Raw genomic sequence first — 576,716 nt, 5'->3', positions numbered from 1 at the left:
ATATCAGACAGGAATCAACTAGGGGCATTTAGCATGTCAAAAATTGCTATAAAGTAATTTAAAATTGGTTGTATAACATAATTATACAATTCTCCTCCCACACTGCAATAGATTATGAGGAAATTAAAAATTGAAAATTAATATAAAAAACTGCAAGGGAAAATAGGATAAAACAAAATAATATGAAATCAAACTTTTGGGGGAAAGCCACAAAAGCCACAGGCGTCTTTCCCAGACTGGGTTAAACAAAGCTGCTTCTAGTAAGTCAACCCAGGAAATGCAGTATATTGACACAGTGGAGGTGTCCAGGCAAAGGTGATCAACATGGGAAATGGTTATAAACCAAACTATAGATCCCAGTGTTTCATAGGATGGAACCAAGGCAGGTAAAGTGACATCACTCTGCTATAATTACGCAATGCATTTAGCCACTAAGGGCCCTTCCACACAGCCATGTGACCCACAATATCAAGGCAGATAATCCACAATATCTGCTTTGAACTGGGTTATCTGGGTCCACACTGGCATATAACCCAGTTCAAAGCAAATAATGTGGGATTTTATACAGCTGTGTGGAAGGGGCCTAAGTCACCTTTCTTCACATATTACAGGCCCTTCCACACAGCCCTATATCCCAAAACATCAAGGCAGAAAATCCCACAATATCTGCTTTGAACTGGGTTATCTGAGTCCACACTCAGATAATGTGGGATTTTCTGCCTTGATATTCTGGGATATAGGGCTGTGTGGAAGGGGCCTCTGAAAAAAAGAGAAATACTGAGTTGAGCTTTATCATACTATTATTAGTATTTTTTGTTGTTGTTGCTGCTGCTGTTGTAATAGTAGTCATACAGCAGTATTCCTAAAGGAAACACATTGCTAAATTTCTTTGAAGCTGTGAGGTCTGTTGGAAACTAGGCAAGGAAGGTTTATATATCTGTGGAAGGTCCAGGGTGGGAGAAAAAAACTCTTCTCTGTTAAAGGCCAATGTGAATGTTTCAATTGACCACCTTGATTAATATTGAAAAGCCTTGCAGCTTCAAGGCCTGGCTGATTCCTGCCTGGGGGATCAAATATGGAACTGGACATTGACCATCTTATTAGCCAAAAGCAGGCTCATGAGATAGGTGTAGTGTGCATATACATTTGTTCGTAGTTTTTAAAAAAACTGTAGTCCGGCCCTCCAACAGTCTGAGGGACAGTAAACTGGCCCCCAGTTTAAAAAGTTTGGGGACCCCTGCTCTAGACTATAGAGTCACAATATAGTTCGCAACCCTTCCTTTTCTGAAGGTGTTTAACTATATTCCTCAAAGAGGCTTCCTTTTCAAAACACAGTTCCCAAAATTATATCTCTGTCTTCACATTTCAAACTCCAACCCCCAACTGAAAAAGAATTCTTTGGCTGCCTAGTTCCAACTGTCACTTTGGCTCCGCCCATCTCCAGTTGCTAAGCAACCTCCTCATTTGCATCAGCCAATCAGACTGCACTCACTGTAATGGCTGCCTGAGTGCTCCTCCCCCTTGCTCTGCTGAGCTTTTGCAAGCAAGGCCTGCAAAATGGCCGCATACCAGCCCTGCAAGGCAGGCCACTCATCAACCCTCTAAGGTAGGCAAGATCCATTACAATGTACAAAAGCAAACTAGTGGAAGTTTGCCAGTAATTTCATCACCCTTGATGGCACATGAGTAGTTTCAAGAGTTCAAGGGAGATTTTATGGCACCCAACAGAGAAGAATGGCCTCAAGAATCCAGCATCTCTCCTCACTGAACAGATTCTTTATTTTCCTTCATGACAGACCTGCCAAGCATTTTCAATCTATACTGGGTTTTGCCCATTGCTTGCAAACTAAATATATTGCTCACAGTCTTGTTAGGTCCCATCATAATTCTACTTATTGGCCTGAATTCCTTTCGTTAATCCCAATTCAAATAGACCCATTGATTCTATTGTTCATTGATAAATTAACATGTAGGTAAATCCCATTAGAGATACTACTAACAGGCATTAGACCACAGAATTCCAATGAGTTTGGAATGACTTATAAGAAATGTATCTAGAGATAGGACCTCACCTAGGAAACATCAGCTTGATGTAGGTGCAAATAGTGATGATCGTTTTGTAATGTTCATAAGGAAATGTATAAGCATCTACCATAGCTGCTTGCTGCTAGCTTTGGAAAATATTTTGAGAATTGAATCTGGTGTGTTTTCCATTAGGGTTAAATGCACGGGGCAAAATAATCACAAATGATTTTCAACATCAAGTTCACCTAAGTCAAAAACCCAGTGCCACCACCTGCTTTTAAGATGACCTTGCAGATGTCTTTTTAAAATCCTTGTTCCTAGCAGAAGTGTGATGGAAATATCATGTGAAATGTAAATGTACCAGAATGATGAATTTTCTGAGTGGTATGAAAGCAAAAGGCTGTCATAATTCCTGCATTGTTCCAATTGTTTGAGGCTTCCAAGCCTGCTACGGATGATTATTATGAATTCCTATTGAAAACTGATTAACAATCTTGGTAAAGAAGATTTCTGTGCTGTGCCATCTTGCATGGCTCTGTCGAAGCAAAGCAAACCGAAGAAAGCTGACAGCAGACAGCAAACCTCAAGAGGCACCAGCAGAGGGCTGCATGCTGAAATCCTTGTCATTTTGTATAAAGATTAGCAACTCGGTCACTTCTGCTAGAAAAAACATGCAACGGGGTCATGCACCGGTTCATAGGGTTCTTTTTTCATGAGGAAATACTTTTGTACCAGCAATCTGTATCATAATTTCCATGCCAAAGGGTGTAGAATATGCACTCTGCAAGGGATCAGGCTGTCATGAAATGCATAGTTCTTTATGTTGTAAGGAATATATATATATATATATATATATATATATATATATATATATATATATAGAGAGAGAGAGAGAGAGAGAGAGAGAGAGAGAGAGAGGGAGAGAGAGAGAGAGGAAACATGGGGTATTATTTACAAACACAATTATTTGGTGCATAGATCACTATTTATTATCAGATAGTGGTTCAGTGAAAAAAATATCATTCTTTGTTTTCTTCAAATACGAGTTACAATACAATTCAGCTCAACCATAGAAATCCCCTGGGCAAGTCATGCTCTCTCAGCCTCAGGGGAAGTCAATGGCAAACCTGCCTCTGAACAAATCCTGCCAAGAAAACTCTAAGATAGGGTTGCCATAAATTGGAGTTGATTTAAAGACACATAAAAACAACAAATACGTAGTTAAGATATGCTTCCCATAATCTGCACTGTTTTCAGATCTGCTATAAAAATGCTTGGAGCAACAAACAGCTGTTACTTTACCTTGCAAAAATGTAAGAAAGTATAAAAACAGAGACCTGTCTCATTTTTCTGAAATAATATCTCAGAACAAGGATGTAAACAATATAATTATTTATTGTATTTACCTTTATATTTCTATTCTGCTCTCCTGCTGAAGAATCAAGGGTAGCCGAGTCACCCATTACTTCAACTCTCTACAATTCTACAAGGTAAAGGTGAAGGTTTTCCCCTGACATTAAGTCTAGTCTTGTCCGACTCTGAGAGTTGGTGCTCATCGCCATTTCTAAGCCAAAGAGCCAGCGTTGTCCATAGGCGCCTCCAAGATCATGGTGGCCAGCATGACTGCATGGAGCACCACTACCTTCCCACCGGAGAGGTACCTATTGATCTACTCACATTGCATGTTTTAGAACTGTTAGGTTGACAAAAGCTGGGGCTAACAGCAGGAGCTCACCCTGCTCTCCAGATTCGAACCGCTGACCATTTGGTCAACAGGTTCAGCAGCTCAGTGGTTTAATCCGCTGTGCCACCAGGGGCTCCTAATTCTATAGGGAAGCCAAAAGTCACAAAGGAGTTTCAATATTTAGCAATTTCTTTATTTTTTGTTTTTTAATTTACAATACCATCGCATCATATACAATATAAAGGAAATAAAATTACATTATGTTACATGTGCAATCTTTTCAAAAAAGATTTCAAAACATTATTCAAACATCAGATACCTTTGTGACTTTTGGTCCAAGTTGGCATAAGAGGCAGTCCGACGCAAGCTTTGTAGTAGGACCTTTAAAATGTAGATCTGATGACACACATCTCCCCACACTTAAGTGAAATAACTGCAAAATATGTGTTGTTCCTTGTTTACATCTTCTGCCAATGGCAGCTGATCCACAGGGATAAGTAGCTATTATCTACTGTACAGTTATGAATCTGCCCTAGATCATTAACTATTGGGATAATCTATTGGCTCATGCAACAGTCAAAATTCCCAGGTTAGTGACAAACCAATGCAAGAGCCTTTCTTAATGGCTTCATCAAATGTCTACAAATTGGTACCTCTCCATGATTTTGGAGGTGTAGACAATTGGATCCACTCAATCCACAGTCCACAAATCCAGGAGACCCATTGCTGCATCACTGACCACAAGCAGTTTCCTAACTGCATTTATAGTGCTTGAAGCCTAAAGGAAGGGACATAAGAAAACATCTTCTTGTGCATTTCAGTGTTTATTAATATGTTGCTTTTGAATTAAGATGCTTCAAGTGTTAACATGTCTGGGAAAAATACTGGCAAGCAGCCATACTCAAAAACATAAATGAATTAGTGCACAGGAAAAAAACAGTTTAATTTGGGTGGGTGGGATTTCACATTGTAGGAGGAAGAAGATAATAATTTTTTTTTTAAAGTCTACTGAGTAATGAATCCATTTGACAAGCACAAACTAATGTCAGTGTGAGAAATCAAATGGCTGTGTGTTTATCAGTTTCTCTTCCAAGTATCCAATTTTTTAATTTCCTGTGGTCTCATCTTTTCAAGAAGCCAGCATTTGGTTCTGCTTTATTGCTAATCATGAAATATTAACGTTGCAACATTGAAAGGGAAAGGCAGATGCTGGATGTAAAGATCACAGTGGCAAGAATGGCTGAGTGGGTCTTGGGAAATGGAAGCTTCTTTTAGTTGCAAAAGGATTTTCCAAAAGGGAGACTGGGGATTGCCCTGTGATTAACCTTTTAGGAGAGGTGAGGGATTCTGTAAAGTTTCAGAGCAAACTCTTAGATATGATGAATGAATAACTAAGGACAAAGGGATCCTTGTATGGTCAGAGCAAAAACAGCTGGCCACACAATCTCCATCTCATAAAGACCTCTTCTGGTCATAGAGAGGGAAGACATCTTTTTTTTCCCTGGAACTGACATGAACACCATCTCAGACAACTTTTACACTGTCTCTCTGTGTGTGCACATGTGTGTTTGTGTGAGAGAGTATGCCTTCAAGGTGTTTATTGACATCTGTTGAACCGCTGAATTTGATTGGGTTGCTTTAAGCAAGGAATACTGAAAAGTGGGTTGCCATTGCTTTCCTCTGCAATATGGTCTATGCATCTGGTCTTCCTTGGGGGTCTCTTCTCCATGTGCTGCCCAAGCCAGATCCTTCAAGATTTGGATGTTGCTCATAGAATTCATTAGTGTCAATGTCAAGTGATTTCAGCTATGGCAAGAGCCATGTGTTCCGACGCCTGGTGTGCCCATCTTTCCAGAAAGCCAAATGAGACACAGACAGGTTCAAAGGTAAAATCAGAGGTCAGCTGAGAAAAAACTATGCATTCACACAGAGATTGCCAAAGGGCAAAAGCGAGGAGCGCCCACCTTATGTCAAATGGAATCGTGCCTATAGATTTATTAATTTTATATGTTTTATATAATTCATAATTTGGGGGGGGGGGTCCTATTTCTCGATAACATCAGTATGGTCTGGAAGATGGAAGTAGAATAGCCTTTAGATGGATTTGTATTTCCTTACCTATGAATGTGTTTTATTTTGGATTAATTTGTCAAATTAAATTATATAGTTTACATTCAGACTATCTGAAAGATCGTATCTTCTTATATAAACCTATCAGAGTCTTAGGATCTCAGTCCCACCAACATAACAGCCCATTCTTGTAAGGATACAGGAGAGAGCCTTTGCAATGGCTGCTTCCTGTCCAAGGAATTCCTTTTCATGTGAATGACCCAGTTTCCCTTTCCTCCATCCTCAGCTTACTTCAGTTGCTGCAAAATGAGTTCAAAGTGCAAAAGTAGTTCTCATTCAATTAACTTGAGTAGGGCAGGAATAGAATAATGAAGCTGAAAGAGACCACAAGTGCCATCCAGTCCAACACCATGCCATGCAGGCATAGACCATCAGAACATTCCCAACAGATGTGTGGGATCTTGTCTTTCTTTGTATGTTCAGGGAGAAGCAAACTGCTGCAGTAACACTTAGTTTGTGTGGTCTTTCTCATTCATAGCTTTTGCCATTTTGACCATACTTTGGTATTGCTTGGCCCAGGGCCGGTCGGAGATAATTTTCGATGTTAAGCGGGGGTGCTGAAAAGCGCCCCCGCCACCGGCCCCGCCTCCCACGCCCTGGCCCCGCCTCCCGCCCAGCGTGCCCTGGCCCCGCCTCCCACGCTGCGTGGGAGACGGGGTCAAGGCACGCTGGGCGGGGGGGCGGGGCCAGAGTTCACCCGTCTGGCCTTTTCTAGCTGGCCAGACTGCAGCGGAGGTGCCTCCAGGCCGCGATTGCGGCCTGGAGGGACCTCCGCTGCAGTCTGGCCAGCTAGAAAAGGCCAGACGGGAGAGGGCGAACTGGGCGGGAGGCGGGGCACCGTCAGGGCGGTGCCCCGCCTCCCACCCAGCCTGACAGCGCCCCCCCCGGACCTGCGCCCGAGGCAGCGGCCTCACGTGGCCTCCATAGTGGGGCCGGCCCTGGCTTGGCCACATGTGACATAGTTTTTCTCTTTGAAATGTTGGTGGGTATGATGTTGGCCTTCTCATTAGCCCCAGCCAGTCTTGGTAGTGGTGAAGGATGATGGGAATAATAATTCAGTATTTGTCAGGTCACAGATTCTTCTGCCCTAATTTACAGATAAGGGAAAGAAAGGGCTGGGTTTTTCATTTTAATCTTGCAGCAATTTTTTAAAAAATTAATTAGAAATGTTGTGTTGCCTTTAAGGAGTTCAGGGAAGCATTCATTAGTGTTTCTTGGTTCATCTACTGTGAAGATACTCACTGGCCTAGATTTATGTGGTAATGCATAGGCGTTTTAGTTCATGTTTCCCCAGGTCAAGTCCAACACTCCTTGGGTTAAAACAGCATCAAGAAGTATTAGGTAACGCTCCCTGGTAGGAGTTGTTAACATGAAATCTATCTCTTAAAAATAACTATTCATTGTGTATTCAGTTGTGACACACTGAGTTAACAGGAACAACAGCAACCAAACATTTATGAAACTAGGTCTCATAATAAGCATTTCCTTCTTGCTTTTTGAAATGCAAACTATTGTCAGAATCATGTTTTGCATGGGTAATGCAAATGTTTTCAAGGGCTGGTGGTAAGAGAGCAACAAAGATGTTCTCGGTGTCTTTCTCAAATACATACGCACACACACCTGAAAACCTCTTTGCATTTAGCCTCTTGGAACTCCATGCTATCAATTTTGTTTCACATTTATGCACAGACTAGCATCTGGCCACAAGTCATTGCATTGTCTCCAGAAGCCAAGATTTGTATCCAACAGTTTGTTCAGAGTTTGATAGGCTCAAGAGCCTATCATAAATGTGATAGATCCTATATAGGGTTGTGTGTATCTGTTTTTATCTGGTTCATGTCACTTTTACATCTGTTTGTGCAGCAAGCTCTGTGGGTTTGGCAGGAGGGCAGATCTAAATTTAAACCTTATTTAAATTCATGTTAAACTCACCAGGTTGCATCCACAGATTGTTAACCATACTTCATTCCCACTGATTGTAACTAGCTAACACAAGCTGAATTTCCAGATTTGTTTATCAATTTACCAGGAACATCTCTGCCTTGTCTGGATTAAGCTTCAATTTGTTTGCCCTTGTCTAGTTCCTTACAGCCTCCAGCTTCTTTGGAATTAGTAATAGAGCTGAACATCAGCAGCATACTGGTAACACCAGATTGCAAAACTTGGGACAACCTCTTCAAACGGTTCCATGTAGAGTTGTTGTATGTCTTTCGGGCTGTGTGGCCATGTTCCAGAAGTATTCTCTCCTGACGTTTCGCCCACAACTATGGCAGGCATCCTCAGAGGCTGTGTTCCACGTAGGTATTTAGTATGGGGATAAGACAGAACCTGACTGCCTACACAAGCCAATGGCCAAGGAATTGAACAGGAATCCCCCAGCACCTTTCTCTGAGAGTGCCCGTACATGGAAGAACAGAACCACTGAAGAACAGTACTCCAAGCGCCAAAAAGGTGATTCAGAAGGATACCATAGTTGATTGTATCTAAGGTCATTGAAAGGTCCAACACAAACAACAGAGATACACTTCCTCTCACCATCCCATAACAAAGCCTAAAAACAGATTGAAATGGATCTAGATAATCTGCTTCATCAAGTAACCTCTGAAGTTGAGAAGCCAACACATACCTTAATAACTTGTCAAAAAATAGAAGATTGCAGACTGGTCAGTAGTTATCCAATATAGTGAATCCAGGTAAGGTTTTTTTCAGAAGAAATCATGCCATCACCATTTATAAGACACGTTGGGACCTTGCTCTGTTGTAAAAATGCATTAATCACTTCCCTTACTCAGCCAGTCCTCCTCCAGCCTGTTTAATTAAACAGGAAGGGAAAGGGTCTAATATACATGTGATCTTTCTCATCTTTTCAAAGATCCTGTCCACATTCTCAGGCTGCAGACATTGAAAAATATCCATCAACACTGGACAAGCAAGGACCAAGCTGAAATTGTATGAACTCTGGTATTCAGAGCGAATATGAGTGATTTTGTCTGCAAAATGAAATTATTTGCAATAAGCTCTTGAGTTGCTGATATTCTCCTAAGGGCCTGGTTGTAACAGATACTTTACTACTTGAATGGTTTTGTGTGAATGCAATAGTGGTAGCCAGAAAAGCCTTTTTAGCCACCCTTATTGCCCACTATGGGGCTCAGATAGATTTTAGCCTGTTTTGGGTTAGATTCACTTTGAGTCACTGTCACTTTTGTCTTTGTCCTGCATGTTTCTTTGTTTAGCTCCTTAGATGACCAGGGGGCTTTTTTCCGTGTCAGGAGCGACTTGAGAAACTTCTGGTGTGAGAGAATTGGCCATCTGCAATGATGTTGCCTAGGGGACGCCCGGATGTTTTGATGTTTTACCATCCTTGTGGGAGGCTTTTCTCATGTCCCCGCATGGGGAGCTGGAGCTGACAGAGGGAGCTCACCCGCTCTCCCCGGATTTGAATCGCTGACCTCTTGGTCACCAGTCCTGCATTGTTGACCAACGGGGGGCTGCTTTAGCTTTATTCCATGAGAAAAAAACTTTTAGAAGCAGTAACTGTCAAGCTCCCTCTCTGCTTCTGGATGACCTTTGGGCCCTTTTCTCTCAGCGCAACTATATTTCTATTTTATTCCCCTGACCCAGACCTTCAGGCTTTATGTTAATATACTAATGTGGAGTGTTGTAGGTTCAAAACTTAGGGTTTTCAAAAGTCGCTTAGATAAGAAATTAGTTATATGGTGCTGCCTTCTCTATCTCTTTTTCTCTCGCACAGGCAAAAGGAAGATCTGACAGTTCTATGGCATTGGATATTTGAGTGAAATACCCTCATTTACACCTAGAAATTCTTCTTTGTACATATGACATTTTATACCCTCCAATGTGTTAGAATTCCCATTGTGGTATAAACAAAATTATCCCATAAATGATTCATAGAAAGTTAAAAAATTCAGGCGGATGAGGGTTAAAGAGATCTAATTTGCATTTCCTAGACTAACACACAAGAGTGGAAAGCAATTATCCTTTGGACTGTGCATTTCTCTGAATTTGGTACGACAGCTCCTGGTTTAAGGATTGCCCACAAAAATACTATGGAAACACATCAACAAAATTAATATGTTAGAGCAAGTTGAAGCCAAAATCTTCTGTTTTTTTAAATAAACAAATTAATGGAAGAAACTGGATAGAACAAATTTACAGCTGAATACAACCCAAATGTACAATAGACTAGGACACAGATTTTTAATACATTTTAATATTTTTAATATTAATAGTTTTAATAGCACAACCGGTTTCACTTTCATGGTTTTATGAGCATCATTTTATATTTTTCATTAGTCATCTTGGTCCCTACATTGGGAAAAAGGCGGAATAAAAATAAACAAAACAAAACAAACAGATTGCAAGGTGGTATGATCAATTTTTGGCAAGCCTAGTGCAAAGATACTTCCTGTGTGATCCTATCCATATGATAGGTGAGAAGCTAATCCTCATGTGCCCATGTTATCAAATGGTCACCACGCTGGAACTAAGAGAAATGTGGAAATTTGCCTGCGATGCTCCTTCTTTATAACATCAGACGCTGCCTTATCATTTTAAGTTCAAGCGTTCCACAGAGCCTTCTGCAGCACCGTTTCTCTGTCATGAGATCTAAGACTTCTTTGAGGATGCCTGACATTATTTTGATGCTTGATCATCAAACTTCTGCAAGTCACCAGTCACTTCAGCTTTTTTGCCTGGTGTCAGGACCCAGGCTGCAGAGCACCAATAACCATGCACAGAGACCAGAATCTATCTAATATCTTTATTAAAGGAATATATAAAGTCAATAAAAACAAGTGAAGAATATAGTTCAAAAGTAGACCTTTCAGGAAAGGTCAAATATAGTCCAGGAAATCAATGTCCAAAATGAAATATTAGAGTCCAAAGTTATAATCCAATAACCGAAACACACACTTTGCCTTGCAAAGTGTGGGGAAATGACAGGGTCCTTTAGTCCAATGGAGCTTGACAACAAGGCTGGAGAGCAAACTAGATTCTTGGCAAACAAGGCTTGATTTGAGGCAACAAGAAGCAAGAAACAAGAACAGGGTCCGTGGCGAAATCCGTGGCGAGGTCCGGGGAACAAGGCAGGGCTGGAACAAGAACAAGGTCCTGGAAACAAGGATCAGGAGTAGCGTAGTCCACACACGATCTCACTCCCGAAGCTGACGAATTGACTCCGCAAGGATCTCCTTGCGGTCAAACAGCTATATAGGATCTTGTTTTCCCGCCAAGGAACGCTTTCCCTGGGGAACAAGAAGTGAAACCCATACTGTGTCCAGATGCATGACTCCTTAAGATTTCCCAAGGGAAACAGACTTAATCAGCTAATTGTCTGGCAGCGATTCTGGCGCTTCGGCGATTCGCCTCCCTAGCGCCTCTATCTCGATTATAATTATCCCGGCGAGAGAACGGGGGAGATTTCTGCCCAAGGCTTGTTTGGCTGACTTCTCGAGGGCAAACATCCTGCAGGTGCAAGGGCTCCAATTCTGGCTGAAACGGTGGGAAACCCAAGTTTTCCTCTTCATCTGCCACAATAGTACTAGGAACGGGACTACGTGGCCCATGAGTCATCACACCTGGATTCTAAATTTAATTGCATTTGGAACCCTTGTAACTTTGTTGTATGTGACATGTCAGGGAAAAAGGCTCATTTGTATCCACTTGGAGCACAGAAAGATTCCCTTCAGTATTATCTTTGAAAAGCTGGTATACTTCAAGAAAACAGTTAATTTCAACTCAGGCCTGAAATACAATTATACTGGAAGAGACAGCCATACTGTTATATTTTTGAGTGATGACTCTGGGCAATGGTGCTGCAATGGTGCTTCTGTCATCATATGCATTTTGAATATCTGTTAATGGTTTATCACAAATATACAATACAAGTTTAATTATAGTAATCTCTGTAGGAAGTTGTTGGTTAAGTTGAGATAATTTTCTTTAAAAGCAGTGGAATAAAATGGTATCCATTTCTTTTCCTCTCATCATGGTGCCCAAACGAATTCTGAATCCATACAAAAAGAAAGACAAGGAAATGCATAATCAATTTTGCTGCCTGACAAAGATGTAAGGAGTTGGGCCCCCGCCATATCCTTGTTAGCATTGCAGCCAAATGTTAACAGCTGTCCAGTGCAGAGAAAGGGATGACTTGCATTAGTGACCTATTTGTTTGATACTTTTATTTTTGCAATATCCTGGCACTTTGAGGCTGAGAAAATATCTGAAGGCTGGAAATGGCTAGGGGAGTTAATTTTCTACTGTTGATAATGTGCTTTTACAGTTCACATAGCTAATAGCGGGAGGGAATGGATCATGCTGATGCACTTGGATTTTCTTTGTTTGCTTCTGTACTATAAAACTATCGAAAAACAATTTTCCACTGACCTTGTTTTTAAAGGGTGCACTCCAGACCAGGGGCTCCATGTAACAGCAATGGGGAATGTATTTGATTGCTTGATGAGAGAAAGTCTGGGTAGAATTGGTTTGGAGGTCCAGTTCTACTACTAGCTGGAAGGGGATGCTGGACTACATCAGCAAAAAGGCTGGCATGCTTTTCTGCTGTGAACCATCTGCTGCATCATTTATCAGCAATAAAACCTATAGCAGGAATGTGTGTCGGCACCTGGCACCAAAAGAATTCCTGGGGAGGCTTGGAACTGCATCCACTTCTAGTGCAGAATTTTCTGATACAAAATCTGACCAACTTGGCAGCTGAAAATTACTTCAATAATGAGGATTGGTTGCCACCTTGTACTCCACATCCCACTGCAGACTGCATAGTGCATACAATTTTGTATTTCAGTTTTGTTCTCCTACATCTTACTGCAGCTTCCTGGTCTCATCATGTTTACCATTTATTATCATTGCACAATCACAAATGCTCTGCCCGACTTACTCGGCAGAGATGTTGTGGCGGCGGGGTCCCTCCCGGCCACCATGGCGTTGGAGAGGGCTTCTTCTTCCCAGAATCCCTCTCGGTGGTGGAAGAATTTCCCGCCAGCGAAGCAGGTGGCAAATCAGAGGCAGCCCCTGCTCACCCCCTGATTGGCAGGGCCGCCCACCCTCGCAAGCTTCAGACAGCCCTAAAGGGTTGCAAATGGCCGCTCCAAGTGCATGCCTTTCATGTGTCCCAGCCCACCCATCCTCTATAAATGTTCTAGTTTCATGGTTTCTGTTGATCATTGTTCCTTTGTCATAACTTTATGGCATGTGGCATGGGCCCTGGATCTGGCTTGCATATCCCCCCCCCCATTGGAGGGAGGGAAGGTCCAGTGGGTCTCCAGAGGTGCAATGATGTCAGGATCACAGTATTGTGCCAGTTGGTGTTTAAGAGGTATCAAACAGCAGCAGGCTGCCTGATCCCTGAATTCAGGACCCATGTAGGGCTACCAACCCTGTTTCTCTTCTGTAAGCAACCAACAAGTTGTGGCCATTTGTTATCCTAACACAATGTGTGTCTCTTAATTGGGTTTGCTGGTGGGAAGCTTTAGTCGCTCCTGCCCTAGCAACAACCAAGTGTCTGCAAAATATACTGTTTAAAGCCTCACAGTTCCCCCAACACAACCATTTCCAATTTGTTGGATGCAAGAGGAATTACTGAAAAGTCTGTGGGGGGGTGTTTCTGGCCCTCATCCTGTGGCTAACTGCACTTTGACAAGCAGGTACAAGGACCGTGTATGTGTTCAGCAATCTTCCCGTAGCTCAGTGCTCTGCAACAGGTAGCTCTAAGGACTCATTATCACTCATCCACCCCTCTAATAATTTGAAAATATCCATATTGAGGAGGCTGTGTGTCTGGAGCTCTGTCAATATTTTATCTATGCATCTAAACAACTACTCATCAATATTTCAATAATACTTCAGTAATATATTAATGATTGCAATGGGAGCTAATATGGTGTTATTGTTTGAGTGTTGGAATATACTCTGGAGACCAGGATTCCAATCCCTCTTAGCCATGAAACATGGATGGTTTGGGGCGAGTCACACTCCCTCAGCCTCAGAGGAAAGCAATCCTCTGCTGACTAGATCTTGGTAAGAAAGAGAATAGGTTTACCTTAGGGTCACACCACAGGTTGGAAATTACTTTTTTAAATCTTTTTAAAATAATTTTTATTCAAGACAGATATAAGAAATATTTTGCTTATATAAGGTAAAAAAAGTAAGAAAATACTAGAAAAGGAAAACAGAAAGCAACAAACAAACAAAAACAAAAATATTAATAACAACAACACACACTCGCATAAACAATGCAGAAACACATTTTTTCTTCTTCAATCACACAGTCGTTTCCAACTCTTCATGACCTCATGGACCAGTCCACGCCAGAGCTCCCTGTCGGCCGTCGCTGCCCCAGCTCCTTCAAGGTCAAGCCAGTCACTGTAAGGATGCCATCCATCCATCTTGCCCTTGGTTGGCCTCTCTTCGTTTTTTCTTCCATTTCTCCCAGCATCATGATCTTTTCCAAGCTTTCCTGTCTTCTCATGATGTGGCCAAGATACTTCATCTTTGCCTCTAAAATAACACAATATGTATATATATAATGACTTCCATCTACTTCATGGTGGTGAATGGGTCTTCCAAAGTCCTTATACATTTTCATAGAATCATAGAATAGTAGAGTTGGAAGAGACCTCATAGGCCATCTAGTCCAACCCCCTGCCAAGAAGCAGGAAATCGCATTCATAGCACCCCCGACAGATGGCCATCCAGCCTCTGTTTAAAAGCCTCCAAAGAAGGAGCCTCCACCACAGTCCGGGGGAGAGAGTTCCACTGCCGAACAGCCCTCACAGTGAGGAAGTTCTTCCTGATGTTCAGGTGGAATCTCCTTTCCTGTAGTTTGAAGCCATTGTTCCGTGTCCTAGTCTGCAGGGCAGCAGAAAACAAGCTTGCTCCCTCCTCCCTATGACTTCCCCTCACATATTTGTACATCGCTATCATGTCTCCTCTCAGCCTTCTCTTCTGCAGGCTAAACATGCCCAGTTCTTTAAGCCTCTCCTCATAGGGCTTGTTCTCCAGACCTTTGATCATTTTAGTTGCCCTCCTCTGGACGCTTTCCAGCTTGTCAACATCTCCCTTCAACTGCTGTGCCCAGAATTGGACGCAGTATTCCAGGTGTGGTCTGACCAAGGCAGAATAGAGGGGGAGCATGACTTCCCTGGATCTAGATGCTATTCCCCTATAGATGCAGGCCAAAATCCCGTTGGCTTTCTTAGCAGCCGCATCACATTGCTGGCTCATGTTTAACTTGTTGTCCACAAGGATTCCAAGATCTTTTTTACATGTACTGCTGTCTAGCCAGGTGTCCCTTTATTTTTCTTTATGTCTTCCAGTATCCCCTTTCTCTGTCACTTATACTTAGAACAACTATTTTTCTTTTATTTTCCTTTTTTCTTATTCAGATTATTATTTTCATTTTTTCAGTTTTTAAATAGTCTTTGACCATTTGCCAGTCTGTTCTTCCTTGATTTGTTGAAGTTAAATACGTCGGTCTGTCCATGTTAATGATTTCAATTATTTCAATAACCATTTACTCACTCCTGGTATTTCTTTGCTTCTCCACTGCCTAGCAAACTATTATCACCACCGTTATCATATAATTAAATAGTATCTACTTATTCTTTTCTTTGTCTATATCTAACATCCTCAAAAAGGAAGTATTTAGGTTCCATTTTGATCTTTATATGTTAGATTTTATGAATTCTTTCATGTATTTCCCTCCAAAATTTCTTCGCCTTCTCACACATCCACCAAGAATGGTAAAATGTGCTTAGCCATTCTCCACATTGTTTGATGTATTTTTATAACAGCTTGCCAATTTTTGTGGAGTGATGTACCACCGGTACATTATTTTGTACCAATTTTCCTTAAGGTTGGATGCGTATGTATATTTGACTTTATAATTCCAAATTTTCTCCTGTTCTTCTAATTTTATAGGTGTTCCCACATTTGAAGCCCATTTGACTATACAATCTTGAATTTGTTCTGTTTCTGTAGCCCAATCTAACAATCTTTTGTAAATTTTGGTGATAGTTTTCCTTTCCATCCACATTATTTTATTTCAAAAGGAGTCGTTCTCTGGTTGGAAATTACTTGAAGGAACACAACAACAAACGTTGAAAATTTCTTCATTTAGTTCTTGAAAATGCATAAAAATAGGTTCTAAGTTACTTCAAAGTTGTCCTCCTTTATTTCTCCTATCATCATGTTATTGTTGTTGTATGCCTTTAACTTGTTTCCAATTTAGGGAACCCTACAGCAAACCTGCCAAGGCATTTTCTTTGGCAAAATTTGTTCAGAAGGGGTTTGCCTTTGCTTTCTTCCAAGGATAGAAGGGTCTCCATAACCATAGTCCAGCACTCAAACCACTACACCGCCCTAGATTTCTACTTCACCACATTGGCTTTCATAATGCTCTCTAGCTCATCATGCAAATACATTCCTATGATAAGATATCTATGATATGAGAATTCTGAGAGATGGTTGTTCTGAGTCATCTCTTTTTTTGTTTGGAAAAACAGATGCATGAATACTCATGCATGCATAAAAACCATACAAGATAAGTGGCTCAAATTTGGGAAATTGCTTCAAACTACACCAGCGACAGTCCTGTGTGAACCCTGCTATAGGATTCTATGGGGTAAAATACCCCACTTTGAAATATGACAATTAGAAGTGGATTAGATGCATCCATGCAACAAACAGCTTTCTGTAGCTACTCAGTGGTCATAATGATTACAGGTGCTGTTCATGTTTGACAATATGACTCCGATGGCCAGTTGTTGAGGAGTTGCATTGAGAGATGGATTGCTTCTAGCCTGGTTTGCTTAGTTTTAAGCCCTGCTGTCCTCCAGCTTTCCATCCACAGGTTCCCATTTTGACTAACTAAAGCCTTAGTTGTAATAGTGTCTTGTTATAAAGGTGTCTTTTTCCTCCTTTGGGTTTGCAAGTATGCCCTGTAAAGGTATCTATAAATGGAACAGAAGGAAAAGAGACCCACAGATCTTTGTTTTATGTTTATATGACACGTTACAACAATATTGCTGTGTTCATTAAATATCAGAATGAGACACTATAAATTATTAAAACAGTTGAAGGGAAGACTCCTTACAACAAAGCTGATTTAATTAATTGCCAGCCCTGCTTTTAGTTTGACTGAAATATGCCTGTATTCATTTGTCTCAGTAAATACTATATTTACTTGAATCTAATGCTCACCTTTTTTGGCTAAATTACCTCCCCAAAATTAGGGTGCACATTAGATTCATGTAATATGATAATCTTAGTGATGAACAACGCGAAAGAGGAAGCTGCACCTGAAGCTCCAATTTGAGGGATGTCACCACTAATTTAATTGCCATGGTTCAATACTAGGCAATGCTGGGATTTGTAGTTTGGTGAGGTGTCAGCATTTTTGGCAGCCTCCATGATACCGAATTACAGCCCCCATGACCCATAGTATAGAGCCAGGGCAGTTAAAGTGGATTCATTCTACAGCATACATGTTGTTGCACCTCTAGGCTGCAGAGACACCTTAAAACCACACTGGGGTTCCAGGCTATAAGTAATGTGTCAGGACCCAGGCTGCAGAGCACCAATAACCTTACACAGAGGCCAGAATCTATCTAATATCTTTATTATAGAAATATATAAAGTCAATAAAAACAAGTGAAGAATATAGTTCAGAAGCAGACCTTTCAGATGAGGTCAAATATAGTCCAGAAATGTATTGTCCAATATAAGATATTAGAGTTCAAAGTTTTAATCCACTTGACCGAAACACACACTTTGCCAAGCAAAGTGTGGGGAAATGACAGGGTCCTTAAAGTCCAAAGTAGCTTGACAACAAGGCTGGAAAATAGACTTGATTCTTGGCTAGATCAAAACTTGAAACGAGGCAAACATGAAACATGAACTGAGTCCAAAGAAGTCCGTGAAACAAGGCAAGGCTGGAAACTTGATCCGTGAAACAAGGCAAGGCTGGAAACTCGATCCGGGAAACAAGGAACTGGGGTACGAAGTCCACACACAATCTCTCTCCTCAAGCTGAACAATTGACTCCCCTTGCGGCAAAACTCCTATATAGGGTCTTGTTTTCCCGCCAACAGAACACTTTCCCTGGAGAACAAGAAGCGAAACCCAACTCTGTCCAGATGCATGACTCCTTAGAATTTCCCAAGGGAAGCAGACCTAATCAGCTAGTTGTCTGGCTGCGATTCTGAGACTCCGGCGATTAGCCTCCCTGATTCCTCTATCTCTATTATAATTGTCCTTTCGGGAAAACGGGGGAGAATTCTGCCCAAGGCTTGTTTGGTTAACTTCCTGAGGACAAACATCCTCCAGGTGGAGAGGCTCCGATTCAAGCTGAACCGGTGGAAATCCCATGTTTTCCTCCTCGTCTGTCACAATAGCACTAGGAACGGGACTACAAGGCCCATGAGACGTCACATAATGCAAGATTTTTATTGAGGATAATATGTAAGCATTAGCAAATCAAAGTTCAAAGTCATTAGAACAAGGTTATAATCCACAAGGTATGAGGCACTTAGAAATCTTGAAGCAAGGGTCCAAAGAAATCCAAACACATGAATAACTTCAATCAAGATAATCAAAATTAGTCCAACGAACAGGGTCATGAACTGGAACGAGAGATTCAAAATGCAAGGCTTTTAGGAACATGACATGATAATCCAAAATACCCAGGAGCAGGAACAAGAACTGGAACAAGGCTCAAGGTACAAGGCTTAAAGGAACTTGGCATGAAAATCCACAGGAACAAGGCATGAAAATCCATAAGAACAAGACATGAAAGTCCATGAAACAAGAGTCCATGAAGCAGAAACAAACCTCTCGATGAGCAAAGTTACCACCTCTGAGCTCACTCTCAGAAGCAGTTCCTCTTAAAGCTAGAATCAAGGCCCTTTTCTGTGGGAAGTTTCTTCAAAACCCTTTCTTATTAGTAACCGTTTTCTCCTTCTCAAACCCTCCCTTTCTTTTCTCTGTTGGCATATTGCTTTCTTTCTGTCAACCTCATTACTCTTATCAAGACTGGAATGCCCATCTGCCAAGGGATAACTCGATCTTGACTCTCCCAAGGAATGCGGTTCAAGCTGCTTGCATGAAACCATTGTATGCTTGCTCCCAGACTCATCTAACTCTGGCTATACAGAACCATCTACCTCTGGTTGCATGGGAATCCTAGGCCCCAACCCAGATTCATTGGACAGGTCAGGTGCAGGTACAATCACAGGCTGAACAGGCCCAACCCCAGGCTCACCTGACAGCTCAGATGCAGGCTGGAATACAACACATGTATCCCAATATTTTCTTTTCCTTTGCTTGAAAGCTTTGGTCACTATAATGCATACCTTTTTGGGCGACATTACAAAGGGTGCAAATTTTGCTGCTGTGCATTACATTCGCCAGCAAAATACTTTTTTTTGTTTCAACATTTTGAAAATTGAAGTGTGTGTTAGATTCAATGGCACATTAGACTCGATAAATACAGGTAATACAGCTGTATGAATATTCTGAAAGCACTGAATACTTTAACACTAGGACTCTGCATATGGTTAGGCCAATGCCTGAATTTCAGAGCAGGCTTTGGTCTAATGCAGGCTGGATATAAATCAAACTGTTAATGGGTAGATTGGGTTCCAGATTGGATTGTGTTTCCCTGAAGGTCCATCTAGACTGATGGAAAAGACCAGACAGTCCCAGATTTTTTAATTATTATTTTGGAGATCCATACACATTTTATCTATCCCAGAGTATTTTTGATTTGCTTTTTAGCTACTGAAGCCCCCCCCCCCCCCCACAGCCTCTATGGCCATAAAGGGGCCCATGGAGAATAGAAAGTATTGGAGGAACATTTGTCAATATCCCTGTAGCCAGATGCAAAATTTTGACATTATCCAGCCGTGCCTCCAGGGGTCCTAAACAGTTGTCAAGTGCAGGCTTCAGGTGAATCCAGAATGATTTTTATCCTTGTTTGAGTTTGATAGAGAATTCCAGTCTCTGCAACAACAAAGGATTTATGTTGGCATAAGTCCAGTTTATGCACTCATGATCACAGACAGGATGTCAGCTATTATTTTCTACAAAAGTACTATATATCTACGCTTTACTGGCTCATGGATGCCCCAGGTCATTACTGCAACCCATCAGGAGAATTTATTATAACCTGATATCCTAAAAACAACTGTTTCCTAGGCTACATACAAATTAAAATCCATTACCTGAGTGTGCTAATTGTACCATCCTATGCATGTTTACTCTGAAACACATCCCACCAAGTTTAATGGAGCTTACAATAAAGTCAATGTAACAGGATTGCAGTCCCTGCTGCTGTGGAAGCACAGTCAGTATATTGTGTTCAGATGAACAGTTTGTTCTTTCAGATCAAATGTGAGAAAGTCATTACCAGATGAAAATAGTTCTTCTGTGTCACACAAGATGACACTAGATGGCACCTACCTCAAGAAATCCCAACAAAAATGACAACAGTTGTCATTTTTACCAATACATTCAAAATGCTCCAGTCAGGAAATCCTGCTTGTTGGGAAATTTTAGGAATAGTGTTCCCAATGAATAATAGTTCATTATTAGAAGAAGTGAAGGAGAAAATGAGAAATATCTTTGTGGGAAAGATCTTCTACTTGTACCAACTATGGTTGTTGTAACTGTGTGCCTTCAAGTAATTTCTGACCCATGGCAATCCTAAGATGAATTTATCATGGGTTTTTCTGAAGCTGTGAGTGTGTGACTTGCCCAAGGTCACCCCATTGGTTTCCATGGCCAACTGGGAATTCGAACCCTGGTCTTCAGAATCGTAATCTAAAGCGCAAACCACTACATCATACTGGCTCTCACAGCCTTTGGACCTGGTCATAAAAACAGCTCCTGGCTCATTTAATTTGGCCATTAGAACACCCCTTTCATTCCTTGAAGCCTACTTGTTTGTGTAATAATGGACAGGTTGACTTTTAGGGAAAATGTAACTGCCCAGCATTCCTATTCTTCTAATAGAGAAACCTTTGGAAATAATCTGTGGTCATCCGGGCTTGCTGGGAACATAGCTTGGTAAGGCAGGCAGCCAGCGCTGCTCTTTTCTTCTTTTAAGTGCGACTCCTGTATGCCTTTGTTGTGAAATGTATTTCAAATGTAATTCCTTTTTGAAAAATTGAATGGAAAATGCCTTCATCTTATAAGGCTATAGAAATTATGTAAGAGCGGAAGCCTATGTTTATTACTGATGGATTCTGAGTATTGGTTGACTCTGAATACTACCTACAACTCCAAAGTACTAGATGAATAGGAGAACCAGCTGGAAAGCATGCAGGTATTTCTGTTTCCTTGAATATGAGTCCTATTGAGAGACTATTGAAGCTGGGAACCTTTAGCATAAGCGTCTGTCTTTGAAAAACTAGAGAAGTGCACAGCAAATTCCTTCAACTGTTACTGAAGTATTGAATTGACTTCAGTATAAAAAGAAAGCAAAAACGTTCCTAATCCCTTATGGTCGATCTTATGGAATTTCATGTCTAAATAGATTGGTGCTAGCATTTCAAAATGAATAATTTTAAGAAACTGAAAATCCACTGTATGATTCCTGTCACAATTATATTTTATATAGTTTATTATATATCGAAAGTGCATTTGCTGCAGATGCCAGAAGCAAGTACCACTGAAAACAATCCATAGTCCTTTCAGGTACACTGTCTGTCTATATGTGTATCTAATAACTTGTCTATCAAATATAATAGGTGATATTTTCCTTCTATAACATTAATGAAATATGACACAAGCAGACATTTCTTTTTTTTCTTTTTTTAATTTTATTTTTGATTTTCAAATACAGTGCACAATTAAAAACGGGGACAAGTGCAGGAAACATGAAGGACAGGAAGAAAAGAAGGGGGGAAGAGAAAAGAAAGAAAAAGAAAGAGAAAAAAAAAGGAAATAAATCGGAGTGTAAAGAAGGGGACAAGGGACAAGGAAAAAGGGGACACACAATACAATACCGAAGGTATTTCCAACGTATGATTACAGGGAACTACATGCTTCCACAATTACCTTAATATATAGCACTGTATTCAAAGTTAGCTTACTCTTAATTCACATCCTTAACTAAACTATTACAAATCCGATTTCTTAATAAATTCTTCCAGTTTGCTCCAGTTAGTTCTTCTAGTTAGCTTCCCATTCAAGTCTTTCAAGAGATACGTAAGTTTGTCCATATTTTGAATTTCTTCTAGTTTAGATAACCAGAGATCTTTTTTTGGAGTCTCTTCCGCTTTCCACATTCTCGCAAAGGCCATCCTAGCAGCTGTAGCACAATATGTAAATAAAATATCATCATTCTTATCTAATTTAAATTCATTATCTATAATCCCTAATAGATAATATTCTGGCTTTAGTGGAAATTTCATTTGTAATATTGACTGTGTCATTTGATGGATCATTTTCCAATATTTTTTTGATTTTTCACATAGCCACCATAAATGATAATACGAGCCTTCCTGGGTTTTACATTTCCAACACCTATTATCATAGTTTTTATACATTAGGCCTAATTTTTTTGGTGTCATGTACCACCTATGAAATACTTTCAGCCAATTTTCTTTTAAATCAGAAGCATATGTATATCTTAACTTTTTGTTCCAAATCTCTTCCCATTCTATTAATTTGATTGGACGTCCAATATTTATAGCCCATTTTATCATACAGTTTTTTATTTCTTCCGTTTCTGTTGCCCACTCTAATAATATATTATAAATTCTAGAAACTGTTTTCTTCCTATTTGTCATAATTTTGTCCCATACACTGTCTGCCACACTGAAACCTAATTTATTATCCTTGTTAAATTGTTCCTTTATTTGGGCATATTGAAACCATGATATACCCGGAAATTTCTCCTTTATTTCTTCTTGGGATTTCAATTTATAACCCTCTTTATTTTTATTCAGTATATCCTTATATTTTGGCCACTTTGTCCAGCCTAATATATTTCTATGTTCAGCTTCCAAAGGCGAGATCCATAATGGAATTTTATTGCTATAAAACCGTAATTTATATTTTTCCCAGATTTTTATTAAAGCCGATCTAATAAAGTGGTTGCCAAAATTTTTTTCAATTTTCCTTTTATCATATCCAATATATGCGTGCCATCCACGTCTTAGATCCATACCCTCTAAGGTCAGTATATTTACATTTTCTAAAGTTGCCCAATCTTTTATCCATTGTAGTGCACTAGCTTCAAAGTACAATTGCAAATTTGGTAGACCGAAACCTCCTCTTTTCACCAGATCTGTCAAAATAGTATACTTGATTCTTGGCTTTTTATTTTTCCAGATAAATTTAGCTAGCATTTTATTCCAATCCTTGAAAATCTTAATGTTTCTAATTATTGGTAGATTTTGAAATAGATAAAGTAATTTGGGTAGCACATTCATTTTTATGATCGCGATGCGACCTAATAGAGAAATGTTTAAGAATTGCCACTGGTTCAAATCTTTTTTGATTTCGTTCCATTTCGTCAAATAATTGTTCTCCAGTAGTTTAGCATTTTTTGTTGTTATCCAAACACCCAAGTATTTCAATTTTGGTACAATTTTTATATCTGTCATCTCTTGTAGTTTCAGCTGATTGATCTTGCTCATATTCTTGCTAAGCATCTTTGTTTTTTCTTTGTTTATATAAAAACCCGCTAGTTGACCAAAATTCTCAATTTTTTGTAACCATTGTAGTATTTGACTTCTGGGTTCTTCAATTATACACATAATATCATCCGCAAAAGCCCTTATTTTAAAGTTTTGATTCCTAATTTTCAATCCTTTCAAACTGTCATCTTGCCTGACATTTCTGATTAGAATTTCAATTGCAAAAATAAAGATTAAGGGTGAAAGTGGACACCCTTGTCTCGTTCCTTTACTAATTTTTATTTCCTTCGATTCATGTCCATTTATTAGTATTCTAGCCGATTGTTCGTTGTAAATTGACTCTAGCGCGTTTATGAAGTAATAACCTAAATCCAATTCTCTACCCAATAACTTAAAGAAATTCCAATTTAATTTATCAAAGGCTTTTTCGGCATCTAAAGATAACATCACAACTTCTTTTTGGTGGTGAAGCTCATAATATTCAATCGCATTGATTATGCACCTCATATTATCCTTTAAATTTCTATCTGGTAGAAAGCCATTTTGTTCTATTCCAATCCACTCATTCAAAAAAATTTTAAATCTATTTGCCAATATAGCTGTAAAAATTTTATAATCTGTGTTCAAGAGCGAGATAGGTCTGTAGTTACGCACTTCTAGTTCATCTCCTTTATCTTTGGGTATTGTTATTATATCCGCCTTAGTCCATGACTCTGGGATTTTCCTCTCCTTCAGAGCGTCATTCATTATCTTCACTAGCCAAGGTAAAAGTTCATCTTCCATGATTCTATAGAAATATATAGGGAAGCCATCTGGCCCTGGTGCTTTATTCGGTTTCATTGTTTTCAGCACCTTCCTAATTTCTTCTTGTGTTATTTCCTTATTTAATCCCTCTCGCTGGTAGTCCGAGATTTTTTGGAGCTTTTGGTTACCTAAGTATTCCACAATTTTTTCAGGGTTAATATCTTCTTCTTTATACAAATTAGAATAAAATTCTTCAAATTCCTGCATGATGTCCTTGTCTTTCGTCAAAATCGTCTTTTCTTTCTTAATTTTTGTAATTAATTGTTGTTGCTTTTTTTTTCTTATCTTCCGTGCTAGCCACACTCCCGGTTTGTTAGCGTTCTCGAAGTTATATTGTTTTATAAATTTCAGTTGATTGGCTGTTTGTTCTATTTCCAAGCTTCTTTTATTGTTTTGCAAGCCTCTGATTTGATTGGCTAGTTTGGTATTTGTTGGATTTTCTTTTAATTTTCTCTCAGCGTTATTTAGGTCTTCATTAATCTTACTTAATTTTTGCATTTTCACTTTGTTTTTCACAATTTTTTGCTGGATAAGGTGGCCTCTGATTACCGCCTTATAGGCATCCCAAACCACTTGGTCTGTAGTCTCCCCTAATGTGTTTAACTCAAAATATTCCCTTGTCAATTTTTTATTTCTAATGATGTCTTCCTCTTTTTTAAGCAAATTGTTATCTAATCTCCATCTATGCCTCCCTGTTTTTTGATTAATTCTCAGAAGTAAAGGACTGTGGTCTGATCTGTCACGGGGTAAAATATTGATTTCCTCTACTTTTGTACACAAAGAGTTAGAAAGCCAGATCATATCTATTCTCGACCATGTTCTATGCCTATGGGAATAAAAAGTGAAATCTTTTGTTTCCAAATTGTTCATCCGCCAAACATCTTTTAGATCAAACTCTTCTTTCAACTTCCTAAAATTTTGTGGGATTAGTCTTGACTTTTCCGCTTTTTTGTTTTTAGTAACCTTACTTGTGTCTTTTTTCATATCCATTATACCATTGAAGTCCCCTAAAATAATTAAATGGTCAAATTCTGACCCTGTAATTTTTGCTCTAAGTTCCTTCACAAATTTAGTTTGTGGGCCATTAGGGGCATAAATGTTACAGACAAGTATCTTTTGTTGTTCAATAATGATTTGCACCGCAAGCATTCTTCCTTCTTGATCTTTAAATTGTAAAGTCGCAGGGATATTGTCCTTTATATATAATACAACCCCTCTTTTTTTTAATATCTGAAGAGAAGAATTCTTTACCAAGAGATCTATTTATCAAATGAGAGCATTGCTTTTGCGAAATGTGTGTTTCTTGTAAAGCTACAACATCAAATTTTCCCTTTCTTAGTTGTAGCATTATTTCTTTCCTCTTACTCGGTGAATTTAAGCCATTCACATTGTTAGAGTAAAACAGACATTTCTCATTGCTTTGAATATAAATGTTTATAAATCCTATTTAGTTTGCTTAACAAAAATTAAAGGAGGTGCAGGTCTGAAACTTTTATCCCTCTAAATATTTTGGTCTCCAATTTCCACTAGCCTCACCTATCCCAGCCAATGCTAAAGACTGTTGGCAAAGTGACAAGATCTCTGGGCTTTCATCTTCTTCATCTTCAGGACTAAGGAATCTTGGGCCCCTTTTATACTACCATATAAAATCCAGATTATCTACTTTGAACTGGGTTATATGACAGTGTAGACTCATATAATCTAGTTCAAAGCAGATAATGTGGACTATCTATTTTGATAATCTGGATTACATGGCAGTATAGAAGGGGTCTCAGGTAAAGAGTGTGCCTTGAAAAGTGTCTGCATGCATCTGTGTGTTCCTTATTTATACTATTTGGACATTTTCAGCTGAAGGACATACTCAATGGTTCATGCTTAATGTATCATGCTTAATGTATCTTGTAACATTATTCTTTAGCATTAGCAGAACAACAGAAATAATTGTCCCAAGGTCTCAGGTTTTGGCCTGAAATATCAGGGCTGAAATTAGCCTTGATCTAAAAACCCTAGCTGTGAGAGATGTACAGAGTATGAGTAACTTTGGGAGAACTGAGGCAGGAGGACACTCAGTAGGCACATAGAGTATAAAAAATACAAACAAATAAATAAAACTCCCAGATGTGGTAGGAAGTCTATTTCTAGTTTTGACAAATTGGTATTTTCTAATGTTAAACAAAGCAGAGGAGTTCCATGACCTAAGAGTGAATTACCACTTTGGGGGGGGGCTTCTACTTTTCTTTTTCTTTTTTTTGGGGGGGGCAGATGTTGTCAGGAGACTTAGGGTCACAAGAACAACATGGGTTGAAACTGGACTCCTTTTCTGGATGAAAAACTCAGTTGTCATCTCCCTTAATTAATTGTGGAGTTAACTCCACTGCAATGACTAATGAAGATTTAAAAGCTACATGAGATTCTGAAGGGAATGCATTGTATGACCTCAAGGTGAATTTGTACAGACACTTATATTCTGTTATAGCCTCCATGTAAACAGTACCACATGGCTGATGATTCAGATAATGTTCCCATCAGTTCCAGACAGTTCAATGGATAACAGGTAGATTTGTGCATTCCAGATAAACCATGATCCATTTCGGTGTCCCAGGTTTGAGTAGTGGCCCCGAGCCATTTTTGGGAGCCTTCCAAATTCAAGTGGATGACTATCTGTTTCCGCTCTGATGTGCTGAAAAATTTATCTTCTATCCAGCTCAGTATGGGGGAGCTTCCCAGTCTCCCCTTCCCATCATTTTAGACATTTAAGCTGTATCTACTCTAGAGGAAAGGTGCAGCAGGCAGGCATGCATGCTTTAAGGAGGTTTCTTGCATGTTTCTATTCTAGAGGAGAGGTTCTGCAGGCACGTGCACTTTAAGGAGCTTCTGTTTCTATTCTGGAGGAGAGGTGTTGCAGGCAGGTGCACACTTTCTCTCCTGAGCCTGCACCACCCCACACACTCTTTCCAAGGAATTTAAAGGAGGCTTCTTTAAGCTGTTTCTACTCTAGAGGAGAGTAGCTGCAGGTAGACACATGCTGTTTAAGGAGGCTTCTTAAAACTGTTTCTAGGAGAGGTGTTGCAGGCAGGCGCACACTCTTTAAGGAAGCTTTAAAGCTGTTTCTCTCCCGGGCCCCTGCACCATGCCATGCACTCTTTCCAGGGCATTTTAAGGAGGCTATCCCACTTCCAGGTAAGGAAGAGCAATGACCTCCTGGAGCTATTCTCCCTGGGCTTCCTTTAAAAATCCTTTTTTTCCTGGCATGCTTCAGTCCCCTTTCTGTTTTGGGTTTAATGCTTCCTTACAACTGTTTCTACTAGTTTCTACTCTAGAGGAGAGGTAACTGGTAGTACTTTTCTTGTTTGCTGGGATTAATAAAAAAGATTAAACTGTGATATCAAATAGGGGAGTAAGAACCGAGGTCAGCTCCCACTTGCTTTCATTGGGAGTGGGCTTTCGTACTGGGAGGGCCCTTACCATTGCATACCTCTGAAGGTACCAAAGGAAACAGAAGAAAAGAAATCAGTGCATAAGTCTAATAACAGGAGTTCATCACCTTCTATAGCAGGCCTGCATAATCTGTGGCCCTTCAGGTGTTTCGGAGTCCAACCCCCAGAATCCCTAGCCAGCTTGCCCAGTGGTCAGGAATTCTGGGAGCTGAAGTCCAAAACACTTGGAGGGCCACAGATTGCGCAAACCTGATGTATAGGGTCCCAGGTTTTCCATCACTTGAAGCCACTCCTTCTTCCCTAAAGTTTCCATGATGCGAACCACCTAATACTCAAACCATGGCAACATCATCCCAGATGTTACACAATTCTGTCTGTGTTTCCCTGAAAGCACAAAGGCAGTGCAACTGTACGTCTGTCCTCAGGCAGATGCACAAAGGTTCATTTTCAGTGTGCAATGGTGACAGTATAAGATAAAGGAACAAAGCTTGCTACAGGAGTTTGATTTTGTGGGAGGAGGACTTTCTCTTCCTTCCAGCTGGACCTGGGACTTTGTCTGGCTGTCAGCATGACTTGACCCAAAAGAAGATGAATTGAGCATGCCTCTGTGAAGGGCTAGGAAAACAAACGAAGACCACTGCTGCCATTTTCAGTAGCAAATGGATTTTCAGTTCTTCCAAAAGTGTACAGTTCAAAATGAGGTGACTCTTGTTATTTTACGCTAGGCATTAGACACAGCCTGCAAGTTCCACTAATAGCGAGCTCAGCCCTTGAGCATACTGGCATTCTTCATCCATAAAGGAGGTTATTGTCAGAACAGGGTTGCATTGCTTTTTAGCAGGCAGGAGTTATTTTGAGGCAATTCAGCGTAAAAGCTAATGTGGCGTAATGGAAAGCATATTGTTCTAGAACCAGAGAGCTCTGGCTTCAAAGTCTTGCAAGCCACAAAGCTCACCAATGTCCTCCAGCTGACCACTAATTTTTAGCATATCACAGAATCATTAAGGCCCCATCTACAATGCCATATAAAATCGAGATTATTTGCTTTAAACTGGATTGTATGGCAGTGTAGACTCATATAATCCAGTTCAAAGCAGATAATGTGGATTATCTGCTTTGGTAGGTCCAGCCTAAGAAGATAAAACAGAAATGGTCATGTATGAACCACCCTCAGCTATTTTGAGGAGGCACTGGTGTAACTTTAGAGGAAAGCAGCAAGAAATATGCTCTAAACATATCATACCAAGCAAACTCCATGATAGGTTCACCTTAAGATCGCAATAAGACAGAATAAACTTAAAAGCACACCGTAACAACAATGGCAGCAGGAATAATTAAAATTGTGCCTGACCAAGATCAGATAGAAAAATAAATGGAAATGCAGCGCCCAAACTTGAATCAAGGAACATGAAAGGCACTGCAGACTAACTCAACCAGAGTCAGCCATAGCAGAGCACTTGAGGAACCAAACTGGACACAGCAGATTATTTGAGAACACAGAAAGGCTGGACCACTCAAACAACCTCCATGTCAGACTACACAGAGAAGCCATTGAAATCCACAAGTATGTGGACAATTTCAACAGAAAGGAGAAACCTAGGAAAATGAACAAAATCTGGCTACCAGTATTAAACAACTCTAAAATCAGGGCAGTCAATAAAGAACATCACTCAGGAAACAGGAAATTCCACACAGGAAACAATCAGGGGCAGCTAACACCTCCTAAAGAAGGATTCCCCCAGGCAGGAAGCAGCCAGGCTTTGAAGCTGCAAGGCTATTCAGTGTTAATCAAGATGGCCAATTGCAACATTCACATTTGCCTCCAGATGTGCAAATAGACAGATATATGAACCCCACTTGTCTAGTTTCCAACAGATGTCACACACTCTGAGGATGCCTGCCAAAGATGTGGGTGAAACGTCAGGAGAGAATGCTTCTGCAATATGGCCATACAGCCCAGAAAAGTCACAGCAACCCAATGGAAATTTTGTTTGCACAACAACCTTGCAGAATTCGAAGGGCATTTGTTGATTATTTAAAATCAGTTACCTCAGTTTTGTTCCAGGGGTAAAGAAAAGGTAAAGGTTTCCCCTTGACATTAAGTCTAGTCGTGTCTGACTCTTGAGGTTGGTGCTCATCTCCATTTGTAAGCCAAAGAGCAGGCATTGTCCGTAGACACCTCCTAGGTGATGTGGCCAGCATGACTGCATGGAGTGCCGTTACCTTTCTGCCGGAGTGGAACCTATTGATCTACTCACATTTGCATGTTTTCAAACTGCTAGGTTGGCAGAAGCTGGGGCTAACAGTGGGAGCTCACCCTGCTCCCTGGATTTGGTCAGCAAGTTCAGCATTTTGGTCAGCAAGTTCAGCAGCTCAGAGGTTTATCCCGCTGCACCACCGGGGGGTCCAGGGATAGAACCTTTTAAATTTTTATCAATTTCTTTAAAACCACAAAAAAAATCAGAATCTCTTTAAAATGTTGCTTTTAGAATAAGAGCTACATTGCCCAGAAATCCCATTTTGACCAGAAGTTGCTTCTGGATGTCTAGACAACATCCAGGGACTTCCTGTTGGTAATGTAGTATATGGCATTATGTGAAGTTAGGGAATTCCCTGGAGTTTTGAGAAAACTCTGGATCATTGTTTTGGTATCAATAGAGAGAAAAAATCAGGAGCATCTTTAGCAGCTCAGTGGTAATGAAGAAATCAGCTGTCAGCAATACTAGCAGAAAAGAATATGGTGATGCCTTCTTTGGCTAGACAGAGCAGAACGTATTTCCTATCATGGCACTTACTTAAGGCACACATTACACCAGGGCTGTAGCTGGGGGGGGGGGGGGGGGCTAAGGGTTCTAACCCCTCCCGAAAGGGTTCAACCCCCCCCCCCCCCCGCCCGAAACCTGGTTTACTCATGAATTTTAACTAGTCAACCAATTTATAAATAAACCAGGGTTTTTTTCAACCTGACACATTTCAGGTTTTTTTTTTTTTTTTTTTTTTACTTTTAGCCCCCCCCCCCCCTTCCCATCTACAGCCCTGCCAAAGTCCATTGGAATTCCTTTGACACAGAAAATCCCTGCAGGAGACAGGGTGGGGTACAAATGAAGTTTTGTTGTTGTTGTTGCTAAGTTATTGTTAATATCATATTGTTTTTGTTGACCCTACTTTTCCACTTACAGAGCTAGTTTACTGTTTTTCTTTGAAATGTGGTAAATATTCAAAAATATTTAACTTGCTGGTGCCTCAATTAATGTAATTTTATTGGTATCTATTTTTATTTTGAAATTTACCAGTAGCTGCTGCATTTCCCACCCTTGGCTTATACTCGAGTCAATAAGTTTTCCCAGTTTTTATGGTAAAATTAGGTGTCTCAGCTTCTATTCGGGTCGGCTTGTACTCGAGTATATACGGTCATTTTCTATGGGTAGATGATCCTTGAGTGTTGTTTGGAGAAGGCTCATTTAAAGAGCTCTTGAAGAGCTTGGATGTTCATTTTAAGCCTTATTTTTCTTGCTTAGAGTCTGTGTTTGGGAATGATCTTGATGGTCATCATAGATTAAATTAATCAGTGATCTGTCCAGCAATCATCAGCTCCTGTCATGGCTTTTGTGAGAAGCACATCACAGCAGTCTCTACCACATAAAGTTACACAGTCTAAGAAAGTGGTTCTCAACCTGTGGGTCCCCAGGTGTTTTGGCCTACAACTCCCAGAAATCCTAGCCAGTTTACCAGCTGTTAGGATTACTGGGAGTTGAAGGCCAAAACATCTGGGGACCCACAGGTTGAGAACTACTGGTCTAAGAGGTGCCAATGCTTTGACTGGGGGTGGTTCCATGATATCATCATCATCATCATCATTTAATTACTTATTAATCGCCCTCCATCCACGATGCTCTAGGCCAGGGGTCCCCAAACTAAGGCCCAGGGGCCGGATACGGCCCTCCAAGGCCATTTACCTGGCCCCCGCCCTCAGTTTTAGACATAGGCTCTCCCAAAGTCTGAAATAACTTGAAAGCACAACAACAACAATCCGACTTGATTATCTCATTGGCCAGAAGCAGGCCCACACTTCCCACTGAAATCCTGATAAGTTTACAGTATGTTGGTTAAAATTATGTAATAATAATAATATTATGGTATAATGGTATAGTACAATATAGTAATCTATAATGCTAATATTGTGCTATGCTAATAATATAATATACTAGCTGTGCCCGGCCACGCGTTGCTGTGGCGAAGTCTGGTGGTATGGGAAATAAACTATTGAGGAATTGGTGGTAGTTAAGGTAAAGGGTAAAGGTTTTCCTCTGACATTAAGTCCATTATAAATGGGTCATATAGTTGTGTGGAAGGGCCTTGAGTCTACACTGCCATATAATCCAGTTAAAATCAGATAATCTGTTTTTTATAAGCAGTGTGGAAGAGGCCTAAGTGAGGCCTAACTCTGCCTGTCCCCTGGGCTGAGTGGGTTGCTAGGAGACCAAGTGGGCGGAGCTTAGCCTTTAACTGGCAGCAATTGGATAAAAACAATTATTGTTCTCCCTCTAATTAGGACTTTATTTTTCTTTTCTTTTTGTTGTATGAATGTAGAGGCATGGATGAGGGGTTGTGCTGCCAAGTTTAGTGTTTCTGAGATGTGTAGTTTTGTTGTTTTGTCCTAGGCCGAAATTTCATTACTCTTTTATATATATAGATTGTATGTACATACAACTTGTAAGCCGCTCTGAGTCCCCTTCGGGGTGAGAGAGGGTGGGGTATAAATGTAATAAATAAATAATTGTTGCTGGAGGGTTTTTTTGCACTACAAATAAGACATGTGCAGTGAGCATAGGAATTTGTTTTTTGTTTTTTCAAATAATAATTCGGCCCCTCAACAATCTGAGGGACCATGATTCGGCCCTCCACTTAAAAAGTTTGAGGACCCCTGCTCTAGGCGATTTACAAGATAAAATTGTAAAGGATAAAAATACATACATACAAATATTAATAAAATTAACATAGTTTAAAAGCTCTAGTAAAGAGCCAGGTCTTGAGTGCTAGGGTAAAAGGCCCTAACTCATGCATGGCTCTCATGTAGGGCGGCAAGGCATTCTATAAGGCAGGGGCAGAAATAGAAAAAGCTCTGCGTCTGGTCCTTTCCAAATGCACTTCTCTAGGACCCAGTACATAAAGTAAGTCTCGTTGGGATGGTCGTTGCGACCTCCGATGATGGGAGAAGGAGAGACGGTCCCTAAGGTACGATGGGCCCTGGCCGTAAAGAGTTTTAAAGGTCAGAACTAGCATCTTATATAGACCGCGGTAATCAGTTGGAAGCCAATGCAGATGCTGCAGCACTGGTGTTATGTGGCATTTCATGGGTGTTCTTGTGAGTAGCCTGGCTGCCGCATTCTGAACAATACGGAGCTTTCGGGTCGTGGACATCGGAAGGCCAACATACAGGGCATTGCAATAGTCCAGCCTAGACGTGACTGTGGCATGGATGACTGTTGCCAGCGCCTCATCAGATAGATATGGTGCCAGTTGCCTCGCTTGTCGTAGGTGGAAAAAGGCCTGTTTGCTGGCAGCAGCGACTTGAGCTTCCATTGTCAGCTGCGAATCCAAAACGACACCCAGGCTCTTAACAGTAGGCGGAGATAGGGCAGCACCATCGAAGGTGGGTAGCAAATGGGTCAGACCAGTCGAGCGGCCATGCCAGAGAATCTCGGTCTTCGCCGGGTTCACCTTCAGTCTACTAGCACGTAGCCAGTTCGACAGAGCCTCCAGACATAAGGTGAAATTGTCTGGTATTGACGTTGCTCCAGGCTCCAAGCGCAGAAGGAGTTGGTTGTCGTCCGCATATTGATAGCAGTCTAGGCCGAAACTCCGAACCAAACTAGCAAGGGGTCTAACGTAGATGTTGAAGAAAAGAGGGGAGAGAATTGCACCTTGGGGTACCCCACATAGGAGGGGAGATCTGTCAGAGACTTGATCCATATACTCCACGCATTGGCTCCGGTTTCGCAGAAATGAGCTGAACCAATTGAGGGCCTGACCGCGAACTCCGGACATGGCGAGACGGTGGATCATTAGATCGTAGTCAACGGTGTCAAACACTACGGTAAGGTCGAGAAGTACCAGAAGCGCTGATCCGCCGCTATCAGACTGGCGACGGAGTTCATCTGTAATGGCAACCAGGACTGTCTCCGTCCCATGGCCAGGGCGGAAGCCTGACTGGAAAGGGTCCAGGCCGGCTATATCATCCAGAAATTGTTGCAATTGTCCCAGTACAGCCCGCTCTATCATCTTACCCAAGAATGGGAGGTTGGAGATAGGACGATAGTTGGCAAGGGTCATGGGATCCAAGCTAGGCTTCTTTAGCAAGGGACGAACCCTTGCCTCTTTTAGGTTGTCCGGGAAGACCCCTTGTTCAAGAGAGCCATTGATTATATTACTCAACGGATCGAGTAGACCTTCCAGGCAGCTCTTCACCAGCCAGGAGGGACACGGATCAAGGGAACAGGTGGTTGGTTTTGCAACAGCCAGGATTCTAGCGACATCTTCCCTGTCAAGCGGAGTAAATCGGTCAAAGATAGGCCCACTAAGCGGCCACAAAGTCTCAAGCTCACTTAAGGTATCAACTGTAGGGGGCAGTTCCTGCCGAAGCACAGTGATTTTATCAGCGAAAAACTTCTGGAATGCCTCTGCTGTAAGAGCCATGGTTGCTGGGTTTTGGACTAAGGGAGCCGGACTGGTCAAAGCACGAATGATTTTGAATACTTGAGCTGGGCGCGATCTAGCAGAGGCTATTAAGGAGGAATTGTAAGATTTTTTAGCATCCTTGACGGCTGATTCGTAGGACCTTAAACTTGGTTTTTTGGTGGAAGAGTGTGTTGGTGATGACAAGGTTGCGTTCTGCACATTTGGTGAGAAGTAGGATGCCATTCGAGTTGCTGTTTCCAACCCCATCTCTTCCTATAGTCCCTGGCCACAGGTCGAAATTTCTCATTAAAATCCCCCAAGAAGATGATTTTGTCCTCCTTAGGTATCTGCAATAGGATGGTGTCCAGCTGACAGTAAAAAAATTTTCCTTGGTATCTTCGTCAGCATCTAGCGTTGGTGCATAGGTACTTATGATAGTTGCCTGCTGGTTTTTGGCAAGATTAAACTGGAGGGTTGAGAGTTGTTTGTTAATGCCGATAGTTGCTTCGGACAGATGCTTCACCAGGTCATTTCTGATTGCAAAGCCAACTCCATGTATTCTTCATTCTGGTTCAGGCAGTCCCTTCCAGAAGAAGATGTAGCCTCCTTTTCCTTCCTTCAGCTATCCCACTCCTACTCTCTGGGTCTCTTGAAGTGTTGCTATGTTGATGTTAAAGTGCCTCAGCTCCCTTGCAATACTTTCAGGGCATTCATTGTCTGTGTTGTCCTCACATTGGCAAGACTGCTAAGCCACAGATATCCTGGCTCTTTAACTCCAATAATCAAAGTTTATAAAGCAAAAATCCTCCCCATGATACTATATGGAGCAGAAATCTGGGGCCTAAGCAAACTACCAATACTAGAACAAACACAATCAAAATTTTTAAGACAGATACTTGGCGTTGACGCTAAGACCACCGCTGCCGCAGTTAGAGCAGAGTTAGAAATACATTCTATTGAAGGTCTCGCCAAAATCAGGGCCTTTAATTACTGGTCTAAAATAAAAAATCTCGAAAACAACAGACTGCCAAAATTGTGCTTCTTAGAACAATGTAATGGCTTTAACCAAGACTCCTGGGCAGAACAACTATTAAGGTTTCTTTGCACCTGCGGATTACAAATTACTTCATCAGAACAGAATAGGGATGCCGAAAAAAGGACAGTCATCCAAAGAATCCTAGATATTGAAGCCCAAAAAGACATAGCCACCCTGTCAAATACAGGATCCCTGAAGTGGTTAGGATGCTTTAAACGTAATTTCCAGAGGGCTCTGTACCTAAAAGCAGATATGCCAAGACACCTAAGAATCACTTTCACTAGGGCAAGATTTGAACAAATGGAGTCCATGGAGAGACACGGCAGATTCAATCATATCCCATATGAAGAAAGATTATGTATTTGTGGCAGCTCTGAAGTCAAAAATTTGAACCACATTTGCATAACTGTAACCTATATGAAAAAGAAAGGAAACAATACCTATGGCCTTTTATTGGCAACAGGGCTGGCCCAACACAGAGGCCACTGAGGTGCCCACTTCGGGCGCACGGTCCCCAGGGGCGCTGTCAAGGTTTCCCTCCCCCGGCGGGGACCATGGGCTTGCTCGCCGCCGAACAGGAAGGCCTGTTCGGCGGCGAGTGAGCTCTCCCACTGCAGCCTGGCCGACTGGGCAAGGCCAGTCGGGCCAAGGCACGCGCGGCGGGAGGCGGGGCACCATCTGGGCGGTGCCCCGCCTCCCACGCCATGCGCCCTGGCCCCGCCTCCCACACTGCGTGAGAGACGGGGCCAGGGCGCGGGAGGCAGGGCCAGGTCTGGCTGTGCCTTGCCTCCCGCGGCACATGGCCATGCCTCCTACAGCGCGGGGGACGCAATCCCCCCCCCCGCTTAATATTTAAAATTATCTTGGGCCGGCCCTGATTGGCAATAAAACAAACTGGGTTATTGAGGCCAAAACTTCATTTTTGTTGGCCGGTTATAACCCCACTGTGACAACAAAAGTGGCCCTGTATTTGTTTAAAGTTGCTAAAAGGAGATCAGAGTACATAGATCAGATTGGGGTGCAGTGTATGGGAGATGAGGAGAGTTGATGCATAGATCTTTAGCTAAACTACATTGGCACCAAGCAGGCAGACACCTGTATATCTATATTTTATTTTAAGTGAACTAGATGTATGTTGTATGTTGTTTTTGTATTGTCTGTCCTTGATAAGGCCAACTGGCTAATCAATAAACTGTTGTTGTTGTTGTCTGTGTTGTCCAACAATGTCTGTACATTCCACGTTCCATTCTTTTATGGCTGCAAGGTGGTGATCTCTCTGGACACGGCAGTCAAGTCAGGGATAAGAGAGGCAAACTATGTTTAGGGTACCTTTTCTAGCCCCCTCTCCAGAGTGGATCCTAAAAAGGACTGCTTGGTCGTGGATACAACTGTCGGACTACTTAACGGCTTTGAACCTTGAGGCAGAACAACTGGATCCATATCCACTGTCTGTGACTGGGGACTTCCAGATTTCACAGTCCTGCCCCTGTCACCACTCGCTGATCTCCATGGGAGTTTTGTTGGCTTTGTCCCATGGAGATCTTCTTGGAAGATGCCTGTGCATGAATTTGTTTTGTGTGGAGGTCAGTGCACACCCGATCAATACACAGTCTTCACAGAATGAGGTTCACATCCAGTGGCATGTTTAACCCAACGACTGATTTGTTGCAGCCTTCTTCCACCTTCACAGCTGTTGTAACATGTACCATGTTATCATCCACCTGCTCCACCATTGAAGACTTTAGATTGTGCTTGGTCTAGTCCCTCCCCCCCCCCCCCCCGTGGCCCTGCTGTCCAGGGGAGCACATGACTCTGATGACTTCACCCACATGTTCACTGGAACACACAAGCCTCCTCACCATGACAAGGTGACAATTCATCAAGGAAGTCCACCCCACACTTTGCTGGCCACGTAAAGCCACCATTGCAATATCTAGGAAAAAAATGCTTTCAAAGGTTGAAAAATGCCTGGCCCTTCATTAACGAGGCATGTCTATGCAAATGTATGAAAACTTGTCTAACATTCAAAGGCTTAAAACTAGAAACATGTTCTGGTTCAAATGTTTAAGTGAGATTAAGTACCAGTTGTAATTAGGCATTATAATGATGTTACTTTAAAAAAGAGAAAGCTCTAAATTAAATCAAAACTGTCAGCAAAAAAGAAAGGAAAAGGAGAGTCATGCTGGCAAATGTGCAGCTGACTAAGAGAAATACAGTATCTCCTTATCAGTGACAAATTATCCACCCTAATCCCAGGGAAAAGGGTCTAGATGACTTGGCAGCTGCTCTTGCTGCCAATGAAACAAACACCAGATGGGATGAGTGGAGCAGCCACAGAGGTGGTGGGTCTTTCTGCCTCATCTGCCTTATCTGCCTTCCTTAGGGAAATGGTGAAGATAATTATTGGATCCAAGTCACAAAAAAAGGAGAGAAAGAATCTGCAGAGCAACAATGTTCTTTCATGTGGCTGCGTGGGGAGGAAACCTGCACAGTGTGTGTGATTTAGTTGTATGTAATTAACGTGTGTGCATATTATTGTCATAAATATCACTGATTCCATATTCCAATACCTCTCTATAAAATGGTGTTAGCCTGTTATGTGAGATTGGGATGCATTGTGCAAGGCTCAATGGGGTGTTCATACTACCCCGTTATGTCTCCCCTGAACACACAACAAAATAGTGGGAATATGCTAGTTGGCCAAATGCCTCCCATACTGATGGCTGGTGATAATGTGTGTGGCGTGTATGTCTGTGTCTTCACATTGCCTCCTGATTTATGGCAGCCACACGAATTTCATAGAGTTTTCTTAAACAAGGAATCCTCAGAAGCAGTTTGATCAATTTCTTCCTGACGTTCTTTGATGGTACTAATCAGGGTTGACCCCACTTAGCTTTAAAGATCAGATAGAATTTCATGCCTTTAGGTCAGTGGTTCTCAATGTGTGGGTCCCCAGATGTTTTGGCCTTCAACTCCCAGAAATTCTAACATCTGGTAAACTGTCCGAGATTTCTGAGAGTTGTAGGTCAAGACACCTGGGGACCCACTGGTTGAGAACCACTGGTTTAGGGTATTTAGACAGTGGTGATGATGAAGTCACCTAATTTTCAGACTGTTAGTCCCATTGCTCTGTTTCAGTAAGGATTGAAAGCAATTGTTGTGTGCCCTCAAGTCATTTTCAACTCATAGTGACCATAAAGTGGACCTATCACACGATTTTCTAGTGGGTTTTCATATTTATTATTACTTGTTTCTTGGATGAAAATGAGTTTATTGACACTCATGAAACGCAACCAAGAGGAATAACACAGCAGTGAGAATTTTGCATAGCTTTTATCTGGTATTTGCATATCCTGATGTTCTGAAGAAATTATTCTGCATGGAAACACATGTGAGTTGAGTTCTTTGCATTACAATCGCGAACTTGACGGCAAAAATGTTTATTACTATACAGTGTACTGATCTTTTTTGTATATGATTGCTTTTTTCTGCAGAAAAAAACAATCTTGGACAAATACACACTAAAATATAGCCACATGATTTTATTTTGCTCAAGGTTAGCAGATTTTGTGTAGAAAACTGAAACTGTGCACAAAACTCACCCATGTGACTGTCTGGCAAAAGTATTTTAACTGAAAATCCCCATCATTTTCTTATAAAACATCCTACAAGTAATTTTTGCACAGAATAATTTCCTGAAACACTTCTGCATCTGTCAATATCAAGGGAAAACTGCACAGAAATAGTCATTTTGGGGAAAACTGTAAAAATTATTCATTCTGTGCAGATGACATAATTAAAAAATGGCATCCCTTTGTTTCAGTATCAAGATAAAGAAAGTAAAGAAGGTGCTATAAGACACCTTGAAAAATTAAAATATATATGCCGTTTTTTTTCCCCAGGGTCCTAAACCTGAAGTAGCTTGTAGGGGACAAGAGTGAGACAAAGTTGTTGTGTGTTTTCCAGACAGTATAGCCATGTTCCAGAAGCATTCTCTCCTGATGTTTCACCCACATCTATGACAGGCATCCTCAGAGGTTGTGAGGTATATGGAGAAACTAAGCAAGGAATGTTTATATATCTGTGGAAGGTCCTGGGTGGAGGAAAGAACTCTTGTCTTTTGGAGGCCAGTGTGAATTTTGTAAATAATTACCTTGATTAGCATTAAATGGCCTTCCCAGCTTCACCTCTTGACCTGGGGATATCCTTTGTTCAGAGTTGTTAGCTGCCCCTGATTCATTCATGTCTGGAATTCTTCTGTTTTCGGAGTGTTGCTCTTTATTTACTGTTCTGATTTGGAGTTTTTTTTAATATTGGCAGCCAGATTTTGTTCATTTTCATGGTTTCCTCTTTTCTGTTGAAATTGTCCATGTGCCTGTGGATTTCAATAGCTTCTCTGTGAAGTCTGACATGATAGTTGTTGAAGTGGTCGAGCATTTCTGTGTTCTCAAATAATATACTGTGTCCAGGTTTGTTCATTAAGTGCTCTGCTATGGCTGATTTCTCTGGCTGAGTTAGTCTGCAGTGCCTTTCATGTTCTTTGACTCCTGTTTGGGCAATGCTGCGTTTTGTGGTCCCTCTGTAGACTTGTCCACAGCTGCACGGTATACGGTAGACTTCTGCAGAGGTAAGAGGATCCCTCTTGTTCTTTGCTGACCGTAGCATTTGTTGGATTTTCTTTGTGGGTCTGTAGATGGTTTGTAGGTTGTGTTTCTTCATCAGTTTGCCTATGCGGTCAGTGGTTTCCTTGTTGTATAGTAAGAACACCTTTCCTCTGGGTGGATCTTTGTCTTGACTCTCATGGCTTGTTCTTGGCCTTACAACTCTTCTGATGTCCATGGTGGAGTACATGCCCGGAAAACACACCACAACCTGGCCATGAAAGCGTTCAACAACACAAGAGTGAGACATTCCCTTGTGGATTACAGCACACTAGCACAGTCTTTTGTACAGTATTTGAAACTATATTGATTCAAAACAAAATATAAATATACATACATGTGCACATCAGTGATGGAGGCTGTAGGAGGCACATGGAGTCCACAAATATGGAATTTGCTTCCAAAAAGTACTCAATCCCAAAAAACTTAAAAATGAGTTATGAGTAGCAACACATTGTTGCCTAGGAGTACAATATTATGTATAGATCAAAACTATCAACCTGTATCAAATCACTTAGGTACAAGGCTTGGACAAGTACATTTTATAGCAAAAGAATGCACATCCTCCACATTTTTTTCTGATTCTTGTAAAAATTGTTCACATGTATTTGGTACCTTTTGGAAACAAGCTCCACAAATCGATCCCCACCCCTGACATCTAGTATTGCGACATTAATTTACATTTAAAAATATGAGTAAGTTTGAATAATTTCTACAGGTTTTTCCCAAAGTGAATATTTCTGTGCAGTTTTCACTTGATATTCACAGATGTTGAAGTGTGTTTCAGGAAATTATTCTGTGCAGAAATACTTGTGGACTTTTTAATATGAAAATGATGGGGATTTGCAGTTAAAATACTTTTGGCAGACAGCCATGTAGGTTGTGCTTTGTGCACAGTTTCAGTTTTCTAAACAAAATCTACTAACCTTATACAAAATGCAATAATGTGGCTATATGATGTATTTATCATTCATTGTGTGCTTTGTATGTACAGTTCCCAGATCCCTATGTACCATCTTCTCTAAACCTCTTAACTAGAGGAAAAGTCTCAGGGCGAGAGCACTGCCTTGAAAAGTTTTTATGTATTTTACTAGACTCACTGCTTATGTTTTGAATAGCATACGCAGTACAACTGTGATAGGTGCTAAATATTATTTTGCTTAATGACATCATTAGAGGATGCCCCTTGTAACATCACCAGGTCCTTCTGACATCACAAGGTATTAGCTCTAGGTTCCAGATTTTGGCTCTGAAATTCAGGGCATGAAATAGTTTAGACCTGGGGACCATATGTGTTTGTTTGTTTGATGTCCCAACTGTCTCCAAGCATGGCATCTATGGTGGTGTACAACCTTTTAAAAGCACAGTACAACTAAAAAGTTCTTAGAACAAACGTTAAGATGCAATTCAACCAAAGCTCTGTTCAGAAAACACAAGCTAAAATTCAAGTTAAAAACAATTTTAAAAACATATATAGCAAAATGAAATAGAAACACCTCCTCACATTAAAAGCTCCCCGTGAGAGGCTGTACTGATTTAAATCTATAGAACCATATCAGTGACATTAAATAGGACCATTATTTTGATTTTAAGAAAAAGGTTAACTCTTCCCAGAAACTCTGCGCTCATAGAAATTGCTTATTGCATTACTAGTTTTTCATTTTACAAGCATTAGTTGCCTTGAGTTCTTTTGAAGCAAGGCAGGGTATAAGCTTTGTAAATAAGTAAAGAGTGCTGCTGAGTTATATAACAAACAAGGTTCACTGGGTTTTATATTGGAGGTTATGTGGTACACGGATATCTTTCAGGGAAAGGTAAAAAGGTGGGAGCAGAGGGAGAAAATTCTAGTTTTCTTAGCCCCTAATTTTCCAAGCATTGAGTGGTCATTTTTTTGGTAAAATGTTTCAGGTTGACAATGATAGCTATATTCTGGAACATTTTAATGTTTCATAGATGCTGTACATACTTTTTCTAGTTATTGTCTTGGCTATTTTCCTCTCTTCTGAAAAGTTTCCTAAGCACAGGAATCTGTCGAATCCTTGAACAAACCTTTCAGAGAGCAATTATAGCTCTACCGACACACTAGCGGTGTATTAATTTCTGACATGAACGTTCTGAGTTCAGGCATTGCAGCAATAATACAATTACCTGTGAAAAATTGCAAGGCAAACAGGCAGTGGCTTCCCACACTATCAGCTCATAGCAAACAAAGCGGTTACCTTAGAGACCACAAAAATAAATCAGGATAAAACATATGTCAATTGCCTCACTATAGAACATCTACAACAGAGCTTTCCAAACTGTGTGTTATGACACATTAGCGTGTCAGTTGAAATGTTTAAGTGTGTTGTGTGAACGTAGGTTAGTCAGATATTGTAATCCTTGCTAGTTAATTTAATTAATTTGATTTACCTTGATTAGTTTGAGTATCTCCAAGTTTTTTCTGTCCCCAAACATTTTGTTATTACAATTTATGTAGGTGTTTGTATCTCTTATAAGAGGTTGGTTTAACCTCCATTTTGTTGGTAAAACTGAATAACTGTGTCACGAAATGTTGCTTTGTCTAAAACGTGATGACCAACATAAAACCATAACCAACATGTATCTCACTACCAACATGAAATGGTTGGAAAGCTCTGCTCGACAATATAGAAGGCACCAGGTTCCTGTAAACTGCCTAGATTAAAGTAAGAACTGCAGAAAAGGGGGTATTTGGGAGATGCTATGACACATTGAATGGTGAGAAACCTGGTTCTGAGAAAATGTCTTCAGTCTAAACAGATGCAATGAGGGGTCCTTCCACACGGCATACTTATAGCACTATGAGACCATTTTAACTGCCATGTCTGCAACCTATCAAATTCTGGGGTTTGTCGTTTGATAAAACAGAAAGCTAGCAAAGTATCATGGTTTGAGAGATGGATTGTGACTCTGGAGATGAAGGTTCAAACCCCACCACCACTATGGAAACTCACTGGGTGACCTTTGGCAAGTCACACTCTCTCAGCCTCAGAGGAAGGCATTTGCCAATCCCCCACTGAATAAACATTGCCAAGAAAACCTTAGGGTTACCATACATCAGAAAATGTATGGTAACCCTACGATACACAAAAACAAGGCACTATTGTCCTCAGGCAGAAAATTCTAAATCTCCCCCTAAACCCCAGGGTTTCATAGGATGTTGCTATGGCAGTTTAAGAGGAATCATAGCATTACAACTGTGTAATTTGAAAGGTCCCAGAAGTAAGATATTTCTCCTCAAAATCAGAAAAGAATAAAAGCATTGAGTGTTCTGTGACAGCTGCTAACTGAAAATGCTGTTGAGTTATTTCCCCATGGATTGTATTTCATAGCACATTTTGTATAGGTGATTATTATGGCAGGATCTACACTGCATTATATGAGTCAAACTGCATTATATGGGTCTACACTGATCAGTCCAATTTTCCACCAAATAAATGATGTATGCTAAGCCAGTATTTTAAAATCTGGGAGTGACCTATGCTGAGATGGTGAGAATACAGCCAACATGGTAATTTCTATTGATTTCTGTCCAGCTTGTTCCATCATTAGGATCTCAAATTTCTACATGTAGGTAATGCCTCTTCTCTATATTTGATCAGCAGCTATAAAGGTCAAATCCACTGTTTCAATATTTTAAATGGTTTTGCTCTGCATTTTAAATCAGTCTGTCGGTTTCCTTCAAATCATGATATAGCCCTTTGGCTGCAAAAGGGAAAATTAGAAAACTAATTCAGCCCAGTGCTAGCATGATTTGCCTCTGAGGGTTAGGGCAGACACAGGGCACATCTTCATAAAGGCAAGCCTTACCGAGTACATTCCTGGAAAGATGATTAAATCTATTCTGTCTTCTTGCCTTCTCTCCTGTCACTCAGTTTCAACAAGGTTCATCCAAAGTCTGCACCAAGGAGTCCAACTTTTCTACCAAATATGGAATGTATGCTAAATGAGCTCATCATGTTTTTAATTGCAATTTTATTTTATCTTATTATTGAAATTATACCCTAGGAAGGGATCAAAGGGAGTTTATATTAATTTTAAACAAAATTAAATTAAATCATGTTTAACAAAATAAAATGGGGGAGGCGTAATTCCAGACAAAATCCAAAATAGTCACTGGTCAAAGTTCTATTTCTTTGTATGAAGAAAGACACCATTCGAGTTCTTAATTTGTAGAGAGGATGTCAGAAATGAAAGCTGGGGAAAATATCAGCAGCCTAGAATGACAGCCAATATAGATAATACTAGGGTTGACTTAGAGTCAATCTTGTCACTGTATGGATTGAAAGACAAAGTCAAACATAAGATTAAATAAATATTTTCAAAATTCAGTCTGATTAAATGTTTCCAGTTATATGACTATCCCATTTTAGCTTTGAGGCTTCTTTTTGAAATAGTAAATATTGTCAGATTACCTAGCTTTCACGTGGGAGTTAATTTTTCTGTGGACGCTTCCATGTGGGACAAAGCTCCTCCCATACGAAAGCTTAATTGGTGCAGTAATGAGAAGGCTGTATCAACATTTGACCTGACCTTCCATCTTACTGATGACAAGGATGACAAGATGTAGGATTATGATAAATTGTCCTGAACTGCTTTCTCATATACCACGAGGAAGAAAATCTATACAGTAAATTTAATAATGTCTTTTATTGGGAACAGCAGATGGTATTCAAAAGCCAATATGTGCACTTTTGGTTTACACACTGACATGCCCATAAACAAAACATTCATATCAAATTTAAAATATCTTGTGGATATAAAGCAAGCTTAATGTATCCCTGCCTGAAAGTCAAACTTCTATATTTGCAGGGAGGAAAAAAAAGATGTTATCTCATAAAGGTTTACCACAGAGCCTTAGATGTGTGCCCAGTGGAAACCTCTGCTTGGAAGTAAAAAATTACACCTTCTAAAAAAATCTATTTATTTTGTCAACTCTCTTAAAAATCAAGAATTCAGTGATATGGTTGTCAGTACCCCTTGGACTTCAGTGTTTTCTGCATATGAATACCTGTGGAATGTGACTGGACACTGCTTCTTCAATAGAAAATTGATGCTGGAAGCAGAAATAACATGGAAAGAATGCAAATAGGCAGATGATAGATAGATGATAGATAGATAGATAGATATGATAGATTCAGCCAATCTAACAAAAATGGACACATGAAATCAAAGAATCAGGTCAAATGCAACTTGCATAAATAAACAAAAACATTTTGAAAATTTCAGACACCATTTGAAGGCTTTTTTTAAAATAAATACATCCAGGAAGGACCTTTTCTTTCATATTAGATTTAAAATCCACTTTTCACCCAACATACAGTGCAAAATGCACTTTGACTCTGTTTGCCAAAGTTATAAGCCTATATATTTTTCATGTGCTGTGGACAGCTTATCTGTCCTCCCCTCTTCACTTTGTTTTGCTGCTCATGCATTCTCAAAACAGGATTTTGGACGCCCATTGTAGGCAGGTGCACACAGCAGCAATAAGATGGGCTGGAGAAAATTAATTGCCAGCTCAGGGTTTGGTTATTGTGTGTGTGTTTTTTATCATAGACTTGCTGCTGTCATCCATCACTGAAAGTCTATGGACTTCATCACATGGAGATCCAGAAGCCAGGGGATAGCGGGAGACAGCATGGAAAACCATGGAGCAACACTTAGCTTCATCTCCTTACTGTGGTTGGTCATGGGGCTGCCATCCCACGATGTTTCCCTGCTGTCCCCAGCTTTCTCCCATTCTGTCCCTGGCTTCTTCAATGAGGAGACACGTAGTCACCCAACTCCTCAGGGCTCCCTCTTGGCACACTGCCAGCACGATGCCTGAACAGAGCCCAACGGACCCACACCGGAAGAAGCCCTGCGTCATATGATTGGCTCCAGCAGACTTTGTCCTGGCAGCATGCTAGGACAGGAAAACCCCCATCTGATGAAGTCATGTGTTTCACTTTCACCATCCTGTCAAACATCTCTAAGGATAAGGAGGAAAAGGGGGGCTTTGTTTAGTGCTGTGTGCCTTAATTTCATTTCTGACCTATTGCAACCCTAAGGTGACCCTTGTTACAAGGTTTTCTTAGCCAGGTTTATTACAAGAGGTCACCTTGCTCTCAGACTGAAAGAGTATAACTTGCCCAAGGTCACCTAGTGGATTTCATGACCAAGTTCATGTACCCTGGTTGCCAAAGTTGTAGTCAAATGCTCAAACTACTACACCATGCTGTGTTTTTTTTTCTGTGCCAGGAGCAACTTGAGAAACTGCAAGTTGCTTCTGGTGTGAGAAAATTGGCTGTCTGCAAGGACGTTGCCTAGGGGACGCCCTGATGTTTTACCATCCTGTGGGAGACTTCTCTCATGTCCCTGCACAGGAAGCTGGAGCTGACAGATGGGGGCTCACCCTGCTCCCCAGATTTGAACCGCCAACCTTTCAGTCAGCAGTCCTGCTGGCACAAGAGTTTAACCCATTGCACCACTTGTTTGCAAAAAGGAGTTTCACAGTCCCAGGATTTAATATCTGAGATATGCTTGTGCAATATTGTCTTCTGTCCAGCATCCCAAACGCTAACGCTCTAATTCAGCTGTATGCTATATGCACAGGGAAATAGATTTATTCTTGTATATAAAACATGGTATGTGCATTGTTAAGTGCAGCAATAAACTGACAAGAAGGATTTATGCATGTCACATGTTATACCCATGTAATATCACTGTAATGGTGATGTAATGCCAGAGTTTACGGCATACAGTTTATTCACAGACACTCTTTTGAGGCATGTGTTGACATAGCAAATGTTGGGATCATGCTGTAAATCATAAAACTGTTTTTGATTATTTTTGAAGTATTCATTCTGAATGAAATATCAATATTTTCAGAGAGACACAACCTAAAAGGCTAGAAACATTGACATTTTATTGAAGAGAAGTAAAGATAGATTGTTCTGCAACCTTGCTTGATACTATTTTATACCCTTAAACTGTTCTGATATGTCATGGACAGTTACATTCAATCCATTGTTTTCCCACTTTTTCAGCTACTTTTAAAATGTCCCAGTTTCTCTCAATCACTACTCTTCCTCCTTTGTCCTCAGCTTACCTGAGTTCAAAGTCCAAAAGTACGTTGCGCTTACATAATTCAGTGAAAGGAGCAGAGAAGACAAACACTTGCTTTTCCCATTATTCTCAGGCAAAAGCCCATTTCTGCAGCCTCTCCTGGCTTGTGTTTTCTTCCTAATTAATGATTTGGCCAACTTGACCACACTCCAATGTTGCTTTACCACACATGTCTCAATTTTCACCAAAATCCATAGATATTCATGTCCTATTATATCCAAAGGAGTAGTAAAATTCTACCCCTTATATAAAATGGCAAAATCATGGTTGTGGAATATTTTTAAATATTTTCATGCTGTAGGTGATTGAATCCATGGATACACAATCAGTAGATATGGAGGGATGACTGTACTACCTAGATATTTACTTTGACCACAATCTTGTTGATATTACCTAGTTAGTTATTTTAATCTCTATCTTATTCATATTCACGGAATAAATGGAATTTCCATACATAGCTGTAGACTAGCCATTCAACAATTGATTCAATAGGTCAACCTAATTGAGACTGTTAATAGGATTCAGATCTTTTGCTCTATTCTGAGGTCTTGACCTGTCTGTGCCCCCACCTTTCCACTGCTAAAATAAGCTCAAAAACTAAAAAGAGAGGTGATGCTAAACCAACTGATGTGTATTATTAATTTATAACTTGAGCTGAGCAATCTCCAGTTAAATATAATGAAATGCGCATAGATAAGTGGAAGCTGTTTCCACTGGGGTTCTTTGCCAAGGGGCTGAAGGAGTTGAAATGAAACCTAAAGGGCAAGGTAATTATTTGAAGCTTATTCCTTCTGGTCAAAATTAATGGTTTTATACAACAGTTCAGTATGCACAACATATGTTGTCTGGCTTGTGGTTGTTGTCTTGTTGTGTGCAGTTGGAAGATGTGAGATTTATTTGCCCCTGAACACAACAGTAGATTTATTTCTTTTTTCCTTCTCTTTTCTTTCCGTGGCATGTCAGTTCAATGAACAGATAATCTCATCTCAGTGACAAGCTCTGAAAGGCTCCCCGGAGCACAAATAGGTCATTGTGGTTTCAGAATAATATCTGGCATAAAATGTCTCCTATGAAATTGTTATATAGGTGGTTTGTCACTCCATCAATAGAACATAATTTGTCCATGACAGGGAGAAAACCCCTTAGTAGCATTTCTATTGTCTGCAACTTTTAACAGTTAACCCATAATACTGTATTTGTCTTTCTATCCTACTGATATCCTAAGGAGTAGACACTTTTTCTCCTTTCCAGACAATCAGGCTCTGAACCTAAACCAGGGAATAAATCCCATTGACCCCTGTGAAGTTTAGTTCAGAGTAGGCATGCATACGATTACATGATAAATACATAAGGCAGAAAGGGAATCCATGCATATCAATTGCAGACCCTGGGAAAAATTGCTCTCTTTACACTGCAGCAAAGGGTAACTAACTGGGGGTTGGTAGTCACCAAAAAAGTAAATTTCACAAGCTCTAGATTTGCATTCCACATATAGGAATATGATAACATACATGAGGGAATATTTATGAACCCAGTAGATTTGAAATATGTATCCAAGTTCAGGGAGCCCCCGATGGCATAGCATGTTAAAGCGCTGAGCTGCTGAACTTGCGAACCCAAAGGTCACAGGTTCAAATCCGGGGAGCAGAGTGAGCGCCTGCTGTTAGCCCCAGCTTCTGCCAACCTAGCAGTTCAAAAACATGCAAATGTGAGTAGATAAATAGGTAGGAAGGTAACAGCGCTCCATGCCGTCATGCCGGCCACATGACCTTGGAGGTGTCTACGGACAACGCTGGCTCTTTGGCTTAGAAATGGAGATGAGCACCAACCCCCAGAGAGACACGGACGTAATGTCAGGGGAAAACTTTTACCTATCAGGATTTTTCCACGGTTGTAGCTCTGTTATTGGGTACATCTACACTGTAGAATAAATGTAGTTTGATACCAACTACCATAACTCAATGCTATGGAATCCTGGGAATTGTCATTGTAAAAGGTCTTTAACCTTCTCTGCCAAAGAGTACTGGTGCTTCACCAAACTACCAATCCCATGATTCTATAACATTGAACCATAGCTGTGTTCCCTATTACCTTTGCACTAACTACGTATGTGTAAAGTTATGAAATGTAGCCCATGATGTAGAATCCCAGCCCTTATTTTTAACATCAACACAATTGAGGTATCTAGGAAGCTAGGGATGTTACTAGAAGACCCAATCAATCAATACAATAATCTTCACTTATACATAGGAGATACATGGATTTTGAAAAAAAATATTGCTTGTTGTGGAAACAAGGATTGGTGAGAAAGCTTCAGTCGAGACCCTTTTTCCCCATGATCACTCTTTTAGGAGTGAATTTCCCTTCCTAATGTAAATTTTTGTCACTTCCTATTGTCTCACCCCGTTTCTTAGTTATGAGTTGTTTGTAAGTAAGATATTTATAACTCAGGGTATGACTGTATTTATAAATTAGGCACAGTAAGAGATAAACAACAAAACTAGTAATCAAATTGAACAATGATAAAATATATCATAATAAAAGTTATTGAATGTGGCCAACAATTAAAAACCTATGAGTTATTTATTTCTGGAATCTCCCATTTAATAGTTTACATCAAAGAGAACTGAAACTGTGGAAAGCAAAATTGAGGCAGGCAGGGGAACTACTGTAATTTAATGAGATAATTCCAACCCATCATATCCACTCACGGTGTGACCTGAAGAAATCTGTATTCTGCTTCCATCTAGAATATAACTCTATTAAAATGTTTTTGCTGTCTCTATGTTTCTATTCTAAATTTCAGTATCAGCAAGTACTGCTGGCAACAGACTCACCCACCCAATAATAATGAGAAAACAAATACAAAGATTGCAAAACACATCAGATTTTTTTTTTAAAAAAAGCATTCACAGTTGTACAAATGTTTTTGTAATATTAGCCCAGGATTGAATAGAACCATCCGTTGCATTATTAGTGAGTTAAATTCTCTCTGATTTTGCCAAGCACAGTCTTCCTATAACCTTGGGAAATAGGATGACAATTTAAAAATATGTCTCTCTTTTCATGAAAGATGTGAGTGCATATGTTTCACAATCTGCCTTGGAAAGCAAAATATGATGAGGCAGCAGGAGAGAGTCTAAAGCTCCCACACCAATATCTACTTGGGGGTATCCTTTTGTGACTTAAGCCGACTTTGAAAAAAGGTTCAAAATAATTATATTAGCATTATATTTGAAAGGTGTTGCAAACCATACATCACACAAGTGGATCCCACTTGTAGAATGTAACTTATTCTCCCTTCTCCCTATATTGTCTTATTATGCCATTCTTCCATCTCCTTTATGGAGAGTGAGTCTCCAAACTCCAGAACAGATTTGAGAGGATGAGGAGAGATGTAGAGGACAATTTATTCAGTCAACAGTGTCTATCCCACTGCAAACATGACACTATTGGATGCATACAATACAATGCTAAGTATCTTGATCAAGATAACATATAGTCATTCCTCCATATTTACAGGTTTGGGGCTGTAATCATGAATAAAATAACCACTCTTGAAGAAAACTCACCATCTTTAAAAATGTCTAGGTCCTGTAGTTTAATTCTATGGTCAACCTCCACTGGAAATGAGCCATATAATTGTGTTGAAGAATGTAGTGATTCCTAGAAAACCATATTAATTAGAGGTGTGCAATCTGGCCAAAAGGGATGTTGTTTCGGGGTCAATTTTCGGCTAACCCCTCATTCTGTTTACCGGGAAATTACTCGAATTGGGAGGGGTGTTACCGTTTTCATTCGGCAAAGGTTTGGCCCATTGGCTACAATGGGAAAATTTAAAGGCTCAATCTTCAGTCATTTTAAGACTTATCTGCATGAAACCTACCTCAGTTTTAGACCCTGTTTATAACTGCAGAGAGAGAAAGAAACCTCAACTCCCATCATGCTTCGAGAGATATTTAGAGACTTTTCAATGCCCGCCCCATGCAAGTGTGGCTGGGAAAGCGAGTTCCCAGCAGGGCCCTCTCTGGAGGAGGCGCCTAGGAAATTTTACAAAAAGAAATGGATGAACACTGTTGCTTCCAGGGAGGGAGAAAAAGATGCTACAATAATCCCATCTTCTTCTGGAGCCCCGCGGCAGAGCCCTGTCTCAGATATATTGCAGACTTAACTCTTTTCTCTCCAGTAGCCGATAAAATCCAGTTCTCTTAATCCGTTTTGGTCAACTTTTCGGTTCCCTCCCCCCCATTCTGTTTTCATTCAGACTGATTTGGACCCAAGTCTAATATTAATCAAATTTATAAATAACCAAATCCACAAAAGTGAAATCCACAAATATGGAAGGCCAATTGTACATAGTTTGTAAATTGACTGCTCTCTGTGAACAATCGACAAATCACTCGCCATGTTTTCACATTTTGTACTTTTCTCTCCATCAGTGCTTATTTCATCACTGCACAATTGTAACACTTTCTTTGATTTCTCTCCCTACCCATCTCCAGATTTTCATTTTTGCCCATTTTGCTGATTTTTCTCCTTTTCTCAGAAAGCATTTCTCCTTTTCCCTTCTCCACTTCTTTATTCATGCCCTTTTTGGCTGCGAGTGTCTTATTCTCACTTTAGGACTCTCTCACGTTTGTCCTTTTTTCTCTTTTTTTTTCAACATCCTTTCCTCAGGGAGTGCTCCCAGAAATCTTCTCTATATGCAAAGAACCATTCTTGACTTTCTGGTTTGTGCATTTTGGTGACCATTCAGAAGGAATAAGTGCAACCGACTGCTCACTTCATTTAATTTCTATTTTGCCGCAGGCTTCAGGCATTTAGCCAGGTCAGTGAAAACCTTCATGTGATGGAGCAATTGACATGGTCCCATTTCTTCCACTGTATAGATTTGACATAGTTATTCTGTATTGGAACTTAGTAAGGGAGGCAGACAATTTTTGTGTGATTCTAAAAAAGGAAAGAGTAGAAATTACACACAGCAATTTATATGGACCATGAACAAACCATTCACTTCCTACCCACCTCTACAAAATATGCCCATATATAGCAATTAAGCTTTCTCCATTACTGCAATGGAGTCATAGCAGTAATCGAAACTTTTTAAAAGTAAGCTTAATTGTTGTGTGAATAGGTATCCAGGCCAACCCCAACATTATACAGAACCATTATACAGGCAGCATATTTTTGGTGCCAATAAAGGGCAACAAATTGATATTTTCTTGCTTGTTATTATTGTATTGAATTTTTTGCTTCAAGGGAAGGGGAGACTTTTATGTGGAGTGTTTTATCTCCTGTATCAAAATGACCAGGCTAAGTATTATGCATCTCCACTTTGAGAGCCACCGTAGTATATGGGTTGAAGCATTGGAAAATGCACATATACACAGCCCTGCCAGAATTATATCTCATTACAGTCTGCGATATAGCTATGGGCAAGGAGAGCATTATCCAATCAACACACACATACATGCACACCATGACATTTTCCTTCACTACCCACATTTTAGCAGATTGTATAGTGTAATGGTTTGAGTGCTGGACTACTACTATGGGGACTGGGGTTATTCCCAGTAGGCTCAGGCAAAAGCAAAATGGTGCAACCTTGCCTAGCTTATCTTTTCTTTCTCATTACTAATTTATTAATAATTTATACCATCTTGACCATGCTCTGATCTTACTTGACCTTTATTTGGTGAATGGGGAGGGGGCAGGATATAAGCCCAATGATTCCCTCGGATGCAGCCATGGCTGTTACAATGGAATCAAGGGGCCATAATTGGCTGGTGTTATAGGGCCTTAGGTCAAAAATGACATGGTACTGAAAGAAGCTTTGCAAACAGGAGAACAGAAGATTTAAGGTCATTAAAAGCATCTATGGACTTTCCCATATCGATTTAATCCAAACAAATCCACAAAATAAGCTGATAAACAGCCTGGAAGGGGTTGCCCTACTTATTTTGGAGTATTAGAAGAACCATCCAGTTTAATGAATTTTAAAGATCAAAAATTGTTTATAAAATATTTGTTTAGCTATCATCAAATTTTGGGTCTGCTGCTATTTGGGGAGGGATTGCTGTCAAATCAGCAGCAACATAAGATCAACATTAAAGAGAGAAACAGGGAACATTAAACTTAACAGTCATATTCTGACAGCTTTATATGTTGATTCTCCTTGTCTCCCTTTTGTCAATTATTTACACATCATGTAAAGGGGCGATTTACAAACAATGAAATTTATGTGATTGACTGTGAAGATATATCTCTTAAAATGACAAGTAACACAGTGTTGTATCCTGTCTCCTTTGAAATACATTCTTGATTCAGTGCAGAGACTTGAGCAAATCAGCGGTCTGACAGGTAAAGCAGACAAATCGCTCTACTGGTAGCTCAGGCCCATTGACGCTAGCAATTTCAGACTGGCTTCAGTCCAAGCACTTTGGACTAAAGCCTATGGGTTCTTTCAGAGTTAAAACAATAAATCCAGACACAGCTCATCAAGTAATGTTTTTTCAAGATGATGAGTAGACCTCTTTGTTCAAGATGAGTGACCATCAAACCACCTTTAATACAACAACTCTTCTCTGATTTTGGAAGCTAAGAAGGACAAGGCCTGCTCAAACATTAAATGGGGGAAGGTCACAAAGTAATTAGGTAAAGGTAAAGATTTTCCCCTGACTTAAGTCTAGTCGTATCTGATTCTGGGGGTTGGTGCTAATCTCTGTTTCTAAACCGAAGATCCGTCGTTGTCCGTAGACAACTCCAAGGTCATGTAGCCGGCATGACTGCATAGAGTGCTGTTACCTTCCCCCCAAAGCGGTATCTATTGATCTACTCACATTTGCATGTTTTCTAACTGCTAGATTGGCAGAAGCTGGGGCTAACAGAGGGAGCCCACTCCACTCCCCAGATTTGAACCGCTGACCTTTCAGTCAGCAAGTCCAACAGCTCATATGTTTAACCCACTGCGCCACTGAGAGCTCCTACAAAGTAATTACAGAACTGTATATGCTCATGTTTAAGTCTAGCAATTTTAGTCAAAAGATTTACTGAAAAATCTGAGTTGATTTATCCACAGGTCAATCTTAATATTGGACCTTAACTCTCATCAAAAATAAATATGCCTGTTCTTTGACAGTTCTTGCAGGAAATTCCCAGTGCCAAAGCAATTATCTGTAGTCTGGTGTAGCTGAATTGTGGTGAAAATAGCAAGCCAAGTTTTGGCCCCACATCCTGGGTCATGTCTTCTCCGCTCCATTTATATCTCTTTAAAAATTCTGGCACCTAGCCCTCAAAATTGGCACAATTTGAGGACTGTTTGAACCCTTCCTGGTTTAAAAAGGCTCATTGACCAGTACTCTCTCTTGATTTGGCGCTTAGACATGGAAAAGTAATCTCTCATGTCTATAAGGTGAGTTGTTAGGCCTGATGTCTACTGGAAGCCACCTCTTGTGATCTGCTCATTTATGACTAAGCCCATTCTTTCAGACAATTAAGATGGGCAATGTTCCAGGGCATGACCTTGCTATAAAATATAAGCTCAAGACCTAGCCCTGCTTCAAATAAAAGTCCAGAAAACAATTTGAATGTTTGCATTTTCATATACCTCTGCAATCGTATATCCATAGATGTCTGCATGCCTTTAAGTCATTTGTTGAATTGTTGCAGTACTACTCTGAGGTAGTTACACCATTTCCTGTGTTTGAAATATAACCTGTAGGTAAAGATAAAGGTTTTCCCCTGACATTGAGTCCAATCATATCCGACTCTGGGGGGGGGGGGGGGCTTATCTCCATTTCTAAGCTGAAGAGCCGGCATTGTCTGTAGACGCCTCCAAGGTCATGTGGCCGGAATGACTGCATGGAGTGCTGTTACCTTCACGCCAGTGTGGTATAAAGCTCACCTTGCTCCCCAGATTCAAATCCCTCACCTTTCAATCAGCAAGTCCAGCCGCTCAGCAGTTTAATCCACTGTGCCACCGGGGGCTCCATAACCTGGAACAACTAATATAACCTGTAAAAACTAGGATTTGTTGGTAATCTCCCATTCAAGTTCTGTGTTAGAATTCCCATAGTTCCCAAGCTCAAGCAGCTGACATAGGTTTGTCAGGATTGCACTAGAAAGGAGAACAAACAAAATGAAACAACACATAATCACTGCACAATATAGATTCTGCTATTCGTTAGAAAAAAGGCATTGTACTTCTTGATAACAATGATGCATTTAGTGTTAGCATCTAATTCACCTCCATAATGTGAATATGTAGTCTTAATTGCAGCTTCCACCCTTATATTTGATGTACAAAACAACCTGTCTGGCAGAAAGAAGGCTGCTATCTCCGACAGGGAGGCCTATTGAAAAAGAGCAAATCATTGTCCCCAGAGAGGCCATTCCCTGGGGCGCACACAGGGCTGCATCTCATTCAACCCTGGCACCATAGGCCACAACTAATGTGGAACATTCACCTCTCCCTGCAGGAAAGCCAGGCTCTTGTCTTGCTCAACTTGTGCTCCTGTGACTGCTAAAATAGCAAGAAGTCTCTACATACACCTGTCTTGAACTCTGATAGAAAAGCTGTGACAGCTGACGCAGAATCCTTGACAGCACCTCTAGATCAAGGCACAAGAATAAGATAATTGAATTGATTTAGACAAAGTGGGGCAGCTTTTTCTCACCTCTCTGAACAAAGGAGTTTCCATATGTTTGATATTTGAGATTTGGAAAGAACTCTGAGAACTGACAAACAGACTAGTTTTGATATTGAATACTACTTGGTTTTGAAGAACATTTTTCTGTAGCTTCTTCCACGCTCTCTTTCCAAGGAATGTTGGGCAATGAAAGGGATTCTCCTCTTTAATTTGACCTTTATAATGGAGCTGTCCTTAACAACAGCAATGCTATAAGTTGCCTATGATAATTAGAAGACAAGTACAGAGGTTAAATTGTGCTCAGCATATTAATGACACAGGATCACTTGAAAAGCACAGGACAGAAAAAGGACAACATTTTTAAATGACAGCTCAGGCGCAAATGTATTAAAAACTATCATGAGACGAAGGCGGAAGAGTGAGAAGAGCCTCCCCAGTAGATCTTAAGGCCCGCATGGGTAGGTAAGGGAGGAGGCGATTATGAACATAAGCAGGTCCTGAACCATTTAGGGCTTTATAGGTGATAACCTGCACTTTGAATTGGGACCGGAAACTTATCGGTAGCCATTGGAGTTGCTTGAACAGGGGAGTTGACTGCTCCTGTACATTTGGCTGTACATTTGGGGTGTCATGAAAGGGCAACAAATTTTACTTGTTTGACTTCTTAGATTGCATTTTTATAACCGGTTTCCAGAAGAGTTGCTGATAGGAATTTTCCGTCAAATGCCAACATAACCTGGCTACTTTGGGGTCTCGATCTGGATGGGTAGAATGGCAATATTTGATTTCTCATGTGTATATTATTCACAATAGAATCACAGTTTCCATAATTAAGCACACATTAGTCTTCCTGCTGATCATGCAAGCAAACAAGAAGCAATTAGTGACATCAGTTCACTAGAGGCAAGAGTGTCTAGCAAACTGATGTTCAAAGTCTCACTTCACATGCCCCACATGGTTATAAACTAGGGGTGCAGAACCTTATTATCTGATGCGCCAGATGAGGTCAGTAGGTGGATCCTCACCCCCAAAGCCCAATTTCTCTTAGCACCACCAAAGCCTTTCCCCACACTCCCTTTCACCCTTCATAATGAAGTGAGAGACACAAAGCTGTCTGCATGCCTGCAGGGAGGAAGAGAGTTGGCTGGTTCTTGAATGAGACATTGCCAAATGTTGATTGTGGGGATTGCCATTACACATTCTCAGCAAGCAGCAGGCAAATTGAATTCATTGTTTCATTTCCAGTTATTAATAGTAGAGAGATGTCTTCATGATATCTTTGGAACGTATTTTTTAAAAAATGTGAGCCCTACCCATTTGTATGGCAATTTCTTAGTCATTGTCCTGATGCACTAGGAGACTGAAGCACATCAGTCCCATTGTGAATTGGTTCTGTTGAGTATCTCTCCCAATGTGTATTGTGCACCAGTCCCCAATGTGGATTCATCACTTTGTTGGCTCCCCTACATTGTAATAGCCTTTTGATGAATATGAACATTGTGGAACGGTCCAATTCTAATACATGCAGAGGTAAGCCAATAAAGACATAAGTCCCCAACATGATTCTGAGCATTGTGTAATTGGTCAAATCAAATAAAGAAACAAAGCTCTATGTGCTGAAGGGCATTGTTGACAGATGATAGTCTAAATCGTATTAGATGATGAGCAAGTGAAAGTATCTCTAATATTGTGGGTGATGTGGTGACATTGTGGGTCCTGTGGTGACATTTTCCAATTACATGTGTTGGCAGAATTTGTGTCTGGATTTGTGGCAAGGTCTGGGTTTGATACCAGATAGTCAATAAGGAGCAAGGTATGCTCTGTTTGTTTTTGTTTTTTTTACTGTTTTTAACTGGGAGGATTTTGTCTTTTAAATGTACACTTTAAAAATGGTCTTGGAAGAGAAGCAGAACATGGAAACCTACATTGGCTGAATGGACAATCTCCTCTCAGTCAGATTTCAGAAGGGTTCCATTTAAATCTACCTAATTCTGGGTCAGGATACTGGTCCATCAGCTCAGTACTGTTTACGCTTATTGATAGCCATTCTATGGAAGAGTAGGTAGAAGTCTTTCCCACCATCTTCTGCATGGCCTTTCAAATGGTAATAATAAACATTAAATCTACACTTTTATACATGCAAACAATGGACTCAATACGTAGGTGATAGTCTTGTGCTTTCAGGGTAATCCTTGCCCTGTTTTGTGTCCCAGCTTTCGTTCAGGGCCCTGATCCATTTTCAAGAGTCTCCCAAAATCCCACCCACTGCCTTCCCTTCCTGCCGTTCTTCTTACCTGCTGGCACCTGCTGTTGCTCCTCTGGAGTAAAGAGTTCAGCTGCAGGCACACTCCAGGCCTGCCTGCACACCTTGCCAGGCGCCAGTCATACCCTGCCACACTCTTAGAGAGAGTGTGTGTGACAGGGCTTGCAGGAGGCCCGAAACATGCCTGCAGCCTAGCTCCAGGCCTGCCTACATGCAGGCAAGGAGGCAATTTCAGCGTGAATGAAAGCAAGATTTCAGTGTCGGGAGGGGGCTTCCTGTTTCGTGCTTCCAAATAAATAGAAAACACAAAAGAAACAGGAAAAATGATAGGAATGAATTTCATGCATATGACTCGTAAGCGATGAATTTAACTCAAATTTTCATTAAAATATTCAGTTTGTAATATTTTTAAAATAACATTTGTCATTTGTAGTGTGATATGGTTTGCTGAGGCACTAGAACACTCTTGCAGATCATTTTAAATTCTAAATATCTTACCCTAAACAGCATGGATCCTGGAACAAGGGCATGGGGTCAAGCTAAGGCTAGTTGTGTGGACAGGGAATAAAGTGCCTCTTGAACTGATGTGACAAAATTGAGCCACCAAAATTCATATGTAGCTAAACCATCTCGAGAATCATCAATGAGAAACATAGTACATATGATCATTACTCTTTTATTTGTCTCTGTGGTACTCAATTTATTCCCAGCTTCAACTGGGCATCACAATTCAAGAGAGATATTGACAAATAGGAACGTGTCCAGAAGGGAGACTAAAATGATCAAAGGTCTGGAGACCATGAATCCCCATGAGAAGCATCTTAAAGAGTTGGGGATGTTTAGCCTGCAGAAGAGAAGGTTGAAAGGAGTCATGATCACCATGTTTAAATATTTGAAAGGCTGTTATAAGGAAAAGGGAGCAGGCTTGTTTTCTGCTGCCCTGGAGACTAGGATTTGGAGCAATGGGTTCACAATACAGGAAAGGAGATTCCACCTGAACATTAGGAAGAGCTAGAGCTGTTCAGCAATGGAACTCTCTGCCCTGGTGTGTGGTGGAAGCTCCTTCCTTGGAGGTTTTTAAACAGAGGCTGGATGGCCATATGTCTGTGGTGCTTTGGTAGTGCTTTTCCTGCATGGCAGAATGGGGTTGGACTAGATGGCCCATGTAGTCTCTTCCAACTGTATAATTTTGAGTCTATGATAATAACAATGAAGCTTATATTAATGCAATATCTTTTGTGTTCGTTGTTTGATGGGGGAATAAAGAAATCAAAATTGATAACAACTTGCCCATGTTGATCTCTCTAACTAAAAAACCAATAGTTTTCTAGTCTTTACTAAATTGCAAACTCCAGGATTCCAGCGGATGTAGCTATGGCAGTTAAAATTAAATCAAAGCACTATAACTATGTTACATGAAAGAGGTGTTAGCAAATAAAAACCAAGGAATTCAGAAATCAAAAGCCAACACCTCTTGAAAGTCAAGTTGAAAATTAGTACAATTGCCTTGTATGCAGAATCATTTGAGCTTTATTTGTAGGGTCATTTTTGGACACTAGGGTTCAACCCTTTTTTTTAGCAGTCTCTGGATTCTGCTGTAGAAATGTCCCATGGGGGCAATTTTTATAGTATAATTCAGGCATGGGCAAACTTCGGCCCTCCGGGTATTTTGGACTTCAACTCCCACAATTCCTAACAGCCTACCGGCTGTTAGGAATTGTGGGAGCTGATGTCCAAAACACCCGGAGCACCATAGTTTGCCCATGCCTGGTATAATTTCTTAAAAACAACACACACTCACACACACTCACACACACTCACCAAAGAAAACTTGTCCAGGTGAGGCAGTTTGGGGAGAGCCGAGAGTCACAAGCTACTCAAGCTGTTTCATGTTTAATGGTGCCATCCAAAAAAAAAAAGCTGGGGGAGGGGGGACATGTTATTTGGGCAGCAGTAATCCATGGCACAGAGAATAGGAGCTCTTAGTTTAGCTTCCAGCTGGACAGAGGAAGATTGGCATAAGCCTGTAGAACACAAAACAAATAATGTAAGAGCGGGAAAACACAGCCTTGTGCCAGGCTGCCACTGAACATGTTTGTTTTGTCATAGGGTCCCTGTCATTTTGTTGTCAGCCATGGCAAAAATGTTAAAACCTCCTGAATACAGATGAGTGTGTGAATATGGTAATGGAAAACACAAAGAGAATTGGATTGGGCATTAATTGCATTGCAGTTCTAACATGTATCTCTCTCTCCCAGGCTTTTCTTCAACAGGGAGAGAACTCAAGTTCCCCACAGGGACATGTCATTGAACACTACAAGATCTAATAAAACATGTTTTGAGAACTGTATGACACTCGGAGAATTGTGTTTTCCGTTGCTCTCCAAGCTAGGTAGCTGCTGAAATAAGAAATAAAGAGAGGTGGGGAGAAATCTTGAGAAAGTTTATTGGAAGAAAGAATCAGACCCTAAACTAAGGTCCACTTTATTAAATATTTAAACCTGATTTGTAGCAGACTGCCCAATACAGTGCATATCCTTCAGATGAAAACCAAAACACATCATTGTGGTCAAGATGGCAAAAGGTACTAACAAGGCACTATTTTCTTTCCCTCCTGCTGAGATGAATTAACTGACAATTGAAGTAAGTTCAGGCCAAGGGGGAAAGGTGGAAGACGGAGAGAGAAACTGGTATATTTTAGAATTGGCTGAAAAGTGGGATGGCAGAGGATTAACTGGTGCTCTCTATCAAACCAGGGCAGTTGGTGAGTATGAAATTGTATTCTGAATTAGGTGTACAGTCAGCCCTCCATATTTGCGGATTTAATTATTCGCAAATTTGATTAAAATATTCCCTTTAGGAATCTCTAGGTCCTCCAATGATACCCTGTGGTCAACTTCAAGGGGGTGTCAAACTGTATTAGTTTTATAGTACAATATAGCTGCACCCTAGGTAACTCTATGCAACTATTTACATTTGTAGATCACCTTTTCTACTCACATAACAGGAAAAAACCTAGAAAAAAGGGAAGAAGATGGCCTCTATAGAGGAATATGTGACTTGACAGAAAACTGTTTTTTTGCCTTAAAAACTGTGGCAAAGAATGTGTGTTTCAGAATATTAGCAACATCAACAGCGAATGTCTCCTATTTTCCCACGTACTTAATTATATGCCAATAAATTACCTAGTTCTTTTTCACTAAAATTCATTCAGTCGATTGAGCACAGCAGTCTATGTTACTTTTTTGGAACCTAAGCCAGTTCATAACATAATTATATATATTACAGCAGTTATATTTGAAAAGGGACGGAAGATATAAGACACTTAGAACACAAAGCACATTCTGAGTGCAGGCATGACTCCTGGGTTAATGACTGCAAGCATCACAAGAACAGGAGATATGATGCAGTAACTGAGAAGCCTACAGCAGCTTTGGCAAAAATATCAATTACAATTTTTTTAAAAAAACATGGCAAATGGTTACATTAAAATAAAAGAAAATAAATTATTTTTGACATGTGTGTGTGTGTGTATCATTTTTCTTAAAAAGCAAAGCTTTGTTCTTGCTCAGAAAATGCCACTGGTAAGAAATGTGTTTTGCTTTAGAAGAAGAACAGTGGCTTTGCAACTTGAATTAGGCTTTGTAACTTCAAAGTGTTCCAGAAATGATACTCCATGGTTGTTAATCAAAAACGACTGATAAATTTGCAGTCTAATTGGGACACACTGGAAGTTAGGCGGCAGCTATATCACTCACCAGCTCTGCCTTACAATACCCCCCATGATTTCTCATGGACGGTGGTTAGTAGAGGCATAACAGATGAGAATGTTGTATCCAAATGATGCCAAAGATAAAACCTTTTTTAAAACAAGAGGGAGCTGTAACACAGAGTAATTTGTAGCAACTGAAGTTGTTTCCTAAGTTAAATGAATTAAAAGTCCATGTCACAGCCTTAATCCTATTATTTTGATGAATTCTCATCCTGACTTGACTTCTTCTTTTACAATGAAAATGTTAAAAACTCAAACATGACAGCGGTTTCCTCTGTCATTGATCAGCAGGAAAATGATGGTAAAAGCCATAACGTTGCCTCAGACCAAAGACCAATCTTATCTCATGGCGTTCTTTTTCTCACAGCCGCGAAGCAGATACAGGCACTCCCTGAGTTACGCACATCTGACTTACAAACAACTCATAGTTAAGTACGGAGGTAAATGAGTAAATGAGAGAAATCTACTCCTAGGAAGGGAAAGAATTATCATGGGGAATAGGTGTCTCTACTGAAGCATTATCACCAATCCTTGTTTCTACAACAGGTATGGGCAAACCCAGGCCCAGGGGCCAGATACAGCCCCTTGGGCTCTTTACTCAGGCTCCCTTCTCTCTCACCATCCTATCAGCATGAGGATGTGGTGGCCTACTACATCCTCATACTTAGAGGAGAGCTGGGGCACTCACATGCTGCCTCAGCACCAGCCTTGGGCAGAGCATTTTTCTGGCCTTCCTGACCTGTGCCTTGACATCCACTGCCATTACTCTCAACTGCTCCTTGCCTGCATGCTCCCCTTCTTCCAGGACTCCACCCTTAGTGATAAGTAGGGCAGCTTATCCTCTACCTACTACGGAAGGAAGAGTAGAAACAGGAAGGAAGGAAGGAAGGAAGGAAGGAAGGAAGGAAGGAAGGAAGGAAGGAAGGAAGGAAGGAAGGAAGGAAGGAGAGCCCTGGGCAGCCGTATGTGCCTATATGGCATGTCAAACCTTCCTCTTGACAGGCAGATGCCTAGGGCTCTCCTTCCCTTCCCTCCTGTTCCTGCTCTTCTTCTTTCCGAGGGGGAACTTGCCCTTGAGGAAGGCACCAGATCTCATCTGATCCTGGATACTCAGCTTTGGTTGGTACTTGGATGGGAGACAGTCTTTGAATTTCAGAGTAACGCATACTAATAAATTAATGAAGCTTCATAATAAGATTTTGTGCTAATTATTTTCTGAAAGCAATTTATTCTATTTCGGAGGAAGGAAATGGTGCTGAGGCCATACAGCTTGGGCACAGCCTGAGCGTGAACGCGGCCTTGGACCAGGCAAGCAATTGCATGTGAAACACTCCTCCTCCACCACCACCACCACCCCAGCTTCCCTACCTCACTTCAACTGCCCTCCAACTCCCCCATGCCCCCTCTCTCCAGGCCTGGCCCACCCAGTTTGCCCATGCCTGTTCTACAACAAGCCACAGTTTTCAAAATCCAATTATCACAGGGATGGAAAGTGAGGTGAAATCTTCTGAAGAGGGGCACAGACAGCAAAACAAACACCACAGGGATGTTAGCCCTTCCCTTTGCTATCTAAAGCTTTTTTAAAAAAATCTTTGGCTGGAGTTACACTTTAAAAATGTACCTGTTCCGACCTACAAATATATTTAACTTAATAACAAACCTACAGAACCTATCATGTTTGTAACTTGGGGATTATCTGTAGCTATGGCAAGTCCACAAGCAAATTGGGAGGACACAGATTCATAAAGTTGGTAGAGACCCCAAGGCCATCCAGACCAACCCTATTCTGCCATGCAGGAACACATAATCAAAGCACTCCCGACAGGTAGCCCTCCAGTTCCCTCCCATTGGTGTGGTTTTCCACAGATGATGATAAGAGGCAACTGATGCTGAGAGGCATTGCTTTGGACTCCAGAGGTAATATCAATCAGGATGACCAATATCTGTTGATAACCTTATCATGAGAGAATGTGTGTGATCTCCTTTCAGAGCCATCCAAGTCAACAACCTTCACTATCTTGTGGGCATTGAGATGTCATCCTGAAATTCACTGTGACAATGTACAAACACCATGGCTGGAGTCAAAAATGGTCACAACTTTAATTGGATATATCTGTAAAGCTTAAGCCTGGCTCAAGGCAAGGATCTAGTACAGAATAATCTTCGTGTTATCCAATAGCCCATTCTCCACCAGCAAGAGAAACCATAGTGACAAACTGGAAGCAACTGGTCCTTGTTGGACTTTTCCCCATGCCATACCACCCATGAGCTATGACCAAAATATAGAGGGAGATAAAATATTACAGCTACGAGTATCAAGTCTATCCAACAACAATGTGAAATTAGAGCAAAACAGTGCATGAGTAAAAAAGGCTGCTCAAGCTGAAAATGCACATATTTTACTACAGGAATGATATATGCACATATATCCTCTAATATTTCATGAATGAAACCCAGGACATAGATGGCAAAGCAATATCAGAGTGAGATCAAGATGACAAAAGTTATTTATGACAAAGAACAGACAAGCTAGGAAAAACCACAACAGTGAGCTTTTGTTTAATGACTTCATCAGGTGTGGCTTTTTAAGAGCAGTAGGATGCATCACCAACAGTCCAGCGATGGATGGGCATGATCCCTATCCCACAACATCACTGGACTTCCGGCTGAGGCCCCGTCCACAAGTGGAGTGGAAGTGTCGTACAACACTTCCCTCCCAACACGGCAGCTTGCCTGTGTTGTGCTGACTCGGCGCTCAGGCATGTGTGATGGGGGAATTGTCACTAAAAGAGAGCTGCACATGGGGCCACCCCTCCTTTTTTTCGGCAAAGCAAGATGCTTCGCCTGGCCTTTGTGATGAAGTCCTTTGCCTACTAGAAAGGGCAAGAGTCTGCTCCTCTTCTCTTCCCCACCCTGCTGTTGGCTTTGAACTCTATTAGCTACATTTGAAGTAAGCTGAGAACAAAGAGGGAAAGTGGGAGGACAGAAAAACTGGGACATTCTAAAAGCTGCAAAAGTGAGATGACCGTTGGAGGTGTTGTATATATCATGGTGGGCAACACCATGAGAAAGAGATACCAATTAGTAGAGTACATTATTGTGGCACAGCTTATGTCCTGCATTCACCCATTTGTACTACTTCTATTGTACCAGTAATGTCTGTGCAAAGACCCTGGTTTGGTGCTTGGGGGTGCAGTGCATACATATGCGGGAAACCCAAAAACATCTGACTTAATTGCAATTGCAGAGTTGTTGTATGTCTTTCGGGCTGTGTGGCCATGTTCCAGAAGTATTCTCTCCTGACGTTTCGCCCACATCTATGGCAGGCATCCTCAGAGGTTGCCATAGATGTGGGCGAAACGTCAGGAGAGAATACTTCTGGAACATGGCCACACAGCCCGAAAGACATACAACAACCCTGTGATCCCGGCCATGAAAGCCTTCGACAACACATTAATTGCAATTGCTAATCCCAAGTAGAGTGTGGCCATTACATTAATTGTTGAACAGTAAATGTAAATCCCATTGATTCAAAGAGACTACTCCAATGAGACCTAGTAACTGGATTTAAATTCATATTCTCAGAAGCACCCTATGAAGATACTATGGCAAGATTTGGCATGCTTTTGGCATCTCCACTAATTTATTTCCTTAAAAAACTTGCCATTACTTTGAAAGAGGTGGCAAGGGGAATATGCTATACGTACTCTGTCTAATCAACTGTTCTTGCCCAAAACAACTGAAGCAGGTCATTTTGTGCATTAGAAAGAAATGGATTTATTTTTAAAATCAACATGAAAAGAAAAATATCCAGAAGGGAAAGGCAATTATTAGCAATTCGTGTATTGTGGAAGCTTGTGCTGCTCTTATACTCTGGCCCTTGGGCCTTTAGGAGACTTTCCTCTACTTCATTTTAGCACTAACCAGCTACCTATCCTCCCTATTCATTAGGGGAAGCCAGAAATAAAATGAGGTCACCCGGTTTCTGAAAAGCAGCTATCCCCTCAAGTACTCTAGGCTGCGGAGAGCAAGGCTGTCAGACCTTTCTAACTGGAAATACTCGATCACAGTCATGAAGCTCAGCCTCCAGGCCTTAGCTAAAGTCACTCCTCATCCCACTTCTCTTTTTTCCAGTTCGTACATTTCTGATGTTTTAAAAAGCTACTAATAGCTGCAACCATTATATTTGAAATACAGTAGAGTCTCGCTTATCCAACATAAACGGGCCGACAGAACATTGGATAAGCGAATATGTTGGATAATAAGGAGGGATTAAGGAAAAGCCTATTAAACATCAAATTAGATTATGATTTTACAAATTAAACACCAAAACAACATGTCATACAACAAATTTGACATAAAAAGTAGTTCAATACACAGTAATGCTATGTAGTAATTACTGTATTTACGAATTTAGCACCAAAATATCACAATGCATTGAAAACATTGACTACAAAAATGCGTTGGATAATCCAGAACGTTGGATAAGTGAGTGTTGGATAAGTGAGACTCTACTGTACCACTATTTTAGCTGCCCACAACTCATACAAACAATGCACATATTTGCACCTGTGCATTCAAAGCTTTTTTTTTAAAGCCAAAATTTCCAGCAGACATCCCATGAAATCCATCTTGTGAGCTTCAAAATCCTGTAACGAAGCAGCAAGTCTGGATGTTGCAAGCAGAAATCCTGAAGTCAACAGGTCTGTGTGCGGATCTGCTCTCAGGTCCCAGGGTTTTGTTTTGTTTTTGTTTTTTTGCCCCTAATGGAAACCTACAATTTGGTGCTATCTGGAAGCACCCTAAGAGTATGGGCAACAAGAACATATAGGAAGAGGAGAAACTGTTGAAGGAATACATTCTTGTGGGCAACTTGACAAATATCTCCCTTTGAATTTTAGACAACATTGTGCATTACATTGGCTAGATAACACTCTTTTACTTAGATTGGAATTATTTAAAGTCTACTGCTATAGAGGTAACGGAGTGTCTCTTAAAATGACCACCTTCAATAGAAATGTGACCTAATAAAAGGGCAGTCTGGTCCTAACCTGAACCCTTCTCTAGATAAAAAAGTTCCTGTTTCTGCAAACAGTGGAATAATTATATCTGGCAGAGCAAATGATGGCTTCCAAATATTCTGTGGCTCCCAGGAAAGGCCTCACCTTCTGCGGGTATCAGATAAAGGCTGAACATGGGGGAAAAATCCAAGTGTAAAAGCAAGTGGATATAAGCTGTCCTGTTTGTTACCACCCAGAGAAGGAAGCAAAATCATAGCCTATTGTCAGATAGCCTACCAGTGTGCACAAATTTTGTCCTCTGCAAAGCTTTTGGTCCAGTTCCAGTAATTATAGGTTTTTTCTTCTGAAAAGGAAGGGATTAAAAAAATACAAAGATCAAACATTAAATGTGAGCCTCTCAAGAACTGTCCTTTTGAAGGTGACCTTCAATCGCTCAAGGCATGAAGTTTGTTTTGCAGGATACCATGGTGAAGAAACCGAATTCTACAAAGCTCTTTGGCCTAAATCAAATTGGTAATCAAAACTAGGATAAATGTGGCAAAGCAATCAGGGCCGGCCCAAGGTAATTTTCAAGTGTAAGCGAACAGAATTTTGCCCCCCCCCCCCCCCAAACAATCGGATATCGAATTGTTGGCAGTTGTGAGGCTACCCTGAGTCCTCTTCAGGGTGAGAAGGGCGGGACACAAGTATGGGAAATAAATAAATAAATAAATAAAACCAGGACAGTAAAAAAAGAACACTCAAAAACAGGGGAATTCCAGACATGAAACAATCAGGGCCAGCTAACACCACCCAACAAAGATTCCCTCAGGCAGGAAGCAGCCAGCTATGAATATGTGAGGGACATTCAATGCTAATCAAGGTGGCCAACTGCAACATTCACACTTGCCTCAACCTCACAACCTCTGAGGATGCCTGCCATAGATGTGGGTGAAATGTCAGGAGAGAATGCTTCTGGAGCATGGCCAGACAGCCCAGAAAATGCACAGCAACTCAATAATGATAATGATAATTTTATTTCTTACCCGCTCAAGACGGTTGACAACATTGCTAGAACACATAATAATTTAAAAACACTCCGTAAAATATACATATGGAAACATATTTCCATAAAATACACAAAACAAAAAGGAGCCCCGGTAGCGAAGTGTGTTAAAGCACTGAGCTGCTGAACTTGCAGACCGAAAGGTCCCAGGTTCAAATCCCGGGAGCGAAATGAGCGCCCGCTGTTAGCTCCAGCTTTTGCCAACCTAGTAGTTCGAAAACATGCCAATGTGAGTAGATCAATAGGTACCACTTCCGGCGGGAAGGTAACGGTGCTCCATGCAGTCATGCTGGCCACATGACCTTGGAGGTGTCTACGGACAACACTGGCTCTTTGGCTTAGAAATGGAGATGAGCACCAACCCCCAGAGTCAGACATGACTGGACTTAACGTCAGGGGAAACCTTTACCTTTACCTTACACAAAACAAAAATTAGACATAGAGTGGAAGTTTAAACAATATCATGAAAAGGGCGAGAAATCTGCCCCTCTCCATATGGTATGAATCAGGGGTCCCCAAACTAAGGCCCGGGGGCCGGATGCAGCCCATCGAAGCCATTTATCCAGCCCCACGGCACAAGGGCAGAAGGGGGTTGGGCTAAGTAACCCAAGGGGTCTCTTCTTCTCTTACAACCATTATTATTATTATTATTATTATTATTATTATTATTATTATTATTATTATTATTATTATTATTAATATTGAGGCTGGGTGGCCATCTATCAGGGATGCTTTGCTTGTGCTTTTGGTGCACAGAGACAGAAGGTAGTTGGACTAAATGGCCCAAGGGGTCTCTTCCAATCCTATTATTATTATTATTATTATTATTATTATTATTATTATTAAGGCTGGGTGGCCATCTATCAGGGATGCTTTGCTTGTGCTTTTGGTGCACACAGGCAGAAGGGGGTTGAACTAAATGGCCCAAGGGGTCTCTTCCAATCCTATTATTATTATTATTATTATTATTATTATTATTATTATTATTATTGAGGCTGGGTGGCCATCTATCAGGGATGCTTTGCTTGTGCTTTTGGTGCACACAGGCAGAAGGGGGTTGGACTAAATGGCCCAAGGGGTCTCTTCCCAACCTCTTTCTTTTTCTTCTTCTTCTTCTTCTTCTTCTTCTTCTTCTTCTTCTTCTTCTTCTTCTTCACATTGACGCTGGGTGGTCATCTGTCAGGGGTGCTTTGTTTGTGCTTTCGATGCACAAAGCAGAAGGGGATTGGACTCAATGGCCCAAAGGGTGTCTTCCAACCCTCTTTTTTATTGTTATTGTTATTATTTATTTATTTATTTAGATATTTATTTATTATTGCTCGGTGGCCAACTATAGTCTGGCCCTCCAACGGTCCGAAGGATCGTGAACTGGCCCCCTGTTTAAAAAGTTTGGGGACCCCTGGTATGAATAAAGAAATCCACTGGACTTAACTGGCACTTGTATCTTTATTTCTCCATTGGAAGAAGTGAGGCACCGTGGAATTAACATAGTTTGACTCCACTTTCACTGCCACGGCTCAATGCTATGGAATCCTGGGAGTTATAGTTTGGTGAGGCATCTAAACTATTTGGCAGAGAAGGTTTAAAGACCTTATAAAACTACAATTCCCAGGGTTTCATAGCATTGAGCCATGGCAATGAAATTGGAGTCAAACTGCATTAATTCCAAAGTTCAGCTGCCCTTTGGTGAGATATATGCATCCCTCTGAAGTACACCACTACAATATACACTACAATATACCCTTGGGCCCTTTCTGTATTGCCATATAAAATGCAGGTTATCTGCTTTGAACTGGATTATATGGGAGTGTAGACTCAGATAACCCAGTTCAAGGCAGATAATGTGGATTATCTGCATTGATAATCTGAATTATATGGTTATGTAGAAGAACCCATACCCTGCCATATAAGATCCAGACTATCTGCTCTGAACTGGATTATATGGCTGTGTAGATGCATATAATCCGGTTCAGTACATATGACCTGGATTATCTGCCTTCATAATCTCAATTATATGGTTATGTAGAAGAACCAATACCCTGCCATATAAAATCCAGACTATCTGCTCTGAACTGGATTATATGGCTGTATGGATGCATGTAATCCGGTTCAGTGCATATGACCTGGATTATCTGCCTTCATAATCTCAATTATATGGTTATGTAGAAGAACCCATACCCTGCCATATAAAATCCAGACTATCTGCTCTGAACTGGATTATATGGCTGTGTGGATGCATATAATCTGGTTCAAAGCAGAAAATGTGGATTATCTGCCTTGATAATCTGTCTTCTATGGCTGTGAAGAAGGGGCCTTAGGAAACTATAAATCCTAGGAGTAGGCCCACATGTTCCAGCTTCTGGAACATGGCCAGGCAGCTGAAAAACCTGCAGCAACCCAGCCTCAGGCCCCTCCATTTCCCCCCTCAGTTGCCAAGTTGGCCCAGGCCTGCCCTGGAGACATGCCTGGCGAAATGCTGGGAACAGGGACGGGTTCCTACCTGCCCCGTCTTCATGGCTGAGAGGGTCCCCAAGGAGGTGCATGGCAGGGGCACAGGCCTGCTCGACCTGCCAGAGCTCCTTCCAGCCACGGAGGGCTGCCGGGCGTTGCGGGAGGAATCCAGGAAGGGTGCAGGTGGAGCAGCAGGCCCAGAGGCCTGGCCTCAGGTCTTGTTCAGGGGCAAGAGGGCTGCAAGGGCGAGAGGGCCGAGTGCGAGAGAGGCGTGAGTGGGCCGAGTGCGAGAGGGGCGTGAGTGGGCCGAGTGAGAGAGATGCGTGAGTGGGCCGAGTGAGAGAGAGGCGTGAGTGGGCCGAGTGCGAGAGGGGCGTGAGTGGGCCGAGTGAGAGAGATGCGTGAGTGGGCCGAGTGCGAGAGGGGCGTGAGTGGGCCGAGTGAGAGAGATGCGTGAGTGGGCCGAGTGAGAGAGAGGCGCGAGTGGGCCGAGTGAGAGAGAGGTGCGAGTGGGCCGAGTGCGAGAGAGGCGTGAGTGGGCCGAGTGCGAGAGGGGCGTGAGTGGGCCGAGTGAGAGAGAGGCGCGAGTGGGCCGAGTGAGAGAGAGGCGCGAGTGGGCCGAGTGCGAGAGGGGCGTGAGTGGGCCGAGTGCGAGAGGGGCGTGAGTGGGCCGAGTGAGAGAGATGCGTGAGTGGGCCGAGTGCGAAAGGGGCGTGAGTGGGCCGAGTGAGAGAGATGCGTGAGTGGGCCGAGTGCGAGAGGGGAGTGAGTGGGCCGAGTGAGAGAGAGGCGCGAGTGGGCCGAGTGCGAGAGAGGCGTGAGTGGGCCGAGTGCGAGAGGGGCATGAGTGGGACGAGTGAGAGAGAGGCGTGAGTGGGCCGAGTGCAAGAGGGGTGTGAGTGGGCCGAGTGAGAGAGAGGCGCGAGTGGGCCGAGTGAGAGAGAGGTGCGAGTGGGCCGAGTGCGAGAGAGGCGTGAGTGGGCCAAGTGCGAGAGGGGCGTGAGTGGGCCGAGTGAGAGAGATGCGTGAGTGGGCCGAGTGCGAGAGGGGCGCGAGTGGGCCGAGTGAGAGAGATGCGTGAGTGGGCCGAGTGTGAGAGAGGCGTGAGTGGGCCGAGTGCGAGAGGGGCGCGATTGAGCAGAGTGCGAGAGGGCCGCGAGTGGGACGAGTGCGAGAGATGCGCGAGTGGGCCGAGGAGTGTGAGAGGGAGCCTCAACAGCGCCCCCCTTGACGTGCGCCCGAAGCGGCCGCTTAAACGGCCTCCATTGTTGGACCGGCCCTGAAAGCAATACTGATGCATGTTTGTTTGATTCATTGGGTCTAGCAACATGGGACTAACAGACTTTTGTCCTTATATTCTAATTAATTCAGACTTCTTTAAAGTAAAACTGTCTTTCACAAGGTTCTAGAACAAGCAAACAAACATCAGGAAGAGCCTTGATGTGATTTACTGATTTATCTGTATTAGCAATTGAAAACAGACTCCCTACAAATTGTTTTTTCAAGTAGCAAATAATTGGTTCTCCCACTTCAATTCATTCTTTGACAAGACAGCTTCATATTGATGATATGTAAAGTGAGCTTTTGTCCACCAGCAAATGGACTGAAACTACTCAATAGGTCAGTGAACAGACATTTACCCTTAGGAACCCCGTGTGTTGTTGACCTGGCTGGTTTTAACATCCAAAGTGCAAAAGTGTCCATAACTCATCACTATGGTCTTTTGGTGCTTTAAGTGGAAAATATTATTTATTTATTTATTTATTTATTTATTTATTTACTATACTTTTACCCCACCCTTCTCACCTCGAAAGGGACTCTAGGCGGCTTACAACATGGCAATAATTCAATGCCATTAAAAACAGTTACAAAGAATTACAGAAAGTCATTTTAAAATACACATTAATTTACAATAAAACACACTTAAAACCATCAGCATCACGTGATCCAAGAGCAAGGTCCAGGCTGTTCCATTGGTTAAATTCCGAGTCTTTCATGTCTATTGCTGCACCAGGTTTTCAAAAGCTTGGTCCAAGAGCCATGTCTTCACTTTCTTGCAGAAGATCAAGAGGGAGAGGGCTGATCTGATCTCCCTGGGGAGGGAGTTCCATAACCGCGGAGCCACCATCGAGAAGGCCCTGTCTCTCGTCCCCACCAGTCGTGCCTGTAAAGAGCAAGGCCTCCCCAGACGATTTTAAGCTCCGGGATGGTTGATAGGACAGATACGTTCGGACAGGTAAACTGGGCCAGAACCATTTAGGGCTTTATAGGCTAAAGCCAGCACTTAGAATTATGCTCAGTAGCAAACTGGCAGCCAATGGAGCTGGCGCAACAAGAGGGTTGTGTGCTCCCTGTATGCAGCTCTGGTGAGCAATCTGGGTGCAGTCCGTTGGACCAATTGCAGCTTCTGAACAGTCTTCAAAGGCATCGTAGAGCACGGTGCAGTAATCTATTCAGGGTGTAACTAGAGCATGGTCTACCGGGGCCAAGTCAGACTTCCCAAGGTATGGGCGCAGCTGGCGCACAAGTTTTAATTGTGCAAAAGCTCCCCTGGCCATTGCCGAGGCCTGGGGTTCCAGGCTCAGTGATGAATCCAGGAGAACCCGAAAGCTGCGAACCTGCGTCTTTGGGGGAGTGTGACCCCGTCCAACACAGGCTGTAACCCTATGCCCTGTTTGGCCTTGTGACTGACCAGGAGTACCTATGTCTTGTCTGGATTCAATTTCAATTTGTTCGCCCTCATCCAGACTGTCACAGCAGCCAAGCACCAGTTCAGGACCTGAACAGCCTCCTTAGTAGCAGGTGGAAAGGAGTGATAGCGATATTGACCAAGCTTCCTGTAATTTGCTTGCCAAAAGCATGATACAACATCAGGCATGAACTGATCATGATGAAAGCCTCTGAATTTGGTGTGCATTGTATTTTTTTCAACATGTAAACATGTGTATCTGAGGAATCCTTTCCTTCTAAATAGGAAAGTAATTACGCTGAAAGAAATTTTGAATGCAGATAATCCCACCTCAACGCTGAAAAAGAAGCTGATTTCAGAAACCTGAAATACTGGTTATAATCTCTCCAATTTTACATGGGCAATTCTACAATTTATTTGTGTATTATAGTTTCCATTTATTTACTTATTTACTCAGATTTCATTCCTTGTGGGGAGAATGTGGGACCAACTTTTAAAAGTATGCTTTGGCTTTGAAATTTCACATAGACACATAGACACTGCCCAGCCAGAACTATATATAGACAGATAGGCTCTTTATGTTTGTTCTTAAGTTTGAATGAATGAATGAATGAGTTGTTTATTGTACTAGCCATAGGCCATGACATCAAATAATAACCAGTTTTTAAAAGTACAGGATACACTAGTCAATATGAACATTAAAACGTATTCTATAAACTAGCTCTATATACAGGCAGATTGGCTCTGTAGGTTTGTTCTTAAGTTGAATGTGTATGTAAGTTGAAACAGGCACATATTTTAAAGTGTAACTCCAGCTGAAAATATTTAATTTTTATGTTTGGATATCATAGAAAACCCCTGTGTTTTGCTTTCTGTTCCCCTGTTCAGAAGGTTTCACCTTACTTTCTGTTCCTGTGATCATTGGATTTTGAAAAATTTGGTGATTGGTGATAAAGCTTCGGTGGAGACACCTTTTCCCTATGATAACTCTTTCAGGATTGAATTTACCTTCCAAGGGATAGATTTCTCTCACTTTCTGTTGTCTCACTCCCATTCTTAACTATGAGCCATTTCTTAGTTGGATGTTTATAATTTGGGGACTGCCTGTATCTTTAAAAAAAAGTACTTTTTTGTCCAATCCATTAGACTATGACTCTGTAGGCAAAGGTTCAAATCCCCACTTGGTCATGAAAATCTCAGGAAAATCACATCCCCTCAGCATAAGATGAAAACCATAGCAAATCTCCTCGGAGCACACTTTGCAAAGAAGACTCTTTGGAAGGTTTGTCTTAGAACCTCTTCACACTGGGCTAAAATTGACAGTATGCACCAATTTTAACCCAGGTCACTCACGGAGCTGGCCAGCTCCCATCGGACGATGCCAGTGCAGTTTCCTGGGTGAAGGAGGGCGGAGCCGGTGAATGCCGCCACCAGGGCATAGAATCATAGAATCATAGAATAGTAGAGTTGGAAGAGACCTCATGGGCCATCCAGTCCAACCCCCTGCCAAGAAGCAGGAAATCGCATTCAAAGCACCCCCAACAGATGGCCATCCAGCCTCTGTTTAAAAGCCTCCAAGGAAGGAGCCTCCACCACAGTCCGGGGGAGAGAGTTCCACTGTCGAACAGCCCTCACAGTGAGGAAGTTCTTCCTGATGTTCAGGTGGAATCTCCTTTCCTGTAGTTTGAAGCCATTGTTCCGTGTCCTAGTCTGCAGGGCAGCAGAAAACAAGCTTGCTCCCTCCTCCCTATGATTTGCCTGGGCATGGTCGACTGTCTCCGCCGTATGATGGTGAACAATAAACACACTGACAATAACTGTTTTGGGTAAACTGGCCACAACATTTTATTGGTTACAGAATGAAGGGTTGGCTGCCCTGCATGGGTCCCGGATCAAAGATCTGACAGCCCATTGCTGTCTGATCCAAATGAGTCACGGCACAACCGACACCTGACCCGGTAGTCGGTCTCCAGCGCCACCTGGCGGTAGCCAAAATATCTCCTCCCCCCCAATGCCAATGAAAAGGGGGGGTGGAGTATTTTACGAGATCCGAGACCCATGTCACACGCCAACAACAGTTGTGACAAAACAATGCAAAACATGAGAGCCAGCAGGGTGGGCGGGATGGCAAGCTGCAGCCTCCGAATGGCTGCTGTTGAGCCTCTCGGGGGCGGAGCCTGGTGCGGCCCCGCCCACGGAGGGGCGCTGACCAATGGCAGCCCAGGAGTGCTGGCCTGCCATAGGCCAGCGGGTGCTGGCGGCGGGAAACCTTCCCGCCGCGCCGAGGGGGCTCCTGGGAAGAAGAAGCCCCCCGGTCCGCCGCCATGCTGGGAGGGAGGGAGCGCCCTTCCCAGCAATCTGCAGGGCCCGGTGAGTCGGGCCCTGCCCTTTCCCCTCACATATTTGTACATGGCTATCATGTCTCCTCTCAGCCTTCTCTTCTGCAGGCTAAACATGCCCAGTTCTTTAAGCCTCTCCTCATAGGGCTTGTTCTCCAGACCTTTGATCATTTTAGTTGCCCTCCTCTGGACGCATTCCAGCTTGTCAACATCTCCCTTCAACTGTGGTGCCCAGAATTGGACACAGTATTCCAGGTGTGGTCTGACCAAGGCAGAATAGAGGGGGAGCATGACTTCCCTGGATCTAGACGCTATTCCCCTATTGATGCAGGCCAGAATCCCATTGGCTTTCTTAGCAGCCGCATCATATTGCTGGCTCATGTTTAACTTGTTGTCCACAAGGACTCCAAGATCTTTTTCACATGTACTGCTGTCTAGCCAGGCGTCCCCCATTCTGTATCTTTGCATTCCATTTTTTCTGCCGAAATGAAGTATCTTGCATTTATCCCTGTTGAACTTCATTTTGTTAGTTTCAGCTCATCTCTCTAGTTTTGAATTCTGCTCCTGTCTTCTGGAGTGTTGGCTATCCCTCCCAGTTTGGTGTCATCTGCAAACTTGATGATTGTGCCTTCTAACCCTTCATCTAAGTCCTTAATAAAGATGTTAAAGAGAACCGGGCCCAGGACGGAACCCTGTGGCACTCCACTCGTGACTTCTTTCCAAGATGAAGACGATGCATTGGTGAGCACCCTTTGGGTTCGTTCGTTTAGCCAATTACAGATCCATCTAACCGTAGTTTTGTCTAGCCCTCATTTTACTAGTTTGTTTGCCAGAAGGTCGTGAGGGACTTTATCGAAGGCCTTACTGAAATCTAGGTAGGCTACATCCATGGCATTCCCTGTATTGACCCAACTCGTAACTCTATCAAAAAAAAGATATCAGATTAGTCTGGCATGACTTGTTTTTGGTAAATCCGTGTTGACTATTAGCGATGACCACATTTGTTTCTAAGTGTTTGCAGACCACTTCCTTAATGATCTTTTCCAGAATCTTGCCTGGTATCAATGTGAGGCTGACCGGACGGTAATTGTTTGGGTTGTTCTTTTTTCCCTTCTTGAAGATAGGGACCACATTCGCTCTCCTCCAATCTGCTGGGACTTCTCCTGTTCTCCAAGAACTCTCAAAGATGATTGCCAGTGGTTCTGAAAGGATCCCGTGTTGCCATAGAATCAATGAGGGGAAGCCATGTACTCCATGTACTCTCTACTCTTTTCCCATGTGATCATCTGGATCATGGTGATGCATGATATGGGGCGCTGGATTTCCCATGCTCCCGACAAAGTGGAGAAACGCCATGTGACAAGGTTGTTAGAGTTTCCATAAATTAGAAGCAATTTGAAGACAAACAACAACAATTCTCTTACAGGTCAGGTATCTCTTATTTGAAATGTTTGGGACCAGAAATTGGGTGGGGATTTTTTTTGTGGGAGTGGATTTTAGAATACCTATATTTGCATATATCTACATAATGAGATGTCTTGGAAATGGAATCAAGTCTAAACACAAAATTCAAATACACCTAGATTGAAAATAATTTTATGCACAATATGTTTTTAAAATGTCCATGAAACAACGTTTGAGTGCACTGAACCATCAGCAAGAAAAGTTGTCACTATCTCAGACATCTTGTAGACAATTTTGGAGTCTTCCAGATTTTGGAATTCCAGATAAGGGATCCTTAACCTGTAGTTGCACTGTCCTCATTGCCTTGAACTTTGCCTGCCTTTTTCCTTTGGATACCTAAACTCTATTTAGATACCTAAACTCTATTTCTCAGAGCTCAGGTGAAGTTTGAAATTATTGCAATGCCAGTAATTTGAAGGCCTAACTAAACATTCACTTGTAGTGGCAGAATTCCTATTGGGAGGAAATGCCCTCATTCGTCTCCCCTTCCCCATAGCTGCACTCCTACCATAACTTCAAGCAGCTTCATGTGCTCTGTCCACACACAGCTATTTGTTCCAAGAAATGGCATCTTGGCTTTTCTCCCCAATATTTATTACTTCCTCTTGCTGATGGGGCTATATCAAGGCATCTCTTAGTTCTTAGACAAATGCAGCACAAACACTAGCAGTACTCGTCTAAGAGTGCAAGAGAATAAAATGTGTCCATATATTTTTCTACCGCAAAAGACATCTAGCTTGCTTGCTTTCTACATGAGCTGTCTGCATTTCCTGCCAAAGACTGCTTAGTAGGTCCCTCTGCCTTGCCCTTTCCCCCCATCTCACAGTTGCTATGTGACCTGTCTGCTACCAATCCACTTGACAAAAAGTCTAGTTGAGAGTTTGGACTGCATTTGCATGAACAAACAGACTTAACAAAAGTCCTAATGAGATGTGAATGTATTGTGTCAGGAAATTCTCATGATTTGCTAATGCTCTTTCAGCACTCTTCCTTCTGAAAAGAAGCTTTCAGTGTGTGCCCACAAACACGCACACACCCATGTTGTTTGGAGACAATTTCCCTGAGTAAATAAAGACCACCAAGAACTCCTGCTGGGCAATCTCTATTTATCTCTTTGTAATGACTCCATGTATTCCCTCCACCAAAAGAAGGAGAAGGGAAGAGGCCTGAAAATGCAAGACTTAGGACACTTTCCAAAATTTAGATGTCGTTTCCATTCAACACAAAGAGTCTCGTAGCATCTTAATAAAGAACTTGAATGAAGACTTACAGCTAGTCCACAAATGTTTGGGTCATTATAAATACAAAAGTCTTCCTTGTTGTACTACAACCAACTAACTTGGCAATCCCTATGGAAGGGATGTAGAGAAGAAACAAGGTTTCAAAGTGTTGAAAAAGATTGCATTTATTGTTTCCAGTTAGCTCAATATATTTCAAGCCAGGAATATTTAATGGCCTTTTAGAAATCCCCTACAGGCAATTTTAGAATGGCATTCTAACTTATAATTTGTTCTTACATGAATTTATCTAGATGTGTACATGTCTTTAAAACAGAGACATTGTATATGCATTTAAGATATATGTGCAAATAACTGATACAGCAAATTGTAATTTGCCTCTTTTTATTACTTTTGTTATGTATGCATTGTCCCTTTTTGTGCTTTTATCTTTTAACAGCTCCTGATGAAGATCATTAAATATTACAATGTCAAAACACTTTGGGCTAATTGGAAACATAAAATTGTTGTTTTCAAAACCTTGAGGTTTGGGCTTGCCTATGGTAGCTCTTCTCCTGCCAACCTAGCAGTTCGAAAACATGCCAATGTGAGTAGATCAATAGGTACCGCTCCGGTGGGAAGGTAACGGCGCTCCATGCAGTCATGCCGGCCACATGACTTTGGAGGTGTCTACGGACAACGCCGGCTCTTCAGCTTAGAAATGGAGATGAGCACCAACCCCCAGAGTCAGACATGACTGGACTTAACGTCAGGGGAAACCTTTACCTTTACCTATGGTAGCTCTAAAAGTCAAAATGGACCAAAAGTCACTCCTGAATGTCTAAACAACTTCTAGGGACTTCCAGTCTTTAACATAGGATAAATAGGTTTGAACAAACTTAAGGAAAGTCAGGGAATGCTCTAGAGTTTCAGTCAGCCCTGCAATTTGGACAGAGATTGGACAACATAGATCATTACAATGTAAACTAATCTGTTGTCCAAACAGGCCAGCACCACTATCCCCTTTTCCTGGCACTTGTTCATCGTCATGGCATATGGCTGCAGAGATCCAGGAGAACTCCAGGCTATTGCCAGATACCTTTGCTGATATCTGCAAAGGCACTATGCAACCAGGGTAAAGGAGGGACAATCTGAGAGCAGTGGCAACAAGAAAGGTAACATGACAATACAACAGGGCTGAACTGGTTTCAGCCTGACTAATCTGTGAAGACTCTGAAAAAAGTATCACAGTTGCATTCTGAACGCAGGTCTTCCCTGTTTTAATATGTGTATTTTATAGAATGTTTTAGATTATTATGTATATTGAGTGATGTTGTAACCTGCCTCAATCCACAGGGAGAGGCGGATAAGAAATAAAATGATGATGATGATGATGATGATGATGATGATGATGATGATGATGATGATGATGATGATGCTTACAGTAGAGTCTCGCTTATCCAACACAAACGGGCTGGCAGAACATTGGATAAGTAAAAATGTTGGATAATAAGGAGGGATTAAGGAAAAGCCTATTAAACATCAAATTATGTTAGGATTTTACAAATTAAGCACTAAAAACATCATGCTATAAAACAAATCGACAGAAAAAGCAGTTCAATACACAGTAACATTATGTAGCAATTACTGTATTTACAAATTTAACACCAAAATACAGTGTTCCCTCACTTATCACGGAGGTTAGGTTCCAGGACCACCCACAATAAGTGAAAATCCGCGAAGTAGGGATGCTATATATTTATACATTACAGTAGAGTCTCACTTATCCAACATTCGCTTATCCAACATTCTGGTTTATCCAACACAGTTTGCCTCCCGCCCAGATCTACAGCTGTTTCTCTAGGCAAACAAGGATTGAACTTTTTATGGATTTAATCTCTGACAATGTTGCTACTGTAAGTTCATTTTATGCAATTCTATCTTTATTTGTAGTCAATTTGTTATTAGCCAATGTTTTCAATTTATTGCGATGTTTTGGTGCTAAATTCATAAATACAGTAATTACTACATAACGTTACCGTGTTTTGGATTGCTTTTTCTGTCGATTTGTTGTAAAACCTGATATTTTTGGTGCTTAATTTGTAAAACCATAATGTAATTTGATGTTTAATAGGCTTTTCCTTAATCCCTCCTTATTATCCAACATTTTCACTTATCCAACGTTCTGCCGGCCCGTTTGCATTGGATAAGTGAGCCTCTACTGTATTTTAGTAATTATACACTATTGTAAGTCTTTATCAGCCAATCGTGTGTTGATAAATCACCTCCTTCTCCTCCCATTGCTACTTGGGCTCCTTTTCTCTCCCTTCAGCATCTCCTTCCTCCTTCCTTAAGCTGTAAATTGTAATTTTTTATGATTTATAATATTCTTTTAGAGTTTATTGAAAAACCGCGAAACAGCAAATCCACAAAAAGCGAAATGCGAAGTAGTGAGGGAACACTATATTGCAATGTACTGAAAACACTGACTATAAAAACATTGGCTACTAAAAGGCAGACTGCGTTGGATAAGTCGGAACATTGGATAAGCGAGACACTATTATTATTATTATTATTATTATTATTATTATTATTATTATTTGTTATTGTTATTATTATTATTCTCAGGGCTCATATATTGTAACTATAACAGTCTACTCTCCAGGTTCTAGCTTTTAGTGGATCCCATTCTTCTACATCCCACCACAGGCACCTTATGAACAACCCTTTTCCTAAAAATGTCGCTCAGCCTTGATCTTCATAGGGATGTGAAGATGTGTTAGAAATCTAAGAGACCAGCAAGTAATTTGCTCAAGAAATCTCATCATTATTCAAGTTTGCATATACTATATTAATATATAGGATTTCTTTTCTGATTGTAAATGAATGAGGGTTGTGAATGGGAGGGTCAATTTCTCTGCAAAATTTCTTGTACTTTGAAAAGTATGACGTCTCCTTGTACTCAATTCTTCAAGCTTCAAAAAACTTCCCCGGTTTAAAATTCAATAGGGATTAAAGCCTCAGGGGTCTATACAACTTTACATCTTTGGCACTTTACCTATGTCAACATTCTTACTTTGCACTTCTGTCTGTGCTTACCCTCAAGGCCATTAACCATAAATCAATCAGAGAAAGCTAATGTTAAAATGTGTATAGTAATTGTAAATGATGTTTATGTGGCTTTTCTGATGAATTAGTTTTAGGGAAAATAGATTTCCCCTCCCTCCCTTTTCCTCAATAATTGTGATTCTTTCCTGCCTTGATCTTTCCTGCCCAATCACAGTTTCTTTTGATGATGTTCAACACTTGGAATGATGATGTTTTTCAACTACAACTCTCAATATTCTGAAAACTGCCAAACTATGGAAGAGAGAGCTTGTGTGTATAGTATCCCATCTGTATAGGAATTCTGAACAATGTGAGGGTTTTTTAATCGTGTCAGAAGTGACTTGAGAACATGCTGCAAGTCGCTTCTGGTGTAAGAGAATTGACCATCTACAGAGATGTTGCCCAGGGAATGCCTGGATGTTTTAGCTGGGATGGGAGGCTTCTCTCATGTCCCCGCAAGCTAGAGCTGATTCGAACCGGCAGCCTTTAGGTCAGCAACCCAAACTTCAGGCCAGCAGTTCAGCTAGCACAAGGGTTGAACCCATTGCGCCACCATGGCTCTTTGAGGGTGCCAACTGCATAGAAGTTTGCATAGCTGTTTCTATATGGTTATTCATGCTAAACCTATGGGTGTCATTGCAACAGAACTTGGGAAAGTGTGTAACGTTATGGGACAGAGTAAGCAACAGTACTGTTTCTGTTGATCTCCCTCTCTCTCTCACACACACACATATATACACAGAAACATGAGAAAGATATTTTCCATGTGTTATTATGTGCTTTCAAGTTGACTCCAGGTTATAGGAAATCACAAGGTTTTGCTGGCAACACTGATTCCAATGATATTTGTCTTGCCTTCCTCTGGGGGAAGTCATAGTCCCACTCTGTTCTGCTTTAGACCTCGCCTGGAATAACACTGTGTCCAGTTCTAGGCACCACAATTCAAGAAGGATACGGACAAGCTGGAATATCTTCAGAGAAGGGCAGCCAAAATGATCCAAGATTTGGAAACCAAGCCCTATGAGGAACGGCTGAGGGAGATGGTTAGGGCTTCAAATCGGCAGCATATGCCAGTTCCTTTCCATTTGCCCCAAGAAGCCCATCGGTTCCCATCCCACAATGTCAAGCTACTTCTGGCAGGGCTCCGTGGTGCAAATGGAGAAGAACTGGTGTATGCCACTGCTGCGGCAACACAGGAGGCTTCCCATGCTGGATAGGGATCAATGGGGGGAAGCCAAGTGGCACACAATTCCCCCATTGGAATGGAGTTTGGGATAAGTTGGGTGGTGCAGAGAGTGTGGCGTTGGGTTTCCCACACCGCCCTCTGGGTACCACTGGATTCACCATGAACCATGGCAATTCCAGTGGCCAATGTGATAATTTTGATAGAGAAAAGAAGGTGGAGAACAGTCATGATAGCCATGTTTAAATATCTTCAAGGATGTCACATTGAGGAGTGTGTAACTTTGTTTTCTTGTGCCTTTGAGACTAGGACATTGAGCAATAGATTCAAATTGCAGGAAAAGCGAGTTCACCTAAACATTAGGATGAACTTCCTGAGGATAAGAGCTGTTTGGCAATGGAATATACTGGCTTAGAGTGTGGTGCTTGATTTGTATGTTTCTATATGACAAGCAGCTGGATTGGATGGTCCTTGTGGGTTTTTCCAATTCTGTGATTCTATGAGGCTGAGGCCCCTTCCACACTGCCCCAAGATCCCAGGATCTGATCCCAGATTATTTTCTTATCCCAAATTATCTGTCAGTATAGACTCATATAATCCAGTTCAAAGCAGATAATCTGGGATAAGATCCTAGGATACAGGGCAGTGTAGAAGGGGCCTAACACTGGGGCTTAGAGGAGCCCCGGTGGCAAAGTGTGTTAAAGCACTGAGCTGCTGAACTTGCAGACTGAAAGGTCCCAGGTTCAAACCCCGGGAGCAGCATGAGCAGCCGCTGTTAGCTCCAGCTTCTGCCAACCTAGCAGTTCGAAAACATGCCAATGTGAGTAGATCAATAGGTACCACTCTGGCGGGAAGGTAATGGCGCTCCATGCAGTCATGCCGGCCACATGGCCTTGGAGGTGTCTACGGACAACGGCGGCTCTTCAGCTTAGAAATGGAGATGAGCACCAACCCCCAGAGTCAGACATGACTGGACTTAACGTCAGGGGAAATCCTTTACCTTTTGAAGGGGCCTAACAACTGTGACTTGCCCAAGGCCACCCAGTCCATTTTCATGGCTGAGTAAGGAGGCAGACTCTGGTCTCTCTATGATTCTCGGCTGACATGAAGGTTGCCAGGTTTGAATCCAACCTGGGGACAGCGTGGATGAGCTCCCTCTATCAGCTCCAGCTCCATGCAGGGACATGAGAGAAGCCTCCCACAAGAATGGTAAAAACATCAAAAAACATCAAGGCATCCCCTGGGCAATGTCCTTGCAGATGGCCAATTCTCTCACACCAGAAGTGACTTGCAGTTTCTCAAGTCGCTCCTGAGACAAAAAAAAGATCCTCATCCAGCACTCAAACAGGTGAAATCCCAGAACAGGTCCATGCTGGCTCTCCTGCCAGGTGAAACATTTTCTCTGGTGCTTTTGCCAGAGGCCTGAAAAAATCACATGGACCTGTTCCGGGATTTCACCTGGCATTCTACCTTATTTCAGGTCCCCCATGTCTGTGTCCATTGTCCAACTGTCTGCCTTAGTTTCCCACCCGTTAAAAAAAAAGGGAGAAATTGAGATAGTAGCAATTATCTGCCTGTTCTAAAGAGAACGTTATGATCCACAAAGCATTTCTTTTGGTTAAACTGCTATTTTAAATAATATATTTTCTAATCCCTGTTCCTGCTGATAATGAATGAAATGTAATACACCATGTATACTGAGGATTTCATCTTTTGTTTTGCCAGTACAGCCTGATGAGGCTCCTCATTTCAGTTGCTGAAGATGAAAGAACAGATGGGCTGAGTGGAACAGCATGCGCTGAAAAAAGAATCACTAGTTACGTCTTTACTATCTGAACCCTTTTTAGCATGCAAGTATCCAAGAGGAACCACTTTCATTTTAGCCTAGATTGAAGAATGATGTAAAAATGGTGATATGGATCTGGGGACTTGACTGACAGGAATAAAGAATCGTTTTGATGAAATAATCCCAGCATTTTCCTTCCTTCATTTCTAAGACATGTCGGCAAAAGTGATTGTTGCCACAAACTTCCACATGCATGCAGAGAGATGGATTGTTCTTATAACAATATTCAATCTTTGAAAGGGTGTGCTTTTAATGGCAGGCAACTGTCTTTCTAAAGAGATTCTGCTCTGTTTGGTTAGACATTTCTCTTTTTTTCCTTTTTGGGAGTTTCAGTTCATGAGTCAGTAGCAGCATTTGGCAGAGAAGGCGAGAGGCCTAATAAAACTACATCTTCCATAATTACATAGCACTGGTCCATAGTAGTTAAAGTGGCATCAAACTTAATTAACTCCATTATATAAATGGGTCCAAGAACTTGTGACAGGGGTCCTGTTTCTGATTGTTGCCCTCTTGCTCACTGGCAGGAGTCTGGATGTGTCATCTTCCTAATGCCTGGCTCAGAAGCTGAAGTGTTTTCTTTCTAATCTAAACTGACTCCTAGCTCTTGAAGTAGGCTAGAGTGGTGTTTAAGTTGGTTAACAGTAGTCTTATAAATACAAATCAGTTATGGATCCATAACTTTGGGTCACAAATCTAATGATAGTGCTGTATATTGCACTGTAGGAGTTTTATATGTATGCACATATACAGCATATGTATTTGTTATGCTTACTAGACATTAGGCTTGTGTGCAGAATTCATTTTTTTTTTCAATTTCCTCCATTTCCTTCGGTACCTTCAGTACTTTGGGAGCTCGTAATGGTAAGGGCCTTCCCGGTACAAAAACCCGCCCAACATGAAAGCAAGCGAGGGCCAATCTCAGCTCCTCCCCCCTATTCTCCAATTCTCAGTTGAATCTTTTTTATTTTCCTTTATTTTCTTGATTCTTTTTATTTAGTGGACTGACTGGGAGTTGGGAACCTGAGAGATGGTGGGTGGGGTGGCGAGCGCACGTTTGGGGACTTGGAGAGTCACCCTTTTACTTTAGTTTCTTTTTTTCCTTCCTTCCCTCTCCTTCAGAAAATAAGTCTAAAAGCTAATTATTATTAATAATATTAATAGTAATTGCAGCAAAGAAAAGGAGAAGACTACCTCTCCTCTAGACTGGAAAGTAGAAACAGCTTTAAGGAAGCAAAACCCTAAGTAGAAAGGAGGTGGTAGCCTTGCAGGCAGGACAGGGAATTTTTAAGGTAGTGCAGGGAGGATACAGCTCCATTAAGCTCCCAGGTCATCGCTCTTCCCCTGGGCCTCCTTAAAATGCCTTAAAGCTGTGGCATGCTGTTGCTGGTACTGGCCCTGGGAGAGAAGAAAGCACACACTAGCCTTTCCTCTAGAGTAGAACAGCTTTAAGAAGCAGTAAATCCGATCTCTCCTCTTCTACAAACAAAAGGGAAAGGATCCAGAAGCTAAGTTAAGAGTGGTAACTGTTGATTTTTAAATCCAAGTCTTAATGAAGGATATGGAAGGGGAGCTTGTGGGAAATCCCCCTCATAATGGCTGGATATAGGGTGCTTTCTTAACCCCGTTGCTGACACCTATGCTCCCCTGAAAGGAAGAAAGGCTCCCAGGAAGTGTGCTTCCTTAACCCCGTTGCTGAAGCCCCGACTCCCTTGAAGAGAAGAAAGAAAAGGCTCCCAGGGGAAAGGGGAGCCTCATAAGTTCCCCATTGCTGCCAATAGGCCCAAAAGAACTGCTTTTTTCAGGTGAGGAATAAAAATGCCTATTTGGCAGTGCGCCTGTTTTCAGGAGGCACTGGAAAACAGATATGGGGACTTCCGGTATCTGGCAAGCAGAAATGGATAGCGATTCATGCAAAATGCACAAGCCTACTAGATGTATTATATTCATCCAGTCATAGCTTATTATGTTAATAGATAAAAGTTCCGACATTATATCTGCTGTCTAAACTGAAATATTTTGCCAGTCTGGATTTGGGGACAGGTATTCCTCAGTTTGGACCATTGCTGCAGAATAAACAATAAATAGCCAATGGAATGACTTGGTGTTGTCATTTCAATAAATCACTATTGTTGCAATATTGAGTGCCAGTTGGTACCTTTTGCTTATTGTCCTGCTTTCCACCTTCTGCTGATGTTTACCAGCAGACACTTCCTCCCACCCACAAATTCAGTTTGAGACCTCTTTTTAGAAGAGATCAGCCCCATAAATGGCCTATTTATTCAGTAGTGTGCATCTTAATTTGTTTATCCTTCTCCACAGCTTCTCATTTTAGCTTGACACATCAGGTAAAAGGGATTTTGCTCCAGAGGCCCCAGTTTATCAACACCCTCTTCATGCCCCTGCTGCTTCTGAGATGGCCTTTCCAGCAACCGTCACAAATCTAAATTCTAATTTGAAAATTGTATGTTTAAATTGACAAAGCCTCCCCATATCCTCTCTCGTTAATTAATTCCTATTGGCTTGGAAATTAGCCCTCTAGAAGTGTTTATAAGCTGGCTGAAGGACCGTAAAACTTGCCAGTGATAAATGGCAGTTTTCACGAGGACTGATACAGTTTAATTTAATAGGAATTATGCTGGGTCCTGTTGGCTTGATTAGCATGGAAAACAGCAGACCAAATGCGGAAGAAGGGGAGCATAGAGCAGAGACAGAAATACTCTCCATCTAATTAGGCAGATGTTGTGAATTTCAGCAAATACAGAGAGAGAGAGCGGTGATACCAAGGTAGGTTGAAAAGACCAGACCAGATGTCAGTGATTGATTGGAATATAGAGAAACTAATCTCTGGCAATAATACTGTATTAACTGGTATTAGCAGAAGTGGAACTCGCAAATAACAGGGAATAGAAGAGATTACTTTTGGAAGGATTACAGTTTGCAAATCCAGCAGCTAGTGCATTCTTGAGTTGTGATCCAAAAAATAGCCTTTCCAAGCTCTGGATATATTTATCATACAAGAAAAAGCACCAAATACAGCACCCTTTAAGTGACTACATTGCAGGATTGGAATACTCTCTACAGGCAGTCACCAAGTTATGGACAAGATAGCTTCTGTAGGTTTGTTTTAAATTGAATTTGTATGTAAGTCAGAACAGGTACATTTTTAAGTGTAACTCCACCTATACATATGTGTATGTGTATATGTATGCTTTTGATAGCATAGGGGAGGGTTAACACCCCTGTGGTGCTTGTTTTGCTGTTTGAGCTCCTGTTCAAAAGATTTCACCTCACTTTCTCTCCCTGTGATAATTGGATTTTGAAAAATTTGGCTTGTTATTGAAACAAGGTTTGGTGAGAAAGTTTCAGTGGAGACACCTTTTCCCCATGATAACTGTTTCAGGGGTGACTTTCCCTTCCGAAGGGCAGATTTCTCTCACTTCCTGTTGTCTCACCCCCATTCTTAACTATGAGTTGGATGTTTGTAACTTGGGGGCTTCCTATATTCTGAAATGATGCTAGCTCTCCCATTACAACTTTTTAGACAATAAAAGTGGGTGACACTGGATGAGAGACTCCCTCCTGGGCCCACAGAAGACTGGGCAACTTGGAAGGCGCTGAACAGACTCTCTCCTGACACACACAAAAAATCTTCCTTCGTTTTTTCCTTCCTTCCTTTCTTCCTTTCTCCCTCCTCCTACTCTATAGATTAATTCTAATTGTATTATGTATTATATATAAATACTACATTGTTATATAAGTTGTGATAAACGCTGTTGTGATAAACGCTGTTATCTATTGAAGGGCAGAAATATATTCAATAATAATCACAATAAAGAGTGATCAGAATGGGTCAGAGCTTTGAAGTCACACATTACAGCTGACAGTTACTTTTAATTGGTTATTTTTGAATAACTTCCAACCCCATCCCAGTGATCCCTAGATCTCAAAGGACAGGGAGAGGAATTTTAATTTTCCTATTCCACATTGAGATGAGGAGGGGGATAGTGGCAGAGACAATATTGCTCCCTTAACAAACATCATCTGCATTCAAATGTTTTCCAGTCCTTGCTTTAAGGTGCCCTAAAACCTTTGTGTTAATAATTATAATGCTTGGTAACTTTATGTGCCCATCCATCGCTGAACTGGCAGGGAAGCGTTCTAGGATGCTTTCCAAGCCCTGTCTGATGTGGTGGTTAGACTGCAGCAGGCTTAAAAGCTTGCCCTTCGGCATGGTGACAGCAGAGCTTGAGAAGACTGGAAGCAATATTCTGCTTTCTATCATTATTGGACTGAGTGAAACAGGATGGTCTTCTTCAATCCTGTCAATATGTAGTCAAATCAGATTTTTGCACTACATGATGATATTTACAATATGATCTCTGTTTGGCTAGGGTTTGGTAATGGAAAACCCTTTCAAGCAAAAAGATAGTGCTAAAAGAGCTAGGTGTTAAGGAAACAGTGGCTAACATCTTTTTACTGATGTTATGTCAACATAAGTTGCACTACATAAGGTAAACGTTTTCCCCTGTCATTGTCTAGTCGAGTCTGACTCTGGGGGTTGGTGCTCATCTCCATTTCTAAGCCAAAGAGCCGGTATTTTCTGTAGACATATACAAGGTCACATGGCCGGCATGACTGCATGGAGTGCTGTTACCTTCCCACCCAGAGCCTATTGATCTACATGCATGCTTTCAAACTGTTAGGTTGGCAGAAGCTGGGGCTAACAATGGGAGCTTGCTCTGCTCCCCAGATTCGAACTGCTGACCTTTCAGTCAGCAAGTTCAGCAGCTCAGCAATTTTAATCGCCACCGGAGGCTCTACATATCTGGCGCAAATTTTGTAAATTAATCTTGTGGTGGAGAAAACAGTGTTCTGCTTGTGGAACCATCACATATGTCACTTAGTAGTGTATTAAAGTGCAAAGCTTGTGCATGTCGTCATGAATTGAAGTTCCAAGAGTAGTAGCCGATAAACACTGGGATATCATCCCATGTGTACTAAGCCACTTGTGCATATATATTGCACAACAATGATGTTCAGTATAGGTGTCGTATAATGCAAACATAACATAAAACCACCACAATGTTTATGCTTTGCTGGAGATGTGTAGATTTCCAGCCATTGATTGCAAACATGCATAGAGGAAATGTGAAGAAGAAAGAAACGTGGGAATTCATGGTGAGACTAGTGTTGGTACAGGTGATGGTGGCAGGAGGGAAAGGGCATTGATTGTATGAAGTTAGGCACTGAAAACATAGGCTGCCTAGAGCTGGCAGATTATGTCTGCCACCTCTTGACACTCCTGTATGACCTTGAAAAAAGTACAACAGCTAATGGGTGCACCAAAATAATCCTGGCCCTTCAAGGAACACTTCTCATGCAATTCTCAAATGGCAACTTCTCTTATTAAAAACTGGACAAAAATCAATGCAGCATTGATGAGGTGGACTGCAGCTATTGAGATGATAGAATGGGGGAAGTTCATGAGGTCCTCCTGAACCCATTGGCATATAGATAGGTGATATGGCAAAAATGAGAAAGAAAAAAGGAAAGAGAAAGAGGGAGGGAAGGGAAGGGAAGGAGGGATGGAGGAGGGAAGGAAGCAAGGAAGATTGGTTTTACCGAGAGGCATTGGTGAGATGGTCCCAAAACACTTATGATGCTACCTACAGCTTCCATCTCCATTACAATATGGCCAGCACCCAATGGTCAAAGGTACCTTCAGCAGCTACTTCCGTTCAATATTTATAAAATATACCAGAGCTCGCCTGTTTACATTATGTCCCCAATATGACTGTATATATAAGTCTATGAATTATTCATTGGTATTTATGTCAATTAATATTACAAATTAGTAATAACATCAGTATACGTAGTATGATACAGCAGCATTTTATTAAAATAAATAACAAACATGTTTATTAAATACTAATAAGATGAGCACAAATGGCATCGCTTGCTGTTCCCTCCTGAAGTGATACAAGGCTGAATAGGGATGTTGGATTGGGAGTGGAGGAAGAGACAGCTGTTCAAATAATTGGTCGTGGAAACAATTAAAACGCAGTATTTTTCAGCTTTGTGTATGATGGCTATTTCTGTGTGAGCCCTTGGGAGATGTGAACATACCATCATGGAGAATACAAAGGACTTGAAGAAAATGTTTTCAGCTGTTATTCTTGGCCAACTATGGTAATGTAATCTACCACAAAGGTTCAGCAAACAATGCACACTAATTAAAGATATTCAAATTAGTAAACAGTCTTTTAATGAAATGAAGTCATTTTAGAGGAGATCCTGAGATGATTAGAGTGCCTGCAGAATTCATGAATGACTACATTTTCAGCCATTCTTGGATGTATAGTCAAAACACTTAGTAAGAGGGAGGAAATTTGATGGTTTTCCCCACCTATGTGGAAAGAAAACCCTTTATCGGTGGATTATAATAATTAAGATACAAAGCATCCCAGAGGAAGAAAAATAGTATTTGTTTTCTCTCACCATTATTTATATCATGATACAATGTTATAAGTAGAGTCTCACTTATCCAACCTTCACTTATCCAACATTCTGTATTATCCAACGCAGTCTGCCTTCACAGGACTGAACTTCTTATGGATTTAACTTACGATAATGTTGTTACTCTAACTTCATTTTATGCAGTTCTGTCTTTATTTGTAGTCAATTTTAGTAGCCAATGTTTTTGTAATCAATGTTTTCAATACATTGCAATTTTTAGTGCTAAATTCGTAAATACAGTAATTACTACATAACGTTACCATGTAGTAAACCATGTACTGAACTGCTTTTTCTGTTGATTTCTTATAAAACATGCTGTTTGGGTGCTTAATTTGTAAAATCATAACACAATTTGATGTTCAATAGGCTTTTCCTTAACCCCTCCTTATTATCCAACATGTTCGCTTATCCAACGTTCTGCCGGCCCTTTTATGTTGGATAAGCAAGTCTCTATTTGTACACGCATCTAAAAACCATGAATTGCATACATGCATTTCTATGGCTATTATCAATGAGAGCTATCCATAGTAAGGTGCATTGCTCCATTAAAGCTATAACGCTATATCTGGGGCGGGAGTCCCATTGAATTAAAGCACAGTATATGTAATAGGCAGCAATGCTTCTTAAAAAGTCAAGGAGGGAAAGGATGGTTGTTAACAGGACTTCTAAATGGTTTCCAAACCTTTTCCATGATGTTCTTTGACTGGATCCATAATTGCCACTCCAAGGCTTTTGACTGCTGTGTGGAAGAGAAGGATAACACATGGTCTTCTAGATACTGATGGCCTGCAACCAGAGCTTGGAAAGGTTATTCTTTTTTACCACGTCATGGGTGCATTTACACCGTAAAATTAATGCAGTTTGACATCACTTAAACCGCCTTGGCCTCAGGCTCAATGCTATGGAATCCTGGGAGTTGTAATTTTACAAGGTTTTTAGCCTTCTCTGCCAAAGAGTGCTGGTGCCTCACCAAACTACAAATCCCAGGATTCCATAGCATGGAGCCATGGTTGTTCAAGTGGAGTCTAACTGCATTAATTCAGTCTAGAGCAGTGGTTCTCAACTTGTGGGTCCCCAGGTATTTTGGCCTACAACTCCCAGAAATCACAACCAGTTTACCAGTTGTTAGGATTTCTGGGAGTTGAAGGCCAAACATCTGGGGACCCACAGGTTGAGAACCATTGATCTAGATTATACATGCACCTCGTGGCCATGCTGACTACAGGATCTGAGAGCTATAATCCAAAAGCTCTGACTAAAAATTTCAACCCTCAGGAGGCCTGTTTCCTAATAATGTTCTAGAAAGTAGTGGAATAATCTTTCTTTCCTTTCTATTCTAACAACAACAACAACAACAACAACAACAACAACAACAACAACAACAACAACAACTTAATTTTTATATCCCACCTCCATCTCCCTGAAGGGACTTGGGGTGGCTTACATGGGAACCAATCCCAGCATAAACAAAGATTACAAGCTAAAACACAATTAAAAACATAACAACATATAAACAATCTAATTAAAATAATTAAAAACAGCAGAGTAAAAACATCGTAAAAATACATCAATAACCAGTAAACCAGGACATGGTGTGCATGATCAGATCAGATTCAAGAGGGCCCAGGGCAAGGTCTTGTGCAAAACGCAGACTATAGAGCCGGGACTGGGAGTAAAGTGCAGAGAAAACCTAATCAATACATTAGGGCTTGGCAGACCTATTCTGTTCCTTTTTATAATCCTATGCCTACAATCAATTGTATAAAACAAAGTCAAGAACAAATATTGTAAGCAAAATTCTCTCTGCCTTCCCTCTTAACACTAATGTGCTAAAACTGAGGTATGCTACTGGTCATGCTGGCTGAGGGATTCTGTGAACTGTTGCCCAAAAAAGGGAACATGTTTTCTCAAGCTTTGGTGGCGTGAAGATCAGAAAGCAACAGATGTAAAAGGCTGGCAGTAAATTAAATTTCTCAGTGATGCTAGATGCGATTATAGGAAACAGAATATTTTCAAAGGGCATTGGGACATGGAAGCATTAAAAAACCTACCTCTCTTAGGAACATGTACTAACACAATTAATATGGCCATCCAAAATACAGGCAAAATTAAGCACTCCTTAATAGGTTCTCGCAAAACTGCATTTTAATATAGCTTTTGACCCCTTTAATAAAGAACAATGCAAATTACATTCCCTTTAGACCTAAGCTGATGTTAATTAGGACTCTCAGTCAGAAATAACAACACATCCCATAAAAGGACAATTAATTGCAAGGCCAATATTTAATATCCTATGTTAATGGCAGCAGTACAGAGCACTATGTCAGTCAACTACCATAAGTATAATGATTTATACAGCAGAAGGAAGAGCATACATCCATAATTTATTTTCTTATTACGAACTTTCACATCAAGTCTGACTTATGAGGGTTTTCTTGGGGATGAGACAGTGTGACTTGCCTAATGTCACCCAATGGGTTTCCAAGGCTGAGCAAGTATTTGAACCCTGGACTCAGCATTTGTTCCAGAATTGTTATTATCTTTTATTGATCTGTTTTTACTTTGATGTGTTTTATTACAATGATTGTAACCACCTGGCCTGTCCCCATGTAAGCCGCCCCGAGTCCCTTCAGGGAGATGGAGGCGGGGTATAAAAATAAAGTTGTTGTTATTATTACTGTATTATTATTATTATTATTATTATTATTATTATTACTATTATTATTATTATTATTATTGCAAGAAAAGGAAGGGAACTCATAGAGCCATGGTCACATATTCATAGAATCATAAAACCATAGAGTTGGAAGAGACCACAAGGGCCATCCAGTCCAACCCCCTGCCATGCAGGATCACACAATCAGTTCAAACCACTACACCATACACTGGCTTTGACATAATTTTAGACTTCAAGTTGCACACACTTTATAATCTAAATTTTTATTTCAGTTAAAAACTGACTGACATCATAAGACAGAGGGAGAGAAAATAAGTGTCTGAATTATTTTTAGAAACCTTTCCTGGTGAGTTATTGAGCAGGTGCTATCCTGAAAATAGAATAAAACCTTAAACATTGTCCACATTATGCCATTTAAGATGTGAATATTATTTGTCAAAGGCTTTCATGGCTGGAACCACTGGGTTGCTGTGAGATTTTCAAGCTGTATGGCTATACAACCCAGAAAACTCACAATAACCCTGTGAATATTATTTTTCATTGCAACTACAGTAGACCTACAGAATCAACTACCCATATGTCGAATTGATACAGTTTGACACCATTTTAACTGCCATAATTTAATGCCAGGGAATCATGAATGTTGCAATTTTACAAGGACATTAGTGCTGGTGCCTCACCAAACTACAAATTCCACAATTCCTTACCATTGACATTATTTGTCCTTTAATTGCTTGCTGTTGTGGAGCCGCATATGACTTTGTAACACAAGTTACAGTAGAGTCTCACTTATCCAAGCTAAATGGACCGGCGGAAGCTTGGATAAGCGAATATCTTGGATAATAAGGAGGGATTAAGGAAAAGCTTATTAAACATCAAATTAGGTTATGATTTTATAAATTAAGCATCAAAACATCATGTTTTACAACAAATTTGACAGAAAAAGTAGTTCAATACGCAATAATGTTATGTTGTAATTACTGTATTTAGGAATTTAGCACCAAAATATCGTGATGTTTTGAAAACATTGACTACAAAAATGGCTTGGATAATCCAGAGGCTTGAATAAGCGAGGCTTGGATAAGTGAGACTCTATTGTACCTCCAAACATTTAGCACCAGGAAAGAAACACTATGCAAGTACTTTGCAACCTTTTCCCGCAATTGCTTTACAAATTTGCAAACAAATGATTAGTGTGCATATTTTGCAGTTCCGTTCCATATTTTGCTATACTGGAACAAATGCTGAGTCTTAAGTGATGCTTAAATTGGAGAAAAGGTTTTCTCTGCAGCATGGTCAAAAAGTATTCATAAGATATTTGTTTAGATGTCTACAAGAAGAAGCTGCACTGAACATAAAATGTCATGTTACAGTGTAGAAAATTCTGGCTTCTTTATTAACTTAGGAGTTTCTGAGATCAATAGGCTATGCTGAAATCAGCAAATGTCTTTCATGTTTTCAGCTGACTTGTTTCAGCTGAAGGCATGAATTTCTGCCAGTTCCCCCTTCAGTGGGCAAGATAGACAGTGCCTCACGAGGTCATATTGATTGCATGTTTTAAGGCTCTGTTAACTGTTTCAGAAGAAAGTTTATGCATTTCATCAACGGACCTCCTTGTGCTACATGGCATGTTGAGTGAATGAATCCTCCCTGACACAAAGTCTTTTCTTCAACAATCCAATTTTATTAGGGGAACAATTCATTCATTTTGCTGCCTTTATAGATTTTTGTGCAACGTGTTGGTTTTCTGAAGGTGAAAATCAATTCCCTTTTGCCCAGAATCCAGACAAGGTCTATGACAATGGATTGGTTATCACCTGGAAACATTTCTAAGGGGAAATGTGTTGCATACTTGTAGGGCTGGTCTTGTTACAGGAATACAAATAGGATGAAATGGAGCAGCAGACAATGGAGCGTCACTCTCGGCGTGTGGTGCCTTCCAAAACATACAATGAACAATGTGGGAAGAATGACATGCAAGGATGACAACTGTAGCACAAATTGGTGGAAAGCACAGTAAAACATCAACATAACACCAACAACCCCAATTATATATCAGAACTCATCAATCTAAGGTTTCTAAATTAAAAGACCATTGTCCTGAGCCTAAGAAGGCGAAGATGTTATAATATCTTTTTCTACCACGTAACTGTGATAGGCACAGTGCATACCTCTAAATCAGTGGTTCTCAACCTGTGGATCCCCAGATGTTTTGGGCTTCAACTTCCAGAAATCCTAACAGCAGGTAAACTGGCTGGGATTTCTGGGAGCTGTAGGCCAAAACACCTAGGGACCCACAGGTTGACTGGAAATCTACCCCCCCCCCCCCAAGTGCCATAGAATAAGCTGAGATGAGTTCCCAGTGCTGTGATTTCAATTTCAAATGCTGGCTGTTCTTAACGTGAGAAATTTATATGGTTCACGTTTCAGGATGAACATGGGTGTTTTGTACCTTTTGTATACAAAATATATTTTGATGTTTAAATCTTAATGTAGGACACTTGACTGCATAATTTGTGGTAGTGGAGGACTGCATCCATGCTTTTCTCTGGGCTAAGGTTTCTGATGCAACTCTGGTGGATGAGCCAGGAAGGTGGACGAAGCTTAGATTTGTAACAGAAGGTACAAATATAGAAACAGTGCTTGCAAAAATGCATGCTTTTAGAAAATGCATACAAAAATGTGTATATCTGGGGAAAATGTCAGCCACTGAAATGCCAATCCACTTTTTAAATTGTGGTATTATGCTGAAATGGGACAGAGTAAATGTTGCATAAAATCAAGCTTGATAAGATAACCAGTCCCATCCTGAATCAACATTATCCTATATATATATATATATTCTCCGAATATATAATGCAACATATTTATGCAACTATTTCAATGTATTTTTGAGCTGAGAACTGCATCATAAAAGTGTACAGATTATTAATTCAGGAATTGCGTGTCAGGCTGGTTCACTTTGAAATGTGAACTAAATAAAATATTACACATCTCTAGATTCAATCTTATATTAGGTCCCACTCTACCACTTTAAGGACAGTGAGAAGGTCAGTAATGGCAGACGTATTTCTCCAAAAGATTGTATTTGGTTAAGGCAGAAGAAATGTGAAAAGCAGAATGGTGTTCACCCTGCATTCCATTGTTGTCATGCCTGTTTGGCTACAAAATGAAATCTTTAGGACAGTGATTCTCAACCTGTGGGTCCCCAGATGTTTTGGCCTACAACTCCCAGAAATCCCAGCCAGTTTACCAGCTGTTAGGATTTCTGGGAGTTAAGGCCAAAACATCTGGGGACCCACAGGTTGAGAACCACTGGTCTTGAGAGTCTCCACCTCACACATTCACAGTTACAGGAAACATACCTCCTAAAACAATGGTTCCCAACCTGGGGTCCCGAGAGGAATTACAGACATGAATCAATCATGGACAGCTAACACCTCAGAACAAAGGATTCCCCCAGGCAGAAATGAATCTTGCAAGGCCATTAATGCAAATCAAGGTGATTAATAACAACATTCACACTGGCCTCCAACAGACAAGAGTTCTTTCTCCCACCCTGGACCTTCCAGATATATAAACCTCCCTTGCTTAGTTTTCCAATATATCTCACAACCTCTGAGGATGCCTGCCATAGATGTGGGCAAAATGTCAGGAGAGAATGCTTCTGGAACATGGCCATACAGCCCGGAAAATGCACAACAATCCAGTGATTCCAGCCATGAAAGCCTTCAAACAACACAGTTTACCAGCTGTTAGGATTTCTGGAAGTTGAAGGCCAAAACATCTGCGGACCAACAGGTTAAGAACCACTGGTCTAGATCCTATTGTATTCTATCCCACCGCACAAGTGCATAAATATGCTTTATACCTAAGAGCTTACCAACACCTTGTATTGCATCTGAAAAATTGTGTTTATATCCATGAAAGCCTGTGCCAACACCACCCCCCCTCCCCAGTTAGTCTTTAAGGTGCTGCCACATTTATTTTTCCCCTCTTTCTCCCTTCTTCCTTTTTATTTTAATATCTCAAGGCTGGAATTGCATATTCTTATATCTGGGAGTACTTCTCAAGGAAATCAATAGGACTTCCTTACTTCAAGGACACAGTGAAGGACCATACTGTGTAAGTTTGAATATGCATGATGGATATGCATATGAATGATGACCCCAAAAAACTTTGTATAGTTCTTACTTGTCTATCCTGTATTTTAAAGTGACAATGTTTATCAATACTTTTTATTTAGGACATGAAGTAGCAACAAAACAAAAGTTTGCTCACAGCTGAATATATCATATACCTCCAAATAGCATTTGTAATTTTTTTTTATGTTTTAATATTTGCATTCCTTGATGTTGTCCTACATATTCTCCATGCCAGTCTCTGCTATGTTGTGTTTCATTTGAGTTTCTTTTGCAGTACAGCTCTGTCTGCTACTTTCCTTCAGCCACTGGCTTTTTATTTTAAAAATAAGTGTTTCATTTTAAAAAGATCTCTCATTCTTAGCCTTTGGGTTCTCCAGATGCAGAACCTCTCAAAGCCTGCTTCTTACCTAGCAAACACTGGGTGGTGTTTTACATAACATCTCAGCTCTGTGGGCTATTAAGATGTAAGCAAGCATGGAAGAAGGAGAAATGTTATTTTAGTAGAGGAAAAGAAAATCAGTTCAATTTCTATACGAATTGGTTCAATCCAACATCAATCCCCTCGGTATAGGATAAAAATATGTATATGGACCTATACTATGCCAAGTTGTATGCCCTCTATAAAACCCCTGCAGTCACTCTGCATTACCATTCTATGCTTCGTTGTAATAAGGTAGAATCAAAAAGCTTCCTCATAGCCAGAAACACAATGATCTCGAAGCATGGCCTCTTTTTAAAAGATAACTTACAGAATGCCCAGCATGAAAGTCTTGGTGACAAAAGTAGATGGTGATATTCATACTGAGTGGGGTTTTTTGGACAATCCATAATAGATGCATCTGACTGATAGTACCATAAGCACCATTGCATCTATGGCATCATTGCACTAAACATTGAAAATTAAAGTACACAAAGTGGTGTGTACATTGCCTCTATGCATTGCCTTTGTGTATTTGGCTTCATAATTGAGCACTGGGTTGTGTCAGGCATATACATTGATATATGTGGGTGGATTAAATTGATATTCAGGATAAAGGTGAAGTAGTGTATTCTTAACTCTGCTGCCAGATTTTTATCCTATACTGAAGCAATCTAGGATCTGGGCCATGATATTATAGTAACAAATCCCTGTGTGTTGATTTTTGATATCAATTCATCTAAAAACAGGCAAGTGAATGCTTGTGACAGTGAGTCAGCGTACAGGACAAGTAAATGAAGGAATGGATTTTCTTTGAAGCCAAAAATAGCGCTAAATTGTCTTGATCTCTAGGGAAATTAAAGGAATTTAGACAGGTGTACTATTATTGCCTTTGAAAGTCTCCCTCATGAAAAAGAAACCAATGGGGTAGCTTATGATTTCATCCTTTCTACACGTAGAGCAGTTTTCCGTTGTCTTATATGCATTTACATGAAATTACGCCATCAGGCATAAAATCAGCATTCCTGATTATTCTTCTGGAGAATTATTAGCTCTAGAAACACATTTTCTTGCACTTCATATCTTGCTCTGAAGAGGTATTCAGTACCAATTTTAAATATAAGAAAAAGAAGCATTGGGACCACTTTAAACCCATTTTTCTACTGCCTGGGTGCCAAGTACCGTAATAAATTTTGGTTGCCACTACATTTCTTCTCACATCAAATTATGTTCAACCAAGAACAAAGAAATGTCAAGATACAGAAATAACTTGCTCAAAGCAGCTGCTGCCTGTAAATCAGAATGGAGGATTAGGTCAGGAAACATGAATAGCTGATCTAGAAGCATGGCCTCTTTTTTGAAAGGCAACTTCCAGAATGCCCAGCATGAACGACTCCAAAAAGTATCATTTACAAGCTTTTCCCCATATGCTCATGCAGATGCGGATGGATGGATTGTTAAACATTTGCCATTGCTCCATTCCAGAAGGCTATTGCTTTGTGCCCATCCTTTTTCACGCGACCTTGTCACAAGGCTGTCAGAGTCATTCCATGTCATCGGGGGGCATAAGAAACCTGGTGCCCCATGCCCCACATTGTCCAACTCCTCTCTCAGCTGATCCCATGGGGGGAAGCGTGGAGCATGCGTGGAGCATTTGTAGATATATATGGAAAGGTCATGTGGAAGTTTGCTCTTCTTCAGACAATTCAACATCAATTAAGGGCACCCCCTTTGAAATGATCAGGACAGCTTGCTCTCTCTTTCTGTGAAACATAATGTTGCCTTCAATCTGTTTTGTAGGCTTTCTTCAAGAATTTTTTTAAGCATGTGTGTGAAGGGAGGTCCCAGCCCATCACAACTCAGGGAATGATATGGAGGGGGGCCTTATTTCTGAAAGAAAGCAGATAAGGGGGGGAAGGCCTAGAGATAGAGAAAAGCTGTAATAGAAATAGGACAGTCAACCAAGGGGAAGGACTGAATAAGTTTGTGGGATCTGTGAATGATTCAATAGCTCAGGGATTAATGTGTGATCTAAATGTGTCTTAATAACCTTCTATATATTTATTCTCTTTTTTCTTACAACTATGTGTATCTATAGTGTAGAATTGATGCAGCTTGACACCACTTCAACTGTTATGGCTCAATTCTACAGAATCAAGGGAGATGTAATTTGGTGAGGTTTTTAGTCAGAGCTTGGAAACAACCTTTTTTTGGATTATAGCTCCTGTAGCCGACATGGTCATGAGGCACATGTATACTCTAGAATTCATGCTGTTTAACCCCACTTGAACAGCCATGGCTCCATACTGTGGAATCCCAGGATTTGCGGTTTGGTGAGGCACCCACACTCTTTGGCAGAGAAGGCTATTGACCTTGTAAAATTACAACTCCCAGGATTCCATAGCATTGAGCCATGGCAGTTAAAGTGGGATCAAACTGAATTTATTCCACAGTATAGATGCACCCTATGCCTGATTGTTAGAAAGGCACCATGGCAAACCCACAGAGGCCCAGGTATCTATCCAAATTTCAAAAATTTCCTCTTCTGACCGTGTCTCCCCGAACTACAGCAGACCCAATTCACCATAATCTCCCATTTTGTGCATTGCCCAGAGGGGAAGCAGGAGTAGTGAGATCTGCTTCTATAGATTCTAATATAGATTCACTATATTTAATTCCATCCCAATTATATTTAAACTTTTTTTTTTTTTGCTTCGAGAATGCATCAAGAAAGCTCTTGATACTCACTTCATCATGTATTTGGGGCAAAATTTAACATCACACAGCTTACAAAACAAATAAGCAACACATATTAGACATGAGAGCCTAGGATCAGCTCTTCACTTACCCAGAATTTCTTTTTCGCTGAAGCATGAAGCAGTTGTGTTCTGTAAAGAATAGCAAAGAGGGCTATAATACTGGAAAATGAGAAAGAGGAATAAGCTTTCTTTGTGGATTTGAGCAGAATGGCAATTTTATCTGAGAGAGATGTTTATATATTATTTTTCTGCTGGTCAGATCCCAAGTCAGTGGTTTCCAAGCCTTTGCTTTAAAACCAAACGAAATTATTTAAAGAAAACGAATATCAGACTGATACTTTTTAAAAGACGTTTGAAGACAGAGGTGGGTTTAAGGTTCTGCATTCTCATGATTACTTGGATAAATACATTTAGCAGGACTAGCGGAGATTCTAATAAAACTTGAAACCAGTTTCGAAAATATCAGTCTCTCTGCCTTAAGACTTTTGCCAACTTGATAGACAACTCTCCTCTTCTTTCTCCCACATTGTTTTTCCCCTCTCCATCTCCTATTTTTCATCCTGATTAGTCTGATGAAGAGATCTGGGAATCTGAAAGGTCACACAGTTCTATGGCTGGTATTAATCAATTCACCCAACTATAAATTTTACATTTGCACATATACCAAGATGGGAATTACTGCAATCCTCTATCATTGTGAGAAACATGTAGCCTAGATTTATGCACTTATGACTGTTACATATTCATGAATCGTACATAGGTCTAAAGCTATATAGGTACCATCAAAATCCACTAATCCTACTTGCTGAGCAGCAGCTACTGCCATTGACAGGGATTTGTTCCCCTTTGTGAAGGAGACTACCTTGTAACTAAAACAGTGCAATAAACTGGAATATTATTTGTGCAGTACTAGCTAATTTATGGTGGCTTCAACCAAAACATCTTGCAAATACAGTTTGGTGAAGATGAGACCATTCTCACAGAAGTTCCTAGCCCTCCATCAAAGACCTAGAATACCTCAGTAATCACTGTCAGATGAAGCATTGATGTGTCCTTCTTAGGAATAAAGCCTTACATCATATCAACCATTGGTCCATCTAGGATACCACTGCTAATACTAACTATCAATGGGTCTCCAGAAGCTTTTTGATCCAAATTTTATTTTATTTTATGGAAAACAACTATACCTTTATCCATGCATTGCATGTTGAACTCACATGTAGAAAAGAGTGCATAGTTCCATTGTTCTCACATGGAGAACAACAAATTTGTAGACAGCTTTCTCTATATGCCTCCTATCCATGAAATCATGACAGGTTTCCCAGGCACACGGAGAAAAGTCCACATGTAGGAGATACTATCCTGTTTAGATTTCCCATAGGAAGAACTAGAGAAAAGGTGAGATAGGGCTAGGATGCTCCTTTCTTCATAGATTGGTTCTGTATGGATTGGCTACATAATCCATAAGGAATATGTCATAAAGTCACAGTTTGCACATAAATGATGTCACATGAAAGAAAAAAAATCCTCTTGAAAATTTTGTCTGTCGTATTTCACTAGTACAACAACAAAATTTTAAAAAGGACTGCCAAGTTTCGTCTCCTAAATAATATTTCTTCAAATTATTTCTGGACTCAAGTGTTGCAAGGATGAAGAAAATAACTTTGATTAACTTATTAACTTGAGTCGACATTCTTGATTAATGCACAGAGAGACATCCCTAGTAAACAGAGAACAGTAATGCAACATAGTCTCAAAGTTAAGTCCCAGCCTATGCCATGAAGGCCTCCTGTTAGTGACATATGCCACAATAAAATTAGCTTGTGTCCTTTTTCGGTTGTTGCAGAAGAAGGAATTCAACAAACTCAACCCCTTGAAATTCACCTGTTGCTTGCAGGCTCTACCTCAAATGTCCATCTTGTAGCTATTGTAGATATGTCTGGCTATGTTCCCACAGCCAGATATACAATGATGATGGCTGGATCTATACTGCCCTATATCCCAGGATCAGATCTCAGATTATCTACTTATCCCATATTAGCTAGCAGCGTAGACTCAGATAATCCAGTCCAAAGCAAATATTCTGGGATCAGATCCTGGGATATAGAGCAATGTAGATCCAGCCCTAGTCATCCTCCAGGACTTGCAGAAAGTCCTAGAGAATGACATCATTTTTATGCCTCTGATTATAGGGACATAGGTGAATATGCATGCTGTCTCATTAAGAGCCACTACTGCACCATTGGATAAATTATACTGCTTACCCAGTATTGCAACATCCAACATCCATCGGGAAATAGCAGCCTGTAATGAAAGGACCAAGGCATTGACATTTCTAGCCCATCCTCTGTTCGGATATCAGCCAGCATGCCAACGGCTTAAATCAAGAAACAGCTTCCTAAGATCAACAGAGATACTCGCAGGAATGCCTTAAAAAGCAACAGTCCAAAAGTGGCAGGTTAAAACCCAGAACCTCAATCCATGGCTGATACCAAATGAGAAACTCCCTCCTGGGCACATAGAAGACTGGGCAACTTGGAAGGCACTGAACAGACTGTGCTCTGGCACCACGAGATGCAGAGCCAGTCTTAGGAAATGGGACTACAAAGTAGAGTCCATGACATTGCAAGTATGGAGAAGAGGAAAGCACAAACCACTTACTACAATGGAGGACCTTCTCACAGCGACACCAGAGGCACTACAAGTAGCCAGCTTCTGGTCAAAGGAAATCTAGTATAATGTCAAGTTTTTAATTTACTTTGTGTATTTTTAAAATACATTATCACTGTATTTATATCAATTCGCTTCTGACATGAAAAATAAATAGCTGGGCACCTCTTGGCTGCCATAATTTATTGTGGAGGGAGAGACTTCAGGAAACAAAAGAAAAGAAGATAGAGTGGAGTTTTACCCAGGTGGAACCATATGCCCTTTCCACTCAGGAGCTCTGCTCATGTAACTACTCACAGAATCTCAGCATTATTTTTTTCCCATGTCCTTTATTTATTTTGATGCTCAAACAACCAGCTCACTAAATGTGAAGACTTCCATTGTAATGAAAGCAGACTTTCACCCTCTCTGTGTATAAACGTTCTAAGTATAACAGTGGAAACATTGCAGGAAACTAATTAGAATTTGTAAGAGATTTAATTGCAGAGTGTACGACCCACAGAGCAGTTTCAATTTCCAGTAACATCCCAGGTGAGCTTGTTATAGAAAAGCAAAGCTGAAGAAAAGGAGATACTAATTGAAACAATTAATTGAAAGAAAACACAATTAATTTCAGTGATGGCAACCTTGACTGTGTTGCTGTCTATCAATGTGAAGAGTGGAGAGGATGTTGACACACCATACATGGAGGCTCCTGTGCAACTATCAAATATAATTTGTATATGTCAACAAATGTTTGGTCTATCCCAGTAGATTCAAAGGACCATCAAAGGACCAATTCCAAAATGAAGCTGTGCATGTGATTTTACTATTGTTAGGAGTGGTAAATTGATATGTTTAAATTGGGGTGGGTAGGAAAAGGTGTATAAATCTTCAAATAAATGTTGACAAATCATTGTACATTGGCATAGATGTTCATAATTCTATTTTTCCTGCACCAAAAAATAATTTCTATATTGTGGTCTTGGTGATGGGTAAGATTAGATGAATATTTTGCTTTCTCCCATATTCAGATTACTTTATTACCAAATACTTTCCATCACAGTTATGAAATCTGGTGGTAATAATAATGACAACAACAAATTACATCCTCACCTATTAACATTGGTCAATTCAATGGATATAGCTATTCCTAATAAGGAGAGGAGTATATAATACTTGCCAACTGTTAATAAAAAGAGATAAAAATCCCAATCAGAATCACAAATGTGGCTGAATGCTGTAGGGATGTTAAATTTCCTCCACATTTTAATGCAGACTTTAAAGGAGCCCTCTGAGGAACTGAATCTATTCCAGGGAAAGCTTTCAGGACCTTGGACAGATCCCTTAAAATTCATTGCCCTATTGAATCACAACAGCCCCTGGAGAATATACTCAAAACCTTCTGTCTAGTTGAACAAATCTGTCAATATTACTTTGTCCAAAATTTAATTTTTAAAATTCTCATCACAAGTTACTTCTGTTTTCTATAGGAATAATTTTATTTTTGGCCTGATTTAGCAATTTCTTTAACGTAGCAAATGCAATTCTTAATCATCTCAAGTGGCACAAACCCACATGCAGAATATAAGAAACAATATAGAAAGATCAAATGGATGTCCTGGTGTGATTCTAGGGTGTTTTTTTTTTAATCAATGGATCTCCCACCAAGAGTTTAAGGTTTATGATAATAATGAATCCGATTTCTTCCAAAATGGGAATCATGCTCAATAAGAAGGCTCTCAGAGTCAAGCTTCCACTCATCAACCATTCCATTATGTTATTGTTGAGACCAGAGAAATTATATAACGCTATTGTGATCTAGTTTGATCCAATCCAGAGCCAATCCCAGGCAAATGCTATCACCCATCCACGTGAAAGAAAGTGCATTATATCCAGAAGCCAATCATGTTACTTTGACACAAGGCTCAGACAACCCTTCAGCTCCACAGTATCATAAATAACACAATCCAATGTCACTTTAAATCTGCTGTCCAAATGACAGAACTGACCCTGAAGAGGTATTGGTACCAAGAGATAAAATAACTACAAATAGTAAATGGTCTTTTCCTTTTAGATATTTACTGTTGGCTAGAGACAGGTCATACAGGTATAATTTTTCTTCCCTTCCCTTGTATGCTTTTTATAATTTGCACTTGATGGAGATGCCTGAGATGCTTGGAAAACTTGCCTGATTTTTTGTGCATTTTTTGTTTGCCCAGTAAAAATATTGGTGTTTTGTGGATTTTGGATGTTGTTTTCCATAGGTGTATGATATACATTCACATCTTACTCTTTACAAGAGGCTCCCTTTGCTTCTTTTTAAAATAGGACCTTAATCAAATAGCTTTTGGTTAGTATTTCTTTCTGCAGTTAAAATCTATCTATCTAATCTAAGAAACAAGACAACACATTATTTAATAAAATTAATGAGAGTCAAATATTTTCTGATTTTGATTTGGATTGATCAGACTACTATGGTGATAGAAGCAGAGTTCTCATGAAGGTCAATCATGGAGAGGGATATACTGGCCTTTTAAGCTTTAGAAATGCACCATCCTGTATTTACAATGATACCACTTATCTAGATCACCTTAAGTATCACTTTCATTATTACTGTTCATGAAAGGAGCATTGTATATTCATGCAATTCATTCCTGGAAAGAATCCTATCATTGTTGAACAAGGCCATCATTTGATCGGTATTTAATTTTCCTCAAATTTATACTTACTAAAGTATTTATGGTTGTTGTTATTTAACTACTTTTGTTTTCCCAGAGCACCAAAAACAGAATGATATTAACTAGATTCTCTAAAGTCATCAAACCACTCAAGTATCTATAATAGTAATTCATTTTGCAATTAAAGCAATGTTCACACAGTAATTACTTTCATTCTGATTCAGTCACATGCAGGCAGCTCCAATCCCAATACCATGAGCACTGTTGCACAAGCAGATATGCATATAGCTATGCACACATAAAACATAAACTAGTGGTGCCTTTAACACTAATCCCAGGAACTTTGGTGACTGGTAGATCTCATGGCAATAGGTAGTTCATACTCATGTTGAACCCTTCAAAAGGAAGTTATATAGATGTCTTTCATCCTATCCAGTAGTTGCCTCTTAATGGCACAATGCCATACAGATATCTTGGGCAGTTGTTTGCAACAGAGCATTAATCTTGACTGTGCTAATTTATTGTTGCTGTGCGCTTTCATGTCATTTTCAACTGCGGGCAACCCCAGGGCAAATCTTCTGGGGATTAGAGTGTGTGACTCACCTATGAACATCCTGTGGGTTTCCATGGCTGAGTGGAGAACTGAAACTTGTTGTCCAGAGTTGTAGCCCAACAGTAAAGCAACTACTCTACAGTGGCTCTCATGTAGCTGGCTGTAAATCAATGCAACTGGCTTGCAAATGTTAGCTTGTTCTTTTAAGGCTATTCAAAGGTTTTCTTGAGACTTCATCAGACAGAGCTGGGGAAAATGGGGTAAATAGTCATTTTTGCCTGTAGAATCAACTTCTTTGTGTACCGTTCCATCTATAAGGAAGACGGATAATTTACTTACCCCCATCACATAGGATCACTTCCTCCCAACTCAACCATCTGCTCAACGTGAGGTCCCCAGACGTTTTGGCCTACAACTCCCAGAAATTCCAGCCAGTTTACCAGCTGTTGGGATTTCTGAGAGTTGAAGGCCAAAACATCTGGGGACCTACAGGTTGAAAACTACTGTGCTAAAGGAGTTAAGAAGCATTTCTCTCCCTGGGCTCCCTCCCAATCTACTTACTTTTGAGTAGACAGGAGGCATCATTCGTAATGCAGATACTATTTTTTTTCCCATGGGCTTCATTTATCTTTTAGATACATTTTATACATAGAGCCTAACTGTAGTTTTATACTGGATATTTTTACTGATTTTGTGCATGAAATAAAGATTATGTTCATTGAATCATGATAAAACAAAACAGTTGCTATCTCAGCCGCCCATTTGGACAGTTTTGGATTTCAGATTTCTGAATAAGGGATACTCAACCTGTAAAGAAGTTGGTGGAGTACCATAAGCTAATAGTCTTGAGGTTGAGCAACAGTCCCCCAGAAAAAAAAACCTCCTAAGAATATTTAGCAAAAAAAAGGAGCTGAACCACTGTAAACAGTGCTCCCAAGTTCCACATCAGCTAAATGGCCCAAAAGGACACTATAGTTGATGGCTCTGAATAGGATATTTATGTTCATCATAATCACACATTACATATACCAGTGCAAACAAGGTTGCTTCTATCTTATAACCAGCCCTGAACCCAGATTGGGATGGATTGAGGTAATCCACGTTTCATGCAAGATTGGAATTACGCTGTTTCCGCTAACCCTAAGAGCTTACTTAGAAAAGGAGGTTACAAAAGGTCTGATTGAGGGTGGTCGAATCTAGTGAAGGTCTCTATGGGTACATCTACACTGTAGAATTAATAAAATTTGAGACCACTTAAACTGCCATGGCTCCATGCTATAGAATCCTGGGAGTTGTCGTTTGTGGAGCACCAGTTCTCTTTGCCTGAGAAAACAAAAGACCTTGTGAAACTACAACCCCTATGATTCCATAGCATTGTACCATGTGAATCAATTCTAAAATGTAGATGCAACCTTAGGCTGGATCTACACTGCCCTATATCCCGGGATCTGATCCCAGATTATCTGATTATCCCTGATTATCTAGAAGTGTAGACTCAATCCAGTTCAAAGCAGATAATCTGGGATCAAGTCCTAAAATATAGGACAGTGTACGTTAAACAGCAGTCTTATAACTGCTTCTTTAAGAGAATCCGGAGCACAGACAGATATCCAAGAAGAATTTGTAGCCTCCACCAATTGGCCAACCCTCTTCTGACACTTTTAATCAGTCAAGGTTGACATGAGTTTGATAAATAAGCAGCTGGCCTCATTTTATCATGCCACTTGTCCATTCATCATATTGAACAAACTGAAACATATCCCTTAAAACTAGACAAGGAAGAGCCACAGTTACCATCTATCTACCTTCAATGTGAAGTCCAATTTGGTACAGATAGCATGAATTTTAGCCTTGTAATAGTTGAATATCATTTTATTATGATTAAAAGCTGTTTTGCAGATGGTGCAGTATTTGAGTAACTAAAACAAAACAAATTAAAAATACTCTATTTAATGTGCAGACGCTGCTCACAACTGTATGTAAGTCCAGCTTTCCCAATTTTGCTATAATGTGGATTTTGACACAAAGAAATGACAGCTTGTTCCCCACACACATTGTGCCTAATTATCAATTGTGTTATGCAAATGATCTAGCTGATGAATTCAGTGAAATACAAATGGCTGTAGATATTCCTTCCCATCCCATTTTTTATTTCCCCATCAGTCTCATTTTCTTTACTAATACTGATATTTTACATTGTGTTCTTTCAGTATCAAGATTCTTCATCTGACTGAACATATCGAGGAAGGCTACGAGAAAGGCTGCATCACGGGAACAGTTTTTGTGGACCTTACGGCAGCCTACGACACGGTGCAACATAGAAAAATGCTGCATAAAGTCTACCATATCACCCGGGACTTTGACTTTACAAAAACTGTCCAGACCCTCTTAGAAAACCGCAGCTTCTATGTGGAGTTTCAGGGCCAGAAAAGCATATGGAGGAGGCAAAAGAATGGTTTACCCCAAGGCAGCGTTCTTGCACCGACCTTATTTAATATCTTCACGAACGATCAGCCACTACCACCACCCACAAAGAGCTTTATATATGCTGATGACCTTGGCCTTACAACACAAGCAAAAGATTTTGAAACAGTTGAAAAGCAACTCACCAATGCCTTGAAAAATCTCTCCAGCTACTACAAAGAGAACCACCTGAAGCCTAACCCTGCTAAGACACAAGTGTGTGCTTTCCACCTACGTAACCGCGAAGCCAACAGGAAACTGAAAGTTACTTGGGAAGGCCAAGAGCTCGAACACTGTTTCCATCCTAAATACCTTGGTGTCACCTTAGACCGAACACTAACATATAGGAAACACTGCATGAACACCAAGCACAAAGTAGCTGCATGCAATAACATCCTGCAGAAACTGACTGGCAGCGCATGGGGAGCAGACCCACAAGTAATAAGAACCTCAGCCCTGGCCTTGTCTTTCTCAACTGCAGAGTATGCCTGTCCTGTTTGGCACAAGTCTGCCCATGCAAAGCAGGTGGACATAGCACTGAATGAAACATGCAGAATCATCACGGGATGCCTTAAACCTACACCTGTTGATAAACTCTACAAGTTAGCTGGCATTGCCCCTCCTGACGTGCGATGGGAAGTTGCTGCTAACGGCGAGAGAAAAAAGGTTGAACATTGTGAAAGCCACCCACTGCATGGCTATCACCCTCCTCCCACCAGACTCAAATCAAGGAAGGGCTTCATGAGAACCACCACTCCTCTTGATGTTCCTCCAGCAGCAGCAAGGGTGTCCCTCTGGGCAGCTAAACCTGGCAATTCTAACTGGATGGCCCCCCAAGAGGGTCTTCCTCCAGGGGCAAACCAGGAATGGGCAACTTGGAAGTCCCTGAACAGACTCAGAAGTGGAGTGGGCAGATCTAAAGACAACTTGGCAAGGTGGCACTACCTGGAGGAATCCTCCACCTTGTGTGACTGTGGAGCTGAACAAACAACTCCGCATATGTATGCTTGCCCACAATGCCCTGCCTTATGCACGGAGGAGGAGTTGTTTAAAGCTACAGACAATGCGGTTGCTGTTGCCCGCTTTTGGTCCAAAACTATTTAGTTGCTTGTGATTTCTATTCTTTTTTATTTTATTTCCATTATTTGAAATGTATTTGCTGTACCAATGCTTTTGACACGAAATAAATAAAGTATCAAGATGTTTAATGTGTGAATTAGTATAATTGCTTGGGATACAAATATATACATATGTATGCAGAAAGGGGGAGAGGGGCTTTTTGAAAGACATTTAGTGGGATTTGATATAAATAGGCTATTTGCCACAATCTTGCGGTGTGATCTTGAATACAATATGCATGATTGGCTTCTTAGGCACCATCTACACTGCCTTGTAAAATTTAGATGATCTGCTTTGACCTGGATTATATGGCAGTGTAGATCCAGCCATAGGGTGCATCTACACTGTAGAATTAATGCAGCTTGATACCACTTGCCTTATCTCAATGCTGTCGGATCTTGGGAGTTGTAGCTTAAAAGGGCTGTAGCCTTCTCTGCCAAGGAATGCTAGTTCCTCACCAAACTACACTTCCCATGATTCCATAGCATTGTGCCATGGCTGTTAAAGCGGTGTCAAACTGGATTAATTCTACAACACAGGTGCACCCCTGGTCCTCTTCTATATAGCCTAGAGGCCTTTAAGGCATCTATTAGTTTATGGTGATCCTGTGAGTTTCAGAAGAGCTACTCAGAGATGATTTTGCCAGTTTCTCCCTCTGAAATATAGCATCTGGTATTTGCTGTAGATCTGTCATCCAAGTACTAACAGCCACTGACCCTGCTTAGCTTGCAAGATCAGATATGAACTGGGGCCATTAAAATATTTAGGCAGTGTCTTCTCCTTCTTCCTTATGCTGCCTGTAGTTCTGTTTATTCTTTCTTCACTTACCAGACTCTTTCCTTGGTTCTTAGCCAACAGCTATCCTTCCCTCTGTGCAAGGATCCATCAGTTCTAACTGAAATGCAGCAGAAGAGATTAATATTGATAGAAGTTAATATTTGGCTTTCAATACATAATAATATTCATGCATTGTCTGTAACACTGTTGAAGACTGATCAAGTACCCAATCACTAGCCAACAGATATTTGGTGCCTCAAATGTTAGACCTGTTTCTGGGTATATTTGACGTGCTGATTCAAAAAATGCCAACAATTTCCCCTATCACTTCTAGATTTTAAGATACCCAAATTTTTGAAACTAGAGCTGATGCAGTCTATCCAATGCAATTTTTTCAATCAGCACTCCAAATAACCTCAGGTACAGACCTAAAAACCAAGACACCAAGAATATTTATTGTTGAGCTGTGTAATAGATTGTGACTCCAACCATGAGCAGAAAGTATTTTCCTTACCATTATGCCGATAGCTGCAATTTGCCCATACACGTCTGGATCTAGTGCTATGGGCTTCAAATAGAGAGAACAGGGGGACATCCAAGTTATGCAATTATAGTACTATAGTTAAATTAACTGCCATGGTTCTCATAAAATCCTGGGGTTGGTAGTTTAGGAATGGGCATTTAGCATTCTCAGCCAGATCACTCCAGCGCTTCGCCAAACTATGAAACCGAGGATTCCCTGGGATGGAATCAAGGCAGTTCAAGTACTCATTTGTTGTGTCAGAAGTGAATTGAGAATACGGTTATAATGTGTAGAAAAACCACATTATAATCATATTCAAAAAGCGACCCAAAGCTGGCTACTTTGAGTGCCTCTGGTGTCGCTGTAAGAAGGTCCTTCATTGTGCATGTGGCAGGGTTCAGACTGCATTGTAGTAAGTGGTCTGTGGTTTGCTCTTCTCCACACTCGCATGTCATGGACTCCACTTTGTAGCCCCATTTCTTAAGGTTGGCTCACCATCTCGTGGTGCCAGAGCGCAGTCTGTTGAGCACCTTCCAAGTCACCCAGTCTTCTGTGTGCCCAGGAGGGAGTCTCTCATTACAATTGGTCCAACGCTCGGCTGCCAGATTAATAACGGGGGCGAGTTACAGGGAAAGTTCTACTCCCTTGTTTAAGAAGCTCCATTGGCTGCCGTTCATTTTCCAGTCCCAATTCAAGGTGCAGACCATCATTTATAAAGCCCTAAACGGTTTGGGACCTGCCTACCTTCGTGACCGTATCTCCTACCATAAACCTGCCGATCTCTTCAATCATCAGGGGAGGCCCTCCTGTCACCACTGCCTATATCTCAGGCCCGCCTTGTGGGAACAAAGGAGAGGGCCTTTTCTGCTGTGGCCCCCCGATTATGGAACTCACTGCCCATTGAGATCAGGCAAGCCTCCACCTTATTAGCCTTTAGGAAAGATTTAAAAACGTGGCTCTTCCGTTGCGCTTTTGGAGAGTAACTGTCATATACTTCTTTTGTTACTCCCCCCAACATCTATCCTCTAGACTGTTCCACTATCTTATGTCTCTGTTCCCCGTGGTTTTTATTCTTATCTCTTTCCCACCCTGAGTTTTAACTTAGTGTTCTTGCGGCCCGCCCATGTTATATTGCTTTTCTGATCTCGTGTTGTACTTTACATTATTATTTATTGTATTTTAATTGTGTTATGATATGTTGTTTTTATATTTTGTTACATTGTATTACATTGTATTGTTCTGGGCATGGCCCCATGTAAGCCGCCCCGAGTCCCCATTGGGGAGATGGTGGCGGGGTATAAATAAAGTTTTATTATTTATTATTATTATTATTATTATTATTATTATTATTATTATTATTAACCTGCCACTTTTGGACTCTCGCTTGCTGAGGTGTTCCTGCGAGTGTCTCTGTAGAGTTTAGAAAGCTATTTCTTGATTTGAGGTGTTGGCTTGCTGGCTGATATCCAAACAGAGGATGGGCAGTTCAAGTGGAATAATAGTACTAGGATTATATAGTGTGGATATACCTTAGGTTAGTCAGGATTTGGGATCCATTTGCATCCATTCAGGAATTGAGCACTACTACATGGGGTTGCCTTTGAAGACAGCTCTGAAGCGCCAACTAGTACAATGGGTGGCAGCCAAACTTATAACTGGAGCGGCGTACAAGGAACATACTACTCCTTTGTTGCGTCAGCTCCACTGGCTGCCAATATGCTACTGAGTCCAATTCAAAGCACTGGTCTTGACTTATAAAGCCCTAAACAGTTCTGGTCCAACTTACCTGTCCGAACGTATCTCCTCCTATGAGCCTATTAGAACTTTAAGATTGTCTGGGGAGGCCCTGCTCTCGGTCCCATCTGCCTCGCAAGCGCGACTGGTGGGGACAAGAGACAGGGCCTTCTCAGTGGTGGCTCCTTGGCCGTGGAAATCTCTCCCCAGTGACATCCAGCAGGCTCCATCCCTTCTGGGTTTTAGAAAAAAACTAAAGATCTGGCTATGTGCACAGGCGTTTAACGAATAAGTTTTTACGGCCTCGACATGGTCTGGATTAAGGATTATGCACAAAGTTTTTGGGCGAATGGATTTATACATTTCTATGTTTTAAGTTTTGTATACTGTTTAATGTGTTTTAATGTCTAATGTAATTTGGTTTTTTAACTGCTTTATGTTTTATTGGATTGGATTGTTGTTTTATTGACACTGAATTTTTGCCAGATTTGTAAGCTGCCTTGAGTCCCTTTGGTTGAGAAAGGAGGGATAGAAATGACGTAAATAAATAAATGCTTTGCTGACAGTACAAAGTGCAATATGGTAGAAACAATTTCCTGGTAGACATGAACAGGTGTGCAAGATCCACAAGAAAGTAGAAAACTGCAATTTTTAAATATATATACAGTAGAGTCTCACTTATCCAAGCTTCACTTATCCAAGGTTCTGTATTATCCAAGGCAGTTTGCCTTTTAGTAGTCATTGTTTTTGTAGTAAATGTTGCAGTGTTTTGGTACTAAATTCGTAAATACAGTAATTGCTACATAACATTACTGTGTACTGAACTGCTTTTTCTTGTAAAACATGATGTTTTGGTGCTTAATTTGTAAAATCATAATGTAATTTTATGTTTAATAGGCTTTTTTCTTAATCCTTATTATCCAAGATTTTCGCTTATCCAGTGTTCTGCCGGCCTGTTTATCTTGGATAAGTGAGACTCTCTCTCTTTCTCTCTCTCTCTCTCTCTGTGTGTGTGTGTGTGTGTGTTTAAAGGTCTTCCAACACACCCCTGTGGTTAAAATCCCATGAAAATTGACTTTAGAATTTCGCTACAGGACCAAGGCATTCTTATGGAAAACATTTTAACCAAAAGGCAAATAACTAAATCCTCAAATGTCACAGATGTAGAAGGCTAATTGTATATTTGAATGCTGCTTTTGAAACTGGAGAAACTACACAGCTATCATGACTACTAGCCTTTGACAGATTGATATCCCTTGACATTGTAGTAAACGCCTGTTAAAGCCACCCAATTTGGTGGCCATCCTCACAACAACTCTGTGGAAGTGAATATAAAATCTGGGACACTCCTTCTAATTCTATCGAGCATTGTAATTTTAGTCTTTGTAAGTTAATACACAGGCCTTGTGACCTAATTTTTTTCACCACCAAAAGCAATGGAAGTCTTAATAGCTCCCTCCTCTTTCTTAATAGATGTGCTATTTATAGAATAATCTATTGCTAAAAAGAATTAAAAACCTAATTTTACCTGTAAAGGGTTGCTTTTCTCACCCAAAAGATTGTTTAAAAATTAAGAGTCTATAATTGGCAGTCACTGACATCCTATCTGCACCTTTTTCCGCGCAATGTTAGCTATGAAAACCAGCGCATCAAAAACTCTGGCTATTACAGTTTGAACTGTTTGTTTCTTAGGACATTTGTGACATTGTTAGCTCTAATGGCCTACTTCCAAGAGTTTTATCATACAAAACTTAAAAGAACTGTTTGAGTCTCTTCCATTGTTGTTTAGGACTTGTGAAAGCAATGTTTCAGCCACATTAAAATCCAAAACCGATTATGGCCAATGCAGGTAATGGCATGATCACATTGCAAGGATCATGAAAACCCAATTTAAGCTTTGTATGTAAAAAATACATGATTAACATATCTTTTCATCACACAGCTGAATAAAACCCCACATTATCTGCTCTGAACTGGAATATGTCAGTTTGGACTCAGATAACCCAATTGAAAGCAGATATTGTGGGGTTTTTTTTCTTGATATTCTGAGTTATATGGCTTTGTGGAAGGGCCCCCAGATGTCCCTTCTCTCTCTGAATTTAGCTGCAGTCCTCCAAGTCACTATGCAGTAGTGGATTTTCATAATAACAATAGTCAAGTCTCAATATCCACAGATTCTGCACCTGCAGATTCAACCGACTGTGCTTTGCCATTTTATATATAACTAGCTGTGCCCGGCCACGCGTTGTTGTGGCAAAGTATGGTGGTATGGGAAATAAAGTATTGAGGAATTGGTGGTAGTTAAGGTAAAGGGTAAAGGTTTTCTCCTGACATTAAGACCAGTTGTGTCCGACTGCACACTGAAGTGGATTATATGGCAGTGTGGAGTCAAGATAATCTAGTGCCAAGCAGATAATATAAGATTATAAATGGGTTATATAGCTATGTGGAAGGGCCTTGAGTCTACACTGCCATATAATCCAGTGCAAATTAGATAATCTGTGCAAGAAGCCTAAGTGAGGCCTAAGTCTGCCTGTCCCCTGGGCTGAGTTGGTTGTTAGAAGACCAAGTGGGCAGAGATTAGTCCTCTAACTGGCAGCAGTTGGATAAAAACAATTATTCCTTTCCCTCTAATTAGGACTTTATTTTTCTTTTCTTTTTGTTGTATCAACCTTGAGGCGTGGATGATGGGTTGTGTTGTCAAATTTCGAGGTTGGAGGGCCTGTAGTTTTGTTGTTTTGTGGGTCGCCGTGATGCCATCACTCTTTTATATATATAGATTAGACTTGAGCATCCATTGATTTTTAGTATCCACAGGGCATCCTGGAATCAAACCCCAGTAGATAAGGGCCTTCTGCAAGTTGCTGTGTATTGTCCTTGTTTTAATGCAAAATCTTTGGAGACTTAGGCTTAAATGGACAATCAAGACTCATTAGCTGAACAAAAACTCATTTTAACAGCATATTTGTACACTTTCTCCATGAAGTAAAGCCTATGTGTTACACTTTGAGAATAATAATAATAATAATAATAATAATAATAATAATAATAATAATAATAAGCATATTTGTATCCCGCCTCCATCTCCCCCGAAGGGGACTCGGGGTGGCTCACAGAAATATCAGATACAAAAACAATTACAATATACAATACATCAACAAACAATAACATGCACCAGTAGTAGCATTTACACATTAACCAGAAAATTAAAAAAAACACTTATTAAAACATAGAATTAAAAACAGTGAGACTGTAATAGTAGATCAGCAAAGTGCACAGTATAAGTTGTGAATTAAAATTTAAATAACATGCTACAAGCTTCTGTTTGTATGTGTCACATGGTGACCCCCAAAATAGTAGTAGTAATAATAATAATAATAATAATAATAATAATAATAATAATATTCCTCTCTATCTCCCCAAGGGGACTCAGGACAGATTCCAGAACACATACATGACAAACATTCAATGCCGTTATACAGTTAACAAGGACAAACGAGTACTTTGGCCGGGCGGTGGGGTTGCTGTCACTCCATCTTCCATGCTGAGGAGCTTTGTCGTCTCATCCTCTTGATCAAATCGCCAACATGTCCTTATGGGCGCCTTTTATTACCGCCCCACTTTTTAAAGCGGTACCTATTTATCTACTTACATTTCTGTTTTCAATCTGCTAGATGGGTGGGGAGCTGGGGCTGACGGGCAGGTGCTCAGCCCAACCCGGGCTTGAATTGCCAACCTTTCGATCAGCAGGACTTTCTGCAGCTTAGCAGTTTATCCTGCTATGTTAAACCCCCACTTCATAGGGTTTTCTTAGGCAAGGAATACCTCTAGAGGATGTTTTCCCCGTCCCATGTCTTGAAATATACCTACAGTACTTAGAATTCCTCCACAACACTCCATCCATTAACTTCCAAAATCAGTGAGGATCTAGTGTTTCTGGGTATTCTTGCAATGGCAGAGAAATGAATAAAATGATCCTTGGGGTTCTTTCCACCTTCTTATGTTCATGATTCTATCAGTGACAACAGGAAAGATACATGGTTCTGTTGGACCAATCTGATGGTTTTTCCAGGCCGCATGCAGCATCTTGTGAGTGAGCAATTTACTCTTCCTTAGCAAGTATTAGCAACACTATTATTTTCTGAAATCACCACCACCTCTGTTCATTATTATTACCCTGTTTCCCCTAAAATAAGACATCCCCAGAAAATAAGACCTAGTAGAGGTTTTGCTGAATTGCTAAATATAAGGCCTCCCCCAAAAGTAAGACCTAGCAAAGTTTTTGTTTGGAAGCATGCCCGCCAAACAGAACACCAGAGCGTGCAGGATCAGTAAATGTCCATACCATAGAGTATTGTACATGGAAATAATGGTAGTAACAAGAAATTCTTGATAGGATTCACAGTTTGTCTGGTTATGCTGGTTTGTGATGACAACTACTGATGATATAATAAATGTTCATTTTTTGTTCAACAATAAATGTGAATTCTTCATGGAAAAATAAGACATCCCCTGAAAATAAGACCTAATGCATATTTGGGAGCAAAAATTAATATAAGACACTGTCTTATTTTCGGGAAAACACGGTACCTGCATAGCTTTCTGATGGTGTCCATCTACCTCACAGCTTTTATAATAGTATCAGGGTTTCTCATAATATTGTCAGCAATGAGGGATTTAAAAGGAAGAAGAAGAAGTAATCACCCAAATTAAGGTTCATATTGATGGCCTGCATCATTTGGAAAAGATTATTTCAATGAAGTAGGAACTGAGCTTCATCAAGCCCATATTGATATTGACTTTATTTGTACATCTTGGTGGTACTAATAATGTGTCTTTAAAGAGCTGGAAAAGCTCAAATGTATTTAAGGATGTAAACAGAAACAATGACATTAGGAAGCCTTCAATTGATTTAATTAAGCATTTAAAATTAAAGAGTGAATATGTTTTGCCTTTGGTATTCAAGACAGCTCAGTTCCTGGAGAGCAGAGGAAGGGAAATAATCAGTTCCTTACCAATCAATGTACTGTTTACCAGGAGTAGGTGCTATTTTAAACCTAACAAAATTCTATGTTAATCTCCAATCAGAAATCTAATGTTGTAATACTGTAGGCTGGGGCGTAAGTAGCCTAAAGGAACCTGATCCCATCTGATCTTGGAAGCAGAGTGGGATCAGTCCTGATTAGTACTTGGATGGGAGACATCCAACATATACCAGCTGTGGTAGACTATGGCCCCTCCTATATTGCTATATAAAATCCTCATTATCTGCTTTGAACTGGATTATATGGTAGCGTAGACTCAGATAATCCAGTTCAAAGCAGATAATATAATCTAGATTATATGGCAGTGTAGAAGGGGCCTATATTTCAGAGGAAGGAATTGTGAAAACCACCTCTGAGTATTCCCCACCTAAAATAACCCCACAAAAGCCTTGGGGTTTACATAAGTCAACAGGTGACTTGAAGTGCATTCATACAAAATGCTGTGATTCCAAAATCAGTGATTTCAGGTCAAGTTGCATCTTTGTAAGTCTATCAGAGATTATTTAGTTGTATCAAAAACAAGAAAACCAGCCAGCGTTCACCATTTGCTACAACCATGTACCAAATGAACTCTATGGCTAGTGGTGATGATTGGAGGGTTCCAGCTCAATGAGGTGGGGAGTACTGATTTTGCGGCTGTTTTATATGTTTTATTGAATTTATGCTTTTAACTGTATTCTTATATTTAATTATGTTTTATTTTAATTATGTTTTTGGTTTGATAGTTATTTGTATTTGTGTCTATGGCCATTTTGGTCCTCATGTAAGCCGCCCCAAGTCCCTTTTGGGAGATGGTTGGTGGGATATAAGAATAAAGCTGTTGTTGTTGTTGTTATTGGGAATCCATTCCGTGGTTTAGTTTACACTTTAAAGGAGTTGTCTAAGGTGCTGAGTCAATTTGGAGGATTGGATCAGCATTTTGGGTCACTCCTTTTAAATCCAGAGAAGGTTCACCAGCCACATTGGAAGTGAGAGAACCTAAGATTACACTGTAGTTGGTGGAAGTCATGACAGTACAGAACCAGAAACAAACTATACGTAGCTTCTGATGTTATTTGATTAACATAAATAGTAATGAAGTAAAATATAATTTTATGAAGTATTAAAAATAAATGCATATAATGTTTTTAGTTTCTCTATGGTCTTTATAGTTATCGGTCCCACCGGGAGTTTGGAAAATGTTTACTATTTAAGAAGCTATGACTTAGTGTTGGATTAAAATAGTGGAGAGTCAAGTTCAAATCTCAACTTGGCCATGAAGCCCCCAGGCAGACCTTGGACCAGTGACTATCTGTCTGCCCAAACTGTCTCACAGAGTTAATGTAAGGATAAAAATAAGGAAGAGGAACGTATAAGCTGCCTTGCGCTCCATGGAGGAAAGACAAGATTTGGAGTGCAGCTACACTCTAGAATGTATACAGTTTGACAGCAGTATAATGGCCACGGCTCATTGCGGTGGAATCATGGGAGTTGTATCTTGCAAGGTGTTCAGCTTTCTCTTCCAAAGTGCTGGTGCCTCACCAAACAACAACCCCCAAAAATCCATCAAAATGAGCCTTAGCAGTGAAGGTGGTGTCAAACTGCATTAGTTGTGCAGTGTAGATGCACCTATAAGGGTCATAATCATTGTGCTCATTTTCTTCATTAGCCCTGACCATTCAGTTTGTTGGCTGTGACAGCTGGACATAATAGCCAGAAGCAGATGAAAGGTCCTGCCTCCATTCCAGCTTCTACAGATACGGTATTTATTTATTGTATCAGAAACGAACTGAGGGTACAGCTGTAATGTATTTAAAAGCACAAAGTTAAAAACTTTCCATTATACTAAATGTCCTTTGACCAGTAGCTGGCCACTTGGAGTGCCTCTGGTGTTGCTATAAGAATGTCCTCCATTGTGCATGTGGCAGGGCTCAGACTGCATTGTAAAAGGTGGTCTGTGGTTTGCTCTTTTCTTCACCTGCATGTCGTGGACTCCTCTTTGTGGTCTCATTTCTTAAGATTGGCTCTGCATCTCCTGGTGCCAGAGCACAGTCTGTTCAGTGCCTTCCAAGTCATCCAGTCTTCTGTGTGCCCAGGAGGGAGTCTCTCATCTGGCATCAGCTGCTGACTGAGATTCCGCATTTTAGCCTGCCACTTTTGGACTCACGCTTGCTGAGGCGTTCATGCGAGTATCTCTGTAGATCTTAGAAAACTATTTCTTGATTAAGGCGTGCTGGCTGATATCTGAACAGAGGATGGGCCGGAGATGTCACTGCCTTGGTCCTTTCATTATTGGCTGCTACTTCCTGGTGGATGTCAGGTGGTGCAAGATTGGCTAAACAGTACAATTTCTCCAGTGCTGTGGGGTGTAGACATCCTGTGATAATGTGGCATGTCTCATCAAGATATGGTCATAAAGGGAGACCGTGCAAGGCCAAGGAAGCTGTTTTGCTTCTCTTTACTTGTAAAGTGGATTTGGAGGTCATACCAAATCTGAAAATATTCTTTTAGACTTTACTGCTTCAATTGTATTAATTCCCACCTGTATTTATCCTTGTAATTTATTCTCAAAATTCACTTTCCAACCTTGAAATGCCAAGTCATACAGTCTTCAGATGGAATGCCAAGCAATCGCCTCTAGAATCTAATCATTCTCCCTGCCAAATACCTCAAAAGTGGAACTATTGCTTTTTAAAGCAGGACTCTCCAGCAGCAGGTACAGCTGAATCAGGAACCAGAATTATAACTTACATTTACGACCCATCATCCATCTGGGGATATATGGCTGAAAAAATCCCATTTCTGCAAGCACATGTCCCTGGTTTGATTGGGGCATGCATTTTTAATATATAATCACACCTGAAAGCCTGTGCTGGAAGCAAGAGAAGCGTGAGTTTTTTCTTCTTCCTGAGACATTTCCCTCTTCCTGTGTCTTTAACCCCAATCTATCCTCAAAATCACAAAGCCACAGAAATGTAATGGAGAGTAGGAGCCTTGCATTAAGGGAACAATAACATTTTTTCCCTTTTTAAAAAAATAGGGAGGCGATGAATTCAGTCACTGGGGATGTTCAGAGGTTCAGTTACAAAATTCTGTATCTCTTTTGGGCCCTTGCCAATAGTGGGAGAAATCCTTTCCCACTGGTTGGCAAGATCTGTCCCCTGGCCCCAAATCTTTAAGACTAGAGCTATGAGTTCTATTATTACATTGTCAGATGCAAAAACTATACTGCCAGTGGCAAAAGAAAGAACTGGCAAGGAAACCAACCAGAGACTAAATGTGGTTGCAATGAGATGAGAGAAGGTTACTATTTAAGAAACTATGACGGTTACTATTTAAGAAGCTATGACTGGTTCATTGCAACCTGTTTCTCAAGTACAGTAGAGTCTCACTTATCCAACATAAACGGGCCGGCAGAATGTTGGATAAGCGAATATGTTGGATAATAAGGAGGCATTAAGGAAAAGCCTATTAAACATCAAATTAGGTTATGATTTTACAAATGAAGCACCAAAACATCATGTTAGACAACAAATTTGGCAGAAAAAGTAGTTCAGTACACAGTAATGCTATGTAGTAATTACTGTATTTATGAATTTAGCACCAAAATATCACAATATATTGAAAACATTGACTACAAAAATGTGTTGGATAATCCAGAACATTGGATAAGCGAGTGTTGGATAAGTGAGACTCTACTGTAACTGGTTCCTGGGAGATCCACAGAACCAAGTCACCATGGAAGTGGGTGACCTGGGCATTCACCAGTACTATGGTACTTCCTATTGTACTATCTCAGCATTTGAGAAACAGGCTGCATAGAGCTAGTAGTCTCCTTTTCCCATATCCACTCCCACCTCCCTCACCTCATGCAAGCCCAGCTAAAGTGCTATCTATACACATTAAAAAGTGAAAATGTATATGTGTGTATATGTTGGAGGTGTCCGCTTATCCAGACAGCCTCCAACCTTCACAAACAGCTATATCCCAGTATTCCTTTCTCTTTCCATTGGTGTGGAATTTGCATGACCACACCCACTGCCGCTCCCTTAACCCTTTCCTACCCTTTCCTATGGTGCATAGCAAACAGAGGAAATGATCAGCAACTGAACATACTGGAGGGGTTTAAAGGACTGACTCCACATGATGGAAGTTGTAGTTCACCCTGCATCAAGACACAGCACTGTGACGCCCCACTCACAATGGACCTGGACCACATTTGGTACCCATGACCAAAGAAAAATACTGGAGAGTTTGGGGGGAATTCACCTTGATTTAAAGTCATTATAGATACTGGGATTTATAGTTCACCTGCAATCAAAGAGCACTCTGATCCCCACCAACAATGGCCCTGGACCTAACTTAGCACACAGAACCCCCATTTCTGACAAAAACTACTAGAGGGCTTTGGGGGTGGGAATTTACTTTGATTTATAGGAGTTGAAGTTCGCCCACATCCAGAAAGCACTATTAACCCAATGATGGATCTGCACCAAATTTGAAACGCATACCCAATATGCTCAAATTTGAATACTGGTGGATTTGGGGTGGAATTGGCCTTGACATCTGTTAGTTGTAGGTACTGGCATGTATAGTTCACCTGTAACCAAAGAGCACTCTGGACCCCACTGATGATGGACCTGAACCAAACTTGGCACACAAAACACCCATGGCCAACTGAATGTACTGGAAGAATTAGATAGGAATGACCCACCATGGTGGGAGTTGTAATTCATCCTGCACCTGGAGAGCACACTGAACCCCACCGATGATGCATCCAGAGCACATTTGCCCAACATGGCAAACTTTAATTACTAATGGACTTTCAGGCATGATGTGAGTTGTAGTTCACCCACAACCTAATGCATTTTGTAAAATAAAAACATGACTTCTAATAATCCGGGCAACGCCAGGTACCCAAGCTAGATGTTAATAAATACAGTATGACTCCCATATCCATGAGGGATACATTCCCAGACTTTGTGTGGCTATGTGAAACTCTCAAAGCACTCTCGGCAACCAGAACTGCAAATTAAGCCCATATTTATTTTCAAAAATCAAAGCACAGCAAGCACAAGTGGCTGCTGCTGAAGTCAAAAGTTGTTTCAGCTCTTGAAGGAAAAGCTTGAAAGTGAAACCAAGGAAGGAATTGAAATGACAAGACATTGGAAAATAGTTCATCTGTACAGATTAAAAATTGCTGGGCTGGTTGTGAGAGCAGACCTAAAAATGGAAGTGCAATTTTCTGTGTAGCGAATTCACACAAGATTGTGGTTGCAAATTCACATTTACCAAATCTCTCACTTTTTCAAAACTATCCTGGAAAAGAAATGCAATTAGAGAGGCCATCAAATAATGTTGAGTCTTTCATCATCATTCAGGCAGAAGTTAATGCCCTATTGCATATTCAATTTGGTAATCCAGAAGATTAATAATGTCTGGAAGAAAGGTCTTAATATTATTATTAATAAAAAATGTTGAGACCTCATAAGGAACACTGGCCCCTATGAAGGTAATATCGGCTACAGTTAGGTAACACTGTCTTAAATGATATTTAAATTTAAGGTAATTTAAGGTAAAATTTTGCTCCAGCACATTTCAGTTATACAAACAATTCTACAACCCACTGCTGTTGGAAAGAATGGGGGAAACTGGGAATATTGTAATAGCAGTAGGATGTGGTATGCTGGCTCTGGATATAAACTTTTTAAGAAACAGAATAGATTACAACACTCTAGGAAAATGTTTCACTTGTTTTATTTGGAAGATGGCAGTATACTTCAAGATGAAGATTTTCTTCTTGAAATAATGTTGCCATAGGGAAAGGGTAAAAAAAATCCAACAATGGAAAAAGAGGTTCTGAAGTTCTGCACCAATGGAAAACCTGGGAATGAAGTTAGGATTATTAGAAATGCTGAAAGTCACAGTATATTCAATAAAACAGGGCATTTCTTTATTATATTTGTGAATGATATTCATATATGTTTGTATGTATGTGTGTGTCCATCATCATTCACAAATACATAATCTGTTTCTCTTTCCTCGCCCCATATATATACTTCATCTTCAGTATCAGGCCCTATGGAAAGGTATCTTAGGTAAGGTAAAGGTAAAGGTTTTCCCCTGACATTAAGTCTAGTCATGTCCAACTCTAGTGGTTGGTGCTCATCTCCATTTCTAAGATGAAGAGCCAGAGTTGTCTGTAGACACCTCCTAGGTCATGTGGCCAGTATGACTGCATGGAGCACCATTGCAGCAGTACCTATTGATCTACTCATATTTTCATGTTTTCGAACTGCTAGGTTGGCAGAAGCTGGGGCTAACAGCAGGAGCTCACCCCGCTCCCCAGATTTGAACCACTGACCTTTTGGTCAGCAAGTTTAGCAATTCAGCAGTTTAACCCGCTGCCCCATCAGGGGCTTCTGTGTATCCTACATAGTTGTTACTAGATCTTTGTAAAAGATTTTTAATTGCTGCTGTCAACTGTTATGCTTTTGTTCGTTGTCTAACAAATTGCATATTGTTTATATATCCTCATTTGAAATATGTTGATGCCTTTAAAAATCCCCTCAAAATAAAGTTGTTGTTTTTTTTTTTTAAAAAAAAGGTCAAATGAAGAAGCAGTTAGATGTTGGAGGAGACTGTTGTACTACAAATAGCAGTTTGTTGCCTTCAGATGCAGCAAAAGATGTGGTCCTATCATCCATGTTGAAGAAAGATTCCACTGCCAATCCAGCGGGCTTCCTCAGATTCTGCCTGGCATCCTGTTAGTGATATATGCAAGAATAAGTCCACCTTACACATGTATATGTATCATTTTGGTCTTTTCTTTTCAGAGAAGAAAAGGTAGAATTGGAGTGGAGACAGTAAAGGAAAATGAGAAATAGAAAAGTTCTGGAAAATGGGAAATAGAAAAGTTCTGGAAAATGGAAGAAAAGTGCCAATAAAGCATGTCCTATTGGAGCAGGAGGAATGAATATGATTGATTGTTCTGGGAGTTCCTGTCTATTGGAATGAGTGGGAAGAACAACCTATTCACAGGCTGTTCCTCTCTTCTCTGCTGGGAAAGAAAATAGGGAATCAGGGTCCATTTGCACTGAAGAATTAATGCAGTTTAACACCTGCGGTGGCTCAGTGTGTTAAAGCGCTGAGCTGCTGAACTTGCAGACCAAAAGGTCCCAGGTTCAAACCTGGGGAACGGAGTGAGCGCCCACTGTTAGCTCCAGCTTCTGCCAACCTAGCAGTTCAAAAACATGCCAATGTGAGTAGATCAATAGGTATCGCTCCAGTGGGAAGGTAACGGCATTCCATGCAGTCATGCCAGCCACATGACCTTGGAGGTGTCTACAGACAACGCCAGCTCTTCGGCTTAGAAATGGAGATGAGCACCAACCCCCAGAGTCGGACATGACTGGACTTAACGTCAGGAGAAACCTTTACCTTTGCCTAACACCACTTTAACTGTCCTGGTTGAATACTATGGACTTGTGAGAATTTTAGTTTTATAAGATCTTCTATTGAAAATCTTTGGAGGACCATATGAATCTTGGTGATGTCCTTGGTTTGCATCTGGTCATGGGAATAGAGTCAGATGCTGCTTTAGTTTTGCCTTGTCCCTTCCTCTACCAGCCATGGAATCAGCCATAGGTTTATCACAGCCAAGCAAAGTCCTGGGGATGGTGATAGGTGTCATGTTGGAGCTCCATATGTTCCATATGTAGACTCTTTATGCTGAACAATGTAGGATCTCAAGCAATATGTGATATGATGCTGTGGGCTAGCCCTATTGAACCTCTTGACTGCAGTAGGAAGTGAAGGATTAAGTTCTTTATTGACCTGCATCCTCTCCAAAGCTTAGAAAGAAGTCTACAAGTATAATCTTGCATGGCTATTTGAAATGTTCTAATTAAATACTCGAGTCCTTTATCTGTTTACACAATTGTGTCCATAAAACTTTCAATGTACCTGTTGCTGTGTATAGGGATATACAGTCAGCCCTCTGTATCCACAGGTTCAACCATCCATGACTTGGCAGTATCACACTCACTCACTCACACACACACACACACACACACACCAAAAATACAAAAAACAAACAAACCTTGATTTTGCCATTTTATCTACTGAACACCCCTTTACTATGTCAGTATATCTAAGGAACTTGGATATCCAAGGATTTTGGTTATCTACTGGGAGCCCTGGAACCAAATCCAAGCAGATACTAAGGTCCCACTGTGCAGCCCAATGTTTTCCATGCACAGAAAACTAACTACATCAGAAATGTCTATGTGTATGTCTTATACCATATAAATCAACATCTCAGCCCATCTTGCCTAGATCTTTCTCATTTTAGACATGCTTTCAGTTCCTGTCCTTGAAAGCCACTATACTCATGACACCCCATTGTCACTGGTAATTTAAAAACAGCAATAGTCCTATCCAACAACAGGACTTCATGAGATATATTTCAAGAGCAGCAAATCCCAGGCAACAGGCTCACTTGCAACAACAATTCATTCTCAGCTATTCTGGGAAGGCCAAGCGGGAAGAGTGGCAGCAGGAGGGGAAAGACGTGGTGCATCCGTGTCCGTCACCTTTCCGTTTTGCAATATCAGCATAAAGGGCTTATCGCTCTCCTTGGCTACGTGAGGACTTTGTAGATTCTGAAGATACTATATTGTACTGCAGCCTCATTTCCCAGCGCTGGCTGGAGTTCAACCCGCAGGCATGCCTCAAAAAAAAAAAAAAGGAACCATATGTGGATCAGCTTAAGCTGCAGCTGTGACTTGAGCTGCCATTGCGACTCCTATCTGATCTTATGTCCAGCAATTAAGCGCTTCCCTAGAAAGCTTTATTTCTTCCTTCCTAGAAAGATACAGTTGGCATCAGATCCTGTGGATCTGGAAGATCTGACAACACCATTGGACACCATGAACATTGAACACCATGTATTAGAGACCTCAATATCATATGGCTATTTATCTAGATATTTCACTCTCATAGAACTCTATGCAAATGCGCTTTTCCACTGTTGCAGTTTTATTTGGTTTACTTGGATTTTTTTATCCTTCCCTTCCCTCCCATTTCTGTCTGGCTGGCTGTTTATGGTTACAGTACCAATAAAACTATTCTGTGGTTCATGTGGAACAAAATGATAGTAAACTGCCATTGAATGGAACAGAATGAGATCTTGTTTTCCATAATTTGAATAATTGAAAGCCAGCTGTTAGGTATGTCACAGCTCTAAATGACTTGTATCACAGTGGTCCTCAAATTTTGGTCCTCCAGATGCTTTTGGCTTCAACTCCACAAAATTCCTGGCTGGCTGAGACTCCTGGGAGATGTCCAAAAAGTCAGGAGGAGCAACAATTGAGAAGAGGCACTGTTGTAAAGCACATGAAGTAGCCTTTTCAGACATCCTTGCATGAAATCTTCCAACATGTTTCAACAGCTGGGTAATTGTCTTAATCTCTAGGAGCACTTGTCAGCTCTCTCCTCTGCTAACAGCTATTTACTTCATTCCCCCCACAGCACCTGCTTTTTTACTTCCGCGTTATTCCCATCTCTTGAGAACAGGATATTCAATACTGGTGAAATTGTAGGCAGATTCTTTAAGTGTTACGAAAATTCTTGGTGCTAAAAAATACAGTACACTTCTATCCCACAAATCTTTCTCAATGGAATAATAAATAGAAACACCACATTGGGAGTACTGGAAGATCCTGAAGCTGAAACAGCTGCTATTATTAAGTCATTCCTCATTAGTAATCCGCTAATTAACCTTCTCAAAATAGAAACATTTCAGCTCAGCAGGAATGATTCTCCAGCCATTGTAATGACTGAGGATTTCACTCTTGGGAGCAGCAAGACTGACTTCATTAAAATTTTCAAACAGTGCTAGAGTGTAAGAGAGGGAAGACAGATAACCCTGCCAAAGAGCTTTCACACTGTACATTTCTCCAAGGCATCCACCTCACTGACCCCAGACACTCTGTGTTGTCAGGAACATGTGTGCTAGTGTTGCCAAGTGAAATAAGGGACAAGGTTCCTATCCCTTTAATGGCTGTGTAGAAGAGGGAAATTTGGCATGTGTTCCTTGTCACGCAGGCATTTGACAAGGAACACCTAGGGAAATTCTTCTACATAACCCTTAAAAGGACGGAAGCACCACCCTTAATTTCAGCTGGCAACTCAAGCGTGTGCCTTAACCTTTCCAACTTGGCACCACACATGTCTGACTCATCTTGATGAAGTTAATTGAGTGAAATTTATTCTAGCATTTCAATGGGTGCACATGGACAGCATGGAGTAATGGTTTAAGTGTCATAGCTAGAACTCCAGAGGACCAGGGTTCAAATGCCTGTTCGGCCATGGAAGTCCACTGAATGGCCTTGAACTGGAATCATTTTTGCAGTTTTAATTATCATTGCATTATTATATATATGTTCCTGTCAAAAATGTCACAATTGCCTTACTGTACCCATGTATATGTCTATAAACTTAAATCAAAAACTCAGTCCAAAAAACCTGGGTCAGCTTATCCATAGGTAAATGCAAATACTACACATTAACACTCTCCCCCCGCTTTCGCTCTCGCTCTCTCTCTGTATAAGAAGTAACCATTGCCTTCTCTGAGTCGAGTGGCAAAAAGCAAGACCACAGTATTGGGGTCCCCAAACTAAGGTCAGTAGGCCAAATGCAGCCCTCCAAGGTCACTGACCTGGCCCCTGCCCTAAACTTTATAGACAGGGTCGCCCTAAGTCTCAAATGACTTTGAGACACACAACAACAATCCTAATTAACCTATCTCATTAGCCAAAAGCAGGCCCACACTTCCCATTGAAACACTGGTAAGTTTATGTTGGTTAAAGTTGTTCATTTTAAATATTGTATTGTTCTTTTGTAGTTTTTTGCACTACAAATAAGATATGTGCAGTATGCATACGAATTCATGTTTTCTTTTTTTCGAACTATAATTCCCCCCCAACAGTCTGAGGGACCAACTGTTCCTCTATTTAAAAAGTTTGAGGACCCCTGTAATAGTCCACCCAGGATAACCCAAAAGATACACTAGTTATATCTACTCTCAATGTCCCAGAGCCATTTCTGATTTTTTTGAATGTGAGGGTGCGGAAGTGATGGCAACAGCGGCAAAGGATAGCTGGCCTCCTGAGGCAACAGTGGTGTTTTCCCATCTCCACAGAATGATCATCAACTTATTTATGTATCTTATCAAAATCCATAATTTTGGCCCCAAAGCCTGCCCTTGACTTACATGAGATCATTTTATACACAAGTATACAGTAGAGTCTCACTTATCCAACCTTCACTTATCCAACATTCTGGATTATCCAACGCAGTCTGCCTCCTGCCCGGATCCACAGCTGTTTCTCTAGGCAGCAAGGAGTGAACATTTTACGGATTTAATTTCCGACAATGTTGTTACTGAAAGTTCATTTTATGCAATTCTATCTTTATTTGTAGTCAATTTGTAAGTAGCCAATGTTTTTATAGTCAATGTTTTCAATACACTGCAACGTTTTGTGCTAAATTTGTAAATACAGTAATTACTATATAACGTTACCATGTATTGAACTGCTTTTTCTGTTGATCTGTTGTAAAACATGAAGTTTTGGTGCTTAATTTGTAAAATCATAATGTAATTTGACATTTAATAGGCTCTTCCTTAATCCCTTCTTATTATCCAACATTTTCGCTTATCCAACATTCTGCCGGCCCGTTTATGTTGGGTAAGTGAGACTCCACTGTATATGGTAAATGTGCAGGCATGTTAATAATGTATGACAAATTTCAAAACAATCTGAAAAGCAAAAATATTTTTGAATATCTGATGTTCTGAAAGGACTATTCAGAACAAGTAGCCAGTACTATTAATCATATCAGTCTTTTGTCACATGACTGGTATTCAGTTTCAATCTTCATTTTATGCTTTCTGTAGCATTAGCCATACAGCAGTCTGCAAATAGTCTTGAAAACTTCCATAGTAAATATTTATAGGCTGGGATCAATCCAAGGAAATTTTCTTTTTCAAAAACCAAAAAGTTATTGGTCATCCGCAATCCAAATAGTAGCTGACGCTCATTGTTTGTAGTTCTAAATGTAATCCCGAGTTGATCTCCCAAGATTCCTTAATAGTTTTATTGGCAAACCAAATCTTCTCCCATAGTACGTTTTTCTTAACAGTCACATCCGTTAGAACAAACCAGACAGTGCTCATAATTATAATTCCTGTCATGACTTGAGCCGTAACGTCTTTCTGAAGCTGGATGTCCATGATGGATGCAGAAAGCAAAGTTAATGGTGATGCACACCTTGAATGATGCAATGTTGTTTCCACCCACAGTCAATTTCCGGAACATGATCTCTGCCCATTGATTAATCTTGTTTCAGGGAAATATTGACATCTTCCACAGCCTGTAAGCATCCAAAAGAAAATATTATTCATTTACAATGTCAAAATGTGTTCTGAAGTAAGAATTTCCATTGCTATAGAGCATGACTGGAAAATGCAAACCCATGGCTGTTTTTCTAACCACACTAGTTTGTATTTTTAAAAGGATACAAAGCGGTATCTATAGTGTAGAATTAATGTAGTTTGATGGCACTTTCACCACCAAGGCTTAATTCAATGTCTTGCTGCCTGACCAAATTACAACTTCCAGGATTTCATAGCATTGAGCCATGGCCATGAAAGTGCTGTCAAACTGCATTAATTCTAGCATAGATCAGGCATGGGCAAACTTGGGTCCTCTAGACTGGCTGTTAGGAATTGTGGGAGTTGAAGTCCAAACACCTGGAGGGTGCTAAAACAAGATTTGCCCTACACTTTGTTTAAACAAAAAACACAACAAAACCCATCTTTTTTAAAAGTTAAGAAAATTGGATGTAACCATGTTGTATTCTCCCTCTCTGATATGTCTGGATCGTAAACCCATGAAGTGCTTACTAATAACATTTATGCACTGCAGCTATTTATTACCATTCTGCAAATTCCAGCCTGTGTCCTCTCTCCTTCAAGAGAAAGGAAGTGATTCTTCAGTGACCTGAGACACAGACATTCTTTTTTTATTAAAGCACTAATAAGCAAGTATGGAAAAGGGCTCTTCCATCCTAGCAAGGTTTGGCAGAACAGCTAAATTGTGGGCTTTTTGGAAAGAAAAGGTAGAAAGATTTCTCTGTGTCCAAACAAACCTCCCAACAAAATCGTGAGGTTTGTGGTGCCGCCTCCTTTAGTGTATATGAGTTATCTGGAAACAGCAGAAAAAAATAACAGCATCCGGGAACAGAACAAATCCCCATATATTACCCTACTGCTCCCTTTATAGGCAACCATTGTGGTCTCCTAAAGCATTTGTTTAATTTATATCTCACCTTTTCACCAACATTTTAAAAGCACAATACAGTACAGTCCTCATATCCATAGGAAACACGTTCCTGAACTTGCTGCGAAAATTTGAAATAATAATGAACTCTACTGAAACAAAAGACTTCTGGTGGAAGCATACCATAGAATTGTAGTGGAAGACATAAAAATGCATAGAGAACATATCTTCGCTCCTCTCTAGCATTTCTAGGCCCTCCAGTATGACTCTGTGGTCAACTTCTGGTGGAAGCATGCCATACAACCATGCTGGACAACCTAGAAAATATCTTTAGAGCAGTGGTTCTCAACCTGTGGATCCCTAGATGTTTTGGCCATCAACTCCCAGAAATCCTAACATAAAATCATAGAATAATAAAATAATAGAGTTGGAAGAGACCTCATGGGCCATCTAGTCCAACCCCCTGCCAAGAAGCTGGTAAAATGGCTGGGATTTCTGGGAGCTGTAGGCCAAAACACCTGGGGACACCCAGGCTGAGAACCATTGCTCTAGAGAATATTTTTTCATATGCAGGTAAGTGAAATTGGGAGTACTGCTATTGCAGGTACATGGATGGTATTGTCCAGTGAAAAACTGTTAATCCAAAAACATGTGGAACATCTGCTTTCCAGTGCATGATGATCCATACCTATTGCTTTACTAGACCCCTCATAGTGTTTTTTTTCTCAAAACTTTACCACTAGCACAGTGGTTCTCAACCTGGAGTCCCCAGATGTTTTTAGCCTTCAAATCCTAACAGCTGGTAAATTGGTTGTGATTTCTGGGAGTTGTAGGCCAAAAACATTTGGGGACCCCGGGTTGAGAACCACTGTACTAGCAGCTGATGGCTCTGATGTCAGTAAAGCACTGACTTCACCCCATGTTTAATTCTAACTTTCAAGGGACCACCAAAGGTGCTGAACTCTATCATAAAACATATGTGTTGCACCCTTGGGCTGCTCATTGAAAGTGTAGATTATAGCCTTGAGAAGATACATCACTCCACTGGCATGGGAGCCATCAGAGTCTACATTCCTGTTGCAGCTTCTATGCTAAGCTACATAACTCCACTTGAAATCCCCTTTGGGGTCTGGGGTACCATGCTTCCCAAAACCAAAAAATATATATCACATGTGATTTTATCAAAATAATCATCGTCTCATACCACCATGGTCCAAGCAAGATCTGGAACTGAAGCCATCTTTCAACCAACATATTAGCAGTAATTCCTCATAACACTCAGATAGTGCATTTTCTGATAACGCTTAACTAAAGGAAAAGCTAAAAGATTCTTCAGAATTCAATGCGTTAACAGCATACATGATTTATGTTATTGTATCCTTCCAAGTCATTTCTGACTTATTTTATTTATTTATTTATTTATTTTTCAAACTTATATGCCGCCACTCCCCTAGGGCTCGGGGCGGCTTACAAGACCCGGCTAAAATCAACAATTTAAAAACATCTTAAAACATCTTTAAAACAATCTTTAAAACATCCTAAAAGCACCTTTTAAAACATCTAACAGAACTCAAAGGCCTGCCAAAATAGGTGTGTCTTATATGCCCTGCGGAAAGCCAACAAGTCCCTCAAGGCACGGACTTCAGGTGGCAAGGTGTTCCAGAGAGATGGCGCCACTGCTGAAAAGGCTCTGCGTCTAGTTGCTGTTAGAAGCAAGGTCTTAAAACTGGGGACTTCCAACAGGTCTTGGTCCTCAGAACGGAGGGATCTCTGGGGTTTGTAGGGAGTGAGGCGGTCCCTCACTTATGACAACATATCACAAACTTTTACTGGCAAGATTTGTTCAGTGTGGGCTTTCTTTTGCCTTCCTCTGAGGCTGAGGGTATATGACTTGCCAAGGTGGGTTTCCATGGCTGAGCAGCATTCAAACTCCAACACTCAAAACACTACATCATGCTGGCTCCTCTCACCTTTATCTTCCTATATAAAAAGGCACTTGCAAATATGTATTCTCTCTTTTTTTTACCATGGCCTGATACCAAAAGAAAAACCATGTGTTCCCTTCCTCTTCCTGTATGGAATTATGCCAGTTATAGATCTTGTTGTTAATATCAACACAAGTTGACCATAACTCCAAAAATACATGCAAGTCTGCTTCAGTAAAGTGGCCAGTGAAAAAGAACCTGCTTAACTTGAAACTGCTTACAATTAAAGATACCATGAGATGCCTGTAATACTTATGAGTTTGAGTGGTTTCAGGATGTCTCAGTTCTAAAATCCTACCATGAACAGAATAAAATGTGCTTTATTCTGTTCTCTCTTTATCTCACTTTTTTCTTGCTGGATGGCTTCCAACTGAATGTTCAAACAGTACAAATGAGCATGTTTCTCTTTCAAATGCAAGTTAAAGCTTTAATTATAGGATCCCTCCGTGTCATTTTACAAAATTAACATTTAACTATAATCCTAGACAAGAGAAAGCAGAAGTAATGCTTTCCTGCTTCTATAGGAGGGTCAAGTCTTTTGAATCGGAGAACCATGTGCACGCATGAGAATGTATCTGGAACAGAATCTCCCTTTCTTGAGGATCTAAGTACATTTTCAAATTGAATTCCAACAAGCGACAGTATAAAAAGGACGGCATGAGTGTACACACATTCCAACATCAGAGTGAGGAGAACGTGCTATCTGAAGGCAAGGTCATGTGCTTTTATGTGTTGTTTCTTTTTAAGACGTAAAAGCCACACGACTTGGATGGAAAAATACATGAACAAGAAGCTAAGGAAATCAGTGGCAACCAGCCAGTTTCCAAAGCAGATCCATTTTGCTAGAGTCCTTTCATCACCTGAAAGAAATGGCAATAATTTACAATCCATCCAAACAGATGTTCTCACAATTAATTTTAGATTGGCCTAATTGGCTTAATGAGAAAATAAAAAGATTAATCTACACTTGTAGAATTAAAATGCAGTTTTGGCACCACTTGCTGTGCGGCCTTGAGAGTTGTAGTTTTACATGGTTTTTAGTATTTACTGCCAAAGAATACTGGTACCTCATTAAACTACAGCTCCCAGGATTGCATTTTTTAATCATGTCAGAAGCGACTTGAGAACATACTGCAAGTCGCTTCTGGTATGAGATAATAGGCAGTCTACAGAGACATTGCCCAGGGGACCCCTGGATGTGTTACCATCCTGCTGAGAGGCCTCTCTCATGACCTGCAAGCTAGTTGACAGAGGGGAGCTCACCCCATCTCACGGATTCGAACCGACAGCCTTCAGGTCAGCAACCCAGCCTTCAGGTCAGCAATCCAGCTTGCACAAAGGTTTAACCCATTGCACCACCATAGCACTGAGCCATGTCAATTAGTGTGATGTCAAGCTGCATTCATTCTACAGTGTAGATGCGCCCAAAGAAAGTGGAACATAATCTGCTAGTGTGCAAGGATACTGTTTTTTTGTGAAATAGCTACAAACACAGTAGTAATACAGCTTTCCTAAAGTTGGCTCCTTCCAGATGTGTTGGATTAACATTCTCATTACTCCAAGCAATAACAGTGACTGAGAATATGTTGTCGAAGGCTTTCATGGCCGGAATCACTGGGTTGTTGTGCATTTTCTGGGCTGCATCACTTCTGGAACATAGCCATACAGCCCAGAAAATGCACAACAACCCAGTGACTAAGGATACTCATCAGTCATCAGCTGTCATCACCCTGCCGAAGTAAACCGGCCAAGGCTCAAAGGCTCACTTATAATTTGCTTCAGACAGTGGAGACTGGTAGCTTCCATTCCATGTCTTAAATCAAACATTAAACAAGCTAGTCCAGATGCTGAACCTATTCTGCAGATATTTGGGGGGGGGGTGTTTACACTGTAGAATTAATGCAGTTTGACACCACTTTAACTGCCTAGGCTCAATGCAATGGAATCGTGGAGGTGTAATTTCACCAGGTCTTTATCCTTCCCTGCCAAAGATGGCTGGTGCCTCACCAAATTACAACTCCCAGGATTCTACAGCACAGGTGTCAAAGTGCATTAATTCTATGGTGTAGACAACCCAGGATTAGGAGTTAGGGTTTGGCTGGCTTCTCTAAAGTTCAAATCGAAACCCAGAGCACTTACCATGCCACTGGCACGAAAAAAAGATTACTGTGGACACCAGCTTAATAGCTTGCAATAGGAATTCCAACACCGTCACTGTTGCACAGATGAACATTGTATCACCGTGCAAGGGAGTTTTCAAAGTACAGTATATATCCCTTTCCTATACAGTGAGAAAAAGAAGCCCAAAGTCACCTCGATATTGCAGTACACCAGCTGTGGATTTACTGGATCTATTCGGTGAATGTAAAAAGTGCTCCATGCATTGTGCCATTGGCAGCTGCACTTATGCTGCGCTAATATTTCCAGCAGTAAAGTGTAGACAGTCATTAGGCCCCTAAGCATTTAGTACAGCTGCATCCAAAGGAATTGCCAGTGATTGATCTTCTTGCGTCTTTAAAGATAATCATCATCCGCCTTTCATATATTCATTACAGGAAAACAACCACACTACCAGTTTAGCTCTAGCAAACGCTTTTTGTTGAGTACAATAGGAATTGATGTAAATTCAGCATGCTCCTGAAATGAAAGGGATTTACCTCCATGTAATATGTTTGAGACTAAGCAGTTTTTAGTGAGACATACATATTCTTATGAACGCCAGCATGGCTCAATGGTTTGAGTGTTGGACTACAACTTTAGAGACCTGGGTTCGAATCCCCACTCGGCCATAGAAACCCATTGGGTGACCTTTGGGAAATCACATTCCTTCAATCACAATCTCTTCTGAATAAATCTTGCCAAGAAAATTCTGAATTTTCTAAAGTGATAGGGTCATTTTAGGATTACTACCGGCTGGAAATGACTTAAAGGCACACAACAAAGTAAATCTGACACTGGGAAAGTGGGGTGGTTACTGTGTTTTGCAGTCCAAAAGCTGACAGCCATGAGTTAGGCAAAAATCCAACAGGTGAAGCAAACACTTTCCAGTAAGCAATGCGGTATATGATGTAAAGAGGTAACATGTTACTTTCTCCCTTTTGTGCAGCTGTTAAAAAGACAGATGAACTACGCCAGAAATGAGAGAAGGCTTACAAAACTCTTTTTTCCCCTCAGTAGTTCTTACCGATTTCAATATTGCATTTCAGTTATTAGTGACTGAACTACAGTAGCCCATGAGAAAGAAAATAATTAACGCTATAAAGAAGGAAGATCAGTATAATCAATACACCAGATAGTGTGCAGAATAAGGATTATCAGAGGATAACAGAGCAATCCCATCAATGCCAACTGAGAAGTCAGGCCCATTTTAAATCCCCAGAAGTCTGACAGTTTAATTGGTTTATCTCCAGGTGCTGCAGGATGTATTTCAGAAGAAGAAACTGGCAAAACCACCTCGAGTGTCTTTTCCTAAGAAAACCCTATGGTATCAATGAAGGCACATGCCCACACCAAGTAGGTTCGAGGCTTTAAAACCCACAATTTAAGGTAAAGGTTTTCCCCTGACATTAAGTCTAGTCATATCAGACTCAGGGGGTTGGTGCTCATTTCCATTTCCAAGTCGAAGAGATGGCATTGTCCGTAGACACCTCCAAGGTCATGTGGCCAGCATGACTGCATGAAGCGCAGTTACCTTCTCGCTGGAGCAGTACCTATTGATCTACTCACATTTGCATGTTTTCGAACTGCTAGGTTGGCAGATGCTGGGACTAGTAGCGGGAGCTCACTCTGTTCCCCGGATTCGAATTGCCAACCTTTTGGTCAGCAAGTTCAGCAGCTCAGCAGGTTAATCCACTGCCCCACCAGGGCTCCAAATCCCTTTCGATTAGGCTGATTAGCTGCTCCAATTAGCTGCTCCGACTGGGGGCTCCCACAATGTAAGGATCTTATGCTAAAGCTAAATATCACTGAGATCAACAAAACTGATTCCTGATTGGATACAACAAAGACTGCAATCCAAAGAGATCTGCTTGAGGGTATGCACAAGGCGACAAGCAATGGGTGTCATGACATTGTCCCTTCACTTGGCATCACACCCAACTGAGCTCCACTTCCAAATGGCCCATGTCATGGAGTGGAGTGAGCGCCCATTGTTAGCTCCAGCTTCTGCCAACATAGCAGTTCGAAAACATGTAAATGTGAGTAGATAAATAGGTACCGCTCCAGCGGGAAAGTAATGGCACTCCATGCAGTAATGCCAACCACATGACCTTGGGGGTGTCTATGGACAACGTCGGCTCTTCGGCTTAGAAATGGAGATGAGCACCAACCCCCAGAGTTGGACGCGACTGGACTTAATGTCAGAGGAAACCTTTACTTAGAATATAGTATAACATTGTATTGCTATATTATAACATTATATAATACTATATCATTGTACAGTAGAGTTTCACTTATCCAAGACTCGCTTATCCAAGGTTCTGGATTATCCAAGGCATTTTTGTAGTCAATGTTTTCAATACATCATGATAGTTTGGTGCTAAATTTGTAAATACAGTAATTACAACATAACATTACTGCGTATTGAACTACTTTTTGTCAAATTTGTTGTATAACATGATGTTTTGGTGCTTAATATGTAAAATCATAACTTAATTTGATGTTTAATAGGCTTTTCCTTAATCCCTCCTTATTATCCAAGATATTTGCTTATCCGAGGTTCTGCTGGCCCGTTTAGCTTGGATAAGTGAGACTCTACTGTATTACATCATTGTACAACCTGATTATCACTACACTATAATATTATGTAATACTATAATATTATATTATACATATTCTCCTTATCATAATAATATTGAGCCATTGTTCTCCCCGTGCGCTTTCCAACAAAAACCCGGGCTCCTGCCAAAGGCGTGCAATTCCGGATAGAAGCCTGTGTGTGGACACATCCACGCGGGGGAGAAGGAAGAACCAATCACGGGAGAGTAGTATCCATTGGCCGTTTATTTGGCCCCCAGTCAGCGCTAGCCTTGCAAAAGGTGAGGGCGGGGGCGCGATCCTAATCCTAAAAGGACTTACCGCGGGGTTGGAAGGTCCAAGCGGCTAGTCCTCAGGTGGAGGCAGCTTCACCTGGGCGGAGGCTCATCGGCGCCAGCTGGGCGGGAAGGAGGGAAGGAGGGAGGGAGGGCGAGGACCCGGACCCACCCACTCTCCCACCCACCTTCCGCGGGGTCGTCCTCCGGCCAAAGGACCCTGCCGGGCTTTCCTCGCAGGTTGCGCGGATCAGGAAATCAAAGGCGGGGATTGGAGGAGCCCGAGAGAGAGCCAACCAGAGGCAGGCAGGGCAGGCGCCCGAGATTCACCGGCACGCATTCACTCTCTCACTCACTCACTCACTTTCCCATTCCCAGGCGCGCGCACGCGTATAAGAGAGCGCGGAGGAGCAGCAGCAGCAGCCCCCTCCCTTGCCAGCGTCTCGTGCCTCCTGCTCCTCCTCGCGAGCCGAGAGAGAAAGAGAGGCGCGTGCGTGCGCGAGAAAGAGACACACACAGAGAAAGAGAGCGGGTTGGCTGGCGCTGTGCACGCGCGCCTTCCTTCCTTCCATCCCCTTGATTTTTTTTTTTAATTTTATTTTCCCCCTTTCATCATCATCATCACACCTATAGCCAGCCTGCTTTTCCTGCTGGAGCTGCCGCCTGCTTTGCTTCCTTCCTTTTCTCTCCCATTGCATTGTTGCTTGGGCAAGAGAGAGCGAGAGAGAGAGAGAGAGAGAGGACACCCTCCTCCAGAGCCACCCCCTCCCCTTCCCTCTTGGCTGCCTGGGACTCGGGGCGCTGGGTCCGCAGCATGGGCTGCTGCTGGGGGCTCGCGCTGTTGCTGCTGCTGCTGCTGGCCGGGCTCCGGGGGCGAGGAGCGCGCGGTGAGTAACTGGGGCGCCCCTTTGCCTGGTCTCCCTTCCCTTCCCTTCCTTCCTTCCTTCCTTCCTTCCTTTCGCGTGGCGTGGAAAGCCCTGCAGATGGGGAGGGGAGGGGAGGGGCGGGAAGGGGGAGGCTAGCCTTGGCATTGGCCTCCCCGGGTCTCCTTTCCTCCTCCAAGGTATCCCAGGAGTGACAACAGGGGGAAGAGCAGTGGGGTGGATAGCACAATAGTAGTACTAGTCATGGCACTGTGAGCAATAATAACAGCAATAGTCGTGTCAACAGTCACAATAGCAGTAACAGCAGTGGGAATATCAATAGCAGAAGTAATAGCAATATCAACAATAGTAGTAATCACAACAGCCATACTTGTATCAATAGAGATAATAGCAATAATAGCAATGGGAATAGCAATAGGGGTAATAACAATATGAACAATAATGCTACTAACAACAACCACACTTGTATCAGTAGTGATAATAGCAATAACAGCAGTGGGAATATCAACAGCAGAAGTAATAGCAATATCAACAATAGTAGTAATCACAACAGCATACTTGTATCAATAGTGATAATAGCAATAACAGCAGTGGGAATAGCATTAGTAGAAATAGCAATAGTAATAACAGTAATAATTGTATCAGTAGTAGTGACAAGAATAATAGCAACAACAGTGGAAAGAGCAAGAGGAGCAATAGTAACAACAGCAACAACAATAATTTATCCATAGTAGTAGCAACAGTTATAACGGCAATAATAGCAGTGGGATAAAACAGCAGCAGTAATAGCAGTAGTAGCAATAATAGTAATAACAGTAATAATTGTGTCAATAGTAGTGACCAGTCATAGCAATAACAGCAGTGGGAAAAGCAAGAGTAACAACAGCAGCAACAATAATAATGTATCAATAGTACAGTAGAGTCTCACTTATCCAACATAAACAGGCCGGCAGAATGTTGGATAAGCAAATATGTTGGATAATAAGGAGGGATTAAGGAAAAGCCTATTAAACATCAAATTAGGTTATGATTTTACAAATTAAGCACCAAAACGTCATGTTATACAACAAATTTGAAAGTAAAAGTAGTTCAATATGCAGTAATGCTATGTAGTAATTACTGTGTTTACGAATTTAGCACCAAAATATCATGATGTATTGAAAACATTGACTACAAAAATGCGTTGGATAATCCAGAATGTTGGATAAGTGTTGAATAAGTGAGACTCTACTGTAATTACAGTTATAGCAGCAATAATAGCAGTGGGATAAAACAATAGTAATAGCAGTAGTAATAGTAATATGAACAATAATAGTAATAGCAACAGCTTGTATCAATAGTGATAATAGCAATAACAGCAGTGGGAATAGCAATTTGAGCAATAACAGTAATAACAGCAATAATTGTAGCAATAGTAGTGACAACAGTCATAATAGGAGTAACAACAGTTGGAAGTGTAACAGCAGTAGTAATAGCAATATGAACAATAATAGTAATAACAGCCAAACTTGTATCAGTAGTGATAATAGCAATAACAGCAGTGGGAATAGCAATAGTAGGAATGGCAATATGAGCAGTGGCAATAATAAGTTATAATTGTGTGAATAGTAGTGACAACAGTTATAATAGCAGCAACAGCAATGGTTATAACTTTACTAGCAATAGCAATATGAACAATAGTAGTAGTAACAGCAATAATCCTGTCATCAGTAGTAACAACCATTATAACAGCAGTGGGATGTAATAGTAATAGTATCAATACAGTAATAACAGTAATAATTGTAGCAATAGTAGTGACAACAGTAATGACAGCAGTAGGGATAGCAATATTGTAGTAGCAATCATTGTAATAACAACAACAATTCTGTCAGTAGTGACAATAGTCTTAATAGCAATAGCAGCAGTGCGAATAGCAATATGAGCAATAATAGCAATAACCACAATAATTATATCAATAGTAGTGACAATAGTCATAGCAATAATAGCAACGGGAATAGCAAGAGTACTATAGTAACAACAATAATAATTTATAAATAGTGGTAGCAATGGTTATAACAGCAATAACAGCAATGGGATAAAGCAATAGTAGTAGCAATTGCAGCAATTGAAGCAATAGTAGTGACAACAATTATAACAGCAATGGGAATAGCAGTAATAGCAATAATAGTTATAACTGATGCTTCCATCAATGGCAATAATAGTAATGAGAGTAAAAAATAGAATAGCAATAGAAATAACAATAGTAGCAATAGTGGGAAAGGCGGTGGCAGGAATAGCAATGGCAATAGCAATAACAGTTCTAGTAATAGGAACCATAGCAATAAAAATGATAACAGCAATATTAACAGCAATAATAGCAGCAGGAGGAATAAGAGTAATAGGAATAGTAGTAATAGTAGCAATGGCAATAATAGTTGAAATAGCAATAGTAATAGCAATATCAGTAGTAGTAATGACAATTATAGAAATAGTGCTAGTGATAATGATAGTAGAAATAACAAGACTTCCTTTTATTTCTCTGGACTATTGCTGTGTTGTTTTGTCTTAACTCTAAAGAATGTGGAATTGAAGCATCTTCTTGGGACTCCATTCTGGGAGGAAGGCAAAGTATAAATTAAATACATTGGGAGTGCCAAGAGAGGGGGAGTGACCTCCTTTTGTCTTCTCGGCTGCTCCTAGGATCACCCTGGGAGGGCTTCAGGTCCCAGTATATCAACTACTTCTACATTAGCGGTTCACAATCTGTGGGTCCCCATTTTTTTGGCCTACAACTCCCAGAAATCCCAGCCAGTTTACCAGCTGTTAAGATTTCTGGGAGTTGAAGGCCAAAACATCTGGGGACCCACAAGTTGAGAACCACTGTTCTACATGCTGCCAAGCAGAGGACAGGATAGGGTGTAATCCAAATATTGGTGGCTGCTACTGATAAGGGCATATGCTGGGTGATAACAGTACAGACATTGAAAGAAAGAAAAGGGACTGGCCCACAGGAAATCAGGCCTACATCTACACTGCTTCACTTAAGCTGCTATGGCTCGATGATGCTAAGGAATGGTGGCAGTTGTAGTTTTACAGAGTCTTCAGCCTTCTTTGCCAAAGAATTCTTGTACCTCACCAAACTACAAATCCCAGGATTCCACAGCATTGAGCCGTTTTTTTGTCAAAGTGGTGTCAAACTGCATGAATTTTACAGTGTAGACACAGCCCAAGTAGCTTGACTGGAAATAGTGATAGTCATGGTGCAACTTAGCTTTAGGATGATGCATATTGGTAGGTACTGTTTTGGTTAGGGTATGAATTTAAACTAGTGTATGAGTGTCTCTAGGAGAAAAATAAAAGAAAAACCCTTTGGACTGCAAATCTTTGATTAGATAAATCTGCCCCCCTGAAGCCACATTGTTTTTCTAAACATGCTTCTTTTCTTTGAAGTGTATGAGGTTGAAAAGATAAGAAAGGGAGAGGCGAAAAGTTCATAAGATGTTGAGTAACCAGTTCCTAGCATTGCAATTATTATTGGGGGATTCAGATCTGCCTAGCTCACCAAACTACAATTATCATGATTCTATAGCATTGAGCTATGGCAATTAAAGTGGTGTTAAAGGTAAAGGTTTTCCCCTGACATTAAGTCCAGTCATGTCCGACTATGGGGGTTGGTGCTCATCTCCATTTCTAAGCCGAAGAGCTGGCATTGTCGGTAGACACCTTCTACTCACATTTGCATATTTTCGAACTGCTAGGTTGGCAGAAGCTGGAGCTAACAGTGGGTGCTCACTCCGCTTCCCGGATTTGAAACTGCGACCTTTTGGCCGGCAAGTTCAGCAGCTCAGCGCTTTAACATGCTTTGCCACTAAAAGCGCAGTTTAACTGAATCATAGAATCATAGAATAGTAGAGTTGGAAGAGACCTCATGGGCCATCCAGTCCAACCCCCTGCCAAGAAGCAGGGGGTTGGACTGGTTTAACTGATGTTAAACTGCATTAATTCTATAGTATAGATGCAGGATTTGGCTTGCAAAATCTAATTAATTTCCCTAATGCATCCTGAGCAATAGAGGCACAAGCATTGCACGTAGGCTGGTGGTAGTTAGACATATCAGTCGTTTATGGGCCTGGCATAAGGTTTAATTTCCTTGGCCATTTGCCTCTGAAAGCAAGCTCTTTAAGAAGCAAACTTATTTGCCAAGGCCATCACTCCTTTTCTCTGCATGGCTGCTGTGAGAACATGTTCCATCGCTCTTATTTGGCCTCAAGTTTTCGGTGGTTTCAGATATAAGCTGGCAGAGGTGTTGTAAAATGTACTGGACTATCTTGGCTCTTCTCCTAAACATCCTTGGATCAGTACACAGAGCGAGCTACAATAGCGATGGCAGGTCTTGCTATGATAGCAGTGATGCTTTGAAGACACACAGCTCCACTAAGCTGAAGGCTCAAGTACTACTTTCATTTAGTAGGCTAGGATAAAACAATAAAGCATGACACTCTTAAAGAAAGGAATAGCCCTCAAAGGATGGGGCAGAAGTGGAGTTCTTGGGTTAATGTTGTTTTTATTAGGAAAAGCTGTGCCATAAGTCTTTCCGAAGTCTGAATTAGAGTCAGATGAGAAGGATGCCGAATAAAAGAGTTCCTTCATGTGTATATTTACCTGGTACAGCAGAGATTGCCCTAAACATTTTGGGTTCTTTGCACATATTGGGATATGAAAAATACCTAATAGCTCTCTTATAGGCATTGCTGGTCAGAAGAGGTACATAATTATCTAGCCCAGTGGTTCTCAACCTTTGGGTCCCCAGATGTTTTGGCCTTCAACTCCCAGAAATCCTAACACAGTGGTTCTCAATCTTCCTAATGCTGTGACCCTTTAATAGAATTCCTCATGCTATGGTGACCCCCAACCATACAATTATTTTCATAGCTACTTCATAACTGTAATTTCGCTACTGTTATGAATCATAATGTAAATATCGGATATACAGGACTTAATTTGGCACAAATACCCAGGACGCCAGCATTTGAAAACTGGTGGGGTTGGGGGGATTGATTTTGTCATTTGGGAGTCGTAGTTGATGGGATTTATAGTTCACCTACAATCAAAGAGCATTCTGAATTCCACCAATGATGGAATTGAACTAAACTTGGCACACACAACTCCCATGACCAACAGAAAATACTGGAAGGGTTTGGTGGGCACTGACCTTTAGATTTGGAGTTGTAGTTTACCTACATCTAGAGAGCACTGTGGATTTCAAACATTGATGGATCTGGACCAAACTTGGCACGAATACTCAATATGCCCAAATTTCAATGCTGGTGGAATTTGGGGAAAACAGACCTTGACATTTGGGAGTTGTAGTGTTTTCTAATGGTCTTTGGCGACCCCTCTAACACCCCCCCCCCCTGCTCGGGTCCCGACCCCCAGGTTGAGAAACACTGTCCTAACAGCTGGTAAACTGGCTGGGATTTCTGGGAGTTGTGTAGGCCAAAGCACCTGGGGACCCACAGGTCTAGCCCAAGAAACAGCACCCAAGTTTGCTCCTCAGAAATGGCAAAATGCATATTTGCCTCCACAAAACACAACATTTGTATTATCTTTTAACTGCATTATACTATTTCAATCCTTTCCATGTGGGTACTTAACTGTTTTGTACCCTTTGCACCGTCCAGTGTATTTTATTTCAATTCAAAATTGTGACCCACTTGGGTTCCCTATTAGGAGAAAGATGAGGGATAAGTTAAATAAATGTCTGGAACGGTTGCCGCCCAAGTGAGTGCCCTCTTTCTCTCCCTAGTCACCTTTAGCTTTTCCCTTCTTAAGTTTTCTTCCGCATTTCTCCCACTCCCTTGAGTCTGCCAGGTGATGCTGGGGAGACTTTTTCTTAATGTCTAGGCAGCTGAGATAGTTGAAGTGTTGTCCTATAGACACACAATAGCTTCACTTCTTAGGAACGCTTGCAAGCCAGTGTTAATTCACCTAGTTTGTTGTTATTTCAAAATTAGGATGGAGAAGAATATAGGGGGCATGTGTGCATGAGATAGGCTCCTCATAAGGTGAACTAATTTCTCATTTAACTGTAATCTGAGATGGGAAACCTATGACCCTTCAAGTGTTGTTGGAATCCCAGAAAGGGGATTATGAGAATTATGGGCCAGCAACATTTGGATGGCTGCCTGCACCTGCTTTCGCCACTGCAGTACATGCTTGAAAGCACGTTTGAGAGGTAAGAAGGTTTACAAAGTCATTGTAAACTAGTGAACTGGCTGTGTTATAGTTGATAAGAACATACGATTGTAAAGATAAAGGTGTATACCAGTATGTACAAGTTTGTTCCTTATTGGTAGATGGATGTTTGAATACATTGTGACAGAAATTAATAACAGCCAGGAATGTGGAGTAGCCTTTGGATGGATTCTTTTCCAGGAATCTTTGGACCTTCAACCTTGAATCTGCCAGAAGTCATTAAGGGAACTGTTTTGAAAAGATTTACTACATAAATCTGCATCTAGTCTTTGTTGGTGGCAGTTGAGAGAGTCCTTTATCTGAAATGCTTGGAACTGGAAATGTTTTGGATTTTGATTTTTTCCAGATTTTGGAACACCAGTACAGTAGAGTCTCGCTTACCCAACGTAAACAGGCCGGCAGAATATTGGATAAGCGAATATGTTGGATAATAAGGAGAGATTAAGGAAAAGCCTATTAAACATCAAATTAGGTTATGATTTTATAAATTAAGCACCAAAACATCATGTTATACAACAAATTTGACAGAAAAAGTAGTTCAACACGCAGTAATGCTATGTAGTAATTACTGTATTTACAAATTTAGCACCAAAATATCACGATGTATTGAAAACATTGACTACAAAAATGCGTTGGATAATCCAGAACGTTGGATAAGCGAGTGTTGGATTAGTGAGACTCTACTGTATTTGCTTATAAACATAAAATAAGATATTTTTGAGATGATTCCCAAGGCTAAACACAAAATTCTTTCTTTCCTATGCACCTTATGCACATAGCCTGAAGGTAATTTTAGACATTCTTTTAAATACTTCCAGGCATGGAACAAAGTTTGTGTGTCTTGAACCACTTGTCTCAGCCATCCCATCGACAATTTGGGAGAATATTAGATTTTGGTATTCCAAACGAGGGATAGTCAACATATAGAAATTCGAACTGTCATGGTTCGATTTAATGGGATCCTGGGAGTTGTAGTCTTACAAGGCTTTAGCCTTCTCTGCCAAAGAGTGCTGTTGCCTTACCCAACTACATCTTCCAGGATTCCATAGCTTTGACACATGGCAGTTAAAGTGCTGCCAAACTGCATTAATTTCTACAGTGTAGATCAGTGGTTCCCAACCTTTGAGCCCCAGGTATTTTGGACTTCAACTCCCAGAAATCCCAGCCAGTTTGCCACCTGTTAGGAAATATGGGAGCTGAAGTCCAAAAACCTGGAGTCCCAAAGGTTGGGAACAACCGGTGTAGATGCACCCTTAGTAGTTCGTGTACATTGAACCACTTGTCTCAGCCATCCCATGGGCAATTTGGGAGAATATTAGATTTAAATCAGTTGGCTTTCAGAGAGAGTATGCCTGCTAATCATGATAACTATAAATGTCTCCCAGTTTCAGAATCAGCCTGGCTCTCAAAATGTCTTGTTTGTGGCCTTCCTATGCAGACTACTCCAAGAACATAATGCTAGTGTAGACAGGCACTTGGTCTGATCCATAACAGACCCTGTGACATTTTCTTTTTTCTAAAATGTGGTGAGGATTTGAGCAACTACGATAGATGCTCCTTTGGCAAAGAAAAACAATATGTGGCAGAGTCTCCTCTATAAAACCTTGGAGGTTAGAATAATTCCAGTTAGGCATTGAGAGCTTTGAAATATTAGCAATGCCAAGGAAAAGCATTCCCACTGTGACATTTCAAGATAATGGTGCTGGCCCAAGATTAAACAGAAGTACTTAAAGGTCTTTCCATGATTGGTGTTGACTATTATCTAGTGATCTGGTGGCACAGACCTGAAGTTTAATAAAATGTGAACTAGAATTGCAGGTTTCTGGAGCTGTATTTTTATCTTTATGGAGGGGAAACTTGAATGCTTGAACATCCAAAGCCTAAGCAGGATTTCCTAAGATATCAATGACTCTGTACACTATAGAATTCATGCAATCTGACATCACTTTAACTTCCATCACTGAATGTTATGGAATCATAGGAGTTGTAGTTTGGTGAAGCAGTGGCACTTTTTGGCAGAGAAGGCTAAAGGCCTTGTAAAACTACAAGTCCCATGATTCCGTGGCATTGAGCCATGGCAATTTCATTGATGACGAACTGCAGTGATCCTCCAGTGTAGATGCATCCCATGTCTCTTCTTGGAAATACAGTGTGACAGCTATGATATCTAGCCAGAAACCTGTTCTTAGTGATTGGGAGAAGGTTAGAGCTCTTTCAGGGGCGGACTTGAAAAGCATTTTAGTGACTGCTAAAAATAAACAGTTAACCTTGAAGTGATAAAAGCAAACATCTAAATGATGCAACAAATTAGGGGAGTCTTGCATCATCCTGAGCTTCCTTGACCTTTTAAAATGCTCATATCCTGGTTCATTGTGTTTCTAGGTAGAGAAGACTGGCTACATGTGCTGCAAGAGAAGCATATTGTCTCCCTTCAGATCAGTTTAGCAAGGAAGACGGGAGTGAATACTTTTGGGGTGGAGCATAATTGCTCATTTCCTGGGAGCAACAGGTCTCTTCTCAGAAAATGGCACAAGCTTGCTCTCAGTTCCCTTGTGCTGGGGAATTGGCAAATGTGGCATGGCTTGGGCAGTTTCCTGTTTTGTCCCCCTCCAGTTGCCACACAGACTGCACATAAGTGCCCAAAAATGTGGTGGGTGGTTAGGGAGGAACAAATAACAAAATAAGCCAAAATTGGCTAGAAATCCATGTGTGTGTTTCAAAAATTGGTATTTTTTAATGAGGAAAATTCTGTGTTCATGACCGCGCTCCCCTTTCCATCCTGTTTAAATTGCTTCCAAGGTTACATATACACTGTAGAATTAATGCAGTTTAACACTACTTTAACTGCCATAGCTAAAGGCCCAGACTGTGACGCAGGCTGGAGAGCAAGCCAGCTGCAACCAGTTGCAGTGAATCACTCTGACCAGGAGGTCATGAGTTCGAGGCCCGCTTGGAGCCTGTGTTTGTCTTGTCTTTGTTCTATGTTAAAAGGCATTGAATGTTTGCCTATTTGTGTAATGTGATCCGCCCTGAGTCCCCTTCAGGGTGAGAAGGGCGGAATATAAATGCTGTAAATAAATAAATAAATAGTTGAATCCTGTTGAGTCATGGGAGTTGTAGTTTCACAAGGTCTTCAGCATTTTTTCCCAAAGTGTTCTGGTATCTCACCAAAGTGCAGTTCTCTTGACTCCATATCATTGAGTCAGTAAAAGTCACTGAAAGTAAAAGTGATGCTAAACTAAACTGATTATTTTCTAGAGACAACTTATCTCTTTTGTCTAAACCTGGAAGGAACACAGCTGCCAAACATCATGCTTTGCAAGGATGATAAGAGTTATAGTTAAACTCACTTGGGAAGTTCAAAAGAATCTTATGGTATGTTTGATCACCCTAAAGCGGGCATGGGCAAACTGAGGCGTAGGGGCTGGATGCGGCCCCCTGGGCACCTACCTCAGACCCTCCTCATCTTCCCTGTCCTCTTGGCTTAGGGTGCCCGCCACATCCCTATTCAGAAAGGATGGGGGAGGAAGGCATGCAAAAGCTGAGAGCCTTCTGGAGCACTCTCAGCCATTGCATGTCTTGCCCTCCTCCCGGCATAAGGATGGTGCAAGCGACCCTGTAGTTATGCCGGGAGGACGGCTCAAGGAAGGCATGCAGTGGTTGAGAGCCTTCCGGAGTGCTCTCGGACATTGCCTGTCTCGCCCTCCTCCCGACATAATGCTCAGAGGACAGCCCGAAGATTGAGGGAGGAGTATTGGGGAGGAGGATTGAGGCAATTGCCAAATGTCTCGTGTTCCTCCCGGCATAAGGATGGGGTGAGCATCCCTGTCCTTATGCAAGGAGGACAACCTGAGGATGATTCGGGCACTACTACACCCCCTCCTGGTCCCCCCCCCTCTTCCAGGCCCTCTCCCTCCCGGGCCTGTCCCACCTAGCATGTGCCCAGCCGCCCTCCCTTCCGGCCCTCCTGGCCGGCCCCACAATGCAGCCCCAAGACAAAAAAGGTTGTCCACGCCTATCCTAAAGTATACTTAAAGTACATCTACGCTGTAGAATTAATGCAGTTTGATGCCACTTTAACTTGCATGGCTCAATGCTACCATGGGAGTTGCAGTTTTCTTAGGCCCAGCACACTGGCAGAGAAGGCTAAAGATTTTATAAAATTGCAATACCCAAGACTCCATAGCATTGAGCTTTAGCAGCTAAAAATAGTGTCAAACTATTTTGATTCTACAGTATAGATGCACCGCCAGCCTACTGAAGCTTATCCCACAGACTTTTCTCTCAGTATCAAAGGTAATACAATATCCCTTTATTTGCCTATACAGGCTAACATAGCTATATATTTGAGTACAATTATACATTATTCAGCCATCTCTATGTCATAGCTGACTATGTAAGAGACGAGCAAAATGAATGTAATCTTCACATATGAACCCCCTGACTGTTCATTGTGAACTTATGTGATTAGTTGACAAGAGTTACTGGTTGGAGCATGTCCTTTGGGTGCAGAAAGTCTCCAGTTCAACATTGGCCATCTGCAAATTGGGTTGAGAAAGGCTGGAAGTTTGGAGACTAGGTCATGTTGGTGTCAAACTGTTTAATACTAAAAACTACAATTTTCCTTTGTTAGGTCAGCTCAGCTTTTTGCACTATAACATGTGATTTTCCTGTGCATCTGCAAAACCTTAATTTCCATTAGCATTCAAAAAATAAGGAAGAATTCTGCAGAAGATAATGATCCTACAAACTAGGATGGGGAGCAGCTATGTCTTGATAGATGGGCCAGTTTCTGGGTGATTTCCAGTAGGGTAGCAGCGTTTTTTGATTCCCAGCCATTTATACCAATAAGAGCAACAAAGTGATTTTTTTCCATACCTAGTTAAACTTTTGAAGTGCAGCCAGTTAGGGGCAACTGGGAATAGGCTTATTGATAGACTAAGAAGTCCATACAGTTGTAATATCCAAGCCAAATTTTGGTCTCTTTGGAAGAAAAAGAAATAATTGCATACAAAACTACATTCTGTAGGCTAATAGAAAGAGATCATTCCCTTTCTCCACAATTTTCCCTGGGTCTTGCATCCTAGAAATGATGATGTAGATTAGTCTTGTGCATTCGGGGTAAACCTTAATCCATTTTGTGTCTTGGCTTTTGGTGGGGGGCCCGAAATTGGGAGGGCAGATATTTGTTTTCGTGTTTTTAGTGCCGAAAAATCTGTTTTCTTTTGGCCCATTATTGGGGGTGGGGCTTCCCACCAAGCGTGCACTTTTGAATGGGGTTTTCCTCACCATCTGGGGAGTCGAAGGGCTCCCTGGCTGGAGCTGAAGACCCATCGCATTCTTGCTCCGTAACCCAAAGACCCTGCACCTGACTGCCGAGTAAGGAGCGTTCCTTACTCACCGTTCAGCTGCATGCCCTTGCAGGTCTGGGCCTGCAAGGCCCTGCACTCTACCACCGAGTAAGGAGTGCTCCTTACTCGGTGATGGGGTGTAGGGCCTTGCAGGCCTGGGCGCTTTGGACCTACACACGCAGCAATCGATCTGAAAAGCAGGCTTGGGGCCAGTATCAACTCCTGCCTGCCTTTGGAATCGAGTTTATTTTAGTCCCAGGGGGCCTTCCTGTTCCGTGCCATCTGAATGGACGGTACAAAACGGAAGCACGAATCAGACGGATGATATAAATTCCGGGCCCATGTGTAATGTAGATAAGATGATTGGGGTTCTTTGAGTTTCAGTTCTTTGTCTCTCCAAGTCAGCATCCCAAGAAATGTCTGTTCTTTGTTTCTCTCTCCTCTTCTTTGTTTTCCTTTTTATAATTTAGAATTCTCCAATTCTAATGTTGTCTCCTCTCCAGCATCCATGTAATAGAACTCTCTTGCTGTCATCTTGACGAACATTTGCTCTGGTGGAATCATGCATAAAAGCTTGGATACTGTTTTATGACACTGTAATAAAGCAAGAGAACCGCTTCTGGATTTATGCATGGGATACCTTCACCTGCAACTGGCTTTGTCTCTTAGAGCATTGCTAAAAATGGCACGCCAAATATTAACCAGAAGTCATACAAATAACCATTGAGCTGATCCTCTTTATGTCAAGATTGTTATCCTGGTGGGCCTTACATACCCCAACACACTAACTTTCATTGGCTTGTATTCTTGAGCAACCTTGGTTTTGTTAATATCTTCTTACCAACCTCAGGCAAGGTAGTGAATAAATCCAAACTACTTACTGTTTCCAGAAGAGTGAAATCACTTTAGTCCCTTGACCGCTGAAGTTACTAAGGGATTGCAGTGTCAGCCCTGATATTAGATACTGTCATGCCATCAGACCTGTTATATTACCTCAGATCTACAGCATCTAACTGTAGCCTATTTCTCATTTCAAGGTACAAGGGTAACGTGTGATGAAAATCAATTCCAGTGTCACAATGGCCGATGCATAACTCTGGTATGGAGGTGTGATGGAGATGAAGACTGCTCTGATGGCAGTGATGAACTAAATTGCGGTAAGGTCCTGCCTGGGTGCTGAAGCTTAGTGTAGTCAAGTAGCTCAGTAAATGTTTCACCATGCCTCTGTCATGCTCTGTCTGAACCTATCTAGTTGACAGCAAGACATGGAGGGAAAAATTATTGCAAAAATGGATTTCTGTTTTTACAAGCTTATCAAAGCATCCATCCCTATAAAGAGAGTATGAGAAGAGTATTCATAATCAGTGTTCTTAGGCATCGGGCCACTGGTTTCATGAAAGGCCACCTACGGAGTTCCTGGTGTTCAAGACCAATAGTCAGAGTTATGCTTCATTTGTTGTGCTAGATTAACAAGAGCTATGATCAAAGGACAATAAATCACAATGTGCTAAAGAAAAGGGAAGTAACTTGTAGATTGGATTATCTTTTGGTAGGTTTATAAATGTATTGTATGTCTACATACATACAGCATACAATGTGTTGTTGGTGAAATGCATTCATGCCTTAGCATTGTTTGGACGACAGTGCCAAGGTCCGCCGTAGCGCTAGCTCAGGCATGGGCAAATTTTGGCCCTCCAGGTGTTTTGGACTTCAACTCCCTACTGGCTGTTAGGAATTGTGGGAGCTGAAGTCCAGAACATCTGGAGGGCCAAAGTTTGCCCATGCCTGCTGTAGTTCCTTGTCCAAAGAATGGAATGAGGAGATTCAACCTTGCAAATCTCACATTTTTTCCTTTCTTTGCAACCAATGTTCCTTCTGCCCTGCCAACATGAACTCCATTTGGTGTTGAATGAGGAAATTTCTCCCATAGTAATAGTACTTTTCAATTAAAACCATAGGTAGGAAACAGCTTCTCTTTGTGAAGCCTTAGAATGGACTGAGATGGTATCTCCAAGTAGGGTTGTGCAACTTGGAGATAGTCCAAGTCCAGAACTGATTTCCTCTCCTTGAGTCCTTTGAGGAATATATGGACTGCCAAAATCCAAAAAATAGAACACTGTGGAAGTTTTGAAAAATAGGTATTGGTATTAAATAGTGCAGAGGAGCTTCAACCTATATAAAAGATGAGCTGCTGTAGTATAGGCAGTTCTTTTTTTGGAGGAGTCAGATGCTGGAAATGAAGCCTGGAAGGGGCTGCATGTGGTCCCATGATGCACTTTGCCTATCCTTGTCCTAAAGTAAAAGGGTTTCTAAAAAATATGGCCAACTTATAGTGTGACTGCACCCCTACTCAATCTGAAGGTTGATGCTATTTTTGTATGTATGTATGTATGTATTTATTTATGATATTTCTATCCCGTCTTTCTCTACCCCGAAGGGGACTCAAGGTGGCTTTACATAGAAGGCAGCTATTTGATGCCTTAACAACAATACAACATTAAGACATATAAAATCATATAATACAAGTAAAACTATTAAAAACATTTAAAATAACTGGCTCTCGGGCCTAACATTCCTATCAAATTCCCTACCTGTCATTTCTTTCATATTTGTTTGTGTTCTGTGTTCAGAAAAAAAAGTGATTTAAAAGGAAATGGTATGCACTGTTAAGCATCTGCTTTGAATGCTTCAATTGGAGAACTCTGAAAAGAATGTTATGATGCAAACTACTTAACTGGATATGTGGTAAGTCAACTAAACACATGGTTCTACTTGCACATAGGATATCTCTTTATTCTTGACTGTTTCCCTGCAGTGAAAAAGACCTGTTCTCCATCAGACTTTGTATGCCAGAACGGACAGTGTATACCCAGCAGATGGCATTGTGATGGGGATACTGACTGTGAAGATGGCTCAGATGAACACTCTGAACTATGCTGTGAGTGAGCTTGCCTGCTGTGCTTCAATACAGCCATAGGCTTTTTCAGGCTTTAGAACTGGAACTAACTCAAATACCATTGTACTCTGCATGTCATGATGCAAGCTGTATGCTGTTCCAAACAGAATGTTAAAAACCTGTACTATATGCATTACACCAGCAATTGGGTTAGGGATAGAGCTGAAAGAGACCCTGAGGGCCAGCCAGTCCATTTCCCTGACACAATAAATCATCTCAACATATAGCCATCCAGTCTCAATTTACAAACCTCAAAGAAGGAGAATCTACTACACTCTAAAGCAGCATATTGCACCTTATACAACTGTTGCCACTAGGAAGTTCTTCCTAATATTAAGGTGAAATCTCTTTTTCTGACTTTACTGCTCTGTGTCCTAGTCTCTAGGGCAGCAGAAAACAAGTCTGATCAATCTTCAATATTATGCCTTCAATTCTCCCACATATTTTAGACCATGTCTTCTCTGTGGAAGACATATCGGTGTATTAAGTCTTAAACTTCATAAGCAAAACAAAGTTGTAACTAAAGGATTGGGCTGTATAGGTTGAAAATGCAGATCCAGTGGTGCTTGCTTAAGTGGCAGTGGTGGGCACTGCTTTTTGTGCTGCTTCAGTTAATGCAACAACTGTCCCTTTCTGTGAAAGCAGGTGGAATAACCTGTACCTTAAGCTGCCTTGTATGTAGCTTACAGCAGAAGTCTATGTAGAGCTTTTTCTTGAAAAATATTTGGAAACTACAGGTCATGTAAAATACAGCAGACTAAACCCATCTGAAGTGTTTGTTCTTCCCTTAAAAGTCTTATGACCATAGTACAAGAGCATTATATAGTGGTACGTACTGCCTTCAGTGTTAATGGACAGTGAATCTGCTTTTGGTTTCATGAGAAATCTATATTGATGGTGTGATTCAAATTTCAGATACCTTCTATAATATTGAGGCAAAAACCGGGGGCAGAGTTACTGCTCCAACAAGATAGAAACCATCAGCTACCACTGGTTCCATATGTCACTGCCCAAAGCTTATGTTCCTCGTTTGTTACATCCCCATCTCCTAAGTAGATCAAAACTTTAGATAGTTATATCTGTGTAGTAATGTCCTAGAGCAGTGGGTTCTCAACCTATGGCTCCACAGGTGTTTTGGCCTACAACTCCCAGAAATCTCAGCCAGTTTACCAGCTGTTAGGATTTCTGGGAGTTGAAGGCCAAAACATCTGGGGACCCACAGGTTGAGAACCACTGTCCTAGAGCTTCCTTCCTAAGAAGGCTATATTGTATTAGGTAGCTTATAAAGCCATAGAGTTCTGTTAAGGTTTTACTACTTGACCTTTAGACAGTTTTTTATTGTCTTTTTTACCTATGTCATCAATTTTGTTAACTGTTTGTTTGAATCATTAAATTTTCTTATCTTTATGACTTTGTTGTGTGTTGATTCAAGTAGTAAAGGAATAGATGGATGATTCAGAAATAGATCAGAACAATGAAATATAAATATTTAGTAATCTGGCATAACCCACTGCTTCATCCTAAAGGGCATTTGGTTCTAGAGTCTGAATGATTTGCTCAAGTGAACTTTTGAGTTGACTTAAATATGTAAACATGGCCACAAATGTCAAACAAACAATGCAGCAAATCCATGTAAGATTAAGTTAAGAAATTGTCTCCCTCCAGTGAACTCTCATCAAAGCCTCCCTGAACAAAGTCTCAAATAATGCATGAAAACTGGGGGGGGGGGGGGGAGGGGGGAATAATGGGTAGTTAATTTTCAGATACAGAATAGCAGAAAACACTGAGCAAAGTGTAATCAAGCTTTACTTTTATGTATAGCTACACAAAGCCCCAAGCTATACTATCTGAACTGGCTTGAATAGAAAGCTTAAGTCCCCAGATACAGATCTTGAATCAGTTTCCAAGTAACCTTTTGATCACTTCTCAATAGATACAAGAAAGTGTTTATTGGGTGAAATCAGCTGTGGTCCTCGATCAAGTCGATGTATCCCAGTGTCCTGGAGATGTGATGGTGAAAATGACTGTGGTGATGGTACAGATGAAGATGACTGTGGTAAGCTGGAGTCCTTTAGGGTGGAAGGAATGCCTTACTCTGGTGTTCTACTTCTAAACCAGTTCTAAATATGCAGAATGTTGGTGCTCTCTACTCCAGAATGTTATTTTCTACAGGGGCAACAAATAGCCCAAAAGGGAGTAATTGGCAAAGGATTGGACTAGATAGCCAATGTGGTCGGTTCCAACTGTATTCTATGATTCTCATGCTAGAACTCTTATTCCAATTCTTCCTCCTCGTGTGTTTTCTGTACATGAATTATAACACCTGAGTAGGGTTCCAGACTGCACAAGATCAAATACCCAACATTTGAATTGGGCAGAATCTAGCCACACTAATGCACACTGTATATTGGACTTAAAATACTACTGTAGTTGACAGTTTCTCATTCGTTTGAACTGCATTTCTACAGGCTACAGCTTCTTGAATTAAATAAGACTTGTTAAATTCCTCATTTGCGTTCCTGTGAATGCTGTGAGAAGTTTGTTAGGTACACCATCCAAACACATGGCTAGCACCATATACTTTCCAATGAACATTGAGGTTTAGAAATGTAGCATATGTCAGCTTTCCCCAATGAGCAACAATTCCAATCATTCCCAGATGTGAGGTGTCATCCAGCAAATTTGGCGAGCATCCATTGAGGAAGGTTTGTCTGGAGCATTAGTATAGTAAGGAAATTACATTCCATTTTATCCACATTGCCATTCCAGAATATCAATACAGTAGAGTCTCACTTACCCAACATAAACGAGCCGGCAGAACGTTGGATAAGCCAATATGTTGGATAATAAGGAGGCATTAAGGAAAAGCCTATTAAACATCAAATTAGGTTATGATTTTACAAATGAAGCACCAAAACATCATGTTAGACAACAAATTTGGCAGAAAAAGTAGTTCAATACGCAGTAATGCTATGTAGTAATTACTGTATTTATGAATTTAGCACCAAAATATCACGATATATTGAAAACATTGACTACAAAAATGCATTGGATAATCCAGAACGTTGGATAAGCGAGTGTTGGATAAATGAGACTCTACTGTAGTTGTTTCTTGTGAAGGAACTGTAAGCCTGCAGTGAAATGATCTAAACGAGGAGCTTCCTTACCTTAGGCAGCATTTTCCCCCATATCTTTCAGTTAGAATCATAACTAATCACCAGTTACTTAATTTTAAAAATGCTGGCTCTTTCAAGAATACAGTTGCTGCAGTGCCAAATCCTGAATTAATTTCGGCCCTAGTTTATGTGGCAGTTCAGTAATCTAGCAAGCCATAGTTAGTGCAGTGTTCAAAGGTGAAGATCAATGCAATATATTACTGTGTCCTTGGTGATGAAACAAACCTGATTAGTATAGTATTGCAAACCTCTGTTCTTGCTTTTCAGCAACTTCCAAAGCAGTAGTGCTTGGTAATCTAATTGCTCTGTCTCTTCCCTTAGCCAACATAACTTGTAGCCCTGAAGAATTCACGTGTGCCAACGGGAGGTGCATCTCAAAAGATTTTGCCTGCAATGGGCAAGAAGACTGCAGTGATGGTAGCGATGAGGCAGGCTGTGCAGCACCTACTTGTAAAGTAGGGGAGTTCCAGTGTAAAAGTGAAAGTGACAGCTGTATTCCAGTTAACTGGGTGTGTGATAGTGAACCCGACTGTACCGACTGGTCAGATGAATCTCCAGAGCAGTGTGGCCGCCAGCCTGTCCTGACCGTGAAGTGTGGAGAAAGTGAAATGCTGTGTGATTCTGGGGATGAGTGTTTTCACAAGAAATGGCGTTGTGATGGAGACACAGACTGCAAAGACGGAAGCGATGAGATCAATTGCCGTAAGTTACAGTGACCATATGTTGCCTTCGAAAGGTTAATGGTTGCTCATCGTCCACCAGTAGGCTTAGTTCTTCCATCTTCTCTCCGTCTTCCCAGCTTCTCGGACATGTAGGCCTGATCAGTTCAAATGCGAGGATGGCAACTGTATTCATGGGACCAGGCAGTGCAATGGTGTGAGGGACTGCATTGATGGCTCTGATGAAGTCAACTGTCAAACAGGTAATGGAATGGAGTTATATACCAATGAAGATTTTGGCTTATGATATGATATTTTAGAGGCCATATTCCATGTCATTTCTAGAGAAATGATGTAGTGGTTGGTTTCTTGGAAGGATGGCATCTGGACGAGGGCATGCTTCTTCAGGCTGCTAACATATTCAGTATTCCCTTCAATATTTCTCTCTGTTTTTCCAATTGGAGAAAAAGTAAATATTCATCAAACCCCATAAGTGACATTAATGAACAGCTAAGTCACACTACAGGTGGCATTTTCAGTTGATAATAGAAATATTCCTTTTAACTTCATCTCCTACTTTCTCCATCTTCCAGTTAATCAGTGCAGTGGGCCTGGAAAATTCAGGTGTAGAAGCGGGGAGTGCATAGATTCCAGTAAAGTGTGCAACCAGAAACAGGACTGCAAAGACTGGAGTGATGAACCTCTCAAACAATGCAGTAAGTAATAGGTAAACCTGATAGGATTGTTGGCACCTGTGAGCTATTCCTCTGCCTGGTTTGGGTCTACTTTGGTTTTTTCTGGTTAACTCCCATGTTTGAGGCGAGTGCTTTAGATATTAGTGAATTAAATTCAGCAATACCAGACCTTCTGCATCCATTTTATAACCCACCAGTAAAGCAATATACCAGCTCAAGCAGTGATATAGAGTTCACTAATGTGGTCACATTAGTATCCCAAAACTGTCTCAAGTCTCCACTTTTTATTTTAAACATCAGTATAATGTCTCCTTTTGGAAAATATCTGTCACACACTCCCAAGTGCATAAAATAAGTCTAAAATACTGAGTGGTTTTTTTCGTGTCAGTAGTGATTTGAGAAACTGCAAGTCGTTTCTGGTGTGAGAGAATTGACATTGCTCAGGGTACGCCCGGATGTTTGATGTTTTACTATCTTTATGGGAGGCTTCTCTCATGTCCCCACATGTGGAGCTGGAGCTGATAGAGGGAACTCACTCATTCTCCCTAGATTTGAACTGCCGACCTGTCAGTGAGCAGTCCTGCTGGCACAAGGGTTGCGCCACAGGGGGCTCCAGGCTGAGTGGTAATTCTAATTCTTTCTTCCAGACATAAATGAATGCTTGGTAAACAATGGAGGCTGCTCCCATATCTGCAAAGACTTGGTTATTGGCTTTGAATGCGATTGTCCTGCTGGCTTCCAGCTGATAGACAGAAAAACATGTGGAGGTAAACATGCTGAAGCAGGATTAGAGTCACTGAAACCTAGCTTTATATTGGAATGTTGTACTAAGTGCCTCTTCTTTTCTAGACATTGATGAATGCCAGAATCCTGGTATCTGCAGTCAAATCTGCATCAACACAAAACTGGGATACAAATGTGAATGTAGCCGTGGCTACCGAATGGACGCTCAAACTGGAGTATGCAAAGCAATTGGTGAGTAATTTGAGTTGTATTGTTTTGTTGTCCAGATTCTGTCTCTTGAAAGCCTTTACCAAGTCTAAACTGGTCGCTTTTTAAAGGTACAGTAGAGTCTCACTTATCCAACATTCACTTATCCAATGTTCTGGATTATCCAACGCATTTTTGTAGTCAATGTTTTCAATACATCATGATATTTTGGTGCTAAATTTGTAAATACAGTAATTACTACATAGTATTACTGCATACTGAACTACATTTTATGTCAAATTTGTTGTCTAACATGATGTATTGGTGCTTCATTTGTAAAATCACAATCTAAATTGATGTTTAATAGGCTTTTCCTTATTATCCAACATATTTGCTTATCCAACATTCTGCCGGCCCGTTTATGTTGGATAAGTGAGACTCTACTGTACTTGAAGGTTTGTAGTAGTGCACTTCCTGGTGTTTGACTCTGAAGGTTAATCAGTCAGCATTTCATCTTTTCAAATACATAATACCCACAAGGAGACCTGAGCACTTGAATTATGGAGAAGGGCTGCTATAATACCCATCAATTCAGGAATAATCAGAGTTTGAAAACCTTTCAGACTACAGAGCCCCAAATCTCTTCTCCAGGGTTGCCAGGGGATTCTAGGAATTGTCATAAAGAGTGATACTTACCTTCTGGAAACAAGGCCTACTTATATCCAAGGAGTCTGCTTTCAGTCTGCTTATATTTAGCTTTAAGGTTTGCTTTGTAGTGTAATTGTATTGATTTCTTTCAGGAGGAGAACCAAGCCTGCTCTTCACTAATCACTGGAACATCAGGCAGTTTGCTTTGGAAAGACAGGACTACACACAGCTAGTAGGAGGCCTGAGAAATGTTGTTGCTCTGGGTGCTGACATGGTTGAGCGCAGAGTCATCTGGGCTGATGCTGGACGAAATGGTATCTTCAGGTAAATGGAGTCTACCTTGTGTTGTAATGGGCAGTAGAACTTCAAAGTGTTAGGCATCTCCATAAAAATTATAAACTTCATGAAAACTGTGTTGATCACCAATTATTCCTTTAACATATAGCTCATACCTTGTATGCTATGGTGTTTCTTAACCCAAGCAAGTATGGTTAATCAAAAGTCAAACCTAGTTTGTGTTCCTGTGAATGCTGTGAGAAGTTTGTTAGGTGTTGTCTACCTGGTTTTGTACAGACATAAGAGACCTCTCTGCTTGTTCAACACTTGGTAGAGAACTTACCACTTCCATTTTTTCTTGGCCCTACAGAAAAAGTGGCTGGTGTTGTGAAGAAGGATCCCAGTCACTAAAATGTTGTAATTGTCACAGTCTGCTAGCCACTAGCAATCAATACTCTTGACCATGCCCTTAATACCGACACTGACAGTGTTTATGGTCCATTAAATTGGTATTCTCCATTGTGTTGACCTTCAGGACAGCTTTCCAAAGCATCACTAAAATAAAATACTAATAGTAGTTTGCACTACTTTGTTATCAACTGCTGTTCTATCTGCCAAGTGTCTTGAGTGCTGTTTGTGCCCCTCGACCCAGTGAATGTGGAAGGATATACTTGTCTAAACTTGCTAAGTCAGACTTGATGGACACAGTAATGTCTTAGAAGTATGGGTGTTGAACACAATCTGAAGCTAAGCTTCTAGATGAGATGTATGGTGCTCTTTATGTAGATGGATTACACTTCTCACTATCCTTAGTCATTGTTGGCTAGGATTGATGGAAGTTGCAGAGCAGCAACATTTGTAGGGCTTCAAGTTTCCCGCTACTCCCTTTTCTAGACATATTTGAATCCAGGATTAACTTTTAGCCAAAACTGACATGTTTTAATGTCTATACAGTATTCTTAAAAAGATGAATGTGCCTCTACTTGAGACAACATTTAATGAATCTTTTTCCCTAGTGCCTTCCTTACTTCTAGTAACAGTCCAGGACGGCATTGGCAAATTGTAGACAATGTGCAGAATCCTTCAGGAATTGCTGTTGACTGGATTTACGAGAACATCTACTGGACTGATTCTTCTCTTAAGTCCATATCTGTGGCTACTCTTAATGGTACAAAGTGGACGGTCCTTTTTAACACTAACTTAACAGAGCCAGCCTCAATTGCTGTGGATCCAATTTCTGGGTAAGGATATATATGCATGTGTTCATGCACAGAAGTGTCTTTTAGGTGTCTTCATGTTGAAGTAGTAGGACTGTCTTGCACAAATGTACTGTATTCCTGAAAGGGATCCAGTGCTGCAATTAGAGCCATTTGATACCACTTTGAGAAACATGGTTCTGAGAAATTCTGGATATGTAGTTTGGTGAGGCAATTAGAATTCTCCACTTTGCTTGAACTGTATCACTAGAGTTCTGTAATTTCCAAGTACTTGAAAGTGCAAATTCTAGTGTTCCATATGATGGAGCTATGGTTGTTGCAGTGGCATCAAAGTGCTTTAACTCAGTAGTATGGAGATATATATATATATCTGGAATTAGATCAGCATTGGCAGCACTGAAAGGTTAAACCCACATGTTTGAGCTTGTGTTGAGAGAACCACCTCTTGGAAATTGCTGAGGATTGCACAGCCTAGCAATCCTAGAACAAGACATTGTTGCCAAACATCAGCTCCAGTATTACCACTTGTTATGCAGAGAGCCCCTGGTGGTGCAGTGGATTAAACTACTGAGATGCTGAATTTGCTGACAAAGGTCGGCAGTTGAATCCAGGTTGAGCTCCTGCTGTTAGACGCAGCTTCTGCCAACCTAGCAGTTCGAAAACATGCAAATGTGAGTAGATCAGTAGGTACCGCTCTAGCAGGAAGGTAACAGATCTCCATGCACTTATGCCGGCCACATGACCTTGGAGGTGTCTATAGACAACACTGGCTCTTCCACCTAGAAATGGAGGTGAGCACCACCACCCCAGAGTCGGACATGACTAGACTTAATGTCAAGGGGAAACCTTTACCTTTATGCAGGCTACGTTTTCTGGGAGTTGCAGTCTAACAACATCTGGAGGGCCACAGTTGTCCAGCTTTCCTAGAGTGAAAGCCTGTTTAACAAAACAATGAAAGAAGTGTTGACAGATAACAGAAATTGTGTTTGGTTGCCGGTTGAAGTTATTATTTATTGCTACAATGTTGTTGTTTTTATTCTGTTTTTATACTGTGAATTGCATGTGAGCCAGCCCGAGTCCCCCAGGGGAGATGGTGGCAAGATATAAAAATAAAGTTGTTGTTGTTGTTGCTGTTGTTATTGACCAAAAATGCATGGGTAGAATTTACTCCAGGAAGAATTTCTAGTAACCAGTGTTTGGGAAATTGCCAGTGTTTGTGGTATACCCCATGTGAGTATTTTAGCAATAACTGTGGGGCAGAGAACACACTGTTATTCATGAGCTATAATGAAAAAGATCTGACCTTCATGGAATAAACTTGTTCAAAGAGTGCACCTAATGGTAGTTCCTTGTTCAAGCAATTTTTCCTCAGAAGGGAAACCAAAATCAAACAGCAGGGCTGAAAAATCAAAAGCAGTAATAGTGTAGGAGCTGAGGAAGAAACATGCATTGAAGGAGGAAAACAAGCAGACTTGTGACAGCTCTTACCTGGTTTCTCTTACAGCTTCATGTATTGGTCTGATTGGGGTGAACCAGCCAAAATTGAAAAAGCAGGGATGAATGGACTTGACAGGCAGCCACTTGTGACAACAGATATTGAGAGGCCCAGTGGAATTGCACTAGGTACGTTCAATTTTTTTTGTACTACATTGAAATTCCCTACTTAAGGAATTCTTGAAGTTTCTGATTTAGTTGAGACGATGCCTTAAGGATATGAAAGCACTTCTATGATGAGAGACCTCCCATCAGAACTCAAGATTAAGACCAGTCATTTCCCTCCCATCCTTGAGCAAGCCACTTCCCAGCTTTGGTGTGTTTAGCATGCTTCCATCATGGTTCTCAAACCCTTTCTATACTGCCATATATTCCAGGATCTGATCCCAGATTATCTTCTTTAACCTGGATTATATGAGTCTCCACTGCCAGATAATCTGGGATAAGAAAATAATCTGGGATCAAATCCTGGGATATAGGGGCAGTACAGAAGGGGACTCCGTATTCCTTGCCATGTGTTTCTGATGATGATGGAACTTTTGGTTTGATTCCATTTTCTTCTGGCTTTCATTGCCCGTTACATAGCCAAGGATGCTGCTTTAGAGCTTTTCCAGACACCCAGGCAATACGGTACAATAAAGGAAAACTGCATGCTCTTGTCAAAACTTCATTCCAATCTAAGTGTATTAATATCTCTTTTTAGATCTGGTGAAGAATCGTCTCTACTGGGTTGATGCTAAGCTCCATAAGCTTTCCAGTGTGGATTTGAATGGCCAAGATCGCAGAATTATATTGCATTCTCATGAATTCCTTGCTCATCCTCTTGGTTTGACAATATTTGAGGTAAGGATTAAAACTCCCAGTTGGAAAGAGGGGGAGGGGGTTGTTGTTGTAGGGTTCTTCTTACTGCTTAAAAAGCTATCCTTTAAAAATGTCATAATTCCTTGTGTTATTATAACAAAATTAGTTACTAAAAAAAGGGTATTGACAATTAACTTGTTTTTGACTAATTAAAATCTTTACTCTGAAATTTCATGATTGGTAGGCCTGACCAAGACAACTGAATAGTAACAGCAGCTCATTGAGACTTACTATTCTGATATGATTGAACCCAATTTTAATCATTTGCTCCTTGATATTTTGTTAGCATGCCCGTGAGTAATGTCGCACTCTGAAATGATATTACTTTGACTCCTAGGACACTGTCTATTGGACTGATGGGGTAAATGAAGCAATATACACTGCAAATAAGTTCACAGGAGCGGATCTGGCGACAGTAGTAAATAACCTGTATGATGCTCGGGGCATCATTGTGTTTCATGAACTTGTACAACCATCAGGTAAGGGCTAGATAGCATGTCATCCTGTCAGAACCATCTTTAGATTGTATGATACAGTTGAGGGGAAGTATATTGCCTAAACCAGGGGTGGTCAGACTTCAGGCCACTGGGGTCTATTTTTTTACTAGAACCAAAATATAATGCCACCAAAAACTGATTCAAAAGGCAATACTGTACATTGTAAACCCAAGAATTGAGTCTAAAGATTTATTTTGAGTGGCTAAGCTAAAAATACACACAGTTGTTCCACAGAGATCAACCTTTGTTTATTCAATATATGTTCAATTTTACAATAAAAATTAATATTCAGGCATTGTATTGTTGCCGTTATTGAACAATTCTTAATCATAGGTTATATTGGTAATGTCATTCCACTATTTTATAAAATTGTTATCATTAGCATATCATAAAGTGGTGGGTATTTTCCTCTCATCCTGTGCACCCTTGATCTCCTCCAAAGGACTACAAAACCTATTTCATTTTTTGAGAGGGGACACAATAAGCAAGGAGGAGAAAATCCCATTCCGCTTCCAAACTTCCAGCAGCACTGTGTTGAATTTAAATCTGCATTCCTTGTAGACCTGTCATCTATTAGTACATCCAGCTTTCTGCTTATCCCAAGCCTAAAGTCCCTAAAGAAACAAAACATCAGGAAGCTTACATTTTCCAGATTATTGAATTTGGCATCCCACTCCTGGTCTGTATAACCTTGCAAGTGGATTACAGATGTTGGCAAGTGCCAAGGTGGCCTTCAGGATCCTACAGTAGGTTGATGGAGGGAAGGGAGAGCCCTTTTTCTGGCCAACACATGTTGGTTTATGCTGCTCCTAGGAGGATCTCCAGGAAAAGATCTGAGCTAGGAAGTTAAGAAAAAAAAAACACTGGGGACATCCTTGGCAGCAATAACTTTGTCTGGCAAATGGACCATAGATTGTCTGTGACAGTCCAATTCCCAAGGCTAAGCTACATGTTTGAAAATGTCTCCCTTCAGGCATCAACTGGTGCGAAGAAGACAACATGAAGAATGGAGGCTGTGAATATCTGTGCCTGCCTGCTCCCAAGATAAATGACCGTTCCCCCAAATATACTTGCATCTGCCCAGATGGAGATACACTGCAAAATAACGGCTTGAGATGCAGAGGTACCACTCATATGCTTTCTGATGTACTGAAAAGCAAGCTCAGAATCTATGCCTTGCCATCCCATGCAAAAACATATTTTGATATGTTTGGGTTTTTATCATTAAACAGCATTCTGATTGCCTGGCTTCTCCATATCCATGGACATCATATGATTTAAGTGGACATACAAGCAAGCCAAATATCAGTCTGATCTAATTACTAACAGTATTTAACAATTAAATAAACCATAAAAGAATGCTTCCCCTGTCATGAGTTTGCTAGTTCACATTGGATGAATGGCTACCTCTGCCTTATCTCCCCATTTGGAGAATAAAGTAATCCTAATCTAAATGGGACAGTCATCCATTTTAGATAAAATAGCAATCCAAAGTCCTGGACTCTGTTCCAGATGAATATGTTAGCACACAAGCCTATGGCAGAGTAATAGCTTTTAGGTATTCTGTATGCAGAATACCTGAAAGCTATTACTCTGCCATATTGCAGCTTTATACCATATTAATCAGCTAATTTCTGTGTCCTAGACTCTATCCCTATATTTTCGAAGTATATTTGACTCCCATTTTACTTAAAATACCAAATCTTAAGGAGCAAAGGCAAGATTATCCGAGGCTGAATACTTTCTAACCATCTCAGAACTTATTTAATGACATCCTTAAGTTTAGGCTTCAGCTTCATACCATAGTAAATCAAACATCTTAGAAGCAAAAGCTAAGTAGACATGCATGTTCATGCTCATTTGCTATGGGTGTTGCTACCTTCCTCAAAGCAAGAACCCTGGTTCATCCAGAGCTTCAAAATGATTGATCTATAATTTCAGGTACAGGAACTGATGTGGCTAACACTGAGGCAAAAGAGAGCAGCAGAGCAGAAAAACCACCTGGACCACTTTCTGGAGGTATTGGTCCTAAGGCCATGGCAGGGTACAATTTGTTGGTGTAGCTGGATAATATACAATTCAGGCATCTGAAGCAGGGGTGAATGTGGCTTTTCTTTCCCTAATTCAAGGAACAGTGGGCTAATTAGCAGTTCATGTGATACCTTAAGATTCTTAAGCAACAATGAATAGGAGAGCTTGGTATGGACTGCTAAGTGTGCCATAATGACATGTTACAATTATTATTGTTTATGTTGTTTGAAGTAGCAAACATTATCTTACATGTTTATTGCAATGAATACAAAATACCGGTAAGAGCTTCAGTAAATAATGGTTGAAAAGCTTGCATCTGAGTCCTGTGGGAAGGTTCCTAGCTTCCTGTTGACACGTAGTCATCACTCTATAGTTTGGCCAGTGGTTCTCAACCTGTGTCCCCAGATATTTTGGCCTTCAACTCCCAGAAATCCTAACAGCTGGTAAACTGGCTGGGATATCTGGGAATTGTAGGCCAAAACATCTGGGGACCCACATGCTGAGAACTACTGGTCTAGGCAAACATATTTGGGCATGATGTTCCAATAATTTGTAAGCACCACCACAACAAAAATGCCTGCTCCTTGGGCCCGTGTGTTTGATTTCTGGTGTTATGGGGACATGGACAGAGACTCAGAACAATACCTTACAGATTGGGCAGTTTGTTATGATTAGAAGCTCTTTTCAAGATACTCGAGCCCCAAACCATTGGGGACTGGAAAGGTCAGGAAGTACTTTGAGCACAGCAATAATTGGTAACCAGTGCAGATAATTGTTCAGAAACTTCAATAAGTCAACAATAGAAACTCCAGGAAGGTTAGCATAATTCTCAGCGCTATACTTCCTTCAGTAGCAGTATCATAGAGCTCATTGTAGCTATAACTCATTTCTCCAAAAAACATGCTGCTGGCCTATAAGTGGGTATCCACTGCTGGCCTATACGTAGCTATCCAAGAATAAGGGGGACCTCAGAAGTATCCCTTAAGCTGTAACTATGATCCTTAATGAAATGACACTAATGACCTTAATGTCATACAGGATGGACATTTCTCTGTTAATTCACTTGAATCCCCAACTCATGTCCTGTCTCTGGATTACATGTTCATCCCCTACAACATCAACTGTGTCATGTACTCTTCATTTGGTAACTTGGGTTTACAAAGCTGCCCCATTCCTACTGTAAACTGTAGAGTTTCTATTCTGATTATAGTACATGGCATTACTTTACTAGTGTTGTAATGGAACTCCTTCCTTCTCTAGAGTATATATTATTTAGGCAAAACTGCACTCTGCATGTCACAGCCTTTTAGCATTTGCTCAGAGTGTACTTGGCAGTACATGAAAATGGTTTTTAAGTTATAACCTTCTCTCCGTAGGACAAAATCAGAGCAGTCTAGTGACAGAAGAGCTGTCTTATTCTCGAAGTTCTTCAGCAGCATGGGCAATTCTTCCTGTATGTAAGTATTTCCAGTGTGCCCCTCTTTCCTTCCTGTAGTACATTTTTCTGGGGGAAATAGCTCAATTAAACCTTTACTCAGAAGGTGTTTCATATGCATGTGTTAATATTTTAGATGGATAAAAGGTGTCTCAATTTCTTCTAGTATTCTTGGCAATGGTGGCAGCAGGGAGCTACTTCATGTGGCGCAACTGGCAACACAAAAACATGAAAAGCATGAATTTTGACAATCCGGTGTATTTGAAAACAACAGAAGAAGACCTCGCTATAGATATCGGCAGACACAGTGGTTCAGTGGGACATACATATCCAGCAGTAAGTAAACACTTCATGACTATGGTTAACTTCTAGCAAATGCCAGTAGAGCTCTAACATATGTCTCTAGTTCAACCTGTAGGACCCCAGATGTTTTGGCTTCTAGAAATCCTAACAGCTGGTTAACTGACTGGAATTTGTGGGAGTTATAGCCCAAAACACATGGGGACCCACAGGTTGAGAATCACTGCTCTGAATAATGCCTAAAATTTTAAAAACTTTTAGAAAGCCATAGACTCTTGTATGGTTTTTATGATCCACAGCAGGCATTGTAATCAATATAACATGTTTCTGTATCTTCAGGGAACCCAGTAAAGTTTCAAATCCCAAAATACCTTCTGTATGTTAATAGGAACAGTATAGAAATGTCCGCTAATACAAGAGGCCTAGATCCATTTAAGGTTAACTTTAGCAGCCACCATAAAAATATCTTTAACTGTTGTGGTTTCAACTTTGAAACTACAGCTCTGAAGTTCAATTGCCCATGATGGAAACCCATGGTGGGTGATCTTGGGAAGGCACATACTCTCAGCCCCTGTGGTGCATTCACCTTAGGGTCACCATATGTCCAAGGCAACTTGAAGACACGCAACAACAATAAACAGCTATTTATTAGTAGGACCTTTCCTTTGTGGGTAAAAAAGGGCAATGGAATAAATAGTTTGTAATAATGCTGTCAGACAAAATAAATGGGAAGAACTACAAGATTTCATTGGTTTGGATTACATTGTCACTATGATAAATGTTTTTCTCTCTCTTCTAAACAGATATCAGTTGTAAGCACAGATGACGATCTATCTTGAGGACTCTAGCAACCCCTTTTTTAATCTACTTGTGTTCTATACTTTTTGGATGGTAGCCAGACCAGTGGCTGAACACTTTCCTTCCCATCCTGGAAGAATGAAGACACACATGGAACAAGTTCACAAAAACATTTTCATACAAAGTTGTAACCATCTACCTACAGCAATTCAGCTTTTAATAGTTGCAACCCTTTAATAAGTATTGCCACCACTGGCCATGTATAAAGCACTTTCCAAAAAGCCATATTGAAGTAATAAGTGCTACACAAGTACTACCTTGTAAATAATTGTACAGGCCCAATTGTAAATCTTCCTGAACATAGTCTATTAAGCACTTTGGAGAGAAAAAACATTTCAATGTAAATTATTGTATAATCTTTTTTTTCAATGGTTGGGCAATGGCAATAGGAGAAAACGGGTTACTCAGATTAATTGCCAAAAATTTGTAAAACTTTAACTTTTGTATGAATTGTGAATTTGTCCTCCATGAACCACCTACAGGGGTGTGCAGAGGACAACTGCTCTGTATCAGAAACCACTGTAAATTTCAACACTGAAATTAAATTAAAGAGAAGCAAATCTATGTACATTATTTGACTTTCAGTAAGATTATGCTGACATACTTGAACATTACTATGATTATGTGTTGTCGAAGGCTTTCATAGCCGGGAATCACTGGGTTGCTGTGAGTTTTCCGGGCTGTATGGCCATGTTCCAGAAACATACTCTCCTGACATCTGTGGTGGGTATCCTCAGAGCTTGTAAGGTCTTTTGGAAACTAGGCAAGTGAGGTTTATCTGTGGTTTGTATATCTTCCACCCTGGACATTCCACAGATATATAAACCTCACTTGCCTAGTTTCCAACAGACCTCACAACCTCTGAGGATGCCTGTCATAGAAGTGGGCAAAATGTCAGGAGAGAATTCTTCTGGAATATGGCCATACAGCCCAGAAAAATCACAGCAACCCATTACTATGACTGTTAGGAGACATTTGCCTTGTTCTCAACACAACAGGAGGGGGGGAGATGTCATAGCAACAATGTCTGGAGCACCCTGTGTGCAGGTTTTGCATTTACTATATCTTATATGTACATACCTGGCTTTTTTGTACAATGTAGTAATAGAAAAACTTAATTTTATATTAGATAATGCATATGTCAAAACGAGACAAAACTCTTAACTGTCAGAAGTAATGATCCACCACTTTGTGGTGGAACCCACATGAGAAAATTGTATGCTACAAGTCATAAGATTCAACTTAGCCCTTGTCTGTCAATATAATGTGGGAAGCAAAGCCATAAATCAAGCTCTAACCTATTACTTCTAAGTTTTCCGTCCGCACTGCAACTGTGGCTTCTGATTTCAGCATTGCAGGAAAAAAGAGGGCTATCACAGGCTTGACTTTGGTTGGTGTGTACGGTCCCTCCTCCAATGCAGACTACAACTTTTCTTGTGTTGGTTTTTTTTTCAACATTGTTGTAACCATTCGCTCATCTGGTGACTGATGATTAGCCCCTCTACCCTTGGCGAGCCTATGGTAAACAGTTGATGGGATGTACTTTATGCTTTACCAGCTTGGTAGAATTTCCCGGACTTTGTGCTTTTTTCTGGAATAGCTTTTGAGAGCTCATGTTACTGTCCTGCCTTGAGACAGCAAGGCAGGGTTTTGCTGCTTCACTGACTCTCAACCATTGGAGTTGTCTCTCTGACATCTGGTTTCTTTAGACCAGACTGAGAATTCTAGATGTTGTTGGCCTGCAACTCCAGTAGTCCTAATGATCATAGACAGTTGGGAGAGCTGCAGTCTAATGATACCTAGAAGACAACACAATTACTTGCCTTAGAAAATGACCATGCTGACTTGGGGTGATGTGACGTATACCCAATGAGAAGATATCAGGTTGACTCACAAGCAGTCTTTTCTTAAATCTTAACTATCATCAAGTCTACTTCAACATAATGGTGATCCCATGAAGGAGAGACATCCAAATCCTATCAACAGCCCTACTCAGGTCTTGCAGGATCAGGGCTATGGCTTCTTTGAGTCTATTTGTGGGTTGATTTTTGTTTCCTTTCCTGCTTTTCATTTCAATCATTGTCTTTTCTAGTGAGCTGTCCTTCTTGTGACTCACTAGAAAATGTATGAGTTCAGTCATCTTGGCTTTTAGGGAGAGTTCTGGCTTGATTTCATCTAGGGCCCATTTATTTGTCTTTTTAGTAGTCCATGGCATCTGTAGAACTCTTTCCCAGCACCACAGTTTTTTACCTGTCAGCTCTCCCAATTAAACATAAAAACTGAATATACAGTGGCAAGGACAAATCTAACATTGGTATTCAATGATACATTTTTATATTGCAGAGTCTTTTCTAATTCCTTCATAGCTACTATTCCAAATTCTAGCATTCTGATTTTTAAACTGCATTTTCCATTCAAGTTAATGTCTGTGCAAGACATGGAAAATGGTGACATTTATCAATGTCTTTATTGTCTACTTTAAAGTTACATATTTTGGCAACTGTGAACCTGCCTTTGTGCTTTCTTCCTTGACTGTTTCTACAGTAATTCTTGCTGTTTTCAGTCAGTAGTAGGGAGTCACCAGCATATCCTAAATTGTTGGTGTTCCTTACTCCAATTTTCTTGCTTCATTCCTCCAAGTCTAATCCTGCTTTAATTATGATATGTTCAATACACAGGTTCAACAAATCAGGTGATAAAATGCAGCCTTGCCTTTTGATTTTCTTATGTGTAGAAGCTATATTTCTAGATAGGCAGAGAGTCTCCTAGGTATGTCAAAGCTACAGACTTTTTAAAGGTGACTTACTTGAATTCCAGATAAACTGATTAGTATTGGCCACCACATGAGAAGATTATATGAAGTCCTGCTTTCTTAGAGCATCATGCTTAAAATGCAGACAACAACAATAATAATAATAATAATAATAATAATAATAATAATAATAATAATAATAATAATAATAAACATTTTTGTACCCCCTCCATCTCCCCGAAGGGACTCAGAGCAGCTAAACAACACATAAAATAAACACACAATACAATCTATATATATAAAAATGTAATGCACATTTTTTTTGATTGAGTAAACAACAAAACCACTGAACCACATCACACCAAATTTGGCCACAAAAGACATAGTCATCCAATCTATGCCTTTCAATAAAATAAACCTAAAAAATTAAAGTCAAAATTATAGAGGACGAGGAAGAGCCGTTCTCCCCCTGGCTGCCAGTCAGAAGGGTAGGCCTCGCCCCCTTTAGGCCTCGCTCATTTCGTGTCCAAGTAGCCCCCTCAGTTGTGTTCCTCAATACTTTATTTCCCATACCACCACACTTTGCCACAGCAACGCGTGGCTGGGCACTGCTAGTACAAAATAAAACCACTAGTTTATAAGACAACAATTTGAATTCAGAACTGTGCCAATAACCTATAGTGTCATTATAGCAATATTATTCAACTTTAATTGCCATGGCAGGGAAGGTGATTTTGAATTTTTACCCAGTGCCTCCCCAAACTACAAATCCCAGGATTCATTGAAATGGAACCCTATGAGTTAAAGTGAAATAACAGTGCTGTAATTCTGTAGTGCAAATGGGCACAAGGTGAGACATGGCAGTCACTTCTTTTGCTGCCTGGAATAGCTGCCTACCCACTTTTTACATGGTCTTCAATGAATGGTTGAGAACACAGGGGTAAATGACATGCTTTACATTTGCCCACTTCATAACTCAACTGTTAACAAAGCCCTATTTAAGAACTGGATGTTTTGAGTTGACAGCTGTATTAACATTACTCTCTTTATTCTAGTTATAACCAGGCTTTTGGCTAGAATAATTCAGGCTGGTATTTTGAGAGAGATAACGTGACATGACATTTAGCTGGAGTTCTACCTAAAATGACGTCTGGTTCATGTGCTATTCGAAGTCATGCTTATGGAGTTCTTGCCCTGGTTGTTTTGTGGTGGTAATTCAGGATGCCTTTCCACTGAGTTTTGCAAGAATGGTCTAACCATCAGAGCAAGTAACACAATTGCATGCCTTGCATAGGGGAAGGCCTGACTTTAAGAGCAAAATGAAATCCTCCCACCCTTTTTTTGTAGTGCTTTTCATACAGCACTTAATGGCGCTCTGGTAGCGGGATTGACTGCGGCTGAATGTAGGAAAAAACAATGAGCTGTTCGAAGGGGTGGTTACAGTTGGGACTCATTAGCTCTTATTCACATGTTCCTTTTGTTGTTGGAATCATTTATTTTCGTAAATGGGATATCTTACCTGGTCCACATAGGCAAAAATATGTATTCATCTCCTACCTCGTGCTGTCAGAACACACAATGTTCATGAGGATATGAATACACAGAGCACATGACATGAGGATTTGAAGTGAATATGCTTCTTTTCAATGCCTGAGGGCTTGGATCCAAATGTCAAAAATGCATCTTTTACTTTGCATTTTTCTGGAAAAAATGGTTATGTGTCTGCCTCATACTCTGAGTCAGAATTGCAGGGTGGGGGCAGGTTAGTGGACAGAACAGGTTGTATCTACCTGGGTCAGGTGGTCCCCTGATCCTCCCCACCACAAAAGGTTCCTTCCCTTGTTTTTTTTACCATCCAGCCAGCATGTTGCCACCATTATTTTTAAATGTGCATATGTGCAGAGATGCACTCTTAGTGAACCATTGAACGTAGGCCCATACCCAGGATTTTGATTCAGGAGGGGCTGGGATTTTGGTTCGGGAGGGGGGGGGTGAGTCTGGGTGAGAGAGGATCTACTCTAGCAAACCTTTTGTATTGTTATCCCAATACCCCCATGCATATGGGATATATTGAGCATGGTGATCAGATCATGATATGAATAAACATAACAGTTTAAATAATAAATATAAGGCCTTCTCGCAGACCACCCTGAGAATTTGGGGGGGGGGGGGGCTGAAGCCCCTCAAGCCCCCCCCCCCCCCCCCCCGGCTACATACCTGATTGAACGTTTGCATTTAAACTCAGCATGTAATAGGTTTGCTGATACCATTTTGCGCCATGAGTGAGAGGTGTCTTGTGAAACAGAGAAGAGAGTAGGAGGAGTTTCAAATCAAGCCAGACAGACATGGATAAACCCATATCTGGGTTCACAAAGAATGGTTATGAGCCTTATTCGAGTTCCCAATGCTAGTCCCACAAACTTCCCACAAAGTGTCATCAAAAATGTCTATCTCATGCAGTTGCTCTTGGTCATGCTCTTTTTGTCCACCCATATGCGAGAATAGATATTTGCAGCAATGCAAACATAAGAGAGCAGCCATTGCCATAGCAATAGGTAGAGGAAGATACAGGGTGGGGAGACAGAGCTATCAATGGGAGAGGGAAGAGACTGAAAATATGCTGTTTAATGTCAGGTTGGTCACTATTGGCCCAGACCAGATCTGGCTACAACCTAGCTTGTGTTACGGCAGTGGTTCTCAGCCTGTGGGTCCCCAGATGTTTTGGCCTTCAACTCCCAGAAATCCTAAGAGCTAGTAAACTGGCTGGGTTGTAGGCCAAAACACTTGGGGACCCACAAGTTAAGAACCGCTGTGTTATAGAGTCCTGACTGGAAGAAGTTCTGTGTGTGCAGTGCATGCATATGTGTCATGACCAGCTGCACCCAGCAGTCTGCCTGACCTAGCTCAACCACTATTGAAGACAAACCTTCAACAGAAGTAGCTACTCACTAGCATTTGGAGTAGGCCCCTCTAGAGCAGTGGTTCTCAACCTAGGGCCCCCAGATGGTTTTGGCCTACAACTCTCAGAAATCCCAGCCAGTTTACCAGCTGTTAGGATTTCTGGGAGTTGAAGGCCAAAAACATCTGGGAATCCCAGGTTGAGAACTACTGCTCTAGAGGAAGCTGAGGCAAGCACATTAGGGCAAGCTAGCAAAGGGTTAACCATACTACCTCCTCTGGAGTTTAGGAATGAACAGACAGGGTATCACAGGACTCGGAAACTAGCTGAGAAAGAATGATCAAACAATTACTAGCTGAGATCCTAAGACAAAAGACCCCCAGTGTTGGGACTCCAGGGGCAGACAAAGTTGTGATCCTTGTCTTGGAACCTGGCTCTACTGCATCTTAATTTGTATTAAAGGACTCCTGGCTTTTGACTTCTGGATGATGACAAGTGGTATTTCTTACCATGGACTGTGACCTTGCTTTTGTTGTTTCTTTCGTCTGAAACCTGATTCTGCTACTCTTCTGACAAATGGTATTTCTGACCTTGGACCATTGACTATCTTGCCCATTTTTGTGAGTTTCTTTGAACTTGACTTTTCCCCAGAGGCTCTTGTTTATGACAAAGTGTTAGTTAATCCCTCCCAGCTTTTATACCTGGGTTTTCCATGGAGCAACAGACAAGTCCTGGGGAGGGGATGGGGGGTGGGGTGGGGAGTAAAGGTGCAGGTCTGTTGAAATTCCATCTTCCTCACCTAGTGTCTCATCCCATAGTCTACTGGGTTTGAATGTGGCCAGGATAGAATAGGAATTCTGTTGGGACACAACTTGTCCTGCTACTCATTAATCTCCCTTCCTGAATTGGCTGAATGGGTCTTGAAAATTGTGGTGGAGTCCCTTTCAGCTAGCAATACCCACATAGAGACCTATTTATCAGAAGCAGCTTAGAACTTGATGTTCCCCATGACAACCATGGATGTGTCCTAAGTAGCATCTGATACCACCCATGCTGCAGGACATGAGACAGATTAGATTGTGAGTTTTAGACTCACTGGAACTCAGATCTTCTGCAGCGATGTGGGCTGATTAAGAGATGTATGGATCTGGATTCCTGATGGCTCTTGGGGAGCTTCCTCTTGCCTTGGCAGGTGATCCTGTCAAAGTCTTGGCTGATCTCTGGAAGAAATGGTCAGGGCAGTGGACGTGACTGCTCATAAGCATCCCCTCACACAGGGTGGAACCAAGCAAGCACCCTAGTTCACCTAGGAGCTGGTGATATTGAAACAAGTCAGATGGAGACCTGAGCAACAGTAGTTTTAGACTCAAGGATGAATTCAACATATGAGATCTCATTAGGATGCTGTGGCAGTCGCAGCAGTGAAGACATCCTTCTTCACTAGCGCCATTGCATTCATGCAATGTCATCCACAGAGATTCTTGGAGTGGCCAGGGGCCTTTGGGATTCTCAGATTCACAGTTTTGCTCCTGGACTTAAATCTGAACCTGGATGCCTAGGTCTCTGCTCTGGCCAGAAGTGCATTTGCACAGTTAAAATCAGTGTGCTAGGCAGAATTCTAAATGCTAGTCTTGACTTTTAAAGCCTTAAATAGTTTGGGTCCAGACTATCTGAAAAACCATGTCTCCTTCTATAAGACAGTATGAGCAGAGGAGAAAAGAAATATAAGCCAACAAATACATAAATAATGATAAACACTGCCAGGGACAACTCTAGTATAACCTCCAATTTAATTATGCAATTACAATGACTCGCTGCATGAAAATGGTAGAGGGAATACATATGAGGGCTAAGGTAGCTTGCCAAGTTTGTATGCACCTGTCCAGGTACACATGTCATCCAATGGGAATACCAGTGGGTGGACAAGGCTATTAGATTATTTCACACAATGTGGAAATGCCTATATCAGCATACATGAAGGGAATAAAAATAAATGGTGTCACTGTAGCCCAACATAATCTGAGTTATAAGACAGGCTATAGAACCATGCTTTTACATGAAATTAATTTTGGCTGGTGAACATGTGTGGCTTGTAAAACCAATCTCACTTTGGAGTAAAGTGGATGTGTGTTGTGTGCTTCAGATGTGTTTCACAAGAGCGAATTGGAGCCAAATTATTTTGCAACAAAGTAAAAAAAAAACCTGAAACAATAGGATTTATATATGTCTTAAGCTAGTTTATTCTAAATGAAACTAGCAACTATTTATATTCTTCTCCCCCAAATATGCAGAACCACTACTGCAATGTTTCATTTGTCCTCTCTCTACGCCACAAGATCTAACTGCAAGTTACAAACTCTTAAAATCTGCAAAGTGGTCCTTTTGTTAAATTTTTACTGCTTCTTAAAAATTTCCATAGAATTAATAACCAGTTTGCTCCTGTTGATATGCTGGTATTACACTGTTGTGATATTTTGTTTAGGGGTTTTTGGTTTTTTGCCTTCTTTGTGAACGTTCCCCTTTGAAGTGCTGAATGCCTCCTGCGGATAGCCTGGTATCATGTGTAACGTTTTCTCACCTCTTCAGAAGTGTTTTTGTTTTCTCTGGCACTGGTTTCCAAAGAGATATGAGCTCCCATCCTCTACTGACATTTTATCTATTGACAACTTGCTGACACAAACAGGCATAAAATAGCAGCGCCTACACAGTTCCCTGTAGGTGGGATACATGCCTAGAACAATGTAATATACCTTCATCTCACCATCCAGATAACGTTTGTCGGTCACATAGTTCGTGCGTATCTAGAAAAAAATAGCTTGGCAGTAACAAAATTAATAGCAATGCTTAATGCAATCTGATGCTTTTAACTTTAAGCATGTCCTGTGGAGTGCATGCAGCTGATTTGTGGTGCTGGGGCTACCGATGACTTAAAAATGGAGAAAATGAATTATTGTCCGTATTTTTCTGTCTTTAAAGGCCTTAAAGGCCAGTGTCACCATGGGTTAAACCACTTAGCTGCTGAACTTGGTGACCAAAATGTCGATGGTTCAAATCTGGGGAATGGGGTGAGCTCCTACTGTTAGCCCCAGCTTCTGCCAACCTAGCAGTTCAAAAACATGCAAATGTGAATAGATCAATAGGTATTGCTCTGGCAGGAAGGTAACGGTGCTCCATGCAATCATGCCAGCCACATGACCTTGGAAGTGTCTACAGACATGGCTTTTCGGCTTAGAAATGGAGATGAGCACCAACCACCAGAGTCGGACACAACTAGACTTAATGTCAGGGGAAAATCTTTACTTAAAGGCCTTATGGAAGCAACTCCTCACAACCATCTTAAGCCTTTAAAAATCAGGAAGTGAATAGGAATGGACTTTGAGTCACTTTGAGGCATGTCCTAGGTCTTGAATGTCACCTAGAGAAGAGGAGCAAAGACATGGCAGTAACACCCCTATGCTCCCTAGAAGAGATTTGGAAACAACAACAACAGCAACAGAAACAACAACAACAGCAACAGCAACAACAGCAGCAACAGAAGGATATCTGATCCCCAAAGAAGTATGGTTCTCCAAGATATCAGGTTGAGGAGTATCTCATGCAGTCCACTAGCCTCCAATAATTCCCATCCCTACTTTAACTCCTCTTGCTCCCCATTTGTGCTATGCAAATCATCATGGGTTGGAACATTATAAGGGATGAAGAAATGCTATGGAAGAAGAAAATATCAGACAGCATTTAAGGTTATGCTGTATCCTTCTCAAAGGATGGAAAAGCAATAAAGGACTGATAGCTGGATCATTTATTTACAGTTCTATTTTCCACAATGCTTTTCTATGCCTGGGAAGACAAATGAATTTATGTCTTCCTCACCATCTGTTTTCTATTTGTTGGAAGTGCAACCATGCTTAGCAATAAAGATTCAAGAATGTCTCACAGCGGGCAGTGGTAATAGGATTAGATAGCATGAATGATCCAAAGTCTTCTCCCTCTATGGTTGCATCTGTGCTGTAGAATTAATGTGGTTTGACACCACTTTAACTGCAATGGCTCAATGCTAGGAATTCTGGCATTTGTAGTTCAGTGAGGCACCAGCTCTTTTTGACAGCGGCTAAAGACCTTGAAAAACTACAACTCTTAGGATTCCACATCATTGAGCCATGGCAGTTAAAGTGGTGTCAAACTGCATTAATTCTACTGTGTAGATGCACCTTATGTCTACTTATTCTAGGATGAAAACTGATACTCTAAGGACCATTTCTCCACATTTTTCCTGTCAGTCCCCTCTCAGCTCTTCCCTAGAATGAAATTAGAGTACACCATGTAACAAAACTTGAAAAAAAATTATGTTCCTGACTTGAAAATATTATTTCCAGTTTAATTGTTTGGTGCTTATTTTGAAAGTAGTTGTTATACTCCAGAAAATTTGCTTTTGTGGCTGTCACAAACAATCTTGAATTGGTTGAGACGCTGTTAAATATTCATTGAAAACTGTGCTGCAGAATGTCCCACATTTTTTTTGCAGTTTAATAAACTTTTCCATGTATTTATAATAGTACCAATTAGGAAATGACATTTATAATCCAGGAACAAAAATCGTGTTACATAGGGCTTTTCCACCCAGCCATATAACCCAGAATATCAAGGCAGAAAATCCCACAATATCAGCTTTGAACTGGGTTATTTGAGTCCACACTTCCATATATCCCAGTTCAAAGCAGATAATGTGGGATTTTATTCCGCTGTGTGTAAGTGGCCATAGTGTTAACACCCTGAGTGTAATTTCTATAATGAAGCTTCTGCTGCTTAATCAGTATCTACACACACTTTATCCCTGATGACTACAAATCTGCAAGTCACACTCTCTCAGCTTCAAAGGAAGGCAAAGGCAACCACCCTCTGACCAAATATTGTCAAGAAAACACTGTGAAAGATTTGCTGGAAATGTCTTGAAAGTACACAACAACATGATCATTTGTGGATTTTGTTGGGTTTCTAAAGATATGTGATGGCTAATCAGGCCATTTGTCATCATATAGAAGACTACCGGTAAGTCAAACTACACAATGCTTTACTGAATGGACTTTCTGAAACTGGATGTACTATCCCAACCTGACCATCTGTTGCCACATTAAAAGTGGCGTGAAGAGCAAAAGCTGCTCTCGGGAAAACCTTTGCTTGTGACAGGATTTAAAAATCGGCAGCAATTCGCCAGGCTTTTGCTAATGTGCTGCTTTTGAGTGCATGCCTGGATTTGGGCTCGGGAAGGTTGCAGTGGTGGTTGTACTAAATATAGCCTTCCTTTTTTGCTCAAGAAATCTGTGGCTGAAGCAGGCAGGCGTTGCCATCTGGGAGTTTGTAAAATAAGTGTTTACTCATGTATCTCCACCGGTATTATTAATCCCACCCTGTGGGGTATCCAGGAGATATCTTGGCACTGTTTCAGCTGACTACTGATGAAGGTTTGTGGATCATTGATGATCTAGGAAGTTGCATTTAATCTTTTAGATACTATTCAAAATTTAGAGCATTAAAACATTTTGTCACAGAGGAGAAACCATAACAGAGTTAGGACAAGTTACTTTTCTCATCTATACACAATGAGCAGAATCAAAGAGAAGCCTACTCTGCTGACATTGTCTCCAGTGTTTTCTCCCCACCCACTTCCTTTAGCAGATGCTTCAACCATCTGAGGCATATACTTAAGGTGAGTGGGTGGGCTACAAGCAAAATGGGCAATTTTTGTTTTCTGCTCCCAGAAGTTGTTCTGTCAATGGAAGGGCTTCACTGAATTCCATTCAAACTTTTCAGGATTGATCCATGTGTGCGCGGGCATGCTTTCAAGCTGCCTGTCTCCTTATGGCAAGCCTATCAAGTTTGTGGGGTTTCATATGCAAGGGGTACAGTACAACTCCCATATCCATGTGGGATAGGATTCCAGAATTAGTGTGGGTATACAAGACCATAGATAATAGTGAACCCTTTTATTTTCAATGAGATTGATGAATGAACTACTAAGAAAAGAATGTAACTTGCACAGAATGCCATAAGTGTATAAGGACCTCATCACACTAGAGTTTGGATCCACTTTAAATCCACTTTAGGGAGGGGCCTTTAAACAGCTCAGCCAGACAGGTCCTGGGCCTCACCAAACTACAAACCCCAGAATTCTGCTGGAAGCAGAAACCGGATCTAAAGTGGATCCATTCTCTGGTGTAATGAGGCACTAAGTGAAACCATGGATAAATTCAATCACAAATATCACTTCTACTGATGTGACACCTCAGGCAGCGTGAGCACTGGGAATCAGACACAAAGGCCAATAAACAATCTAATATCTTTATTAAGGAAATAAAGGAGGCAACAAAAAATAAGCAGAGTATATAGTCCAGCAGTAGACCTTTCAGGAAAGGTCAAATATAGTCCAGTAATACGAAAGCAGATGTCCAGTATTAGAGTTCAAAGTTTTAAATCCATTAACCGAAACACACTCAAACCTTTAGGCTGTTTGAGTGGGGAATTAAGGCAAGATCTGTCCAGAGTTCCAGGGCTCAATCCAAGGCTAGGATGCAAAGCTAGGCAAAGTTAGTCGTGGTAAAGCTGAATCGCTGTCCAGGCTTGGCAGGAAGACGAGAGGCAGTCGGTCTACTCGAGAGTAGCGCGCTGCAGAACTAGAGTCGATGTGAATCCCTCAACTGACACGTTGAACACCGCAAGATCTATTTGGTGCCCAGAACTTTTATGGGACTTTGCTCTCCTCCTCAGCCAGGTGTCCGAGCTCTTTCCCAAGGGAAATGACCAAAGTCAACAACTTTGCCAGATACAGTCCTCCCTGAAAACTCTCAAGGGAAAAAATAATTGGCGGTCAAAACTAACATTCTCTGGAGTACCAGGCTGAGAGCCAAGGCCCTTTCTTGTGAACTGTGGGCTAGAACTGTCCACAGTGGGCACCTGGAAAGGGACGGAATCAAGCGAAAATGGCGGAAACCCCATCTCTTTTTTGGTCTGCTCCGAAATAGCGACGGGGTCATGACTCGGGGGTTTCTGAGACACTACAACTGATATGACTGTTCTACTGTTCTTAGTGGTGGTTTTTCCATTTCCTTCTTCCAGAACATATCCTGTGGTACCTCTTATCCTTGACAGTCCCTCATCCAAGTACTCTCCAGGTCTGACCCTGCTTAGCTTCCAAGAATGGATGGGATCTTGTGCCTTCAAGTCAAAATTAAAGGCAGCAGGTGATATGGAAGAGTCCTTCAATTTGGTACTCTTCCAATCAGTGCCAGTCCCTCTCCCAGAGGTTCCCAACCATGTGCCCCCTCATGTTGTTTGAGTACAACTCTCTTAAATGCTGGCCATTGGATATACTGACTGGGGTTTCTGGGAACTAAAACACAACATCATCTGAGGGCCCTACTTGGAAGCCACTGGAATAGACAATACTGGAAGAGGTGAACAAATAGTCTAGTCTGGTATGCAGGGCTGGCCCTAGGTCATTTTCAAGTGTAAGCAAACAGTATTTTGACGCATCCCCTCAAACCAATCACTGAAAAATAAAAGGTAGAAGGTAGAGGTGAATAGAATAGATAAAAAGAGTTACCTTACAAACCAGAAGTTTATTTACGTCATTATGTTCATATAGTTGCATTACATAGAATTAACACAAATTAACTGTTAGCCCCAGCTTCTGCCAACCTAGCAGTTCGAAAACACGCAATTGTGAGTAGATCAATAGGTACCGCTCTGGTGGGAAGGTAATGGCACTCCATGCAGTCATGCTGGTCATGCTGGTCACATGATCTTGGAGGTGTCTACAGACAATGCGGGCTCTTCAGCTTAGAAATGGAGATGAGCCCCAACCCCCAGAGTCGGACACGACTAGACCTAACGTCAGAGGAAAACATTTCACTATATAAATATTTCTCAAGAAATCTCAGAGAAATAATGATAAGACTTAAACAAGAGACTCCCTGTTTCCATCCCATCTAATCATCTCAATAAACTACCCTGGTCAAGGGGATCAACATTTGCAAAGAGACCCAGGAGGATCAATGGGACCTGCACTATTTTCAAGGAACACTTTCTTGCAGCCTTTGCTCTAACTCTCAACTTTCCTGAAAGAGCATTGATGTTTTACAGGAAGAGCTCTAGAACTTCTGCAGATAAAGAAACATTATCTTTAACATCAAAGGTCTCAGCCAAGGGGTGAAAAATGAAGGTTATGTATATACATCTTCAAAAGAGTGGGAAAAGAACTAGAGCAACACCTTGACATCAGTACAAGGAACAGATAATTAAACAGACAAATTGTGGAAAGGACTTGCCTAGTTTCCAACAGACCACACAAACCTCTGAGGATGCCTGCCATATATGTAGGTGAAACATCAGGAGAGAATGCTTCTGGAACATGGCCATACAGCCCAGAAAAATCACAGCAACCCAGCGAGCCTTGTGGCCAACAAGGAAGGAACAGAGGAAGGCAGGAGGAGGGACCTCTCGCAGCTTCACCCCGGTCATCTGGCCTCCCCGCTGATGCCCACAGGAGGAGGGCCAGTCCCAGGGAAGCATGGCATGCTGAGACACCCACCGCCAGCCGCTCTGACCACCCCGTTCCGGGGGCTTGGAAGGAAATGCAGGCAGAAAGGACGGGGCAGCAAGCAGAGCTGCCTCAGAACGGAGGATCCCTTCTGTCGTAGGGGAAAGCGGCAGGGGACAGGCAGGCAAGGCTCTCCTGGGAAAGGGGGGCTGGGCTGCCCCCACGTTGGACTCCAAGCCAGGAGGCAGGTCATTCTGCAAAAGTCGCAAGCAACTCAGCCAATTGGCACAGCAACATTGCCCCCTCCCGCCTCTGCTGGGCTCAGTAGGCAGGCATGGGCAAACTTGGTGAGATCTGACCAAAGCAGAAGAGAGGGGGATTCTGACTTTCCTCAGTCTAGACAAGGCATGGGCAAACTTGAGCCCTCCAGGTATTTTGGACTTCAACTTCCACAATTCCAAACAGCCTCAGGCCTTTCCTTTCCCCCCTCAGCCGCTTAAACTCTCTGGGCACTCCAAGGGCATCTCAATAGCGCCCCTAGTGGATTTGCGCCACCCGCAGTTGCTTCCTTCGCTTATAGCTTCAGCCGCCCTTGCGATTTGGGAGCCTTTATGGCCTTTTCATATTTGGAGCTGATAGGCAAAAAAAATCAACTCATTTGAAATATAATATGAAAACAGGGTCTATGCATCCTACGGACAGCTAAAAAGACAACTAAATGGGTCCCAGAGCAGTGGTTCTCAACCTGGGGTCCCCAGATGTTTTTGGCCCACAACTCCCAGAAATCCCAGCCATTTTGCCAGCTGTTAGGATTTCTGGGAGTTGAAGTCCAAAAACATCTGGGGACCCCATGTTGAGAACCACTGTTCTAGAACAAATCAGGCCAGAACTCTCCCTTGAAGTCAAGATTAGTCCACTGGGACTGTTGTTCTTTCAACATATGAAAAGGGCAGTAGAAAAGATAATAATATTTGGTAAGAGAATCTAGATGGATAGATTCAATCAAGGAGTCTGCAATTGCAGAGCAGGTCTGTTGATGGCAGGATGACTTGGAGTTTTTTTCATTCACAACATTACCATAAATTGAAGTCAACTTGACATTAACAAAGATCTTCAAGGCATGTTTTGATCCACAATGATCAATTATAAAAAGCACTGAGTCAGCAGCAACAAAATAGCAAAAACAGCACATCCTTATATAACTTGAGAGAAGAAAACAGTTTGATGTTATTGGAAGGCATTCTGCCTGGGACTTGTGTCTTTGTAAATGGCCTTACATGTGCACAAATTTAACATTCATATTCAACAAGGGCTGCCATGATTTACAACAATGAGCATCATTGTTCACCATGCCATGTTACACCAGTCACTCCACCACTGTGCAATGGACGCTATGGGTTGTAAATCATGGCAGCCCTTGTTGAATATGAATGTTGAAAAACTACTCAGTTTAAATTTGTGCACATGTAAGGCCATTTACAAAGACACAAGTCCCAGGCAGAATGCCTTCCAATAACATCAAACTGTTTTCTTCTCTCAAGTTATATAAGGATGTGCTGTTTTTGCTATTATGTTGCTGCTGACACTTGGAGACTAGCTAGGAAGTGCCATAACATAACAGGAGTCCCTGATGTGCATCAGAATTGCCTGCTGTGCATTGAAGCACTTTTACCGTGCTCAGATGTGCAACTTTGCAATGCACTAACGGAATATTACCATTTCTGCAACATAGTTATAGATTCATAAGGTTTTTGTGATACAGAATCTTTCCATTACAGCAAGCCTTCATTATCCACTTGAGTTTGGTTTCAGGGCTCCATGTGGATACCAAAATCCATGGATGCTCAACTCCCATTATAAACAATGATGTAGTAAATTGGTATCCCTTACATAAAATGATGAATAGCACAAGCAATTGTTGGAGAGAGCCCAAGCATCTATGAAATAGCAAAAGACTTCAACAGGATATACTTACACATTAATGTAGTGTTTGGCAGGTGACAAAATCAAGGTTTCCTTTTGGGATCCCCCCCCCCCCCCCAATATTTTCAAGCCATGGTTAGTTGAACCCATGGACATCGAAATTGTATATACAGATGTTTGGTATTATTTATTATGTAGTCCATTTATATATCACCTTTCTCCCTAAATTATAATTTAAGGCAGCTCACAGTATTAGTAAATAGAAGAATACAGCAAAATGCATAATGAGTTCAAATTAATCAGAGCTCAAAACAGAACTCAATTAAAAGCCTAGTTTAAAACAATTAAAAACATGCTTTACAGGCACATGCTTTGGAAAAGTACACAGCACCCTCAAGGAAAGGAGTGCAGGCACAAAATGATTTTTGCTGAGAAGGATATTCCATCACTGCAACGCCACTAGAGAGAGGATAATAGTTTCCATATTATAGTGAAGTTGTTTCTTTCCTTGTTTGGAAATTGCAATCCAACTATGCAAGCTGTTCCACCAGCACTAGAGACTTTCCTTCAGTTGTGCAAGTCTGGGATACAAGAAGAAACTGCAGATTTAGCATTGCTCAACATCCCTGGGTAGTGAAAACAGTTCTTAAACTGTCAAAGCAACTTAACAAATGTTTTTCTTAAACATAGGGTCCTGCTGTTGTGCTGTTCTTTGTGCTGCATCTACTATTTTAGTGTGCAGTGTTCCAGCTCCAATAGTTTCCAATCAGGACACACAGAGATGAAGGCAGAATCAGAGATTTATTACTTTGTTGGTCAAAGAAGGATGCCAGGGAAGAATCCCAGATCTGACATGCCTTCCATTTACAGGCAACAGCATTTTATAAACATTCAAAATAATACACATTTGTATGATTGGTGCAAATTACAATCTGTGATCTCATTGGTTTGAAGTACACTCATTGTTGTTGTGTTTTACAGCTTGTGATTGGTGGACTATGGCAGGAAGTTTTGATTAGATAAAAACATGAGTCTGTTGCAGTGTTTTTTCACCTCCTCTTCTTCTGGCAGGGAGCTTTCTGGGTGATGAAATTGGTGTTATTTGGGGACAATTGTGGCAGTGATTGCTCCCAGGGTGCAATGGTCCTTAGATGATGAGATTGAATTTGAACGGGGCACAAAGAGATCATCCATCTGAGCCCTGTTTTCAGGCTCTGATTTGGTGTGTGTGTGTGGGTGGGAGGGGGTATCTGGGTTTTGGAAAATACCAACATCCAGCTCATCTGAATTGGGGCTTGTTAATATTTGGAAATGAGGCTACCAAATGCTGTAGGTCATATTTCCGAGGAAGGCAATGGCGAACCTTCTCTGAGTGCTCTTTGCCACAGAAAATCCTATGAAATGTATGAGGTCACCATTTATTGATAAATGGTTTGAAGACAAATACTTTAAATAGTGGTTCTTAACCTGTGGGTCCCCAGATGTTTTGGCCTTCAACTCCCAGAAATCCTATCAACTGGTAAACTGGATAGGATTTCTGGGAGTAGTAGGCCAAAACATCTGGGGATGCACAGGTTGAAACCCACTGCTTTAAAAGCTTTGGTTTTCTGTTAGGAGAGAGGGGTTGATGTATGAGCCCTTCAAATCCTGCTTTCCGTACTTTGTCAAAGTTGTGGGATTGCTCTGGAGTTGTTCTGGAGTTTCAGGCAAAGTCTAAGCATCCCTAGACTTTTCTTAACATAGGGCTGATGCAGTCATTGGACTCTAACTCTTATCATCCCCCACCCAGCATGGCCAATAGGGATGACAGCTGCTCACCACCCATCTGCAAGCTTGGCTTTGGATTTCATATTGTATTTATTCATAGAAGGGGCATTGATACTAAAAGGTTTCGAGTGACAGCTGTTGCATTTAATCTTCCCACACATTTCTTTCTCCATTTGTCCGGATGCTTTGCTGTGCTTATTTCTTGTTTTAGAACTTCAAGACAATATCCTGTCCACGTGATCCTCCCACGTATTTATGTATATGGGTCAATACCTTGACCTGTTATAAGCCTTCACATAGCCAATGTCTTTTGTCATTTGTTCTTTATCCCCACCTACTTGCGGTTCTCTGACCTTTCTCATGCATTTTTCTTCAAGGTAAGTGGCATGTGTTTCTATCTAAGATATAAATCCAGTGTAATGAATTGTAGATCTCTTGTAGTCGTAAATGTTAAGGCATTCAGACTTATAGTGTGTATGTTACCGTGTGAAAAACAACATCCATGTAAAAAACCTGATGATACCAACAAGAATGGTGTGTGAGATGTGTCATGGATATAATTTCTGTTCCCAACATTTTGCATTGGGATAGCAAAACAATATTTTGTGGAAAGCTGCTGCTGCTGCTATCTTCTTACACATGGAGAAACCTAAGGACGGTTTTGATTGTGATAGCCCCCTTAGTAGATTTCAACTACTGTACTGCTTCAACTATTGCCAGAGCTGTGAATTAGCAAATATCAAATGTCCACAAGTCTTCTTCATCAGAGGAACTGAGTTAGCTTGAACTTATTCTTCGTTAAACAGTTGAATGGATGAAGGACAGGAAGACAGCATTATTGTGTAAGTCAAGGAACATGAGACATTCAGTTTTTCTGCTATGGAACCTAAAATAGTTTCATGGATCAATGAGTTCATCTACACTGCAAAATTAATGAAGTTTGACATCACTTTAACTGCCACAATTCAATGCTAAGATAGTAGTGTTTTTGCTTTCTCATGGTTCAGTGTACACAAACCGTGTTTCATGGACAAACATTTTATTGTATCAACACACCTTCAGGTGTACATTCCATTATGTATGTATATGTAAACACAAGTATTTCAAAATCCAAAAACTTCAGAATTCCAAAACACTTCTTGTCCCAAGCATTTCAAGGAAGGGATACTCAATTTGTACTGGCTTTAAGGGAGCTGTAATCTAAAAAATATCCAGACAACCGACTGTTACCCACTCCCTGCATTACGTGTTCATTTCTGAGCTTTGTAAATTTTCTTCTCTTGACCCCCCCCCCCCCCCCCCGCCGACTTCCAGATTCCATCATGGTTTCTGGGAGATACATTATTTAAAAAGTAATTTTTTAAAACTTTGGTTTAGATATATACTAAATGTTTGATGTATATGTTTTCAAAATGCAGTTTGTAAAGCAGCCCTTAGGTTTCATTTTTGCTGCAATTGTTTTGATTTGCAGAACACTGACCTTTCAAAATCCAGCTCTAGGGGCCTTTTCACACTCTGAAAGACACAATTTCCCTTTTAACTATTTATTTATTTATCGTATCAGAAGCGAACCGAGGGTACAGTTATAATGTATTTAAAAACACAAAGTAAAAAACATGGCATTATACTAAATATCCCTTGACCAGTAGCTGGCCACTTGGAGTGCCTCTGGTGTTGCTATAAGGAGGTCTTCCATTGTGCATATGGCAGGGCTCAGACTGCATTGTAATAGATGGTCTGTGGTTTGCTCTTCTCCACATTTGCATGTCATGGACTCCACGTTGTGAGAGACATGACAGTAGCCTCCCCGCAGGATCGAAACACATCCGGGCATCCCCTGGGCAACATCTTTGTAGACAACTGATTCTCTAACACCAGAATCGATTTGCAGCATGCAACCCTTTTAACTGTCTTAGCAACATCCTATGGAATCCTGGGGCTTCCAATGGTGAAATACTAGAGCTCTCCAAAAATTCTAAACACCTCTTCCTCAACTACAACTCCCAGGACTCCAAAGGATAGAACCATGGCAATTAAAGCAGAATCAAAGCACTACAACTGTGTAGAGTGAAAGGTCCCTAATGAATTTCACCTGGTTTCTCTTGGAGTTGAAGACAACTCTCAATAGTTTTCTGAAATAATGCTGCCACACATGGAGTTCTAGTTCTCCTGTAGTGTGAAGGCTGTGTAATACTCTAATTTCTACAAGAGAGACATTATGCAAATAAGATCCCTATGACCCTTGGAATAGGCTGGTTCACACCCTTGTATTATAAAGCGAATCATTAAAATGCCAGTTAAATTTTACACTATGAGCTTTCTGTCTTGTTTAATTAAAAGGTACTCAGCTGAGTGTTCAGCAGCATCGTCTTGTACAACAGGCAATTCCATAATATACTCTAAATGTCCAAAGCATGGGGCTTATTGCATAACAATTTAATCTGCTTGATTTGATAGGTTTTTGCACCAATTAAATGAGCTTAGAGAACCATCCAAGCTTTAAGGTCAGTCTCTCCGAGGCAGGACTATGCCGCAGACGAGGAAGGTAATTTTGATCCGCCTAAGGGGCAGAAAAACCAGATTTCCTTTGAGGTTAAGGCATATTTCTTGTTAAGAAGGCAGAGCGGGAGTGAGGAAGGGGGAAATGAACAGAGGTCACTCAGCAGGGTCCAATGTCTTTTTGTAGTTGATCCTACTAACATATTGGAACAGTCAGGAAAAGGCAGGTTTATTAACTAGTTGATTCCTAAATTGCTCAGTGCATTTCACATATAAAGGTTTTCCCCCATAAGGCAATGACTTCACAGCCTAGGCCAGGCATGGGCAAACTTCAGCCCTCCAGACTTCAATTCCCACAATTCCTAACAGCCTATTTAATAGCAAAAGTGGAGATTCAATTTTATATACAAGTGGAGTGTCCATTTCTTAACTTATTCCAAAATTAAGTTTGACTCTAAATAAGCACATTTACCTGGTTTGAAAGCTTTTCTATATAACTTCGGAACCTATATAAAACTTTGTCTCGAAAGTAGAATAAAAAACCAGAAAAAAACTTGATATGGATGTGCTTTATTTTTAATATATGGTGTAAGCTGAAACAATGGCGGACTGGGTCTAAAAATATTGGTTGCCAGGAGACAAAGGGGGCAACTATAATGATTTTATTAATTTTTATTGAAATAATTACAGTAGTAATGTTGGAACTTCTGTTATATTTTCAAGCTACTAAAAGGTCATTAACTTTTTTAACATATTGTCTAATGTTTAAGAGGTCCACTTGTCATCGAACAAACTAATGCCCTGGGCAGTACGCCACTGTGTTGAATGTGCTTTTAATTCCTTTAAATTAACGGTTTAATTGGATTGGTTGTTAATGCTTTTTAAAACTTTTGCAATACATATAGCTGTTGTTAATTTATTTTAAACTCACTTTCTAAGCCACCTTGCATGCTCTATGGCAGTGACTCCCAACCTGTGGTCCATAGATCACCAGTGGTCCACAAGAATTAAATATGGTCCGTGGCTTCACCGTTGTGATGACTCATGGGCCATGTAGTCCCGTTCCTAGCACTGTTGTGACAGATGAAGAGGAAAACTTAGGTTTCCCACCGTTTCAGCCAGAATTGGAGCTTTTTCAGCCAGAATTGGAGCCCTTGCACCTGCAGGAGATTTGCCTTCCAGAAGTCTGCCAAACAAGCCTTGAGCCGAAATCTCCCCCATTTTCTCGCCGTGATTATTATAAACAACAGAAAGGCGCTCAGGAGGCGTCTCGCAGGAGCGCTAGAATTGCTGCCAGGCATTCAGCTGATTAAGCCTGCTTCCCATGGGAAACTTTAGGGAGTCATGCATCTGGACACAGAGAATGGCTTTCGGTTCTGGTTCCCCAGAGAATTGTTCTTTGGCGGGAAAACGAGACCCTATTTAGGTGTTTTGCCCACGTAGGAATCTTGCGGAGTCAATTCGTCAGCTTCGGGAGTAGGTTGTGTGTGGACTACGCTACTCCCGCGTCCAAGCCCTTTGTTCCCGTTTCCAGCCTTGCCTTGCTTCCCAGGACCTTGCCTTGCTCCACGGACCTTGCCTTGCTTCCCGGACCTTGCCACGAATTTACCACGGATCCTGTTCTTGCTCCTTGTTTCTTGTTGCCTTGAATTAAGCCTAGTGTTCCAGGAATCAAGTTTACTTCCTAGCCTTGCTTAAGTTTCATGGACTAAAGGACCTTGTCATCTCCCCTCACTTTGCTTGGCAAAGTGAGTGTTTTGGTTACTGGATTACAACTTTGGACCTTAATATTTCATATTGGACATTGTTTCTTGGGACTAATTTTGACCTTTCCTGAAAGGTCTACTTCTGGACTATTTTCTACACTTGTTTTTATTAACTTTATATACTCCTACAATAAAGATATTAGATAGATTCTGGCCTCTGTGTATGGTTATTGGTGCTCTGCAGCCTGGGTCCTGACAACCGTTACTACACCGTTGCAACTAGAGCGACTGATCTCACAAAACCTTCTTATGGTGCTAAGGCAACAGGGATGTCAGGAAGGGAGAGGCTGACTACCCACAAAAGGCGCGACAACAAGCCTCCTGTCTGCTGCTTCTCCTCTGCCCTCCTCCCCTTGAGCAGAGTCGTTCCATGTGGCGCCTTAGTATCTTCATTTTTTAGGTCTGTTCCTGGAGTTATTTGAGGTGCTGATTCAGAAAATTGCATTGGATAGACCACATCAGCTCTAGATTATTAAATATGGTTTTCTGTGGATGAGCAGATGGAACCTACTGGATGGCATATGTTCTGTATCAGAAACTAGAGTTGACATGATCTATCCAATTAAATTTTGAATCAGTACCCAAATAACCAAAACAAATCTAAAGTTGACCAAAATTGATTCATAACCCATTTTGGTACTGATATTGGAAAATGATTCCTGGTCAAAGTGGTTCCTGGCAAAGTGGTCCCTGGTCAAAATAAGGTTGGGAACCACTGCTCTATGGGGAGAAAGGTATGATCATACATTAACAAGACAGAGAGAGAGAGATTATTTTCAAATTCATAAAGTTAATGAATGGCTACAGTACTGGGTTTTTCGGTCTTCCAAATATATTTATTCAGTAAGGTCTTTTTTATTGCAGCAACTTCCCAAATCTCTATTATCCGTACTTTTGGGAGTGGAAAGGTCATGGTCAATAAATTTCAGACCAACTCATGCTATCTTTGTAGACTCCACTGAAATGCCCAAGAAACCATTTGAACATGATAGACTCATTTCAATAACAATAAACAAAACATTTTTCAGTTTGTGATGCTTTTTTTTAAAGGATAGAGTCAGATCTGTCTTACATATAGCTCAGGTGCAACTACATTGTGGAATTAATGCAGTTTGACACCACTTTGACTGCTATGGCTAAATGTCGCAAAATCCTGGAAGACAGTTTTACAAGGCCTTTAGCCTCCTCTGCCAAAGAGTGCTGGGGCTACAACTCTCATGAAACCATTGCATTCAGCTGTGGCAATTAAAGTATTGTCAAACGGCATTATTTCTACAGTACAAATATGTATTCAAACACATGCCATAGGGCTGTCAGACTGAAAACTAGAGGTGGCTCCTATACTTTTAATAGCTATGACAAAGAGAGAATTTCAATACCTGTTGCTTTTTACCTGTTTGACCAGAAACAGCTGCTGAAATTCTTCTTCTACACAGTCATTAAAGGAGCCATTTCCATTTTTCAGTCTTAATTGGAATACATTTTACTTAATCAACAGCATGAACAATTTATGATCCTCCTTCATACACACTGAACACGTATTTGATTGCTATATCTTCCAAAGTTCTTCCTAAAATGGAATATTAAATTTAAGCCAGGAATCCCAGTGACTTCCCCCCGCCTTTCTCACTCCACTTTCACATTTCCTAAAGACTACCTTCTTTCAGGGCACAGTTCGGCAAGCAGCCTTATATGGGTGGTTTGTTCATTAATTCGGAAACTGCCTCAGACCTTCTTTTATAAACTCAAGGCAGAGTACAGAAATCTGGTATTGCTTAAGGATGGCTAAGAAGCAAAGAAGTAGTGACTTCAGAGGAAGCAAATTCTATTATGAATATGGGGTGTCTTAGCTTTGAAATGTTCATCCAGGGATTTGTTGGTGGGATAATTAGCATTTAGCCTTGCAAGTCCTGATACTTCTGTCAATTGCAGCACACAGTGAGCTGGAACATTTTGTTAAAATTTGTCCAACATTTCTCCTTTTAATGTATTAGCTGAATTGAACGTTCATGATACAGATGACAGTACCTTATTTATTACAATTATTATTATATGTGTATTTTAATATGTATTTTATGGAACTATGTTTTAATATGTATATTCTACAAAGTGTTTTTAAATGCTCATGTGTTTTGATTATATATTTTAGCAATGTTGTAACCCACCTCGAGCCGTGAGGAGAGGTTGGTAAGAAATAAAAGTATTATTATTATTATTATTATTATTATTATTATTATTATTATTATTATTGTATGACACAGCAAACAGAATAGATATGCTGGATTTCGTATCACAAAATCACAAGTCGAATACTTCCCAAGTGTCTAGGACTGTGTGATGTATTTAATAATAATATTATAACATAATATAATATAATAATAGTATATTATTATTATTATTATTTTCACAATTTGTGGTTGACCTTCTATATTGTGCTTATAGACCAGGGCTTCTTAAACTTCATTCACTCATGATGTGAAAATCAAAGCTACGCTTCCCCCTTGCAGAATAAACAGAATAGGAATGGCTTTTAAACTGCAAAATGCATATTTATTTTTAATTAATGATTTAAATGTTTGTACTGATGATATTTCAGTACTTTGAAAACCTGGAAGTACTAAGATGCACATCTCTGAAGCTCTAAGATAGTTGTTTCCAACCTTTTTTTGACCAGGGACCACTTTGACTAGGGATCACGTTGACCAGGGACCACTTTGACTAGGGACCACTCTCCAACATTAGTACCAAAAGGGTTACGAATCAGTTTTTGGTCAACTTTAGATTTGGTTTTATTATTTGGGTGCTGATTCAGAAAATTGCATTGGATAGACCACATCAGCTCTAGTTTCTGATACAGAACATATGCCATCCAGTAGTCTCCATCTGCTCACACACAGAAAACCATATTTTCCCCTGCTCGCACACAGAAAACCCCTGACATTAAGTCTAGTCGTGTCTGACTCTGGGGTTGGTGCTCATCTCTGTTTCTAAGCCGAAGAGCCGGCATTGTCCGTAGATGCCTCCAAGGTCAAGCGGCCAGAATGACTGCATGGAGCGGTTACCTTCCTGCTGGAGCGGTACCTATTGATCTACTCACATTTCCATGTTAGCGAACTGCTAGGTTGGCAGAAGCTGGGGCTAACAGTGGGAGCTCACCTCGCTCCCCAGATTCACATTGCCAACCTTTCAGTGAGCAGGTTCAGCAGCTCAGTGGTTTAACCCACTGTAGTGGCACCCATATATATATATTGGCAAATTTAAGGTTTGTATTTTGTCTTTAAAAAATATTTGCAAGACATAAACTGTTAAATCCGCAGATGTAAAATCTGTGGATTTGGGGGGGGGGGGTATTGAAATTGAAGCTGTGGCTTTTAAAGACCTGGCTGGTGATCTTGAAGAGCTTTATATGAAAGATCAAAAATAACTTGCAGAATACATAGACGTAACTCTGTTTCAAAACTCCAGCAAGCTTAGTTTTAGCAAATGATGATGTTCCAACACATCCAATGGCAGCCTCAATCTCTGTTCATTTCAATTTTGACACAGAACAAATATTGACAAGTGAGAGCATTAGCACTTGTCTTTAAAGTATTACATTTAACCATCAGTCAGTTTAAAGGTCATCTCTGGTGCAGCGAGAGTGGTGAAGAAATATTTGCACAGCTCTGGTATTTATTAAAGTTACCAAACAGGATGGTGCTACCTCTATGGGCTATTTGTATATTGGGTAATGCCAATAACTGATCCACAGAGTGGCTGAAATGCCTGTGTTGACTTACGATGAAAGAGAATCCACCCAAAGAAAATTATGCTGTGTATGTGCTTCTTCTCACTCTTTCCGTTTATTTAAAACGCAACAGGACAATTGAAGGGCTCTTATGAGGAAAAGGCTGGGTGTCAGTTCCTACCGCTGATGTGTATTTTCATGTAATTACAATGTTGTAAGTCCAACTCACAGTATCGTAATTGCACTAATTCACTTTTACTGTACTCCCGTGATCCTTGCCACTGCCTGTAGTAACACATCTTCTACTGAAGGAGGGCTAGATACATCACACTCTCCAGTAGCTTAGAAATTAACCTGTTTTTTTAAGGGATGTGTGTATAATGATTTAAAACAGAGGCGAGCAACTGCAGAGAGCATAGTCCCAACCTGTACCCACCTGGTAGACTTTGCAGGTGGATTTCAAACACACTGAAAATGAGTTAACATCACTTCCAGCTTCCAGTTTTGATAGTTTGGAACTCATCCCTCCTACCCTGGGTTGTTGGCAGAAATCAAAGCATTTCCCAGAATTTGTGGAAATTCAGAGCAAGTTTTTAGGTGCAAAAAAATACAGTCCAAAATATTTTAATTTGGAGAGGGTCTGGGGACTTTAGGAAGCTTTGGGGACCCATTAAGGCAGTGGATCCCCAGATGTTTTGCCTTCAAATTCTAACAGCTGGTAAACTGGCTGGAAATTGTAGGCCAAAACACCTGGGGACCCATAGGTTGAGAATCACTGCATTAAGGGGTCCCAAGAGCTGCATGTTACCTATGAGCCACACTTTGCCCATTCCTGGCTTAAAGGTATGTTTTGTGGGCATAGCATTGGAAACCGTATCTATGTTGTCGTAACTACATCTCCTGATGCAGGATGTCAGTTGTTCTCCCCAAGAGGTTGCATGTTCTAAGCCAGTGGTTCTCAACCTGTGGGTCCCCAGATGTTTTGGCCTTCAACTCCCAGAAATTCTAACAGCTGGTAAAGTAGCTTTGATTTTTGGGAGTTGTAGGCCAAAACCCATCTGAAGCCCATCTGAAAGGAAGCAAGCACCATCTCTCATCCTTCTCTCCAATATAACCTTCAGTTACAACCATTGATGGGTTGAGTATTCATTTGGTTCTTCCATGCCAATATTGAGGCAGAACTAGCACAATTCACAGGGGCACCCAAAGTGGCCATTTGCCAGATTTTGGAGGGAGGGGGTCTTTGTGTTCACAAAGACATTTTTTCTGCACACCTAACTGTTCATACATTCATTTTATTAATATTAATATAGCAGTCAATATTTACTAAATTTTAGTGTTTTACTAACATTTTGCTATATTTTTGCTAAGATAGCAAGCAATTACCTCTTTCATACTTGAAGAGATTAATATAAAGTTGTAGATTTCTAGTACAATCTAGTACATTCAATAAAATGAATGTATGAACAGTTAGGTGAGGAAGGGACAACCATGACTTTCCAGGTTATTAGATTGTAGTTCCAAGTAGCACTAGCCAGTATAGTCAGTGGCAGAAGATGAGGGACCTTCATGACACTCTTTCATCAATAGTCCTGCTCAAAATCCAGGCTGTTGCTTCCTTGACTGAGTCGATCCACCTATGAAGTGGTTTCCCTCTATTCCTACCACCTTCCACTTAACCTTCAGTAAATCATGTCATCTCGTCCCATGGCCAAAGTATGACAGCCTCACATTTGAGGTAGAGTTCATGCTTGATTTGCTCTGGTATCCATTTATTTTCCTTTTTTGCAATCCAGGATGTCTATAAAATAAGTTGATTCTTCTCTTGTAGGCTTTCTTTACTGTCCAGTTGTCAAGGACAGAACGCCAGTAGATAAGATTCAACACAGTTTATTAAAGATACAGAACCAAAAATGCTCTTTAAAAACAAAGAGCTAGGCAAACACTCGCCTTCAATATGAAAAGTCACTCAAAAATGGTTCAAAAGATAAACCGGATTAAACAGGAGTTTAATCCGGGTTAAACCAAAAATGCTTACTTCAGCCTGGGACTACAAACAAACAAGAGCTGGTAAACAAAGATTCAATAGAACATAAAAACTGGCAGCAGATTCCTCTCTGCTACTCAACAGCTGTGGTTGAGCAACTAAGTTGTTACTCCTCCGTGCAGCGGGCGAACTCCGGGTCCAAACACTTCAATCAAGGGTTGCAGCGGTCAGCGGGGTCCCAATCCGGTCCGGGGTCGATTACCAGGTGCAGGCGTCTTAGGTTCCACAAAATCCTCCGATAACCAGAGAAAGGGTCGTCCAAGATCGTAGTCAGTCAGTCCAGCGTCAATTCCGAGTAGGTAAACAATGTCCGTCAAGAAGACGACGGAGGTCCAAGCTAATAAGATTAAACACAGATTGCACAACAAAAGCCCACACAGTTCCTCCCGCCGCCTATGCCCAGTGTCCTTGGTAACTTACGTATTCAGCAAACGAAACACACCCGTCTTCAGGAATTTCCCAAACAAGATCCCAAGCGTCCGTCCAGATTACCTTGCCCAACGCAATTAGCCCTGGATTCCAAACCCCATTTTATGCCAGTTTACAACTCCTCATCGCTATCAGCTGTTACCCTAATTCCAGGTGCCTCATCATCATCATCCTCATCAGAGCTAAAACATCTTTGACTACGCCCCACAGCATCCCCAGCTGTGGATCCCGTCCCATCCCTCCAGCTCGTCCACGGGTCCGATCCTGCAACCCGCCAGTCGCTTCCCATGCTATCATTACCAGGAACACCCAAATCCTCCCTCACACGAGTCCATTCCATGTCATCCTCTTCTGAGCTAACCACCTCTTCCTCCATTCTCTCAGTAAAACCCTCAAAGGAGTCCTCGTCAGATGGTTCCGCAAAGATATCCCGCAGCCGTTTCCTCTCTCGCTCCTCAAGAGAGTCTGACTCTCGAGGAGTCTTACGACCACGTCTCCCAGTATTGGAGCCATAAGGCTCAACCATAACACCAGTTTTCAAAACCATACATAGAAACTTGAATTATGATGGTATGGATGATTCTGACATTGGTATTCAATGATGTATCTTCTTTACACTTGAAGATCATGCCTACTTCCTTCATAGATGCCCTTTTGGGTCCTACTGCAGGGACTTATCACAGAAGATCCTTTTGAGACACTCTCTGCCTTTACTTCGAAGAAAGGTCAACAATTTAGCACCTTGTCAGGGCATTTATCAATAAGCCCCTTATCAGAAACACTTCTTTTTTGGAAGTAGATAGCCTTACCTGCTCCCATAAATAAATTTCGCCCAGGGCTCACAGTGCCTAATGCAACAAGCTGTGTCAAAAGGAAACCAAGTTACAGAATATGTTAACAATGGAACAAAAACAAAGTGCTTTGCCATGGAGAAGGTGAAACATCCAACAGGAAATGGCCACATTATTTTCCTGAGTTAATTCCTCAGTAAATGATGGCTAATGAATGCCTATGGCAAGGGCAACACGAATGACACCAGGATTATTGCCACTGGACCAATACTCATAATGAACACAAAGGGTGTGTGGGTGGGATTTTAATAAGATATCTGTAGGGATCTGCAACAACCCAGAGTAGAGGTGGCACTCACTGATCATTTGTAATCACCTGGTTGCCCTTGGGAGGGCATGGCCCTAAAAAGCAGCTTATATGTACTTAAAATAAGCAAGCATTATTAGATGCCAGGTCAGATATGTCAGACAACAAGCTTACGCACAACACTGATAATATTACTTGTACCACTTCCTTTGAGTTCAATGGCAGTAGTCCAAGATGTACCTTCTTACATCAGAGATCCTCAAATGTGCTTACTGGGTTGGTTCAAATTCAAGTGTAGGCAGCAGGAATCCTGGCAGTTTGCCCAAACTAGACAGTGCTTTGTATTAACTACATTATCCCAACTCCCTGAAGTTTCTAAATTGTTAATATTTTGCTAGGTAGATAGAAAACTGTTTCACAAAACAATCCATGCATTCTGAATGCCACTCGTTATTATTACTGTTTTTCCACAAGCTTATAAAAAGAGGTTTGTGGTATCAGACAAAAGGGCCCATCAAAACCATCATTTTATTGTCAGCCAGATGTATTGGGAAAGTCCACAAAAGGGAGGTTAAAGCTACATCATTCCAATGTTCTGTTCTCCTTGGTTGGTAATATTCAGATTATAAAGGTGGACAGCTGATTTAACTTTCCTATAGGAATGGTCTAAACTCTCTTTAAAGTTATCAAAAGATATATTCATTCCAACAAGGCTGTATGAATTGAACATTGGGAAAGCAGACCCATTTGCTGGGCCCATCTCAAGCCCCTGTGTGTTCAATGTAAAACCTGAATAAGGTTTATTTGTGTGCATTTGAAATACGTTCTTGCACCTCGGAAATTAGTATAAAGTCGGTGTGGTCTCCCACCCAGGCAGTACTCAGAACCATCTAGAGCTGTATCTAGGTTGTAGAATTATTGTTATATGACACCACTTTAACTGCCATGAATCAATGCTATGTAATCATGGGAATTGTAGTTTTACAAGATATTTAGCCTTCTCTGCCAAAGAGTACTGGTGCCTCACCAAACTACAACTTCCAGGTTCCCATAGCATTAAGCCATGGCAGTCAGAGTGGTGTTAAACTGCATTCGTGCTACAGTGTAAATGCACCCTAGGACTAATTTGAAATCATCCTCAGATTTGATGATTCACACCAGTAGCAAATCATTTATGAATAAGTTAAGTAACATGAAGGTTTTTTTTTTATATTTTACATGATAGATTAGATAGATAGATTAGATAGATAGATAGATAGATAGATAGATAGATAGATAGATAGATAGATAGATAGATAGATAGATAGGCAACTGCACTGCAAAAGAGAATACTTTGTCCTTTATGCTGTAATTGTTTTTCTTCCTTGCTCATTTTTATTTCCCCATAAAAGGTCCTCACCCTGCTAGTTCAAACAACATTTAAATATATCCTTTATCTTAAGAGTGTCTGGGAGATGGCAACCTTCAAAGCAAAATAGTTTGGCTGCTCTAATTCCCCTTTGGGATGAGAAGGGCGGGGTATAAATATAGTAAATAAATACAGTAGATAAATAAATAAATTGAAAATTGGAGAACAGGGGAAGGCATCTGGTGTCTTGTGACAGGATGTGCCTTGCAAGTACTGTACTTTGTCTTCTTGGCTGTTGATTTTCCAGTGGCCCCACCAGCTCTTGTTACTATTTGGATTTGCAAGGCCAAATTTGTCATCTGGAGTGCTGAAGAGCCGAACTATTACAAATCTCCATGGATAGGTTATAATTAAGTTACATGTATTTTAATGCACTGTCGCTAAGTACATCATACTGAGGTCCTGAAGCCAGACAGAAGTGTGGGGATTTACCAGGCAGTGTGGCAAATCCTTGGGATAGTGGGGGAAACCATCACCCCACACCCCACATCACCAACAGCACCATTTCCCCCATCACACAAGGGAAAGTGTTACCACCCAGCTTCCTTCCATTCTATCACGGAACAATGGCTTCAAACTACAGGAAAGGAGATTCCACCTGAACATCAGGAAGAACTTCCTCACTGTGAGAGCTGTTCGGCAGTGGAACTCTCTCCCCCGGGCTGTGGTGGAGGCTCCTTCCTTGGAGGCTTTTAAGCAGAGGCTGGATGGCCATCTGTCGGGGGTGCTTTGAATGCGATTTCCTGCTTCTTGGCAGGGGGTTGGACTGGATGGCCCATGAGGTCTCTTCCAACTCTACTATTCTATGATTCTATGATTCTATGATTCTATGATTCTATCTAATGAGAACACGGGAAGCCTTCTGTCTTCCCTGGGCAGTGTACTAGGATGCTGACAGTGTGTATCCTTTATGGAGCCCCACAGAAAGTAGTCTTACATCATGCTCCGGCATGCTCTATTGAGTGAGTGTCCTAGGACACTTCCCGAAGTCCTCATGATGATAATTTTGCAGGTCTAGGCACTATAAACGTCATAAATGTAATTAAAACACATAACACATAAAGCCCATATGGTCAGACCTACATATCCACAGGCTCAGGATTTAAGGATTCAATCAACCACAGATCTGACCATCCTCCACTTGCTCTTTGATGTTGCTCCTCTCTTTCTCTCTTGGGGGATTAACCTGTGTGTGGCAAACAGTTCTATCTTAAACCCCTTTAAGAACTCCAACATAATAATAATAATAATAATAATAATAATAATAATAATAATAATAATAATAATAATAATAATAACTTTATTTTTATACACTGCCCCATCTCCCCGAAGGGATTCGGGGCGGCTTACATGGGGCCTGGCCCGATAAAACAAACAAATAACAGTAACAAAGCAATAAAACAATTATCCCAGTAAAAAACATCAACATCAATAAAAACAATCATTAAAATCAACAAGCAAGATACAGTATTAAAAACAGGAGACTAAGTCGTAGATCCCAGGCAAACCCTTGGATGTCTTCTCTGCCCATGTCAAAGAAATATTTAACTGCTAATTTGGTTTCTGTATACAGAATAGAATGGGTGAAACATCTTGTCTGTCACCTCAGGCAGCAAAGTTTAAAGTTGGAACGACTATTTGGCTGAAGTTCAGATATGTCAGTCTTCATGTTGGGACTCCAGCAAGTCAGACTAGCTGGGTAGTGATCCTGAGGCATTCTTTGCCCTTTCACTTTCAAAATGCAACCTACTTTCCTTGAAGGATCACATGTATTTAACCTGCAGGTCAACTGTCTGCAGTGCATTTGCTCTGTTATTGTAGTCTGTAGGTTTTTTCTTTGTGTTTGCTGGCCTTCTTAGGACTGTTCAGCTTTCTTTCTCCATAAGACTCTTTTTTGGCTTTTGGTTCAGAGAGAGACAGCACAGCACAGTTGCTAAAGCTGTCAGACATGTGAACACTTTCCTGATAGTAAGTTCCATTGAATGTACAGGTGGTGCCAATGAATGTTAAGAGTGAGGCAACCCCTAGCTTTACTTTGTCGCAGTTTCAGTTTGTAATATTAAAGCAATCTAGTGAGATTCAGTTTTCTAGTAGCATTGTGGACATCTATCCTACCTTAGGATTTCCAAAGTGCAGTAATTATGTAAAGGTGTTTGAGAACTTTAGATAAGAATGATTGGGATTCTACACTGGGATTAAAGGTAAAGGTATTCTCCTGACATGAAGTCTAGTCATGTCACACTGGGGGTTGGTGCTCAACTCCATTTTTAAACTGAAGAGCCAGCATTGTCCGTAGACGCCTCCAAGGTCATGTGCCAGCATGACTGCAATAAGCACCATTACCTTCTGGCCAGAGCAGTACCTATTGATCTACTCACATTTGCATGACTGACTGAAAGGTTGGCAGTTCGAATCCAGGGAGCAGGGTGAGCTCCCTCTGTTAGCCCCAGCTTCTGCCAACCTAGCAGTTCAAAAGCATGCAAATGTGAGTAGATCAATAGGCACTGATCCTGCGGGAAGGTAACAGTGCTCCATGTAGTCATGCCGGCCACACGACCCTGGAATTGTCTAAGCTCTTCGGCTTAGAAATGGAGATGAGAACCAACTCCCAGACTTAATGTCAGAAGAAAACCGAGACTAGACTTAATGTCAGAAGAAAACCTTTACCTTTTTACTATTATGCATTGCTCTCAGCCATTTTCATCATCTTCATCCCTTCACCTTTGCTACTGTTCAGTGAAGCCAGGGTATTTCAGGATTACTCACACACACACGTCCTTGATCACTGCACCTCACAACAATCCTTCAGTCACGTAGAGAGAGGTGGATACTATATTGGGACTCATCAGTGTATTAAGAGTTTCATCACACTGTGCACATTATAACTCCAGGGTGATTAATTAGCTAGAGTACTTCAAATCTCAGGAACACTGTAAACCATTAATATAATTGAACTGTACAGTCAGCACAACAAATTAAGAGGGAAAAGCATGCCTCATTCCCACCCCCCTTTTTTCCTTCGGTTCATTAGTTAGGTCATAAAGTCTCTTCAAAACAGGCTGGCTTCTGCAACTTCACCATTTTCATGCAGCTTTTCAGTTAAGATTCCACTACCCTATTAGGAATATTAGTGCTCCAGTTCATTTAAATAGAAAATTCTATGTTTCTCTAGACATCTCTTGGAATCTTTAGGCCTCCTTTTCAGAATCCAAGATGACCTGAACACAGGTATGGGTAAACCCAGGTCTGGGGGCCAGATGCGGTCCCTTGGGCTCTTTTTTCAGGCCTTCTTCTCTCTCACTGTCCTATCTTTCCTTCTCTCTTTCCTTCCTCCTTCCCTCGCTCCCTCCCTTCCTTGCCTCCCTCTTTCTCCCTCCCTCCCTCCCTCCTCTTCTACTCTTTCATCCTTCCTTCTTTCCCTCTTTCCTCCCTCATTTCCCCTTTCTCTTTCTCCTTCCTTCCTTCCTTCCTTCCTTCCTTCCTTCCTTCCTTCCTTCCTTCCTTCCTTCCTTCCTTCCTTCCCTTTTGTCTTTCCTCCTTGCCCTCCCTCTCCCCTCCATTCCCTTCCACCTTCCTTCCATCCTTCTCTTCCTCCCTCCCTCCCGTTCTTCTCTTTTTCCTTCCTCCTTTCCTCCTGAGGGATGTTTAGCTGGGAGAAGAGAAGGGAGAGAGGGAACATGAGAACCATGTTTCAGGATTTAAAAGGGTGTCCCATTGAGGAGGAAGAGAAAAACTGATTTTCTGCTGCTCTAGAGACCAGGGCACAAGGGAGCAATGGTTTCAAATGGCAGGGAAAGAGATTTGGCTGAAAAGATTAGGAAGAACTTCCTGAGAGTAAGAGCTGTTGGAGAGAAGCATAGGTTGCCTAGGAGTGTGGTGGAGGCTTTTCTGCAGAGGCTATCTATTGGGAGTGCTTTGATTGTGCCTTCTTGCATGGCAGGGGATTGGAATGGATAGGCCTTGGGGGTCTCTTCCAGCTCTGGCATTCTAGGATTCTATATCAGGTGTGGGCAATATGGGGTCTCATGGATACACTTTTTCTTTCCCATCCATGATCTCATCCTGACCAAGGCTAACCCTTTTGGGATCCAAACATTTCCCATCTTTCCTTCACTTTCTGCCTCCAAAAGAGAAGAGGAAGGGGAGAAAGGGGCAGGAGGGGACTTGGGGAGAACTCCCCTCCTGGCCTGCCCACCCTGCTCCAGCCCGCCATGTGGCCCCCAAGTTAGAAATGTTGCCCATGCCTGCCTTAACAGTTAACAGACTAAAATTAACAACATGAATTTCAACAGGAAGAACTGTACGGTACTATACCCAGGCAGATATAGAATGAATAACACCTGGCTTGAAAACAATACATGTTGAAAGAGATTTAGGAGTTTTAGTAGACCACAAGCTGGATATGAGTCAACAGTGTGATATGGCAGTTTAAAAAATAAATATAATTCTAGGCTGCATCAATAGGAGTATAGTGTCTAAATAGTGTCACAATCTTTGGCCATCCAGTTATTTTGGACTTCAACTCCCAGAAATCCCAACCAGCTTACCATAACACCTGGAGAGCCAAAGATTGGGAGCCACTTGTCTAGACTGAGGAAGTCAGTTCCACTCTATTCTGCTATACTCAGACCTCACCTGGAATACTGGAAGTTCTGGGCACCAAAATTCAGGAAGGATACTGACAAGCTGGAACGTATCCAGAGAAAGGCTACCAAAATGTTCAATAGTCTGGAAGCCAAGCCCCATGAAGAATAGCTTAGGGATCTTGGAGAAGAGAAGGGACATGTTAGACATGTTTAAATATTTGGCAGAATGTCACATTGAGAAAGGAGCAAGCTTGTTTTCTGCTACTCTAGAAACTAGGACGTAAAGTAATGGATGCAAATTACAGGAAAGGAAATTGTATTGTCTAAGAAGATGTAGGTTTAAATCCTACCTAAGACATCAAAATTCTGGGCCCAAGCATATTTATTTCATTTTAAGTTCTGGGCCCAAGCATATTTATTTCATTTTAAGTTACTTCTGACAAATTTGACATAGAATTGTAGCCTGAGCTGGATATAGGATTGCAGCTGTAGTTTATATCTGGGTAAAAATGTGGCTAAAATCTTATTAGGTATTACAAATAAGTAAGTGCTATGGACATGGAGCTTTGCAGTGTATTTTGTCCCAACCATCCCAATGCTCACCTACCAAGAAGCAGCAACTGTGATAAATGAGAATCCACTCCCTTTGTTGCTTGAGGAGCATTTCACTGATACCCCACCACCACCTGCCTCCCCGCCTCCATGAGCAACCAGCATTGCAGCAGTCAAAAGCAAAGTCCTTGTTACTATTCTTACACCAGAGATCGCTGGCACGAGAAGAAGTTGAAATGTCAGTCAGTTTTTTCCAAGTGACTGGGGAATTGATCCCCATCAATTGAAGCAGCCAGTTCCCAGGGAGATGGTCCTCACACATCCCATAAAGTAGGGCTGTATGGGGATCCTGAATTCCACAGTTACAAATACATAGCTCCAGGTTATGCATTTCTAACTCTCCAGCAGGATTGCAGCATATCCTTGTACATTTTGAGAAGTGAGAACAGACATCTGTTTGTTCTTGTTTGTCATTTTCCTAACATATTTTGTGTTCAGCATGCTTTACTGGCCCTCGGAAGGTGAACATGGGCCTCATTTGTAAGTCTGATTGGCTAAGACAAAATGTTCAAATATCCCATGCATATTATCCCCAGTGTGAACTCCTACGTGACAGCAAAAAACAATTTATCACATTCTTGTTGATCTTTGGTTTGAGCTTCATTCTATCTTGACTCCCTACACTATCTGTATTATAAGCAACATGACAAACACTGAAAACCACCCAAGTACTATAAAATTTATTGTAAAAGTGTGCAGACTCTTTTAATAAGTAGTGATCTGGGTATGCATGAGTTAAAAAAAATGTGTTAGGTAGCTGAGGCTTCTACACCTTGCGTGCTAAACATCAGAACCAGTCCTCTAGTGCCTTTGCTTATCCAGCTGTCATGCCTTTCCTCATTGATTCCTTTCGATTTCTCCCTCTGTCTCATTTGGTATGCAATGCTGACAGCATTTCTCCTGACAATGAGTCAACATGGAAGTTTCCCTCTTCTTGATTTCCACTTCAAATCCACCTAACGGCGCCTGCCAATTCAGAACCCTGGAGATTTGTCTCCCCATCTGCTGAACTGGAGTCTCTAATCCAAGCAATCCCTTCTCATTGCGGAAAGCACTCCTTCTATATGTGAATGGAAAAAGCTCCCCCTTCTCAGCTCGCCATCTGTACCATCACCAACTATTTTCCAGTGTCATCTTTCTCATCTTTGAATTTACTCTCAGCACTGTAAAAATCTCCTAAGACTGGTCACTCGTGTTTGTTTGCATGCACTTTGCTTTTCTTCCCCAGTTTTTGGAGTTGGGCAGGATTAGATGGCCTTTCTTTTATCCAGCATGCTTAATTTCTACTTGAACTGAAAAACCACTGGCATGTTTCCAAATTCTTAAGGATGCCAGGCATTGCTCTTTGGGCATCTTGTTTGCAAACATCCAACAAACAATACATCTACAGGTAGAAAGTAAATGCGTGTGGTACCCATTTCCTCGCAAGAGCATCTATTCTTCTCCTGAGTTGGGCAAAATAATGTAACAGATCAAAAATGGATATTTTTGAGGCAAGAAACTTGTTTGCACAAAACCATATACGCATTTGGAAAATGTGTACAGCTAGAGATAGACGTGATGCCCCCAGTGGCACAGCAGATTAAACCGCTAAGCTGCTGAACTTGCTGACCGAAAGGTTGACGGTTTGAATCCAGGGAGTGGGGTGAGTTCCCACTGTTAGCTCCAGCTTCTGCCAACCTAGCAGTTCGAAAACATAGGTACCTCTCTGGCGGGAAGGTAGCAGCACTCCATGCAGTCATGCCGACCACATGGCCTTAGAGGTGTCTTTGGACAGGGCTCAGGCTGTGGCGTAGGCTGGAGAGCAGCTGCAATGAATCACTGCAATGAATCACTCTGACCAGGAGGTCATGAGTTCGAGGCCCGCTCGGAGCCTATGTTTGTCTTGTCTTTGTTCTATGTTAAAAGGCATTGAATGTTTGCCTATATGTGTAATGTGATCCGCCCTGAGTCCCCTTCGGGGTGAGAAGGGCGGAATATAAATGCTGTAAATAAATAAATAAATAAATAAAATGCCAGCTCTTCAGCTTAGAAATTAAGATGAGTATCAACCTCCCAAATTTGGACATGACTAGACTTCATGCCAGGTGAAAACCTTTATCTTTAGAGATACATGTACATCCAAAAACAATGCACATAAACATGCTCAGTTCAAAGATAGGGATCGCAGACTACACATGCCTACCATAGCCCAAAGCCAGGGCTTTGGAAAAAAAATTTCTTTGAAAAGAAGGAATTGAGTAAAAATAAAATCTCTAACTTCTGTTAGAAAGCATACACTTCTCCCATCCACCTTACTGTCACCTCAACACCCATCACACAGCCTGAGGCAGCAGCACAAGGCATAGCACAAGCTGACGATTGAACTAGTGAGCAATTCTTTCCCACTCTTTGGTGAAGCTATGGCCCTAAAACTAGTTAGTGCAAAAAGGAATTAATTATAAATAACCAGCCAAAAGGCACCAAAAGACAACAATGGCATAGCTGAATATGTCAGTGACTGTCATGATGCTTTTAATACGATAGGTTTGGAGTAGCAGAATGCAGCGAAGCTATTTTCTTTCAGGTTTCCTCTTGACTCTTTGCTTAAAATAAGCTGTTCCCACAGGTTTCTCACTAATGGTACCTGTCAAGGGTAGCAGGGATTAATTAACATGGCAAGGCAAGGATTTAGATTGCTTGGCACTGCTTAAAAGTGCCGGGAAATAGAGCTATTTTTAATTGTAATTCTGTGCCCAAGACTGACCCAAAACATTTTGCTGACTGAGGCAGCAAATACCATACATGCACACCCCACTTATATGCAGACTCATATAAGTCGAGGCAAATAGTATCCCAAACAAGTAAAATAGTATCCAAAGCAAGCATAAAATGCTACAAATATCTCTTCCCCAGCTGGCAGTAAATAAGTAAATAAGTGCCACTGTGTGTAATGGTTTGACTGTGGTTCTACAGTTTATATTGTCTTATATAGTCAGTGCAGCCTTATGTAATGCAGTTCAATGAAGTTCAAGCTGTATTATTTAGGTCATTGACCATATCATGAAGTTCAAAGTGTGTAATTTGGCAGTGTAGATCCAGCCTGAGACTCTGGAAGATCAGGGTTTGATTCCCTACTTAACCATGGAAACTCTTTGGGTGACCTCAGGCAAATCACACACTCCCAGCCCAAGTAGGGCACACAGAACCAACAACAAAAATGATAAACTTTATTTATATCCCACTCCCTCTCCATAAGGACTCAAGGCGGCTCACAATAAAATCAAATCACAATAAATACATAAGCAAAACCAAAGGCCAAGACAGGCAGACACTTCATTCAGGCACCACCTACACTGCCATATAATCCAGTTTCTGAATGTGGATTAACTGTATTAAACTGGATTATATGGCAGTGTAGACTCATATAATCCAGCTCAAAGCAGTTAATCTGCATTCAAAATCTGGATTATTTGGCAGTGTTAATAGGTATGGCTGGCCTGCCTATGCCTAGTTACCTGTGAGCAAGCTCCACTCATGCTGTGAGCTGTCTTGGGTCCCATTCTGGTGATGCATGTTATTACTGTGTTCCTTCAGGTCTTTTCTTTATAAGGGGATTTCACAAGGTTTTCTAGAGCTGAGAGCATGCAACTTGCTCAAGGTTAACTAGTGGGTTTCCACAGCTGAGCAAAGGATCGATCCCCGGCCTCTCTAGTCATAGTCCAACACTCAAACCATGACACCATAATCCTTTCAGAGAAAGAAATACATGAATGCACCCATAGCTTCTTCTGCCACAGCTTTGAATCTGGGGCTACCTTCAAAGGTGAAGATTTCTGTATTTCCCAAGGAAAAAGCTATTTTAAGTTGTTCTTCTGTTCTGCGCATGCTGCTTTAATATTATATATTAATAAACAGTCTAATTTGGTATGTTAAGCTCAATAACTGCTTCATGACCTTCTGGAAGGTTACTAAGCAACACCGGTTTTACTGCCAATGCTTAGGGGACTTCATCCACATGGATTCTTTTCCTTATTAATTCAAGGTGTCACAATGATTTGGAAGATAAAACTCTCTTTCAAAAAAAGTCTGTATGATTATAACTGCTACTGCTCTTCTTTAACACAGCATTATGGCTTTGCCTCAGTGGAAACTGGTGTTTGATCATCTTTGTTTGGTAATATTAGATCTCTCTCCTAGGAAAAAAAGAATCATACATTTATTTTTATTTGCACACTGCCTTGAGTTTATTATAGCAAAGTACGCCCAAATACATGATGCAAGCATGTCTCAGTTAAACCTCTGACAATACTGCTCACTGACTAGTCCCCACTTTCTCCTCATCCTGGCTGGATGGGTTGTTTTGATTTTTTTCCCCAGCATTGGAATTGGGAGTATGATGAAACAGGGTTAAAAATACAGGATTTCAATCTCGTAATTTGTTGTGATCATTAACTATTGAAGAGCAATCCCTAAATCTACTGTTTCAGCCTGGCGGCATCTCAAATGAAGGAGTCTTTTCAGATACCCATCTCCACATCTTAGATTTGGTTGAGGTGCTGCCAGGCTAAAAAGTTAGGTTTTAAAGATGTTGGGGCATCATCAGATGTAACCATTGGAGTTACATCTGATGATATCCTAGCCTTTGCTAGGCCTTCATAGTTGCCCATGTCTATTCTGAAATTCTGGCCATTGGTATTTTGAACCCTCTGATGAAGCAGATTGAAAATGGATTTTAATTTTTGTGGTTGTTTAAACAGGATTGTATGTTTTTGTTTTATGATGTTAATAATAATAACAACAACAATAACTTTATTCTTGTACCCCGCCTCCATCTCCCCGAAGGGACTTGGGGCAGCTTATATGAGAAAATAAAAGATAAAACAAGGTGGGACCTGAAAACCTGGTGGTTGTATCTCTCTGAATATTTAATTAATGATTTCATCCATGAAAAGAAAAATAAATATTTGAATACTCAGTCAAGACAAGATTGGCATAGGAAATGGTCTTGCTTAATCGACAAAACGGAAGGAAAAGATAGGTACAAAACTTTAAATCAGGCCTTCCAGACAATTAAATCAATGTATTGATTCAAGTAACCCAGATGGGGGTGGGAGGGGGGTTGGAAGAGGGTGGTAAGGGTGGGTGGGATGGGGGGTTTAAAGGGATAATTAATTAAGATATATGGTAAAGGGAATCACAATTGGAACCTGTATCCCAGCCATAAAGTTTGTAATCAATTTTTGTGTTATCTTTTAGATGGCAAAGGTTTGCAGTGTATTGTTTTGTTATCTGTATGAAGAAATAATAAAAAAAACTTTTTAAAAAGTGAGAAAATAAATGAGAAAATAAACCAACCACAACATAAATTAACATATAATCCATACATTGAAAACATAATATAATAATAGTTATAAAACAACATAACATAACAGTTATTTAAACCAAGACATCAATTGCTAAGTACAGAGGGTGATTAGTGCAAAAAACTCTGTTTGACTTTGCTGTATGATCTCCTTTTGGCAACTGAATGCTTTGCCTTGTTGGAAACTGCCCTGAGTCCTCTAGGGGAGATAAGACGGTATATAAATAAAATTTATTATATTGTTGTTGTTGTTGTTGTTTTATGCTTTCGAGGTAAATGTTGACCCGTTTCGTGTCCCAGTTTTCAGTGATAACACCAATCCATTTTTTGGGAGCCTCCCAAAATCAGGAGAGTATCTGTGTGCCAAAAGATCGATTTTCTATTGGCCCATGGGGGTGGGCTTCCCAGGCTCCCCTTCCCATCATTTTAGCCATTTAAGCTGTTTTACTCTAGATGAGACAGGAGAGACACTCAACTGCAGGCAGGCACACATTTTAAGGAGGCTTCTTACCTGTTTCTACTTTCTACTCTAGAGGAGAGGTGCTTGGCTGCAGGCAGTCACACAGGCTTCCTGCATGCCACACACACACTCTCCAAGGCAAGTTCTTGTGAATTTCTTACAGAGGAGAGGTGATCGTGCAGGCAGGCGCACGGGTTTCCTGTTTGCCACACATGCACTTTCCAAGGCAAGAAGGCAAGTTCTTCTGACTTTCTTACAGAAGGGAGGGGAGGTGCTTGGCCAGTCAGGTGTACGGGCTTCCCATAGTCCACAACACACTCTCCAAGGCAAGGAGGCACGCACCACATGCTCACAAAAAGCAGGTGAGGAGCTGGGATTGACTCCCGCTTACTTCCATGTCAAGCTTATTTTCATTCCCGGGGGGGGGGGGGGGGGTCCTGTATTGTGCTCCTGAAGGTAACAAATGGAACAAAAGAACAGATGAAATGGGAGAAACGAATTCTGCACACAACTCTAGAAACCATGATGACAGAGCTCCTTCATTATCCTTTATGTCTGGCAATGCAATACTGTATCTCAGCTGGCTTTTCAAAAAATTGTTAAGCAGGAATGGGATGCTATCCACTTTCAAGATTAATTTATTACCCTTTTCCAGAAAGGCAATCTGGGGAATCTGAAGGGGTTGAGGACTACAAAAATTAGCTGACCCAGGGCTAACACTTCCTGACATTGAACAACCCTGGTCTATATAGAGTTATGCTTATTTTGAAGGGATTTGCTCCCAGAGCAAGGTTACAGCCAAAATAAATAATGAATAGCTCTAAATGAACCCAGAGGGACTGATTATTCTGAAAGGGCTTTTCCCCTCTCTTTTTGTCAATGCCACAAATGCACAAAGATTTAGGAAGTGGACTTTACTCCTCAAAACAATGCTCTGACTTATAAATCACTTAAATAGATCAAGTTGTTCAACTAGAGTCTATAGGATAACACAAAATACTTGTTAAAGGCTTGTGAAAACTGGACTCCCATGAAAATTGCAACACAGTTTGAGTTATGAAGGTGACCAAGTTTGGTGTGAACAACCATGCTGAGAGCAAGCTTTGTACATGTAGGTGGCGATGCTAAGGCTCCTGTTGCAAAGGTATGGTTACACAGAAAACGTCATCACCTCTGGAATGTTAGAAAGGTATTTTTTCTTCTTCCAGCACAAAGTGTCCTACCTGGAATTTCAATCAAAAGTTACATTAAAAGAACTGTCTGTTTCAGGATTAACTTCCACAGTTAGTGTACCTTAAATTTACAGGCAAGTCTTTTGCATGAAGGAGCTTCTCACAACATATTTCAATTTGTTCATATTAAGCAAAGCAATGTTTGCAACTTTCTGTTTTATTGATAAAATGAACCCCTACCTAAGGCCAGCTCTCCACATCTGCTGGGGCAAGAGGTGCAAAAGTGGAAAACATGTGAATAAAAAACCACTTTTTTAACCTGAGTGAATACCTTTCAAGGAATTTAGAACTGGGGTTCTTAAACTTTTCCACTTGTGACCCCTTTCAGTCTGAAATTTTTAACATGACCCTAGGTATATAGCACATAAAATAGGTATAAAAATTAAACATTTACTAAACAGGTTGATTTTCCTTTTTATAAAGTACAACTGAAGCATCTTCTGCAGAGTCCACTGTAAACAATGCACAACAGATTTCTGTAAATGTCTAAAACAGCCACTAGATGACATTCAGAAAACTTTTACCATTGCCAATATTTCAGGTTGTAGCCCACAGTTTAAGAAACAGTGCTATAACACAACTCTATGGTCAAACATGGCGTGGAAGATTGTGCCAGGAGGTTTGCCACCACTGCTCTAGAATACTATCACAGTAGTTCACATAAAAGGGATGCACTTCTCAGGACTGAGACAGGGACTATATGCATATGGACTATAGCCTGTAGTTCTTAGAAACTCCAAGCCTCTTGAGACATGAAAGAAATATTTTTAAAAATAGTAAGAAAGCAATATTCTTACATTCTGTTTAATAAGAAATAAAAATAGAAGACCCGCTTATCTTGCAAGGTTGTTGTGAGGGTAAAGTTATTGTGTGCCTTCAAGTTGTTTCTGACTTTATGCTGACCCTAAGGCAACCCTATCACTGGGGTTTCTTTAGAGAAGATCTGCCTTTGCCTCCTTCCGAGGCTGAGAGGTCAGCCAGTAGCTGAGAATTATAGTCAAATTGGTGGCATTTTTAGCAAATTGAATGAAATCAAGCTATCATTGCAAGGAAAAACTGCCACAGTTTTTAATGAAAATGCCAAAGTGTCTTCTTTTAAGAGGAAACTTATTGGTTAGAGTATGTGAAAAAGGAAGATATCAATTGCTTCTCTCTTACAAAAAAACTTCTCAAATGAATATAACATCAAGATCAAGGGAAAATACAGAAAAATATTCAGGCACATCTCAAAGCTTTGAAAGACTCATTTGAACATTATTTTCTGAGAGTTCAAGAGAAAGTGATGGATGACTTTCAATGGGTGATGAATGTATTCAGCGTGGACAAAAAAACACCCAGCTTAAACTCAGTGGAATACAAGAACTTCATAGATTTGACATCTCACAACGAACTAACAATCATGTTTCAAAATCAAAGTCTTCCAAACTTTGGCTGCATTTACAAGATGAATTCAAAATCTTGTCTGAGAAAGCAAAATTAGTATTGCTGCCTTTCTAAACTACATATATCTATGAAGCGGGATTCTCCGCCTATACAGGTTAACAAAACAAAATCCAGAAGCCGCTTACATGCAGAACCTGACATTTGCCTGCAATTATCATCAAATGAACCTAAAATAAGAAAACTGTGCAAAAAAAATCGACCACAGGTGTCTCATTAAATATTTGAACATTATTTTATGTTATGTCTTAATTTAGGCCTACTGTTGCACTACAGTGCACTCTATTTATTTATTATTTATTTATTTACAATATTTATATTTCGCCCTTCTCACCCCGAAGGGGACTCAGGGCGGATCACATTACACATATAAGGCAAACATTCAATGCCTTAACATAGAACAAAGACAAGACAAACACGGGGCTCCGAGCTGGCCTCGAACTCATGACCTCTTGGTCAGAGTGATTTGTTGCAGCTGGTTGCTCAACAGCCTGCGCCACAGCCCAGCTCTAGTTCTGTTGTAACACAAATGGTTTGATTTATAGAACTCTCGAAGAATTTTTTTTTACCATGTCAGAAGTGACTTGGAAGTTGCTATTTATTTATCTATTTATTTATTTTATTTACCATACTTATATCCTGCTTTAGTCAACCCCAGAGCCTCTGGGCCAGAGGGGATTTCTGTTGTGGGAGAATCTGCTGTCTCTAGAGATGTTGCACAGGGGAGGCCTGGACGTGTTACCATCCTGTGGGAGGCTTCTCTCATGTCTCCGCATGGGAAGCTGTGGCTGACAGACGGGAGTTCACCCCATCTTGCAGATTCGAACCACCGACCTTCAGGTCTTCAGATCAGCAGCTCAGCCGGCACCAGGGTTTAACCGATTGCACCACCGCAGCTGGCAAAGTTTTGACAATATCGTGTATTGGTGGTAGTTGAGAATAAATTGGGAGATTATGGTAAATTTCAAAGTTTAAAAAATACAATTTCATTGCGTGGATATTGTGCAATTGTTTAGCTACTTCTTTCCTTTACATTCTTTTATATGTATTCCCTCTTCCTCCCCCCCCTCTCCCATAACACTAATCCTAAACACTATTAACTTGTAAGACATAGGGTAGGCCTAAGGGGGTCCACTATAGAAATTAATTTTTAAAGGGCTCTGTGAGTCAAAAAGGTTGGGAACCACTGTTGTTGGTGATTCCTAAGTAGATGGTGTGTGTGTATGTTTGTGTGTTTGTGTGTGTGAGAGAGGGGGGGGAGACTTAAAGACAGAAGCCAACTTGTGAGTTACAAACAGGAGAACAGAGAAATGCTGGACTACTCCAACAAGCACCATGTCAGACTACACAGAGAAGCTACTGAAATCCACAAGCATGTGGACAATTTCAACAGAAAGGAAGAAACCATGAAAATGAACAAAATCTGGCTGCCAGTATTAAAACAAACTCTAACATCAGGACATTAAATAAACAACAACACTCAAAAACAGGGGAATTCCAGAAAAGAAACAATCAGGGCCAACAAAGGATTCCCCCAGGCAGGAAGCAGCAAGGCTTTGAAGCTACAAACTATTTTATGCTAATCAAGGTGGCCAATTCACACTTGCCTCAAGCAGACAAGAGTCCTTTCTCCCACCCTGGACCTTCCACAGATATATAAATCCCACTTGCCTAGTTTCCAACAGACTTCACAACCTTTGAGGATGTCTGTCGTGGATGTGGGTGAAATGTTAGGAGAAAATGCTTCTGGAACATGGCCATACAGCCCGGAAAACTCACAGCAACCCAGTGATTCCAGCCATGAAAATCTTCGACAGTACATTAAACAGGAAAAAGTTTCTGAGCCTCTTGCATGCTTTAGTTTTTTCTGATCAGAGCCATTACACAAGAGATGCTTCATCTCAAAGTACCATATGCCAAAGTAAATGTGATCAAAATAATCAAAATATCAATAACATCTTGACTGATTTATCCTTGCTTCCACATCCTTCCTTTTCCTTTGTTGTTACAGTGTCGATTTCTAAGGTGTGTGGTATTTGGGACTCAGACTTTTAACTTTGTAAATCTAGGGAGGTCTTTGTGCACTACAAGCTAGCTAGATGCAAAGAAGCTTGGTAAACAAAGCAGCTCACAGCATGAATCAAAACAAGGTACAGAAATTAAATCCTAATAATAAAAAACGTTTTTTAAAACAGTTATCATAATTTAGTTTCCCCTCCCTGTTTTCCTTTTCTCATCGCCAGCTCCCTCTGCTGGTATGAAAAAAAAAATAAAGCCCTCGTTTTAGCATTCTGTCTGAACAGTTTAATAGAGGAAGAGTGCAAAATATATGGACCTTATTGCTCTTGTGTGCCTTCAAGTCAACACCAAGGATTTGTTCAGAGAGGTTTGGTTTTTGGTTTCCTCTTAGGCTGAGACAGTGTGATTTACCCAAAATCACCCAGTGGATCTCCATGGCTAAGTGGGGATCCAATCCTTGGTCTCCCGAGCCATTATCCAATCAAATCACTCAACGTGATGGATAGCTTATGACAACCTCTCCATCAGGGTTTTTTTTGGGGGGGGGGGGAGGTATGTCTCCCATCATTCCTCACCATTGGCTGTGATACCTAAGAGCTGCAGTCTAGAATAAACAAAATCAGAACCCTTTCATCACAAATGCTGTATTAGAGCAACAAATGCTGTACTCAGGCTTGTCATCCAAGGGCTGGGAAATCTGTGCTTATTGCATATTAGCTATCCTGTCTACACTCAGATTGATCTGGGCATGGCCCCATGTAAGCTGCCCCGAGTCTCCGTTGGGGAGATGGTGGCGGGGTATAAATAAAGTTTATTGTTGTTGTTGTTGTTGTTGTTGTTGTTTTCTGTTTTATGGTGCCCAAGTCAGAACCAAACCAAGCCAGAGATTTCTGTGCCAAACCTGAGGCCTAGGGCGGTCCACTGTGGATGTCCTTGGAGCTGGCCTATGGTGATGCTGCCGGAGCAATATTAAAAGGGGCAGGTCCACGAGGTATCATTAAGCACGATACTGTATTCAGTACACAATACCACATCTGACAAATATATAAATAAACACATTTATCAAAGCACTGCTCCTGGCCTAAGATACCATTCCCTCACTCTGCAGATTAGAGAAAGAGGGCTAAACCTTGATATCTGAATCCTGAAATCTAGGAACCCTATCTGCTGATAAGATATTAAATACTAAATATTTAATTTGGGTGAATGTGTGAGCAATTTTGGCCATCTAGACATTTTTGGATTGCAACTCCCATATTTCTCCAGCAATGGTTGTGCTGCTTAGGGAGTTGTAAACCAACCAGCTATGGAGGGATCTATTTTGAGCAATTGAGACTAAGGCACCAAGAGAGAGCCGTTTTCAAATATGCTTCAATCAGAAAAGAGCCCTTTCCCCTAAAACTTGGAACCTCACAAGAGGAAAGATATAAAAGACAATAAGAGAATCCCAGTGAACATTTCCAGTACACAGATTTTCCCTAGTTCTCACTTTTAACAATAACAAATTATACTTCTCTTTGCTTTCTGGAGGCTTGATCCCCCTCTGCATCTTCTTCTATATACAGTAGAGTCTCACTTATGCAACATAAACGGGCCGGCAGAATGTTGGATAAGCGAATATATTGGATAATAAGGAGGCACTAAGGAAAAGCCGATTAAACATCAAATTAGGTAATCGTTATACAAATTAAGCACCAGAACATCATATTATACAACAAATTTGACAGAAAAAGTAGTTCCATGCGCAGTAATGCTATGTAGTAATTACAGTAGAGTCTCACTTATCCAACACTCGCTTATCCAATGTTCTGGATTATCCAATGCATTTTTGTAGTCAATGTTTTCAATATATCGTGATATTTTGGTGCTAAATTCATAAATACAGTAATTACTACATAGCATTACTGTGTATTGAACTACTTTTTCTGCCAAATTTGTTGTCTAACATGATATTTTGGTGCTTCATTTGTAAAATCATAACCTAATTTGATGTTTAATAGGCTTTTCCTTAATGCCTCCTTATTATCCAAAATATTCGCTTATCCAATATTCTGCCAGCCCATTTATGTTGGATAAGTGAGACTCTACTGTACTGTATTTACAAATTTACCACTAAAATATCACAATGAATTTAAAACACTGACTACAAAAACATTGATTATGAAAAGGCAGACTGCGTTGGATAATCCAGAACATTGTATACGTGAATGTTGGATAAGTGAGATTCTACTTTAATATGAAATAATTACTGGGATAGAATAATGCAGAACAATATAATCTCTAAAACCAGGACAGTAAATAAACAGGGGAATCCCACACAGGAAACAATCAGGGCCAGCTAACACCTCCCAACAAAGTATTCCCATCATCAAAGTCTGGCAAATCCTCTGTTTTCTCAGGGCCACAGACAGTAGAAGCACATAAAATATCGCAAACAACACCACTCTGAAAACAAGGGAATTCCAAACAGGAAAGAATCAGGGCCAGCTAACACCTCCCAACAAAAAATTTACTCAGGGAGGAAACAGCCAGGCTTTAAAGCTGAAAGGCCATTACATCCTAATCATTTTCCTAATTGCAGCATTCATACTTGCATCCAACAGGGAAAAAAAAACAAACATTCAGAAATATTGTATATTCACAACCTTTAGGAAATAATATCCCCTGATGGCGCAGTGTGTTAAAGCGCTGAGCTGCTGAACTTCTGGGCCGAAAGGCCACAGGTTTGAATTGGGGGAGCGGAGAGAGCCCCCACTGTTAGCCCCAGCTTCTGCCAACCCAGAAGTTCAAAAACATGCAAATGTGAGTGCATCAATAGATACTGCTCCGGCGGGAAGGTAACGCCGCTCCATGTAGTCATCCCACATGACCTTGGATGAGTCTACGGACAACGCCGGCTCTTCGGCTTAGAAATGGAGATGAGCATCAACCCCCAGAGTCAGACACGACTGGACTTAACGTCAGGGAAAAACGTTTACCCTTGACCTTAACTACCACCAATTCCTCAATACTTTATTTCCCATACCACCATATTTCGCCACAGCAACGCGTGGCCGGGCACAGCTAGTTATATATAAAATACAGCCTGCGTATGTTTGTGCATGCAGAACTCGAAAAGCAGTTGGTCAATTAACTTGAAATTTTGACACAAGGTTGCATTCCAATGTGCATGTGTTTACAGAGTAAAATGAACCATGGATGATGGGATATGCAGTATGTTCAATCACTTCAGCTCTCACAGACCACTGCAACTTGCACCAATGACAGATCAGGACCAAACCTGGCACACAGACCCCTACCCCATGAACCACTTTAAGTCCTCGTGCAGTTAGAGGAGGACAGACCACGTATGATGGGATTTGCAGTACCTTCACCCAAATCAGCTCCCAAAGACCACTACGACCCCACGAATGACGGACATGGACCAGATTTGGCACACAGACATCCCATTACCCACTTCACATCCTGGTGCTGATAGGAGGAGGATGCACCTCAAATGATGGGATTGACCGTAGCTTCACCCAATTCAGCTCCAACTTCAACAGACTACAGAGACCCGCACAAATGACAGACCTGGACAAAACTAGGCACACAGACTCCCTATGACCAAAAGAAAATGCTGTAAAAGTTTGGGGGATATTGACCTTGATTTACAGGAGATATAGTTCACCTGCATCCAGTGTGACCCCCACTGACAATGGACCGGGACTAAATTTGGCACAGAGAACCCCCATGGCCAACTGAACATAATGCTGCGGTATGTTGAAATTTACCTTGACTATAGGAGTTATAGATCACCCTTATCCAGAGTGCACTAAACCCAGCTGACAATGGATCTAGACCAAACTTGGTACATAGACCCAACATGACCAATTTTATATGCACACAGGATCTGGGGGGTGATTGCCCTGGGAATACCACTCATTCTGACCAACATGGCATTCAAATTCAAACAACTTCAATTACCAATACCCTTGCATTCACAATGACAAGTGCGCAGTTTGAAATTAGAAAACAAATACCTCCCTCATGGGCAATTATACGACACATGCTACGGAGTCGGTAAAATGTCTGATCTTAATGTTTATGCAGAAACCAAACCAAAAATGTAGTCAATCCACTAGCTTTACAATAAAAAAATATTTCTGATAAAACCTCCTTTTCCTTCCTTTCATTTCATTCCACATAGACACAGCAACACAAGGCAGGGAATTGAATTGAATGATGTGTGTTTCTTGATGAATCTATGCTTGCTACAATACTTTTATTTACTTTTACAGTAGAGTCTCACTTATCCAACATAAACGGGCCGGCAAAAGCTTGGATAAGCGAATATCTTGGATAATAAGGAGGGATTAAGGAAAAGCCATCAAATTAGGTTATGATTTTACAAATTAAGCACCAAAACATCATGTTATACAACAAATTTGACAGAAAAAGTAGTTCAACACGCAGTAATGTTATGTTGTAATTACTGTATTTACGAATTTAGCACCAAAATATCATGATATATTGAAAACATTGACTACAAAAATGGCTTGGATAATCCAGAAGCTTGGATAAGTGAGGCTTGGATAAGTGAGACTCTACTGTATATTCATTACATATCAAATTGAGCCCCAGTGACGCGTGGCCAGGTTTAGCTAGTTTTTCACATAAAAATATGAGATCCACCTGACCTTTTCAAATATTACTTTTTTAAAACCTCAGATATTTGCTTTCAGAAGCACATACTGACATTTGTGATTTCCTTGTTTATATCCTCCTATTGCACTGGTAACAGCTCTGGGTGTTTCCCAGCTGATCAGAAATTGTGGAATGTCCTCTTTGTCCTGTGTCTTAATTGAGAACTAGCTGGGTTTCGTTAGAGCCCATTTACCAGTGTTTGCTTGTTTGGTCTCCTGACCAGTTTTTGTTTTACGTCACCATGTTGATAACAAGCATTCTCGGTGAGATATCATGCAGAGAGTGATGGATTGTGCAGCTGCCTGGAGCAATCAGAAATGTGCCGGGCACTGGTTTATCATCATCTATCAAAGAACATGCAACCTTTATAAATAAAGCTGCCAAAGTGGTTTGTGGTGGAGTTTCTGCATCTTTAGCAATGGCTAGCTAATTCAACAGGCAGTCTTCCCATGTTTCAGCCAGAAAACCTCTGCTTGTTGTTCTTCTTTCCTTTGTGCAGCTGTCAAAGACACAGGAGAGACTGGAAAAATATAGTCAGGTGTGCTTAGTTTATAGCAGGGGTGGGGACAAAGTGACCCACAGGTTGCATGTGGCCCTGACCTCCCCAAATCTCCCCAAAGTCTTAGCTCTTCCTGAAAATAATTTTTCTTGGTCATTTTCCACCCTAAAATTTCCCTGCTCCTGGAGTGATATTTTACTCCTATTCAGACCCACAATGCCCTTATTACCTAAACACAGGAGCCCCCGGTGGTGAAATGCGCTAAACCCTTGTGCCGGCAGGACTGCTGACTGAAAAGTCAGCGGTTCGAATCCAGGGAGGGGTGAGCACCCATCTGTCAGCTCTAGCTCCTCGTGTGGGGACATGAGAGAAGCCTCCCACAGGATGGTAAAACATCAAACATCCAGGCATCCCCTGGGCAATGTCCTTGCAGATGGCCAATTATCTCAAACCAGAAGCAACTTGCAGTTTCTCAAGTCGCTCCTGACACGAAAAAAAACAACTTAAAGACAAGGGAACCCATCTGCAGAAAATGGAAGTTCTTATCTGGCGATGCGCCCATCTCCACCACACACATATCTGTCGGACATGCCGAGTTTAAATATATTTGGGGAAACTATCCTCTCTAATCCAAACTTCACAGGGTGCTTTTGAACACTGAATACCACAAGGCTACTGCCCAGAAGGCTTTGGAGAAAAAGCTGGGGGGGGGGGGGGGGGCTGTACATGTGTTTCAAAATGATGGACGCAGTTTCAAAGCAGTATATTTCATGATGTCAACATGCTACAACAACACAAAAATGTGCAAACAGTTTAATGAGCTATCAAGTTATTAAGTTTCACTCCGCTGATAATGAGTGAAAAGATTCAGTTCTCTGCTGATCTGGTTTAGTTAGCTTAGGAAACACCAATTTGACAATGGCTGGCATTGCCATCTTGTCAATGATTGAGGCTAGGGGTTGTTTATGCACTGGGAGAGGCATCTAGCAGTAATCACTTGAAACTCTATCTCCCACCCTTTCAAGTGGTAAAACTTTTATTCGTGGGTGGTATGTGGTTTCAGAGATATAATGATTTAAAATTAGGCCCATCTTTTTGAAACACCCCCAGACCATTGATCTATCAATGCCATTTATCCTTGGTACCGACAATTTGAGGAAGCAGGCTATTTATGTAAGAGGACAAACACAGGGTGACCACCACACTTCAAAAGTAAAATTGATAGCTAATTAAACTGTTTGCAATTTTTTGTGTAATTACAACATGTTGGCATCATGAAATACCCTGCTTTGAAACTGAGTCCATTATTTTGAAATACTATGTATAATAAATGCACAAGGAAAACTTCCAGAAAATGATAGTCTTGTAGCTAATTTGTTGCCTTTTGGAGCACAACCAACATATACATTGATGAACAAGGCATGGTTATGCCGTCCTCCTGTGGCAAAGGCTCAAATGGCTCAAACCGGGTTGGGATACATGACCCATACAAAACATTTGCTAAGAACACTTCACACATAATCACCCCCAGAGATAAGATAGCCACCAAACAAAAGGGCTGGGTGATCCAGTCTTATTGAGTTCCCTGTTGTTTACTCATGGAAAACATTCACTGGATTGTGCCAGTAAATATTTGACATTCTGTCCAGCCTGCATATCAGATTTCAGCTTTGGGCAGCCAGATACCTATGAAAACAGCTGTGTCAGTGCAAAGTAGTAAGCAAGAAGAGGAAGGGAAGCGCTTGCAGGACTCACATACAAAGACAGTCAGGAAAAAGTATACATTATTATACCCCAACATTACTGCCAGCACTTTACATACATGTTCATCATTACCCTACCCATGTAGCAGAGCAGCATTGAGGAAATTTTGGACCACCAGATGTTTTGGACCATAACTCCCAAGAGCAAGATTTCACACACTCCTCCTCTTCTCTCCTCAGTCTTCAGCTGAGTGCAAACTAGTTTAGTACTTTGAACCTCCCAGAGATGGTAGAGAAGAAGTCGGCATGTGGCATCAGGTCACTGGTCCATCCAATTCATTTTTGTGTGTGTCAGGAACGACTTTAAAAACTGCAAGTTGCTTCTCGTGTGAGAGAATTGGCTGTCTGCAAGGACGTTACCCAGGGGACGCTCGGATGTTTTGATGTTTTTAACCATCCTTGTAGAAGGCTTCTCTCATGTCCCCGCATGGAGCTGGAGCTGATAGATGGAGCTCATCCGCACTTTACCCGGGTTGGATTCCAACCAGCAACCTTCAGGTCAGCAACACAATCTTCAAGTCATCAGTCCTGCCGACACAAGGGTTTAACCCACTGCACCACCAGGGGCTCCATCCAATTCAGTATTGTCTGGAGACAGGCAGCAGCTCTTCAGGGCTTTAAAAGGGTGCCTTTTCCAGTCCTATCCAGAGATGACAATAGTAGTAGTAGTAATAATAATAATAATAATAATAATAATAATAATAATAATAATAATAACTTTATTTGTATACCCTGCCACCATCTCTCTGAAGGGACTTGGGGCGGCTTACAAGTGGGACCACACCCAGGACATACAACAAAATTCACCAACTAAAAACGCAGTTAAAAACATAATAACCTATAATAGTCTAATTAAAACACAATTAAAAAGCAGCAAAATATTAAAACTGTAGAAAACAAAACTCAACAAATCAGCAACCAGGAATACGATGGGCATGATCAAACTAGAAAGGGCTGGGAATGGACTTGTGCAAACAGCAGACTGTAGAGCCAGGGTGAGGGGTAAAGTGCACTTATAGGTAAACTATAAACTATAGTTTACTTATAGGTAAACTAGGGCTGAGCATTCATGAACAGGGACTAACTGTTATCAAAGGCACACTGGAACATCCAGGTTTTCAAATCCCTGTGAAAGGTGGGCAGAGTGGGGACTAGTCTAATCTGCCCGGGGTGGGAATTCGAGAGCCACAGGGCCACCACCTAGAAGGCCCTCTCTCTTGTCCCCACCAACCGTGCTTGTGACAGTGCCGGGAGCCAAAGGATGACCTCCCTGGCAGATCTTAGAGCCCACTATGGTTCATAGGGGAAGTTGCGGTCGCGAAGATAGGCAGGACCCACACCATTTAGGGCTTTGTAGGTGAGGCTTGAAGCTAGGACCTCCTGTCTGCAAAGCATCTGCTCCATCACTGAGCCATGATCCTTTTTTTCATTTGAGATAAGTGCCTGTGGCTTCCAACTCTTGAATTCCATCAGAAGTTTTCACTTCTTGGACTGCTTCATCTTTAAGATCACTCAGCATGTGCTGATGCACGCACACGCACACACACACCCCGATGCTGCAGCAAGTCAATTTAAATTCTATTTCAAGAGAAGCTTAAGCAAGTATAAATGCAATGGCTGTTTTTTGGCATAATTTTTTCTCCCTTTGCAAATCAAAGCACTGAGCAGAAAGGGATATGCACACCATGAAACCCCCAACAGCTGTATCTAATACTAAAAAAATGTAATTGATTAACTTCCAGCTTCTGCAAGTCATCCCAGCATGGTCAAATTGCTATCAATCTCAAATCTGCCTTCACAGACCTAAGAGCTAGAAGCTCAAAATAAAAAAATAAATAAAAACAAGAAAGAAAATGTAAGTTCTCAAGCTGTGAAGTCAGAATTGAATGTCAATTTTTGTGCTTGCTGTGGTGCAAGCTTGCAACTTCTGCCCTTGCAAGACCCGTGATTCAGTATTTTTCTATACAAGTCTTTTTGATTTTGGGGTGAAGCGCTTTTTCTATTCCGCCTAACAGGTATATTTGGTGGGGTTGCAGGCAAGGGACTTCTTTGTGGTTTCTCCATGGAGCTCATTTGTTTGGGAGTCTAGACTGGCTCCCTCCTTGTTATTCTTCTGTTTCCACGCGTAAACCTTTCTATTCCAGCAGGTATCTGAGAACCCACTGTTTTATATAATGGATTTTTGGTTCTAGTGCTGTACTGTTTTTAATCTAAGGCTTTGTATCAATGTTTTGTGTGGTTTTAATTCTTTAGACTTAAATTTAAGTGTCTAGCTATATGTTGTCTGATTTGCATTTCCTATAAGCTGTCTTGAGTTCCACTCTTGGGGGAAAGTGATTGATTAATATTATTTGTAACTCTCAAAATAACATTAGAATTGAGTCCCCAGGGCTTCTGAAAAGACTGGGATTTATTATGCCACCTGTAAAATGGGCAGTGACAGCTGGAGTCCAATGAGATATTGATATGAACAATGACGGGGGCAGACAAAAAAATTTGGGAACAAGATGAACAAATCCGTAAAGATGTGTAAATCCAAAGTGAGTCATTGCTATTCTCTCACTGAAGAAGCCTACCTTCTTCCCCTATTCTAGAGATAGATTGAGAATATGGAAATAGAAGCACTTTGCATTTTTTATTATTAGCAGTAATAACTGCATTTTATTTTTTGACTGATTATCCCCAGATTTCTGGATCCATAATCATTCACGTCACAGATAGAGGGAGCCAAGGCTGAAACAGGATAATAGCCTTTAAATCCCCTTCTCTAAGCACTCAGATCTTCCCTGTCAGCAAGATTAAAGCGGTCAACAGCAGTCCCCATGTGTCTGTATCCCACACTGAGTTTTAACAACAACTGGAGCTGCTGGCTGCTGGGGAAAGAAATGTGACGCCGCCTTAGTGCCTGATGCTTCAGGCGGGAAGACACAGAGGAGAACGCAGCCGCCAAGGGAGCACATCTTACAGCAGTGGTGGCGGCAGGACGGAGAGTTGCATCCAACTGGCTGACTAGAGAGGCAACATGTGGCCTTTGAAGCCAAGAAAAGACTCCCAAAGCTCTGCCTACAAAGCCAAACTACAGGAGGCCTCCTTGGACTCTACTGCAGGAAGTAAAGGAGATACAGTGAGCATAGACACACACTCCAGGGGATTTGGTGTGCCTCAGTGGGGACCCAAGCGGCAACTGCTGCTGGAAACAGAGAAGAACTACTATTCCTTCGAGGATGAAGAAGAGGAAGAGGAAGAGGAGGAGGAGGAAGAAGATGAGGAAGATCAACCAAGGCTTTCACCAGTGTTTCCATTCAGTCCCTCATTTCATTCTGAAGCAGCTACGACCACTGCAGCTTCCTCCTCCGTGCTCAACATCAATGTTGGTGGCCGGACCTATCGCCTTACCTACCAGGCTGTGGCCATTTATCCCAACACACGATTGGGCCGCTTGGCCACTTCCACTGACCGTCGCTGCCAGTTAGGCCTGTGTGATGACTATGCTGCACAAGGGGATGAATATTTCTTTGACCGAGACCCTGCCGTCTTCCAGCTCATCTACAACTTCTATGCTTCGGGGGTGTTGCAGGTGCGAGATGAGCTATGCCCCCGCAGCTTCTTGGAGGAGCTGAGCTACTGGGGGGTACGGCTCAAATACACCCCCCGCTGCTGCCGCATCTGCTTTGAGGAGAGGCGTGATGAGCTGAATGAGCAACTGAAGGTGCAAAGGGAGCTCCAGGCCCAGGCAGCCGTCCAGGAGAGTGAGCACCTCTTCCGCCACATGCGGTATGCCGCCCAGCGATGGCGCCTTTGGAACCTCATGGAGAAGCCCTTCTCGTCCACCATGGCAAAGGCCATGGGGGTGGCTTCCAGCTTCTTCGTCCTCATCTCAGTAGTGGCACTGGCTCTCAATACCGTGGAGGAGATGCAGCAGAAGAACAAAGTCAATGGAGTGATCCAGCCCATGCTGGAGCATGTGGAGACCTTCTGCATCGCCTTCTTCACTTTAGAATACATCCTGAGGTTGATCTCCACTCCGGATCTGCGCCATTTTGTTAGCAGTGCCCTCAACGCTGTGGACCTCATTGCGGTCTTGCCTCTCTATATTCAGCTATTTCTAGAACATTTTGTAGAAGATCTGCCACGTGGACAAGGCTCTGCACACGAACATGACATTGAGAAAGTAGGACGGGTTGGGAAAGTAGGACAAGTGCTTCGTATCATGCGCCTCATGCGCATCTTCCGCATTCTCAAGTTGGCCCGCCACTCAACTGGGCTGAGAGCTTTCGGCTTCACAGTGCGCCAGTGTTACCAGCAGGTGGGCTGCCTCTTGCTGTTCATTGCCCTGGGCATCTTCGCCTTCTCTGCCATGGTTTACACTGTGGAGCATGATGTTTCCAGCACAAACTTCACCAGCATTCCCCATGCCTGGTGGTGGGCAGCCGTAAGTATTGGCTTGGCTCTTTGCTATTTGTTGCCCTACCTCTGCCCTTTCTGTGTGTGTGTGTGTCTACTTCGAAAGCAGCAGAGTACACGCAGATTTGTGAACATCTGTTCTCAGCTTTGCTTTGACATAACATGTGTGCGCGCCCACACCCACATACACATACACCACCTCAGCTAGAAGCTTTAGTCCATCCATTTCAGCGGATCAGTCTATAATCGGTGAAGCCGAGTATGAATTGAATGGCTGTTTGTGTCTACGCTCAGCACAGACTTCCTGCTTCTGCTGCTCATTGAGAAAAGAGATGAAAGTGTTGGGATGCAGAACACATGTCTGCCGTACTGGCATGAACTCTGCAGAAACCAATGTGCGTCTTCTAAAAGCTACCATTTATACTTTTAGAGCAGATCAGAGCTGGAGATATTACTTTTGGGGATTACAGTTCTCTAGATGGGGGATTGTAGGAGTTGTAGTGTCAAAAAGTAATATTTCCCAGTTCTGATACTTAAGAGTTGGGGGAAAGCGTTCTTTCCTTTCTTGATAGGAATTTAAAGCAGCTCTACCACAGAATTCAGCAGCGCCATTAAAAAAAGTGCTTCATTTTGCCCACAGTTTAAAAATTAAAAACAAGGATGGCAGCTCATGCATATGTATGTGTGTACAAGGGGAAGACGGGCAGATAAGACAGCTGCCTTTCATAAGGCTTTCCAGACAGCAGGCAAGAGTGACTACAAAGAGAACACAAAATGATATTTTGTTTTATTTATACCAAGCCAGTAACGGTGGGCAAAAATATCAAAACAGAGCAGGAGAGACTGGCTCAGTTGTGAGTAATGTGATATGGAGCTTATAGTTAAGAAATCTCTAGTTTAAATGGATCACAAGCCACCCCGGACTGATAAATATCCCCTTTCTTTTTGTAGCGTTGTATGAACCCTGGGATTTTAGCTAAGCAGCACCTGGGCAGAAGCTCATGCTGCAAATTATCCAGGGATGTTTTGGTGTCAGAAGTCTTTGCTGAGTTGCCAGAGCTAATCAAACATGAAAACCGAGCAGAGGATCTGTTACTTGTGTCTTCTTCCATATTTCCCTTGCTGTAGCTTCTGTCCAGGTGGTAAAATATGCATGCAATACAGGTGATACATTCAGCAGTGACATCTGTATAGTTTTCTACATGGATCTCTAAGGAGTACATTCATCTCAGGACATAAGGCAGAGGAGTCCGGATCTTCTTGGACCACAGTCATTAGTCCAGCAATGTCTGGAGGGCCAAATGTTCTTCACCATTGATACTGTGAAATGCTGAACAGAATAATTCCATTAGTCTATCTAGCCCTATACTGGCTGGCAGTGGCTCCCCCAAATTTCATGCAGGAATTGTTTCCTTGTCTTGCCTGGAGTTGTCAGGCATTGAACTTGGGGACTTCTGCACAGAAAGCAAATACTTTAGTTTATCTTCTGAAATAAATAAAGCCAGTGTTTAATTCAATTCAGGGATGGCGGGATGTAAATCCATGTTGATCAATGTGAGGCCCCTCTAGATATTGTTGTACTACAACTCCCAGCATTCATCAGTATTAGTGTTGCTAGCTAGGGCTGATAGGAGTTGTAATCCTACAAGATCTGGAGGGATGCATCATTCCCACCCCTGATGTAAGCAAGATACACTCAAAGTGCTTACAGAAAACAGAAAGCCTATAAAGTGCATTGGAAACTATAGCAGAGTAAAACCCCATCTACACTACCACCTACAATCCAGATTATCTGCTTTGAGCTGGATTATATGAGTCTACACTGCCATATAATCCAGTTCAAAGCACATAATCTGAATTTTATATGGCTGTGTAAATGGGGCCTGACAAAAGTTCTCTACCTGCTGTCTTTTTCTTTTTACAGGGAGTTGTCATAAAAGCATAACACATTTATAAGATTTTCATTGGCAGTGATATTGTTTTATAGCCATCTAGATTCTGTATCTTGTGTGTGTACGTGCCTTCACGTCGTCTGTCATTTTATTGCAAATGCTGTGAATTTTACAGGTTTTTTTTTTGCTAGGGATATTCAGATATGGTTTTGCCACTTTCTTGATCTGAAATCTAGCCTGCAGTCCCTGACATCAGTTGGCAGTCTCTCTTCCAAGTACTAACCAAGACTGACCTTGTTTGACATACAAGATCAGATGGAAACTGGTGCCTTTAGGGTAGTTATATCATGATTGTATGGTATTATAATTATTGTTATTAATCTAGAAAGAAATTAAGTGTTTGGAAGAATCAATTATTGGGTGTTTCTAGATCAGGGGCAGCACATTATTCCCCCGGTGGCCTTAGAGAGCCACATCCCACCACCTACCCTTCATTGCACTCATCTCACCAAAATAAAAATAACTAAAATGCCACCAAAAAGCCTCTAGGAAACATGGGACATTTTTTGCACATTTTGGGCTTCTTTTGGCCCTTTTAGACAGACACATTTTTAACAGCAAGAAATGACTTAAGAAATCAATTCCTATTCGCTCTCTTTGGGCCTGGAATAATCTAGGACAAGAATGGGCAAACTTTTTTGCCTTGGGGCCTCATTGCGGGGTCAGCCGGGAGGGCTGGGCCAGGAGGGAGGCCGGGAACATGCTGGGTGGGGAGGGCCCGGGAGAGGACGGAGCCAGGTGCACAGGGCAGGGCTCAGGTCATCAGGTTGTCCTCCCAGCATAAGGACCAGGCTGCTTGCCCCATTCTTATGCCGGGAGGAAGGCAGGACACATGACTGCCCCAATCCTTTTCCCCATCCTCCTCCCCTGATCCTCGGACGGCCCTCTTGGCATTATGCCAGGAGGAGGGCAAGACAGGTGGTGACTGAGAGTGCTCTGCCACCTCATGCCTTCCTTGAGCTGTCCTGGCATAAGGATGGTCCTGTCCGTGCTGTCCTTATGGCAGGAGAGTGAGACACATGGTGGCTGAGAGTGTTCCAGAGGGCTCTCGGCTGCTATGTGCCTTCCTTATCTTTTTGGCATAAGGACAAGGCAAGCCGCTGTGTCCTTCTGCAAGAGGACAGGGAAAATAAGGAGGGCCTGAGGTAAGCACCCAGGGAGCCGCATCCGGCCCCTGGGCCTTAGTTTGCCCATGCCTGATCTAGGAGGTGGCCAAAATGTGGTAAAAATGATCCCACATGCTCCCCAGAAGGCATTTGAGATGGGGGGGGGCATACTTTGTTCACCCCTGTTCTAGATGAATGGGTTTGGGGCCAAAACACAAATAAATGCCATATCGGAGAATTTCTGATCTTCAAGCACACCACAGATTAGGGCAAAGAACTATGAGGGTCATCTCTTGCTACTTTGGACACAGTTGCGGACATTGTCATGGCAGGGGTATGGTTACATTGATTTGTGCTACATCTGCACTGTATAATGAATGTAGCTTGACACCACTTTCATACCCTTGCTCAGTGCTATAGGATCATAGGAGATTTCCAAAGAGTGCTGGTGCCTTTCCAAACTAAAACCTAATTGCATAGCAGTTTAAATGGTGTCAAACTAAATTTATTCTACAGTGTAGAGTAGGCATGGGCAAAGTTCGGCCCTCCAGATGTTTTGGACTTCAACTCCCACAATCCTTAACAGCTGATAGGTATGGGTAGGTAATAATAATAATAATAATAATAATAATAATAATAATAATAATAATAATAATAATTTTATTTTTTATGCCACCTCTATCTCCCCAACAGGGACTCGGAGTGGTTCACACAGGGACAAGCCCAATACAAATCACATAACATCATAAAATCAAACAGTTAAAACACAAGAGTCACATTTAAAAGCAAATTAAACAGGTCATAGTTTAAAAAACATAATTAAGAGCAGGAAATATAAACAATCATCCACAACATTAAAAGGACATAAATGTCCAATATGGACATAAATGGGCAAACAATCAAACTGATAAAAAGAGTGTATATATCAAAATAGAACATACATCAGATAGACAAAGCAGGTAGGGAAGATAAATATGGGATGGAAATCAAACTATAATGTGGCAGGGCAAATTTCGTGTGGGTAATGGCCTGGATATAACGGATTTGTCTAATTGAATGGGTAGGCCCATACCTGGTGTAGAGCCAGCCATAGCCAGGGGCCAAGCCTAGAACTGCATTGGCAGAACTAGGGGAATCCAGCAAAAGGGGTCGATCTCTCCTTCAGCCTCTTTGCACCACTAAAAATATTCTCCAGGTGATTGAAAATGCTCTGAATCTGACTTTGGGAAAAGAGTTGCAAAGAGACTTTATTCTATCATGATGATATAAAAATAACTTTACTGGGTTTCTATCTGGTTCTCACCTGGTTGCATCAGATGGGAAAGGTCAACATCACTGCAGGTAAATGCCAAGAGGCTCAAAATTTATGGAGCTGAAGAATTCATAACAGTTTTTTCTTTTTTACGAATAGACAAAAAACTGCCCTCTTGAGTGCTCTGCTTCTGCGTTTCCAGACTCAATGTGAGAAACATTCACAAATGACAAATTCCATTCTAGAACCCAGAGGCTGCATACTAAACAGCACGTCTCTCTTTCATGCTGCTGTTTATTTTTGGAGATATTCCTCCTGCATTAACATTCAATCCCAGTGAGTTAATTTCCATCAGACCACAAAACTAATCCCATTTATACCAGCAAATGCGCCAGGTGCATCCTACAAATAAGCTTGCCCGGGCTCCAAGCTCAGGGAATCAGCCTTATGTTTCATTCATTCGAGACATCAGGCTACTTTTAAAGAGAGAGAGGAGTAGGAAAGGGCTGGGGCATACGCAGGGCTGCCTTACCAATTAATATTCCCTTGTTAAATTAACCGTGGCTGCTGTCTAACAGAGAACAACGGTGCTGCCCTGTTGTAGGTGGTTCTCCCTTTGTTTTGCCAACATCATCATCATGCCTTAGAATGGGCTATGATAACCATTACAAAGTGCACTCGGCAGAAATACAAAAGTAGAGTGAGCCATTATTCTTCAGACAGAACACAGGAGGGTAAGCAACTGCTCCAGCTCACTAAAGCAAGCTCTCCTGGTCAATCTTCTCAGCAACTTCCACACTTCCACCTGCTTTCTGTCCTTTTCCAGATCCCTCATGTGACAATGTATGGTTCAAAAATCCATGTTTAGAAAAACAGGTTCAAAATACACTCCTTAGAAGTATTTTTAATATGTATTATCCTACACATGCACAAAGCACACTGCCCCAATATATACTTTCCTGCATTACCAGCAAAGCAACTCCCTGTGTTGTTGAAGGCATTCATGGCTGGAATCACTGGGTTGCCGTGAGCTTTCCAAATTGTATGGCCATGTTCCAGAAGCATTCTGTCCTGTCATTTTGCCCACATCTATGGCAGGCATCCTCAGAGGTTGTGAGGTCTGTTGAAAACTAGGCAAAAGGGGTTTATATATCTGTGGAATGTCCAGGGTGGGAGAAAGAATTCTTGTCTGTTGGAGGCAAATGTGAATGTTGAAATTGACCACGTTGATTGGCATCGAATAGCATTGTAGATTCAAAGCCTGGCTGCTTACTGCCTGGGGATTCCTTTGTTGGGGGATGATTAGCTGGCCCTCATTGTTTCGTGCCTGGAATTCCCCTGTTTTAGAGTGTTGTTCTTTATTTACTGTCCTGATTTTAGAGGTTTTTTAAAATACTGGTAACCAGATTTTGTTCATTTTCATGGTTTCCACCTTTCTGTTGAAATTGTCCACATGCTTGTGGAGTTCCCTCACAACCTCTTACTAAAGAGGTTCTTACTAAGGCAACTCCCTTCTTTAATAAGAACGTGATAAGAATGGCAACCAAGCAGCAGAGAATGGTGCCTCCGAAGAGAAGACAGGCAATACTGGGAGGCCTGCTGCATCCAACCTTTTAATCTCTTAATAAATTTCCACTGGGCCTACTTGCTGGTGAAAATGCCAAATAATTTTCCAGAGTTCTTCTCCATGTAAAACAAAAGTCAAATAATGTTTTGATGTATTGTTTTAAATATGTTCAGCCAGAAGGCTATTGATGTCCCCAACATCACCACACAAGTGCTTGGACATTTCATCTGATGGACAATGTAGCCATTCAGTTCAAGATTCTTGTGCGTGGAGTTGCATTTTAAACAGACCTGTTTATTTTAAATGGACCTGTATGTAGATGGGTTATGTGCATTGGGTATTTGTTCAGTTGTGCAACATTGCCTCTCAACAAAATGTTTGCAAAACACAATTGATGTGCAACTGTGCATGCAGGGATTTACTGTGTTTTAACCTATGTTGGTGTTGGGCTCGTCCCCATGTAAGCCACCCCAAGTCCCTTCGGGGAGATGGAGGTGGGATATAAAAATAAAGATGATGATGATGATGATGATGATTATTATTATTATTATGACACAGCAAGCAAGATAGATATGCTGGATTTCATATCACAAAATCACAAGTCGAACACTTCCCAAGTGTCTAGGACTGTGTGATGTATTTTCGGATGATGCGCGGAGATCCCAGTAGGGTGGCCTTTTGCAGTTGGCAGATTGTAATTTTGTCAATTTCTATTGTTTCCAAATGCCGGCTGAGATCTTTTGGCATGGCACCCAGTGTGCCCATCACCACCGGGACCACCTGCACTGGTTTCTGCCAGTCTTTGAAGTTCAATCTTGAGGTCCTGATAGCGGCTGAGTTTTTCCTGTTGTTTTTCGTCAATGTGACTGTCACCTGGGATGGCAACATCAATGATCCAAACCTTTTTCTTTTCCACAACTGTGATGTCTGGTGTGTTGTGATCCAGAACTTTGTCAGTCTGGATTCGGAAGTCCCACAGTATCTTTGCGTGCTCATTTTCCACAACCTTTGCAAGTTTGTGATCCCACCAGTTCTTTACTGCAGGGAGGTGGTACTTGAGGCATAAGTTCCAATGAATCATTTAGGCCACATAGTTGTACCTCTGTTTGTAGTCTGTCTGTGTGATTTTCTTACAGCAGCTGAGGATATGATCAATGGTTTCATCAGCTTCCGTACACAGTCTGCATTTCGGGTCATCAGCTGATTTTTCAATCTTGGCCTTAATTGCATTTGTTCTGATGGCTTGCTCCTGGGCTGCAAAGATTAGGCCTTCTGTCTAATTATTATTGTTGTTGTTATTGTTATTATTATTTACTACATGCAACTCTGAACTTAGACTCATTATATAACATAAGATATAATGCATAATGTAATATTGCTATAACAACCACTAACTAAGTGTTGAGGAATGACATTCTGACACTTGCATCACAATACATAGCATTTGCAGAGTATTATTGGATCAGCCTGTTGCTTTGGGCACAGTCCACCTCTACAAACTATATTTTGTATGCTTAATTTTGTTGTCACTACTATATTGTATTAGTCCTTTTGGCAAGGCTTTGCAACCTGCTTCAGGATTCCAAAAACAATGACTGGTATTGTCATGTCAAACAGAACAATGACATACGGACATTAAAGTTACTTTTAAGGAATAATTAGTTACATTATAGTTGCACCGAAAAGTAATTTGATACTTCCTCATTCAACAAAGCTAATGGTTCATTTTAGTTGCTTTTTATAGAAACTAAGGAAGCCTCTGGTTGGGTATAAACATTTCATGGAGTATTGAGACTTTCTATTTCTTTTTGTTTTGTTTATCTGATGATGATGATGATGAGACTTGCATCCAGCTTCTTTCCTGAAATATCCTCACTTTCTTTCCCCTGCGGTCCCCTCCCCGCAGTGATCCAGCATTTCTGTTTTCTAATAATATGCTTTGTCCTTGTTGATTCATATTTAGGGCCTTTCATGTTCTTTGATTCGTGTTTGGGTGCTATATTTCGTAGACTCTGCAGGAGTCTACCATATACCATGCAGCTGTGGACAAGTCTACATAGGGACCACCAAACGCAGCAGCATTGCCCAAACACGATTCAAGGAACATGAAAGACATTGCAGACTAATTCAACCAGAGAAGTCAGCCATAGCACAGCACTTGAGGAACCAACCTGGACACAGCATATTTATTTAAGAACACAGAAATACTGGGCCACTCTAACAACCACCATGTCAGGCTACACAGAGAAGCCATTGAAATCCACAATCACGTAGACAATTTCAACAGAAAGGAGGAAACCATGAAAATGAACAAAATCTGACTACCAGTACTTAAAAACCCAAAAATCAAGACAGTAAATAAAGAACAATACTAAAAGGGGGGGAATTCCAAGCACGAAACAATCAGGGTCAGGTAATACCTCCCAACAAAGGATTCCCCCAGGCAGGAAACAGCCAGCCTTTGAAGCTGAAAAGCTATTCAGTGCTGATCAAGGTGGCCAGTTAGAACATTCACACTTGCCTCAAACATACAAAAGTTCTTTCTCCCACCCTGAACATTCCACAGATATATATATATATATAGCGCCTAGTTTCCAACAGACCTCACAACCTCTGAGGATGCCTGCCATAGATGTGGGTCAGGAGAGAATGTTTCTGGAACATGGCCAGACAGCTCGGAAAACGTTCAGCAACCCAGTGATTCTGACCATGAACGCCTTTGGCAGCACATTAGAATTCATTGGTTTCATACAGACATCATATACATAGCCTGAAGATAATTTCATGCACAATATTTTAAATAGTTTTGTGCAAGAAAAAGGATTGTGTACTTTGAGCCACCAAAAGACCAAGGAGTCACTATCTCAGCCACCTACATGGATGATTTTGGATTTTGAAGTATTTTAGAACTCTGGATAAAGGGATACTCACTCAACCTCTACAAGAAAAGTTTCTAAATGTATCTGGATCCCCATTTGCCCACTGTGAGGGAGGTATAGGAGAGAACTGCCATTGACATTTTCCCCCCTAACAATGTGTTTTTCCCTGGCACCTACACATACACACAAGAAAATCCAAGGATATAATCAGTCTATGCTGAAGTTGACTCAAAAACACATAATAGCAGCAAACAATGAGTCTAAATTATCTGTCTTTCCTCAATATAAAATGCTGTTTTTATGTTCTTAGTAACTGCCTTGTTTTTATTTGTTTTCAAAGGTCAGCATTTCTACCGTGGGATATGGAGACATGTGTCCAGAAACCCACCTCGGACGACTCTTTGCTTTCCTCTGCATTGCTTTTGGGATCATTTTGAATGGCATGCCCATCTCTGTCCTCTATAATAAATTCTCAGACTATTACACCAAACTAAAAGCTTATGAGTATACATCTATACGGAAGGACAGGGGGAAAGTAAATTTCACACGGCGGGCTGTGAAGAAGATGTCAGAGTGCTGTGGAAACAGGCCATCCTGACTGCTAAGATGGAGAAACCATTAATTCCCTGGAAAGGAAAAAAGAAGAAAAAGAAAAAAGAGGGACAAGAGAAATCAAATCAGTCAGCCCACAAGGTCAAATGGGCTATAAATTAAGACGGGATGTGGATCTCTTGGTTCAAAACTTTTTGTTAAAAAAATAATAAGCATAACGATGTGGGTCTCATTATTTTGTCTGACAAAGGTTTCTTCTGAGTCCAAGCATCAACTAGAATTCAATGATGCATCAAGCAGTTGGTTTTAATAAACAGTTTGTTGGAAAATGGGGTATAGCGAAGCATCAAAAATTAATTGGCAAATGTGATGCTGCCACAGTGCAAACAAAAATGAAAGTCATTTATTTTCTGTTTCTGTTTGTGTGTATACACATATAGGCATAATAGTAGTGGTTATTGCCTGCACAGTAGAGTCTCGCTTATCCAACATAAATGGGCTGGCAGAATGTTGGATAAGCAAAAATGTTGGCTAATAAGGAGGGATTAAAGAAAAGCCTATTAAACATCAAATTACATTATGGTTTTACAAATTAAGCACCAAAACATCATGTTTCATAACAAATCGACAGAAAAAGCAGTTCAATACATGGCAAAGTCTGTAGTAATTACTGTATTTACGAATTTAGCACCAAAACATCACAATGTATTGAAAAATTGACTACAAAAACATTGACTACTAAAAATGGACTACAAATAAAGACAGAATTGCATAAAATAAACTTACAGTAACAACATTGTCAGAAGTTCAATCCGTAAAAAGTTCAGTCCTTGCTGTCTAGAGAAAACAGCTGTGGATCCGGGTGGGAGGCAGACTGCGTTGGATAATACATAACGTTGGAAACATGAGGGTTGGATAAGCGAGACTCTGCTGTATATGTGCATAGGTCTAATAGAGATTGCCTCAAGATCAGAACAAGGGTAATTGAGTTTCAGCCAGAAATATATTGATGATGTATACCTGAATTATGCTACAGTCTTGATCTCAAAGAAGAGACTATGTACATCATCTGTCTCCTATAAATAGATCCTCAGATACCAGAATTAAGTTGTTATAGTTAATTTAAATATTAGGTAAAGGTTCTCCCCTGACATTAATTCTAGTCATGTCCGACTCTGGGGGTTGGTGCTCATCTCCATTTCTAAGCCAAAGGGCCAGCATTGTCCGTAGACACCTCCAAGGTCATGTGGCTGGCATGACTGCATGGAACGCTGTTAAATATTACTGCAGTAAAAGTACAAGCTTTCCTTTTTAAAAAAACAGAGAGAGGAGAAATCCCACCCCAGACATTTGATTGTATAGGCCACTGCTTCTTAAACTCTGGGTTCCAACCCCAAGTGAGGTCCTTTTAGCTTAAAGTTAAGGTCTTGATAAATTTGATGACAGTAATAGGTCTCTGAATGCCACCTAGAGACATTTATACAAATCTGTTAACAACAACGCCCAGTGTTTACAATGAACTCTGCAGAAAATGATTTAGCTGTACTTCATCAAAAGGAAAATCAGCATGTTTAGCAAGCTTTGCAAACAGATTTATTGTCAGTGTTTTATTTTTATTCCTTTTTTATATATCTATATATCTTGGGTCACATGAAAGTTTCTCTGGCGGAAAAGGGTTTCAAGTGGAAAAGCCCTGGTTTAGACCAACTTAAGTACAAGGAATCAAACTTTCTAGTTGACATATATTGGCCAGCATTCTGTATTGTAATTATAGAGTCATAATCTGGAGCTATGGATCTGTAACTGCTCCATATTCAGAAGCACTACATATTCACAGTGGTGACACTATTGCCATGAATGCAAATGCAGTGCTCTCTGGCCGTTTTTAACAGGCAGAGACCATACCAGCATGTCACTGTTGGAGGGCAGTGGAAATATCCTGGAAATATCCTGCTGTGTTTCAATTGGCAGCAAAACAGGCCGCCATCTCTTGGTATGGCTGCAGTCTGTGAGGTTTAGGTTTAGGATATCATGCCAAGAGCATTTCTTATGCCTCTTCTACACTACCATACAATCCAGATTATTAAAGAAGATAATCCACATTATCTGCTTTGAAGTGGATTATATGAGTCTACACTACCATATAATCCAGTTTGAAGCAAGTAATCTGGATTTTATAGGGCAGTGTAGAAGGAGCCCAAGTTACACATTACTAAGACTATATAAAATGCGGACTGGACATATATTTTAAAGATCAAAGCAGCAATGTTAGAAGCAAAGACATAATCTTGACACAATCACTGACACAAAACAGAGGAAGAAATGTTGAGATTGTCACATAAAAAGTTTCATTAAAAATCCAAAACAGTAAGTCGTCCGTCCCCCCCCCCCCCCTATAACAATGGAATGGTATTTCTAGGAATTTGCTGGTTCTCTTGGTGAATCTATGAAATATTTCTTCCAGAGATTATCATTGAGCTGTGTTGGAGAACCTAGCACAGTCCGGCCAGGAACATATCCGCCATGGATGTTGAGATCTTACTGTATTAATATTTGCTATCAACATAAACTAAGTAGACAAAACATTATTATTGTGATACAGCACTTACTATTAAGATCAGTACAATACTTATGGAAGCAAACAGGACTGCTAAACAATGGCTGAAATAAGTACATAGTGTGTAGTTGTGCCAAATAATGATTTAGATCACATTTTAGCAGAACTTTTCTATGATTTGTGTGTTCCTTCAGCACACATTGTGTCCTTATTCCTTACAGCAATACTGCAAGTTAGATCTACATAATGGCCCTTATATTGAAGATGTGAACTGAGGCTGAAAAATACTGACTGTTGAGCTATGACAGAAAGTGAACCAAGTACTCATCCTATTCTCTCTAGCAGGGGCTTATGAAATGGAAGTAATGCTGGAAGTAATAGTTCTGTACTGCTGCTGCCAGACCTTTTGCAACAGGACAATATAAATATATAATAAATATATAATAAACAAATTATTTGTATAATGCCCTATCTCCCCAAAGGGACTCAGGGGCAAGTAAGGCAAACATTCAATTGCCGGAAAGAAAACCGTACAGACAATACATCGAAATAGACACATTCAACACTATAACACAAACTAATTAACTTATGTAACAATCAAAATATCATCCTTAAATACCAAAAACCTGTTTAAACACACTAAAAGTAAAAATAAAATATTAAAAACCCATTTCATTGTAGCTCCATCAGTAAAAGGTTCAACAAACCAATGGACAAGATTACAAGATGAACATGGCCAACTTTAAAAGGCCTGGGCCAGGGATAGTGAAACAATGTCGGATTAACGCACTCTGGTGCCAATTTTACTGCCACAGCTCTATGATATTCAACCCTGAGATTTGTAGTTTGGAGAGACACCAATCACTCTTGGGTAGAGAAGTCACAATTTTGATCTTGTCAATCCCAAATTTTCCTCTCCTTTAGCACTCCTGACCTGGAAATCCAAAAAACTACAATTGCTTCAGACCTCAACTTGGAACCTAAGACCTGGGATTTCATCCCACGCAATAAATAAAGCATTGGGGGATCATTGCTTTTCCCTTAAGCTTTGTAATGCCCCGTTTAGAAATTAAATAAATGATTTTCCTACCCCATCACATGTTTTCCTTCGTTCAGCTTTCTTTTCAAATTGTCTGTTTGCCTTCTCATCACCCGGGAGACATTCTTCTCCCATTGTCTCTTCTCCATTTTCTTTTACTTGAAGAAATCCTCTGTGCTTTTTCTCATGGAACTGCCCTGTTTTCCCCAGAAACAGCTTAACAACAAGGGTTAAAGCAACTAAAGAAAGTTTTATTTCAGCAAAATGATATTAATGTAACAAACAGCAGCAAGGGAACAGAAGGTAAATCCCAAAAGCATAGCAGAAAGTATTACATCAGTAACGAAACAAGAGTTGGATGGAAGTGCAAAGCACTTCGCAGATGCTGGAGCTGCAAGCAAGGAAACCGGAGCACAGAAGCATGAAGTAGGACAGTTGCTGCCAGCATTGACCACTTGCTTTACTGCTGATTTATAGCCCCGGCTCCCAGCACAGGTGTTCCTAGGGTGTTGTCTGATTACTCAGCATCCTTTCAGCCATTCTAGCTGACCTTCTTCTTTTTTCTTTCACCCTTTGGCATTCCTGATGCGTAGGAACTGGCAGTATGTTTTCCTCCCCCTCTTCTTGCTCCTCAACTCTTGGCCCCAAATCCCCAACTTCTACATCTTCAGCCTCCTGTTCTACCTCCTCCTCCTCAGAAGAGGAATACACAACAGGAAGTACTTTTTAATGTGAGATCATTAAATGGGATTTCTTCTATTTTACGTTATTCTATATTACAATTTAGAAGTACAGATACCTCTCAATTCAAAAGGTAACTCTACTGAATTTACATTTTTAAAAGATATGAAATACTGTTCCTTACCCCCTCAGTTCTAAAGATTATGGCAGAAGAAAGGATTCTAGACTGCCAATCTCGGTTCCTCCCTCCCTATGTCATCTTTGTAAGCGGACAATGGGGAATTCCCATCACAGATTAAATTTCACATTTTTACCCTAAAAAAGAATTCAATTGCCAATTAACTTAGGAAGTGTAGGAAAAAATACAGTTTAGAAACTGGAAAATTCCTAGAATCCACAGTACAAGCTTGTGTCATGTGATGAACTCTATAGGTAATATAGTAATATTGTAATATAGTAGTTTCTTATATGTGTAGAAATGCTGATTTTATTGCGTGTGATCAAGTCCCTCAAAGTTACTATCAAAAGAACTCTATCATTATGAGAAAACATAGAACTATAATAGAACTACAACATAGCTACAATGTTATCGAATTACCTTTGCCTTTGGGCTGTAATGGTAGTTCCTAGACCTCAGGACCTAGTCCCTCCTCTGCCAACCCTGGGAGTAAAGAGAGGAATCTCAGAGTGAAAGAGCTGCTTTGGGAAAAAAAGAATGGTGTGCTGTTGTTTCTTGTTGCTACGGAAAGCTTTGGGGCAACTTTTGTTAGGATTGCCACATTTCAAAGTGCCAAGGGTCAACAATTTTGGTGGATCACCTCTGAGTGACAGACAGGACATTTAAATACATGCTATTTTATGGGATTGTCTCCAGGCAATAGATAAGGCTGCATGCAACCCTCAGATTAGGCGAATGTCTTCTAGCTGGTTGTACAGCTTGCTGTACTTTGCAAAGGTTAATTAAATCAAGCATTGCAATTTGGAAAAGACACTTATCTTGCAGCTTGGAAAATATGTTCTGTCTGTAAGTGTTCAAATGACAAGCTGTGAGCAACTGTGGTTGCTTCTTAATGACATCGCCAGGGCTGTTTGTATGTCTCAAGTTTGGCATGAACATCTCAGAGTCTGGCATGATTATGATCTGGCAACCCCAGATACTGCAGGCCCTTGGAGGCCACTTCCACACCTTTTCAAAGCTTCCCAAACCACAGGTCTCGGGAATCAGTGTAGGGGAATATTAATCTGTCTTAGAATTGATTGAATATAGAATACATGAATATAGGAGGGGAGTGTACTCTTCTGAACTTTTTCTACCTTACTAGTTCTGTTCCCATGTTGCTCAGCCTTCTGCAAATGACTGAATCAATAGCTTGACGTATCATTGTAAGCAAGAATTGTAAAATTAATACTTCATACTCTCCAAAACTTCTCAAATGAAAATCAGGACAGGTGTGATTAAGCAACCTCAGAGTGTGGACAAGATGGTAAATGTTTCAATGAGGAAGAGCACACAAACTAGGACCCCTTCTACACTGCCATTGAAAAATACATATTATCTGATTTGAACTAGATTATATAGCAGTGTAGACTCATATAATCCAGTTTAAAGCAGATAATGTGCATTATCTGATATGACAATCTGGATTATATGGCAGTGTAGAAGGGGCCTAGGAGGAACTGCAGCAGTTTGTATTTCCAGACTCAACTTGGAAAGGCAAGACTCTCCCTGCTCCCACTGAGTGCAAACTACTGTACTTTTATACTTTGAATTCACTTTTCGGCAATTTAAGCAGAGTGATGACAAAGAGGAAAAGTGGGAGAAGAAGAGAGAAACCAAAATGTTTAAAAAGCAACTGAAAAGTGGAATTAATTGTATGCCACTTTGTCCAACTGGCACAGTTGGGAGTATAGCATTTATTTCTTCAGCTCTGCTCATAGATTACTTCAGTTTTCTTTTCTTGTTCAGAGCAAAGCTTAGAAAGCTTCCTTTGTTTGGACTGCAGCTCCCATGTGTTGTTAAAAACCAATGCTTACAAAGGTATTAAAAACAGAGCTATGAAAATATTGCCTCTTTCTCACAAATTTACGCAGAGTTTAGAAAATGAATGTCCACCTGGAATATGCTTTCTCATTTGTTTTTTTAAAAAAAATCACCAGCATGCTTTGAGCAAATGTGATTGATTCTTAAATGTGGAGAAAGTAGAGGCAGTCAGTGCATATTTTGGTTTTCCAGGAGGGACCAATGCTTGCCTTTTGCCATTCTGCTCACAGAAAGGTCCTTTTTTTAAGGGTTAAGGTACAGTACTCACATTGGCCTGTGGAAAAGCTCTTTGTCTTAGAAATGGAGATGAGCACCACACCCCAGAGTCGGACACGAGTGGACTTGATGTCAGATGGAAACCTTTACCTTACATCATGGCCTGTGTCATGAGATCTCAGACCATTGTGCAATAAAACCAAGCTAACCAACATAAAAGAATTGGATGCAATAAAAATCATTGAATTAAAGCATGTTAACCATTTGGCAAGTTTAAAACAAGGCAGTTTAAAAACAAGTTAAAACAGACAACCACAAACAATCAACATGAGCAGATTTCAATAAATCCAGTGCAATCCCACAGACCTTGCAAATAAAATAGAGTGAAATCAGTGCTGATTTCAGTTGTGGTTTGGTGGTAGTGGTGGCACAATTGGTGAAACTACTGACCAAAAGGTTGACGGTTTGAATCCGGGGAACGGGGTGAGCTCCCGTCTGTCAGCTCTAGCTCCCCATGTGGGGACATGAAAGAAGCCTCCCACAGGATGGTAAAACATAAAACATCCAGGCATCCCCTGGACAATGTCCTTGCAGACAGTCAATTATCTCACACCAGAAGCGACTTGCAGTTTCTCCAGTCGTTCCTGACATGAAAAAAAGTGGTGGAAGGTATCCAAAACTGGGGCGTCATAGTGTGGAAGAAAGCAAAGAAATTCTGAAAGACTTGGAACCCTTATGGCCAAGCGATATCGGAAGAAAGTGATGGTGGCAAAAGTTATTAGTCATGAAGAACAGGCAAACTAAAGGAGGGAGAAGCAGATTGCTTTGTCTGAGTCTATAGGGAAGACATATAGTAACAGCTCTATATCATAAAACAATGCAATTTTAGTGCTTTAACACAAAGTCATAGAAACAAGCAAACACAATACAATAAAACATGTGTAAACCATCAGTGCACACGTCTCTAACTCTTTTGCCAGCAGCTCTTCTACTTTGAAATGGAACAGCAAATAATACCAGGATAAATATAGTTATTAAAATGCAGGACCTGATAGGAGTGATAGAAAGACAGGTCTTCTTCAGAAGGCATAAGGGTGATTGAAGTCACCCAGTGGTTGTTCTTTCAGAGTTTATTCCTCAGCACAGTAGCCGTAGGAGTTTTTTTCTCTCTCTGACAAATAGACTCTGGTGGCAGACCATTGCATTTCCAATTATCAACCCCCCTTTAGAGTCCCTCAGTCTACATATCGCTATCTACAAATAAGTGTGAACTGCAATCTGGACATCATCATCATAATAATAATAATAATAATAATAATAATAATAATAATAATAATAATAATAATAATAACTTTATTTATACCCCGCCACCATCTCCCCAATGGGGACTCGGGGCGGCTTACATGGGGCCATGCCCAAGACAATACAATATAACCATAACATAATACAATTAAATAATACATTAAATAATAATACACCAGCCAGATAGGAGTGGGGGTGATGCAACGTCTACTGTATCTAAAGCTTTTTGGCAGACATTGGTAACTACACTTGCCTATCAATAGAGAACAGTGAATAACACAGCCACCACCTTTTTCTTTCCTCCAAACAAGCCCATCTGCTGTTGTTTTTATTTTCCCTTTTAGAAACCACATTTAGAGCAGCATGTTCAATAGAATAAGTAGGATAAGGCTTTTGGAACAGAGTGGCGTACTCCAAGTGTATCAAAGTAGAGTGAAAACTCTACAAGACACATGTTGTTAAATTTTGTGCACACCAGCAAGTTGTGTGTTCATGTGTGTCCGCAAAAAGCATGTAGTAGACTATTCATATCAAGCCTTAATTGTTTTTCCTAAAGGAGAACTGCATACAAATGCCACAGACTGATTATACCCCAAAGCACTGATTGTCACTTTCATGGCCTTTGGTCATTTTTGTTTACAAGGTTATTTTCTCTACCCAATGTATCAATGTCTACAATTTTCCAAGCATTGGATAACATTTCACATTACTAGCTTAATGGATACCAGTCTACAAAAGCCCCACTAAATCTTTGTACTTTTGATGCCACAAGTCCCAGTTTCAGCAGGAAATGAGGGCATTTAAGGTCACACGAGATCCATCCCTCCCACTAAGGTAACTCTCCAGTCTGTCCAATAGATATCAGATATGGTCTAGAATCCTGTCAATCATTCCTAGCAAAAGTAGACTCAGTAATTCATTTAGATTCATAGAATCATAGACTGATTTATGGGGTTTCATGTGCCATTGAGTCCAACACTGCTCAATGCAGGATCTCCAGCTAAAGGCTCTTTTTTTAAAAAGATCTTCAGCCTCTTTCTGAAGACCTTCAGAAAAGGAAGCCTCTCTAAGTGATTGGTTCCACTGTCGAGTCAACACATGGATCTCATGGATTCAGTAGGTTTACTCTATTCAGAAGGAACAACAGACCTGAGGTTCTTGTCCAGATACATTCTATTTCACATTTCACATAGTAAATTGAAGCAAATCCTGTACCCACCTCACAGAAGAAATGTCATAAACAACCTTGTAATGTAATCTGAGAACTTGCATAGCAGAGTACTTAGGGCAGTGTTTTCCAACCTGGCTCAGGTGGCAATCCAAAACGTGTTGGACTGCAGCTTCCACAATTCCTAGCTACCGTTGGCAATGATCGTTGCATTTTGGGGTGATGAAAGTTGGGAGAGATAAGTGAGGAAAGATAGGGTTACTATTGATGTAGGACAAAAATACTAATCATATTGATAATGCATTTCAATGCCATATTTTTGCCTGGCTGCTGCGTTATTACTAAAGTTGGGCCTAGGTGATGTACAGAGTAATTTCTGCAAGGGCTCACCACTGGAGAACAACAGGACACAATTTCAACTTACTTCAACTTCCACAGCGATTTTTTTTTCTGTACTGTATCTGATTTTTTCTTCTAGTACAGTGGTTCTCAACCGGGGGTCCCCAGATGTTTTTGACCTACAACTCCCAGAAATCCCAGCCAGTTTACCAGCTAATAGGATTTCTGGAAGTTGAAGGCCAAAAATATCTGTGGATCGCAGGCTGAGAATCACTGTTCTAGTATCTAAATAAGTTCAAAACAGAATGATGTTTGGACAGGTTTAGTGGGGATGCTGGTAAAGGTTTGAAAAATTGAATGGTACAAGCTGCTAACTTGTTATACAAAACATTTCTATATACCGTCTTATTATCTCTGCATTCAAAACAGAACACGAGACAACAGCACAAGTCACTCCATGAACCAGCACTTCCGCTGAATATTTCTCCTCCACAGTTTTGTAAGGGTAGACTTCTATATTGATAAAAGATAGTTACATAACAAAAGGAGTCATGGAATTACAATGTACTGCCCCTGTTCTTGTGCAATTGGAAGAATGAAATCAATTGCACACAAAGTTGTGTGGAATTATGTGTAACTAGTGATTTACAAACAGAAAAGTTGGTAAAGTGATAAATGTTAAAGAACTGTTATGAATAACTTCAATAACTTTAAAGCATAGGTTCTTTTTATTGCAATTTCGGGTATATCGGATCTTTAATAGAACAACAAAGAATGACATTAGATATACAGATTCTATGTAACTACATTGGATTCGCAAACAACCTACAGTTACATTGGCTGACAAACAAACAAAAGGGGGGTTTACATTTTCACTCAGCATTCACACACATCTACATGCATTCATCCTCATGCATACATCATCATTCTTCCTCCGTCATCTCCTGGAGAAGAACACCAGTTAGGCCAGACCCTGCTTCCCTGCAGACTGCCAACGCACAGTTCCAAAACTTTCATAATGCTAAAACTTCAAAACTCCAAAATGCATCTTTTTCCCCTAAGAACAATGCCAAGGATCAGAATCCTTGCTTTCCCTACAGAAGAACTGACTCCCTGAAACACGTATCTTGACTCCAAAATGCCCTCTTTCCTCTTCCCTTGTGAAAAGGAGAAAATGTACAGAATCCTGCTTTCCCATACCAGATCTGACACTTCAATACACCATCTCCACTGAACATGGCGGGTGAGCTAGACTCCTCTGGTCTGTCACAATTTCTAGATTGTCATAAGGTCACTTATATAGCAATATTTTGCTGATGTTGTTCCAAAGTTGTAAATGAATGATAGACATCTTCCATCCTGGCTCCATCTCAGTTTCCTGGACCAGATGTTGAATCTTCTTGATTGGTATTAGCCTTGTGTTGACTTCCTTCTTAACAGTTGTAAACATTTCCCTTATCACTGTCACAGTTCTTATCACAGTTTGCCAGACAGGTCAATGATTTCTGTTTTCATTAGCAAGTTTTAATTACAGTTCAGCAAGCAGGCAGTTAGTCATTGCAGGCCTTAATATTTTAGAATGGTGTCTTCAAAATTTATTAGCTCTCATTCATTCATTTCTTCCATACAGTTCATTTAAACCATATATTCATATTTCATTTCATGACAGAACTAACTGCCAGGTAGTCCTATCTCTTAGCCTTCAAATATGTTGGGTATATGCTGGGAAAATGCTCAAAATGAAAAGGTCAGACCTAAACTAAAAAGCATTTTGTTCTCTACATGTCCAGTGAAAGTGCCTTTCAAATAAAGGTGCCATCATTAAAATAGGCTTCAGGGATGATATCTGTTGGAAGCAGCTTTCTTAACAGATGCCATTCTGCAAAGAGGAATCTGTTCTAGAGGTAAATAAATGACACATTTGATTACCAGTTTAAATAACACAGTAGTTGAAGGATTGTCAACTGAGTAACCATAGTTGACTGGTCAACTTGTTCTGTTCCCATAGCTGTGGGACAAATGGAAGCATTGAGTGTTAAATTTGATATCATTTTTAGCTTAGGAGCCATGCAAAGAGATGTGCCTGCAAAACTGTGTACTTAAGCAATCAAGAGCCTCATCAAAATTTTGGATAATAATCTCTTCTGCTTGTTTTAAACATGATTTTCTGGATATATTTAGCTTCATGGAAGACAGATTTGCCCCATTTTCTTGTAATGTTTTAAAATACTTGGTTTGTGTTTACATAACCTTTATTAACTTCTTAATACAATAGTACAGAAATTACACAACATACCAATGTAATCTGTCTCTTTTATCCTGGATTAATACTCCCAAATGCCACAGGAAACATAGTTTGGAATATGCCCGCTAAGGCAATTTAAAACAAACAAAATGAGCAATGATAAATAACCAGAAACATATTCAGAGAAAGCGCTGCTTAAGCACATTATGTTGAGTCCAGATGTGATGATAGTAGAAGTTGACCAGTTAAGAATCAATAATACTATATAACAAAATTTAAACAATTTTCTGTTCCTGATTTGAAAGTGTTCTTTCCTGTTTAAATGTGTAGTACTTACTTTGAAAGTATTTGTTATACTTCAGCAACTTTGTTTTTGTGGCTGCCCCAAACTATGTTGAATTGGTTGAGACTCAATGAGATATTCATTGAACAATTATAGCAAAATGTGCTGTAGGATGTCTTGCAAAAACAAAGTCTTTAAAAACCTTTTCTGTGTTTTTATGATAGAACCAATTAGCAAATGACATATATAACCCGGTAACAAAGTCGTGCTACATAGTATAATTAGGCATAGACTGGATCCAGCCAAACACTTCACAAAATATTAATGGATTGTTTCCACTATTCTGCCTTCTGTGTTTTGCACAACATGAAACTCTTGACAACATATCCCACAACCTTTTGTCAATAGTTTTTAGATACAATATGACAGTCACCCCCATGGGCCAGTATGTTTGGCTTAGTATGCACATTTCAAAAAATACATTGCAACTCTGTGATAATTTTTGATGGAAGCATATCATAGAATCACATGAAGGACTTAGTAAATTCCTGAAGAGTAACTTAATAAGGAATTTATTTCTAAATCGACAGCATGAAGGGCAGTAAATATGATCCATGCTGGCTAAATAATACACAGAGCTCATTCCCATTAACGGAGCTAAAGCTGTTTTATGCAGCCTTGAATGGCATTAACCAAAGTTGTGGGTTGCTCTGATTTCTCCCTCAGAATCTGAAGCAAACCATGACTTTGGGTACAAATAAACACTTGGCCAGTTCCATGATAAGATGGCACACACTGCCTCTTCCTGGTCTTTTCATTGTGGCACCAGCAGATGCAACATGGGCTGTGTCTGTCGCTCTTCACCTGGAGTGACACCAGCTGGAGAAATGAGGTGATCAAAGAAAGGAAGGGGGAGAAGAGGGGTTGATTTAGACCAAGATAGTTTATGAGCAGAATTCTGCTCCCAGGAAGTTCCCACTGAACAGAAAGTGGGAAGCAATTTTTGTCAATTCAGCCTTCCATGTGCTTTTCACACATCTTCTCCAGAAGAATTGGAGACCCTTCAGAATAACACATAATGTTTTGAGCTGTTACAGAAAGTTGCTCCTCAATTTCCACTAGCAGACTTTCCAGCGATTTAAGCTTCCAGTCCGTTCACAAAGTGGATACTTTCTGTGTCTTTTGCCACAACAAAGCTTTATAATGTGCAGAGGGACAATTAGATGCAACATCAGATTATAACCATGCATCTCCCTATACACTTTTGGGCTACACTAAAAACAGATCTCTGTGTTTTTGTGGGCATGTGCTTTTGATCAGGCTATGATGTCTCAAGTGACCATCTATCCTTCTTCATTGAGCCACATTTAGAAAAAAAAATACAGTCATTCTGTCTACAGTCAGCCATCCAGATTTTCTGAGGTTAGGGACATAGGGAATACATCAAAGTGAAAAATTGCAGATAAAGGAATTGATACTTTCCCCTGAGAAAACACTCACTAAGAATTCCAACATGACTCTATGGTCAACTTCTGCTGGAAGCTGACTATAAAATTACATTGGAGGGCCCATAGATTACTAGAGAGGTGTTCCCTCTAGAAATCTGTAGGTTAACTATAGAATCATACTAAAGGAGCTGGAGATTCCTAATGTGAATATTTTAGTCAAATCCATGAATAATCAAATCTGCAAAAATCAAATCCGTAAACATGGAGGGATGACTGTATATGCTTCCCCTTCCACACTGTAATGGCTTTTGAGTGGGTGTGTTTACTTTGGTGAACTGGCACTAGAGAAAGGGTTAAGCTTCACCCTTTCCTTCCACCCAATTTCTAATCCAAACCAGTCTTCCTTTTACATTCCCTTATCTACTCCAGTAGTTAGGAATGCATCCATGCAGCTCCAGTCACATCTACTACAGTGCTTAGAAACACCATGAAGAAAAGTGAGAGACAGAATAATATAGGAGCTTCTGACTATATATGCAAGGTACTGCAAATTCATAAATATAGCATTAACTACACTGGGTATTAAATGCCCTAGCAAGCAGGAGTAGTTAAGTGGGGATTGGATTAAAGAAACACCTCCCAAAAGAACAATGTATTGAACATGTGCTCAAGCTTAGAGGCATTTTATGATATCCTAATGTATAAATATTGGATTTTATACATACACAGCTTTTTAATATAATAATCACATAATCCAGGAAATGGCAACCAAGTGCTGAGTTCTAACATGGCCAGCAAAACCCAGTCTGCCTTTGTCCAAATCTGTGAATCCTTAAATCGCTTTCATCTTTGTGGGGATATTTACTAATGTAGGAATATTTGCACACCATAAAAGAGATAGTTCAAGCGCATACAGTAAGACATGTCTGGTCTAGCAAGCTCATAAGTAATGAGAGATGGGAATGAGAAGGGATATTGGCAATAAATCTGTAACAGAAGAAAACTGCAGGCTTAAAACACTGGGGCAGGTCATGAAGGATTATATGTTTAGCCAAAGAATGAACAGAAAAAAGAGAATGATACATTTCTTCTATGGCTGAAAAATATAATTATGTAAATATACAATAACTAGCTGTGCCCGGCCACACGTTGCTGTGGCGAAGTATGGTGGTATGGGAAATAAAGTACTGAGGAATTGGTGATAGTTAAGGTAAAGGGTAAAGGTTTTCCCCTGACATTAAGTCCATTATAAATGGGTTATATAGCTGTGTGGAAGGGCCTTGAGTCTACACTGCCATATAGTCCAGTTAAAATCAGATAATCTGTATTTTATAGGCAGTGTGGAAGAGGCCTCAGTGAGGCCTAACTCTGCCTGTTCCCTGGACTGAGTGGGTTGCTAGGAGACCAAGTGGACGGAGCTTAGCCTTCTAACTGGCAGCAATTGGATAAAAACAATTAGTCCTCTCCCTCTAATTAGGACTTTATTTTTCTTTTCTTTTTGTTGTATGAACATAGAGGCATGGATGAGGGGTTGTGGTGCCAAGTTTAGTGTTTCTGGGATGTGTAGTTTTGTTGTTTTGTCCTACGCTGAAATTTCATTACCCTTTTATATATAGATTATAAGTGGCATAATAAAGGCGAGAGACACCCTAACCGTATTACTTGAGGTATCTTTGCCCTCAAATTGTTTCAGACTATAATTGACCAATACCCTACAGTTGGACATGCTGCTAAGAAGTTGAAAGTCTAGCCTTATAGGAATGTTTAAAGAGTATTAAACTATCTTATAATTCAATTTTGAAAGAGTCAGACACTGACTGCTATGCTGAAGAAGAGATGGGTCCATCTTTGGTAGGAGTTCCACAGTTGGGGTGCTAATGCAGAGAAAGTCCTGTTATATGTACCAACAAACCTAACTTCACAAAGTGTTGGGATATAAAACAGGACCTTCTCTGAAGATCTTATATTTCCTTCAGGCTCCAATGAGAGGAGAGGGTCTTTCAGATATCTTCGCCCGAAATCATTTAGTGCAATGGTTCTCAACCTGGGGTCCCCAGATGTTTTTGGCCTTCAATCCCCAGAAATCCTAACAGCTGGTAAACTGGGGGAATTTCTGGGAGTTGACGGCCAAAAACATCTGGGGACCCCAGGTTGAGAACCACTGATTTAGTCCTTTGTAGGCCAACACCAGCACCTTGAATTGGGCTGAGAGGCAAATTGGAAGCTAGTACAGTTCTTGTGGGATGGATGTTATACCAGCCAAATCTTGGCAATGGCTTTCCAGTAGCATTACAGGGTCCAAGAGCACACCAAAGCTATGCACCCAGTCTTTCAGAAGGAGAGCAACCTCATGAAGATAACAACAAGGCAGAGATTTTGAATTGGCCTTGCAGTGATCTATCACCAACTTTCTCAGTCTGGCAGCACCTCGACAAAGGCATTTATGAGGCTTTGGAGATGAAGCTTGAGTAAATTCTATCTTCAGCTCACTGGTGGTTGTAGAGCACTTTGAGAGCCGGCAGCTGGAGAGACTCCTTGGGATTCAGCCACAACTGCATGTTCCAAGGAGAGCCCCGTGGAGGTCATTTCTTCATCTCAGAAACACTTCGATGAAAGTGCTGCCAGGCTGCAAAGGTAGGTTTTTGGGTTCATATTTCATCGTCATAACACTAGTTTATGGGCTGAATGGAATGTCAACCCATAACAACCACCTCCACATTTATAGCATGCTTGCAAACCTTTCCATTTGGAATGTATTAAATTTCACCCAGCACCCAGCTTGGAGCCTGTGTGAAAACCAAGATTTAGGCCTGGAACTGGAAGCACAAAGTACCTTTCAACACATGGAAAGGGATGCAGTTAAGATAGTTAAGATGTGAAACAACCAGAGCTCTACCTACCTGCCAATATAATTTGACCTTTTTTTTTTCAAAATGCTTACTGTACAAAATAAAATAAGAATGGAAGTGGCTATCAAAGGGAGTAATTAACCATGTCAGAAAACTGTGTAAACAGCAAGAATCTGGCCTAAGCATGTCCTGTGTAGTTTTACTAGATCTGACATCTGAACGAACTCTCATATACATAGAGGACCCTAAGAAATGTGTTCTCTTTCTCTCTTTGAAGGCAACCTTTTCTTTTTTCTTTTTGCCATGCATCTGCACTGTAGAATTAATGTTGTCTGGCACCATTTTGATTACCAGGACTCAATGCTATGGAATCCTGGGATGTGTAGTTTGGTGAGATGCCAACATTCTTAGGGAAGAAATCTACAACTCCCATGATCCCATAGTATTGAGCCATGGTAGTTAAGGTGGTGTCAAACTGCATGTATTCTACAGTATAGATGTTGCCTAAGTCCCACCACCACCATCTAGGCAGCATTTCAACTCCATTCTGCCACCATTCTATTTTACCCTTGTCCTCAGCACTGCTGCCCTGTGTTTTTCCAAGCCAACTGCTATGTAGGACAGCAGCTAAGACTCCAAAGACATCTTGGCTGGCCTTTAAATCCATTATCTGACCCTAATCAAAGTGATCCGTTTCACTGTCGCAGAAGACAATCTTATTAGTGGAACTGATGAGCAGAAGTGACCCTTCGGAAACTGCTCAGGAGTGGCTGGGCGTGCATCAATTTTTGTCACTCCCAATTAGATGTATTTGAGATTAACCTTTAGGTGTTAAGCAGGGCAACCAAGCTTTGGTGGACTGTAGAACAGCAAAGTGAGCATGCCAACACCCGGTCAGTGGGTAGTTGGCTCTCAATGGATCAAGTGCTTTTGGTGGCGTAACATATATGTGTCAAGGTTAGTTAGCATACCTGCCTACTCACAGCTTGGAGCTTGGTATGTGTCAACGCAACTCTAATCAACTACTGTTTATAATCTCTCTCCCATAGTATTAAGGTCTATTTACATGATCCAGCTGAACAACTTACATGTGAAAACAATGATAGCAGTGCTATAAGGTAAAGGTAAAGGTTTCCCCTGACGTAAGTCCAGTCATGTCTGACTCTGGGGGTTGGTGCTCATCTCCATTTCTAAGCCGAAGAGCCAGCGTTGTCCGTAGACACCTCCAAGGTCATATGGCGGGCATGACTGCATGGAGTGCTGTTACCTTCCTGCCAGAGCGGTACCTATTGATCTACTCACATTGACATGTTTTCAAACTGCTAGGTTGGCAGAAGCTAGAGCTAACAGCGGGCGCTCACTCCTCTCCCGGGATTTGAACCTGGGACCTTTCAGTCTGCAAGTTCAGCAGCTCAGCACTTTAACACACTTCGCCACCGGGACTCCGTGCTATAAACAACTCCAAAACTGAAACACTGCAGTTTCTGATTATATAGAATCCAAATTAGCTCTGTTTGGACTCAAGAACTAATAAATACATTGGGTGAAGAATCAGGCTGAAATGCTGGGGGGGAAGTATTCTCTGAAGACCGAGTTGAGCAGTAATATCTCCAGCAATACTCTAGACTTTCTTACATATTAAGTCCGCTTGTGCATTGTTTACTTTGAGAGTTTGCATATCTGAAGACATCAGCTCAGCTGCACACACAAAAACTATGAACATATTTTTCCCCTTTTAAGAACATTAGGAAGGCCACCACCTGGGTTTTCCACTGTTCAAAAAGGTATCTCCATGGAAACAGCAAATAAATTCAGAAATAATATTATTATTCTTTACAGAAGAAAGCTTTCATTCCTCACACAAAGGAGAAAAGTGAGAACCTTTAAGCATGGAACAGCCTCACACTCAGGGGAAGCCGATTTGCAGAGGAGGCAGTGACCCAGTTCAGACACAAAGGCTCCCAGACTGCCAGTCTCCATAATTTCATTTGCTCCTCCCCACAAACTTGCATTTTCCTTCTACCCTCCCTTTTCTTGCTAGGAATAGCTTCCCGTTTAAAGAGAAATAGGAACTGGAGGCAGCGTACGGGCTAACAGTTTTCAAGATAAAGACTGAAACTGGTATCTTGCTTAGGTTATTGGCTTGAGAACTTACTAGGAAAGGAGGCTTACTAGCAGGAGAAGCTAAACAATAAAATTAGCAAGGATGGAGACTGCAGTCTAACATCTAATAGGGCACATGTTTAAGTACACATGTTTAATACACTCATGCACCTGGCAACCATGAAGTGTAAGTCTAAACCACGACAATACTTTCCAGACAACCAGTTTTTGCAGTTTAATAAACATTTTCCACGTTTTTATGATAGAACAAATTAGGAAAGAACATTTATAACCCAGGAACAAAAATCATATTGCATAGTGTAATCTAAAATACTGTATTTTGTGAATAATAAACGGTTGTGTGTGAACAATAAACGGTTGTGAATAGTTGAACGATCTTCATCTGCTAAATCATTTTGTGTACACACACATGCCTTTCAGGGTTGCTATGCTGAGATTACAAGATTGTTACAAGATGTAACACGAAAAAGATTGAGTGTTTACAGGAGGTGACGGCAACTTGGACAATCAGAAGAGTTGTCGTTAGTGGTAACAATAGTGGGATAAGTGGAGGTCTCCACGGTAGCCTCTGTGCTCATTTAATTATTATAGCATAAATAAATTATGTATTTGCTACTTTTTTTAAAAGAACATGTCCTCAACCATCTGTAGCATTTGTGGTTTGTAGCTCTATAGCATAGTGTTGTGAAAGAATACATTCCGATACATCAACTGCAAAAGCCATGGTGAGTCATGATATTAATCCATGACCCAGTGCAGTTCCTTTCCACAGTTCTTCTGCAAGGTTTATCTTCAAGCCACTCAGATGCCTGGTTGACTCACAGACCAATTCACTTCCTGATGGTTATTATGTTTGAATGATGTGGTTACCTTTCATCAATTTTGAGAATCGTGTCTCCATATGCTCACTGATCATGTATGTATCTCGAGCCCACGGTGGCGCAATGGGTTAAACCAGTGATTCCCAAAGTGGGCACTACCTCCCCCGGTGGGCACTGCAGCAATCCAGGGGGCGGTGATGGCCACTGGTGCATTTGCCATATGCATTAATACATATATCTTTCTGTTTAATTGCTATTAAAATTAAAAAAAATAATTTCTAGGGGGCACTGAGTAATATTTTTTTCTGGAAAGGGGGCGGTAGGCCAAATAAGTTTGGGAACCACTGGGTTAAACCCTTGTGCCGGCAGGACTGCTGACCAAAAGGTTGGTGGCTCAAATCCAGGGAGCAGGTTGAGCTCCTGTCTGTCAGCTCCAGCTTCCTATACGAGGACATGAGAAATACTTCCCACAGGTTGGTAAAACATCAAACATTTGGGCGTCCCCTGGGCAACGTCCTTGCATACGGCCAATTCTTTCACATCAGAAGTGACTTGCGGTTTCTCAAGTCGCTCTTGGCACAAAAAAATGTATGTATCAGTTTTTCTTCTCACTGTGCCCATATCTATGTCATTTTGAATATACCAACAATTGCAACTATTTTCTATTTGTGCTTCTCCACTTCCATGGCTTATAGGACATTGAAAACTTAGGGGAAATGCAATGGTTACACTATGTTGCAGAAACAATGGGAAAGTAGGGCTCTGAGACTGCCAATAAATGAACAATGGAACCTCAGAAGTAGAAGGTTAATTTGGACTCAAATTAACAAGAAAACACTCTACTTGAAATACTGCTGCCAGATGTTAGAGGGAAGGGCTGGCTGCAACTGAGGAAAGCCAAGCAGGTAGCTGGAGGGAAAGCAAAGATGGGCAGAACCAGTCTAAAAGAGAGAAGGAAAAGACAAAAGCAGCTGTTTGCTTAAGTGGTATTCTTCATGGATGAGATAGCTAAAACACAGAAGGACCCTGAAGAAAATGGAACGCAAAAATTCATTTTCACCTACAAATGCATGAAGAGATCTTGGATGCATCTACACTGTGGAATTAAGGCAGTTTGACACCACTTTAATTGCCATGACTCAATGCTATGGAGTCCTAGGGGTTGTAGTTTGGGGAGGCACCAGTGTTCTTTAGTAGCGAAGACCATTATTCCATAGTACCGAGCTATGGCAATGGAGAAAAAAACACAATCTAACATTCCAAAGAAACTAAAAGTATTTATTGGCAAAAATCACTTTAAAAAGGAAGAATATCTTTACATAGAAAATTAGTCCATTTGATAATTCTTTAAATTAAGACGATAATTTCTCCAGCAACGCTTTTATTGCTGTTGATTGATCTTTTGTCTTCTTCAGTTTTGGAACAAGGCTTTTCAGTTGATCTTTGACTTGAGTCACCACTTCTATTTCAGAGCTCTGAAGAAGACTGTAAAAGAAGACCAAGAAAATGTCAATAATAAAATCAAAATGTTGCAAGAAAAGACAGATTTACTTTGTTAAAATTCAAATTGGGATTACAGTAAAGTCTCAATTATCCAACCTTCGTGTATCCAATGTTCTGTATTATCCAACGCAGTCTGCCTTTTAGTATTTAAAGTATTTGTAGTCAATGTTTGCAATTCATTGCGATGTTTTGGTGCTAAATTCATAAATACAGTAATTACTACATAACGTTACCATGTATTGAACTGCTTTTTCTGGTAATTTGTTGTAAAACGTGATGCTTTTGTGTTTAATTTGTAAAATCATAACATAATTTGACATTTAATTTACTTTTCCTTAATTCCTCCTTAATATCCAACATTTTCGCTTATCCAATGTTCTGCCAGTCCGTTTATGTTGGACAAGCGAGACTCTACTGTATCACATTTTTTTTAAGTAAGGAACTATACAGAGCACATCTGTGCTTGACAGTTCAGCATAAATGATGACTGAATGCTCTGAAATTCACTTTGACACCTTATTCTTCCTTCTAAATGCTTCTTTTCTTTAGAATATATTTTAAATTAAATGAAACATCTGCATCAAGAGTACATTTACCTTTCTGTGAAGACTGAAAAAGTGATAAGGCAAAGTTCCAGAACACACCCACACACCAATATTTCACCATACTGAGTGATATTAGTTTTTTTTAATGAGACTAGATTTGCTAAGATGTATTTATTTATTTCCCATTTTTCTCCCGAATTCGGACTCAAAGTGGCTAACATGTAAAAAAAAAATACCATACATAAAAATAAACATAATCTACAAATCAAAACATATATGATAAAATTATAAACCTAAGTATGTCTTATGTTAAAGGATGTTTCTTATAGGAGTAGGGACAGAAAGCTTTTCCCTTATAGGATTAGAAGATATAAGAGATGTCCTCTATTTGTGGGTTGAAAAGCTTCTCCTTTTATACAGATTGAACAAGATGCCAAAAAGTCCTGTATTTGGGGATGTGAGCTCTTCATAGAGACAAAAATATGCACAACGTGTAAATAACAAATGTGGACAATTTCACAGAGATACATAACTGTATAGAGATACATAACTAGCATAACTGAAATATTTTAATTTCGTATTTGGCTTGAACATAAACTTAATAGCTCCTTTCTTGTCATCAACTTTGCATGTCATGAATTTAGACTTGTCCTTTATTGCCATTTTTAAAAACTGGCAGAATGAAATGAAATCAACAGTTGCTAGTATGTGTGTAATCATATCATCATAACACACAGTTCCATCGGGTTTTGGTGCTTTTATTGCAAGGATCACTGCAGGGGAATTACAGTGAAGCACAGGCATTTTAATATGACTTATTACAGGAGTAAAGCTGAAAGGTGAAGAATTTCACACTGGCTCAAAACGCTGCAAGCTCCACCAGTTGATCAAATCTATGTGGTCAAGCTGGGAGCACCCACTGGTAACCAGAACTGGGAAAAAAGGTTGCTGGATTTTTTTAAATGACATCTCCCAGTTAGCTGAAGGGTTATTCTGATGCAGATTTAACAAGCTCAACCTACATACAACATAGTTAGTACTGTCATTCCTCATTAGATTACAGAACAATTCAGATAATTTAAAGAACATATGACAAGAGCAAGATTCAGCCAAGCACCAGCAATTATTATCGGCAGCAAAAGAACAACTTAAAACACAGCAGTCTTCTCTTTTTCTACCACCCTCTACCCTCTCAAGTATTATTGACCTTTATAGTGAGTTTGGTCTTTTCAGGATATGTCCAAAGTACTAGGCTTGATCGATCCACGAAAAATTTGATTCTAAACTCGTTTCAAAACTAGAGGGGGGCAGCGTTTCGTTTCTGAAGGTATTTCCGAATTTTGCCCCCCAAAAAATTCGAAATTAACGAAAATTCGTTATCTTCAAAATTAATTCGTTAATGGCGGACGCGCATGCGCAGTGGCAAAAAAAAAAACAGCACGAGGGGAGATTTTACAGGACTCTCCCGCCCTCATTTTTTGAGTGATCTTCTTCAAACTTGGTACAGTGGTAGAACACATTTAACACTGATAGCTCACCAAAATTTGGAACGTTTCCCTTATCCTCTGATTTTTGGCGAATTTTCATAGCTTTTATAATAAACCATTTTTTAATAATTGCAGAAATCTGTTCCTGGTTTGAAAGTCTTATTTCCTGTTAAATTGGGTTGTCTTTACTGTGAAAGTCATTGTTCTACTTCAGAAACTTTGTTTTTGTGGCTGAAACTTTGTTAAATTGGTGTGTGTGTGATATATACTGTGTATATATATATAGTCCCTGCATATGTGTGTGTGTGTTTGTGTGTGTGTGTATATAGGTAAAGGTAAAGGTATCCCTTGACGTTAAGTTCAGTCATGTCTGACTCTGGGGGTTGGTGCTCATCTCCATTTCTAAGCCCAAGAGCCAGTGTTGTCCATAGACACCTCCAAGGTCATGTGGCCGGCATGACGACATGGAGTGCCATTACCTTCCCGCCAGAGCGGTACCTATTGATCTACTCACATTGGCATGTTTTCAAGCTGCTAGGTTGGCAGAAGCTGGAGCTAACAGCGGGCACTCACTCTGCTCCCGGGATTTGAACCTGGGACCTTTCGGTCTGCAAGTTCAGCAGCTCAGTGCTTTAACACACTTCGCCATCGGGGCTCATGTATATATAATATACATACACATACACACAATGTGGAGAATATGTGGAAAGGTAGATAGATAAGTTGGGAGCCACAGCGAAGGCACCTTCCTGGGAGCAAGGTCTAATAATAATAATAATAATAATAATAATAATAATAATAATAATAATAATAATAATAAATCCCTTACAATATCCAAGATGGCTCACTGCTACAGAATCTTGGGAGGTTTAGTTTGGTATGGTACCATTATTGGCAGAGAAAGCCAAGCTGTAGGAGTTGAAATCCAATCATTTATCCTCCCTATAGAATCAATTTTATATGCATTTTTAGCTACAGAAAAGCTAAAATCAGGACAGTAAAAGAACAACACCCAGAAAATGGGAATTCCAGACAGGAAACAATCAGGGCCAGCTAATACCTCCCAACAAAGGATTCCCCCAGGTAGGAAGCAGCCAGGCTTTGAAGCTGCAAGGCTATTCAATGCTAATCAAGGTGACCAATTGCAACATTCACACTTGCCTCCCACAGACAAGAGTTCTTTCTCCCACCCTGGACCTTCCACAGATATATAAACCCCACTTGCCTAGCTTCGCACAGACGTCAAAACCTCTGAGTATGTCTGCCACAGATGTGGGTGAAACGTCAGGAGAGAATGCTTCTGGCACATGGCCATAGAGCCCGGAATACATACCACAACAGTGTGATCCCGGCCATGAAAGCTTTCGACAACACAACCACAGTATCCATTCAAGTTCATGTAGCATGGTATGGAGAGACCTGTATTGGGGGGAGGGAGGGTGCGAATCTGGGCCCCTGGGAGTTGTAGTCCTCCCTCCCTCCCTCCCTGGGAGCAGCCGAGGACGGGCCTGGCCCACACCCCCTTGCATCCCGGGCCTCTTCCTCCTCACCGCCGGGCCCCTCTCTGTCTCTCTCGGTCTCTCCATTCCCGGCTCCATCCGCCGCCTTCCCGCCTCACAGAGAGACACCAGGTCTGAGCTGAGGCAAGGCGGCGGTGGCCATTTCCCCCTTCCGTCTTCCTCCTCCTCCTCGGCCTCCTTCCCCCTCGCCCCCTCCCATTGGCTGAGCCCGTGACGCCCCTTTTGCTGAGGGGCAAAAGGAAAAGGCCTGAATGGTGGGAGTTTGGGTGATTTGCAAAAGCTTTTTTTTTTCCTAACGAAAAAAACGACGAAATAAGAAAAAACAGCCTCTCGCGATTCGAAACCGCGATATCCAGACGTGTGGACAATCAAGGCCGTATATTGCTTCAAAACTAACGAAAATAACGAATTAATAACGGGTAACGGGGAAATCGAATTATTTGAGCAAGCCTACAAAGTACAGCAGTTTTGGATTTTAGAAAGAGTTCAAGCTTGATTTTAGCTCTTTTTAGCATTCCATGTTACCCATAAAACTCTTATCCAGTGCCACATTTCAAATGAGCTAATTTTCTTCTTAAAAGTTTTGTCATTGTCAAGATTTCACAACATACATAAAAATTGTAAAGAAGGTGGCATGGACAATCCTAACTGTAATATTCCATTACATATTGTGGAGAAGTCATAGTTATTGTTTTAATTTTGACTGTTGGAGTATTTGTTTGTGTTGTTTGACACAGTGGCTGAAACAGAAGGCATTTTGTTTCAATCCACAGTAGTGCTGTTACCAAGGAAACGAAGCTGGCTAGCTCATCAGAGGGAGAAGTGGGTGGAGCCAAGAAAAGGAAAAAAGGGCAGTTTTAAAAAAGAGAAGCCGGAGAGTGAGAGTGTGTGTGCGTGGCTGGAGGCTTTTCAGTCAGGAAGGGCTGAGGAGACAGGCCTGGCCAGAAATCTTTAGTCAGGGCAGACTAAAGGGAGCCTAGTTAAGATCTCTAGTTGAGAAAAGACTAGTGATCAGGGATTTGATCGGTATTAGATCAAATTTGAAGCTATTATTGTAGTTGGAACATTGTTCACTAAGGAACTCAGCTGAGGTTAGAGTTCGCTACAATTTATAACATCAGTAGGAGAGTGAGATAGGATTTACACCAGAGACTACTGTTGGGTGGTTATAAGGGTTATTAAACCACTTGTTTATCTAAAGTTCCATAAGTAAATCAATCAACCTGCAACCATAAGCTTTGTACGCAATAAACTTGTTGTTCTTTGTTAACAACTGACTCATTTCATTTCATCTGCGTCTGTGGAGCCAAATTTCATCGGTGATAATTCAAAAGCCTCACGTTGGTGGCAGTTACCTTAATAAATCACCTAATTGGGGAAGAGTAATATTTACCTCAGAAAGGGAACCACAACACAGAAATCCCTAACTACCGAGACAGAGGCTGGGATCTTGAAATAAAGATCACCCCCTGTAATCCTTCCCCTCATATAAAGGTGATATATATATAATCTAGAGGGATTAAAAGACTCAAAAAAATCCCCTCAGAGTGGGAACAGCAATCACAAATTGGCTGTCATAACATCACATCACCATCACAATCATCATTCAATCATTCCTCCATCACAAATATCTTTTCACTGGGGGATCTTTTCTATCTCCTTCAAAGTTGCTCTTTCAATTTCTTGACTGCCGTTTCCATTCTGATTAATGACTGAGCCAAGATATGGAAAATCTTGAGCCTTTTCAATGATTCAACATCTACTATAAAATTATATAAATCATCTATAGTCATTTTTATTTGGCTGCATTCTTCATTTTCAGCTGTAAACCTGCCTTTGCACCTTCTTCAATAAACATTCCAACATTGCTATTTTCTGGTGGTTCAGGACAATTATAGTGTGGCTGCTCAACTACCTAAAGAACTGTTCCATAGCACTTTCCTAATAGAAGTGAGATGCAGTATAATGGGCTATCGCTGGAGTTAGGATTCCCCTCTCTTGCTGTGCATGAAGTATCCTGACCCATTTCATTCCATCTTAAGAGTGCTTTCGTGACAACATTTATACCAAAGAGGTTTGCTGCTGTCTTCTCTAAGACTGAGAGGATGGATGTTTCGATAACCAACCCTGGTTCTTTGGGAGTCCCAGTACAAACCACTGCACTGCATCCACTCCTAGTGCCTCCTATACAAAGAATCATAGAGTTGGAAGAGGCCACAAGAGCCATCCAATCCATCCCCTTGCCATGCAGGAACACACAATCAAAGCATGCGATATCTTAGGCACAAAAGCCCCTATAACATTAATAAAAATGCACTCTTGTGAACCATATTAAGTAGTCCATTTGTATGCTGCACGTTAAAAAAGTGAATGTGGCTCTTAATGAGACAAGCCACATTATCACGGGATGTCTACACCCTACACCACTGGAGAAATTATACTGTTTAGTTGGTATTGCATCATCGGACATCTGTCGGGAAGGAGCAGCCAGCAATGAAAGGACCAAGGCATTGACATCTCTGACCCATCCCCTGTTCGGGTATCAGCCAGCACGCTAACACCTTAAATCAAGAAATAGCTTCCTAAGATTTACAGAGATATTCGCAGGAACACCTCAGCAAGTGAGAGTCCAAAAGTGGCAGGTTAAAATGCGGAACCTCAATCAGTTGCTGATACCACAGGAGAAACTCCCTTCGGGGCACACAGAAGATTGGGCAACTTGGAAGGCACTGAACTGACTGTGTTCTGGCACCACAAGATGCAGAGCTAATGTTGAGAAATGCGGCTACAAAGTGAAGTCTACAACATGCGCGTGTAAAGAAGAGCAAACCACAGACTACTTACTACAATGTAGTCTGAGCCCTGCCACACGCACAATGGAGGACCTTCTTACAGCAATACCAGAGGCACTTGAAATGGCCAGCTTCTGGTCAAAGGAAATTTAGTACAATGGCAAGTTTTTAACGTTGTTTGTGGTTTTTCTATACATTATAACTGTATTCTCAATTTGCTTCAGACATGATAAATAAATAAATAAGCTCATTTGTACTGACATTCCCTCGTTACATTCTCAAATACTTGGCAGAAAAAGCAGCCATTATTTTTCCCAGCTGAAAGAACAGGAGACTGGGAAAGAGACCCTTAAAAGAAAGAGGGGGGGGGTGCATTGGGGGAGAGTGCAAGACAGTGGATCATAGAATCTGCATTTCTAAGAGTCAGGGAAACTTCATCTTCAGAGGGAAGAACCATTGCAGTAGTAGCAGGATTAATAGAATTGAAAACTGGAGATGAAACTATATTCCAGGCATGTTCCAGGGAAACCACACAGACCAGCTTTTAGAACTTCCCCACATTAAAGTGTTAGGTGGGCAGCAGCACCATGCTCCACAGAGAACTATGGTGTCCCGATAAGGCACCGGACTGAGAGATTAATTTGCGACTCCTAACTGCAGTGCTATTTTTGTCATAACCTTCTGATGAAACAGCCACATCCCCCGCCTTGCTTTTTTTTTAGATACATAATAAGGATTATGTTGCCAAACCAAACGGAATGAGAGAAGAATTAACGTGGCTTGTTGAGTGATTAAAATCTGTTTTCTCAATGTGACCTAAAATATTTTTGCCTTCTCCAAAAATGAAAAAAACTATCAGTTTTATTGCACTGTGTAATTTTATGTGTAATCGTTTTATGTATATTATACAAATTATGTAGGCAGAGTATTCTATACCAGAAATATTAGGTACCAGAAGTGTTTTGCATTGTGGACTTTCTGTTTTGAACTGGTTTATATGAGTCTACACTACCATATAAAGAAAATAATCTGGAATATATGGCAGTGTAAAAGGGGCCTAAGGGATGTTTTTACCAGTTCCTTTCTCTGAAATATAGCCTATAGGACCTGATATATTGGTCGTCTCCCACCCAAGTACTAGTCAGAACCTGTTGGGATCTGATATCTTTAAGGTATTTAGGCATGCATATTTATATGAGAGAGGGAGGGACTCTATTTTCCCAAATACTGCTGAACTCAATACTAATACGTATATTCGGTTTTAAAAAATGTCTACAACTATTTTGCACACAGAAATACTCTCAGTAGATCAGGCATCTCATTCCTGATTGTTCCAGTGAGTCCTGCAACTCTCAGGAAGATTTTCAGGGTGCGAGAGTCTGCAAGGAGAACACGAATAATAGGAAATTACTTCCCCACATCCTGAAAGCAGCACAGCTGTGCTCTCAAAGCATCCAGATCAAGGCTAACACATTAGTCAGGATTTATCTACAGCTCATGCTGTGGTTCCAGAGAATGAATGGAAATACTTCATCTTTTTTTTTAATGGACAGGATTACTAACCCAACCACACAGTAACAATCATCTAATACTCCTGCACTGGGAGTGGTATTTGCACATGGTTCCCAGCCCAGGGTTACCAAAATGAAGTGTTTTATATATATACTGGTCACAGCAGCTCTTTGCAAATCTTCACTCAACATCTGTGTGTGGGATTAGAGATTTTAAAAGGAATTAAGCATCCTTGTCAAATGCAAGAGATCTGTTCTAAAATGTCACGAAAAATCCCTATAGATCTATATTAGAAAGGCAGCAATTCACCCTTAAAACCCCAATGATAAACCTACAAACGGATGTTTGGTTTAAGCCTGGCACTTCTGCAGTGATCCAGACAGTTGAAGACATTATTTTGTTTTGTGTTAGAAGCAGAAGAAATTGAGAACATTAGCGACCGGACAGTGGATAGTGGAGACTTGGGAAAGAAGGCCAATCTATTTCAGACAGATGTTTTGTTTGCTCAGGCTATACATTTTTCTATTAGGTCATGTGGCTTTACATCCTTTTATCATCGCAGTTTGCTTAAACTGAACACGTTAGTCTGCTGTGGTCAATATGGGTCAATCTAATAGAAATAGTTCGATATTTTAAAAATCTGTTTAATTACAGTTGGAGGGGAGGTTAAGATAAGTGACATTTATACTACTTTTCTATAATTCCTTGAATACATTCGCTGACATCCCCATTTTATTTTAGCAGTATAGGTTGTCATAGTGATACCAACCTTAAAAGCTATTATGTTAAGAATTTATGTACAGGGTAAACAAACAACCTTTGAAACAACAGTTTTATCATTTAAAAGAGCAGGTCATTATTAATAACAAGCTAGAACTTTTTGTATTCCTGCAAAACACCAATCATATTTTAGATTTTTTTAATATAAATGAGGAGAATGTAAAAAATTCAGTTTGGCTGACTTTCCAACGAACAAAGCTGTTATTACTGACCATGTTGCATTACTGGACACAGCATATTATTTGAGAACACAGAAATGCTGGACCAATCTAACAACCACTATGTCAGACCACTCAGAGAAGCCACTGAAATCCACAAGCATGTGGACAATTTCAACAGAAAGGAGGAAACCATGAAAATGAACAAAATCTGGCTACCAGTATTTAAAAAAACTCTAAAATCAGGACAGTTAATAAAGAACAACACTCTGAAAACAGGTGAATTCCAGACAGGAAACAACCAGGGCCAGCTAACACCTCCCAACAAAAGATTCTCCCAGGCAGGAATCAGCTAGGCCTTGAAGCTGCCGGGCTTTTCAATGCTAATCAAGGTGATTAATTGCAATATTCACACTTTTCTCCAACATATAAGAGTTCTTTCTCCCACTCTGGACCTTCCACAGATACATAAACATCCCTTGCCTAGTTTCCAATATACCTCACAACCTCTGAGGATGCCTGCCATAAATGTGGGTGAAATGTCAGGAGAGAATGCTTCTGGAACATGGCCATACAGCCCAGAAAACTCACAGCAACCCAGTGATTCTGGCCATGAAAGCCTTTGGCAACACAAATACAGCCATGACTCAAGAAACAGTATTAAGAAGACAATTCACACATTTATTCCATGCTGGAGTAAATATTATCACGTTATAAAAAAGGAATCTGGTGCCTTTGAAGGGTCTTGACAACCAGCCCCCTAGAAAGGCCATTAATTCCTAAATCACCAGGTAATGTCTTAGAAGAGAGATAATACAGTAGGGATGAGACAGCAGGCTAGAAGTCTTTAGAAAGAAAACTCTGCACTTCCATTTGGTTCCAGATAAAAGAATATAGTAGCCTGTGTTCAATGATATCCTGCTTTATAGCTTTTCGGGCTAGTAAGCTAAAAGCAAAGAAACAGACCCTGCTTTGAAGGAAACAAATTAGTAGAAGCACCACGGTTATTGCCTGCTTGAAAAAGCAGGAAGGTTCACAGTACAAAGACAAACATCATGAATGGCACAAAGGAAGTATGAATGTGAACTTCAGTTCAGGTACCATGCTAAGACCTAAAGAACATGTGTTGGATATTCAATAATGGAGAGGCCTTAGAGGGTTTTACTTACCGGCACAAAATAATGGCACCACGATTCACATATGCCCAGGTCTTTAGCTGGTCAACACTGACATGCTGCACTAATGTTCTTGCAAAACATCCTGTTAAGTGTAGATATCAAACAAGGGATTACAGCAATCTATTACAATCAACCAGCACAATATCTTTAACTACTCATTTTTTGTTTCTGAATGTCCAATCTATACAAACGTGTGACTACTACTTCATACTTTTATATACACATGACTACATTTTAAAGAATGCTAAAAATCAGGCCATAGTAGGTGAAACGTTTAGTGGCCTACATTAAACTGCTTTTGAGTTGAAATAACAAGACTGCTTAACGTGTGGGTTCACAGTACAGATAAGCACTAGAAAAAGGGAGCAGGAAACAGCAATAGAAATGGGAATAAAACATTTAGCTACTTAAAATTCACAGTATTTTTGTTACCCTGTTTCCCCTAAAATAAGACATCTCCAGAAAATAAGACCTAGCAGAGGTTTTGATGAATTGCTAAATATAAGGCCTCCCCCGAAAGTAAGACCTAGCAAAGTTTTTGTTTGGAAGCATGCCCGCCGAACAAAACATCAAAGCATGCAGGATTGGTAAATGTACGTACCATAGAGTGTTGTACATGGAAATATTGGTAGTAACAAATTCTTGACAGGATGCACAGTTTGTCTGGTTATGCTGGTTTGTGATGACAACTACTGTACAGTATATAATAAATGTTCATTTTTTTGTTCAACAATAAATCTGAATTTTTCTTCATGGAAAATAAGACCTAGCACATCTTTGGGAGCAAAAATTAATATAAGACACTGTCTTATTTTCGGGGAAACACGGTATGTGTGAATCGTTGACCTACAACTTATAGTGATCCTATCACATATTTTTATTGGCAAGATTTATTCAGAGGATGTTTGCTGCTGCCTTCTTCTAAGACTGAGAGTGTTACTTGCCCAAGACCATCCAGTGCATGTTCATGGCTCAGTGGGGGTTTGAGCCCTTACCTCCTGGAGGCCTAAGCTGCATTTACACTGTAGAATGAATGCAGTTGGACACAACTTTAATTGCTATAGCTCAATGCTATGGCATCCTTGGAATTGTAGTTTTGCAAGGTCTTTAGTCTTCTCTTCCAAAGAATGCTGGTGCTTCATCATACTACAAATAACAGGATTCCATGGCATTGAACTGTGGTAGTTAAAGTGATATCAAACTGCATTCATTCTACAGTGTAGATGCATGCCTAGTTCAGTATTCTTAATTACCACAACACTGTGGCTCAAACTCCCACACAAAGATAATATTTTCTTCAAAGTAGGAGATATAGGTTATATTTTGCATGATATTAGCTTTTATTAGCTTGAGTTTTCTCTCTTCTGTGCTCCAGCTCTTAATCTTCTCTGCAACATTCCAAAGACTGAATTCATTTGATACTGTCAATATGAAAAGTCCCCCCCCCCCCCCCCCCCGTCCTCCAGGTTGTATTGTTCCCCTTTCAATCATATAGCTACACTCCTGGTTCCCCTTAGGACTCTTTCTTCCCTTCTAAAGTTTTTGCCTTTCATTTAAGCATATTGTACTTGTGATCTTGGAAAGACAGTCATACTTAAAATACCAGGATCTAGTTGTCCTGCCCGTAGGTAAGATACAAAATGTATAATCACTAAGATTTATTCTGATTGTTCATTACATGGCATTAGAAAAATAGATCTCTTTTCTAATGCAATATGATACTTATTGGGCGCCCAAAAGCAAGACCCGAGCTTAATACCTCAATATACCATGTGTTCCCTGACAATGAGTACTGAAAGGCATATTTCTTGTTATGCTCAAGGGAATCTATAGTCATTAGTACATCTGTGATATGTAATTTCATAATATTTAAAGATTTAGTATCATACCGTCTCTGCCACTCTCCTTCATTTTTTCATCTTGTTCAATCAGCCACTTGAGAACCAGATGACCTGCTGGATGTTCAGCAATGTGGAGCTTTAAAACAACAGAAGAGTCACCACGTATTTTCTTACTTTCATTTATTCCAGAATCTTTCTCTTTAAAAACTCTTAAGGAATTGGATTAAGGCCAATGCACACAGACATCCATCTAAGTTGCAAACTAAGTAATCAATGATAAGCAGATAGTAAGGCTCTGAAAATTTTAACAGACCTGAATGCTCATTCAGACATTAAGCAAAGGGGATTCAATACAAATTTAAGCTAACCTGCATCCTCAAAGACTCACTTTTGTTTTTCACTTATGGATCACTTCTTTCTACATAATTTGACTAGTTTTAGGACTGTAGAACTTAATATCTTATGTTAACATTCTAATATTTTACAAAATGGTTACAACAATGTAACAAACAGATAACACCAGCAGCATTTTAGGTCCAGAGTACAAATTAAAAATAGGTCTTCAGCCCAGTTTATTGCTTTCCTAACCATTTAAAAAATCAGCATGTCTTTGGCATTCACAGAGGGTGAGAAACCCATGATATAACCCAAGTGAACTATTTAGCTAAAATATAAAATATTTATATGCTGAAAAATGAGAAGAAAATATGTACTGACTATGTATATACAAGAATGTGCAGGACTGTCTCAGTTAATAAAGCCTCTTACAAAGAAGCTCCTTTTTAGAAAGTCTTTTTTTGCTCCCTCAACCCCCTTTTGCTCCTAATCCTCTATTTAGATGAATTTTTTTTAGTAGCGTCAGCACTGAAGGGGTGATAAAAGAGGCTGAAGAAACACAGGCTTTTGGCATTGAGTTGCATTAGTAAACAAAGCAATAAAGCTTTTGAGCTGGGAAATAATGGGATTCTACTCTACTCCAACTCTGACACTAAAGTAGGTGCTTCAAAATCCTTTATGAGTATGGTTGAATAGGAAAACAGACATAACAGGGGAGAGCAGATAACCCAACTTCACCAGCTAGCCCCAGTGTGTTAGAAAAGCAAAAGTTTGGACAGCAACCTGTAAATCATAAGAAAGGTGGAGGCCAGTGAAAAATCTTCCCCGGAAACATTTTGGGAGGAGTTTCCAAGTAGTTAGGAGGCTCAAAATGTGCCCTTAGGCACAGACTACTCAATCTGGTTGTCTCATTTCACATGCGCACATTGTTAAGTTTTGAAATAGAATCACTGAAATGTGTTCTCTTTTATGGTGCACCAACCTATCCCTATTCTTTCCATGTTATTTCTGCCTCTGGCACCAAACTTTCTGTCTGAAGAAGTAATGCCCAATAATACAACTACAGTAGGTCCTTGTTACCACCAGGGTTTGGTTCTAGGACTCCACATAGAGATCAAAATCTGTGGAGGCTCAAGTCCCATTACATATAATGATGCAATAAAGTGAATGTAAAGTGAGTACCAGAGAGAGCGTGAGGATACAGGAAATGGAAGAACTACACAGCTGGATCTGCCGGCACATCAGCATAGTGTGCCGCAAAATCAAGGTTTACTTTTTGGAATAATGTTTTCCTTAAAATATTTGAGCTGTGGTTGGTTGAATCTGTGGATGTAGAACCTGTAGATGTTTGGGGGGGGGGGGGCTGGCTGTGCTTAATTAATGGAGAACCCGTGGATATGGAGGGCTGGCTTCTCTATACCTATATATATATTGTCTTAAAGTGTGGAGGAGTCTCCTCTGGAGGTTTTTAAGCAGAACCTGATGGCCATCTGTTGGGTGCTTTGTGTGTTCCTATATGGCAGAGGGTTGGACTGGACGGCCCTTGAGGTCTCTTCTAATTCTATGACTCTATGAACCCCAACATATTATCTCCTGTGATCAATGGTGTTAACATGTACGCAGATTAAGGTCATCCCTGAAAACATGACAAACATATTTCCTGATAATGGGCTGCTAAATCAATGTAAACTCTGAGACCATACGGCTCCTCTTGTTTACCCTGATTCAAAAGTCAAAGTACAGCAAGCCTTACAAAAATTTTCAGTGAATAATTCTGAAGCTTGCTTGTCCAGCTCATTTACCTGCCCATCTTTGCCTCCCGGGACCATCTCTCTTGCAGAGAGATTTGCAATCGTTTCCATAGCAGGCTGGACGTCACCCATAGCATGCCTGAGGATACCAGTCACTACAATGAATGCAGCTTTGTCCATCACCATTTCTTCAGCGTGAAGGTGCAGGTAGTTCAACAAGGCAGGAGAAATAGCTTCCAGGAGTTCATGGTGGCGAACATCCACATCTTTTTTACTGGTGGAATAGAAGTGTAAATAGCAGCATTTGTGATATATATCTCACACTGTTTGTACAAAATAATTCAGTCATCTTTGCTGCCCAACTTAAATAGCAGTCCTGTCATACTTCATACTGCTGTGTCCATATGTCATTCTTGAGAAGGGAAAGAGTTAGTCTAGGCCAAAGCTTCTTAAAGTGAGGGTCACAAAAGTGAGTAACAGGGCTTGCGAAAAAATTGCCCAAAAAAGTGTGTGGACTGGGCTGCTGCTTGAAAAAGGAGGGATTGGGCTGCAGTTTGAAAAAGGGAAAAAGCAGATATTTTATATACCTGGAGTCACATAAAACATTCTCAGTTGAAAAGAGGTTCCAAGTGGGAAACATTTAAGAAGCTCTGTTCTAGATGAATAATGTATACATGCAGAACTATTATTTTCCCCAGAATCAGCAATGAGTCTTCCCCAACTAGAAACCAGTACAAATGCATATGATCCACACCAGCATGAAGACCTTCCAATTTGAAGAAAAATCCCTGGATCTGAAGATTTTTCTTCAAGTTGAAGATTGAGGCATGGCCACAAACTCTGAGGGCCTCTGAGGAAGCATGACAGCCCCAATTCATGTGCAAGTTTTAAAAAATGATACTCCCATAAATGGATTACTACAACTAGCAACATCATTAAGCTTAAAGGTTTGAGAAACCAAAGAGTGCAATTCATAGGCCACAAAGAAACATTAGCTATAGCACCATTTGCAGATAGTGATTTTTCGTTGGGAGTTGTTTTATTTACTAGGATGCAGAATAATTCAAAGCCTTGGTAGATTGGTATGCCTTTACTACGGTGGTAGCTTTGGCTGGATGACCATCTGTTGAGAGTGCTTTGATTGTGTGTTCCTGCATGGCAGGGGGGGGGGGGGGGTTGGACTAGATGGCTTCTATGGTCTCCTCCAGCTCTATGATTACAAGATTCTGTTTTTAGATATATATATATATATATATATATATATATATATATATATATATATATATAATATTATACAATATGGATTTCCATTTGATATTATTCAGGTGGATTTCCCCCCAATATTTTTAATTAATTTTTTTAACAGAAAAAATGACACTAATAAAATACTTATGCATACATAAACACCAACATACCTAAAAACACTTGTGTCTTGTGTTTAATCTCTGTTATGTGTATTTTAATACGTATTTTTATAGAAATATGTTTTAAATGTGTATCTTTTATAGAAATATATTTTAATGTGCATATAGATTTTTACAATGTTTATGTGTTTTAAGTATGCTGCACTCGCCTCGAGCCATGACTAGAGGCAGGTAAGAAATAACATTATTATTATTATCATGATCATCCTCATCAAACTATACAATATACATCTCTATTTGAAGTGCATATAAGTCTAAGCTACAAACATATATACAAAAATTAATTGTAAAGTGGATTTTTTGCTTTCCTTTTTTCAGTTTCTCAATAATTTAGTATTTTTTCTTTCACCTTATACCACAGAAATAGTTTACTTCTGTTTTAGCATTAACAAATACATTGTGTTTAGATATGATTATTGTGTTGCAAGTCATGTATCAGTAGTATCATATTACTTCTATTTGAGAAGGCAAGATAAAAAGCTTTTCAATAAAGGGCACTTCCGCCTGAATATAGCCAGCATTAACCATAATTTCTTAGATGACAAAAGTGTAACCTAAATGAAGGTCACTATGCTTACCTCATTGCTTTCCCCTTCAGTGTACTCTTTTATTAATGGAAATACCATAGGGAATAACATGTTCTGCAAGTACCCCTCTTGCTGAAAAATCTGTTAGAGAATGACGTCTACAAGGCTCTAGGGAATCACTATTTTCCTTGGCTATGACAAGCAATGTCACTTAGAGTAATAAATATATTTTAGAGTGCTTCATTGCACCTTGATAACAGAGAGGTTTATAACTCTTCATAAGAAAAACTTTCACTGGAAAAGATAGGCAGCCACGATAGAGACAGGAATTCAGATAAGAGATCTTCAAATAACAGCACCATAAGTGGCACAGTAAATTGTTTTAAAAATGAAAATAGAAATCTTAACATGGAAACTTCTCCTGAATATTGTCAGGAGGCTTTCAGATATTGTATTGGATGTTGTCAGGAGGCAGCTGCAACTTTATTTTATCAATCTACCTAAAAGAGAAGAAATGCAAACCCAAAAGGGGATTCTCCAGCATAAGTACCACACATTTTTTTAAAAAAATATGAAAGATAATTGTATCTCCTCTTTGCACACCTCAAGACAATTTGCACAAATGTATGCACCAAAACCTTTAAATGCTAGACAGCTTTTCTGGAATTAACACAGAATTTCCATTCAAAGCACCGGGATTGAGAAGGGGTAAATTACTTTGGGCATAATATACATCTGAGCATAATATAAAGAAATCAAAATGTAGCAATTTCAAGAGCAATTGCATTTTCTAGTTACCTGTAAGCATTCCCATCACCCTGTTGCAGGATTTTGATTATTGCTGGCGAGAAATATGTAGAATCCCTTGGACTTAGGAGATATAACAAGACTTTCCTTCCATATTTGTTGTTTGCAATGTTGGCTAAAGAAGTAGTGATTTCCTAAAATCAGAGAAAGGTAAGGAAAAATCTTGTTATCAGTTTGAAAATGGTTTTCAGCAAATAATAACATTTTTATTTTTACAGTATTTTTATTATCATACTATATCTAATTTTAAATGAATTCAGTTTGGAAGTAAATAAGCCAATGTATTGATTCATGAATTGTAAATATCACTATCTGAAAGGATGTATAATGACAAAACCATTACCCCACCCACTTGAGTATTTAATTCTATTTTGACTACAACTGCTCCAATCAGATTCACAACTAAAAATCCATACTAGCAACTACATGAATATACAAACAGCAATCAGATCCACACACAGCATAGCAACCAGATTTCCCAATAAATCATGGTTAAATCATGTTCTCTGGCCTGATTCTCACGTGAGAAAAATAACAAACCAAGGGAAGAAGATCCATCAGTTGCTTAGTCATTCATGCTAAGAGCAACTGCCAAGTATGTATAGGTATGTTGACTCATTCTGAACCAGCCATAACTCTTCAGCATTTTAGACAATCCTGGCTTGGTGTAACTTCTACGAGTAGCTGACCAAGGTTTTTATGTTACCTTCACTGTAAGAAAACATGTCTCAAGAGAATGAAAGACGAAAGCTCACCCAGCCCTGACCAGCATAGAGGAAAAGGCCTGAAATGGTTCAGATTCCACTTGACGGATATAAAAATTCAAGCCATAAATGAAGCCGAAATATGTAGTCAGGGCAATAGGACAGGCAGAATCTAAGAGTTAAGGAGTAAAGATGTTCCTTTGCCATCCAAAAGAGGTAATGTTCTGATTACCCAGAAAACAGAATACACTTGGCAAAGATTTGTATCAGATTGCACATGAGACAACTGGATTTCACACTCATACAAAATGCAAGGAATTGTTGTTAGGGGAACAACTCTAATCTGTGTGCTTGAATCGGCCTATGGGTGTTTTGAGAAAGATGTTCTCAGCTTGAAGCTTGTAGGGGCTAAAGGTTAATCTCGGCAAACATCAATAATGAATCCAGTGTTTCAACAACACCTCACATGCCCAAAATCTTTTAGATTCTCTCAAATTATCCCCAATCTACCACAATAGTTGCTCAATACCTTTTGGGAGTAGCCACTGCTAAAATATTCAAAGGCTTTACAGTGGTAAGGTCTCGATGGTCCTGAGCAATATAACTATCACTAATGCTATCTCTGAAATCATTAAGATGACTAAAGGCTCTTGGGACTTCAAATATAACAGACTTTTACAGCATTTTGGAAGTCATGAAAGAATTGGCATTTTAAAAGGCTTGGAGATGGAAGGACAGTACAGATTCTGTGATTTCACTCATGGAACAATTTCATATGACAGCTGGTAAGAATAAATAATAAAGCACCTACTAAAGCCTCTCATTGGGAGAGTATGATATTCTGAGAACTTAAAACCCCAGCTTCAGGATACTGTTATAACAGATACTACCAAGCTTTCTGGAATTCAGTAATATAAATGATAAAAATTATTATTTATAATAATTGTTGTTATTATAAAAGCAAACAGGTAAATTTTCTGATAAGATATAAAGGTTGAAACAGATATCCACCAGCATGAAAACTAACATTTTGAACATGCATATCTTTTATTCCCTAATTTGTAATTGTCTTTCTCTTCTCAAGGGTAGATTTTGCCCCTCTTAGTTGCAATCTTAAGCTTACTAGGAAACTCCAACCCAGATCCATAACAGCACAACTATGTCTTTGGTTTTGCAATGTAATCAGCTCTGCTTTCAATAATTGTAACACTCACCATAGTTAATACCTTCTAGTGGTTTTTTCTTAGGTGGGCAGTGAAGACAATATATTCTTCCAGGTTATCAGTGGGTTTTATTTTTCTGTTAATTGTGCCATCTTTTGTTTGTTTCTACAGTCTCATTTTTCTTTCTTGTATTTTGTGTTATTGTTATAAACCACCTCGAGAGCACTTATGTGGGAAGTGCTCAAAAGCAGTATGTAAATGTCTTTATAAATAAATACTTAAATAAATGAATTTAAAAATATTATTTATTTATGGATAATAATACAGTATATTTTCCACCAAAGATGATTTGTTTCAAAGCTGGGAATATCTTCCATTCCATTTCTTAATATAACAAGCACCATATGCTTTTTAAAATATTTATACACAATCATCAAAGAGATTTTTAATATCTCCAAAATCATGGAAGATCCAGGCACAGATCTCTCATCATCTCAACTAGTTTGACCTTCATCTAATCTTCAATAATGCTGCCTCACAGAAATGAAACTAACCATCATGTACTTTCATAGTTGTTCCACTACTAGAGGACAAAATGCGCTCACTTCATGGTTCGATTGGGATTTTAAATTTGGGCTTCAATTTTGGTCAGAAGACTGAATGATAACTATAACTCAATATGATTTAATGACCGAGAGATCCACACTCCCCCTTTCTTTCCTCCAGAATGTATCACTAATCAGAGCAACCAAAGCAGTCTTGGAATGGTACCCTGGCCTGACACTGAGTGGATCTGGGTTGGATTTCTTGGATTATGCTTTCAGGCAAGAGGTTTCTGTCTCATATTACAGAAATGCCATACATTCAGTCTCCATATTTGAATATAGACTGAAACATTGTGAACATAAATATCCTTCTTCAATGTCAAGATAAAAAGAAAATCCTCACACTCCCAGTCATATTTTAATCCCATGCATAATCATCTACTCAGGAGCTGATAGATTTAGCATATCTTTAAAAAGCTTCCAGTGTATTACAATGTCTCAGTAAATATACTTCTTTTTAAGTTTAAATTTAAAAGACAGGACTACATACTCTGGCTCAAGTAAGTGGCTATATCTGCAACAGGATTTTTTGTTTTAATTTCTGTTACGTGAATTAGTAACACTTAAGGATAATTTAGGAAAATGCATTACTTACAGATAAAACCAGCTGTTTCACAAGTTTGGTATCGTCAATGCAGTCAAACGCTGCCAGCAGAACCAAGTGTGAGGATTCACCCTGAAATATAAACCAGCAAGCATGAGTGCTATGCATCACAAAAGTCTGATTAATCAGGGAAGGTGGTCCGCCACACATATTAGTTGATTTACTAAGCATCATCAACAAAGACTACTCCCTCCAATTAAGACAGAAGCCATCAAGATCTGATAAGTGATTTCACTATCTTAATATGCAATTTTGATTATACACTAGTTCAAAGTAATTACTTGCAATTAACTCTCATTGAACTCTGAGAGAAGGTTAGGATTGACTGCTATATAATTGTGAAGTACTGTGTTAACTTAAGCAGCTGTGTTGCCTCTTTGTAAGCTGTTAAGCAAAACAGATCCATTTCAAAGGAAGACCTGTTCCACAGAATAAAGTCATATTTATCCTAGTATATCTAAGCTAGCTATTAAGCCTCAGACCAATACAATTTAGTTTTAACTATGCTGCAAAAATTAGATGTCATTTTGTATGCATACTGGCATACAAACTGTTAACCACTGTCTATATACAAATCACACCTCTGTCCTTGGCCTTTTGCTACAGAACACTCTTCTCTGCTTCATCTACATTCACATAATTTCTTAAAAGTTATCTTTAAACACTTGAACATCTGAATTCACAGAACCATGTATTTCATAATTTTGACATGTTTACAATAATATACAAGAAGGAGTCGTAGCTGCAATCTTAAGCTTACTAGGGAGCAATAATAATCATTTTATTTCTTACCCGCCTCTCCCTGCAGCTCGAGGCGGGTTACAACACAATTGAAAAAAAAAATCAACAAATACACATTTTGTTATAAAAGATCCACATTAAAACTGCATTTCTATAAAATACATAATAAAAACACAACAAAAAGACATCAAACAAAGGACAGGAGTTTAAGATTCATAGTGAAAAACTGTCTTTAGATGGTTTTTAAATTACGACAGCTGATCTGTCAGAGCTCTACTAGAAGGTCATTCCAGAGTATTGGAGTGGCCGATAAAAAGGTCCTCTGGGTGGTGATCACCAGTCGGGTTCTGGGAGGCTGAAGCAGACGCCCCCCAGAGGACCTAAATGTTTGGGGCAGATTGTACAGAAGAAGGCGATCCTGAAGGTAACCTGGACCCACACCATGTAGGGCTTTAAAGGTCAAAACCAATACCTTGTATTTTGTCTGGAAACTAATTGGCAGCCAGTGAAGTGACATTAGGATAGCTGCAATGTGCTCACTCCTAGATGTTCCTGTAATCAATCTATAAACCCTAGTAAGTAAACACTTATTTGCTTTTCAATATCTAGACAGTACGGTACTTCAAAAATACTTACAGTCGCTATCTTTTCTATATATGTTTTCATAGTTTTTACAATAACTTTTCTGTCCTAAAAAAGAGAAACGACCACAAAGGAATTAGCATATTATCCTGAAAATGAATGTGCTGTTATGCTATATAAATAAGGATTCTGTCATCAACATATATCACAATAAATAAATATAAAACTTTGGGGACCCAAGATCCTTTGAGAAGTCTGAGACGTTTAGGAGCCTGAGTTCTGTCAGTGGAATAGAAAGGTATTCTTCGAGCCTACGCACTGTTATGGAAACCTTGGGCAAATCATTCTCTCTCAATCTCAGAAGAAGATAAGGGAAAAATCCTCTTTCAACAAATTCTGCCAAGAAAACCTTTTGATGGGACAGTGGTTCCCAACCTTTGGGCCTCCAGGTGTTTTGGACTTCAGCTCCCACAGTTCCTAACAAATGGTAAGCTGGCTGGCATTTTTTGGAGTTGAAGTCCAAAATATCTGGAGGCCCAAAGGTTGGGAACCACTGTGATAGGGTTATCTTATGATGGCCATAAGTCAGAAATGACTTGCTTCCTTGAGCTCTCAGGCATCAGTTGTCCACCATGAACTTATGGCCAAAGCATGCCATGTAGAAACAGTAGCGCAATCTAGAATTTCCATATCAAACTTCAGGAATTAATATAATTACTACTAATTATTTCCAAGTATCTGGAGAGGCCAGATAATAGGACTGTTGTTTTCCTCTCTCTTTCTATTCATAAAAACTGCTATCTAGAAAAAAGCACCTTTGGGGGATTCCTACACAATCTTTCAACAGAAAATAGAACAGGGAAGCAAATCTCAAATCTTGCTGAGTGCCACTTTTATCTGTTTACTAACAAGAGGTGTATATTGCTGTGCTAGTCATGGAAAAGGATTTGTTATCTATTTTTAACCCACATTGTTAACCTCCTTCTCTCTCTACACCCTGTACTGAGTGCCTTCTTCTAGCTCTGCGCTGCTATAGATCTTTAGGAAGTTAAGCTTCACTTATATTACATCACTTTTTGTGTTTCCTACCATATGTCTTTGGTATTTCTTGCTTCACCCCTACAGTCTTTGAAACCAACATTATTTTCCTTCTATGTCTTTCTACAATTGCAGGTCTCCGTCACCTTTTCTGTGTCTCTTTTTTTACAGATCTCTGGTTTCCCATTACTCCCTGCTTCTCACATTCAGTCTCAAATTTTATTCTGGCCTTACTCTTCATTCTTATTCCTCTTAATAGAATTTGAGAGCAGTGGTATTCACCTCTCTGTGAGCAGTGCACACCAATGAAAGTGCCTCAGACAGATAAAACAGCCCAACTAAAAAATAATTCTTGGTGTCTTGGTTTTTAGGGTTGTTCCTGTGGTTATTTGGGGCACTGATAAAGAAAACTGGATTGGATAGACTGCATCAGCTCTAGTTTCTCAGATACGGTCATCATGATTTTCTATGGGTGAGCAGAACACAACTCATAGATGGCATATGTTCTGTATCTCAAAAACTAGAGCTTATGGGGGGAAACTGGTGTCATTTTTAGAATCAACACATCAAACATACCCAGAAAAAGGCCTAACGGTTGTGTCATCAAAATCTGTGCTGGTCAGTGTAATCAGCTAGAATGAAACACCATGAACACTAGTGCTAATTTAAATCCAAAAGTAACCAGTCAAAGGTAAAAGTAGCATTTTAAATTCCTCAAGGAATGGGAGACAAAGAAAAGATCTGTCATCAGCCCCCCAAATTTTACACTGATCAGATGACTAAAAAGATGGCAGAGGGTTGAATAAGGAAGAGCACTGCATTATTTTCTTCTCTCTCTGGAAAAGCCCTAGGACATATCCTGAGTCCTAAATCCTACATACAATTTTCAACTTTAAGTATTGCCTAATAAAGAACAGGCAAATGGCTTTTTCTGAAGACTGAAATTACACCATGCCTACAGGGTGCTATATGATGAAATCCGCATGTCTTACTAATCACAAATCTAATCCAAAATCCTCCTTAGTATCTCTGCAGTACTAACTCTAACAGAATGGATGGATATTTCCACATTTGTTATGTACCACAGATACAGTGGGCAGTTAGACACAGTTAAGTGGCTTGTAATTGAGTAAAAAATAGCTCCTCAATGCAAATGTTTAGATAGGCCACACAAAATCAGATCAGCTCCCTCCTTCCTGACCTTTAGAAAGAAATTAACAACTTGGCTGTGAGACTAAGCTTTCAAAGAGTAATTCAGTGCAATAAGCAGATATGAAATAAGTGCAATATGATTGGAATGGATCCTAGACTATGATTTTGGATCTGTGTGGTATTAATACTTCGTTTTTAATGTATTGATTTTTTTTAATTTTTATGGATTTTATGTTTTTAAGGTACATGAATTTTAAGGTACATGTATGTCTGTTATATGGCACTGAATTGTTGCCAACTTGGAAGCGGATCTGAGTCCCCTTCGGGGTGAGAGAGAGTGGGGTAAAAAGATAGTAAAATAAACAAATATGTCAGCCAACCAATTCATACCAATTTGTAGGACAGATTTAATATATGTGATATTTTTCACGTACAATACCTTGGGGGTTCCGTGCCACAGACAGTGCATGGCCACTCTGGCTCCATCATGGGTGTGTGCCAAGTAGATTACGGCTTCTCTGATTGCTTCAATCATTTCCTAAACATAAAGAGTCATCATTTCAAGGAGATGATCTTAAGAAAATTAACCATACACATTGGCCAACATTTAATATTTCATTTTGGTAAATTCAGAGAATTGCAACTTTCTTCACTTTTTTTGCTTTTACCATAAGCTTGCATGGTGCTCCAAATCACAGATGACTTCCCTGTCTTGTAGGAAATAAGGAGGCAGCTAAAAAGAATAGGCATCAATAGTTCTGATGGAAACAGTGGGATCCAGCATAAGAACACCAATGAATCCTGACTAAATTCTACAATAGTACAAACAATATTATGTTGAACAAATCTGTAACCAGAACTGTCATACTTTACAATCATAAATTATTTGTTTTTAAATTCTAGGGACCAACAGAAAAGCAACCAAGGAGTTTGCCATTAGGGTGTGACCTGTAATATTCTATTCCATATAGCTATCATTAAGCTGGCAGGATATGCATTCCGCTGAAAACAAAGCAAAGAAAACTATATTCATATTTTAAATGTTCATCAGAGTTCTGCTACCAGTTCCTCACCTATAAAACAGAACTCGCAAAGAGGCTGATGTTTCCCTAACTGGATCCGTGTGTTTGTGTTTTGACTGAACATGGCCAATCCATATCTCATCCACAGCTCTGCAGTTCATTCATTAATAATGGGGAGGGGGAGATCAAGAAAACTAACAACTTAAAGGTAATATGCTGATACTTACAGATCTCTGTTTAGGGAGTGCATGAGTAAAAAAGTCCAAGAAGACTTTATGTACCAATGAATGCTTTATTACAGCTTCTCTGTAAGATAAAAAGGTAAAAGGAAAACATTTAATTTTTATTTACAACTTAAAGTAAAACATTGACTTGCAACAACATATGTGAGTGTATAACCTAGAGGGATGAAGTTATTACTTGCAGGTATATTTTTAGAAGATGATACTTGACATATAAGAAAATTGTTAATTGGACCTAAGTTCAGAATATTTGTGTCCCAGAAGGAGAAGCACTAAGCATTGTTTTCCATTAAAGATCACTGGCTGTCTCACAATCCTGACAACATATGAACATATGTTAATCTGGTTAAGATAAATAATTATTTTCAGTACTTTAAAAATCACGGAAGTTTTAGTTTTGCATGGTCTGAGTGAGCCTTTTCTGCCAAAAAGTGCTGGCACCTCATCAAACTACAAATTCCAGGATTCCACAGCATTGAGTTGTGACAGTTAAAGTGGTATCAAACTGCATTACTTATACAGTATAGATGTGCCCTGAGTTCTTATAGCCTATTTCCAACTTATAGCAATCATAGCTCAGTTGTTTTAGTTATGCAGAGGTTGAAATTCTTTACTGACTATATAATGACGAAAATGCATCACTGCCATTAAAAAAAACCCTTTAAGTAATGCAGCCACCCCAATGTCATTTGGAGAAGGGGAGAGAGTAATCTGAGTTGTATCCAGCTATTTTACTATAACTAGACATGCCAAAATGTCATCTACAAGGACTTTCCAAAGACCTGTGGAGCTCCCTCTGGATGCCTGTTGCAGACTGCCCTTTTACAGGAAAGTACAGGATAGAGCAGACACACATCTCAGAGTTTCAGCCCACTTTCATATATATTCTTTCACATCTATTAATAAAAAGGGTTCAAGAACAAACTTAAAATGTTGTTCTTACTTCTGAGCCATTGGAGTAAGGATCTGTTTCATTTCATCTATAATGGCTTCTTGCTTTTCAGGCCGAGCTGCCAATACTGCATTCAAAGTTGGATGCTCTGATGACTAAGATGAAGGGGGAAAAACCACAATTCATTTTAGTGACATAAATGAGAAACACAAAAAATCCAATCATACCATAAAGCAGCTTTCCAATTCTATCTATAGTCAGATATTCCTACTTCTGGTACTGTGAGTGGGTAAATATATAGAACGTTTAATACATAGAGGATCCCAGTGGTGGGGACAAATCCCACTCATGCACCTTTCAAAAACTGCTACGTTTACAAGATAATTGTCCAGAAGAATTCCGAGGTAAAGATTAAGTCACAGTAAACTGTTATGACATATTACTTAACCATATTTGGAAACCTGGTGTAACTTGGAAAATGAACTGGTGGAAGCAATTATAAAATGTAACCTCTATCCATATGCAGTTTTTAAAAGCTTAGAACGGCAGGTATGAATATTTGTTACATTCTTCTTGTTAGCTACCATTTTTAAAGTTGTGGTTTCTAATTAGTGTGCAAAATGGAATTCCAGTTAATTGCTCTCTCATTTTAAAAAGCCATAAGGCATGATCTTTAGTTCTTGAATAATATGATCCAGCACATGAGAACAGAATTTAACCAAAAACACACTAATATCCATCATTTCAAAGGGTGTGAAAGAACTTCACTAAGCCTGATTTTATAGGTACCAGAATGGCTCTATTCAGATTCCCAAACAGAGCAAGTCCTAATAACCTAACTTTCAGTTCAATGGTGACAAATTATTACTTTTTAGGTCCTTAAAGCCAATCATTTTGATTAACAGAGGGGGATATACAGTGGCCCCTTTGTGTCTGCTGGGGTCTGGTTCCAGGATCCTCCACTGATACCAAAATCCATGAATCTTCAACTCACATTATATAAAATTGTGTAGTAAAATTGTGTCATTTATACAAAAATGCAAAATCAAGGTTTACTTTTGGAATTTTCTTTTTGGTGGGGGCAGTATTTTAAAGCCATGGATGGTTGGATACAGAGGTACCTATATGTCCCATTCAGAGAGTTGGTAAATATATAGGAATTATTATACACATAGGTTTCCAGTGGATATGATTTCAAACTAAAAACAAATGTAAACAATCTTTAACAGTTTTTTTAAAATAATAGTATGAGTATTAGAAAAGTTGACACTTTCACAATAATTGATGAAGTTCATTTAAAGGTGCTCTCCATTTTCTTCAGATTCTGAGAAGCTAAGGACTTATTTTTTCCAATATGGATTAATATATATCCAACATTGTTAAGGTATATGACTAAGTTGTAGTGGGATCATCACCAGGTATGCAGGTGTGTCTGTGTATTAAGCGAAAAACACGCTCAGGTTAATTGCAACCACAGGCTAGGCAATCAGGGTTGATTAGTTTGAGCAACTCCCAGAGGAGTATAACCAGGGAGAGTTTGTCCCATGAGTTGGGCTTACTTTGTGTTTGCTCTTGGAAGCCTTGCCGCTCAGCATAAAGCTCCTGACTTGCAACTTCATTTCATACTGACCAGTATTTCTACATCCAAGGGACATTGGAAGATATATTTCTATGGACTATGTGTGTGTGTAATACACAAAAAGTAATTGTAAATATACTGCTGATTGTGTTTTTTGACTTCATTGCTCTTCATACTTAAGAGTAAATGTCTTTTTTGCATTCTTCATATTTGTGTTACATATTTTTGAACTGGCTAAACTATGCCTTGTATTACTGGGTTACACGCACTGAACAATCCACAACAAATGCTTCATATAAGATAAATTAAAGCAAACAGACAAGCCTTCAAATATAACTAGTATTAAGTTGGAAAGATGGTTAATAAAGCTGTGCTTTAGTGAATGGGTTGGAATGGGGTAAAGTAGGATACTTCCAAATTTCAGTACATTTCTAAATTGATTAACTCATACAGAAACATATGTGTATTCAGCTTTAAGAGACAACGAATTTAATGAAGCAACTGAAATGTCAATTAGAATTGCATGAATTTTCATCTAGTCTTTACAACTGTCAAGTTGGTTCAGGAAAATATACCTCCTCCAAAATACTCTGCTCCTCCAAAATACTCTGCACCTAGAGCTCAGACTAAAAATGTAACCTAGAGGACTGGAGCACACAGGTATATGTGTTGCTATGTGTAGGTACAACACACATAAGTACTCATTTCAAGGTTGTTCTGTTTTCTTTTCCTAATCGTCTGTTTTCCCTTTTCTTTTTCACAATGCTTTGCATTTCTACATGTGAGATCATGTTGAAAGGAGCTATAAAATTAAGAAGGAAGTTGTCTCAGTACATTACCTTGTAGACTTGGAATGTATTCCCATAAAGCTCCTCTGTCAACATGTTTCTTTGCTCCAAAATGGCTTTGTCATTGTATGCGTACTCCACAACTGCGGATGCTTCAGCATGTCGCAGCATCTTCCTCACCTCTCCTTTAAAGCTTTTAATGATTTCTGCAATTTGTGGCTTTGTTCTGATCCAGGAATAAGTGACAACATCAAGCAGGACAAACGGACAAAAAGGGAAAAAAAAGACTTGTTAACTATTGTAAATACTTATCTGAGTTACATACACACACATACAGTGCAATAGTTACCACCCTTGCATCTCAATCAATATGATTCTTAACAGACTCTAGAAGAAAATGATATATACATAAATATTTTGAATCATTTTAGCAATGAACCATTGTTTGTTGTTTCTTGGTAAGCCATATCTCCCCTACTACAGACTTCTAAACAACCAGATTTTGCCAAAGCTCACTAGAAACCAAAATATAGTATATACAATCAAGAAAGATTGTGCCCGGAGACCCTTCCTCCGAAAACACAGCTATGACCTCAACAGGACCACTTAATGGAAGACATGAGGCATCAAGGACAATCCACTCACATATTTATTATTTCAATTCCCATTTTAATCATCTTGAGCATTGTGCTACAACAGATGTTAGACACTAAAAAACCAACTTGCCAAAAATCATAAAGTCACCACTTACACATTTGTAGCCAAGAATCTTAAGTCAAAGTTCAACATTTCATCTTCTACATGCCAACTCTCTAAATCAGTGGTTCTTGGCTGTGGACCCCCAGGTGTTTTGGCCTACAACTCCCAGAAATCCCAGCCAGTTTACCAACTCTTAGGATTTCTGGGAGTTGAAGGCCGAAACATCTGGGGACTCACAGGTTCAGAACCACTGCTCTAAATCATGTCTGGTTGTCTCAAACAGGAATCAATTATACACACAAGGCAAGAACCAAATATGGGGTTATTCAAGGTACGTACCCATAGATGAGAAGTTTCTTCACAATATTTCTAGAATATTTGGACTTGCTTAGTTCAGGGAAACTCTCTGTGGAATGAGAAATCACAGTGAAAAGCCATAACAACAATAAAGCAATGTACATATAACGGCTATATATCGAAAGATTATACCTTTTAATTCTTCAAATACCTCTTGTCTTTGCTTCTCATTGCCATATTGAATATAACACTGGATGACACGGGTTGAGTCATGAGCAAAAGCCATCTATGGAGAGAACTGAATCGATTAACCCATGCACTTTAGGTGGCATTTTGTTTTGAGCATGTATCTTAATAGTTTGTTGACAAAAGCATTGCATAAATAAACAACAACCCAAAAGCATTGCTTTGCAACATCTTAATAGTTAACAATAACTGTATTTCTGAATAAAGACTATAGCCAACTGAGGATCTAAAGATAATGTATTAGACATACATATTACAATAAACAATATGATGCTCAAGGACAGTTTGCCTAAGGCAAAAAAACTGATTTGAAGGAGATTAAATCCAAAGACATAGTCAAGTTAGTCCAGAATATCAATATACAGAGTGATGGAATAGCACTTTACCGATTAGATGGGAAAACAAAGTTGGCAGAGTAAGTTTTTATAGACTTGGGTCTACTTCCTTAAATGTAGGAAACTAGGAAATCAATTAATGTCTTTATAACTTCAGTACAGGTTATCTAAAATTATCTTTACAATTTCAATTCTATATACAATTGAAATTGTAAAGGTAATTCTCAACTTTCTGCTTTGCCAAATTGCTATTAGCTTTTATAAAACCAGTAGCATGGCTGAAGTCTGATTGAAAAAAAAAGGATATTATTCATCAAAAGGGCAGTTGGAATCCATGATGAGAGGGGACCATTCAGAAGTTCAAATAATGCTTTAGATTAACAAATACAGAATATTTCCTATCACAATACGTTACCTCAACCAAAACATTAAATGTGTGCAAAACATACAACAGTATGTGGCCCAGGATGGATCAGAAAGAAACTTTTATGTAAAATGGCAATGGAGATCCCTAGCAAATGTGGAGGTGCCTTCTTTTTGCTCAAGGGCCTTTCTCAATCCTTGTCACAATCATTTCGAGTGGGGCAATACTTCCACTTCCTGTCATGTGTTCAAAAATAATCAAAGAGAAAAAGGTACAATATGCCATTTTGCCATTATTCAAAAATATTTGTATAAATGTTTCCAAGAATTAGTAATTAGTATTTTGTGATTACGCTTTGCTTTATTTTTGCATTTATTTGTCTTACGTCTTTTATTTTCCCATGAAGCAGCTTCTGAAGTTCACTCAACAGCTTGTTGCGTTTTTCCTTATCACAGTCTTTCCTACCAAAATAAGCAGATCCAGTGGGGAGTCAATTTTTTTTCTACACAACCGCTTTGCTAAGAAATATAAGAAACAAGTTGGCATCCTTTATATTTACGGAACATTTAAAAATTGTGGACACACAAAAGCAATAATATCAATATGTATCAGTTGTCTAAAGATTCCAGTATTCCATACCTTGATTATTTTACAATAAAGAATTATTCTGAAGCAATACACATCTTAGACAAAAATGCTAACAGTCATATATACACTATATATACACATACATACGGCATACTCTCAGCTTTCAACTGTAATTACAAAATAAGGCCTCAATCATGTTCTGCCACAGTGGCAGAACACTGGGTAAAATACAATGTGCTCTGGCTGGTACTGATTTTATCCTTGGAAGCACAACATCATATCAAGAAGAGGGATAGTGATTTGCCCAGACATTTCATCAGCTCTAAAACTGTGCAGGGATCTGAAGCCAAGTTTGCAATGGTTAAGCCAAACACATGACAGATCAGTAAGACAACCCAGATTTCAGGAAATTCAGCTCAGAGTTTACTTTGGTCCAAAGTTTCCCCTGCAATGAATTATTTTCCTTACATTTTAAAAATCTGCCGATAAGCAATAATAGATATTCTAACTGAGCATGGCAACCCATACCCTTAATTTTATAAACCATCCATACAACACTGCAGTGAAGCAATGTCTACACCTGAACTATAGTGAAAGGTAAGACAAAAAAAAAAAGAAATCCATACGCAGTGGTATGCTACAGAAAATAAAACCAAAGTCATTTTTTACCGCCGGAGAGCTTCCCAAATCTGTTTCCCCTTAAGCACTGCCTCATAGTTGGTTCTGTCATTCAGCTGTCGGCTCTGCTTCAGCTCCTTCTTTTTCTTCTTGATGTCGTCCCATTTAGGCTTCTTAGGCTGCAACCCTGATGATAAAAAATAAAATTGACTCTGATGGAGCAAATTCATCAGCATTAACCAGTTCATTAACATAATGCCGTTTGTTTGATGCTGACGATCCTGCTCATGGGATCATATCCAACACCAACTAATTCTTATTCATTTTGCTTCTCCTTTCTATTTTAGCAATGTCATCCTCAAGCAAAGAAGGCAACAGCTTATTCTGAAAATTATGCCTATTACTCCGTCTAGCCCAGTATGTTCTATTCTGACATAGGCAGATCATCTGCCACATCCCTTCTTCCAAAGCATTTTCACAGCGGAGGTTAAAAAATATCTCTGGCATACAAAACATGTACTTCTGTCACTTTGTTTGAGATCCTTATATCATCCCCACATTACAGCCTAAGAAAATGTCATAAAGGCTGAGATGGACTTGAAATCTGAACTCGAAGAAGGCCAGGCAGACCTATCCAACCCATTTCTCCATACTACCGTATATTATGCTCACCACAAATGTGCTGCTGCTGCCACCTAATGTACATAACAAGCCACAGTCTTGGAGCTGAAAAAGCTGGGAAAGTGAGGAATCATCCATGAATTGGCACAGCAATCCCTCCACAGCTCCATGCTGAGAGAAGAATTGGAACTTTTTAGGTTTATTATTAATGTGAAACTATAGTATCCATGGATTCGATATTCAGAGTTCCACTTACCCACATTCCAAAAAAAAAATACACCCTGTGGAAGTGTTTGTGGGCATTTCTAGGATCTCCAGAGCAATTCTATAGTGTGCTTATGCCCCAGGTATAGTCAAAATATAGGGTTCGCTATTATCCGCGTTTCCAGGTATCTGTGTGTGTTTGTGTCTTGGAACGTATCTTCCATGGATGTTAGTGTCATACTGTATTTAACCTCTTCCCCGTTTCATTCCTTTGCATTTACCCATGGTAGCATTCAAGAGTAAGATTACAATATTTTGGGGTTTGGTTCCTGTGTAGATGAGATGCTCAGAGCATCCCAGTTCAGCAGTAGCCAAACCATCAACCTCATTGTCCATCTGCATATAAGAAATGACAACAGGGACTTCCTCAGTGACCAAGTCAACAAGAGAACAGCAGGAGTGTGGCAACTACCTGTTTTGCTTTCACTTTTCAAGACTATTAAAAGAGTCTAACTACTAGACTACATCAGCTCTCAGGACAAATATGAGTCCACAGTCTCTTCGAACACTAATTCTACTACACGAAAATAGCCACCCATGAACCAGCATTCTTTAGTTGGATGACAGAGGGAAAAAGTAAAACAAATACTTGAAAGACAAAACAATAAAAACAGCACAATGTTTTCAGATGACACAAAACAAATTTTTGATTAGATTACAAAAAAAATCTAAGGCTTCTTTTTAACATAAATTTGTTATAAAAGCCTAACTGAATGAACTCCTTCATGGGGTAGGTTATTTTATGACAGGACTGCCCAAATGAAATAGAACTACCCATAATGAGATCATGAAGATCACACTTCTGGTCAACTTTTTTTTGTTCCATATGCTTTTTATAGAGTAAAGAGACATTACTGTCATGTCCCCCGTCCCCCGGTCATTTTAGGATATTCCTTTATTCTAAAACATGTCTTTCCTAGGCTTAAAATGGCCTATGGGGAACATGTAAAAAAAGCCCCATGTCTTCCAGAAGGCATTTGTGGAGTTCGTTCCCAAAAGGTACCAAATCCATCTGAACAAATTTTAAAGAAATAAAAAAAAACCATGCTGAAGATATGAATTCCTTTGCTGTAAAAAGTGATTTTGATAGTTTTAATCTGAACATAATATTCTTCTTTAAAGAAACAATATCCTGCCACCTAAAACTGCATTTGCATTTTTTAAAAATTTGGTACCTTTTGAAAACAAGGTCCACATTTGGAATCTACCCTCCTCCACCAAATCGAAAAAAATATTGACCCCTGAGGATCCAAAGCATTGGCGTTTAGGCTATATAGAGCCTGCTGGCAGCACCTTGCACACCTCCAATCATCAGTTTATCCAAGAAGGACTACAACTGTCTGGATGCCACTCTCTCAGGAAGTATCCCCTGAGAGAATTTGGGTTACCTCCCTAGAATTGCTATCAAATACAAACTTCTGAAAGAGATGCCAGATTATGGCATTCGAAAGAAAAGGATGAGGCCACTCCTTTTCCCAATGGGAAGCAGAGTCCTAGATGATATTCAAAGTTTACATGTGCATTGTACTCTCCTGGCTTTACCACTTTTAACTCTGTGTTGCTTTACTGAATATCTGACAGGCCTGGCAAACATACCAGCCCTTAAAATATTGATGTTGAATATTAAATGTAGACTTTGATCAGTTGGGGTCAGGATCCCATTCTTGCAGTGTTTGTACAGAACTGCAAGAAACACTCCGCCCTTAACATTACAGTACCCACATCCCCCAGTCTCAGAAGTGGTCTTGAAAAATCTTGAAAAGTACACTTTTTCAGGCTTGCTGATTTCTAGATTCAGGCAGATTTTAAAAGTCAATCTCAAAAGCATAATATTCACTATTATGTAAAAGTTTTTTCTTGAAATGAACACATTTAAAAATAAATATTCTCACCTCCTTTTTTATCTTGAAGTTTGCGTTTCCTGGAGAATTTATCTGAGAGTTGTTTACTCTTGAATTGTTTTGTGCCTGCTTTGCCAGGTTTTTTGTTTCCTCTCTCAAATTTCTTGGATTTAAATTTGGGCTTCCCTTCTTCACCTTCTTTTTTACTGAACTGCTCTGCAGGACCAGGATTACAGCATTAAAGAAAAATGAAATAACAGCAATATTATCCTATGCTGTCATCATCTCTATTTCTTGGGTGATGTATAATTTAAAAAATAGTAATTTCTTACACTGTGGTACATTTCAATTCTAATCAAATCACCTTCTACTTCCACAATCAGTCCTAAGCAAAATTAAGCAAGCTACAGATGACGCCTTACTTACATTTTGAGAAATACAGCGTTTCCTCACTTATCACGTTCCAGGACCACCCACGATAAGTGAAAATCCACAACGTAGGGACACTATTTTAATTTTAATATTTATACATTATATTGAAGCCTTTCCTACCAGCACCGGCGGACCCCTTGCTCCGTGCCCGCCATGTTGTTCTGGCTGCCTCTGCTCCTGCAGCCAGGGAAAAAGGCCTCCACGAGTCCTGCCCCCGCTTCCGAGTCCTCCCCGTTTCCCGGCATGACTAGCTGGAGCGGAGAAACAGGAGCTTGGCCACCTCTTCCAAGTTGCTGCCGCTGCTGCCGCTGCTGCCGCCTGCCCTCACTCTCTCACCCACCCTCCCTCATTCGCTTACCGGGGGGGGGGGGGGAGCGGCCTTCCTTCTTCCCTGGCTGCAGGAGCAGAGGCAGCCAGATCAACATGGCAGACATGAAGCAAGGGGGCAGCAATGAGGTAAATAAAGTAATAAATAAATTCAGCAAAACAGCAAGTCCACGATAAGCGAACCGTGAAGTAGTGGGGGAACACTGTACACTCAAATTCCACAAATAAACAATTATAAGGAACATACAATACTAAAGGCCTATATGTACAAGGCCCTGTCATGTTTTGTCTGTTGGTTTTCACTATCAGTTTAGAGATTTGTGGTGGCATCATGAGATAAATCCATCTACATAGCTATAGACCAGATTAATTCATTATATTACATACTTAAAACTAAATATTTTGTCCCCTTTTTTGAGATTTTAAAACGCTCAGCTAGCAGTTCATAATTCAACAATGTATTCCCTGTGTTTTCCTCAAACATTTCGTTTACCTTCACTAAAGATTATTTATGTTGAATGTGTTAGTTTGATTACTACCCAACCAAGTGTCATCCAAATATTCTGGATTGGTGTTCCTATCAGTCTCAGACAGAATTGCTAATGATAGGAAATTATGGAAGAAATTGTGCAAAATCAGGAGAGCACCAAATTGGGGTAGATTGTTTTTATCATTCATTGATCTTACCATTATTCTTTTTAAACTTCTTACTGTCAGGGCCTGCTTTTCCACCTTGGCCTAGGAACTTCCTTTTGCCTTTGGCTTCCATTTGGTTATTGCTGCAAAACACAAATGGTGGTAGTGATTCCTCATGAATATTTGCCTTCATGTTATAAATCAAAACCCAAACCCATTTAAAATATCTGAGCTTAGATTTATTTTTAGTGCATACTCCATCTTCATTTGTGTGAAAGAATTTGGCATCAGAACAACCAATGTTACAAGTGCTGTTTAACAAATAGTGCACAATGGGAAGTGAATATAAATGTTTATCACATCACATTAGTATAAGAAGCAAATGAAGGAGCCACCCAATTATACTGATGTATACTTATTTTATTAAAAATAAAAAGTGACAAAGAAACTAAAAATAGTGATAATCTATTTGTACCCATAATATAAAATAAAATCAATGAGAACATCAGATCACAATTTGGCACAAAATCCTATGTCTTACTGCACATTATCCAACTACAGAAATGGATTCAGTTGTAAATTAGAATAATTCTTGCCAAAAAGCTGTAACTTTTATGCAGTATGACATGCCCAAAAAGAAAGAAACTTAAGTCATATATATCATCTTTTTAGTTTAGCTTGAAGTGTTAGCTTTGGTTAAGATACACTCTATATAAGTAAGAGACACAAATGGGCAAGGCATGGCTAAGCAGGCCCTAAATACATGTTGAGCATCCTTTATTCAAAATGCTTGGGATTGGAAGCGTTTTGGATTTTTTATATTTTGGAATACCTGAATCTATATACATGCACATAATGAGATATCTCGGAGATATCCAAAACAAAATTCATTTATGTTTCCTTTATATGCACAGCCTAACAAACCATTTTGTGTATGAAACAAACGTTTGTGTGCACTGAATCATCAGAAAGCAAAAATGTTATTCTGTCAGACACTCAGGTGGACCTTTTTGGAGTATTTAGTGTTCTTATAAAGCAGGTATGGGCAAACTTCGGCCTTCCAGGTGTTTTGGACATCAACTCCCACAATTCCCAACAGCCCATCGTGTGCTCAATCTGTACTGTACTGCTTCTAGTGCCTTTCATGTTCCTTGATTTGTGTTTGTGCAATGCTGCATTTGGTGGTCCCCATGTATAGTTTTGCCGAACTACAACTCCCAGGATTCCATAGCATTGGGCCAGGACAGTTAAAGTGGAGTCAAACTGCATTCATTCTACAATACAGATGTACCCTCAGTCGGTCAGATTTTAGCAACACAATGAAACGAAACAAAACACGAAGAAGAAAATAATTGCACTAACTGCAGATATCTCAGGAACAGAAGAGAATATGGCTTTGGATTATGATTTTTGGATTATGTGATTTTAACGTTTATATTAATATGTTTTTAACTCTACGTGCTAATGTCTAAATGCTGTTACATTTTTATGATCTAATTGATAGTTATATGTTATGGTTGTTTTATGTTAAGTTTCAAAAGTATGTGAAGCATTAAACTTTGCCATAAATATGCTGGAAACCGCTTCTCCTGCTGGGATGAGAAAAGCGGTATACAAGTGAAGAAAGTAAGTAAATAAATAAATAATAAACTGGTCAAAGGGAAGGGAGGAGACTAAGTGTGTATGGAGAGGGATCAACCTAAACACAATGTGGAGTCCCCCCGTTGGACTACAAATCCCATCAGTTCCAGCCAGTCACCAAAGATGGGAATGGCAGTCTATTTGGAGGGCTACTCTGTTCCCCAACCTTGCCAGAAATGCCTGCTGATGAAAACTCAACATCGAACTCAACAAGGATATATATACCAGGCCTGAGCAAACTTGAGGCCTCCAGGTGTTTTGGATTTCAACTCCCACAATAACTAACAGCCTAGGCTGTTAGGAATTATGGGAGTTGAAGTCCAAAACATCTGGCGGGTGCAAGTTTGCCCAAGTCTGGTATATAGGGCAGAACCCTCCAAGTCTCCTGTCGATTTATGGCGGCCCCATTAATTTCATAGGGATTTCTTAAGGAAGGAATACTCAAGAGGTGGTTTTGCCAGGCGCTTTCTCTGCAAAACAGCCTACAGGACCTGAGAAGCGTGGCCTTTCTCCCACCCAAGTACTAACCAGGGCTGACTCTGCTTAGCTTCCAAGGCCAAACAGGATTCGGGGTCCTTAGGATACTTTTAAATCCCACATAAAACAAGTAACACTCAGCACTTTCACCCTGAGAAAACAGAACCCCTCTATCAATACTCACATCCACTCCTCCACGTGCTGCTCTTTCCTCTCCTCTTCAGTTACTTCCGGCAGCTTTTTTCTTTTTTTTTTAACTTCCGCGTGTTGATGGGAGGTGGCGCGACAGTGACGCGAAGGAGGCGCCGTAAAGCAGCAGCTCGCGCGACCTATGACTTTCCGTCCAACGTTCGAAGCTAGAGCGGTGTCCTCTTTCTGCCTGTTTTGGTGGTCGAATGGGAACCGGAGGAGAAGGTTGCGCGCGTGGTTTCTGGTCTCGGCGGATGAAAAGAGCAGCAAGTTATAGAAATACTAATTAAAAAAAGGGTTAGAGTGAAATGTCTCTCTTAGTTTCCGGGTGTCTTTGGAGAAAGACACCCATTTTTTCCATTGCTGAAGCTGTATTCTGTACCTGCCTCTTTAAGAGTAGTCTAAACACTACTCAACCCAGTGGGATTTCTCTCTCCAATGGATTAGAGTTGCCTTCTGACTATGAATATGATCAAAACAAGCAAGGTATCCCCCCAGGCAGGAAGCAAGCAGGCTTTGAAGCTGAAAGGCCATTCAATGCTAATCAAGGTGGTCAATTGCAATATTCACACTTGCCTCCACCCTGGACATTCCCCAGATATATAAACCCCACTTACCTAGTTTCCAACAGACCTCTCAATCTCGAAGGGTGCCTGCCATAGATGTGGGCTTAATGTCAGGAGAGAATGCTTCTGGAACATGGCCATACAGGTTGGAAAGCTCTCAGCAAGCAAGCAAGGCATTGGTTCACAGTTGAAGGAGGAACTGATAAATACTGTCGTTGAATTAAATGGACCCTTGCTGAGTTGCCTCTGTATAGTTATTTCTTCATTACTTTTTTCAGTTCTTGAACATACTGAAATGCATACTTGCCTTAGAGACAGAAATAATACGGAAGGAATAAGGATGTATTCTTACACACTATATATTTGTGTATGTGTATTAGTTTGGGTTATTTGAAAAAGTCAATGTCTTAATTGTACAAAATGCATAAGCTTGTGGATTAACTACATTGACATCATGCCAGGTTAACCCCAGAAACTCCTTCAGTACTTAGTTTGTTATGTTGAGCAGGTTTGCTCTGGATGCATCATGGGTGGGGTTCAGTGTGCTCTTTGGCTGTTGGGTAAATTACAATTCCCACTATAGTGAGTCATTCCCCTCAAACCCCTCCAGTAGGATGAGTTAGTATGTGTCCCAAGTAGGTAGACTAAGTTATGGGGGTTCTGTGTACCAAATTTGAACCAGGTCCATCATCGGTGGAGGGCACAGTTTCTCCAGTTGTGGGTGAACTACAACCCCCTCCAGTAATCAAATTTCGGCATATCAGGTATATGTGCCAAGTTGGGTCCAGATCCATCAGTGTTTGGGTTCACAGTGCTCTCTGGGTGTAGGTGAACTACGAGATCCCAAATCAAGGTGAATTTTCCCCAAAGACCTCCAGTATTTTTTGCTGGTCCCAGGGATTCAGTGTGCCAAGTTAGTTCTAGGTCCATTGTTGGTAGAATTCAGAGTGCTCTTAGATTGCAGGTGAACTATAAATCCCAAAATGTCCAGGCCAATTCCCCTAAAACCCACCAGTATTCAAATTTGGGCATATTGGGTATGCATGCCATGTTTGGTCCAGATCCATCATTGTTTGGGTTCATAGTATACTCTGGATGTAGGTGACGTACAAATCCCCCAAATCAAGGTGAATTTTCCCCAAAGACCTCCAGTATTTTTTGTTGGTCACGGTGAGGTCGAACACAATAGGCTTCCTGCATTCAGCCTAATCTGACCTGCAGCAGGGAGTTCCACAGATCTGGAGAAAAGCCCTGCTGGATCAACCAATAAATGAAATGTATGTCCCAACAGCAGCTTATAACATGTTTCTTTTTACTTCCCTATCCCCAACAATGTAACTAATCCCTAATAAAAGTGTCAATACCTATTAACTTTCTCTTCATATGGTGGTTATTATGTATCTTTTTCTTGACTCCAGCCTGAGAGTTTTTCTCTTTTCCACTTGAAACTAGCCTCCCTTCCTTCCCAGGTTTCTGGCAGCCGCTGACAACCGGCTGGGTGCATTCCCTTTAATTCACGGTTACTAAGCTCCCCAGACCTCTGTAACCATGAATTAACAGATTGGCTCCGGTTTCATTTCTTATCTGTCTGAGCTGATTCTAAGCATAACTACTATTTCACATTTTGCACTGAGACCTCTCCGCTCCGGAAAAAACATCTTTATTACTACAGCAACGAGATTTAAAGAGACAACAGCTGATTGTCAAACCTCTTCACCTGTGCGCCCTTCGCCTCGCCGTCGTTTCATGACTCACCGAGTTCGGACTGCATGCTGGACATGGAGAGGGTCATCACGGGGTCTCCCTGTGCCTCAGGCAGAGACTTCAATCTCCATCGGGCCCTCCTCCCACTGGACCTTAGATAGCTTGGCTATGCTATAGACACTCAGTGAAACCCCTTCTTCCTTCCCCTTGGATTCTATACTTTCCTATGAAACTTATGGACTTACCCTGGACTTTGGGTGGGTGGGAGTGGGCAATATGATTTCTGACTCTGTGAATGTATTCAATGTATCCCTATATGTCTCCTTTTTCCCTTATGTCCCAATGTATGAAATATTAAGATCACCTCTGTTTGACCTGGTTGGCAGAAAAGTCATCTGCATTCATGAGAAGGGAAATCCTCTCAGAAAGGACACAATCAAACATCTTGCATGAACAATAGACATTGGTCTTCCCTTTTGAGTCTCGGAGCAGGCCGCCCAAAAGAGGAATTGATCACTTGGTTCTCTGTCACATTCAAATCTGGGACGATTAAGCCCTCGGAAAGCCAAGATCATCCTGCCTGTTATTCCTTTTGTCAATTTACCTGGCCTCACACATTGACAAAGAACTCGCCCATCTGCTCTGTTTCCAGCCTTTTGAAAACCGGAATCTGGCAAGCCACGCCAAACCAACACTGGAAAAGCTGGCCGGGTTTTCTGGGAGTTGGAGTCCCAATCAGATGGAGGGATGCAGGTTGAAGAAGCCTGCTGTAAACAAGCAGATGACCTGAAGGCACACACTCACCACCAGATGTCGCTGGCATCTCACAAACTATCACCTTTAGCCAAAGATAGTTTTTTTTCCATGTCAGGAGCGACTTGAGAAACCGCAAGTAGCTTCTGGTGTGAGAGAATTGGCGGTCTGCAAGGACGTTGCCCAGGGGACACCTGGATGTTTGATGTTTTTACCAGCTTTGTGGGAGGCCTCTCTCATATCCCCGCATGGGGAGCTGGAGCTGACAGAGGGAGCTCATCCACGCACTCCCCAGATTTGAACTGGCAACCTTCAGATCAGCAACCCAATCTTCAAGTCAACAGTCCTGCCAGCACAAGGGTTTAACCCGTTGCACCTTCGGGGGCTCCTGCCAAAGACAGCTGATAGATAATAATGGCATCTCATACAAATTATTGCATTATTGAAGGTGTTCAACAATCCAGAATAGTGGATTGGTGTGATAAAGTCAAAAAAAGAACAATGGATTAGGGGGTGCTGTATTCTTATCTAATTAGCAGAATGGCAGAAAATATTACAGACAACAGTGTGAATTGTTTAAAAATGGGTTCTTGACACTGGGGAAAGGAGAATTGAATCCCTGCATCCAGAAAACTTAGGTTGCATCTTAAAGTGTAACGTTCTCCATTCAGATTTATGTTACAGTTAGCCATTCAACACCCACCTACTTCTAGCCTTAGGGTTAAATCTCTCAACTTCTGTAAAGATTCCATCAGTGTTGCCTCTGAAAAATCCTGCAAATCTCTTGGGAAAACAAGTGGACAAAAGTCAGCATTCTGGAAAAAAGCTGATATGATTTATTCTCCGTTAACAACTTTGCTGGATTGACCACATTTTCCATCTCGCAAAGCAGTTACTTTACTCTCAGCTCAAGAACAGAAAACAGAATGTCAGTGGACAGCAACAAAAGGTTTAAAGATTAAAGCTAACTAAAAGAATATTGAATAAACACCAAGAACAGGCACTTCAGCGTCCTAACTGGAGGTCAGCGGTTACCAACAGTGCTGTGGATTTTGAGGAGGCACGAATAGAGGACGAAAGGGAGAAACGTGTCAAGAGGAAGGTGCATCAAGCCAACTCTTCTCAGGACCACCTTCTATCTGGAAATTGATGTTCTCATTGCAAAATACAATGCAGATCGAGAATAGGTCTCTACAGTCACTTACAGTCACTTACAGACCCATCGTCAGACTCTGCTTCTGAAATACAATCATACTCGGCCACAAGGGATCACCGATGATGATGAAACGTCTGAAGCCTCCTCCCATAGGCATACAACATGCCTGGTGGAGGGTAGAAGTAGAAAAACATCTGGCTATGGCAACATAGCCAGCCACCTGTTCAATCACCTCAGGCTCTCAATTAGCCATAGAACGGTTTCATTTATCAACATCCGAAAAAATATGTCCTCTGTAGGTGCTCTCATGTGATTCTATGTTATTCTTGGGTCAGAAGTCCTTCATTAAAATAGGGTTTGCTGTTATCTATAATTTCCTGTATCCATTTGAAATCCAGGAACGTATTCCCCTGGGATGCAGTGATCGCGGTGTAGTCTCGTTTTTGGAATGGGCCATATTATTTTGGAATAGTGTTGACTAGAAGTTTCCCGCTGAAATCTTAGGTGAAAATTGAATTTCTTCTCCTTGGACCCCTTTGTGCCACACAGTTATAGCACTATGATTCCACTTTTACTGTCACAGCTCCATTTTACAGAATGCCAGGTGTGTGATTTAGAGAGGAGTATTTTAATTTTCAGCTAGAAAGCCACAGAGCCTTCTCAAATTACAAACCAGGATTCCATAGGATGCAGCCATGACAGTTACAGTGGACTCATAGAGCCATAATCTGGCAGTGTGAATAGGCCTAATCCCCAAGTAGTCCTGAAATTTCTATGATGCTTCCATGGTGCCTTTACAAGATCAAAGGTTTGGTATGCTTTGGGAGGGGATAAGGATATTTGGTGTCTTTGGATGCAGATGGAGTGGAGTCATAGCTGTTTCATTCCACAACCATCTCCACTCATATTGGGGGACATTTAGACCTGTCATGGTCTTGCAACATGACTTGTAAATGAAACAAAACCATTCTCAAAAGGCGAAACAAAAGGCTTTGTAGGGGAGGGGAAATGCTCCCTAGTAGGATTTTGCATAGATCAGAGACTCTGATGTCAGACTTCTCTGTCCTTCGGGCTCCCTTTTAATTGCTTTCTTAGTAAACAATTTGTGAAAAACAAAAGTTACTCTAGAGATTCAGTTTATAAGCTTTTAAAATTCTGTTCTGCAGTGTTCCCAACAGTGGATAGAGAAAAGAGGATTATAGGATTAATTGTTTTGTTGTGATTATATGCAATCCCAATACACTTATGGGCCAAAACCAGGACTGGCCAAGTCTGTGCTGTGTCCTTCAACAACAGACAAAAATACCTATATCTTACCGAGTTCAGGTAAAGCACATCTTTATTCTCACATTCTGCCATATTGGCCAAGATCAGGCTGAAGTTAAATATTACAAAACCAGGAATATGCAAAATCAGTGTGGTTGTTATCTATTATAATAGATGAGAACAGGGATATTATAAATTAGCAATGACTAATAGGGGGTGTATCTACATCAGGGATCCTCAAACCCAGCCCTTCAAGGTCATTTACCTGGCCTCTGCCCTAAACTTTAGACTTAGGGTCACCCTAAATCTTAAATGACTTGAAGGCACATAACAATCCTCACCAGCCAAAAGCAGGCCCACACTTCCCATTGAAATACTGGTAAGTTTATGTTGGTTAAAATTGTTCTTAATTTTAAATATTGTATTGTTCTTTCATGTGTTTTTGCACGACAAATAAGATATGTGCAGTGAGCCCAGATTCAAGTCAACCTCCCAAATGGCAAGCTGGCTAAAGGGAAAGGACAGCATAACTATCAGGATATATTTTTAAAGGCATAGAAAACAGGATTCTCTGAAAAAGAGAAACAGGAGATAAATAACGCACTGATTCCTGAGTTTATTAGCTGTTTTGTTTTAGGGAACAAATAGGAAACAGGAAAGCAGGAGATTCTACAGAACCTTTTGGAGATATCATCTATGGATCTGGGCAGAACTGGATTCATTTCATGTACTTGTAAGCAGAAATCAATTGGATACTTTTGTCCCTAGTTGATCTGATCAGACTGAATTTGTTTTTAATCCTAATTTACAATCCACACTCTACAAAAGTATGGAGAGAAAACAGGATACTTTCCCAGCTGTTAACTACTGAATTCTATAAGGTTTTCAGCCTGTCATAATGTAAAGGGTTCATTATTCTTCAACTCTATTATGGGGAACCTTTCCATGTTACCCTTGGAGAATGGTGCTTGGAGAATGGGGTCTTTTCAATGTCTATGGGAACATTTCAAATTTTGAGGAAGCCACACAATTGTGACCAATTACAAAATGATCAGAACAAAAATTTAGATCCCAGTAAACAATCACTGCTTTTTTAGAAGGAGCTGCAGTGGCTCAGTGGGTGAACCCCTCATGCCAGCTGGACTGTTGATGTAAAGGTTGCCATTTTGAATCCGTGAGTCGGGGTGAGCTCCCGTCTGTCAGCTCTAGCTTGCGGGGACATGAGAGAAGCCTCCCAGGATGGTAACACATCCGGGCATTCCCTGGGCAACGTCTCTGTAGTCGGCCAATTCTCTCTTGCAGTATGTTCTCAAGTCTCTTCTGATTTTTAGAAAACTGCTTTTAAAAGAGCAATGAACTTTGCATAATCTCTTCTTTAAACATTTCCCTCCAAGGTTCATATCTGGGTTGCAAAGACCTCTTTTATATGCCGATATTCCACACAATTAAATGTCGCTTTGTTGAAGGACGATTGTTTCCTTTTAGACAGCCAGTTATGTCCTTAGAGGCCCCTTGAGAGATCCATGTTGTTTTGTTCAAGGCTATTAACCATGACATTTGAGAAGCTGAGGATGTGTAAAGCTTGGGTAACAGCTGCAGGCTTCTAAGAAAGGACATAACAGTTTATTTTCTGCCCATCTTAAATGTTAATTCATTTGATTCTATCCTTTCTCAAAGGAGGTCAGGGACCAGATAGTGCACACACCTGATTTCTAACTCCACTCCCCATTTTATCCTAGACTGAAACCATGTTTATATAATCCAAGCAAGTGGAAAATGGGGAAAAACTGTAGATTCTAACCAGAAATCCAATGGCAAGAGCCACTGACCTACACATCGCTTGAGCATGTAAATGTTACTCAAGCCAAACAGGATCTCATAATGGAAATGTCAGTCTCTAATGACTGAGTAACACCTAAAAGGTTCAAAATATTAATTTTGACGTAGAAGGACAATTATATGCTTTTTCAAAAAAGCACTGCAATCAGCTGAGTGCTTGTTGCGGTTGTTTTTTTAAAATGCCAGAAGCACTTGGAAAGCTGCCATTTTGAGGGTCATTATTCCCTGCTTATTTTCGGCTAATTCTCTCTAGAGATGAATGCCCTTCTACTTGATGGCCTGAGCCACTGCCAAGTGCAGTTCTTTAAAAGGCACCTTCGGCTCATCCAGAAGATTTTGCTGGCTGCCTTTTTGTAACAACAGTCCCATCTGTCAGGGCTGGAAGGGGGACAAAATCCCTAGGGTCTGGATCTCTGAGACCTGGACAGTGGAAAAACGCAAGCAAACAACACACAGCAATGCTGGTATCTAAACAGTGGAGCCTTATAATGTGGCTCCACTGTGGCACATACAAGTTCTATAAGCATCAACATTTATGCAATATCTATGGCCTGGTTTTAAAGTAATTGCTGTGTTTTATGCTTTTTTATTTATATTTATATTGTTTATATTGTTTTAATTATGGATTGTGTTTTAACTTATGTTATCAGTGGGCTTGACCCCATGTGAGCCGCTACGAGTCCCTTCGGGGAGATGGTGGCAGGATATAAGAATAAAGTTACTGTTGTTGTTGTTGTTGTTGTTGTTATTATTATTATTATTATTATTATTATTATTATTATTATTATTATTATTATTATTATTATTAATAGAAATGGCAAGCTGTAATTTACAGCTGAGATGAGAACTACTAAGGGTGCATCTACACTGTAGAATTAATGTAGTTTGACACCACTTTAACTGCCATGGCTCAATGCTATGGAATCATGTAGTCTTCCTTCTGGAGAGAAAAAAAAAGGGGGGGGGGGGTTAGAAATAAACACTATTACCACCACCATCAATTCTACAGTGTAGATGCACACTATGAGCCTACGAGTAGGTGCCAGTTGCCAGAATTTCATCCAAGTTCATAACTGCTGAACATGAATTTCCTGCAGTTCTCTGAAAGGAAGAATGTATGTATCCCTGTATCAGGAAAAAAGAAGAATGCTTAAATAGCAGAGTGTGCCTTTTCTACTATGCCTTTACAGACATATCTGGTTTGGGAACCTTTTGGAACAAGTCTTCATCTGTTTGGCACTGTTTGAAGTGAAATGAATATTTTGGAGTCCATATGCAAGCATGGAGTGCAGAAGAGAAAAGAAAAGCAAGAAAAATAGAGGGTAGAGGCCTGCCAAATTTATTCAGCCTGTTTTCTTTTTTCCCCCAAAACTAATATATGGTGACGTGGAAGGCAATGAGTGCTGGTCACTGGAGACTCTAGCATTATTGTTAGAAGAAAAGGTTATGAAGATTATGCCAGATTTAGAAGACATATCAATGAACATTGGGTGGTATGTGTAGATAAAGCATCTAGACAGTGAAGGAAATATGGGAAAAGCTGTGAGTGCTCCAATTCTTTTTGCCCCAAATACGATGGGAAAGATGTGGTCAATTCCTTAAAATATAAACTAAAACAAAATTCCCTCCCATTTGCATTAGATCAGTTCAACAGGGACATATGTTCTTATGCTTATCATGTAGGTGTTACAGATGAGGAAATTGTTAGGAAAAACGAGAGGTCCCAACCCTAATCTTTGAATAAAGGGAGATTTGAAGAAGTGAAATCTCTGAATGTGGATGGACAAATTTGTCCATTTTGGTTTCTTTCACATTCGGTTTTGTAGAACAAGTTCTTCCATGTGGTATATTTATATTATACTAGCTTAGGTACACAGCATTGCCAGGGTTGGGTATAGTGCAATGCTGTTTATTAGACATAGTCATTGTTTGATTTTGGATTTTATGAATGGCCCCAATATAAAACACATAACCATATAATTATCAGCTTCCATTATCCTCTGATAATCCCCCCATCCCTTCAGTAGTTTAAGTTGGTCATGATGGATACATGTAGGTTTGATCCAGATTCATAGTTGATAGCCATGGAATGGCTTTATGAATGTGGGAGCTATCCTGAAAAATACATACAGGATATGTACACAAATCGATACATATAAGAGATGCCATTTTATTACACCACTGTATATAATGGGACTTGGATTATCCATGGATTTGATATTAATTGGGGGCAGGAGGTCCTGGAACAAAACAGCAGTGGATCCCAAGAGCCCACTGTATTATAATGCAATTGGTGTTTTTTATTCATCTCATAGCAAACTGTTACTTGGTAACTCAAGAAATGCAAATTCATTCCCAGTGGGCTTATTCAGCACAGTTTTTTCACGACGTGGCATTTTTTGGAAGCTGGTAGGATCAAGAACCGCATCTTTTAAAAGAGCAGAAATACAGCCGAGCCTCATTACTTCCACAGTCAACGTCAGCCAGCTGTATACTTTTCTTTTTTGTACTGCTGAGTGGTACTGCAAATAATCATTGGCAAAATCCTAGGAAATGACTCTACCCATCAAGCAGCACTCCAAGGCTGAATACATAGATTGATGGCAAGTAGAAATGTTGCTTGCAAAGTGTACATGCAGATAAAATGGACGCTGCATTTGAGAGATGGGAAGATAACACTTCTAAAACAAGTCCACAGACCACAACCATATTATATTTTATATTTAAATTTTATTATTGGAAATATTAAATATTGCAATTGTTATGTACATAATGTATGAAATATACATATGCAGCGCAAGTTATTCTGCTGCTGTTTTCTTTTCATAAAGCTTATTTTAAGAATTTGTGAAGGCTGATTCAGGACAGTCACAGAATCATACAGTTGGAAGAGACCTCATGGGCCATCCAGTCCAACCCTCTGCAGTCCAGGATTGGGGTTTTTTTTTCTTTAAGTAATATCAATCAGAAATATCTGTCAGATAATGTGCTTAGTTTCACATATTGCTATGAAACAATAACAGTTCATTTTTGGCCAGCTGAGAATAAGCTTCAGTTTGGGGCCGGGCAATTTCAGTGGGGCTAGGGGTCAGTGTACTTTCTCCATTGAAGGACTGTATAGACAGCTAAAAAAATATAAAAATAAAACCCTATACAGAACTGGAAGTAGCCAGAAACAGGTATTTCCAGTGTTCAGTGGCAACCTGGTAACTATCTAAAAGGGAAGTTGCTCCTGAAGTTTTACAGGAAAACCAATACACCATTTTAACTTATTTTGGGGTGGACAGAGCAGAAAAAGATAGTTTAGGGAATCTGTAAGGGCGGTGGGCTACAGAAATAGCCTGAGATAGGCCCATTTCTGCTCTAGAGATTTCAACACATCTTGCAAATACTGAAACAGAGTTACAGATGAGCTTGGTGTTTTATTCACATTACTCCCGTACATTCTATATACGTATGGAACCATGAGGTAGGTTTTGTTAAGGAAATCCCTCAAAGGGAAAAGAAAACAAAACAAGGAGTGTTGGCATTCAACAAACCAAAAGCAATGCTTAGCTCATCAGATAACGATACTATTTTGATCCACCAGAACACAGAATACAATAATTCAAATGTGGAAATAACTTTTCCCTCCTTATACCTCATCCCCACTAATTTCAGTGGAATACATTTCCAAGCAAATGCATCAGCCAAGCATCATTCAGCACAGTGGGAAATGCTTTCCAGACAGACATGTTTTAAGGTTGGCATGTCCATTCAAAAAAGGAAGAGGAAACTGCACAAACATCTTCTTATACGATTTGCATAAAATATTTCCTTTTGGTACATACAGACGGATTTCACAGAAGCAGCGACTTGTTTGACGTTTTCATTTTCAGCTTCTCATACACTTGGTTGAATTGTAATCCTGGTTGTTCTTCCCGAAGTTGTATACCATATCAGTTAAGCATACCTTTCAAAAATATTTCAAAAATATGAATTGAAAGACACTGCATCATCTCTTAATATAAATTGAATACTGCTAAGGGGAAAAATCTGGTGTGATTTCTCCTAGAAGTAAAAATGGGTAATAAATAATAATAATAATAATAATAATAATTTATTTCTACCCCACCACCATCTCGCAAAAGGGACTTGGGGTGGCTTACAAAGCACTCGTAATGGAATAATGCTTTATATTGGGCTCCTTCTGGTGCTGGAACCATTAAGCCTGAGTCCATGCCCCTAACTTTCATATCTGTGGTGTGCTAACAGCAGATGTGGCTAGATATATCCAATAATCTATTGGCAAATTGGAAAAGACCCAAGCTTTGCGCGTTCTGCTCCTTTATTTGATCTGCATTACTTAACACTGCATAGTCACCATCTTTTTAATGTGTATCTCGATAACCATCAATCTCCATTTTCAAAGTCTCACAACAACAATTCCGCCCTTTTGCCACTCTTTTTTAAAGAGAGAAGGGAGGAGTATAGTCTCTATAGCAAATATGAATTCTTTCCTTTACACATCTTACAACCTCAGTCTTGCACTTGCAATTTCAACAGTAGGAAGTAGCTCATTGCAAACTACATCATTAAATGAAAGCTTTAGAATGGCAGAATGGTCTGCCTTCAAGTATATTTTGATTCTTAAAACATGGCTGTATCGATGCACCTTCGAATGAATAGTTCTAGTTAGATATTAACTTGTTACAATTATTGTACTTTATCAATGTCCCTCACTCTTGTTGATTTTAATCTTGTAATCTTCCCTGATCACCCTATATTGTCATCCTCGGCCCTAAGATCCCATCCTCCTCCAAAACAGTTTAGTCAACAGTCTTTGATGGGACTGCTACATCTTTCATCTCATCAATATCTGTAGGCTTATGTCAACACAAGAAGTGGCACATATAGAAGGCATATTACAAAGAACAGCTATTTAATAATCCAAAAAGAAGAGTGGGCAGATATGGAAATGCTAGGTATATAGCACAGAAAAAACCGCAATTCATAAAGACATGGCATTTTCAGAGAACATTTCAATCCTCTTTAAGCACACTTCCTTGCTCCTAGAGCAAACCCTCGACACAGCTATAATCTGGGAAAGTAATAACCATCAGGTGCAAAGTTCACAAGCAGCATGTGATATTTTCTAGACAACTCAAGAGGAAGTCTGTGCTGGAGTTGTTTTGAGTTTACATCTTGTTAACAACTAATGATTTCCCACAGGTTCTATGATGGGACAATATTGAACACCTTACTTACAATATGTGAAAGAAAGACTTTTCTAGATATTTTTTACAGTTTAATAATAATTATGGAAATGAGCCAGAAGTATTTCTTACCTAAAAAACGGATTCTTTAAATCGAGGATATTCCCGGACTTAAAACCAGTTTCATCTACTACAGCCACAATCTGGATGTCATAACTCTGTCTGCATTAAAAATGGAAAACATGGTGAAAAAATGACCATTTGAGCTATAACAACTTAGTTATCAGCACAACTGAATTAAATTATGGCCTGCTTTGCTTGTATTACATGCATGTCACTAGGAGTGAAAGTACTAATTTGTACTTCTGATTAATCTCTCATAGATTAATTAGAACACTAGCTCATTAAAAAAGACCCGTCAGCTTAATTTTGTAGGGTTTGCGATATTGGCTGTTCTGAAAAGCAGCCCTTGTGCCTCTATCTAATCCTTGAGGGGCTGAATTTTGGGATGAGCCAATGTTTGGATTTATGATCTAATTATTTTACAGGAAGGGAAGAAAAGCTATTTAACATACTTTAAGCAGCACTTAACTTTTGAAAAATATGACGAGAGATTTTAAAATCTCCTCCTGCTCCCCAAATCTTTTAAACCCTTTCCTGGGCTTTCGCGTTCTCCTGCTCTGTCTCTTTGTTGCTTAATACAATCAACTATTTTGCAAATGATCAGTCAATATAATTAATGAACAATATCTGTAAACTTCCTTTTTAAAACCTCCCTCTTAACAGTCCCAGCACACAATCACGTGTGCACTTATATGTATAATTTGGGATAACAGTGCATGCATCTATTGGAGTAGACTGAAGGCTATTTCAGAACAGATGCAGAGCCTAGCCTCAGAGTATTTCTTTGGAACTCTTGGCATTATCACAGACTTTTCATTCCTATCTCCCAGGACAGTTTAAATTAACCCAGTATCCAATCAAAGGGAAGAGGAATGTTTGCACCAAAGCAACCAATTGTAATATCTATCTAGTCTAATATTGCTAAAGCACTTTAGCACTTTGGCCAAAGAAGAACAACAATACTGGATCAATGAAAATAAGATAAAATCAAATTCTGAATGTTGCTTAAGTTTAGATGTATTGTGATAAATGGGAGAGAAAGAACATGGGGAAAGTGAGGGAAACCCAGGATATTTCAAGGAAGAGGTTTGAATGCAAGCTTGTGAATATTCAGATAAAACTGAAATAAAAGGAACTGGAACATCAACATTTTCAGAAACCCTTTTCCTTTCTGTATGAGCCATAAGGCACTAAGAAGCTAGACAAATGGCAATCCTGTAACAGATCCATAAGGTTTTGTTTCCTTCAATAGCTTTCTACCGACGCAGATCAAAATACCTGCTAGGTCTCAAACACTTCGTAGGGCCAAAGTGTCCTTGAGGTCCACATGCATATTTCTTCAGGATCAGATTTACATGCAGGGCAGCAGCCAAACTGTTTGGCCTTTAATGAGCTTTTTGGCAACTGAATCATATTGCTATGGTGACAGTTTTGTAAACAGGTGGGTTTACAATAGTAATCATGGATTCAATGCATGGAAAACACTGCTTTTCAACCATCACCATCCCTATAATTGATAGCCAACACCTACTTTCAGAGTTGAAGAGTAATAGCAATATGATTTCTTTATTGGAAAGCTTTTAATCAGAAAGCTTGGATTACTGAACAAAATTATATACTGGGTATTTGATGTTGATGTCAATAAAGTATTCTGACTGTATTTCTAAACACCGAAGCATTAATTTTATCCCAGTGATATATAAACAGAGTACAGGTAGTCCTCGAGTTACGAACAAGCTAGGTTCTGTAGGTTTGTTCTTAAGTTGAATTTGTATATGGCAGAACAGGTACATGTTTAAAGTGTAACTCCAGCCAAATATGTGTGTGTGTTTTGGATAGTATAGGAAATGGTTTGTTTTACTGCCTGTGCTCCGGTTCAGAATTTCACCTCACTTTCTGTCCCTGCGATAATTGGATTTTGAAAAATTTGGCTTGTTGTGAAAACAAGGATTAGTGATAGTTTCAGTGGAGACATTTCTCCCCATGATAACTCTGTCAAGAGTGTATTTCCCTTCCCTTCCAAATAGTAGATTCCTCTCACTTCCTGTTGTCTGACCCCTGTTCTTAACTAGGAGTACTTTGTCAGTCAGATGTCTGTAACTAGGAGACTGCTTGTACTCTTAAAATAGAGACCAGAAATTTCCATGAATGCCTTAATATTGCTCAGAGTACCAATAACAATGCTCTACAAAAATTTAGGATTTAGTATCAACCAACAAAATTGTCACTATGTCTAGCATACAGACACACGACTTTCCCCTCTATACTGAGAGGCAAGGGGAAAATGAAATCAAAGAAGGTAAGCAGTTTCAAAGCAAAGGACAGATTTGTGAAAGATATGGTTAAATTGAGAAGCAGGAAAAAGTGGCATTCTTTTCTAAGCATTGTTATGCAACCTTGCACTTTATCCCTCATCCCATGGTTACAGCTTTGCACTTATCCCATTCCCGGCCCGATCATTTACGGCCTGGCCATGTTTAGGTAGCTTACTGCCATTGGTTGATGAGTGCTGTTTTAATTCAGTTTTACGTTGTTTAATATGCCTATATGTTTTATCCTACTATTTTAAGTTGTTTTTAGGCACCTCGTGCCATGTGTAAGCTGCCCCGAGTCCCTTCAGGGAGATGGTGACAGGTCACAAGAATAAAGCTGTTGTTGTGGTTGTTGTTGTTGTTAAGCATACACAGTAGAGAAACCAGTTGTTACAGGGTTAAGATGGTAGATTGCGAAGATGGGCAGAATAGGTCCATTTCTGGTTAGAAGTTTGTTGTAACTTTCCTTTGGGTTGTCCTGATAAGCAGCAAGTGAAATAACAAGTTTGGGAATCGCCATGTTGAGCCTGATGTTTTCTTGTGCACTGGACTGCTTGTGAGTTATTGTACAAAATGTAAATAAAGAAGAAAAAAATCATTCCTTGTGAATGGCTAAAACAGAGACTAAGCTGATTCACTGCTGCATGCTCATAAACAAATGTTTGCTGAGTCGCAAAGCAGAGGAAGAAACTGGGAGAGAGATTTCTGGATGCCTCCGTTCCTTACCGAAACATGAACAAGATTTGATAACTACTTTCACAAATATTTATTACTTCTGAAAAAACTGAAGTAAGTTCAAAGAAATAAACCCACTGTGATTGCTCAATGTTTCCTCTGTAGAACAAAAGCCAGTAATGCTTTGCTAAATTTAGGCCAGCACATACAGATGCTAATAGCAGTAAAATGTTGGTGCATCAAATTCATTTAGCACAAGTGTTATAACTGAAAAAAAATCCAATCCTTTTACTGAGACATGAACATAGAAAGGCTGGATTTTCTACTCTGTGGGATGACATACAAAGACATACTGCCTGCTCTGTCACTTTCAACAATGTGTAAATATGTTCTTTTTTTATCACACAAGTGATGCAGATGTTCTGAATAATTGAAAAATTGTGTCCCTGGCTTACAACGAACAGTATTTGCAGCTCATAGCAGCAGATGGGAAAATGTTGGGTGCCAGAACTCTTTTTTGTCCTAGAAGCACATGTGCTTTTTGTGGGCAGAAGAACCAACCAAAAGTATGTTGCCAAGTTGGCTGGGGCACAGGTCTGGATGAACAAACGCTTTGCTTTGGTTCACTCCCAGCAAGGCTCTTCTCTTTCTCTGTCTGTTCACCTAGGAGTTTTGTGCCCATTTGCCTTCCTTTTTTGTTGTTCTAAATGCTTTAGAATTTTCCTAGTACCCTGTAACCCAAGCTGTCAAAAATTTATTTTGTGACACAATAATGTGTCAGCCACAGTGTATAGCTGTGTCACACAAACATAATGAGAAACCTCTGTGTATATATAAAATAAATACATTATACATTTTAAAAATATAAATGAAATATATATTTTCATGATATATGTTGTGTCCCCATAGATTTTGTTATTACAATTCACATATATGATCATATCTCTTACAAGGGGTTGGCGTAACCTCCAGTTTGCTAGTAAAACCAAATTACTGTGTCACGAAATGATGCATGTCTAAAAAGTGTGTCACCAACATGAAATGTTTGGAAAGCTCTGCTGTAACCTAAAACTTCAGGAAGTTTTAGCATGGGATCTGGATCCTGTTTGGGGAAAATGAGATCAATGTATGTATGAAACTAGTTGGAGAGTCACACCCATTGAGGAGTGATGTCTCCAACCCACTCTCAGAACTGATATCTGGATCAAGACCAATGTTGCAGAACAGTCAATACTGTTGTGACTGTTTCCTGCCAACCTATGTGTTGGTTTATTGACTGGGTGGAGACTCACTTGCTGCTGAACCACAAAATGAACATCATCAGCAAATCCATGAGCCATAGTTTTCCTGCCGGCTTACCGTTTATTTGCTACAAATAAGACTTTCCCTGACAGTGTTTCCCCTTCTTTGGCAAAGAGAGGAGTCTGAAGAAGGCAGCGGACTTGATACCAGTGAGTCAGCGGTTCGGTTGGAGCAGTTGATAGCCAAACTGTTACCCTTGAAAAAGAAAAGATCAAATAAATATGATAAAAATAAATGGTATCTCATTTATTGTTTTATTAAGATAAGCTGTTACGCAAATTAAGACAAGTCCAGCATTTAAGATGGAACCCAGCACTCACCCATCTGACAATGACAAATTAATTGTGTGAATGGCCTGATCCATTGGCAAGTCTGGATCCAAGAGGAGCAGGCAGGGTTTTCTCGCCATGTTGTGTTCCTCCTGGACTTTTTGACCAACCCATATTCTAACAAGATAATGAAACTACTGACGAGCAGTATAACTAAGGAGGAAAATGTTTTCTCAATGTAGATGCACTCTCCAATTTTAGGAGGGTGCATCTGAGTCTTCTAATAGATCAAGGTTGTTGTTGTTTTTTGGTGGGGGGGGGGGGCAAACAGCCTCCAAGGCTGTTATTTCAGAATAAATGTTGGGAACGAATGAAGTAGAATACGTACAACGAACCAACAAACGCCACATCAAACCAAAATGCTAAGCCATGGATTAGACCAGACTGCATCATCTGGAAAACAAAGGGGATTTCCACTCTATAGAAGGAAAACAGTAAGAGTTAGCATTGGCTAATACTACATATCTGCAATTTTAAAAACAACATAATGCCATTGATTACAGTATGTAACAGAATTTGAAAAAAAACTGTTCCTGGTTTGAAATTGTTAATTACTATTTAATCGTGCAGTACTTACTTTGAAAGTACTTGTTATACTCCAGAAACATTGTTTTTGTGGTTGCCACAAACTATGCTGAATTGATCTAAACACTCTGAGATATTCATTGAAAAATTATAGCAAAATGTGTTACAGTTTAATAAACGTTTTGCAATTTAATACACCTTTTCCATGTTTTTATGATAGAACCAATTAGGAAATGACATTTATAACCCAGGAACAAAATCATGTTACACAGTGTTATTTAGAATAAGGGTCCGCAAATGCTAATTAGTTTGTAAATGAGATGCACGCTCCACACATATAATGTATTATAGTTAATGCTGAATTAGATCAGTTCTATGAGGATCTGCAGCACCTACTGGATAACACACCAAAAAGATACATTATTCTCATTACAGGAGATTGGAATGCTAAGGTGGGCAGTCAAATGATAACCGGGATCACAGGCAAGCATGATCTGGGACAACCAAACTAAGCAGGATGTAGGCTGATAGAATTTTGCCAGGAAAACTCTCTGTGCATAACAAACACTCTATTCCAACAACCTAAAAGATGGCTTTATACATGGACTTCACCAGATGGCCAACACCGAAATCAGATTGACTACATCCTTTGCAGTCAAAGGTGGCGGACATCCATCCAGTCGGTGAAAACAAGACCTGGAGCTGACTGTAGTTCAGATCACGAATTTCTTATTGCAAAATTTAGAATCAGACTAAAGAGAAGGGGGAAAATACACAGACCAATTAGATATGATCTCACAAATATTCCTAGTGAATATGCAGTGGAGGTGAAGAATAGATTTCAGGGACTAGATTTAATAAATAGAGTCCCAGAAGAACTATGGACAGAAGTCCACAACATTGTTCAGGAGGCAGCAACAAAATATGTCCCCCCCCCAAAAAAAGAAAACCAAGAAGGCAAGATGGTTGTCTGCTGAGACACTGGAAGTAGCCCAAGAAAGAAGGAAGGCAAAAGGAAACATAGATAGGGGAGATATGCCCAATTAAATGCCCAATTCCAGAGGCTAGCCAGAAGAGACAAATAACTATTTTTAAACAAACAATGCATGGAAGTGGAAGAAGACAACAGAATAGGAAAGACAAGAGACCTCTTCCAGAAAATCAGAAAAATCAGAGGTAAATTTCAGGCAAAAATGGGCATGATCAAAAACAAAGATGGCAGGGACCTAACAGAAGCTGAAGAGATCAAGAAAAGGTGGCGAGAATATACAGAAGATCTGTATAGGAGGGATAAAAATATAGAAGATAGCTTTGACGGTGTGGTGAGTGAATAAGAACCAGATATCCTGAGGAGTGAGGTTGAATGGGCCTTAAGAAGCATTGCTAATAACAAGGCAGCAGAGTTGTTTAAAATCTTGGAAGGTGATGCTGTCATGGTGATGCATGCCATATGCCATCAAATATGGAAAACACAAGATTGGCCATCAGATTGGAAAAAATCATTTTATATCCCCATACCAAAAAAGGGAAACGCTAAAGAATGCTCAAACTTCTGTACAGTGGCACTTATTTCCCATGCCAGTAAGGTAATGCTCAAGATCCTGCAAGGCAGACTCCAGCAATACATGGAGCGAGAGTTGCCAGATGTACAAGCTGGGTTCAGAAAAGGCAGAGGAACGAGAGACCAAATTGCCAATATCCGCTGGATAATGGAGGAAGCCAGGGAGTTTCAGAAAAACATCTACTTCTGCTTTATTGACTAATCTAAAGCCTTCGACTGTGTGGATCATAATAAACTATGGCATGTTTTTGGTGGTATGGGGATACCAAGTCACCGTGTCTGTCTCCTGAGAAATCTGTATAAAGACCAAGCAGCCACAGTAAGAACAGATCATGGAACAACAGACTGGTTCAAGACTGGGAAAGGAGTACAGCAGGGCTGCATACTTTCACCCTACCTATTCAACTTGTACGCAGAACACATCATGAGACGTGCGGGGCTTGACGATTCCAAGACCGGAGTTAAAATTGCTGGAAGAAACCTTAGGTATGCAGATGATACCACGCTGATGGCTGAAAGTGAGGAAGAGCTGAGGAGCCTTATCACCAAGGTGAAAGAAGAAAATGCAAAAGCTGGGTTGCAGTTAAACGTCAAGAAAACCAAGATCATGGCAACCACACCTATTGATAACAGGCAAATAGAAGGAGAAAACGTGGAGGCAGTGACAGACTTTATATTTCTAGGTGCGGAGATCACTGCAGATGCAGAATGCAGCCAGGAAATCAGAAGACGTTTACTTCTTGGGAGGAGAGCAATGGCCAATCTTGATAAAATAGGAAAGAGCAGAGACATCACACTGGCAACAAAGGTCTGCATAGTCAAAGCAGTGGTATTCCCCATAGTCACCTATGGATGCAAGAGCTGGACCATAAGGAAGGCTGAGCGAAGGAAGATAGACACTTTTGAACTTTGGTGCTGGAGGAAAATCCTGAGAGTGCCTTGGACCGCAAGAAGATCCAACCAGTCCATCATCCAGGAAATAATGCCTGGCTACTCACTGGAGGGAAGGATATTAGAGGCAAAGTTGAAGTATTTTGGCCACATCATGAGAAGACAGGAAAGCTTGGAAAAGATCACGATGCCGGGGAAAATGGAAGGAAAAAGGAAGAGAGGTCAGCCAAGGGCGAGATGGATAGACGGTATCCTTGAAGTGACTGGCTTGACCTTGAAGGAACTGGGGGCAGCGACGGCCGACAGGGAGCTCTGGCGTGGACTGGTCCATGAGGTCACGAAGAGTCGGAAACGACTATGCGATTGAGCAGCAGCAGGTAATGCAGACTTATTTTGTGTGATCACCGGCAGACATTTGGGGTAGCAATTTCCCACCCAATTTAGAAACAGGCTTCCTAAATTTAGCATGTTTTTTGTTTTCTTTTGTTGTTTTTCTTTTTTTCTAAAAACCATTTTGGAATTTTGAGTAATATGAAGTCTACAATTATTTTTTAAAATGCTATTTTGGAAGAATAAACACATGATTCTAGATTTGTTTATCTAGAAAACAGGTGGTGTTCATTAATCTCTCCTGCCACTGAATGCAAGAATCTGTTCCTCACATTACTGTTTCTGTTGGATTGATTTTATTACACCAATACTCTTTTTATGATAACTCTTGACAAAAAGCTCCACATAGGTCAAATGATGTTGGATTTCTAGAGCTTTTGTCATGTAATGCCACTCACCTTGATTCTTAATTATTAGGCCTCTATCTCTGTTGGTTTGGTAGAATTGCCTTTGTGGATGACACTTCTTAAAGTTAATACTATAACCCATTGGTTCTCAACCTGTGGGTCCCCAGATGTTTTGGCCTTCAACTCCCAGAAATCCTAACAGCTGATAAACTGGCTGGGATTTCTGAGAGTTTTAGGCCAGAACACCTGGGAAACCACAAGTTGCAAACCACTGTTTTAAGCTGAAGCATATTTTATCCTAAACACTATATTTATTGAACTATTGCAGAAATTCACACTTTAAAAATGGCACTGAGATTAAACAAAAAAAATCTGGATGCTCTCACAGTGTGCAACTGCTAACTTGCTGATCAATGGAAAAGGACAGTCTAGAAGGCATGGGTTTAAAATGAAAGTGTGATAGAGAGATGGAAAAGCAGATTCTCTCCAGACACTTAACCTGTGCAAATCTTCTTCTGCTGCTTCCGTAAAGTTGACAGTATATTTCACTGTGCGAGCCATTAAAATTCTAATGTCAAATGTGTCCTAGAAATAAAAAAGGATGTGTGTTATCAAATAGTGTTTCAGGCTTGTAAAAAAAAAAGACATTTCCCCTCTAACAGAGTGTATTCTCGTGAATCTCTTCACATTCCATTTTACTTTTACATTTTTTGTAGCCCTGTGAGAAGCAATGTAGGGAAACAAGCATGATGTATACTTAGAACTGTAAAGTACACAAATTTATCTGAAAAATCTCAATGCGTGGGCATTCCTAAAGGAATAGACAACTTCTAACCATAATTCTAACTAGGTCTTTTGATACAGCATAATAGCACTATCTCTACAATTAGAGCCATGTAACTGCAATCATCTTTGCTTTGACAGAACTCTGAACTGCCTTTAAAATTATGCTTGATTTTCCTCTGGAAAAAAGATTGCCTTGTTGTGAATGAAGGAATTACACCCAAATTTCATACATTAGCTAATCTTGTCTTACTCTTTTAAAAAACCACCTCTCTGTGAATTGTGTTTTACTGTTATTGTTCTATAGAACTACTTCCTGCAATACTCAGAAATAAGTTGTGCTATTGACAAGCTGTTGCCATTTTGCATCTGCTAACATCAGAACTGGGCGCTTGCACAACTAAAATGAATGAGGGGGTGTCCCACTCTTTCCTTCTGTTGTGTGGGAACGCCATTTTGATACAAGCATTACATGTTCACACAACTAGGCAATTCCCCCTTCCTTTTTCCTGTTGTGCCTCGTTCTGATATTAGTATTAGTATCAACACAACCAGGCAATCTCTTCTCCCTCTTCCTGTTGCGTGGGTGCCCCGTTCTAGTATCAGCAGAAGTGTCCATGCAACCAAGCAATGGTTGCATGAGGTCAGAATGAGGTGTCATGCAACCAGGTAGAAGAAAGATGAGATTGCTTCCTACTTTGTGCTGATGGTGTGGGTGCCCCATTCCAATGTCAGCAGAGGCACCCATGACCGCCAGGATCAGTAGTGGTGATGACATGGAAGAGGTGTGATAAGTGTCACTGCAGCAGTGTCAATGAAATCCCCAGACCATGTGAACAACTGGTCTGGACGCGACACGTATGTTCCTGCTGTGTGGTGAATTTACACCAGGCTAAATTATCTTGTGTCAACTGGTATGTTAACTTTTGAACTTGAAAAAAGCAAGAATGAAAAGATTACGAAGCCATTCACTAGCTCACCTCTGGCTATGTAACCTGCTTAGAATGCTTTGTTTACAAAAACATACGAACTGTGTAGGGACAGTACTCTACTTAATATATGCTATGGGTTTAAAACAGAAACCAAGAAGCCCTGTCAGAAACTTGAATAAGTGATCATATGTGAATCCTTGGGTTGACTCAGTAAGAATCTGTAAAAAAAAATCAGCTAAGAGGTTCTTGGAAAAGTCTTACACCTTCTGAAGTGCAACAGACTTCAGAGGTTTCAGTGTCCTAACTGCTCTAAGGCAATCTCCTCTCCCTCTTCCTAAGTTCCTTGTTGAAGGCAAACACAACTTTGGAGCATGATATGAAAGAGAAAAGAAGTATGACAAATTAAAATGTACTTACTACAATAGGTTGCCTGAAGTATTCATCTACAGCTGCATTGCGGAGACTGGACAGATTGACTCCATAAAAACACTGCTGATACCTGGAAAGAATAAAATAGTTGTGGAAAAAGGAGAAAAACTGTACAGAAGCCTTAATTCAATTCTGAGTTGCAACTACAGACCAGATGAATGAATGACATTTACGTAAGTGCTGACTTATCATATTCCTATGAATTCTACACTTCTATGCTAGTTGGGACTAACAATATAATTAGGGCAAAGAAATCTCTTTATAACGTACAAAATATGATTTCCAAAAGCTGCTCTTCTACCATTCAACATACTTTTTCATATATGCAGGCTACTGGAGGATAACTGCCTACAAAACCAATGAGCTCTGTAAATAATAATAAATAATGCCATTTAATTCCTCTGAAAACGACAGTATTGTGTCCTTTCTACTTTTAAAAAATCTCGTAATATACAGAAATGTTCTAGAAATACACCATGCCACAGGGAAACGTATTACTGAACAAACCAAACCATAGGTCTTCCCCCAACTATAAATACCAAATAGCTGTATCTAAAGGCCACAACACTACCTTATGGGATTCTACTAAATGTAATCATTGATGGAAGATATAGAGATTAAATCTAAGACTGATGTGGATTTAGCAGTCTTGGGTAACAGAAAGTTTGAACAGCGACGTATATTTCAGGCTAAAGTACCAAGACATTAGTCATAGAATCATAGAATCATAGTGTTGGAAGAGACCTCATGGGCCATCCAGTGCAACCCCCTGCCAAGAAGCAGGAAATCGCATTCAAAGCACCCCCTAAATTTTGAAACAAACTTCAAGTTAGATTAAACATTAGAGCCACAATTGAAAGATATTGGAAATATCACAAACACCTCTAGAGATCTATTTATTGATTAAAAATCTTTGTTGTTGTGCTTTGAATAAAAACTGTCTGTTAAAATGTGGAAACAATGAAAATTTTGAAGAATTTTATTCAGTTTCTCATAATGCCTGATCCCTCTCAAAAAGAAGAGTATTTTTAAGGGACAGTATACAAAAATCAGATAATTCCATATAACTAAGCTTTATAATAGGAAAAGGAACTCAATTTTGTTACAGTTGTCTTGCTCACTAAGCACAGCATGATACTGTAAAATACAAGTGGATTTTGTGGGAAACCTGCTGAGAGATGGAGCTTTGCTGAGCACTGGGGTTTTATTGCTTTTTTAATTTAAAGTTTCGCGTAAGAATGGCTTGAAAGAACAAACATAACGCAAGACTAGAGGGAGAGAGAGATGATAACGTGAAAATCTGGAAGCTGTGCCTTACTGCCTGTGACAGTGAGAACAGAAAAAACACACCCTCCTAAACTCAGGTGTACATTATATTTCAAAGAGAATGGCTGAGGTGTAATTGTTTGCTTTGTTTGCTGCTTAAAAATATATGTGAGCATGCCTCATAAGTACAAGGAAATGTATGACCATGAGTAAATGTGTCTTTATTTCGGCTGGAATCCAAAAGGCATTTGTGTTTCCAAAATTCAGAGTTCAGTGCCTGCTCTGATTTACATGTAAGGCTTCTAGATAAGTGAGTTCCCCACTTGTTTTAACAGAGAATTTTATGTTGCATGGTACTATACTATTTATTTAAATTAAGGCTTGGGGAAATATTTGCAGATTGGTCAGCATAATAGACAGACTGGATTTCCTGTGATTGCAAAAAGAACAGCTGGAGAGAAGCAGAGATCTATAAACTGTTTCATATGTTTTTCATTTCTTTTAAAATGTTGCATATTTCCACACATGCCATATTAATATTTTAATTAATCCCACTTTTAACTCAAAAATTATTTTTGAGCTGTTTACTGCCAAGCTTTTACCAATACAACAAGCGGCGTTTTTCTGTTTAGAGAGTTGCAGCACAAACGCAAACACAAACCCAGTTAATTATTGGCACACACATTTTCATGCAACTAGTACAGTGTCTGAGAGACAGTAAGATTTGTCACAGAAGACACACACATAGAGATAAAACCACCAAATATTTAGAAAGCAAGCCATAACAAAAAAAATCACAATACTTTTCTGTAACACTTGCAATTACATTTATTTATTCTATGAATATTTCACTATGCTGAAGAAATGTCTTAGCAGATATGGCAAAATTAACATACAACTGCTATATACCAGTTATGAACATCTTCAATCACATGCCTCAACATGATGATTTTATCACTCTGAGGATCCTAATTCACTTGGCAAACACATTGTATCTTTACTACGAATCCATTACTATTATTTTACTATTATACTTCATTCTTTTTATTGTATTCCAATGTCCTTAGTTTCATAGAAGACTATTTAACAGTGGATTCCTATGCTCATGTATGTGAAGATCCAATAAACATTCTTCTTAAGGCACCATTTGGTTTTAGAGAAACAAAGAACTCATAAAGAAGTGTGGGATATATGAGCATGCATGTCCAGAAATCTGTTGCCAAACATACATTTTTCAACATAATAAGAATTGCTAATGTGCTGAACACTTGCACTCCACAACAAAACAGAAAATAATTAGAAGGACTAATTGCTTTCCTTGCGCTTCTCCTCTCCTTTTTTCAGGCTGCATTCTCATTTATATTCATTTTTCTACCTGAATTCAGGTAGATGTAGACATTTAATTATCAGCAATATAATTTACATCTCCCCACTGTAATCCCTCAAATAAACAATCCTCTTTTTCTCTTCCAAAATATGTGCCCTACACTGTTTTATAAGGAGAGGAAAAGATTTATTATATACTGCAAAGTTTTGCCCTCAACTCATCTATAGGTCAGAGCAAAATCCAAAATTGGCTCTCAACTTATACAGAAGGTTAACTTACATGCAGGTATATACAGGATATAATATACTCATGCATACATACACACTAACATTTCAGTTTGCAAAAGAGTGTAAACATAGAGTAGTATGTGAATAATCACTTCCACACATGATACGTCAAAGAGGTGGGAAAGAGTTGAGCTGAACATTAAAACCAAGGGAACAATATAAAACCTCCTTTGTCCATATGCTACTGCAACCACTGTGTGAATTTTTGTGCAGTTTTCTCTTGCTTTTTTTAATGAGCCTGTCAGCAAATCCCAGAGTGACTAAGAATATCCATTTGACACTTCACTGCAGACATCTGTCTGTATAAGAATAAGAAAAACACTGCATAATTTAAAGGAATTCAGCAATATATGTAATCTTGTATAGACTCCTACCCTGTGCATATTATGATTGGCTCTATGTTACAGTTCTTTCCATAACAAGGAAATGAAACTGGTGAAGCAAAAGTTAGAAAATTGTCTTTATAAAATGTTTGCTTTATTATTTTTTACTATGTAGTGTCACAACTGTACAGTCATGTCTGTCACTGTTGTTAATTGCCATCAAGTCAACTTCAACTTATGGTGACGTTATTCTCCAAGTCATCCTACACTACCCAGGTCTTGCAGGGTCAGGGCTATGGCTTCTTGCAATGCAGTCTTCCTCTTTTCCTACTGCTTTCTACCTTACCAAGCAGCATTAGCTTTTCTAGTGAGCAATGGTTTCTCATGACATGTCCAAAGTAGTACAATGGTCCCCATTTAGTCATCTTGGCTTCTACAAAGAGCTTAGGCTTGATTTACTCTCAGATCCCTTATCAGTATATTTAGGAGTTAACATCTTCTCCAGCACCACATTTCAAAGGAGTTGATTTGCTTCCTATCACCTTTCTTCAGAGTCCAGGTTTCACAACCAAACATAACAACTGGAAATGCAATGGGATGGACAACATCGTTACACTTAAGGATCTTGTCATGTTCTTTTAGGGGTGCCCTTCCATGTCCTAGTCTACTGATTTCTTGACTGCAGCCTCAAGGCTTCATGAGTGGTTTGCCATTGCCTTTTTTCTGCACAATTATAACCATGTTAGCTATTGTGCCACTGCTTATTGTCTCCGAGAAATCCTCCACCAGTGTCACCTTCCACTATATTGCTTCCCAGTAGCCTTTGGGACATTTAGTCTAGCTCCTCAGCAAAAGTCTGACTTACATAGGAGACCCTACTAGCAGCACTATGACCTACAGGTTAGCCTCTTGCCTCACAGAGTCACGCAAACCTATAATATAGAAAAATAGTGCCATGCTGGGGTAACAGTAATACCTAACAAATGAGGACCAGTGATTATTCAGGGCTGTACTATAATGCAACAAATATTGAAACTATATCTTCTTTTGTCTTTTTAATGGTTGAGCTTTTAACTGTTTCAAACTCAGTTACATCACATTTTAAATTTTTGTATGGTGTGAACTTTGAGCTGTGATTATTTTAACTTTTGTAAGCCAAATTGAGTCTTAGGCAGCAGTAAAAGGGGGATGGAGGGATACATTCCCCCCAACATAGTGTCCTCCTACTGTAAGAAATTACACACTATCTCTCATACCCACACGCATGCATTCTTAGGTGCATTCAATTGGCATCAGCACAGCCTATCCTTGTCCCCACATTATTCAGCAGATTAACTGAGCATGAAAGGAGGAAATGTAGTATATCACACAACTTACTCTCAGCTAAAACCTACCAGAGTCACAAATGATCACATGAGGGGAAAACATTCATTTATGTTCTGGCAGAAATCTGAAGCAGGTAAAGACTGATATGAAATTGAAATTATAAGTCTGTGTGTCCTTGGACTCTTTTATACACCCTTCTATTCATTTTACACCCTCCACTCAAATTACTTGTACACAATACCACATTCACACACTCCCCATTTATATACCATTCTCTCACATACACAGAAGTCTCATATAATCTCGAGAGGTAAGGTGCAGTATAAAAGTGTAGCCAATTCTCTTTCCATTCTCTACACATTTATATTATAGCATTAAACTCTTTATGGGCTTAGTTCTTGTGTGCTGGCAAGTTTTAAAAAATTGATTAGCAACAGAAGTGGAGTATTAAAATGGAGGCTCCCAGGACCACTTTCCCCATCCACTGATGTCCTTGCAAAGACCTGGACCTCTGGGTTATCAAAATTTAGACAAAAACAATGTTTGGACAAAAATGTTTTATAGACCAAGAGTGACAACAATGAACATAAACATATCTCGGTGTCCACATAAATGTCATGCACGTACAAAATCAAGTAATACAGTTGGTAAAGTCTCTCATCTTCCTATTAAATCCTTATTTATAAATCGTTGTGTTTAAGTCTTACACTTTCTGACAAGGAGGACCCAAAGACCACAAGAAAATACAGTGCTTTAATACTCCCAGAAACGCACCTCGTCTCTAAATGGGTATAAGGAAATTACTAAGACTACTAAGTAAGATCAGCACACGCTTGAAATGTCCATATGCAGCAAATCTCTTAGGTGCCAATATGACCTGATGGACCACAGAGGTAACATACAAAAGTAATCAAAAATAAAATTGAGACGCCTTCTACTTCAATTTATCTCTGTTATTACAAAAACCAGAAATACTATGCATTCAGATAAGAAAAAACAGTTCATAATGGGAGAGAAAGTTTGCAAGCCCACTAACAAAGAAAACCAGTTTTAAAGCCAAAAAGTGCAATGGGTGATTGCACATTCACTCTTAAAGTTCATACACAACCAGTGCTGTGTATATCCCTTTTAATGTCAGTGAACATAGCAGGGGGCATTCAAGGCCACCACAAGGCATAGAGGCCCACAACTTCATCCAAGTTACAAACATTTGCTTTAAAAATGACTCATAGTGATGAATGGGTGTAAGACAACAGGACGTGAGAGAAATCTACCCCTCGGGTAGATTTATATGGCGGGAGTTTCACTTTAAAATGTACAGTAGAGTCTCACTTATCCAAGCTAAACGGGCCGGCAGAAGCTTGGATAAGCGAATATTTTGGATAATAAGGAGGGATTAAGGAAAAGCCTATTAAACATCAAATTAGGTTATGATTTTACAAATTATGCACCAAAACATCATGTTTTACAACCAATTTGACAGAAAAAGTAGTTCAATACACAGTAATGTTATGTTGTAATTACTGTATTTATGAATTTAGCACCAAAATATCATGATATATTGAAAACATTGACTACAAAAATGGCTTGGATAATCCAGAAACTTGGATAAGTGAGACTCTACTGTACCTGTTCTGGCATTCTGGCTTCCCTGGGCAAGGAGTTCCAGAGTCAAGGGGCAGCTACCAAGAAGGCCCGCTTTCACATTCCCACCCACTGAGCTTGAGATGGAGGTGGGACCGAGAGAAGGGCCTCTCCTAAAGATCTTAGGGCCCGGGCAGGTTTGTACAAGGAGATGAGGTCAGCCAAACAGCTGGACCTGAGCCGTATAGGGCTTAAAAGGTCATAACCAGCATGTCAAATTGTGCTCAGAGATGTCTGCTCCCTGTGGCCAGCCCCAGTTAGCAACCTGACTGCAGCTCTTTGGACCAGCTAAAGTTTCCAAGCATTCTTCAAAGACAGCCTTCATATAGAGTTCATTACAGTAATCCAGATGGGATATAATGAAGGCATGTACCACTGCGGACAGTTCCGGATTCTCAAGGAACAGGCACAATTGGCGAACAATTTTTAATTGTACAAGGGCCCTTCTGACCACCGCAGATATCTGGGCCTCCAGGTTCAACGCTGAATCCAGGAACTGGAGGACCAGTATCCATGGAGGACCAGTATCCAAGGAGGACCAGTATCCATGGTTTCAGTAGGACCAGTATCCATGGTATCCATGGAGGACCAGTATCCATATCTGGAGGACCAGTATCCATGGTTTCATTTGGACAGGTTGCTTACCTGTAACCATGTTTCTTCGAGTGTACTCTGTGAATTCACACTAATGGAGAGGCTGCGCCTGCGCAGGTTCCAACGGAAACTCTTCCCAAGCTGAAGTTTAAATTTTGGCGGTAGCCACGCCCCTCCGTCCCCGGAGGGCATATAAGGCAGCCCTCGGCGGCTGCTCCCCAGTTCCTACGCCGCTAAGGCAACGAGGAAGGAAGAGGGTTTGCCAGAGGGGAAGGAAGGGCGGGCTTGTGTGAATTCACAGAGTACACTCGAAGAAACATGGTTACAGGTAAGCAACCTGTCCTTTTTCTTCGTGTACTCTGTGAATGCACACTAATGGAGACTAGCAAGCTTAGGTCTCGGAGGCGGGCTAAGCAAACCCTGACAACGAGATAATGTCCAAACATATGTTTATTAAACAACAATAACATGATCCGAAGGACCTATTGAAGTATTGCATGAACACACGCATAATACCGAGAGCAGTCCGGTAAGGCATGATATAAACAATCTAAGAAAACATGTGTAAGTCAGGCACATCATTCCTCAAAGGAGGAAGGCAGTAGCAAATAAGGCACAATATTTCAGAGAGAGCAGTGCAAACATGTACTGAACAGGAAAAAACGACAAAGGAGTCGCATGAAAAACATCCTTAGAGAAGGAATACATGAAGAAGCCTTTCAGGACAAACAGGATGACAAAACTGCTCTAGCAAAGGCTGAATCCTTTAAGGTTTTCTGGTCTACCCTGTAGTGAGACACAAACGTAAGGGGGTTGGACCAGATAGCTGCCCTGCAAATAGAGTCCAGGGGAATGCCCCTTAGGAAGGCAGTCGACGTGGAGAGGCCCCTCGTCGAACGCGGGCGAACCGACGGGGGAGGCGGTCGTTTGGCTAGTTCGTAGGCCAGTTCAATAGCTTGAGCAATCCAATGAGACAGTCTTTGTGAAGAAATAGGATTGCCCAGTTTATCTGGGGCATGGGCCACAAAAAGTTTTGGGGTCTTTCGAATGTCTTTAGTACGGTCCCGATAGAAAAGGAGTGCCCTACGCACATCAAGAAGGTGCAGTCTCCGCTCAAGAGGAGACGAGGGGTCTGGAAAGAAGGCAGGAAGGACAATGTCCTGGTTAAGATGAAAAGCTGAGACCACCTTGGGAAGGAAGGTGATGTCTGGACGGAGAACGGCACGGTCATGATGAAAACGGAGGTAAGGTTCATCAACCCGAAGGGCCGCCAGCTCTGAGGGTCTGCGCGCCGAAGTTATGGCCACCAGGAAGGCAACTTTCCAAGAAAGGAGACGTAGGTCGGTGGAAGCCAAAGGTTCGAAAGGGGAGGCAGTGAGCTGGGAAAGCACGAGCTCGAGGTTCCACCCCGGAGTCGGAGGCTGAGACGGCGGGCAGATGTTATTGTATCCCTTCAAGAAGGTTTTGACAAGGTGATCAGAGAACAACGACGGTTTACCATGTTGTTGGAAACACCAGGATAGGGCGGCCAAGTAAGATTTCATAGAAGCAAGAGAAAGTTTTTGGTCTGCCAGAGACATAAGGAAGTCCAGCACTATCGGTATCGAGGTTGGAAAGGCAGTAATCCCTCGGGAGCGAAGAAAGGAGCGGAAGCGAGAAACCTTATAAGTGTAAGATCTGGTTGTAGCCGGCTTGTGAGCTGCGCGGAGGACCTCCTGCAGGTTCTGCGGGAGGGAGGTCAGGTGAGAATTCTCCAAGCAGTGAGATGTAGAGAGGGGAGATCCGGGTGTAGGATCTGGCCGTTCTCTCTGGACAATAGGTGTGGTAGGAGAGGCAGAGTGAAGGAGGTCGCTCTGGAGAGATGAAGAAGGGCCGGGAACCAAGGTTGGCGAGGCCAGGCTGGAGCTATCAGGATCGCCGACGTCGGTATCGACCGGAGTTTCTGTAGGACCTTTGGTATGAGAGGAAAAGGCGGAAAGAGGTAGATCGGTTCCGCAGACCAGTCCAGAAGGAAGGCGTCTCCCAGGCAGCCTGGAAAGGAGGACGGGGGAAGTCTCGCCCCGTACCGAGGCAACTGTGCGTTTTGGGGAGAAGCGAAGAGGTCCAGAGTGGGAAAACCCCATTTGTGAAAGAGAGAAAGAAGAGTCTCGGGATCGAGCATCCACTCGTGGGAGGAGGTCGTCATCCTGCTGAGGGCATCTGCTAGGTTGTTCTGGATCCCGGGAAGGTGAATTGCCGCGACTTGGATGTTGCGGGCTATGCACCAGTGCCACAGCTGAGAGGAGAGAAGCATTAGCTTCCTTGAACCCGTGCCGCCCTGTTTGTTGATGTAGAAGACTGCTACTGTGTTGTCTGATTGGATGAGGACAGATTTTTGGGAGATCAGGCGGGAGAAGGCTTTCAGAGCCTTGAAGATGGCAAGGAGTTCCAGAAAGTTTATGTGATTGGCCTTCTCGGAAGGAGACCAGAGGCCTTGAACGGTGAGACCGCTCATGTGGGCTCCCCAGCCGAAATTGGATGAGTCTGTGGTTATGGTGGTCGAGGGAGGGATCGGGTGGAACGGAAGACCCTTGCAGACGTTGGAGAGGGATTTCCACCAGAGAAGCGACCGACGAACGTGGGGCGGAACGGAGAGAAACCTCGAGTTGAGGTGGCGAAGTGGCTTGAAAACGTCTATAAACCATCTCTGCAGAGTCCGGAGATGGAGCCTGGCAAACGGGGTCGTGAGGACTGTGGAGGCCATGTGACCGAGCAGTACCTGGATGGATCGAGCCCGAACCCTCCGGTGGGTCTCGCAAAAGATGATCTGTTGGCGGAGGGCTAGGAACCTGTCGAGCGGGAGAGAGACAGTCCGAGAGATTGAGTCGAACAGGGCACCGATGAAGCGGATTTTGTTCGACGGAGTGAGGTGAGATTTTTCGGGGTTTAGTTGGAGACCGAGAGATTCTAGAAGAGAGAGGGTGTAGTCGACGTGACGTCGAAGGAGGGCAGGGTCGGATTCGACCAGAAGCCAGTCATCTAGATAAGGGAAGACTGTGATCCCCTGGAGCCGGAGGTGGGCAGCCACGACAGCGACGACTTTAGTAAAGACCCTTGGGGCCGTAACGAGGCCAAAGGGTAAAACGGTGAACTGGTAGGTCTGGTCGAGAACCTTGAAAGAGAGGAAGCGCCTGTGGTTTTCTCGAATCGCCACGTGGAAATAAGCGTCTCGAAGGTCTATAGACATGAAGTAGTCTCCGCGCTGAAGCATCGGGAGGATGGAGGCGATGGACACCATCCTGAACTTGGTTGGGCGTATGAAGGCATTGAGCATACGTAAGTCCAGAATGGGGCGGAGGCCCCCACCCCTCTTCGGGACCGTGAAGTATCTGGAGAAGAAGCTTTGAGGGTCCTGTACCGATGGAGAAGGCCGAATAGCCCCTTTGGCGAGAAGGGCGTCGACCTCTGCGAGAATTTCTTGAGAAGGGTTGGAGAGAAGGACCTGACCCGTGGGCGGGAGTTCCTCGAACTCTAAGGCATAGCCTTCTTGGACAATTTTGAGAACCCAGGCATCTGAAGTGATAGATTTCCACCGGTGAAAGAAGGGAGCCAGGCGGTCTAGAAAGAGACCATGAGGTTGATTTGGTGGAGGAGAGGGGTGCGGAGGAATGAGAGCTGCATCGGTACCGTAGAAAGAGTCTTTGGAAAGAGAGATGGCGTCAGGAACGCCGGTGAGGTTGACCAGCGGTGGGGGTGGCACGGCCGCGCTGTCTTTGTGGTTGAGCAGCCCGACGAGGCTGTTGGCGGTTCTGGTTGTTCGATACCGAGGGACGCCTGAAGGATTGATGGCGGTAAGAGGGAGGCGGGAAGCGTCGAAAGCGTTGAGGAAACCATTTGGTGCGGTGTGTCTGGGGTTGGTCGCCGCATTTAGTGGCCAGAACTTTAAAGTCATGGTTGGTTTTGAGCTTGTCGTCGGTGCCAGAATTAAAGAGGCCCATGGCGTCGAAGGGGAGGTCCTCGATGACCTGCCTCGAGGAGGAAGACAAACCGGACGACCTCAGCCAGGCGTGGCGACGAATGGCAATGGCGTGGGCGATCATCTTGCCGGCCGTGTCACCCGTATGCTTAGCCATTGGGATTTGATGATGTGCTAACGAGTCGGCCTCTTGCTGGAGGGGGGACATAACCGACCGGTCTTCGTCGGACAACTTCGAGAAGAAGGGCTGAGCTTTTTCCCAAAGGATCTGCTGGTAGGCCCCCATACAGGCCCCATAGTTCGCCATTCTACAAAGTAGAAGGGCCCCGGAGTAGAGCTTTCGACCGACCGCGTCAAATCTCTTGCCCTCTCTATCTGCAGGGGTAGTGGATTCACGACCGGAAGTTTGAGAAGCCTTAACAACCATGGAATTTGGGTCGGGATGGTGTTTAAGCCATTCTAAGGTGTCGTCATCTGTACGATACCAAGATTCAATTCTCTTCGAGGTAGGAGGAATTGAGGAAGGAGTCTTCCACGATGATTGGATGACATCCAGGAGGTAAGGCAGAAACGGCAACAGCGTGGCCGGGGGGGCCTGGGCTTGGACCCGTTTGAAAACCGGGTCCGACACTGCCTTAGAGGTTTGTTTGATTTCTAGACCTAGGGCATCAGCCATTCTAACCATTTGTTCGGAGAAGGCCCGAATGTTGTCGGTAGGCGAAGGAGGGTCCACCTCATAGGCATCATGAGGAGGAGAGAGATCAAGGCCTAGAGATACCACCGAGGCCAAGAGAGCGGAATCAGGGCGATCGATATCAATCTCATCGTCCTCAGCCCCTTGAGGGGACTGAGGGGGAGATGACAACACAGTCTCTGGTGGTGGCAAAGCCTCAAGCGCAGGAGCCATCTGTGGCCGAGTTTCCTTAGAGGCCGAGGCCTGGGCCGCTCGAGCCAGGCGGGCGGTTTGTCTACCCCGCTCCGGTGTCGAGGTCGGGGGAAAAAGCTGTTGTCGAGACGGGCGATGTGAGACAGCAGGTCGAGGAGATGGCACCCTGACCACTGTCTGGGTAGAGTGGTGGGGTGAGTCTTGTAGTTCGCCATCAGAAAGTTGCTGAGGAGAAGGTTGACGAGGCCGCTGAGCGGGAGGGATTGGAGAGGACTTTCTAGACGAAGTCGCCGAAGAAGGGACGTCCATCTTGGAGGAGGCAGAGGAGGAGGAACGCTGGGTAGCCCTCTTCTTTGCGAGCGGTTGCTTTGATGGAACCCTCATGGATTTTCCCGGTGTAGGAGGGACCATTGCTGAGTCGGATTGGGTCCGACGAGCTTCCTCATGAGCCCTTTTAAAGGCGATCTTCATCGCAGAGGTCGATGGAGGGGCCCCGAGATGGGATCGGACCGAGGAAACGGAGGCCACCGAGCTCGATGTCGAGGAAGGGCCGACTCGACCGGAACGTGTCGACATCGTGGCCGTGGTGAGTGTGCACGGCGGTTTGGCGGCTTTAGCCGATCTGGAGGCTCTGGACGCCCTGGACGAGACCGAGGGAGCTTTAGCCGTTGGAGCCGACATCGATCTCGGGTCGACCGACGGCTTCGTGCCCGAAGTCGACGGAACGGGTTCAGGAGCAAGCGATTTTTCGTAGAGCGCTGCTCTAAGCCTCGCGGCTCTATTCTTCCTAGCCTGAGCCGTCAGGGCCAGGCAGAAACGGCAGGTACCGACGACATGTGCCTCCCCGAGGCAGTAGAGGCACTTGGCGTGGCCGTCGGAATCAGGAATCTTAGCGGCACACTGAGTGCAGCGCTTGAAGCGAGTCGTAGACATGAGAGTCCGAAGTGAACCTTGCGGCGGAAAAAAAGGAACTGGGGAGCAGCCGCCGAGGGCTGCCTTATATGCCCTCCGGGGACGGAGGGGCGTGGCTACCGCCAAAATTTAAACTTCAGCTTGGGAAGAGTTTCCGTTGGAACCTGCGCAGGCGCAGCCTCTCCATTAGTGTGCATTCACAGAGTACACGAAGAAAAAATGTACATTTGACAAAATAAATCAGCTCTAGGCATTTTTTAGGTCCACCAGTGTGACAGTATGGTAGTTCTGGACCAGAAGTCCCCAATTTCAAAATGGATTCGCTATTATTCATGATCTGGAAGTCACCATGCAAAGTCTGAGAATATATCCCCTGAAGATATGAGGGTTGTGCTACAATGTCATTGCAATGAACATTACTTTCTTCACTACCCCCATTAAGTAAGAAGCTGACAAATAGAAAAAATAACAACTGTTGTTTAAATTAATCATCTTAACTCCTAAGGTATCCCATAATAAGAATGTAAAAGGATATCTGATTTTTTACAGTGAAGAAAGTCATTGTATGAATACGATCAAGATCCAACTTAGATTCATCTCTTAATGTGAGTCAGGTTTCAGCCATAGAACATAAGCTCCAGAATCCATATGTAACATCTGGGCGTACCATTACAAGATGCAATCAAGCTAAATGAAAACCACCTATGAGATAGGGCCATAAATGTTGTATTATATGTGGCATTTAATTCTGCCATTGTGTAAGACTGCTCTGGGTCCCCCTGGGGGAGAAGAACGGTATATAAATAAAATAAATAAATGTAATATTATTACAGTAGAACATGTTATCCTATCACCTTACCTAAACAGTAATTCCACCTTGGTAAATTCCGTTCCTCCCCCTTTATGGATGCAAGATGATCCCAAATTAATCACAACCCAATTCTTAATTGCCATACACACAAGCTACACAAGCAAATGTCTCCTTAAGCACAACCAGCTCTCGGATGTGAATAGAGTTCTGCCATTTACACAGCACTGTCCGCCAAGTCTATCTGCATATGATAATCTCATCACAGGCAGCCACTTCTCACTGAGACAGTAGAAAGCCATCACACAACACAGGTTTAAATCAGTAAACCATCAGGTGCCAATGGCAGTCGCTGCACAAACAATATGGTTTACATCTTAATATCAAGGGCCTATTGATAAGCATCACACAAATAAATAAACATCCCAAGTGTCACAGCAGCAAGCCAGTGAAACACAAATGTAGTTAGAAAACAAGGAAGTCTTTTCACTTTTTTGACAGATGATTTCAAAAAGCATTATCATTTTAAAACCTGTTAGGTTGCCAAGCACAGACATTTTTTCTTTCGTTTTTGTGAAAAAAGTGAAATAATCATTACCAAAAATTGGCTCTGGAGTAGTGTTCCATGTAGAGCTGTTCATCGGAAAAAGGAGCCAAATGAATGTCACTAAATGTTGGAAACATCATTCCTAGTGAACAAAAGATAATATACAGTAGCAAAGTTCAAGTCTTCTGTGTAGCCCTACTAAAACATTTGTTGAAAATATCCTATAAACATCATCCACTCTCCATCTCAAACAGTTCATCTTCCATCATCCCACAGGGGTAATAATGTATGATTTAATTCCTGGCCACGTTTCAGTAAGTCCACCAGCAACAACAGAACTCTTAAGATGGTAATTCAAAATGCTGCTGTGAGCTTTTTTTGTTTTTTAACACATTTAGGATAAAAATGCATTTAATTTCCTTAAATCAAAAGCGAGATTCTATTCCAGTTCATCCACCACAGCAGGCGGAATGGGGTAAAATTTCATAGCAAACTATAATAATGCATAGCGGTAAATACATAATCACTAAGAGTACACCAACTTTAAAGATATCCACCAAGAATCATTTTCAAAGCTGATAGTGTTAACGTTAATATATATTTAAGGATATCGAAAGGCTACAAAGCACTTCACAAACCTTATGGCCATCTCATATACAATGTGAAACACACAAGAGAGAAAACAATAAACACTTAATACTGACAACAGTGTCAGACATGGAATATAGGAACCAGAATTTCCAGCAAAAAGAACTTAACCTAACAACTATGAAAATAAGACTATAGATGAATTTGTTTTAACCTGTATATCAAGCAATGAAGAAATGAACTAGTCTATGAAAGAGGTGCAGTAAATTGAGACACCTGCATAACCAATGTTAGCCAGAGAACAATTTCTTCACAGTACGGTTTGAGATGGTGAGAAGCATTGTCATAATAAGACAATGCTATTGCAAGCTAAATTACCACATAAAAATGAAATTTGACACCTGTTTATTCCCATACTGAATTCAATATTCACTCAGGCTAAGTTAGTTCACAGTATTAATCTTATAGTTCACAGGAGAACTCAAAAGGCTTTATAAACTCAAACACATCTGTATCAATTTCGAAAGGAAAAAATATCTCCACTGTACAGATCAGGAAAGAAAGGTGTCTAACATGTTAGCAGAATCTGCTCTTTAAGTAGAATTTGATCTTTCAAGCAGTAAATTGGAATGTTTAAAGGGTTGTTTTTTTAAAAAGAAAAGAACTTTGAAAACAACACATCATTCTAAACCAGAACTTTCCAAACTTTGTGTGGTGGCATGTTAACGTATCAGCTGCAATGTGTAGGTGTGCTAGGTGAATGTAATGAGAAATGACAAAAAAACTCAGAAATGTATGTTATTATCATACAAATAATATATTTTTAAAAATATAAATGAAAGCTTTTCATGAGATATGTTGTGCACCCATATATTTCATTATTACAATTTATTTATGTGTCCGTATCTCTTATAAGGAGTTGATTTCACCTCCTGTTTGCTAGAAAATTTGAATTACTGTGTTGTGAAATTATGCATGTCTAAAAGCTGTGCCACCAATGTGAGATATTTGGAAAGCTCTGTTCTAGACTAAAAGAGCTATAAATTGGCAAACCTGATCAGTATTTTGGCTAAAAGTGAATAGCTTTTAGTTTGCAAGTTGCAGAGGAAGACTAAGCATAGGGGCAAATATCTTAATGCGGCTTCACTATGTCACACTAAAGTCACTTCCTTCTTAGTTTATGTTGTACAATTCTATAATTTAGAAATTGAGTAGTAACTACACATAATCTGTAGTAGTGGTTCTCAACCTGTGGGTCCCCAGATGTTTTGGCCTTCAACTCCCAGAAATTCTAACGGCTGGTAAACCGGCTGGGATTTCTGGAAGTTGTAGGCCAAAACCCCTGGGGACCCACAGGTTGAGAACCCCTGACCTACAGGGTGAACTAAAGAGATATAGAGAAAACACCCCTATGTTCAATAATTATTAAGTAGATTCTAATTTTTTATCATGTCACACCCTTAGTCCCATGCATGTTTTTACAAAAACAAAGATGTACGGGAGGTACCTAGTGTTCTTCTGAGCTATCTCTCAGTAATGAAAGCCAGAACTATCATTTAGTAACCCATGATTTTTGTCTTCCAGGGAGTCCAAGACATGTTCTATCAGGATCAAAAGTCAAAAAAGTAAAGCTGGTATGATGTAACATTATAGGCATTGATAAAACCAGAAAGCTTTATGAACCACCACACTTTCTGATTCACCTTATAGAATTTTTTTCTGCAGCTTTCAAGTTTCTGCCAATCCCCAAGTTCTGAACGCATCAAGTCAACTGCTGGCAAACTTTGAGACTCACCATTCGACTTCAGCCATTTCTTGGAGTGGAGATAACTTTCCAGCATCCTTTCATTGAACAGCATGTAACCCATTGGTTCAGAAACAATAACATCTACTGCCTCAGGCAGCGAGATTTCTTCAATTTTTCCTGACATAACTTTGATCTTATCAGAAAGATTGTTACTTTGTACTAGAATCTGTAAAGAGGAAGTTGAAAAGCCAAAATGTATTCATTTCTTTAATCAATAAGTAATACAAGGGAACATAAATACAGTAGATTAATTACAATAGAAGAAACCTATAACTAGACAGTCTAATGAGTCGTTTGTTGTAAAGCAGTAACTAGAATTTTAAAAACTCAATCTGCTGCATCCAGATCAACAGAACAGACATCTGCTGCTCACAGAAGCTGATACTCAGTAAGACTGGATTAAGTGGGCTGGGCTAGGAGGCAGTACTTAAATATATTAGCAAAGTAGCTGTTTCTGCCAACATTACTATACAGTACAATTCCCATCTGAAATCATTGCACTGTTATAGAATTTTAAAATAACTTTGAGCTCCATTCAGAGCCACTTCACATCTATAACATGTTATATTTCACTGATAAATGGAAGAAAATGAGATAAACACAATGAAACCTTCAATTAGGCCTGAAGCTCTTTAATTTAATGCTTCACTTTAATTAAATAGGAAATCAGTTCAACTGACTTAAATTCAAATGGTTCTAAGATCAATGTTCTTCCTCAAATAGACTGTTTGTTTGGTATGAAAGCATGAACAGAAAAGTCTCAGCAGATGTTGGAATGTAGGTTGAGAAGAATACCGCCTTGTGTAGATGTTCATAGATACCAGATTATTCTATCTTGTTACCTATGTGGCAATGCATTTTAAATTGTTAACAGTATGACTGCCAGATGGCCCACCCAAAATCTAGCAATAGAATGATTGCCAGATGATCCTTTTCCCCATACTTTCTTTCTTGATCTAGCCCAATATGGATTTTTGTTCTATCAGCCATCAAACACAGTAATTTGAATGGTTACAATTAATTGATCTTGAAATTACATATTGCAGAACAAAAAGCGAGTATTTTGTTTTCTTCAAAACTAATTTTATTATGGCATAATAAAGTCGTTTGTAGTCCAGGAACCTTTATGCTATAATAAAGTTGAAAATATTTGTGGGTTTTCCTGAGCAGATAATGTATGATTCCAACCTGAGCAGAGTTTATCTGGTGAACCATGCTCTGGTAATTTCCTGGTTAAAGTATTTATCATCTATGTCTGTGGTGCTTGTGAGGGCTTCCGCTTATCCCCACCTCAGCCTCCTAAGTGTGAGCTCCTTCCTCTCTCATTGTGTGCTCCTTATCTTTGGGGACCTCCTAGTTGCCCTTGTTCTTATGTGAGAACATCTTATTGTCATCTTATATTCCCACCAAACAGCACTAACATTACTGCCAGCACAGATGCCATGTGTCTGAATTTACGCTTTCCCAAACCTGTTGCATACTATTCTCAGAGGCAAAAATGATTTATTAAACAGAAATTGAACACAACATCATAGACTACTTATTTAATACTTCTAAACTGCATCTCTCTCTCTCACACACACTAATCTCCCATATGTCAAATAACACTGTATTCCTTGAGGGCAAATATTTTACTTCTAGTGATCCCAAAAAGTGACCTCTCCCATACAGACAACCTTTTCTCATGCGTAATTGCTCATATGTCCTGTTTGTTCAAGTGCTCTCCATAAATTCTCTTCTGCTTAACACTGCAGTACTTTCTTTTTGGGTCTTTATACAGGGGACAGAAACCAAATTTAAGCACATTTATTTGCAGAATCTTCTGGATTTCATTAGAATATATTTCCAATTAAATTTATGACCACAATATTCAAGTATTTGGTGATCTGGAGCTTGTCTACATGAGTTAAAAAAAACCCAGCACTCACTCCAAATCCAGGGATGGCAATCCTTATGATGCATGGAGACCTTTGGTAAGTATCCTGGGTTTTCAGCCCTTAACTCAACTCCACCCCTTCTGTAACTGTCCACTGGTCTAAACTATTGAGTCATACATGGAAAAACTCAACATACTAAACTGAAAACCAGTTTTGATGCAGTGGCCTTTTTTCTTTTTTCACTTTCAACAAAATAACCTTTTGACATGTCTATGATTTCATTTTGTAGACTACACCACTGGAACGAAAACACAACACATATTCTTAATTATAACACATTATTTTTGATTATACACCTCTACAATGCAGTTGTATCTGTCCAAATGGATTTGGGAATAGCTAAAATATTCAGATAACCAGATAGAGGATTGAGCTATACCATAGAGTTACACCTACATGTAGGAAAAATAAGCATGCAGAGAACCCATATGTGCTAGATCCAGGTGTTGCCATTTCTGAAGGCAACACCTTTTAAAATCATAGGCTGGTTCCTTTTGAACCAATAATTAACAGCCAATAAGATGAACTTGAGACCAATACGAACTATGTATTCCTGTATGTTTGACATAATGAGTTTCCCTACAGTGAGGCCAAGATCCCAGGGAAAATAACCTCTACTTTCCCCAGAGATATGGCCTATCTTTAAGATTAATCAGTACTAGTTTTTTCCAAAGACCAGGAGGAAAACGTTGTTCAATCCTCTTATAACTTTGTTTCAAACACTAAGAATTCTATTGTATTTCAGAAATGGTAGGCTATAAATGGATATTTGAGCTCTAATCAAAAGTAATGTTTTTAGCCATTTGAATTTATTAATATTATTTGCTAAAATATTTCCACCTTCAGTGGTATCACAGTGAAGAGATTTGGCCCACATTTCTCAAATACATGAAGCAGCTCTTCGTAAAGAATGTGTTTACATTCCTAGGAAAGTACATAATTCCTCCAGATTAGCTTCCACCATTTTTTAAGGGAGGTTGTCTAACTGAGTATCCTGTTATCACACATATTTCTGAAAAGTGGATCCAAGGTATATTGCGCTACAGACACTAAGTGGAAATAAATCTCACTGAAATAAGCACAACCTGCTATCATTTAATGAATATGTGTTAATATAAAACATAGTCTTGACAAAACCCTATGAAATAGATACAGATTAGATGGAAGAAACACCTGATAGATAACAATGACCTAAACTGCTAGTACTCCTAAGTTTACCATAGAGGCATGAATACTTACTTCATTTAGCATTCAGACAACCATGGAAAGCAAATTCATTATCTGGAACAAATTCAACATACTCACCTCAGCATATTTTGCTACTGAGCTGGCTTCAACAGCATACACTCTTCTAGCTCCAGCTTGAACAGCAAAAAACGAAAGGATTCCTGATCCACAGCCAACATCTAGGACCACCTTGAAATAAAAAGAGTGGGGTGATGAAAAACTTTTAAAAATGTGGATTAGAACCAGTGAGGCAGCATTTTGAAAGATTTCTTATATATAAATTTCCACTTTAAATTGGAATATCTAAAAATCAAGATTTGTGACCCATACATTTTATTACATTTTGTAAACTACATAAAAATACCTATAATCCGATACCCAGTCATTCAAAAAATACTTGATAGTTTAGGAGAAATTAAAGTATAAACCATTAAAGCAAGCATAAATTATCATAGTTGTTATATACCTGGAAACATCACAAATTGTATGTAAAGTTAAGTTTTTCTTATGGCGTTTAAGCTGGGGAGTCCAATTCTGATGTCAATTTTGGTGAATTACATCATTGTTACGTCAAAAATGTTGATTAAACATCTGTAACATCAAAACTTGGTTGCTTCCACTATGCTGGCTATTGCTGCTAGTGCAATGTAAATGGTAAGCAATGATAATGTGAACAAAATTCGACTGAGATAGTGTTTGCAGTTCTGGAAGAACTCTTTTGCTTCTCATAGACTTAGCATGGGGATTAGCAGTTAAAATTCATGAGTAAATGGGGGGGGGGTGTTGAACCCCTAACTCCCCGACCCCCAGACCAAGGGCTTTTATTTTGGTGTGAGGAGTGACTTGAGAAACTGCAAGTCACTTCTGGTGTGAAAGAATTGGCTGTCTGCAAAGACTTTGCCAAGGGGATGCCCGGATGTTTTGATGTTTTACCATCCTTGTGGGAGGATTCTCTCATGTCCCCGCATGGAGCTGGAGCTGGAGCTGACAGAGGGTAACCTTCAGGTCAGCAACCCAACCTTCAAGTCATCAGTCCTGCCAGCACAAGGGTTTAATCCACTGCACCACTGGGGGCTCCAGGCCAAGGGGTTGATCCCTTGTGAGTCCTCATCACTACAATAATAGAAATAAACTCATATCCATCTATATAGGAGCTTCAACTAGATTCTGTTTCTACTTGAAGGATTAATGTGGCACATAGGAAATACATAGGAAATACAAACATATTTTCGCACTGACACCTTTCCCTCCTTTCTCCATGTCCTGTTCTATATCACAAAGAGATAAGGAACATGTGAGAGAATGAAGACAGACATAGTTCAGACTTTCAGTCTTCAGGTGATAAATAATGAGTACATTACTTTTATGAGATATCTGTTTAAGACAGTGCCTGACTTACTCTGTTGAACTTTCTGTGTCTGTCTTTGTTGGCTTAGTTTTCATGTCAATGTTGCTTTTATTATTTATTACTTTATTTTATTGGTGCTTATTTTATATGATTACTTCCAGTTTTGATGAGAATCTGAAAGGCAGGGTAAAAATATCCAAAAAAAAATCACATATATATCCTATATAAAACATAATTAAAATACATTCCAATATGAGACACGTCTCTGGATGACATGAATCATTTTGGAATGTATTTTAATTATGTTTTTATGTCTGTTTTAATTTTAATAATTTTATTCATGTCTGTGTTTTATGCCCAAGGCATTGCACAGGTGCCATTTGTAAGCCACCTTGAGTCCCCATTGGGGTAGAGAAAGGCAGGATATAAATATTGCAAATAAATAAATAAATATATATGTATCCTATATGTATCACATATGTATTCTATGGTTCATTCAGATGTGCAGTACAGAACAGGGGCATTAGGTTGTGGAGATATGGTGCCCAAATACAGTCTGGAGAAATGTCTGTTCAGCATTCCCTATTCTAAAGCATGGAAAATGTGGGGAAGAATGAGGGAGGATACTCTCACTAAAGGAAGATTCCTGCAACTGTATAATATAGCAGAAATACCATGCTGCAATCTCATTAAGAAAAATGAGCTCACAGTGTGGGATGCATGCTATATTGCATTTTTATAGGAAATACACACCGTGGAGAATCGCCACTGACAAAATGGATATAAAGCCATAATAATAAATCGATTTGACACATGATGGGTTTTAAAAACCTGTATCATTTCCCCCCCCCCCCAGTTTGCTTAGTACAACAGCATGGTATCTGAGTACATTTTTTCATAACAGTCACATCTATATATATAAAAGAGTGATGGCATCACGGCGACTCACAAAACAACAAAAGTACAGGCCCCGCAACCGCGAAATTTGACAACACAACCCATCATCCATGCCTCCAGGTTGATACAACAAAAAGAAAAGAAAAACAAAGTCCTAATTAGAGGGAGAGTAATAATTTTTTTTATCCAATTGCTGCCAGTTTAGAGGGCTAATCTCTGCCCACTTCGTCTCCTAGCAACCAACTCCTAGCAAGCCAAGGGACAGCCAGGGTTCAGTTAGGGGACAGGCAGACTTAGGCTATCTAATTTGCACTGGATTATATAGCAGTGTAGACTCAAGGCCCTTCCACACAGCTATATAACCCATTTATAATCTTATATTATCTGCTTTGCACTGGATTATCTTGACTCCATACTGTCATATTTTATTTATTTATTTATTTATTTATTTATTTTTCAAACTTATATGCCGCCACTCCCCTACGGCTCGGAGCGGCTTACAAGAACCGGCTAAAATCAACAATTTAAAAAACATTTTAAAAACATCATTTAAAAAAAATCTTTAAAACATCCTTAAAACATCAGCAACAGAGCTCAAAAGCTCCACTTCAGTGGGCATTTTATACAGCTGTGAAGAAGGGGCCTCATATAATCCAGTTCTAAGCAGATAATATAAGATTATCAATAAACAGTAGACTCTCACTTATCCAACATAAACAGGCCGGCAGGATAAATTAATCTGTTGGATAATAAGAAGGGATTAAGGAAAAGCCTATTAAACATCAAATTAGGTAATCGTTATACAAATTAAGCACCAGAACATCATATTATACAACAAATTTGACAGAAAACGTAGTTCCATGTGCAGTAATGCTATGTAGTAATGTAGTAATGTAGTAATTACAGTAGAGTCTCACTTATCCAACACTCGCTTATCCAATGTTCTGGATTATCCAATGCATTTTTGTAGTCAATGTTTTCAATATATCGTGATATTTTGGTGCTAAATTCATAAATACAGTAATTACTACATAGCATTACTGTGTATTGAACTACTTTTTCTGCCAAATTTGTTGTCTAACATGATATTTTGGTGCTTCATTTGTAAAATCATAACCTAATTTGATGTTTAATAGGCTTTTCCTTAATGCCTCCTTATTATCCAACATATTCGCTTATCCAATATTCTGCCAGCCCGTTTATGTTGGATAAGTGAGACTCTACTGTACTGTATTTACAAATTTACCACTAAAATATCACAATGAATTTAAAACACTGACTACAAAAACATTGATTATGAAAAGGCAGACTGCGTTGGATAATCCAGAACATTGTATAAGTGAATGTTGGATAAGTGAGATTCTACTTTAATATGAAATAATTACTGGGATAGAATAATGCAGAACAATATAATCTCTAAAACCAGGACAGTAAATAAACAGGGGAATTCCAGACAGGAAACAATCAGGGCCAGCTAACGCCTCCCAACAAAGTATTCCCATCATCAAAGTCTGGCAAATCCTCTGTTTTCTCAGGGCCACAGACAGTAGAAGAACATAAAATATCGCAAACACCACCACTCTGAAAACAAGGGAATTCCAAACAGGAAAGAATCAGGGCCAGCTAACACCTCCAACAAAAAATTCACTCAGGGAGGAAACAGCCAGGCTTTAAAGCTGCAAGGCCATTACATCCTAATCATTTTCCTAATTGCAGCATTCATACTTGTGTCCAACAGGAAAAAAAAACATTCAGAAATATTGTATATTCACAACCTTTAGGAAATAATATCCCCTGATGGCGCAGTGTGTTAAAGCGCTGAGCTGCTGAACTTCTGGACCGAAAGGCCACAGGTTTGAATTGGGGGAGCGGAGACAGCCCCCACTGTTAGCCCCAGCTTCTGCCAACCCAGAAGTTCAAAAACATGCAAATGTGAGTGCATCAATAGGTACTGCTCCGGCGGGAAGGTAACGCCGCTCCATGCAGTCATCCCACATGACCTTGGAGGAGTCTACGGACAACGCCGGCTCTTTGGCTTAGAAATGGAGATGAGCACCAACCCCCAGAGTCAGACATGACTGGACTTAATGTCAGGGGAAAACCTTTACCCTTTACCTTAACTACTACCAATTCCTCAATACTTTATTTCCCATACCACCATATTTCGCCACAGCAACGCGTGGCCGGGCACAGCTAGTTAATTATATAAAGCCACATTTGCTTCAATTTCATGAACCGCAAAAGCAAAATGTTCCATTTTTCAATTGACTAATAGATTCAATCTATACAATGCAAAGTTTCAGTTTAAGAATCTTAGAAAAGCCTGTGCATTTTCTAAGATTCCAAAAAGCCACTTATCACTTAAATATTCACACAAAAATGAAACAAAATGATGCATTTTCAGTATCACAACATGCACATTACCCAATTGCTGTTACTGCTTGTAACTTTCAAATTCAGCTTTCCTGTGTCACCCAAATATGCCCCATATGTACAGGGGGAAATACCCCTTGATATGTCTTAGAGTAACATACAGGTTTAGTATGGCAACCCCTAAACGGAGGTGGGTTCAGTCCTATATAATTTGATTTTTCAGCCTCACAGCACGAATTCAGTCTCTATTCTTTCAGTGTTTCTCAGTCAGTCTTGCACAAACTGTTCCAATGTTCTCCCCTATAAATATTGACAGCCATGCTGAGTTAACAACCCTACTCTTAAAAGAACAGTCATTCCATCTGCTCAGGTCCGACTAAGAAAAACTGAGAAAAAAGACATATTTCTGTGTATACGTTAAGAAATTATGCTTGGTTACCCAGGAAACCATGTGGCCATGTAACACGCTTGAACTTTATTTTGTATTTTAAAAACCATGTAAACATCTAATTAAAACAGTCTCGTTGCCTGATCTCTGTTCCAAAGGTAATCATCTGGATTTTTTAAAAAGAAGTCCAGAGAATATTCAAGGCTGCAAACATTTACCTTTCAAATTATGTAAAGTTCAAGACGACGACAACAAGAATATTTCATTTTATTTATTTTGCACCTAGTTACCAGCCTAGCAAACTCTTTTTCTCCATTTCTTGAACACTATGCATTTCTGGAATGTTTCTGAAATCAATATGAATTCTAAAGATACTTTTATTTTTTAAGAAAAAGTAGTGCTCAGATTTGTATCTATTTAGTAGCAATCCTCTTATCTAGAAACATGTTTCTTGCACCCCAGCCATGGGACACCTTTTCACTCAGACACCACACAGAGAAGAGAAAATCCACTAAAGAAGTTTATTAAGAAAAACATAAAAGATAAGAAAAAGCACAATCAAAAATGCAACCAAAAATCCAAATCCAGAAACTCCAAAGTTGCTTTTTTTTTTTCGTGTCAGGAGCAACCGGAGTTGCTTCTGGAGTGAGAGAATTGGCCGTCTGCAAGGACGTTGCCCAGGGGACGCCCGGATGTTTTGATGTTTTTACCATCCTTGTGGGAGGCTTCTCTCATGTCCCCGCATGGAGCTGGAGCTGAAAGAGGGAGCTCATCCACACTCTCCCCAGGTGGGATTCGAACCTGGCAGCTTTCAGGTCAGCAACCCAACCTTCAAGTCACTTAGTCCACTACGCCATCTGGGGGCTCCTCCAAAGTTGTTGAGTATAGGTGACATTCAGTTTCATGAATCAAATCACAGGAATGCAAAAACTTGGAACTGCATGTTGAGGTGATACAGGGAAACAAGACAAAATCCATACAGTTGATCAAAGTTACATCCAGAACTTGAGAACAAAACAGAGCATAATCCAGACTGAAAACCATGAAGACTGGAACAGGAATTACAATCCAGGAACCTTAAACTTAATCTAGAAAACAGGAATAAGAAGCACAATCCAGAAACTTGAACACTCGAAACAAGGCCATAGAACATAGAAACCTATCCACTTGAGATGTAAAGTTGTTCTCACACAGAGCTGTACACTTGAAGTCCCCTTAAAAGCCTCAATCCCCTCCCATGACATCACTCCTTGTACACCTGTTTTGTTTTGTTTTTGCTTCTTATCTCAAAGCCACTGGGAAAAGCGAGTCTTTCTTTCACATTCTTGCGGCACAACTGTAGCCACTTCGACCTAGTAACAGACTCACACTCCCTCATATTCCTCTCAGGAACAAACTCTGGCAGATTCAAATGAGAACAGATTTCGCTTTCTCTGGCATCCCGAAAACTCCCAGAAGTCTTACTAACAAATATCTCCATGCCACTTCCATCCCCCAAAACCCCTTCCTGAGACCTCACAAAATCCCCTTCGTCAACTTCTGAAGCATCGGAATCTTCACAAACCATAATTTCCCTCTAATTCTTTAAGTGTGAATATTTCACAGCATTACATAGCTTAAATTGTTATGGAAATACAGTGTGCACATGGGCAGACTATGACTCAATGGATGGGGTTATGATAAGAGCAATTGTATTTTCAAACTTTTTTCTAATTGGATTTTTTTTCTTATAGTTACAGACTGATTGGACATTTTCAGGCCAGATGACGACAGTTTAAGAAAGTAGGAGGCACACCTAAAAAACCCTTAATGAGGTAGGGAGACAAATGTAACAGATAGTTGCTCCCAGGCTTCTGAAATTATTTCAAAAGATCTTCAGTGATAAAGCCTTCCCAAAGCCTTGGTTGAAATAATCTTCCTGAAATTTCCAAGGGAAATATCTCTTTTTTTAAAGGGAGACATTCCTGTAATGAATATTCAGATAAAAGAACAGATTCCTAGAAAAGTGAGGATTACACAAGAACATACAAAAGAATCCACAAATTTAATACAGATTGAGGACAAACTCAATAACCGCACATTTCAAAGTTTAAGATATGAAATATTATAAATAAGCATTCACAAATGTAAAGTAGCCATAACCACTTGGTACACCTTTCTCTTATCTCTTATTTATCACTTATTTATCTTACACCGGTAGAACCATATTAAACCAATTATGTATCTGTAATGTTTGCATTTGTATACATGGTTTATTGGTCCTTCCTTCCTCCCTATCATGACAGTTGGATGCCTCCGTCTTGAGTTGTCTTTTCAGAAAAAATCACATCTGAGATCTTTTGAGGAGTTTTGAGAAGTACACTCTGAGCACACAGTATTTTCCTGGATTAAGAAATAGGCTTAATATTTATGCCTACATTACGCAGTGTAACAGGCAGCACTGCTGACAAGCAGGTACAGAGCAAATATTTATCATTAAACTGCCAGATTTCTAACACAACTTACCTTATCTTTAAAATCGATATGGTTCTGGAGTATTGCTCTGTGATAAGTTGCTGTCCTCACAAAATCCTGCATCATATTCTGTTGTTGAGATAAGCAACCGTAAAACTAAAAGGAAATGAGGGGGAAAATAGGGGAAGAAATATATATAAAATTATCTTCCAAATCTCGCACACTACATTTTACACTTTATAGGTGAAACCTTTATTTCAAGAGCCCATGACAGTGTTTAAAGACAGTATGGCTCAAAGAAAGCAGGGGGGAAATCAAATACAGTGTATATATTTGTGTATAAATTAAGGACAGTTTTAGGGCCAAAATTATGGGTTAGACTTTCAACCGTGAATACGTAAACTTTGGGTGCATAAAACAAATAATTCTTCCCCTCTCCTTTTAAAAGTTTACCAAGAGATGGACATTCTTAGAAGAGCTAAAAAGAATGAGCGGCTTTGTTTATTTTAGAGGTTACAATGGAGGGGATGTAAATTGCACTGCTGATCTCGGGATGGTCTCCATTATACAAATACATATACAAATGGGATTTTCAAATACTGGGCCTCTACCTGAAAATATTGAGCTGCAGAGGATTCTTCTGTTCTCTGATTGAAAGAGGAACAATCATTTGTCTGATTCCTGCAGTTCTTCAGTGCATTTGAAAACATGCTATATTCTGAAACAGAACGAACAAAGCTAAGCACATTGCAGCTAAACACAGACGCATGTAAGTCAGGCAGCATTATCACAGCTGGAAATCCAAGAGTAGAAGAAATTGCGTATGTTATGTGCAAGCACAACTGCAGTTGCTTATACATTCAGGTAAATGACTCCAACACTGGGCTGTGAAAGAGAAACAAAATAAGGTAGAAAGCCGAACTATCATGGAGTTTTTGTTTATTCCTTGCAAAATGCAATGTTAAATTTTGCTCAACAAAATCTGTGAATTACTACTAAATTAATTATATTATTTTTTCCCTTAATGTGTTTGCACAGAACTCAATGATAGTCAAGTCCCTGACCATCCTTTTTGTTATCCAATAAGGCTGTTCACCTAATTGTCACATAGTTTGGACAGCAATGATGAAGAATACATATTCCTTAATTACTGATAACACCTTTAAAGCCTAGTATTTCTCTAACATGTTTACTACACTCCCAAGTTATAGCTGGAGTGTGGAAAACCTATATCCCTCAGCTAGAATGGCTGATGACTACGCTGGTTAGGGGATTCTGGAAGCTACATTTCCGAAGATAATGATTCCAGCTTTCGCACAGCATAGCATGGCATGGAGGCAGCATTATATAGAGACAATCTCTTCTGGATCACAAAAATCTTCAACCCAGCCAAATTACTTTAGTCAGTTGTTTCCAAGTTTTGTGAAAAATGTGACAACACCAGCAGGTCTCAACATTAATCCAATCTGCCTTCATTAAGGTTCCTTCTCACTCTGATTTTTTTAAAAAAAATGATCCTGTGATCCTTGCCCAGCCTAATTGAAGGCTGAAATCACCAGTAGGCATTAATTACTGTCAAGAAAGTGAGGCTTGCCTTATCACATATGCCTTGCTATTTCTCAGTTCTGAAGCCTCACTTGCAGTCATAGAAAGGAATGTAGTCCTGATGGAGAACAAGATAGGAAAGCATGTAAGATCAGCTTAACATTCTCCCTGCTTTCCCAGCTGTCATCATTCCCCTTTCCAAGGGTCTCTTCAAGCTACACTTCATTTCCCCTCTTGCCTCTTCTTACCGTCTCTTAACCGTCTGGATTGATATGGTGCAGCTATGTGCAACATCAGGGTCCTTTTGCTATTACCATAAACCAGTGGTTCTCAACCTGTGGGTCCCCAGATATTTTGGCCTTCAACTCCCAGAAATCCTAACAGCTGGTAAACTGGCTGGGATTTCTGAGAGTTGTAGGCCTAAACACCAGGGGCCCTAGAGATTGAGAACCACTGCCATAAACCAAATTAGGTTGATGAATCAAGCCAGGGAGACACGGGAAGCCAATCACAGTTGCATCCAACAGTTCAAATGATTTCTAAGTTATAACTTAATTATATCATAATGAAAACTAAGTAGATTTATCAGACACATATGAGAAAAATAAAGTTAACTTGGGACAGAAGAGACACAATGAAATATCTAAAATACTGATGCCTAATTACTTTCACAAGAAAGAAAACTGAGTAGATAGGAGAGGAATAAAAGACAAGAATTCAATTTACTAAAACAAAATTAGGAGAGGGTTAAACTATGAGATGTACCACAATTAATTTTTTATGTTGTATGGTCCTCTAGCTGTTACAGGACTAAAAACTCACAGTTTTTTTCACCACTGGCGATGTTGGCTAAGAATGATGGGAATGTCAGTCTTTTCCCACCTCTTGGGTACAAATATTGCTTATAGAAATGCCTGGGAATGGAAGTATTTCGGATGTTGCGTATAAATACATAATGGGATGTCCTGAAGATTTCTTGTTACTACCACTATTTCCATATACAACAATCTATGATACATTTACGGATCCTGCATGCTCTGGTGTTCTGTTCGGCGGGCATGCTTCCAAACAAAAGCTTTGCTAGGTCTTACTTTTGGGGGAGGCCTTATATTTAGCAATTACGCAAAACCTCTACTAGGTCTTATTTTCTGAGGCTGTCTTATTTTAGGGGAAACAGGGTATGCAAACATATGAACACAAATTATGTAATATTAAACCCAAAGTAGAATCTGATCCCGTTTGCACATATTGCGATCCTTGTTTGCATACGCAAACAACATCAAAATTAAAGCCAGTTTTTCTGAAGTTGGGAGAGAACTTAAATTATTTTAATCCAAATCAGGTAAAAGCAGGTAGCCACAGATTCATTGCCTGAATTGTTCCAAACAGTTGAGCACTGTTGGCAAAGAAAAAACAAACAAACAAATCTTATAAACTTTTATATACTAGACTCACTGACAGCCAATTTTATGGCATGCTTGATGTTATTCAGATGTCACCCACATGTTCTGCAGGAAGCAAATAATACCATCTATGATTTACTGCTGTTTAAATAGCTGAAGCAGGAAGACTAAGTATAGCAGCCTCTGCATGAATTCAAGGTAGGCATACATTTATCACCATAAAGAAAGAAGAAAAGTGTTTGAACATTTAAACCATAACTCTCAAGCCACACACACAGTGTGGTGTAATTCCTAGCTAAATCGGAGCATGAAAAAAATTACTTCCCAAGGTTACCTTTCTGGGAAATTCTTGGAATTGTAATTCAAAAAAGGATCTTTTTCTAAGCTCTGAGATAAGGAAATAAAAATACCAGACAACAGATTCTTTGCAGATGCCTTTGTTGCAAGCAATTTTTCAGGCCCAGCAAAAGATCAGATAATGCAAGAAATGTGTTAGAATCCTTTTGTTTGTTTTTCTGCATTTCACCTTCAGCAAGGAGTAAGTAAAAATTGCAATAAATAAAACATCCCCACATTGTGTTTCCCTACTCAGCAACTAATTAATCAGAATGATAGACAGTACAATTTTAAATACAATCAGTCCTCCACATTCGCAGGTTTCACACTTGTGGTTTTGATTATTTGAGAGTTACTACTGTTGCCTCCCTCTCCTGAAGTTGGGTCTGTCCTGTGAACATTCACACAGCAGCCCTGTCCTCTGGAGCTGAGCATGGGTATGTTTGGGATATGAGGACTCATTCCCTTTACTCATCTTCTGAGGACAGGGCAGTCCCGTCTTCTGAAGGTGAGCAGTGGAGACTGTTGAGAAGTTGGACATAGCATGTGTTTCTGTTTTGTCTAGTACCTGCCAGATACTCGTGACTCACTGAAAGAGGAGAAAGAGAAGACCCCCTGTGCTACTTCACTAACCTTGCAGATCTTGCCATTTCTCTTCTTTCTGTGTGCCATGAGTGAAAGTTTTCCCCCAAGCAAAGGAAGGGAGATACTGAGGAAATAGAAGTGATGTGGCTCATAGGGCTTGCTCTTACCATCGAGAAAGCTTGTTCATCTCTATATATGTATAGGTTTTCTTTGTATAGATTCTGCACAGGCAAGTTTGTTCTTAAACTGCATTATTATTTAAGTTGGAACACATACGTTCCCCACAAGTTTCATAAAGATTTGCACATCCACTGATTTTTAGGGAATTTTAACCAACATTAACTTAAGAGTACTATTTCGGTGGAAGACCCCAGGGGCCATCCATTCCAACCCCCTTCTGCCAGGTCAGAAAAGCACAGTCAAACAATCCCCAACAGATGCCCATCCAGCCTTTGAAATAATAACAACAACAATAATAGGAAACTTATTAGATAAATTTTGAAGTTACTGTCTCTCAACTTTGCCTACCTCACAGGATGGCAATAATCCCCTTCTTTTATTTCAAAACCCCTTCAGAGAATGAACACGGGTTTTCCCCCACCAAAACTTTTAAGGAGGAGGAGGCACAAGGAAGTAAGCAGAATTCTGGGAAATGTAGTTTGGGAAGACGAGGACCTCTGTGGCAGAGAATTCAACAGACCCCACCCTAAACTGTATTTCCCAAAAATCTGCTCACACCCCACATTAAAGCATTTGGTTCCCCTCTCCAAGTTGGAGAAATTAATTTTAAAACACAGGTGCTACATTGCCTCCAGGTCAGCAGCGCATGGGTTTTCCCTTTCCAAGTTGGAGAAGTTACTTTTAAAATGCACATGCTGCATTACCTCCATGTCAACAGCGCCAGAGAATTCAAAAGGCCCCGCCCTAAGCTACATTTCCCAGAATTCGGCTTGTTTCAGAATATTGGGGCTACCCGTGTTAAATCTGAGTGTGGTCTCTGCCTCTCTCTCTGGGTCGGCCATGTGCCGGAGGGGCTTCTTCCTTGCCTGGCCATCCAGCCAGGCATCCTTCCCTCACTTCCTTGCTGCCCCCTTTGGGGAAAGAGAAGGGCTTCTCCCTCCACTCCAGCCTCACCATCCTCCTCAGGGCTTTTTGGAGGAACCATACCCAACCCTTTTGGAGGAGAATTGGCACCTGTGACAGAGACCTGGAGCCATTTGCAAGACTTACATAACTCAGCTGAAAGTCATAGGTCAGTGTTTTCAATCTTACTTTTTTTGTATGGCCACCCCTTGTGTTTCTTAATATCGCTTTGTATATGTCAATCTAATGAATTAGATCTGACATACATGTTACAAACCAAGTTTTGCACAGCCCTAATATATACAATCTAAGAACAGCAGAACTTTATGGAGTTGCTGAAAATCTCTCCATATACCAGACTATTAAACAATAAAAGTGCTTATCATTTTTTTATTTATATATTTCAGCAGATGGTGAGAAAAATAAAATGAAAAGTACTCTGGGGTTCCTAACAGCAGGACAATATCTCATGCTGGCTGTCCAACATCCCTATTCTAGCTAAAATCTTTTTGGTATTCACCAACTGTTTGTTATTAGAGGGACTGTTAAAAGTTTGCCCAGCAACCAAGTGCTATCATCATTTAGCTGGCTCTCAAACAGCAATGTCTGAATATAGAAGTGATGCATGTTCACAAAAAAAAAAAAACCCATCACACTGAAGAAAAGTTATTATCAAAATCAACACATAAAAGGGTTACGGAAAGAAAAAACCGTCGAACATTTAAAAAAATAATAGTTAATGTCATCAATCGCTTACCAGAAAGTGACCTGAACTGGAGCAAAGCACTGTTGTAACCCAGTGATATCAAAACAGAATCTTTTCCCACTCTGCAGTATTCCGTATCTTTGTTAACGAAGCATTTGAATACACAAACTCCCTCAGCTGCAGAGAAAAAAAGAGAAAGTTGGTAAATATGTAACCCAATTGACACAAGTCTGTTTTATTTTTCCACCTATTCTTTGTAGATCAAGTTACATATTACCATCACAAGACACACTGATGTGGTTTATACAGAACACTAAATTATGACTCAGCATGGGGTGGTCGAATTGGTATGGCATTTGGATATTTATATACTTCTCCATATCACTATTGGTTATGACGTTTGGAAGCAAATGTTAATGCACGATAAACACTCACAGTGGGTCCAAATATAAATCTTCTGATAAGGAAAACCACCAATGTTCAGAAACTACTTGAAGAAATTCAGCAACATGTTCACCAAATAGAAATTAAATCTTTAGATAAACATAAAGAAAAGGGAGTGGAGAGATCGATAGGAATTACAGAGAAAAGAGGTTTAGAGAGATCAATAGGAAGAACAGGAAAGGGGTTCAGAGAGAGATCCATAGGAAGAAAAGGAAAATGGGGTTTGGAGAGACCAATAGGAAGAAAACGGAGCAGGGGTTTAGAGAGATCCATAGCAAGACAAAGGAAAAGGGTTTTGGAGAGACATTGATAGGAAGAAAAAGGAAAGGGTAGTGGTGGAGAGATACAGACTGTGCTTTGGCTCAGCACTAAGATTTCATGGCAATGAAGGAAGGGAGAGGACCGTTTATAACTATGAGTTGATTGTAACTCAGATGTTTGTAACTTGGAGACTGCCTCTACTGTCCAATTGACACTAAAGTGTCAACACAGAAATGTTCAAAGTGTCAACTGGTTTTATATAATTTTTGACACTAAGACTTTTCAAGTAGACAATGTGTCACATTACCGTTTGCCCCAAAATAAGATCAAACCAGAAAATAAGCCCTAGCATTATTTTTCAGGATGCTAATATAACCCTATCCCAAAAATAAGCCCCAGTTAAGATAATCAGCTAGACGGACGCATTTATCAGTAGTACATTCGTTGCAACACACGACAGACGTATTTAATTATAAAACTATATATACCGTACATACAGTATATATATTTAGACATACAAACATAATATTATGATGATGTTCCAGAAGAAGATAACATGACTGTATTAGAATAAATGTAGATTTCTGTACATTAAAAAATATGACAACGTCTGCAAATAAGCCCTAATTTTTTGGAGCAAAAATTAATGTAAGACCTAGTCTTATTTTGGGGAAAATACGGTAGTCGTGGCTTTGTTGCTTTCAAACCATATACAGTTGGCCTTCTGCATTTGTGGGTTTGACTTTTGCGAATTTGATTGTTTGTAGATTTGATTAAAATGTTCTTTCTTTGAATGTCTCTAGGTTCTCCGGTGTGACTGTGATCAGCCTCAGCCACAGAAGTCACACACAGTCTGTGATCAACTTCTGGTAGAGTTGTGGGCTGGAGGACGTGTTATTCTGATATTGTAAATACACTGAATGTTTCCTGATGAGAAAACATAAGTTGCGAGTTCTTTTTCTCAGCTTTGCTTTATGAATTTATAGCCAAGACGCTATGCTGAAAGTTGATCAAGGGTGAAAAACATGACAGGCATACCATGTCAAACCTTTAACAATACACAAGCCGGAATATCAGATAATTCCCATAGATATAACTCATAGTTTGCCTTACATATTTTTGGCAGAGATGAGAATAGATATGTTTAGTTTGCACACGGAAACCAAATTTCTTATTTCATAGGGAAAGACCTGTCACAGTTGAACGGTAAAACATATTATTAACTTGACTGATTTCAACTAATTTCCCAGAAGCACAAAGGAAAGAACAAAGGAAGTTATTGTACAAAAAGGCATCATATTAAGATACTAATTCTTTGTATGGCTGCTATTAAACTGTGTGACAGCTATGAAATCTTCTTTTGTTAAATGAAAAATTCAAAACCTGCTACAATTTGATTTTATGTTTACAATCTGCAGAAACAAATTATCTGCCCAAATTTGTGAGAGTGCTTTAGGAGTGGTGAAAGACAGGTCACAACACAACTTTCATGCTCCCTGCTGAACTTTTAAAGCAGCGGTTTTAAACCTGTGGGTCCCCAGATGTATTGGCCTTCAACTCCCAGAAATCCTAACAGCTGGTAAACTGGCTGGGATTTCTGGGAGTTGTAGGCCAAAACACCAGGGGACCCCAGGTTAAGAACCACTGGCTTAGAAGAAATTAAAATATAAACCTTTAAAGCAAGCACAAATTATCATAGTTGAGAACCACTGTCCTAAATAATCAGATGAAAATAAATTAAAACTAAGTTAAATCAAGATTGAAGAATGCTGTGACCTCCTACTGCTAGACTACAGAAAAACGCCATTTGTCTCTTTTTTTTCCAGGAACAGGTTGAGCATCCCTAATCTGGAAATCCAAACTCTGAAATACTTCTGAATCCAAAAATGTCAATGAGTGGCTAAAATAGTTACACCTTTGTCTTCTGATGATTCAACGAACCCAAACTGTGTTTCATGCACAAAATAATTCGAGAATGTTATATAAAATTACAAGCTTTGTGTACAATGTGTATATGAAACAGAAACCAATTTCATGTTTAGGCTTGGGTCGCATCATTAGTATGCAAATTTGCTTCAATCCTTAACAAACTGTAAAAGTATATGTGTAGCAATGAATTGTTTGAATTTATTTACTGGTAAATGTTTGATTTTTACACCTCTTTAGGCATTCCCCAAGTTTACAAACATCTGACTTACAAACTACCCATTGTTAAGAACAGGGTGAGACAACAGGAAGTGAAAGAAATCTACTCCTCAGAAGGGAAATTCACTTCTGAAAGAGTTACCATGGGGAAAAGGTGTCTCCACTGAAGATTTATCACCAATCTTTGTTTTCACAACAAGCTATTTTTTTCAAAATCCAATTATCACAGGGACAGAAAGAGAAGTGAAATTTTCTAAACAGGGGCCCAGACAGCAAAACAGGCAGAAATGGGTCACGAGTAGAAAAAAGTTTAAGATCTGCTCGAGATAAAGCTACAAACAGCAAACACTGTCAAACTGAAGTATCAAAAATACAATTACAGTGTTCCCTCACTTATCGCTGGGGTTCGGTTCCAGGACCACCCGTAATAAGTGAAAATCTGCACAGCCACAGAACAAAAATACTTAGAAGATATATGCTTAATTTCTTAGCAGCAGAGTTATAACACAAACCTTTTACTACAATCCAGATTAATGCTTTTTTCATTTTTACTGAAGTTTTCCCGTTATAAACCTTCATGTAAGAATCTTGAAGAACAAGTTATACTTCAGTTTGCTTTCACAGGTCAATGATATTTTAAAGGAGAACTCCTTATCTCTTTTCTCAAAGTATGTCTAGACAGTGATTGTGTACTTGAAATATAGATTTATCTGCAAGATCTCTACCTCTGTACTCATAACTCCACTTTACTTTCAAGAGCAACCAGGTTCTATTATTCTCTCTTGGTTTCCATTCTGCCTATTAAGATGTTAGATGTATTACACCACTCATAATAGCAGCAAAATAAATATCACATATACATTGTCAAAAAGAGAGAACAAATACTTCAGGTAGACTCAGCAAAGGGACCATACCAAGATATACATGATATCTTATTTAGAAAAACTAACTCTGCATGGATGACTACAAGAATTTTGCATTTCAGAATGCTATCTGTTTGCTCTACTTTTCCTTACTGGCCTTTTACATAGGATAGAACATTTCTGCCTAGGGCAGGGATGACCAATGGGCAATTGGTGGCCAAAGCACCATTGTTTTGCTGTAGCTTTAAACCATGGAGCTTGGAGAGCAAAACATATTACTCCACATTTATATATCCTGGGGTGAAATCTGGGGCTTTGGGGACATCTCAGAACACAAATCGGGACTCCACAGACTGTATGCCATAGACCACACTTTCCTCATTCTTGATCTATGACAGGGGTCCCCAAACAGAGGTCCATGAGCTTCCAAATCATTTACCCAACCATCCCCTTATACTTTAGGTCTGAAATGACTTGAAGGCACACAACAACAACAATCCTAACTCAAGGTCAGGAGAGAATGCTACATCCCAAAAAACTGACAGCAACACAGAGCCTAACTAACTTGACTCTCCCATCAGCCAAAAGCAGGTCCACACTTTCAAGTGAAATACTTGTAGGTTTAGGTAAAGGTAAAGGTTTCCCCCTGACGTTAAGTCCAGTCGTGACCGACTCTGGGGGTTGGTGCTCATCTCCATTTCTAAGCCGAAGAGCCGGCGTTGTCCATAGACACCTCCAAGGTCATGTGCCTGGCATGACTGCATGGAGCGCCGTTACCTTCCCGCCAGAGCGGTACCTATTGATCTGCTCACATTTGCATGTTTTCGAACTGCTAGGTTGGCAGGAGCTGGGGCTAACAGCGGGCGCTCATTCCGCTCCCGGGATTTGAACCTGGGACCTTTCGGTCTGCAAGTTCAGCAGCTCAGTGCTTTAACACACTGTGCCACCACCAGGGGGCCCACTTGTATGTTTATGTTGGTTTAAAATGTTCATTTTAAATACTGTTCTTTCATGGGGGGTTTTGCACTACAAATAAGATATGTGCAGTGTGCATAGGAATTCATTCTTTTCTTTTCTTTTTCAAACTATAGTCTGTCCCTCACCTCCCCAACAATCTGAGGAACCGTGAACTGAGCCTCTGCTTAAAAAGTTTGATAACCCCGGTCTATGGCATATGTCTGAGATGCTGAACACATAGCTTTCCTTCAGGCATATTTCATAAGTAAACATTTCATCTAATCTCTTAGAAATTGGGGGGGGGGGGGGGGGAAACCAATGGGAAAAGGAAATCTACTTATAAAAGAATATTATGAAACCACTCCATAGAGGAAAATAAAAAAGCTAAAAAGTGGCTGAATAGCAGGAGTGGCTACGAAGGAAAACTAACAGCTGGTATGCATATAATAATTTTCAAAAGCTGCCAAAAATATTTCTAGAAAAGCACAGTCAAAATTCTCTCTTCCAGATTGTCATACTATGTTGCTCCTTTCATGGACAGATATATCTCTTGTTACTGAACTTATACCAGTATAAAAATATAGATTGTAATTGTCTGATTGATTAACTTATTTTATTAATTCACACTTTTCTAGTGATTTCACCTTTTTAGATTTCCCAGTTAATGGTGAAGCTAAAAATACACTTCAGGGAATTAGGTGGTTAGAATTTGTTGAGGTGGGTAGCCCTCCCTTGGTCGTCTTCAGACAAGCTAAATTGGTGGAGGGGCAGGCGGGAGAAGAAGCATGAAAAAAGTGAGCATTGTAAAGTAATGATAGCAGAAGGGAATTATTTGTTTGTATAGTTGGATATCAAAGCTCTCCAGCAGCCACCCATACCCATTTCTTTCTCGTTTTGATTCAGATAATTAGTAGCTGTGAGAACCGTTTAGCAGTAGACCTCTCTGCCCCGGAGTGTGGTGGAGGCTCCTTCTTTGGAGGCTTTTACACAGAGGCTGGATGGCCATCTATCAGGGGTGCTTTGAATGCTTCTTGGCAGGGGGTTGGACTGGATGGCCCACAAGGTCTTTTCCAACTCTATGACTGTATAATTCTAATAACTAATTTTAGCAATTTCAATGATTGGCATTTATACTAGTGAACTAATTTTCTAATTGCAAACATTCAACAATCTCATATTAATTTTCAAACTTTATTTTTGAAGCGTACAGTGGGTCCAGTTTGAGCTGGAATTTCGTTCCAGGATCTCTACCCCCCTCCCTTTTGTAGATACCCAAATCCATGGATGCTCAAGTCCCATTATATGCAAAGGAGTAGCCAAATGGAAACCCTTATATAAAATGGCAAAATAAGACTGATTTAGAAATTGGGATGGTAGAAATGGAATATTTGTAAGCCATGGATGATCCATGATTACAGAATTTGTTACCATGGAGTCGACTGTATATGTTTACTTTTAAAAAAAATCCCCCACTGGATTCAGTGGCACTAACTCCTTAAGCTGTAATATTCAGTTATCTAGGAGGAAACCCACTGAACTCAATGGGATTTACTTCTGAATAAACATGTGTAGGATTATATTGATAGTCAAGTTCTAAATAAAGTGCGAGTATGTATAACATTCATCAGTAACTGTATTTATGATGTAAACATTTAAAGTACTGTATGTCCCTCAAAATACTTGAAGAGGCAAAAACTTCCCCCACAAAAATACTTGAAGAGGGGAAATCTCATTTATTCCTAATTCACTCAATATGCCAGTTTGCAAACACAAATTCCTAACCTTTTAATACAGTCTGTAACACCAAGAACAGTATAAAACTATATTCTTCCAGCTTCCTTGATGGGATTTGGCTCTACATTCTTCCAAAAAGAGTTTCAGTCTACTTACACTCAGCTCGCCCCACTGACTTTAATGATTCCATGCTTGGTTAAGGATGAACCCAGCAGTGTGTTATAGGCAGTACATCCCACATCTGCATAAATCACTGTAATCTTAGGCCAGCCTGAAAACATTAAGATGGTCTCCACATGTGCACAAATCTAATAGTGCACAAAATACTCTTCTCATGTTCCACTAGTTTGGTGTATTTTCACTGACAAAACGTGAGGAACTACCTTGAGATAATCTTGCAAAATAATGAGGAATTGGTTTGCAGGTTAGAATATACAGTAAATACATTTCACATACGATGAAAACCCTTCCAGAAAGACTGTTTATTTGATTTTAGCAAAACTGTCAGAATTTCTGAGGGAGCTTGTGCAAAACTTTACAAGGCAGTTCGTTTAGCCTAGCAAACTCATACTTGGCATTATGAAACAGCTCTAAAGGGTCATAAAGTAAGAAAGAGGATATAGGCCTGAGCAATTTTTTTTACATCTTTTCCAAATGACAAAAATTGAATTTCTTTCTAACTAAAATGGCATGCTGTTAGTGCCATATTTCCTTAATGCCCAATGCTCTGGAGAGAAATGCACTGGGCTAGCGGGACGACTGTGTTGTTCTGGAATATTTTATTAAATCACAATTTGAAGAGGACTGTCAAAAATATACTATTAGAGAAACACATTTTTTTTCTTTTAGAGCTAAATAATGAGATTGCACAGGTTGGAAGTTGTTGCATTCATCTTAATGTTTGACCATGGGTACAGTTAAGACTAAGTGCTCCTGTACAAAAAATTGTTGTAGTGTGTGAAGAATGTATATCTTTTATGGGACAGCTTAAAATAGCCAGGACAAATGGGCACTCAGAAATAATTTGCATTAAGTAAGTATATAGACTGAGTTTTACTTATGTCCCTGAAGTGCTGTAGTGTGTTACTATTTCTACTTGTGGCTTGGCATTCAACTGAGAGGCTTTTGTAAAGGAACACTTAGTCCAATCTGTGGCCATGTTCAAACATGAAGATAAATGCAGAAACCATGGGATGATCACCCACATTTTGAGCCAAAAGACTAACAGGAGTAGGCACTCTGGCTTGTCCTCACACCACATACCATAAGCCAGGGAAAAAGCCACAGAATGAACTCTCAATACAATATGGGGAGAAACGGCCCACAGTGCCAGTAGCTGTTGGGTTCATCTACTGCAGTAAACTAACCACAGACTAAGGGTTTGTGGTTTGTTGCAAGCAGGAATAATTGAGCAGCACACACCAAACCAACAATTTGGCTACCAGTATTTAAAAACTCTAAAATCAGGACAGTAAATAAACAACAACACTCAGAAAACAGAAAGTCCAGATAGGAAACAATCAAGGCCAGCTAACACCTCCCAACAAATGCTAAATGCTAATCAAGGTGGCAAATTGCAACATTCACACTTGCCTCAGGCAAACAAGAGTTGTTTCTGCCACCCTGGACATTACACAGATATATAAACCCCACTTGCCTAGTTTTCAACAGACTTCACAACCTCTGAGGATGTCTGCCATAGATGTGGCTTAAACGTCAGGAGAGAATGCTTCTGGAACATGGCCATACAGCCCGGAAAACTCACAGCAACCCAACCCCAACCATTCTCTGTAACATCAATGTTTCACAGGCTTTATGTGATCAGGAGAAAAGGTTTCCTGTAATCAGTTTTCTGGCTACCACTGGCTTTCTCCTGAAATGTGTCTTTTCATCCAGGAGACAGTGAGGCCAAACCGAGCTGACTGATGTGCACCTTGGAACATGTTTCCATGTGCCCCAAATAACCCCAGGAACAGGCCAAAAAACCAAGACACCAAGAAAACTAACACTGGGTTATAAATGTTATATCCTAATTTGTTCCCCCCCCCCCCCCCCCCCGCGACTTAAGAAACTTCTCAACTGGTGTGAGAGAATTGGCCGTCTGCAAGGCCGTTGCCCAGGGGACTCCCAGATGTTTGATGTTTTACCATCCTTGTGGGAAGCTTCTCTCATGTCCCCGCACGGGAAGCTGGAGCTGACAGAAAAAGCTCATGTGCTCTCCCCGGATCTGAATCGCCGACCTATCGGTCAGCAGTCCTGCCGGTCCAAAGGAACCCTAGCACCTAGAAATCATTTCTCCTCATGCTTTCTTCAGAACAAGCCCCGTGTGCCCATGCCATTTCTGAAGCCTCTTGGGTATTTGTGTGTGTGTGTTCTATTTTTGGACATTATATAGTGAAAACATGCAAATGTGAGTAGATCAATAGGTATCGCTCTAGCAGGAAAGTAACAGTGCTCCATGCAGTCATGCCAGCCACATGACCTTGGAGGTGTCTACAGACAACACTAGCTCTTCGGCTTAGAGATTGACCTTATATTTTCCCCCCTTACGTTTTTTTTATCCCACCTCCCTCGCCACATTTTTCTCTATATCTTTATCTTTAACCACGAACACAACTTTCTTAATCTTTGTGCAAAATCTAGACTTAGCAGATGGATACTGTAGGAACTAATGTTTCAGTTTGTTTGTGTCTCTCCTTTACATACTGACTACTGATATAAAAGGCAAGACTGGAATGCCTCCTATATTGTGATATTATCTTTTATGGCCATGGATAATAATAGTGTAGGTTCATTTGTGATTCCTTTCTCAAAACAGGTACTGTTTTGTTGATATTTCAGAATGCTTGCATTTATTTCCATCTTTAATTGTTTATAAACATTGCATTAAAAGGGAAAATAGGAAGCATGGGAACACACCCTCCAACATTTCACAGATGAAAACCAGGATACATATGGGCAAGTGACATCAGAATGGGTCAGAATGTCAAAATTTATTAATGAGTCATACTGCAGAAACGGGAAGTGGCTGCAGCAGTTTGCTTTGGTGAGTGTACTGGAAAGGGAAGTTCCCAGACCCTTCTCTCTTCTTAATTGGGTACAAACTACAAACTGTTTTTGCACTTTGAACTCAATCTGCAGCAAGTGAAGTAAACTGAGGACAAAGAGTGGAGATGGAGGAGAAAAAAGTAACATTTTAAAAGCAGATGAAAATGTGGGATGGCAGAGGAATAATCAGATTGTCTGTGCCATATTAGGTTAGTGAGAAGTTTCCTATGCCACACAGGTATGCAGTCAAGAAAAAGAAGTGCAAAGGCTTCATGAGTTCTGCACATGTAAATTGCATAAAATATAAATACAGGTAGTCCCCAAGTTACAAACAAGATAGATTATGTAGGTTTGTTCTTTGTTAAGTGCAACTCCACCCATAGATAGATAGATAGTTAGAGATATACAGTAGTCTCGCTTATCCAACCTTCACTCATCTAACATTCTGTATTATCCAACACAATCTGCCTCCCGGCTGAATCCACAACTGTTTCTCTAGGCAGGCAAAGATCAGTTTTTTTTAATCGTCACAGGACTGAACCTTTTACAGATTTAACTTCCAACAATGTTGTTACTGTAAGTTCATTTATGCAATTCTGTCTTTATTTGTAGTCAATGTTTTAGTAGTTAATGTTTTCAATACATTGCAATGTTTTGGTGCTAAATCTGTAAATACAGTAATTATTACATAACGTTACCGTGTATTGAACTGCTTTTTCTGTCGATTTATTGTAAAACGTGATGTTTTGGTGCTTAATTTGTAAAATCATAATGTAATTGGACATTTAATAGACTTTTCCTTAATCCCTCCTTATTATCCAAGATTTTCGCTTATCCAACGTTCTGCCAGCCCGTTTATGTTGGATAAGCAAGACTCTACTGTATATAAACGCTTTGAATAGAATAGGGGTGAACAGCCTTGTGATTGAGCCCCTGGTGGTGCAGTGAATTAAACTGCTGAGCTGCTGAACTTGCTGACTGAAAGATTGGCAGTTCAAATCCGGGGAGTGAGATGAGCTCCCGTTGTTAACCCCAGCTTCTGCCAACCTAGCAGTTTGAAAACATGCAAATGTGAGTAGATCAATAGGTACTGCTTTGAAGGGAAGGTAACAACACTCCATGCAGTCATACCGGCCACATGACCTTTGAGGTGTCCAAGGACGCCAGCTCTTCGGCTTAGAAATGGAGATGAGCACTGTCTGCCAGAGTCAGACACGACTAGACTTAATGTCAGGGGAAAACATTTACCTTTACTACCCTTGTGATGTTTGTTTTGCTGTCTGTGCCTCTGTCCAGAAGATTTCACCTCACTTCCTGTTCCTGTGAAAATTAGAACTTGAAAAATTTGGCTTGTTGCGGAAACAAGAATTGGTGAGAAAGCTTCAGTGGAGACATCTTTTCTCCATGATTACTCTTTCTGGAGCGAATTTCCCTTCCAGGAGGTAGATTGATCTCACTCCCTGTTGTCTCACACCCCCCCCCCCCCCCCCGTTCTTAATGTTTGTAACTTGAGGACTGCCGGTATACATGGAGGACCTCTCTAGATCTGTAATCACTAGATCAGGGGCCAAAGTGCACTTTGGCATACAGAAATATAAAGCATGCAAAGGAATATCACTGAAAGCTATTTTTAATCGCATTCTTCTTTCCTCCAGATGTCTTTTATTGTCTTCGGAACTTTATTGTGAAATAAATCAACGTCCCATCTAAAACAAAGATCTTATTTATGCAATGTTAAAATATCTCGAGGAAGTGATGAACTAAGAGGGAAGGCCTCTTACACTGTGATCAATATTTATCTCCTTGACACAAGCTGTCATGAAGAGCCTCCTGCTCTCACTACTTACAAGCACATGATAGCAGCTGTTCCCACACCCCTTCTCAAAAGTCAAGAAAATGCAGGCTTTAAACAGTTCTTCTAAAACACATCAAGATTACACCATTGCTCTTAATATCTATAATCTGCAGACTTAATGCTGAGTAAACAGAAGACAGACTGTGTGTCTCAGATGAATTCTCTTTTTTTTTACTTTCTGAGCCCAATGTGATTCAGTGGCTAGTGTGCTGGGCATTTGCCCAGAATAATTTAATTCAGTTCCCCGCTCAGCCAACAACTCAGTGTGTGGCACTATAAACGGGAGTAATAATTCCATGAAGTACTAGAAGCCAAAATTAAAGAAGAGCAGGCAAAACATTTTACATTTTCATATCCTGATGGTAGCCATCTGCACCAGATTAGAAGGATATTTCAAAGCTTGCATGATGTATTTTGTGCTTTGGAGCTAGCTTCTAAAAATATATTGCTGCTTGTGGATTTTCTTGTATTTTGCTGGATGATCAACATGGCTACCCTTGAATATTTTTTCATGCACATTCATAAAACATCATGTTGAAAACAGCACACTGCCATGTTTTGCAAGATACTGCCATTGACCCGTATTTTCTTAAAAGGAAGTCTTTTATCAAGGACTTTATTGTAAAAATCACCATATAATTCTCCAACAGCAAACTTTTATAAATGTAGGAAAGAAACAGTTCCACTTTCCCCTTGTAATTTCCCCCCTGTAATACGGAGCATCTAAATAAGCAATGTTGGATTTTCTTACATTTTAGCTCATTGTACGTTTCACTGTTAGCAATGTTGTTGTCATTGTCACACAATTTTACTTTGCTTTCCTGAAGCTGCTGGACTGAAGCTTAAAAGTTTTTATTCTAATAAGTGTTGAACTTGAACATCTCCCTTCTTTGAAGGTAGGTAGTTCACTAACCTGTTCCTCAAATCCCTAACATGCATCCAGGCCTGTTTTAGACATACTTTTGAAATGGCATTTGTGGAAGTGTGCTGCAATCTACTCTGGCCAGAATTTAAAGAGCTATTTCATCATCCCAAGGGAATATGCTTTTTAAAAAGCTACTTTTTCCTTCTTTAACATAAAAATATATCCAAAACTGCATTACAGAGCTTCTTTGGGTACATGCAGATAAACGTGGTTTGCTCCAAGTGTGTGTGATCCTGTTCAAATAACCAAACTTTTTTCAGAACTAGTTATATACAGTAAATGATTTTATTTCGGTGTCCTGATCCTCAGATTAGTTATTACACCTTTTTGTTCACTGGAATATGTCAGCATTTTCCCAAAAGTACTGTATGTTGTAATTTTTTTTCTTTGTGTCAGGAGGAACCTGAGTCGCTTCTGGAGAGAATTGGCTGTCTACAAGGACGTTGCCCAGGGGACGCCCGGATGTTTTGATGTTTTTACCATCCTTGTGGGAGGCTTCTCTCATGTCCCCGCATGGAGCTGGAGCTGATAGAGGGAGCTTATCCGCACTCTCCCTGGGTGGTATTCGAACCTGGCAGCCTTCAGGTCAGCAATCCAACCTTCAAGTCACGAGGCTTTAGTCCACTACACCATTGGGGGCTCCTCTATGTTGTAATGGAAGAAAATGGGAAATTCACACTATACTTATTCAATACAAGTAACTAGATTAAAAAAAACTCTACAAAAAGTATTGTACTTTCTCAATTCTAAGATGAATTCCCCCCCATATAAACATTTCTAAAAATGGGAGTGCATCTAAGAATTGTGGGCGCTTTTTAATACATATACATATACACACACACATACACACTAGCTTGGGTGCCTGGCATTGCCCAGGTTATTTGAAAAAGTCAGTGTTTTAATTGTGCAAAATTCATAAGGTTGTGGATTAAGTACAACTGACATCATGCCAGGTTAACCCCAAGAAACTCCATCAATACTTAAGTTTGTTATGTTGGGCAAGTTTGCTCTAGATGCATGAGGAGCAGTGTGCTCTCTAGTTGTAGGGTAAAACTATAACTCCCACTATGATGAGTCAGTCCCTTCAAACCCTTCCAGTAGATTGAGGTAGTCATGGGGGTTCTGTGCCAAGTTTGGACCAGGTCCATCCTAAGTGGAAGGCACAGTTTCTCTAGTTGTGAGTGAACTACAACTCCCAGAATGGAAGGTGAGTTCCCCCCAAACCCCTCCAGTAATCAAATTTTGGCATGTTAGGTATGTGTGCCAAGTTGGGTCCAGATCCATCGCTGTTTGAGTTCACAGTGCTCTCTGGATATAGGTGAACTCCCCAAATCAAGGTGAATTTCCCCAAAAAACCTCCAGAATATTTTGCTGATCATGGGGGCTCTGTGTGCTGAGTTTGGTCCAATTCCATCTTTGGTGGAGCTCTGGTGATTGCAGGTGAACTATAAGTGCCAATACCCACAACTTCAAAATGTCCAGGCCAATTCTCCGCAAAACCCACCAGTATTCAAATTTGGGCATACTGGATATGCATGCCAAGTCTGGCCCAGATCCATTGTTGTTTGGATTCATAGTGCGCTCTGGATGTAGGTGAACTACAACTCCCATAAATCCCTCCAAAGACCTCCAGTATTTTTGTTAGTCATAGGAAAGTATTATGGGAGAGGCAGTGGGCGGGGTCATGCAAATTCCACACTAATGAACAGAGTAAGATACACTGATACGTCTGTGGTGTGATTCTAATACTATACTATATTGGTATATATTAACTTTGAATAATATTTTTTCTTGCTTAATTAGAATGACTCTTTTACACTATCTTCTGTATTTTAATCATTATTAGCATCATTTTTAAATTTATTTCATAAAGCAAAGTGTTATAACATCTAAGAAAATGAAATAAATATCCTAGGATCCTTGGCTGCTCCCACTAATAAAGTACCAGCTCCAAAAGAATCAAATGAAAGCGGTTTAAAGAGTATTTTCCCTACTAATGACTCCTTATCATTCCTATTTTAATAATTTCTCCCAAATTATCTCAATATTGATGAGATTCATTCTTATCTACGTGGAAGAAAGGTACTGAAAATACCTTTGCAATTTCAAAAAATGTTTCATACATATCAGGGTCTTTGATAAAATAGAGCTAAGATTTCCTTTTTTAATTCAAACCCTTTTATCACTTAATTGCCAACATGTAACAAAATTTAAGGATGCAATGTTTTGTTCGCGTGCCATTCATGCTTAACATTTTTATTCAGAATAAAAAGTAATTTTATAATGAAACACAGATATTAAAATGTCATCTTTAAGGGGTTTTCTCTCTCCAATTTTATTTAAAGTTCTACAGCCTGCTTTAACGTTCCACTATTCTCTTTAAACGTTTCTGAACATCTGTTGCCATTTTTGTGATTTGTTAAGTCTAATTGTGGTATTAATTTAACCGTTGGCAAAGAAGGTAAGTTGGATGTTTAACCCATTTTCAAGGCAGCAGACTTTCCGTCTAAGAGGCTAGCAGTAGAGACCAGCTGGGAGAGAAAGGAAGCGACAGCCCATGACACTTCACTGTTTGAAAATGTGCCCTGATTGTGTCCTCCATCCATGACAGCCAGAGCCTGTTACATTATTTTGACATCAGTTCATGCCTTGAAATATCTCTGCCTCCTAGAAAACTGACTCTTGCAGAAGGTCACATCACCCCATTGCTTGGCAGAGATCACCGTAGGAGAATAAAAGAACTACACGGTGAATGGAGTTACAAACAGGCCATAAATTATTTGTTCCAAAAATTTGACATTTAGAGGAAAAGGTCACTGAGATGCTGATTCCGGTTAAAGTTACCCAACACACTTCTGGATCTACTACCATGGTTCCCCGAAAATAAGACAGTGTCTTATATTAATTTTTGCTCCCAAAGGTGCACTAGGTCTTATTTTCAGGGGATGTCTTATTTTTCCATGAAGAAGAATTCATGTTTATTGTTGCACAAAAAATGAATATTTATTATATACTGTACAGTAGCTGTCATCACAAACCAGGATAATTAGACAAACTGTGAATCCTATCAAAAATTTCTTGTTACTACCATTATTTCCATGCACAACAATCTATGGTACGTACATTTACCAATCCTGCATGCTGTGGTGTTCTGTTCAGTGGGCATGATTCCAAACAAAACCTTTGCTAGGTCTTACTTTCAGGGGAGGCCTTATATTTAGAAATTCAGCAAAACCTCTAATAGGTTTTATTTTCAGAGGATGTCTTATTTTCGGGAAAACAGGGTAGGCCACTTTTAAATAAATGAAACTGGAGCTAGTGAGTTCACCAATAAACCCCAAACCAGATATGGTTTCTAACTCTTTGGACTGATGGTCCATGCCATTTGTCAGCTAATTTGGATTATGTCTTGGCTAATTTGGATTATGTCCACATAGCTAAAGCAGTGGTATTCACCGTAGTAAACTATGGATGTGAGAGCTGGACTATAAGGAAGGCTTGAGTAAAGGAAGATAAGACCCTTTTGAACTGTGGTGTTGGAGGAAAATTCTGAGAGTGCCTTGGATCGCAAGAAGATCCAACCAGTCCATCCTCCAGGAAATAATGCCTGACTGCTTACTGGAGGGAAGGATATTAGAGGCAAAGATGAAGTACTTTGGCCACATAATGAGAAGACAGGAAAGCTTGGAGAAGAGAATAATGCTGGGAAAAATGGAAGGAAAAAGGAAGAGGGGGCGACCAAGGGCAAGATTGATGGATGGTATCCTTGAAGTGACTGCTTGACCTTGAAGGAGCTGGGGGTGGCGACAGCCGACAGGGAGCTCTGACGTGGGCTAGTCCATGAAGTTATGAAGAGTCAGAAGCGACTGAATGATTAAACAACAGCAGCAAACTTGGTATCTAGCTTGTGGTAGTTGGGAAATCCAGACAGGCCAAGTTAATATCGAGACTCCACTGAAGCATTCTTAAGTCTTGGAATTGCAGGATGTTTACATGGGAGAACGAGTAGGCTCTATAACATTTAGTACAATAAAGGCAGTTCCCAAGTTATGAACAAGATAGATTTTATAGGTTTGTTCTTAAGTTGAATTTGTATGTAAGTCAGAACAGGTACATTTTAAGTGTAACTCCAGCAAAATGTGTGTGTGTGTGTGTGTGTGTGTGTGTGTGTGTGTGTATATATATATATATATATATAGAGAGAGAGAGAGAGAGAGAGAGAGAGAGAGAGAGAGAGAGAGAGATAAAATGCCTATAGTGTTTGTTTTCCTGTCTGTGCCCCCTGTTCAGAAGATTTCACCTAACTTTCTTCCCTGTGATAATTGGATTTTGAAAAATGTGGCTTGTTGTGGAAACAAGGATTGATGATAAAGCTTCAGTGGAGATACCTTTTCCCCACAATAAGTCTTTCAGGACTGGATTTCCGTTCCTAGGGGTAGATTCCTCTCACTTACTGTTGTCTCACCCCCATTCTTAACTATGAGTCATTTGTAAGTTGAAGACTGCCTGTATATGCAATCATACACAGATATGTGCATGCCCACAGAAACACACATAGTCCCCATAGGGAAAAACATGGCCATGTCACTGGGCACATGCTTTCATTAGATCTTATTAAGTAATATGTATAGGGCATCCTGTATTTATAACATTACAAGCTTCCTAGGGTAATATCCTTGAACACTGCCATATTTCAAACCCCTGTTACATAGCTATGAGCAGGAGCCCCCAATAGCACAGTGGATTAAACCCTTGTGCCAGCAGGACTGCTGACTTGAAGGTTGCCGGTTCAAATCCAACCTGGGGAGAGCGCAGATGAGCTCTCTCTATGGGCTCCAGCTCCATGCGGGAGCATGAGATAAGCCTCCCACAAGGATGGTAAAAACATCAAAACATCTGTGCATCCCCTGGGCAATGGCCTTGCATACAGTCAATTCTCTCACACCAGAAGCGACTTGTAATTTCTCAAGTCGCTCCTGACACGAAAAAAATAGCTATAAGCATCCTTATATCTATTTCAGCAAATGATTAGCCTGGAACAGCTACCTGGAGGTTACACCACAGCCTCTTCTTCATCCATTACAAACTTTTGGGTTTTTTTTTTTAAAAAAAATCCCTCCCTAGCCTCCGTCCAGCTATCAGGGGTCCTATTAAAACAATGGTGCTGACAGGGCCTTGTATATGTTATCCCATCAAAACAGAGATCTTAAATATGATCCTATTTGGATCCAGTGCACCTGCTAAGAGAATTCATTAGTGGTCAAGTCTGTTCATATCTCAATGTTGATAGAAACTGAGGTATTATAATATTTTGTTAACATTTGAGTAGGCATTTTGGCTGGCATTAGTCTGTCCCAGTAAAACACACAAGCACAGATGCACATACAATACAAAAAGCTACATATTATACTCTATAGGTTATATTTAGTACTCCATAAGTACGTTCCCAGGCCTCAAAGTTGGCAGCCAAATTAAGTTTCATTTGTAACACTCCGCTTCAACTTGGCTCAACCCATAAGGCTCACCCCATTTAGCCCCCAAATTAACCTCTTTGTATAATGTCAAATTCTATTTGAGAGATTATGAACAGTAGACCTACACAATAATTTCAACCTGTCTAAACAATAAAACACTTAGTACTAAGGGGAAAGCCAAAAACAAAATTTGGAAAAACTAATACAACCCCCTGTTGTTGCATGCCTTCAAGTCATTTGTGACTTAGGGTTGCCCTAATGTGAACCTGTCAAGGAGTTTTCTGGGGCTGAGTGTGTGACCTGAAGAATGCTGCATGAGTTTTCATGGCTCAGTCGGGAACTGAATTCTGATTTACGGGGTTATAGACCAGCTCAAAAACCAAGTACAAACGTATTTTGAGAGTTCTGGTAACCTTCAACTGACCACAGTCCAGAGTAAAGAAAACCCCTAGACAGAAAAATACAAACAGACCACCACCTGGATTATGCAACATAAATATGCCCCAGGTACAAACAACAGTATTGCTGTTTTCACTTCCAGGGAGTCTTTCCAACAACAGGTTGACTAGTTAACATGTCAAATTAGCAAATGATAAAACCATAGACCAGACATGGGCAAACTTTGACCCTCCAGGTGTTTTGGACTTCAACTCCCGGAATTCCTAACAGCCTGTTGATAGGAATTGTGAGAGTTGAAGTCCAAAACACCCGGAGGGTCAAGTTTGCCCATGCCTGCTATAGACCCAGTTCACCGTTCGTAGAGGGCGCTTCTTGTCATTTTCCCTGTCTTTCTACATTGGGCAGTCCTATGTATCCACATATTCAACTATTTAAATATTTTTGAAATTCCAAAAAGCAAATTTGATTCTGCTATTTTAGATAAGGGACACCTTTTCACTATGTCATTATAAATAATGGGACCTGAGTATCCACGGATTTATATAAATAATGGAATTGACTATGCATTGTATTGAATTCAGTGCATGCAAAGCTGTGCTCACAATATTTCCTTCCAATCTTCTGTTGTTGATATTCTGTTTGTACAGTTATTGGCTGCAGCTGCATAGGAGAAAACTGCTAGGGTGCCATATTAACATGAAAACAATCAGGTTGAGGACTCTAACTTGCAACTACCCTCCCTTCTTGTGAAGGGGGAGGCATCTACACTGTAGAATAAATGCAGTTTGACACCACTTCAACTGCCATAGTTCAATGCTATGGAATCTAGGGAGTCATAGTTTGGAGATGCACAAGCACTCTTTGGCAGAGAAGGCTGAGAGATCAGATGAAACTACAATTCCCACGAACCGTAGCAGTTAAAATGGGGCCAAACTGCATTGATTCTACAGTATAGATACACCCTGAAACAGCATTTTAAGTATCAAAGCCCAAATGGGAATTGTACAGTACGAGCTGCCCAGGACTGTAACCTGGACGAAGATCTCTGGATGCTGTGTTCAGTTTACGTGCTGCAGACTTGCAAGCAGGAACACGCAGAGCACTAAATAAACAGTGACGGCCAATCCTCACTCCACCCCCCCCCCCTTTCAGCTTATAACAGTCATCTGAAATTTGGGGATCTAAATGTGAAAACACCAAGGAGGCTTTCTTCTGCCCAAGGCAGGTGGCATGGAAGAACATTCATGAGAAGTCACCCATTATCATTACAGCTCAGATATGGAAGGCCAGCTTAAGGGACCACCAGGTGCTGTATATTTCAGAAGGAAGATGGCAAAACCACCTCTGAGTACTCCTTGCCTAAGAAAACCCTGTGAAATTCATGGGCTCGCCGTAAGTCAACAGATAACTCGGAAGTCACACAAACACACATGCCCCTATGGATTCAATGTAAGCCACAAGGCAGCTTTCCACACTTAAGCCTTTAATGGAACAATCCAAGGAAATTCAACACAGGCGATCAATACAAGGGGTAAGAAGGAACAAAATGAAATGCCCTGCTTTGCAAAGCCCTAGGCCTTGAATCTTCCTTCCAGGGGAAGGCCAAAATGGATCTGAAGATGCCGGGTAGAGAAAATAAAATCATAATCCAAAACGAATCACAACCGTAATAACAACAAACCACATAAAGTCTTTTCTTGTCAACCTCCAGTGAGACTCAGGCCCCCTCCACACAGGTGAATAAAATCCCACATTATCTGCTTTGAACTGGAATATATGGCTGTGTGGACTCAGATAACTCAGTTCAAAGCAGATATTATGGGATTATCCGTCTTGATATTCTGGGTTATATGGCTGTGTGGAAGGGAAGGCTATAGACAGAGTGAAACTCCAACTCCCATTATTCCCTAGCATTGCGCCAATGGGAGTTAAAGTGGTGTCAAACAGCATCCATTCGAACAGTGTAGAATGATGCAACCTGCAATGAAAACAGTGTTAAACTGTGGAATAAATGCAGTTTGACACCACTTTCACTCCCATGCCTCAATTGTAGAGACTCATGGGAGTTATAGTACTGCCAGGTAGTCCTTAAGGATGAATGCACTTGAACTGCTCTGGATCCATCCATACTACAACGCAGGTATGGGCTAACTTTGGCCCTCCAGGTGTTTTGGACTTCAGCTCCCACCATACCTAACAGCCTTTGGACTACAGCTCCCAGAAGCCCCCAGCCTGCATTCGCAGGCTGGGGGCTTCTGGGAACTGTAGTCCAAAGGCTGTTAGGCATGGTGGGAGTGAAGTCCAAAACACCTGGAGGGCCAAAGTTTGCCTATGCCTGTTCCACAGGGCAGTTCAAGCGCCTTTCGCTGCACGGTGCAGAACCCTCAGGCAGCAACCCAAGGCTGGGTGTACTTCACCGTCGGTGGCGGCGACCTCGGCGCTGCCCTCCTCGCGGGGCTGGAGCTGCAGGCGGAGCGGCGCCTTCTGGTCGGAGCGGGGCGGCCCGCACAGGAGCTGCTCTTCGCTGAGCAGGGCCAGCTTCACGCTGTACTGAGGCGGCGCCATGGGCCCGCAGGACGAAGGCAGCCCTCGCCGCTAAGGCGCCCCCGAGCACTGGCTGGGCTTCCCCGAAGAGCCCGCTCTCCATCTGAGGCGCGCTGGCATTGGCTTCCTCTTTCCCGCTTCCTTTCTCCTCCTCTCTTCCCCACCGCCCCCCCCCTTCCTCTCTACTTGGGCCTTCCCTGTGAAAATATTTTCAAGCTCGAGGGACTGGCGGACGAGCGCACGCACGGCTGGAAAAGGGGGGGAGCGCATCCGTTTGTGGAAGTGCGCAGCGACACCTACCGACCACTGTAGGAACAACACTCGCTCCCGGCAGTGAAGACTAGTGATGTCACTAGGGGGTGAAAACAGTAGAGTCTCACTTATCTTACTTATCCAACATAAACGGGCCAGCAGAATGTTGGATAAGCGAATATGTTGGATAATAAGGAGAGATGAAGGAGAAACCTATTAAACATCAAATTAGGTTATGATTTTACAAATTAAGCACCAATACGTCATGTTATACAACAAATTTGACAGAAAAGGTAGTTCAATATGCTGTAATGCTATGTAGTAATTACTGTATTTACGAATTTAGCACCAAAATATCACGATTTATTGAAAACATTGACTACAAAAATGCGTTGGATAATCCAGAACATCGGATAAGCGAATGTTGGATAAGTGAGACTCTACTGTATTATCATCATCATCACTAGAACTTGGGCCACAAATATCTGCCTGTGACTAATAATAATAATAGTAATAATAATAACTCATGACCATTTATCACTCACTGCACCCTCGCAGTGATGTTGACCAGCTATATCTGCCTAGAAGATCAGGGGGCAGAGGACTCTTACAAGTCAAACAAGCAGTCAAAGAAGAAGAACATGCCCTGGCAGAATATGTAAAGCAAAGTGAAGAACCTGCTTTGATTGAAGTCAAAAATCAGAAACTCCTCAAAGCACAGCAGACAAATAATCAGTACAAGAAAACCGCACTACAAACTAGATCTGACAGCTGGCACAACAAAACATTGCATGGAAAGTTCCTTGACAAAATTGAAGGAAAAGCTGATAAGGAGAAGACCTGGCTATGGCTCACGAATGGGACACTGAGGAAGGAGACATTATTTTATTTATTTATTTACAGCATTTATATTACGCCCTTCTCACCCCGAAGGGGACTCAGGGCGGATTACAATGAACACATATATGGCAAACATTCAATGCGTTTTAACATAGAACAAAAACAGACAAACATAGGCTCCAAGCGGGCCTCGAACTCATGACCTCCTGGTCAGAGTGATTCATTGCAGTGATTCATTGCAGCTGCTCTCCAGCCTGCGCCACAGCCCGAGCCCAGGAGCAAGCCATCCGAACAAATGCAATTAAGGCCAAGATCGAAAAATCAGCTGATGACCCAAAATGCAGACTGTGCAAGGAAGCTGACAAAACCATTGATCATATCCTCAGCTGCTGTAAGAAAATTGCACAGACAGACTACAAACAGAGGCACAACTATGTGGCCCAAATGATTCATTGGAACTTATGCCTCAAGTACCACCTCCCAGCAGGAAAGAACTGGTGGGATCACAAACCTGCAAAAGTATTGGAAAATGAGCACGCTGTGATGACTCATGGGCCATGTAGTCCCGTTCCTAGCGCTGTTGAGACAGATGAAGAGGAAAACTTGGTTTTTCCACCGTTTCAGCCAGAATTGGAACTTTCCCAGCCAGAATTGGAGCCCTTGCACCTGCAGGAGGTTTGCCTTCCAGAAATCTGCCAAACAAGCCCTGAGTCAGAATCTCCCCCATTTTCTCGCCGTAGTTATTATCAACAACAAAAAGGAGTTCAACAGGCTAATCGCAGAAGCCTGAGAATCGCAGCCAGGCATTCAGCTGATTAAGACTGCTTTCATGAGAACCTTTAGGGAGTCATGCATCTGGATACAGAGATTGACTTTCGGTTCTGGTTCCCCAGAGAAGTGTTCTTTGGTGGGAAAACGAGACCCTATTTAGGTTCCTTGCCCCGTAGGAATCTTGCGGAGTCAATTCGTCAGCTACCGGAGTAGGTTGTGTGTGGACAGCGCTACTCCCGTTTCCAAGCCTTCGTTCCTGTTTCCAGCCTTGTTTTGCTTCGCGGACCTTGCCTTGCTACCTAGGACTCAGCCTTGCTTTCCAGGACCTTGCCTTGCTTCCCGGACCTTGCCAAGTATTTACCACGGATCTTGTCCCTGTTCCTCGTTCCTTGTTGCCTTGAATCAAGCTTTGTGTACCAAGAATCAAGCTATTTCCTTGCCTTGCCTAAGTTTCATGGACTAAAGGACCTTGTCATCTCCCCTCACTTTGCTTGGCAAAGTGAGTGTTTCGGTTACTGGATTACAACTTTGGACCTTACTATTTCATATTGGACATTGTTTTCCTGGACTATATTTGACCTTTCCTGAAAGGTCATCTTCTGAACTATATTCTACACTTATTTTTATTGCCTTTACTTATTTCCTTAATAAAGATATTAGATAGATTCTGGCCTCTGTGTATGGTTATTGGTGCTCTGCAGCCTGGGTCGTGACACACGCAAAGATACTGTTTGACTTTTGAATCCAGACTGACAAAGTTCTGGAACACAACACACCAGACATTACAGTTGTGGAAAAGAAAAAGGTTTGGATCATTGATGTTGCCATCCCAGATGACAGCTGCATTGACGAAAAACAACAGGAAAAACTCAGCCGCTATCAGGACCTCAAGATTGAACTTCAAAGACTCTGGCAGAAACCAGTGCAGGTGGTCCCGGTGGTGATGGGCACATTGGGTGCCATGCCAAAAGATCTCAGCCGGCATTTGGAAACAATAGATATTGACAAAATTATGATCTGCCAACTGCAAAAGGCCACCCTGCTGGGATCTACGCGCATCATCCAAAAATACATCACACAGTCCTAGACACTTGGGAAGTGTTAGACTTGTGATTTTGTGAAACGAAATCCAGCATATCTATCTTGTTTGCTGTGTCATACTACTACTACTACTACTACTACTACTGCTACTAATAATAATAATAATAATAATAATAATAATAATAATAATAAAGAAAGGGAAAATGACTCACAGCAAGGGCATAGAGATGCCAAATGGACAAACCATCTAGTGTAATCAGCCTGAAGCCTATAAATATCTGGGCATACTACAGTTGGAAAATATCAAGCATGGGCATGTGAAAAATGTGGTCAGCAAAGAATATATCCAAAGAGTCAGAAAAGTTTTGAAGAGCAAATTAAATGGCGGAAATACGATCAAGACTCTCAACACCTGGATCATCCCCGTCATTAGATCCACTGCTGGAATTGTGAACTGGACACAAGCTGAGCTAGATAATCTGAACAGAAAGACAACAAAACTGATGACAATCCACTACTCATTACAACCGAGTAGTGATGTCGACAGACTTTACCTGCCCAGAAAATCAGGAGGTAGAGGGCTTTTGCAAGTGAAACAAACGGTAGAAGAAGAGAAACATGCCCTGGCAGATTATATGAAAGGCAGTCAAGAACCAACATGGAGGGAAGTCAACAGTACTAAACTGCTTCAAATGCAAAAGACAAAGAGTGAATATTGTAAAAACACAATCCAGAGCAGAAGTGAAAACTGGCGAAAGAAAGATCTCCATGGGCAGTTCCTGGGAAAAATCGAGAGCCAAATTGACAAAGAAAAAACATGGCTGTGGCTCACAAATGGAACTTTGAAAAAGGAGACGGAGGGCCTGATTCTGGCAGCCCAAGAACAAGCCATTAGAACCAATGCCATCAAAGCCAAAATTGAAAAGTCGACGACAGATCCCAAATGTAGACTCTGCAAGGAAGCAGACGAAACAATAGATCACATCCTCAGCTGCTGCAAGAAGATCGCACAGACAGACTACAAGCAGAGGCATAACACCGTTGCTCAAATGATTCATTGGAACTTGTGCCACAAATACCATCTGCCTGCGACAAAGAACTGGTGGGATCACAAGCTGGAAAAAGTTACAGAGAATGAGCATGTCAAGCTACTCTGGGACTTCCGAATTCAGACAGACAGGGTTTTGGAGCACAATACTCCTGACTTCATGATCGTGTTAAAAGACAAAGTATGGATTGTCGATGTCGCAATCCCAGGTGACGGGAGGATTGAGGAGAAACAACTGGAAAAGTTGACACGATATGAGGATTTAAAGATCGAACTACAAAGACTCTGGCACAAGCCAGTCAAGGTGGTCCCAGTGGTGATCGGCACACTGGGTACAGTGCCTAAAGGCGGCCAGTTCACGACCGGGACAGCCTCCTTAGCATCCAGTGGAAAGGAGTAATAGAGTTGGATGTCATCTGCGTACAGATGACATTGAACTCCAAAACTCCAGATGAGCGAACTGAACGGCTTCATGGAGATGTTAAACAACATGGGGGACAATGCTGAGCCCTATGGGACACCACAGGACAATAGTTGCAGGGCCGAGCAGGTATCCCCAGCAACATCTTTTGGGTGCGATCCTCCAGGAAGGACTGGAGCCACATCCCAGGGTTCCTTTCTCTCTTCATTGGTGTGGAATTTACATGACCCCAACCACTGCCTCTCCCTACTTTTCTATGGCACACAGCAACTGAACATACTAGAGCAGTGGTTCTCAATCTGTGGGTCTCCAGATGTTTTGGCCTTTAATTCCCAGAAATCCTAACAGCTGGTAAACTGGCTGAGATTCCTGGGAGTTGTAGGCCAAAACACCTGGGGACTCACAGGTTGAGAACCACTGCTCTAAAGAACACAAAGCAGATTTGTGTAAATTACCTAAAACAGCCACTAGGTGGCATTCAGAAACCTTTTGGGATTTTTCAGGATCCCAACACTGAACTACGAGGACCCCACTTGGGGTTGGGACCCACAGTTTAAGAAGCAGTGCTCTAGAGTGCTACTCTTTACATTTTTTTTAATAAAAAGTAACAGTAATTATGTAGTTTTAAAAAATGCCACCATCCAATTATTGCCTCTAAAATGTAAGAAGCTACTGGTAACACCACCACTTTGACAAAATATTTTTCCTTAACTGGGAAGATTATAAAATCAGGTGCTGAAATAAAATTGATATCATTCTGAGCATTTTTATTTTTACAATTCTTGAAAATATTTTAGCAGTTTAGGTAGAAAGAGGAGAATATCTTACTGAAAGGGAAATTATCACTCATGGGTTTATCTTAGAAAAGTATCAATAGTTGCTGTTATATGGATATTAAAATGCCTACTTTGGACATGTGATTTTTTTGTTAGTAAAAAATTCCAGTTCTGCAGAGGTCAATAATGAGCTCCTGAAATAATTAGCTTTACAATATTCAGCATTTATCATTGGGCATCATCCTGAAAAAAAACTTTCATATAGATTTTTAAAAAAATGTTACAATTCAAATAAAATGTAATTCACAAGACAGATTATGGCAAGATTGGCGATGAAATCCCTCAAATGCAAGCATCATTTTCTAAATTTCACTGTCAATTTTTTTATTTAAATTAACCAATTTTCATTTCTAATATAAGGATGGCTTCCTTCCAAGTTTCTTTTAGTGTTTCTCTCGTCTTTAATGTAAATGATATTGATATCATTGTCCAGAAGGTGTCACTATTTTATTTTTAAATATGTCATCACGTATTATTTCAAGTAGGAGCAATTTTAAAGCAAAACAAAAACCTGCTCACTGACCAATTTTAGAACTAGATAGTGAGCTTTCAGATCAGAAAGGTCATTGACATTATGAATAATGCTGAAAAATTAAGATGCCAAACTGCCTTAATTAGTGACTACCGATGCAGCATTTTTCCAATAATGAATTTAGATTCTAGTCTTCATGAGACTAGAATCTAAAAACCATTAGGGAAAATCTAATATAAAATGTACAGACTACTAGTGTTAATGGCCTCATGATACTAAAAAGCTTTTAAAAAGGATATACTGTACACATTCTGTATTTATAATCAATGTGAAAGTTTAATAGCTATCTAACAAATACATATATGGCAATATCAACTTGTATCCTGCATTTTTATGGTAAGATGCTATTTTTTAAAACAGTTTTGTATTGAGAGATTGTCACCCAAATAAAATACCTTAATGCTGTGTGACAGTTTATTGTTGGGAATTCTGGTGCCATGTCCCTTAGGACAAAAGGTTCAGGGTAAGAATAGCTGACTATGTCATTGCTGTGGAAAGTTTCATGGAGTTGGTTGTTTTAATGTCATCCTTGGAATGAGGTGAGTATACAGAGCTGTTTTGATATAAATGCCATATAGGCATTAGATGTGTATAAGAACTAGAAAGGAGGGGACTCACAACTTACAATAATACGGAGATCTAATAAGCTTGTCACCTTCCTACCCATTCAGCAGATAATTTCCTCACATCATGGTTCCCTAGTGTTATTGTGTCCAGAAACTTCTGGACTGATAGTTCTGGTTATGCAGACGATCTCATATAATCTCAGTACAGTATGACTCCCATATCAATGGGACTAGTACCTGCTATTTAATTCATACACATCCAAAGGACAATGTTTTCTCTAGGCATCTTAGGTCCTCTGGTGCGATTCTGTGGCATACTTCTAGCAGACGTTTATTGCTATTTATTTATTTATTTATTTATTTCATGCGTTTATATCCCGTCCTTCTCAGCCTGCCCAGGGGGGCGGGGGGACTCTGGGTGGCCTCACAACTAGCAGTCATTAGATGCCAAAAACAGTTATAAAACAATTACAATTAAAAATAGATAATAAAAACATCAATTATAAAAACATTTAAAATTACACAAGTGTTGTGGTTCAGTCTGATGATGATGAAAGAGGATTTGGGGAACAGCAGTTTGTTCTAGGAAATGTGGAGCCGCAGTTTGTCCCAGGGAATGTTGTTGACTCAGAAAGGCAGGTGGATTCGGGAGCCGAGGATGGCTTGGGAAAACAGACGGAAGGGAATGTGGAAAGTTCTCAGTTGAGCAAAGATAAGGATGACCTTCTACAGTAGTCTGAGAATTGTCAACAGAGCTCAGATGGTAGTGAGGGGAATGAATGCTTGTTAGACAGGGATTCCAGGTTAAAGTTGAGATCAGGCCTCCGCCGCAGTGTGAGAATTGCAGGCAGACATGGAGAAAAGCGTGCACAGGAATGTGTTTATGTCTTGCAAGGAGGGTTAAAAGAGATGTAATTTGGGAAAGATTCCAGTCAGAGCAACCTTGCTTTTGGAGAATCAGCTCTTTCCTTGTTTTCAGTTCAAGCCTTGTCTCATGCCTAGAATCTGTGTCTGGATTACTTTTGAAGCTCATGTATTCATGTTACCTTGGATTTACTGTGCTATTTTTGGGATTTTGGAATAATATCTACGAAATCATTGAACTGTGTTTAAGGATTGCACTTGCAATTGGTTTTTACTTATTTTTCTGCTTTCTAATAAGTTTTGCTATCTTTCTTCAATAAACTGAAAAGACTCAAGCCTGCTGTGGTGGAGTTTGTGTGTTGGAGCAAGGTGAACCTGTGCTGAGGTGCAACAAGTTCAAGTCATAATCCGGGGTCTGCCATTATCAGTCACATAAATTGTTCTTATTATTATTGCTGCGTTTGCTGCTCGAATGCCTGATCCCACAACCATGTTTTACGTTTTTTCCAAAAGGACAGGAGGGAGGGGACCGACCTGATTTCATTAGGGAGTTCCACAGATAGGGGGCCACCACTGAGAAGGCCCTATCTCTCGTCCCTACCAATCACGCTTGCGAGGGTGGTGGGGTCGAGATCAGGGCCTCTCCCGATGAGCTTAGCATCCAAGTGGATCATAGAGTTGACTGTAGAGTCATGCTGGAGGATCTAGAAATAAATTGCTAGAGAACAATTGCATTGTATACTTCTGCTAGGAGTCAGTAAGTTTCATTATTATCTGTGTTTCTGTGATGACTCATGGGCCATGTAGTCCCGTTCCTAGTGCTGTTGTGAATGATGAAGAGGAAAACTTGGGTTTTCCACCATTTCAGCCAGAAAAGGAACTATCCCAGCCAGAAATTGAGCCTTTGCACCTGCAGGAGGCTTGTCTTCCAGAAATCTGCCAAACAAGCCCTGAGTCGAGTTCTCCCCCTTTTTCGCGCCGTAATTATTATCTCCAGCAAAAAGGAGTGCAACAAGCTAATCGCAGGAGTTTGAGAATTGCAGCAAAGCATTCAGATGATTAAGCCTGCTGCCATGAGAAATTTTAGGGAGTCATACATCTGGACACAGAGATTGACTTTCGTTTCTGATTCCCCAGAGAAGTGTTCTCTGGTGGGAAAACGAGGCCTATTTAGGTTCCTTGCTCCCGAAGGAATCTTGCGGAGTCAATTCGTCAGCTACCGGAGCAGCGTGTGTGGACAGCTACTCCTGTTTTCAAGCCTTTGTTCCTGTTCCAAGCCTTCGTTCTCAGCCTTGTTTTCTCCCCGGATCTTGCCTTGTTTTCCGGACCTCGCCAAGTAATTACCACGGATCTTGTTCTTGCTCCTCGTTTCCTTGTTGCCTTGAATCAAGCTTTGTGTGCCAAGAATCAAGTTATTTCCTAGCCTTGCTCAAGTTCATGGACTAAAGGACCTTGTCATCTCCCCTCACTTGCTTGGCAAGTGAGTGTTTCGGTTATTGGATTACAACTTTGGACCTTAATATTTCATATTGGACATTGCTTTTTTGGACTAATTTTGACCTTTCCTGAAAGGTCTACTTCTGGACTATTTCCTATACTTGTTTTTATTAACTTTATATATTTCCTTAATAAAGATATTAGATAGATTCTGGCCTCTGTGTATGGTTATTGGTGCTCTGCAGCCTGGGTCGTGACAGTTTCCATGTTTCCATGGTAAATCCAAGAATGTATCCCCCATGTATATGGAGGTCATGCTATATAAACCTATACATAAGGCCTGTCTTGTTAGGCTCAATGACAAAATATAAGAAACTTTGAAATAATGCTCTATGGATTGTGTAAGTCAACAAACATAATTCAATGGGATTGCCTGTTTAGTAATACCCAAAACTACTTGTCACCTAGCATATCTAGCTTTGATTATTTCTCATTATCATGTTGACAAGGAAATACCCATTTCATGATAAATAGCAGATATGGAAGCATGAAACAAAACCAGGGCATTTAGAAATAAAGACTCCACACAGATCAAATAATGTGGAATAAAGTTTCTATCTTATGCCTGATTGGACATGGCAGATTTCTATCTCACTACATTGTGACTTAAGCATGCAAACTGAAAATATGGTTACAATGCTGGGTATATCGCAAATATTGTCATAATTTTTATATATACAGTATTTCTGGAAAGGATACATAATGATATGAATGGATACGAAGGCATAGGTCATCTAAGAGGACCTATATAGCACTTTTGTTATAGGTACTGTATTATATTACTCATGTTATGAATTAGGATGAATCGCTACCAGATCTGTAGTAATTGTCACAATCCCAGAAGTAGGACAAATCTCATGCTTGAAAATGCAAATGTATGTATTTATGAGGATAACGAACAGAATGGTAATTACATCATTGCAACTTTATTCAAAAATACCAAGGATTATGATGGTTGCCACACATTTTACTTCTTCAGGAACTAAGCATAGCTCGCCATATGTCATGGGAATTGAGGTATTTTGATCACTTGGACCAGTAGAATTATGACAAAAAGTGAACAGACCAATGTTATGAATCAATAGGTGGTCTTAAGCCAGTAGCTTCTCCAATTATGCTGTCATGACTTGGGTTGAACAATATGTAAGAAATGTTTAGAAAGTTGGTGATGGGCTTCAAAGGAGTTCACAAAAGAGTAAACATACCACTTCAATTCAGTACATGTTTACCTGGGAGTAAACTCCACTGAAAATAATGGGACTCACTTCTAAATGGCAAGTACAGATCTATGCTGTGTTTCCTTTGTTACCATTTTAAGAATGAAACCAAGTCAGACTTATACTTTGGATAACCTTTAATGATTTTAGACATTAGTACATTAGATATTCCTAAATTTTACATTTAAAAAACTAGAATATGAATTGTATGATGAACAGATTCTTCACTTCTACTGTGGTTCTGTTTAGTATATTCATATACTAAACAGATACAGCTGGAAGACTTCAGCTTGTGAGAACTTTGAGGTCCAACCACTGGAAACAGATACAAAATAGTTACTAGAAGGTAACAACATGTTCTTGGAATTGAGGGACAAGGGTGCTTCTGATCATAACTCGCTTCAGTAGAATAAAAAATGGGATTCAGACATGCTTGGTGATCCACTTGACATCATTCAGAAAATTAATCAGTAGATATAACTTCTGCCCAATCGTATGCTAAGGAGAACTGATGCATCATTCTACTAGAGGTGCTAGGAAATTTTAAACTCTTCAAATGTATAGTCCATTAATAAATATGTGCCGCAATTGTATAGTGTTTCTCTGGTTTAAGTATTTTATCTGTCACTTATAACAGTGACTAACACATATATGTATACATATACATAGACAGTTTGTGGAAGATTGCTCAACTATTTTATTATTGCTCTTATTTTGCTATAACCATTTTAGATTTCTCACAGCACTTAATGAAGTATCCCTGCGGAACATATTCCAATTTACTCTCAACGTGATGGAAATACATTGCTAAAAGCAGCAAAATATACCATGGGTAATATTCAATGGTGCTTTCTCTGTAATGAAATGTACATGGCTATCATTAATGCTTTTTTCTCCCAGTTTCACTTGCTCCTATCCTGCTCTTGAGAGGAGATACTCTGAAGCAGAAATAAAGACGATACAATGCAAAAGTCTGGCTTTATGATTGGTTGCAGACTGTAGTCCCCAAGAATACATCCACAAGAATGAAATAACCATATCAACATTAAGCCTTAGTTTGTAGTATAGTTAAGACATACTTTGAACATACATCAGGATGTTTTGAGCCCAAGTCATCTGAACATCAATATTAACAGCACAATCATAAATGCCCATTTAAAAATTAAAAGGAATTCAATGACACTTTCCAAAATATTTTTCGAAAATATAAGCTTGCCTAAGAGCTGCTGGCTTTTAAACTATTTCTAACTAATGTTTTTGTTACCATTTGCACTTATTTTTTTACGGACCTTTATGACTATACATTTTTTTCTTTAGCAGAAATTCGCCATGAACTTCATTTTTCCAGGAAGACGTGTCGCAGTACTGCTTAGTGGATTGTTTCATTCTTCTGCAGATAAAAGGTCTTTGAGGTAACAAAAAAAGCTTCTCAAAGCTGGAAAATGCCCCTTGCACATCAACACACCTTAAATTGTAGACAGGACTGTAAGTAGAGCTTACACTGATTTATTTTATTACTGCTTGTATAAAGGTTAGAAAAAGTTAGAAAATGACACAGGAAACATTTAGCTATATCATAAGATCTATGGTTCTCACATTGATTGCTCCTCAAATGTTTAATTTTAAAATCAATTCAGGAAACACTAGAGTGCAGGTGCTGATTCTTTAGTTTTAAAAAAATCCTGTACACTTACCTGGAAGTAAGCTTCATTGAACACAGCAACACATATTTCTGGTTAGCACTGAATAGTCATGCTGCACTGTATGAGTCTTTGTCAGATCGTGCACTGAACAGATGGAGGGTTGGATTACATCCAGAGTGAGAAACCTCAGGCTTTCTAGATCTCTGCTTCTTAAACTGTGGGTCCAAACCCCAACTACAGTCTCCTTGGCTCAATGTTTTGAGTCACAAAAAAATGGTTCCTGAAGGCCACCTAATGGCTGTTTTAGATATCTACATGAATCAGTTAGCAACAACGTGCTGTGTTTACAGTGAATTCTGCAGAAAATGTTTCAACTATACTTCATATAAAGAAAAATCAGTCTCTTTATCAAGCTTTGCAAATGCTGATTTATTATAATTAAATGTTTTATTTTTATACCTATTTCATGTCATGTTAAAATCCTCAGACAGAAAGGAGTCACAATTGAAAAACGTTTAAGAAGCCCTGCTCTAGATGACATTGGAACCCAGCTCTCATAAAATGTAGCCAACATGGTCATAGTCAGGGATGGCGGAAATTGCAATTTAATATCTGGAGCTAGCTGTTTCCTGCCCTTGAGACTAAATCATCTCCAATATCTTTTCTAGGATTATAACAAAAGTAAAATGGCACCTAGATAGAATCTAGAACCATCCTATTTCCTAGTGGGCCATCAACTTTATCATAGCTGACATTATTGATAATCGAGATCAGCTTTTAAATTTTCCTTTCCTAATAACCTCTCTGTGATTTAAATTGGTTGCAATAACTGTTTTTGTCAAGCAAGGAGGCATACATAAAATATTTCTATGCACAAGTTGAAATGAGAAGTACAGCTATGCTCTTCTAACATATTGTACTTACTTATAAAATGGATCTTTGTTATAGCAAAAATGAACCTCCAAACATTCTCTCTGTTCATGCAGGGCATGTATGGTGTTAAATTTCCTTTTCTAGTGCTGTTCTATTAATGGTATGCTTTTGCTAAATAACATAAAGCAAAAGAAACCTCAAGATAACCTTTCCCTTCCAAAGATATCTTCAAGCATATATGATGTTACCATTTTCTAAAATATGATCCTGCTTGTAAAAATGGAAACATCTCAAATATATTTGTAACAAGAAAACAAATTTATTGATTTTAAAAGACAAGACACAATTTTGTTTTGAAAAACACAAGAAAGCTAGCCTGAGTTCAAGTCTGAAATATTCAGAAAAATCCTACTATCTTTAGTATGTTCCAGTCATTTGTTTAAACAACACACTAAAAGTTAATATATATTTTTATAATTATAAAAGTTCCCCAGTTATTGTACAGTACACAATACAAATTGCCCACAAACTATTATTTAGCTCCTGCCAATTTTGAGAGGACATGATATACTAAAAGATTTAGCATTTTCACAAAAATCACATCAGGAAATACGTATTTACAAAATCAAATACATTATACAAAACCCATCACGTTATTCTGTAAAGATGTTTTCTTTAAATAATTAAAAAGTATATTCAACTGTAATCCAAAAACTGGAAAAGAACATTACATTATCTCACACATACAATCTACAAAAAGTTGCTTACCTCATTTACATTATATAGTCAGTCAATCGGAAAATATAAGGATCCAATCAATATGTTCTACTCGTGTTTCCTGCATTTCTGTGCTTGTGGGACTGAAAAGTATGATCTGCCACTTACCAAGTGAAATTCAAATGATGGCACTTAAAAAATACAAACTATAAAATGAAATAAAAATGATTTAATGAAAAATATGAAAGCTCTGAGTGATAGTAAGGTTACTTCCTGGTAAGAACTAATATTACCCCAATTAACAGGCACAATTTCCCAGGTATTTGTTTTAAAGGCACACAAAAGTTTATATATATATCTATTTAATAACATCACTAGTTTATACTGGGAAAAAAATCTTAAAATGGGAAAATTAATGAGTAAAAGGAAAAAAACCTGCTTTGGTTAAATGTTAATTTTCGACAAATTTATACTGACAATTATTTGGTTACTCTGAAGCTATAAACAGAACTTAAAAATCAGTTTCTCAAAGCTGCCTGGGATTGTATACTACAACTGGACAACAAAACGTTGTTCGGAAATAGACAGCTTCTCTAAATACTAAACAAGATTCTTATTAATGTAAATCATTTTAGATTTTAGTCTGTACCTTATGTGACAAATTTTCTTTGCTGTTTTAGAGTAATAGTCTTCACTGTTGTGGACAAGCCATGCAGTTACATGTCACTTATCTCTTATAGAAAAAAAATAATCTTTATTCACATAGTTTTCAAAAGCTATTTTTTAAACTGGTCATTAAGGGCAGTTAAGTAATCCTGATACAGTGCAATGTTATCTCAGCAGACAAATAGCCCCAAGTGGCCACAACTATCCCTAATGTTTGCTGTTATAGATAACACTAAATTCATTATACTGAATGGAAGTGTGATACTTACTTTGATGGTTCATTCTTGGATGGCAGAGCGAGCAATCCAGTGACTCAATACATTTTTTTAAATTTTGCATAATCAGGTGGCACACAGGGAATACCTTATGAGTCAGTGGATTGCTTCTCTGTGCCATCCAGAGAATTAGAATCACACTAGCTATTCAAATTAAACTTCATTTGTTTCCCTGGTTTCAAATAAGTATGGTAGAGAAGGATGGCTCAAGCTGGAACGGGTCGAATATCCCTTATCTGGAATTCCAAAATCCAAAATGATCCAAAGTCCACTGAGATAGTATCACCTTTGCTTTCTGATGGTTCAATGTATGCAAATGTTGTTTCATGCAGAAAATTATTTTAAAATATTGTGTGTAAAATTATCTCCAGTCTATGTGTTAATATGAAACATACATTAATTTCATGTTTAGAGTTGTTCCTGTCTCCTAGAGATGTACATATATGAAAATACCAGTATTCCAAAATCTGGGGGGGGGGGGGGGAATCAGACAAGGGATGTGTCAGTCTCTACTGGGCAAAAGAAAGGCATTGCCCCCAAAGCAAAAAAGCCTCCTTCAGTCCTCACATTTCTAGCATTGCAGAGAATGAACACCAAAAATTGTTCACACCAAGAACTGCAATATTTGCTGTGTGCTTGCATTTTTATGTTAACCTTTGCCTGCTCCTTTTCTCTGAATGTCTAAACATGTACTGTATTTTGAAATGCTCAAATGAAATTTTACATTACTACAATGCTAGAAATGTGGGGAGCATAGGAAAATTTAATCTGGGGAACAGAATTATTATACGGGCACTGTGTCATGATTTTGCCCTCCCTCCATTAGGCTTCACAAAATAATGACATGCATTTGAATTTATTTGCCATGTGATTTGTATGGGAGGCTGATTGGCACCAGTGGTTGATGGCCTGCACTTGGAATGAGGCTAATGGGATACTCAAGTGCTTGGTATTTATTTACTTGTATCTTGTGGCTTGTTATATGACAGATAGGTAGAATTTAACAAATACATTCTTACCAAGTATAACTCAGGGCTTCCAATCTTAACATAATAATTTATTTTTAAGAAATGAAAAATAAACACCAAGAGATAAGGAAGTAAAAATCAAATAAAGAAAAATAATTTTGAAAACATGGTGGGTTATTAAAAAAACCTAGACAGTCACTTTGTAAGTGGCTTTAACTATTAAGTAAAATTGGTAACGTAAACTCAGTTCTACTGGCACATAAAATCACTAGCAGCAATGATCAAGGCATGCAAACTGAGAACCATTTACAGTAAATTATTATGAATCATAAATTCAAAAACCCTTTGAGTATTGCATTAATTTTTAATTATACATTAATTTGAACAGCTTGCCAAAAGATTTTTTACATATAAAATGATATACTAATGGCTAGCCTTTCACCACTCCAGGTGTCTTTCAGAATAAACATAACAGCAGCTGAGACTACACATTGATACTGCTAGAAATAATAAAGTAGAATTTGTAGTATATGTAGAGCAGGTGTGTGCAGCTTGGGTTAACCAAGCCAAAGCAGGTCAACAGCTCTATGTTGTGAACTGCTTGTAGGTATGTGGTTGCCTGAGACAGGCAAAATAACCCAGATTTGTCAGATCTCCAGAGGCCAATGTAGTGGGGGCATTAGTGTCCAAACTGGAGGGTCATAGATTTGAAATAGAGAACATGTTTGTTTCACGTTTACTGTTATGTTTTTAAGAAATGATCCATTGATATATCATATGCTCCCTATTTCTGAATTAAGACTACAGTATCATAAATTTTGGATTCCTATAAAATATACCAATATGCATTCAGTACCTAACTAGTAAAGAGATTAACTAGCTTAGACAAGGTAAAGTGCAGCCTTCCAGATGCTGTTGGACTACAACTCCAATCATTCCTCACTAATGTCTATGCTCATTCAGGCTGATGAGAATTGCAACCTTGCAATACCCAGAAAGCTACACTTTCCCCTGCCAGATGCAATGATTCATGGAAAGTGGTCAAACTATGTGGAATTAGAGGTTTCTTTGAATTACATAGGTGCTCAGGAATCGAGACACTTCTAGTTTAAAAAAGTGCCTTGCCTTTAAAAAAGATAGTAGTTGCAGCTGAAAATACAAAGATACCTCCTGAGTACACTTAGTTCCTCTCCCTGCTTCAAAAACTGCATGTCAACTGGATTGTAGTCACAGTAATGCCCTGTGTGTGCCTGTTTATAGACACGGTACTAAATATAATTTAACTCCAAAAGTTCTATAAAATTCAGATTTCTGAAATACAATTCCTATTTACAGATTTTCCTTACTAAACTAGCAAGATTTTCCTAATCTGATATAAATTTGTTTTTTTTTATTAAATATCTACGTGTAAAACACCCTCCCACCAAAAAAACATAACCCTTTTAAGATAATTTTCAGCTCAGGTTTCTTGTATCAAATAACTGGCAAAAAGAGTAGGAATACTAGTTTCTGTAGGCAGTATAAATATACGGCAGTTATTCTAACTGTATTAAACCTATAATCAGATGTCTGCTTCAAATTCAAGTATTTAATCTGGAGAATCATTGTCAACAAAGCTAGAACTTACATGTTCAAAATGTCCTTTATGCACAGGCCTGGCATATTTCACATTTACATGCAGACTGTGTAAAATAAGATTTAAAATAAAAAGTTTTGCTGGGCTTCAGGGTCATTAGGTTAATTTGGATTAAGAAAACAATCTTCCCCCTCTCGGTTCCTAGGTTTTCTTTGCTACGCTCTGTACATGTAGGCTGTTTTGTTTTTATTTGGAGCGGGGCAGGGGAGTGGACACTATGCTTTCATAATCCTGCCAGTGGTTTTTTTTTCACTCTTATTCATACCAGACGCTTTAACTTTACAATGCTCAAAGGGTTAATGCAAGGCATTACCATAAAAATAATTTTCTAACATTAGAACTAATCATTTATGATTCTGTTCCAGTTTTCTTTAGTCACTAAACAAGCAATCTAGCAACAGTACTAGAATTCCCTTTCCTTTTAACCATATAGAAAGAAGTTGACATGTAATGCAGGAATAAGAGCCCAATTTTCATGAACTGGGAGAGCTCATGAATCAGTCTTACATTTTCTGAAATTAGTATTATGTGTATTAAAAAGGGGGGTTTCCCCTGAAAGTAATCCTTTCATAATTTAATTCCATGAATGAAATTGGGTTGAGTCAATCTGACTAATTTGTTTCCTTGCCGATTTTCTTGTGAAAATTATGAAGTGATTTAATGCTTTACCAAGAATAATTTCAAAAGATTGTTTCCAATTATTACAAATACCTCGTTTTAAATTAAATACATTGTCTGTTGTTCTGTACATTCCTGAAAGACGGTACTATCAGTACTGTTTCAAATATTATCACCCATGGCAAACCAAATGCAGTAACATTGCACATCTGTAATGTTTCAAAAAGGTGATAGATGTCTAACATAGTGTTGTAATTCCAAGTTGTAATACAAAAATAGTCACAAAGCAAAGCATTTTGACTAAGGAATACAAATATTTGTTACTTTAAAGTGACAGCACCAACTATTTTGCATTCTTGTGGAGCTTATGAAAACCGGGCCCTGCAACTGATAAGAAATTTCAGTAGTATCATCTATTGATCACTAGATTATTTATTTAAAAGCCAAAAAGTCTTCATTTTAAAAAGTATTATTCTTTAAAATAATCTCTAAAGACAAATGACTCACAAATCCAAGGTCAGTCTCCTGCAGTGTCCCCAAAAGTGCTTCAAATAAGTAAGTAATCTCAGTGCTGCATATCCATGTAATGTATGTTTTATATATTTTATGCTGTAAAGTAGTTGAATAGTTTGCTTTAAGTTCATACCAAGCATTCGAAGTGTTAGATGATCTGGCTAGAGATTCTGAACCCCAAAGTCTGGAACTTCTAGTGCACTGCCAAAATCATATAAGAACTACAATAGGAAGAGCCATGGTATATGCACTGATTGCTAGATACATGCACAGGAGTCTATGAATCCAAACCCTTGCATGTCAACTTTTTGAAAATGTTGGTAAGAAATTGTATAAGTATATAGGCACAAGAAGTGTAGTCTCAGAATGTTATCTAAGTAATGTGGCCTACTTGTTATGCTGAAGAACCTCTGGAGAAAATGCAGGCAGTGAGCCCATACAAATGGTTCACAAAATAATCTATTCCACGTTGTTCGCAATAAATAAAACTAAAGACAGAAATGATTAACGCTCATAAAATCAAGTGATAAGTCTACCATGTAGTAGCTAGATGAACACAAATTACTTTTAGTTTTTATTAATAATTATTGGAGCATTTTTCATTGCATTTCTGACAATATCTAGCTGCAAAGATCCATCATATAGGCATGGTTGCATTGTAGACCAGAATATAACTTTTTTTATCTGAGCAAGAGATAAGGTACAATGATGATCTTTTTGGCACATTAAATACAGTGATCAACTGGAGAAGGGGAAGGTGAATCCAAGATTTACAAGGCCTGTCTCTCTCTCTCTCTCTCTCTCTCTCTCTAAAAATTTGCATCATTCTCATTTCTCTGTATGAATAAAGTTCAATATTCAAAAAGAAAAGAACACTGATGAAAAAAGGTACAAGTTTGCAATAGGAAAAGAATCATACTAGTAAATAAACTACATCTAATCCACAACATCCTTATTAGACTTTTAAAAAACTATGCTGAAAAGTGTTTCTTTGTTATATAAGTGTAAACATTTCATAAAACACAATGAGAAGTAACTATCACAGCTTGCTTTTTTTAAAAATAATTGATGAGTAGTGCAGACGTGATGGATTTTGTTTGTGTGTGTGTGTGTGGGGGGGGGGAGAATAAGAACACATTTAAATAATAGAGTGAACCAAATCTTAATGGAACATCTGAGAATACGTTTAACGAAATGGCAGAAATTACTAGACCTAAACCTAGCTTAGCCCACACTGCTGGCAGGCATCAGATTCTGCAACTCTCAAGCAAATCTTAAAGCTTAGTCTAGAAACAGAAATGTTTAAATTTTGAAAAAATAAATCTTTAGAAATTTTTGAAATATGAAAAACCTAGGATCAAACCTGTGTGCCATATATATATATACCAATAATTCCGCCTGCTGGTCAATCATTTGGTAACTGTAACCTTACAGATCATCTTTCAGACAAATGACAGACAAGGCGTCTACTATTTTACAGAGGCCTTGCAACTCTGTAATTTTTCTTTGTGCTTTCCTTCATTTTTGGTTTGTTTTGATCAGGCTAAGGAAATTCAGGAATTCTTAAAACCAAATGTTTAACCCATTATACCTGTAACAAGTCAGTTAGAATAGAAAGAAAACAACATATAGTATGATTTAACAGTTAAATAAAATAGCAGATTGACACCCCCCCCCCCATCGTATGCACAATTGAAACTATATGCTGCTTTACAATTCTGCTTACTTTTTTAAAAATTAAAAGTAGATAAGGGTTTAGAAATATATATATATATAAATTCTTGTTTGAGACTTGGCTAACCTATTCTGTTGACTTCTGACATTGTTAAAGCTAGTTTTGTTTTCACCCACTCCCCGCACCCAACCAAGAAAATCTGATTAGTAATAAAGTGAAATCCAGCTATAAATAAGAAAGAAATAGGCCGTCACTCTAAGAGGGATAGTATATATAATTAAAAAAATCTTGATTTCTGAAAACTATGTAACCTGCCCTTCCTGTTTTGGGAATTTGAGGGTGAGGGGAGAAAGAAAGAAGACAGGCACACTTTGTTGAATCAATGTAAGAGTTATTAACAAGAAAAATCTTAGCTTCAGTTCTGTTTAAGGCACCATGTAATAGCCGAGGTACAATGATCCCTGATGTACATTCTTAAATGGCAATGGTCCGTCTAGCCACCTACTCAAATTCTACGCAATTGGGAAATAAGTACAAGTGACATGTGCCAGTTTCACTGCCTTTTAAACATTTTTGTATAAAATGAAATCCACTTAAGAACCAGGAATTATTTTGAGCAAAATTACAATGCAGGTTGCTACATTCCTTGCATCCTATAAACTATCTTTAACAAGAGCAGCAGATTGAACTATCATGAGGAAAAGGACATGGAATTTTTTAAAAGTCATCTGAAAGGAATGGTTTCCTGCATATTCAGTTCAGGAGAAATAGCAGGTACACTTAGAAAAGAATAAATCAAGATACTTTAAAAAACTTCAGTATTAAATATCTGTAGTTTTACTGAAGAGTAGAAAGCATCTTGGTAGTGGTCCCATTTGTGTGAGTGATGCATAATCCACCAAGCACTATTGTAACAAAACCTCCATGCATTTAAAGGTGGTTTGACTCTTGGTTCGAATCCAAATGCGGTTTATGTGAATATTGTGCATGCTTTATTAAAAAGAAAGGAGGTTGCACAGAATAATTCATTTGGGCAGACTATGCTTGAAATCAGTAGTTTTAAAAAGAGATGACTTAGTATGCAAAAAAAACTAAAACTTTTTTTAAAAGGAAGCTTGCACTGTCTATAATGGTGTCATCTGTACATTTATTAAGCACACATTACCACATGCTATCAGAGCTTTTGTTTTTCCTGCAACCATGAGTCACTCTTCCTCTGAGAAAGACATCAGACTATGTTCTCTAGCATTATAATAAATTTTCAGTATATCCCCTGAACACTCTGAAATGTATCAAAATAGTATCTTCCAGTTCTCTCCAAAGAAAGCTGCTTTTTAGGAACAGTTTAATGCAGCCACTGTCAAGTGAGCATGCCTCCAGTGTAAATCAAAAAGGAAAATTCTTGATATTTCAGAGTGCAATTAATTAAAAACCCTATTTATACGAAATCACCATGACTAACAGTTAACATTAAAATATTTTGTAAAAACTGTGAAAAAATTAAATTACTTCTAATTATAAAGAGGACAAAAAACATTAACATTTAAGCTTCGCAAAAATGCTTCTTGACTCTTGAAACTAAGAAAACTCTATATTAAGCGGCCAGTGTAAAATGATTGTATTTACCGTTTCCCCCCCCCAAAAAAGAGACCTGGCAAAATACATACACCCATTCCATTTCACAACTCCAGTAAAAGTAATGTTCAAGCACAGATAAAATTTGACAACAGTCAGCTTTCAGACTTCTTTTTTGCATCCCTTCCCTCCCCCATGATAAGCCCAACATCAACAGGGCTAATATATTCTGGGGGAAAAAAGAGCTTTAATTTTTGTTAGACTGCAGTATATGTATTTCCAGTAGTACTGCACTGTCTGATAGTTTGAGTAGCTGTAACAATGTGCTCATTGTGAAGAGGGCTCAGGAGGTTCTGCTGTACTCCACTCTCCAGGACGACTGGCTGGAGGCAGCCCACCTGAAAGGCCTGGCTAATTTCAGTCTTCTCCCTTTTTGCTTGTGGCTCCCCAGCTTCATCCAATTCTTCATCTATTTCACTGTCAACCTCACTGCCTTCATCTGCACAGATAAAACCACAAGTGAATCTTGTAATCTGAAACATCCATGTGAGATGCACAAATCAATAATAATAATAATAATAATAATAATAATAATAATAATAATAATAATAATAATAATCCCACCATATTTACTTGATTCTAATGCTCACCCCCCCCTTTTTTTTTTTACTAATTTACCTTTCCAAAATTAGGGGTGCATTAGATTAGTGTAAATACTTTTTTGGGTTTCAGGGTTTTGAAAATCAAGATACGCATTAGATTTGATGGCATATTAGATCCGAGTAAATACGGTAATTTATCCTATCGATCTTATTGATAAAATGCAATACAGATAAAATACAATACTACTAAAATGCATATATTAAGCTACACAAAACAAAGATTGACATTAATATTAATAAAATGTAAAGTCAAAATTGACTGGGCATGTCTGCTGGAAGAGATCTCTTCAATTGCACCTTGAATTTTGACAGTTAATTTAGTGGTTGGATTTCTTTCGGCAGCTCATTCCACAGTCCTGGGGCAGCAGATGAAAAGGTCCTTTGGGTGATGGTTGCCAATCAGATTTTGGCTGGCTGAAGTAGACATCCCCAGAGGACATAATGTCCTAAGGGGAAGATTATATGGGAGAAGGTGATTCTGTAGACATCTTGGACCCAAACCATGTAGGGCTTTAAAAGTTAAAACCAACACTTTTAACTTTGCCTGGAAATGAACTGGCAACCAGCAGAGTGACTTTAGTATAGGTATAATATGCTCATTCCTAGATGTTCCCATAACTAGTCTGGTTGCCATGTTTTGAACTAATTGGAGTCAATTAAACCTGGTTTACCCCGGCAAAACATTTAAGTGGCCCTTGTAGTATAATTTTCGAATTCTTTTATTAAAGGTTTCACAACTAAAATACACAAGTGATTTGATCCAAAGATGCTTTGTGTGAGCAGAGGCCAGAGTCTGAAGCATATCTCCTACACATTCCCTTTTTGATTTAAATTCTCCAGATTTTTCAGTCAAAACGGCCAGGAGCCATGCTAGCTGAGAGATTCTAGCAGTCCATAAAATGACTTCTTAAAGCTTTGGCAGAAGCAAACTTTGCTGTTCCCTGGAATATCCGAATCATTCCCTTAGGGTCCTTTGAACCTCAAATTGAATTATTAAGGAGAACAGGAAGTGGTAATTAGAGATGTGTACAAATTTTTTTGCTTCGTTTCCTTTGTGCTATCATTTCATTTTGACCGTTCGTCTACACAAAACGAATGACATTTTAGTAGAAAATGAGAGGTGACACGAAAATGAAAGCTGTACAGTCATTGTGCTTGCTTTTGTTTTCCTTTCATTCTGGCCCCGTAACCATAAGCAGGTACTGAAAGAGGGCTGCTTTTCCATTACAGCTGATGTGGACCAATGGGTGTTAATAATATTAGTATAAATAACGATATACTGGGACCCTAAGCTGAATCTGGAAGAGGAGTGCCTCCCCATTACTTCGGATCTATGCCAATGGGTCTATATATGTGTGTGTGTGTATATATATATATATATATATATATATATATATATATATATATATATAAAACGATATTTACTCTGGGACCCTAAGCAGAGTCTGAAAGAGGAGTCCCTCCCCATGACAGCTGATGTGTGTCAATGGGTGTTAATAATAACATTATTATTAATAACAATAGTACTCTGGGGAAGACCCAAAAGTTTAAAAAGTTGGTGGGCTAAATGGGGTTGAAATGCCCTCGATGTGTGGCGATTTTCACCCCTCTAGTCCAAAAACGAGGGGGGGGGTAGCCTTGGAAGCCCTCCCATTGCAGCCAATGGTCCGAAAATTTTTGGTTTTTTTTCGTAAGCCAGACGAAAATTCTGTTTATATAGGCGCCCCATTTTTGTTAGTGGGAATAAATACGAAAACAAGACAAAAACGAATGGAACTACACAAAACAAACAGCAATTCCATACAAAAGCATAACACTAGTGGTAATTGAAAAGAAAAGACAAACAAGCACAACTGTATGAAGAGAAGAGCCGTATGATTACTGGAGTCAACTAAAGACATACAATGTGGATGACACTAACCTTTGTCCATATTTCCAGGAGATATTGCATTTAAGTCACCAAACTGCAGTAGAAAAATATAATTAATATTATTATTGAATTATTGAAGCGTTATCCTAACAATGTCTACAGTCAAATCTTCTATCAAATCTAATCATACTACAATACAGAACTAACATGAACAGCCATCAGTGCACCCACACTATGCATCGATCACTGGGTTTCCATCCCTCATTCCTTTAAAATCACAGTGATTATTAGAAAATAGTACATACCAACAAGCATTTTGTAATACTTGCCAAATTAATATGAAGATCATGTGATGTCTACTTCATAATTAATTTAATAAGACATACCCATGACAGATGAAAATCAGCAGACATTTGTACTATAAAAGCAGATACTGTACAAAATAGAAGTGCAATGAAACCCATATCCAGTATATTCTTTGCTGTAGTTTGAATATACACAATAGCCAAATATTATACAGATAATTTATATGGCCTAAGTACAATACTTTTGGTTTCAAAAAGGTGGTTTTGCTTTATTCATGATCTTCATGTAGAATTAAAGAAAATATTGATGGGCAATTAGATATTAGTAAAAGAAAAGTCAGCTTGGCACAGTTGTTTGAGAGATGGAATACTACTCTGGAGGCTTATGTTCGAATACTTGTTCAGCCACGGAAATCCACTGGGTGTCCCGAGAGAAGTCACACACTTTCTGCCTCAAAGAGAGGCAAAGGCAAGCCTCACTGAAAATTTTGCCAAGAAAATCCCATGATAGGGTTACCATAAGTCTGAAATGGCTTTAAGGCACACAACAGCAACACAAAAAAGAAAAAAGAAAAAAAATCTATTAGGATGGTATGAAAGATCCATTTTAAGCAAAACATTGATTTCATTCAGGGGAAGAGCAAACCCAAAAACTTCTTTCCAAAAAGGAATACCCAGGATACTGGAGAATACAGGAAGATTGTGGTTTCAAGAAAAGGAACAAATATTTGGTAACCAAAATAGGGGCAAATGGTAAGAAGAAAATGCTGAGGCATAAGGCTATTATGAGTACAAATATTAGACAAAATAAAACCATTATTTCTGTAATGATATCTGCAATTTCAGGAACTTAATTTTTAAAATTAAAAAGATTCATTGCAATTATTAATTAATTTTTTCCACATATTTACATACCATAAAATATACTTTAGATAAAATTAGTTTTAATGCATCATTAAAACAACTAATAAAGTATTACAACTGTGAACTTACCTCTCCCATGACTGCAATAGGTGTCTCTCCTGTGGCTTGAGCAACACGATGTTCAACTAAGTAAAACATGTATTCATCATACAATAGACGGATCAGATGAAAAGAACCAAAGCTAGCAGCACTGCGCAAGGTTAAATCTCGAATAACCATTGAACTGTATAAAAATGAAAGCACAAATGGAAAATCATATAATGATTCAAACTTTCTGGTTTAAACTAATGGGAGTTCCATGCTACTAGCAAAACAGAAGCTCTGTTTAACTCAGACTATTATAAATAATAGTTCGATGTTGGCCATCAACACTACAAACTAGCCATAGTTTAACAAAAGTGTGATTAGTTAAAAACTGCTGAAGGAGCAAGGAATGCATGTGCTTGAGGCTGTGCAGCATTGACTCAGTGACCCAAGTCTTTTTTTGTGTTTCTCATTTTTATGTCATGGCTTGTTGCCAAAATTCTTTGGCAAATGGTTACATGTACTATAATAGCCCATGGGAAAAGGAAGTGAATAGTTAATGGGATATAGTCAGGGCTGTCAATTAAATACATTCAAGATTCATTTATATATAACTGGATAATTAATAAAGTATTTGTGGAGGAATTCATTTGTTAAATCCATAATGAAAATGAGCACTAGTTTATTGATAGGAGCAACCCACAAACAAGATAGGATAACATTTAGTTTACAAGCCCATCAAATCTTTAGCTTGGGGGGAAAAACTACAACCAACACTCCCAAGGCCTGAGAAAAGATCTAATTCACCTGGATAAACTCAACAAAACTATTCATAATGCCAATGTCTACGCCAACAGCTGGCTTCTCGTTTTAATAAAGACCAACTCCAGATTTTCTAAACAATGACTAATTGTATTTATTGGTACTTAGAGACATTAAATTCCAGACGAACAGCATATTAAGGTCATGATTCCAATAAAATCACAATCAATCACACACACAAAAACCAAATAAAAATCCCAATAACCTTGGTACATGTCGTTGCATCTGCTTATCTTTTGACTCTCCCTGCCCAATTTCAGAAAGAAGATGTAATTTGGGGTGTGTGGAAGAAAGCTGGCATGTAGTGTGAATTACCAGGCATGTTAATGACATAAAATAAAAATCAAGCAAAAAGGAAAGAAAAATGTTTGTGTGCCAGAGTACATATTTAAAATATTTTAGGTCACTGACCTGTAAAAAGACCACTTTAACAGAAATTGCCGTGCTGCTTTAGGAAAACTAGGTCTTCCTTCATAGGGTTTCAGTGCTTGCATCATTACGTTATCTAGCCAGGCAGCCCACTGCTCCAGAGTGCTCTGCTGCTGAAGAGTCATCTTGAAATCTGTTTCCAGCCTCTGTACCATATTGTCATCACACTGGCACACCCAGGAAGCCTGCTCCTGTCCCAGGACAAAAACAAATCAAGACTAGCACCAGGTGCTTCATTTACAAAAGCATGGGGAAGGAAGAAAGTAATGAAGAGGAAAGGTAAAGAGGCATACATGACACTGACTTATACATGAGCATATATAGCAGTGGTTCTCAACCTGTGGGTCTCCAGGTGTTTTGGTCTACAACTCCCAGAAATCCCAGCCAGTTTACCAGCTGTTAGGATTTTTGGGAGTTGAAGGCCAAAACACCTGGAGACCCACGGATTGAGAACCACTGATACAGAGTATGTATCTCCACTATTCTTCTTTGTTCATTTCTGTCTTTCCCTTATTTGTGGAATGACCCTCGACATATCCAGGGTTTATATGAAAAGCAATCATTTTGGCCCAAAACCTGCCCTTGATTTATACATGATGCCGACTTAACATGAGCATATAGAATATAAGTCAAGGGCAGGTTTTGGGGCCAAGATATGGTCAGGTTGCTTAGCTGTAACCATGTTTCTTCGAGTGTACTCTGTGAATTCACACTAATGGAGAAGGCTGCGCCTGCGCAGGCTCCAACGGAAAACTCTTCCAAGCTAAAGTTTGAATTTTGGCGGTAGCCACGCCCCTCTCCCCGCGGGGCATATAAGGCAGCCCTGGGCATCCGCTCTCCAGTTCCTGCACCGCAAAGGCAACGAGAAAGGGAGAGGTTTGCCAGCGGGGATGGAAGGGCGGGTTTGTGTGAATTCACAGAGTACAATCAAAGAAACATGGTTACAGGTAAGCAACCTGACCTTTTTCTTTGTGTACTCTGTGAATGCACACTAATGGAAACTAGCAAGCTGAGGTCTAGGACGGTGGGACAGAGCAAACCCGACGAGTTGAATGTCCAAACCCAATTTTTATTAGGACACATCAAAGAGAAATAAGGCACAATGTGCAACGAGGTCGGCATATCGACCAAGTACATAAACATGAGACAACCATGTTGAGGTGTATCCCCGTTAAGTGGGCATCAAAAAGGCCTGGGGAAAAGTGCAAGTAGAACAACAGTATCCCCCGAAGAGAGAAAAACAAGGTGTAACCTGTCCTTAGAAAAGGACAGAGAGGTAAATAGACCTCTAACAGTGTAAACCGTTGTAGAGGGAAGAACAGCAATGCGAGTAGCATTGCTGTAGTGCAATCACATAAACTTAGTGAAAAAAGAGAGGAAATAAGGCTTGTTATGGAAACAGCAACACTTGGTGTGACATTAATTGCCTTCCTCCCCTTCCCACCCTTTGTGTCTCCACTCTCATGCTTCCTTCCTCTCTCTCTTTCACACTCTCTCTTTTTTTGGGGGGGGGGGGGAAGTGATGTGAAAGGGAAGACAATGTCTCCTATGACAGGCAGGAGGACAAAACCGATCTGGCGAAAGCAGAGTCCTTCTGAGCCTTTGAGTCCATTCTATAGTGGGAGACTAACGTCAAGGGGTTCGGCCAAATTGCTGCTTTGCAAATAGAGTCAAGAGGGATGCCCCTGAGAAAGGCAGTCAAGGTAGAAAGGCCCCTCGTTGATCTCGGACGGATTGACGGGGGGGGGGGGTTAGCCAGTTCGTAAGCAAGTTCAATGGCTTGCACAATCCAGTGGGAGAATCTTTGGGAGGAGATTGGGTTACCCAACTTGTCCGGGGCATAAGCGACAAAAAGTCTCGATGACTTGCACGTTGACCTAGTTCGCTCTCTATAGAAGAGGAGAGCTCTCCTAACATCCAAAAGGTGAAGTCTCCGTTCGAGTGGAGATGAAGGATTAGGGAAAAAGGCTGGGAGCACAATGTCTTGGTTTAGATGAAAAGCAGAGACCACCTTAGGAAGAAAGGTGATATCCGGATGCAGTACGGCGGGGGTCATGGTGGAAGCGAAGGTAAGGTTGGTCCACTCTAAGAGACGCCAGTTCCGAAGGCCTACGGGCCGAAGTGACAGCAACTAAGAAGGCTACCTTCCATGAGAGTAAGTAGATGTTCGTTGATGCCAGCGGCTCAAACTGGGGGGGGGGGGGGATGAGCTGGGAAAGCACAAGTTCGAGGCTCCAACCAGGCGTTGGTGGCTGCTCCGGAGGGCAGAGATTGTTGTAGCCCTTCAGGAAGGTCTTTATGAGATGATCGCTGAACGGAGACAGCTGACCATGGCGTTGGAAGCACCAAGACAAGGCAGCTAAATAGGATTTCATAGAGGTGAGGGAAAGCTTTCGCTCCGCGAGGGTAAGCAGGAAATCAAGGACCACCAGTACCGAGGTTGGAACGTCGTCAATGTTTCGGGACCGAAGGAAGGCATGAAACCGAGAGATCTTATAGGCATAGGCCCTGGTCGTAGCCAGCTTGTGTGTTGCGCAGAGAACCTTTTGGAGGTCTGGATGGAGGGAAGTTAGGCGGGAATCCTCCATGCAGTGAGATGTAGAGACAGGATGTCCAGATGGAGGATTTGGCAGTTCTGCCTGGACACGAGGTGAGGCAGAGGCAGAAGAGAGCAAGAGATCCCTCTGGACAGGTGAAGAAAAGCCGGATACCATGGCTGTCGTGGCTATGCTGGGGCTATTAGAATCACCGTAGCTGAGGCAAGGCGAAGTCTCTCCAACACCTTCGGTATCAGAGGGAAGGAGGAAAAAGATAGAGAGGTTCCATCAACCAGTCCAGAAGAAAGGCGTCCACGAGGCATCCGGGAAATGAGGCTGGAGGAAGTCTCGCTCCGTATCGAGGTAGCTGCACGTTCTGAGGAGAGGCAAAGAGGTCTAGGGTAGGCCATTCCCAGTCTCAAAAGAGATCATGGAGAGTGTTGGGATCGAGCTGCCACTCGTGGGAGGAGATCGTCATTCTGCTTAGGGCATCGGCTAGGCCATTCTGGAGGCCCGGGAGATGGAGCGCCAGTATGTAGACTTTGTGGACTATGCACCACTGCCAGATGCGGGTAGAGAGAGACATCAGCTTTCTCAAACCCGTGCCGCCCTGTTTGTTGATGTAGAATACCACCACTGTGTTGTCCGTTTGAATGAGAACAGTCTTGTGGAGGATTAGGCGGGCAAAGGCCTTCAGGGCCTTGAAGATGGCAAGGAGTTCTAAGAAGTTTATATGATTGTTCCTCTCGAGAGGGGACCAGAGGTCTTGGATGGTGAGACCATCCATGTGAGCTTCCCAGGCATAGTTGGAGGAGTTGGTGGTTATGGTGACCGATGGGAGAGCGGGGTGGAATGGTAGATCTTTGCACACACTGGCCCGAGACTTCCACCAAAGAAGGGACTGGCAGACGTGAGACGGTACCGAGAGGAACTTTGAGCTGGGATGCCAAGATGGTTTGAAATTGTCTATGAACCACCTTTGCAGAGGCCTGAGGCACAGTCTGGCAAAAGGGGTGAGGAGAACAGTAGATGCCATATGATCCAGAAGGACCTGGACGGATTGGGCCTGAACCCTCCAGTTGTGCTCGCAGACCGTGAGGTGATGACGGAGAGGGCGAGAAACCTGTCAGATGGAAGAGATACAGTTTGGGTGATGGAGTCAAAGAGTGCGACAATGAAGCGGATCTTCCTTGATGGAACAAGGTGAGACTTCTCAGCATTGAGCTGGAGGCCGAGTGAGTCCAACAGTTGGAGAGTCTGTCCAACGTGGCGCTGCAACACAACTGGATCAGGCCCGACAAGAAGCCAGTCATCCAGATACGAGAAGACCATGATGCCTTGCTGTCTGAGGTGCACCGCAACCACGGCCACTACCTTGGTGAAGACCTTCGGTGCCGTGATGAGGCCAACGGGTAAGACGGTAAACTGGTAGGTCTAGTCAAGGACCTTGAAGCAGAGAAAGCGTCTGTGGGCCTTTCGTATCGCAATGTGAAAATACGCATCGCGTAAGTCTATGGACACAAAATAATTTCCTTGCTGGAGCATCGGGAGAATGGATGCGATGGATACCATCCGGAATTTTGTTGGACGAATGAACAAGTTCAGAGCTCGCAAGTCCAGGATGGGGCGAAGACCCCCCCCTCTTTTTGGGACCATGAAGTATCTGGAAAAGAAGCTTCAAGGGTCTTGTTCAGATAGAGAAAGCCGAATAGCCCCCTTGGCGAGGAGGGAATCGATTGGTTGGTGAGGGAGACATGGCCTGTAGGAGTTCTTCCAACTATAAGGCATAACCCCCTCGGACAATGCGGAGAACCCAGGCATACGAAGTAATAGACTCCCACTGGTGATAGAAGGAGGCCAGACGATCTGTGAAGAGGGAAGCGTTTAGAGGCGGCGAGATGGAGGGTTGTAGAGGCGACATGGCGGCTGCAATGGTACCGAATGCGGACAGTGGGCACGCAGGTATGGTGTCAGGTATGACGATGGGCCTGAGCGGGGGCGGAGGTGGCTCGACCCCGTTGCTTCTGAGCCGGAGCCGAACGGCGAGGCTGGTGTTTGCTTTGGTCGCCTGAAAGCTTGGTGTTGAAAGGGTTGAGATGCAAAACGGCAGAAACGATGAGGGAACCATCAAGTGCGCTGGGCGTGGGGTTGCTCAACTCCACACTTTGAAGCCAGAATTTTAAAGTCATGGTTGGACTTGAATTTGTCGTCAGTACCGGCGTTGAAAAGTCCCAACGCATCAAAAGGTAAGTCCTCAATGACCTGTCTAGAAGATGAGGAGAAACCCGATGACCTCAGCCAGGAATGACAGCGGATGGCGACAGCATGGGCAATCATCTTGCCGGCAGTGTCACCAGTATGCTTAGCCATCTGGATCTGATGATGGGCTAAGGAGTCAGCCTCTTGCTGAAGCGTGGTAAGGACCAATCGATCTTCGTCAGAGAGTTTTGCAAAGAAGGGCTGGGCCTTTTTCCAAAGGATTTCCTGCTTCTTAGCGGGGGGTTGGACTAGATGGCCCTTGAGGTCTCTTCCAACTCTACTATTCTATGATTCTATGATTCTATGATTTGTTGGTAGGCGCCCATACAAGCCCAATAGTAAGCCATCCTACAGAGTAGGAGGGCTTCAGAATAAAGCTTTTGACCTACGGCGTCAAATCTTTTGCCCTCTCGATCAGCTGGAGTGTTGGACTGGCGACCGGAAGACTGACAAGCCTTGATGACCATAGAGTTAGGGTCGGGTGGTGTTTGAGCCACTCCATGGTATCGTCATCGGTACGGTACCAGGCCTCGATCCTCTTCGAGGTGGGCGGTAATGAGGAGGGCGTTTTCCAAGAAGCTTGGATAACGTCCAGCAAATACGGCAAAAATGGTAGGAGAATAGCGGGAGGGGCTTAGGCTTGGACCCTTTTGAAGACAGGGTCGTTCACAGCCTTAGAAGTCTGCTTGATTTCCATCCCTAGGGCGTCAGTCATTCTGACCATCTGTTCAGAAAAATGGACATTATCTGTTGGAGAAGGAGGGTTGACTTTGTAGGCATCATGAGGAGGTGAGTGGTCGAGACCTAGGGAGACAACGGAAGCCGAAAGGATGGATTCTGGGTGATCAACATCGATCTCATTGTCCTCAGCCCCTTGAGGGGACCGAGGAGGAGATGAAAGCACAGTCTCTGGAGGAGGCATAACCTAAGAGCAGGAGCAGCAGACGGCCGAGTCTTTGGAGGCCGAGGCTTGAGCTGCTCAGGCTAAGCAGGCTGTTTGTCTTCTCCGTTCCAGAGTGGAGGTCGGGGGAAAAAGTTGCTGCCCTAAGGCAGGTTCAGACACCGAGTCGACACTGTAGCCATAGTCACAGTGTACTGCGGTTTAGAAGGCTTAGCTGCCTTAGAGGACCTTGAAGCCCTGGTGGAGACTGAAGGAGCCTTGGTGGCTGGTGTTGACATCACCCTTGAAGTAGGAGCCGAGTCCGGCATGAGCGACCCCGCCCTGAGTCTGGCCACTCTATTTTTCCTCGCTTGAGCCATGAGAGGTAGGCAAAAGCGGCATGTACCAACAACATGGGCCTCGCCAAGGCAGAGGAGGCACTTGCCGTGGCCGTCCGAGTCAGGAATCTTAGCGGCATACTGAGTGCAACGCTTGAAGTGCATGGTAGACATCAAGAACGAAGAGTCCAAAGTGAGCCTTGCGGCAGAAAAAAGGAACTGGAGAGCGGACGCCAAGGGCTGCCTTATATGCCCTGCGGGGAGAGGGGCGTGGCTACCACCAAAATTCAAACTTTAGTTTGGAAGAGTTTTTCGTTTGAGCCTGCGCAGGCACAGCCTTCTCCATTAGTGTGCATTCACAGAGTACACGAAGAAAAAGTAAAAGGATAGATTGCTTTTGCATCCCACATTCAGCATGATAAGGAATGAAACTGTTGGGCATCTAAAGGTTTTGTCATTGCTTCTTCATCTTATATACATGTATGTTTTATTAGATAGATATTTTGCCATTTCAAATGGGGCATAAAACAGATTTTTTATGCTTGTAGTGGGAATATCCTAGTGCTTTGTTTGATTCAAGAATGAGGGGCAAAAGACACTTACTGGCATTCTGAAAGGTGTTAGCATACCTGGACATTGGCAAAATCAACACGGTTGAGGTCACTGAGCATCTGGTTGATCTGAGAAGTGTTCTGCAGCACAGCACGAGCTGCCTGAGCCAGATGATTGAGAGATGTGTATCTTCGCAGAGTCTGAGCAAAGGCACTTACAGCGGCAACCTAGAAAGAGTGATGGAAAATCTCTAACACTCTCATGGTGCTAAGGCTAGGCAGCAAATTTAATAACATCTGTATAGTTGTCCTTGCCTTCCTTCCCCTTCTGCCTTTCCCTCATACACAGTTTCAGTTCGTAGCATTTTCTGACAATGTTTTGGTAGTTTACAGCTAAGAAACACATCACTAAAGAATGCAGCATCAATGGAATGTCCTTTAAAGCCCTTCAACAGATGTTTTAGGTATCTGTAGAAGACATGTATGTTTCCAGTAACCTGCACAACATCACAAGTTCATCATTTCATTTGTAGAAGAACATAGTAAATGAAGGAAATGTTCTATATTTTTCTTTAAATAAATGCTTTCCACATTGGTTATTCATAATTGAGAAACAGGGGGACAATGATGCTTCTGAGGATTCAAAATAGCATTTCTTTATTCCAAGAAATCAGGAGTAACTCTTTAGTTTACCTTGGTTTGAATCATTCTCTGTGGAATATTGTTCATGGCATTGGAAAGCCAACCTTCAAGGCTTTTTGCAAAATTGCGAATGGCTTGGGTCAAGGCACCTATGTATGAAAGAATACAAAACAAATGGAAAAAAGTCAAGGCTTGTGTGTTTTGAAAGACAGTTGTCCTTGAATATTGCAACTACCCAGTAAAGTGAAGAAATAAATGGTAACGCACAGTACTAATCTGTCTAGGAACTATCAACAGAAATGCCACATAGAACTAAAGTAATACTATACAACAAATCTACAAACAGCAAATATTTGAAGGCCACAGTAATAGTTCTCACTGATGCGATAAATGTTTACTTCAGCTGTGTCACTTCAGACTGTCAAGTAGGAGCTACTCTGTATGAAGAAGCGTTCAATCACATGACTCCCTGTGGTAAAAACTAGGCTTTAGAGAAGGGTCAACAGCATTTTGCAATGTAACTCTACAAGTAAGGGAGTGCAAACATGACAATGTAACTTTAGGCTGTAGATATATCAACTGATCAGAGTGGACAAAGGTTCAACACATCAATTTTTTGCTCCTGAAACCCTACAAAGCCTACAATCAGAAAGAAAGAAAAAACAGAAATGAAATAGGCAGAAAGTCAATTTTGATGTTGAGCACTGATGTGTTCGTGTATAAGCACACAACCTTTTTCAAAGACAATTTTCCAATTTTGGAGACTTCAAGGAGAGGTAAATCCCACTTTTTAATGTCCAGAAATAGAACAATATGATGAATATGGATGGTCAAGGGCGACAAAAACAGCCTTGGGGAAAGCACTCATTTCTCAGCCCTGTAGTAAAGGGAGATATTTGGCCCTACTGTGAACTTAACAGTGTGAAATGTCATTAGTATCCTTTAAATTTGTATTGGGTATAATTTAATTCTATACAGTATTTCTATTAATTGATTCTGTATTGAAGAATCTTATATATCATAATTTGAACTATGATACTCAGACTGTACACTTACTGCAGCTCCCTTTCTCTTTAGTTGTTAGATTTTTGGGCCACTTCAATATTAGTCATTTTAACAGGAATCACTATATATTATTTTGAGGCTCACACCTGTAAATAACTTTTATATACATTTTAACATGCATTAAACTATTCATGTAAATGAAGTACCATGCAGAATTAATTCCAGCCATTCAGTATCTCCTTCAGTATTTATGGAACAGATAAGATTCATCACTCCCAGTGCCACAATTCAAGGAGGGTTTTTAGGTTAAAAAACAATAAAATATTTCAATATTTGCTTTAAAATGCCAGATCCTTGCAATTCATCCTCTCACTCAGTCAAACCAGTCACATGTAACAGTGGAATCACGTTTGGGGGGGGGGGGGGGGAGTGTAGATGTTGTGGATCCCAAGAAGTGACCTCATCAAAGGGGGTGACACCAGCCATGGGGGTTCAGAGAGAAGTGTCAAGGTGGGAAGAAAAGCAATTCAGTAATTCTGAATTACCATCTTTGCTTCCTTGGCGCTCTGAAGACTAGCAAAAATGGGCTGTGGCCTTCCCCTCTTAGATGGATTTCTTTAGTTATTCAACTTGCTCTTCCTCCCATGCCTTGTGTGTGCTCAAAAGCCGCCTCCCCCTCTCCCAAATCCCTCTGCCTCTTTACCACACATTTACAGTATAACCCTGCTTCATCTCCTTTCCTTCAACACCCCCCTCTTTTCTTAATAGCTATAAAAATCCTTCTCCGAAGTTTAAATTTTCAGCTTCTCTTTCCCTTCCTACCACATCTCCAACTGGTCCCTCAGCAGCTAAAACAACCTTTAAGTCCAGCAACAACTGCTTGCAGTTTTCTCACTATGTGCCAGAACACATGCTTTTGTGTAGCATGATTTGATTTGTGAAGGTGAATGTGGGCTTAATTTGCAATTCTGATTGCTGAGAGACACATTTCTTGCTGTTGAATGGGCTAAATATACATTTTGAATTACTGGATCATTTCCTGCTCTTTTGCAGGCTGGCTACATCTCACTGCTTCCCCTGCTGTGGTCCATAGGCAACAACTGGAGCAAGGAACTGTGTGCATGCACGTATAATGTGCACAATATCAGGATGCAGGTGGTTCTGGTATTTTAGCTACACTAGTGTAGTGTGGTGTGGTATGGGAAGTTCACAGGGGTGACACCATGGCTTATTGCACTGGTTGACACCAATCATAGTAATACCACTGGCTTAACAAACTGTTCCGAAAGTCAGACATGGTTTATTACAAGAGTGGATTTTTTTGGTTATGTTTCATGCCTAGGAACAGAATAATATTTAGTACCTATGTTTGCCAGTTCAGAGGCTTATCTCTCTTACTATTGTTAGAGCTGCTTGAATTGGTGATATAATTTCTAAATGAAGTTTAGTCACCAGCATGATACCTATTTTTCCAAACAGAAGATACAACTATATATTTTAAGAGATAGAAATGGGAACAAACCCTTAAGGGATATCATTGAAATTTGTCAATTAGACATGCAAGATAGACACAGAACATTATCAGATGGTCTTACTAGAAGAGGGGTATGCTAGATTACATGAGTAATGTTTCACTTCAAGACAAACTGTGGTAAAAAGTAGATGAATATAAAGCATACAATGTTGGGACAGGTAAACAATAATGCTGGAATTAAAACTGATTTCAGACAGGAGAAGTATTGTTACAGAGACATTAGTGTCTAATATGTGAAACAGGCAAAGCAGTAAAAATGATAAAACACTGGTATCAGCAGACAACTCTTATTTCAAGATTTGCAGAAGAGCAGAAAACAGAGTCCAGACAAAAATCCTTAGCACAACAAACACACACACACACACACACACACACACACACACACGAAGATTCAAATTGTACAGTGACAGAAGAGAGTGGGAAACAAAAAAATTTGAATCATTAGTGAATGAAATCATGCATTACAGAGAGGATATGGCTAGTTGACTACTGTGGTCAGTGTAATACAAAATCCCTGCATGGTCATGGAAACCTGGTGACCTTGGGCAAAGCATACTTCCTCAACCTCAAAGGAAAACAATGGCAACCCCTCTCTGAAAATATCTTTCCAAGAAAACCCCATGACAGGGTTGCCTTGAGTCACCTAAGTGACATGAAGACATAAAACAAGAACAAAACCAAAAGTACTTGGAATTGTAACTTTTTGTCAGATTTTGCCTTCCTTCTACTTTCAAAACTCAGGTGTGAGTTTTATTGCTTATATTGCTGAATCCGAACGATTCAAGCAAAATAGAGAGATAGAAACAAATTTGGGGGAATCTCACGGTTTGCAGAGGTACATTTATCTGGAAAAAAACTATTAAAGAGTTTGGAGTTGCAAGCCCTTGTAGGAGCTCCAAAAGAGCTCTCCCAAAGAATCTAATAGATATACAATGTTCCCTCATTACTTCGCGGTTTGCTTTTTGCGCCCTCGCTGTTTTGCAGTATTTTAGGAAACACTAAAATAATAGTATAAATCATAAAATAATATTACAAATCCCTCTTTCTACTTCCTTCCTAAGGAGAAGCCTAAGGAAGGAAGGAAGGAAGGAAGGAAGGAAGGAAGGAAGGAAGGAAGGAAGGAAGGAAGGAAGGAAGGAAGGAGAAGCTGAAGGGAGAGAAAAGGAGGCTGAAGCAGCTTTGTTTTCGCCTCATAAGGCATGTGTGTGCTTGAGAGGTGAGAAGGGGACAGAAAGGCTACATGCCAGTGAGATTGTAAACAACACAAATATAGCGTCCCTACTTTGCAGATTTTCACTTTTCACGGGTGGTCCTGGAATGTAACCCCTGCGATAGGTGAGGGAACACTGTAGTGTGGCCAACTGATTGTAGAAGTGAACAAGAACATTCATCCATCCTGTGGTATTTTCATTAAATGTTCATTTGAAACTGGGATCCAAAGGACTATTCCTTTTGCTTTCCTGTGACTTTTCTTGCACATTTGTCCAAAAGTCTATCACCTCTTTGATAGGCACTCCATAAGGGAAAATAGTATTTGTGTCTGTGTAAATATGTAACACCTTCTCTTCATGCACACCTCTCTTTATGCACACAATTAGTCCAACGGGCAGCAGCCAGACTTATAACTGGAGAGGCGTACAGGCAGCATACTACTTCTCTGTTGCGTCAGCTCCACTGGCTGCCGATATGCTACCAAGCCCAATTTAAAGTGCTGGTCTTGTGACCTATAAAGCCCTAAATGGTTCTGGTCCAACTTACCTGTCCAAACGCATCTCCTCTTATGAGCCCACTAGAATTTTAAGATTGTCTGTGGAGGTCCTGCTCTCAGTCCCACCTGCTTTGCAAGTGCAAATGGTGAGGACGAGAGACAGGGCCTTCTCAGTGGTGGCTCCTCGACTGTGGAATTCCCTCCCCAGCAATATCAGGCAGTCTCCATCCCTTCTGAGCTTTAGAAAAAAAAAAGCTGAAAACGTGGCTCTGCACACAAGCATTTAAAGAATAAGTTTCGACAGCTTTGACGCAGTCTGGATTAAGGATTACGAGCAAGGTTTTTGGATGAATGGAACTATGCGCTTTATATGCTTTAAAATTTTGTATACTGTTTTATATGTACTATTGTTTAATGTTAATTGCTCTTAACTGTTTTTATGTTAAGTTATTTTAGTTTTATCGCCATAGTATTTTTGCCAGTTTTGTAAGCCACCTTGAGTCCCTTCAGGTGAGAAAGGTGGGATAGAAATGAAGTAAATAAATAAAATAAAACATATTGCAGTAAATAAAATCTAAATACTAATACTAACTACCAATAGTAATAACTCATTTTTTAAAAAATCTGTTTTTCAATACCAGAGATAATACTCAAATTCAACTGCAAATGCAAGTTGCATAGTGCAAAAATATCTACCTATATAAAAATCAGTGTTAGACATGCATTAGTTTCTGCAAAGGTTTCTGGCAGCTGATTTACAATGATGTATTAATTCACAGGCTTAATGTTATATTACATAGGGATATTAAAGCTACAAGCTGCTTATTCTAAGACATGACCAGTCTTTAAGACAGGAACACAAAAAGTAGTATAATATTCAGATCAATTAAATAGTACAAAGTAATAATCAAGTTGAAAATTAGTCCTAATGAGTAGTAAACACAGCACTGCCATGAATCAGAAATGCTTGAAGGCACATAACAAGAACAACAAATCAGAGATGATGTTCCACACATGAAGAATCAGAATCCATGGAAGCAGGAAGGCAACCTTTCTCTATGCTGTAGTCTTCCTCCTCTGTTTAACTTTCCCACTCCCCATGAATGGGAAACCCCTTGGAACAACATTTTGATTAGTATGGCAGCTGAAGAAGATCCTTCTGAGACTGCCAACAGAAGGTTGAATTCAGCCTAGCAGTATCAAGGCAACCTTGCTGTTTCAATCCCTTCTAATATTTTAAATTCATCTTCCTTAGGAGCTCTGTTGTGGATGAAAGACATATAAATATTTCAATTAACCATTTGTTGAAAACTGGACAAAGATTTTAAGTCTTGTATGCCAAGAGAGATAAAGAAGCAGACTGTTAAGTAATGGCATACAGTTGAGCACTGGCAAACCATATTACTGAAATGTAGTACAGAAGAAAACAGCTGAAATTATGTACTGCAAAGTGGCAAGAAGATACGAAAAAAGAGTAAGAACCTCATAAAATGAATTTAAGGAAATCAAAAAGGTTATTGTCCACAGAAATAAATTATCTAAAAACACAAAGAATTTGTGTAAGTTCTGGAAATTTCAAAAGGAGTTATGTTTTAGATTATTTTCCAAAGCATTATGTTTGATCAGCTTTATTTCTACCTAATAAATATCTCCAAATCTGTAACAGGAGAAAATGCGGTTGAGCTGCCATTTATTTCAAAATCCAACAGTCACAGGGACAGAAAGTGAGATGAAATCTACTTTACAGGGACACAGACAGCAAAACAAACGTGTTAACTCTTCCCTGTGCTAAGAACAAATTCAGCTTAAGAACAAACCTATATAACCTATCTTGTTCATAACCCGGGGACTGCCTGTATAGTATCAAGATCAAGGGAAGCCATAGTCCCACTCTTTTCTGCTTTGGTCAGATCTCATCTGGAATACTGTCTCCAGTTCTGACCATCATAATTCAAGAACGCTATTGAGAACCCAAGTGTCCAGAGAAGGGCAATCAAAAGTTTGGAAGCCAAGCCCTATGAGGAATGACTTAGGGATCTTGTTATGTTTAGCTTGAAAAAAAAGAAGGCTGAGTGGAGACATGATAGCCATGTTTAAAAATGTGAAAGGATGCCACATTGAAGAGGGTAAAAAATTGTTTTCTGCTGCTTTTGAGACTAGGATACGGAGCAATGGATCCAAATTGCAGGAAAACAGATTTCACCTAAACATCAGGAAGAATTTCCAAACAGTAAGACCTGCTCAGCAGTGGAATATGCTGCCTCGGAGGATGGGGGAATCTCTTTGCCTGGAGGGTTGGACTGGATGGCCCTTGTGGTCTCTTCCAACTCTATGATTCTATGATTCATAAAAATTCAAAGAGCATAACCAAAATTTGGTATATGTTACATAAGAACACACTAGTTGTATTTCACATAAAATATGAATAAGACTTTATCTGTAAAGGCTGCTCAGTAACATGTCCATGCAAAGTTGAATATGCATATTTTCTGAACAGCTACAATAGTGGGCCGCAATTATGATGAACTCTGGAAAAACAGCTTTGTTACATTTCTCTTTGAGGCAAACTACAGAATAATTGCTCAAACCGCTTATGCGGTTATATGGATTTTTTTCCTCCTTTCAAACTATTAAGCATTGTTGTTAATGGAAAATACATTCATAAGTATTTTTCGTTTGCCCAGGACATATAAAATGTTTTCTAATGGAAACGTGTTTCACTAGAGCCCATAGTAGATTAGCTTTCAATGAAAAAATAGCAACAATAAACTACACCACATAGGTCTGGATAATTTTATCTCTGAAAAGAAAACTATCTTCTGAAGTAGAACAATTTGGTAACGGCTGTGTAGCACAAGTATAGTATTTGCAATTACATGTTGAGTCTGTGTATGAGACATTCCTGGGGTTTTTTAAAATAAAAGACTAAGAAAAACCAGGGTAAAGAAAATATTTGTTCCACATTTCTTAGTACAGTTGAATAATAAGATGTGCAGCCTACCAATACTGGCAAACTTCTTAGGCAGAGTATGTTGCTAACATGCCTAGCCCATGGTTTCCCCTACAGGTATGAGGGCAGATAATGTACAAAGCATATGTGCATTTGTGTAGTCTAGCAGTAATAACGTACATATTAAAAGTACAGATTAAATGATGACACATTATCACTGACACGTTACCCAAACATCATTACATGTTTTTTCTTAGGCTTGCTGAAGTTGGTGAGGAGCAGGACATAAGCAGGACACATACATAAGTTTTAACATTTTGGAGCCCATCACACAGACCAGTTTAAAGAAATCATTTGTTGCTGTTGTTGTTATGAAAAATGAAATATGAGCTACTACAGCAGTGAAATGTGAAGTACAAATTAATACATGCCCCAAATGTGCTGAAATCTTCTTTTTCAAAATCACAAAATTCTAAATTCTTTCCTTTAATTTAAATACAGCATTTATTATTGTAATGTAAGGCATACCTTTCTACACCTGTAAATAAAAGTGACTCTAGACATGCTGCTTCTCAAGTCAGTGAAGTGACTGCTAAAGTCCCCTTGGGAGGAACTGTATGCACAAGATCACCAGAAGAAAAAAATCCTTACAAGACGTCATCTATATTCAACTTACTAGGAATAGGTCTAAGGACGTCAGGAATGAGAATCTCCACCAAAGCCTGGTACATCACATGGTCACAGTTACACATCCATTTCAGAATTGACTCATTTTTGCACAGAGTAATCAGCTTTGCTTTCGGAAGTCGACTTTCTATTTCACTCAGATTGCTGGTGTGAACAAATGTATTAAATGAATAAATGAAAATGCATTTACATGAAGATAAAAAAGAACAATGGATTTCAAAGCTTTCTTAAACAAATCATTAGAGTTGTCTGAAACGTATCCAGCTGGCCTGAGGCACTTTGTGTTGCAATGGCTGATACATGGCCTCCAGTGTTTTAGCCAAAGAGCACTGTGTTATGCAGCAGTGATAAGAATGGTCTTTGGATTGGATAATTATTTCATGAGAAAATAACTGGGCCCTACTCACAAAACAAAATGGTATGCATAGAAATATATCCTGATGTTATCATAACAAAATGTCAATTTACTTTATTAAATATAATATTCTTAATATGTAAAATTTAATTTTTTTACTTCATTTGAAAATTACATTAATCTATGGGCACAAGTTCTTTCGTGAGGAGATTACTAACCTTGGCTCAGTAATGGTTGTCCCATCAGTTGTTGGTGAAGGAGAATAACGCCAGAAAGTCTGCCACAATTTTTCTATTAGGCTAAACTGAAGATTCACTACAACATCTAATATTGCCTAAAATATAAAGCAGATAGAAATATTTTATTAAATAATATAGTAACTATTGAGCACTACGGCTGCAATCTAAATTTACAATGGAGTACATATGCTTAAGATTGTAATAATTATAATACAATGGATATGTGTGTGTGTGTGTGTGTGTGTATACACACACACGCATACACACACATATATATGAATTGGCAAACATTTATACCCAACCGTATTTCTACACATTGACAAGCAAATCTCAAAACTGAGATGCACATTAGATTTGATGGTGCATTAGAATTGTGCACATTAACCTGCCTACCCTCTGCTGTTAGGATGAGGCTAGCAAATTGAAATTGAAAGTGTAATGTCATAAAGAACCACAGGCTTTCAGAAAGCAGGCAAGTAGACTCATCATTATGATTCAGTAAACTTCTGAATGTAGAGGCACTGGATTCTTTCTTCCTAGTAGTATGTAGTAAAGCTCAAGAAATCTCCAGAAGTATAGTGACTTCACTGTCCTTTTGACCTTAGCTCCTCCTTTAGAGCAAATTTCAACAAATCAAACTGCTGACCTTAACTGCGGTAAATGATTACATCAGCATTGAGAGGATTTGAAATTAGTTATGAACTTCAGTTAACTGGAAAACATCCCAAAGGACACTGCAGATAGTCAAGATCAGAAATTATTGTGTAGCGGAGTGGAGGGAACAAATAAAAAGTCTGATTTTTTTTCATACTATTAGTTTACACAAAGAGATAAGAAACATGACACGTGGCATTATACAGAAGAAATAGGATTAACTAGTTTATGCCCTACATGATCTAGGTCTTTGTAAAGAATTTCTCATCTTAACCAGTCTTTGGGAAATGACTGTTCAGGAGGAAAAGACTTTGAATAATGCATTTTTTTTCCATTTGCTGTTTGTTTTCTAAATCAAACTGATTTTAATTCTATTGATAATTTAATTGTCTTCAGCTGCTTTAGTGATGTGAACCTTTATTTGCATCAGTTTTAACCTTTGTATGTTTTCTCAAATCCCAGTGCTGGGAAAAGGTGAGATATTAATCATACATGCACATTCTAAAAATAATTTTGTTTAATAATGTACTGTTTTTATCTCATTTCACACACCCTGGTAGCTAACATATTTTTTAAAAATCAGAACCTGCTGAACTACAAGAATTCAAGGCAGAATTCTTACTTTACACGAATAGTAATAATAGGAGGGATATGCAATATGGTAAAGGGAATATGTGGTAAAGGATAAAAGAATCTCAATGAATGTGAATAAGCTATTAAGTGCTCCTACATTAGCTCTCCATTTTTAAGCCAACACAGTATTTTTTCCAGCACACAAATATTTGACATGTGTAATGTTAACTCTTTCTACAATATTCTACTTTTGAAGCAAGGAAACAATCCAAAATGTACTGGATGTATTACTGTGTGTCATATCAGGAGCTTTTGACTGCATAGAATCATAGAACAGTAGAGTTGGAAGAGACCTCATGGGCCATCCAGTCCAACCCCCTGCCAAGAAGCAGGAAATCGCATTCAAAGCACCCCCGACAGATGGCCATCCAGCCTCTGCTTAAAAGCCTCCAAAGAAGGAGCCTCCACCAGAGGGATGAAGGGAGTAAGATAGCTGTGGAAGAGAATTAAAAAAATTTTTTATGTCAGTGTCAGGAAATTTGTCGCAAACTCTGCCCCCCACAGCTTGCTATCTATAATGTTACCAAAATAGCTTAATACACTACTTGCTGCCTATCTTATTAGTGTTTCATTGCTTTTAAAATTTTCTTTGAATTAGAAAAAGATTACTCATTATGCTATTGTGTAACTTAATTCTCAGAGTTATATCACAGATAACACTGTTACATGTATTACAATACTTTAGAGAATCTCTCAATTTTACCTCACAGTGCTCTCGATAGAGACTCTGCAATGACTTAATATCCTCAAAAGTAGTACCATCTGGCAAAGAAGAGATTTCAACTTCTCCAAACTCTGGAAGTGCTCGAGATGCATCTGTTTCCATGACAACAGAATGGAAGAAAGATATTGTAGACTATGTCAATCACAATTTAATTAGGAAAATGCTGAATGATATGAAGAAGTAAATACCCAAAAGGTCAAAGTGTTGGACGCAAAACCAAGAAGGCATTCATTTTTATTATAAGTTTAATGGTGTGCAATTAAAAAGGAATCAACATTTTATATTTCTAAATTAAATATTTTAAGCAAAAGTAGCCAGATAATATGTGCTCTATTTAAAGGAAATATAGATATGGAAGGAGTTTCATACCCCATCTAGTCAAACTCTCTGCTTATAGCTGGAAACTCAGATTTACAACACTCTTAACAGATACATTTTAAAAATCCAGAAAGAGAAAGAGATCATCACCTCTATGGTGAACCTCCTCCTATTTCTCCTAATGTTCAACTAAAATTTATTCTCCTGTAATTTAAACTCAGTTTTTGATGGCATTTATGTGACAGAACTACAGGTATTTGAAGATCATGTTTCCATCAAATTTCAAGGTTAAAATATATACAGATCCATCAAGCTTTCTTCACAGAATTTGTTTTATGTATCCCTGATGATGTTTATCACTCCACCCAAACTCAATCAAATGTCTTTTGTGTGCTTCTAAAAACATCCAGACTTTTAAGATCATACTTGTGCAGAATAAAGTGGAATTATTATATCATGTGACTTGGAAACTTTGGTTCTTGTAAAGCAGACTCAGACTGCATTCACCTTTTTGTGTGTGGTTTGGGCTCAGCTTTTGATCATCCACAATTCCAAGATCTTTTCCATATTCACTGTTGTCAAGTCAAGGATCCCCTAGCCTATACCTGTGAACTACCTTTGGGGGAGGGGGGGAGCATGCTAGCATATGAAAAGCTTCCTTTGCTACACTGTCTCTGCTTCTTTCTCTGTCAAACCACATGCATTTGTGTAGATTCTATACCGAAGGCCAATTAGTTTTTTCCGAACATTCAATCCTGCTGAATATTCCCCAGTATCAAGGGGTGTATAATTTTCAAGCTACTGTGTGAACAAGATGGTGTATTTTTAATGTACACCGTACAATTCATGTTTGCTTCGGGTGCCTTGTTTTGCGAATTATTTATCTAATGACTGCTGTCCCTACCCAAGGACTCTTTGAAAACTTTGTGGGCCCTGGGAAGGGGATTATTTTGCCATGTTTTAACTCTCTCTGCAGCTTTTTTCCAACAGACAGTAATCTCAAAATCAATTTTTGGGCTGCTCTGAATAAATTGAACATGCAAAACAGCATGTTACTCAACAATAAGTGTAAGGATGTCTCCAAGTAAGGATGTTAGTGCACAAGAAGAATTCCATTTAGATGAGATTAAGTAATACTAGAGCTGAGTAAATCTCAATCATTCCTTGAGTAAGACTGGGTTAGAAAGTCATGGTAATGATAATAGTGTTTTAAACCAAAATCTTCAAGCAGTACAGTCAGAATAAAAAGATAAATTGAACCATCAAAACATTATGAAAGCAAACAGTAAAATGAATTTGATATCAGAGTTAGATGACCAATGGACAATACACCTGATCTTAACAAAAAATACATTGCAGTACTTATATCTTTTGTTAGCAAACTGGAATGCAAATCCCTCCACATTTGCAGGTTCAATTTTTGTAGTTCTGATTATTCATGGATTTGATTAAAATGTCCTCTCTATGTCCCTAACCCTAACAAATGTAGAAGACTGACTAGTTTCTGCTAGGGCCTGCTACTGATGGTAGCCAGACTTTCATCAGCAGCAGGCCCTAGCAGGTATTTATTTATTTATTTATTTATTTATTGTTTGATTAAGACTGGCAATTTGGTTTAAGTACAATTCCCATTTAAGAAATATCAAAATACCATAAAAGTAGTACAATTCACAATATGTTACCCAGGAGCAGTTTCGTTAAAGACTATTATTTCATTTCCTAGTCAAAGACTGTTTTGATTCTTCAACAAAATAATAATAATAATAACAATAATAATAAATTTTATTTATTACCCGCCTCTCCTGATGGCTCGAGGCGGGGTACAACAAAGTCATACTTCTGACATACCCAAAAATTGTTGATGATGCTGACTTTGGGCAATTACAGTTTGTTCAACAGATGTGCCTGTCTGCTGACCACTTGTGAAACCATCTGCAACCCCATCCACTTTCTGCATAGGCTTGTACCTAAAACATGGAAGACATAACATAGGTCAGAATTATCCCTTTTTCTTCCAATTTCTCTCAATCAAACCTTTCAGGTTTACTCTCTTTTGTTTATTCTTTGATCTCTAACAGTAAACATAACCCAAGGAGTTATTGTCTTCAGCAATTTTTTGTAGCAAACTCTCAAAGTTTGCAGTAACGAGACATTATCTATAGCTTCAAGTAGCCATGATAGTTACAACTGGTGTTGCGTTCTTTCAGTTCTACACTTTATTACAATAATCAGCAAGCCAGTCCCAGGACCCTCCATGTCTATGACAGCTCCTCCAGATGAAACAGAAAGTGACCAGATTGTCACTTTTATAGTGTACGGGTTTGGTTTGGCTTTGCTAAAAGAAAATAAACTCTCTTTTAATCTTGTGTGAAAAGAAAACCACAACCCCTAGAGACGTGATTATTCCATTTGAGGAGGGACTGCTTCTTAATTGGGGGTTTTCAATTGTGATTGGGGGCACATGATTTCTATATTTGCTATACGATAAATAATGATGAACTCACTCAAATTTCAGCACTTCCTGGAATACATGCCAACTTTAACAAAACATCATCAAAAGCATAATATAGTAAACTTCAGTGTTCTCTAGCATACAGCCTCTTGATTAATGCAGAGGGTCTAGTTAATCATTCAGATTCTGGACATAATATTAGCTCAAAAGTAGGATAAAATTGCTTTAAAGCTGCAATGGTTTGTCACAGTGACGCATTTTCTGAATGTAAGAAAAATTGGTTGCAGTACCACAGCCTACTTAGTTACATATAGTTGTATGCCAAAATCTCGTATTAGCCTTTTCCCTGTGTATTATGTTAATTAGTACTCTTAATTTTTGGAAAAGAAGAGAACACATACAAAAAGTTATGGCAGCAATAGCAAGCATAAATATAATTTTAGTAATAGATTATTAGAAAGGGGTTATTAAAAAGAACAGTCAGTTCCTTCTCATTGGGCTACTTAAGAACATAACATAACACCACAATCGCATGACTATAATAGAGGGATGTGCATAGGCATTAAAAAAAACCTAATCTTTTGGGTTGGATCCAGACTAAGCTAGTGTTATACTTCTCATGTAACACTTCTAAGTCACACTGAAGTCCATAGGACAAATTGGTCGTAATTAAAGCTTGACTAATTTACAAGAAGGCCAACGTTCCTATAAAGAAGTCTTGCCATACATATACAATTAAAAAGTAACTACCATGTTAGCATAAGTTTTAAAAGCAATTTCTGATTATTCTGTGCTTCTTAATTAAAAGAATAAAATGAATATTGCTGGCAGCAGTCATTATTTTCTTTTCTATGGCTGTCCTTGTCAAACAAACAACTGTAAATGGGAGAGAGTATTACTGGCTTTTATCATCATCAATACACAAAACACATATAAGCCTGAACACATCTATCTGCTCACTTGGATAAAGTGAAAAGTAAGTCACTATTCCAATATTATTTCTGATCAAGGCAAGCATTGAAAATTTTGAATGTGTCTTTCCTGAGCAATGATTTTATAAAAGTACCATCCATTTTATCACAGGTAAAAACAAATAAATAGCTTTCAGGGATTTTTTGTTTTTGGGGAGAGGAGCCAGAACAAAAATGAATGATGCATTCAAGCAAGCAACTACAGAAGTTGCTAATGTTTGTCAAATGAATCAAATGCTTTCAATGCACACCTCTGGAAACACTGTAGAATGAACACTACAGTAGTATACTGTAGTTGACGTTTCACATTTGCGGGTTTGACTTGTGAAGATTTCATTATTTGGATTTGATTAAGATGTTCTTTCTAGGAATCTCTATGCACTCCAGTGTGACTTTATAGTAGCAATTGACCATAGTTGACCTCCAGCATGATTCTATAGTCAACTTCTAGTCTCACTGGAAGACCTAGAGGTTCCTAGAGAGATTTCACTGAGGGTAAAAAAAGTTTATTATTCACAGGGTTGTTGTATGTCTTTCGGGCTGTGTTGCCATGTTCCAGAAGTAGTCTCTCCTGACGTTTCGCCCACATCTATGGCAGGCATCCTCAGAGGTTGTGAGGTGTTATTATTATTCACTTTTGAGGGCCTCCTGCACCCCTAATCGCAGCAAATGTCACTGTACGTGTTAGGTGATCCAGTCAACAGTAACTTATAAAACATAGGACAGGGTATTTTTTTTCTCAAGTCTCCTGAGAGACAGTTGCCATAAATAAGAGAAGGAAAATGCTGAACACCTTTGCTAGACTGAAATTAAATTTCCGTGTTCATTTGCAATGAAACTGAATGCAAATTCTGAAAAGAAAGAAATGTTGCTAGGTAGCACATAGGTATTGCAAGTTAGTTATGTTCATCAGCCAAGGTATGAGTAATCCAGAAGACAGGAATGGTTTCACACTTAATTCACATGTCTTTTGGGTGTTTACCATGCAACTTAACAGAAGTAGTCAATAAAGTATAAGCAATTTTTTAAACTACTGCAATATGTGTTATTCTTAATCATTAAATAAACCTAGCTTTGCTAGATTTGTATATGAAACTTCACCCTTGGCGCAACAATGGATTTAACTGCCACCTTTAAAAAATGATTTTAACTAAAGACTAAATCCTGTTCCCCTATTTAGATGAGCACTTTTGATTGCTTCAGTTTTGAGAAACACCTGGAAACACAAAAAGCACAATATAGTTTTCCTAATTTTAAAAGCACACAATTTGCTATGACATGATGACATAATATTACAGCAAGATAGTATTCCAATTATCTGAAAGATAATAATGGGGCAGCACCTATTTGGACTCTATTACTGACTGCGTGTTTGTATATGTGCCTTCAAATCACCTGGAGACTTATTGCATTTCATAGTGTTTTCTTAGGCAAGAAATACTAAAAAAGGATTGTCCAAGTTCATTCCTTTGAAGTACAACTACAGCACCTGGTATTCGTTAGTACTCTCCCATCAAAACACTAACCAGAACTGACCTGATAGGATCTGATGAATATGGGTTTTTAGACCTAGTCATGTTAAGTAAGGTGAGTATTCTTTTCAGATAATTATATCTTGTCCCTACCTATCTACACACCCACCACCCACCACTAAAAAGCAGAAAGCTGTAAAAGATATTAAATATAAAATAATATGGTTTGACAATACTCTACCTTTGTTTCTGCTGCATGGGTTGCTGTCTCATAGCCATATATTGCATGTCCTCTTGTAGTCGATTAAGAGGAGAGTCTGGCTTGACACGAATCCCGTAGTAATGATATTTGGAATTCCCCCTTTGAAGAAAAAAACCCCCTCAAATATTAAAAATAGGATGATTTATTGTGAGGATTACTATGATGCCAATGAAAGTGGCAGTGATGCTACTGTCACTTTTAGCTATTCAAGACATTTCATAGATTTTAAAACAGAATCCTGTTTCATAATGTTAAAGTTGCTTCCAGATGGATATCTTCTAGTGATAATAAATAAACGTCACTGTGCAGTCATTCCATCATTACCTGTTAAGAAAAAAATGCTTTACCTCTTACCTTACCAATGTTAAGAAAAAATATAGAAGAAGTGGGAAAACACTGGATGGTCACAAATGGAAGCTAATTATTAACACTAAATCTGCTTTGATGTCTCCCCCCCACTCGGTCTTGGGCTCTGTAAGTAAGGGCATATGTAATTATGTTAATTCCAGCTGAAGGAAAAACATCTGAATCTGATATTCAGCCAGTTGCAATGGCACATATTTTATAACCGATTACCATATTGGCCTCTTCACATAAGAATTTAAAAATACTTCAAATAAAAATACTTCTAAAAAGGAGGGGTATGGTGATTGTTTTAATGATTATGGAACCATAGGTTTCTTATTAAAGTCTATAGTTTACTAAATTTCATACATTTCAGTAGAAGGTAAAAACGCTAAATGTTTACAACACTGCAACCACTGTTATTCACTTTTTTGTTTTGTTTAGTCTTCTGCTGTTAATTATATATTTATGACAACCAGTTAAAAGGTATTTAAAACAGGTCAATGCCATGGATTTCTACATACACATTGAAACAGTGTAATCTTTCATTCCTTTCCTAATGATCTCTAACACAGAATCCCGCCCCCCAAGCTGCCTTATACTAGTTGGCACTTAAATTACACTATCTGCCTCCTTTGTAGTTAGTCTTTGATAGATCAGATATCTTTGGGATAATAGATTGTTCCATTCCGGTTTACTCTAAAAATATTTGTGTATTTTAGCAAATTTCTGAGTTTCCTGAGCATGCTAATATCCCCCTTTTGTGTCTCAATAGTGTGGTTTAATTATATTTCTCTCGACATAGATTATTATTCGGGGGAGGAATTCTTGGTTATTGCTTGTTATTCGGGGAGGAATTCCATCTCATTAACGCAAAACTTTGTTTCTTTACACTAACCTGGTTCCCAATCTTCTGGTCCGTAGTCCCATGAAAATTGACCTTATTAGTTTTCCAAAAGAGGCAGCATTAACTGGGTCCAATTTATGCTCCTGACAATGTCTCAAATAATGATTGTAGAGGGTACTTCTAGGGAGACTCACTCCTTCTGCTGTTTCATAGTTGTCTAAAAGCCACTGGAGCTATTTCAGTTTGGGAAACAAACAAAAATGAAGTTAAAATGGCTTTTGAAAAGTAAAATTATTTAATTAGAGATTAAACAATGCAAAAACTAAAACTATACTTCATGTTTAGGCATCCACAACTTTTCCTATATCTAGGAAATTTTCCATAGATAAGTTAAATGTCCCAGTTCATCTAAAAATAATCTTAAAATATAAAGAAATGGCAAAATCACAACACTTGGGACCTCTGGCAATATCAATTACTTTATGAAAATGGCTTCGGATGATTTCACGTATACTAATAAGAATTCTGAGCTAAGTGTTAGCATTTGAAGAAGATAAGCAATACTGTAATTCACAGAAACAAAAAGGAAAAAATGTTCTTAGAAAGTGTTGCATTAACCCAGGATTTTCTATCATATGAATTACAAGTTTAAGATTATTGCAGTTTTTTTAAAAAAATAACAGAAATATGCATCAAATTCTGCCCCTACCAGTGACAAGAAAATGGTGAATTAATTTTCACTGAAAGCCAAATGTGAGGCTATGAAACTGTTTCCTTTATGGCATTTTATGTGTGCCTTAAATGTGAAACAATATAATAAACATTTACATGAGCATCAATGCTCCTATGTTAAGAGGTAATATATACAAAGCAGACTCTACTTATCAAGAGAGAAGCAAAACATTCAGCACCATAAAATCAAACCACTTGAGCTTCATCTTATAGTTCTAGTTAAATAAAACATTTAAAAAGAACACACACGTTTGAACACACAAGTCCTTTTATAGAAACATGTTTGATAAGAAATTGCTTCCTTTCCTTGATGCCTTTCCAAGTTAGCATTAAAGTTTCTGCAAATTTGTGTTGAATTCCTCATCAATAGGGCCAAATATAAAATCTTATTAAACATCTATAGCTCAACTATTTCATATTATGGGAGGCATCCAGGGCTCCTGAGGTTTAGAACTCCCCCCAGCCTTTGTTAAGCATAGTAAATGCTGAAGGATTATGGGAACTTCAATCCAAAAATATGCATACACCTGAGTCCTTATTTAAAATCCATGTTCAATCTGAAACATTAAATAAACTATAAAATTAATGAAGAGAAAACATCAAGTGCCACAAGAGTTTCACATACAGATAAATGTGAAACGAACTTGGCAGCATTTTTCAGTTGCATAAACAGCATAAGACTGACTATTTGAAGTGTTAAGGATTGCAGAATATCTTTTTTTTTGGGGGGGGGGGTCGATGAACCCTCTGCATAAGGAGGCAGAAAATGGAAAGGTGCAATTGTATGCATAGCATAAAGCCTAGCCATTGTACAATCCTGAAATACTGTATTTACAGCCAGGTTCAACCAAGAACTACAAATTCTTTTGAATTAATCTTCATATCAATTTTAATTCTTACATTTGTAGTTTGAAATGGAAACCTGTTAAATGTGTTGCCAATGATAATAAACCGAATGTAGAAATTATGAAACAGTGCATAAGACCATCAGCAGTGAAAGAGGAAGACCGCAGTTGAAGTTGTGCTCCTGCCATTAACTCACTGAGTGGCCAAGGAATAGTTACTACTTTGAATATTTAGTGCCCCCACCCCATTTGAAATATACAGAAAAACAGAGGAAAACTTTAATAAAACTAATGTATTAACCCATACTGCATTGTCTTGAGAAACTTTCCAGGGCTCTCTGATCTCAGGTCTGTATTATGCCTAGCCAGTGAACAGAACTATGGAAAGTATATACTTTCTCTTTTTTTCTCTTGAAACCTAGCAACAGCTATACAGTTGGTAGGAATGTTTTGATTAGAGACCCAGCTTAATGTTTTCAAAACCACTTACAACTGAGGCATGCTTTATTTGAGTGTGTGTCAACATATGGATACCTCATGAAATTCATAGGGTTCTCTTAGGCAAAAAATATTGAGAGCTGATTCTGCCACTTTCTTCCTGTGAAATATAGCCTATCACACCAGGTATTCATTGGTGGTCACTCATCAAAGAACTAATAGGGCTCCTCCTCCTCAGCTTTTAAAACCAGACGGGATCTATTGGCTTAAGGGTACTTTGGCTTCTACTTTACCTATACCTCCTCCCCCAGGAGCCCTCAGATGGCGTAGTGGACTAAGTGACTTGAAGGTTGGGTTGCTGACCTGAAAGCTGCCAGGTTCGAATCCCACCTGGGGAGAGTGCGGTTGAGCTCCCTCTATCAGCTCCAGCTCCATGCGGGGACATGAGAGAAGCCTCCCACAAGGATGGTAAAAACATCAAAAACATCCGGGCGTCCCCTAGGTAACATCCTTGCAGACGGCCAATTCTCTCACTCCAGAAGCGACTCAAGTTGCTCCTGACACGAAAAAAAAACCTCCTCCCCCAAGTAATATAATCAAAAATAACAATAATTATAATTTATCTGAAAATAATATTGCATTGACTTATTGCGCTGGTGTAAAGCAGATTATTCAAGGGGGGTTGCTTTCCTCCACAGAGACCGTGGTGGGCTACACTATTCTACAGCCACCAGTATTTTTAAAAATGCACCAGCAATCCCCTAGGCAAACAGGGAGTATGTAGGGGCCTCCGATGGCGCAGTGTGTTAAAGCGCTGAGCTGCTCAACTTGTGGACCAAAAGGTCGTAGGTTTAAATCTGGGGGGTGGAATGAGCGCCCACTGTTAGCCCCAGCTTCTGACAACCTAGCAGTTCGAAAATATGCACATGTGAGTAGATCAATAGGTACCACTACGACGGGAAGGTAACAGTGCTCCATGCAGTCATGCCGGCCACATGACCTTGGAGGTGTCTATGGACAACGCCGGCTCTTCGACTTAGAAATGGAGATGAACACCAACCCCCAGAGTCGGACACGATTGGACTTAACATCAGGGGAAACCTTTACCTTTAAGAAAGGCAATTCTGCTATGTTTTGGACTCCACCACAGGTCATTTGTAGCACAGGAGAGATAGGTAGCCAGTTCCAGATTACTGTGATGAGTCATGGGCCATGTAGTCCCGTTTCTGGCACTGTTGTGCCAGATGAGGAGGAGAACTTGGGTTTTTCGCCGTTTCAGTCAGAATTGGAACTTTCCCAGCCAAATTTGGAAACCTTGCACCTGCAAGAGATTTGTCTTCCAGAAGTCTGTCAAACAAGCCCTGAGCCTAAATCTCCTACGTTTTCTCGCCATGATTTTTGTAAACAACAGAGAGGAGTCGATCAGGCGTCTCGCAGGAGTGCTAGGATAGCTGCTAAGCATTCAGCTGATTAAGCCTGCTTCCCATGGGAAAGTTTAGGGAGTCATGCATCTGGACTCAGAAAATAGCTTTCGTTTCTGGTTCTCCAGAGAACTGCTCTTGGGCGGGAAAACGGGACCCTATTTAGGTGTTTTACCCACAAAGGGATCTTGCGGAGTCAATTCGTCAGCAACCGGAGTAGCGTGTGTGGACAGCTACTCCGCTTCCAAGCCTCCGTTCCTGTCGCCAAGCCTTCGTTCCCAGCTTTGTTTACTCCACGAATCCTGCCTTGCTTTCTAAGACTCAGCCTCGTCTTGTTTCCCGGATTTTACCAAGTAATTACCACGGATCTTGCTCTTGTTCCTTGTTTCCTTGTTGCCTTGAATCAAGCCTCGTTTTTCCAAGAATCAAGTTACTTCCTAGCCTCGCTCAAGTTTCATGGACTAAAAGACCTTGTCATCTCCCCTCACTTTGCCTGGCAAAGTGAGTGTTTCGGTTATTGGATTACAACTTTGGACCTTAATATTTCATATTGGACATTGTTTCTTTGGACTAATTTTGACCTTTCCTGAAAGGTCTATTTCTGGACTATTTCATACACTTGCTTTTATTAACTTTATATATTCCTTCAATAAAGATATTAGTTAGATTCTGGCCTCTGTGTATGGTTATTGGTGCTCTGCAGCCTGGGTCGTGACAGTTTGACTCCGCCACCCTAAGCACCAATTAACCTAGGCCAGTATGTCTACCGGAACCGTGCCGGGTGGCCAGCCACTTAGCTACACCATCGACAAGGACGAAGTGGACCGCATCCGTGACAAGCTCAATGCGCAGGATGGGGAAATAAGGGGTTTGAAGGAGCGCGGAATCCGTCTCCCGGCCATGGCGTTGCCAACCAAGTTTTCTGGAGAAGCTTCTAAGGTTCATGTTTTCCGTCGCCAATGCCAGGCTTATCTAGAGGCCCGTGCTGCCGAGTTTCCACAAGAAGACATCAAGGTGGCGTGGATTTACAGTCTCTTGGACGGGCCAGCGGCCAACTGGGCGACGGCACTGTTCGACCAAGTCTCCCCACATCTAAGATCAGCGCAACATTACTTGGACCACCTTAAGGCGACCTGGGGAATCGAGGACAATTTGGAGGCAGCCTGCCACAAACTCCGGCGCCTCTCCCAAGGGGACAGACCCTTGTCCCAGTACATAGCCGAGTTCCGAGTGCTGGCCCACAACACCGGCTGGAACGATGTAGCCCTCAGAGGACAATTTCGGGAGGGTCTCAACATTGAGATGCTGGAAGAAATCTCCAAGGTGGATCCTCCCCACTCTCTTGAAGCACTCATTGATCAATGTTTACGAGCTGAAGTCATGCTTGCCAACAGAAAACAATGGGTCCGAGGCCAGAGCGGTAGAGCTGGGGTGAAACCTCCCGCTCCCATCGGCGTCCAGCCGCGTCCAGTATGGAGACCCCCGCCACCAGCCCCATACCCCAGAGGGAGCGAGGAGGTGCCGATGCAGTTGGGCAATGTACGTCCCAGATTAGATGCCGCCGAGAAGGCCCGCCGCCAACGCCTAAATCTCTGTTGGTACTGCGGAAACGGGGGCCACTTCGCCAGAGAGTGCCCAGCCAAGGGGAAGCCCGCCGCCCGTCTGGCGGCGGTGTCCTCCACGGAGACGAAGGCGTCTGAGGCGGCTGGCGCACAGCCGGCGGGGGAAGCCAGCGACCGGGCGTAGAGAGGCTCGCCAACCCGGTCAAAAAACCCACTCAAGAGCCGCCAACCGGGGTCCTATTTCTTCTAGTGGTCATCTTGTGGTCAGCAAAAAAAGGGCCCGTCATGGTCCATGCCATGATAGACTCAGGAGCCACAAACAATTTCATTGATAGAGAGTATGCCGACTCTCTGGGATTACAATATCATGACTTCAAGAACGCCCGTGTGGTGCAAGCCATCGATAGCCGCCCCCTCAAGACGGGTCCCGTAAGCCAGTGGTCGGAACCCACCAGAATGTGGATAAGGGAACATATGGAAGAGATTTCCTTCTTTGTTACCGAGGTTCCCCATTTCCCTGTGATTTTGGGAATTCCATGGCTGACACTTCACGACCCAAGCATCTCCTGGTCCAACAGAGAACTGCAGTTTGCTTCTAAATATTGCCAAAACCATTGCCTTGTAGCCAAGGTCTGCCATGCCACAGACACTGAACCCATTATCACCTTGCCCAAGAAGTACTCAGAATATTGGGATGTATTCAATGAAAAAGAAGCCGAGAGATTACCCCCACATAGACCTTATGACTGTGCCATTGACTTGGTGGAGGGGGCCCCGATCCCGCGAGGACATCTCTACTCCCTGACTGAACCGGAGCAAGAAGCTCTCAGGGAGTTCATAGAGTCAAACCTTCGCAAGGGATTCATCAGACCCTCTCAATCCCCAGCCGCTTCCCCAGTGATGTTTGTGAAAAAGAAGTCAGGGGACTTACGCTTGGTGGTGGACTATAGAGCATTGAACAATATCACTAAGCGGAACAGCTATCCCCTGCCCTTGATCTCGGACCTACTAGACCGACTTCGAGGAGCCAAGGTCTACACCAAGCTGGATCTTCGGGGGGCTTATAATCTAGTTCGCATCAGAGAAGGGGACGAGTGGAAGACCGCCTTCCAGACTAAATTCGGATTATTCGAGTCCCGAGTTATGAATTATGGTTTATGTGGAGCTCCCGCAACGTTCCAGCATTTTGTCAATGACATCTTTCAGGATTATCTAGATCGGTTCTTGATCATCTACCTGGACGATTTTTTGGTGTTTTCTAGATCACAATCAGAACATGAGAACCACGTCAGAATGGTGTTACAACGATTGCGGGATCATGGACTTTATGCCAAGCTGGAAAAATGCGCTTTTGATCTACAAGAGGTAGATTTCCTGGGGTACCGCGTCTCGCCACTAGGGCTCTCCATGGACCCGGCAAAGGTTTCAGCAGTATTGGAATGGCGGGCGCCAACCAACAAGAAAGAGGTGCAACGATTCTTGGGGTTCGCGAATTACTACCGCAAGTTCATTCCAGACTTTGCTCGCTGGTCTGACCCAATCACCAGCTGCATCCGTGGGAAACAGCCTTTCCGCTGGACAGATCAAGCAGAGAAAGGGTTCCAGCAACTAAAGAAATTATTCACGTCCCAGCCAATCCTTCAGCATCCAGATCCTGAAACCCCTTTTGTTGTGCAGGCGGACGCCTCCGATGTGGCAATCGGGGCTGTACTCCTACAACCAGTGGGAGATCATCTTCATCCTTGTGCCTTTTATTCCCGTCAATTGACCGCACCAGAGAGAAATTACACCATTTGGGAAAAGGAACTATTGGCCATAAAGGCAGCCTTTGAAACTTGGAGACATTGGCTAGAAGGGGCCAAATTTCCCATTGAAGTCCATACTGATCACCGGAATCTAGAGCATCTAAGAACTGCCCGCAAGCTAAATCAGAGGCAACAACGCTGGGCTTTATTCTTTGAACGTTTTAACTTCCAAATTCATTATGTAACCCCAGCCCAGACCAAGCAAGCAGATGCTCTGTCACGGAAACCGGAATACGCTGCAGGGCGCAAGGAGACCTTGGAGTCCCAGCTGCTACAACCCGAGAACTTTGCCACGCTCACAGTGGGAAACACCAAATCCACTCCCATTGAATCAACTCCCTCTACTCCAGGGCCCCTTTGTGCTCAGGAAATCAGGGCTAGTCAGCAAGCAGATGCCTGGGCACAGGACCAACTTTGCCAAGGACTACATTTTCCCTTTTCGCTTAAGGATGGGCTACTTTGCTATAGAAACCATGTTTACATCCCCCCAGGACCGGGCAGGGAAAAAGCACTTCGTCTGTGTCATGACTGCAAGCCAGCAGGGCATTTCGGACTATTTAAAACCATGCATTTGATCCTAAGAGATTTCTGGTGGCCCAAGATCCGCAAGGATGTGGAAAAATATGTCAACACCTGCCCAGTATGTCAGCGCTCCAAAACAAGAAGGGAAAAGCCCTCAGGGCTTCTGCATCCCCTCCCTACCCCATCCCACCCATGGGAAATAATCTCTGCGGATTTTATCACTGATCTACCACCTTCCTGTGGATTCACCACGATCCTAGTGGTGGTGGACCTTTTCACCAAGTTAGCCCATTTCATTCCCTGTGATGGCCTTCCCACGGCCAAAGAGACTGCAGATCTATTCCTCCAACATGTTTTCAGATTGCATGGATTGCCCAAGAGTTTGGTCACAGACCGTGGGTCCCAATTCACCTCTCGTTTCTGGAAAGCACTACAAAAACTATTGGGCATAGACTCTCGTTTATCTTCGGCTCATCATCCCCAAACAGATGGGCAAACTGAGCGCACCAATGCCACTTTGGAACAATACCTTCGCTGTTATGTGAACTACCAGCAGGACAATTGGGCTTCCCTGTTATCGCTGTCAGAGTTTGCCTACAACAATGGGGTCCAGGCTTCTACTAAAGAAACCCCGTTCTTTGCAAACTACGGCTTCCATCCACGTTTCTTTCCCCCTGTCACTGAAACCTCAGAAGTTCCCGCAGCAGAGGACTGGTTGCAGGAACTCACAGCGGTGCAACAACTCTTGCTCCAGCAACTAGACCAAGCCAAGGAGGACTATAAACGTCACGCGGACAAACATCGCCAGCCGGGCCCCGAAATCAAGGTAGGAGACCGGGTTCTTCTGTCCACTCGCTTTTTGCCCTCCCATCGCCCTTGCCGGAAGTTAGATGCCCGTTTCATTGGTCCCTATCCAGTGGTGGCGCAACTTAACCCCGTGACTTTCAAACTCCAACTTCCACGCTCTATGCGCATTCATCCAGTGTTCCATCGCTCCCTGCTCCTTCCGGCGGATGGTGTGCGCCCTGATACAGACCGGCCGGCCCCCCCTCCTGTTTTGATGGATGGGGAGGAGGAGTTTGAGGTTCAGGACATTTTGGATTCTCGCTTTCACCGCCGCCGCCTACAATATCTCATTGACTGGGTGGGTTTTGGCCCCGAGGAACGCTCTTGGGAAGACGCTTCCACAGTCCATGCCCCCGATTTAACCCGCCGCTTCCATCAGACCTATCCCGCCAAGCCGCGGCCTCGCGCCTCGGGGAGAGAGTCCCAGTTTGAGAGGGGGCTTGAGGAGGGGGATAGTGTGATGAGTCATGGGCCATGTAGTCCCGTTTCTGGCACTGTTGTGCCAGATGAGGAGGAGAACTTGGGTTTTTCGCCGTTTCAGTCAGAATTGGAACTTTCCCAGCCAAATTTGGAAACCTTGCACCTGCAAGAGATTTGTCTTCCAGAAGTCTGTCAAACAAGCCCTGAGCCTAAATCTCCTACGTTTTCTCGCCATGATTTTTGTAAACAACAGAGAGGAGTCGATCAGGCGTCTCGCAGGAGTGCTAGGATAGCTGCTAAGCATTCAGCTGATTAAGCCTGCTTCCCATGGGAAAGTTTAGGGAGTCATGCATCTGGACTCAGAAAATAGCTTTCGTTTCTGGTTCTCCAGAGAACTGCTCTTGGGCGGGAAAACGGGACCCTATTTAGGTGTTTTACCCACAAAGGGATCTTGCGGAGTCAATTCGTCAGCAACCGGAGTAGCGTGTGTGGACAGCTACTCCGCTTCCAAGCCTCCGTTCCTGTCGCCAAGCCTTCGTTCCCAGCTTTGTTTACTCCACGAATCCTGCCTTGCTTTCTAAGACTCAGCCTCGTCTTGTTTCCCGGATTTTACCAAGTAATTACCACGGATCTTGCTCTTGTTCCTTGTTTCCTTGTTGCCTTGAATCAAGCCTCGTTTTTCCAAGAATCAAGTTACTTCCTAGCCTCGCTCAAGTTTCATGGACTAAAAGACCTTGTCATCTCCCCTCACTTTGCCTGGCAAAGTGAGTGTTTCGGTTATTGGATTACAACTTTGGACCTTAATATTTCATATTGGACATTGTTTCTTTGGACTAATTTTGACCTTTCCTGAAAGGTCTATTTCTGGACTATTTCATACACTTGCTTTTATTAACTTTATATATTCCTTCAATAAAGATATTAGTTAGATTCTGGCCTCTGTGTATGGTTATTGGTGCTCTGCAGCCTGGGTCGTGACAATTACTTCGTATGGAAAAGGCCCACAGGACCTCCAAAATGTGGAGTGTAAAGGCCCACAGCCCCCCAAAAACAAGACAAAACATGCACAAGCTTGGGTGTATTTGGAAATAAAAATGTTTTAGAAATAAAGCAGAGTAATTTGGGGAGGGGGGTGTTAGAGCCCGAGGAACCCAAAAATGGCCCGGAGGTGTCTTATCATGCTCTTCTTATATTTGCTATTGAGATAATTAATATACAAACACTCTAACTACATACACTGGGGAACACTTGAGAACTCGGGAGTGATTTGAAATAGGGCTCGCTCTTGCTGTTTCATTAATACATATCAAACAATACATAATAATATTTTAGCTCAAATACACGAATCACTTCTAGATATCACATTCAGAAATGTCTTTTAAATTAGTTATTGACATTATGAACATAAAAACTATACAATACATTGGGGGAAATGGTAATCTTTACCTTGGTATATAAAAAACACTTATTTACTTCATTAATGAACTGAAATAAGCATATCTAAAGAAACTAAAAATATCATAGCTTCAAATTTTGCACTTAACTCATTATAATTAACCAAGATAGATTGGAATACATATACTATTGCTATTTATCCCAAAGGAAAATACTGAATAGCAATTACTACAATCACTCACATTTAGCAATTAAATTATAAGTATAACCCTACCATGGTTTATAACTTATTGCAATTAATTTTAAATACTTTTAAAATTAATGTATTTACATTTTATTTTTGACAGAAATTAACTATGTATAGGCAAGCCCTGGGTTACAAACGGGATGGATTATTTAGGTTTGCTCTTGTTGAATTTCTTTGTAAGTTGGAACAAGTACATTTTTAAAGTGAAACTCCAGACATTTTTTTAGTGTTTAGGATAGCATAGGGAAGAGCTAATGCTCCTGTGGTGTTTGTTTTGCTGTCTGTGCTCCTATTCATAAGGCTTCACCTCACTCTGTCCCTGTGACAACTGGATTTTGAAAGTTTGGGGTTGTCATGGAAACAAGGATTGGTGAAAACCTTCAGTGGAGACACTTTTTCCCCATGATAACTCTTTCAGGAGTTAATTCCTCTTCCTAGGGCTAAATGTCCTTTCACTTCCCCTTGTCTCATCCCCTTTTGTAACTAGGAGTTGTATGTAAGTTGGATGTTTGTAGCTCAGGGACTGACTGTAGTTGCTGTTGACAAAGTCCATGATAAAAATAAAATTAATACATATTTCATTGGGATTTTGTTTTGGATTTTGAAGTGAAAATAAGGATGTTTTAAGTCATTTGTGGATCTCCAGATAACGTTAGACAACTACTCCCATAATCCCTCAACTAGGGTTTTTGAGAGCTGCAGCTGAACAATAAATAACTGGAGACTAAAGACTGCAAACCAGTTGGAAGGTAAAAATCAATGAAAATAAGTATGTTTAGCTGCACGAAACATCAAGTATGAGTAAACCAACAATCCTCTTGCACAGTGCAGCATATGCTGGTGAATTCTAAATCCTTTGAGGAAAGTAGGGGGTGGTAGCTATTAGCACAGTTGTGGTTATTAACGTTATAGCTAAGCAGAACTTTCCATGCATGTGCCACTGAAATATCTGGTGCTGGTGCAAGAAAGAGATGGACATCAAAATAAGAGAGAAACTATATGAAGGAGGGAGCAAGAACAAGTATCCCTATTTACAATCCACTTAAAGAGGGAAAAGTCATTAACCATGTATGTGGTTTTTCAGTTAGTTGTAATGTTTTAATTCAAGCAATCGATCTTTTCAATATATTTCAAACTGAACTTTTAGCCAGACATTGTTACTAACATGCAAACATGTACAATAATGTTAAAAACTCTGCTAAATTTCATTCTACATTCTTCCATCCCATGCAAAAAGGACTATGGGAAATTAAGATAAGCACAGAAGAGCAAAATATAGAAATTCAGATTCAAGATTCTAAGGATTCTGATCCAGTACTACCAAACATAGGGTTGATATCTCATTATTCTGCCTTAACTACAGTACCAATTTCAATAGTTTTATGTTTTATGAAACGGTTTAAGTATAGTGCAAATCACACTTTCACAGTAATTAAGACATAATAATTCAATTTGAACAGAGATCCTTCTGGCAGTAGTAAGGATAAAAACTAACAAAACAAAAATCACAATGACCTCTGCATAAAATTATTTATTATTAATAATACTCTATTCATTTATACCCTGTTCTCTCAATAACAGGACTCAGTACAATTAACAACATATAAAAACAGTGCCAGTTAAAATAATAATCTATATATATAAAAGAGTGATGGCATCAGGGCAGCGGACAAAACAACAAAACTACAGGCCCCCCAACCTTGAAATTTGACAACACAACCCATCATCCATGGCTCTAGGTTGATACAAGAAAAAGAAATGAAAAATTAAGTCCTAATTAGAGGGAGAACAATAATTGTTTTTTATCCAATTGCTGCCAGTTACAAAGCTAAGTTGGTCTCCTAGCAACCCACTCAGCCCAGGGAACAGGCACAAGAGTTTGGAGAGAACCCTAAGGGCCATCCAGCCCAGCAGAACACAATCCAAGCATTCACAACACATGGACAACATATAAATACTATACAATACTACACAGGGACATAGACCCCCTCTACCCTCACCACTTTCACAGTACACAAACAACCAAATGCATACTAAACATAAGGACAACCATACAACAGACATTCAATACCACCACTACCTCAACAAGTTCTCACCAACACCACCAGACAACGCCACAGCAACGCGTGGCCAGGCATAGCTAGTACAAAATAAAATTGTTAGGTTTGAAAACAATTAAACTAAGCAGAAAACTTTCAAAATATTTAAATGCATTAAAATTGACTATAAAAATTATTTAAATGTTCATAACATCCTTTACTATCCTTTTTTGGGAGACAATAAGGGTTTACTACTTTGAAATATTTTAATGAGTAAATGATGACCACAATAATAGAGATTGTCTTAACATGTAATATCATGCAAGGCATAATAGAAGACATCCTGTAGCTGTATTTTGAAAACTGTAGCTTGATTTTGTAAATTATCTATAGGAAAAACACCCCTATTAATTTAATTTAATCAGTTCTCCTAGAGGTATTTATGTAAACACATTTTAATTATTTTCTCTTTTAAAAATATCTAAATATAATGGAAAATGAATATTTCAAATTAATCAAGAGGGTTTCTTTCTCAGGCATTTAATTATAACCTGCTACTTTATATTTCTATGAGAAAATGTCCGCAGAAAGGTAAGATCTTCCATTTTTGATCACTAGATTTTCTATGAGGAAAAGTTAATATTGTGAGATGCATCTACTGTAAAGGCCAGTGCAAAATTAAAATTGAACTTTATACAGTCCTCGCTTTTTAAATAACACGTCTGGCCTGGCTTTCCTGTAAAAGAAAGGCAGATCAAAACCTGAAGAATACTGTAATTGTTTTATGAAACTTTACTCATTTGAAAAAAGCAATATAGAAAAATACGCAATAATAGAAATCATATAATTCACAAATACGTTAAAACATATTGTTCATTTATCTGTCAATCATAAATGTTAATAGATTGTACTAATGTTATTGGGATAACTTTTCCAGGGCTTTTGATCCCCAGAAATTTTATTTTAAGATTTCAGTATTTTAAGTATTTTTTATTGAAAATTTTGTATTTAAGGTTAGAAAGAAAGAAAAAAGGTTAACAAATGGTAGAGTTTTCACATCAAAAGTGGGAGAACACTGATTGTTTATAGGAAAGTAAGATTTCACTATTTAAACTTATGTTTATCTCTGTGCCAGTATTATGTCTAAATAGATGAAACTGTTTATTTAATGGCAGCTGTATGATGCACTCCCTCAGACAAATACAAAGTTAAATCCAAAATTATGCTGGCGATCTCTGCTCATACAATGAAACTTTCAGCTCTGCTTCTCTCCCCTGCATGCACCCTAAATGTGATCCACAGAATCTCTCTACTTTTGGGGGACACATAGATGGAAGCATGGGGGAGAGGATACACGAGGAAGCAATGGCCACCCTTCTGATAGAACAGTGATTTTCAACCTGTGGGTCCCCAGATGCTTTGGCTTTCAACTCCCATAAATCTTAACTGGTAAACTGGTTGGTAACCACTATGATAGAAGGGCACTATTTGCTATAGCTATCACTTTGTGATTTAAGAATGATCGGGGGCACAACACACAACCATTAATCACAGACTTTTGAGCAGTGACAAGTGGAATGAGGACAGAAGAAGCACCAGGTAAGGGAAACAGGACAGATTAAATGCCAGCATCTGCATGCACACAGATTGGGCGTACAGAGAATACAGTGGGGTTTGAGACTTAGAGAAACAGCAAACATGAACTGAGCCCCTTCTTCTCCACACCAAGAACATCCCCATCACACCACACTCAGTGGCCTGAGCATTTCTCAAGCCTTAACCTAGATCACTCCAGACAACAATAATCCTGCAATTAATTTCTTCTGGAAAAAAACAGATGCTTTCTGTTCTCTGTGATTGCAATACTGCAAGCATGTGTGCAAGCATCTCTGGCCCTCCTTTATATTTATGGCAGCTTTTATTTATCTTGATGGTACTGCTTAATTCATTACAGTATTTATTTTTTGTTCTACCATTTATAGGAATACTTTTAATGTGATCCAGTATGTGTCTCCCATGCAAGTAAATGTTCTTTGTATCCACAGGCCTCTAATCAAATAGAGTATCTCTACTGATACAGTAGAGTCTCACTTATCCAACCTTCGCTTATCCAATGTTCTGTATTATCCAGCTCAGTCTGCCTTTTAATAGTCAATGTTTTTGTAGTCAATGTTTGCAATACATTGTGATGTTTTGGTGCTAAATTCATAAATACAGTAATTGCTACATAACATTACCATGAATTGAACAGCTTTTTCTGTCAGTTTGTTGAAAAACATGATGTTTCACTGCTTACAGTAATTTGTAAAATCATAACGTGATTTGATGTTTAATAGGATTTTCTTTAATACCTCATTATCAAACATTTTCGTTATCCAACATTCTGCCAGCCTGTTTATATTGGATAAGCGAGACTCCACTGTACAATAGTAGAGGAGACAAACTTTACTTATTTACCCCTTTTCCTAAAGTCTCTGGGTTGCACTGCCCCTCAAAATCTGCCTTTGAGTATTCGGAAATCTCTACAACAGTATGGAAAATTTCGCTGAAGGCTGTCAAGGGAGAGGGAAATGAATAGAATCCACTCTCTCCCTTTCTACCATCCAGAGTGACCTGAATGCTTCTGCTGTTTGAAGAAAAAAAAAAAACCAGATTCAACTCAATGAGATGTGTTAATTATGATTTGATTGTAATTGGAGTAAATTCTTTAAAATCAATGAGGTGAGTAAGATCCACTAGTCTGACTAAGTTTGGAACTGCATTATATGGTCAGTGTGGACCCCTATTAATGCAGTTCAATGCAGTTAAGACTCCTACAGATTGCTCTGTGCAGAGGGGCATTGGTACCCTGTTTTAATATTATTGCTGGAGAAATCAGGATAATCCACTGTCAGGTTGAAGGGCAATTCTTCAACATTCCCCACTATAATTTCCCTATTTCAACATTATAATGAAATTTAACTTACAAAGAGAAGAGAGATGTATTTGGAAAGATGCTGGGATGAGGGCAAACAGTTCTTAATGTACATGGCTTCAGCCTCTAAAAGGAAATGCCTTCAAATCTATTTTTTCACTTGGATGTTTAGATCATGAAACTGTATAATTCTAGAATATGCAGTTATCTAAGGAAGTGCTTCTTAAACTTCTGGAGGCTCTGGGAATCAGAGGCACTGTGCTTCAATGATTCTAGAATCATAGAATCATAGAATAGTAGAGTTGGAAGAGACCTCATGGGCCATCCAGTCCAACCCCCTGCTAAGAAGCAGGAAATCGCATTCAAAGTACCCCTGACAGATGGCCATCCAGCCTCTGTTTAAAAGCCTCCAAAGAAGGAGCCTCCACCACAGCCTGGGGGAGAGAGTTCCACTGCCGAACAGCCCTCACAGTGAGGAAGTTCTTCCTGATGTTCAGGTGGAATCTCCTTTCCTGTAGTTTGAAGCCATTGTTCCGTGTCCTAGTCTGCAGGGCAGCAGAAAACAAGCTTGCTCCCTCCTCCCTATGACTTCCCCTCACATATTTGTACATGGCTATAATGTCTCCTCTCAGCCTTCTCTTCTGCAGGCTAAACATGCCCAGTTCTTTAAGCCTCTCCTCATAGGGCTTGTTCTCCAAACCTTTGATCATTTTAGTTGCCCTCCTCTGGACACATTCCAGCTTGTCAACATCTCCCTTCAACAGTGGTGCCCAGAATTGGACACAGTATTCCAGGTGTGGTCTGACCAAGGCAGAATAGAGGGGTATCATGATTCCCTGGATCTAGATGCTATACCCCTATTGATGCAGGCCAGAATCCCATTGGCTTTCTTAGCAGCCGCATCACATTGCTGGCTCATGTTTAACTTGTGGTCCACAAGGACTCCAAGGTCTTTTTCACATGTACTGCTGTCTAGCCAGGCGTCCCCCATTCTGTATCTTTGCATTCCATTTTTTCTGCCGAAATGAAGTATCTTGTATTTATCCCTGTTGAACTACATTTTGTTAGTTTCGGCCCATCTCTCTAGTCTGTCAAGATCGTTTTGAATTCTGCTCCTGTCTTCTGGAGTGTTGGCTATCCCTCCCAGTTTGGTGTCATCTGCAAACTTGATCATCGTGCCTTCTAACCCTTCGTCTAAGTCGTTAATAAAGATGTTAAAGAGAACCGGTCCCAGGACGGAACCCTGTGGCACTCCACTCTGGTTCTGATCATACCTCTCAGGCAGGTCCCAGATAGTGGAGCTTGGGGATATTTTCATGAAGCCACTGGGAGAGATCATCCATAAGCATGAGGCAGGGTGTTATCAGGATGCTGATGACACCCAAATGCCTTCAAAAACAGCTTCAGCTAAAGATAGTGTGACTCCTCTAAATGAATGCCCAGAGCAGGTAATGGGCTGGATGAGGGGAAAAAATGAAACTGAATCCAGACAAAACAGAGGTGCTTGCCCATCAAGGGTTCTCATCTGGGGATAGAGGTGTGTCAAACAGTTCTGGATGGGTTTACACTCCACCTGAAAGACTGCGCTCACAACTTGGGAATACTCCTGTATCTGTCTCTCCAAATGTCAGCCCAGGTAGATGCGACGGCCAGGAGTGCTTACAATTATTTCGGCTGTTATACCAGCTGTCCCTCTTCCTAGAGTTGGAGGACCTGAAAATCGTAGTGCACGCACTAGTAACCTCAAGGTTGGACTTCTGTAATGTGCTTTACATTGGCCACCCTTATACCAAGTTTGTAAACTCAGGTTCAAAATACAGCAGCCAGATTAGTTACGGGAACATCTAGGAGTGAGCACATCACACCTATCCTAAAGTCACTCCACTGGCTGCCAATTAGTTTCTGGACAAAGTAAAAGGTGTTGGTTTTGACCTTTGACCCTACATGGTTTGGATCCAGGTTACGTAAAGGATTGCCTTCTCCCATGCAATCCGCTCTACACACTTCGATCTTCGGGGGGGGGGGGGGGCGTCTGCTCCAACCAGCCAGAACCCAACTGACAACTACCACCCAGAGGATCTTTTCATCGGCCACTCCACAACTGTGGAATGACCTGCCAGAAGAACTCCAACAGCTAAATAAAGCAAAGTGAAGAACCTGCTTTGATTGAAGTCAAAAATCAGAATCTCCTCAAAGCACAGCAGACAAAGAATCAATACAAGAAAACTGTAAGGAATCAATACAAGAAAACTGCAAGGAGGCTGACGAAACCATTGATCACATCCTCAGCTGCTGTAAGAAAATCACACAGACAGACTACAAATAGAGGCACAACTATGTGGCCCAAATGATTCATTGGAACTTATGCCTCAAGTACCACCTCCCAGCAGGAAAGAACTGGTGGGATCACAAACCTGCAAAAGTATTGGAGAATGAGCACGCAAAGATACTGTGGGACATACGAATCCAGACTGACAAAGTTCTGGAACTCAACAGACCAGACATCACGGTTGTGGAAAAGAAAAAGGTTTGGATCATTGATGTTGCCATCCCAGGTGACAGTCGCATTGACGAAAAACAACAGGAAAAACTCAGCCGCTATCAGGACCTCAAGATTGAACTTCAAAGACTCTGGCAGAAACCAGTACAGGTGGTCCCGGTGGTGATCGGCACATTGGGTGCCGTGCCAAAAGATCTCAACCGACATTTGGAAACAATAGACATTGACAAAATCACGATCTGCCAACTGCAAAAGGCCACCCTACTGGGATCTGCACGCATCATCCGAAAATACACCACACAGTCCTAGACACTTGGGAGGTGTTCAACTTGTGATACGAAATCCAGCATATCTATCTTGTTTGCTGTGTCATAAAATAATAATAATAATAATAATAATAATAATAATAATAATAATAATAATAATAATAATGATGCTATCTGATGTTGAAGCCTACTGGATATTATCCCAACATACCAGAGAACATCACCATATTTGTGCCCACTGAATACAACTATTACTTTCCTTTCTGAAAACTTTCCATGGGCCATCGGTCAATAGCTTGCACACCAGCAGCAGTCCACAGACCACTGTTTTTTTTTTTTTTTAATAATGTTGATCTAGAGAAGAAGGTTTCATATAGGTATAGATGAATTTCTTTCCTTTAAAACCACAAAATTTTCAGTCATAATTGTCACATCATGTATTTTGTCAAGTAAGAACAAAATAAATATTTGTCAAACAGCATTACGAATTCTGGAATTGTTACTATAAAGTACACAGCATGAGTTGGGAAACATATATATTAAAACCAAAAGCAATGCTATTTGAATGAGAAAATCAAAGAGTAAATTTGGTAAACTGACATTTTCTTGATAAAAAGATACAGCATTCAACTGTGTAGAAATTTGAAAGTGGAAAGAAAGATCAAAAAGAAAAAGAAAGAAGCAGAACAAAATAAGCATTTAGAAGGTAGACTAAGCATGCAGAACAAGCAAGGGATTAGTTTACATCAAGAAGAGGCAACTTACATGGCTGTTGAGAAGAGAGCTTCTGTGAGTGGACAGACCATCAGACTTTTGCAGTGTCTCAATCGCCATTTCAATCTGATAATAGATGTCATTAAAAAAAAGGGCTCAAGACAAGATAGTAATAAAAGACTGACTACAGAAATACTGAAAGATTTCCCAAGTTGAAAAGGAATCTTTAGTTCAAAGATAGGTAATTACAATATACTGAAGGCATGATCCCCATATTTTGTACCTGTAAATACTGCATTTATTATTGCTTCCACAAAAACTGGAGGATAGTGTTCACAGAAAGTCTATCCCACCCCACTTCTGCTCATTCAGGAAAAATAAAGCAGGACATGATTACTAAACCATAACAAAAATAGTTAAAAATTTTGAGTACATTATACAATCCACATAAAGTCCAAAAATGCTGTCATATGAATATCTTGAAATAATTGATTGAGGTGCCATTCCCACATTCATTTATCTGTGAGTAAGTCTGAGTAAACTCTGTAATATTAATTTCTAAACAGCACTGGACTCTAATTTTAGAGTTGGTTGGGCTTAATTTTGTTTTACATGTCTCTTGACTCTTGTTTAAAAAGCAATAAACAAACTGCTCTCCTTAAAACATTATTTAGATTGTTCAAAAACCATCATGATACATTCATCTGCATGATATTTAGGACCTTCTACAAGGAATGTGGTAGGTAGCACATACTCAGAATTTATGTTATGTTTGAGGTTTTTGCCATGACAATTCTCACAACCCAAGAGCCACATGCTGAACAGTTTAGAAAGCTTTTTGTGCTTTTGGTAATGGCTGCTGGAAAAGAAATACACACAAATGCCAGGTGTGCATGTGTTTATCCTAAGCCCTCAGGTTCATTATTTGGTTTCTAGCCTTCTGGTGTAGAAGGCATTCCAATGTAATCTTAAGCACCTATTAATTCAAAGGGACAGTAAAAGATTCTATACATGGAAAATCATATGAAATGAAACAAAAGCTCCCCTTCAAGCTTATCAGAGAAATAAGAGAAAAAAGACTATTTTGTTGAATCAGAGTGAAATAACAGCGGAAATTAATTACTTGTTTAGAAAAGAAACCACAAGCATGCTTTGATTTTTCTGAACAGACACTTTCTAGTGATTATTCCACCTTGATTAGATTATGAAGAAACAAATTAGTATTGTGTAACTATATCAAATAGTCTATTCAACCAAATCCTATAAATTCCAAGAGGCAAAAGTCTTTTTGAGCTCTGCCATCAGAGATCAGTTTGATTGGAGATGGCAGGGTTCAAACTTGGGAATACATGCATACAAATCATATGTTCTATACTTAATAAAAGTACAGAATTTATAAAAATATTTAAAACTTATCATAATAATGTTTTTGCTAGAAAAGATTAACTTTATGTATTTGTTACCAGTTTCTTACTTGAGTTTCCAAAGCATCTAGCATTAAACATATAAAATTATACCAAACATTAAAAAATACACAAAAACTCAAATTGACACAGGCATCGGTAAATAACCCTGAAACAGGAAGAATGTGTCACCAGGAAGGTTCAAAATCTTGCTAGAAGAGAACCAGCTTAGTCTAGTGTCTAAAGGCTAATAAAGGGAAGTGAGGCTTACTTTCCTTGACAGTATTTCATAGATTCATGCTATCACAGATGTGATATATCCGGATTTGCTCAAGTATAATGCACCATCGAATGCAATGCATACCTCAATTTTAAGGTGTAAATTACAAAAAAAAAATGCTTTCAAATGTAATGTGAGGTGGTGGTGCCCAGAAAAGGCTGGTGGGAAGCCACATCCCTCTCTCAGGCCTGATATAATTTAGTCAAAAAAAGTGAGTACAGTATTAGATGTTAGTTAATATGGTAATTCTGCATATTGTTCACATGGGAACAGATCTGACCTGCACATCTTGGCCCTTGTAGAGACCTATATTTATTTATTTATTTACAGCATTTTTACCCCGCCTTTCTCACCCAAGGGGACTCAAGGGCGCTTACAAAATCTGGCAAAAATTCAATGTCAATAACAAGTTCAAAAAATAAAGCATAACACATTTATTTTTACAATATCTATGGACCGTGAGCTATATGTTGTGCAGGCAGGGAGTGCTGTTGAAGGTCAAAGCAGTTTAGGGCACTGGAACATATGTGGTTGGCTTCCCTAAAATAATTCCATTTTAGCGGGAAGATCTTGATTAGATTAATATAAAAAACAACAAAATAACACTTTCAAAGTACTTTACTGATTTCATCCATTCATGATAAAATAAAAATGCCCATGTAAAGATCGTATGCTGCATAGAACAAAGATAGAGATGGTAAGGACACAGAAGAATTTAAATGTGTATCTAATCCCTGGTTACTAGACAGAATTTGGACCCTTGGCATCCACTTTCTAACATATTATGACATAGGAGGCACCATGCTTCAAAGCAGACTCTTAGTTTACCAGAACTCAAGCAACCAGCAATACAATTCAATAAATAATACATTAAGTGAGGCATATATTTGTCTTAATTTCATTTTCATTGATGTATTTTAATATTAATATCAAGTCAATACAAAGTTTATGGCCTATTAGGCCTATTTTTAATATTAACTCTCAAGCAACCAGAAACTAAATTATCTGGCATCTTCCAATCCCCATGGGTGCTGACTAATTGAGGCCACTTCTACACTGCCATATAATCCAGATTATCAATCTGCTTTGAACTGGATTATATGAGTCTACACTGTCACATAATCCAGTTCAAAGTAGATAATCAGGATTGTATACGGCAGTGTAGAAGGAGTCCGAGAGTCTTCTGTAAAAGTAGAAATGCAATGCAAGAATTCTAAACGTGAGAGAAAACTGCAAAAAAACAAAAAACCCAGAGAACAAAACCTTGATCTGGTCAAGAAGACACTCTGCAAACCACCAAAGGCAAAAATGCAGAGTAAAAATGGAGTCAGAAACAAAGTTAAACCAAAAAGCCATTTCAGAAAATACACAATCACCAACATTGATTGGGTAACTTCTGTGTATTTTCTGAAAATACACAGAAGACTTTTACTTTTACAGAAGATTCTCGGGCCCCTTCTACACTGTCATATACAATCCTGATTATCTATTTTGAACTGGATTACGTGGCAGTGTAGACTCTTATAATGTAGATCAAAACAGATTGATAATGATGGTGGTGAATATGCTGGAGGTGGGAGCGGCTAATACCAAAATGCTTATGTATTACTTTTGAAAGCTTTTGAATGATGCACTGTGCAGAAGCAGATAAACTCATTAGTGTGAGTTAGAGACAACAGAGAAAGTCCTTCAAAAAGATAATACTCTGGTATTACACAAAAGCATTTTATTACTTTTTATGTTATTTAGGAACACAACGTATTTTCTAAGAGCATTTTTAGAAAAGACTATTATTATTAATTTTCCAGGATTTCTTGTAGTATGTGAAGTCATTACTTCAATTGATGAATGATGGAAATTTGAAGGTAACATAGTTGCAGTAAGGGTATATCATATTGTATTATGAAAGTTATTGTCCTTATATGCCATCCGTACAATGTGTGGCAATTCTTATCACAAAGAACAACTGAAGTTGACATTGTTTATAGTCCAATTGGAATATTTTCAATTATTTCTAGTACAGTAGAGTCTTGGTTATCTGACCTCCGCTTATCTGACATTCTGTATTATCCGACAAGATGCGGCCAGCACAGATTTTTCCTTCCCAGCAAGCACCCGGCGTTTGAACAGGTCCGCTGTCCTCTCCAAGTGCCAGATGTTTGCAGGGAGGGAAAAGTTTAATCCCTTCTGGCAAGCAACCAGTGCTTGGAGAGCCTCGTTGCATGTAATGTAACTTTCTCTGCATTTCTCTGCAGGTTGGAGTAAGTTGCCTTCCAGTAGAGACAGAAACAGCAGGGAGTCTATCAACATGATGGGAATGCATGCAGAGCCAGCTGGCAGTTGTGGAATTTAGAAAAACAGCTGTTTCTCGGCAACGCACAGCTTTTCCTTAATCCCTCCTTATTATCCAACATTTTCACTTATCCAACATTCTGCCTGCCTGTTATGTTGGATAAGTGAGACTCTACTGTATTTCCAAAGAGGGTATTCAGAACATGTGTGATTCATGCAAGATAGAACAAAACTAATTCTTATTGGTAGATAAACCTCATGAAAAATATAGATAATTGGATATTCACAAAGAACATATTGCGATTATACTGATTTTATCTTTGACTCTCAGAAATATTGCTCCCTTAATAAACGGCTATTCTAAAGAAGTTTGTGTACAAGTAAACAAAAATTTTTGTTTACCACAGCTTAATAATAAAATGCTATAATGGTCAATAGTTTTAGTAGAGGGTTTTGAATAATTTTCCTGAGACAAAATGATGATATACCTATCATGATGACTTTACATTGTCTCGAAGTAGCTCTCTTCAGTTTAGAATACTCCTCTGGGCATGGGGAGGGGGTGGGGATCTGGATAACAAGATTTTAGAGGACACTCAACTAAATAAATGCATTAATGACTTACTTTTTTAACATTCAAATTAGAACATACGAATTGTTATTGCTTTTTCTAACATATACATACAAATGAAGCTGGAGAGCAAATGGATTCCTAAGCCACAATTATTCAGTATAAAGATTAGAAACACCATTAAATATTTGGCCTCTATTTATTTATTTATTTACTACATTTATATGCCACCCTTCTCACCCCGAAGGGGACTCAGAGCGGCTTACAAATTAAATTTACATACAATATTATATTATTAGCATAGTACAATACTGGCAATAAATTACTATATTGTACTATATCTATTCTCATCTATCATCTATTAGCAGCTATTTGTAAGCAGCTGCATTAGAGAATAAGGTGAAGTCACATAGCTCACTTCAGCAGATGAACTGAGATTGACATTTGGTTCATCCTTTCCCAGAACTGGAGACATGAGAAAGGTCAGAGTTCAGTGGCACAGCACATGCTTTGTACCCTGAAGACTACATCTTTGGCAAATTCAGCAAGAACAATGATATTGATTTATGCATTTATTTATATCCTGTCTTTATCCTGACATGGGCCCATAGATTAGATAATAGAAATAAGAGACATGGCAACCAAACAAACTTGAGTAGAAAATAATCTTCAAAACATAGATAAAAGATGGCTGGTATCAATTATTGATTTATCATATTCTACTTCAATTATCATAATTCAAACTTATTTATCTGTAGAGGTTGCAGAAATAATAAACAAATATCTTTACTTCTGGTAAAAAGAAAGAGAAGTAAACAGAATATAGTTCTTAATACAGATAAGATTGTTGTCATGCTCATCCATAATGATTTTTTTTAAAAAATCAAGAAGGAAAGCAATTATTTAGTGCAAAGTGACACTATAAAAACAAATCTAAAACTTAATTTTAAGCCACTATTTTTATTTCATCATCATTATAACCACAATACAAGTTATGCTCCAACTACAGGGGCTGAAGAAGAAATGGTAAAATTTTATGGCGGAAGCCAAGAGGAAACAAAATTAAAAACTAAAATAGGACTTCTTGTTATTCATTGATGATCAGAATGCAAAAAAAAGAAAAAAAAAGATGGTAGAAACAAAAATGGCACGAAAATTTGGTTTAGGATCAAGAAATTAATTAGGACAGTGACTTCTTGAATTTTGCATGGTCAACAGTTTATTCATCACCAACACATTCTTCAAGCTGGCTGTATACATGGGCAGCAGCTAATAGCCAATATAAAAATCAAATAGATTACATAATTGGAAGCAAAGGTGGAGAAGCTCCATTCTCTCTGCAAAAATAAGAATAGGAGCATATTGTGGCACAGAAGCTTAGTAATTTTGAATTTATTTATTAGAGATTATGGGGACAACCCAGAATCAATAAGAAGCAAAAGTAAAAGGTGACAGTAATAGCACCCTGGATGCTATTACATTATCAACAACTTTTGTGCAGGGACAAGGAAAACTATGTTGAGAAATAGAAAGACATCAAAAAGGAAAAAGGAACAAAAGGAACAAATATCCTTCTAAACAAAATCTAAGAAATCAAATGAAAATTTAAGTCAAAAATCGGGTGCTCTATGACTCTGGGGAACACATTATATGGCCAACTACAGAAATAAAATGACAGCGCAAACATATCTTGGCTCAATCATTAATCAAAATGGAGAATACAGTCAAGAAATCAGAAAAAGTCTAGGGCTTGGAAGGGCAATGATGAAAGAACTGGACAAGATAAAGAATTTTCAAGATCTCCTTGCCATCTCTGACTGAGCTATAAACCCAAAAGCCTTTGCTCTAGTTAAAATTAAACACAATTTAATGTGTCATCCAAATCTGAAATAGTGATGTTTAATTTACATCTATAGTACATTAGAGTCAACTCAATATTATGGTTTAATCCTAGCTGGTTGTGTTGGTCTGCCTTTGCTGCCCAGCTCAAAAGCCAAATCACTATCAACATTCTCAGTGCAGACCTTGCTGTCTCTCTTCACTATTTCTGGCGAAAGGTTTCTATTCTGACCCACCTCCACACTGAGTAGCTCACCCTTTCAAGTTCAACAAATTTCTACATTGAAGCTCTGTGAATTAATAAGGGCACTTTTACGTGTAACTAATAATGTACGCCTTTGCTCCCAGCAAGTAATAGCAAAGTTCAACAGCTGTCAAGTGTGCAGTTTGACCTAAGGTTTTTCCCAACTACACTATTTTACACACTCACTATCTGCTAAATGCTATTCCTGCAAAATTCTCCATAGCACACAAGTAATTCCTAATACCTGTTCTACTTGCTCAACATTAAATTTGAAATAATGCAAAGTATATGCTTAAGAGAAATCACAGGTGAAGACGGATAGTTTCTGAAGGCAGTGGAAGTCTGGGAGAGCATTGTGAACAGGGAAAGATCATTTGAAATGTGCTCATGAGAATTCTTTTTTCCACGGCTCTTATTAGAAGAAGTAAATACTTGCAACTCAATAGGGTTTTTTGAGAGAGGAGTGGAGAAATGGTAGAATGGGTTCACTGGAGGTTTGGAGGATATCCCTACACATTTTAAAACTCATGATTTTGAATAGCTGTGAAACAAGCCTCTACAACGACTATTAATTTCTTCTCTCAGGCTCAATATTCTTTGACTGCAAAGCAGATACTGTATATTATTTAGTTTTAATGCAATCTTTCTGCCATGCATTTGCCCAGATTTAGAGTCCTTTGTTACAATCCATTTGTAGCAATAATTTAGCTGTAAATTTCCACTTTTATATTCAGATCATCCTAATGTATGAAGAAGCTATCATTTTGTGTCCAATTCCCATCAGTATTTTGTACCTGGCTTTCATTGGTGGGAGTCTTGTAATTCCGTCAAAAAACAAAGCAAAACCCACAAGACTGAAATCTGCCAACGTCTATCCCTTGTGCCTACTTAGTGATCTGAGGGGAATACATAAGCAAATCCCATTGGTATGCTTTGAGAAAGACTTTGTTAAAGCACTGGTTAGTGGGTAGTGAGAACACTTTCAGAAATGCTACTGGACAGCTGATTGTGAAAGAACCATGTTCAGTGTACAACTTCACTGACCTGACACCTTTAAGAGATGAAAAACCCACCAAAGAGGGCAAGCAAACCACATTAAACCCAAGGGTTGGCACACTTTCACCAGAACAGGCTGACATACAAATACCAGCTACAAAGTCCAGAAATGGAATCAAATGACATATATCATGATACTATCAAATCTAACAAAATTTCACAATTATTTTTATGATTAAAGGGAATACCATATTTAAAAAAATGCTTTATGTTCATGTCAATTCCAGTTAAAATGAGTAATAATAAAGGAAAAAAACTTTTTTGGATTTTTTGTTTACACACAATGGATCTGAATTATTTGGAGCAAAATTCACCATGAGTTGTTGCTATGTAGCTGTTATTCAATTCCTCGTCCTTGTGCAAGTCACAATGAAATAAACAGAAGTTGCATGGCAACAGTGGTAGGTGGACTCTGTCTATATTGAGCAAACCTATGATTCTGTTACTGAAAACAAACACAACAGAAAGATATAATGAGGACCAAGCATCTAGCTATATAAAGATACATAACAATCTGAACTACTTACTGTAGCTGGGGAGGCTCGGGTTGTGTGAGTCACTGAATGGCCAGAGTTTTCCATTGAATTGCCAATCAGGTAGGTACCTCCAGTGCTGCTGATGAGTTGTCCTCCAGTGACACCCATCTGAATGCCTCCAGTGCCCACCATACTATGAGAAGAGACCACAGTTGTCACCTGTGCAGAACTTCCTTGGGTATCGAAGTAATTCCCCCCAGTGTTTTGGCTGTACATCTGAGTGTCTGTATAAGGATACGTGGTTGTTCGTCTTAAGGAAAAGAAAAATGAAAAAGGAAAAGATTTTTTATATATATATCAATGTCCCTTGATTAGGAAGCGTTACCAGTTTCATTGCGAAGTGACAGGTTAAAAAACTATAATGAAACTAAATAACATTATTTATCTTTTTGTATGTACCAATACTTTAAAGATTCTGTCTCTTCTCCTAAGTTGTCTTTTATTTTCTTGAAAAGGCTATCAAGGATTTATCAGAAAACAGAAACAGAGGAAAAACAGTTAATTGTTTTCAATAATAGAAGAGTAAAAGATATGTATTTGTTCATTTTCAAAACAACAAAAGCATGTAAAGTATTACATCAGTGATATCACCGACAAGGGCCTTTAGTTCAAATATTCATTCACAGCAGATTGAACATATGTAGTTGCAGAAAAAAGTCTTTTTGATTAAGAGCTAGTAGCTTGTACAAGTAGATGCTACAGAAATTGGGCAGGTTGAGCATAAAATGTGTGTGCACAACCATATAAAACAACTAGCTGTGCCCGGCCACACGTTGCTGTGGCTTATGGGAATTATTTGTTGGTCAGGTAGAATAGCAGTGAATAGCCTTGCAGCCTCAAAGCCTGGCCGTTTTCTTCTTTTGGGAATCCTTGTTTGGTGAGCTGGAATACAATGGAATAGGCTTGCTGCTTGGAAGGCTGGGTACTTGTGTTCTAGGGAAATGTTTTTTTGGGGGGCTGCTAGAATTACACTGAAATGCTGCTTCAAAGCCTGGCTGCTTGCTACCTAGGGGAATCTTTGGTTAGTCAGCTTCAATAGTGCAGAGTAGTATCGCTGCTTCAAATCGCGTCTTCTACCAAGGTTAATCCCTTGTTGGTCTGGTTGAATTGCACTGAATAGCCTTGCAGCTTCAATGCCTGGCTGTGTTATAGCTAGGGGAATCCTTGTTTGGCGAGCTAGAATAGCACCCTCAATCAAAGAGCCACTTTGAAACCTGGCTACTTCCTTTGTAGGGGAATCATTGTTTGGCCAGCTTGAATTGCACTGAATAGTCTTGCAGCTTAAAAGCCTGGACGCTTTCTACATAGCGGCATCCTTCGTTAGCCAGGTTGAATGGGACGGAGTAGCCTTGTGGCTTCAAAGCCTGGGGGTTTTCTATCTAGGGGAAATCTTGGTTGACCAGAATGAACAGCACTGAATAGCCTTGCTGCTTGCAAGTCTGGCCGCTTTCTACCTTGTGGAATCCTTGGTTGAACAGGTTGAATGGCAATGAATAGTCTCGGTGCGGTAAGTATGAATGCTGCAATTAGTTACCTTAATTAGCATTTAATGACCTTGCAGCTTCAAAACCTGGCTTCTTCCTGCCTGGAGGTTAGTTGGGAGGTGTTAGTTGGCCCAGGTTGTTTCCTGTCTAGAATTCCCATTTTCAGAGTGTTCTTCTTTATTTACTGTCCTGATTTTAGAGATTATATCGTTCTGTTTTATAAATATAATTTTATATATTATATTTATAATATTATATTATTTGCTTTGAACTGGATTATATGAGGCCCCTTCTACACAACTGTATAAAATCCACACTGATTTGGATTATATGTCAGTGTGGACTCAAGATAACCCAGTTCAAAGCAGATACTGTGGGTTATCTGCCTTGGTATTCTGAGTTATATAGCTGTGTGGAAGGACCTTGAGTCTACACTGTCATATAATCCAGTTCAAATCAGATAATCTGCATTTTATAGACAGTATGGAAGAGGCCTAAGTGACGCCTAACTCTGCCTGTGCCCAGGTCATTGTGGCTGAGTGGGTTGCTAGGAGATGAAGGGGGTGGGGCCTAAAGGGGGCGGGGCCCACCCTTCTGACTGCAGCCAGGGGGAAAAACAGCTCTTCTTCATCCTCTAATTTGGACTTTATTTTTCTAAGTTTTTTTGTTTGCTTGGATGACTATGTCTTTTGTGGCCAAATTTGGTGTGATTGGGTTCAGTGGTTCTGTTGTTTACTCCATAGTAAAACGGCACATTACATTTTTATATATATAGATGATGGGGTAACTTGTAGCCCCCTTCCAAATCTGGAGGGCCCCTCACATCAGCCCCAACCAGTGGTGAGGGTTAATGGGGTTTATAGCTCAATGATATGTTAGCATTTTGAAGGAGGAAAGATTATTTGAAATGAGAATTCTTTCATGGTTTTCATTAGAAGAGGTGGATAATTGCAACTCTAAAGAGTTTTTTGAGAGAGGAGTGGGCAAATGGTGGAATGGGATTATAAACTGCATGTTTTTATCCAAGGGCTGTACAAACACTCACAAGGCACACATTTTACACAGAGGTTTGCCTACATATATTGGGGGGCAAAATTGATAAGGGAATAAGCTGCTTCCTCAGCCCTGCTCAGTCTCCTTTTTAATTCAGGGGAAAGGTGTGATCTGGACATTTACTTGCATTTGCCTGAACACAAGTAAAAATCTGCATGATCAGGGAACTGATCACATAGAGGCTTCTACTATTACTCAAAAATACATGGATATGTTGCTCTGCAGAACTCTCTGTTCAATGCTGGAAGTTTGCTTGTGAGCCCATGGCCCATGCCTAAAGGTGAGCAGGCTAAATGCATGCATACATTTTTTTATTCACTCTAAACCTTTTATAGCAATTCTCTGGGGTGGGGAGGAGGGCAGCACTAGTAATTTTAGCTAAAGGCTATATCTTTTATATTTTCCAAGATTTCAAGTATGATATGTACATGGAATACACCCACACACTGATTTGTTCCCAGGTGACACTATTATGATTCTATGTAAATGTCATGACAATGATTTACTGTCTTTCATAAATTAGTTCTCCTGTCATCTTATCATGCTTAGTCTGTACTTGTGCTGAAGGGGATCCTAACTCTTTCTCATTTGCACATTTAGCTGCAACACAATAATCTTTATATGGAAAAGTGTTATTATTTCATTTTCAAATTATTTTTACAAAATTAACAGTTTTTTTTCTGTATATGCATTTTAACTGCTATGAATATCGAACTGACATAAGAATTCTAACTCAGTAGCCTTCAATTCATAAAAGCATATCTCAGATAAAAATTTGTTGCTCTTTAGGGCTCAAATAATTTTTCTGTCATTTTAATTACAAAACATGAAAGGAGTTGCTCTTCTGGAAATTGGTATTAATTTATTGTTACATCTCAATTGTTGTCTATGTCACATCATTAAATACAAATTGATCTTCCCTGGTATTCCAAAATCCAAAATCCAGTGTTCCCTCGCTACTTCATGGTTCACTTTTCGCGCCCTAGATGTTTTGCGGGTTTTTAATAAACACTAAAATAAAAGTATAAATCATAAAATAATATTATAAATTTCTTATAAATCCCTCTTTCTACTTCCTTCCTAAGGAGAAGCCTAAGGAAGGGAGAGAAAAGGAGGCTGAAGCAGCTTTGCTTACATCTCACAAGGCAGCGGCAACGGCAGGAGCATGCATGCGCATGCTTGAGACGCAAGGAGGGGACAGAGACGCTACTTGCAAACAACACAAATATAGTGTCCCTACTTCGTGGATTTTCACTTTTCGTGGGTGGTCCTGGAACGTAACCCCTGAGATAAGTGAGGGAACACTGTAGTATGAACACAAAAATTATCCATACAGGTAGCTGAGATAGTGATGCCTTTGCTTTCTTTGTATACAAACTTCATTACACGGACAAACCTATTACAATGTTGTGTATAAAATTACTTTCAGACTATATGTATAAGGTGTACATGAAACATGAATGAATTATACGTTTAGACTTGGGTCCCATCTTACATATGCAAATACAGGGATTCCAAATTCTGGGGGGAAAATGACATCTGACATAATTCAGGTCCTAAGTATTTCAGATAAAAGATACTCAATCAGTACCATCTATATTAATTTTCTGAGACTATACTTCTGAAAGCACTCCTTCTAGATAATTTAACAACATTCTCCCTAACTGTCCCACTTGGCAGGAAATATGAATCCTCTGTCATCCCTTTTTTAAGATGCTTTAAAATGTGTATCTCTCTTCCTCTCACTTTCCTCCTTTCCTCTCAGCTTACTTCAACGGATGAAAACTGTATTCAGAGTGCAAAAGTAGTTTACATTCAGTTAACTCAGCAGGGGGAACAGGAGAGACAGAATCTTGCCCTTCCCACTAGATTTAGACACAAGCAAGCTATTGGAGCCTCTCCTAACGTGTGTGCTTTTTCCTCACTAATATACTTAGCTATTTTAACCACAGATGGATGTGTAGAAAATGTGTACTGTTTCTTGTTTTACAGTTTTAAAAGCTGCTAATAGCCATAAAAACTGTGACATCAAAACAGAGTTTTAGTTAATTTCTCTCTATACCTAAAAGCAATCTTTGCTGCAATGATACATATAATTGTCTTGGAGAAAAAAAATATTCAATACAGCGAGGCTGACTGTATTAAAATGAGAATGTGCCCATCTAGATATTGTATTAACTTCACATTTAGTGGAAAGGTGCTACATGTCTTTCCACATGCTTGCTCAAGAAAGGGACCATCTTTAAAATGATTCTGGGTTGTCCCCATAATTTCTAATAAATATATTCAAAATTACTATTCAGGAATAATTTAACATGCAGCTACAAATTTGGCAGCACTACTGTCCCTTTATCGTTTGTAGAAATGCCAAAAGAAGCAGGGCTTATTTTTGTGCACAAGAGATAAGTGTAAAGTAGAGACAACACTGCCAAAATACTCAGTCTTTCTTTGTGTCTCCGATAGGAGTTTTGAAAAGTCAGAGATCTGTGATAGATATAATTTCTGATATCAAATCTTCATTTCCTAGAGATTCACATAAGAACATCATAGTGGCGCATGAGTGAGATTTTCTCTCTTTATGCATGTTTATATAGCACATTCTATTGGAGTGAGTAACACAGTAGTGCTGGAAAGAAACATCTTGCTATTTCTTCATTTAAAATGTCTAGCTTGGATAATTATAACGTATGATGATCCTTAGAACCCTTAACAGCTATATTGTATGTAATAGGATACCAGTTTATTTATGCTGCCAGTTCTGCTAGCATTTATTATCTTTTTAAAAAAAACACAACACTTTTTCCTGAACCACCAGTTTTATCCCATCATGGGCTTTGACTACATACTTAAAAAATAAGTACCAAGACCTCAATTAACCACAGGACCTCCATAACTACCATCTCAAGTGAATTCTTCAAAAAGGAAAAACATTGGAATTCAGCCATAAGAAATTTAAAAGGACAATTCCTTGTTATATTTGTTCACATGTTTTTCCAGGTGAAACCTGAATGTAAACTATACAAAACAAACAACTATACCACAATATTTCTGGCTGAATGTATACAAAATCATTATTATGGATGTGTGACCTTCATACATAATATGTGGATTTTTTCCTAACCAAAGAGTGACTTCTATTTTAAATCAAATGCAACTTACAAAGCAAATATCTTCGGAAAGGAATGGAAAGGAAAGGAAGGGAATGGAGCAAACACTTCCGGTAAGCCTTGCATGAATAAACAAAAGCATTTTGGACTTCTTAGGGAACACTTGAAGGTATCTTCCAAAATGCATCCAGGAATGACTTTTTTATCTTTCACCAGCTCCCTCTTTTTTTTATGATTTTCATTTTGGTAACCAAAGTTAGAGATCTATATTTTTTCACATTCTGGGGGGTAGCTGGAGGTGCAGGCCTATCTGTTCTTTTCTGTTTTCTCGTTTAAGCATGCTCAGTAAGCGATTGTAGGGGAAGTTGCCATTGGCCTTGCTTATTGTTGTGTGGGGAGATAGGTAAAAGGCCTTGCCAATCTCAAGGCAGTTATTTACCTTCAGGGGGACACATCACACAGTTAGGGAGATGGCTGCAAGACCTTGCTACAAATCCAGATGCCAGGTCTGCCAATCTACTTACTGAGGAAATGTCATCACAGGACCTAACTCCATCAAACAATGTGAGAGTAACTTCAATTACTCATCCTCTAAAACAGACATTGGCAAACTTCGGCCCTCCAGGTGTTTTGGATATCAGCTCCCACAATTCCTAACGGCTTACCTGTTAACAATACTATTCAACAATTTACATTGGGCAAAAAGGCCCTTCTCTGAACCAGAGGACAAATGAACATAAAGTAGACCCTAGGAATGGGAATACACAAAGCCAGTTGCAAAATACTTCAGTTTTCCTGATCATTGCATTTCTGACTTGAACACAGCTGTACTTGAACAGAAATACTACAAAGGAATCATGGAAAGAGAAACTGCAAAACTGGAATATATCTGCAAACTTTAATACAGCACCAGTAGGTTGAACAGAGATAATGGTTTCTTAGCATGCTGTACAACCCAGCCGCAGGAGGGCTCTCTTGTATCACATCTCTTTCCCAGACAGCATCACACTACATTCCAGTAACTCCTTTCACCATTCATATGATTATCTACTCATCCTGCCTTTGCTCCTTTAATACCCATAATTTAAATTGAACTCATCACCCCATTACCATACCCACAAGTTTTGCATTGCTATGGCTATACATATACTGCCTACAGAGATCTGTTCGTTGGCATTTAATTCCATGCATCTGACTTAGGGCACACTCATCACTTAATGCGAAATGAAAGTGGCAGAGGCGGAAGTGAAATGAATGTGCAGCTGATCATGCATAAAGCGAAAAAAAAAAAAAGGTCAAGGACTGTGCAGTGCTTGTATCCACCAAAAAATTTAGCACTGGCCCAGTTCCACAGTATTTTTGCCATGCGAAGTGGTTTACACTTACACACACCAATTGCATTATATGCCCTACTTCAGAGTATTCCCTGAATTTGTTTATCCTGGTTTAAGGTCACTAATGTGCATTCCTGCACATGTTTGCGCTATGAGTCATTTAAACCTATAGAGAATGGCTATGAGGAGGTAACTTCAAATGTGGAGGAGGTCAATGCTTGGAGGAATGTAACACATTGAAGGAGGAAGAGAAGGACCAAAAATTGTTCTAGAAATCTGGAATTACAGAATCGATTCAAAGTTCTCTACCCTATCAGAGATGATGAAGAATTAGAACACGTTGGCAAGGATGAGATGTTCTTAGATACAACTAAGTGGACAGTCTTTGATGAATTCATGCCAGATGTCTCTAGGGAGGGGGAGGCCAGTCCACAAACACAGAATCTGGAGTTACGGAATCAAATGATGCAGAAGAAGAACACTTTGGGGAGTATGAGGAGTTCTTGGACACAGTTGAGTGGATTGTTCTTGATGAACTTGGGGGATGTCTCTTAAAGAGGCCAATTTAAAGCTACAGAATTCAGTCTAAAATGAAGAGCAAGAACAAGAACAACAACGACAGTTTTCAGAAGATGTGCCAGGCATCTCACCAGATGAAACACAGGAAAGGGATTCTATGTGTCACCAGAGGAGATGTGTACTGGTAGTAGTGGACTCCCTCCTGAGAGGAAGAGAACAGTGATTTGCAAATGTGACAGAAAGTCTTGAGAAGTATGCTGTCTTGCTGGGAAAAAAATCCACCATGTAACTGACCAGCTGATGAGACTCATCAAGCCCACTGACTACCCCCCTCTCCTCTTGGTTTATGTGGGAACCGATGTTGCTGCAAGGCATAGTCTACAAAAGATCAGAAGGGGTTTTGAAGCTCTGACGATAAATCTAAAGGATCATAACATACAGGTAGTTTTTTCATCTCTCCTCCCAGTTGCACGACACAACCCAGGAAGGGTGAGAAAGATAGTAGAGGTGAACAACTGGCTCTGCAAATAGCGTCAGTAATAACAATTTGGCTTCCTGGACCATGGTCTGCTTTTCCAGCAAGATGGGCTTCTAGCACGGGATGGACTGCACCTCACAAAAGTTGGAAGGAATGTTTTTATCAAGAGACATGGAAACCTGATCAGGTGGACTTTAAAATGTGGAGGGACAATGACAATATTCTTGGGAACAGTAGTTTATCAAAGCCTAGACAAAACAGCTCAAAGCCTAAAAAGAGGGTTGGACAAACAGAACAAGTACCAAGCAGTGTGAGGACAGTAACATCAAATAACCAGCTTGGGGCAATATCCCATGGGCGTAGATGTCTCTATACTACTGCACAGAACATGGGAAATAAACAAGATGAACTGGAACTCTTAGCAAAACAAAACAGTTATGATGTAATAGGCATCACTAAAATGTGTTGGGATAAGTCCTATAATTGAAATGTAGTAATGGAAGAGTATAACTTATTTCAGAGAAATAGACTAAATAGGAGATGGGATGAGTAGCATTATATGTTAAGAATGTTACACCTGTGAAGAGATACAGGACTTCAATCCTGACAAACAGGTTGCAAGTACCTGGACAAGAATTAAGGGAGCAAGAACTGAAAAAGATGTAGTTGTGGGGGTGAAGCCTTCTTTGAACAGATAAGCAAACATGCAGAAAGAAGATATATCATTGTAATGGGAAATTTCAACTATTCTGATATTTGCTCAAAAGCAAACTATGCCAATACAAAGTCCAACAAATTCCTCACTTGCCTTGCACATAATTTTATTGTCCAGAAGGTGAAAAGAAGCAACAAGAGGATCAACAAATCTGGATCTGATCCTAACCAACACTGAGGACTTGGTAAATGGATTAGAAGATGGAAGTGACCATGTGCTTCTGGAGTTCATGATAAAGGGGAAAGGAGAAACTATAAGAAGTCAGACATGCATTCTAGATTTTAGGAGAGCTGACTTCAGGAAATTTAGGGAAATATTGGGTGTGATCCCATGGATAGGGACTCTTAAAGAGAAGAGAGTTAATGATGTGCTGGAAAATCTTAAAGTGAGATAGTGAAAGCACAAATGCAAATTATGTCGACAAGAAGAAAAAAATAAGAGAGGTCTAAAGAAACCAGAATGGATGTCCAGAGAACTTTCAACTGAGCTAAGATTTAAAAGGGACATGTACAAGAAATTGAAGGGGGGGGGGGGAGGGGGGGAGAGAAATCACCAAAGAGGAATTCAAACAAATAACCAACATTTGTAGGAAAAAGGCCCAAAAGGCTAAAGTGCAAAATGATCTCAAGCTTGCCAGAGAAGGGTTCTTTGGCTATGACAACAGAAATGCATGGAGAAGATAGTGAAAATGTTAACAGGGATAGGGAAAAGGCAGAGCTGCTCAACACTTTATTTGCCTCAGTCTTCTCTCAAAAGGAGATTGGTATTCAACCTGAGCAATATGGAGCGGACGAGGTAATAGGGGAGATGAAACCCAAAATAGGTAAAGAGGTGGCTCAGGAATACCTGGCTACTCACCAGGGCCAGATGAACTACATCCAAGAGTACTGAAGGAACAAGCAAAAGTAATTTCAGAACCACTGGCAATAATCTTGGAGAATTCTTTGAGAACTAGAGAAGCCCCAGCAGACTGGGGGAGGGCAAACGTTCTTTCTATCTTCAAGAAGGGAAAAAAGAAGACCCGAAAAATTATCATCTAGTCAGCTTGACATCGATACTAGGAAAGATTCTGGAGCAGATAATTAAGGAGGCAGTCTGTACTCACTTAGAAAAGAAGGCTGTGATTACTAAAAGTCAACATGGGATTCTCAAAAACAAGTCATGCCAGACTAATCTTATCTTTTTGTTATTGATAATAGGGTTACAAGCTTGGCAGATGCAGGGAATACTGTGAATGTAACAGATCTTGATTTCAGTAAGGTCAATTTGTAATTGATTAAGCAACCAAACCCTGACTTTAAGAACTGTTCAGCAGTGGAACTCTACCTCGAAGTGTGGTGGAAGATCATTTCTTGGAGGCTTTTAAACAGAGGCTGGATGGCCATCTGTCAGGGGTGCTTTGACTGGGCTTTTCTTGCATGGCAAGGGGTTGGATTAGATGGCCCATGTGGTCTCTTCCACCTTTATGATTCTATGAAACATCATGTTTTTGAACTGCCTTCAAACCACATTAAGAAGTCAGTATAGATGTGCCCTGTGTCTATGAAAGCTTATGCCACCTGCTTTGTCTCATTTAAGATCGAAGGTACTACAAGATCCCTTTGCATTCAGCTATAGTGGAGTTAAATAGAGCAGAATCCCATTCTTTTCCAGCACAAGTTTTGTTGCATCATTTTCTGCAGATGTACTGCATCAACCTGATACTGAAAGTCTGTGTTTCTCCAGCCTCCTTCACCATCCCCCCTTTTCTGATACTGCTAAAAATCATCAATCTGGAAAAAGGAATAAAAAGGAAAGTCGTGGGCTGCTCATGCATAAACAAACTTTGTAAAAGACATTGCAAAAAGGAGGTTCTTTATAAGGGGCTTTGTCAACGGAGGTATGCTTACACATGCCTGAGATCAGGGGAAAAGCAGAAAAAAGCATACACCAGAACTAGACTCCCTAGAATTGGATTCCTTAGGAATGAAGAGCTAGACACAGAATTAGAGTGTAAGGAAAGAAAGATGAATAAAGTCGGGCAGATTGCAGATTTCAAAACAGTACCACTATATTCCTATGGAGAGAGAAACAACTATCTGGTTTTCTCAAATATGAGATTTACAGTATATTTAATATTATCCCTTCACTGCCCACTTAACTAGATAAAGAGGATATACCAATAATAAGTATATATGATAAATACAATAAATATCTGCCAACCCATATAGTTAACACAGTAAGACCAAATACATTTATTCACAAGTAATACAAAATCAATAAATTAAATTGGCATTATTCCTCATCACAAGTGCCTGGGACTGCAGCGTCAGATTATTTATCCAGAAGCTGTAGGAACTATGCCTTGGTCCCTGAATTAATAACACTTCAAAATGCTGACATCAGAACAGATTTAGTGACTTCAAAATTATCATGGTTTTGTTTTCAATCACACGAGAAACATTATTGATAATACTCCAATTAATTTATTTCAACTTTTATTTCTCATAAGAATAATTTCAAATGCTGCTACAATGCCTAAGCTTTTAATTTGTGATGATGAAAAACTTTAAATTCTAAATGATTTTAGATAAAATGCTCTTCACGGTGTTTTAAAAACTGCATAATAGAGTTTATAGAAATCTGCTTATAAGCATGTCTGCAGTGAAAGTAGCAAAAATGATTAACTTACATAGCTCCGTTTGTGTAGACGGTATCACTTCCCTCCACATACTGTACTTGGGCTGGGTATACATGCTGTACCTGTTGTACAGTTTGTACTTGTTGAACCTGCAAACCAAAGAATCAGATGTTTTATAAAGCAGGTTTTCTGCCTGGGCATTATATTGTTACTATGAGTAAACTGTCCTAAAAAGCATACTGCAATTAATCAAAAATATAAAACACATAATGAAATCTTAAAATCAAGATGAAATACAAAACCAGCAAAAATAAGTTTTAATTATTGAAACTACAACAGCATATTTAGAAACCTAATATATTAAACTTAATCTTCAAAATCTTCCTGAAAGTCAGAAAAGGAGGGAAGCATGTATATTTCTTGAGGAATGACATTACATCACCTCCACAGAAAAGACCGTATGCCTAATGCCTAATACTCACCAGACTTTCATGGCTCCAGGACATTAAGTGCAGATCTTACTCTGTGGCAGGTTCACACAGGCATGAGATAAGTGAGACTGACCTATTGGTCACACAAGTCCTGGCTTTGTGAACAGCTGGTGAGCAAAAGCCATGATTGTATTTGCACATTGTATTGAACTGAAAAAAACCTGGATTCAAACTTTTGAGGGCCTTAATGTCAGCCCACTAAATCTAACCAGAAAACAAACGCTTCCAATGTTTCTACCACAGAATAAGTGGGCCATGATGTGAACATCTTGCTCCTACCTGCATAGCTGCTGCACTCTACATCAATGGTAGTTTCCAGACTGCCTTACACAGCTCTAAGTGAAAAGAGTTAAAGTAATTAAATCTGGATGTAACCAGGGTATGCATTAATGAGGTAACATCAGCTTTCTTCTGGCCACTGACGCCACTTGGGCCTCCATGAGTTTTGCATGCCCTGACCTGCTTATCTGGCTTTGTAGAATAGGGGTGCAACCCCATGTCTCTATCAAATTCAGCAGATTTCCCCACTCACAGCACTTCCATCATATCTGGATTAAACTTCAACCTTATTAACCTGAAAATTGCCCCTATATAGTTTGAAAGGTTTTTGCTGCCATTTAGGATTATGGAGCAGATACTCAAAGGCAGACAAGATTGTTAAGGACAGATATAGGAAGTAAGATACAATTATACAAATATAATAAGGAAAATATAATAAAGCAGTGTTGTTACCCACCATAAAATTAAAGCTGCTGCAGTACTAAATGGAATAGCCGGTTTGAAAAGTGAAGATAGTTGCAAACACATAGAGTGCTTTAAAACGGCGATTCCCCAAACTTCTGGGTCTTTTCTATGAAATGCCATGGGTAGAATGGATAGAATGAAACCCACAGACAGTTCATAAACTAAAGATCTACTGAACAACAGTCAGTAAGGTGTAGTGGCTATCAAACACTAATTTCTGGAGCCAACACAAAACAGAACTTCCCAGACTGGGTCTGGCCAACCAGTTCAGAAGTACCAGACCACACTGAGATTTGGTCAAACCATTGACTTAATTTTGCATACTACCTATCAGGGGTCTTCAGATCAAGCTACAAGTCTGACTAAAACAGGCCTAGATAGTCAACTAGAAAACCTAGGACTGATTTACCATAACAAGTTCAAAAACCTGAACTTCAAAAAGGTTAGACGCTAAAATGGTTAAAATAGTAGAATCTAATGATTAATAGCACTGATATATGTCATCACTGTTCTCACAAGTTCAATCATGTGCCATATAGCATTAGCATCTTCTAATGGTTCCCTTAATATGTTGAATATGTTGAATCATGTGAAATTATTTTCTGCAACACCTGTGATGAACTGGTTGGGCAATCCCTCTCTATAATCAAGTTTTGAAAGTTGTAATTGTCATTGACAAGTAGATGTGTGAAAGTAAACTTTTTCATTTCCTTTGTTCATAAATTAATTGTACAAAAGTATGATGTAAATTTCAGAATATTATTGCAAATGTTAGAATTCATGAAAGTGCTTAACTAGTTATATTGTTGTTAGAAGAGGCCTATTCTAATGTGTATAAAATATGAAGATCAGAAATACAAGCCTCATTAGTCACCATTTGTGTAAGCCCATAAAAACTATGTCTAACCAAATTTGAGACTCCATCTACAAATGTAAAATTATTGTCTTAAAAGAAACTTTAAGATAGAGAATTCTCAAAACTATTCCTAATTGACATTATAGAATAACCCATGGATCTTAGTTAGCTAGAATGCGGAGGAGAGCCAGTGGTGTAGTGGTTTGAGGATTAAATCATGACTCTGGAATCCCTGCTTGGCCATGGGTTTCCACTGAGTGGTTTTGGGAAAGTCAGATTCTCATAGTCTTAAAGCCAGTGTGTCAAACTCACTTTCACTGAGGGCAACATCAGCCTTATGGTTGCCTTCAAAGGGCTAGTTGTAATTATAAGACTGTATAAATGTAGCTATGTTGCCCTGGCATTAAAAGCCTCATGGGGCCATATAACATGACATAGAGGGCCTTGTATTTGCCATGTGTGCCTTAAAAGGAAAAAGCAAACCCTCTTCTGAATAAACCTTGCCAAGAAACCTCTGCTATAGGTTTGCAGAAGGGTAGTCATACATTGATAATGACTTGAATGTACACAATAACAATAACAAAAGTGTGTAAGTATTAAGTACTGTATATGGGTTTTCTAACTATATCAAAAGTATAATGCAAGTGGACTCTTGGCACATTTTGACTAATTACATACAATGGTGTATGCACACAATCATCATTAAATGGGTTACATAATATACTACCATTTATTTTCAGAAGTTAGCCAAATAACACTTTTCTAATGTTTTTGCAGCAACTTCCCTTCCCACATAAATTCTTAGGGCCCTTCCAGACAGGCCCTATATTCCAGGAGCTGATCACAGGTTTTCTGTTTATGCCAGATTATCTGGCAGTATAATCCAGTCTAAAGCAGAAAACCTGGAATCAGATACTGGGATATAGGGCCTGTCTGGAAGGGTCCTTTGACTACAGATACTCTAAGAAGCCAGCATTTCAAAAACAAAGTACATATTAATTTTAGTAGTAAAAAAAATCTATTTAAAATATTCTCATACAGAGCCTTTTTTGCATCTGCAACAAAAAGTGGCAATTAAAAAATAATAATTAATGTAGTATAGCTTATCAAATTTAGCCAAATACTTAATTATTCCTCTGGTTTCTCTACCTACATACCATCCATCCAGTCATTCACCCATTCACCTGATTCCACAGTTACTCAAGATCATATTCATCACTTTTGGAAGAATGTTAAATGCCAGCATTATATTCTGATAACAAAAGCTGGTACAGTTAGATGAAATAATGACATAAACAAACTGACTATTGCCAATAAATCAGTTCTGAGCAACTGTGGCCCTTCAAAAATTGTTGGATTAGAAGTTGTACAATTTTTGTGCTTAGGCTCACACCTCACAACATAAACCATGTTGGTCCAAACACAGTCATATTTTGCTTCCAATCAAACAAACATAATTCATAGTATGAGGGTTAGCAGCTGAGGGATAGGAGACTGCATTCTGCCCCCACCCCCAGAACATAAAAGGCAACACATCTGGAAGAAGAGTGATTCCTATTCTCAATGACTTCCATTTCCTGGGGACTGGGGTGGAGGTTGGATAGTTTCACTGTGCTCTGCTCATCTCTGGGTCTTTTATGTCCGGGAGAGATCTTTTTTGCAATAGAAAGTGACCTGGAAGCCAACTTCTGGGTCTCTTACTATTGGAAAAAAAGTCCCCTCCTTAGCCTAAAGCATGGGAGAACCATGGTCAAAATTGCCAATCTTACCCCAGTAGAAGGAAATCGGGGGGCATTAAAATATTACCTCTGGGGGGTCTCTGCATGTGGCTGGGTTGCACGTTTTTAGCTTAATGGCCAAGATCATACAATAGAAGTAATAATGTGTAACTTTCTCTCTGGCATGATACGCCACCAGCAATGATGCACACTGAGCATACTCTCTTGTTGTGTAAAAGAATCGACAGCACTATAGGGCCCAAACTGCAGTGGGCACACTTCTTGGCTCCACTAACCCAATTGTTCCAACGGCTTAGTAAGGTATCTCCACTTCCCTCCTAAGGATATAAATATTGTGCTATGGCGCAGATTAACCTTACACGATTTTAAACTAGTTTATGAAGACATAGCATTTCAGCAGGATATAAATCATTGCTTATATCTACTAGTTTCAATGACAACAATACATTTATTACTCATCTCTCCCTTTGAGATGACCACTGAAAGCAAAACATGGTTTGTCATTTCCAATTACATCAAAACATATTTAATGAGCAAACCATGGTTTGGTCTCAACTCAACTTTGCCAGCCAATTAGACAGGAATGTCTGTTTTTTTCATGTAATGCCAAATTAGATTTAAACTTCTAAAGATACAATTTGGTATCAGTTGAATTCATTCATTAAAGGGTAATTTGGCTGCAATAACAGACAGTTCCCTTCAAAAAATTTTTAACAAATATCTAATTTGTTTACATTAACTATGTCATGAATTCTTAAAAAAAGGAATTGTAAAAAATTATTTACATTATCTTCTATTCTAATTATGGAAACTGGCTTCCAATATCACAATAAACAAAATCACTCTGAAATACCTATACATTTTGATTATATATCATAGATTTATACCTGAGTCCTGCTCTTAACAAATTATTACTACTCAAGTTGGCCTGCCAATAGCCTATTACTCATACCACTTCAAGAAATGGCAAGTGTGGGTGGAGGACTCTGTATCCATAAATTGAGAGACAGAAGATATTCTAGTACTAAAGTGCTTTTCAATTATATGTCTGAGCACTCTAACTGGATTGCATAAAACTGTCACCATCATTTTCCATCTCTTTATTTTTTTTTCTATTGGCATATATCTAAAACAATTTATTCCTCTGATTTTCTATAAATATCCTGACTTAAAAACAAATGCATAATTTTAGTGAAAGATAATCTTCTCATGCAGTCAATCCAGCTGTTGTTTAATACAACTTCTATACAATCAGATAAATTTATTTCTACTACTCCAACTTCTGCATGAATTATTTCTGCTGTAAATCTGAGTACATTACAGACCTTTTTTAGAATGTTCGCAATTTAAAAACATCAGATAGCCGTCTGAAAACAATGTTATTTCTTCTGAAAACTATGTTATTTCCATGCTATTTACTAGATATGAAATAATCAAACATTTGTAAACCACCTATGAAGACATGTTTGGAGCGCACTGAATTCAAGCCTACTGAATTCAATAGGACTAGACTCAGATAAAAGTTTGAAATACAATACTTATTTAAATTGGATTTAAATATCTGTAAGAAATAGCCATTTTAAAGTTGAGCTTAATGCAGAAGTCGAATGGAATGCTGCATAAAAATGTAAAAGTTTCATTGACTGGTCAGAGCAGCAGGATTGTAGAGAGTCAGATCAATAACATCCAATGTTGCCTTGTTCCCAGTCAGACTGTGTTTTCTATTTTGATTAGCTGTGGCCTCTGAGATTTCAGACAGGACATTCTTGACCCTTCCTGGAGACACCAGTAACAGAACCTAGGATGCACTGCTGACATGTGATCATGGAAAAGAAAATGCCTCCTCTGTGCTATTCCCAGCAGGAGATATCAGTACATTTATAATAATGATTACAAAAGGAGGTTCATACAAGCGCAGGCAGTAAATGCAATGGAGAAGATGACCCATCATCAGCTATACTTTGAATTCTCCTATCTTTTACAGAGAAAAATGCTTTTCTAGCATTAATTGAAACACTACAAATGGGGAGACAAAATGAGGTCATCAGGACTAGAGTTGCATAATTGAAATAACCCCATGCCAAGCCCTACCATGTGGAGTTGCTCCTTTAGATCAGAAATAAATTTTTCTTAAACTATCAGACAGTACTTTCACTTTATTAAATAGGATTCAGAGAATGGACACTAGGAAACTGAGAGAAGTTTAAAAGAACACCCCTGAAAAAAAAGACAGGTGGATAAAGATAATATATAAGAACAATATTGAGAGAATGGAAATTGAGAGATTAAAAGATATTAAGATAATTTAATATTAAAAGATCAGTTAATTAAAATCAGTATCAGAATATATTTATAATGTCTGGGACCACTGGGGTGAGATCAGGAGACTGGAAATAAAGAGAATGTATAGCACACCTGAATAAAACTGTGTCAACTGAAATATTTAAAATGCCAAGAATGAGAGCAGAAACAGAGGAATCAAAACAATTAATATTCTTAATCTAAAATAAAAGTTGGAAGAAATACAAAATATACAATAATAGAAACAAGAAAATAAAGGGGGAGGAGAAAAAGATAAACACGCACTAAAAAGAAAAGAAAACTACAGGACTGGAAACTGTCAAAAAAAAAAAGAAAAAAAAAAGAACAACATTACTTCCTCACTCCCAATCCACACGGGAAGCAAACCGTCCAAAAGAAATACAAAACTAAAGAGAAATGGGAATATCTGTATCAAGGGATGTCTTTTTGTTTTGTTTTTTACAGCAAAAGTAATTTTAAATAAAAAGGTCTTTATTTATGTCATGTCAAAAGCACTGCATAAATAAATAAGCATAGAACTGATAAAATAAAGGGAGCGCAAGAAGCTAAATAATTTTAGATCAAAAACGGGCAACAATGACTGCATTGTCTGTAGCTTTAAGCAGTTCCTCCTCTGTGCATGAGGCAGGGCATTGTGAGCAAGCATACAGATGTGGAGTTGTTCTTTTCAGCTCCACAATCGCACAAGGTAGAGGATTCTTCTAGGTAGTGCCATTTAGCCAGGTTGTCTTTTGATCTGCCAACTCCACTTCTAAGCCTGTTCAAGGACTTCCAGGTTGTCCATTCTTGGTTTGCACCTGGAGAAAGAGCCTCGTGGGGGGCCATCCAGTTGGAATTGCCTAATTTTTCTGACCACAGGGATATTCTTGCTGTTTCTGAAGGAACTTTAAGAGGAGTTGTACTTCTCATGAAACTTTTCCTTGATATAAATCTACCGGGAAGAGACTGATAGCTATACAGTGGGTGGCTTTCACAGTGTTCCGCTTTATTTCTCTCGCAATTGGCAGAAAGCTTATAATGTCTATCAGCAGGTGTATAAAAGAACTTAATTGCAGATTTATTGACTATGAAATGTCAGAGAACTACAAAAGGTAGAGGCACAGAAAAGTGATAAAACATGATAAGGCTGGGTTGAGAAACAAAAACACATTGTAGGGTGGATTTGCAGTAAGACAAAACTAGATTTTAAAAACAAAGCAGCAAGCCTACCAAAAAATGAAAACTCACAGAAAAACTAAAGGTGAATAAAACAAGACACTTGTACTCTAATAGAACTGTTGAAATTGGAATAGCAAAATGAAATTTGTTATATATGGACACACATAGAAACAGACATAGAGCATCTTTTTGAAGTTGGAATATAATATCTCTCAGACTGAGGTATATGGGTGACCACTAGTGAGCATAATCAGGACACTCTCCCACATTTCCAGTTCAAACCCATGCTAAATCTCTACACCTACTCTGAAGAAGGTCCAGGAAGATGTACCCTGAATAAAAAAAATTAATATCTGAGTTTGCATGTACAGTCGTTAGCTTTTCCAAAGTATGTTCCCTGAATGCATTTTTAAAAGGAGAGGAAAATAATACTAATTATATATAAGGTCAATTTATACACAAGTATATAAAATATTATGGGAAACTGCATTCTCAACAATTTCCCCATTTTTCCTTCCATAAGAGGATTTCCTCAGACAGAGATACCTCAACAATCAGACTTTTGAATTAAACCTATTTACCTTCAAAGATCAATAATAAAATAGAACCTGTTAAATGCATGATAGAGAGGTGAGAGAAATGGCATGCTTTAACAAAGAATGGTTGCTTACCTGTAACCATGTTTCTTCGAGTGATCATCTGTGAAATTAGCACCTGTGATAGTTGATGCACCTGTGCAGCAATCAACTGGAAACTTCTGGAAAGCTATAGGCTTGTGGCTGTGCCCCGCCCAGCTTCCACAGGAGGCAATATAGGCCATGCAAGGGGTGCAGTCTCAGTTCCCTTTTGCCGCCATACTGCAGCTAGAGGACTGAGCATGAATTGCGGGGAGGATGGGCGGGGAGGTGCTAATTTCACAGATGACCACTCAAAGAAACATGGTTATAGGTAAGCAACCATTCTTTCTCCTTCGTGGTCTCTGCTGAAATCAGCACCTGTGATAGAATAGCAAGCCACAAACCTTGGATGGTGGGACATCATGCCAGTGCCGAGAAGAGTACTGCTCTGCCAAAGGCGGAGTGCCTCCTCGACTGGACATCCATCTTGTAGTGGGTGGTGAATGTGAGTGGAGTGGCCCAGATCGCCACCCGGCAGCTGTCTTGCAAAGGGACTCCGCGGAGGTATGCTGCCGAAGTGGCAACAGCCCTTGTCGAGTGGTCTCGAAGGTAGGGAGACGGATCTCTGCCTTTCATTTGATAGGCCAGCTTAATTGTCGAAACCACCCATGCCAAGAAGCGTTGGGGAGAGACAGGAAAGCCCTTAGCATCATTCTGATACTTCAAGAAGAGTCTTGGGGATTTTTGGAAGTCCTTTGTTCTGTCCAGGTAGAAAGCCAATGCCCTACGGACATCAAGAAGATGCAACGCCCGTTCCATATCCATTGACGGCTATTGGAAAAAAGCAGGAAGAACTATATCCTGTTCTATAGGGAAAGCAGTTGCAACTTTCGGGAGGAAGGCAATGTCTGTTCTGAGGACCACTTTATCCTGGTGAAAGCGAAGGTATGGTTCATCAGCATGCAGTGCACAGAGTTCACTCAATCTTCGTGCTGATGTGACTGCTACCAAAAAAGTGACCTTCCACGATAGGTAGGAAAGATCGACAGTAGCTATGGGCTCGAATGGTGGTTTGGTAAGTGCAGAGAGCACTATGTCAAGCTGCCATGAGGGCGGTGGAGGGGAGACTGGCAGTCGGAGATTCCGGTACCCTCTTAGGAAGAGCTATACAAGAGGACCCTGGAACCAGGAGGTACCACTTTTACTGCGACGGTAAGCAGAAAAAGCAGCCAGGTAACACTTTAATGACGAAAGCACCAAGCTGTCTTGAACCAGTGTTGCAAGGAAATCAAGTAGGAAGGAGGTAGGGGCTTGCAGAGGATCCACTCCTCATGCGTGGGCAAACTTAGCGAAACAGTTCCATTTCGCAACATAGGAGCGCTGCGCAGATGGGCGGTGGGCAGCGTTGATGATGTCTGCTACTGAGCGAGAAAGTGGCGGGGCTGGACTCGCCATGCCATGAGGCGAAGGAGGCCGAGGTATGGGCGGCATATGCGGCCTTCCTGGATCGTTAGAAAGTCTGGTAAGTTGCCTAGAGGAAGACACTCCCCCGCTGTTGCACCCCAAGGCAGTGTAAGCACTCGAAAACCAGACAGGAGTCAATATAACATATAATATCTTTATTAAAGCAAATATAAATCCAGATGAAAATAGGTATGGAGTTTGAGAAAAAAATAGTTCTTTTAGGAAAGTCAATGATTAGTCCAGTAAGGTGAGAGAAAAGGTCCAATATTATAATCCAAAGTCCAGAGGGCAAAGGTTCACTCCGAAGCAGTTAGAATGTTCTTGAGTTGAAACAAGTAAACAAGGCTGGAAATAGCAAAGTTGAAATCCACTAGAATACTTCTTTGCAAACAGGCAGGAACGTAGATGAAGCTGAGGCAAAGCTTGGATCAGGAACAAGGTAGGAACTAGGTAGAAGTCCGGTTCTACTTGAGCATGGCCCGAGGGAACTGGAAACTCAGCTTGGAAACAAACAGGAGCTGGAGTTGGGAAAACCTCTCTCAAGGAAGAGCAAAGTTGACACCACAAAGAAGCCACTGAGCAAAACACTTTTATGGATCCTAAACTGAATCCAAAATAGGGAGAGCAATACTCCCAAAAACTTCCCATGGGAACTCTAATCATTATCCCCTCGGGACGCCAGACGTTGACTTCTATGAAGGCCTTATTTTGTGCTTCTCTCACGATTCAGAAATTCTCTTCGATTGAAATCCGCATTCTCAGGCGAGCTGAGAACATCTGGCACAGACAAGGGAGGAAGAGTAGGAGACTCCCTTCCAATTAACGGTCCTTCCTGGCTGATTTCTCCAGTCACCTGGAGCTGCAAAGGGTTCTCAGAACTGGGTGAAATGTCATAATAAGCCTCATCTGTGTCAGAGTTCAACTCCTGATCAGGCTCTGAAGCCATGGCTGGCTGGGATATAACACCCGCAGCCATCGAGCTCAGGAGCGAGAACCAAGGCTGTTGTGGCCACTTCAGTGTTATTACAATGGCATCGACATTGTCGGCGTCCATCTTGGAAATCACTCTGTTGAGAAAAGGGATGGGCGGGAAGATGTAGAGTAGAGGACCTTTCCAACTGTACAAGAAGGCAGCCCCTAAACAGCCCTGCCGCATGCCATGCGTCCTCCTGGAGCATTAGCGGTTGCATTTGGTGTTCTCCGGGGCTGCGAACAAATCGGTGTCCAGGTGGCCCCACCTCTGGAACAGCAGTTTTGCTGTGCAAGAACGAAGCGACCACTCGTGGGTCTCGAGAACCACTCCGCTGAGCTCGTCGGCCATGGTGTTGTCCTGGGTGGGGAGATGTATGGCGACAAGCGTTATCCCTCTGGGGAGGCACCAGTGCCAAATGGACAGCGCGAGCCGGAGGAGGGTCTGAAATTGAGTGCCGCCCTATTTGTTCAGATACCAGACTGCTGTCGTATTGTCTGTACGTATCTGCAAGCCATGGCCAAGGATGGAGTGCTCGAATGCATGCAGAGCTTTCTGGATTGCCATGAGCTCCAGAGCATTCATAAGCAGCTTGGCCTCGGCTGCTGACCAGCACCCGTGGGCTATCTCAGAGCTGGAGTGGGCTCCCAAACCCTGAAGGGAAGCGTCAGTGGTAATGACTGTCAAGGGCCCTGGAGGCTGGAATAGCATGCCCCCACAAACGTTGTTGGGCTTTGTCCACCAGTGCAATGAGCGGCGTACTGCATGTGGGGAAGACAACAACCAGCTCTGTCTGTGTCGAAGAGGATCGAACACACACAGAAACCATGTCTGAAGTGGGCAGAAGTGCAGCCGGGCGAATGGAGTGACCGCCATTGTTGAGGCCATGTGCCCAAGTGTGGACTGCACATGCTTGTCATCCACAGATGGTGACTGGATTATCTGCAGGACAGCAGATTGAAGGTTGCAGAAGCGCTCCTCGGGAGTTGATCTGGGCGCCTATGAACTTTATATCTTGCGTCAGCTCCAAGTGTCACGACCCAGGCTGCAGAGCACCAATAACCATACACAGAGGCCAGAATCTAACTAATATCTTTACTGAAGGAATATATAAAGTTAATAAAAGCAAGTGTATGAAATAGTCCAGAAATAGACCTTTCAGGAAAGGTCAAAATTAGTCCAAAGAAACAATGTCCAATATGAAATATTAAGGTCCAAAGTTGTAATCCAATAACCGAAACACTCACTTTGCCAGGCAAAGTGAGGGGAGATGACAAGGTCTTTTAGTCCGTGAAACTTGAGCGAGGCTAGGAAGTAACTTGATTCTTGGGAAAACGAGGCTTGATTCAAGGCAACAAGGAAACAAGGAACAAGATCCGTGGTAATTTCTTGGCAAAATCCGGGAAACAAGACGAGGCTGAGTCTTAGAAAGCAAGGCAGGATTCGTGGAGTAAACAAAGCTGGGAACGAAGGCTTGGCGACAGGAACGGAGGCTTGGAAGCGGAGTAGCTGTCCACACACGCTACTCCGGTTGCTGACGAATTGACTCCGCAAGATCCCTTTGTGGGTAAAACACCTAAATAGGGTCCCGTTTTCCCGCCCAAGAGCAGTTCTCTGGAGAACCAGAAACGAAAGCTATTTTCTGAGTCCAGATGCATGACTCCCTAAACTTTCCCATGGGAAGCAGGCTTAATCAGCTGAATGCTTAGCAGCTATCCTAGCACTCCTGCGAGACGCCTGATCGACTCCTCTCTGTTGTTTACAAAAATCATGGCGAGAAAACGTAGGAGATTTAGGCTCAGGGCTTGTTTGACAGACTTCTGGAAGACAAATCTCTTGCAGGTGCAAGGTTTCCAAATCTGGCTGGGAAAGTTCCAATTCTGACTGAAACGGCGAAAAACCCAAGTTTTCCTCTTCATCTGGCACCACAGTGCCAGGAATGGGACTACATTGCCCATGGGTCATCACACTATCCCCCCCCTCAAGCCCCCTCTCAAAAATGGGCTCTCTCCCCGAGGTGCGGGACCGCGGCTTAGCAGGGTAGTTCTGATGGAAGCGGCGGGCTAAATCGGGGGCATGGACTGCGGAAGCGTCTACCCAAGAGCGTTCTTCGGGGCCAAAACCCGCCCAGTCAATGAGATAGTGCAGGCGGCGGCGGTGGAAGCGAGAATCCAAAATGTCCTGAACCTCGAATTCTTCCTCCCCATCCACTAAAACAGGAGTGGGGGCCGGCCGGTCTGCATCAGGGCGCACACCATCCGCCGGAAGGAGCAGGGAGCGATGAAATACTGGATGAATGCGCATAGAGCGTGGAAGTTGGAGTTTGAAAGTCACGGGGTTAAGTTGCGCCACCACTGGATAGGGACCAATGAAACGGGCATCTAACTTCCGGCAAGGGCGATGGGAGGGCAAAAAGCGAGTGGACAGAAGAACCCGGTCTCCTACCTTGATTTCGGGGCCCGGCTGGCGATGTTTGTCCGCGTGACGTTTATAGTCCTCCTTGGCTTGGTCTAGTTGCTGGAGCAAGAGTTGTTGCACCGCTGTGAGTTCCTGCAGCCAGTCCTCTGCTGCGGGAACTTCTGAGGTTTCAATGACAGGGGGAAAGAAACGTGGATGGAAGCCGTAGTTTGCAAAGAACGGGGTTTCTTTAGTAGAAGCCTGGACCCCATTGTTGTAGGCAAACTCTGACAGCGATAACAGGGAAGCCCAATTGTCCTGCTGGTAGTTCACATAACAGCGAAGGTATTGTTCCAAAGTGGCATTGGTGCGCTCAGTTTGCCCATCTGTTTGGGGATGATGAGCCGAAGATAAACGAGAGTCTATGCCCAATAGTTTTTGTAGTGCTTTCCAGAAACGAGAGGTGAATTGGGACCCACGGTCTGTGACCAAACTCTTGGGCAACCCATGCAATCTGAAAACATGTTGAAGGAATAGATCTGCAGTCTCTTTGGCCGTGGGAAGGCCATCACAGGGAATGAAATGGGCTAACTTGGTGAAAAGGTCCACCACCACTAGGATCGTGGTGAATCCACAGGAAGGTGGTAGATCAGTGATAAAATCCGCAGAGATTATTTCCCATGGGTGGGATGGGGTAGGGAGGGGATGCAGAAGCCCTGAGGGCTTTTCCCTTCTTGTCTTGGAGCGCTGGCATACTGGGCAGGTGTTGACATATTTTTCCACATCCTTGCGGATCTTGGGCCACCAGAAATCTCTTAGGATCAAATGCATGGTTTTAAATAGTCCGAAATGCCCTGCTGGCTTGCAGTCATGACACAGACGAAGTGCTTTTTCCCTGCCCGGTCCTGGGGGGATGTAAACATGATTTCTATAGCAAAGTAGCCCATCCTTAAGCGAAAAGGGAAAATGTAGTCCTTGGCGAAGTTGGTCCTGTGCCCAGGCATCTGCTTGCTGACTAGCCCTGATTTCCTGAGCACAAAGGGGCCCTGGAGTAGAGGGAGTTGATTCAATGGGAGTGGATTTGGTGTTTCCCACTGTGAGCGTGGCAAAGTTCTCGGGTTGTAGCAGCTGGGACTCCAAGGTCTCCTTGCGCCCTGCAGCGTATTCCGGTTTCTGTGACAGAGCATCTGCTTGCTTGGTCTGGGCTGGGGTTACATAATGAATTTGGAAGTTAAAACGTTCAAAGAATAAAGCCCAGCGTTGTTGCCTCTGATTTAGCTTGCGGGCAGTTCTTAGATGCTCTAGATTCCGATGATCAGTATGGACTTCAATGGGAAATTTGGCCCCTTCTAGCCAATGTCTCCAAGTTTCAAAGGCTGCCTTTATGGCCAATAGTTCCTTTTCCCAAATGGTGTAATTTCTCTCTGGTGCGGTCAATTGACGGGAATAAAAGGCACAAGGATGAAGATGATCTCCCACTGGTTGTAGGAGTACAGCCCCGATTGCCACATCGGAGGCGTCCGCCTGCACAACAAAAGGGGTTTCAGGATCTGGATGCTGAAGGATTGGCTGGGACGTGAATAATTTCTTTAGTTGCTGGAACCCTTTCTCTGCTTGATCTGTCCAGCGGAAAGGCTGTTTCCCACGGATGCAGCTGGTGATTGGGTCAGACCAGCGAGCAAAGTCTGGAATGAACTTGCGGTAGTAGTTCGCGAACCCCAAAAATCGTTGCACCTCTTTCTTGTTGGTTGGCGCCCGCCATTCCAATACTGCTGAAACCTTTGCCGGGTCCATGGAGAGCCCTAGTGGCGAGACGCGGTACCCCAGGAAATCTACCTCTTGTAGATCAAAAGCGCATTTTTCCAGCTTGGCATAAAGTCCATGATCCCGCAATCGTTGTAACACCATTCTGACGTGGTTCTCATGTTCTGATTGTGATCTAGAAAACACCAAAAAATCGTCCAGGTAGATGATCAAGAACCGATCTAGATAATCCTGAAAGATGTCATTGACAAAATGCTGGAACGTTGCGGGAGCTCCACATAAACCATAATTCATAACTCGGGACTCGAATAATCCGAATTTAGTCTGGAAGGCGGTCTTCCACTCGTCCCCTTCTCTGATGCGAACTAGATTATAAGCCCCCCGAAGATCCAGCTTGGTGTAGACCTTGGCTCCTCGAAGTCGGTCTAGTAGGTCCGAGATCAAGGGCAGGGGATAGCTGTTCCGCTTAGTGATATTGTTCAATGCTCTATAGTCCACCACCAAGCGTAAGTCCCCTGACTTCTTTTTCACAAACATCACTGGGGAAGCGGCTGGGGATTGAGAGGGTCTGATGAATCCCTTGCGAAGGTTTGACTCTATGAACTCCCTGAGAGCTTCTTGCTCCGGTTCAGTCAGGGAGTAGAGATGTCCTCGCGGGATCGGGGCCCCCTCCACCAAGTCAATGGCACAGTCATAAGGTCTATGTGGGGGTAATCTCTCGGCTTCTTTTTCATTGAATACATCCCAATATTCTGAGTACTTCTTGGGCAAGGTGATAATGGGTTCAGTGTCTGTGGCATGGCAGACCTTGGCTACAAGGCAATGGTTTTGACAATATTTAGAAGCAAACTGCAGTTCTCTGTTGGACCAGGAGATGCTTGGGTCGTGAAGTGTCAGCCATGGAATTCCCAAAATCACAGGGAAATGGGGAACCTCGGTAACAAAGAAGGAAATCTCTTCCATATGTTCCCTTATCCACATTCTGGTGGGTTCCGACCACTGGCTTACGGGACCCGTCTTGAGGGGGCGGCCATCGATGGCTTGCACCACACGGGCGTTCTTGAAGTCATGATATTGTAATCCCAGAGAGTCGGCATACTCTCTATCAATGAAATTGTTTGTGGCTCCTGAGTCTATCATGGCATGGACCATGACGGGCCCTTTTTTTGCTGACCACAAGGTGACCACTAGAAGAAATAGGACCCCGGTTGGCGGCTCTTGAGTGGGTTTTTTGACCGGGTTGGCGAGCCTCTCTACGCCCGGTCGCTGGCTTCCCCCGCCGGCTGTGCGCCAGCCGCCTCAGACGCCTTCGTCTCCGTGGAGGACGCCGCCGCCAGACGGGCGGCAGGCTTCCCCTTGGCTGGGCACTCTCTGGCGAAGTGGCCCCCGTTTCCGCAGTACCAACAGAGATTTAGGCGTTGGCGGCTGCCTTCTCGGCAGCATCTAATCTGGGACGCACATTGCCCAACTGCATCGGCACCTCCTCGCTCCCTCTGGGGTATGGGGCTGGTGGCGGGGGTCTCCATACTGGACGCGGCTGGACGCCGGTGGGAGCGGGAGGTTTCACCCCAGCTCTACCGCTCTGGCCTCGGACCCATTGTTTTCTGTTGGCAAGCATGACTTCAGCTCGTAAACATTGATCAATGAGTGCTTCAAGAGAGTGGGGAGGATCCACCTTGGAGATTTCTTCCAGCATCTCAATGTTGAGACCCTCCCGAAATTGTCCTCTGAGGGCTACATCGTTCCAGCCGGTGTTGTGGGCCAGCACTCGGAACTCGGCTATGTACTGGGACAAGGGTCTGTCCCCTTGGGAGAGGCGCCGGAGTTTGTGGCCGGCTGCCTCCAAATTGTCCTCGATTCCCCAGGTCGCCTTAAGGTGGTCCAAGAAATGTTGCGCTGACCTTAGATGTGGGGAGACTTGGTCGAACAGTGCCGTCGCCCAGTTGGCCGCTGGCCCGTCCAAGAGACTGTAAATCCACGCCACCTTGATGTCTTCTTGGGGAAACTCGGCAGCACGGGCCTCTAGATAAGCCTGGCATTGGCGACGGAAAACATGAACCTTAGAAGCTTCTCCAGAAAACTTGGTTGGCAACGCCATGGCCGGGAGACGGATTCCGCGCTCCTTCAAACCCCTTATTTCCCCATCCTGCGCATTGAGCTTGTCACGGATGCGGTCCACTTCGTCCTTGTCGATGGTGTAGCTAAGTGGCTGGCCACCCGGCACGGTTCCGGTAGACATACTGGCCTAGGTTAATTGGTGCTTAGGGTGGCGGAGTCAAACTGTCACGACCCAGGCTGCAGAGCACCAATAACCATACACAGAGGCCAGAATCTAACTAATATCTTTATTGAAGGAATATATAAAGTTAATAAAAGCAAGTGTATGAAATAGTCCAGAAATAGACCTTTCAGGAAAGGTCAAAATTAGTCCAAAGAAACAATGTCCAATATGAAATATTAAGGTCCAAAGTTGTAATCCAATAACCGAAACACTCACTTTGCCAGGCAAAGTGAGGGGAGATGACAAGGTCTTTTAGTCCGTGAAACTTGAGCGAGGCTAGGAAGTAACTTGATTCTTGGGAAAACGAGGCTTGATTCAAGGCAACAAGGAAACAAGGAACAAGATCCGTGGTAATTTCTTGGCAAAATCCGGGAAACAAGACGAGGCTGAGTCTTAGAAAGCAAGGCAGGATTCGTGGAGTAAACAAAGCTGGGAACGAAGGCTTGGCGACAGGAACGGAGGCTTGGAAGCGGAGTAGCTGTCCACACACGCTACTCCGGTTGCTGACGAATTGACTCCGCAAGATCCCTTTGTGGGTAAAACACCTAAATAGGGTCCCGTTTTCCCGCCCAAGAGCAGTTCTCTGGAGAACCAGAAACGAAAGCTATTTTCTGAGTCCAGATGCATGACTCCCTAAAGTTTCCCATGGGAAGCAGGCTTAATCAGCTGAATGCTTAGCAGCTATCCTAGCACTCCTGCGAGACGCCTGATCGACTCCTCTCTATTGTTTACAAAAATCATGGCGAGAAAACGTAGGAGATTTAGGCTCAGGGCTTGTTTGACAGACTTCTGGAAGACAAATCTCTTGCAGGTGCAAGGTTTCCAAATCTGGCTGGGAAAGTTCCAATTCTGACTGAAACGGCGAAAAACCCAAGTTTTCCTCTTCATCTGGCACCACAGTGCCAGGAATGGGACTACATTGCCCATGGGTCATCACACCAAGTGGGATTTTTGGAGGTTGACAACAAGGCCCAGAGGGAAAGGGTGAACTTGATATGGTCCAAAAGTAGTGAGTGGGGATTTCCGACAAGCAACCAATCGTCGATGTAAGGGAACACCATGATACCCTGGAGACGCAAGTGAGCTGCCACCACTGCCATGCATTTAGTAAAGACGTGAGGTACCATGGATATTCCAAAGGGCAAAACCCTGAAAAAGAAGGCCTTGTGGCCTATCTTGAAGAACAAGTACTTGTGATGGCGTGAATTGATGGCTACATGGAAATACATGTCCTTCAAATCAATTGTAGAAAACCAAGTGTGTTGTGGGAGGAGGGGAAGAATGGTCTTAAGCGTAACCATACGAAACTTGCGTGCCCGGATGTAAAAGTTCAGCCCTCGGAGGTCCAAGATTGGTCTCTGGCCTCCATCCTTTTTGGGGACCAAAAAGTAGGTAGAGAAAAAGGCTGAAGCAAACATTGAAGGGTGGAGCGGCACGTTAGCCCCTGTCTCGAAACGGGTGTGAACCTCGTCCCACAAGACAGAAGAGGGAGGTGTTGTCCGAACAACTCCTAACTGTGGTGGGCTTCTGAATTCAATGGTGTAACCATTCCAAACAGCTGGGCCCCACAGTAGTAAGCTTTAGCCATAAGTTGCTTATCAGATGGTAGGAAGTATGATGCTATCTTCTCCCACAAAAAAGCATCATAGGAAGCCATGTATGCACCATAATGTGCCATACGAGTTGTTCAACTAGCATTAGCATGGGCCTTCTTGCCAATCCCTTCTAGTTTTTTGCTCTCTTTATCAGATGGAGTCGGATGAGATCTACTATGTCAAGAGTCAGACGCCAGTTAACAAACAAAACAGAGTTTATTCCGAAGATAAGCCAAAAATAACATAAACACAGAAAGTATCCTTGAAACACTTCACTTATCAGTGTTTCAAGAGTAGTTTGGACAAAAATAACTCAAAAACAAGCCATGCTATTTTCCCATGCTGGCATTCAATAAAAACTAAGACGCTTCAATTCATCTTTGGAGAACAAATAGAGTTAACTGCAAGAAAATATGCAAAATAAACGAAGGCTTGAAACCTTCCAGAAGCTGCAGAGTATAACTGAAAGTGCAAAAGCCTCTTTTGGCTTCAAACCGTTTCTGAAAACAGACAGCCGGCTCTGCGGGTTTAAAGGGACAGTTCCCAAAAGAAAAACAGCAAACTGGCTTGAAAACAAACAAACTAGAAGAGCAGTAAACTGCTTCCACGGTGCAGATAAAGCCAAAAGCTTCAAAGGGATGATGAATAGCCGTCGTCAGGAGAATCCAAGGTCAGGTCAGGAGGCAGCAGCAAATTCCGAAAGGCAAACCAGTAGTCAGAAGCCAGGAGTAGTCATCAGTCAGAGGGCGTAGACAGAAGCCAGGTCAAATTCAATCCAAAGTCCGAAGAGGGTGCAGTCATCCAAACCAGGTCCACGATAAGACACAGCGAGAGCCAAGCCAGATGGTATCAGCAGCTAGAAATAGTAATCAGAATGCAGTCCAGGGAAACCCACACAGTTCCATCCCTCTGCTGCAGAGCAGTCCCAGATAACTTACATCCGAATCACAGTCCAAGTCCAGTCTTCACGGAAACACAGAGATCCCAATGGCGCCTCAGCAACACCTTGCCACACGCAAAGTGCAGTGGCCAAACATTCCCATTTTATTCCCCTTCCTCCAGGGTGACCAAACACTCACACCCAAACACCAGGTGTCCCAAATCTACTCAGAGTCCGAACTCCACACAGCTAGAGCTCGTGGATCCGGAGTACCTAGCAATTCGTTGGAGTCCCAATCATCCTGCCCACACTTAGCCCCATCCTCCCTTCTCCAAGCATCCCAAGTGGGATCAGCTCCTGCAGAAACCCCAGGTTCAGTAGTATCCATAGGCCCCAAATCCCCAGACATCTCTGGTGGCTGTGCCCATTCTTTTTGACACAGCTGGGACCAAGGAGGGAGGTTGATCTGGGCTCTTGGTCAACTGAAGTAAGTATGGCAAGGATGGCAGAGTTGCCAGAGACGCTACCTGCTGAACTTGCTGATCAGGAGGATACATAGGATCGTCTACTGGCTCACGAGTCTTTTTTGTGGAGAGATTTAAAAACTTGGCCATGCGCACCATTAAGACTGCGAAGGCTGAGGCCTCCTCTAGGCTTGTTTCTGTTGAAGCGTCAGCCTGATCAGAGTCTTTAGGTATATCCACTGAGGAGCCTGAGTCAGAAGTATCCCCACCGCCATGATGCCGTGAGGACGGCAAGTCATGTTGCACTGGATGACAAGACTGGCGGGGGTGGTGTGGCTTTAGAGGTACATGCAGGCCGTGTCTCACTGACAGGCACAAAATGGTAGGCCTTACCTCCGGGAGAGTAGTGGACGTAGTCAGCAGAAGAAACATGGGGAGTATAACTTGCCCGATGATGTCTGGCTGGAGATCCGTAAGAGAAACAGCGTCCAGGACTTCGGCCTCGAGAATAGGAACTCCGCTGGCCTGGCAAGGGGCTCCGTGAACGGGAGCGCCAAGAGCCTGCTGAACGCCACGAGGGAGATAACGTTGCATATAACTCTCATGGCGAATACGACTGCCGCTAGTAAGGCGGGTGTTGGGGACTTCCAGCGTGCCCGGCAAGGCCAAAGCCTGCTGCAAGGGCGGCGAGAGCAGTGCTGGTGGAGGGAGTGAGGCTCCGCCTCCACTTCCAGCATCTGCCGGAAGCTCCAAAGATGCTTGTGTTGCCTCCACGAGGAAGGACAAGGAAGATGGTACCGTCGAGGCCTGGCAAGTAGAGCCTCCTGAGGAAGCGGTAAGGGCCGCTGGGCATCCCCCCATGCCGTGTGTCTTTCGCTTCCTTTTGCCTCCTTTCTTCTCCGGGGAGGGAGTCTTTGTGCTTCCTCTAGGCGCTTGCGGCCTAAGCAAAGCCATTATACAGACCAGGGTCAGACGAAAGGATGGTCAGAAGATTGTCCAAGTCAGGAGTGGAGATAATTAAAAAGTCGCAAACAGTCAGAGTCGTTACCAAAATATCTTATTGAATTGTAAATCTGAGAGGTTCCTTATCCTTGCTGCAAAGGCGGCTGGAAAAAGGGAACTGAGGCTGCACCCCTTGCATGGCCTATATTGCCTCCTGTGGAGGCTGGGCAGGGCACAGCCACAAGCCTATAGCTTTCCAGAGGTTTTCAGTTGATTGCTGCACAGGTGCATCAACTATCACAGGTGCTGATTTCAGCAGAGACCACAAAGGAGAAAGAATGTAATATTTTTCAGCACTTGAGGCAATAGCTTTTCCAAAACCATGCAAAAAAATTGTCTAGTTTGTTCCCAAGTTACGGCCCTTAAATAGTTCTCCCACATCCTCACTCTTTTTTTTGTTCATCTTGAGATTTAATATGAGGTAGATCCTACCCAAAATTCTGTATTATGGACAAGCTCTTATTGTCATAGAAGAGATCTGTGCTTAAGACCTGAAGGAGGGTATTCCTCCAGTTAGCAACCATGTTTTGCTACACTGAAGACCAGAAATGTTGTGGGCCAGGTAAAGGCACTTAGCCATTTCCCTTTGTGCTATTTGTCAAATATAAGCACACACAGTATCATCGCTCTGAAGTGCCGTTAGCTATCAAGGTGAGGTAAAGAGACAAACATTATCTACACTTTTTCGTCTTATACAGAATTAACAGCATTTGGTCACCTGAATCACAGCTGGTCTGACATTAAGAACAACACTGCTTTGTTAGAAAATGTGCATGTTGCTTGAACCCTGATATTAGACCTAATGAGAAACCTAAGAGAAGCCAACAGATAGTGTAATGGTGAATGACCAAATAGGTGGGCAACTACTCCCTGAATGACACACGTGGATGAATCATGTAGATATTAGAGGTTGAATAAACTGTAAAAAAACAGAGCACTTTTTGCCACACTATTATGCAGGTTAATTAGATTGACATTGCTTTTCACATTATACATCCACCTTTTATAAACACCTACCTGTTGTTGCACTGGTAACTGTTGTACCACCTGGGTGGGCACAGCTGCTTGGCCGGCTACAGAGGTCTGTAAAGTCACTGTCGAACCTGTGTCCGACACAGTTTCTGACGTCTGCATTGTTGTTTCTGTATAAAATTTAAAAATACATACATTTAAGTGTTGTGCTCTTGTTGTACTTTTAATAATTTATTCTTTCTAAACATAAAGAGCATTCTCTCCCCAAGAGTATGTGTTCCATTTAAGCTGCCTGTATAGTATAGAACAAGGCCTCTTAAACTTTTTCCACTCATGATGACCCATTTCCGCCTCATAATTTTTATGTGACCCCAGGTATAATGGTATATAAAACAAGTATAAAAAAAATCAAACATTTACTGATAATAAATAAGCACTTGCATGACTTCCTAAACAGGCTGGTTTTCCTTTTTATGAAGTACAGCTAAAACAATTTCTGCAGAGTCCATTGTAAAACACTGCATGTTGCTGTTAACAGCTATTGAGTAAATTCTAAGTGGCATGCAGAAACCTTGTTGCCAAACTTTTCATGACCCTTGAAGTAACACTTGCTTCATTTATTTTACAATCCTACTCCAAGCAGTGTTGCTTCCCTAAAATATGGAAACCACTAGATCTATTTTTCTCATCTGTTGTTCTCTGAATTGCTGTGTCTTGCCAACCTCTGTCAGTTTTGGGATATTAGGTAAAAAAGATAAAATATGTTACCCTTTAACTTCTCATATGTAATGCAGTGCAGTGAGCAACATGTACAATAGTGAAGGCATACTGGGGAAATGATTGTGGTCCGCAGAGGTCTGGTGAAAGGCATATGCGCCTCATGGTTCTGGGGGAAATGCTCATCCCTATATAGTACTAGAAAAAAGGCACTGTAATAAACTCCCAGGGAGCTAAAAACGTTGTAAAATTCTATCAATGCCTCTTACACGGCAAAGAGGCCATATTGGAAGAATAATCCCCAGTTTAGTAGGATGGAGGATCTTGGAGGCCTCAAACATAGCCCCAGAGAGCTGTACTTTCCCACCTGATCTAGTGTGATCCTGTATTTTGCCTTAGTGCTATTTTCCTATCCTTATCTTTCTTAGCAACTTCTACTGTGAGATATTTAAAATATTCTCCTTTGAAATGAACAAAGAAAAACACACCTACTGATAGGGCACTGAACCATCCTCTATTTCTCTTCTGCATTATTTCCATCAAGTCAACTGTCTATGGGAAAAAACGGTATGGCAGGAAAAGATCCGCCCTTCTGACAAAGACATTTAGTATCTGCTCTGCTCACAGCCTCATCTGGGTATGGGGAGGGGCTGCTTCTGAAGAGTTCTCACTCTTTGTTCCATCATGAAGGATGAGACAACTAGAACCATCACTGACCTCAGCAAGAAAGGAGGGCAATTCTATGAAGTTCCCTACTGAGAGGATTCTAACTGTCTTCAAGCCAATCGCCTAAAAGCCGGGAGCCAACCTGACCACCTGCCTCAATAGACTATTGTCTATTCTGCTCTTGAACTGACCGGCCATCAGAAGGACGCATCTGTTATAAAGATGAGATTCTGTAATTTCTTTTAGAGTTAGGTTTGATTTTATTTCAGTCATGATTTCAATAATGACCTTAATTAATGATTTGCCTCTCTGAAAAACTCAGTTTTAATAAGTTAGAACATAGTGTAAATCTCTAGTGAGAAAACTGTATTTTAATTTTTTTATTGGAATAACATTAGGGTTTAATATAATCTAAATACCTATACAGAGATGCAGGTTTCATTACACATTTACTGGTTTAAGGGCACAGGACCCCTGTGAAAGTGAAAAATCACAAATAAAGAAATTGTTATTTTTTTTTACCTGAGATAACATATCTCTGGGAATTTTCTAGGTCTTCCAGCACAATTCTGTGGTCAACTTCTACTGGAAGCTGAACACAGAATTACACTGGAGGACCTAGAGATTCAGTTTCTCTAGAAATCTCTGGGCCGCTGTGAGTTTTCTGGGCTGCATAGCCATGTTCCAGAAGAATTCTCTTCTGATGTTTCGCCCACATCTATGGCAGGCATCCTCAAAGGTTGTGACTCAAGGTCCTGCTGTAAAATGCCAGATCCGTAAATGGTAAAACAATGGCCATCCAGGATTTAATCCTGGATGAAAAAGCTGATCTGGTATGCATCACCGAAACCTGGTTGGATGAATTGGGAGGGGTCAACCTCACCCAGCTGTGTCCTCCGGGTTTCGGGGTGCACCAGCAGGCCAGATCTGGGGGGCGGGGAGGTGGGGTTGCGGTGGTCTATCGGGATTCCATCTCTCTGACCAGGTGACCCGTTCCACAATCTTCTGGGTTTGATTGAGTCTATCTGAGAGCTGGAAACTGGGAAAGGTAGGGGATTCTGCTTGTGCACCGACCACCCTGCGACATAGCAGTCTCCCTGCCTGAGCTCGCCGAGGTGGTCTCCAGCTTGGTGTTGAAGCCTCAGCACCTTGTGGTGCTGGGAGACTTCAATATCCATGCGGAGTCCATCCTTTCTGGTGCAGCACAGGATTTCATGGTTGCCATGACGGCCATGGGCCTTTCCCAAATGATTTCTGGACCAACTCATCAGGCAGGAGACATGTTAGACCTAGTTTTTGTTGTGGACGAAGGAAAAATCAGTGTGGAAGAGCAAAATATTCTCCCATTGTCATGGACTGATCATCATCTGGTCAATTTTAGACTAACCACAGCTCAAACCCTCTGCAGGGGTGGTGGACCGATTAAGATGGTCCGCCCCAGGAAACTTATGGATCCAAATGGATTCCTGATGTCTCTTGGGGATTTTCCCATCATGGCGGCTGGTGATCCTGTCGAAGTCTTGGTTGATCTCTATAACACCGAGATGGCCAGGGCAGTAGACACGATCGCCCCTGAACGCCCCCTATCATCTCGCAGAGTCAGGTCAGCTCCTTGGTTTTCTGAGGAGCTGGCTGTGATGAAGCGGACGAGACAGAGACTGGAGTGCATCTGGCGCAGATCTCAGGATGTATCCGACCAAGCATGGGCTAAAGCCTCTCTTAGGGCCTACTCCGCGGCATTGCGGGCAGCCAGGAAAGTTTTCTCGACTGCCTGCATTGCGTCTGCAACAAACAGACCAGCCGAGTTGTTTCGAGTGGTGGGAGAGCTCCTCCACCCTTGTGAGGAGGGGGCTGCCCCCTGCCACCTGACAACTTGATGTGGCGAGTTCGCCCATCACTTTGCAGACAAAGTTGCTCGGATACGATCTGACTTAGACACCAGCCTTAACGCAGTATCTGTGGAGGTGACCGAGGCACCTGCTTGTCCAGTGTTAATGGATTCATTTCAGATTGTTCACCCTGATGACGTCGAGGGGATCCTTGGAGCTGTGAGAGCGACCACATGCGCTACAGACCCTTGCCCATCTTGGCTAATATAACTTTCCAGTGGGGGGTTGGCAAATTGGTTCGTGGGAATAAGAAACGCCTCACTGGATCAGGGACTTTTTTCATCTACCTTAAAGCAGGCATTGGTTAAACCGATCCTGAAAAAGGCGTCCCTTGACCCGTCAGTACTTAACAACTACCGGCCAATTTCGAACCTTCCCTTTTTGGGCAAGGTTCTGGAGCGGGTGGTCGCCTCGCAGCTCCAGGGATTCCTGATAGAGACCGACTATCTGGATCCATCAGTCTGGGTTCAAACCCGGTCATGGTACCGAGACGGCTTTGGTCGCCTTGGTGGATGACCTCCGCAGAGAACTTGACAGGGGGAGTGTGACCCTGTTGATTCTCTTGGACAACTCAGCGGCTTTCGATACCATCGACCATGGTATCCTTCTGGGACGGCTCTCCAGAATGGGTATTAGGGGCGTTGCTTTGCAATGGCTCTGCTCCTTCCTGGAGGGCCATTGCCAGTTGGTGAAGCTGGGAGACTCCTGCTCGGACCCCTGGCCATTGACCTGTGTGGTCCCGCAAGAATCTATTCTGTCTCCCATGCTTTTTAACATCTACATGAAACCGCTGGGAGAGGTCATCCGGAGTTTTGGAGGTGGGTGCCATCTCTATACAGATGACACTCTACTACTCCTTTCCACCAAACTCCAAGGAAGCCCCTCAGATCCTTGACCGCTACCTGGCCGCTGTGGTGGACTGGATGAGGGTGAATAAGCTGAAACTTAATCCTGACAAGACAGAGGTCCTCCAGATCAGTCGTGCGGCCGATCGGGGCATAGGGTGGCAACCTGCACTCCATGGGGTCGCACTCCCCCTTAAGATGAAAGTCCGCAGCTTGGGGGTCCTCCTGGACTCGGCACTGACACTTGATACTCAGGTGTTGGCGGTGGCCAGGAGGGCCTTCACATAGTTAAAGCTTGTGCGCCAGCTGCGACCGTACCCCGTGAAGTCTGACTTGGCCATGGTGGTCCACGCCTTAGTCACCTCCAGGTTGGATTACTGCAATGCACTCTACGTGGGGCTGCCATTGAAGACGGTTCGGAAACTTCAGTTGGTTCAGAGATCAGCAGCCAGATTAATAACAGGAGCTAGTTACAGAGAACGGTCAACTCCTTTGTTTAAACAGCTCCACTGGCTACCGATAAGTTTCTGGGCCCAATTCAAGGTGCAGGTTATTACCTATAAAGCCTTAAACGGTTCAGGACCTGCCTATCTCCGTGATCGCCTCCTCTCCTACGAACCAACGCAAACTCTAAGATCATCCGGGGAGGCGCTCCTCTCGCTCCCGCCTTTGTCTCAAATGCGGCTGGTGGGGACGAAGGAGAGGGCCTTCTCGGCAGTGGCCCTCTGGCTCTGGAACTCTCTCCCTAAGGAGATCAGGTTAGCTCCTTCCCTGCCCATTTTCCGCCGGGAATTGAAAACATGGTTGTTCCAGAGCGTGTTTGAATGAATAGGCGCAATAGAGCTGTCATTAGAATACTTCTTCTGTTTTAAAAACATATGGCACTTTATCACTGTTACTTATTTCCATGACACAGCACTTTATGAAACCTGTCCCCGCTGGTTTGCTTTTAATTACTCTGATTTTATCTGCTTGGATTTTAATGTATTGTCCATTATTTTATTTTGTGTATCGTTGGAATATTTTAAGTTTTTGTCAAATATGTTGTGTTGTTGTTTCGGGCTTGTCCCTGTTTTGAGCCACCCCGAGTCCCTTTGGGGAGATGGGGCGGGATATAAAAATTAAGTTTATTATTATTATTATTAAGTCTTCTGAGAATGCTTTTAGAACATGGCCATACAGACCGGAAAACTCACAGCGACCAAGTGATTCCAGCCATGAAAGCTTTCGACAACACAATCTCTAGGTCCTTCAGCATGACTGGAGGAGTTGACCATACAATTGCAATGAAGGACCTAGAGATTCCTAGACACAGCATTTTAAATCAAATCCATGAATAGTTAAATCTGCAAAAGTAAAAAAATTATAATTCAGATTATAATATCTTCCCAAATTCTCTGTTCACTGACTTGCTCTCTTTTTGCCCTTAGAAAAAGCCAAGGCCTTGCGAGAGAGAGAAAGAGAGTGCATGCATGTGCAATTCATGTACACCACACACAGAACACGACTGATGAGGTAATCTTCCATCTCCATAAGTGGTGTTAATATATTCATAGAATATAACTACAAATTGCATAATTAATATCCATTAAGAAATCTTTGATTCTTTTTTAATAAATAAGAAAAAATAGAAATATGAATTTTTGCAAATTTGATTTACATTTAAAAATTGATTTTAAAAATGATTTTGCTCTAATTTTAATTTTTGCTTTTTATCAGCACAGTCTAGAGTGGTAACCTGCCCTAATGGAGACTAAAAACCATTTTTTTATTTTTCAATGTTTCTTCAACATAAAAGTTGAAATTCTGTTTGCTGGTTTGTACCTACTGTGTCTTCTCATCACCTGTTCTTTACTCTTTTTCCTCTTCTGGTTTAAACCCTGGGGATGGTGTTGTTTCCTGGGCTTTGATTTTAAAATTATCCCACTGTTTGAAATGCTTTGGCTACAACTATTTTGATAATGTTCTGTCACGCGCTGGGCCTGTAACTATTGTCTTTTGTATAGGATGTATACTTTATGCCCAGCGGGAAGCCAGGGCGCCTAAAGAGAGGTTCTTGAGGATTTCCCTGAAAAGGATGGCCTTTTGAGTCTTTAATGAAATAACAAAGTCTTTATTGATGAACAAATAATAAATTTTCAAGGAGTCAAATAACAATTCAAGGTTTCCTTAATAAACTGTTGGCTTTTCAATCTTGTCCCCAGGGGACGGGCAATTGGCTTTGGATAACTGTACTTTCTCTGTAAGAAGAAAATCCCCTTATAACCTCTCCCAGGCTGTCTATCAAATGGGCCTAGCTGATGTGGGACCTATTACCGATTCCAAACGCGTCTGGGCATCGAGTAGACCTACCAACCAAGGCTTGCAGATGTTTCAGCTGGTGTTCTGTGGATCTGTGATGCTGTTCTCTCTCCGAGGTTTCTTTGGAAACTTTAGGGCTGTTTCCCTCAGGAACTGTGAGGCTGAGAGGCTGTAAGCTCTCAGCCAGAGCTTTTGGGACCTTTTCCCCTGGAATTTCTGTTTCTGTTTTCTCGGATGTTCTATATCCCCGGATGTTATTGAGATATGAAGCTTTTCTACGGGATGAGCTGGTCTACGTCCTATAGCTTATCTTCCTTAAGTGAGACTGACTTAAAAATGGCTCCTTCCCTCCCAGAGCCCTGAACAAGGGGCGGAACCAAACTTAATGATGATTGACAGGCAGCCTGTCCTATGACTGCAAACATTAGCAGCAAGAAAATAAAGTTGGAGCTTCTGGTACCAGCACAGATATGCTTCCTTGTTTCCTTTAAAAAAATGAATTTAACACACATATCTATTTTTTTTCCACTTTACCTTATCATTTTTCTTCCTTTTGTATCCTTCCACTGATTTTGTTAGACATACACAGATTTGTGTACATTACCAATGCCACAAATTTGATATGTCCCACTCTTCCACAGGAAAGCTATATAGACAGTCCCTGAGTTACAGATATCCGACTCACATAGTCACAGGCGTGAGACAACAGGAAATGAGAGAAATCTATTCCTCGGAAGGGAAATTCACCTCCTGAAAGAGTCATCATGAGGAAAAGGTGTCTCAACTGAAACTTTGTCACCAATTCTTGTTTCCACAACAAGCCATATTTTTCAAAGTCCAATTTTCCCAGGGACAGAAATGAGGTGAAATCTTCTGAACAGGGACACAGACAGCAAAACAAACACCACAGGAGTGGTTCACCCTTCCCTATGCTATTCTCTCATATGGCTGGAATTATACTTTAAAATGTATCTGTTCCGACTTACATACAAATCCACCTCAAGAACAAACATAAAGAACCTCTCTTGTTCCTATCTGGGGATTGCCTGTACTACACTGATTTATTTTAAGTAATTGTTAATTGCTTATTTTTAAAGTAACAATTAAACTACTGCTTATCAATAATCATGTACAGTACAAAATAATAATGTAAAAACAAAATGTTGATACCCTTTAGGATAATTACTTGAAAGTAATAAATTGCTCTGTTTGCATATTAGAAATATAACTCCAATGTCTTAGGTTTAAGACATATTTTCAGGCACTGAACATTTGTATATTTTCACCTTATATACTCTACAAAGATTCAAGGCATTGCAAAATACCTTTTCCTAGTTCTAATACGCTTGCCAATCAGCGTGTAGATCTAATACTTCAGTTCAAATTCCCACTTAGTTGTAAAAATTCAGACTTGACTATGGACTAACCGATATCTTTCACATAGCTATCTGTAAAATGAATGTGTTCAAGAACTACACCACAACATTATTTGTAAGACAACAAATTTAAGCACTCTGCTTGGGAGACACGGTGTGGAAAAAGTAAGCAATGATGCTGCAAACTCAACAATTATTTTGCAGTTCTCTTTTAAAGTGATATTTGCTTATCGTACAAGATAGAGATTAATTGGTTACGAGAAGGTAAATAATGCCCTGCTGTTTGATCATAATGCTGGCCATACGTATACTGACTGTATGTGCCCATAGGAAAGATATGCCCAACTTTAATCTACCCATGCTTGCCTAATGTGGCTGTCAGGTGTGTCACCAGCAACAGATGCTTGTTTGATAAAAGACCTTTTTATTCTGCCTAATTAAGCAGTTGGACACACCCGCCTGTTCACTAGTCTGCTTTATACAACCAGCCCCAACCAAATCACTTGAATATACAGATAAATAGGCTAAATTGGGAGAGGACACTAATTAACCCTAAACAGAGGAAAGGAATATTGCACTAACCCAGCTGCTGATTGTGACAAGATTAGCATTTCTTCAATTTAAGCAATAATGTTTAGAGCACATGTATCATTACGACATTTCTCTCCCCAACACCCTTTGAAAAAGTGGTCAGGGTTACTTAATACACTCTAGATGCACAGTAGGGAACCTTCTGTCTTCTGTGCTTTACATACTAAATTGCATTGTTTTACAATCTGATCCATCAATTACCTAGTGAATCACACAGTGCAAATATGCCATCTTAATAGTAACTATTTTTAGCAAGCCCTTTCATCAGCAACTAATTTGCTATTCTAAACACTAACATTTGCAAAGTCTTATTATACCACATCTACTTTAATGTCGACACTAAATGATGTTACAGGTTTTTAATTCAGTACATAAAATAAAAGCTCATAATTTACATTCATTTACTTTTAATATTGCTTTCTTCTCAGCAATATCTGTAGTCAATACTGAATTTACTGTATCGAAGCAATTTAATTACCAAACTTATATTGATGAATAGGCCAAATTTTATAGGTTTTTCTTCTAGAACAGTAACATCCTTAAATATTTACTGTAGCTAAGTGGCTTAGTACAAAATACGAGATTCCTGTGCTATAAAAATATATATATGCTAATCACTGCTGAAGAATGACAATAAAAAACATTGGGAAACTATTTTACAAATGTGAAATTCAGTAAGTGGTTTGAATGGCTTTACATTTAATGGATATAAGACATATATAGGCCATGGTAAAGTTATAAGGTTGATGAGTGCTGCCTAGGCTAACAAATGATTAAAAATATCAGTAACAAACACTTAACACTGCTTTTATGTTTAGTGTTATAATTTCTTTTTAGACTCAATCAAAAATGAAAAAATCCTCTTTAAGTGTCACAAGAAAGGTCAGCAAAAACCCTACTTCCCAGTTTCACACATTTTTTATTCCAAGCCAATGAACTAACACGTAGTAAACACAATGATTCAAAATGTCATGTAGTCAGTGAGATATGGCAACAATTAGAACTTAAATGACAATGCATTGTCATTATTCTTAGCGCTGCTGCTCTGGCAAGCAGCTTGATGCTTTCATTTCTTAGGCTGCCTAGGTGGCTGTATCGAACACCAATGCTGTGCAGCCTGCCACTTCTTCTGATCTGCTTCTACTGATTTATAGCTACATATGAATGTACCAACTACACAGGGGACTGGTTGGAGATGTGCTTTACTTCAATTAGAAGTAAAGCACTGAACAGCTGTTAAGAAACCTGTAACCTATTGTTTCTAATGCAGGTACTAGAAAGACATGGGAAATGAACTGATGCAATATATGCCAGGTGGCACAGGTGCTTCCGACTACCCTGATATATTAAAGGTCTCTAACCAGTAAAATAGTGGAAAGTGAATAATATGCGGGAATGGCATGGGTAAAATATTGCATCAGTTCTGAACACGATTGCATCTTCCTGAAGACTGCCAGTCTCCTTGTATAATGATAAAAGATGTTGAAATAAGCAACTGAAAAGTCTCTCCATTCAAATGCCCTAAATTATTTCTTTCTAAACTGATCCCCTCCTCTCAAATCTCCTCAGAAAATAAAAATTAAATTCATCCAAATACTTGAAGCACAGCTTTTAATAGCTGCTTTTAAAATGGAAATGGTTTACTTTAAATACTTAAATATGCTGAAGGTATTTCAAGACTAAAAAGAAAAGAATGGTAATTGTGCAAACTTTCCATACTCATTCTATTGCTAAAAGAGATGATTAATTAATGCTAGCAATTAGTAATTGAGCTCTGTATTAGTAACATGGAGAATGGCAGGATTAATTGCTTTTAACCAAAAGAATATTTTGATGTCACTTCTCTGATGTAAGCTTTAAAACTCGAATTTCTTTTAAAAACAAGATTGAATTATATGCTAGCAACTGTCAAAATTAAGATCTATTTATTGTACAACTGCCAGTGCAACAGAAACACCAAAAATTACATTGGAGAACAGTCTTCTGATACTCTGAAATATCAGGAAAACATACCATCAATTTAGACCAAAAGCAAATAGGAAAGAAAATCTAAAGAATACATGAAACTATACAAAGTTTGTATCAGCTTTATAGGGAAGCAGTCACATATGACACCCACCATTGGACAGTAAATACAGGAATGAGTATGCCTGAGTACACATAAAAAGTGGTATGAATTTTTTTTTTAACTTGCCTATCTCCCCATCTGGGCTTTGGAGGCAATTTGTGATGCCATTTACCTTTCCTAAAATCCACATTTCTCAAATTAGGCTTTATGCACTCTTCACCTTTCCAGATAAAACCTTCTCATTGAAGAGCCACCAGTACAAGATGCTCCTGACAAGGTATTTCTGTAGGACTTAGCTCCTCCTGTAAGGACAGTGGTTTTCAGCCTTCCTAATGCCACAACCCCTTAATACAGTTCCTCATGTTGTGGTGACCCCCAACCATAAAATTATTTGTGTTGCTACTTCAGAACTGTAATTTTACTACTGTTATGAATCGCAGTATAAAGATCTGATATGCAAGATGTATTTTCATTCACAAATTTGGCACAAATACTCGATAGGCCCAAATTTGAATACTGCTGCAGTTGGGGGGGGGGGGGGTTGATTTTGTCATTTGAGAGTTGTGGTTGCTGGAATTTATTGTTCACCTACAATCAAAGAGCATTCTGAACTCTGCCAACAATGGAATTCAACAAACTTGACACACAGGACTCTCATGACCAACAGAAAATACTGGAAAGGTTTGGTGGGCATTGACCTTGAGTTTTGGAGTTGTAATTCACCTATATCCAGAGAGCACTGTAGACTCAAACAATGATGGATCTGGACCAAACTTGGCATGAATACTCAATATGCCCAAATGTGAACACTCCTGGAGTTTGTAGAAAAGAGACCTTAATATTTGGGAGTTGTAGTTGCTAGAATCAAAGAGCCCCTTGAACCCCACCAACGATAGAATTGGAAAAATTGGGGTTTTGTGGTAGGATTCGCCATCTGTATCCAAAAAGGAAGAGAAGGACAGGTAGAGAGATATTCAGCCTTCTCTGTTAAAGGGGCTCCTAAGACAATCAGAAAAAAATGTGTTTTCTGATAGTCTCTGGTGACCCTTCTGACCCCCCCTTGCGACCCCCCCCCCCTAGATGTCCAGACCCCTAGGTTGAGAAACGCTGTTAGGAAAAATAATGACTGAATGAAGCCAGATCCGTGCACAATCTTCATTTTAAAAGAGGGATAATCAGGATTGACTCCTACTGCTTTGTGATCCCCAGCAATCTGGGTAAGGGCCAATTTGGCCCACAAACTAACCCCCCCCCCCCCAAGTTTAATTATAAACATGCAAGTCACCTTGTCCATAGTTTAAGCATCATACTGAAGACTAGTTGTTTTCCTTTTAAATCTGAGAATGTACAAAGAAAACTGTACTAACAACTGGCCTATTCAGATGCGGCACCTCCTATGTCTTGAGCTGGTAAAGATTGAGCACTTGAAATAGTAAAGATTACGCTTAAATAGCTTTTAAAGTATTTTTGTTTTTTTTAAAAAATCATACTTTTTGATAAAAAAAGTTTTATTGTTTTTATAAAATAATATTCTAAACAACAAACATTTCAAAACAGAAATATATTACAGCAACAGTGCCATGTCTAGTAAAGATAAAGGTTTCCCCTTGACATTAAGTCTAGTTGAGTCCGACTCTGGGGGTGGTGCTCATCTCCATTTCTAAGCCAAAGAGCCAGCATTGTCCATAGACACCTCCTAGGTCATGTGGCCAGCATTACTGCATGGAGCGCTGTTACCTTCCTGGCAAAGCGGTACCTATTGATCTACTCACATTTGCATTTTTTTGAACTGCTTGGTTGGCAGAAGCTGGGGCTAACAATGGGAGCTCACTTGTGCTGCGGATTCGAAATGCCAACCTTCTGGTCAGCAGGTTCTGCAGTTCAGCAGTTTAACCTGCTGCACCCCCGAAGCTCCCAATCATAGAATCATAAGAATTGGAAGAGACTTTTGGGTTATCCAGTCCAAGCCCCTGCCAAGAAGCAGCCATGTCTAGATTAGCTGATATTGAATTATTAGTAATATCTTGACTGCTATCCTAAACTTATATCCAAAAGAAATATACTACAGGACATAAATGTAAATAAGTCCCAGAGCTCATCACAACCCCTGTAACATTTGTTCTGACCATTTTAATTTATATGGGTGAATATGGGAGTAGGACTAGATGGCCTAATATAACAGAGGGAATAGTGGCCTAAATACCTTGAAGGCAACAGATCCCTACTGATCTCAGAAGCTTAACAGGATCAATCCTGGCTGGTACTCATATAGGGGACTGCCAAGGAATACCAAGTGCTATAGGTTATAACCAAGGGAAAGCAATGGCAAATCACCTCTGAGTATTCCTTCCGAAGAAAACCTAGAATCATAGAATCATAGAATAGTAGAGTTGGAAGAGACCTCATGGGCCATCCAGTCCAACCCCCCCCCCCCCCCAAAGAAGCAGGAAGTTGATGGGTTCATCATAAGCTGATAGGTAACTTGAAGACAGATTCGCACACAGGTGAAGGGACTGTCACTGATACATTAACTTAGGGAAACTCTCCGTTTTATATGCTATAATGGATTTCATAGACTTCCTTAAATAAACTGAATTTCAACCCTTCAATAAGATTCAGTGTCCCAGAATTTGATTCCTTCAATGTATCATTTAAGAATAAATGGACCATCTATCACTTGAAAGAATCATCACGTAGGTCATTTGTATTACCTCCTTTGCCCTGGTATTATTTACCAGCTGCTCAAAAGAACTAAAGGGCTATATGGCTTGCCATCTTATTTCTTAGAACATACAAACATTTGTTGAACTCATAGATTTAACCCTAGAGACTTGGTCACTCTTTATTTAGTGACCTACAAAGGAGTATGTTTGGGATGAAAATCCTTTATTCCAGACAGCTCAAACTTCTCCCAGGTGTCAAATTGCCTCATTTTATCTGGGTGAAAAAATAAAAGATGCATACTTCTTAGGCTAAAGGATGGGATATTTTATGTTGATGCCATTATTTTCATACCATTAAGATTGCTTTAACGGGCTATCCAATGTCACTAAATTCTTAAAAGGGTTTAGATAAAATAATGATTTCTTTAAGGGCTGTTTCTAGATGTATTGTAATCCATGTTTTCTTTAGTCTAGCCTAGAAGTGGAAGTGTTTGTCATAATTAAAATAAGTTATTTTATTTAATAACATTTAATAGATTAGATCCCTGGCCTCCAGTGAAATGCCATACAAGTAGGGATTTTGCCATTCCTGTTAGGTTTAATTTTTCTGTCTTTTCCACACAACACATGTGAACCATAAAATAACCAATTTTGAATGTTTTAGGTGTCAAGGGTGACTTAAAATTACAAACTGAAAGAAAAAGGAAGGCGCTCAATGGAAAGGGTTAGATGTGGTGACAGTAACCGAATAGACACTAATATCCAGGAAAATGCTGTCACACTCACCATTAAAATACAATCCTGAGTTGAGACAAGTGGGAAAATGGAAACAAAATGGGAGTGGGAGATGTCTTTATTCTTGCAAGTGCCCTTTAAATATTCCATGCCGGTTTGGGTTGTAAATTATTGTGCACTATGTGACAGTTGAATGTGGGCAGGTGCCATCTCCAAACGATTTCAGAATAAGCTGTCTGTTGCACCTAGAAGCAAAATACAGACAACTACACCTAAGAGGCAGTCTGTCCTGTTACCATGGCTCATCATTAGATTCTCTCTAAATTTATTAACAGACTACATCATTTTAAAAATATATATTTAATTTTAAAGAAAAATATACAGGTTGAATCTCCCTTACTAGAAATTCTTGGGACCAGAAGCACTTTGGAATTTTTCAGATTTTGGAACTTCTTCATATAATTATTAAAAAAACACCCTCAAGGTGTTTGAATCACTAACTCACATGCCCAACCATGTCCCCATGGGTGTCTCACACCAGCGGCTAAACTACTCTCAGACGGTCTGAGAGTAGACCATACGTCTGCCTGCATGCTGGGGACGGATGGACAGGGGCACGGGACACCAGTCCATAGGGGAAGACAGAAAAAGAAAATGTGAGATGTAGCAGTTGTGTGAGGAGAGATGTCTTTCCCACCTAAACCACTTCCTACCACGGCAAGGATGGCAGCAGCAGTATCACCATCATCACTGATGATGATTCTACCCACCATTCCTGCTCTCCCTTTAAGTACTCCTCACACATATATACTCCATGTCTCTGTGTCTCTCGGTTTTCCTAGGGAAATTCCTTGTTCCTTTTGTCTCCATAACAGTTGGTGAGGGGAGAGGAGGAGGGAGAGGGGAGGTGGAAACAAATGGTTGCAAAAAGTTTAGGATTTTGGAATATTTTGGATTTCTGGAAAAGGAATGCTCAACCTGTATCATAAAAATAGATTGTAAACTTTATCCACACAACCACAACAAACTTCATCAAGTTTATCTCTTTAGCAGTCAAAGCCTCCCTCACAACTCATTACAATAGGATCTACTAATCTGTTTCACCTTCTGGAGCTTTAGCTGTAAAAACAGAAAACCCTCTGAACAACATACTGATTTGCTCCCTATAATAATAAGTTTAATTTCTTATTCATTTTTCAATTCTTTGATTTCTTATCTAAGAAATATATCAGCTATATTCTGCAGGCAATGCTTATTATTTAAAAATGGTTTAGATGAATAAAAGGAGAGGAACAGATAGCTGGGTTATCCCACCTGCCTGCCCAAGAAAACAGTCCTACCTGTCAGGCAGCAATAAAGGAACAAGTATAACAACACAATAATACATATGTTGTCCAAAAGGTGGGGGGAAATGTCCAACTCAGTCAGCATAAAAGGCTTGAAAACTTCCCTTCCTGTTGAGACACTGGAACCAATGCACTGATATTCATTCTGCTCATTCAATCTTTTATGACAAACTTGAACCAAGACATGAATTTATCTCCCCCGCTCCCCCCAATATTAAGGGAATATTCCGGGAACAATATAGGCAATTTACAGGGAATATTTTCATTTGCCACGTTGGATGTTTCAATGTACCTTTGAATAACAGTTTAGCTTGTAACCATCTTTGCCTACCCCTAATTTATTTATTGTTCCCATTTCCAGCACTTTATTACCAGTCCTGGTGCTATTGTCCCGCGCTTTGCACAAGTCCTGCCCTACCCTTGCAATACTCAACAGGTCCACTGTTTGGTTTTGTGATGTTGATTGATGTATTTTATGATGTTTTTAATTCCTTGGTTTTAATTGTTTTTAATTACATTGTTTTTGTTGTATGTTTAAATTTTCTACCTTGAATTCCGTGTTTATTCTGGACTTGATCCGCATATAAGCCACCCTGAGTCCTTTCGGGGAGATGGAGGGGGGGTTATAAGAATATAGTTATTACGATTATGAGTATGATTATTATTTTCTTTCTCACTTTCTCCACCTCTCTTGCCAACTGGAGGTTTTCATAGGCAGTGGCAGCAAGAAGCAGTAAAAAGTACACCACACAGCAATGAACAGAAGGGAGAGAGGAGTCATATAATTAGGCAATATACTTGGTTTTTTAAACATTTTAGCAGATATATTTTGGACAGACAGAGAACCACTATAATTAAATTAAATTAAAATGTTTTTAAAATTCCAGAGAAAGAGTTGTTTTACTATTATTGAATTAAACTGCTGAGGATTAAGGAGATTTGAGTGCAGAACAAATTATAAAATACAATCCCAATGGGGACCTAAAAGTCCTAAAGATCCATTTTAAAAACCACACATGTATATGAACGTATGTCCAATCATGACTTCAATCTCAGGTCTATAAAAATTGCAACAGGATATAGAAATATTTGTATATTACAGTATATACCTAGATTATCATTGCTTATGATTTAAAGAAATATATGGATCTTAATGGAACAACAATGAGCTCTCCCACTCATTTGCTTCCAGTGTTCTTCCAGTGTTGCTCTTGTTGCTGATGGGTATTGCAACATCAGTTAGGAGGTGGAGCTGTTGCCATTAACTCTTAGGTAGGATCATGCTTTATAGCTAAGGAAGAGCTGTAATTCTAATAAACAAGAAATGAAAATATCTACTAGCAGAGGACAGTTGTTACTACCAATAATACAAATGGACATTTGATTTTGGCTGTTATGTAAAAAAAAAAAAAAGAGCGAGAGAATGTCTTAGAACAGGAGACATAATTGAATTCGGGTGACTGGAGTGCTGTAATGGGGGTGGTGGAGAAATCGGCCAAATAGGAAAGGAAGTGTCATAGCATTATATCAAGGATGTTTACACTTTCCAATAGACCCATCACTTAAATATTGGAATCCAGATTAAGAGCATCTGGGTAAAATTTAAGGGGGAGATAAACAATGAAGATGTTATTGTGGGGGTCAGCTACAGACCCCTATGCCAGACTGAGAAATTGGCCTTTCTGAAACAGATGGCCACACATTTAGAAAGGAGCAATGTAGTAGTAATAGACGGTTTCAACTATCCTGATCTTTGTTGTGAATTGGTTTCTATGCCAACCCATAATCCCTATGTGTAAGAGTAATAAGATGATGATCTGAACAGGCCATTTTTAAAGTTCTCTAACATTGCTGCTTCTTGTGAGAAGAAACTTAGCTATCAAACAAGTTTGCATCGACATCACATAAATGCTTTCATAGCACTCACTTGTCCTTTCAGCAGCCAGCACTGTGAGCATCTGGAACTGAATTAGTTTAAGAAGCTGAGAAAGTTCAACATATTTACATACCATGAAGGCGGAGGCTAATTACTCGCACAGTCCATTATGAATACCTACATCTCAACAGTACATGAGAAAAGGGAAACATGCTAATATTTTGCCCTGATTCATTTCTTCTTGCTGAACAAAAGAATCGTATTCTGGAAAGAATGTCATCATATACAAAGTGAAACAAAGCATCTGCCAATATTCTTTAATTTATTATTTCTTCTGGCATCAAAAAGTATGAATGCCAAAGAATCCTTGTGGGTAGCAATAAGTGACAGAGGAAAACTAGAACATTTTTTCAGAAAAGGGTGTGGAATACAACCTCAGATATAGTACTGTTTGAACCACATGCTGGCACAAAAAGATATAATAGATTTTTAGCAGAATTGGTGGCAGAAACACAGAGTCCAAGCTCATAGCCAGCAGTCTTCCTCTGTTGCTTTCCTCAAAGTTCAGTAGCCTGGCTGAGAGTCTATCTAGCAGGACAAAAGGACTTATTGGCAGAGTGTCACAGAATTATTCAATGGAAATGGAAGAAGCTAGGATAGGAAGCAGTACCAGCATGAAGTGACAACTCATGGGAGCATAGCTGTAGTTAGATGTCCAACTGGCAAATCAGCCAACTCATTGTGAGCTGCTGGCCTTTTCAAAACAGTACAAATGGTACTGATAACTGGTAACTGCTAGTGCAATAAGTCCTAGGATTTAATGAACAAGGAGAATGTACAGTCACTCCTGAAATCAGGATTTCATATGTGTAATACTTCATTTGGATCCAAGTTAAAGATTTATATGTCCTCTATGTATGTTTTTTTTAAGTAACACTTTCAAAAACCATCTACTTTGGTACTGTCTACACATTTTGTAATGGGGAATTCCATGAAATAATTATACATTGTGTGAGAAGGGCTGTGTTTTCACTGTTTCTATTGTAATTTATTTCTACTAACACTCTACCTGAGGATGAAAAACAACCAGAGGTCACATGTCTACAAATACCACAGGTTCCAATAAGCTTCCTAGCCATTAAATATTTGAACAGATTATGTTCAAAGGTGTTCTTTTATACACTGATTATGTATTCTTGGGCTACAGGGAATTGTGTTGGCATATTATGTGCTTTTTGTTGTGGGCCTTCAAGTCACTTCTAATTTATGGCAATCCCAAAGTGAACCTATCATAGGATGTTCTTGCCAATATTTGTTCAGAAGGGATTTGCCTATGCCTTCACCTCAGGCTGAGAGTGTGCACTTGTGCAAGATCACCTGGTAGGTTTCCATGGCCAAGCGGGGATTCAAACCAGTTTGAGGCCTGGAGAGTGATTACACACACCACAGAGATCGGCCTTGAACATCTGGCCAAGAAGTTCTATGTATTCAAGGATGATTTGAACTGTCTATATCCAAATCTCACTCACCTACACACCCATTATGACAGATGGTGAGCCACTTTTCAAATGAAGGGGTCTTTAAAAGCAGTTTTACATATGACATATGAGCCTGTTTAAACAAATGCAATCATTTTTTTTTTAAATCCACCAGGTGCACTTAATGCCATGGTATTCCTAAAACAGTTATCTGAACCCTCAATGTATCTAGGACAATTTTCCAATTCCCAAGAGTTTGGAAACAAGGCTCAGTTACATTTCCATAATACTTCCAATTTCTTTATACAGTTACAAATAAATAATATTAAAGAAAACATAGATCCTATAATGATGTCTGAAGAAATTAAAATAGACCTACCAACAAGGGCCTTATGACATTTACATGTATCTTTCATTGTCAAGTTATATAGATTGCCCTCAGTATAGAATGAGAAATTCAGATAAATTTTGTTCCTTAATTGCTTAGCTTGATAGAATTATTGGAAAACAAATAATATGATCATAATTTGACATATACTGAAAAATGAAGAGAAAACTGTTTTGGTAGCATTTTTGGAACAATAAAGTGTAGATAAGGAAGGAAGTATTCTTAGAGAAGATCTTCAGCTAAATTTTTTAGAAAGCAAACACCAATTCTTCAATTAACACATTTAAAATAAGCTGCCTTTTGCAAAGGCCACATCTTTAATTCTGAAAAACAAATACAATTTTTAACATTCAATTCAGATCAGGAGGGTGGCACATATAGCATCAAAAATAGGTCTGCAACATACATCTGACTATAAACAATTTGATTCAAATGCTTTAAATACTTACTAAAACATTAGAAGCATTTTTTCATTCACATAGTACATGTCAGGAGTGCTTTGATTGTGTATTCCTGCATGGTAGGGGGTTGGCCAAGATGCCCCATGTGGTCCTTTCCAATTCTATGGTTCTTAGTAGATTACAGTCATCGTGAAGAAAACCATCAAGAAAACCATCAAGTTTGTTCCATAACAAAATGAAACCTCACAATATTTATATCGGACAAACAAAACTGATGAGAAGACAAAACTATACTTAATAAGAGCACTCACCAGAGAAAAGGTCAGAAATGTTAATGCTTCTTTACTAAAAGCAGTGAGACAAGAACAAATGAGATATATACATTTGTCCACCAGGTGGCAGAAAAGAGATAGCAGAAAACATACCAAGGCCAATATGGTAATTTAAGAAAAGCCTTTCCATCATTGACTTGTCTATCACAATGTTTGCAACACACACAGATGCACCCCTATCCTTTAAAGAAACTCTTTGCATTTTGCAAGGTATCAGCAGTGTCATTATACTCCCTCCCAAGTTTCCCAGCTAATTTTTAAAATGTATCTCAGGGCTGGTCTTTCTTATTGCTGATCTATCAACTTCAGGGTAACACTCAACTTGTAAGAAGCGAGCATTATTAACTGTATTAGACCAGATGTTTGTGCAGCTCTGCTGTCCAGTGGTTGCACAGACATCTAACCACAATAATTAATAACTGAGGGAGATTTGTGCTTATACATTGGAGCTGTGGTGATGCAGTGGGTTAAACCCTTGTGCCAATTGAACTACTGACCTGAAGGTTGGGTTGCTGACCTGAAGGTTGCTGGTTCGAATCTGCAAGATGGGGTGAGCTCCCGTCTATCAGTTCTAGCTTGTGAGGACATGAGAAAAGCCTCCCAGCAACACATTTGGGCATCCCCTGGGCAATATCTCTGTAGATAGCCAATTCTCTCACACCAGAAGTGACTTGCAGTATGTTCTCAAGTCGCTTCTAACATGATTAAATAAATTGGGCTACTGATATCACTGAGGTTTGGTTCTAGGACCCCCTGTGGATAACAAAATTCATGGCTGCTCAAGTTCCATTATATACAAAGGTAGGTGCCCTTTATATAAAATGGCTAAATTAAGATTTGTGGAGTATTTTAAAAAATTGTTGGGCGGGAATATTTTCACACCATGGATGGTTGAATCCGTGGATACAGAAACAGTGGATACAGAATATGGAAAGTCAACTGTATACACAGATTAATCCAGTAGGCTCTGGTCCTTAAGCCACTACAGGTAGTCCCCACGTTACAAACATCTGACTCATAGTTAATAACAGGGGTGAGACAACAGGAAGTGAGAGAAATCTACCCCTAGGAATGGAAATTCACCCCTGAAAGAGTTATCATGGGGAAAAGGTGTCTCAATTGAAGCTTTCTCACCAATCCTTGTTTCCACAATGAGCCAAATTTTTCAAAATCCAATTATCACAGGGGTAGGAAGTGAGGTGAAATTTTCTGAACAGGGGCACAGACAGCAAAACAAACACCACAGGGGTGTTGATCCTTCCCTATGCAATCCAAAGCTCTCTGTCTGTCTATCTATCTATCTGTCTATCTATCTGGAGCTGAGTTACACTTTAAAAAAATACCTGTTCCGACTTCCATACAAATCCAACTTAAACCTACAAAATCTATCTTGTTCATCATCTGGGGTCTGCCTGTATTTCACTCTTTGGGATATCATTATCAGTCAATGTTTGGCAACTGGATTCCAACTGGGGAAACTCAAAATGTTATTAAGATACAAATGATACAAGCCTGAACTCTCTTCCCTTACGGCATACATTTACATTATATTTTAACACTGTTGGAACAATCATCCAATAATCCAGCAGTAATCTGAATGATTGATAGCACAAAGAAATATGAATTGTCAGTTTTAAGAAGCGTTAAGGTCAAAATTGCAACATATACTAAGTTGTTAATCATAAATTGTACTGGATTTTCTAGCCAACCCATTTTTTCACTGTACTTAGTGATGCTTAGCTGGACTGATCCCTGCTACTTAGAGATATGAGTTTCTTTTGTATCTACTGTCTAGTGAAATAACTTTATAGGAGGGGATGAACAAGTGGTGATTGGAAGTAATGCTGAGCCCCACAGCTTACAAAGAACATATAATAAAAATACATAAAAGAAGCACATCCTGTGTCCTGTTGCTGGTTTCTACTATGACATTTCCCTTGCGAGTTGCCAAAATTAAATTTATGGTTGCCATGGAGTCCCCATATTTGTGGATCCCTGTTCTATTCACCTGAGATATTCAGTAACATTGCTCTTGCTTACTTAACAGAACAATTATTCATCTATGAACTTCATGTTCCTTATCAATACAGTCCAGAAGCCCATGTCAAAGATTCAAGACTGATTATGGATAACAATCTTTTTTAAGTCCACAGTAATAATCACAGGTTATATAAAATGTCCCTCTTGTATATTTACTCTTATATCTGATAAATGTCCACTTATTCTCTCCTTCCTACTCTTCCTGCTTTGTCAGATTTAGCCTCATTTATTTAGAAAGGATTTCTAAACTGAAACTTCCTACTTGTAACTCACTAATGAAATTATGAGATCATCCTGCTGTAATCAATCAACCACAACTGAGGTTACATTACAAGCCTGAGCTAAGGACAGAGGTTATGGGGACAAAGCATAGTAACAGAGTGAGGTGTAATTCCTATCAATTTGGACATTTTCCCATGAAGCATACCAAGCTCAGCTCTGTTCTATGCATGACTACTCAGGAGTGAATCCCTTTCCAAAAGCTTTTACATTCTGCAAAGAACAGCACTACTCCATGCAACCTTTTTCCTGTGTGCAAGCCATAGTTCGGTTGTGTGCATGAAACCTAAAGTTTAAATAACTTCTTAACTCTGGTTCTTTTCTAGAGATAACAGCAAAAGAAGCTTTCCTCTGGATTGAAAATGCAAGATCACCATTCATGCTATTTTTTTTTCTAACCCCTCTGCCCAATTTCTAAAAGGAACCTTCTTGTTGTTAACAAGATCCCATTTCTGCTCAATATTCATGTTGGTGGCCTCTTGGTTTTGGTAGCTGTATTCCTGAACTGTAACATACATTCAACCCAAGTTTCTATGACTGTGATTTTAGAATGATTCTCAAGCTTTTCAGAGCGTTTTCATATTTTCCATTTTGTCTTTCTGTTTTCTTCGTACCAGTACCTCCATTTCTTAGAAGATTCTTCTTTTGAAGAAAAATGTCACTGTGTTGCATATTCCTGGGATCTTTCTATAAACATATCAATTGAAACTGATGGCACCTTTCAACACTACTAGCTGCTCCCACCAAGGTGCTAAGAACCACTTATCATGTTCAGGGTTAACTCTTGGTTATGCCATTCCACTGCACACTGCAATCAAGGAAGTGTATCTTTTTGCTGTAACCAGAACATACATTTACCCAAACAAAGTAAGGGTAACAAAGATTTGTCACTGATACGCAACTTTCCCCTGTGGGTTTCTCCCATTCTCCTTTTCATCTCAAGATTATCCTGAACATTTCAGTTGGGGTTTCTCAGTACCCTAGGGCTTAACATTGCCTCCTACAGCAATTCTGTAGACCCCATCTGAGATCTCTAGTTTGCTTGAAATTATATCTCCTTCTGTGGTCAGAGTAACACATTTCCAGTACACCAGTTCTTCGAAATGTGTTTGTATCCAAAGATAACCATGCCCTCTTGTTATTGCAATTTGCTAAGTTTCTATTTTGCCTATTACTGTCTATGTTCTTCTTTAAAACCAAAATCCCAATTATTCCATCCCAACATCTAGCATTATCACAGATGAGTAGTTGTGTACCACAGCTGTACATAATCTCCTCTTCAAACCTCTCTGACATGTGTATTATTTTCCTACAGCCCTTCAGTCTCTTTGATCAACTATTATGTCATACTGCTTATATCTAACACAACCCCATTTTGACAATGAAAGAGATTCTTACTCTCATGCTTTGCCCCAAACTAGATGCTCACCACCTGCCAGCTTCCCCCCAGATATCAGTTTCTTAGCTACTCTGCAATCTTTAAAATATAAAACACCAGCAAGCTCGTTTCATTTCAGTTTAAGTTGCTTTTGTACTGTTTTTATTTGTCAAAAATACTTCCATGTTATTAATAAATCACCCCACTTCTGATTGTGCAGAAACCCAAAAGTCATTTTGTTCTCCATGAATCTTTTTAATTATTTCCAAATCTATGAGCTCATTGGGAAGGCAGAAGAAGTAGGAACTGCCACTCAGCCAGGCTCCTCTCCTTCCTCCTGGGAAATAAGACCTAAAAAACAAAAAACAAAACAAAACTGGAGCTGTTTGGGACTGGGGCCCTTCCTCCTCTTCCTCTCACAGAGGCAAGACAGTTTAAAAAATAAAAAACATACACACACCCAAAACCAACTAATATAAGGCACCACAAATCTAAGGCACATCCCATTTTGGAGCCCCTAAAATGGGGGAAAGCATGCCTTAGATTAATACTCTTTGCAGGGGCGGCTGAAGCATTAGGCAAGATTCGCAAGATAGGCCTGCAGGTGAGGTTCCAGCGCCGCCTCCGCTGCTGCCGCCGCTCCTCCTCCTCGGCCAGCTGACCATGGAGGAAGAGCAGGAGAGGACGAGTGGCGGCAGCAGCTGAGCCTGGGAATTGCAATTTCAATAGCTGCAAAGAAGCCTGGGCTCTTCCTGCCAACCTCCCAATCCCATCCTCCAGACTTTTGAGGAGACTCCAGTGTCGTTTTGCAAAGTCTTCCCAGCATTGGTGGCTGCTGCTTTGCCTCTGCAGGATCTCCCTTGCAAACCACTTCCTCTTCCCCTTCGCAGCCTTCTCCTCCTGCCTCTGCGAGAAGCTTTAAGTGAGGAAAGGGGGAAAAGGAGGGGGGATCAATCTCAATCCACGATCTAGATCACTTCACTCCGGTTTTGTGCTGGCAAAACTCCAAACTAGACCTCTAACTAAACCTCCACCCAGGTTGGTGTGTGACTTTCCACTTCAGGGGGAGAAGAAAATTGGAAATGGGCAGGGAAAGCAAACTATCACCCTGCCAAGGATTTTCCACAACTCCCTCCTTTTATTTTAAATTACCCTGATATTATTATTATTATTACTACTACTATTATTATTATTGGCATCCCACTTTTCTCTCTAGATTTGAGATGGAAAGGGACTTACGTTAAAATATATATAAAAGTATCATTCTGGGAAGGGAAAAGGTTGCATTTTAAATCTATGTTTTAGTGGTATTCCTTTTAAAATTCGCTCTATATTTATGTGTATGTGTGTGTGTGGCCCAGCCATGGACAAACTTCAGCCCTCCAGGACTTCAACTCCCACAATTCCTAATGACTCCTCCTCCTCAGATAGAGAGGAAGAGGAGGAGGGGGAGCAGCGGTGGCAGCGTTTGCTCCCTCCTCCTCCCTTCCCTTCTCCTCCGTCAGCCGCTCTCCTGCTTGCCTTCCCTGCCTGCCTCGCCTGGCCTCTTCCAGGTCACGTCAAAACTAAGTCTCTTCCAACTCTTTAAATTTTGTTATTAAGGCTGGATGGCCATCTGTTGGGGTTTTGATTGTGCTTTGGCTGCATGGAGGCAAAAAGGGGTTGGGCTAGATGGCCCATGAGGTCTCTTCCAACTATTTTAATATTGATATTAAGGCTGGATGGCCATCTGTTGGGGTGTTTTGATTGTGTATTCCTGCATGGTAGGGGGTTGGACCAGATGGTCCTTGAGGTCTCCACCAACCCTATGAGCCTGAGGATATGTCTCACTTGCTAGGAAATAATATGATGGAAGCTGCAGTTATTCCCATAACTTGATAACTAGCTTCCCATGGATAACTGATTGACCAGTGTGCGAACAGAAAGTTGGACTGTACAATTCGGTGATCCATTCACACTTCACAATTATACTGCTGTATCCCATTGCAGCATCTTATGGAATCCTGTTTTTATAGTTTAATGGTGCACAAGATCTTTGAGAATTTTAAATGAGCCTCCCTAAACTGCAAATCCTAAGGTTCCATAAAATGCAATAAAGTCATAGAAAAAGGAATCATAGCATCATAATTGTGTAGTGTGAAAGGAAGCAGAGAGAGAAGGGGAAGGGAAAGGAAGAGGAAAGGAGAGGAAGAGAAAAGAAGGGAAAAAAGCAGGATACAAACAATGTTTCATTATGTTGTCGAAGGCTTTCATGGCTAGGATCACTGAGTTGCTGTGAGTTTTCCGGGATGCATGTCCCATGTCCCAGAAGCATTCTCTCCTGATGTTTCACCTGCATCTATGGCAGGCATCCTCTGAGGTTGGAAACTAGTCAAGTGGAGTTTATATATCTGCAGAAGGTCCAGTGTGGGAGAAAGAAAGAACTCTTGTCTGTTGGAGGCAGGTGTGAATGTTTCAATTGCCCACCTTGATTAGCATTGAATAGCCTTTCAGCTTCAAAGCCTGGCTGCTTCCTGCCTGGGGGAATCCTTTGTTGGGATGATTTATTATTATGACACAACGACATTGTATGACACAGCAAACAAGACAGACATGCTGGATTTCGTTTCACAAAACCACAAGTCGAACACTTCCCAAGTGTCTAGGACTGTGTGATGTATTTTCGGATGATGCGTGCAGATCCCAGCAGGGTGGCCTTTTGCAGTTGGCAGATCGTAATTTTGTCAATGTCTATTGTTTCCAAATGCCGGCTGAGATCTTTTGGCACGGCACCCAGTGTGCCCATCACCACCGGGACCACCTACACTGGTTTCTGCCAGAGTCTTTGAAGTTCAATCTTGAGGTCCTGATAGCGGCTGAGTTTTTCCTGTTGTTTTTCGTCAATGCGACTGTCACCTGGGATGGCAACATCAATTATCCAAACCTTGTTCTTTTCCACAACTGTGATGTCTGGTGTGTTGTGTTCCAGAACTTTGTCAGTCTGGATTCGGAAGTCCCACAGTATCTTTGCGTGTTCATTTTCCACGACCTTTGCTGGTTTGTGATCCCACCAGTTCTTTGCTGCTGGCAGGTGGTACTTGAGGCATAAGTTCCAATGGATCATTTGGGCCACATAGTTGTGCCTCTGTTTGTAGTCTGTCTGTGCAATTTTCTTACAGCAGCTGAGGATATGATCAATGGTTTCGTCGGTTTCCTTGCATAGTCTGCATTTTGGGTCATCAGCTGATTTTTCGATCTTGGCCTTAATTGCATTTGTTCTGATGGCTTGCTCCTGGGCTGCAAGGATCAGGCCTTCTGTCTCCTTCTTTAGGGTCCCATTTGTGAGCCAGAGCCAGGTCTTCTCCTTGTCAGCTTTTCCTTCAATTTTGTCAAGGAACTTTCCATGCAATGTTTTGTTGTGCCAGCTGTCAGCTCTAGTTTGTAGTGTGGCTTTCTTGTACTGGTTTTTTTGTCTGCTGTGCTTTGAGGAGTTTCTGATTTTTGACTTCAATCAAAGCAGGTTCTTCACTTTGCTTTACATATTCTGCCAGGGCATGTTCTTCTTCTTTGACTGCTTGTTTTACTTGTAAGAGTCCTCTGCCCCCTGATCTTCTAGGCAGATATAGCCGGTCAACATCACTGCGAGGGTGCAGTGAATTATGAATGGTCATGAGTTTTCTTGTTTTTCTGTCCAAATTGTCCAGTTCCATTTGTGTCCAGTTTATGATGCCAGCAGTATATCTTATGACAGGTATGGCCCAGGTGTTTATGGCCTTGATGGTGTTGCCTCCATTGAGCTTGCTTTTGAGAATTTTTCTGACCCTTTGTGTGTATTCTTTGCTGACCACAGTTTTCACATGTTCATGCTTGATGTTGTCCAGCTGTAATATGCCCAGATATTTATAGGCCTCTGGCTGGTGACACTTTGTTTGGCCATTAGGCATATTTATGCCCTCACTTTCAATGATTTTTCCCTTCTTCAATGCCACTGTCGAACATTTGTCCAAGCCAAACTCCATGCTGATATCAGTGCTAAAAATTCGGACAGTGTTAGTCAGAGACTGGATTTCAGTTTCCGTTTTTCCATACAGCTTCAGGTCATCCATGTACATCAGATGCGAAATTTTGTGAGAATTCTTAGATGTTTGATAGCCGAGATTTGTTTTTTGTAAGATTGTTGACAGAGGGATCATGGCAATAATGAAAAGCAGAGGGGACAATGAGTCTCCCTGAAAAATTCCTCTCCTGATGTTGACAAGTCCATAGCTTTCATTTCCAACAAACAGTTCAGCTTTCCAGTGCTCCATCATGTTTTCAATGAAGGTGCCAACATTTTTACTAATCCCGATGGCGTCCAGGCACTTGATGATCCAGCTGTGTGGGAGTGAGTCAAAGGCCTTTTTGTAGTCAATCCACGTCATGTGAAGATTAGCTTTTCAGCTCTTACAGTTCTCCAGAATCATTTTGTCAATCAATAACTGGTCTTTTGTTTTTATTTAATAAATTAATAATAATTTTTATTTAATAAATTAATAATAATTTTTTATTATTATTATTATTATTATTATTATTATTATTATTATTATTAGGCCTTGCTCCTGGGAAGGTTCCTCCGCGGTGGTTCCCTACCTATCTATCTACCTTGCCACATATTCTCCACATTGTGTGTGTGTATGTATTTTATAAACAAACAAATATACAGGGACCACATGTGCTATAAATATGTTACACACACACATATATATTATATTCACCTCTACCTTCTACTTTTTCTTTTTCAGTTATTGATTTGGGGAGGGGGGGCGCTAAAAAACTGTTTGCTTACACTTGAAAATTACATGGCATGGGTGGGAAATATTTAATGCATCCAGAACTGAAAATACCCTTCCCTTAGTTGCCACTGATCTTACTTCAGGATGCAGAAGAGTGCTCCAGAGGAGCATTATCTTACAGCTGGGTCTGTTTTGTGCTGAGAAAAGATTCCACTTGGTACCTAAAACCGTGTAGGACTTTTTAAAAAATTAATAAGCTTGCATTTGAATTGTGCTTAAAAGCAGACCAGAAATTGTTTTAAAATTAATAAAGCATATTATATTATCTAGTTTAAACAGGTAATCTAGCAACCATGTTCTGCAGTTTCCAATCTTTCTTCATAGGTTGTTTCATGGTTGGGATCTATGGCTTTGTCCCAACTATAGGAGATTGATTCAATCAGTTGTTGAAAGGTGAGTCAACATTTATAAGAAAGGTAAAGGTTTCCCCTTGACATAAAGTCTAGTCGTGTCCGACTTTTGGATGGGGGGGGGGGGTACTCATCTCCATTTCTAAGCCGAAGAGCCAGTGTTGTCCGTAGACGCCTCCAAGGTTATGTGGACAGCATGGTTGCATGGAGTGCTGTTACCTTCCCGCTGGAGCGGTACCTATTGATCTACTCACATTTGCATGTTTTCGAACTGCTAGGTTGGCAGAAGCTGGGGCTAACAATGGGAGCTCACTCTGCTCCCCAGATTCGAACTGCCAACCTTTTGCTCAGCAAGTTCAGCAGCTCAGCAGCTATGTAAATGCCAATAATTCAACATGTATGTAAATTCAAATACTGTAATTCAAAGGCTCTATTCTAGCTGGGATTTGCAATCTAGTTAGCATGTTCTATAGGGCTGAGACCAATGCATTGGAGTATCCATATTCAATTTTTACAGGGAATGAATGACTGTGGATATACTATATTTGTGTCAAAAGGATAGTTGGACTTTTGGTTAGTACGGTGTTCCCTCACTACTTCGCGGTTCGCTTATTGTGGATTCGCTGTTTTGCGGTTTTTCAATAAATTCTAAAAGAATATTATAAATCATAAAACATTACAATTTACAGCTTAAGGAATTGAGGAAGGAGAAGCCGAAGAGAGAGAAAAGGAGCCCAAGCGGCAACGAGAGGAGAAGGAGGCGATTTATCAACACACGATTGGTTGATAAAGACTTAAAATAGTGTATCTATATCCATAATAAAAGTGAAAACCCATATGTGTGTATGCTCACACAGCCAGCCTCCGGTCTCCACAAATAGGCTACAGTTCTCAGTGATAAGGAGCCAGCAAGTCACTCCCGTCCACTGACATTGCGGTTACAGCGAGCTCCATGAACATGCAGCCCAACCCCTGCCAGTGTCCTCCCCAAACACTACGGCCCACCACCCAAGGAATGCTTTCATTTGGGGACCATTTCATCCTAGATTGTGCATTGTCCTCCACCATAAGCAGGCATCCCAGGGTTCTCCATTGGTGTGGAATTTGTATGATCCGGCCTACTGCCCTTCCATTTCAAATCTGTCTGCATAACAAACAGAGTAAAACTGAGCAACAACTAAACTTACTGGAAGAGTTTGGGGGATTGAAATTGTAGTTTACCTTGCATCAAGTCAGAGCATTATGACTCCTATTGGGGAATTTATAGGAGTTGTAGTTCACCTACACCCAGAACGCTATGATCCCAAACAATGATGGGTCTGGACCAAACTTGCCATGCATCCCCGATATGCCCAGATTTGAATACTGGTGGGTTTGGAGGGGAATTGGCCTGGACATTTGGGAGTAGTAGGTACTGGGATTTATAGTTCACCTGCAATCGAACCCCACCGATGATGGACCAGGATCAAACTTGGCACAAAGAGCCCCCATAACCAATACAACATATTGGGCAAGTTTGGGGGAAAGGGAGTTATAGTTCACCTGCATCCAGAGAAACATTGACCCCCACCGACAATGGACCGGGACCAAAATTTGCACAGAGAAGCCTCATGACCAACTGAACATACTGCAGGGGTTTCTGGGAATGGGCCTTGCTTTTGGGAGTTGTAGTTCACCTGCATCCAAAGACCACTGAACCCAGCCAATGACGGATCTGGACCAAACTGGGCACACAGACTGAACATTGCCTGCTGTGGATACTGACAGATGTTTCGGGACAATTGCCCTGGGAGTTGTAGTAGTTCACCCCCATCCAGAGAGCACTGCAGTGAGGTGATGATTAGCCAATGACAGATCTGGACCACAGTTGGTACACAGACCCAAAATGGCCAACTTTGAATACTGGCAGGGTTTGGGGAGGATTGGCCCATAGTTCTGGGAATTGTAGTTCACCCACTCTTAACTGAGAATACCTAACATTCAAATACAAATAATGCCTTTTTCAAATAAACCGGGCACCGCCGGGTCCCCAAGCTAGTAACTACTAAAATAATATATAAATATATAGCGTCCTTACTTTGCGGATTTTCACTTATTGCGGGTGGTCCTGGAACCTAACCCCCGCAATAAGTGAGGGAACACTGTACACCAACAAGCAAAGTTGCAAACTGTGGTAGAAGACTGGCATTCAATTCAGAAAAACTAATGTCTTGTACTGTATTCCAATTCAGGTCTGAAGGCTTCAGTGACAACTCAAGAAACCAATACAGCACTGTATAGCCTCAGAAATGTTCACAGATGGCAGATGAGAAATTAATAAGAAACTTTGTAGTTCATATCCTTTACTGCAACAGTATGACCTCTGTAAAAATAGGATAGGCAAGAATAACAGACAGTGTAAAGGTACAAAATAAATATAAATATGATAATCTCAATGGAAAAAACAGCAACATAAACAAGGATAGAAAGACATAGATGGGGAATCATTATGAATTACAGCACCTCAAACTGACCTAGAAAATAATGAATGTAACTGCAGAAAAATAGAACAATATGCATGTGCTATTACTGACATACAAAACAGTATGACCACTGGTTGATTTGGTGTACACTAACTCAAAGAAATGCAATTGTTACTACTGACTAAAATGTCAGGAAAGATTCATAAATACATGATTAGATAGAAAGTAGACAACATATAAATATATTACATCTCAGTGAAATAAAAATAAATGGTAATTAAAATACAGATATGCATGACAAGGGAAGAGAACAAGGGGTCAGGGCACTGAAAGTACATCAGAAAATAACTGGACAATATTCTGTGTTTTACTCTAACATTCATATAAGAAAATCATTATACTAGTAAACCACATATATTTTCATCATGCCCCTTACAACATACAATGTCCATGTTAATAGTAAGTTAGTATAAGCAAGTTATATATCTGAAACACATATTTAAGGCAAAAATACATGTCTATGAAGCATTTGGGACTGTGGAATAATACAATTAGTTAAATTAGCTAATTTAACTAATTTACAACACCATAAAATTGCTAGCAGCGCGTGGAAGGAATGAGGAAGTAATATCATCAAGGACTCAGTGTCACAAGTGGATGGCGAAGCAGCAGCTCCCCCTGTGGCAGCAATCGAGCATACCCTCATGAAGGCAGAAGCTGGAAAATGTTAAATTGCCTCTGTGTGTTTCTGTACGTCATATGTCTAATGGCATTGAATGTTTGCCATGTATATGTGCATTGTAATCTGCCCTGAGTCCCCTTCGGGGTGAGAAGGGCGGAATATAAATACTGTAAATAAAATAAATAACCCATCCCGGCCATTCTTATCCCTCAGAAAAAGGGGACACAGTTGTACTTATCTCTACACTACACACACTTGATATTAGCCAAAAGGCAAAGAAGTGATACTCTGATTTCTCTTCAGATCATGTACTTACCTCACTGGGTATGTTTACATGTCCCATATACTAATCTATGTCTAGAAATCTTAAGTCAAAAAATTAACCCAAAACCCTGGATCGGTGAGTAGATGTGAATAGTGTACCCTAAAGCCTAACAAGAAAGGAACTGTCCCCCTCTCTGAAAGGCAAGAGATCAATCAATTCTCAGAGAGTCTAAAAGAAACACTGACCCCCTCTTCTCTCTCTCCATGCCCTTTTGGAATGCCTCAATGGGAGAATAGTGGCAGTGGCTGAGAGCTGTTGGCCACCTGAGGCAGCATGGGTGCTTTTCCCTCTCCACAGAATAACCTTCAATTTATAATGTCATATCAAAATCCAAACCAGCCCTCAGCTTATACATAAGACCGATTTAATACATGAGTACATGTGGTACTCATGTATTACACATAATCCTGGTTGAACATGATCAGTTCAGATGTTGGTGCATGTAGCCTACTCTCTTCCTCTTACAAGTTAGTATGGACAAACATACAAACAAGAATAATAAGCTTGGTACACAGTGTGAATCAGAACCACCAGTGACTTCTGGTCTGAACTGGGAGAAGAGACCCATGAGGTCTCTTCCAACTCTATGATTCTATGAAAATTGAGCAAATGTTTGAGCAATGCGTATTTACAGCCCATGGCTGTCAAAAAGTGTAATTCAATTCTTGGCCTAACTAGCCATGACAGAAACTATAACGATGGACAGGTACATCTAAGTTTCTAGCATTTTTGCCATTCTCAGCCTTCTTATTCACCAGCAGCCTACCCACGCACATGCACTTTTCACACAGCAGACTTGACAAGAGAACAGTATGACAGACTTATGACACCGAACTAAATTTGTCTAGCCGCCACTGGCAACTTATTCATAGCCGTTGTCTCCAGATGAATGTGCAATTAATAGCTATCAAACTCTCTTCTCATTATACAATTCTGGGAATTTCAATTATTTTCTTTTGCCTTTTAAAACACTGGTTTTATTTTTATTTTTAAGCAATGAATGAGTTCCCAATCTCATTTTAAAAGATATGATACAAACAGTTAAAGAAATCACTGAATCAAAAAGGTACTGATCAAATGAAATCTACAAATATACTGCTCAGATTTGTTTTTTAAAAACACACTTTGTTTGATTAAGATAGCACTGGGCTTCTCATACCACCTGGCCTACAGAAGCTTTTTTTTTTTTTTTTACATACTTGTTTATGCCTGGCTTATGTTCCACTATAGTTTGCATTAATTTGTTTTTACCCTACTATCATACTATGTTTTAATAACCAAATTTGAATTACTTTCTGAAGTAAGTAGTAAACTAGGATCTAAAGATATTCCAAGTTTTCCAAAACTTGATTATGAATGTAACCTAAATTTCTGTTTTCTTTCTTTCTTTTTTGTTATCTCTCTCTTACACTTAAACAAACAAAAACTTTCTCAGCATATTAGTATCAGAACTATTAAACACTTTTACCAGCATAGTGGGTTTGTTGGGGTGGGAGTGGGGGGAGAAATGACAAAAGATCTCTGAATTCAGACAAGTTCACTATGAAAAGAAAACCATGACAACTATTTGTACTCTTGCTTTATTATTGCATCTGGCATGGTCACTCTTGGAAATTCAATCTATTATTGTTGCTAGGCATCAGTTGCTGTGCAACCTAAAAGGGTATGTTGTGCGTTCAGTCTTAGAAGCATTAATAAACCTGTAGGCCTCCGTCTACAGTTCTAAACAGCATGACCAAAGGCCTTAAACTGCTTCTTGTAGTCAGTAGTCCTGAAAAGCTTGTGTAGTTTGTAGTTCTGAAAAGAAAGAGTAATGGAATCTAACAAAATGAAAGTGAGTGCAAGATGAACATACTCTGAAGTGGCCAAATTCAGTAGGTTCTAAGTAATTTTCAAAAAGCACCCTAAGTTCTTTTTAAAATATATTTTAAAAATAACAGTCCACTGTATGGTTTGGTGAGAGCTCAGTACAACTACACATAAGGTATATAGACATTTCATAACCTTTTTGAAAAAAGCACCATATTAAGAGAGAGCAAATGAAACTCATAAGCCTAACTATGCATATACTACTAGGAGATTTTTTGTGATTTTAACAAATGCTATATTCTGAATAGCAACTAAAAAGGCTTTTTAAAAGGTGACACATTTTTTTCTTCTAATTAGTACCATATTGCAATTTCTCACCTCAAAAAATCCTTACTGTAGATTCTAGATACCAACCTCAGACACTCAGGTTCCCATTCCAGGCCCCAAACCTTGGCTTTAAGAAATTAAAAGTCTAAAATGTTCTAGACCTCAGCCAAGATTTTAGATTCAAACAAATACAATAAACGGTGAGATACAAACCAATGTCCTGAATCCAATTGTTATACTGGGATATAAAAGACTCAGTGAATCAACCTGGCAGGTCTGGGGTTACATAAACAGTTTGAGTGTGTTTGTGGCCCTAGAGCTGCATTTCCCAGTCCTGGGCCCCTGCATTGGTTTCCGAAAACTAAAAGAAAAATTGTTCATTTGATTAAACCTCACAGAAAATTAAAAAGAAAACAGGAATTACTACAGAATGACTGAAAACAATGGAAAGAATGTCTCATCAAAAAGATGGAATATTATTCAGGAAAAAATAGCATATATGTGGAGCATCTAAAGGAACTGTGATTATATAAGGGACATCAGTTGTTTTATTGATCAAACTGGAATTTCAGGCAAGAGTTAAAAGTCCCTTGATCACTGTTATATTCAGGTAAGAAAAGCACAAGATATAGAGACAAACTATCTTTTTGTGTAATCAGGTCTGAATCATGGTGTTACCCAAGTTTGCTCTCAAACTATGAGAAAATATGGAACTTGAAAGTTGCTAAGCACTCGTTATTCCCATTTAACAATAGTTTTAACTTCATAAAATGCATAACTTATAACTTAGCACTGAAAATGGGAGTATCTGATATTGTGAGGAAATGTACAGCTCAATCTTCTGCATGTTTACTGAAAAGTAAGGTCAACTGTAAATGAAGCTTAAACCCATTTAAGCACATACAGAACAGTGACCCCAAAAGCATAAGTGCTGTAGATTTGCACAAATAAAACTATAAATATATACTATACAAGACAGCAGAAAAGCAATCCAGATTGCAACATCCTATGCTACTCAAGTTTTTTGCCATACAAGTAGAAAAAAATAGATAATAAAAATCAGAAATTTTGAAATAAACAAATGAAAGGTTTTTTGGGGAGAAGTAACAATATTAAAAACAAATATCATATTTGAATACTGAGATAATTTTTAACCAAATATATATGAGTATTGAATTTGCCTTCTTCAAACACAGATATTCACTAATGTTATAGAATTTTCTATAAAAATCTCTATACCATACTCATTAGACCACTGAAAATAATTACGTGTGTCTATGATGAATCCAGATAATAGGAAGTTCATTGAAATAAATACATATTCAATTCTTAAGCGACAGAGAAACTAGATGAATACTGGTCTCCTACATGAAGTTGTATAGAATAATTCCAAATAAATCCAATTTACCTTTTCTTACAGAATATGTGATTTGAAAGAGATTATAAATCAAGTTGATTTAAAATATGTCTTGATTTTAACAACGTTTCTGACATTTCCACATGACAGTAGCATAAGCACACTAGAGGAATATAATTAAAAAGTGCTATCATAAGATGGGCACACAGCTGGCTGAAATGCTGCAGTGCCCAAGAGGAGTAATTAATGGATCAGTGTCAAGCTGGGAGGAAGTAAAAAAGTAATGCTTCAGTTCACAGGGATCTGTCCAAGGTCCAGTGCTGTTCAACGTCTCCATTAATTACTCAGATAAAGATTTGAAGAATACTCATTAAATTTTCAGAAGACTCAAAAATAAGAAGTACTGCAAACACTGAAAGAGTATGATTCTAATCCCAAAAGAGCTTTGGTGACATTGGAACTATTGAACTTTGACAACAATGATAACGATTTCATGGCTGTAAGCAACAAAATAGTTTCAACTTAAAATGAAATATTTTATGATGGAAAACAAATGCAAGCATACGTATGCAGAGCTGGTGTTTTACTACTCCCAATAGCAACTCTGGTTTAACAACCGTTTACAAATAAAGTAACAGTGTGATTAAAAAAACAATTAAGTTCAATCAACATAAATTGTATCACATTGAGTTACTCTATCCATCACTGGTTAGGCGTTAGTCAAAGTATTGTGACTAGCCTTTATAACTCACCCAGATCCAATAAGAGAAGTCTATCTAGCAATAGGAAATAGCTTCTAATTGTCAATGCAACCTGAATTCACACAACAAAGAGTGGTTGGCAGGAACTGTAAAAACTGATGTAGAAGGGCAAGGGACTAATGGTACCATCTGAAAATAACATGATTCTGCTTGAACACGTTGACATGTGGGAGAACCCAAGCATGGTGGATCACTCTTCTGTGCCATTCTACAAATGCCTATTTCCCAGTCACTGTTTCTGGCTACATCCAATTTACCCCGTGCAATTCTATCTAAAAGTGATGTATCTGCACACTCAGATGTGATGTCCACACTCAGTTGGTGCACACTACTAAGGAATTAAGAGTGCATCCTGCAGTGAGGTCCAGGGGGTTAGAATTGCTCCAGGACCAGTAAAAATTTCTGAAGTCTGGTTTAAATCAAGATAATTATGTTGGTATTGGGTGATAATTGGTTAGCCTTCTAGTACATTGCTGGTCTTGTTCATTCTTGTTTCAATATCCAATAATGATCAGGTAGGCCTTCCATAATAATAACCAGCTACCTTCACTATGGTAAAATACAATATAAATCCTGATCAAGAAAAAAAAATCAAATTACAAAGATACAAAAGGTGAAGTTTCAAAGATTATTTAAAAAATTCTACTAATCTACAGCATTTTAAGCCTACATATTATTGTTAGGAATATACATAAGGCTAGAGTGAAATCCAACATAATGCTAGTGGGAGTTTGCTAGTATTAAAAGACTTTCTCCCCCTCCCCACTGCAGATTCACATGATCCAAAACCTACTTCCCAGCTGTCTCAACCATGGTCTGCGGGTGCCCAAAATGTTGCAGGTGAGAGGGATACTTACCCTTCTCCCTGCCCTGTTGACAAAAGCCATTCTGAGTCCCCTACGAAGTGAGAAGGGTGGGGTATAAATGTGATAAATAAATAAATAAATCCATAAGTAAAATGACAATATTGATAAGGCTTACCATTCTAAAACATAAAATGAACTGGGGCACTTAACAGAATTAAAGCACCCACAGCATGTACTAATCTAAGCACACATGAAACTGAATCAAGTGTCCAAAAACATCACTACTTAAAACACAAGGTTTTTTTAAATGCACATCTTAATTTATCGGACTATCACAGTATGACACAAAACCACTGGATTTTAACTTAAAGTAATATTCAGTTTTGTTTTTAAACAGAACCACCGAATTCTTTGTGAACATTGTAGATCAAAAGCTTTTTACTACTATTAAGTCAGACAGAATCCTAAATCTACATATTTTAGTATAAAATTTCATCTTCTGTTGTTTACCCAGGTAAATAATTCTGTTTAAGTCAAAGTTCACATGTACAGTTTGTAAGGGAAGCACATGCTGTTTGTTTCAAGGATACAGTTTGACAGTCTTGTTCCTACCAGCTGTCACAACACAAGTCTCTAGCGTCTGCCAAGCCTGGTGTGGAATTTATACCTTGATGTCACAAAGTGGGCAGCACTCATCTTGCAAAATCTTAGCACTTGTCAACTGAACACACGTTGTCATGATTGCACAATAATTTACAAATCCTCCATTAGCAATCAACCCACTATTTGCATACATAGTCAGGACAGAGTTCCTATCCCACCGCCGCAAAACTGTTATTCACCTTTAGAAGGAATGTGAAGTGAGAACATCTACACTGATCACCTACGTCAGTTTCAAACAGGCATTGAAGAAAGAGGTTTCACTATGCAGATGACTACATAGGAAATCCCAGAACCAGTTTGAAGCCCAGATGGCGATTACATAAACTGTGGAGTGCTAAACGTACACTAAGGGCTTTATTTTATGTGATTTTGTATGTTTGTTATCTAGCTACCGTAGTGGAAAGCTAGCTTTGAACTTCATTAAATGGTCAGTGTAGATAGGGCCTTCAACTTGTAGACACTTATGCCCAACATCAAGAATCAATTTCACACTCCCTTGTGATTCGAAAAAGCCCTTGTGATTTTTGTTCTCATGTTATTTGAGGATCTGCCTTTTAAGAAACACAATTTTCCCAAGCGACCCAGGAGTTTTATGCTTTTACTCATCTCCAGAAATAGCAAAAAATGCTACACTACTTATAACATCGGCAAGTAAATGAACACATCTTTTTTCCCACTTCCTTAATATTACTTCTTTGGATGTGCTATGTCTTTCATCATTACTGCATCTTTTTATGTTGGTTGGCTTTGATTTGATTTATCCTTTTCAGGTTCATAATAATCAATGTTTTATGGATTCTTCTTCCTGTGTCTTATTTAAATAGAAAAGAATTTGGTAACTGCCAACAACTCATTAGTAACTCTTAATATTTGGAAGATATACACCCTTCCTTTAGTTTCTGCTATGAAAACCTTTCTATTATAACACTTTTCCTTTGGCCCTCCCATTTTCCTTTCACTGTCATTTTATTCCTTTTTTCCATTCCTCTGTTCAGCTCATTCTTCCCAATTTTTCTGGGAAGATGGCTTTAAGGAGAGAGGAAAGCATTTTCTCTCTCTCTTTAATTGCATTCTTTTCCATAGCATTTTCATTTTAAACCACCTATTTGGTCTACAAAGGTTCACATTATATGGCTCTATTTTATCCTTTTTTAAATTCCTATGCCACATGAATACATACATATACCACATGTTTCACTATTTTATTCAGGTACTGTGCAAGCATAGTGCAGCTTGAGCATTAGTCTATGACTCAGGAGACCAGAGTTCAAATCCCCATGTGGACATGGAAGGCCACTAGAAGACCTTGAGCGCAGGAATGTAGCCCGGGGAGGGGGGGCTTGAGAGGTTTCAACCCCCCCCCTTCGAATTCTCAGGGTGGTCCGCGAGAAGGCCTTACATTTATTATTTAAACCAGGGGTCCCCAAACTAAGGCCCGGGGGCCGGATGCGGCCCTCCAAGGTCATTTACCTGGCCCCCACCCTCAGTTTTATAATATAATATTTTTATATCAGTTTTAATAATATAATATATTGTATATACATATAATATTGATAATAATATTATGTTATACAATATAATACTAATAGTAATACCATATAATAATATTAATTATATGTTATATATTACATATTATATAATAGTATAGTGGTATAGTTCAATATAGTAATATATAATGCTACTATTGTGTTATGCTAATAATATAATATATTGTATGTACATACAGCTGCTCTGAGTCCCCTTCGGGATGAGAAGGGTGGGATATAAATGTAGTAAATAAATGCAGTAAATAAATAATTAATTTTAGACTTAGGCTCGGCCAAAGTCTGAAATGACTTGAAGGCACACAACAACAACAATCCTTATTCACTTGACTATCTCATTGGCCAGTAGCAAGCCCACACTTTCCATTGAAATCCTGATAGGTTTATGTTGGTTAAAATTGTTTTCATTTTTAAATATTGTATTGTTTTTTCATTGTTGTTGTTGTTGCACTACAAATAAGACATGTGCAGTATGCATATGAATTTGTTTTGTTTTTTTCAAATGATAATTCGGCCCCTCAACAGTCTGAAGGATTGTGGACCGGCCCTCTGCTTCAAAAGTTTGGGGACCCCTGATTTAAACTGTTATGTTTATTCTTATCATGATCTGATCACCATGCTCAATATATCCCATATGCATGGGGGTATTGGGATCAGATTCACCCCCCCCCCCCCGAACCAAAATCCCAGCCCCTCCCCCCCAAATCAAAATCCTCACTACGGGCCTGCTTGAGCGAGTTACTTTATCTCAGCCTCAGAAGAGGAAAATGGCAAACCATCTCTGAGCAAGTCCTGCCAAGAAAAGTCCATGATAGAAAATGGCCAGAAGGCACACAACAACATGGCACACAAGTGTTCCTTCATTGATTCCTACCTTTGCCGATTTCTCAATTCATTTTTTCTTCTAAATTTTACAAAGCCTCAAAGTTTTTTGTGATTGCTTTAAAAAATGACTTTAAAATACATCTATCTTCACCCTTTCTCATTTTAGTCAATACCTTCTCTTTGTGTTTGCTTTCTCTTTACAATGGTGACTGTGAGTTAAAACTTTTTATCAGAACTTAGATATGATGCTGATGGTGATGACAATGGTGATGATGACAATAATTCTCTCAAATCCAGACTGTAAATTAATAATACAGTAGGATATATCATATCATGAGTTGGAGAAATCCAGAATGAGAGGGAATTAGGCACATGTGTTTCGGGTTTAAGAGCCCACAGCCCTAATTAATCCATTCAAACTTGTCTGCTGCTGGATGCAATTTGCTTATCTGAATTTATTTCAACTTAAAAAAATAAAATTACACCTATACCTTCCATATACAAAATGTATTCGAAAATAAATTTTCTCAGGAATTATTCCACAACTAGCTGAAATTCATTTCAGTAAGTTATTATTATTAGAAATATGAGAGCCTTTTTAAATTTAAAAAACAGATACTGCAAAAGATACTCACAATGGGCAACTATATTTTTTAACTAAGATGCAATGCTTAACTAATATTTCATCATGCTATTATACTCCTTTTTAAAAATTTCAAAGTAAAGACAAATCCAAGGAGACCTGTTTAACAATGAAAGCATATCCCTTAGGAAATAACCTTGCCATCAGCATGTTTGCTTTGTATGCTCAATAGCAAAGCCAGCATTTTAGGATAAGTAACTTTTCATGTTCACCAAACACATAGCATATGGTTGTTCAACCGTATCTACATAGGCTAATTTATTATTATTCATATCTGTTGTTAGATGATAGGGTAATTTAACCTCCAATTTACCTTTCTGAGTGCTATCTCTGGTCAAAGGAAAATAGAATTCAAATTGGATTAAAGTGATTTTCAAACATGTTAAAATTATTTTAAAAGCAAAACACACAGAAAACTTAAATAAAATAAATTTTATTTCAATGGAAATGAAGGGATAATATGGTCATTTAGACCAATATCTAACCCACAGTCAAATCAAATCAAATACAAAATATTTATTATGGTCATAGACCAGCATAAAACCCACAGTAAGGATCACCCATTTATCAGCTCTGTCACGCAAATAATCCAGGACCAACATGTCACAAACATGGCTCCAGGAGGTATGCTTAAAGAAATAATAGCTCAAGGAGTCTCACAGAAGAATGAGAAGGCTTATTTGGCAATTTTGTAGTCTTTGATTTCTTGGTAATCTGATTGCCCCACAAAGGGTGCATTCTGCCAGTTACTTAATCATTTGTAACACCTTAAAGGTAATTGACAGATGCAAGCCTCAGCTTGTTCCATGTATTGCAAGGTGCCAAAGCCGTATTTGGTACAACTGATCAGAACAATTATTTTCATTTCTTTCCATTACATGTATAACTAATAAAAAGCCTGTCTATATAATGTGGATTCCATTCCTCTCCCTAGACAAACACACAATGAGACCTGTGAATTCTTTCCATTACTTTTATAACCCCCTCCCCCAAACCCTAAGGAGAGCTTGATTTGAGGGTTGTTGTATGTTTTCCGGGCTGTAAGGCCATGTTCTAGAAGTATTCTCTCCTGACGTTTCACCCACATCTATGGCAGGCATCCTCAGAGGTTGTGAGGTATGGAGAAACTAAAAAGTCCAGGGTGAGAGAAGAACTCTTTGTCATTTGGAGGCCAGTGTGATTGTTGTAGTTAATCACCTTGATTAGCATTGAATAGCTTCATCTCCTGGGTTCTTCCTGCCTGGGGGCATCCTTTGTTCAGAGTTGTTAGCTGCCCCTGGTTCCCATGTCTGGAACTCCTCTGTTTTCAGAGTGTAGCTTCTTATTTACTGTTCTGATTTTAGAGTTTTTTAATACTGGTAGCCAGATTTTGTTCATTTTCATGGTGTCCTCCTTTCTGTTGAAGTTGTCCACATGCTTGTGAATTTCAATGGCTTCTCTGTGTAGTCTGACATGATAGTTGTTGGAGTGGTCAAGCATTTCTGTGTTCTCAAATAATATACTGTGTCCAGGTTGGTTCATTGAGTACTCTGCTATGGCTGATTTCCCTGGTTGAGTTAGTCTGCAGTGCCTTTCATGTTCTTTGACTCGTGTTTGGGCACTGCGTTTGGTGGTCCCTATGTAGACTTGTCCACAGCTGCATGGTATACGGTAGACTCCTGTAGAGGTGAGAGGATCCCTTCGACAACACAGAGCTTGATTTCATTACAACTGACATCCATGCAAGTAATCTTTACTATATTTTAACACCCACATCTTAACTCTTTAGTTTTCTTAGTAAGGAATTATTTACAAGTTCAATTATAAGTTATATACAAGTTCAATTATACGTCACATTCGTTTGAGTGCTTGTGAGCCGCCCCGAGTCCCCCTGGGAGATGGTTGTGGGGTAAAAATGAAGTATTATTATTAGTTTATTATTCCAATTCATTATCAGTACACAATCCAGGGGTATTTATGATATCAATCAAGAAAGGATTGCTGATTTAAGAGCAGCCTGGAGATCATTTCAGACATCATTTCAGATTTTCCTATTTTAAAAGTTATTCAGAATGGTTGGTAATGCTATCACACAAAAGGAATTAATGCAAAGTTCTTTTCTAAGTTACCGGGGGCTTTCTACCAAACCTCTTTTGAATCAGACAGAAGCACTAGTGTAAGGCCTTGATTATTTAATTAGATTTAAACAACAAAGAAACATCTGCCTTTGAATAAAGAGATTAACCTTAATACCGTCTTGATTATTAAAACACTATTTATTACAACAGATATTATGTACCACTGAAAGTCTGTTCATTCCAAGCTCAGTAATTCTGTTATGGATATTAGACATTTTAAAATGAGTTTGTGGAACCTATTTGTGAACAGGTCAATAAAAAAAACATTAATATCCTTAAAGGAAAAGAACCCAGCAATTGTAAACTACAGTGACATATCTTCAGACTATATTCATCATGTCTTCTACTGTGAGCAACAGATAGAACTTTGACAGGGGGGGGGGGGGGGTGTTGCTAGATCAAGAATCACAACACATGGAGCTGCTGAAGGGAGACACAACCTCCAAGATTAAGAATGAGTCTATTACTCAGGAATCCCTCCAGCCAAAGGACTCTTAGCTGGGAATCCCAAAAACAAGCCCTAAGGAACCCTCACACTTGACATCTGGTGACCCACACTCCATGGTACTTGTTTATTAACACAGACAATATCCCAGGTAGTAATTGATGGGGATCCTACTGAATTCTTCAAGAGACTCTCATTTAAAATCATAAGAAGCTATGTGACAGGAAGCTAAACCATCAAACTCAGTACTGTCCTAATTTATTGACAATGGCTTGCCAGAGTTTCAGTCAGGCGTCTTACCTATCTTTATCTATAGTGTCCAGAAATTGGACCAGAGACCTTTTGTTTACAAACTCAGCACATCACTAAGTTCCTGAGAACTATCCGAGGTCCTGAAAGTTTCAGTTACTTTTATAATTTTCCAGAGCCCCACTTATATTCAAGTCAGGATATCACATCCATCCCTGACATACTCTTTTAATGTCCCACCTCAAGTATTCCTAGCATTATCTTATCAATTGTGACAGTCCTCAATGTCTGTATAAAATGCAATATTTTAAAACAGACACAAGTGAATAATATTGGCTACAGACATACCAACCTTATCTCTTGTTGTACGCTTGCCAATGTTATACTGCATTTTATTGTCCATTTCAACTGTGAAATTACCTTCCCCATTTCGGCACATTCTGCACTTTGCCCGGGTTCTGTGAATTAGTCTCCTGTTTTTAATATTGTATGCTTCATGTCGATTTTAACGATTGTTTTTACTGATATTGATGTTTTTATTGGGATAGTTGTTTTATTGCTGTGTTATTGATATTTGATTGTTTTATCGGGCAAGGCCCCATGTAAGCCGCCCCGAGTCCCTTCGGGGAGATGGGGCGGGGTATAAAAATAAAGAAGTTGTTGTTATTATTATTATTATTATTATTATTATTATTATTATTATTTTGCTGTTTTGCGAGGTACTGCAATCCAAGCTCGATGATACTTTTTAAACTGAACTCTGGCTAAAATAATCTAAAATCCTTTACTGTATTCTATAACACTTGAATATCCTTCGTTCCATATGAGTATGAGTTACTGGGATCAGATTGCTATTGTGTGTAACTAAGTTCAAAGAACCATCCTATATGTATCTCAGAACAAATTCAGTTCTTTACCGAACATTCTTGCTAATGCATATTTTAAAATAGGAATTTACACAACATTTCGGTTTCATGAAGGGAAAGAGGGAGGGAGGCTGGAATGAGTACAGTAGGAAAAAATGATGCTTCAGCCTCTTCACTTTGTGCTTCCTTGCCACAATTTTGTGCTTCTACCATTTTAAAGTTCATCTCTTTTTATTGTTGCATTTGAATTTGCATTTATGCATTTTTTTATTTATAAAGTACATTTTATTTAAAAAACGCGTAGTAAAAATAATGGGGGGCGGGGAGTTCGGGGCCCCCAGAAGGGATTAATAGCATTTCAATGCGAAAATACACTGTACTGCAGTTGTGAACCCTCAACAGATTCAGTCAATTTTAAGTTGTGAAGTTTAATCTGCATTTCATTAGTGGAATTTAACTTGGATTTTTTCTCTGTGTATCTTGTTGTATATGTTTTAAATGTATCTTGTATGTGTTTTGATCTCTTGTTTTTACAATGATGCACCCTACCTTCTTGTTGTTATTATATTGGTTACATTTTGATCTGTCTTAGAAGTGGTCAGCTAACCCAGTGTTGGGCAAACCAACACAAAACACACGGTAAATATAGCAAAGAAATCAAATGAGGTGACATCTTATATGAAATATTGTATTCTAGAATTATGACTTGCCCCTATCCCTCGTTACTTCTCTTTGTACTACCTCAAATGAAACAGAAGAGCAGTAGCAGAATAGGACAAATCCTACCTACTTTTCTAACTTTGTTTTCCTATTATCATTGTATCTATGCCCTGCTGCTCACTCAATAGACAAATATTATGATAAATAAATGTTCATTTTTCTCCTATAATCCGTTTGGTGTATATCAGTACTTCATCTTTTTGCCTTTCATATTGTCAAACCCACAGCACTATGTAAACCTTTGTATTTTTACATAAATCTTTCTTGACCACACACAGACATAATTCCACATAAAAGTTGTGAAAAGCTGGTAGATTTGAATGCATAAATCATAAAAAGGACAGCTTTTAAAATCTACTCAAATATCTTTTTTAGTTTGTCATCACATCTCATGGCTCCATTATACTTACCAGAAAAAAACTTTCAAATTATTTTTCCTCCTTAATGTTTGCATATGGAATTGCTAATTTATGTCACTTGAGGATTCAAGCAAGAAATTTCCCCTTTCAAGTTTTGCTCAATAAAAAATGTTTTTAATAAATAAAATCTCGCCATTATTTAACATAGAGCGAGCTAAAACGTACAGAGAACATAAAAAGTAGCATGCTACTAGAAAAGCAATTATAGTAAAGTGAATGTCATCTAGGTTTATAGCTCTGATGGCCATATGTGGTGTACATGTGAACACATATATAAACTTCTCCAGATTAGCAGTGTGAAATGAGGTTTTGACCTTATTCCTATTCCTCTGGTTGCTGACAAGATGGTTGTGATTAAAGCTTTCTGCCTTCTCAGCAATCCTCCTGGAAAAATTGTGCACAAGCATGTCTCCTTCCATGCATCTTCTCAATCCCTGCATCCTCAACTGATCAGCGGGCTGGTATTCTTAGATTCTGTTAGTATAGAGGCCACCCTACATCTCAATAGTCCCCCTTTCTTAACTTATTATTGGAGGTTGTGTTCGAGTTCCACCCTCCCCTCTCCCCCCCCCCCCAGTGGTATTGTAACATTCATGCTGACATTACTCTATCAGGAGCAGTTCAGGACTTCATGTCCTCCACAACCATCATGGATCTATCTCAAGTAATGTCTGGTAAGGTAAAGGTTTCCCCTGACGTTAAGTCCAGTCGTGACCGACTCTGGGGGTTGGTGCTCATCTCCATTTCTAAGCCGAAGAGCCGGCGCTGTCCGTAGACACCTCCAAGGTCATGTGGCTGGCATGACTGCATGGAGAGCCATTACCTTCCCGCCGGAGCGGTACCTATTGATCTACTCACATTGGCATGTTTTCAAACTGCTAGGTTGGCAGAAGCTGGAGGTAACAGCGGGCACTCACTCCGCTCCCCGGATTTAAAACTGGGACCTTTCGGTCTGCAAGTTCAGCAGCTCAGCGCTTTAACACACTGAGCCATCGGAGGCTCCAATGTCTGGTATAGTGATGTAATTATTTTGCTAATTTTCTCAAAGGAAAGAACATATAGTTTTAGTAATTGTCTTGCCACTGTAAGAAAGTCTTTGTAAATGGTCATTTGGGATTTTTCCTGTAAAAAATTCACACACTGTATTTTTTTGGCACAAAACAAATACAGGATGGTGGACATTATTGTCCCTGAGACTATCTGCCCAATGAATGGAGCCAAGCAAGCCCCCTGGTTTACTAGGAAGCTGGCAATTGTGAAACACAGGAATGAAACCTACAGTTATGAAGATGGAAAGACATGTAGTAGGGTTGACCTAATACAGACTAGGGCCTATCAGAAAGCAGATGCCATGAGAATGGTGGAAGTGAAGAACTGTTTTTCTTTGCTATCATTGCATCTGCAGAGTTGTCTCAAGTGTCCAGGAGACTATTGCACTTTGGCTCAAAAGAAGCAGCAGCAGCAGACTGTACACCATTTGGTCATGCACTATGAAGACTGTACATGGCACTTTGCAGATAAAATCACACAGATCCACTCTGGCCTGGATGTCATGGTTAATATAGGTCCAGTGGATGTAACTCTGGTGCCTATGTTATTGGATATGTTTTAATGTATGCAGTCTAAGGATATTGACAAGAGCCTCGGTAAAGTGAAAACTACCACATGCATACTGCAATGATGCCTGTACTGTCTTATAAAATCAGCCAGCACAGGCTGTCTTAATGGATAGTGGGAGCAGTGACTGACCCAGTGCAGCTATCTTGTCTAAAGGGATTTATGGAGAGGACTTCTCAGATGATGGAATTCCTGCACAGGGGAAGCAAGATTGCCCCCCTTTCTTTTCTTTTTTTTCTTTTTAAAATAAATTTTATTACATTCCAACAATTAACAAAATTTTAGTGATGCATGTCTTATTTCAATATACGTAATACCAAAAGTAACTAATGCTTAAATGACATTATAAACGATCCTTTGGAATGTAACACCCACCCCCCTACACTCCCCCGTTCCCCCTCCCCCCGGTACAGCAATTAAATATATTATCATTGTATCATTTTAACTGTGTGGAACGCCTGGTTCAAGGTGGTGTATCTTTCGTCTCCATCTATTTTGTTAATAGGACTGACCATTTCCTGAACCAGTCAGGTTCTTTTAGACTATTTGTATATTTTCTTTTCCTTTGATTAATGAAATCATTAATTATATATTCTGATATATAAGACCACCAAGTTTCTATGTCCCATTTTGTCTCATCCCTCCATCCTCGGGCTATTGTGGCTTGTATTGCGGCTGTCATATATTTTAGAATCTCGGTCCAATTACTGTTATCGTCCCTTACCTTTATTGTGAGGGACATAAATCTGGCTTTGCCCCATATTAATTCTTTCCCTATTATTTCTTCCATTTCTTTTCTTATTTTAGTATAAAAGATTTGAATTTTTCTACAGTCTCACCACATGTGAGGGAATGAACCTATTCCCCCACATTTGTGCCAACATTTGTTCGAGGTATTTCCTGTTATATGAGCTAATTGGAGGGGGGTTCTATACCATTTTGAGATTATTTTCCTTTGTGTTTCTTTGATCCTTATATGATTAATTTTATGAATATTATTGATCCAAGACCCAATTAGTTTCTCAGTAAAGTTTTTTTTCTGTTTCCAAATCTCTGTAAGCGTTACTTTCGTATTATAGGTTAAGGTAATTAGTTCATCATACCATAGCCCAGTCATTCCTTTATCTATTTCTAATTTCCTTCTAATTATTCTATCCAGGGGGATTTCACCTGCTTCTCTTCTTTTCATGGCCTGGGCTTTACTGGACAGACCTAACTATGCTATCCAGTTCCCATGGCCACATTTATCTTTTATTTTATCCCACTTTAATATTTCTCCATTGGGGTCCATAAGGTCCCCAATCCTTTTAATACCATTTTCCTTCAGTGCCTTAATTATATTCCTAAATCTCTTGTCCTTATTTTACAATGTTTCTAATGGGAAAGGGTCAATTTTATTTATTTGCAATTTAATTTGCCATTTTTTCCAGATTGACAACATTGTTAAGCAAGGGCCTGCTTTTATGTTCTTTAGGTCTTTTCTATCTACTCTCTCTTCCATTGATGTTCCCTTTTGCCAATTATTTGCTTCCTTTTCTATTGGCACCCATTTTTTTGACCCTTCCAATTCGAATTCTAATAACCTTGCTAGATGACTTGCCTCATAGTATATTCCCAATGAGGGAGCCCCCCATCCACCCAATTCTTGTTTACTATAATAGAAGAAGATAGCAATTCTGTTTTTGTTTCCTCCCACTACCCATTTTTTGAAAGAGTTATCCCATTTCTTCAACAAATTGATAGGGATATTCACCGGGAGGGTTTGGAACAAGAATAAGAACTTGGGCAAGATCTTCATCTTGTAAATTTTTAGCCTTGAGGAGATATCTCGAAATTTCTTTCCCCATGAAATGATCTGTTTGCTCATATTTTTCCATAAATGATTGTAGTTCATTGGTATAATATTATTTATATTTTTTGGTATATCTACTCCCAGGTATTTCATCTTCTTATTCCCCAGTTTTATTCCCATGATGTTTTGAACCTTCTTAAGTTCTTCCCTTGTTAGATTTTTATGTAAAATAGAGACCACAAAAAATACCTATGGATTAAAAACGATTATCAAATAAACTCAATTAATAATTCGAAGAGGCTGGCCAGAGTCCTAAAATCAAAACAAGCTAGAAACAGAATACTTAAATTTGCCTCTTGGAAAAACTATAAACAGTCAGAATCTATTCTAAATAGTACAATAACTAAATCAGAAATTGAAAAAAAACAATAGAAAACCTAAAAATAAATACATCACCTGGGCCAGATGGATTTACATCAAACTTTTATAAAATATTCGAAGATGAAATTACTCCCAACCTATTTATACTCTTTAACGAAATAATGGGGAAACAATTTGTACCAAATTCTTGGAAACTCTCCGAAATTCTCACAATCTTAAAGCCAAATAAGGATGAAACAGATCCTAACTCGTACAGACCAATATCCCTATGCAATGTGGACTACAAAATATTCACTAAAATTTTAGCTAATAGACTGAAGGATATAATCCCAGAGATAATTCACGAAGATCAATACGGATTCGTAAAAAACAGGAAATTAGCGGACCCTATAAGGAATATTCTGAACATTCTGAATCATGCCACAGAAAAAAAATCTAAAGTACTTATACTAAAATTGGACTTTTGCAAAGCATTTGATTCATTAGACCACAAATATATGGACAGACTCTGTGAGGAAAGCAATATTTGGGGGGGGGGGGGGGGAGGAAGTATGTAAGGTAATAAAAGAACTATATACTAAAACAAAGCTACTATCTCAGTTAACGGGGAACAAACTAGATAAATAAACATTAACAGGGGAACTAAACAGGGATGCCCCCTTTCCCCAGCCCTATTCTCATTGGCCATTGAACCCTTAGCAAATTCAGTAAGGAACAACCCAGCTATTAAAGGTTATAAGGTGGGCAAGGAAGTCATCAAGATTAATCTATACGCTGACGATGTTATGATAATTTTAGGGGAGGTGGAGGAGTCACTACAATCAATAGTCAGAACAGTTAAGGATTTTGGTAAAACTTCAGGCCTCACAATTAATTTAGGGAATTCAGAGATTGCCCTCCTTTCTGTTCTTTTTTCCACTAGCAGGCAAATATATTTTTAACCTATGTCTTTGAATATTAACTGTCTTGTTGCAGAAAATCTTTCAATTAGGACATGTTCTCTTTTTATTATTATGTTTCAACAGTATTAAAATATTTGTATACTTTTGTATTATCCACTAAATTTTGTTTTAACTTTTATTGTGAGCTGCCAGAGGTCCCAGATAGGGAAAAGGGTAAGATATAAGTTGTTTTAAAAATAATAAATCTGACTCGTGGTTAAAAAATAAGGGTAACTTTGTCTGTAAAAGAGAGGAGTCTCAGGAGCCTAAAATACACCTTGAGTATCATCATCACCTTCAACACTCACATACACATCTAGTACCTTTCTTTCCAAAGCTGAAAAGTGAACAAGAGATTCATGACAGGGAATCAAGATGAGTAGAAAATATTTCTGCTGTAATAAAGTAATAAGAGGAAGATAAGATTAAAAAAACAGAGGCAAAATGATGCAAGAGTTACATATTTGTGTTGCACTTACTGAATATGTATAGTTCTGAGTACATGCTGTGTTCATTTTCAATATGCATCTCTATCACATTTTCCTCTGAGTCCATTAATTTACCTATTTCACAAGTGAGTTTGTGCTATGAAGAGCATCTCTGGTGAGATAACATGTAATATATGAGGGAATGATTTAAACACAAATCCAGCCACATGGTAAACAATTTTAGCCTGCCCAGTACCACATCTAAATGTCTACCACTTCAATATTTTTTTTTAGTCTTATTCACATTTTTCTATAGAAAATATTTTAAGAAAGTACAAAATGGTCAACTCCACCACAGGCGCTATCACAATTTATGACAAGGGTTTATGATGAGAGTTTTGCCCAAAGTCTTGAGCCTAAACCTTTTCCTTTGAATCTCAGGTTAGGGGAAGGAATCACAAAGGGCTAAAATATCATCTCAAAAGAAAAGGAAAGGGGAAAGGGGAAAGGGGAGAGAGGGAGAGGGAAAGGGAGAGGGAAAGGGAAGGAGATACGCTTCTATTTTTTTCACTACATTGAACCTATACCTCTTATTTGTTACTGGAATGAATGTCCTTGGTATTGTTTCAGAATTAAGACAGCAGTCTAGCAGCTGCAAGTGCTCCGCTTCTTCAAAATGCTTGTGGCAGAATTCCTTTGAAAAAGTAATCAATGGTTTCCTTAAAAGAACTATTCTTAATTGGCTAGCTCCAAAACATTCTTACTAAAGATGTGCTACATCTAGAGTGGGTAATCTTGACCATTTAATATGGGATTACACTGTTTCGAACAGCCCCATCCAGAACACCAACATTTAGGTAATTATGGGAATTGTATTCCAAAATACATGGAAGACAAAGGTTCCCCATCTCTGTCCAATATAACTCTGAAGCTAATTAATAAGCAATCTACTTATTATATATACTAAAATAAAACAGAGTATGTATTTAAACCAATACCAATCTTCTAACTGAGGTAGGGATAGGAAACTGTAAAGTGTACAGGGTCTTATTTGCCCCCTGTCAAGTTACACGTGCACACACAGAGAAATGGCTAGCAAGTAAAATGGAAAATTGATGTGTTTGCTATATTATCTTTTGTGGAGTAGAGAGTGTTTTTCAGCTCCCTCCAAAGTGGGAGAGCTTCAGAGATGTTTGGTGAGGTTGGACAAAAAACAAACAAACAAACAAACAAAAAGACAGTGGGGGCCCATTTTTCAACATCCATTATAAACAAACTCACATGAACTAACTGTACTAGGTCCTACTTTATTTTTGCATTCTACACCCATATCAACTGAAAAGTCATGAAAAATGTTAGATCTGAACTGATAATCCAATGAAAGTTGTGATCTGTGATACATGGAAAAATGGCAAGCAGGACAATTTTATGAAGACTGTCAAGTCTGATGAAATTTGCAATCCATAGAGCTAATTAAAGACTGGCACCTAAACAAATCCTATTTTAAATTCTGCTGATTTCATATCGCCATCAATGTAATTTATACAACTAGCAATTATCAAATTTATGCTGTAATGCTACTTTTTTATCGTGTCAGAAGCGACTTGAGAACATACTGCATGTCGCTTCTGGTGTGAGAGAATTGGTAAAGAGATGTTCCCTGGGGACACCCAGATGTGTTACCATCCTGCTGGGAGGCTTTTCTCATGTCCCAGCAAGCTAGAGCTGACAGGCAGGAGCTCACCCTAACTTGCAGATTCGAACAAGCAACCTTCAGGTCAGCAATCTAATCTTGAGGTCAGCAATCCAGCCGGAACAAGGGTCTAACCCACTGTGCCACTGCGACTACCCTGTAATACAAATGAAAGCTCCCCATCAAGCTTAATATCCCAATCATACAACAGATATTTAACATCTTAAAAGGACATTATCTTTTGCTCTAAAGACTTTGACATCCAGTTTAGAGTATCACAAGGAAACCTAAGAAGGAATGGCAAAAAGAAGAAAAAATAGATATCAGACTGTACATTGTAGGCTACTAATATTATTTCACAAGGAAACTACTTGAAGTGTCATGCTTATTTTTATGAGATTCATGAGCATCTACTGAATCTTATACTTGAACACTTTTCACTGGTTTTCACAAAATAATTTTGCAACAATAAATTACAAAGTAGTTTATTCCCCCTCTCCCAAATCACTTCAGCACTTAGAAAAGCTACAATTGAAATTGATTCATAACAGATTGGCCTATAGTCAATTAAAAGCATGCCTGAAAATTCCTTTGAAAAAATCACAGGCAGAACCATGCATATCCTTGGAGTGATTCTATAAGGTTAGGGTTAGCACAGAAGAGGCCATTTCATTCAGATTTGCCAAATGAATAGATCTTACTGGCACATGTTATGTTGTTGCTTAGATAAAAGGTCCAGCTAGGTTCATATGGATGCAGATAATTCTACTCACCCATTCCTAAGGATTTTAAAAGCAATGACTTGTGCTTTAATTTGGACTCAAGAAACACACTGCAACAACTGGATCTGGTTAAGTTTCAAGCACCTAGATATCATCACCAAATATGTTAAGCAACAGCTGAAACCTCCAAACTATCTATAAAACCAATCCTGCGCTGAAGACATCTGGATATGATCAAGAAATTGATAACTGTTGAAGCTTCATCTTGCACAGATCAGAGTGCACAGCTGGTAAATCAAAGATGGCAACAAACTCTGCCTACACCTCCAAAGATCTCAAGTCTAATATTTTCTCTAGGCAAAATTAAATCCAATCTAACAAAGGCCTCATATCTCCATCCAGATCTCCTGAACATCTCCATTTTATCTGCATTGTGCCTCACTTTTCTTATCCATCGCAAAACTGTCTTCAAAAGCTTGTGTAGGGTTTCTATACCTTTATACACTATTGGTTGCTAAAAAGAGGCAGACTTCCATGTCTTGTGCATACTGATGACACTTTAATTTATGGCTCCAAATGATACTTAAAACATGAAGAACAAGAAAAAATCTGGAAAAGTTATTGAAACCGGAATCCCTACTTTGGGAACATTTTCCTTCAGAAATGACTGAAGCCATTGTAAAAAAGAAGTGTTGTAGGTAAAAATATTCTTAGCAAACTCAATGACAGAGTGCACATGACTGCCACACATCATTTCCACCGCACACCTATTTCATCAGAGGATACATTTTTAGCTAATATAAAAGCTAGTCTCAAGAGGAGGTTAGAAGCTCCAACAAGGACAACAAGACACCTGTCTCAGAGCTCAATTTGTCTGGCCTCATGTCTCTAAAATCATGGGCACACAGATGGGGCTTTGTATCCTTATTTGTACAAACAACAAATGAAGTAACAGGGAGAGTCACTTTTGTCTTCAGCACATGTATTATTATGTGGCAGGACACGAGATACAAACACTCTTCAATCCAGGAGTACTCCTGCAACTGGGTTTCCCTGCAGCTATCAAAAATGTGGGGGTCTGTACTATAAAAAACAGCTTTTTCTGCTGCTGTTGTCACCATCATTATCCCAACTTTTCTCCATTTTTGGATTCAAGGTAACTTCCAACAGTTAAAACAAACATAGCTTAAAGTACACACAGACAAAATATATAAATGTAATTAAAGTATCTAAAAATTAAAACCGATTAAAAACCAACTCTTTCTCCCTCACACCAATTATAAAGCTACAGTGTGCCTTTCTCTGTCTCAACACATAGAACAGTGTACTATGATTAAGAATATTCCTTTGCTAAGATAACAGTGTCTTTCACAGAAAGAATGGCAGCACTTGTACACAAAACCCAGAATCCAAGAAAGAAAGCAAATTTAGCTGCAGGACTGCAAACCTCTGCTTATCCCCCTATGAACCCACACGATCTCTTTGTTCGTCGGGGGAGTTCCTCCTCTCGCTTCCGCCGTCGTCACAAGCGCGGTTGGTGGGGACAAAGGAGAGGGCCTTCTCTGTGGTGGCCCCCCGGCTCTGGAACGCACTCCCAAGAGAAATTCAGCTAGCTGCCACTTTGGAAGGGTTTAGGAAAAGCCTGAAAACCTGGTTGTTCACACAGGCTTTTGAATAAGTACCACCCTCTTGAATGCTAAATTCTTGCACAAATGGTTATCCTTGATTGGTTGCATCCGCATGGGTAATTTCTTTATATAGCCTCAGGGTTAAACTCGCATTTGGGTTCTCCCCAATGTTCTTATAGCACCTTTAACTTCCTCTATGTTTACAAGTCTCAGTGCACTTTGATCAGACCATCCTTATGTTTTTATTGATGTGTTTTAACTTTGTCTTATTAATGGTTTGATTTTAATCGTATGTTTTAATTTTTCATTTGTGCGTTTTCGGTATTTGATGTTTTTGTATGTATACTCTTTTGCATTTGTATGCCACCCTGAGTCCCTGCGGGGAGATAGAGGTGGGGTACAAGAATAAAATTATTATATTATTATTATTCTAAGTAAATCTTTGAGGAAAGCAGTTCTCTCACAGATTTTGGCCATTCCATGCATTGTTGCTATAGCCAATTTCATACCTTTGGCAATCCTTCTCATGATGAGCCTCTATGTTAGGCAGGGTTTTTAAAAACATATCCAGACTATACCACATTCAAAGCATTACATAACAGGTACAATCTGTCAAAGTGTTCTGGCATAGTCTTTAAGAACCAAGACTCATCTCCACATCAAAATGAAGTGGCAGATAAGTCCAGAAAAATATTATTTCAAAAGTGCTGTTCTTTTTTAAAAGCTTAATAGTAAATGATTCTTCTCAGCAGACAGGGAGAGGAAATGGTTTTTCGAAGTCATTTAAGATATATTTGGGGGTATAAGGAGTGTAAAGCAAATCTTCAAATAAATGCCTTTTGATAAAAAAGAAAAGAAAAATCAACAGATGTAGTTAGCAAAATGGAAATGGATATCTTTTGCTTCAGTTCAGCAGTATCAGTTTATACAGTGAGGTTTTTAACAGTTTTAAAATAGTACCAAAGAGTTCTGACTATATTTGGAATCTGAACTTACCCAGTAGTCTTAACCTTGATTTTAAATAATAGATTGAAGTAATCATCTTGCATGAGCTTTTACAGAACCTTTTATTAGCAGTACTATATAGCTGAACCATTATTTTGGATCATATTTAGTGAGAAAGTATTCTGAGCGCACCTGGAGATTTAGTTTAGAATTATTAAGCTTTTAAGCATTAGAGATTTTTGGCATAAGCATGGTTTATATTTGGCCATTATTCATTGCAGAAATATGTAATAACTCCTGTTTTGTTTTTTTTAAAGAACTGTATGCTCTCTTAATGATAAGCCAACTATTCTTTATTTTACTTTATTTTTGTAAGGGAGTCATTTACTCAATACCAATTTTATAATGCTATATTTATATTTATATAGATTTATATTAAGACCATTTTATATAGTTAACATTTTGTTTAAATATTAAGTATTTTATCTATCAATCTTTTACATTTTGGCCAGGATCACACAGGTGACATACGCTGGGATAACTACCAATCACATCCCTGTATGTACTGTGATTAGCAATGTGGAAGAAGATATTGTATGACATCTCAAGCAACAGCCATTTCCCTGGTTATACGACTGCAGCCAGAGGCCCTAGCTACTTAGTGCTCGAGCTACTGGCTTTAAGGGAAACCCAGAAGCCCTACACTAAGTTTCAAACTTCTCCATATTACCTAACTGACCAAGGACAGCCAGACAGCCAAACACACTCATGTAGCCAAATAATGGCTAGGAGGCAAGCCTGTCACTATGAAACCCCAATTGCTATTGTGCACCCAAGGAGGAAACAGTAACCTTCCCTCCTAATAACAAAGTACATACCTTACTGGATTTAGGTCATAATGTGTTTATTTTATCACACTTTCCAAACATTTTCTGTAAAGTGATTCAAGAATAGTGATAAAATGAAATAAAAACTATAATCAGTTAAAAACGGGTTTTCCAAATCCAGAACAAAGTGATGGGTTATTAACGGACATTGTCCAGCTAAGGTCACATTGCTTAATCTTTGACTTGATGAGTTTGAACCTGCATAATATGTTCATTATACCTCTCACTTGTAGCAAAATGTCCCTCCTTTATATTCTCAGGAAGAGTAAATGGCATAGGTTTTTCTGATCAGGAGGAAAGAACCTAGATACTTCACACATTGATAGGTGGCACCTGGTTGTTTCCCCTCCGTATGAACAAGTGGCCCTTTCCCCCCTTACTGCTGGCAAAATGAACTTCCCCTTCCTTCTGCAGTTCCTAGCTAGGCGACAGTTGATTCTTAAGAAAGCAATTGTTGAAATCTGTTGGAGAGTCCATTTATATCATTATGTTCTCTTGTAGAAATTGTTCCTGGACACTTACTGTGCATGGTGCACATGATGGGCCTTAAATGGGTTCTATTATACTGTGATGTTCCTACTTTTTTATATATTGAGCAGTGCATTCTATAGATGAAATGAAATCTTATATATTAGCTTATTTCTTAGTTTGCTAAAGCACATATTCTAGGAATAAATAGTATACAGATCTAATAAACCCTCATTAGTCCAACCGAAGAAAAAAACATTATCAAGTATACAAGATATAATAATAATATGTAATATTATGGCAATAATTTTAATCACATTTACTTAAGGATAATTCCAATCCTGGGGCCTTAGTGGCACAGCGGATTAAACTGCTAAGCTGCAGAGCTTGCTGATCGGAAAATCGGCCCAGCTTCTGCCATCCTAGCAGTTTGAAAACATGCAAATGTGAGTAGATCAATAGGTACTGCCTCAGCGGGAAGATAACAGTGCTCCACGCAATCATGCCAGCCACATGACCTAAGAGGCATCTACGGACAACACAGACTCTTTGGCTTAGAAATTGAGATGAGCATCACCCCCATTGGTCTCGACTAGATTTAGTGTCAAGGGGAAAACTTTACCTTTTCTTAATCACAATCCCAGACATGCACATATAGGGCTGAACAATATTTTGCCAGTCTAATTACTAAAATACTACTGAATACAAACATCAGTCTACCTAACAGAAATGCAAATACATTATAAAGTAGAAGTCATAATTTATCAGGTTACTGACTCCCACACCTATTTTAAAAAGTCATATGATAGTGTACAAACACACTTTTACTGACTGTATATCTCATTAAGGACAAGCTATTGTCAAGTGGTACAGTAAACAAAACATAAAAAATAATCTCAGGCTTTGGAGCTGCCTGTCATAACTTAAGTTAATTGGAACTAAAACAAATTATATGTTCAACTAGCTGTGCCCGGCCACGCGTTGCTGTGGCTGAAAGGAAATCATTTGTTGACCAGGTGGAATAGCAGTGAATAGCCTTGTAGCCTTAAAGTCTGGGTGTTTTCTGCTTACGTGAATCCTTGTTTGGTGAGCTGGAATACAATGGAATAGGTTTTCTGCTTGGAAGGCTGGGTACTTGTGTTGTAGGGAAATGGTTTTTTAGCCAATTTGAATTGCACTAAATAGCCTCGCTGTTTCAAAGACTGACTGCTTTCTACATAGGGGCATCCTTTCTTGGGCAGGCTGAATGAGACAGAGTAGCCTTATGGCTTGAAACCCTGAGGGTGTACTATGAAGGGGAAATCTTGCTTGGTTAGGTTGAACAGCACTGAATAGCCTTGCTGTTTGGAAGCCTGGTTGCTTCCTACCTGGGGGAATCCTTTGTTGGGAGGTGTTAGCTGGCCCTGGTTTTTTTTCCTTTCTGGAATTCCCATTTTCAGAATGTTGTTCTTGATTTAATGTCCTGATTTTAGATATTATATTGTTGCTTCCTGCCTGGGGGAATCCTTTGTTGGGAGGTGTTAGCTGGCCCTGGTTGTTTCCTGTCTGGTATTCCCATTTTCAGAGTGTTGTTCTTTATTTAATGTCCTGATTTTAGAGATTATATTGTTCTGTATTATTACACCACAGTAATGTTAGGTGTTATATTTGTTGCCTGAGAGTACAGGCAGGCGGAAGAGAGAGAGAGGCCCAGGCAGCTGAGGCTGGGAAGGGAGGGCCCTCCTCTGAAGAGGGGGAAAGGGGAGTGCAAGGAGCCAAGGGCCTGCTCCCCGGTGGCCCTGCCTAGGCCTTCACGGCCTTAGGCCGCCGTTTGCCTCTCCAGGCCCGGCCCATGTGGTAGGCCTGGGCCCTCGCCGGCTGTTTAGGGCCTTCAGGAGACCGGGGGGGGGGCTCTTCCCAGCCTTGCAGCCACCCCTGCCTCCGCCTCTGCAGGCCTCCATCTCAAACCAAAAAAAAAACCAACCCAAAACCCAAATCTTGGGGCCTGGCAGCCTGCGTCCAGCTAGCGGGAAGCCGCAGTGGATCTTCGTGGGAGAAGGGGGGGGGCGGGCTCAACTTTGTGGAAGGCCCCCCCCCCGACCTTCGGCTTTGCAGGGCTGAAGGTCCAAAAAAAAAAACCTTTGGGGCCTCGTGGCCTCCCTCCAGCTGGCGGGAGACTGAGATGGCTTTTTTTGGGGCGGGGGGGCCTCCCTCCGGCCTGTGAGGCATGGAGGAGGCCGCAGGGGGCGGGGGGGACGACGACAGTGGGCCCGTCTTTCTGGAAGCCCCCCCCCCACACACACACACCTTTGGCTCTGCAGGCCTGAACGCAGGAAAAAAAAAACCTTGGGGCCTTGCGGCCCTCCTCTTCGGCGGGCGTCACAGGCCCCGCTGCGTGGAGACCCCTCCTCCAACCACCATGGGGCCTTCCAGCCAGGCTGACGGCTGGGTTTTTAAGGCCCCATGGAGGTTCTTGATGGGATTTTTTCTTGTATCAACCTAGAGGCGTGGATGATGGGTTGTGTTGTGAAATTTCGAGGTTGGGGGGCCTTTACTTTTGTTGCTTTGCTCGGTGCCGCGATTCCATCACCCTTTTATATATATAGATTTAGAACTGTATTTATTTAGTTATTTTTCACATATTATAATCGAAATCATCCAAGGAAAACAGAAAGATACTTAATTTCAAAGCAAGAGCATGGAACTGTAGCCCTCCAGGTATTTCTGGAACACAACAGTGATTGGTCCTAGTCATAAGGCTAAAGAATATAGAAATAGCAGTTGAAGAATTGGAAAACCTGAGCTGCCCACACCTGATTTAAAAGCGCCAACTAGAAAAGATCCATTGACATAAAAGTGCCTAGTTATTTACAAGGAAAGTTCAGTTAATTTTTAATAGCTCTACGCTAGTGAAAATTTGCACTAGATTAAGCCCTCAACCCTTGGTGCTCAAACAAAACCCAGCAGAATCTGCACAGTCACAAATATGCAAATCTGAGCAAAAACATGGTTATGCGCCCAAGCTTTTGATGAGTAAATGGCAAAGTTGACATGGACTGATTTAAGGATGTAGAATGAGGATCTCGGATGAATGAAATTAATTATATATACGTTTTTAAGGTTTTATAATATGTTTTAACCATGTTATTAATAGATCAGTTATTGTTTTGTTTTTATGATTGTAAATTTTGCCAATTTTTGTAAGCCGCCCTGAGTCCCCTCGGGTGAGAAGGGTGGGATATAAATGTTGTAAATAAATAAATAATAAATACTACACACTCCTAAGGTTGTAGAAAATTATCTATGATAATAGGATGCACACATTTAAACAATGAAAGCGAAACAGTGACAGAACAGCCAAGTTCAGGTCAAGATGATGCCTTTTGCCTTAAAAAAGATTTTTAGAAAGTAAAGAATGCCCATTATTCAAGATATTCTGTGGAACGCAAAACAACTTTGTCCTCGTTTATCTCCAACCAATGCGCAGAACAACATATTGGTAATTTTATCAGATTGTAATTGATTTCTTTAAAATAATAACTACAACTGTTAACTGCTTTATAAGCAAATTACTGAGATTATTTTTATCTACCAGAATAGAGCTCTGATAAATTACTATTCTCCCCCAGCCCCACCCTTTCTATTAAGTACTACTACCTCCTTAGAGCATTAGAGTAAAATTGTATAAAAATGCACTATGAATTTCAAACTAGTACCAAACAGCCTGGTAGTGTATTCTGATGCCCAGAGAAAAGCAAAACATTAACTTGCATTTTGCAAATGAATAAGGCAGAAGATGCCACATGCTTGCCTTTCACAATTCGTTTGTGAGACAGTGGTAGCCCCAGCATAATACAGGAAAAATAAAAGTGACACCTGTTTAAAGCAGCCATCTGTCCCTAACCAGATGAAGAAACCAGAGTCTTTCCACCTAATCTCAGATCTTCAAAAACAGAGAACTATACTGCACCTGGGAACACTTACAGAAACACTCTTCACAACAATCATTGCTCAGTTTCTTATACAATTCCACCTATCAAATCATTGTACATGTTGAGAAAATATGCACTTTTGAATGCAAACACGCAGTTTTCAACAGTTTGCCTTTCATTCTTAGACAAGATGAATGGCTTCATTCATAATTAAAACATGCACTTTCGGGTACTTTAAAGTAAGCCTTTATTCCTCTGGCACAGAATCTGATTAAAAAACAGCATGCTAACTCCTTAACAGTAGGTTTGAAGGTTTGCTTTAATACTGATTCATACCTCTGATTCACTCACAACCTGTCAACTTAAATGCAGAACGTTTGCCCAAATTAATATTTTAAATAAATATATTCAATATTTTTCAATTGTTTCCTACCAGTGACTGCTGCTGTTAAAATTCCAGTATAATCACAAATTCATGATGAAAATATGTCGCTGCCATATTTTTATTAAACGAAACAACAAATGGGAATGCATAATTGTAAACCTAATCTTATTTCCATCCTGAAAAGTTCTCCCACAACTTATTTTCTTGTCCATTCTGCATTTATTATGGATTTTAGAGAATATTTATCTTCTCTATCTCTCCTCTAGAAAAAAGGCCTGTAAAGTATTCATTATTAGATTCCACCATATACTTCCATCTCCTTTCAATGCAAAGAACACTGCTGATACCAAGAATATTAAGATCTGTTTCCTGAATTATGTACTATTCAGATGATATAAGAGAGTAAAATGAGAATGATACAGATTCCCATTTTAAACATGTAACAGAGTTAGACATGCTTCAACCTCCAAACATTTTCCTGTTTTAATAGCTGTCATGAAAGCCATCACATTAGGTATTATAATGCTTAAAGGTATGGAATTGAGACCTATGGAATCATAGAAGGAGTAGACAGACTTAAGGCAACTAACTCTCTTTTAAGAAACAAATACAGTAGCATTTGAATCACCTTCTCATAGGTAATACTGTGCTTCATTGAAAAGCTTTGATTCAGGCAATATATAGAGGTCTTACTTGACAGGAATAGTTTATATAACCATAAAATTAAAAATGAACAGTACTATAATAATAGCTTCTTATTTGTATACAGTACAACTCCCCAACCTGCAAGTCTGGTATCTACAGTTTATTCTGCATCAGCTCAATTTTGCAACTCTTCATTTCATGGTACAGTTGTCCAACAGGATATAACCAGATATAGATGTACCCTGGTCAAACTATACACTTCCAGAAAAGTGAACAATTGGCACATTAGCCTCAACTATGCAACCAGACTTCTGAACACAGGAGTGCCTTGACATTCCAAATCTGTGCCTTCAACAGGTATGTGACAAAAGTCAATCCCAGTTCCCAATCTACCTTTTTAGTGATCATAGTCTCTTCTGCCTCATTTGAATTAAGCTTTGCTTACTCAGTGCAGTCCACTATGTATTCCAGAATTAGAACAAAAACAGCTTCCTTGTGTTCAGACTGAAAATAAGACTTGAGAGGCATTAGCAAATTTGCAACACCATACATCAAAATGTCAAATGACTCCCCCTATTTCCTCATGTTTACATTCAATAGAATGGGACACACAACAGGCCAACAGACTCAGCACCTTCTAAAATTACTCCCAACCCCTACCAAAAATAATTAGTGCCATCATAGAACAGTTCATTCAAGCGTCAACATCAGAAGAACATCACAATCAAAAGTCTTTTAAAAAGCAATGAAGACACACTTCAACTATTCACTCATTGCATGAATCAACCTCAAAAAATTCTATCCTATAACCTGGAATTCTTATAAGCAATGGGATGCATGGGACTCATCTTGAAGAGAGAGGAATTTAACAAGCAAATGGCAACAAAAGAGAAAAGAAATGCAAATGTTACTTAATTTTTTTAATTGTGTTCCTAATGTGTTGGCATGTATGTAATGAAATTGAATCTTGCTATTTACTGATTTTTGTGTGTATGTACAAGAAGGCAGGCAGGCAGTCTCCAAGTTATGAACAAGATAGCTTTTTAGCTTTGTTCTTAAGTTGAATTTGTATGTAAGTCAGAACAAGTAGATTTCTAAGTGTAACTCCAGCCATTTTAAAGCTTTGGACAGCATAGGGAAGAGTTAACATCCCTGTGGTGTTTGTTTTGTTGCCTGTGTCCTTGTTTAGAAGTTTTAACCTCACTTTCTGTCCCTGTTGATAATTGGATTTTGGAAAAAAATCATTTGTTGTGGAACAAGGATTGGTAATAAAGCTTCAGATGAGACACCTTTTCCCCATAACTCTTTCAGGAGTGATTTTCCCTTCTTAGGAGCAGATTTCTCTCACTATCTGTTGTCTCACCCCCTTTCTTAACGTCTCACCCCCTTTCTTAACTATTAGTCATTTGTAAGTCAGATGTTTGTAACTTGGGGACAGCCTGTATTAAACATCTTGTTTAGCACACTGAAATGGATTTAGATGTTATCCAGAGATATTTCTCTTCCCTATTGCCAGGCACTTCTTGTAGATTCCAGTAAAGTTTCAGCCAACATGCATTGCTAGATTTTCTTTGATGGTAGAAGGATCCCTAAAACACAGCAGGATAGGGTTTAGGCTTGCTAAACTCTGTTTAAGAAACAAAAGCTCTACTGAAATCTGGCATGCAATGGAAGAGGCAAAGGGGCAAAGAGAAAGTTCACATATTTATTAAACTGGAATCGTCCTATCTGAATTATGCAAACGTTTTTTGATAAATGCTGACAGCTTTCAGAGAATGCAATTGTGCACTGTAATACTATATAATATTCAGATATAATTCCAATCAGGTAATTCTTAATACATACAAAAGAAATAAGAAATCTGTATTTCTCAACTGACAGTGGGAGAAAGGAGAGCAAGAATGTTTTGAAGTAGTTCATGACCATTAGCTTAGGTGATTTGAAAGTCTGAGACAAGTAAATTTACTTTTATAAACTTATAGATATTTAAATTCCTAGAGAGAAACCAGTTTTAAAAAACTCCGATGTGACTGTGCTGTAATTCTATATCAAGCTACAGCTTTTAAAAATAAAATCTGTGGTAAGAAATGCAAAAAACCAAACCAAAACAGAAGATTAGAAGGCACCTCAAACTTCCTATACATTACAATTCAATTCAATTACAAATAGATTGAAGTAAATTAAAATTGTAGAGAAATATATTTTTCTATAATTTTTGATGAAGCAAAGCACTGAGGTTGAAGGCTAAAGGCTTCTGGCTATCTTTGCACAGTTTATGCAGCAACACTTACAAAACTAGTCCTTGGGGACCCATAAGATACATATCCATGGCTAACAGCAGATATTCTAATGATGCAGATAAAGTTCTTGCAAGTTCATCAAATCCTTTTAATTAAAATTCCAGTAGCTGACATGGTCAAATATTATATTTTATAAAATGTTATGAGACCAAACTATTTGCTAAGTTTAAAAAAGATTAATACCTCTTAATTAGTAGTTTGAGAAAATAAATTATGAAATCTCAAAGTCAAAATTTACAAGGCAAAACCATGATCTAATCTAATTTATGTTTTTGCAGCATTAATCACCTCAAGTGTTTTTGGACTGGACGCATAACAAGCTTTCTTCTTGCAACAGCAGCGAAATGATAGAAACCCAGCTTTTTTATTTAATTCACCAGTGTGTTAACAAATCAAAGTTTCATTCATGGATGACTGTTTTCCCATATTTTATTTGCCAAGCAAAACATGTTTTTTGTGATCATAAGTATGCATAAATCAAAGTACAAATCTGAGGACAGTCCCTTACAAAGAGATCACCAAAAGAAACGATCTATGACAAAAACAACAACAAATCAAACACAAGTTGTCAAAATTTCAATTGGAAAATTCAACAAGCGGAAGGCTTAGATTTTCTTGAACAGCAAAAGTCAAAGCTTAAAGTTTGATTTACACTTTCCAGAAGGAATTATGTCCTGCAGTTATGAGTTTCTCAATTTACTACTAAAATTCAAACTAAAATTGAACTTTTTAAGAGGTCAATGTGATTTAAAATAAATTAAGAATATTAAGAAAATACAAACAGGTCCATTCTGATCCTCTGATAAAATTGAACATTGCTGGGTTTACTTTTTTGGTAAAACATGCACAAAACTTCACTACACAGCTTAAAATAAGCTTTACAATTGACTAGTTGGCAGAATTAAAAGTTAGGAATGTATAACTATACTAGAGCGAGTGGCTGTCTTGGCAAATTGACATGATCATTTTCTGGACCTTAAGGTAAGCTATTCAAGACATGATCAGAATTCCAAGTTTAAAATAAAAAATAATGAACTATTATTTCGCATTCCCTCAACCTGCAGAGGAAATAAATTTATGCTAAAAGCCCAAGGGAAACTGTGGGTGCATGTGGACATGGTTGTAAAACTAGAATGAATGTGTGCACTGCTAACATACTGCAAAAGTTAAACCGGGTACCTTAGCTTACATTCTGCAAGCATCTTAACTCTTTTACTAAAGCAATATTGCTCGAGTGAATTAAATGACCGGATTACATGAATTACATAAACTAGTAAGAAGCATTTTTCATGTTACCATGATCTGTATTGGTCAGTGAGAAGCCTAACTTCACATTAAAAAGAATGTAGATTAGTCAGCAGGGATTCAATTTCAAAAATTAAATTTGCAATTAAAATCTTCCTCTAGGAGTGCATCTACACTGCAAAATTAATGCAGCTTGAAACCATTTTAATTGCCATGTCACAATGTTATGGAATCATGGGAGTTGTTGTACAAGGTCTTTAGCCTTCTCTACTAAAGAGTACAGGAGCCTCATCAAACTACAAATCTCAGGATCCCACAGCATTGCACCATAGCAAATAGTGGTGTCAAACTATATTAATTCTATAGTGTAGATGCCCCCTAATTCTATTTTGTGCCACAAAATACTGTTCTGATAGTCCCGATATACTCTAAGGCAGGAATGAACAAAATGTGGCCTCAAGTGGCTAGGTTTTTTACCCCAGTTCCTGAACCCATTCACTATTTTTCTGGCATCAAAGAGATAAAATTGGATCTCTTTGAGGGGGCAATTCATATTTTAAGCAGGTCATCCCAGAAGTAGACTTCCAGCCAATCCCCCCCCCTTGTCATTTTTTGGCATTTTTATTAGTCTGTGTATTTTTCGAGTTCAGCTACTTACTTAGTTATTAAGATCTCTTTCTGGGCCCTGTGCCTGTAGCCCTCCCTCCTACAGGCATTTCACACAATCCCACAGACACCCACAGGTTCTTTTCTGAATCACAAAAAATAAAACACTTCACACAAACTTAAACATGAAAGGACTCTACACAATCACAATAAATTCATCCACCCCCATATGCAGTCTCTCTCAAATACACACCCACATACAGAAGGATGTTACCTCCCCTCTCCCTTTCCACAACCTGCTGGCTTTATTAGCTCTACATCTCTTCAGTTTGGTGGCAGCCAGGCACATTCTATCCAGGAAGAAAGAAGAGCAAATCTGGCATAGAACAACAGAATAGGTGTGTACTTCAATGTGTGACTAAAACTGAAAATTTAAAACCACCTATTTATGTGAAAATGCAACTCAGTTTCACCTAACCAGGAAAGGCAACTTCTTTACAGTTTCCTTTAATTGCCATAAACATTTAATCTGGCAAAAGAAAAAGAAGGAACTGGGGTACTAGCAAAGGAAAAACAGAAGACATTGAAAAAGTCTCTGTATTTTTGTGACCCTCTCAGGCATTTCTCAACAAATATTTCAACATTAATTTGCAACGTAGATGCTTCATGCAAAATTTCAGGCATCTGGGATAAAATTATCCCAATTTCAACATTATTAGATTCATCTTTAAAAGGTAGAGCATTGTTTCATGCCTCTCCCTTAACAATGCAGGCACTTTAAAGACTATAAAATATTCCACCATTTAAATATCACCTTGCATATTATAGGAACTCTAACTTACTTTTAACAATTCACAATTTTCATCTTTTTGGGAATATCAATATTCAGTATTTCTGCAAATATTTTTCTGTGAATTATAAGTTTATATAAGTCACATTGATATGGATGCATTCATCCTCATTAACAAATCAGTTTTCATTTCCATCAGAGACAGATCTTCTATAAAGCTTATGGGTTTTATCTATTTAAGATCAATGGCCACTTTATTCACTAGAAAATGTTCCATGCCAGAGACATTATTTCTGGAAAAAACTATTACTTCACAACCATGCTGAGAATTGTAGCAATACCTAGGGAAATTAAATAAGGCTGAGACAGAACAGACAAAAATTGTGGCAGTTCAGAACTGGGTGCATCTATGCTGTAGAACTGGTGCAGTTTGACACCACTTTAACTCAATGCAAAGTAATTGTGGCAGCTGTAGTTCTACAAGGCCTTTAGCCTTCTCTGCCAAAGAATACTGGTACCAAACTACAAATCCCAGGATTTCATAGAATTAAGCCATTGTAGTTAAAATGGTGTCAAACTGTATTCATTTTAGTAGGGGTATTGATGCACCCCCTATCAGCCCTAGTTCTATTGCAACAAGGCAATTCTTTGAACAGGTGAATGAACATGAACAGGCCATTGAAGGGTTAGTTATATATAGGGTGATTACAATTGATGGATCTAATTTCAAAACAGTATTTTTCATAATGGCAACATGTTACAATTACACAAAAAGTTACAAAAGGTTTAATGAGTTATCAAGTTATTTAAGTTCTGCTTACCATTTTGTGTCAGAAACAAATCTAAAAAAATAATTCCACAAATGGAGAATATCTAATTAGTCTTTATGTTGCGGGGCTGCCATCTTGCGAATGACTGAAGCTGGGGTTGTTTGTGCACTGCAATAATCATTTGAAATTATGCCCCACCCTTTCAAGTGGTAAGAGTTTCATTTAAGAGTGATTCATGGTTACAGAGATACAGGGATTTCTAATCGGTTCTAACCTGTATTTTGTTTACAAAACCTCCATCTTTGATTACTTAGAGGCAATTTATACTCAGTTTCTGTACTGAGGCAATTATTTTCTATACTGATTGTAATGTATGTTCAGATAAGTTTTCCAAAGTTTGGCTTTAACTTTATTAATCAAATTTAATGTTAAGCCAACTTTTAAAATTATGAATGCATAACATTGATCATTTATATCAATGCCAATTATTCATAAAATAATATAACTTCGCAATAGTACCACCACCAGAAAAAAAGCTGTCATGTGGATCTGAATATATATTTTTTCAAAGGGAAACATTTCAACTTAACACCTGCTAATAAAAACAGAGGTTTTAAACAGAAGCTACTTAACAATATACCCCTAGATATTGTTTTGATATGTCAGTTTAATTTTATGCTGTATAGTGCCACCAGAGCACTACTGTTTGCCTTACCACATGGTTTAATGTATTATTTAATAAATCTGCAAGATCCGGCTGTTAAAACAATGTTTTTGTTTATACATTATGAAAATAGTTTTAAATATTGTGAACATTAAGAGATCCCCGGTTTTATGGGGCTGTAGTACCAGATGAATTCTGGTTCCCTTAATCACACTATTTCAGCTGTGTACTCTAAGCTCTAAAAAAAAAAATACAAACTGTTCTTGTCAGGACTGGCTAGCATGACATCTGCTATCTTGTTTGATAAGTCACAAGTACAGAGAACATAAAGGAACAATTAAAAAAGAAGATCTGGGAAATTAGGCATTAAACAATATTTGAAGGAAAATACAGATCATAGCAGAATTAGAACTAAACACACATTGAGCCAAATGTGCATATTGTTCACTCTATCTGAATGCACAAATTGACCCAGGTGTGCACATTGTTTCTCACCAAGATTTCTACCTATTTTTTTTGTTTTGTTTTATTTTCTGCTGCTTAAGTGAGTCATTACTAAAAAGCAAACCAATCTTTGTAAGGTTCATCTCTTGCTTGTGGCCCACTGTACTTTTAAACACCCTAGCTGTGATGCAAAGCATTGCAAGGAGTATTTTTCATTACTTTCTATAGAGGGAAACATTGCACATCAGTAAAGCATCATCATACAGAGGATTTTCCATCCCTAGTAATGAATTCATATTCCAGCACATGCAGAGCTTTATGTCTGCAACACAGCGACTGGATCTCAATGCTACTAAAAATGCAGTTCCCTAAGTACATAAACATTTTTCTTTGCAGGCACCAATTAATTGTTAGCAATTAATTCCAAAAACCGAAGAGTACAATAGGGTATGCAATGGTGACACTGAATCTTTGTTGTAAGAATTCAAATAAGCATTCTTACAACAGATTTGCTGCAAGTGCTGGTTACACTATATAAACTTAAAATGCAGGCTATAGTACTGTATATAGATTTAAATTATACTTCTAACAACTCCTAATGCTAAGGGGAAATGTCCCTAATATAGTTTGCCCTGTTTACTTATTAAAGAAAATACAGTAAGCCTTCCATATCTGCAGAATCTGCATCCAGGGATTCTACCACCCAGGGCTTACACATGTAAAAAAAATCCAAAAAGAAAAGCATGACTTTGCCATTTTATATAACAGATGCTGTGTTATTATGCTATTGTTTAAAAAAGGAAATTAGTATCCATATATTTTGGTATCCACAGGGAGTTTTGGAAACCCCAATGGATACCAAGGGTCCATTATATGATAGTTATTGCATTCTGAAAAATAATATTTGACTAAACCATCAAGTAATTTTTTACAAGCTCTAGAGGAGAATTCCAACATAAATCAGAATCACCTTCTTGGGGTTTCTTATAGATGTCCCAAGGTAAACTACCAACATACACATTTGTTCTGATTCTTTTTCCCTACTACATGCTGGCACTTAGATAATTTAAACTGCTTGAAACAAATGCTGAAGCAATGTATATGAAACAAAGATATGTATTTTTCCTTCTTTCCTCCTTCTCACCTGTCAGGTGAGAACTATGCAAATCACAATTGCAACTATCACATAATCCCTCTATGAGACAGATTTGTGGGAAAGAGCCATGTCATCCCATCCTATCTCCACTGAAGTAAAGAGGGAAACTAACTTGAACTGAAGAGCCAAACTATCTCAGCTTGCACTGGGGACAATCTGTTTCTGCTTGAGGGATAAACATTTAAATCTAGTTGGGACTTACACAATGAAGGATGCGGTTTTGTTGCTTATGAGCCCTTCCACACAGTCATATAACCCAGAATATCAAGGCAGATAAACCACAATATCTGCTTTGAACTGGATTATCTGAGACCACACTGCCATATAATCTAGTTCAATTTTATACAACTGTGTGAAAGGGGCTTAAAAGTTCAAAGGCTCAGCACTGCCCCTAATAGTTTGGTAAACTATCCATATGTCAAAAGAAGTGGAAGAACAACTGAGAAACAAAGTGTGAAAGAATTGTGCTCAGATGTGTGTGAATTTGTATCAGAGAGGGCACCTGTGCATTCTTTCAGAAAAGTCTATATCTGATATTATCTAGGCATTCATATATTACAGTCAATTCAACATATAATCACTATAGTACACAAAAATATGTTATCTCTGCAAGAATAAATGGATTTAAATGAATTGACATTTATATTGGAATGAGGAAGAATCATCCTGTTCTGAAATGAACACTGGCATTAGATATGGAAGAAGAAAAGAAACCGAAGGACTGAGGACTGAAATTAGGTGGTGCCAGATCTTCTTAGGGCCCTTCCACACAGCCATATAACCCAGAATATCAAGACAGATCATCCACAATATCTGTTTTGAACTGGATTATCTGAGGCCCCTTCCACACAGCTGAATAAAATCCCACATTATATGCCTTGAACTGGAATATATGGCAGTGTGGACTCAGATATCCCAGTTCAAAGCCGATATTGTGAGATTTTCTGCCTTGATATTCTGGGTTATATGGCTGTGTGGAAGGGTCCTGAGTCCATATTGCCATATGATCCAGTTCAATTTGGATTTTATACAGCTATGTGGAAGGGACCTTCGTTAGGCTGCAGAAACTGGAGCAAGAAGGGAATTTGAGATCTGTCTTCTAAACAATCAATTCAGAAAATAGTTCATGACCTGAGATCTTGGGGCAGGATCCAATAACTATTATGTGCAGTATCTCAAAAATCAAAATAGTAGAGATGTGAAGGCCCAGGGGGAAAAACTAGAAAAAGGTGCCCCTGACCCACAAGCCTTTTCTTCCTAGAAAAAGTATGAAATATTTTCATTCAGAATGGTTAATAAAAGGTTGAGAGCTAGGTGTTCACATATTAATTCCCAAAACAATTTCTAAAAGTTATGTAAGTTAGTTTTTGGTAAGACCTGGTACAATATCAGATCATTAAAGTTCCTTGTACAATTTTCTTATGAAAATGAGAATGCTATGTCTCCATGATGCTAGACAATGGATTGGAGACAAAATGTTTTCATTCACTTTGATATATTAATGTTTATGCTTTCTTCTGTTTCAGTTGGAGGAGGGGATCTGCCTGCTCCTCAAACTGAGATTACTTACAATTCTTGTAATTGCATTTGTAGAACGATATTTATGTTTATTAGTAATTATATTTTGATTAAAGTGTACTTTTAATATATAAAATATGATATTATGTTATATATATATATATATATATATATATATATATATATATATATATAATGTAAGTTATTAAAGTAATAATGTGATTCTTAATGTATTAGAGATGCTAATACTGCATTTCTCAATTCTGATCCCCCCCTAAATTTCCTAAACTTTCACCTGCTCATTATTTTTAGCTTATATTCAACAATATTTCTCCAGCAATGGAATGGACTCTGCAGGCGTATCAAATTCCCTCTCTCGATCCACAAAGGTACTCTAGGTGACTAAGGAATCCATACAAACAGATCTAGATGTGCAGGAGCAAGAAAGGATAAGTGAAGTTGACTTAACCTGAGTTGAATGTTATACTTTTTCAACAGAACAGATCAATGAGCACTTGACAGTCCACCAATGGCCTGCAAATGAGAGAAAAAATCTCCCTCTAGTTTTGCTTATTTTTATGTGTGTTTATTAAATATCAGATAAGGAAAAGTAAATGAAATTCCTATCTCTTAGGACAACAGACTAAGTTTTTACAGACAGGATCTATTAACTAAACTACAACAGAACACATTTAATGTATTTAATTTAGCATCACAGCATCAATCCTGATAGCTTACATTTAGCTGTTTGCCTTTGTTAAAGATAAGTAATGAGGACTGATATTGTTGTCATGTGGCTTCCTTATAGCTACTGTATGTCAAACAGTATGTCCTCTTGCCAAGAAAACCTATGATGAGGTTTGTCTTTGCCTTCCTTTGAAGCTGAAAGAGTGTGACTTGCCTAGGGTCATCCAGTGGGTTTCCATGGCCAAGTTAACAATTCAGGACCCTACCAGACAGGCCCTATATTCCAATATCTGATCCCAGGTTTTCTGTTTATCCCAGATTATCTGGCAGTGTGGACTCATATAATCCAGTTTAAAGTAGAAAACCTGGGATTAGATACTGGGATATTGGACCTGTCTGGAAGGAACCTCAGTCCCTGAACTCCAGAATCTTAGTCCAAAGCTCAAACAACTGTATGATGAAAGCTCACTAAAGAACAATAGAATGTCCACCCCATATCACTTGATCTGATTAATATATTGCTTTGGGTGAAGAAAATGTTTCACTATCTGAATTATCAATAAAATATTTTAATAGTCACAAAAATATTTTACTAATCACAGGCCAAGAGCCAACATGTACTTTGGCATTTAGTACCAGCAGAAACCTGGACTTTCTCTTGCTTCACCTCTAACAGTAGCCATCTGCTGCATCAAAAACATGGTGTAAAACAGTGTTCCTCAAACTCTGTTCCCCCAGGTGTTTTGGACTCCAGCTCCCAGAAATCTCAGCCATGTTACCAGCTGTTAGGAATTGTGGGAGCTGAAGTCCAAAACATTTGGAGGAGCAGAGGTTTAGAAACATTGGTCTAGAGTTTCTCATCCCTCCTGAGTAAGTTTTTAGAATACATGGATTAAAGATCACTGTGTGTGAAAAATGCAGCAAAATTCTGCTGAACTACATCACTGGATCCTAGCCAAAGAAAGAAAACAAACCCTCATACCCTCTTGCTCATTGCCTATGGGAGGGACACTATAATCAGTTATCATATCCTGTACTACTGTAAGCTACAAAGAAAATAACCAAGTCCTTTTTTACTATATTTTAAATCAATAATTGTATTTCATAGAAAACAAGTGGATATAAGTTATTAGAGGGGGGAAAGAAAGCCATCCTTACCATAATAATATAGCATAGAGATGGCTTATTTAAAAGGCTTCATAGTGTTCTGAATGCATAATAATTATTCCCATTTCTTTTAACATGGCACCAAAGTAAATTGTAATAGAGTGAGCAAGAATGATCTACCCTTTTCAGTTTCTGGAATAATCACATACCTGTAAAAAAAAACCCTCATAAATATGTTGTATATACTACAACTAAATGAAACACTATATGACACAAGTATCCATTCACAAAGCAGTCCTAGCTTTACAAAAGCATTAATTGTGTAACCTGCTCCTCAGTTGACAATCTGGGGAATAATAAACACTGCCACATTCTTCAGGGGCTGCTCTGTCAGATAAATCAATATCTTACTGTTGGCACTGCTACAAGCAACCACCTTTTCAATACAGGTTTCATATACGTGAGGGGTAACAATGTTCACAATTAAATTAGTCTTCTCTTATACAAAATGAACAAAATTAATAAAGGCCAGCTAGAAAAATGTTAAGATCTTACCCAAAATCAAATTAACAAAAACGAGCAAAGTGACAAGTCTTTTTAAACCATTTAACATTCACACAGTTAAATCGTGTGCATTTTTATGTAGACCTAAGTTCCATTTAACTGAGTTAAATAAGCTTACTCCCATGATTGCAGTTGAAATAAAATGTTAACGCCAATGACCATCATTGAACACTGAGCAATGATTTGGGGCAATGTTAAAAGTAATTGAGGGATCAAGTATAAATAATAAAACCAACAACTTGTCCAAGTAAGGAAGTACCTGAAATGTTACTTTTTGTCCAAAAAGAGCAAACAATTACCATATGTTCATAGAAGAAGTGTGCGGATCTTAACTAGCAACCATGAAGATGATTGCATATACAAACATTTTAAGAGGAGAAGATGAATAATTCGTTATGGTCAACTCGACACTTTCAGCACCCCAAGGGAAGTAAAAAGACACAAAACCCACCATGCTTCTAAAAGCTATAAAGCTTAATGTGATTTCTGGCTATGCTTTCCCTTCTCTTTCCTGCTTAATAGGGAAGGTCTCATAAATGTAAATAAACTTAATTTTATGGTGTTTTGGAATTAGACCAGCCAATCATAAAAACATGAAACAAAGCTTTTGCCACAATCTCAGGGTAAGCTAAGGTGGGTACTTAACTTAAATTACATTACAAAAAAGTTTGGGTTTTTTAAAATTTTAAATGAAATTGGAAGTCTTTGGCTAGTCCTCCAATACCATTTTGAATTTTAAAAAACTTTTTGAGGTGTAATTTAAGCAAAAGACTTAAAGGGGAAAAAAAGTTCAACTAAAAAAGATTGGAGAGAAAGAATGTGGGAATATATGCTAATTGCCAAACTAACCAATAATAGAAGGAACCAAAGTAATGAGGACTTTTTGGGAAAATGAAGTTGGTTGTGAGTTACCTGAATGGAGAGTCAGTGACATAGAAGAGTTCCATTAGGAATTTAGGATTATTATGAACAAGGATAGATAAATTGACTTAAAGGCTTCATAGTGCTTCAGCATCAAAAGTCATGGTGAATGGTGCACGGGTGTGGGAAAGAGGTTTTATTTTGTATGGGATAGGGGTTTTGGGTGTGCGTATGGTCTGTGATACATTGCGTGTTGTTGTTTGAAAGTTATGTTGAACTCTTACGTTAAAAAATTAAATGAGAAGAAAGTAGAGCCTGAAAATAACATGTAGAAATAGCAAGACTAAATGATTTATGTTAAGTTACTGTTATTAATATGCATTCAATGTCAGAAATAATTGGTTGACTAATGTAAATATGCATGTATATATCAAAATTATTGTTAATTGATTATATCTACTATGATCTGTTGCTTTGCTATGTACCATAACTATAGTAAACTGTTTACCAAAAACAAAAAAATGGAATTGGAAGGTTTTCCCTTGCATTAAATACTGAATTGTGGCAAGGCGGATAACAACAGGAGGTTACGATGCAACACAAAGGAGACCATTCTTCTACAAATAATTAAGTTAATAGTGATAAATAAGAAACAACCAGCTCATAACACACCACAGAAGAGGTGGCAAAACCAGCTATGAAGATCATCAGAGGCAGAAAGTTCACAAAAAGGCACAAAATCTCAGGCCCACACACAAGTCCCAAAAGGGAGAAAACAACCCAAAGGATTCTAGGAGGCAGGTTTGGTTCTGTGGGATGTTCAGTTTATTCCCCCCCCCCCCCAAAAAAAAGGTAGAAAAATATACACAGTACAAACAGGATGGTCTCCTTCCAGAATAAAAAGCAGGTTAAAGCAAACAAAAATCCCCCCTCTACAAATAATTAAGTTAATGGCGATAAATAAACAACCTGCTCACAACACAGAAGAGGTAGCAAAACCAGCTATGGAGGAAATCCATCAGAAGCAGAAAGTTGACAAAAGGGCACAAAATCTCAGGCCCACACACAAGTCCCAAGAGGGAGAAAACAACCCAAAGGATTCTAGGAGGCAGGTTTGGTTCTGTGGGATGTTCAGTTTATTTTTTTCCAAAGGTAGAAAAATATACACAGCGCAATCAGGATGGTCTCCTTCCAGAATAAGAAGCAGGTTAAACTAACAAAAATCCAGTGTGGTGAGGGGGGGGGGTCCCTACAAATGGATTCCCCTCCTCTCTAATTCCACCCCAAATCGCGCCCCCCTTCCCCAATAATAAGAAATGAAAACAAAACCCAGATAATCCCTCCCCACTTCTCCATCCAAACTCCATTGGGTCCCCCCTGAGGAGAAGAAGATGGGGCCGCATAAAGAGACCGCCAAACAGGCCGTGGAGTGGGCTCCCTCTCCCGCAGCTTTCCCCACTTTCCCCACTGAAGCCCCAGGCTGAGGGGGAAGGGGGGAGGGAAACAAAATAACAGAAAAGGGACGCGGGGGACGAGGCATCGAGGCTCCCCCACAACAGTCATATTCACCTGGGCTGTGGAGGGCTGTGGTGGTGTTGCTCTTGCTGGTGGCGGTGGTTGTTGTTGTTGTTGTGGGTGATGATGGTGAGGACGGGGGTGAGGAGGAACAGCAGGAGGAGGAGGAGGTGGAAGAGGAGGAGGAGGAGGAGAGGAGCCGTTGTTGTTGATGGGTAACAGTCGCCAGGACTACGGTGACTATGGCGCTTGATTCACAAGGCAACGGTTGCTATAACTCACAAAAGGGAGAGCGCCAGCGAGCGAGCGAGAGGGAGGAGGAGGCGGAGGCCCAGCCTCGTCGGCCCCGGAAGAGGCGGGACTTGCGGGGAATAACTGACACACGGGCTCCTTGCGCTCAGCCTGAGGAGGGGAAGGCGTGAGCGAGCGTCATTGGTGCCTCTCTCTCTCTAGCTCTCGCGCGCGGCCTTTTGAGGCGCGTGGCGGTTGGCTGCGGCGGTTAATATCCACCGCTGTTACTGCAGGGAGGGAGCGCGCGCGCGGGCGCAGTAATTGAACAGCGCGCGCAAGAGAGGGAGAAAGGGAGAGGGAGGGGGTTCCAAAAGGGGCGGAGCTACTCTCCTCGGCGGCTGCCGCGTGGGGGAAACCTGGCAGCGGCTCAGTTGTCACTTCCGGCGGCGGCAGAATGAGGGAGGAGGAGGGGGGATAACATTGAGAGAGAGACGAATGTCCCGGATGTGAAGTGCCGCTGTGGAGGCCGGCCTTGCTCGCTGTCTCCCTCCCTCGCCCCCTCTCTCTCCTGGCTCCTTCTGACTGAGGAGGAGGCCTTCCCGCCTGGGTGTCCCGCTCGGCCCGCGCTTCCCTCCTCCCGCCGGGTGGGGATAAAATGGCTAGGGGCTAGGCCGCCATCTTATGTGGGGAAGGCCTTCTTGGTTGCAAGAACCCTCTGGCGTGTGAGAGGGAAGAGAAACCCAGACCTCGTTGCTAAGAGAGGCCGGAGAAGCGCCTCTCTGCGCGGCCTTCTCTGCACTTGTATCTATGCTATATTCATGCACTTTGACACCACTTTAACTGTCTTGGCTAAGTGCTCTGCAACCCAGGGAGTTGTAGTTTGATGAGGGGTCATTCCATGCCAAATGGTCTACAATTTTAAAAAGTTCCCACAATCATGCTCTCCAATGTTGTTCAGATTTTAGCTGTATCTCCAGTCAAGTGTTAAACTAAGTTTCCCAAAATTTGAGGTCTCTAACTGCAACTGAAAGCTTGGAAAAGAGAATGATGCTGGGAAAAATGGAAGGAAAAAATAAGAGGGACTGACCAAGGGCAAGATGGATGGATGTTTTCCTTGAAGTGACTGGCTTGACTTTGAAGGAGCTGGGGATGGCGACACCCGACAGGGAGCTCTGGCCTGGGCAGGTTCATGAGGTCACGAAGAGTCGGAAGTGGCTGAAGGAATAAACAACAACAGCAAACTGCAATAGTTGCTGATCTAGACCCCCTTATCTGAAGGGTCGTCACAGTCAGTGTGCACAGAACATTTAACAAAATGCCATTTTTGGGGGTCTAATAAAATTGAAACTAAATGTATAAGAATGGCTACTAAATTGAAATCCTGTACAGTTCTTTCTGCTGATTCCAATGAAATTTTAACATTATGAATGCAAAATCCAGCCCAACAAGTTGACTTAAAAGTGTGTATCAAAATGTGTTGTGACTAATGACCAATATTCAGACTGCAACAGTTTCCATTCAAAGGAAGATACGGACTTGAAATTTTGACCAAGCATTATGCTTGTACAGGACATAATACTTCCAGATTTGCAACTACAGTAGAGTCTCACTTATCCAACATAAACGGGCCGGCAGAATGTTGGATAAGTGAATATGTTGGATAATAAGGAGGGATTAAGCAAAAGCCTATTAAACATCAAATTAGGTTATGATTTTACAAATTAAGCACCAAAACATCATGTTATACAACAAATTTGACAGAAAAAGTAGTTCAATACGCAGGAATGCTAAGTAGTAATTACTGTATTTATGAATTTAGCACCAAATATCACAATGTATTGAAAACATTGACTACAAAAATGCGTTGGATAATCCAGAACGTTGGATAAGCGAGTGTTGGATAAGTGAGACTCTACTGTACCAACATCTATAACCACCCTGCGGGATCTCTTCAAATTTGGCATTTTTGGTGCAAATGGTAAAATCTAGCAAAGTTCAATTATTAAAAAAGAGTCTACCTAAATATGTTTGTGAATAGTATCATCTGAAAGAGAACATTTTGCTCTACAAGACTGATATGTTTTGGTTTTGCTATGCGGCCATTAAGTATCCATTTACTTTGGTCAAAGTATGTTATATTTTGGGCATTTATGCATTATGCATCCTCATGGTCCTGCTAGTTACTGCATAGCTATCAAGTGTGGCCCCTATGATGATGGGGATGCAGGTTTCAATGTGATATATAATATACACTTTGACCAAAGCAAATGGATACTTAATAATCGCGTCCGCACTTTTTAATTAGTATAGATGAGCTCTCCCTCAGCCTCTTAGCAATCGGGATGGAGCCACACTGCAGAATTATAGCACTTTGGGACTGCTTTCAATTGCCACAGCACAATGCTATAAAATCCTGGGATTCATGGTTTTGTGAGACATTTAGCCTTTTCTTAGAGAGCTCTGGCCTACATGGGACTATTGAGGTCTAATTGTGTTACCACTTTAAAAAGGCAAACCCTTAAGCTCTGAGACCCGGTTCCCTATGAGGTGCTGAGAGGGAGGAGATGAAAGATAAAACAGTCTGTATTTGCAAATAAATGAAACCGGTTGTCTATCAAAATAGTTCAGTAAGCAGTTTCCCCATGATTCAGGTCTTTGTCCTTTGTCCCCTTCAGAACTACAAATCCCACAATTCTATAGGATTGAGCCGTAGGGGTTAAACTGGTGCCAAACTGCTATAATTCTGTGGTGTGGCTACAGCAAGCAGTCAGAGTGTTGCTTAGTGTTGCTTCCCATTTCAAAGAGCAGGCAGAGATGAGGGTGATGGTTACTCTGATCCTTGGATATGTGGTTACCTCAGTCTTACTATCACTTTACTAAGAGGCCAAGGCTAAGAATTGCCTCTTCGGCATTGCTGTCCTTTGGTCTCTTTCTAGGCAGCACACATGTCTGGCTTTTGCCAAAGGAAAAGGACCAGTTTGTGATCCGTTGGCAAATGGGAGATCACTTTGTAGTTACTCCATTTCATATGTGCAAGTGAGCAATGTATAAGAGGCTTTCTTTTTGTTAGGACTATTGCTATAGGTAGTCCAGAAAATAAATTTGAATAATTGGGCCTTCTTGATGTATGAAGACTTCAGCATTCTGTCCTAGATTTAGGTCCCATGTACACTGATCATTTGATGCAGTTGCAAACCGGTATTGAAGAAAGTGATTTTGCTGTGAAGATGATTACACAGGAAGTTCTGAAAGTGGTTTGAGGTGTGGATGGCAATTACACAAACCACAAAGTATTGGTTCACATTAAGAGTTTTGTTTCTTGTGCTTTCATGGGAGTTAGTTGTCTAGCCACCACAGTTTGAAGCTAGAGTCGAATTGCATTAGTGGTCCATGTAGATGGGGCCTTCGAGTAACTGGTTGCTCAAATTGATCTTTTTAACAACACATGAGAAATATTACTTTGGTACACATTCATGATTAATTTGGCAATATGAGCTTCCCCTGCACTTGACTTTGAATAACAATTGCACATTTATTTATTATTTATTTATTTAAAACATTTATATTCCACCCTTCTCACCTCGAAGGGGACTCAAGGCAGAACACAGCAAGCATTCCATGCCGGGACATAAAATAACTATAAATATTTACAAACATTTAAGTCAGTTATATCTATTTTAAAATCAGCTGTTTAAACCAACTCAGAACACCATGCTGGCTCCTGTCAGCAAAGTAAGTTTCCTATTATTGCATTTGAGGCCCCTGATACCATAAGCATTCCTGGCAAAGTCAAAGTAGTTGTGCTATGCCAGAAAATCTGGTATTGTCATCTTTTATGTTATTCTTATTTTCCAGGCATGTTTATAGCTGAAATGGAAATCCCACTTTCTGTAATTATGTGTTCAGGTCCAAGGCATGAATCATATTGTTTAATGTATTTCTAGTTAAATAATATATATTATTAGGATGAAAGACAGCCAGTCTGCCCGCTTGACAGTATGGCATAACATCGTAGTTTACATTGCTGGGTAAGTAAATCAACATTATAATATTTATATGGAAGGATGACGCCAGTGTTTTTCACATAAAATAAATATTGGCCAAGATTTTGGAGGGAATTTTGCACATGCATGAAGTGCCATTGCTAGCATAATCTGTTTGTTTCCAATCATTACAGTTGAGCAAAAACACTCATATAATCCAAGAAGAAATACAAACATGAAATCATTTTATTTGGGAGGGGGGGGTTAATATGTTAGTTTTCTACTACTCAGTAAACAAACGACAAAGGGAACTGATGAAATTTCAAATACGTGACTTGCTACTTTAAAGAAGGAGGAAACGGGTTCCCCCCCCCCCCCCCAAAGATGTGGATTAGAACTGCAAAATAAAAATACATAGAATTTTAGGAAGTCTTGCTCATTTTTAAATGTGATAAAACAGTGCAATCAGGACTGAATCAAATATTAGATTTTTGTTATAACTTGTCCTTTAAACAAATAAACCAGCTAGATGGTCTTAAGTTCACTCCTAGCCTACAAAGATATTCACCTTAGTTGAAAACATGGATTGAGCTACCCAGAGCTTGAAAATAATATCTGGAACCAGATATCAGGAGCTCACTGTAGTTTCATTTTACTGCCTTATATGTGAATGTAACAAGACATAGGTAATCCACATTAGATGATCTTGGGTATTAACATTTAGCAGGTAGCCTGGAAGATCAGCATAAGTTGGCCACTGTGAACAGGTTGACTGCCTACCAATCTACTGTAAAGATGCAGAAATACTCTGAAAATCTAGTAGAATTTTGAAGATTTGATTGACAGATGAATGTGTTCAATGAATTTTGCTCTGCCATATATAGTCTTAGAAAAAAATTGGAATAATTGTTTAGTAAGCATGAATGTCATCTGTGGCATGTTGAAGTTTTTATGTTTAAAATGTGAATTTCTTGATTTTGTAGGAAAGGGTTCAAATTTTAATGTCATACTGAGAAACAACAGTACTTCAACATATTCTTGTTATATTTGTATATTATCATCTCTACAAGAAGTTCAGAACTTCATACAGTAATATCCTAGTCACGTCAAGGTTACATTCACTTAGCAGCTGAAGCGAAACTGCACTACTTACTGCACTGCATTATGTTGTATTTCGAAACATTGTAGGAATGAAGCCTGGGGAGATGCAGTTTTATGTACAATAGAGTCTCACTTATCCAACATAAATGGGCCAGCAAAACGTTGAATAAGCGAAAATGTTGAATAATAAGGAGGGATTAAAGAAAAGCCTGTTAAATGTCAAATTACGTTATGATTTTACAAATTAAGCACCAAAACACCATGGTTTACAACAAAGCAGTTTAATATACGGTAACGTTATGTAGTAATTATTGTATTTACAAATTTAGCACCAAAACATTGCAATGTATTGAAAACATTGACTACCAAACACTGACTACTAAAGGGCAGGCTGCATTGAATAATCCAGAACGTTGGATAAGCAGAGGTTGGATAAGCGAGACTCTACTGTATTTGAAAGCCTTACTATGTTTCCCCTATACTTTCCTCTATATATGCACTCACATAGCAGTATTGGAAGCCTTGTCCCCTATAAGAAAACAATGTATTATTTGCCACCCCAAGTCTCTATATATTCAAAGGTGGATATGAATAATAAGTATGTATGTATGTATTAAAATTACTGTCTTCATGGTCTTTCCTCAACAGAGAGTCACCAATTCTATATGAAGTCCTGCCTTGAAACAATCCCAAACTGAGTTTATGTTTTGGAATGATAGATCCATGGAACGGCCATTTACTGCACAAAAATTATTAAGGCCTGTGTTGTATCAAGTTAGACATGAACATTTTGAGCATAGATTCATTTGCATGGAGCTGATCTGAAAGTCTGCTCTGCTTGGAAGGATCAGCACCAGCTGCATAGGGACAGCTCTCCACGTGGCTTACAGATGTTGTCTTCACAAAACACTAAGCCTTTCCCCAAGATTTTCTCTGCAGTTATGAAGGGTAGATTGAAGAAGAAGAATCCTACAGTTATTATCAGCTCCTCTTTAACTCCCATCAGTCCCTTTTCCTATTGAGTTGCATTGCCTTTTCTCCTGCTTGTGCTGACTTCCTTCTGCATTGGCAGAGGCTGAATGCATCTATGAGTGCCCATATTACCGGCATTAGATTGCAGAAAATTAATCATAGCTGGAACTGCCATTCTATAGGTGGAATTAGATGTAAGCCGGTAGGTTGTGCTTGACATTTCAGAAAAGAAGATGAAATCAGGCTATTGGAGCTGAGCATTATCCATATCGCTCCTTCTTAAACTGTGGGTCCGGACCCCAAATGGGGTCCCCATAGCTCAGTGTTGGGGTCATGAAAACTTTGGCAACAGTTACTAGTTTCCAAACACCACTCATTTACACAAATCTGTTAGCAGCAACATACAGCTTTTACAGTGGGCTCTGCTGAAAATGCTTCATCTGTACTCCACAAAAGGGAAATCAGCCTGATTAGCAAGTCTTGCAAATGCTGGTTTATTATCAATGCATGTTTGGTTTTTATAAAGGTAAAGGTTTCCCCTGACATTAAGTTGAGTCATGCCCGACTCTGAGGGTTGGTGCGCATCTCAATTTCTAAGCCAAAGAGCCGGCGTTATCCATAGACACCTCCAAGGTCATGTGGCCAGCATGACTGCATGGAGCGCCGTTATAGGTTTTTATACCTATTTTATATACCTATATACCTGGGGTTCTCATAAAAAAATTCTCAGGTGGAAAGGGGTTGTGAGTGGAAAAAGTTTAAGAAGTCCTGATCTATATGACTGCCAGTGGCTCACCAGTGTCAGAAAAACTTTTCTAAACTCTAACTGATTGCTAGGAATTGAACCTGGGACATTGTGCATACAAAGTGTGTACTTTTGACACAGTCCTTTCCATAGCATGTTCCTTTCCTGAACTGAGAAATGACTTCATGTTTATTAACAGACCCAACTGCAACAAGAAACCATTCCTTGAAACCAATAGTACCAGAGTAGTCGTAGCCACATTCATTACCGCATAGGAATCCTAAACATAATTTTTCCTTTTAATACAAATAAAATAATAATAATAATAATAATAATAATAAATGAAAACTTTATTTATATTCCACCCTATCTCCCCAAAGGGACTCAGGGCAGATTCCAATTGCAAAAAAGCAAAGATTCAATGCCTGAATAAACAACCAATACACACATAATAGCAAAAATAATAACCCAGCATATAAAGACAAATTATAACTTAACATCTAGAATGAAAATAAAACGAACTATCAAATAAATCATATCAACATAGAACAAAGTATCAATTTTATTACATTTTGTGGTTTGCTTGGAGTTTTTGAAATAACTAGTCAGAGTACTAATAACTCTTTAAACACTTTTTGTTTATATTTTCAGCAAAGCAAACAAAAAACGAATGCTTCAAAATTAAAAAGTTAGTAAACGATTTTTAACAGTGCATACTATTATCCTTTCAAATAAACTAAAGCAGATAATGATTTTGTAATTACTTAAAGGTTACTGTTAAAAGCTAAAAAAAATTCCTCATACAATATACTCAGGGTGTTAATGTCTCAGCCAAATGAAATGTGTAGTGGGGGCTTTTCTCCCCTCTTTCTTGAAGCTAGTCTGGTCTAAGGTTTAGCTCAGTATTTAGTATTTCATGTTCTAAGTCTCAGGCAATCTACTCCTTGAATCAGGGCTGGCTTTACCATTAAGATGGATGAGCCAATCATGTCAGGGAGCAGATGATAGAAGGCGACCTCATGGTATTGGAAGACAGTATTTTGCATGCATTAAACTAACCTGCCACTTTACAATGTGGTTGAGGATACTGTTTCATTGTGTTCCCAAAATGGTCCACTCCCAATCCAGAGTTTTCATATAAATCATGAAAGGGATGTCATTGGTCACATCTACACTGACCATTTGATGCAGGTTGGAATCAGTCCAAAAGTGTGGTGGCTATACAGCGCACACAGAAAACATTGCAGCGTGCTTTAAGGGCTTTAAGGGCTTTATACTTATACAAGTAAAGTTGGGGAATATTCCAAAATAGAAAAAGAAAGTAGTGTATGCAACAATTTTGTCTGGATCCTTGTGAGCTAAATACCTAAAATTCTGGGCAAGTCTAAGCATTATGCAATATAGGAAATGAGTAATATTGTTCTAGACAAGTGTCATATGATACATTGTCCTTTTCCCCTCAAGCTGTTGATCTGCCATTGATGGCTTTAAAAAAGAGGTGAACATATTCAACAGTGAAACAGAATTCAAGACCTCTGTTTCCATAGAGTTTGCTATACCACAAGACAGACAGAGGCAGCTATCTCAGGAAGAGATGATGAGAGCTGGGGAGCAACAGCAAGATGTATCAACCTTTGCAGCTGCTAAGCAAGCATTCTGTTCTTAGATATGCCACCCAATTGCCAATGCAGTGATTAATGATTAATCATTAATTAGTTAATGATTCAACTGCCAGTCATTGGGCTTTGAAAAAAATACATGGCCTCCACATCCAAAACATCCCTGAGAAGCTGTCTAGCAACATCTGCTTAAAAACCTCCAACGACAATGCATCCAATATCCTCTTAGACAGTCTAATCCATGGATAGCTTTTACTATCAGGAGTTTTTTCCCAGTGTTCAGGTAGAACTACCTTTCTTGTAATATGAAGACAAACAAAAGAGCTCGTAAATAGCCTTGAATCTTATTGTGTGCTTGTCAGTTTAGCAAATTTTGGTACTGCCCAAATTAAAAGGAACTGGAAAATACTAGACTTATTTCCTTATGCTCTTCCTTAGAACATAATTTCTAGATAGGTTTTTTTCTCTGACCCGACAGTTGTTTCTTGTTTTGAAAAGGTCCACATGGTGCTTAAAAAGGTGGCCGATCTAGAAAGTGCTCCTTGGGTGCATCTACACTGTAGAATGAATGCACTTTGATACCACTTTTACTGTGATGGCTCAGTGATGGAATCCTGGAAATTGTAGTTTTACAAGGCCTGTAGTCTTTCTTTCCAAAGACTGCTGATGCATCATCCAACTACAATCCCAGAATTCCATGGCACTGAGCAATGGTATCTTAAAGTGATGCCAATCTACATTCATTTTATAGTGGAGTTTTACCTCTAATTTCAGTAAAATTGCCAAGGACACACAGGGTGGCTTGATGGATAGCACTAGCCATTTTGGACTAAAATTAACTGTCCAGAATGGGGGTGGGGAATAGACTACAAAGGTCCTGGCAGTTGCTTACTTTTGTATAAGAGCTAAGACCTAAGGGATAACATAGAGAAGCAACTCTAAGCAGCTGCAAACCACTGCCAAAAGTTTCAACTCTATAGCTTAAGGTTCTTAAACTCTATGTTAGATAATGAAAAAATGTGTCATTAGAATAGTCTGAGGATCACATGGACATACATCCTGTTGTTGATCCTGACTAGAGAAGACTTATTAAATCTATAGTCTTTACTTATTTTTGGCTCAACAACAGTTACAGATATAGTCTGCTTGAGACTAATCAGTGAGATGCTTGCCAAGGACTGGGTTTGTTCTGCTCAAGGTGATCGTGCTTTGTTTAGCAATATTATCAGCCCCATTACATATTTATCTATATGCCTTTATAATATTTGTAAAAAATAATTTTCTATAGAAGAATGTTGCCATATACAAAGACCAGTTGTCAATTCACTCTACTACAGTCAGCCTTCTGTATCGATGGATTCTGCACCTGTGGATTTAACTCTCCATGGTTTGAAAACATTAAAAATAAATTTCCAAAAAAAATCAAATCTGTCATTTTATATAAAAGCACAATTTTTCAACATCATTGTACATAATGGAATTTTAACATCAGTGGATTTTGTTATCCACAGGAGGTCCTAGAACCAAATCCCAAGGGCCAACTATGTGTGTTTGTATATAGTGATATCAGAATTTTCACTAGGGATCTTTCTTAGCAACATTTGGAGCAGAACCTAGAAAAAGTACTTTTTAGGCCACTGCTCTCAGAATTCCCAGCAAACAGGGCCTCTGAGTTTCTGGCAATTGTCAAAAAGTTACAATTCTAACCTGATTATAGCACGGGTTAAATTTGGGACTTTGTTCATATAAAGCATATTCTCTTCCCTGAGCCACATACTCAGAATGTTTAGGAAAGCTTTTTCATGATCTCCAATCAGATCATTTTAACTAAGGCTGAGGACTGAGTCATCTAGAAGTAAAGCACATGCTATGCCACTAAGCTATGTCAACTCCCTGGGGCTTTTACTTTGACCTCATTTATGTTGTCAAAATGGGCTCCTGTAAACTGAAATATCTTTTATATATGTTTGTATGACTCCAGGTAGGACATCTTAAATAAGATAATGTTCTGATTTATTATTTTACTATTTTATTTAAGTGCTTAAAAGATCATTCTAAAGTTTAATCAAGCTGAGTATTAGGAGACTGAGAAGTGGCAAAAGAAAATGTGTATTCATACAATCACTATACAAACTGTAGAACTTGCTACCAAAAGCTGTACTGATGTCTTGGGTGGGTTTAAAAGGAAATTCAACAAATTCATGGTGGAGAAGGCTACTGATAACTATTTGTCATGATGTTTATGTATACTTATCTGTATGTATTATCTAAAAATTCTATTACACAAGTCCACTATTCCACTATGGTTGCATTATTGTTGACGTAACTCAATGCAACCATACAGAGATATAACACTACAACAGCAGTTCAAAACAATGGGCTTTGCCTAGATCAGGTATGTCCAAAGTCCAGCCCAGGAGCCAATTGTGGTTCTTGTTCAAATTTCCATTGGCCTCCAGCCTACACTTGATGGCTTATCTAAAATCAGGGCCTACAACTACTGGATAAAATTGATTGCCATGGCAAATGATAGACTGCCAAAACTGTGCCTGTTAGAGCAGATAGAAAATCAACATCAGTCCTCTTGGCTAGTTCATCTGACAAAATACATTAGTAGTTGTGGACTTCCGATTCGGTATCCAAATCTCTTAGAAGAACTAGACCCAAAAATAGTGGCTCAACGAGTACTGGATATAGAAGGCCAAAAAGACATTGCTACCCTGAGTAAAGCTGGCTCATTGAAATGGTTAAGCCGTTTTAAACATACTTTCCAAACAGCCAGGTATCTAAAGACAGAAATGCCTAAACACCTCAGGAGGGTATTTACCAGAGCCCGTTTTGAGCAGCTGGATACGATGGTCAAACACGGAAGGTTTAATCAAGTTCCATACAACGAACGATTTTGTATTTGTGGAGCATCAGAGGTGGAGGATATCGCACATGTTTTGTTCAGCTGTGAATTGTATAAGAAAGAGAGAGACCAATGCCTCGGGCCATACATTATTCACAAAACACACTGGGACCCACATATTAAAATTTCATTTTTGTTGGCCGGCCAGAATCCTAAAATAACACACAAAACAGCCCTTTTCCTATTCAAAGCCACACAACTGAGAATTGCATATCTGGAATCAATTGGGGTAAACTGTGCAGGTGATGCAGATATTTGACCTGAACGGGGTCTTGTTAACAGCTTGTTTATTTTAACTTCTTTTTTTACCGCGGGTTGTATGTTGTATGTTGTATGTATGTCTATGTGTTAAATGTTTTGATACGGCCGATGGGCTAATCAATAAAACGTGATTTGATTTGGCCTCCAGCCTCTGTCATAAAATCAATTAACTGCAGCTCGCCAGTACTGTTGACCACGGTATAAAATACATGTGTACAAAAAAGGCATTCTATATTTCACCAGAAGATGACACTCAAGCCAACCAGCGCCTCATAATCCGCCTCTTCCCTTTTCCTCTCTCTTCCTCAGGTAACCAGCCAATCGTTGTCGCTCTCTTTTTGCACGCATGCCCCCTAAGCCACCCTTGCATGTGTGCTCTAACGAAGCCTCAAATAGCCACTCCCAATTATCTCGCTCATTCACAGTCCCGTCTTATGCTACACCATGTGCATGCTCATGTCCAGCTTGACGGGTGTTGCTTCTAAAATAAAAACCATCCAGTTGATTCTGTGTCTTATTAGCTGGGTACCTCAGGTTTGATTTCCTTCTGGTTTCTTCTACTCTCTCTTCATTTCCCCCCTCCCACTTGACTGGGGGGGGGGGGGGAGGAAGTAAACCTACAGGTGCAACAAGCAAATTCTTCCCAAAGAAGTTACAGTCTTCCAGGGACCTCTCTAGGTATGCAGATTTGTTAGGTATTTTCCAATTTTGAGATTCCTAAAAGCTCGACAGATCTATGTTTTTAGCATGATCACAGTTTTTGTTTTTCTGTATGCTATTAAGCACCTACCCCACATGGTGCTTTAGGATGAACTGCACCAATATGTCCAAGGATTGGACTGAAATGCATGAAAGCACATGCTGAAATGAATGAATCTTAAAGGTGGTGCTTGATTCCTATCCCTTCTGTTTTAAAATACAGCTCAAAAATTCACACACATGAGAATTTGTGTGTGTGTGTATATATATACATACATATATACATACATAAACTAGCTGTGCCCTGCCACACGTTGCTGTGGCTTATGGGAATAATTTGTTGGCCAGGTGGAATAGCAATGAATAGCCTTGCAGCCTCAAAGCCTGGCCGTTTTCTTCTTATGCGAATCCTTGTTTGGTGAGCTGGGATACAATGGAATAGGCTTGCTGCTTGGAGGGCTGGGTACTTGCGTTCTAGGAGAATGGTTTTTTGGCCAATTTGAATTGCACTGAATAGCCTTGCTGCTTCAAAGCCTATCAGCTTTCTATATAGGGGCATCCTTCCTTGGGCAGGTTGAATGGGACGGAGTAGCCTCATGGCTTCAAAACCCGAGGGTTTTCTATCTAGGGGAAATCTTGGTTGGCCAGGTTGAACAGCACTGAATAGCCTTGCTGCTTGCAAGCCTGGCATATAGGGAAACTGGCATTTAGGGGGGAAAACAGTCCCCTAATTTGGACTTTATTTTTCTAGGTTTTTTTGTTTGAAAGACATATTTTGGATGACTATGTCTTTTATGGCCAAATTTGGTGTGATTTGGTTCAGTGGTTTTGCTGTTTACTCCATAATAAAACACACATTACATTTTTATATATATAGATATGCACATGCACTTACACATACATTCTAGACAATATTACTTATATCCTGCTTTTTCCTCTCTTAAAAGAAACTTATAATATTAAGATTTATTTGTGTTCCATGTGAAGAACTGAAAAGAAAGCCATTTGCAATAAAATACATAAAATAGTTCATTTTCATTTAATGTTAATGGTTTAAAAATTGTCAGGCTGAATGGCCATTTTTGCAAAAAAAAAAAAATTGACACCCCTGGTCTAGATCATTGCTGGCTAGAATTCGTTCCCTGATAGATGCAGGAGCACCTTCCATCATTGCTGTTGATTGGCTCCAGGCATGGCAGGAAATTTAATAAATTGTCATTGCTCAGTTTGAAGTTTTGTGGCTGTTCTTGGTTCACCCAGGAAAGGGGTGTGAGGGGAAAGGAATGTGGCTGAGTTGGAGGTAATAGGATTTGATGGCCCTGTTCCAGCCTCATCAGAATTTTGGCTGATCATACAATGGGTACTGAGAGTGTTGTCACCCTTTGAACGGGATCCCCAGGGAGGGGGTCTGATTTGATAACCAGGATGAGGAAACATTTCCAAGAAAATACTGAGATAAAATCTGGAAAGAACTCTGTGACTAAGTCCATTATGTATCTCTCAGAGCATTGTGATTAGGGATTTTCCTAAACTAAATGTTAAAATGTGCCCTGAGGTGTGTGGAGTGCATATGTAGTGCTTGTGCAACTTTTGGCAAGTTCACTGAGAAATCTCCTTTAACTGGTGAAAAGGTTACTGTGGACTTCATTGCTGGTGCTTATGGGATCTTGGATTTCGGGGTTCAATACGGGGTCCTGGTGTTTCGATAACAAGAGCATTCTGTAGAACTCACGTTCTGTTTGTAGGCTTCCCATAGGCAACTGGCTGATTACTTTGGAAGCAAAATATTTAACTAGCTGGGTCTAATCTGACATGGTTCTTTTTTCATGCTGTATAGGAAACAGTACAAAATTGCAGTAATTATTGAATGCCATTTTGAATCTATGTGGAAGGTGATATACAGAAACACAGACAAAAATGATCTTGTGAGAAAGTAAAAAATATTAGACTATTCATTTAGATTTGTGCCACATACACGAAAAGACAAAGGTGTGTGTGTTTTAGGGGGAGCAGAGATTGCTGGACTCATATAGGTCACAAATGCACATGATCCTTGAAACTGTACGGTAATATGTAAAGTATGTTGTCACTCTGAATTGGACAAGCTGTTGTTGCAGCAGAAATTTTCTGTTATAATTAATATAGGTGGTGGTAAAACTATGGAGAAATTTAATGGAGGATGGGTTTTTAGGCTCAATAATTAAATATGCCCACCAAGTACAGAAGCAGTATAGCTCCAAATAGAAGATGCTAAGGGAAACAACTTGTTCTTCCTGGGGAAAACAAGTTGCAGCCTGTAAGCTTCCAGATGAACTAGGCCATCTGCTCCTGGAAACAGAAGACTAGGCTTGCTACACTGTTGGCTTAAGCCAGCAGAGGTAGCTCTTACGTTCTTGTGCACCCAAATCCACAAATAATGATAAACAGTGCTCATGAAGCTATCACAAAAGAGATTAAAATGGGTGACAGGTTTGTATCAAGGGCCATTCACAGAAAGCCCTTTCATCTGGCAGAGGCTCTAATAAACATCATAAGGTTATGATTTCTACTAATTTTCCATTCCCTTGCATTCTTCCTCCAATCATTTCAGAGGAACGGCTGGGGTACCTTCCACTCTAATCTATCATGGGAGATAGTACACGGGCTTCAGGAGAAAAGATAATAATTTACAGGAAACACATACCTGCTTATCAAAGCCTTTGTGCCATCGAAAGGGCTTTGTGAACAGAAGGACAAAACTGAATACAATCCATCATTTTCATTTTTTGTAGAGTGCAAAATGCTAGGAAGGTTGCACAAGGAACCTTGCACACTGCTTCTCAAAGCACACATCTCCTGCTTTGTGCATTTAACACATGAACATATATATATTCTCTTTATTTATCTTCTTGGCCGTCTACAGATTTGCATGTCATAATCCAGTCCTTGTTTTTTAAGGTTCTTTCCCATAAATCAGACAGCATGGATTAAAATATTTTACTCTTTATTCCTAAACACGTTTACCTGAAAGTACTTAAGTCCTATTAAAGCCTGCTGTACATGCAAAGAGGGTATTGGAGTAAATGGCTTTATCCATGCTGTTGATTTTAACTCTTGTGTGGCTCAGACTGCTTTTCTGTGTATTACTGACATATTGACAAAGTATATTGGATTACTACCTCAGACAAAATAATTTGTAGGTTTTTCTGAATTGAACAACAGTAGTCACAAACAAAGTAAATAAGGGTTTATGCAAACAAATACCTTTGCAATGCTTAATCTTATTTTATCTTTTGGTATATTCTTTCTTTACATATGTAAATCCTACTCCTTGAATGTTGGTTTCAGACTTAAAAAAAGAGCATTATGAATAATGCCAATTTTACACATGTGCATAGCTCTATCTATCTACATGGCACAGAAACTTTGCTCAGTGTTGTACACTTCACACTGGTCAGTAATTTCAGATTGTCCCATTTAAAAATGTTTCACCCATACTTGGAAAGATAGCAGTGGTTCAGGACCTGAACAGCCTTCTTAGCAGTAGGTGGGAAAGAGTGATAGAATAGGATGTCATCTGTGTACAGATGGCATTGAACTCCAAAACTCTGGATGATCTCAACCAGCAGCTTCATGTAGATGTTAAACAACATGAGGGACAATACTGAACCCTGCGGGACCCCGCAAGTGAATGGTTACAACAGAGCTGGCCCTAGGTATTTTTCAAGTGTAGGCGAACAGAATTTTGGCGCGCCCCCTCCCCAAACTAATCACTGAAAAATAAAAGGGTTGGATAAGCAAAAATGTTGGACAATAAGGAGGGATTAAGGAAAAACCTATTAAACATCAAATTACATTAAGATTTTACAAATTAAGCACCAAAACATCATGTTTTACAACAAATCAACAGAAAAAGCAGTCTCGACTGCGCCCCCGTATGTTTTGCGCCTGAAGCGACCGCTTAATTCGCCTCATTGTTGGACCGGCTCTGGGTTGCACGGCTGAGCAGGTGTACCCCAACAACACCTTCTGAGAACGACCCTCCAAGAAGGACTGGAGCCACTGCAAAACAGTGCCTCTAAGCCCTATTCCCACAAAGCATCCCAGAAGGATACTGTGGTCTGCGGCATCAAAGGCTGCTGAGAGAAGGCTGCTGGTTCTAAGAGAACCAATAGGGATACAGCAAAATCCTAGATGCATCTGAGAGTACAGTGACCCAAGCACCAACTCACTAAGATAATTTTCTGGAGACATTGCAGCTCCTGAAAATCACTTTATCATCTTCCTTAAACATAAATTGGGTTTAAACATACAGTAGAGTCTCACTTATCCAAGCTAAACGGGCTGGCAGAAGCTTGGATAAGCGAATATCTTGGATAATAAGGAGGGATTAATGAAAAGCCTATTAAACATCAAATTAGGTTATGATTTTGCAAATTAAGCACCAAAACTTCATGTTATACAACAATTTTTTTTACAGAAAAAGTAGTTCAATACACAATAATGCTATGCAGTAATTACTAGGCTTGTCCAATCGATGGAAAAAATGTTTCAATTCTCGTTTCTAAAGTAGGGGGTGCCGGCGCTTCGATATAGAAAGTATTTCCGAATTTTTCACCCAAAAATTTCGGATATTTTCCGATAATTCGTAATGATTCTTAATGTTTCTAAAATGGCGGATGTGCATGCGCAATCGCCCAAAAAAAAGGAAACCGGGGGGGACTTTTACAGGGCTCTCCCGCTCTCATTTCTTGAGCTATCCTCATCAAATTTGGTACAGTGGGAGATCACATTCAACACTCTTTGCTCAACAAATTGCAGAACGTTTCCTGTCTCCTATGATTTTTGGCGAATTTTCATAACTTTTTATAATACACTATTTTTCAATATTTGAAGAAACCTGTTCCTGGTTTGAAAGTCTTATTTCCTGTTCAATTGGGTTCTTATTACTGTGAAAGTCCCTCTTCTACTTGTGTAGACTTTGGATTAGAAACGCAGCACACGCCAAGCAATGCCTTGGCAGGAGTGCCACTGTCCTTTGAAAACTATAAATTGCCTTTGAACTTTTTGATCTATGGTGCCACTGGCTGACCTTGTGATTGCCAAAATGAAACTCTGGCCGAGGACTTTGGATTAGAAACACAGCACACGCCAAGCAATGCCTTGACAGGATTGGCAATGTCCTTTGGAAACTATTACTTCCAATGTACCCTTTTAGGTTTGAAAACAATGTATGTCTTTGTGATTGCTGCAATAACACTCAGCCTGGGGGCTTGGGATTACAAATGGAGCATGAGGGAAGCAATGCCTTGGCGGGTGCCCCATGTCCTTTGGAAACTATTACTTCCAATGTACCCTTTTAGGTTTGAAAACAATGTGTGTCTTTGTGATTGCTGCAATAACACTCAGCCCGGGGGCTTGGGATTACAAATGGAGGGTGAGGGAAGCAATGCCTTGGCGGGTGCCCTACTTCCTTTGGAAACTATTACTTCCAATGTACCCTTTTAGGTTTGAAAACAATGTGTGTCTTTGTGATTGCTGCAATAACACTCAGCCCGGGGGCTTGGGATTACAAACGGAGGGTGAGGGAAGCAATGCCTTGGCACGAATGCACACGTCCTTTGGAAACTATTACTTCCAGTGTACTCTTTTGGGATTTAAATCAATGGCTGATCTTGTGATTGCTGAAATAAAAAAAAAGCAGAGGTCTTTAGAAACGGAGCATCAGGAAAGCAATGCCTTGGCGCCCACGTCCTTTTAAAAATAAAAATTGCCTAAAGCCTCAGCAAGGACTCTGCCAGATCCCACAAGCCCCAAGCCAATTTCCCAAAAAATACACACAATATCGAACCAGCAACAACAGCCAGCCCTTACCAGACCCAACCCCCTACAGCCAGAACACTTAGCCCTCTCTCCCCTCAATGCAGGCGGCTTGATTCCTAGCGCAGCGTGAACCACCCTCTCCGCCCGGTAACCCAGCCCCGAATGGCTTGCCTGGGTGAGGGAGGGGTTTTTTATGGAGATCTTACATGTGGACGCAGAGGACGCTAGCCCCCACCTTTTCCAGCCATCGTGGAAGTCTCTGATTGGCCAGGGAGCGGCAGCCATTTTAGGCTGCGCTAGGCTCCCATTCAAGTTAGGTTGCAGAAACAAAAAAATTTTTTTGGAGGAAAAAATTTAACGAAACATTAAGACACAATTAGAGAATGGGCCAACGATGGTTCGAATTACATTGCCAGTTGCGCCCAGGGACAACGTTTCAATACTCGGTTCAAAAAGCGAGAACATTCTGAAACAATTCCGAAATAAGAATCATAACGAATTTTTGGACAACCCTAGTAATTACTGTATTTACGAATTTAGCACCAAAATATCACAATGTATTGAAAACATTGACGACAAAAATGGCTTGGATTATCCAGAAACTTGGATAAGCGAGGCTTGGATAAGTGAGATTCTACTGTAATTTGTTTCTCACTTCCTCCCTCCATTCCCCAGAGCTTCTAGAACAGAGATGAAAAACATATAGCCCTTTGGATATTGATGAAATTAGAAGTGAGAGTTTGCCAGGCACCTAGATGTGTGTATCTCTTTCTCTCTATTGAGAGTGAAGAAGAATATTTTATATACAAATAAAGCTGAACCAATGAGTGATCAGACTGTTAAAGTATAACATTTGCTCAGACTGAGAATTCTGAGTGGTGAGAATAAAATGCCAAGCACAGTAAGTAATTAATCAGACTGTAATTATTTGCACTGGGGAAAGCAGTTGGCAAGAATATCAGGGAAGAAGACAGAAAAGTGGAAAAGGGCCACAGTTACAGTATGGTGGCAGCAAGCAGTGACTGTCCTGCAGAAAAGAAAGCAGAAAAGGGAACTGGCAGCAGACATTGAAACTGAAATTCTAAAGCAGTCCTTTGAGATTAGAAGCTATGCTTCAACTGGAAAGAATTGTGTTCAAGAAACTATGATGTATTCAGAGTAATCTAA

General features: G+C 40.1%; 5 protein-coding genes and 2 long non-coding RNA genes across 14 annotated transcripts; 3 read left to right on the top strand and 4 right to left on the bottom strand.

Annotated features, from left to right (window-relative positions):
• Positions 1 to 124,088: 124,088 nt before the first annotated feature.
• Positions 124,089 to 138,969, bottom strand: LOC134296605 (uncharacterized). Its single transcript, XR_010003398.1, has 2 exons — positions 138,753 to 138,969; positions 124,089 to 130,783 (listed from the first exon to the last, which is right to left on the bottom strand). It is a non-coding gene; the product is annotated as an uncharacterized LOC134296605 (long non-coding RNA).
• A 28-nt stretch (positions 138,970 to 138,997) lies between these two features.
• Positions 138,998 to 169,772, top strand: vldlr (very low density lipoprotein receptor). Of its 2 annotated transcripts, XM_008103326.3 has the most exons (19): positions 138,998 to 139,593; positions 152,213 to 152,332; positions 153,991 to 154,113; positions 156,065 to 156,187; positions 157,629 to 158,009; positions 158,107 to 158,229; positions 158,560 to 158,682; positions 159,309 to 159,428; positions 159,511 to 159,636; positions 160,392 to 160,563; positions 161,532 to 161,756; positions 163,237 to 163,355; positions 163,930 to 164,069; positions 164,425 to 164,566; positions 165,558 to 165,707; positions 166,526 to 166,603; positions 167,992 to 168,072; positions 168,217 to 168,386; positions 169,154 to 169,772. In XM_008103326.3, the coding sequence occupies exons 1-19, from the start codon at positions 139,521 to 139,523 to the stop codon at positions 169,187 to 169,189; spliced, it is 2,625 nt and encodes an 874-aa protein (XP_008101533.1). In that variant the 5' UTR covers positions 138,998 to 139,520; the 3' UTR covers positions 169,190 to 169,772. The 2 variants fall into 2 exon arrangements, with proteins under 2 accessions (XP_008101533.1, XP_003216603.1); XM_003216555.4 differs by lacking the exon at positions 166,526 to 166,603.
• A 54,877-nt stretch (positions 169,773 to 224,649) lies between these two features.
• Positions 224,650 to 237,512, top strand: kcnv2 (potassium voltage-gated channel modifier subfamily V member 2). Its single transcript, XM_003216556.4, has 3 exons — positions 224,650 to 224,712; positions 225,384 to 227,129; positions 236,198 to 237,512. The coding sequence occupies exons 2-3, from the start codon at positions 225,720 to 225,722 to the stop codon at positions 236,453 to 236,455; spliced, it is 1,668 nt and encodes a 555-aa protein (XP_003216604.1). The 5' UTR covers positions 224,650 to 224,712; positions 225,384 to 225,719; the 3' UTR covers positions 236,456 to 237,512.
• Positions 237,513 to 256,779: 19,267 nt separating this feature from the next.
• pum3 (pumilio RNA binding family member 3) lies at positions 256,780 to 294,516 on the bottom strand. The gene is made up of 18 exons (XM_008103329.3): positions 294,366 to 294,516; positions 292,115 to 292,206; positions 290,720 to 290,884; positions 287,994 to 288,129; positions 287,122 to 287,197; positions 285,984 to 286,077; positions 285,834 to 285,900; positions 284,847 to 285,021; positions 282,480 to 282,583; positions 281,522 to 281,600; positions 280,712 to 280,810; positions 278,137 to 278,190; positions 276,751 to 276,831; positions 273,675 to 273,817; positions 270,977 to 271,199; positions 268,887 to 268,974; positions 266,989 to 267,079; positions 256,780 to 257,007 (listed from the first exon to the last, which is right to left on the bottom strand). The coding sequence occupies exons 2-18, from the start codon at positions 292,194 to 292,196 to the stop codon at positions 256,875 to 256,877; spliced, it is 1,890 nt and encodes a 629-aa protein (XP_008101536.2). The 5' UTR covers positions 292,197 to 292,206; positions 294,366 to 294,516; the 3' UTR covers positions 256,780 to 256,874.
• A 9,848-nt stretch (positions 294,517 to 304,364) lies between these two features.
• Positions 304,365 to 370,891, bottom strand: LOC100566534 (histone-arginine methyltransferase CARM1). Its single transcript, XM_008103330.3, has 13 exons — positions 370,523 to 370,891; positions 350,052 to 350,177; positions 344,954 to 345,060; positions 344,394 to 344,498; positions 336,961 to 337,071; positions 333,707 to 333,884; positions 331,375 to 331,465; positions 317,437 to 317,518; positions 315,804 to 315,889; positions 311,919 to 312,008; positions 311,319 to 311,456; positions 306,982 to 307,071; positions 304,365 to 305,606 (listed from the first exon to the last, which is right to left on the bottom strand). The coding sequence occupies exons 1-13, from the start codon at positions 370,668 to 370,670 to the stop codon at positions 305,597 to 305,599; spliced, it is 1,362 nt and encodes a 453-aa protein (XP_008101537.1). The 5' UTR covers positions 370,671 to 370,891; the 3' UTR covers positions 304,365 to 305,596.
• Positions 370,892 to 383,347: 12,456 nt separating this feature from the next.
• On the bottom strand, positions 383,348 to 557,616 carry rfx3 (regulatory factor X3). Of its 4 annotated transcripts, XM_062971958.1 has the most exons (18): positions 557,280 to 557,616; positions 531,610 to 531,681; positions 481,051 to 481,175; positions 459,341 to 459,438; positions 447,971 to 448,229; positions 439,810 to 439,884; positions 421,144 to 421,325; positions 419,880 to 419,999; positions 416,592 to 416,710; positions 414,405 to 414,517; positions 412,394 to 412,509; positions 411,810 to 411,964; positions 403,988 to 404,085; positions 403,373 to 403,522; positions 396,712 to 396,920; positions 395,524 to 395,677; positions 394,277 to 394,319; positions 383,348 to 392,192 (listed from the first exon to the last, which is right to left on the bottom strand). In XM_062971958.1, the coding sequence occupies exons 3-18, from the start codon at positions 481,165 to 481,167 to the stop codon at positions 391,951 to 391,953; spliced, it is 2,250 nt and encodes a 749-aa protein (XP_062828028.1). In that variant the 5' UTR covers positions 481,168 to 481,175; positions 531,610 to 531,681; positions 557,280 to 557,616; the 3' UTR covers positions 383,348 to 391,950. The 4 variants fall into 4 exon arrangements, with proteins under 4 accessions (XP_062828028.1, XP_003216537.2, XP_062828025.1 ...); XM_003216489.4 differs by lacking the exon at positions 531,610 to 531,681 and having other exon boundaries at positions 557,280 to 557,611; XM_062971955.1 differs by lacking the exons at positions 531,610 to 531,681; positions 557,280 to 557,616 and adding an exon at positions 482,211 to 482,470.
• On the top strand, positions 482,448 to 491,826 carry LOC134296606 (uncharacterized). 4 transcript variants are annotated; one of them, XR_010003402.1, is made up of 3 exons: positions 482,448 to 482,620; positions 486,553 to 486,637; positions 491,687 to 491,826. It is a non-coding gene; the product is annotated as an uncharacterized LOC134296606 (long non-coding RNA). The 4 variants fall into 4 exon arrangements; XR_010003401.1 differs by having other exon boundaries at positions 482,448 to 482,635; XR_010003400.1 differs by lacking the exon at positions 491,687 to 491,826 and adding an exon at positions 488,065 to 490,044.
• Positions 557,617 to 576,716: the final 19,100 nt, after the last annotated feature.

The sequence above is a fragment of the Anolis carolinensis genome, chromosome 2 (assembly GCF_035594765.1).
Source record: "Anolis carolinensis isolate JA03-04 chromosome 2, rAnoCar3.1.pri, whole genome shotgun sequence".
NCBI lineage: Eukaryota > Metazoa > Chordata > Lepidosauria > Squamata > Dactyloidae > Anolis > Anolis carolinensis.
Note: the sequence above shows the minus strand (reverse complement) of the source record. Positions and strands in the feature narration are given on the sequence as shown.

Coding starts and splice junctions, on each gene's coding strand:
- vldlr (XM_008103326.3), top strand. CDS start 139,521: ATGGGCTGCTGCTGGGGGCTCGCGCTGTTGCTGCTGCTGCTGCTGGCC. Junction 166,604..167,991: donor ACCTGGACCACTTTCTGGAG/GTATTGGTCCTA, acceptor TTCTCTCCGTAG/GACAAAATCAGAGCAGTCTA. Junction 168,073..168,216: donor ATGGGCAATTCTTCCTGTAT/GTAAGTATTTCC, acceptor AATTTCTTCTAG/TATTCTTGGCAATGGTGGCA.
- kcnv2 (XM_003216556.4), top strand. CDS start 225,720: ATGTGGCCTTTGAAGCCAAGAAAAGACTCCCAAAGCTCTGCCTACAAA. Junction 227,130..236,197: donor ATGCCTGGTGGTGGGCAGCC/GTAAGTATTGGC, acceptor TTGTTTTCAAAG/GTCAGCATTTCTACCGTGGG.
- pum3 (XM_008103329.3), bottom strand. CDS start 292,196: ATGGAAGCCAAAGGCAAAAGGAAGTTCCTAGGCCAAGGTGGAAAAGCA. Junction 290,885..292,114: donor GAAGTTTAAAAAGAATAATG/GTAAGATCAATG, acceptor CTGGTCCTGCAG/AGCAGTTCAGTAAAAAAGAA. Junction 267,080..268,886: donor GAAGGAGAGTGGCAGAGACG/GTATGATACTAA, acceptor TACACTTAACAG/GATGTTTTGCAAGAACATTA.
- rfx3 (XM_062971955.1), bottom strand. CDS start 482,262: ATGGAAATAATGCAGAAGAGAAATAGAGGATGGTTCAGTGCCCTATCA. Junction 416,711..419,879: donor CCCATGCAGCAGAAACAAAG/GTAGAGTATTGT, acceptor TCCATGTTTTAG/GTACAAGCCTATGCAGAAAG. Junction 395,678..396,711: donor TTAAAGTGGTCTTTTTACAG/GTCAGTGACCTA, acceptor ATTTTTATACAG/TTCAATGGTTATTCGAGATT.
- LOC100566534 (XM_008103330.3), bottom strand. CDS start 370,670: ATGGCGCCGCCTCAGTACAGCGTGAAGCTGGCCCTGCTCAGCGAAGAG. Junction 344,499..344,953: donor CTGCAGCTCAATATTTTCAG/GTAGAGGCCCAG, acceptor ATTTCCTTTTAG/TTTTACGGTTGCTTATCTCA. Junction 307,072..311,318: donor TTATTTGTAGCAAATAAACG/GTAAGCCGGCAG, acceptor TTTTTAATGCAG/ACAGAGTTATGACATCCAGA.